General features: G+C 47.3%; 8 protein-coding genes across 16 annotated transcripts; 3 read left to right on the top strand and 5 right to left on the bottom strand.

Annotated features, from left to right (window-relative positions):
- Positions 1-6513: 6513 nt before the first annotated feature.
- TIFA (TRAF interacting protein with forkhead associated domain) lies at positions 6514-25736 on the bottom strand. 3 transcript variants are annotated; one of them, XM_078875484.1, is made up of 2 exons: positions 25200-25736; positions 6514-13058 (listed from the first exon to the last, which is right to left on the bottom strand). In XM_078875484.1, exon 2 carries the CDS (start codon positions 13053-13055, stop codon positions 12207-12209), a length of 849 nt encoding a protein of 282 aa, XP_078731610.1. In that variant the 5' UTR covers positions 13056-13058; positions 25200-25736; the 3' UTR covers positions 6514-12206. The 3 variants fall into 3 exon arrangements, with proteins under 3 accessions (XP_078731610.1, XP_078731611.1, XP_078731612.1); XM_078875485.1 differs by having other exon boundaries at positions 25239-25736; XM_078875486.1 differs by lacking the exon at positions 25200-25736 and adding an exon at positions 25060-25152.
- Positions 25737-26439: 703 nt separating this feature from the next.
- On the top strand, positions 26440-96475 carry ALPK1 (alpha kinase 1). Its single transcript, XM_078875480.1, has 14 exons — positions 26440-26680; positions 51617-51825; positions 60014-60177; positions 74526-74724; positions 75398-75457; positions 76314-76400; positions 77289-77365; positions 78280-78375; positions 80689-80793; positions 87276-89499; positions 90545-90704; positions 91690-91852; positions 92802-92991; positions 93980-96475. Exons 2-14 carry the CDS (start codon positions 51717-51719, stop codon positions 94183-94185), a joined length of 3840 nt encoding a protein of 1279 aa, XP_078731606.1. The 5' UTR covers positions 26440-26680; positions 51617-51716; the 3' UTR covers positions 94186-96475.
- A 7399-nt stretch (positions 96476-103874) lies between these two features.
- NEUROG2 (neurogenin 2) lies at positions 103875-105007 on the bottom strand. Its single transcript, XM_078875621.1, has one exon. It carries the CDS (start codon positions 105005-105007, stop codon positions 104204-104206), a length of 804 nt encoding a protein of 267 aa, XP_078731747.1. The 3' UTR covers positions 103875-104203.
- Positions 105008-139897: 34890 nt separating this feature from the next.
- Positions 139898-180360, bottom strand: AP1AR (adaptor related protein complex 1 associated regulatory protein). Of its 2 annotated transcripts, none has more exons than XM_078875481.1 (10): positions 180158-180360; positions 153926-153974; positions 151810-151836; positions 151207-151235; positions 150143-150239; positions 147701-147799; positions 146972-147030; positions 145837-145913; positions 143579-143683; positions 139898-143391 (listed from the first exon to the last, which is right to left on the bottom strand). In XM_078875481.1, the coding sequence occupies exons 1-10, from the start codon at positions 180244-180246 to the stop codon at positions 143009-143011; spliced, it is 1014 nt and encodes a 337-aa protein (XP_078731607.1). In that variant the 5' UTR covers positions 180247-180360; the 3' UTR covers positions 139898-143008. The 2 variants fall into 2 exon arrangements, with proteins under 2 accessions (XP_078731607.1, XP_078731608.1); XM_078875482.1 differs by having other exon boundaries at positions 150221-150239.
- Positions 180361-186385: 6025 nt separating this feature from the next.
- On the top strand, positions 186386-407064 carry RAPGEF2 (Rap guanine nucleotide exchange factor 2). 5 transcript variants are annotated; one of them, XM_078875468.1, is made up of 27 exons: positions 186386-186565; positions 220533-220603; positions 229887-229943; positions 234373-234456; positions 287631-287703; positions 288574-288777; positions 367112-367243; positions 382717-382900; positions 383896-384032; positions 384858-385016; positions 386593-386745; positions 387361-387525; positions 388225-388332; positions 390567-390770; positions 391480-391588; positions 392075-392402; positions 392888-393051; positions 393494-393734; positions 394910-395293; positions 395730-395941; positions 396587-396710; positions 401173-401396; positions 401920-402132; positions 404175-404303; positions 405237-405350; positions 405957-406125; positions 406776-407064. In XM_078875468.1, exons 1-27 carry the CDS (start codon positions 186497-186499, stop codon positions 407062-407064), a joined length of 4500 nt encoding a protein of 1499 aa, XP_078731594.1. In that variant the 5' UTR covers positions 186386-186496. The 5 variants fall into 5 exon arrangements, with proteins under 5 accessions (XP_078731594.1, XP_078731593.1, XP_078731596.1 ...); XM_078875467.1 differs by having other exon boundaries at positions 186388-186565; positions 392885-393051; XM_078875470.1 differs by lacking the exons at positions 186386-186565; positions 220533-220603; positions 229887-229943; positions 234373-234456 and adding an exon at positions 245184-245485 and having other exon boundaries at positions 392885-393051.
- A 1361-nt stretch (positions 407065-408425) lies between these two features.
- On the top strand, positions 408426-417347 carry LOC144946578 (uncharacterized). The gene is made up of 3 exons (XM_078875593.1): positions 408426-408939; positions 410571-410879; positions 411301-417347. Exons 1-3 carry the CDS (start codon positions 408426-408428, stop codon positions 411324-411326), a joined length of 849 nt encoding a protein of 282 aa, XP_078731719.1. The 3' UTR covers positions 411327-417347.
- Positions 417348-425301: 7954 nt separating this feature from the next.
- LOC144946515 (long-chain-fatty-acid--CoA ligase 1-like) lies at positions 425302-473059 on the bottom strand. Of its 2 annotated transcripts, XM_078875475.1 has the most exons (21): positions 472883-473059; positions 462670-462905; positions 460763-460877; positions 459646-459710; positions 457991-458092; positions 455814-455913; positions 455108-455286; positions 451915-451947; positions 450973-451024; positions 449489-449562; positions 447471-447548; positions 439537-439671; positions 435681-435815; positions 434578-434673; positions 433933-434005; positions 432087-432175; positions 430801-430917; positions 429033-429176; positions 427945-428046; positions 427055-427126; positions 425302-425526 (listed from the first exon to the last, which is right to left on the bottom strand). In XM_078875475.1, the coding sequence occupies exons 2-21, from the start codon at positions 462871-462873 to the stop codon at positions 425386-425388; spliced, it is 2106 nt and encodes a 701-aa protein (XP_078731601.1). In that variant the 5' UTR covers positions 462874-462905; positions 472883-473059; the 3' UTR covers positions 425302-425385. The 2 variants fall into 2 exon arrangements, with proteins under 2 accessions (XP_078731601.1, XP_078731602.1); XM_078875476.1 differs by lacking the exons at positions 460763-460877; positions 462670-462905.
- Positions 473060-501067: 28008 nt separating this feature from the next.
- Positions 501068-528754, bottom strand: LOC144946604 (fibroblast growth factor 5-like). The gene is made up of 3 exons (XM_078875620.1): positions 528358-528754; positions 503161-503264; positions 501068-501740 (listed from the first exon to the last, which is right to left on the bottom strand). The coding sequence occupies exons 1-3, from the start codon at positions 528746-528748 to the stop codon at positions 501330-501332; spliced, it is 906 nt and encodes a 301-aa protein (XP_078731746.1). The 5' UTR covers positions 528749-528754; the 3' UTR covers positions 501068-501329.
- Between the last annotated feature and the right edge of the window lie 12847 nt (positions 528755-541601).

Here is a 541601-nt window from a genome sequence, read left to right as displayed (position 1 = left end):
ACTTTGAGTAACCCACACTTTGAGTAAGCCACACTTTGAGTAACCCACACTTTGAGTAACCCACACTTTGAGTAACCCTCACTTTGAGTAACCCTCACTTTGAGTAACCCACACTTTGAGTAACCCTCACTTTGAGTAACCCACACTTTGAGTAACCCACACTTTGAGTAACCCTCACTTTGAGTAACCCTCACTTTGAGTAACCCTCACTTTGAGTAACCCTCACTTTGAGTAGCCCACACTTTGAGTAACCCTCACTTTGAGTAACCCTCACTTTGAGTAACCCTCACTTTGAGTAACCCACACTTTGAGTAACCCACACTTTGAGTAACCCTCACTTTGAGTAACCCTCACTTTGAGTAACCCACACTTTGAGTAACCCACACTTTGAGTAACCCACACTTTGAGTAACCCACACTTTGAGTAACCCTCACTTTGAGTAACCCACACTTTGAGTAACCCTCACTTTGAGTAACCCACACTTTGAGTAACCCACACTTTGAGTAACCCTCACTTTGAGTAACCCTCACTTTGAGTAACCCTCACTTTGAGTAACCCTCACTTTGAGTAACCCTCATTTTGAGTAACCCACACTTTGAGTAACCCTCACTTTGAGTAACCCACACTTTGAGTAACCCTCACTTTGAGTAACCCTCATTTTGAGTAACCCACACTTTGAGTAACCCTCACTTTGAGTAACCCACACTTTGAGTAACCCTCACTTTGAGTAACCCTCACTTTGAGTAACCCTCACTTTGAGTAACCCACACTTTGAGTAACCCACACTTTGAGTAACCCACACTTTGAGTAACCCTCACTTTGAGTAACCCACACTTTGAGTAACCCACACTTTGAGTAACCCTCACTTTGAGTAACCCACTCTTTGAGTAACCCACACTTTGAGTAACCCACACTTTGAGTAACCCACACTTTGAGTAACCCACACTTTGAGTAACCCACACTTTGAGTAACCCTCACTTTGAGTAACCCTCACTTTGAGTAACCCACACTTTGAGTAACCCACACTTTGAGTAACCCACACTTTGAGTAACCCACACTTTGAGTAACCCTCACTTTGAGTAACCCTCACTTTGAGTAACCCTCACTTTGAGTAACCCTCACTTTGAGTAGCCCACACTTTGAGTAACCCACACTTTGAGTAACCCTCACTTTGAGTAACCCATACCTTACCCCACTACACGCGACCTGCCGATATCTTGCAATCTCAGCTCGCTAACCATTAAGGGGCCGTTCATAAATGACGTCACGCACCTGGCAGGGGGGGGGGGTCAGACATTTGTGACGATGTGTGACGAGAGGGGGGGGGTGAGAAATGTGACGTCACATCAAAATGCGCAACTTTAAATAAATATAGACAACACGTTCTACTTAATTAAATATATATTTTAATACATATTTTCTCCTACAATATCAGAGTGCAGCGGCACATTGAATACGCACTACAATGACAATAGTTTAAAGCGATTTGAAGCATATTTTATTTTGGGGGGGAGGGGCAGAGCTTTGTGACGTAATATTTGAGGGGGGGGGGATCTGACTTTGTGACACCGTGTGACGAGGGGGTGGGGGTCAAAAATCGTCCAAAATCGCGTGACGTCATTTATGGACGGCCCCTAAAGCGCAAGCCTCATGCCCGCCGACTCGACAGGCCACTCTCTTACGAGGATAACGGTGCCAATGGCAAATGTGGTGATTGTGTTTCTCATGCCAAGACGAAGCAGGCAGCTCACGACTCCGCAGCAAGCGAAGACAACCACGTTGGGAATACCTTGCCAAGCAAAGCAGCAAAGGGGCTGAGAAGCAACGCTGCTGAGAAGGACCTTGTCTCCCCCTGCTGACGAGCCAGTGGTATTTATTGATATAAAGGACTCAATGTTGCCGAGCCGAGACCAAGCCAGTCCTTGATATAAATGCCCAAATCGGAGACCGGTCTAACAGTCTATTGTCGAGAGACCCATCAGAGACGGGTCTGACAGTCTATTGTCGAGAGACCCATCAGAGACCGGTCTGACAGTCTATTGTCTAGAGACCCCATCAGAGACTGGTCTGACAGTCTATTGTCTAGAGACTCATCAGAGACTGGTCTGTCAGTCTATTGTCTAGAGACCCCATAAGGGACCAGTCTGACAGTCTATTGTCTAGAGAGACAATCAGAGACCGGTCTGTCAGTCTATTGTCTAGAGACCCCATCAGAGACCGGTCTGACAGTCTATTGTCTAGAGACCTCATCAGAGACCAGTCTGACAGTCTATTGTCTAGAGACCCCATCAGAAACCAGTCTGACAGTCTATTGTCTAGAGACCCCATCAGAGACTGGTCTGTCAGTCTATTGTCTAGAGACCCCATCAGGGACCGGTCTGACAGTCTATTGTCTAGAGACTCATCAGAGACCGGTCTGACAGTCTATTGTCTAGAGACCCCATCAGAAACTGGTCTGACAGTCTATTGTCTAGAGACTCATCAGAGACTGGTCTGTCAGTCTATTGTCTAGAGACCCAATCAGGGACCAGTCTGACAGTCTATTGTCTAGAGAGACAATCAGAGACCGGTCTGCCAGTCTATTGTCTAGAGACCCCATCAGAGACCGGTCTGACAGTCTATTGTCTAGAGACCTCATCAGAGACCAGTCTGACAGTCTATTGTCTAGAGACCCCATCAGAGGCCGGTTTGACAGTCTATTGTCTAGAGACCTCATCAGAGACCAGTCTGACAGTCTATTGTCTAGAGACCTCATCAGAGACCAGTCTGACAGTCTATTGTCTAGAGACCCCATCAGAGACCGGTCTGACAGTCTATTGTCTAGAGACCTCATCAGAGACCGGTCTGACAGTCTATTGTCTAGAGACCTCATCAGAGACCAGTCTGACAGTCTATTGTCTAGAGACCCCATCAGAGACCGGTCTGACAGTCTATTGTCTAGAGACCTCATCAGAGACCAGTCTGACCGTCTATTGTCTAGAGACCTCATCAGAGACCGGTCTGACAGTCTATTGTCTAGAGACCTCATCAGAGACCGGTCTGACAGTCTATTGTCTAGAGACCTCATCAGAGACCGGTTTGACAGTCTATTGTCTAGAGACCTCATCAGAGACCGGTCTGACAGTCTATTGTCTAGAGACCTCATCAGAGACCAGTCTGACAGTCTATTGTCTAGAGACCTCATCAGAGACCGGTCTGACAGTCTATTGTCTAGAGACCTCATCAGAGACCAGTCTGACAGTCTATTGTCTAGAGACCCAATCAGAGATCGGTCTGTCAGTCTATTGTCTAAAGACCCCATCAGAGACCGGTTTGACAGTCTATTGTCTAGAGACCCCATCAGAGACCAGTCTGACAGTCTATTGTCTGGACCCCATCAGAGACCGGTCTTTCAGTCTATTGTCTCGAGACCCAAGCAGGGACCGGTCTGACAGTCTATTGTCTAGAGACCTCATCAGAGACCAGTCTGTCAGTCTATTGTCTGGACCCCATCAGAGACCGTTCTTTCAGTCTATTGTCTGGAGACATACTCTTTGGTTCTTTCGGGAAAGTCATGTAGGTATAAAATAAAATAAATCACGACGTTTCGGGCGCAACACAAGCGTCCATCATCAGGTGGGAAAGCATAGTCTGCTGCTGAGGCAGACTGTTTTAAAAGGTTTGAAATGGGTGTAGCTCAAGGGTTATAAAGAAGTGGCCGGGGCTAGTGATGTTAATGCGAGAAATTAGCATGCAACTATAAGATAGAAGAGCGGCCTCCTAAAGGAGGGTAACAGAAGTGGCTATGTTAATGTGAGGGATTAGCATGATGTTAATGTGAGGGATTAGCATGATGTTAATGTGAGGGATTAGCATGATGTTAAAGTGAGAAATTAGAGGGCACGGAAGTGGCTATGTTAATGTGAGGGATTAGCATGATGTTAAAGTGAGAAATTAGAGGGCACGGAAGTGGCTATGTTAATGTGAGGGATTAGCATGATGTTAAAGTGAGAAATAAGCATGTAACTGTAGAAAAGAAGAAGAGGTGGGCCTCCTTGACGAGGGAATGCAACCCAACGGGTGTAATACGAAGGGCCTGTGAGTATGAGAGTGCAATCCAAAAGATGTGAGCTTGAAAGTGCAATCCGAAGCCAAGAGAGTGCAATGCAACGGACATGTGAGCATGAGAGATCTAAGAGAGAAGCATAGAGAGACAGAGAGTCGAAATAACAGCTGACATATGCAGGTTGGATGGAAACATCACAGTCAGTTAAGACTTTATCTGCTTAATAACGTCCTTCCAATGATTGCTCAGTTTATACCCATCCTCTCGGTTGAAGTTGTGTCTGTGTTTATATATCTGGATGGCTTCATGAACAAATCTCTGAAGGTAGCCGGTAGGTTTGCAGAGTACCTCCGTCTTGGAAAAATCTATTTCGTGTGAGCCCACAGCGTTAAAACAATGATTGGCAAAGGCAGAAGTATTGGTCCTACCGTGTTTCAGCCTTGTGTTCGCGAACGCGGCCCGAGACATGTTGTTTCGTTTCCCCAATGAAACTGCTGCCGCAACCACAACTCAGTTTGTAGACACCAGGGTATTGCATGTCAGGAATCACATATTTTACAGATGGGATTAAATCACGGATTTTGTGTTCTGTATTGAAACGAACCTGGATCTTGTGTTTGTTTAAGATTTTGGAAATCTTTTTGGTAACGCCTGCTATGTACGGTAAAATGATGGTTTTGGTCGGATCCTCAGAAGGTTGTCTCCGCATGGCTGGGGAGACAGCTTTGCGGATTGTACGGTCCGAGTGTCCGTTCATCCTGAGGGCTTGGTGTACGTGCTCCGAACTCACTGGCTAGGTGCTGCTGGTCGGAGATGCAACAGGCCCTATGGTGTAGTGTTTTGATGAGGGAATTCTTCTGGGCTGGATGGTGGTGGGAGTCAGGCTTTAGATAGGCATCCATGTGGGTGGCTTTCCTGTTGACCGAATGTCCCAATGAGCCATCAGGTCTCTTCTCGATCAAAACATCCAGAAATGGAAGCTTGCCATCCTTTTCCACTTCCATGGTGAATTTGATAGACGGGTGTATGGAATTTATGTGGTTGGGAAATTGGTTCAGTGCTGGCAGGCCATGTGGCCAGATGACAAACGTGTCATCTACGTATCTCTTCCACAAGGAAGGACGTAGGGTGGATGTTTGGATGGCATCTGTCTCAATTTTTTCCATTAGTCGTGAGACGCTATTGAAAATATTCTATAAAAGTTTTGTCTTGATTGCATAATTTTTGATTGCTCCGTTAGCCTAAAATGTAACATTAAATTAGTTGTTATTACCACCGGATTAAATTCACATGTCAGAAGCCTTAAGCAGCGATATTAGTCAATGCATTGTTGCACCCCTATTACACAGACACGCAGTTGATAACCATAAGCACACCACACCAGGTAGTCACTTTCGGCGTGGCTGACAAAAGGTGAATTATTGCATCACAGCTTGGCATTGTCAAACCCTGGTTACGAGGATCGTGCTGCATGTTGACGCCGCTACAATGAGGCGTGCGTACACAGAAATTCCCCACTAAGCCTTAGATACCCCTGGGGGACAGGTGTTGTTGGGAAGTTCCGACGAGGACAGAAATAGTTTGTGAATGGTTGGTGGGATCAGTACCACATTCTGAGCCACCTTTGCCCCCCCCCCACCAGCGCTGATGCACCCACACCGCTGCACCACGATCTCGTTGAGGGGTGACTCAAGCCAGAAAGATGCCCAACAGGGCAGGTTTAGACCAGCACGTGCCGGCGGACGTTATCCGTGACCAGCAATTCAGATCGCAATGCAACGTGATAACCACTGCGCCACGTAATACATATCGCGACGAGTTCTACAACAGTCGCCATTCCCTACCGAGTGAGGGTGGCGATGTCACAACCGCTCTCGTGCCAGGCTCGGTGCACTTCTGAGGCCGCGTGAAGTTGAAGGCTCGCTGATGGCAGGTCAACGGCACAGACGTACGGGCTTGGACCGACCGAGACGACGAAGTTGAACAGAAACAAAAATCAACACACACAAGGCGCCCGGACACACACCCACTCAGCTGTGATGTTGCAAGTTCCTTGTTATTTTTTTCCCCTCGTCAAAATTCCACCACAAATGCCATCACCCACATTGAATTCTTAACCCCATTGCTGATATGTATTATGGTAGCGGGGAGGGGAGTAGTTTTCAGTGTTTAACAAAACTTCCTATGAACCCGGTGAACAGAGTTTGATTTCGGGGGCCACGGTTAATATCAGTGGCGAGTGACATCTGAACCGGTCCTGCAGCACCATTGGTAAAGTATGGCGAAATAACGCCCTCCGTTACCGACACGACGCGGGGAGGCATTCATCCGGCAGTAGATTCACATAGCGCTGCTACGAGCGGAGAGGGCGGATTGTTGCTGGCTGCTTGGTGTTTTCGGCCTTGACAACAATGGGTTGAAAATAAGTTACTTTTAAATACACAATGTTGAATACACAAGGCATTTACATATGTATTTATTTATGCGAAAGCATCGGCCGATTCAGTAACACAACACTGGGGTTTTGCCCACGAACAGCCGGTTGACAGCGCTCACTTTGCGTCAAATGCAATCCCATTTAGTTCGCAGTAACACAGTTTGATACACATAGGCACAACGTGCGTAATATACACGCACAGTAACATCTCAAATCACGTTTTATAGCAGGGTACATTGCCGACCGGGTGTTCTGAAACACGTGCGCTGTGTGGATAATGTACTTGTGTTACGAGCAACGACACAATTTAAGGAGGCACTTTAATGGCGGCTCTAATAAAGCAACGCACTCCACCGTGATGCTACATCTATAGCGTTAAAGGCAATTAGTAGTCGCAACCAATAATACTACTATGTCCACGCTCATTGCCATTGATTGGCTGCACTCAAATCATTGGTGGCCAAGCCAATGGTGGAAATTCCACATTCCTAAGGCAAAAAGCCATGATGTTAACCAGTAACACTCGCGTGACTATCACGAGGCATGCGACAGTATGCTTCCCTTGTGATATGACGAATTGTCGTCGCTTGTGGACAACGATTAGAGATCAGAACCGCTCATTTGCATTGTTGCGTCGTCACAACATGTACATCCGTCACAACATGAACATTTACAATTCCAACTATTAAAAGGCATTGTGGGTCAGACATCCCCAATGCAGGACCCTCTTGAAAAGGTATTTTTAAAAATTAATGCTGTTAAAACCTAAGGAACATTTCGGCAATGTTATGGCATAGCAAAGCATAAATAACATGCACACACAAATAACATGACTTCAAACAATAGAGTTAAACCAAGGCCAGCCACACCTAAGCCCACACATTGCTTTAAATGTCAGCTGTGTAGGATGAGGGGAGGGGTTGTGGGCGATCGAGCGGAGGGCAAAGGGGGATGGAGGGGGAGGCGATGGGGGGAACAGCGAGGGGGGGGGCGAGTGGGGGGGTCCGACTTTGAGAAACGACCGATGGCCTACATGACAATACGTTACACTGCATGACAAGTTACGTTATTTTAGTTTCTAATCCATATACAAATACGCAGGTTTTTTATTTTCTACAGAGGTTTTCAGTAAATGTAGAAGCCATCAAAGCAGAACAGGGCTCTCCCATATTGAGTACAAGAGTATACAGCCGAGTCGAAGTAAATCAAAGTCATCTATTCAACAACAATGATACAACACAAAGAAAACATAAACAATACTCTTAATACGACTCCAGTACAAACGTGTGAAAATACATTCACCATATTGAGTTGATCTGTTTAAAGTGGTCCTGCCGAGAAACGCTTCACACGAACACATTAGCATTGCGAATTACGATGTTGTTGCATTTGTGCGAACTTCTTAAAACGGGAACTTTCCCGACGTGCCCTTTGGAAAGTTGCCTTTACGCAACGCTGCCACATTCCGGATGGCTTGGGCAACTCGGTGGTAATGTCCTGAAATCACAAACTGAAAAATCCACACCGCCGATGCTCCGCTTTACAAAATCAAGCAACGCAATGAGTTTGTGCAGAGCAGTGGTTCTGACTTAACCTTTACGGCAGCCTTGCACCGCTTTGGGCCTCAATCGTAAAAAAAAACATGTATAATGTTAATAAACACAAAGGTTTGGTGAAACAACGTAGTTGTAAAACACGTTCCTTCGGAGTGGGCAGGTAGGAACTTGGTTGGACAGCGCATTCGTGCACGACAGACAAATATGCACGACAGACAAATAATCCCTGGTGGGCAGTGTGGAACCTGTTGTTCCTACCTGTATTACGTGCCCGTGCTTAATCTGTTTACCATTATTTACCTTCTAAAAAAATAACCCGTAAAAAAAAGTTTTTCACTATAAATCCTTTATATGCGTGGCATCAGGGCGGCTAGAGTCCTCTCGTCCTCTGGCTTGAGATGGCTGCCACCTATGGGTCAGATTGTGTGCCAGCATTAACCAATTGGTAAATAAATATTTAAAAAAAATTCCCTAAACAGTGTAAAATTTTGGAAAAAAAATGTTCACGAAAATTCATTGTCACGCACAACGAGTCTGTGTGCAAAATGTCAGCTCGATTGGATCACGGAAAGTGGGTTAAAAAACGATCGAAAGATTTGCACGGTCCTAAGCAAGCAAGCGAACTGAATATAAAGGATTTTAAAAAATGTGGCTATGTATCGCACCCCAGGTTAAGAACCACTGGTGTAGAGCATTGCTGATAGTATAGGATGCGCAATTTTCTGTAGAGGTGGCACTCGATAAATAGATTTCAGAAGTAGCTAAATAATTTCCTTCCAAAGGCCCCCCCCCCCTTTCTAACACTCCGTAATGTGCGAGCTCAGAATGGACAAGTCACCAATAGCACAATTCGAATGTGTGGGGGGGGGGGGGGAATGCATAAAAAAAGTATATTCATCTAAATGTTTTTCACTTCTGGAAAAAACTGTTGAGAAATTCTGCCAATGAGCTCCAGGGCAAACCGTTGTTAGTTTAATGAACAATGCTGCAATGATCCCCGTTGCCTGGTTTGCATAATTAGCTCTCCTGGCAAGCGAATTGAAATCACTAATTTGCGTAATTAGCTACAGCTTCCTATAGTAAAGTAGTTTCCAATTAAGTGTATAATTATTCCCCGAGCAGCCAAGTCTAAATCTGGCCAGGTGGCTCTGTCGCTGGAGTGGCTCAACTCAATAAAAAAATGTTGCAGCTTTCCATCCCAGTCGAGGGTTGGGCATAAGGATTTACACTCGAAGGGTGCTCGCTTAAAGGCCTTCGCATTTCAGAGCATTCCCTGTTGCAGTCGAGCCAAGGGGACCCCCCCCCCCATTGGCAGCTGCCTCTGTGTAGCACAAGGTGAATGTGCCACTTGCCTAAAAAAAAGGTTAAAATTGTTGTCCGAATTAAGTAATTTGCGAGTATCCTTATCAACAACATCAAAGTGTCTTTATCATTCACTGCGAAGTTTAATACACCCGCAGTATTAACCAGGACGGCCACTGGACTCGAACCGCGAACTTCTAAAAGAAGCTGCGGACGAGCTTCAGCTCGGCCACGTCATCGAGGTTATTAAATGTGTGCCGCTTTGTGGGATGTCAACATTAGTTGTCCCTGCGAAGCGATTTATGCACGTCATGAGAATGTGGAATTCCCATCACTCGCGCAGAGTTCTCAGCAGCAGCGTGCCTACACCCAAATGCTCGTTTGACCTCGGAGATAATGATTTTTTTAGTTGGGTTCAGTACCGACTTTGCAGCACAGGTTAACTAATACCACCATATTATTACTTCACATTATATACTGGTGTTCATCCCAACTGTGGAAGTAGAGACATCATAGGGCTTGCAACTAAATTCCCTTCAAGTGACTCGAGTCCACACAATAGGGTGCAGCACTTTTCCCACCCACTCTTCTAAACGAGATTAATGTTCATACCACAAAACTGACATTCTTAATTCCCAGAGCCTGGACATTTTGCCAAATTTCACGTACAAATGAATGTTACATGGTTTTTTCATTTGCGTGCAGTCATTATTGACCAGGCTGAGACCATCAACTCGTTACACTTGAGAGCACCTGGTTCAATCGCACGCGGTCAAACCCTGGAATCGAAGCCAAGATCTCAGCACTTGCCGGCTGAGCACACTGGCCTCCGGACCATTGAGTCACAGCACGTCTTTGAAATTCATAGCAATATAAGTTATAAAACTGGCACGGTATATCGTGGGATTCCCAAGTGGTCTTGTATGGTCTGAAAGATAAAACGCGGCGTTGCTTAATGGATGGAAGCACATGCATTTTACATCACAATCCTTTGTAGGCCTTGTGCCTTCCGTGTATAATATAAATTTGATTTGTGGATGACCATACATTTAAGCAGCGCACACACACACACATACAAACATTGTGCGCTTCCATAACTTAATAAAGATGTTTACGATAAAACGTCTGGAGTATTTCAAAGAACCAACCACACACTGCTACGTCTTAGCACAAATCATTTCCTCAAAAAAAATACTTCCCTGCCTTTTCCAAGCATTGAGACAAACCACTTCATCAAAACAACTTTTTTTTTTTACACAATAATATACAGAATTCGACATTTAACATAAGAAGAGCGCCATCACAATTTGAGATTAAATTCTGTCGCTTCAAAGCTCTGGTTGAAAACCATTTTCACAGGACAAAATAAAACTGTACGTCAAGACGCTGCACCAGTCACGCATTTGTGCGTAAGAAATAAACCGTAAATATTACGGACAAAGGCACACATTTTTACGATTTTTCCCTAATTATATTAAAATTTCATTATTTGCCAAGTCCACCGAATTTGGCAGAAGCCTGCCGACTTAAAAAAACATTTCCAATGGGACGTTCACAGCGCAAGTCGGGTGAAAACATTTGTTGCTTAATTTTTTTTTTACGAAGCAATATTATCAAGTCGTGCGATTGTGTAGAGGGCAAACGTGTTGGCCCAAGTATGCAAAGTGTGCCGTCAATATCGTGTCACCAACACAAATTTCTATTTGGAATGTGCAGCGAACAGCGCATGACCGTGTCAACAGCAAACATGTAAACTAAACAATGTTTTATTTTACAAGGTAAGGTTCACCGAGCTATAGAGCTCTTTTTCAGAAGCGACCTGGCCACAAATGATAGCCCAACGAAGTGGCTTATCACCGTGTGGAAATTTATATCAGCCAAATACTCCAAACGACCGTTGATTATGAATGTGGAGGGAAAAATCGTAGGACCTGGAGAAAAATCCACGTGACCACGGGGGGAGAGACATGCAAACTCCAAATATACAGCATGCGTCAGGGTAGGTATCGATCCCACAACCTCCTGTATACCAGGCGAGGTAGTTAACATCTCGCCACCGTGGCGCTTTGTGACTTGGCAATGCTGTTTCTGCATTGGCAGTAGTGCAAGAGCACAATTAACATTAAAAAAACTCAACACGTTTGTCAATAGCACTGCCTTAAGGGAACGTTTCGGGCGATGGACCTTTGTCACTGTTGTACGTGCCATGAACAAGGGCTATCTCTCGAAACGTCGCCTATTATATATATATCTTTTTTCCTTCAAACCCCAGTCTTTTCGATGAATGGGTTAAAAAAAAATCAGAATAGAGTTCCTGGTAGATCGAACTACTTTTGAGAATACTTCAAAAGGTTGTATTATTGATCTACATAGCGGGCACATCCCTGGCAAAGTGTCTACTCCATATCAATAAAAAAAACAATAATTTATTTCAAGTCTCAATACTGAAAAAAAAGCCAGAATGAAGTGACAAGGCAAAGTCAACGTGATGGTTTGTTTTGGTGCAGTCATTGGTGACTGAGCTGAGCCCATCATAGGTTACAGTTCGTCAGCACTTACTACGACTAACATCAACAAGGTGTTTTGTACGTGTGTATGTTGAAGTTCTTTCGCACCGTACGTAGCCAACCGTGCTAATCGGAGCCTAGGGGCGGGCCAGACGTGGTTCCGCTATCCATTTACACCAGTGCCGTGCTCTCATTGTCAGGAACTGAATCGAGGTTGTGGGTGTTTGTAGCCAAACGTGCAAGCCACTGCAGTGCGCTCACACACATACACGTATTGGCAAAGTGTCCACTTGATGTAACCGTTGTAATGTGCATAATCACCACTAAATCATCACTTGGCACCTGGCAAAATAATTTTCTTAATTCTCAGTCGGCATCCTGCAGCGATTGACGGCGATTGAAGCCACCGACGCACGACAATCTTCTACTTTCTGGCCAACGCGCTCCTCTTCTCTGCCGCAAGCACCACCGCTATCACCACCACCACCACCACAAGCACCACGACTATAACTACCACTATCATCACTGCTGGCAACACTCACACTGATGCCACTGCTCAAGCCACGAGGGCTAGCAAGTGCAACACCATCGCCGCCACCACCACCGTTGCCGCCGTCGCCACCACCATTACCACCACCGCCACCGCCGGTCTCCATCATCGGAGCGCAGACATGCGAATCGTCCGCGCCGGTCTCCTGCCGCAGGGGCACGGTGGCCACCTCGCACAGCACCTCGAACGAGTCCACGGACTCGCCGGACTCCACCGTGCACCCCAGCTGGAAGTTCCCGAAGATGAGCAGGCTTCTGGGCGGCAGAGCGACGCGCTCAAGGTGGCCCAGGCGCTGCTCGTTGACCCGCAGCTCCATGGTCTTGCTCAGGTTCTTCACCTCGAAGGACAGCTCCACGTCGAGCTCCGAGCCCGCCTGCTGCTGCTGCTGCTGCTGCTCCTGCTGCTGCCACGTGGGCTGCTGCCGCCGCCGCCGCACCGCCTCGAATTGGAGCTGCATGCGCGACGCCCGCTGGTAGTGCAGACGCAGCAGGCACGTGTCGAGGCGTCCCACCGTGAGCACCGTGTGGGAAGGGTAGTCCCTGCGCTCCTGCTGGGGCAGGTGGCGGAAGATGTTGCCGACCGCGTTGTCCGGGTGGTACACGGAGAGGTGCAGGCACGGAGACACCTGGTCGGTGGGGGCTGTGGTGTTGACAGCCATGACCTGCGTGGCGGGAATAGAGCGGTGTTAGCGATCGTCGTTATGTGATGCCGCGTGTAGGCTTATCGCGACCAACGGTTGGCATTAAAGAATTGATTTTTGGGTGTCGTACACCCTGCTCCACCCGACGCGGCCGTTTAAAAAACTAAGCTGTAGCGTGATCAAAAGTGCCACTTTATTGCCGCTTCAGCACACCGGTATGTTGGAGGGCAATCCACAACGGTTAACAATTGGGTACAGTACTCAATTGTTAAATGTTGTGAAGGGGAGAAATTTTTTTGCTGCAGGTGTGTTACGTATTGTTTATTCTTGCACTAGTTTGGGTTCTTAAGCGATTAGTGTACCGACGCACACACTTCACACAAAATTTACGAATAAATAGACTAAGCTACAACATCGCAGGATCACGAGTGAGGGGAATGGCAAGGAGAGGCCTTCATCCAGCAGTGGACTGATCATGACCAAAAATGACAAATACGAAACCTTATACAGTATGCTGATAATTATATTATTCTATTCTTGCATGTGGCAATATGTTTAGGAGTTAAATGCCAATGTTGAAGTCTGCTCGCCACAAGCGGGTTTCAGGAGAGAATCTGTGTGGTTTTGCTGTTCCTCCATTGAAGGAGCGCAGACTGCAGTGGTGTACTATATGGTCCATTATTTGTGCTGCATTGCATCTCAATGTATCTCTACGAGTTCACCATATGGCCCACAGTTTGGGTTCCATGGCCACAGTCGCACTGTAGCTTGTCTTTAACGTATATCTATGTATCTCCACGAGTGCCTATGTATCTCTTTGTGTCTCTATCGGTTTACTATGTGGCCCATAGTTTCGGTTGCATGGCCACACAGGCGCACTGAGGCTTGTCTTTAATTTTTCATTCATGACGGGGGTCCGTTGATGTTCTGATGCGGTTGATGGTTACACAGGTGTCTTCAAGGAATGTCAAAGCCAGGAGGTGTGCCGTGGGTCTCAAATGAGGTGTTTATTCTGGCAGTCCACGCTGTGCCACCTGATGACGGACGCTTGTGTTGCGCCCGAAACGTCGTGGTTAAATTAATTTTATTTTTATACCTATGTAATGAGAGCCATGTATGGATCACGTGGTGATCGGCTTGCCGGTCCCGCTTTGTAGCCAATGAGGGGAGAGCCAGGGAGCATGGCCTCGGCGTGATCACGGCATGTTAGCAGGGGTGATTGGCCTGGCCAATTGGGGCCTCAGCTAATGGGAAGCCGGATCAGAGGCGTGGTCCCGGGATTGACGGGGAATCATCTGGAACGGTCAACGCTGACTACGGAGGATTGGCTTAGGAGTACCACGTGACCCAGGGATTAAGAGGAGGAGAGACGGAGGAGTCGGGAGCAGACCTGGGAACGAAGAGAGCAGGAGTCAAGCGCGTACGGGGCTCTGGGTGCCACGTGCGTGGGGGGGACTTAGCTGGTTGTCTGCCCGCTTCCCGTTGCCTGTCAGCAACGGGGAGTGTGTGTGTAACTGTGGAAGTGGAAAAATAAAGGACTGATTCCAGAAGCCGTCTGGAGAAGGTTTATTACACCTATGTGACTTTACCGAAATAACCAAGGAGTATGGATCCCTGCAGTCACGAAAACTTCAAATCTAGATTGTGCCACTCTGTTGGCCAGCGTCCTTCCGGATCTAGGTGGGATTCTAGGATGGTGAATGCGCAATTCCAGAAGGTGGATAAGGACTTGAATCAGTGGCGAGGTACATTGTTAATGTCATGCTTGATGTTGGCAAGAAAACGTGTGAACTCCCTTGCAGTTTTGCACGTCTCTGCGGATATTTGGCATTATCAGCATCTGAATTAACGACGTAAATGTGTCGTTAATACGAATGCTGACAATAACAACACTATATGGCAGGGGTCACCAACTTTTCTGGACACAGGAGTATTTTTTTATAGATCCCGTAAATGTGTCGTTAATACGAATGCTGACAATAACAACACTACATGGCAGCGGTCACCAACTTTTCTGGACACAGGAGTATTTTTTTTTTAGATCCCGTAAATGTGTCGTTAAACCCGCCACCACCCTACACAGCCAATTAGTAAGGTTTGTCACGTAAATTGAACATGCCAATTCGTTACTTGTACAGCACACCGGTGTGTTGGAGAGTAAACCCACAACATTTACAAATAAATGGACTATAACATCGCACGCGTGTGCTAAACTAGTAACGAATTGGCACGTTTTGTTTACGTGACAAACCTTACTAATTGGCTGTGTCGGGTGGTGGCGGGTGTAACGTGTTACATTTTCTGGACCCGTGGACCAAAAGTCAACCCTCCATTTGAATTTTCACCAAGCACCAAAGGACACACTGTACTTTCCAAATGAAAACTACTCTAAATCATAGTATCTGCAAGAGGACCATATATATCCTACAGCCTCACGAATCACAGGTTGGGTACCGCTCGCTGCTGTAGGGCAATAGCAAACATGTCAAATAAATAATACAATAGATGACACTGGGTTTTATGGTGGTGGGTGGGTGGAAAAAACTACAAAAGTGTTTTGTGTTTTTTGCCAGACATGATGATACATCGCCCGTTTGACTCATTCGCACCCGAGGTCGGGTGACGCAATGTGGCTTTAAAACAACAACACGCCCGACCGGGGGCGTTTACGAGGACTTTCTTTAACGCAGGACAGGTAAGCGAAACTACTGTGCTCATAGAAATAAGACGATTACAATAAAGTTTATAGTTGTTTGTTATTGGGCAAGGTATGGTAAAAGTTCCCAGACGGTTAGAACTTATGCAAATATCAAGATGAGTGGACAAAGGTGTTGGGCGTGGTTTAAGGGAAGCTTAAGCACCTATACTTGGTAAAACAAGATTGCTGTAATTATTAAACAAAAAACAAAGAGTGTGTCACACTTGATCGCAAATCCTGCCTTCTTACTGGCTGGTATGCCTAAGAGAATGGTGCCGTGTCGCCTGCAGCCATGGGCAGACATGGAGGCCTTAGGACTCATCAGTGAGCCATGTGCAGATACGCACTGTGTATATCACGAGGCTAATGGTTATGGACACAACACTCAAGCCACAGGGATCCCTGAAAGTTGCAGGAACAGAACGCCAATGCAGTATTGTAAGTTACAGTCCTGCAAAAAAATAGTAACAATTTTCAGCCCTATGAGACCTCCTTTACCAGTGGCAAAATATAGTGATAGGTTTTTACCCTTTCAACTGGTACAAAAACTGACACCTTTATACAAGGCATCATGTTTGCAATAACCACAACACAAGCAGTCAAAATGCAAACAAAAAGAAACAACTCTGACACACACCCGAGACAGCTTTTCTTAGAGCCTCGGGTGTGGACCTATCAACCTCAAGGACAGTGCATATCATTATCAGAGTTGTTTCTTTTTTTTTGCATTTTCAGCCCTTTTGTCAATCGGAAAGAAGTTCAACATACACACAATACAATCCATTGCCGGATTAAGGCCTCCCAATGCCATGTGTCATGGGGATTGTTAGACCATGCTTCACCACGCTTATCAATGTGGGTTGGTAAACTGCCTGCGGGGGGGGGTGAACCAGGCCAAGATCAGATACCGACGTTAGTCGTGGCTGGAAAATCAAACTCAGATCACCGGGTTCATAGCGCAACGCGCTAACCACTGTGCCACCGCTCCAGCTCAATGCATAACTATAAACTACGCTATAGTTCCTCAAAACCGCCGGCTGGAACACGAGGTCGCCGCCCTTAAAACCGCAATCATGAAGGTCACAAGGTTGAGTGTTAACTCTGACAATCAGCTTTTGCCGTGAGCAAACGTCTCGAAAGCATGACACAATTGGAAGTAGAACGAATTCACCGCCGAGCAGGAGGAAAGGGATGACTGGGGAAGGTGGAAAAGTGCGGTCAAGTCAATGTTTCAATGAGTGACTTTGTAGCTTACTAGGGAGGTGTAGGTCCCCTCTCTTCCATTCCGCCATGCCCACCTCACACGGCCTTTTTCCGACGCTCACCCCGGGATGAAATACGGCTGCGAGAAACCTCCCCGCAATGAACGACAGCAACCACCGACAACTAAATTCGTTCGAGTGTCAGATGAGAATTCCCAATCCTTCACGGCAAGGTGCATCAGGGCAACACTGAAAAAAGACAAAACGAGGGGGGAAACGGGCGAGCAGAAGGAGGGGGGGGCAAGGGCTTGTCCAATACAGCCTCCACAAAGGTGGGAATTTAGAAGTGAAGATGAGTGGCGGCAGGGGGGGGGAGAGAGTTGATTCCTGGCTATGAGGGGTGGAGTGACTGAACGAGCGGCCACCAAAAGTCGCCCGGAGCGGACAAGAGGCGCAGCGGAGGTTGCCAGTCGGCCAGTGAGGAGGACGAGCGGGTTTGTACGGTTGGAGTAAATCACTCGGGTAAGGGAGAGGGGGAGGGCAAGCCTGCGGTGGTGAGAGATGTTAACGACCTCGCCTGGTATGCAGGAGGGTCGTGGGTTTGATCCCGACCCTGACGCCTGTATATTTGAAGTGTGCGTGTTCTCTCTCTCTCTGTGCTCGCATGGATTTTTCCCCCGAAACCTCCGGGTTTTCTCTCCACACTTAGAAACGTGTGTTCAGAGTTAATTGGCTGGTAGAAATGTCCACATAAGCCACGTCACTGAGCAATCATTTGCGGCCAGGTCGCTTCTGAAAAAGAGCTATACAGCTCAGTGGGCCTCACCTGGTATATATATAAACAAAAAGTTGAGTTTGTAAACTAGGACAAGGATCTTGTAGTCAACCACTTTAGGTATTGATGGGAGCCAGTGAAGCTGGATGTGACTGGGGCTGGCAGGTTGGGTTGGTAACGAGGGATCGGCCAGCTGAGTTGAAGTTTGTGGAGGGTGGAAGCAGGGAGGCGATCAGTGGTCATCCTACAGTGAGACTGGCCTCTGCCATGGGTAGGTGGAATTGATCCCACACCCAGGCTTGTTTGGGTATGGAGACATTTTATTGAAATGCTCATGAACGGTGCCTTGGCTCCACCACCTGAATGTGAAATTGTGGTTGTTACTCAGCATCTACATCAGCCATACGAAAGAAGAAGAATGGCTTCCGAATAAAGTTGTAAGTGTGTATGTACTGGCTCTCTGTGTCTGAACATAACAAGGGGGCATGATAACTCTCAAAGATGATCCAATATTTACCAAAGTGTATTATAAAGTTGTGTTGCTATTAGGGACATGCCCTGTTTAAAACTGGACAAATTCATCAAAGTGTTGCCCAAACCCTGGAGACAACAACACGCACAAGAGTTCACCTTGTAAATAGACAAAGATGTTTTTCCCTGATAGATACCACTTCAAAAGACAAAAGAATGTTGGACAGCATTACAGAATCCTTTGAATATTCAGGATGTTTACTATGTACCTTGATTTTTATGTCAAAGCTACTTTAGAAATGTTCATGTAAACAAAACCTGTGAACATTAATACAATGGTAAGATCTTACTTGCTTCAAAATGTGTGTCCACAGGCTAGTCTAAGCACTTGGGAATTTTTTTGGACACTTTATCCCTATACTAACATGGCTGTAATCTTTGGTTTTTTCGGTAAAGTCACGTAGGTGAAAATAAAATAAAAACAACTAAATTGGCTCTGAGCTGATTATACGAATAAAAATGTGGCAAAACGACAACAACCACAAAAATGTGCATGCAGATTCTAAGTAAAAGACTACAGGCTGACCGACACAAACAGGGCAGCAAGCTATTGCAGCCCTAGCCTTAGTGTTTGCCACTGGCTTAGATCATTTATGTAATTTGCTGCACACAGGTCTTACATTTTTCTGTCTTCAAAGTCGAACAAAGGACCCTGTTCAGGGCACTTTACCGTATCTGTTTTGTCAAGTCACTTTGGACAGAATCAAGTCAACCATATCTGTGGATATTACTGAATCATTCTTTCAATATTTATCAAAGCTTCCTTCTCTTTTACGATTTGCCTCAATACAGCCATGTTAATTCTAGATTTGAAGTTTTCTTGACTGCAAGGATCCATACTCTTTGGTTCTTTCGGTAAAGTCACGTAGGTGACTACCGAAAGAACCAAAAACTAAAAAGAGAAGAATAAACATAAAATACGCATATCAATTATTCTTAATAATAATAATTGTAGAAAGTCCTGTAAATACACTGTAAGCCTTCCAACACTATTCGCTTCATGGAGTTGGTGAAGTGGTTGTGTGGTGTGGGTTAGGGGACTGAAAATCAATAGAATTGCGTCCTTAAAAATAAAGCCAGATTTCATGCATTTCCTTCCTAATTTCACATTTAATGCTTCATAGCACGTACAGGGCCTGAGAGAGTCACGGAGCGGATATGAATTTGAGGCTGCACTTTTGACACGATGGTGGGCCTTGATTATAAATGTTGAACAAATGTTTTACGAGCGTTTATTTGTTGTTAATTGGCATATTAATAGTTTTCTATGAGTAGTTAGCGAGTAACAACCCGTTTAAAAATCTAAAAAACCTACACTATGGGAACCTCATTTGCCAGTAATAATATGATAATTGGTTTTTTACCCTTCTATCATATTATTACTGGCAAATGAGGTTCCCATAGTGTAGATGCTTACCCCGAGCTCTCATACTCTGATGGTGCATTGTCTTTGAGTTGTGCGCCTTTTGGCGTCATCTGGTCCAACCCATGTGAGACTAGGCTCTAAGGAAAGCTGTCTCGGGTGTGGACCAATCAACTTCAAGGACAGTGCACATTATCAGAGTTATGTTCTTTTGTTTGTATTATGACTGCAGGTATTGCGGTCTATGCAAACATGACTCCTTGTAAAAAGGTGTCAGTTTTGTTGCCAGATAGAAGGGTAAAAAACCAATTATCATCTAAAGAACCTGATCATTTTTTGAAGTATATTTGAACAGCAAATAATGCGGTAAGCATTGTACACTAGATCAATCAATAAGCCCTATCAGGCGTGCATTGTAAAAAGCTAAATTTACTTGACAGCTTAACATACAATCTACTGAGACAAGCACTCTTATAAAACTCAACAATTAATGTATTATCAGTTAGCAGTCCCCTTATGACAGCACCTGTGACTGTTCATTAGAAGTGTAACAATGCATCAATTAACGCATCGATTAATATGGACTCATGATACATGTATCGTATCTTGATATAGAACAATGAACATTAATTTAGCCTATTCTTGGTTCTTTCGTAAAGTCACGTAGAAGGGAAACAGTAAAATAATATAAAACAATAAAAATTCTCACGACGTTTCGACTGCAATCACACCTGATGGTGATGGCTTGTGTTGCAGTCGAAACGTCGTGAGAATTTTTATTGTTTTATATTCATATTATTTTATTATTTCCCTTCTACGTGACTTTACCGAAGAACCAAGAATATGAATCCCTGCAGTCACGAAAGCTTTAAATCAAAATTAATTTAGCCTCTTAAATGCAACCCCATCTCCAGGCACTTCACAGGAATCATAAACCATAAAAACACGCATTTTAGCCATAATCACGTGAAAAAATTAGTCTTAAGTCTTGAACAATGAGCGATAAATTTGATGTTACCAGGAGCATAGCGGGCGATTTGATTATTGTATTTGCGATTCAAGAAAATTCCATGCAAGCTGTGGTTGAGCATTGGCTCAGAGCGGTTACCGCACGACACTGAACCTGGCCCTCCCGAGTTATATTCCTGGCCACGGATGGCGAGTGACATCTAAACCGGACCCGGGTGCTTCGCTTTGCTTCACCTAAGCACACTGAGACTTTTATTGCATTAAAACCCATTTTTGTTGTCGTTACAAAAACAGCTCTGGTGCGTTTCTTTCCATTTGTAACAAAACAAATCGTAATCTTCGAGCAAATTCAACAAACCTACCTGCAATACAATAACCGTGCCTTTTCAAACAAAAACACAGCGGGGGCATTTTTTGTTCTGTTTGAAGACAATTCCACAAAGTGTCCGAGCATACGCACATGTCCAAGAGACACGGATTTCGTTTTGCGCGTGTATGCCGCTTAACAACTCGTAATACTTCATTCCACGTATCACCACTCGCTGCTGTGCACCTATCCTGTCAACGAATGCCACGTTCAGACAACAAAAATGCATTACATCGAAGCATGATGATGTGATAAAAATCCCCACTCAAAAGTCACGTTCTTTCAGTCGGTTGATCGGCAGATCCCTACCATGTGGGTGGTGTAAAGTATCCTTCACCACTTGGAACGTTCGGATGAATTCCACAGAGGGGGTTCTCTTTGGCTAACTATAAATATAACTACGAACTGATGTATCTCTTTAAAACCATGCTGGAAAAGCAACTGGCTATACTAGTGAGGCTTTCTTGATTTACATCTACATGCAGTATTAATGAGGAAGAGTAGACACAGATACCCTCGAATAAAGTCCCAAAAGTGGAGGCCCTTGCCGCCAGCAGTGGCATGAGCAAGTTCATTTTGGGGCTGCACGTTTACAATGTATGATTATTTACTCACAACCAAAGCTCTGGGAATGTGGATCATAACCCACAACTAAAACTCGCGTAACGAGTGACCATTACAGTGCTGTAGACACGTGGACAGGCAAGGCACGTGGTTCATGTTGTGGTTTCTACGTCCTACTTGCGCTGTACGCACACCCAACACTACAGAATATACCAAATGTATCAGAGGCACCATGAGCAAGCATTTTTAAGTGTTTGCTTGAGCATGTTTCAGTATTGTCCAAAGCCTACATTTCCTCTAACAGTATACCACTTCTGTATTTGAAACCAGTCAGGAGGAAGTGAGTGTGTGAAGATACTGCAGTAACAGTCTCGTGTAATGTCATTACATGCATAGGCATATCACACGTTGATTCCATACATGTGTACTGTGAGCTAGAAGAATTGACATTAAATCGAAGGCACGGCTACATCTTTTACACGCCGAGTTAATGAGTGCCTACAAAAGAGGATTATGAGACTGAGACCAAGAAAAACATTTTTTGAGACTGAACCACATGAGTGAGTATATGGCTGAGTCACACGTGTGTGGGTGGGTTCAAGCAAGGGTTTTCAAACGAGCAGAGGTCATCTTTTGTGTGTTGAACAAGGTTAAGATAGTAACAACTGTCTGTTATCTGTCCAATGCTACGTTTGCAAAAGCAGGAAATATAAAAATTCAGCACGAGTTTCACATAACCATAAGTGAAGCGTTCGAACTGTATTCCATACTGTTATATTACCTTGCCTGACTCTCTGCTCTTAACACGATTGAGCTATCCATCAAAAATAAGTTTGTGCAGTCCTTTAAATAACCAAGTAAACGCACCAACGATCAGTAAACTTTGGCATGTGATTGGACTCGGACAAAAGCAGATGTGAGAAAAGGGTTGCACACAGAAGCAGACCTGATGATGCAGGCAGTGATGAGAAGAAAACTGGCACTATTTGAACAAAAATGCACGATGGGAAAACAGGGATATTGAAAGTGTGTCATTCGGAAACATTTAAGGTTTAGTGATGTGGGTTGTGTGTGTCGCTATTGTAAACTTTTAATCACATTTGTTGGAAAAACTGTTAATTTGTTGTTTATACAGCATTGCTTTCGTAAGTTTTAGAGGGGCTTGGTTTGGCCCGATTTTTTGATTTAGTATAGATTTCTACTTAAAATGTTGATCTGTATTGCATTATGATTGTTATTGGGATCAAACATCGAAATGGAATTTTTTGCACTTTTTGTACGCTTTTTCTGTAGGATTGTATTGTTGACGTATGTGATGTTTAGATTTGTGTACAATGAATTTTAGGTGTATCTTGTAATTTTATTGTTTGTTGCGGTTGCACCCAAATCAAGAGCCGAATGGCTCACAGGGCAAATCCTAATAAATGAAACTGAAAACTGAAGAATGGCTTGACTTAAGACATTGGAGATTGGTGCCAGAAAGATGTGGCACTAACATGAGCATATCGGCACAAGACGGAGGAAATCGGAAATAAATGACGAAATGTGCAGTGGACATCCTACGGCCAATCTGCCTGTAGATCGTGATGATGATGATTGGTGATCAACAATTACACATCAAAAAAATATGACACGAACATCAACAAAAATTACACATCAACACCAATAGCACCACCGCGTGTATAAATATTAGGCCAGCCTACAACTATTTTCCAACCAGAACTGAAAGCCACAATAAAACCACAACCAACGCAACCACGACCACGTGGCCACGACTGCATTACAAACACAACCACGTTAGAACCACACCCCCTCGACATTATAACAGCATGCTACAGTACTGACAACCCGTGACAAAGGCTCAATATTCATAAACATTATCCTTAAACACTGCCATCATCTTTGTTTTGTGTGTGGACATCTCACCGTGTCCAGCCCCAGAGACTCTACAAAACTAACAGCTCCAATGCCCATGGTGTAGGAAATCAACCTGCATCATCATCACTGCACAATCCCAATACGTATGCATCACGGCAACTGCATCATTGTAGTCTGAACAAGTTAACTTTATAACTCAGTGGTTCTTAACCTGGGGTGGAAGCATCCCCCGGGGGTGTGAGATGCCCTTTCTGTGGGAACGAGATATGGCCAGATTTTAGTTTAGAAGGTAAATCATCTCAAATACAAATTAAGCACGGCAAGAAAGTACAACTTTTAAATTTTGATTTAAAGCTTTCGTGACTGCAGGGATTCATATTCTTGGTTCTTTCGGTAAAGTCACGTAGAAGGGAAATAATAAAAAAATAATTTGGTGTTGATGTCATCAAAATAATGTGTATTATTTTATTATTTTCCTTCTACGTGACTTTACAGAAAGAACCAAGAATATAAGTATAACTTTGTTTCATCAAACCTACGTGTTTATTAACATATATTTGTTTTACGATTGAGAAGCAAAGCGGCGTAAGGCTGCATGAAAGGTGAAGATCCACTGGATTTGAAGCTTTCGTGACTGCAAGGATTCATACTCTTAGGTTTTTTCGGTAAAGTCACGTAGGTAAAAAATAATAATAAAATAACAATCTATAAATTTTCATTTATTATTATTTTACTTTATTACTAGTTTATTTTACCTACGTGACTTTACCGAAAAAAACCTAAGAGTATGAAGATCCACTGCTCTAGCTAGACACTTCACTGTCGGCACTCATCAGACTTCCAGCAAAGTGGTACCTATTTTACCTGACCCGCAGGACGATGATGATGATGGGCCGAGTCGAAACTAACAGGACCTCATATTGCGAGAGTTGAACGCACAATACAACAAACATATCCACGGTGTATATTCATCGTTATCGTCAGCAACCATGATCACTCCACTGCTGGATGATACTCGGCAGCACCGTGGCTTTAAACGAACATAACCGGTGACGTTTCGGTCAATGACCCTTCTTCATAGCTTGTAGATTATACCGCATACAGTACTAGGCTTACGTTACCGTTATATATCTACTAACGCATCTTATAACAAACACTACAGAAATATATATTTTACATATAAGCAGCAATGTGGTATAATATTACACCATAACGCAACTTACATACATTACAATGTACAGGGTGGTCCAGATGTTTTGTGACCCGTCCCCCCCAAAATTAAATAAAACTTAAAAACATTTAAACGTAATAATTAGGTTGATTTAAAACATACATGAACATGCAACTTAACAAAAAAATATACATATAGGGGTCAATTAAGTGGGGAGTGGAGGGGTGGCGACGTGGGGTCACAAGACATCTGGACCACCCTTTCGTCAATCCACTGCTGGATGAAGTGAGGGCCCCCCCTTCTTGCCGTGCCAGTCAAGGCTGGGGGTGCAAGCCAACAGAGGGAGTAGGGGAGGCAGACAGATGGAGCTATGGGGGGGGGGGGTCTTAACCATACTTCACCAATCCTGCGCATGGATGAAGGCAGGGGGAGGCTTCGGGCCTGCGTCGTAGGCGCACATCAACGAACGCGTCTCCCCCCCCACAATGTTTACCCGCTACTCACCTTCAACACGAGATAGCAGCACCGCAAAGTCGTCGTAACAACAACAACAGCAGCAGCAACAACAACAGCAGCAACAACAACAACAGCAGCAACAACAACAGCAGCAGCAACAACAACAGCGGTAGCAGTGTAGAGAATACCGTCGTGTGGGTTGTACGCGAACGTTGCCTGCGACTTACACGGTCTGCAAGCGAACACCTCCCCCTCTCCTCCTCGAATGAATCGTCGCTTGTTGTTGCTGTTGTTGTTGCTGCTGGCAGAAGAAGCCGCCTACACTATAATAAACACGTGTCTTTTAAATTAAACGACGGCGACACAATAATAATAATTATAAAAATCCTCCCACGTCGGGGTGGAGCCTACAACTACTTTGGGTCGAGAGCTGTTCGCGAGTGGCTGTTGTCGATGCACGGCCGCCTTTGTCTCTCTCTGTCTCTCTCCCACGTGTTGATGTCGTTATTTGTTCTTGTTAAATCAACTTACGACGACGATAGCCGTGGTTGGGAATCGAACTCGGGGTCCGGTTCGTTGGTAGCCGGAGAGCGCGCTGATAACTGCGCCACCGCTCCTCTAATCGATAACCAACGATTTGTCAACGCTGTGGGCTTGGCGGGAAGAGACTCAACGTTAAAGTTTCAACAAAAACAACCCAGCAAGCTACAACTTACGGGACCGGATTGTTATCCACTGCTACACGTTCTGACGTGATGTGGTAGTGGGAGGTGTTCATTGTTCAGAGGGATTTCCCCCGGCGTAATCGATGGAATTTCCATCGATTCTAGATTTGAAGCTTTCGTGACTGCAAGGATCCATACTCTTCGGTTTTTTGGTAAAGTCACGTAGGTAAAAATAAGTAAATAATAGAAATAATAATCGAAATAAAATAATAAAGCACGACGTTTGTGTTGCCTCCGAAACGTCGTGATTTATTATTTTATTTCTATTATTATGTATATTATTTTATTATTTACACATTTTTTCCTACGTGACTTTACCGAAAAAACTTTAAGAGTATTTCCATCTGAATTCGACAACAAATCGAAACTGCCCCGATCAACACGTGGCGTTGATGTGGGGAGCGGTGGGTGTTGTGGTTAGCGCCACGAACCCGGCCACCCGAGTTCGATTTTAGCTCACGGCCAACAGCACCGGCCACGATTTAGCTGACACCGGTCCCGGGATCTTCTCCCCTAGGTCGACTCAGCCTCAAATAAGTTGTGTAAACGTCGTCCACCGGGGGAGACAAAGGCGGTCGGGCGTGGTGTTGACCACACCTCGTGTGCCCTGCCGGACTTCATAGGCACTTGCCCCATGAGTCAGTGGCAGGCTACACGGGGGAACTTTGTCTTTGTAATGTTTTTTTAAACCCGGAAAGCCGCTCCACCCATCACCACCCACGTGGGGGCCCAGAATCTTCACTTTGGCAGCTTTATTCTTTATAAACTCTTCAAAAAGTGCTACACGTACACAAACTTCGCAAGGGTTTCGTAGCTTTTGCATTGCCCTCTGTTGCTTCGTCGTGGCAGCTTAGGTGGTAGTAAGGGAGATATGCAGAGTTTAGTTTTGTTGAATAGCAATAAGCGAACATAAGCAAGTCGACTTTGGCTGCAGTGTTTGTTGGGTAAGTTGCTGATTCCTTTCCGGCGTTTTAAAGAGGTAGTGTACGTGTCTCTTTGTTTATATACATACAGTATACACACACATTGGTTCATTACACACGTGTGTGCTATGCTGTGCTATGATTTCTACCGTTCTCACCGTTTATAAGACGTAACAAAGCCCTCCTTGTCTGGAACTTGTGACGGATGTCAATAAGGTTTGGGTCTCAACGCTTACTCATCGGCCGCATTATAATACCCACCTCCCACCACCAACACCAACACACACACTAACACACAATCATTACTTAAAATCTAGATTACTACGACATGTTTACCCAATCTGCTATGGGAATATTAGCCAGGTAGCGAACTCGGAGATTGAGTTACGCTATACAGTCGATGTTAAATTCACTCGTGGCAAGTCTTACAAATAAAAAACTACTGGTTCGGGTCAGAATTTGTTATCTGAAATGCATTGCTACGATTAATGATGATCTTCTTATCTTTGTAAACGTGACAGTCTTTGTCGGGTGGTGGAGGGTTGACAGCAATGTTGGCATACAACTAATACTGTACGTGGCCTAGCCCCAACACATACGATGCGTTGTACTGTATCGTCTCGGAAGACCTTTTTTTAGTTAAATGTCAATAGCATATTCTTGTCTGTAGGTGGCGGACGCCGACTATAGATTTAAAAAGTACCACGGATGTCTCCAAAGCACACAGTGGCACAGATGTCCTGAGACACTGGAAAAAATCCACGTTGCTATGCAGTGGGATCCAGGATAGTGGCATTGATTACAAAATAATATATATTTTTTAAACCCCTTTGAATGAAATTGCAACAAGTGGTGTGGCTTTATTTGGTGGTGGTAATTGTTTTACCCAACTCATGCTGATTACAGCATGTGGCCAATAATTCTGTGACCGTTTTTGCCAGTATCACAGTATACAAAAATAAGAATAGGTTTTACCCTTCATGGCAATATTTTTTCATACTTTGATACTGGCAAGAAAGGTCCCATATTGTAGCTGCTGACCCCGAGCTATAAATGCCCTGATAGTGCATTGTCCTTGTACTTCATGAGGCCTCCTAAGCCAGTAGCAAAATATAATAAGAGGGTTTTTACCCTTTTTTCTGGGAACAAAACTGATACCTTTTTTCAAGGAATCATAGAAAAAAGGTGTCAGTTTTTTGCCAGAAAAAAGGGTAAAAAACCTATTATATTTTGCTACTGGCATAGGAGGCCTCATGATGTTGATGCTTACCCCAAGCCCTCATTACTCTGATAGTGCGTTGTCTTTGAGTTGTGCGCCTTTTGGCGTCATCTGGTCCAACACCATGTGAGACTGGGCTCTAAGAAAAGCTGTTTCTGGTGTGGACCAATCAATTTCAAGGACAATGCATACATTACCAGAGTTGTTTTTTGTTTGCATTCTGACCGCAGGAATTGTGGTTAATGCAAACATGACTGCTTGTAAAAAGGTGTCAGTTTTGTTGCCAGAAAAAAAGGGTAAAAAACCTATTATGTCCTTGTCCTGTTCGCCTTTTGGCGTTCTCTGGTCTGACACTGGTGGTGAGACCGGGCCCTAAAAAAGGCTGTCTGGTGTAGACCAATCAGTTTCAAAGACGATGCTTATATTCTCAAATCATGTTTATTTGCATGTTCACCACAAGTACGCGTGGTTAATGCGAACTCGATTCCTTGCAAAAGGTTTCTATTTGGTGTTTTAACTTCTTGACACCTGCTTTATTGCAAGAAAGGGTAAAACCTATTTTTATTTTTTCAGTAATAATTCTGTGGTCCTCTATTTACTCCAGAAAGGCTCTTTGAGTCTCTGTTTCTCGATGCCCATTGGGGGCCCGAAGCAGACATTATCTTGGGAGGCCACTTTTCAACGTATAAAATCCTCCTAATGAGATTACGGAAAATATATGGGCAAGAGATAGTGAAATAAGAGATATGGAGCCAAACTAAGAGATATCGTGAGATGACAGAAACGAGATGATACAAGATATTGATGAGATATATTTAGTATTGTCTTATTGGATTATTGTGTTTATTAGGATTAGTATTTGAGCTGATGCGCCCCAATTGTTTTAATGAATCTGGGCCCCCATTGGGTTACTTTGGTCCCTAAGCTTTGGCTTTGCTTGCTTATGCCTAGTGTGACCACTGCATCGATGTACAAAGAAAGTCTACCGTGTTGTATTTATTATGGATGCCTATTTGGCACAGTGCTTGACTCGCAATCAAAAGGTTGCAAGTGCAATCCTTGGTTGGATGTCAGAACAACCCCCCATTATACCTTATCACTTAGATATACACACTATAACATTTGAAAGAGGTCAACAGGGGGCATTCTTTGGCAAGATTAGGAGCCTGCCATGAGTATGTGGAAGTTACACCACTGGCTCACGGCTTTCCAATCGAGATTTGTGCTTCCCCAAGCTCATTTTGGGACCTCAGGGCTCACAAAAAAACTTCCAGAAGCTGCATTGCCTATATTATCTGGTGGAGTGATGGCACAGTGGTTAGCACATTGTGCTGTGAGTCTCGCAACCTGAGTTTGATTCCCGCTCATGACTTACATCAGTGCCAAGTGATATCCGAACTCATCCTGAGCTTCCCCTTCACCAACCAACACTGACCAGGGTAGTGAAGTATAGGCAAACAACCCCTCACTACCAACTTCGAATTAGGAGTTTTTTCATCTAGCAGTGGATTGAGAAATGGCTGCAAATTACAATAATTATTAAGCTGATTTGAGTAGTAAGGCACTTTTAATTTTTGTGAACATCAGCCTAAAGATGAATAACTTTAAGGCTTTTACTAACCCTAAATCATAAACAACTTCCGACGAATCATAAACTATAGCACTGGTCAACACACTTTTTCTGGCATAAGGTATTCCAACGGTTTTAATGTAATTTTGGGGTGCTGCTTCCAAATCTGGCATCAGTTTTTGTCTATCACATCAGGTTTTTGATATATTAAATATTGCATTTTCAATAAAAACTGCAGAAGAAAAATATTAAATAAATGTGGATATCTACATAAAATGATATTATAAACACACTATCCTAAAAATACAGCACCATATTTGAACACTAAAGCAGTCACTGACTCGCAACAACTTGCAATCATAAGTGATAGAGTTAATTTCGGGTAAAATCAATGAAAATGGGGTATGTCGATAGCATAAAAATGATGTGATAGAGAAAATCTGAGATCAGATTAGGTATCAGCACCCTGAAATTAGTCTAAAAAAGCTGTAAAAGTCCAGGCCAAAAAATATGCTTTTTTTGTTGACCAGTGTAATGCAATAACAATGCGGCCTTGTGCAACATTTGCCGTTGATATTTCTCGGGCACATTCAATATACGTCCCACTGCAATACTTAGAATCACTGTGCGGTGTTGACATTGCGCAGTGTCACGATATCACGGTCGCTGCGCATGGCCACCGAGGCCCCCAAACGCCATGCGGCCAGCAACGCACAGCCTGCGGCCATTATGGCGACTAATGATGATAAATGATGACGATTCCTACGGAAACAATACGCCCATAGAATTCATGCAGTGACCCCCAACAACATTTGACAGAGGCCATCATGAAAAACGATAAAAACAATGGTGCCCATGAAAGGGATTTAGAAGACAAAAAGGGCTGCTCTACTGTAACCGACAATGGCACAAATGCAGCGGCAAATAATTCGTAAAAAAAAAACCTCAGGGATTGGATGCTCTGCTGGTTTTTTTTTTGCCACATCAACCAAGGCATTTGCACTTCTGCCTTTAAGTTCAAACAAAAATTGCCATATTTTCTGGATTATAGGACGCTCCGAAAAGTAAGATGCATCCCACAACCTTTTTATTTTTCCCACACAAAGCCAATAACAAAAGTTGACAAACACGGTCACACATTCACACACCGAGAGGATTGTAAGACGTACTTCAACCGCTTTACTTTCAAATACAGGAAGAGAAAACAAAATTCTGACATAATCCAGAGAATATGGTATATATAATGCTAAGAATATGGCATTATAAAAATACAAATCAAGGATAATGTTTGGTTGTGGACTTAACATTCAGAAGACAGCCGGCCGAGGTTATTAGAGACATGGAAGTCAGCCATTGGCTTTTTCTTTTAATTCCTTTTTTCCCTTTACCACCCTTTCCCCCATCATTGCCACCTCCACCCATTGACCGAATGTGCAATGTTTGTCAAAATCTGCCGTACGCAGGCAACCAACAAAAGCCAGCCCATTCTCTCGGTCAACTGTTCATATTGAGAACACCGACAAATTCTGCGCTGGCATTGTTGTGCCAGACCCAGGTCTCATTCAACGCTCATTTTCTTTTTTAGGCGGTGGTGGGGGATAGGGGGAGGGAATTCTATATTAAAAAAACCTCTAGCGACACCGCTTCTCTTATGGCCCCTTGCTTCTACTCCTCGTCGCCACAATCATTTTCAACCCCCCACCACCACCCCACTCCGCCACCAATTCCATCGCTTTATTTGCTCCACGGCTGCAATTTTCTCCAGCGCCGGGCGTCTCAATGGACGAGAGTATACGAACGTGGCCTTGTCTCGCATGCAGGAGATTATAGCGGTCGGGCGGCCGGGCCGAGCGGGTGTTAAGCTGTCTTGTGGCCGTGCCCGGCTAGCTACAGCCGCCCCTCTATTCTGCGTGCGCGTTTGTGTCGGGGGTGTGGGGGGGTTGAGGGTGTGTGGTGGTGGTGGGGGTGCCTTTCGTTTTTTTTTCTTCTTCTTTCCGCCAGGATTGGGTTCTGGGAGACGCTGGTTTTAGCGTCGCCACAATGGGGCTGCCCCAGATCAGGATTTGTGGGAATTAGTGCTACTTTGAAGACATTTTCAGTCGTGCGAGGAGTTGGTGGGGGAGTGGTGGGGATGCGTGGGTTGCCGTGGCGAGAGGAGGGAGAGGTGGCGGTTTTGTTCGCCCGACTTGTGGGAGGGAGGGAAGGAGCTTGTGAGGGATGTGGAATACCAGATGGCGAGGTTATTTGACTCGTACGTAACGGCGTAGGAATATATGCGCGAATGCTAGAGAGGAGGTAAGCATCTCATAGATTCGAACGTAGAGTAATAAAGTGCGAGTCCGTGTGCAGCTTTTACGTGTGGAATATCCAGCACGTTTCGCCACTTGGGGACAATGCCATGCGCATTGCAGTTAAAGGTCAAAATGTCTCCTTGCTCAAACAAGCAGTGGGGTGGAGCTCATCTCCATTGGCGGTCCTAAGCCACTGGTGTGAATTCCACATTCCCATGGTGAGGGTCAGACTCTCCATAGGATGACGACTGTTAGACTTCTTTACAATGGGATACATTACTTTATGAACTGTGTATTTTTTGCGTACCTCTATATTTGAAATACACAATGGCTAAATATAAATACGATATATTTGAAGCTTTCGTGACTGCAAGGATTCATACTCTTAGGTTTTTTCGGTAAAGTGACTTTACCGAAACAACCTAAGAGTATAAATACGATACATGCATTTTCTGTATAGCTTATGGACTGCTGGACCAAGTGCTGTTAAGAAGTGCCTATTGACACCAGAAATAGCACAAGATGGGATGGTATGGCCAGCAACAACCATGCCCGGCCGCCTTTGTCTTCCAATCTCCCAATTTTGATGTTCATTATGTGCCTGTTAAAGATTGAGTCAAATCTAGGGGAGGCCCGCTTGCCACGGGTACTATTATCCATGGCCTGGAATCGAACTCCGGTTGCCGGGTTCATAGCACCGTGTGCCAAAGACGGCACCATCTGCATTGGCACACAACACACACGTGCCCCCTATAGGAAATGTGTCTTCCTCTTTTTAAATGTTTGACTTCTATTTGGCTGGCTTTCCCTTTCCATATGTCACCCCTGGGACACTGTTAATATTCAACATGTGTGAGTTTGATCATTTCACTTGGCGTAAAACAGAGAGTGAAGGATTAACATGGTGGTTAATGTGTAATAGAAGCAACGCTCACTAATTGTGAATGGCCAATCTACACAGCAGCCCACAATGAACATCGTGCCCTCATAATGGACCAGCATGTTGGTAAGATACTGTGCTTAGTAAGGTAGTAATGAATTCAACAATAATCTCTGTACAAGAAACTAATATTACATTGTAAGTAATTCACAGCCATTGTTCAGTACAACTGCTGGATTGAGGAGGCCTTCAAACTTTGTATCAACCATGGGGGTTGTTTGACCATACTTCATCACTCTGGGTGGTTTAGGTTGGTAAAGGAAGGGGTGGTGGTGTGGATGTGGGGGAGGTCAGAAGTTGTATATGTAAATACAATCGAATTATGTTCTACTATCCACAATCAAACAAATATTATTTTCAGTGCATTAGCCAATGGGCGTTTCAATCCAGACTCTGCTGATGAGGCCCTAATGGGTGAAACCACAAACTATATAGTTTGTTTAAACATACCCTGCAGGTTTAAAGCTTTCGTGACTGCAGGAATTCATATTATTGGTTCTTTCGGTAAAGTCACGTAGAAAGGAAATAAAATAATAATAAAATAATAAACCAATACAATTCGAAACGTCGTGAGAATTTAATTGTTTTATTTTGATTATTTTATTATTTCCCTTCTACGTGACTTTACTGAAAGAACCAAGAATATATACCCTGCAGGCTAAATATTCTAATTGATCGACTTTTGAATTGACGAATCAAGGTATGACTCTACATTTTACACTGTTACGTACTCATCCATAATCAGGACACGCCAAACGCACGTTGCAATCTCACACACGCAGGGTGCAAGATAACTCCAGGCGACTGGAGTGGGGTTCATCCTGTGTAAGCAGGGGAAGAATCCAAGTTTTAATTTGAGACGGAGAATATTTTATAAGGCAGGCCTTGTGGCACAAAGATCGTACAATGCAAAAATATCTGGGTGCAGAAGTACAGTATGACCAAAATGACCAATTCTCATAATTAAAATCTAAATAAATACAACTGTACATGCCAAATAAATTATACCTATTTCAGAATCAGAGTCTGTATTCATCCAAGAGAAATCCGATGAGCTATGAAGCTCTTTTTCACAGGTGTACAGTCGGGACGGGTCAGAAAGTTACAACAACGATAGCAGTACAAAGTATATGAGAGGTAATCAAATAACCAAAAGTAAATACGTAAAATAGATAAAGTATTTAAGTTCAAATTTCATAAGTTTTTGCAACATATCATTGGCCATTGTCTATCCACTGCTATCTGAAGGCATCCCCGCATCGTCAGCATCCCTCGCGCAGTCCAGTGCTGCTACCAATCCTACCAACCCGTCTCGCTGCCGCACACGATCTGATCTCATCGCTGCATCCCCGCCGCGGTCGTCCTCTTGGGAGCGTTCTTTTCAGGAGAGAACTTCGATTCCGTCACCGGTCTCATCCATCGGCCACCGTTCTGTCCAGAAATGTTTGCTGCCAAAATTATCGTATTGTATGCAATGTAGGGCACGTTGCTTTTATTAGCACCAGATGCGCTTCTGCGACCGTCTGGAACGCTCTTCCTTCCAATATTAGGAAGCCATTAGAGCTCTGCACTTTAAAATCTAGCTTCTTTAGAACAGCGTTTTGTGTTTAGTTTGTTGTCTTTCCCCTGCACGTCCGATTAACACGGTTGTATGTAGTATGCATGTTGGCTACGTATGGTGAGAAAGAAGTTCAACATACATACAGTACCAGATAGCCGGAGACTGGCATTTTTTGTTTAAAAAAATTACAATACATACACGTAGAGGTAAAATTACAACCCTTGCAATTATTTGCACCTTGTTTCAACTGCTGCGCCGGGAGATCGAATCGAACAGGCGACTTCTGAATTGCAAGTCCACCGCGCTGACCGTAACACCATCCGCTCCGTTGGCGATCAGCTCGCACCAGGCACATCCAGCTCATCGGCGTTCTTTCAGCTGAAATAAAAAGTCTATTATGTCTGTCGTAAAGATCATAGACCACTGTGAAATAGTCCAAGGCAGTTGTAAAAAGTGAACCTCCACTTTCAATACAACTCACTTGACGTGCGCGCGCGCGCGCGTGTGTGCACGCACTCTAACAGCGTGCGCGTTTGTGCGCGTGTGCGCACGCGGGTTCATACAACGGGAGCGCGCATGCCAGTCGCCCGCCAGTCTCGTACTAATAATAGTGATTGCATGACGCCCCGTGCGACCCGGAGATTTGGGCCCACGTGTGAGTTGTCCCGTACAAACCATTTATCGGTACAATGGGGCGAGCGGGCCCTGTTCAAAATAGGCGATTAAGGGGTTCCATAGAGAGAGAGAGAGAGAAAAAAAGGGGGGGGGGGTCTAGGGCAGTTAATGCGGCGGCCCCCGTGCCTTGCACACACGCACGCATGAACCCCGTGCCTATTTGCAATTCGCCCGCTATCCAGACCTCTTTAGCGAGAAAGGATGCACGGGTGCAAAGAAAGGGCTCAGAGAGCTGGAATAAAAACAGGGGTGTTAGAAAAATCTCTTCCCCCCCCACGCCGACGCTGCCCGTTCCCCCCCTGCGCCCCTGCCCCCACCACTGAATCCCTTTGGAATATTTTATGTGTGACTTCACTTCATGTACCAGCGAGGCTTTCGCGATGGGTGTGTGGATGTGTTCTTGGCCCCCTTTTCTAGATGTGTGCGTGTGTCTGTCTGACAATCATAGCAGTGTGCAGGTTTTTCTCTGTCGTGCTTTCGAGCTCTCTGATGGGTTTTTTTTTCAGGTTGGAGCTTCTTCAAGGAATAGATTTTCACTTCCCTGAAGAGGCTCTCAGCACATGCAGCGAAACGTCTGACTTGGTCCCAAACAACACGTGGTGCAACCCGAAAACACATCGGAGGGCTCTCCCAGCGGGTTACAAATAACAGATGGGTTTGTCACTGTGACGCAGCCATCGAGCGTGTAGGCCGTGCAATTGCGCCAGGGCCCACTGGCCATCGGAGTGTGGCATCGAGATCCATGCCAACCACGCCACACACCACCACCTGGTCCCATTGCCTCCTTGCCAGCGAGCCTTCGCCAATGCACGTCACCTCAAGGTGTATCCTGAGAGAGGTCGCGAAAATTGTCTGGTACTTTTTGTACATTTTCTACCAAGTATTTTACACAACTTGTCTCTCTGTCCGCGAACACATGATCAGGCCCCATGTGCGATTATATTATTTTGGGTGTACACAAAGGCGGACACTAGGGGGCAAACTAAAACCAGTTGTAACTGAGGGTGTGAAATTAGTTTCCTCACAATTCAGCAAGTGGCAAGACTTGAGAGGCAGATGAAAGCAAGATATTGTAAGACTTCTACCGTGGCTGTAGCGTAAAACTTCAACGATCGCCTGCTGTCATTATTACAATCTGGTCTTATTTTCGTAGTCTTCATTGCAAACAGCGCATCTCCCACTCACGAACTACCCGAGTTCAATTCTCTTCCAGCGTTCACTCAAGCTGGGTGTTGTCAGCGTGGGGCTGTGAGGTGTGGGTAGGAGGAGGTGGCAGTGCTGAGTGTTATGCCCTCGTATATAAATGCTGGGGATGTATCCGAGTGGTCTGGTTTCTACCATGTAAGAATTCTCATTAATTGTCAGTGGCAAATCATTCAAATTTGAAAAAAGTATCTTGGGACTCAGGAAAGCCTTCCTGAATTAAAAATTGCTGTTGGTATTATCCATAATAACGTTTTTTGGGTTAGATTGTGTAAATATAAATGTGTCGTTAACCCACCACCACCCGACACGGCCAATTGTTAAGGTTGTCACGTAAACAAAACATGCCAATTACTTCTTCAGCACACCGGCTGTTGGAGAGTAAACCCACAACATTTACAATTAGGGTACAACGCTTCGCTGGTGATTACAACCAGCTTCATCAGGCGAATATAAATGCATCCTTACATTTAAATTTTCGCGATATAACCCAAAAACCTTTATTATGAATAATATTGGTCACGAAAGCCTACGTGTTAAATTGGTATCATTTCCATACTCTTTGGTTCTTTCGGGAAAGTCACGTAGATAGAAAATTAATAGATCACGACGTTTCGATCGAAAATCAAGGTTGGTATAATTTCCCTTTTCCAAACAATGTAACTGCCCCATGTATATATTGTAAATACAGATGGATTTTACCGTATTAAATTTAAGCTCACAATAACCCTGAAAAAAACAGTGGCATGTACTCGATGACAATTCTATTGTTTACAACATATGGAAATTTAAGTATCATACTTTAGCATGAATAATTTTGGTAGAGGAAAAAATATATATTGTCACGACTACATGAATACCTAAAGCAAATTCATTTCTTTGAAATCGTTTTGAAAATGGCACTGGTTAAGTTAGTGAGACATGAATGTAAGTACGTACGTAGAACTTCTTTCGCACCGTACGTAGCCAACCGTGCTAATCGGAGTTGTGAGGTTAAGGACAACAAGCTAAACACAAAAAATGCAAGTTTACAGCCATTCAATCAAGTTTAAGCAGCCAGCAGTACCGTGTTCATTATCTGTATGTACTGCGGAAGAGTAGACCAAATATCCTGAAAAGGGGGCTCTCTTGAGCTCTGTCGAGTGGAGGATCTTCCGCCAGCAGCAGTGAAAGAAATTGTTTACCACCTCTGGTCTGGGCACTGTCAGGCGCAATAAGAGCGTGAGGTTTTGTTACAACTGCAGCCCTGTCAAAAGCAGTGAGTGTCTTCACGTGAAAATGATCAGTGGGTAGCACTGAGCCATTGGTGAATATTCCACATGTTTGCGGATTATGTTGACCATTGTGTACAGATATTAAAATAGTCATTTTACAACGCATTATCAATCCACTGCTGGATGAAGGCATTCTGTACGCAGTGTTGGTAAGGGGGTTGTTTAACCATACTTTACCGCCCTGGTCAATGAGGGTTGGTGAAGTGTTGGGGGGGTAAAAACGGTTCTGACATCACTCGGCACTGATGTCGCTTGTGGGTGGGAATCTAACTCCGATAAGTTTAACACATATAGGGTTTCGCGACCAATATCGTCCATAATATAGTTTTGTTGTTGAAGTTAGATCGCGTAAATATAACTAACTCCGACTTATGGCTTCATAGCGCAGTGTGCTAACCACTGCTCTACCACCGCTCAGGTCCGTTTGTAAAGATCACACGAGAAAGTCTGTGAATCTCCGGTACATGGCAAAGACGCACATGACACATCTTCACTCCATGAGGATCTTATTCCGAGAAGAAGGATGAGGTTCAGAAGCTAGAATTCACGCATTATTATTATTATTATACATTGGGTAGATTTCGCTTGAGCAACAATTTTCGTTTATGTTATCCTTATTTTCGGAAGCGAATCTCAAATCTGCCGTGTGCCTCTCCCGAAACACAACTTTCAGCGGTTGAATGAATGACGAACATTTAACAAAGAATTCGCGCACAGCTTAAAGTTCTGGGCGGTCATGAGCTGAGGCCACTCCGTGAAATTGCTCATCAAACCCAACCACACACGCTTACACACACACACGCTTACACACACACACGAACACACACACACACACTTGTGCACGCGCACGCTCTTTCTGCCTCTGTCTGTCCTCCCCCTTCTCCTACCCTCCCCTACCCCCCATACCCACCCCACACACAACACCCACCACCACACACACAACACCACCACCACCACCACACACAAACGAGCACATCTGCCACTCACATTCACGTGTGTGAATGTGAACGCGCGCGCGTGCGTGCACACAGACACACGCGCGCTGTCTCGCCAACTCACCCGCCCGCTCATCCATCCGCTCGCTTTCTCGCACTCACTCACACACACACGCGCCCACCCTCTCTCTCTCTCATATACATATACAAACAAACATGTGGCGAGGAAGCGTACAAATTCACGTTTGCAACAAAACGGCGCTGTATCATCTCCAGTCCTGGGAGCGTGTCATCCAATTACATTCAAAGCGCGTTGTTCGCTCGCGTTAACGCAATTTTAAATTTTTCCTGCGTTAGTTTTGTTTGCTGTTTTGACACGAAAACTTATTTTAAACTGCGGTGAAAAGTTACCTGCGTTTTAGACGTAGATGTTGTTGTCCGGGTTTACATCCTCGTAATCGTAGAGATGTCTGCTCACATTAATGAGAGTTTGGCTCCACGTGGGAAGACATCGGAGTACCTAACCCAATGAACCCCACACGGACATCGGGGTAACACTCAACAGCTCTGAACAGATAGATTCAACAATCCATTGTACTCCTGCCTTTTAGCCACCACAGCCCGAGCCTACACTAACTGGCAGTCTCCAATCCAAGTACTCGCACATAAAAAACGTGACTTTACCGAAATAACCAAATACTATGAATTCCTGCAGTCCCGAAAGTTTTAAGTCAATGTATTGTAGTAGTAGGTTTTTACCCTTTTAAACTGGTACAAAACTGAAAAACCTACTACTATATTTTGCCACTGGTAAAAGAGATCTCAAAGTCAATGTATTGTTTTACTTTTGAAGCCGACGTGTCGTTGACGAACGTTTTCGGTGTTTGTAGAGATTTTGGGGCATAATGTTTGCTTCCTCTGTTGTATTGCTGCCTGTCACTTTATACCGCATCAGAATCAGAATATTCTCTTTGTTTCTTTCGGTAAAGTCAGAGGTAGAAAGAAAAATAAATAATAAATCACGGCGTTTCGATCTCAACACAAGCAATCGTCATCAGGTAGCAAGATACAGCAGTTCTACCTGATGACGATTGCTAGCGTTGCGATCGAAACGTCGTGATCTATTATTATTTGTTCTACCTATGTTGACTTTCATAATCAACGATTTTTGGGTTTAGATCGCGTTATTTATAAATGTGTCATAACCCTCCACCACGCGACACGGCCAATCAGTAAAAAAGTGTCACGTTGACAAAAGACAAATAGTTCACTGCTTTAGCCCACCGGTGTGTTGAAGTGTGAAACCACAACATTTACAATTTGAGTACGACGTTTCGCTGGTAATTGCATCCAGCATCATCGGGCAATTCGCCAGAATGGTGAGGCTCTGCTGTGTCTCCCGTTCTTATATAGAGCAGCAGCAGGGTGACGTCATCATTAACTCATTAACTCATCATGTGCAAAGATTTGAGGGGGGGGGGGGTTATTGTAATTATATACTTGATCAGTCATAAGGCTATTGTTACGATGCGAGTTGTAGATTAGTAATCATTTGGAATGTGTTCTATTGTGATTATGCTACATTAATCATCAGTTAGTGCTTGTTTCCCTTATAAGGAATTGTATGTTGACTTTACCGAAAGAACCAAAGAGTAGGGATTTCTGCAGTCACTGCCAATGAATAGGGTATCACCGAATAGCAGGAGGTACCTGTACTACTGACCTTGCAAGATTCGGACGAGATCACGGCGTCTCGCTGCCAGGTCTGTTACCACCACCATCCATCCTTGGTGATTTGCCTGGTGGCACAAATGTTGGGAGTGAATGTGAATGTTGAAGCCAACGTGTCACCCGGGGAAAACGCGTCCGTAGTTATATCGATCGTTGCGATCGATAAATGTCGCTGCCTTCGATGACGATCCGCATTTGTGGCCGTTATCGTTTCATAGTCACCAGTGGAGTTACGTTGGTGAGGAATTGATAAAAATCAAATAAAAATTAGTCTGGGTGAAGTGTTGGGAGACGGGGGATAGGGGTTGGATTGGAGTGTCAGCAGGAAGGGCAGTGTTCGTGATAGGTTGACTGGTCTCTACTGGACATCTGTGAAAAGAGAGCTTTACAGCTCACAGGATTTCTCCAGAATAAAATAAGCATTGTGATTCTGTCTGGTTGGCGAGTGTGAGCCATTTACAGATGCACCCACCGATGTCCATTGACCCACTTAACTTTCCGCTCAGCGGGTGATTGAATATTGGGTAAGCGACGGCTCCTGCCACTATACCCTACGGGGGCAGTGAGTAGGAGCGTGCTCAAAAGATTCGATGGGTTTTTATTGAGCTTGGCGGGCGGGCGGGCGGGAGACGGTGTTGTAGAGATGTTGGGGAATAATGTTTGCTTCTTCTGTTGTATAGCTGCCTCTCACTTTACCGCATCAGAATCAGAATATACTCTTTCGTTCTTTCGGTAAAGTCACGTAGGTGACGATTGCTTGCATTGGCGATCGAAACGTCCTGATCTATTTTTTTTTCTACCTACGTGACTTCACCGAAAGAACCAAAGAGTATGGATTGCTGCAGTCACGAAAGCTTGAAATGAAGACAGAATCCGAATATTTGTTTTATCCTGCAGGAAGGATTCGATGAGCTATACAAGCTCTTTTTCACTGATGACCAGTAGGGCCGGGTAAGAACGTTACAATGGGGGACGCTACCACACAGCTACACGCGGTGCACACAGAACACACACACTGCACACACACTACACACACGGTACACACACGGTACACACACTACACACACTACACACACTACACACAGTACACATAGTACACATACAGTACACACACACTACACACACACTACACAAAGTACACACGGTACACACTACACACACTACACACACACTACACACAGTACACACAGTACACACACTACACACACACTACACACACAGTACACACTACACACGGTACACAGAGTACACACACGGTACACACAGTACACAAACAGTGTTGTTCCACGTCCGACCGCATCGCCGCATCTGAGTGAATTAAAACCGCATCGAGCGAAATCGCACAAACGGAACCCGCACAAAGCGAGGGAAACCTGTACACTAAACACAACGCAGTGGTGTTATTTAAGTCGGGTATCTATGAATCGATCGCGCCCTACAGTATATAGACAGTCTGTGAAAATAAATAGTGTTTTAATAACGCTAGAGATTGTATCAGGTAACACATCTTATTTTATATATAACGCGGATTTGAATTGGATATAACGCGGATTTGAATTGGATATAACGTGGATTTGAATTGGATATAACGCGGATTTGAATTGGATATAACGCGGATTTGAATTGGATATAACGCGGATTTGAATTGGATATAACGCGGATTTGAATTGGATATAACGCGGATTTGAATTGGATATAACGCGGATTTGAATTGGATATGACGCGATTGAGTGAACGTCGCAGCGCGAGAAGGGATCCGCGGTTGTGCGGCTGCCTCGGCGCGGGATGCTGCTGGATGCTTCTAAGACGCACGCGGCTCGCAATTTTTTGTTCAGCCTGCGAACGCATCTCGCGTGTTATTGGTGGGGGGTGGGGGGCTGTGCTTCTCCCCCCCCCCCTATATTTATATATTCATTATTATTATAACGCGATTTTTTTAAATTGGTCCACAACGCAGCTGTCCTTCCAGAACGCACCCACCAACAAGAATTGGCCCCGTAGAAGTTTGCTTTCGCCGAGGCGGGCGACGTCGATCGGCCTCAATCTGCAGACGCTTATTATTATGCGCAGAGAGAAAAGCCTCCTTAGCTTAATGCCTTGTGGCTGTGGAGACGGCAAGCAAGCACATGGTGGTAGACACGAGCGGAAAAAAAGCCCTATTAATCCAACGCGACCGACCGCATGCAGATTTCGCGCACGCGATGGTTATCTTCAACTCCGTTCGCTTCTTTTTTTTTGTTTAAGGAAATAAATTACGGGTAAATAAATTGGAAGGCAGGAAAGAACTTCATGATGTTTTCCCAATTATTCAAGTGTCCTTTGTGCAATGTTTGCACACGCGAGCTCTGCATAAAACTTTATTTTTGTGTGTTTCCACTGCGTTGGTGATAAATGTGTTGTGGACGGCGCGTGTACAGCCAATGGCTGTGTGAATGCGCCCTTCGTGCTCCGTTCGTGATACTTCGTACAACAGCACAAAGACAAAGATCCCCCGCGGAGCCCAAACGAACAGCTGGGACAAGTGATGCGAGCGAGCACTTTTGAAGGCTGGCACGAAGCACTGTGGTATATCATAGTCAAACATGGTCAATCCACTGCTGGATGGTGACCAATACAAGCCGTCGCAAAATTTCACGATCACACGATGCCACATTCGCATCGAGCACCTATCAGCACGCGAGCTCATTTCGTGGCTCCATCTCCGAGGTGATCGCTCCCTCCTTTGGGCTGCCACTCCGTCAGTCATCTCGACCATCGCCCGTGTGTCTGTGCGTCTGTAGACGCAGTCAGAGCCCGTCCCTACGCTATGGCGAATCGGGGCGATGGCCCCGGGCCCCACGCTTTGGGGGGCAGGGAGGTGTGATTTGCCCCGGGTCCCACACCAATCTATAGACGGCCCTATACGCAGTACAGATCGCATACAACGAAATCGCACAGTGCTCGGTCTGTCTCATCTTGGGGACCACGTGGGGGTCAAGGCTCGTTTGAGACTTAGGTGGGGAGGAGGAGGGGGGACCTGCTTGGGTTGCGAGATGGCCATGAGATGGCAATGCAGCAGTGGATTATTGTATCAATCTGTGCGGTGATTTGGGTGTGTCCACACCCTCGTATTAAACCTAGGGCAATGTGATTGTAGGGCAGTGTGATTCACCAACGACAACAACAACTGCCGTTACCACGGCGCTTGTGCCAGGCTAGGTGCACCTTAAGTCTGCGTGAACTGTTCGTTGGCAGGTCATGGGGACAGAGCCAGGTACCATTGGTTGACTGACAGATGACTGGGAGATGCATCACATGTGCTCCCTACTGACACACAAAGACCCTTCCTTTAGCACAGACCATGGGGAGAATGTATGTTTGCGAGCACCTATTAAGGCCAGCATGAGGCACAATAGTGGATTGGCCAGCACCACTCCTGGCCGCCTTAATCTCCCCAGTGCTGATGTGTAGACTGTGGTCCTGGTTTTTATTTATGGCTGAGCTGATCCAGGTGACAGCCAGACCAAGTTCAATGAGATGCTGTACATAACCACTTGTTACGCAATGCTGCATTATAGCCTTGGCCAGAAATCGAACTCAAGTGAGCGCCGTTTGTAGTTCAGAGGATATCCGTACAAATACACGTAAACAAAGACAAAGATCCCCTTAATAGCCTGCGTGGGATGTTGGGGAAAGTGCTGTTAGCGAGCACCTATGACAACCGGCACACAATTTGCGCGTGCGGTCAAAATGTTTGGAAAATCCTGAGGCTACTTTGAAGATACATTTTTGCGTATAAGCACTTGTTTGATATTTTATCTTAGGAAGTGCCGAATAAACTAAAACAATGTTTTATTCTACCAGATAAGGCACACTGAGCTATATAGCTATTTTCCATAAGCGACCTGGCCTCAAATGATAGCTCAACGAAGTGGCTTCTCATCGTGTGGAAATTTACAGTAGCAGCCAAATACCCTTAACGCGTGATGTTGATTCTAAATGTGGAGGGAAAAACCGGAGGACCCGGGGAAAAATCCATGCGACCACGGGGAGAGGGACACGCAAACTCCAGATATACAGGCGTCAGAGTCGGACTCCAACCCACGACCTCCTGTATACCAAGCGAGGTAGTTTACATCTCCTAGCCATCGTGGCGCCCAAATAAAGCACCCCACCCCCCCACCACTAGCAAGTGCGAGGCTCATAGAAACTTTTTCTCCACACCACCCTCGATCTAAGTCGGTGGTGCGAATTAAAACCATTAAGCTTGGGTTGGCAATTGTGGGGAGGGGGAAGCGGTAATTGGACTGACTGACCCTACCCCTAGATCTCGCTCGTCTCCTGCCCCGCCGCAACCACAAACCCCAACCTCACTCACTCCGCCTATTCTCTTCCCCCAAATCTCCCCGCACCCCCGTCAACCCCACCCCAGGCCCCCGCTTCTTGCCCAGCGCAGATGTCAGTTTAATTCGCCAAAGGCTGCACGCTGCAGCCCCATCTGTTACATTACTTTATACGGAGCCGGCGCTGGAGTTCGTGCGTGTGTTGCACGCTTGTTTGGGCTGGCTATAGGGGTTTGCCGACCCTATACAATAAATGCCTCTTGTGTGTGCGCGTGTGTGCGCGTGTGTGTGGGTGTGGGGCACGGTAGTGCAGCGGTCAGCGCTACGCTGCGCTACGACCCGGGTTCGATTCCTGCTCACGATCACCAGCAGTGAAGATTATTATCTGAACCGGTCCTGGGCCTCCCCTAGGTCGACCCGGCCTCAAATGAGAGCCTAGTGCGGTGTGTAAACATCGCCACTGGGGAGACAAAGGCGGCCTGGCGTGGTGCTATCTACCCACCCCCTCGTGTACGGTTCCAGACTTCGTAGGTGCTCGCTAACAGCACTTGCCCTAGCAGTCTGTTAAGGCTACACGGGGGATCTTTGCCTTTGTGGGGTACGGTGGCAGTGATCGTCTACTTCGTCCTGCCACCCCGCACTCGTAGATTGTGCCCCCCCCCCTGATTGTCAGGCACATGATATGCCCGTCTAGCAGTGGATAATCCATGGCTCATGACATGGCCCGGACGAGATGAATAGATGTTCCGTGAGGTTTGTGTTTCGCCGCAGTGTCGGGGCGGTGTTGCCGATCACTGTCGGTCGATTCCAGTGGCAATTTGAGATCTTGGGTTGCCACCATATCGTGGGGAAGAAGGCAACGTCTCACAATTCCAGAAGAGGGCAGAATGTCACGTGAATGCATTGTCTTGAGTGGTTTGTTATTTTTACGCAACGAACAAAATCCACGACTTTTAATGTCCCTCGTGGACTCGCAGATCTCCCAGGAGAGCCACTGCAACATGAAGAAGGTATTGCTGGGAAAGCCGGGACAGATGGAAACTTTATTCATATCTGAACTTGTTCTGGGATTCTTCTAAGTAGACTCGGCCATAAATCGGAACCTAGTGTGGTGTGTGTAAAACATCGGTGTCGAGGAGACAAAGTCGCAGCTGGGCACGTGTGTGGTGATAGCCACACAGTCCCATCCTGTGCTATGCTTCTCTTAATAGGTGCTCGCTAACAACACGGGGCTCCTATGGTCTATGTGTATCTGTGTATTTCCATGTATAGGGATCAGTAGCGTAGTAGTTGGTGCACTGCGCTCCGAACACACCAACCCGAGTTCGATTCCCGGCAATAGCCGACATCAGTGGAGAGTGATATCTGATCCGGACCTGGGCCTCCCTTAGGTCTACTCGGCCTTAAATTAGTATTTGGTGCATTGTGTACATATCAGCTCTGGGGAGACAAGAATGGCCAAGCAAGGTTCTAACCACATCACAACCTCGTGTGTCGTACCAGCTGTTAATAGGTGTTCACGAACATCATGTTTCTTCAAACAGTCTCGCCCAGGAGTCGGAAACCAAAACAACAACAACAAGAGACATTTTTTGTTGTCAGAATCTTGTCAACAAAACTCAACATTTCAAGAGCCGCAATGCACTGTGGGCGAATACGAGATGGTTGGTCCATTCAGTGATGAAGAAGGTCACGAGGCAGGTCCCTTCAAGAGCCACAGCCGCGTGTGGCGTTGGAGTCGCGAGTTGTCGACCCCTGGATACCTATAGACTCGACCAAGAGGGTTTCTCCTCTTCTTCTCGACCTAGGGTGCAAGGCACTCCGTGGCCAGGTTGTTTCGGAAGTTAAAATCATCGAAGCACAAATGGAGCACGGGCACGCCAGTACAACTTACTTGATGGAGGGGGTCTTTGTATTTGCATGTGCGGTGTTTTTGCGCATCATGATATTTGTGCCTTTAAAAAAAAATCATTACATTAGGAATTACGAAAGCGTCGAGGCCCCTCTGTAAACATTGACATCAAAGAGTTGCGTGACGCGATTTTCAAGAGGAGGCTATTGCGTCCCAGGCACCATAGCCCCCACATTGTAAATGTCAAAATAATTGCGACTCCAAATTTAAAACAAAGATGCGTAACACATTTGAACTTTTTTTCGGGTACGGTACTGTAATTACATTGATATTCTTATATCTTCTGAGCGAAAAAAAGATCGCCGATCTTCACGGGGTTCTTGCCTAGTTAAAAAAAGGAAATTAAATTAAGTGTGTGCACGTGTGCTTTGTTGTGCGTTAAAAAGGGAGAGAGCGAGACAAGCCTGGTAGTGTCACAGTCCGTGTGTCTGTGTGTGCGTGTGTGCGCGCGTGTGTGTGTATGTGTGCGTGCGAGTGTGTGTGTATGCGCGTGTGTGTGTGCGCGTGTGTGTGTATGTGTGTGCGCGTGTGTGTGTATGTGTGTGTGCGTGCGAGTGTATGTGTGCGCGTGTGTGTGTGCGCGTGTGTGTGCGCGCGTGTGTGTGTGTGTAAGTGGGGTGAGCCGTAGTGTAGCGGTCAGCGCACTGCGCTACAAACCCGGCGATCCGAGTTCGATTCCCGCTCACGGCCAACACCGGTGACGATCAGAAACGGTCCTGCGCCTCCCCTAGGTCGACTCAGCCTAAAATGAGTATATGGTGCGGTGTGTAAACATTGCTACTAGGGAGACAAAGGCGGCCGGGCGTGGTGCTGGTCACCCACCCCCTCGTGTGCCGTGCCGGTCTTCATAGGTGCCCGCTAACAGCACTTGCCCCAGTAGTCTGTTAAGGCTTCACGGGGGGGGGGGGGGACCTTTGTCTTTGTGCGTGCGCGCGTGTGTGTATTGTGTGTGCGTGCGCGCGTGCCCCCGCGCGTGTGTCTGTGCGCGTGCGCGTGCAATTGTGTGCGCGCGAGACGGGGTGGGGTGGGGGTGTGTGCGTGCGCTTGCATGCGCACACACGCACAGGCGAGACACCAATGGGTCGCTGAAAGGAGCAGAAACACCCCCCACCACCCACCCACCTCCTCCAACCCACCCCATGAAATAAAGACAAGAAAACATGCACCCAGGCGCTAACGACATGTGTATGGGTTCTATATGATGCCGCATACTGTGCCATTGGCGAGACCTTAATTTATGAATCCCGGCAATTCAGGCAAAACCTCGCGCCGGTCCAAGTGCCCCTTTCTGGCATTTGTGACGGCAGGCCCCTCGCGCTCTGCTCACAGAATGAAAGGGGCGGGGTGAAAGGGAAAAAATTAGGAATATAACAATTTACAACATAAACAAAGGAATAGCGTTGTTATATAATGGGTTTTTAAGCGACGGAGCGATACGTGACTTTTACATCTCCCGAGTATTTTTTGACCGTGGGTCTTTTGAAGATATAAAAAAAAATCTCAAACAGGTGGCCTTTGCCGTTCGACGCCTTTCTCAAAGAAAATTTGAGGTTTTATTTGGGTCCTTTGTGTTCGCCCGTTGTTTGGGTGGGCGGATGGAGCGCCGCTCTGGACCACAATGTGTTATGTCCGTGCGTGTGGAGGTGTACATCTCGCGCAACGCTTTATCCACCGGCAGATGTCGACCAAGCCTGCGCCGATGCATTCTTCGGTTATCATATTTTCGAGAGAACACACTGGTTTGGGTATTTGAACAACCTTTTGAGTTGTTTCTTTGCATGTGAATGGAATCTGCAGCACAGGGAGAAAAGCCATAGCGTTTGAGAGGATAACTCTAAACAACTCTGCATAGGTAGGGCAGCCTACTTTCTGTACTCCCCCACCTTATAACCGTTTGTGGTTTCCGCTTGAATTTGTTTTGGCTGCATCTATGTGTGATCCACCAACCCCAGCATCCAAAGCACAGTATCGCAGGCATTCAGTCCCACACGCTGCCGAATGTTTGTACATATTGCAGTGCAATGTTAATATAATCGTTTTCCATTCTCTGTCCACTGCTGGATGAAATGCTCCCCGTGCTGTCGCCGTCCTTTAACGGCCCGCTTCTACTTCGCAAGCATCAGGCACACGGAGTGCGTAAAGACTACACCCTCTATTCGAACGGATGCGTTGCATTTTGGATTGTTTTTCTTTAATCGTCAAGTTGGTTCTTTCGGTAAAGTCACGTAGATGGAAAAATAATAATAATAAAATAAAAATAACTAACTAAATTTAGTGAAATGAAAATAACTAACTAAATTTAGTTAGTTATTTTCATTTTATTATTTTAATAATAATACAATTAAAATAACAAAAAAATTTAATTAACGATTAACTATTATTATTATTAAAATAATTTAGTTAGTTATTTTCATTTTATTATTATTTAAATAATAAAAAAAATGTATCTTTTTTTTCATGTACGTAACTTTACCGAAAGAACCAAAGAGAATGGATCCTTGCAGTCACGAAAACTTCAAATCTAAAATTAATCGTCGCGTTGTGATCACATCTCACAACACCGTACAAATGGAGCTGCTTTCTGCGTTGAATTTGTTCACCCGCACCTCCGATTAGCATGGTTGGCTCCGTACGGCGCGAAAGAAGTCCAACATACACACATTTCCCCAACGGTTTGTTAACGGCTATATTGGGGGGATAATTGTCTTTGTTGTAAGCCACTCCGCCATCCATGCATGTCGCCACCAGCACCAAGTGGTATCAGGGCTGTATCGTAATTGCTGGAGCGGTCTCATAGCCAACATTGGTATGCTCCTGGCGATGCTTACACACCACACCAGTTACTCATTTGTGTTTGAGTCGACCTAGGGGAGGCCCAGGACCGGTTCAGATAATAGTTACCAATGTTGGTCATGAGCTAACCACTCCAGTCGCGCTCCCAACGTGCGCGTGTGTGTGTGTGCGTACGCGTGCGTGGGGAGCGATAGTGTATGAATGTACGTGTAGCGGTTAGCGCGCTGCGTACATGCATACAAACAGGGGGGGGGGGGGGCGTGCCCATGTTGAGATCTTTTTTAAAAACAAGAGCAGGGTAATCAAGCGAAGACCACAGATGAGGGAATTGCGATGCCACTGTAATGGAGGTGACGCAATGGTTAACACCCTGGATCGGTGTTCTTCAGTGCAAGGCCCGTGGGCCACTAGCGGCCCCTGGTGGCCTTTAGTGCGGCCCCAGACACAACGCACAAATAGTGAAAATACCCCCCCTCCCCCCATTATCGTGCTGTCAAACCCAATGCTTACAAATGTGTGGCGGCCCTCACACCGACGATGTCTTGTCGGCGAAAGTGGGCCCCCTCTGAGAATTGTTGAAGAACACCGCCCTGGGTGGTTGTAATCCAGAGGCCGCCGGTTAAATCTGGGCCAAGCTTCTTGAAACTCCACCAACCCCTGTCCAGCTGGTGGCGCAAATGGGTGCACCGCAGTCGATGGGCAGGTTCACGTGTGGTGGGTTGAAGTATGGGTGCTCCCACTGTTTTCAAGACGTTTGACCAGCCTGGAAGAGTAGGCCAAAATTCCCCGGAGATGGACGATCTAAGGCCCCCTCTAGTGGAAGGCCCTCCTACGAGCAGTGGCATTGGGCAAGCAATCGCAGATGATTAGAAAAAAACGTACCATGTTGGGTTGTGAGGAATGGAGTTTGCGACAACGCTGCATTATGTGTAATGGAAAACTACTGAAACTTTATGCCAGTATAACAAAGTAAAAAAACATATGAATAATAAAGTGGTCCATAACAGCGATTTTTTTGGGTTAGATTGCATAAATATAAATGTGTAATTAAACCCGCCACCACCCTACCTACACAGCCAATTCGTAAGGTTTGCCACGTAAACAAAACATGTCAATTAATTACAAATTTAGCATACACCGGTGTGTTGGAGAGTAAACCCACAACATTTACAATTTCTAATGCGACGTTTCTCGCCGGCGATTACAACCAGCCTCATCAGGCGACAGCCAGAATTGTGGTCCGGGGCCAGAATGTGCGAACCGTTGCTTGTCAGGTGTGTCCAGTGAGAGCTGAATTTTAGGGGGAGAATGGATTACGTCACTCTGTGTGTGAATCTACGTCGTTGTGTGCACCTGCTGTGAGGACTTTGCAAATCGTGTAGTGGATCGATTTGCCTCTGCCCAACCACAGCCAGGGAACCGCATCACATCCCTGCTACGTGGACGTGTCACTGGGGATGCGTGCGAGGTGCCTTATTGTTGCGTTTGGCCGGGAGCGCTGTCATATGGACTCTGTTGGTAATGACAGCAGTCGTTCTCAGAGAGCGGTCCCCGGTAGCACCACCCAGGGGTCCGCGACAGCTCCCCCAGGTGGTGCGCGGTGGACGTTATTTCATATTTTACTTATCATATTGAAAAATAATAATTGTAAAAAATATGAATTTCGGTACACTACCCTGATTAAACTACCCTCACCCTAGGATCTAAATGCCACCACTTAACAAAAATAATTGAAGCTGCGTTAATTTTTTTTATGTTTCGGTAATATTAAATAATTTTTGTATTGCTGGTATTTACAGAGGGAATCGAAGGCGTTCTGTCACCAGGGATGTGGGGGGGGTGGGTGGTCCGCGGAAATGTTTGATTGAATAAACTTGACCCCCACCCCCGTCGTTTCAGCTGCCACGCCGGGAGATAGAGTTGAAGCGGAGGCCTCTGCATCGCAAGTTCAGTGGCACCACCTTGGCAGTGGCCACCCCTTGATTGATGTAATCAGTCTTGGAATGTGATTGGAATATCAGAATCAGAATATTTGTTTATACTGGAGGAATTCAATGAACTGTACAGCTCTTTTTGTCACAGATGTCCAGGAGAATACAATCATAAAATTGGAATGTAATTGGGGGAGAGAGAAAAACTACGATTATGTATGTATGTTGAACTTCTTTTCGCACCGTACGTAGGCAACCGCACTCATCGGAGGTGATTAAGTTAATGGGCACCAAACGCAACCATTTTCCATCACGAAGCGACGCCGAAACGCGAAACTTTGCGAGCGTGGCCTGCGACCGACGGCGTAACCTTGGACTCAGAAGCTGGGGTACCGCTGAGCTGTCAGGAAAAGAAAACAACCGATTCATGACCCCTCTATTTATTGAAAGAATAACTCTTCCAAACCCCCAACACCCCCATCGCCTTCCCCTGAACCCTCTCCACCCCCCCTCCCCTCGCCACCACTCCCTCGCGGCTCGCTCACCCCCTTGTTTTGTTTTTTCATTTTTCCCCCCTCCCCCCACCCCCCGCAACTCAAGGAGTCACATCTGGGCTCGGAGGCGAGAAGTTTGGCCATCAATCATCCTGTCCCCGGACGCGTATCGGAGAGCCTCCCTCTCTCTCTCTCTCGCTCTCTCTATGAGCACCCAGGAGGTGATGGTGGCTGCCCTAAGGGCATGTCTGCAGGAGTTGGGGGCATTGCGAGACGGAGATGCCACTGCCCCCGCGGGGGCAGCGCTACCTCACGGTGAGACACGTGCAAAAGCGCCTTTGAAATGCGCAGCGGCCCTTCCCGATCGCTGTGATTCGTCGCCGCGACTTTCATCATTTTTGTTGTTGTTGTTGTTAGATCGCAGCGCGTAATTTAACCGCTGAGGATCCATTGGGATCTACGGATGAAATCCCCCTTACATATGTAAATTGTTATTATTATCATCGCAGAGAATATAAGTAACTCGGTAAATACGCAGATGTAACGCCTCCCTCATATTTTCACTCTGCGTATAATTTTTTTTTTCACATCCCATGGGAGAGTGAATATTTCCAGCAGCGTTGGATGAAGTCAAGTAAACCCAGCGCCGCCTTTGACATTCAATGTCTCAACCAGCAGAGTCGGGCTCGCGATAACCTATGCCGGTGAACCAATAGATGAATGTGTTCCTTCGTTAGTGTTGTCTGCCGTTTGGATGGTTGGTGACCAGGAAGCTTTTATTTGCCTCTCCCCCTGGGATATCGCTGTAATTTTCCGAAGCACCTGCTGTCCAGTCCATTCTTTGGTATTCGCTAAGCGAAAGAGAGAGAGAAAGATACATCCTTTATTTAAAACCGGGTGAGAGCCCACAGAGACACAGATGTCTCGCTTTCCCAAGGAGCACATGGGTGAAGGATAATTACAGCACACAGCTGAAAACAAAGTGGAATGAAATTCAAAACAAATGTGAAATAATAAAACACAAATTAATGTCCGGTAAATAACAGATGTTTAAAGAACAGCTTTAGAATGTGGACAGATCGTATGAAATGAAGGCAAATGGTCACAACAACAAAAACAGGCAATTAATTTTTAAATCAAGGCGATGTGAAAGGCAATTTGTGGTAGATACGGTTTTAATTTAAACACGGAATCAATTTGAGATTTGGTTGCACTTTAAAGTGATGTTTGCGTTCAAAACAGGGAAAACAAGGAGCACTCTGATAGACAATTTACGAGCGTGTGAACGGACGCGGCCACGGCCGACCGAATAGCGCAAGCGCGTCAAGGCGTCTTCTCTGTCAAAGCCCTCCGAGAGCGAGAGCGACCCCTGAACGATTGGTTCCAATTCCACTTTCCTATGGCAGGGGCCAGTCTTACAAAACGGAAAGCCCGCTGGTGACTTCCCACAAAAAAAAAGTGGCAGGCGTTTTGTTGACCCGGGCAGAAATGATGGACCGAGTTGAAAGCACCCCCGATCAAAATCTGAACTCGTAACCCTCTTCAGTACGAGTCGCGCGTCGCGTGAGTTCTTCACCATCTGGATGGGAATGAATAAATGATGAACCTCGCTTCGGAGGAGTGGGCACTGCGGCAGCAGGCTCGGCTTGCAGTCAGAAAAGGTGCTGAGTTCAAATCCCAATCGAGAGGTAAACCACTCACGTGATCTCTCCCGTGTTTTATAAAAATGAGTGCATTTCACTTTGTTGGATGTTAATAGTGGTTGTCCTGTAGGTGACATGCCCCCACACCCCCACCCCTCCCCCTTGCCACGGAATGTGGAATTTCCACCAGTGGCTTAGGACGGCCACGGTAGATGATCAACCCCCAATAATCAATTAAAACTAGGAGACGAATTGGTGTCTGGGTCAATTAACCCCCACGACCCGCACGGCGTGTGGAGGCCCTCATCCCGAATCATTATAATCACACGTGACAAAGCGTCGTGCATGTGTGTACCGCTGCCCATCGACGTGATAGCACAATTATCTAAACGACTGTTACGCAGTCTCTGCCGCATTTGATCACCTTTGTTCAATCAATTATCTTGATCCGGAGCATCGGCACGTGGCTGCGTACGTCCGAGGACAGTGCACGTTGAACGTCGGTACAGCACGCGTCCGCGCACGTGTGCGCACGTACGTACGTACACACGTGCGGGCACGTGGCCGCGCGCGCGCGCGAACTCACCGGAGGAAATTGTGACATGTCAGCAGAATGCGCTGGAAGGGATTTTGCCCGGTGATGAATGGGCGCCTGCTGTGTAGGGCTTGATTAAGCAAGATTGCCGGTAATGATAGCCCGGCCGTGGCGCGCGTACGCCAGTGCATGCACTCGGAGCGGTGTTGATGCGATCTTCTATAAACAGCGCGGACAGGAAGGGCAACAACCGACGGAAATGCCTCGGACCGTCCAACCGTGCGGCTCCCGCGTGTTTACAGTTGCTGTGCGCGTATGTGTGCACGCGCGCGTATGTGTGAGAGACACACGCGTGTCAATCAGATGACCCATAACACCCGGGCCGGTTCCCGTGACCTTTCTCCTGCCCGTGTCGAGCTCCTCCACACTGCACGCGGCCTCCAAGTGCACCTAGGCTGGCACAGGCGCTGTTGTGACGTCAACGGCACTTTCTTTTTTTCTTGAACACAGTTGCTGAGCACAGGTACAAAGGTCCGACTTGTCAGGTGGCTAGCAACAATCAGCAACACAAGTGGCCACCAAAAAAACTTGCCGGCGAACAACGGTTGTTGTTATTGTCTGCATTTGTGTATGTGTGTATGTGTTCGTGAAAGATCTCGACACTGTCCCATCGGTGAGCTCCTCTGGCAGGCGAGGCTGTGTTGGCTGCGTCATGTAGCCCGCATGCCCAGCCATCACATGTCCAATGATCTTCTGTTTGGCCGGATAGAGAGGGCTAAATGGGCATGGCACCTGCTAGAGAGACTGATCTAGTACAGGTTGACGTGGAGCTGAGTGGACTTGCCAACGACTGGTACCAGCAATATCAAGATCGACCACTGTGGAGGAGGCTCGTGAAGGACGCTACTGGGCAGTTGGAAGCATTTGCCCTCCATCAACAACGGAGGGCAGAGGAGCGAAGCTCACAACAACGAGCGGAGTGCCAGGCGGTTAAAACATAGCAAGTTGGCACAGTAGGGAGTACAGATGGTGCATCTGCTGGTCATTTCCGTCAGACAACCCATGGCACCTGGGTCTGTTCCGTGACCTGCCAGCGAGCGTTCGACACTTCACGTGGCCTTAAAGTGTACATAGCCTGGCACAAGCGCCGTGGTGATGTTACCGGCACTTAGTGGCTAACGGCAGTTGTTGTGTTACTGTGTATGTGAGGAGTGATGGCATAATGGTCAGCACACTGCACTATACACACAGTTAACATTAGTGGCGAATGACATGTGAACAAGTCTTGCGCATCAACTAGATTGACTCGGCCTGAAATGAGCACCTTGGTGTGCTGTATAAACATTAGCACTGCGGAGACAAAGTGGCCGGGCGTAGCACTGGCCAAACCGCTCGTTTGCGATCTATGCTGCTCTAATAGGTTCTTGCGAACAAGCACTTCCCCCAATAGTCTGACCATATTACCTGTGTCTTTAGTGTGCCTACGCACGTGCGTGTGGGCAACGGCGCTGTGGTTAGCGCACCGCACGACGATTCGGTCGATCCAAAGTTCCAATTCCCGGGTTATAATTCTCAGCACTTCTTGCCCCTTGGCTGTCTCCGCCTGGCCTGGGCCTCCCGGAGGTTGACTCGGCCTAAAGTGAATACCTGGCGCAGCGTTGTGATCAAAACCATTGGAAGGGCGTGGCGCTGACCACACCGGTACGGGTTGGTGAAGGTGGGGGAGAGGGAGGGAGGGGGAGTTCAGAACAACAAATGGATTTTGCCGCACTGACAATCACCTGGCCACGACGCCTACACACACACGCACACACACGACACCTACCCACACACACACACACGACGCCTACACACACACACAAACCTGTCTTCTGTGTGCGGTGGCGGTCGCCCATCCCAAGCACGGTCCATTTGCTCGGATCATAAGTGTGCCGGTCATATCTGGATTCGAATTTTATCGCCCATCCGTTTCGCCGAGATGACGCTACCAATTGTCGACGCAGCTAAAGGTGACGTGAAAACGTGGGGTGACCGTTTCCCACGCAATAATATGTGGACCAACATCGTAAAACCACTGTTGTCTGTGTATGTATGTTGAACTTCTTTCGCACCGTACGTAGCCAACCGTGCTAATTGGAGGTGTGGGGTGGAGGATAACAAACTCACTCCTACAGCAGAGAAGCATGAGCAAAACGCCACAAACTCTCTCCTGAAGCCCTCTCATGACGAGCAGATCTTAACATTGGCATTCACCTCCTGAACATAATGCCATACGCAAGCATATATCCAAAGAGTGCTCGTATCAGATGTGTACTTGTAACAGATGTGTATCTGTATCAGGGGTGTACTTGTATAATAAGTTAAGTGTTTCTAGCTGATGTGTCCTTATAACCGAAGTGTGTTTATATCAGAAGTATAAATGAGTGTTATATAATCTCCGCGTATATATGTCTATACGTATTTGAGTATATGGGGGGCATTCATGTCGTAAGTATGTGCAAGTATCTACGAGTGCATGTATAATTTAATTATAAATGCACGTGTATGTGTGTCCGTGTGTGTATGTGTGTATGTGTGTCCGTGTGTATGTATGTTTGATGGGAGCGGACGTGTGGTGGTTATTGCACTGCGCTACGAATCCGGCGACCAGAATTCGATTCCCGCTCACGGCTAACACCGCTGACAATTATCCGAACCGGTCCTGGGCCTCCCCTTGGTCGACTCAGCCTCAAATGAGTATCTGGTGCGATGTGTGTAAACGTCGCCGCGTGGGAGACAAAAGCGGCCGGGCGTGCTGCTGGCCACCCACCACCCCCTCGTTCGCGTGCCTTGCCAGCCGTCGTATGTGCAACTCGCTAACAGCACCTGTCCCAACAGTCTATGCGGGGGAATCTTCATCTTTGTGTCTGTGTGTGTGTGTGTCTGTGTGTGTCTGTGTGAGCCGATGAGTCGGACGCTTTCTATGACCTCCTGTCACAGGTGCTGGCTAAAGTGGCCACTCGGGACAGAGTCATCTTGTTGGGTGACTTCAATGCCCGAGTTGGTCATGATACTGGCACCTGGTCTGGAGTGATTGGAAGGCATGGGCCAGATCAGCTCAATAATAACGGTAGGAGGCTGCTAGATTTCTGTGCAGCCCATGGGCTTGTAATTACCAACACGCTCTTCCGGCATCGGCGCATCCACACAACATCATGGATGCATGCCGGGTCCAAGCAAGAACATCTGCTGGACTACGTAGTGACGGACCAGCGGATGCGAGCCCATGTCCTTGACACCAGGACCTACCGTGGAGCTGATCTGCCCTCTGACCATCGACTAGTCATCTGTAAGATGCGCCTGCCATTCTTCCACTCCGGTGGTGGGTGTACACCCAGGATCCCATTCCAACCAAAAGTGGCCTGGTCTAAGTTAGCTGATGAAAGTTGCAAGCGAGAATTTCATCATCGCTTGCAGCTGGGGTTGGCATCGTCCCCCACTCCACCTGATGTCGAGGGTAAATGGGCGAGGTTTAAGACTGTGACTCATGCAGCTGCAATGGCTGCTTTGGGTACGCGGTCCAGACCTCCCCGGGAACCCTGGCTGACGGAGGAGGTGTTCAGGTTAATTGAGAAAAAGCGACAGGCCCACTCTCATCGCCTACAGCATCCCACGTCAGAGAATGAGGAGGTTTACCGCAGTCTTCGCTCGGAGGTTCGGAGAGCCGTGAGGCGCTGTAAGGATGGGTGGTGGTCGCGGGTTGCTGAGGAGATGGAGTCTGCCTCAGTGGCCCGCGATCACAAATCACTATTTAACTCCATCAAAAAAGTAACCTGCAGCGCCACACCTATTACCATCATTAGAGGAAAAAACGGTGATCCAATCTCCGACCCCCAGGAACAGGTTTGCAGATTTGCTGAGCATTTCTGTGAGGTCCTGGGGGAGGGAAAATCTCTCAGCCAGGAAAACATCATGGCACAAAGTGGGGATAACCCTGCTGAGGCTGCGGTGCCTCAAATATTGGAAGAGGTCACCCCCTGTGAGTGGCTGGCTGAGGTACCGGCTGTTGAGGAAGTACTGAGGGCGATCCGGAGTCTGAGACCAGGAAAGGCACCGGGCAGAGATGATCTCCCAGGCGAAATGCTGAGGGAGGGTGGCGTTTGTGCACAGACTGCCCTATATGACATCATAACAACAGTCTGGACCACTGGACGGGTTCCGCAGGACTGGAAGGATGCCCTGGTGGTCCCCCTCTTTAAGAAGGGGGACCGTACCGACTGTAACAACTACAGGGGCATCTCACTCCTCAGTGTGCCGGGTAAGGTCCTGGCAAGGATTATTCAACATCGCCTTGCTAGGCATGCTGAGGAGAGGCTTGCGGAGCCCCAATGTGGTTTCAGGAAAGGGCGGTCCTGCACAGATGCCATATTTTCTGTCCGTCTGCTACAGCAGAGGTGTAGGGAATTCCAAAAAGACCTACATCTCTGCTTTATTGACCTGGTCAAGGCCTATGATACCATCAGTAGGACTGGGCTCTGGGTTGTTCTTCGTGCTTTCGGAGTCCCTGACCCTCTGCTCACGATCATTAAGGACCTTCATGATGGTGAGCGGGCCCGGGTAAAACTACGTGGCCGGGAGTCGGAGCCTTTCCCTGTACACCTTGGGGTGCGACAGGGATGTCCTCTGGCTCCCACATTATTTAACATCTATTTCGACTGCGTAGTTCGTGAAGCCTTCAATAGCTGTACCGGGGGAATTACCATTTGGTACAGATACAATGGGAGGCTGATCGACGCCCGGGTGCGATCAAGGGATGGCTCCCTATTGGTCAACCACGTTATGTATGCCGATGATTTGGTAATAGCTGCTCATTCAGAAGAGGAGTTGGAGACGCTGCTGCTGAGACTGGAGCGTGCCACTAAGAGGTGGGGCCTTACCATCAGCCCCACCAAAACTAAGCACCTGCCTGGGTATTTTGTACCATCGGGCACTCCGCCCCCACAACTCCCAATCGGTGATGGGGCAGTTGTGGAGAGAGTAGAGAGTTTCCCATACCTGGGCAGTGTGCTCATGACCGGCTCCAGTTTATCAGCAGAGGTCTCACTCCGAATCAGTCGAGCGGCAATATCTTTTCATCGGTTGCGTAACGCTGTGTGGAAGCTACCTGGTCTGTCGCTCCGCACGAAGCTTCAGGTCTTCTCGGCCACGGTCATTCCCTCCCTTCTCTACGCTTGCGAAACGTGGACCCCCCTAGTGGAGCATCTTCGCCGGTTGGAAACATTTAGGCTGGCCTGCCTACGATCCATCCTGGGTTTAACCAGGCTGGATTGTGTGAGGAGCTCACAAGTCCTTGAAAGATCTGGGCAAAGTCCCATCAGTGAGCTCCTCCGGCAGGCAAGGCTGCGTTGGCTGGGTCATGTAGCCCGCATGCCCAGCCACCGCATGCCTAAACAGCTTTTGTTCGGCCGGATCGAGGGGGCTAAACGGGCGCGGCACGGGCTAGAGAAGAGATGGAGTGACGTGGTACAGGAGGACGTGGAGCTGAGTGGACTTGCCGATGACTGGTACCAGCGGTGTCAAGATCGGCCTCAGTGGAGGAGGCTCGTGAAGGACGCTACTGGGCAGTTGGAGGCAGTCGCCCTCCAACAACAACGGAGGGCGGAGGAGCGACGCTCACAACAACGAGCGGAGCGCCGGGTGGCTAAAGCACAGCAAGTTGGCACAGTAGGGGGCACAGGTGGTGCATCAGCCAGTCATCTCGGTCAGTCGACCCGTGGCACCTGGGTCTGCCCCGTGACCTCCTGCCAGCGGGCGTTCGACACTTCACGTGGCCTCAAGGTGCACATGGCCTGGCACAAGCGTCGTGGTGACGTCACCGCCACTTAGTGGCGAATGGCGGTTGTTGTGTGTGTGTGTGTCGCGTGCCTTGCCAGCCGTCGTATGTGCAACTCGCTAACAGCACCCGTCCCAACAGTCTATGCGGGGGAATCTTCATCTTTGTGTCTGTGTGTGTGTCTGTGTGTGTGTCTGTGTGTGTCTGTGTGTGTCTGTGTGTGTGTGTCGCGTGCCTTGCCAGCCGTCGTATGTGCAACTCGCTAACAGCACCCGTCCCAACAGTCTATGCGGGGGAATCTTCATCTTTGTGTCTGTGTGTGTGTGTCTGTCTGTGTGTGTCTGTGTGTCTGTGTGTGTCTGTGTATATCTGTGTGTGCGTCTGTGTGTGTCTGTGTGTGTCTGTGTGTGTCTGCGTGTGTGTGTGTCTGTGTGTGTCTGCGTGTGTGTGTGTCTCTGTGTGTCTGTGTGTGTCTGCGTGTGTGTGTGTGTCTGTGGGGGGGGGGGGACGTAGGCAGCGACGAGCCCTTGTCCGAGGAGCTGGTGGCCCTGCTTCAAGACGCTCGGGACATGAAGTGGCCCTTCGTGCCCGAGCGCTGGCAGTACGTGAACCCGGCTCGGCACGAGGACACGCGAGACCTCAAGGACATCCTGGCCGGGCAGCTGCCGCAACTGCTGGTGAGTCCACTACTCAGGTCTATGTCGCAGTCCGGCCTGCACGCCCATTGCATTGGTCCGACGCGGTAAACGTCGGGATGGCAGGGTGACGAGATGGAAGAGGAGGCCAAAGTACCCTGGAGAGGTGCCTCTCTGGAGCCCGCTCTGGTGGAGGCCCCTTTCTGCCAGCAGTGGCGTGAGCAAGCAATTGCAGTGCCTCCCCTTTACCTCCTCACATTGTGTTACCGCTGTCCCCTGAGCGGGGAGACGCGTTGACGTTGACCGGGGCGCCACGGTGGCGAGATGTTAACTACCTCGCCTGGTGTACAGCAGGTCGTGGGTCCAATCCCAACCCTGACGCCTGCTGTATATTTGGAGTGTGCGTGTTCTCCCCGTGGTCGTGTGGATTTGTCTCCGGGTCCTCTGGTTTTTCCCTCCACATTTATAAACATGCATTTAGAGTATTTGGCTGCTATACATTTCCACGTGATAAGCCACTTCGTTGAGCTATGATTTGTGTGGCCAGGTCGCTTCTGAAAAATAACTTTATAGCTCAGTGCGCCTTATTTGGTAAAATAAAAATTATTGTTTCGTTTATAGTAGAGTTTAACTACCGTGGCCGGTTTGAATCGTTGCCTTGGGCACCTCTCTGGAGTTTGCAAATGCGCTTCTGCGGCCGTCTGGAACGCTCTTCCTTTCGATATTAGGAAGCCACTGGAGCAATGCACTTTTAAATGATCTCGATTGAAAACTCGTTTCTTTATAGCGTGCATTTTATATTTATTTTGTCGTCCTTCCCCCGCGCCTCCAATTAGCATGGGTGGCTACGTACGGTGCGAAAGAAGTTCAACATACATACACACGTGTTCCTTGCCCCTGTTCTGCATGAGTTCAAACCGAGTGCTCCGCTGTCCTCCCACACGCATAATAAACACTCATCACTAATCGGCTGAGAAACATCTTCATATATAGAGAACTGCAGAGAAGCTTGGTGCCACCGGCTCACCGCCTGGCAGCCTTCCAGTTTGTCGGTGGGATCCTCCCCGGCGATTGAGAGATGCCTTCTGCGCGAAGGACGTAAAGTAAAATGAATCGTTTGATTTTTTTTCAGATTAAGATATCCGGTTTTTCTCCCATGGCTAAAACACACACACACGATGCCTTTGATGTTGACCGATCATCCCAATGTAGCAGGGCCCTCCTACAAGAGACTCTTGGCACCCCACGTGTGGCTTTGCCGGGTGAATATGTCATCAGAAGGATTCGTCATTGTAATCAAAACCGCGGGCTCCCACGCAGCACGTCCCAAGGCTGCACCTTTCCTATTACCGTCGTCATCAACAGGGGAGACACCCACCCACCACGAACCGGCCCACGTAGAGTGCTGCAGACAATCATGGTGTCCACACATCGCCGCGTGTGTGCGGATGTACGCGTATGCGCGCGTGTGTGTGTGCGTGTGCGCGGCAGCGGTTAGCGCGTCGCGCTACGAACCCGGAGATCGGAGTTCCATTCCAGTGCCACGGCCAACACCCAGTGACGAATATCTGAACCGGTCCTGGGCCTCCCCTAGGTCGACTCAGCCTCCAATGAGTACCTGGTGCGATGTCTAAACATCACCACTGGGGAGACAAAGGTGGTCGGGTGCGGTTCTGGCCACTCCACCTCTTGTGTGCCGTCCTTTACAGGTCCTCGCGGACTGCACTTGCCCCAACAGTCTGTTAAGGCTACACGGGGGATCTTTGTCTTTGTGCACTTTCATAATTTTGGCACAGTAGCGTGCACAGCTGGTGCATCTGCCAGTCATCTCAGTCAGTCGACCCCATGGCACCTGGGTCTGACCCGTGACCTCTTGCTGCCAGCGGAGAGATCCTTGGACACCTCGCATGGCCTCAAAGTGCACCTTGCCTGGCACGGGCGCCGTGGTGACCTCACCGCCACTTAGTGGCGAGTGGCGGCTGTCGTCGTTGTCGCTGCTGTGTTCTTAATTGCCGAAGGGAGTGAATGGGAAGCGCCTTTCTGCAGAACCACACCGAGTTTATTTTCCTGTCTCTCGTTTCCTCCGACCGTTCCATCCCCTCCCCCCCCCTTCTCCCTGCATTATAAATGTCTTCCCCACTCGCGTATTAATTCTACCTGTGCCCCACGCACCCTCATTAAAGCGTCCCAGGTGCGCCGCTCTTTAAGAGAATAAAAACACCCAGAGAGGCGCACACGGGGGGATAAGAGTGGGCAGAGCCCAACTTAACAAGCGACGCAATTAAGGCGTGGGACGCAACGATTTGCCACACACACACACAGAGGTTACCCCACGCGCACTCACGCAAGGTGTGCAAGATTGCCGCTTGTCGGAGTGAAAAGGTTTTATTCCCGCCCTTCTCCCCACCACCCACCTTTCGTAATTACAACGCCTGCAAGGACGATGGGCGTTGCTGATGGTGGTGGTGGTGGGGGACCCCCCCCCCCACCTCAGCCTGGGCCCACACGGGAGAGAGACGAGAGGGCGGCTCACTGCCTCTTATGCTTCATCATTGTTGCTCTTGTTCCGCCCGTGGGGGGGGGGGGGGCTTTCGGCCCCCGCGTTTGGCTCGGGTGTCGTGGAGTTTTTTTTTTTAACCACAGACGCTCGCTGGAGTCTGCGCCTCTCGGGAGAGAGCGCGCACGGCGGTGGGGTGGAGGAGGGAGGAGGATGATGGGAGAGGAAATGATGATAGTGATTATGGGGGAGGTCAGCTTGGAAATTAGCACAGGGCGGCCGTGCTGGTTTTACCCCCGGACGATTTTTCTCGATGCGCTGCTTCGAATTCTCTATGTGGGGTGGGAGGGAGGGGGGGCCTTGATGTGGCTGAGTGAGTTGTTAGCATGTCTAGGGCACGCTGAAGATCCAATATACTGCTCAGTTTAGCAGTTTGGGACCTTTCCTTTCAGCACGTCAATTGAACCCTAAGAATCTTAAGCATGCCCTTAGTTTTGCGGTTGGAACCATATTATTATTAATTCGACGATTCTTTAATTAATATAATTTACAATGCTCGCGATGTTTGCATTCTATCATGCGTGTAAAATGTATATATATTTATAGATTATGAGTTGTTCATAGAACACTGCAAACCAGCATTTCTATTTTTTTAGTCAGAGAGATGTGCCCTGTCATAGTAATGTGGAATTGTCACCGCTGGCTGAAGGGCTGCAAATTGATATGGCCGCCGCTCCAAAGTCATTTGAGCAGAGGGATGCTTTTACTCTTGGTTTTATTAAATCTCCAGTCAGTTGCGTCAAATTGTCAGGTTAAGTCGGTATGTCTCTACGAAAGTGAACACAGTATTGAGTAAAAGATAATTTTGATCAGTGCAATAAATCATTGTTAAAAGTTACACTTCTGAAAAAAAGGTATCAACGTTCAAAGCGTACCCCTGCTCACGCTGAGTTTACGGCAGTGCCTGAGCCGGTGATGGAAATTCCACATTCCTCTGGCAGTGTACATTTGCTACGTATGTGCACCTTTGACTTAACTCGAAGTGGTACCTATTTGATTCATTTACGAACCTCCCCCACCCCCCGCCCTTCCCCATAGAGGTGTTGGGCTTAAGTCGACCTGCAAACCGGAATTTAAACTCACAAACCTCCCAATTGTGAGTCAAGCGCCCTAACACAAAGCCGGCCGGGCTGTATAAAGGATATGAGTGGCTTACTGCCTCATTCACATGGTGGCTCAGTAGTCAGGGCACTGAGCTGGCACGGCTAATGTCCTCTATTGAAATCTGCGTTTCAGCCACCTGTGATTCAACCAGGTTCTCGAGTGTTGAGGATTTCAGGCTGGTCACCAATGACTGCGCACACACACACACAAAAACCACATTTGAATTCTTACTCTGGCTAAATAGCATCGATGAATATAATTTTTTATTGGTTTGCTTCCCGTGCAATCGGAATGCAGGAAAGTACACCTCCCCTCCTCCTACTCCACCAAGCCCGTAGTTTGTGGATACAAAAATAAGTTAAGTGAAAAAGATGACAATTAGTTCTATGATAGCTGCTTCTACGGGGCATCCTCTAACACGCGGTGGTTCACACAGTTGAGATTTCCGAACGGAAGCTTCATCTCGGGGCGCGATGCCGACAGCACGTCCGCGAACACGAGCAGCAGTCGACACGTGGGCACGGTCGTCATCACATTTTGAGAAAAGCAAACGGAAGGAGGAAACAGCACGAGGCCAGACTCGAATAAAACTTTAAAAAATCCGCAGCAACTCTTCTCCTCATCCTCCTCTACGACGAGTAGAAAAGATGAAGACGAATAAGTCGAAGTTGTTGACGAGACCTGCGTCTGGGCAACTGCGAGCTCTGGATTCGCCCATCCGTGCCGCTGCGTACGAAACGCGATGTAATTGCAGATGGAGATGCAGATTGCGCTGTCATGCGCGGGAGAGTGGCGGCGCACCGGGCGGTGAACAGGCGCACTCTTGTGCGCGCGCGCGCGCGTGAGTCGGGGGTCTTAAACGCGCTCGCTCGAGGGGGTACCTTTAAGGTCGTTAGATCAGTGGGATTATATAAAAAGGGTGACGGCAGAGGGCAGGGGAGGTGGAGGCAAGGTTGGTCAGAGCACACCTGTTGCATACATACGCGCGCGCGTGTGTCTGTGTGTGTGTGCGCGTGTGTGAGTGTGTGTGTGTCTGTGTACGTGTGTCTGTGTGTGTGCGGGGAGCGGTGGTGAAGTGGTTAGCGCTGCGCTGCGCTACGAACCCGGCGACCCGAGTTCCATTCCCCGCTCATGACCAACACCGGTGACGATTATCTGAACCGGTCCTGGGCCTCCCCTAGGTAGACTCAGTCTCAAATGAGTACGTGGTGCGTTGTGTGAACAACATCAGCACTGGGGAGACAAAGGCGGCCGGGCGTAGTGCTGCCCACCCACATCCTCGCGTGCCGTGCCGGCCTTCATCGGTGCTCGCTAACAGCACTTGCCCCAACGCTCTATAAAGGCTATTGGGGGATCTTTGTATTGTTGTTGTGCTCTCACACACACGTGTTGGGAGCGTGGCTGGAGTGGTTAGCTCACGACCAATATCGGTGACGATTATCTGAATCTGTCCTGGGACTCCTCTAGGTTGACTTAGCCACAAATTAACAAACTTTATTAATTGGCTGTGTCGGGTGGTGGCGAGTTGACGACACATTTATTTGTACGTGCTCTCACCCAAAGAAAAACCTTTATCATGGACAAAGATCCCCTGTATAGCCTTTTAACTCACTGTTTGGGCAGATGCTGTTAGCGAGCAACCAATGGGATGGGTGACCACACCACTCCCAACCGCCTTTGTCTCCCCGGTGCTGATGTTTACACACTGCACCAGGTACTCATTTGAGGCTGAGTCGACCTAGGGGAGGCCCAGGACCGATTCAGATCATCGTTACTTCTGTTGACCGTGAGCGGGAATCGAACTGGGGTCGCTGGGTTCGTAGCGCAGCGCGTTCACCACTACACACACACACGGACACACACACACACACGGACACACACGCGCACACACGCACGCGCGCGCGTGCTCTCACACGCTTGAGCGAGCAGCCCATTCGCCCCAGATCGGGTGTCTAGCCCCAGCAGATGTGATCGGAGTCTCCATGCTATGGACACTCGAGGGATGACAAAATGGAGCATTCATGTGCATCACCAAGCAGCATCGGCAGGAAACAAAACTATAATGATCATCATCAGCATAATCATGATCATTATCGGCATCGTATTAAGTCGTCGTATTTATCAGGAGCATTGCCATCAACGTAGACATACAGTCATAACAATTATTACTCACCAGGAGATCAATACCACCATTAATATCGTCATCATCATGAACAGCAGACTGCTCGTCACCATCATGACTTACCAGCAAAGACGTCAGCGCCATCCTTGTCATCGTCATCATCATCTTCATCATTATCATTACCGGCGGAAACATCGTCATCGTTAACAGTAGCATTTTTATAATTGTGATAATCAGTAGCATTGTCATCACCAACACCATCATGATTATCAATATATCGCCATCATCGTCAGCAGAATTATAATCATCATAATCCATCACGGAAGCAGCACCTTAATATAATAACAATTAATATGTTATCACTGTATCATCGTTATACCTGGTCGTATAATGGCTATCACACTGCACTATGATCGTGGAGAGCCGATACAGCAAATCTGGCTGTGACGGTCCCACCTGATGACGGAGACTTGTGTTGCCTCCGAAACGTCGTGATTTATTATTATTATTTTTATTAATTTTAATTTAATTTTTTACCTACGTGACTTTACCGAAAAAACTAAGAGTAAGAGTATGTGGAGAGCCGAGTTTGATTCCTGGCTGTGGATCACATCCGTGACGAGCAACGTCTGACTTGGGCCAGCCTGGCCCCCGCCCCAACGCCGACCAGCGTGGTGAAGTATGGTCAAACAACTCTTCACGACCCACATTGCATGGGGAGGTGGCCCGTCAACCACAAAGTCGATTGACAAACGTCTGCAATGTATGATAATTATCAATATCCATGCTCCCAGTGCGTGGCAGCTCACTTTGCCGCTGTGCCTGGCCCAACAAAGCATCTCTCAGAACCTCCAAAGATTTCACAAAGCATCACTCAGAACCTCGAAAGAGTTCACAAAGCATCACTCAGAACCTCAGAGTTCACAAAGCACTAGCATAGGAATGGCTTGGGGACCCATCAAGCCTTTTTTTATTGTGTGTGCCCCAGTGTGTGCACACACACAGACAAAGATCCCCTGTGTAGCCTTAACAGACTGTAGGAGCAAGTGCTGTTAGCGAGCACCTATGAAGGCCGGAACGGTACACGAGGGGGTGGGTGGCCAGCACCACGCCCGACCGCCTTTGTTTCCCTGGTGGCAATGTTTACTCACCGCGCCAGATACTCATTTGAGGCTGAGTCGACCTAGGGGAGGCCCAGGACCGGTTCAGATAATCGTCATCGGTGATGGCCGTGAGCGGGAATCGAACTCGGGTCGCCGGCTTTGTAGCGCGGCGCACTGACCCCTACACTACCGCTCCACATTTATGCGCACACACACACACGCACGCACACACGCACACACGCACGCACGCACACACGCACGCACACACGCATACACACAGCATCTGCCCTGGTCCCAGAGGAAGAGATAGTGCATCTCTGCTAATGGCTGGACGCTCACGGAGAGAATAGAGGGGTGAACCTCGGGTAAAGGGCATGCGTGCCTGCGTGCGTGCGCTTGTGCGCCCGCGTGCGTCCGTGTGTGTGTGTGTGTCTCGCGGTCGAGGATTCAGATAACATCAGACGCTGCAAAGCCACGCCGCCACGCCACGCCGCATAGCCCACCATCCATCCGCCCGCCCGCCCGCCCGCCGGTCTTCCCCGTGCAAGCGAAACTCTTGGCAGATGCGCGGCCGTCAAAGTGTGACCCGGCTGATTTTTATCATCGCCCCGTGAAGGCTTGATTTAGCGATGGCTGTGCTTAGCCCCCCCCCCGCACCATAGCTGGAGGGGGCCTTTGGTCGAAACTCGAGGCCATCTAACGGCGTGCATGTCGCCGTGGTTAATGCGGGGGGGGGGGGGGGGGGCTGCCGCCTCCAGAGATACCGCTACTGCGGGTGTTAGGAGGTGCCCGGACTCCGCCAATATTTCTCTACATGTTGGCTGGGTTGTTGTTGTTGTTGTGGTAGTTAATGTTGTCAGCCTGTAACTTGGCAATGCTTGACAAAGAACCTTTGCCCTATTTTCTTCCATTCGTTCCTTTAGCTTAGCTCTTCCTGCCCTGCAGCCGTGACCTCCAAAACTCCGTGACGTCTCGCTGCTGCTGTCTATACTTTGTGGAGTTAAAATTTGGCTGGCTCTCCGTGATTGCTGCGTGTGCGGTAATTGCAAATGCTGTACATGATCAATCAAAACCTACGTAAAAATTTTTTTTTTAAATCCTTTATATTAAGTTCACTTGCTTGCTTGCTTGCGCGCTTACGACCGTGCAAATCTTTCGGTCGTTTTTTAACCCACTTCCCGTGATCCAATCGAGCTGACATTTTCCACACAGACTCGTTGTGCGTGACAATTAATTTTCGTGAAAATTTTTTTCAAAAATTTGACACTTTTTAGGAAAAAAATTGTATACTTAATTTCCAATTGCTTAATGGTGGCAGGCAATCATCTGACCCATAGGTGGCAGCCATCTCAAGCCAGAGGACGAGAGGACTCTAGCCGCCACGCATATAAAGGATTTATAGTGAAAAACTTTGTTTTTACGGGTTAATTTTTTACATATATAGTGGGTCTCCCGAAACTAGCTGGGTAACTGGCTAAATGGAATTTTCCGTGCAACAAACAAACATTGAATGAAATTGAAACGGTGGAAAAAAAAAGTTCGGAAGATGAGGTGGGGGTTATAATATACAGAACACTGACCACGGTTAATTTAAAATGTCTTTATCTTCTAAAATTGGGCACCTATTAATATCATTCTTTCGCCAAAATATTCTTTAAATCTTAGAGACATTTTCAAAAATCTAAATATATGTTATGTTGGCATTTTATTACTTACAAAAGTATGTTTTAGTGCTCTGAGTACAGGATTTTGAGAAGAGTATGAAATTGTTATTTTCCCTTGCAGAGTATCGGGTTTTCTCCTGATATTTAAACACACATTTAAAGCCCTTTGTTAAACCATACTTCACCGCACTGGTCAATATGAGTTTGTGATAGTGGGTTTATTGGTGACAAGACTCAGTGAGGGTCCAAGACACAGTGAGGCTCCTGCATTGGGATATTTGGCCATTTTCGTGTCATAAAAATATTTCCATGTGAAAGTTGTACCTGGAGAAAACCAAGGGATAACAAGTCAAAAAAACATACACCTGTTTTGTTACACTGCGTTAACAGTGGTGCATGATCACAAAGAACAATAACTCAACACGTTCCATCAGTAACACCACCCTAAACATATATACGAGGTGCCATTTTAGCTAATGGTGTTTTACAGAAAGGCCGTTACTCGTAGAATCACCCAGTGGAGATTGTTTTCCTTTGTCGTGCCGTGCTATTGACAAATGTTTTGAGGGAAAGAAAAGCCACACGGATAGGTTGTCAACCTACTTGCTGTACTGTCACCCACTGGCCACCCCTTAGCTCTACACACCACACACAGTGATGTCCACTCCACCGACAATGAAACTTCACTCACAAAGGTCAGAATATCAACTCGTTTTTTTAGGGGTGGGGGGCGGTGGAGGAGAGTGAGGGGGGGGGTTCGAAGGCTGTCGAATGAAAAAAATCAAGCACCCTTCTTGATTTTTTGTTCTTGACTTGGCCATGCAAACCACCCCGGCCACACAGACGACACACAAACACATACGCACACACACACACACACGCCCGCCCGCCCGCAAGCACTCTTAACGGCAGCCTCTCTTTCCAGAGGCTGCTCGCAGACTCCCCACAGCGCTGTGCAAACACATGTAAATATGCAGGGCTTCCTTGCATACAAAAGCAGTTTGCTATTTTCACTGCGACGGTGCATTCAAGACAAGCGCTATTCAAGTGCTCAATTATTGTAAGGGATATAATAGCCAGGCTTGTTTCTCCCCGTTCATTTTAAGGGTGGCTTTTTTTTCCCTGCCTGTGGTTCCCTTTTTGGCCCATCTCTAGTTTTTTTTATGATATTTATTTTTCGGGGATGGGTAACTTGGTGGGTTTGGTGGTGGGTGAGCGGTTTGGTGCATTGGTGGGTGGGTTGGTGGGTGGGTGGGTTGGTGCATCCCGCGTGAGTTTTTTTTCTGTCGGCAAAGAAGGTCAGACCTTTTTTTGACGCTTTGTTGTACTTGAATAATAAGCAGCGTTTTGGGGGTAACAGAGGGATTTGAGGTTTTAGGCAAGGAAAAAAACACACACACGCTAGAGCCGCAGAGAAAAGCACAAGAGAAAAAGAAAAAAAAACCACGCTCACACAGTGGAGAGACTGCTCAATCGATCTTGAGAGGGTGACCAGGGGAAGAAGGTTGGCTAGATTCAGTCAACAAGTGGTCCTGCGAAGAAGAGGGTTTAGGGCGACAGGCAGCCAGCCATGGTGAGAGCGCGTCCAGGCGAGCGAGGCACGCGGGGATAGGAGAGAGGCTGGGAGAGAGAGAGACATGGGAGAGGTAGGGAGAGGGGGAAGACGCTCTCCCCGGACGCTGACATGGGATCTCTTTTGCCACGCGAGTTTCAACAGACCCGTCGAGGTGGCGAGAGGCGAGAGAAAGAGCGCAGGAGATCTGGAGCCGAGAAGCCGGTGGGGGTAGGGGGGCAGCGGGGTCTCGCACAAATTCGTAATCTGGCAGAGAGAGCGGGCGGGCGTGCGGGAGAGCGAGAGAGCCAAATAAAAGAGCCACGGCCCCTTTTATTCTCTCTCCCCTTTCTAAAAGCACGGCTTTCTTGTCCGCGTTTTCAACCGGTGGTGCATTAAAAAATTGTCAAAATGCAATTAAGGGCCTGGCTCGCTTGCACTCGACTGGGAAGTTTATGCAAGCACTTTATTTTGTTTGGGAGGGGGAGGGGTGGGGGTCTTTTTGTTGTTGTTGTTGTTTGTTGTTGCTGCTCGTGTCCACCGTCCCCCACCGACCGTGGCACCGCGGTGCTAACTTTTCTTGGCAGCTTTTAAAAAAAACACACACGCGCACACGTGCGTGCGACAACCACAACAACAACAACAAGAAGACAAAATAAGGGCCAACTTTCTAAACAAAAAATAAACAAATCTGCAAAGTAAAGAGGGGGCCCTTTTTTTTAAAGGGGGTGGCGAGGTGGTGGGGGGGTGTCTGGAGAGTGTTTTGTGATGCACACGCTTAAGCCGCTCTCCAAGGCTCGCGGCGGCGTCCCCAGATATCCCTCGGCACTTCACAGCGTCCCTCTCTTGTTGTGCGGTTCCGGTGATTAGATTAATTGCGCAGATTAATGACGCTGCGTTATTGGGAGTACAGCGCTCCTCGAGCAGCGAATGCGAAACAGCGCACTCGCTGTGGCAGTCGGCGCGTTTGTGCGGCGTGCGATTTATACGTGGTACTCATCGTTGCGCATTTAATTGTTGGTATTATTTTTTATCCATAATTGAGGTGAATATAAATGTGTCGTTAAACCCGCCACCACCCGACACAGACAATTACTAAGGGTTGTCACGATCTAGCCCAAAAAACTCTAATGGATAATAGTGGTCGCGAAAGCCTACGTAGTTTAAACTTTTTTTTACGTCACAAAAACGAATAAATTTATTATCCAAGTCAACAGTGGCCATTACATGAAATACTTGTCCAATTGATGCCTACTGTTGACTTTGTATGGATATACTAGACCGTGCCATAGGAACGTGGAATTTAGACCATTAGTTTGGGACCTCTGCCAGAGTTGAGCAGGAACCAATGCTCATTTGAGCATGCCAACGACACTTTCTTAAAATCACCTGCTTTCGTTTGGCTTGTGTAGAGAATCATTAGTGATTCAGCCATTCGGGTGCTTTGTCTCAAGAGTTGGTGAATTCCAGGTACACTCACCCACCCAATCACGTGCATATTTGGGGCAGTGCAAAGTTTTTACTTTGCTATGGTTCCTTCGGAGTTCGTAGCTTCGACCACACGCCGGAGACTTATTGAGTTTAACGGAGAGGCGTAGTGAGTTGAATAAATGTCGTGAAAATGAATGTAGCGCTGTACTTAAAACGATGAAACTAAAAACTAAACTATTTTTCTTTTACCAGGTAAGCCCCAACTGAGCTATGTAGCTCTTCTTCAGAAGCGACCTGGCGCACAAATGATAGCCCAACAAAGTGGCTTATCGCGTGGAAATGTATCGCAGCCACGTACTCTTAGACCGTGTATTTGTGTCGCTGTGGTCAGGGACTGCTCTTGCTGTTGTTTGCTGCGTTGCCCAAGCTTCGGAGTTGGTGCACTTATGCAATCTAAACTGTTTACTTGCGTCTATTTCTTTGTAGTGATTTGTTCACAGCTCCTATACTTTGCACTCTAATCGTTTTTTTGTGCCGCTTCTTGTTGGAACTTTCTGACCCCGTGCCCCTACAGGACATGTGTGGAAAAAGAGCTTCATAGCTCATCGGATTTCTCCAGGATGAACACAAATTCTGATTCTGATATACGTATTATTTATTTTAGCACATACAGTAGTATTTATTTTGATTTTGACGATGAGAATTTTGGTCATGCTCTACTTCTGCACTGAGATATTTTGTTGTATCTTTGCAATCTTTGTGCGCCAAGGCCTGCCTGCCTTATATATGTGTTAAAAGGAATCCGTCCATCTCAAATTCTGACTTGGACTCTCCCCTGCTTACCCACGACCCGAATCCCACGTCTGGCTAGCCTGGAGTTCTCTTGCGCCCAGCTTGCGTGAGATAGCAAATCTCAAGATTTCCGACCCTACGTCTCCCGCTTGGGCCCCGCGCGCTTGCTCCGAACGCAGAGCGAGAGCTGCACTTGATGCTGCCCACCATGAGGGGGGCCTTGCCCCTTTGGAGGGCGAGAGGCAAATTGCTCCATTGTGTGACCTCACATCTGTCTCGTTTTTGCCATTCCCTCCTCCCGCCTCCTCCTCCTCCTCCGCCTCTCTCCCCGCCACCCTCTCAGCGCACGATCCCTGAATGTGAAATTCGCTGGCCCTGGGGGTGGGGGGGGAGTTTGGGGGGGGGCTTGCCCATTGTCTCTCGGCTCATAACGCTGTTATTAACGTTCAATTCCAATACAAAAAGGACAATGCCCCATAGGTCACCCCCCCTCCACCCCACCCCACCCCCCCCGTCTTAGCCGCGCAGAATGCAGTGGGGGGGGCAAGTGCTGTTAGCGATCGCCTATTAAGGTTGGCGTGACGTACGCCTTGGGGGGGTGGGAGGCGGCGGGGGGGGGGGCGTGGGTTTGGGGGGGGGTGCTCGGGAGTGGTGCGGTCAGTGTCGCGCGCACTGCCAGGCCTCCTTTGTCTCCCCAGCGCCGATGCTGATCACGCCACGGCGTTAGATGCTCGCTTTTTTGTGTTTCGCCTGAGTTGACCTAAGGGAGGTCCAGAGCCGCGCGTGGCTGGAAATTGAGCCTAAGTGTGTAAAGATTGTGCCTCGGTGCACTCTCACGTGTGCCGGCACTTTGCGATGTCAATTCTTTGCGTGTGTGCGCTTGTGTGTTTGGCACAGTGGGGAGCGGTAGTGTGGCGGTCAGCGCTACGCTGCACTACGAACCCGGCCACCCGAGTTCGATTCCCGCTGACGGCAAACAACGGTGGGGATTATCTAAACCGGTCCTGGGCCTCCCCTAGGTGGACTCAGCCTCAAATGAGTACCTGGTGTGGTGTGTAAAACATTTCCACTGGGGAGACAAAGGCGGTCGGGTGTGGTGTTGGCCACCCACCCCTTCGTGAGCTGTGCCGGTCTTCATAGGTGCTCGCTAACAGCACTTGCCCCAACAGTCTGTTAAGGCTATAGGGGGATCTTTGTCTTTATTGGCACCTGGATCTGTTAAGTGACCCTCCTGCCAGCGGGCCTTCAACACTCCACGTGGCCTCAAAGTGCACCTCGTGTGGCACGAGCGCCGTGGTGACGTCACAGCCACTTTGTGGTGAATGGCGGTTGTTGTTTTTGGATGTATGTCGAAATTCATGGGTCCTCCTTTGCCAGCACCAAAATATGATAATAGGTTTTCCCCTTTTTTCTGGCAACAAAACAGATGTTAAGATGTTAAAACACCAAACTGAAACCTTTTGCAAGGAATCATGTCTGCATTAACCACAATACTTGTGGGCAGAATGCAAACAAAAAACATACTCTGATAATATATGCATTGTCCTTGAAACTGATTGGTCCACACCAGAGACAGCTTTCTTTTGAGCCTCGTCTCAAACGGTGTTAGACCAGAGGATGCCAAAAAGCCCAAAGGTATTCTATGTGTGTGTTTATGTAGGAAATTCGATTCCCGCTCACGGCCAACACCAGTGACGATCATCTAAACCGGTCCTGGGCCTCCCCTAGGTCGACTCAGCCTCATATGAGTACCTGGTGCGATGCGTAAACATCGGCCGGGCTCGTGCGTGCGTGCCGGCCTCCCACCGCCTCCCAACGTGTGCCGTGCTGTTGGGGGCGGAGGTTGTTTAAGTTTTGTTGTCCTTCCCCCCGCGCCTCCGATGGGCACGGTTGGCTACGTACCGAGCGAAAGAAGTTCAACTCACGCGCGTACATGTTTCTCCGCCCCTGTTCTGCATGGGTTTTTGACCGGGTGCTCCGCTTTTCCTCCCACGTGCATAATAAACGCTCATCACTGACCCGTCCGTAAGCTACGCGGGGCACGTTTGCCTCTCCGTCTTCGCAGGGAGCGTTGCGGCGCGCCGTGGCCGAGGGCGATGCGCTGGGCGCCGCGTGCGCCTGCCTGCTGCTCGACCGCTCCGCGTACTGGGCGGACGCGTCGGGGCCCCTCCTGCGGGTGGTGCGAGCCCTGCACCGACGGTCACCCGGCACGCCGCTCGCCCCGCAGATTGTCATCCGCCAGGCGCGCGTCTACGTCAACGACGGTGCGGCCCACCTCCCCCTCCCGCGGCACCGTCACCAGCGCCGCCGTCGTCATCAGTTTAATAATCACCCAGCGATGCCTTTGTCATCGGCACGGCCGGCGTCGTCTTCGTTGCCACCGTTGTCGTCATCGTAGTTACCGTCGTTATCATTGTCGACGTCTCATCGTCATCAGCAGCAGCAGCACGATCATCATTAAGCTCATTATTTCGTGATGCGGCTGCTATCGTTGCCTGAAGACAACAAAAACACGCGAATAAAATCGGCGACGTTTCAGGCGATGGCCCTTCTGCATAGCACGCAAGCAGAGAGGCCAGACGGGATGGCATTAATATTCTACAGTGCTGACTGCCTTCGTCACTTTCAATATCAACATCATCGTCATCAGCACCATTGCCAGCAGTATTAAAATCATCATCAGCTGTTGCAGCAGCAGCAGCGGCCTCATGTTCATTGTCAGAAAGAGAAGCAGCATTGGATGACGACGACGATGATGATGATGATAATGATGCCCACTATGGCAATATACAACATAAATATTTTTGTTTTACATTTAAGGTTTATAATTTCAAATTAACAAAAGAAACATGTGAACTCTGTGTGCTCATGCTGCATATTGGACACGGCAACGCGACGGGGGGGGTCACTCTCGCGAGTTTGTTATTTTTCTTCCAGGTCAGCTTCGAAAAGCCGAATACATTTTAAACAGCCTCATTGACAACAACGGGCAAACAGGTGCGTGCGCGTGTGTGCGTACGCGTGCGTGTGTGTGTTTCGCTACGCCTTTCAATTAACTCTGTTTGCTGAAATGCTCAAGTGATGTTGAACGCTGCCACGGTGTGTTGAGTCGTCGTGCACCGGTCTTTGTGATCCAGAGGTCGCCAGTTGAATCGATGGTGCAAGTTTCTGAAATCAAACCCCCACCCCCTCCCTCCCTCCACTCCCTCCCACCATCTCTGACCACTCAGCGGTATGAATGTGTACACCACAGTTAGTTGATCGGCAACCGGTACGCGGTAGAGTAAAGTGAGTTGATTCCCACCTCTTCCGAGGTGCCTGGCCAGCAGTGGATCGGCAAGGGGCTGTGAATGATGATTCTTTGTATTGTTATCGTGGACGACCAGAATAAACTCCTCGTTCGGGATCCAAACATCGCACGCCCTCCTGGCTTTGGCGTTCCTCCTGCTCGAAGGCACCGGTGGAATCATCAACTGCATCAGAACATCAACAGGCCGATGCACATACAGACACAAGCCACAGTACGACCGTGGCCATGCAACCCAAACTGTGGCCCATACAGTTGCAAAACTCTCTCCTGAAGCCCTCTATTGGCGAGCAGTCCCCGTCATTGCTATCTAGCTTCTAAGCATATCATCATCTTACGCAAGAATATAATTATTCTTGTTAATTTGTTGATACGCTGTGTTGTGACCACACAGCTGCCTTCGTGCTCTATTGCTGTTGCCTATCACCTGGTTTCCCTGAAACTAAGTGTCTCGAGACACAGAGTCTCTCCGTCTTGATGCGGTGGTATTGTCCACGGCTTGTTTCTTCACCCCATTTTAACCCAGCACCGCGTCTGTGTGGCCAGGGACCTGGGTTTACCACAGCGACCAGGACAGGATTTTGGTGCAGTCGGTGTGCATTCAGATCCGGGGACAGATCTTCCAGAAGCTCGGTAAGCCGTAGGGCGCGGAGTTAGCCGCGACGCGTTCACCCACCGCTGAACGCAACGGCCATCGTGCCTCCGATTAGCCGGATTCAGAGGCGTTGTGACGCCAGCGTGTCACAGCTTGGTTGCTGCTCGACACAGCGAATAGCCATGGGAGGGAATCTATAATGGCGCTGCGGTGGCAAGATGTTAACTACCTCGCCTGGTATACAGGAGGTCGTGGGTTCGATCCCGATCCCGATCCCGACACCAGCTGTATATTTGGAGTTTGCATGTCTCTTTCTTTCCCTCCACATTTGTCAACATGCGTTTGGAGTATTTGTCTGCGACAAATTCCTACGTGATAAGCCACTTCGTTGAGCTATCATTTGTGATAGCCAGGTCGCTTTAAAAAAAAGCGATATAGCTTAGTGGGCCTTACTCTTTGTTTTTTTCGGTAAAGTCATGTAGGTAAAAATTTTTAGAAAAATAAATTAAATCACGTCGTTGTATCACTTGATACAGCAATTTTGCTGTGACGGTGCCACCTGAAGACGGAAGCATGTGTTGCCTCCGAAACGTCGTGATGTAATTTATTTTTATTTTATTTTTTACCTTCGTGACTTTACCGAAAAAACAAAGAGTATGGACCCTTGTTGTCACGAAAACTTCAAATCTAGAATTAAGCTTAGTGGGCCTTACCTGGTTGAGAGTATGCATTTGGTTGATGGTAGAAAAACCTTTCCTAAGTCGAGCTTGCTCACATGGCTGTTTAACCTCTAAGAGGGTATTTATTTATTTATTCTTATTTAAAGTTTTAACTCAACAATTGCAGGAAAAGCGCTGAAACGGTGTACGCAGTGTCCCTAGTTGTGATCGCGCAATTAAATGTTGTTATTGTTGTTTTTCTTTAAGGAATGTGGTTGGAGGCAGCAGATCTGTTCCTCCTGTCCATTGTGGGATTTCAGAACTTAGACATCGCTGACAAAAAGGTGAGTCGGCATTGCTCGACATCCACGTACTAAAGCATCGCTACAAGTATTCCCCCGTTGCTCACGAACTTGCCATCCGCGAATCTCATCTGGATCTCTAACACGACTGCATCGTGAGAGAGAGAAAGAAAGTGATGCGAGATTGAGTGGTGAGATAAAGCGATGAGATAATAGCTTATTTACTTATTTATTTCAAGTAATTCATCTCGTATGCCAAAATCGTTATCCGTGAAATTTGCTATTCGCGAGCATCTCCGGAATGCATCCCTCGTGAACACCGAGGTACGACTGTATGTCCATCGATTACTCTGAACAATGAATGACTTTACAATTCGCACATTAAATGAATTATCAAGGTAAAGGTGCAGCCCTGCAAGTCCCTGATTGCGCCACTGCTGGCGGGAATGTCCTCCGCTAGAAGGCCCCTCTCGAGGGTGTTTTGGCCTACTCTTCCACACTGGCTAGACATCTTGGAGGATGTGGGGGTACCCACCCTTCACCTCACCAATCGACTGACTGTGGTGTGCACGCTGATGCCGCTGGGTGGACAGACGGCAGAATGGGGGATGTGAGAAACGCTTGCACTGCCACGCCGGGAGATCGAACCGGCGACCTCTGCATTGCGAGTCCACTCAAAGAAAACACACACGCGTGTGCAAGGGGGAAACGCTCTATCCCAGTACAGATGTAAACAGGTGGCGATTTGTCCACTTCGAGCCAGAGTATGGCACCACGACGCCCACGTGAAGGGAGTTTCACGACATTTGTGCGATCCGCCTACCCTGGTTGCCTCCGTAGTGCTGGACTACAGGCCACGTGCATAGCTGCCACCGCACCGGCTTGATGCAAAGGTGAGTGATCTCAGCCGCAGAGTGACGTTTAATCCGAAATGTTTCCGTGCGTTTGTATTCCAGGGGATATCCTCATCGCTGGGGCTGTTGGCCGAAGTTTTGGTTTCCATGAGCGACTCCGACTACGAGAAGTTGAAGGCAAACACCAGAAATGTTCCGGTGAGTATCACAAAGACAAAGATCCCCTGCGTAGCCTTTAACAGACTGTTGAGACGAGGGCTGTTAGCGAGCACCTATGAAGCCCGGCATGCACACGAGGGTATGTTTGGCCAGAACCACGCCCAACCACCTTTGTCTCTCGAGTGACGTTGTTTACACACCGCACCAGGTACTCATTTGAGGCTGAGTCGACCTAGGGGAGGCCCACGACCGGCTCAGATAATTGTCACTGGTGTTGTCCGTGAGTGGGAATCAAACTCGTGTCGCTGGGTTTTTAGTGTAGGGTGCTAACTGCTTCACTTCTACTCCCCCAGTGTGTATCACATCGGCAAAGATCACTCATTTTAACTTTAACGACAAAGACAAAGACCCCTCGTATAGTCTTAACACACGTTTGGGGAAAGTACTGTTAGCTAGCAACTATGTGGGCTGGCACGGCACACGAGGGGGTGGGTGGCCAGCACCACACCCGGCCGCCTTTGTCTCCCTCGTGGCGATGTTTACACACCGCACCAGGTATTCATTTGAGCTGTGTCACACACACACACACAAACGCCACTGATTTAAGTTCAAGAGCAAACCAATAGACGGCCGTTCAGTCAGCCTTGTCGGCGGGAGCCTCTCAACAGGCGCATTGACGGACGATGGCTCAATGTTCCAGCCATGCGCAGCAGCATCAGTGGCAAGTGAGGCCCTCCACACTTGTGCGAGGCCTCGTGTAGGTTGATGCAACGTTGAATTAGTACCTGGCATGATGCTGCACCGGGGGAGACAAAGGCGGCCAGGGAAGGTGCTCACCGCACCAAACCCCCCTCGTGTGCCGTGCCAGCCTTAATAGGTGCTCGCTAACAGCACTTGTCACAACAGTCCGTTGAGGCTGTACGGGTGATCTTTGTCTTTTGTGTATGCGTGCGTGTGCACGTGATATGGGGAGCCGTGGCACAGCGGTTAGCACACTGCACTACAAACCTCGTGACCCGAGTTCAGTGGCCGCTCACCACCAGCAACAGTGGCGAGTATTTGAACCGGTCCTGGGTCTCTCCTAGGTCGACTCAGCCTCAAATGAGTACCTTGGTGCATTGTGTAAACATCACCACTGGGAGAGACAAAGGCGGCCGGGCGTGGTGTTGGCCATCCACCGCCTCGTGTGCATTGGTGCTACTCGCTAACAGCACTTGCCCCGACTGTCGGAAAGGCCACACGGGGGATCTTTGTTGTAATTTTTGTTTGTGTGTGCGTGTGTTTTTGTTTGTGTGTGTGCGTGTGTTTTTGTTTGTGTGTGTGCGTGTGTTTTTGTTTGTGTGTGTGCGTGTGTTTTTGTTTGTGTGTGTGACGTGTGTTTTTGTTTGTGTGTGTGCGTGTGTTTTTGTTTATGTGTGTGTTTTTGTTTGTGTGTATGACGTGTGTTTTTGTTTGTGTGTGTGACGTGTGTTTTTATTTGTGTGTGTGCGTGTGTTTTTGTTTATGTGTGTGTTTTTGTTTGTGTGTATGACGTGTGTTTTTGTTTGTGTGTGTGACGTGTGTTTTTATTTGTGTGTGTGCGTGTGTTTTTGTTTATGTGTGTGTTTTTGTTTGTGTATATGACGTGTGTTTTTGTTTGTGTGTGTGACGTGTGTTTTTGTTTCTGTGTGTGTGCGTGTGTTTTTGTTTATGTGTGTGTTTATGTTTGTGTGTGTATGACGTGTGTTTTTGTTTGTGTGTGTGACGTGTGTTTTTGTTTGTGTGTGTGTGTTTTTTTGTTTGTTTGTATGACGTGTGTTTTTGTTTGTGTGTGTGACGTGTTTTTGTTTGTGTGTGTGACGTGTTTTTGTTTGTGTGTGTGACGTGTGTTTTTGTTTGTGTGTGTGTGTGTTTTTGTTTGTGTGTTTTTGTTTGTGTGTGTGACGTGTTTTTGTTTGTGTGTGTGACGTGTGTTTTTGTTTGTGTGTGCGTGTGTTTTTGTTTGTGTGTGTGAGTTTTTGTTTGTGTGTGTGACGTGTGTTTTTGTTTGTGTGTGTGTTTTTGTTTGTGTGCGTGTGTTTTTGTTTGTGTGTGTGACGTGTTTTTGTTTGTGTGTGTGTTTTTGTTTGTGTGCGTGTGTTTTTGTTTGTGTGTGTGACGTGTTTTTGTTTGTGTGTGTGACGTGTTTTTGTTTGTGTGTGTGACGTGTTTTTGTTTGTGTGTGTGACGTGTGTTTTTGTTCGTGTGTGTGACGTGTGTTTTGTTTGTGTGTGTGTTTTTGTTTGTGTGACGTGTGTTTTTGTTTGTGTGTGACGTTTGTTTTTGTTTGTGTGTGTGACGTGTGTTTTTGTTTGTGTGTGTGCGTGTTTTCAGGCTTCCGTGTGGAAGCAACCGCATCGGTTACTGGCGGCGGCCGAAGCGGCGAAGCTGTCGGCCGTGTTTGTGGAATACGTGGCCGGCCTGGTACTGCTCAACATGGTAAGCGCGTCTCTCCTTCACTCATTAGTTCATTCACTCATGCGTCCAGAGATCCGCCTGTTTATTGAAATCCCTAATCGAGCCAGGCAGCCTCTGCATTCACTTGATCTACTCTTCATTCACTCATTCAATCAGACTCTCAGCTCGCAATGCAGTCTTTTAATGAGTCATTTTTTTAATGATTAACTTGTTCACTTCACTGCTGGTGGAAGGGCTTCCACCGCAGGGGGCTTCAGAGGGTAGCTTGGCCTACTCTTCCACTCTGGCCAGACGTCTTGGAATAGGTATACGTACCCTCACTTTACCCCACCACACGTGACCTGCCCGATCAGTCACGGTGAGGCGAGATGTCGATTCCGTCGCATGTCATACAGGAGGTCGTGCGTCCGATCCAGACCCTGACGCCTGTATTCTTGGAGTTTGCATGTTCTCCCCGTGGTCGAATTGGATTTATCTCCAGGTCCTCCAGGTTTTCCCTCCACATGTCGAATCAGCGTGTGTGTGGAGTATTTGGCTGGTGGTGAATTCCCACGCGATAAGCCACGTCGTTGAGATATCATTCGTGATGGCCAGGTCGTTTCTGAAATAGAGCTATGTAGCTCAGTGGGCCTTACCTGGTAAAATAAAAAAAGAGTTTTTTTGCACCGTTTTGTTTACTACGATTACCCATTTCTACTGCTTGGTGGACAGAGTGGATGGTGGTGGAGGTGATGGGTCGAGATTTGAGAAACTCACATGGTCATTTCAACTGCCGCACCGATCTTACGCACCCGGACCGTCACGGCCCGCGATGGCTTCCCGGGCCGCACGTAAACGAGCGGCGAAACACATCCACTCCGCCGCTAAACAAACACGTGACAGTCTGACAGCGGACGGCAAATAGATTGCGTCGAGGCGCATCTCAAAAGGATCGATGTCGAACGTTGCCCTGCACCGTGTCCGATCCTCGTTTCTATGGGGTTCGTTTTCTTTTTTCCTCCCCTTGTGCTCAATCTGGCCGGACCGATCATTCCCCCCGGCCGGATCGAGTGGGGAGGGGGGGAGTGAGCGCCGGATGTTGGCCTCTCGTTCCGGAGCGACAATGAGCGACAATAAGCAACGGACGGGCGGCAGAAGAAAGAAAAGGCGAATGTCTCGGCCGCCATCGCTCAGCGTTGTCAACGGCGGCAGAGCGGCTCATTATGAGTGGTGCGCGCGTTAGCGGACGGGGCGGGGTGGACAATGCGAGTCAGGTTCGTGACCCCCGCCGGTTCATCATCGCGCTCCGAGCCGTTGGTCACGTCAGGGACGGAGCGAGCGGGGAGGGGAAATCGATTCGAGAGGGGACGTTGCGTGAGCGAGGGAGGGAGGGAGGGGGAGGGAGGTGGAGAAAGGGGGGAGGGCATAACCCGATTCCCATTCGTGCCGCTTTGCGTCACGGAATGGATCGTTTCTGATTTTGCTTTCGTTTCGTTGGTTTTTGTTCAGTGTTTTTTTTTTTAAACCTTTTTTTTTGAGACGGCGCTAAGAAAAATAACACTTCGATGCGAATGACCGATTATTGTTTACCGGAAAAAAACCCTGGACTCTTCATAAACACTCTTCATCAAGACGGTGTAAAAGCATTCGCTAAATAAATCAATCAATACAGCGCATGCACAGGCACGTTTGAGCAATTCCACAAACGAATGTTTGATACATTCTTAGGCCACATAACATCGCATATTTACAATCGCATACGAGCAAACATTTATATATACACAAATTTAAAGATCCCCCGTATAGCCTTCATATACTCTTGGGGCAAGTGCTGTGATTGACCACCTATTAAGGCCGGCATGGCACAGAAGGGGGTAGGTGGTCAGCACAACGCCCAGCCACCTTTGTCTCCCTTGTGGCAATGTTTACACACCACAGGCTGAGTCGACCTAGGGGACGCCCAGGACCGGTTCAGATAACTGTCTTTGGCGTGGGCCGTGAGTGGGAATCAAACTCATGTTGCTGGGTTCATAGTGCAGTGTGCTAACCACTACACTACCACTCCCCACAAATATATATACATTTACAAAGATCCCCCCTATAGCCTGAACAGACTGTTGGGGCACGTGCATTTAGCAAGCACGCGGGAGTGGGTCGCCAACAACCACACCCGGACACCTTTGTTTCCCCAGTTCAGACGTTTACGCACAGTACAAGGTGCTCATTTAAGGCTGAGTCGACCGACCATACAGAACGCACACACAGAAGCACTTGAGTACACTTACAGACTACAACTTAAGAGCATTAGACTTAAGCCTCTCTCTTCACGACAACATTTCCCCATGGCTCTCTCTCGATCAAAATTAAGGCAAAAATAACGGATGGACCTTCAACGATTTCCCACACATGTAACAAATTGCTTTTTTTAAATCACACGCTCATTTTTTCCCCGCAAACGGCATATATATTTTTTTATATTATGCCATATTAACAGGAGCTTTGCCGCACGAGTGTCATGTGACTGGTAGTTTAACCCTTAAAGCGGATTACGTTGCTGCCTGTTGGCCGTGGGGAAGTCCGTTCTAAATCCTTGGGGCCGCGTCGTCAAGGGCAGCAGTGGGAGGGTTAATGCTGCCAGGCTGGCAGCTCCGTTGAGCGCTGTTGGCTACGCACGGTGCGAAAGAAGTTGGGGCTCAATAATTTCGCTGTTCAACGTTGCGGTCCTCAAGGACAGCATCGCTCCTTGCTATGCCGTACGAGTAGCCACGTGCGTTCGCGTGCTGTGTTTTCCCGTTGCGCGCGTGCGTGAATATATCTTCCAATCGGAATCTTTATTTATCCTGGAGAAATCCGATTAGCTACAGGTGTCTAGTAGAGGGCACGGGGTCAGAATGGTTACGACAAACAACACAAAAGACGATCGGAGTGGAAAGTTTCGGAAAGTAAATTACTAAAAATAAATACGTAAAATAGATAAAGCATATAAGTTCAAATTGCATAAGTACTCCAACTCCCAAGCTTCGGCAAGGCAGCAAAACAACAGCAACAACAGTCCCAGACCACACAGTCCCTCAATAAAATTGCACATTAAAATGTAACTATTGATACATGGGTAACGATGAAAGTTACAAATCACATTGGTAAATGCGTTTTTCTCCGGCAGATATTTTGTGAAGGAATATTTACGTACGTACGTGTGTGGAACTTCTTTTGCACCAGAGGTGCGGGGGAAGGACACCAACGTTGTCAACAACGTTGTTAAAGGAGAAAACAAGGTTGTTCTATAAAGGTCGGTGCTGCAATGGCAAAGCCTTCATCACCCACACAGGTCACTCGGCCTCGAAACGAGCACCTGGTTGCGGTGTGCAAATAACTGCCACCAGGGAGACAAAGGCGGCCGGGCGTATTGCTCGCGACCCCACGGACGGACGCTGCCCCACGCTGCCCCCGCGACCGCCGCCGTGGTCCGACGCGCGGCCCAAGCCGAGCTCAACTCAAACCCCCGAACCCTCAAGCCTCCCCCCCCTCCCCTCCCCCCCCGCCGCCCCCTCTTCCCCCCCCCCCCATCGAAAGCCGAAGCTCCGTAAATTTTTTATCTTTTTGTCGCGTCGCTTCAAAAGGGAGGCGGCGGTTGACGCGGGCAGTATGCTCCACATTGTGCGCGGAACTTGGCATGAAAAATGAATTGAGGTTTTATTACATGTTGAAACTCCGTGTCCAATGCACGTGCAATAAAACCTCCATTCAGCGTGCCGAGCGCTCTATCCAAGCAAAAAGTTGGTAGAGGGAACAGGCAGCAAAATAAAGGACTCGGGGACAAGGACATCTGCAGGGGTGCTATCCCCATTTTTTTTGTACGGGGGTGGGTGGGTGGGTGTGGGGAAGAGGCAGTCAGCAAAGAGAAGAACGAGAGAGAGAGAGGGACCTAAGCAACAAGAAAAGACGAAACAATAAAGCCGAGCTCGCCGCGGGACAACTCATTATATGCACGACACAGGTACATAAATTTTGCACGTAAAATGCAACTTTGCGCTGAATAGATTTTTCATGATAAGCTGATGAAGGAACTGATTGGGCATGCGCTGTGCCGTTGTGCGATCGCCCCGCTCCCTGCTAGGCTGGAACGCGGTGAATGCTGTTGATTTACCGCGCCCACGGGTTATGCGAAGACTCCCAGTGCGTGTGGTGTCTGTGTGTCTGTGCGTCGTCTTTGGGGAGCGGCGGCGCGGCGGTTAGCGCCACGCTGCTCTACGAACCCGGTGGCCCGAGTCCGATTCCCGCTCACGGGCCACCGACACCAGTGACGATTATCGAACCGGTCCAGGGCCTCCCCTAGGTCGACTCAGCCTCAAATGAGTAAATAGACAAAGGCGGTCAGGCGTGGAGCTGGCCACCCACCCCCTCGTGTGCCGTGCCGGCCTTCACAGGTGCTACTCGCTAACAGCACTTGCCCCACCAGCCTGCGTGTTGTGTGGGGAGCGGCAGCGTCGCGGTCAGCGCGCTGTGCTTCAAGAACAAACGCCTCCCGAGTTCGATTCCCGCTCACGGCTGCTGACGTCAGTGGCGAGTTTCTGAACTGGTCGTAGGCTTCCCCCGAGGTCCACTCAGCCTTAAATCAGCACTTGAACATCACCGCTGCGGAGACGATGGTGGCCAGGTGGGGTGCCGGCCACGCCACCTCCTCGTGCGCCATGCCGGCCTTTGGCCTGGCAAGTGGTGGTGCAGCCTGTGTAGACTTTGGTATAGCGGCACGGCGAGTGGTGGTGCAGTGACTCCCGTGAACACACAGTGCCTCTGTCCCAGTTACTCGCATTCAGCTCCTTGGCCATGATGCACAACACGAGCGGGCAGTTGGAATCTGAACCTTTGTCAGGAATTCCACTAGGTCAACTCAGCCTAAAATAAGTACCTGGTACAGTGTGGTCAACATCAACATTGGGAAGACAAAGGTGGTCCGACCTGCATTGTTCTGGCCCAGCAACCTCCTCGTGCACTGTGCTGGCTTTCCTCACGCTTTGCTTTCGGTACCTTCTACAAGAGCACAAAAGTTACCCGGTTTTTGCCAATTTGATTATTTTTTGTTTGAATGAGCGATGTTTACTTGACTCCAATTTGTTCGTAAATCAAAGAGAATACAAAAAAAAAATAATCACGTAAATAAAGTGTGATTAGGATGCAGAAAATATGCACGTGATGAGTTCTATCCAATTGCAGACGGTTATACGTAGTCATGAGCACACTATCAAATCAATGCATTGATCAAAGAGCTCAGTACCAATACTGGCCCTTACAGAAACAATATGTTTGATTTCTTAGCAGAAACCCGTTGTGTGTCTAATTTGGGGTATGTGTTTTATTGTGTGTGTATGGTGTGCGTGTTGTGTGTGTGTGTGTTGCGTGCGTGTTGTGTGTGTGTGTGTTGTATGTGTTTTATTGTGTGTGTATGGTGTGCATGTTGTGTGTGTGTGTGTTGCGTGCGTGTTGTGTGTGTGTTGTATGTGTTTTATTGTGTGTGTATGGTGTGCATGTTGTGTGCGTGTTGTGTGCGTGTTGTGTGTGTGTGTTGTATGTGTTTTATTGTGTGTGTATGGTGTGCGTCTTGTGTGCGTGTTGTGTGCGTGTTGTGTGCATGTTGTCTGTGTGTTGTATGTGTTTTATTGTGTGTGTATGGTGTGCGTGTTGTGTGCGTGTTGCGTGTGTGTTGTGTGTGTGTGTTGTATGTGTTTTATTGTGTGTGTATGGTGTGCGTGTTGCGTGCGTGTTGTGTCTGTGTGTTGTATGTGTTTTATTGTGTGTGTATGGTGTGCATGTTGTGTGCGTGTTGCGTGTGTGTTGTGTGTGTGTGTTGTATGTGTTTTATTGTGTGTGTATGGTGTGCGTGTTGCGTGCGTGTTGCGTGCGTGTTGTGTGTAAACGAGTCCCTTGTCTTCATAATCTATGCAGCCGTCCACTGGTTGCTAGTTGGTCTTAACTAGACAAAAAAAGGCAAAGCTTTTACCAAAGTACAAAACCTTAACTCCCTCTGCTACAAGGCAAGTCAATCCTTACACCTGATTGGTAATGGTCAAGAGAAAAGCAAACGGCAACACTTCATCTGAAAGAGGAGGATGCTTACTGCTTATGTTTACTGATGCTTGATGATCACTTCGCTTTCAGTTTTGATTTATACAAAATAAACCTAAAACTGCTTCTCTTCAGCTGGCTTCAATGCCTGCAGTGACACAGCACTGCTTCCCAGCTAAAATCAGAATTCCCGACTTGCATAGATCAACAAATGTGTGCATACGTACGTATGTATGCACGTTAGACTTCTTTCGCACCGTACAGAGCCAACCGTGAGGAGCGGTAGTGCAGCAGTTAGCGTCGCTGTACTATGAGTTCAATTCCCGCTCACGGTCACCAACGCCAGTGACGAATGAATGAACCAGTCCAGTCCCGCGCCCCAGCATCCTACACAAAGTCGTGGCTCTTCCGCGTTTCGCTAATCTCTGCGGCTGCCCGTCCGTCTGCCTGTGAACCTGCAGAACCGCTGCGGCACCTGCCTGCTCTCCTACAGCCAGCTCCCGCGCGTGCCCGACGACGCTCGGCGAGCCCGCGCCGCCGACGCCGCCGCCGCCTTTGAAGTGTGCCTCCTGACGCGACGCGGCAGGGGGGCGGTCACGGGCCGAACGCCGCTGCACGCCTTTATTTACGCCGCGTTTAACCTCTCCGTGGCGCGCCGCCTCGCCCGCCCGCCCGGCCTCCCCGCGGGGGGCCGGGTCAGCGCGGGGTTAAGCGCCCACGCGTGCGCGCGGCTCCTGCGCTTGCTGGGCACGGCCGAGGCCGCCGCGCGCCCGGGGAGACGGGGCCCGGCCGCCGCGGACACGTCCGCCGCCGCCTCCAGCACGGGAGAGGCGGAGGGAGAGATCGACCGGGCGGTTCTGGAGCTGCTGGAAGAGGCGGACGCCGGGAGCGAGAACCGCACGGAGGATCCCGATTCCTTCGTGCCCGATCGCTACAAGAACGCGGAGGCTTACGAGGCCCTCGGGAGGACGGAGGAGTTCGCCGCGGCCTTGCGAGCGAAGGCCTCCTCCCTGTTCCGGGCGCCGGAGCAGGGCGAGGAATTCCGCAGGCCGAGCGACGCGGGAGACGGCGGCGCGGCGGCTCTGTGCATCACGACGGCGACGACGGAGGCGTGCGGGACGGGCGACGCGGACGAGCGGGGCTGCGCGAAAAAGCCCATCGCGTCGCTCGTGGGATACGCGGCGCGCGACGCCCGGTCCGGCAGCGACGGCGGGAGCAGCGGACGGTCGTCGCGCGGTGAGGGCATCTCCGGCGTTTCCGGCGCCAGCAAGTCACGGAGCCAGAGCTCCGCCGGATCCTGGGGAGTGGTGCAAAAGTCCGGGAAGCAGTGGAGCCTCGAGTCCCTTCCCGAGCACCGGCCGGCGGCACCCTCACTCGCTGCCAGCGACAGCAGCGGCTCGTTTGTGTTTGTCGAGACGGGCGGCGGAGACGCCGGCGGTGATGCCGGTGCCGGGAAGCCATCGTCGGCGTCGGGGGCGTCGGCGGCGGCGGTGAAGGAAGCGACGGAGATGGTGGAGGGCCTTCGCGTGTCTCCGGAAGGCTGGGCGTCCTCCTCTGAGGTCGTCGACGCTGCGCTTGCCACGGCTGGCTCGGAGGAACCGGAACAAGCGTCGGTTGCCCCCGGCGGAGGTGCGGCGGGAGAAGCCGCGGGGCGTGACCGCCGCGAGATGGCCGCGGCGGACCCGGACGGCACCGTGGACCCCGACCTGGCCACGGAAGACGCCTTCGTTGTCGACGTGTCGGCTCGCGACGGAGCGGGGCGACAGGCTCCACCGAAGTCCGCAGCGGCCGCGGCCGCCACCGCCACCGTCGACGCCGAAGCCCCCACGGCGGACGACGGAGATCCGGTCGCCGCGCCGCGACCCCAGCGAGGCTCCGCGCCCGGTGAGCTGGGGGGCCGGGGGTCGAGCACGAGGGACGTCGACCCGCCGACGGGGGACGTGCCGAGCACCGCGGACGGCAATCGCCGTCTCCCGCCCCCTCCGCCGTCTCCCGCCTCGTCGGAGAGGAGCGGCTCGTTCGACCTGCTGGATCTGGACGCAGAGACGAACGAAGGCGACGGTTCGAACCTCCCGCCGCCGCCGTTGTCTCGCGGCCGCCCGGCGGCCCCCGCCGGCGGGGCGTCCGCGCCGGACGACGAGCCGCTCCCGGGCGCTGCCACGGACGTCGACGTGGACCTCCCGACGGCAGAAGACGAAGCGGTCGCGCCGAGGGGAGCGGAAGCCCGGCGCCGCGCGTCGCCGGCCGCGTCTTCCGACAGGAGCTCGTCGTTCGAGGTGGTGAAGAGCGACGCGAGCACTGACCCGCCGACGGAGGGGCCCGGGGGCCGCGGCGACGGCTCTGCCGAGCCATCGGGCGGCTCCTTCGAAGGGTTGCCCCCGCGGGACGCTCCGAGCGCGGTCGGCTCCACCGCGAGGAGGGCCGCGTTCAGAGCGTCGAGGGCGTTCGGCGACAAGCCGGGGCGCTCCGGGAGCTCCGGGAGCTATGGGAGCTCCGGGAGCTCGAGCTCGTTCGAGACGGTCGACTACTCCTTTGTCGACGACGGTCAAGGCCGGTCGATGCTGCCCGAGGAGGCGGCCGGGGCGGAGGGCGAGCTGTCGCCCATGGACATGACCACGGCCGAGCTGAAGAAGATGTTGGAAGGGAAAGGCCCGATGCCTCTGGTCGAGGAGAACACGGTTCATTGTGAGATTTGTATTGCTATTTATTTTGACAAAAAACATTTTTTCGTCTACGTTTATATCGGGACAAGTGTAGTTTAGTGGATGGGACAATTTTCTTTTCATCAATTGGCTCCTCCAAAGTTTTGGAGCCCAGTTAGATGAAAGTTTGTCTTGTAAAGTTTATATGTGTAGAGGGATGCCGGATCCAAACATGAAATCAGACTTTATAATATATATAGGGGCTCCAAAATGTTTAGTTTTTTTGTTGACATATCTGGAGGCTTCGAAGGGTGCTGAATCCAAATACAGGCATACCCCGTTTAGTGCGGGGGATGTGTGCCTGCAAACGAGAGCGCTAGGTGAATTATAGCATAGGCCTTATGGAGATGTGTTCCCGACATCGTAATTTATCACCTACGACCAACACATTAGGGATTCATTGGGTTTTTGGAACAATAGTACAGATGATAAACATGATTTATAAATACTGTTAATGGTACGAAATTTTGAAAAAAATTCAAACAGTGTTCTCAACAATGCGAACTTGGCAGCGCTGGGAGACAAGATGGGGGTTACAGCTTGTGCCTGATGGGGGTTACAGCTTGTGCCTGGTGGTGCAGTCCAATCTGTGACTAGGCACCCCCCGGTTTTAGAGGAAAGCGCTCAATGGCGGAGAGCGAACGCCGCGCCAACTCGAGTATGATAACGCTCGCTCATTGGCTGAGGGCGGACAGCGTAAAAGGGCGCTAATACTGTAAGTATTTGGATGAGAGCGAACAACGCGTTAACTCAAGTACGGCTTATTTTAAATAAAAATGTGCCCGAAAACAAACCGCTCCAGAACGAATCAGCGCTGTACTGGATTGCGCTAAACGGGCTAAGCGTGTATTAAAATATTCCAGTTTTTGAAGGGGTGTTTTCTTGGAAAGTTGCGAGGCCAACTCTGATATCAAGTACGTTTGTAGAAATGCACCACTCGTACATACGGTGTGTATATATATGTGTATACACACGCATCCTGCACGTTCACTGTGGTGTTTGCTCTGCCATCGCTGCGTGGGGTGCAGTGGCGATGGTGCTGACGTACAACCGGTCGGCGGACCGCTGGGCTGGCCACCGCACCCTGCTCCACATCGGGGCCCGGCTGCAGCTGCCTGCCAACGTGCGAGGGCAGCAGCGTGATGCATTCTGGGTGCAGTACCTCCACCAGGAGCAGGCCTTGGCCCGGTGAGGGTCTCCACTTTCTCGCCCGTGTCCTTTCCCCACGCTAAACCAACCCCCCCCTTTAATTTTCTCTCTGCCAAGCCCCAAGCAGCTGCTCCTCAAGTGATGATGATGATATTAGTAAAATAATATAATTATTAAAGAAAAAAGTGGGGCCTCGACACGATTAGCACCTTCGATTGGCACGGTTGGCTACGTACGGTGTGACAGACATGTACGTACGTCTTTTGACACGCCACTGCGGGTGGAAAGGCCTCCACCAGAGGTCACTGGTTTCATTTGATTCACGAAAGGGTGGTGCGGGTTTTTGTTAAATCTCTCGCGCTCCGTGGGGTAAAATGTGGGTACTCCCACCTCTTCCAAGAACGTGTGACCACCGTGGGAGAGGAGGCCAAGGTACCCTGAAGAGGTGCCTCTCTGGAGCCCGCTCTGGTGGAGGCCCCTTTCTGCCAGCAGTGGCGTGAGCAAGCAATTGCAGTGCTGCCCCTTTACCCCGTCACATTGTGTTACCGCTGTCCCCTGAGCGGGGAGACGTGTTGACGTTAACCGGGACGCCACGGTGGCGAGATGTTAACTACTTCACCTGGTGTACAGCAGGTCGTGGGTCCAATCCCGACTGACGCCTGCTGTATATTTGGAGTTGGCGCGTCTTTCTCCCCGTGGTCGTGTGGATTTTTCTCCGGGTCCTCCGGTTTTTCCTTCCACATTTAGAATCAACATTGGTTTAGAGTATTTGGCTGCTATAAATCCCCCACGTGATAAGCCCACTTCGTTAAGCTGTCATTTGTTGGCCAGGACGCTCCCTGAAAAAGAGCTATACAGCTCAGTGGGCCTTACCTAGTAAAATACAAAATAGTTTACATGAATAGTTTAGACCGAGATGGCGCGTCGCGGCGTTGTGACGATGGGGTGCAACGCTACCCCCCCCACTCCCGCTACCCTGCCCCCCCGCCTGTCCTCCACCCCCCCCCACGCCACCGTGCGACAGCTACGTGGGGAAGTGCTACAAGCGCGAGCGGGAGGCGCGCTACTACGTGGACAACGTGGTGCGGCAGGCGACGGCGCAGCACTACGTCACTGAGTTCAATCAGCGGCTCTTCAAGAAGAAACACCCCACCCAGATCTACTACATGCCCGCCACCCTGCTGCTGGTTTGCGTGGGCACGCACGCACAAAAAATCCCCCGTATAGCCTTAACAGACCGTAGGGGCAAGTGCTGTTAGCGAGCACCTATGAAGGCCAGAACGATACACGAGGGGGTGGGTGGCCAGCACCACGCCCAGCCACCTTTGTCTCCCCAGTGGCGATGTTTACACACCACACCGGGTACTCATTTGAGGCTGAGTCGACCTAGGGGAGACCCGGGACCGGTTCAGATAATCGTCCCTGGTGTTGGCCGTGAGCGGGAATCGAACCCAGGTCGCCGGGTTCATAGCAGCGCGCTAACCGCTACACCACCGCTCCCCGCACGCACGCACGCACGCGCACGCTGAACGCAGCTAGGCACTGCGCCGATCCGCCGAGACGTTGATACGAAAATATTTTAATTGTTATTAAACTAAACAGTTTTTTTATTTTACCAGGTAAGGCCCACTGAGCTATACAGCTGTTTTTCAGAAGCGACCTGGCCGTCACAAATGATAGCTTAACGAAGTGGGCTTATCACGTGGAGATTTATAGCAGCCAAATACTCTAAACGCATGTTGATTTTAAATGTGGAAGGAAAAACCCGAGGACCCGGAGAAAAATCCACGCGACCACGTGGAGAGAGACACACGCAAACTCCAAATGTACAGGTGTCAGGCTGGGGATGGAACCCACGACCCCTGTATACCAGGCGAGGCAATTAACATCTCGCCACCGCAGCACCCCTTGTTACTTTTTAGACACGCCCGACCCTCTTTCGGCAAAGTCACGTAGATAGAAAATAATAATTAGTTTTTGGGTTCTTCTGCTGCCACCTTCTGCTGCTGCTGATATCAAAATGATTGTGCGAAAACCCAGTCCGATTTTCCCAATCAGCGCAACAAAGCGTTGCCAAAACCTAACGGCTTTGCTCCCTCCGCGTCCCTCCCCTGCCTCTCGCCAAACCCGCGGCAGATGTTGGATGACAGTGGACGTGTGCGAGCCTGCATGAACGCGGAGCCCTACATGGAGGGTTCTTTCGCCAAAATAACAAACAACTCGGAGGTGTACAAGAGGAACGTCCCTGCGGCGCCGTACGCCATCGCCTTCAGCCACTTCACCTACGACTTGTCCAAGGGATCGGAGATTATCGTTGACCTGCAGGGTAAGCGGAGCGAACGCTCATCAAATCCCGCCTCGATTTTTTTTTTTTTTACCATCGTCATCTAAATTTTGCCCGGGTGACATTGGTGGCTATGCACGCCGCCTGTAATCCATCGCTGCGGAGGTGAGGGTTGGCGGATCGCACAGATGTTGTGAGACTCCCTAACCGTGGGTGTCGAACCGCCGCATTCCCTGACTGGGCAGGAGAAGGCGGCGCAGACGAAACATGGAATCGACCTGTTGCGTCTGTATGGGGTAGAGTGTTTCCCCCTCGCACACGTGGCTTCTCTGCGGATGTTCCAGTTTCCTCCCGCGTCTAAACACGTGTTCATTTGTGCACGGCTCCAGTGCCTGCCCAATATCGGAAGGAAGAGCATTTTAGAAATGGAATTGGAATTGAACGCATTCCGGAGTTGACGTGCACTGAGGAGATGGAACGCTGAAATCAGTTTCATGTGCAGGTGCTAAGCGGATAACTGCATTGGAGGACGTGAGAGGTGGGCAGCAGTTTGGGGAGACCTTCATCCAGCGGCGGATTGATCATGACTGCCGATGCTGATGGCCATGCTATTTTAGAGATGTTATATGGGCGCAAATATGACTCTCTTCAGTTTGTGGTCTAATTTGAGGCTGTGTGGGTTATGACATGCGGCGTGGTGATGTCCTGCACTGCATGCTCGCTGCTTACAGTACTTGCCCCAAAAGTCTGTTGAGGCTATACAGGTGATCTTTGTCATTGTGTGGTGATGTCACATTAACTCTGAGGCATGATAGAAATACCAATACAATGGTCGCAATGGAGCCTTCTGCCATCTAGGAATCAGCTGAGTTCCGTGTGTTATTGTTACCGCTCGTGTTTCCATCCAGTACGCACCTTTCCCTCTGATGGCTTTCCCATCATTTAAATATAAACTGATAGGATCGGTTCAATAGCAGATGGGCCCAGACATAAAATGCTACTTAATATTGTGTGTGCGTGTGTGTTGCAGGCTGGACCACGATGGATGGCACGGGCCTCATGTATCTGACCGATCCTCTCGTCCACTCTTGGTTCAAAGATCTGAATGATTCGGTGGACTATGGCCAGAGAGGGTTCCACAAATTCTGGGACAAGCAGCACGCAGAGTGCAACCACATCTGTCACGACCTGGACTTAAAGAGACCACCGCCAGGGCAATACACCATGAATTCATGAACGAAATTCACCGGAAATATTGCAACGATGTGTCGAGAATTTTCGCGAATTTTCGTGGAGATTTGATTCAAGCATCGATCTGGGTTTTGTTTATTTTTTGTCTTTGCTCTGGCGGTGAATGCAGAGACTCTAGTGGCTGCAGGGTTTACTTTAGACCAGTTTACGTAAACCAGCTATGTAAAATATAACATCGCGTATCCGCCGTGAACCAATTCACCTCCCGCGCCCAGTGCAGTATTTGTGCACTTTGGTGTAACCGTAATTTTCTCTAGATCTTCATATATCCGGCCGTGTCACACGCTGTTAACGTGACATCCTCAACCACACGTATATTCACTCGGCTCTCATGCACAGTGAAGCATCTTCCCACGTTTGGAGCGGTTTGCATTTCGTCCAGTCACCTGGTTACACGTTGCGTGTAACTGTCATTTCGTAAAGATGTTGACATGTCCGACTTACTTCACATGCTCGTCTGCATGTATGCATGTTTAACTTCATTCGCACCGTACGTAGCCAAACGTGCTAATCGGAGGTTTGGGGGAAAGACAACAAACACACGAAAAAGTAGTTTCTGAAGAAATTAGTTTTCGATCTAGATTTAAAAGTGCATAGCTCCAGCGGCTTCCGAATATCAGAAGAGCGTTCCAGACGGCCGCAGAAGCACACCTGGAAGCGCGCGATGCCAGTGAACATCTTTGTTCGATGGCGAGCCAAGGATGACCTGGAGTTCGCGTGATGATGGTTTATTATCCTTGACGAGATCAGCGAGGTGGTGTGGTTCTTTTGTTTGTGCAACCTCAAAACCCATACCTCAGTTCCCAGCGGGTCGGATATGTGACGTATTGGACTGCACAGACGGGGTAACGAGTTCCATGAGGTGAGCGTGTGCAAGTCCCTTGGACTAAGGCGCAATATTATTTATAATGCCTTCATTTTACATAGCGTCATTCATGCCAACAGCATCCCAGAACGCTATACATTAATTATTTTTAAGGCCCAAATCCCATATACGCGGTAGACTTTGCACGGCGCGAAAGAAGCCCAGCACAAAAAGACAAAGATCCCCCATATAGCCTTTAACAGACTGTTGGGGCAAGTGCTATTAACGAGCACCTATGAAGACCGGACCGGTAGACGAGATGAGTGGCCAGCACCACGCCGGACCACCTTTGTCTCCCTAGTAGCGATGTTTACACACCGCACCAGGTACTCATTTGAGGCTGAGTCGACCTCGTCACTGGTGTTGGCCGTGAGCGGGAATCAAACCCGGGTCGCCAGGTTCGTAGTGCAGCGCGCTAACCGCTACACCACTGCTCCCCACACACGTACATACCAAGCAAATGAAAACCCTACTACTAAGCAAAATCAATAAACAAGAAATGCCACCAAAACAAAAAGCTCAAACGACTAAAATGTTATCAAAACAAAGTCCGATATAAGATAACACGAGAAGTCCTTGCAATGCCTCTTGTTTGTCTCTCCTGAGTGTGTCAACATTTCTAAATCGACCTCTTTCGCCGCAAAGATGATGGACACGCGTTTCCGTAACCTGTGACGTGCAGGTCGTTTTTCATTTCAACTCCATCGTGTTAATGTGGGCAACTTCATTGGAGAACCCGGCGTATCCATATTGTGCAGGGTGGAGTTGTGGGGCGGGGGGGACACGACGAAGCCGCGTTCGAGTTGTGCTGCAGTCGATGTGGACAAATGCACGCGCCATTGACACTAAACGTTGTTGGGAATCGTTACGGGGTGGGGGGCGTTGTTACGAGAAGCATTTCTGCGGTGGGCTGGTCATCAAGACTTAAAGGTTTGGGCTTGAGAAACAAGTCATCGCGGGGGGGGGAGGGTGGAGGGGCATGGGATTGGTGCCTTTCACTGTGGGCATCGGTTTCGTTTACAAGTCGGTGTTTCGTCTCGGGCAAATCCTTGGCGTCAAACGGTTACACGCAATGCACGATGCACTTGCTTGCTGCGGGGCATTATTTGCAAGTCCGGTTCGTATTTCTTAACGGGGGTGTGGGGGATTTATCTACATCAGCGATTGCTGTTGGGTCACGGCGGCTCTTTGCAATGCGGCGTGTTATATCGGTTTATGTTCACGGAGTTTTTTTGCGCTCTGTTTGACCGGCGTGGTGAAGTATGGTCGAACAAGCCACGTGACCAACATTGCGTGTGTGTGGGGGGGGGGGGCTTCATCCCAGCCGTGGATTTCTAAGAGTCTGCATGTGATTTATTGTTTTGTTATGATGATGATGATTTCAATAAAAGTTTCCACTTTGAATTCCAAGGTGTGTCATAGTGGTCTCATTTGCTGTGAGGTTACCAATTGGTTATGAAGTCGCCTTCATAACGAATCCATAACCCCACCTAAAATACAGGCTCAGGTGTTAACTCAGACCCAGCGTGGGTGGAGTATGGTCAAATATAGTGATGAACAAGACAAAGGTCCCCCATGTAGTCTGAACACGCTTTTGGGCAAGAAGGCCGCCACGCGACACGATGGGGCGGGCGGGTGGCATCACGCCTCTTCGTCTCCCCAGCGGCGATGTTTACTACACACCGCACCAGCTACTCATTTGAGGCTGAGTCGACCTAGGGGGAGGCCCATGACCGGTCCAGATAATCGTCACCGGTGGTGGCCGTGAGCTACGCGACCGCTCCCTTCACAGACGTAGCGACACGATTCCTACAACCATAACCCATCTCCAAACGATCATAGCAACGTCGCATTGCGGTGCAATTCTTTTTTAAATCATTTATTAAATCCTTTATATTAAGTTCGCGTGCTTGCTTGCTTGCGTGCTTGCTTGCTTAGGACCGTGCAAATCTTTCGGTCGTTTTTTAACCCACTTCCCGTGATCCAATCGAGCTGACATTTTCCACACAGACTCGTTGTGCGTGACAATTAATGTTCGTGAAAAAAAATTCCCAAAATTTTACACTTTTTAGGCAAAAAAAATTTATTTTACATATATTCAAATAGAACTCATTCATGGCTTTGGCTGAACGTCACAGTGTAAGAGTCCAGAGCGTAACCCCTCCACAGGCCGTGGCGGAGTAGCGCAGTTGGTAGCGCCCTCGCTTCCCATGCCAAAGGTCGCGGGATCGATCCCCGCGTCCTCCACAGGCGAATATATTTTTAAATCCTTTATATTAAGTTCGCTGCCACGCATATAAAAGATTTATAGTGAAAAACTTTGTTTTTACGGGTTATACTTATTCCCCCTCTGGACAAAACGCCCAAGGGAGGTGGAGTGTTTCAGCTCGGAGAGTCTTCTTTTTCTGTCGTACGGCCGATGATGGAGACGGCGGAACAACCACGACAAGTTCACATTGAGGTGGCCAAGACAGCGTCGGGAGTGTATCGTCGCTGTGATGTGTCTCCTCTCCGAATGTTTGTGAATCGGGGCATTGCGGCGTCGTCGTCGTTACATCGTTGTTGTCAGGGTCTCTTCGGGATGACCCACAGTCGCACCACCACCACCACCACCACTATTACCACTAGAAAGTTGTTGTTTTCTGTTCGTTTCCATTTGTGCAATCAGCTTATCCGCATCTGCTGCTGCTGTTGCCATGGCGTAGCTGTTTTGCGTGATGCGATTTGTAGGGTGGACCGTTGCAGCCCCGGTGGAAGAGCAAATCGCAGGGAGGGCGATCTCATGCGCTGGCACCGGGAGTGACTTTAGGAAGGGGTGGAAAAAAACAAGGAAGGATCTGCGTGAGCCTCCTATCCACTCCACCCCACCCACCCCCGCTTGTCCGAGCCCCCCCCCCCACCCCCCGAGTGATCAATGCCCTCCGCACGGCCTGAATGTTAATTGCTCGTTGTGTCCGCGGCGGCCTCGCTGGGTGGGTCGCGCGCACGCTATGGAGACGCCTCCACAGCTCCCAAAAATGCGAGGGGCGAGCATGGTGTCAATCAGGAGGCCGCGAGCACGCGGGGTTCGCACGCCGGTGCGAGCCCAGCCCAGCCGAGGAGGCGAGGAACGCGGAGCTGGCTAAGTGGGGATGGGGGGGGCACGTGCGTAAAAGGTGCACACACACACGCGCGCGGTTTACTTACTTGTGGCAATAGCCACCCTCGGTGTTGGTCGTCTCGTCGTGCACACCGCACGTTCCAACAACGACACACTCACTCACTCATTAACCCGCTCACTCGGCCACTCACTCATCCACTCGCCACACTGCAGGTCACAGCGATACACTCGCTCAAATACTCACTCGCTCACCACACTGCAGGTCTCAAAAACCCACTCACTCACCCACTCACCACACCGCAGGTCAAAACGACACACTGACTCAAATGCTCACTCACCACATTGCAGGTCACAGCGACACACTCACTCAAATGCTCTCTCACCCACTCATCATACCGCAGGTCCCAACACCTCCCACTCACCTCTATTTTTTTCCCCGGGTTCTCATAATAAATAACCTTTGCTCGATTCAAATTAAATGACTGCTTCGATGATGATGATGTTTGTCGCTGGCCGCGCGACGCTCTTTGAGCCTTTGCTCAGCCACCTGCGTTAAAACGAACGCACGGTGGGGGAGCGGTGGTGGTGCGGTTAGCGCGCCGAATGACTACGCGTGGATTAAAGTGTGTGTGTGTGTGCCCTTTGTGGGTGTGTTGTATGTATGTTGAACTTCTATCGCACCGTACGTAGCAAACCGTGCTAATCGGAGGTGTCTGCATCTGTGTGTGTATTAAGGTGCGCGTGTGTGTGTCAGAAGCGTAGCGGTGAGCGCACTGCGCTACAAACCAGGCCGCCCGAGTTCGATTCCCGCTTGCGGCCAACGCCGGTGACACTTATCTGAACCGATCCTGGGCCTCCCCTAGGTCGACTCAGCCTCAAATGAGTACCTGGTGTGGTGCGTAAACATCACCACTGGGGAGACAAAGGCGGCCGGGTGTGGTGTTGGCCACCAATCTCCTCGCGTGCTGTTCTGGCCTTCATAGGTGCTCGCTAACAGCACAACCCAAAGCATTTGGAAATCTTGTTCATGGAAGTTTCTGGTTTGACCAGCGTGGTAAACCTTTAATTCATTAGTGGATTAATAAAGGGCTCTAAATTAGTATTGTGTGTATTATGTACGTATTGTTTGTCCTGTATATAATTACACAGGATATGTTTTTAGTATTGAAATGTATAAAAGTCCAATCAATTATTGTGCAAGGAATTTCAGCGCATAACACATGGCTCACCCATTCACTGTGGAAACATGCAAAACCACAAATTCCTCAACATTATCTCATAAGTTTCATTGCCTCTATCATATTAGCTTGGTCGGATAGAGGGTGCTAAACGGGCGCGGCACGGGCTGGAGGAGAGATGGACTGATGCGGTACGGGAGGATGTGGAGTTGAGTGGACTTGCGGTGTCAAGATCGGCCTCTGTGGAAGAGGAGGAGGCTCGTGAAGGACGCTACTGGGCAGTTGGAGGCAGTCGCCCTCCAACAACAGCGGAGGGCAGATGAGCGACGCTCACAACAACGAGCGGAGCGCCGGGCGGTTTAAAACACAGCGAGTAGTGGGCACAGGAGGAACATTTGCCAGTCATCTCAGCCATGGCACCTGGGTCTGTTCCGTCACCTCCTGTAAGCAGCAGCGACAATTTTGCGTGGACTCAAAGTGCACCCAGCCTGGCACAGGCGCCGCGATGACGTCAACTGCGGTTTTTGCCGTTATAGTTTATTATTCCCTTTGTATGTGTGTGGGTGTGTGCCTACCGAACACAATCCTCACACAACGCACTCAGTATGAAATGCTTTATTAACAAAATAAATACACGCGTGGAAGGGCTTTCGTTTGCATGCTTTTTTAGAACAAAATATTAACATTTAAAGCATGCCAACAATTAACAAGCCACGTCTGTTTCTGTCTCGTTTATATATTACCGCGTGTACAAATACACGTGCTAAGAGTACGTTAAAAACCACAAAGATAAAGATCTCCCGGTAGCCTTCACGTATTGCTTGAGCAAGTGCTGTTAGCGAGCACCTATGAAAGCTGGCACGGCACACGAGGGATCGGGTGGCCAGACGTTTACACATCGCACCAGGTACCCATTTGAGGCTGAGTCGACCTAGGGGAGGGCCCATGGCCGGTTCAAATATCCACCTACTGCGGGAATCGAACTCGGGTCGCCGGTTTCGCAGCGCGGTGCGCTAACCATTGCGCCACCGCTCCCCACACACACGCGCAGACACACGCGCGCGTTCTCGTCGTAACAACATTATCTTCTCGTTTTTTTTGTTCGAATAAATAGCGAGAGAAGTGTCACCGCATGCGGCGGCTGCATAAGGGGAACAAAGACGAGTGGGGCTAAGCATGCATAATCGGGCAAAGGGGAGAAACCTTTTGCATATTTTCTAATGTAGCGGACAACAAGCGCGTGTGTGTAACCCATTCAGAGCGCCCCGTCTCCTGCAGAAAATGTGAATCTCGTTCTGATTTTGCACGCCCAGCCACCGCACAAAGGCTCCCCGCGCATCCTCTCGATGGGCGGCGCGCCTTAAAACGCTTTTAACATTGATTTTGTCCAGGAGCCCCCAAAGAGCAAACTTGAGCTACACACGCACGCGCGCAGCACAAGCGGAGGATTGTTCTTTGTGTGTCTATTGATGCTATTCAACGCGTACACACATACACACACACACATACACACACATACACACATACACATACACACACATACTCACACATACACACACACACATACACACACACACATACACACACATACACACATACACACACACATACACACACATACTCACACATACACACACACACATACACACACATACACACACACACATACACACACATACACACACATACACACACACACGCGCGTGCATACACGGCAAAGACAAAGATCCCCCGTATAGCCTCAACAGACTGTTGGGGTGCAAGTGCTGTTAGCGAGCACCCATGAAGGCCGGCACGGCACACGAGGGGGTAAGAAGGCCAGGACAACGCCCGGCCGCCTTTGTCTCCCCGGTGGCGATGTTTACAAAGCTCACCAGGGTACTCATTCGCGACTACCAGCGTAGCGCTAAACACTACACGACCCCTCCCACCCCCCCCGCCACACACAGACACACACGCGCGCATCTTCAATACACACGCAGATGCAGACACGCGTTCACACGTATGCTACACCTCCGATGAGCACGGTGCGAATCAAGTCCAACATACACACACTTTAATTCACACACACGCACAGGCACATTCGCACTTTCAAATACACACTCAGATGCATTCACACATATGCGACACACAAATACACACACATCCACACGTAGGCACACACATTGAACACACGCAGACGCAAAGACAAAGATCCCCTGTATAATCTAGATCTGAACTTTGCCTACTTCAGCAGTAATTTCTTGCTGTGGTTGTGCCCACCTACTGACGGACGCTTGTGTTGCGTTCGAAACGTCGTGATTTAATTTCATTTATATTGTTTTATTTTAAACCTACGTGACTTTACCGAAAGAACCAAAGAGTATATCCCCTGTATAGCCTACACAAGCTGTTCCTGAGCACCTTTGACGGCTGGAACGAGGGGGTCGGTATGGCTAGAGCCACAACACGCCCGGCTGCCTTTGTCTCTCCCAGTGGTGATGTTTACACAGCGCACCAGTTCCTCTACTCGTTTTAAGGCTGAGTCGATCTATGGGAGGCCCAAGGACTGATCCAGACATTCGTCAACTGATTTCAGCCACGGCTGGATAATCGAACTCTGGTCGGTCGCCGGGTTCGTATCGCAGTGCGCTAACCACCACGACGCTACCGCTCCCCAAGTTTTGACATACACTCAATGTACCGCGAGCACACTCGCACGCACACACGCCGTGTCTCTCTGAAAGACGACACCAGAGAGAGAGGAGACCGAGAGCGGCCGAGGGAAGGACCGAGTGGCCGAGAAGAGTGTTTCACATTGCAGTGGCCGCGTCGCTGCTCGGTAGGGTATGTCTGTACGTTGAACTTCTTTCTCACCGTACTCAGCCAAGCGTGATAATAATTGTAGGTACGGGGGAAGGACAAAAGGAGTGTAATTGGGTTAAGGATCTAAAACTACGGTGGTGGTGGTGGTGCTTCTGGTACGGTGGGACTCGCGAAATTAAGAAAGAGGGCTCAACACGTGCGCCACCACGCACACGCGCACATTCCCACGCGCGCGCACGCACACACACAGACGTCAACAAAACCCACCACCCTAGATTTCTAATAGTGGACTTAAGGGCTGACTCAAGTGGGATCATGTAGTGTTGAACCAAAAAGAGAGGCCAATAACAAAGCAACGGAATGCGGTCTCAATGAGCCTCCACCAGCCAGCTCGCCCAGACTCAAAGGGCCACAACTCCTCGACATTTGCATATCGAAAAAAAACGTCGCCGGTGGGAGCGATTCCATCTCAAACGTCCCCGGGAGTCGTGATATGCTGGACGAGGTGGGGGGGGGGGAGTGAGAGGCGGGAAAGGGTGGATGGACAATGTTCCGTATGCCATCGTCAGGTTGTGAATACAATAATTGTTGAAGAGTGTTTAAAAGAACATGACATTATTGAGAGTGTGCAGCTGAGTTGAAAATAAGTTTGAATGTAGCTGCATCGGGCTCTTTGGGTGGTTTTATTTTTTTTACCAACACAAAATAGCGTCCAGTGGTTTGCATCGCTGACAACAGCGTTGTTTGTTTGTTGTTTTCATAAAAAATAACAATTTTCAGAACCGTGCTTTTTTTTGTTGTTAAGTCACGTGACATCTCTCTCACTCTTTGCTCGGGGAACTAACAAGTGTTCAAGCAAATCCATTATCAAACTGATGCACTGTGAATAAGGGATCAATGGCCCAAAATGTCCCCTATTGTGTGTGTATGTATTTTTTACTTTTAAGGCCACAGTGTTGTTATCGACAAAGGTGTTGAATTGTCAATGTTGTTGTTGTTGGTTGCGCTTGTGTGCCAATGCAGCAGCAGCAGCTGCAAATAATAGTGATTTTTTTAAACATCACTTGCATCAAGTGATACACCCCTCGTTCTTAAAGACACAGACACACTCAGAGCGAGGATATTTCAGTGTTTTTATGTAGAAAAGAGACCCTCCCCCACATTTGACATATTTCCCGAAATATGCCGACAAGTTTCTTTGACAATGGAAACATATTTCGTTGCAAAGGTACGCATTTTCAAAAAAATAATAACCTGAGATGATTTTACATAAGTTAAGTCACGCATTTGATAAATTATTATTATTAAGGCGAGTTGTTCGCTGCATGCCAGCCGAAGACCACGTTCTAAAAATACAATAAAATAAAAATATATATTTATATATTGTGTTTTATAAAAATAACAATTACAATCAAAATATTAACATCACGGGGTAAGTCGTCTAATGCTGTGATGTGGAATGCCATGCCGTCTAAGGCTTCACAATTGAGGGCACATGCTCACATCTTGTCGCCCCAAGAGTGGCCATCACAGCAATCCAAGTGCCATCCACTAAGCCGTCGATGCCACCGCCACTTTTGGCAGGGTCGGTCATCGATTCATCAAACCCACAGGTGCGCAGACGTTAAAAGCGCCGTTTGAACAATGCTCACCTAGTTTAACACGTCGCAGGCTTTCGCGACCAATATCATTCACAATACACGGTTTTTTTTGGGGGGTGGTTAGATCGCGTAATTTTATAAAAACACAAGCTAGTTGTAATTACTGGCGAAACGTCGTACTCAGATTGTAAATGTTGTGGCTTTGCTCTCCAACACACCGGTTAGTGCTGTACTGTTAACGAATTGGCCACGTTCCGTTTACGTGACAACCCTTACTCGTTGGCTGTGTCGGGTGGTGGCGGATTTAACGACACATTTATAGATTTACGCGATCTAACCCAGCAAAAAAACCTCTATCATGGATGCTCACAAACCACTCGGAGGATCACCTTTACCCAACAACGGCAACAAACGAATTGAAACTAAACGATGCGACGCAAACAATTCCGCGCGGTCAGATGAAATCGACAAACGAAGCGTTGTGCAGGAACTCCGTCCCGTTGGGGAAGGACGACCTCAGCAGCAGATTCTCGCACTTGACGTCAGCCGGCAGCGGACTGCACAGCGACTCGAAGTCAGAGTCTGGGGAGCTGCAGGGTCTCGAGGCGGGGGAGCCCGAGGAAGCGATGGATGACAACGACGACGAGGAGGAGGATGCGGGAGACAAGCTGTCCCCGCCGCCGCTGGCGGCCCAGGCGGCTCGCATGATCTGCTGCTGCGTCGGGCGGCACACTCCGGCGCCGCTGAGCATGCTCTGGTCGGCGATCTGCAGCGTCTCGGTGAGCACCCAGATGTAGTTGTAGGCGAAGCGCAGCGTCTCGATCTTGGTGAGCCGAGCGTCGTCCGGCAGGGTGGGCAGCACCCCGCGCAGGGCGTCGAGCGCGTCGTTCAGGTTGTGCATGCGGTTGCGCTCGCGGTCGTTTGCTTTCATCCGCCTGTTCTGCTTGACGCGCACCAGCGGCTCGCCGCCGGCGCGGCCGGAGCCTCTGGATCTCGCCTTCCGCCGTCGCTGCTGCTGCTGCTCGGGCATCTGAGGTTTCTCTTCTTCGCAGGATGATGATGACGGCGACGACGACGGTGATGCGGATGACGATAATGTCGGCGGCGATGAAGATGGGGAGGAGGAGCTGCAAGGAAAGCGAGGAGACAGTGCCGGAGTGTCTTCTTCCATCGGCGATGGGATGGCGATGCCGCTGCTGGTGCCGCTGCTGCTGCTGCTCTCCGGATGAGTGGGTCCGTCGCCAGGAAATGGAGACATCATTCTGTTGGAAAACGAACAATAAAACATTTATTTTCGGTAACCATCGAGGATTTGCTATGTTAGACCAAATGTTTCGTGGATGCAAGTGACTTTTTTTGGGGGGGACGAGGGATTTTTTTACAAAATGCATGCTGTATCATGCTTCTGAACCAAAAAGTCAATCATTCACACCTCGTATTAGCATTGTTGGATAAATATGCATGTGTGTATGTTGGACTTCTTTCGCACCGTACATCGCCAACCGTGCTAAGTATTGTTACTTTTAATTGGCAACGGTAAAGGGTGAGCCCTGCAACTTCCTTGCTCACGCCACTCCTAGCAGAACGGCCTCGAAGAGCAACACTTGTTTCAAGAGATGGAGCAAAACAACTTCTGATAAAATATCAGTTATACCCCAAGCCTAAGTTATAAAAAATGTTGTATGTGTGTAGACAAAAACGAAATGCATCGTGATAAAGTGATAGTATTGTGATGGTATATTCTGTATTCATAAGCTGATAATATATGTCGTGGTTTTGGTATTTATTGGTGGTGATAGCAGAATCGTAGAGTTATCATAAGCTGTAGTGCTATATTGTTCTAGTTAATCTAGTGGTATGGATTAATATAGTTATACATTTATATTAAGAGTGGTATCACTAAGTTACGAAGTGACAGCATAGTCCTCGTGATTGTCAAGTCAGGCATTCGCACACTGCAGCTACAGCATGGCCATGTTGGGATAGTCAATGATGATAGGTGAATGGTGAGTATGTATTTATATTACTGTTCAAATAGATGCTGTTGGTAAGCATGAGTCTGGGAGGCTGGTAGACCATGAGGCTGTAAGAGTATACGCATGTATTCACACCGATGTCATGTACTATTGACATTAGAGTCATGGTGACAGAAGGTTCATGTATTGCTCGTCTTGTGTCCTGCATTTACAACCGAGCCATCGTAAAGTATGTGACATCGTGGCATGACAACCGTAAAGATGGCATGCTCACGTACACTGATGCAAGGACACATCCAGACAGGTACAGACTAAATATACACGGATTAATTCATGCATGTCACAAAGTTAGTAGTGTATGCTGTGTGTTTTGTGACGCTGTCTGCCCACCTATCTAGACACGAATGCACATGCTACTCGCAGTGGCTTCGGCAGTGATATTACATTGACAGTGTGTGCTCGTGGACATTGTTGCAAATGCACACAGGGACACGTACAGAGGACAAACAGAGAGACACCATCGTCTTGCATTTCAATCAGGTATGACATGCAGTCAGTTGCAAATAACACAAAGTCGGTAGTCAGTATCTTTTGCAGTGTGTTTGTATGTTTTGCAGTCAGTAAGTTAACTTATGCAGTGTGTATGCCATGCATACACACAGCCAGTAAGTTAGCGAATGCAGTGTGCGTATGACATACAACCAGGAAGTTAGCTTGTGCACTGTGTGTGTGGGTGTATGTCGTGCAGCGAGGTACGCTAGCTGATGCAGTGTGTGAGTGTGCACGCGCTTTGCTCTGCTTGCATGCCCACCTCGCTGGTGCTAATGCTGCTGCTGCTGCCTGCTGCTGCTGCTGCTGCCTGCTGCTGCTGCTTGGCCCGCGTGCTGGGCTCGTGCGCGTCGCGTGAGTCGAGGGCGTCACGTGCGCGGCGCGTGCTGGGGATGAAGCCGGTGGCACGAGACTGGGAGTGCGATGGTTTCGCGCGTCGCCGGCTCTTCCGTCTCTCTTGGCGCAGTGGTGCACGCGACTGCCGCACGCCCCACGCTATATAAGCGCCTCCCCGGGCACACAATGGGCAACAAAGGCGGGAGGGTAGTGGGGGGGGAGAGAGCCCCTCGAGGAGGGTACATAATAAATAAATAACTAGCACCACGACCCCACCCCAACCCCCCCAAGCACGTTTAGAGAGGAGGAGGAGGGTGAATGGAGGAGGGAGCAGAATCGAAGAAGCAGAAAAAGAAGGGGGGGGGGTGGAAAAAAACTCTGTAAAGAATATCATCTATCCCTGCCCCACCACTAGTAGCACCCACCCACCCCCTCCCATCTCCAACCATCTCGACCCTCACACACACGCGCGCACGCACGCGCGCGCGCGCGCGCACACAAATCCCTGCACCCATGAGCCCGGCATCCACGCGCCCGCCATCCCTCCCGCCCTCGGCCGCTCTTGTCCGCCTCGTGTCCAGCCTTTAATCTGTGAATGCCCGGTGTTTTGGCACCAAAGTTGCACCACCACCACTGCCACCACCACCACCAACCACCACCCCACCCCCGCCACCACACACACACACACACCCCTCCTTCCATCCACACTCACCGCCCCGCGGGCTGCCGATGAGTGCGCACGTGCGCAGACACGGTCTTAGGGCAGACGCGCGCGTGCACGCGACACACACGCGCGCGCGCGCACACACACACGCGGGCATCTATACATTGCTGTATAGGCACACACAGTCTGTAAAGTATAATAGAAAGTATTGTTTTTATTTATTTTACCAGGTAAGACCCATTGAGCTATACGGCTCTTTTTTCAGAAGCGACCTGGCCACAACGGAGTGGCTTATCGAACACGTGGAAATGCACAGCGGACGAATGACTCTGAACGCGTGGTGATGTTGATCCGAAATGTGGAGGGGAAACCCGGAGGACCCGGAGAAAAAATCCACGCGACCACGGAGAGCGAGAGACATTCAAACTCCAAATATACAGCAGGCGTCAGGGTCGTGATCTAACCCACGGTCTCTTGCATACCAGGCGACGTAGTTAACATTTCGCCACCGTGGCAGCAGTCGATCAGCAGTTAGGTCGATGGGGTAAAGTATATGGGTACGTTCTAGATTAGAAGTTTTCGTGACTGCAAGGATCCATACTCTTTGGTTCTTTCGGTAAAGTATAGTCACCTGATGATGATTGCTTGTGTTGCAATGGAAACGTCGTGATAATTTTTTTTTCACCTACGTGACTTTACCGAAAGACCCAAAGAGTATATGGGCACGGCCACGGATTGTTGATCAGCGTGGAAAAGTCGGCCAGAAATGACCCTTCGTAGAGGAGCTTTACTTTGGCTAATGTCCTTCCGCCTGCAGTGACGTTCACAAGAAATTGCAGGGCTGCACCTGTGGCTTTCACAACTGCAGCGGACATCTGTTGTTTACTTTACGTCTTTGCCGGAATAAACTACGATCCATCCTATCCATCCGTCTCACGATTTTCGTCGATCTCGACTGCAGCTTATCGTTTGTGGGCAGGTCGCTTCTGAAAAAAATAAGTTAATAGCTCATTGGGTTTTACCTGGCAAGATACAAAAAAATTGTAGTTTTTATATGAATCGTTTCGTTTAAAAGTGATTTTTCTACCTTTCATACACTCTGCACTCCGACCCTATTATAGCTACTCGGATTCCTCCAGTGTAAATAAATGTTACGATGGACTCTGGTATGCGCCACGGTCGATAAGCGGTGGAATACAGTTGTGGGGACATTAACCCCCCACCCCACACACCTTTATCAAGTCGTCTGGTCGGAGTGGGAAAGACGCCCGGAGTCCCCTCCAGACGAGGAGACGATCTTCCTCCAGCGCAAACTCTTTCGCCGGCAGCGGCAATTGCATACACCCTTAACTTTAAACCACTTAATTTATTCTTATATACATAACCACACAAAAACCTGACCCCAAAAGTAAGGTTAATAAAACCCTATATGTTGTCTTTGTCGCGTTAAAATAAATACGTATGTGTCAAAATAATAATAAACTTGTATCCACTGAAGACTGCTTGTCTATACTTCACCACTGTGGTCAGTGAGGGTCGGTGGAGTGGGGTGGAGGAGAGAGGTTTTGAAGCTGTTCGGATAAAACGCGCCACTGATGTTGGCCGTGGCCTGGGATCGAACTCAGGTGGTCGAGATCGTAGCGCAGTCGCAAAGGTAACAGTAACATTTATCCTCTTTGGTTCTGTCGGTAAAGTCACGTGGGTAGAAAAAGAATAGATCACGACGTTTCGATCGCAACACAAGCAATCGTCATCAGGTGGGACAACCACAGCAACAAAAAACTACTGAAGTGGGAAAATCGAGATAATACATTCATCATTTGTAACCGCAGCGCTGTTAGCGAGCACCTATTAATATCGGGACGGCTACCAAACAGTGGTTGTGGCCGCAAACACACCACGCCCGACCGCCTTTGTCTCCTGCATGGAACGAGACGCAGCATTGATAACTCGGTCTGTCACGATGCACAGAATAATCGATCAATATCGATGAATTAGCTCGTGATCCATTGATCGAATCGAGTTCTATTTAACCGATGTTTTATTTTCAATGTTGTATATGTCACGGGTTCGTGTGATACCCAGAGCCACTCGTGGCCGCTACGTTGATCGTAATTGAAATTAAGCGCGACATAAATTGATCGAATCGCCAGGTTGGTCCAATTGAATCGTTGCAACTCTGTTGATGACGCAAATTTTAGGCTGAGTCGACAAAGGGGAGCGCCGGTTTGACACCGGTGTCGTCCAATCGCGGCCAGGAATTGAAGTCAGCTGGGGGCTACACGAGGTCGACTCAGCATAAAATCATCGCTTGGTGCTGTGTGTGACAAAGGCAAAGGATCCTCCCCTAGCACAGCCGTGAATCCACTCGGGGCAAGTGCTGTTAGCGAGCTTCCGTCCCTGATGTAGCTTCAATTATCTTAATGAGTTCCCCGCGCGTGGACTCGAAACGTCGGACATCGTGCCGAGCAACACGCGGTGCAACCCTAAAACAACATCGACGGCTGTACAGCACAACTACGATAACAAACACAAGTTTGCTATTGCCTATTCCATCAATAATTCCCTCCCCACTCTCTCGCTCCCTCTCGCTCCACATCCTCACTATTTAGATCGCTCTGGCTCCATCTCCCTCCCTGGTGGCTCCATCTCCCTCCCTCCAACCTCCCCCTCCCCCCCTCTCGCCCATCTCCATCCCATGTGGCTCCATCTCCCTCCCATCCCTCCACCTCCCTCCCTCTCTCCCTGCCACCCACGACCCCTCCCCTCGGGTCCCCCCACCCTTCCCCCCACCCCACACCACCCGGGTGTGCCCCACTCATCCCCCCACCCCCACCCACCCCCACCCACCCCCACAACTATTGTCGCGTGCGCACTGCGGGTGGCTTTCACGGGCGCGCGTGCGTCTAATTAATGGAGCGCGGCGCGGAGCCAATGGGAGCGCTGGAGCCAAAGCAACGGCGGCGCGCGCACGCTTCATTAGCGGCGTGGCGCGGGGCACGCCTGGGGGACCCTGTCCATTCAGCACACACACACACATTACACACACACACACACATTACACACACACACACATTACACACACACACATTACACACGTACTACACACACACACACGTACTACACACATACACACAGACACACGCACACACATACACGTACATACGGACAGACACACACACACACAGAGGTACGCCTGCGGGACCCTGCCCATTCAACACACACATACGACACACACACTGACAGACACACACACACATAGACACACATACGGACAGACACACACAGGGGGATGCCTGCGGTACCCTGCCCATTCAACACACACACACACACACGTACGCACACACACGCGTACGGACACACACACGTGTAGACATACAGACAGATACACACACACACACGTCCAGACATACAGACAGATACACACACACACACACACGTACGGACACACACACACGTGTAGACATACAGACAGATACACACACACACGTCCAGACATACAGACAGACAGACATGCACACACGGCACAACTACAGGATCGCGCCAACACACTTTCGACACTTCGACCGCCGATCGCATCCAAGTGGCGGTGGCGTCACCGCGGCGTTTGTGCCAGGCTGGGTGCACCTTGAGACCACGTGAAGTATCGAAGGCTCGCTGGCAGGATGTCACGGGAAACACCTAGGTGCCATGGGTTGGCTGAGATGACTGGCGGATGAATCTCGCCTGTGCTCCCCACGGGGCAAACTCGCTGCGGGTTTAACCGCCCCGGCCCTCCGCTCGTTGTTGTGAGGGCGACTGCCTCCTTCACACCGCTGGCACCAGTCATCAGCTCTTGCATTCTTCTGTACCGAATCAGTCCATCTCTTCTCCATACTTAACACAGGCAAGCAGCCAGACCCTGGACCCAGACCATTCGATACATACACATACATAGACTCTATATGCCTCCGTACGGGCAAACACAGACATATGCGCACAGACAGCTGTAGATATTTTTTAAAAAAATTGTTTACTATTTTTTAAATTTTACCAGGTAAGGACCACTGAGCTATAACTTGTTTTCAGAAGAGACCTGGCCACAAATGATAGAAGTGGCTTATTGTGTTGAAATCAAATACGCTAAACGACATTGATTTATAAATGTGGAGAGAAAACCCGGAGGACCCGGAGAAAACTCCACGGGGAGAGAGACACGCGAACTCCAAATATACAGCAGCAGCAGCAGGCGTCAGGGTCGGGATCGAACCCACGACCTCCTGTATACCAGGCGAGGTAGTTAACATCTGGCATATGTGTACACACATTTAGATAGACAAAGGCAAAGATCCCCCGTGTAGCCTGAAGAGACTTTTCTTTGCAAGTGCTATTAGCGAGCACCTTTGAAGGCCGGCACAGCACACGAGGGGGTGGGTGGCCAACACCACGCCCGGCCGCCTTTGTCTCCCCAGTGGCGATGTTTACACATCGCACCAGGACCGGTTCAGATAATCGTCACCGGCGTTGGCCGTGAGCGGGAATCGAACCCGGGTCGCCAGGTTCGTAGCGCAGCGCGCTAACCGCTACACTACCGCCCCCCACAACACACATAGACACACACACAGACAAACACACAGACAGACACACACACAAAGACACACACACAAAGACACACATAAACCACGCACAAGGGGCGGGAGAGGAGAAAAGAATGAAAGCCCCAAGAAAACCTGCCCGCAACCCACCCACCCACCCCCCCATTGTGTCAGCCTTCCAGATCTCCAATGCAGATCCCCTGGACAGCACAGTGCTGTAACATCGCATCATCATCATCGTCGTCGTCGCCGGCCATACTCCATTCACTGCTGGACGTGTACACGTTGAACTTCTTTCACACCGTACGTGGCCAAGCGTGCTGATCGGAGGTGCGGCGAAGGAGAACAAACCCAACACCAAAAGCAGTTGTAAAGAAATTAGTTTTCCATCCAAGGGAGAGCATTCCAGACGGCCGCGGACGCGCATCTGAAACTGCGCGATGGGGTGACCGTCACCGTCTTTGTTCGATGGCTATAGCCAAAAAAAGGCCGCTCCAATCCACCCGCCCCTTCACACGACTCCGCGATGCAATAACGGGAAGAATAATTCTCCATCGAGCACCTGCACACGAGGCGATTTCGCCGCTCCGTCTCCTCTGTCCAGGACGCGTTCCCTTCCTTGGCTGCCACTCCGTCGTTAGTCTCGACCATCGTCCGTTGTAGCCCCCGGCGTGTTCTGCCAATGACGACTTGTTTATATTTACAACAACGACAACAAGGAAATATCGCATGGATAATGATGTACGTGCTATGAATAACGGAGCTTAGTCTGAAAAAGGTCCACTGCTCGAAACGTCGCCTATTATACATGTGTGCGTGTCTTTCTTTGAAGGCCACGGTGTTATTGACGAATGCTTTGAGATTGTTTATTAAAGTTGTCCTTGCGAACAACTTGCAATGCAGCAGGGCCACCAAAAAATAGGGATTATTATTTTTTATAAATTAGTTTTTACATATTAACGGTAGCAACGATGACAATTCACCAGCAGCGTATACGTTCTCTATTGCCACGTGTTCCTCCCTCTCTCAAGGCGGGGTAATTCCCAAGCACGAATCTCCCTCGTTGCAACGTGTTGATGATACCGGCCACGTTTCCTGAACCGCATCTCTCACTCACCGCGGCGCGATCCTCGTCACACGCACCCCAGATGTGACGTGCGAGACGGCCACCTGCATGCGACGAGTTGGACGGAGTGGTCGGTGCCCGCGAGACTTATCTTATGGAGACTTACAAAGCAGCGCCTTCATCCGAGGCGCTTTACAACAATTATACAATTGTACATAAGAGTGGGGGGGTTATTATTATTTTTTAGAAAGCGGTGGTGTAGTTTTGTTGACAGGAGCACAGGTGGGAGTGGTTAAGGCCGGGTGGGGGTAGGGGTAGTGACAGGGGTTGTACTTATGCTGAACTTCTTTCGCACCGTACGTGAACAACCGTGCTAATCGGAGACTAATCGTAGGGGTTCGGGAAGTGATAGGGGTTGTGGTGGTGATAGGGGTAGGGTCAGCGATAGGGATAGTGATAGGGTTAGCGATAGTGATAGGGGTAGTGGTAGGGGTAGAATTAGTGATAGTGGTAGGGGTAGTGGTAGGGGTAGTGGTAGGGACACGGGTTGGGATAGGCCTGGCCATAGGTGGGATGCACGGGGGGGGGGGGGAGTAGCAGTAGTAGGATGGGCTAGGGGAGAAGAGACGGGGATTGTGTTAAAGGGATGAACGGAAGCTTCAGGTTGTTGTGATGGCGAAGATGGTTGCTCTGTGTGCTGCAGTGGGGATTGGTTCCAGCGAAGGGAAGCGAGAAGGGAGAAGGAGCGAGAGAGGCACAGAGAGGGGCGGTGGAGAGGCTGGGAGCGTAGAGGAGGGGATGGGACAGATTCGTCAGAGGTCAAAGAAGCAAAATTGGACAGGGAGTGGAAGTGTTGTTGGGTAGGGCACTGCGCTACGAACCCGGCGGCCCGAGTTCCATTCCACCGTTTACGACCAATACACAGGTGTCGAATATCTGAATCGGTCCTGAGCCTACCCTAGGTCGACTCAGCCATAAACGAGTACCTGTACACAGCAGCAATGGGGAGACTACGACCTTCTTCAAAGGTGCTACTCGCCAACAGCACTTGGCCCAACTGTTTTGTATTAAGAAGTACAGGAAGTAGGTTTGGGATTTTGAAAGTTAATCTGCGTAACCGAGTATTCCTGGGTATTGTTTAACCCAGATATTTCCGATTCCCCCCCGCAACACAAAAAAAAACATATCCATAATACAGCTTTTTTGGGGTTAGATCGCATAAATATATAAATGCGTCGTTAAACCCGCCACCACCCGACACAGCCAACGAATAAAGTTTGTCACGTAAACAGAACGTGCCAATTCGTTACTGGTACAGCAAACCAATGTGTTGAAGGGCTAAGCCACAACTACATAGAGTCAGCATGGCACTGCCCAAACTGTGTCTTGAGACTCAGTGCGCCAGACAGACGCAGTGCAGCATCGCTGTTACGATGCCCTTCTGTTCATCCACTGCTGGATGAGGGCCTCCCCGCGTCGCTGCGGCTCGAGGGTGTCATTTGACCTCGCTTGACCTCACTGGTCAATGCAATACAACAATGGCGACGACTGCACTGCCCCTCCGCTCTCCAACCACGTGGCGCTGAAGCTGAGAGCAATGTGAGCGATGGCCAGGCTCATCCCTGCTTAGCGTTCCGAGACCTCACGAGATCGCACGCACAGCCTATCGGGTGATTTGGACTTCATACAGGGTGGGCCCAGAAGTCAGGACGCGGGGGGTTATTTTATTTATTTTAACACTGGCATTACAACATTTTGATTGTTATTTTTTAAAGTTCAGTTTATTGTCTGTTACTATTATTAATATCTATTTTTATTCTGCCTCATCTCAAATCTGTCGTTTACAAAACTCGAGCAAAACCCCCTTAATTAATTGACACGAAACATAATTGGTGAATGTTCAAGGATTACACCTGTTAGCTTTTTGTTTTTAACAGCCATCAAATCATTTCAAACGAGAATTCGTGCGTGCATTTATGTTGGTGGAAGTCAGTTTGAACGTTTGTTGAAATGAAATAAATAACCAGATGTGTCCTAACTTTTGGGCCACCCTGGATTTTAGGCCTGTACATTTCCATGAATATCATCATCATCATCATCAATTTATCTAGGTAGGCCTCTCTGAGTCTCAAGAATGTTACCTTTCAAGAGGGTGCTGCCGTGGGATATACGACCCCATTTTTCGTTTCAATATAGCAACACGGAGGGAGAAACTGAAATAACAAATCTGTGTGATTAGTCAGCAACCTACTTACCATGCTGTAATCTACTAACCACGCTGGGTCTCAATTATAAACCATTTTGTAGCCACAGAGAGATAAAGTCTCACTCTTCTCTCTTCTACTCTTGATGGTTGTCAACCGGACAATGGCATTGCCTAGCGGTTGTGCATTTGCAGAGTGTTTTTTTGCTGGTCGAACCCAGCGGCAGCCCCGGTTAATCCTGCGGGTGCATCGATTGAAAATATGCGCCGCCCGCTTCACAACGGACGTTCAAGATCCCGTGACGTAATTCGGAAAAGAGCAGAGGCCATGCGTGCTGGGCTCATGGTCCCAATTTGCCGAGTTAAAATAAACTTAATTTGACACTGAAAATTACTCGATTGGGAATGCTCGTAGCAACATAGTCAGCCTCCTGAAAGAAAAGTCTTGAGACTCAGTGAGACTTTCCTTGGTAAATACAACAATATATAATAACGATATTGTTAGAAACTGTCAATCCATCATAATCTTAGTCTAAGTTAGTCTGTTCTCCCTGCCTGCCTGACTTGGCACACTTGTGTGTATGAGTACGTGTGTGTGCGTGTACCTGTGTGTGTGCGTGTATCTGTGTGTGTGTACTGTGTGTGTGTGAGTGTACCTGTGTGTGTGTTTGTGTGCGTGTGGAGAGCGCTATCAACCCGGCGACCCGAGTTCGATTCCCGCTCACTGCCAACAGCAGTGACGTTTATCAGAACCGATCCTGGGCCTCCCCTAGGTCGACTCAGCCTAAATTAGTACCTGGTGTGGTGTGTAAACATCACCACTGGGGAGACAAAGGCGATCGGGCGTGGTGTTGGCCACCCGCCCCCTCGTGTGCCGTTCCGGCCTTTCATAGGTGCTCGCTAACAGCACTTGCCCCTACAGTCTGTTAAGGCTATACGGGGGGATCTTTGTCTTTGTGTGTCCCGAAAATAAAATAAAAACCTGAGCACTGATTGCTGTTTGCCATCAAACTCACCAATTCCTCCTCCTCGTGTCTTCTGCTTCATTCACAGAGCGGCAAACGCCTCTCGTGTTTTTGTTCCGCTTTTTTGTGCCACACTTTCTTCGGCCGCGTTTCCGATGCACGGCTCGCGTTTGGCAGTGCGAAATCCGATTGAATGCCGAGCCTTGAACAACAACAACACAAAAGGCACCTCCCGCTCCTCGTGACAGAGTTCAATTTCTCGAAAGCGTTCCAGCCCCCCTGACCTGACCTGCTCTGCTCTTCCGTTCGATTAGCGTGGTCATGATCCATCTTGAACAGGCCACCTCCAATAATAAAAGGCATGCCGCCCCTATAACCACCCCCCCCCCACCCCTCATGGCAATACGTGAAGGGCTTTTGTGTTCGGATATGCCACTGCAGAGTGGAGCCGGATGCAATGCTCACCGAACGCAGCGGTTATAATACCGAGTTTGACTCTCGGCCACGGACTTGATCAGCGGCGATTGATATCGTAACCGGTCCTGCCACATACCCACATCCACCCACCCCCAGTACTACCCCCCCCCCCTCTGTCAGACACTTACAAACATACTGTCACGACCAACCTACAGCTTGGGGAGAGAGGGAGGCATTCAGCCACTCTTTGGATTCACAGTGAGATGTACGCGATGGATGAATTCGAATGATTTAGGTAGAGACAACGCTGCCGTCATTTTATCGGGAACTGTCCGGGCCCAGGACACGCTGCTGCTGGTCTGGGAACGCCTGGGAACTCCCTAGGAAGAGCTCGAGTCTGTGTATAGTGTAGTGTATAGTGTAGTGTATAGTAGTGTATAGTGTAGTGTATAGTGTAGTGTATAGTAGTGTATAGTGTAGTGTATAGGGTAGTGTATAGTAGTGTATAGTGTAGTGTATAGTGTAGTGTATAGTGTAGTGTATAGTAGTGTATAGTGTAGTGTATAGTGTAGTGTATAGTAGTGTATAGTGTAGTGTATAGTGTAGTGTATAGTGTAGTGTCTAGTTGTGTATAGTGTAGTGCATAGTGTAGTGTATAGTGTAGTGTATAGTAGTGTATAGTGTAGTGTATAGTGTATAGTGTAGTGTCTAGTAGTGTATAGTGTAGTGTATAGTGTAGTGTATAGCAGTGTATAGTGTAGTGTAGTAGTGTATAGTGTAGTGTATAGTAGTGTATAGTGTAGTGTATAGTAGTGTATAGTGTAATGTATAGTGTAGTGTATAGTAGTGCATAGTGTAGTGTATAGTGTAGTGTATAGCAGTGTATAGTGTCGTGTATAGTAGTGTATAGTGTAGTGTATAGTGTAGTGTATAGTAGTGTATAGTGTAGTGTATTGTAGTGTATAGTGTAGTGTATAGTGTAGTGTCTAGTAGTGTATAGTGTAGTGTATAGTGTAGTGTATAGTGTAGTGTATAGTGTAGTGTCTAGTAGTGTATAGTGTAGTGTATAGCAGTGTATAGTGTAGTGTAGTAGTGTACAGTGTAGTGTATAGTAGTGTATAGTGTAGTGTATAGTAGTGTATAGTGTAGTGTATAGTGTAGTGTATAGTAGTGTATAGTGTAGTGTATAGTGTAGTGTATAGCAGTGTATAGTGTCGTGTATAGTAGTGTATAGTGTAGTGTATAGTGTAGTGTATAGTGTAGTGTATAGCAGTGTATAGTGTCGTGTATAGTAGTGTATAGTGTAGTGTATAGTAGTGTATAGTGTAGTGTATAGTAGTGTATAGTGTAGTGTATAGCAGTGCATAGTGTAGTGTATAGTAGTGTATAGTGTAGTGTATAGTGTAGTGTATAGTAGTGTATAGTGTAGTGTATAGTAGTGTATAGTGTAGTGTATAGTAGTGTATAGTGTAGTGTATAGTGTAGTGTATAGTAGTGTATAGTGTAGTGTATAGTAGTGTATAGTGTAGTGTATAGCAGTGTATAGTGTAGTGTATAGTAGTGTATAGTGTAGTGTATAGTGTAGTGTATAGCAGTGTATAGTGTCGTGTATAGTAGTGTATAGTGTAGTGTATAGTAGTGTATAGTGTCGTGTATAGTAGTGTATAGTGTAGTGTATAGCAGTGTATAGTGTAGTGTATAGTAGTGTATAGTGTAGTGTATAGTGTAGTGTATAGTAGTGTATAGTGTAGTGTATAGTGTAGTGTATAGTAGTGTATAGTGTAGTGTATAGTGTAGTGTATAGCAGTGTATAGTGTAGTGTATAGTAGTGTATAGTAGTGTATAGTGTAGTGTATAGTAGTGTATAGTGTAGTGTATAGTGTAGTGTATAGTGTAGTGTATAGTAGTGTATAGTGTAGTGTATAGCAGTGTATAGTGTAGTGTATAGTAGTGTGTATAGTAGTGTATAGTGTAGTGTATAGTAGTGTATAGTGTAGTGTATAGTAGTGTATAGTGTAGTGTATAGTAGTGTAAAGTGTAGTGTATAGTGTAGTGTATAGCAGTGTATAGTGTCGTGTATAGTAGTGTATAGTGTAGTGTATAGTAGTGTATAGTGTAGTGTATAGTAGTGTATAGTGTAGTGTATAGCAGTGTATAGTGTCGTGTATAGTAGTGTATAGTGTAGTGTATAGTGTAGTGTATAGTAGTGTATAGTGTAGTGTATAGCAGTGTATAGTGTCGTGTATAGTAGTGTATAGTGTGGTGTATAGTAGTGTATAGTGTAGTGTATAGTGTAGTGTATAGTAGTGTATAGTGTAGTAGTGTATAGTGTAGTGTATAGTAGTGTAGTAGTGCATAGTAGTGTCATGTAATGTAGTGCTGGAGTCTGTCGCCAGGGAAAGGGAGGTTTAGACCGCCATACTCAACATGGCTGCCGCCGCGACCCTCGCCAGGACAAGCGGATTTAGAAACGAACGAACGGAACGCGATTTGGGAGAACCACTTTGGCACGTGACCTCCATCTCGCCTCTCATTACGCCAGTGCGACTAAATCAATGATTGCAGCGACGGAGATGTGAACTACCTCGCCTGGTATGCAGGAGGCCATGCGTTCGATCCCAACCCTGACGACTTTATATTTCGAGTTTGCGTGTCTCTCTCTCTCTCTCCCCATTGTCGCGTGGATTTTTCTCCGGGTCCTCCTGTTTTTCCCTCCACCTTTAGACACACTCGTTCAGAGTATTTGACTGCGAAACATTTCGACGTGAACACCCCCCCTTCGTTGAGCTATCAACTGCTACTAAGTCGCTTCTGAAAAAGAGCTAATATAGCTAGCTCAGTGGGCCTTACACGGTGAAAACTAAAATATATTTTGTCGCTTTTAGAGAACGCCTGCTCCGGGACGAGACATTTCTAAGTGACCACGGACCGGGCCTGCAATGAAACGAAGTCACGGGCCGCCGTTCCATCCCGAGGGCCGGTACATCCCCCTCCTCCCCTCCTCCCACCCCACCCCATCGGCCCTGTAAGAGTTGAGCCGCAGCAAAGCAAATTGCATTGTGCGGGCGGCTGAACTCGGGTCCCGGGGTTTGACCCCTCCGTCCCACCATGCGCCTGAGCCCCGGCTCGACTTAGGGGAGGGCGGTGCTCGTATATCCGCCCTCTTGCGAAAGGTGCTCACAGACTCGGAGCGACGCTGACAAAGATTCGGGGGGGGGGGGGGGTTGGGGTTGGGGGTCACGCTTCTACAGATGTCACTGGGGCACAAGGGGGCCCCGCCCGCCGGTTAAACATATACTGGAACGGGGGGGGGGTGTGGGGGGGGCAATGTGGACATTTCTGGCCATGGCAATTCATCCCGCGGAGCCATCGCCATCCATTCTCGAGCAGCGCTGCAGGTTGTGTGACCAATTCCATTTCTCCCGAACCCGTTTTGTTCGTCGGTGGAAAACAAAAACAAAAAACGGGGGCCCAACCGAGGTTAGAGGAGGCGGGTTCGGGTAGGGGAAGAAAGTGAAAACAATTTTGCTTTGTGTCAACCCTTGATCCCTCCCTCCCTCTCCCGCCCCCCCCCCTGCCCGTCACTAAAACCATATGCTGCTAGGATTTAATTAATGCACCATCATCATCAGCAGCCGATGGTCTATCTACTGCTGGATGATAGATTATAAATGCTGTAGCGTCCACTCACTGTCCTTACATGGCCGCAAGGCACCCGGCTCCTATCCACGGTGGCTAGGAGATGTTAACTACCTCGCCTGGTATACAGGAGGCTGTGGGTTCGATCCCGACCTTGACGATGCCTGCTGTATATTTTGGAGTTTTCTCCGGGTCCTCCGGGTTTTTTTCCCCCTCCACATTTGGAATCTACACGCGTTTAGATTAATTTGGCTGCGATGAATTTCCACGCGATAAGCCACTTCGTTGAGCTATCAAAATTTCCATCCACCTGGCTTTCATTAAAAGCATGCGAACACATCGTGGGAGGTCAGCAGTCGACGGATATTGGACGGACTAACCCCGCCATGGGAACGTGGAATACGCAGCAGTGGATCGTGAGTGTTTACGTTTGATCAATGCGTGTGTGTTGGTACGTGTGCATGTGTGTGTGTGGCGAGCGGTGGTGCAATGGTTAGCGCATCGTGTTTTGAACCCCGCGAGCGATCCGGCTTTTATTCCCGACCACGGCTAGCAACGGCAAGCCTCCTCTAGATTTACTCAGCCTTAACAATGACGATCCAGTACGGCGTTGTAAAACATCAGCAGTGGGGGAAACAAAGGCGGTCGGGTGTGTTACAATCCACACCAGTTGATTGCTTACAGCATTTACCCCAATGGCGGTCTGCGCGGGTATACGGGGGATCTTTGTCTTTGTGTATGTGTACAATCACACGCAGAGTATAGGGGGGAGGGGGGTATACCGTGTCCAATTTAAAGTATGCGCAACACAAGCCAATCTACATCAGGCGGAAGAAATACACAAGTCCCACTAAAGATCGTGGGATTCCAAAGCCAAGCGCGTATTCTGGGTGGACACACTCATTATGTTAAACGTCACTCAGCGCATAAGGGCCCGTTTGAACCCGCGACCTGGCATTAGGGGGAGAAATCCTATAGAATATCTTATAGGACATCCACCGAGGTGATGGAGCGAGAACAATCCTGTGTAATATCTTCTGAAAAGGACATCCTTAAAAAATGTGGTACCACCCAGATTCATCATGATTCGCCCAGGAAAGCCTCCTTTGCTTTTCAAGAGGGCCCTGCCTTGGGATGTTTGGCCAATGCCAATTTGTTTCGAGGCTTTGTGGATAGTACAGACGTTCGCGAAACTCGCTTCCCGTGGGCGTCGAGGAGGCGTCGTTCCGTCGCTTTAGGGAAAGCGGTACAGACAAGTGCTGACCATCATCTGGTGTGGGATAGAGTGTTGCACCCTCACAAGCGTGAGTTTTATCCGGGTGCTGGGGCTTACTCCAACACGCATGCACACCCATGAATTGGCTGAAAACATATTTCTATCGTAGAACCGTGAACGCACCTCGGATTAGCACGGTTTGCTACGTACGGTGCGAAAGAAATTCAACATACATTACTATGCAGAGGACTGCAGATCTTGGGCAATTGTTGGTAGTGCCGTCTCGCCGCCTGGCTGCCGCTTTCCAGCTTGGTCTGTGGTTTCTGCGCGATTGTGAGATGCAGCTTGCACGAACGATCCTCAACATAAAACCAAACGTTCATATTACGAATGGCTGGCTTCGTGTGGGAGGGAATTGGAGCACCCGGAGAAACCCGCACGGATATGCACACGAGTCGGTAAACCGCTTGAAAGCTCCGCACAGACTGACTTAAGGATTCGTCTTTGAACTGTTATCTCCTGGTCACGTCGCAGCCTAAGCTTATATCGAGATCGTTTGTTAACCCCCCCACCCCCCACCTTCGCATTACTGACCAGGCTTCAAACTGTGTGGCTTCCGAGAGCCATCGGAAGCCACGACCTCCTGTGTACGAGGCGAGGTAGTTAACATCTCCCAGCCACCGCGGCGCCCGCACTCAGCAGCCTCGCCACGAGCATGTTGAGCGCTGTCGGCCGACTTCTACACCACACGAACTTGCAGCTCAGCACACGGCAGATGCCTGCGCAGCGCGACTCACGACCTCCTCTTGATACCAAGATCCAGGATGGTCATCGTGTCTATGCGCCGCTTCTCGGTGGCAGCCCCAACATTCTGGAACGATATCCCTCTGCACATTCGCAGCATCACCTCAATCGCCTCCTTCAAGAGAGACTTAAAAACTCACCTCTACAATCATGCTTTTGAGCGACTCTGAGCTTGGCTCCGCGCCTCTGAGTTGCGGCCACTACGTCTGCAAATTTGCGCGCGTTACAAATTGAACTATTATGTTATTAATAGCGACGAGAAGGAGAAGAAGTGGAAGGTGTCAAGTGAGATGATCGATCCATTGATGGATTCGCACTGGCGAAGCGGGGGGTAGGGTGAGAGGATGGGGGGCGGAGGGATTGAAATACGACGTTAAGAGGTTGGTGGCGCACTTAGGCTAAATCGAAGATGAGCTCAGGATAGAACAAAGGGGGGTGGGGGGGGAGGAGGTCCTAGCCATCTTCCCAAGAGAGAGAGAGGAGAGATCCCTTCCTCCGCTCCCCCCACTCCACCCCACCACCTCCTCCTCCCCGCGTCCCGCGTGTGTGCTCTGGGGTTTCACTGTAAACAGAAGTCACTATTTAGTGCCGACACGTTCCCTGGGGCAGCCCACAATGCGTGCCCGCGGCGTGCGAGTGCCCTGTAAACAAGATCGCGGCACCGGCGCACAAAGCGAGGGCCCCCAGGCCCCGAGCGTGGGATGTGAGGATGCGGTTGGGTGGTGGTGATGGTGGTGGTGAGTGGTGGCGGTGGTGAGTGGTGGCGGTGGTGAGTGGTGGTGGTGGCAATGGTAGTGGTGAGTGGTGGTGAGTGGTGGTGGTGAGTGGTTGTGGTGGTGAGTGGTGGTGAGTGGTGGTGGTGGTTAGTGAGTGGTGAGTGATGGTGGCGGTGGTGGTGGTGGTGAGTGGTGGTGGTGAGTGGTGGTGAGTGGTGGTGGTGGTGAGTGGTTGTGGTGAGTGGTGGTGGTGAGTGGTGGTGAGTGGTGGTGGTTAGTGAGTGGTGGTGGTGAGTGGTGGTGAGTGGTGGTGGTGATCCTACTGCTGCCGGTGATCATAATGATGATTGTGATATTGTTAATATGAAATCAATGCAATAATAACGCTTGTGGCCTTATAATGAATAAATGTCATCGGTGACGTTTCGGGTAAAGGCCCTTCTCCATTTGCACGAAGTGTCGCCCATGATTTATGTTGCTGCTTATCAGGTCGCAGGGTGATGATTGACAGGCGTGTCGAGTGTTCTTATTTGTGTTTGCGCACCACTGCCAACGCAGCAGCAGCAGTATCACCAGATAATTTAATTCGTTTAAATGATTACTCTTTGGTTCTTTCGGAAAAGTCACGTAGGTAGAAAAATGAAATAAAACAAAAACTAATAAATCACGACGTTTCGATCGCAACATAAGCGGAAAAAATAATCGGCATGATATTGTTAGATCGTTGGTCCAGCCGTTCCACTGCTGGATTATATTTTCCGCCTGAGGACGAGTGCTTGGGTTGCGATCGAAACGTCGTGATATATTTTTATTTTTTTATTTTTTATTTTTTTATACCTACGTGACTTTACCGGAAAAACCAAAGAGTATGGATTCCTGCAGTCACGAAAGCTTCAAAGCAAAGTTTAAATGATTGTTTACGTGATTATGGCGATCATCTTAGATGACATCACGAGGGCGCTCGGTAGGACACCGTGGGTTCGATCCGGGACCCTGACGATGCCTGTTGTACATTTTGTACATTTGGAGTCCGCGTGTGTTTCTCTCTGTCCGTGGTGGTCGCGCGGATTGTTCTCCGGGTCCTCCGGGTTTGCCTCTCCGCATTTAGAATCGACATCACGTCGAGATTGTGATATATAACATCGTGTGTGGCCAGCGGGCATGGTATTGTTAGATCGTGACGATGGCAAGAATGTGTCATATAATTCTGATATTGATGGTAATATTAGATGCTCATAATGGTATTGATTATGATGATGGACCAGTATATCTGGCGATGATAACAACGATAATGCATATCAGATCGTTCATGATGATGTTATTTAATGATGGCAACTAATGATGACAAAATTGTGGATGATATTGATAATAAGAGTGGATGCTGATGACCAATGACTGTATGGAATGATTGTGAGATGTAGATAATCGATGCTTGTGTTAGTAGATGAAGATACATGGGTTGTGTGTATTCCGTGTGTTGTGTGCCTTGTGTGTGTGGTGTGTGTGTGTGGGGTGTGTGTGGTGTGTGTGTCGCGTGTGTGTATGTATGTATGTGGTGTGTGTTGTGTGTGTGCGTGGGGGTGTGTGGTGTGTGTGGTGTGTGTTGTGTGTGTGTGCGGGGTGTGGGTGCGGTTTGTGGGTTCGTGTGTGTGGTGTGTGTTGTGTGTGGTGTGTGTTGTGTGTGTGTGTTGTGTGTGTGTGTGGGGTGTATGCGGTGTCTGTGTGGGGTGTGTTGTGTGTGGTGTGTGTTGTGTGTGGTGTGTGTGTGGGGTGTATGTGGTGTGTGTGGTGTGGTGTGTGTTATGTGTGTGGTGTGTGTTGTGTGTGTGTGGGGTGTATGCGGTGTTGTGTGTTGTCTGTGTTGTGTGTGTTGTGTGTGTGTGGGGTGTATGCGGTGTTGTGTGTGGTGTGGGTTGTGTGTGTGTGTGGGGTGTATGCGGTGTGTGTGTTGTGTATGGTGTGTGTTGTGTGTGTGTTGTGTGTGTTGTGTGTGTGTGGTGTGTGTGGTGTTGTTTGGTGTGTGTTGTGTGTGTTGTATGTGTGTGTGTGGTGTGTGTTGTGTGTGTTGTGTGTGTGTGTGGGGTGTGTTGTGTGTGTGTATGTGGTGTGTGTTGTGTGTGTGTGGGGTGTATGCGGTGTCTGTGTGGGGTGTGCACATGCAGAGAGGCTTTGAGCATGAGGCACAGAGGGTTAGTGGTCAGATCTTAGAAGTTGAACATCTCCAAGGCAACGACACAGCTTACTGCCTCTAAATCCAAACCCCCTCAGGGCATATGTGTGTCTCTCAGTATGTGTGTCTGTGTGTGTGTCCCCCTATATCTGATGGAGAGCTCGTATAGTGATTAGAACACTGCGCTAGGCACCCCGCCGTCCGAGTTCGATTACGAGTAACATCAGTGTAGATTATCTAAACCATTATCTCGGCCTCCTCTAGGTCGACTCAGCCTTAAATAATGTACCTGGTTCGGTACGTAAATATCGCCAAAAGAGAGACAAAGGTGACCGGGCGTAGTGCTGGCCACCCACCACCCCTCGTGTGTCGTTCCGACCTTTCATAAGTGCTCGCTAACAGCACTTTCCCCCAATAGTCTGTCCAGGCTATACGGGTGATCTTTGTCTTGTGTGTGTGGTGGGTGGGGTGGGGTGGGGTGGGGGGTGTCCCGGGGGGGGGGGGGGTGGACCTACACAGAGGTCGTAGGTCCACGAGGGTGAGTGAGGGTGCTGCTCTTGTTGTGTGTGGAGTGCCGCGTGTGGGTTGGTGGGGAGGAGAGAGTCACAGGGAGAGAGAGGGGGCGGGGGGTTGGTGGGGAGGAGGGGGGGAGTCACGGGGAGAGAGAGGGGGGGGGTTGGTGGGGAGGAGGGGGGGAGTCACGGGGAGAGAGAGGGGGGGGTTGGTGGGGAGGAGGGGGGGAGTCACAGGGAGAGAGAGAGGGGGGGTTGGTGGGGAGGAGGGGGGGAGTCACAGGGAGAGAGAGAGGGGGGGTTGGTGGGGAGGAGGGGGGGAGTCACGGGGAGAGAGAGGGGGGGGTTGGTGGGGAGGAGGGGGGGAGTCACGGGGAGAGAGAGGGGGGGGTTGGTGGGGGGGAGGGGGGGAGTCACGGGGAGAGAGAGGGGGGGTTGGTGGGGAGGAGGGGGAGAGTCACGGGGAGAGAGAGGGGGGGGTTGGTGGGGGGGAGGGGGGGAGTCACGGGGAGAGAGAGGGGGGGTTGGTGGGGAGGAGGGGGGGAGTCACGGGGAGAGAGAGGGGGGGGGTTGGTGGGGAGGAGGGGGGGAGTCACGGGGAGAGAGAGGGGGGGGGTTGGTGGGGAGGAGGGGGGGAGTCACGGGGAGAGAGAGGGGGGGGTTGGTGGGGGGGAGGGGGGGAGTCACGGGGAGAGAGAGGGGGGGTTGGTGGGGAGGAGGGGGAGAGTCACGGGGAGAGAGAGGGGGGGGGTTGGTGGGGGGGAGGGGGGGAGTCACGGGGAGAGAGAGGGGGGGTTGGTGGGGAGGAGGGGGGGAGTCACGGGGAGAGAGAGGGGGGGGGGTTGGTGGGGAGGAGGGGGGGAGTCACGGGGAGAGAGAGGGGGGGGGTTGGTGGGGAGGAGGGGGGGTAGTCACGGGGAGAGAGAGGGGGGGGTTGGTGGGGAGGAGGGGGGGGGGTCACGGGGAGAGAGAGGGGGGGTTGGTGGGGAGGAGGGGGGGGTCACGGGGAGAGAGAGGGGGGGTTGGTGGGGAGGAGGGGGGGAGTCACGGGGAGAGAGAGGGGGGGTTGGTGGGGAGGGGGGGGGGAGTCACGGGGAGAGAGAGGGGGGGGGGTTGGTGGGGAGGAGGGGGGGAGTCACGGGGAGAGAGAGGGGGGGTTGGTGGGGAGGAGGGGGGGGGTCACGGGGAGAGAGAGGGGGGGTTGGTGGGGAGGAGGGGGGGGGTCACGGGGAGAGAGAGGGGGGGTTGGTGGGGAGGAGGGGGGGTCACGGGGAGAGAGAGGGGGGGTTGGTGGGGAGGAGGGGGGGAGTCACGGGGAGAGAGAGGGGGGGTTGGTGGGGAGGAGGGGGGGGGTCACGGGGAGAGAGAGGGGGGGTTGGTGGGTTGGTGGGGAGGAGGGGGGGGAGAGAGTGGGGGTTGGTGGGGAGGAGGGGGAGTCACAGGGAGAGAGAGGGGGGGGGTTGGTGGGGAGGAGGGGGAGTCACAGGGAGAGAGAGGGGGGGGGTGGTGGGGAGGAGGGGGAGTCACAGGGAGAGAGAGGGGGGGGGTTGGTGGGGAGGAGGGGGGGGAGTCACGGGGAGAGAGGGGGGGGGGTCACAGGGAGGGAGGCAAGCGCATCAAATAGATTGGGCATCAGGGGCTTGTGCACGCATTTACATGGCAGGTGCAGCTCGGCATTGTGAGTGCCGGGGTCTGCTGTCGTCCTTGCACACTCCTAAAGAATATCTAATACGATATAAATTCGACAGGGGTTGAGCTGAGAAACGGGTATTAGTGGGTGAAAAAAAAACAAAACCCTGACTTTATAAGTTCCAAGGGGGCTTGAACAAATGCAGGAGGAGAAAACGGCGAGGACTTTGGCTGGCGTGTGTTTTTTTTATTCCACATCACGGATCAAACTATATGTTTGTGTATTTTGAAATCGAATTTATTTGGGGGGCGGGGGGAGGCGGAAGAGGGAAACTTTAATAACGTGACATCTACAGCTTCTATATCTTAATTTATTTAAATATGATTTTTATATAATCTGGTAAGTTTGTTACGAGTAACAATAGTCATTTGTAGAAGAAATGCTCGATGAATTGTGGAGATTTAAAAAAATAAATTAACCGATACTCATGAAATTATAAGACGCTCCAGAAAGTAAGACGCGCGATAAACTCGTGCGCGGTGTTAATTCGAGTTATACAAAGACAAACATCCCCCGTGTCGCCATAACAGACTTTTGGTGGGGCAAGTGCTGTTAGCGAGCACCTATGAAGGCCGGCACGGCACACGAGTGGGTGGGTGGCCAGCACCACGCCCGGCCGCCTTCGTCTCCCCAGTAGCGATGTTGACACATCGCACCAGGTGCTCATTTGAGGCTGAGTCGACCTAGGGGAGGCCCGGGACCGATTCGGATCATCGTCACCAGTGTTGTTCGTGAGCGGCGAATCGAACCCGGGGCGCTAACCACTGCGCCACCGCTCCCACGCTCACACGAACGGGATTATAGGACGCACCACCCACAAAGTTCCACTTTTAAAATCCCGTCTTATCATCCCGATATTTATCTTCTTTTTTTCCCCCGATACGACCCCGTCCGTCCTTTAAAAAAATTAATATACGGAGTAAAAATATTTAGACGCAAATTTTTTTTTCGAAAATTGTTGGAATAAAAATGCCTCGCGTGTGACACATGAACATTGTCGATAAATGTCAATGGTCTGGTCAGTTTGTGTCAAACGTTTGCATTAAAGTGTGCGTGTATTTTAATTGGGAATGTTTGTAATTGTACAAGAATGCTTGATTTTGTCTTCGTACAAAACAAATAACTCAGTAATTTTATTCAATTAACGATACTCAATAAAAAAAACCCAACAACAACTTAACTTCCAGTAGAATACACCTGCAGTGTTGTTTGAGAGCACCTATTAAGGTCGTCACGGCACAATGAGGAGAGAGGGAGTCAGAACACCTCATTAAGCTTTTCAGGCTGAGTCGACCTAAATATTCGTCACCGGTGTAGCGGGAATCGAACCCGGGTCGCCGGGTTCATAGCGCAGTGCACTAACCGCTACACGACCGCTCCCCACATGCCACACACACACAGAGACACACACAGAGACACACACACAGAGACACACACACACAGAGACACACACACACGCACGTAACGGATGATTGTACACCCCTTGTATACAACACAAAGACAAACACAGCTATACGTACATAGACATTATGTTTTGGCAGTAGGGTACAATTAACTAGAGTTAAAACAAACAGAACAGACCTGAATAATAATACAAAACTGCACAGGAATTCATATTACTGTACATTTAAGAAGCTAACTTTGTGAGCAAAGCTGCATTCTGCAAACAGAGAATGGCACAAGGCATCACTCAGCATATTGTTTATTTTCGTGCTTAAGGCTGAGGTTGTTATATCTGTTAAATGCCGACAGTGAAACGTTATTTCAGCTCATACCAGAATCAGATTATGTATTTGTCCTGGAGGAATCCGATGAGTTATGAAACTCTTTTTCACAGATTTAAATAAAATAAAATTTAAAAAGCCCCCCGGAGAAACCCAGGCATACGACACGCCAAGCTCTGCACAGATGCATTTAACAATCTATGATCGAACTGCCGACTCTTCGCCACCTCACGGGCCAAACAGGGGTTGTTGGATCACAGAAGTTATTTGCTAAACATGGAGGTGCCGTAACTGGCTTCACCTGGAGAAAGCGGTCCAGAAAACTGCGAACTAATCTCCATCATCGTCTCGATTGGTTCTCCGTGAGTCTGCGTGAGTCCCCATGTGTCTCTGCGGGTTCACGATTTGGTCCACAGTTTGAGTCTCATGGCACACAATCGCACACGTGGGACGTCGCCTTTTCATTTCCCATTCATAATAAAAAAAAATTAAACTAGATGTGCCCGCCGGTGTCTCTCGGATGTTCTGATACGTTTGACGGGCTACACCCAGGGCCTTCGAATTTACAGAAGCGTTCTTCAAATGCACGCTGTGGGATACCAACCACCGCTGCTTGCGTGTGCCTTGTAAATGCCTGGGAGGGTTGCTGCTGCTGCTGCTGCTAGTGGCTGGTGGATGGAGGTGGGGGACCCACGCCCGCGCGCGCACCAAAATATAAAAGGCTAAAAGGAGACAGAGGAGACAGAAGGTGCCAACCAAGCCGGGCTGAATGCAAAGCTCATGAAAGCGCAGTTAAGGCAGTGGTCGTGTGCGGGGAGCGTGCGCGTCCGTGTTAAAGGGGGGGTGGGGGGGTGCTGGGCACATTGCACAGACATAGGGGAGGAGGGGGGGGGGGATAAGAAGGGGGCTGTGGGGGGTTTGCCTGGATAGAGGAAAGAGGAATGGGGGGGGGGGTCAGGGTCCCACTGCTCGCGTGACGACGTCTTAATAGAGGCTGAGGTCCCGTGCAGGAGCCCCAGGAGAGGGGATCAGTCCGCATGGGGGTTCGGATTATTCGGGCAGAGGCTTAAGCGCCCCCCCCCTCGCTCCTCGTGACCGCGGTGCGTGCGCACCCCGGCCCCGCTATTATTATTATAACGCAAGCAGCACAATCCGCTTTGCATCTATACTGTATATGTGTGTGTGCACGTGTGTGTGTGTGTGCACGTGGGTGTGTGTGTGTGTGTGCACGTGTGTGTGTGTGCACGTGGGTGTGTGTGTGTGTGCACGTGGGTGTGTGTGTGTGTGTGCACGTGGGTGTGTGTGTGTGTGTGCACGTGGGTGTGTGTGTGTGTGTGCACGTGGGTGTGTGTGTGTGCACGTGGGTGTGTGTGTGTGTGTGCACGTGGGTGTGTGTGTGCACGTGTGTGTGTGTGCACGTGTGTGTGTGTGCACGTGGGTGTGTGTGTGTGTGCACGTGGGTGTGTGTGTGTGCACGTGGGTGTGTGTGTGTGCACGTGGGTGTGTGTGTGCACGTGGGTGTGTGTGTGTGTGCACGTGGGTGTGTGTGTGTGTGCACGTGGGTGTGTGTGTGTGTGCACGTGGGTGTGTGTGTGCACGTGTGTGTGTGTGCACGTGTGTGTGTGTGTGCACGTGGGTGTGTGTGTGTGTGCACGTGGGTGTGTGTGTGTGTGTGTGTGCACGTGGGTGTGTGTGTGCACGTGGGTGTGTGTGTGTGTGCACGTGGGTGTGTGTGTGTGTGTGTGCACGTGGGTGTGTGTGTGCACGTGGGTGTGTGTGTGTGTGCACGTGGGTGTGTGTGTGTGTGCACGTGGGTGTGTGTGTGTGTGCACGTGTGTATGTGTGCACGTGGGTGTGTGTGTGTGTGTGTGCACGTGGGTGTGTGTGTGTGCACGTGGGTGTGTGTGTGTGTGCACGTGTGTGTGTGTGTGTGCACGTGTGTATGTGTGCACGTGGGTGTGTGTGTGTGTGTGTGCACGTGGGTGTGTGTGTGTGCACGTGGGTGTGTGTGTGTGTGCACGTGTGTGTGTGTGTGTGTGCACGTGGGTGTGTGTGTGTGGGGAGCGGTAGTGTAGTAGCGGGAGACAAAAGCGGCCGGGCGTGGTGCTGGCAACCCACCCCCTCGTGTGCCGCGCCGGCCTTCATAGGTGCTCGCGAACAGCACTTGCCCCAACAGTCTGTTAACGCTATAACGGAGATCTTTGTCTTTAGTGGGGCAATGTGGGGAGCGGTGGTGCAGTGGTCAGCGCACGGCGCTACCAACCTAGCGGCCATGCTACGGACGTCCTATGAATTAGAGAAATTGACCAAAACGTCGCCGGATCTATATTTTTGTTTTACTTTTAAGTTCACCATGTTAGTGACATGTGTCGGGGTTTACACTACGGATACCATCAGCGAGCAAGTAGTGTTTGAACCTGCTGTGTGCATCTGGGCAAGGCCCATTGAGCCTTGTATGTGTCGCGGGTAATGGGCATAGTGGTGTATAATACTGGAGTGGTTAGGTAGACTCAGCCCTAAATGAGTAGGACTTACCTAGTGTGGATACTTCAGCACTGGGGAAGCAAATAGGGACCACGGTAGCAAAATGCTAACTACCTCGCCTGGTATACAAGAGGTCGTGAGTTCGATCCCGACCCTGACGCATGTTGTATATTTGTCTCTCTGCCCATGGTCGCATGGATTTTAATCCAGGTCATCCGGTTTCACCCTCCACATTTAGAAACAGGAGTTCAGAGTTATTTGACTGCTGTACATTCCCACGTGATGATAAGCCGTCTCTGTTGAGCTATCAATTGTGGCCAGGTCGCCTCTGAAAAAGAGCCGTATATAGCTCAGTGGGCCTTACCTGGTCAAATAAAAAACACATAGTTTAGTTGTATTTTAGTTTTAATTGAGTAGATCTTTGGTCTGGATACTACTGGGGACACAAATGCAGCCGGGCGTGGTTCTGGCCACAATACCCATCGTGGTCAGTCCAGAGGTGTGGACTCGAGTCATGTGACTTGGACTCGAGTCAGACTCGAGTCATGAATTTGATGACTTGCGACTCGACTTGGACTTGCATAACAATGACTTTGTCCCACCTCTGAGATGTGGACTCGAGTCATGTGACTTGGACTCGAGTCAGACTCGAGTCATGAATTTGATGACTTGCGACTCGACTTGGACTTGCATAACAATGACTTTGTCCCACCTCTGAGATGTGGACTCGAGTCATGTGACTTGGACTCGAGTCAGACTCGAGTCATGAATTTGATGACTTGCGACTCGACTTGGACTTGCATAACAATGACTTTGTCCCACCTCTGGTGGTCACTAACCTTTAACTTGCTCTGACAGTCTGCGAGGCTGCTACACGGGGGAATCTGTCTTTCTTGTGGAGTAAATGTGGCAATCTTTGGAACCGCGCGATTCCAGGAAAATCTGAGTTCGATCCCGTGGTCATGACATGGCATTCCAATGTGCCAATCGCAGACTTTGCAACGATGGCCAGTGCAGGGTTGGTGAATGCTACATGGGAACATAGGAGTATAGTACAACAATTCATCTTCCTGCACTGTGAAATACTGGCCACAATGTAACCCCCAACACAACTTGTCACCGGTCCTGGGCCTCCCCTAGGTCGACTCAGCCTCAAATGACTACCTGTGTCAAAACATCGCCGCTGGGAAGACAAAGGCGGTGGGGCTGGCCACCCTACCCTCGTGTGCCGTTTCGGCCTTCATCGGTGCTCGCTAACAGCACTTGCCCCAACAGTCTGTTCAGGCTATATGGGGGATCTTTGTCTTTGTGTGTCACACAGTCGGTGTGTTTGTGCGTGCGTGTGTTTGTGTGTCACACAGTCGGTGTGTGTGTGTGTCACACAGTCGGTGTGTGTGTGTTTGTGAATGTGTGTGTGTTGTCACACAGTCGGTGTGTGTGTTTGTGAATGTGTGTTTGTAAATGTGTGTGTGTGTCACACAGTCGGTGCGTGTGACTATGTGTGTGTGTGTGGCTCTGAATGTGCGCGCGTGTGTGTGACTATGCGTGTCGCTGTGGCACTTCACGTTTGTGAAAGGCACTTAAGAACCTGCAGAGAGGAATGGGGACCTTTCACTCAGTCCGTCGCGAGAGGGGTTGTCAAAGGGGGCCCTTTCAAAGCTAAAACAATCAAAGGGGTTTCTATAAAAAAACCCGACCACTCTACCCTCTTGCCTCGCGCAGTGAACAAATTAAAACGTGCTCTTCACAAGGGACATCAAACATTAATAGGTTTATTGCCGAACCACAAACAAGCCAATTCGCGTTTGTTTTCTCTTTGTCCGCGACAATGACCTAATGGTTGTCGGTTCAAATGGTCTGCTCAGCCCATCATTCCTCCGGGTCGGTAAAATAAAGTACCAGGTTTATGGCCGAATGACGACCACCCATTTGTGTGTGTGTTCATCCATGACTTAAACCGATGGTTGCCGGTTCAAATGGTCTACTCAGCCCATCATTCCTCCGGGTCGGTAAAATAAAGTACCAGGTTTTATTGCCGAACGACAGCCACCCATTGGTGTGTGTTTGTCCATGACGATATCAGAATCAGAATATATACTGGAGAAATTCGATGAGCTATAAAGCTCTTTTTTCACAGATGTTCAGTCGACGTCGACTAGACCTATCATTCCTCCGGGTCGGTAAAGTGAGTACCACACTTGCGCTTTCCTTACACATGCTACGGCCATCATTCTGCATCTTTATATACAATTAATGTATACACAGTGCTGCATATTCATATTTCACATATATGTCAGACTTATGTCAACCACACAATTTTTTTTACATACAAACTTGGAAACTTCTTCAACAAACTGGGGCTCCTAAGCGGTCAGGTTTGTTGAATCAATATTTTTCACTCATTGCTGGGATTTTCCCAACATGCAAATGTAGGCCCTCCTGTAGGATAGTCTTGGGACTCGAGTGAACGTTTCATGGGTCAATAATTGCATCGTTATCATCAGCCGAAGACACCAGCAACTTCCATGCTCACATGGAGTAGTGCTCATTTCAGTTGGTGGCCTAGGTCACTGGTGGACATTCCACATTCCTATGGTTGGGGCATGTTTATCCGTAGAGTAATGACCACACTGTTGCCTTTCCACAAAGTGAAACTATTTTTTATCGACCCCGAGAGAGGATGATAGGCCGAGTTAACCTAAGATATTTTCACTGACAAGTTGATGAATTTGAGTTGAGCAGCATAGCCAAATGGAATGTATTCCTAATGTAATATGCATTACCGTAAATTACAAGTGACTTTTACGATAACCATGTCATTTTTAAGAATGCCAATTGCTTTCAAAAGTTAGCTCGTATGCACATCTGAATTGTACAATTGCTCATAATTTTGTATAAGTAATTACGACCATGTCTGAGGCCGGTTATAAAATATGTCATTTTAATGTTAGTTTAATGGCCAATACTATGGTGTAAATAACATTCAGCCAATGGTTATGCTACTCCCCAGCCAACATTTCATTGCAAGTTGCATTAAGAGTTGAGATGCAATTCTTTTTCGAGTCAGCGGGCGTAGCTCCTGAGTGTGCAGGCGCTGCAACTGCACCGTGACACACGGGGCCGGAGACCCTATCGGGCCCCACGGTGGCGAGATGTTAACGACCTCGCCTGGTATACAGGAGGTCGTAGGTTCGATCCCGATCCTGATCCCCGACCCTGTCGCGTGTATGTCTGGAGTTTGCATGATAGCCCTGTGGTTGCATGGACTTTTCTCCGGGTCCTCCGGTTTTTCCCTCCACATTAAGAGGTGCGCGTTTAGAGTATTTGTCTGTTGTACATTTCCACGTGATAAGCCACTTCGTTGAGCTATCGTCTGTGGCCAGGTCACTTGTGAATAAGAGCTACACATAGCCCAGTGGGCCTTACCTGGTAAAATGAAAAATAGTTTAATCTGCACGCTCCTGTCATTTAAATTATTCCATTCGGTTGCCGTTCAAAAAAAAATATGTTTCAAGTACTTTGATCTAAAGGTGCTCTATAAATAGAAGATGATAAGATTCCTTGCACCAGGGCCCATACCAACCACCTACTCAAACGAGGACGTACGGTGCGAAAAAAGTAAAAAACTACTTACACACGGTACCATACATGTTCGGGGGACCTGAGACAGTGGTGGAAATTCCACATTACCATGACGAGAGAAACCTATCTCCACACGCCTCACTGTCACGGAAAGTCTCTCGCGCTCATAAATTCGAATTCTCTTGAAGTGCAATGCTGTTTTACGCAATATTACACGACGTTTCGGTGCACCGCCAATGCCAGACGTTGTTTTTTTGGGATGGGTGGGTGGGTGGGGCACTGGCCGGGCCTGCTTTTGGAGGCCACCCCAGCTGAGACGTGGTCGTTCCGCCACCTGGCGTTAGGGCAACGAGGGTTTGCGACTGTGCCAATTATTCTGCTCGCTCGCCCAACAACCCCTTTCCTCCCCTCGACTCTTTTTGCCAATCGCCAACTCGCGAGCGGCTGCGTTAGCTTGCTCGTCTTCGCACGGCTCATGTTGATGTTAAGACGCAGCGTCCTTCACGAATCTACAGAATGGTGGGGGTGGAACTTTCGCCGCTAAGACATCGTCAGTGTGCGCGGGGCCGCCACACATTTGCAACCATTTGGGGGTTTGTGACAGCGTCACGACATTGATGATGATTTGCGGGGGGGGGGGGTGTTTTCACATTTGTGTATCGTCGTGGGCCGCGAACCTTGGAAATGAAGAGCACCGATGTGGACCAACAACTGTGACTTGACATCGAGGTGGTTGAAGCCAGAAGTGACGGAGTCTATCGCGACGATGGTGCCTCCTTCACAGAACCGGCCCTCGACCTTTGGGGGCCCTAAGCAAAATTTGGTTGGAGGCCCCTTTGATGTATGATTTTTTTCACCCACTAGCTAGCAGTGACTCTAGGGGGGCCCTCTGCTGGCCACGGGGCCCTTTGCAATTGCAAGGGTCGCTTAGTGGCTGGGCCGGCTCTGCTCCTTCCCATTGATCTCCGATTGTTTGAGACGTACATTATAGACGTACGGCTCACGTGACTGCAGACCAACAACTGACATTTTACACTGTGGTAGTGGTGGCAGGTAAATACGTCAAGAGCAGCGGAGTTGCGAATCGCTGCCGTGACGCCGCCTCCTTTGCATTTGAAATCGGACATTACGTACGTTGAACTTCTTTCGCACCGTACGTAGCCAACCGTGCTACTCGGGAGGTGCGGAGTCGTTTTGTGCTGCACCCCACGGCTCCGTTCTGGGTGCCCAGTCACTTGCGCACTGCCCGGAGAGTTTTCCCATTTCCGTTTGGGCATCACCAAGTATCTCTGCATCTGCACGCGGTTTGAGCGAGCGAGGTTTCACACTAGAAAGGTGACTGCTGTACGTACACATTCAGTACAGACAAGGGTACGCCCACAGAGGAGATGGAGCTATGAAAGCACTTTGTGCAGGTGCTGCTGGATGGACCATCGCGCTGCAGGATTGAGACGCGGTGGCTGTTGGGAGTCCTTCATCCAGCAGTGGATTGTCCATAGCTGCTGCTGCTGATGACGACACAAAGGAACTGGCCCACGAACTGAAGCAGGACACCCTCTTTAAAATCAACCTCGAGACTCCGTGAGACAAAAACACAAGATCACAATAATAATAAAGTCAAACCAAAACGTTTCAAAAACTTTATTGCAGTGGACACATGCTTGCATAAATCCCGAAATGAAATGAGATTCGTGTTCTTATTGTCAACAAATCGGGGTACACGTTCACACGACAGTGTATGATGTACACCGGAATGCGTACACGCATCATACAAACTGCGTACACAACCATAACATGAATCCAAGATAAATTACACCACCACATCTTCTTGGTTCTTTCGGTAAAGTCACGTGACTTTACCGAAAGAACCAAGAAGATGAATCCCTGCAGTCACGAAAGCTTTAAATCGAAAATTACACCACCATAGCCGTGAAACATTCAGATGTCTTATCAGTTTATTTTTTATTTGCTAAACTGTTCAATCTTTTGACAGACGAGACACTTACGATGACGGGTCGTCTGCACCGCAGGATAGATATCTCAAGGCTGCTGTGGTGTTAATTTACCAGCAGAGGGCAGTGCACCAATATCCATCATTGTACAATGTAAAGGTACGAGGCATCAATTCCTATGCACCCCGACTCACAACAACCGACACTGACCGGCGTGGTGAAGTATGGTGAAATAGCTCACGTGGATTTAAACGTGGGCAGGGGGGGCTCTCATCCAGCAGTGGATTGATTAAAGGGCTGTGTACACACACCCGTCATCGGGACTCATCGGTGAGTAAGCCATGCTGAGCTACAAGACTGCGTGGAAGGCATGAGCCTGGATATTGTATCATCATCATCATGCAGTCCGTACCCAAGGACGATGACCTCTATTGCGTCAGTAGTCAGTCATCCTTCGTCACCTTACGTGGTTGTTGTGCTTGATTCGTGCGCGTTCACTTGCGGCCAGCAACACCTGCGTATGAACGACCACCCAATTCCGCGTAGATCACACGCACAGTGGGCTGAGGGCAACACCTGAGATTCAAATGCACTGGGGTCGGCACTAACACCACTTCTAAGCCGCAGTCTCCCGGCGTGTTGCGACTCCGTGTCCTCAAGAACGCTGTCTCTCTCAAGCAACTGGGCAGCTTCAGCCAAGGCTGTGCGCCGTTGCCGTTTGTTTTGGCGAGATTTCCCCATGAATCTGCATGGAATTCCACGTCTCATCAAATGTGAGTGAAGTACACATCCTGAATGTATTGTCAACTATGCACCGCAACTTCGACGCTTCCCAGAGACAGGCAGCATCGACAAGAGACGATTTTGAGACAATTGGGTCACGTTGAGGAGCATTTTGACAGAGTTAAATACTGGGTTCACGGGGTGAGATTCAACGATGTTGTTATTTTGCCCTGCGGAATTCTGATGGCCCCGGCTCCGATTGCCAACGAATAATCCATTCGGATGGATTTTAAAATGCACGCTTACGCTTAACATTTTATCTTCTTCCGAGCTTTGACCACGCCACTGCAGCTGAGGGCATCTTCATGATGAGACACTTTTGTTGACCAATCATTTGTGGCCAAGTCGCTTCTGAAAAAGAGCTATACAGTATAGCTCAGTGGGCCTTACCTGGTAAAATACAAAAAAACATAGTTTAGTAGTTTAGTTTAGACGAAGTTTCTACTCTGGTTGCCGTTACGTCACCACCAGTTTCTTTCCAACAAGCCATCATGATCATCATGATTATCAATATCATCATTATCATCAATATCATCATCTCCGAGAGAGATGTCCTACCCGAGCACATTCACTTTCCTTGATAATGAATTTGGATGTCTCTGGTTCGAGTTGAATCCTCCGATCCGCGTGCGTTCCCGAATCGCTCAGTGGGCTTTACCTCGTAAGACAATATTTTTTGTTTTATTTGTATTTTTAAGCGATGTGTTTACCTTTACTACACTTTTCACTCCTATCGTGCTTTGTTTGTATTGTTTGTTGTCAGGAACGCTCCGACCCACCCCGAATGGACATGTGAAAAGGCGCTTTACAGCTCAACGGATTCCTCCAGTGTAAATAAACATTCCGATCCATTCAGTAGTTCGTGGCGAAATCTTGGGAACAACAAATCCTCAAGCCGCGGCCAAAACCCGGGAAACCGCATTCGCGTGGACGTCCCAAAGCCGATTCAGATCAGCCGCCAAAGCTCGCCGATGTTGACACCCGTTCGCTGTTGACACGAGGCCCGAAGCGGTGCCCCAGAGGTCGCAACCGGGTACCCAATACCCGTACACCCTACCCGATAGCCGGCTACCCGTACCCGGCCGGGTACGGGTACCCGTTTGCGACCCTGGTGCGGCCGGGTACGGGTAGACCGTGAGTCACTGGTGAGTAACCGTTTGTCACTCATTTCCCAACGTCTTGTCTCTTCTCACAATTCAAGTTCCTAGAATCAACCCACTCGCACCTGCAACATGGCTTCATCCCAGAGGTCGCAATCAGGTACCCGATATCCTACCCGTACCCGGCTGGGTACGGGTAGGGTACGGCCGGGTACGGGTACCCGTTTGCGACCCTGGTGCGGCCGGGTACGGGTAAGGAATCAAAACCCTAATTCTAGATTGGAATCAAAACCCTAATTCTAGATTTGAATCAAAACCCGTTTGCGACCTCTGCGGTGCCCCGCACGGGCTGATGGACCAGCGACCCCTGGCGGTGGAGAGCGGTGGTGCAACGGTTAGCGCGCTGCCCTACGAACCAGGCGCCCCGAGTTCGTTTACCCGCTCACCGGACAACACCAGCGGTGACGATTGTCTGAAACGGTCCCGGGCCTTCCCTAGGTCGACTCAGCTTCAAATGAGTATCTGGTGATGTGTGTAAACATCGGTACTGGGAAGACAAAGGCGGCCGGGCGAGGTGTTGGCCACTGACCCCGGTCTTGTGCTGTGCCGGCCTTCATTAGGTGCTACTCGCTCAGAGCACTTGCCCTACAACGGTATGTTCAGGCTATAGGGGGGGGGGACCTTTGTCTTTGGTGGTGGGGAAGAATCTCTGGCCACAATCTGCTACAAGGCTACGGCCAACATCCATCGTCACACCTACTGTGATGGACATGGCTTCCTTTGTACCCATTCTAGATTTGAAGCTTTCGTGACTGCAATGATTCACTCTTAGGTTTTTTCGGTAAAGTCACGTAGGTAAAAATAAATAATAAAAATAAAATAATAGAAATAAAATTATAAATCACGACGTTTCGAAGGCAACACAAGTCTCCGTCATCAGATGGGACAGTCACAGCCAAATTTACTGTATCAAGTGAGGCAGAATTCCAAGAGACAAGCCTTTAAATAAGTTCATTGGCTGCCACATTCAAATAACCCCCTCCTCCCCCCTTAACTTGTATTTAAGGGCTTGTCTCTTGGAATTCTGCCTCACTTGATGCAGTAAATCTAGCTGTGACAGTCCCACCTGATGACGGAGACTTGTGTTGCCTCCGAAACGTCGTGATTTATAATTAAATTTCTATTATTTTATTATTATTATTTATTTTTACCTACGTGACTTTACCGAAAAAACCTAAGAGTATGATTCCTTTGTACCGGTCACACGACTTTGAAAGAGGTGCACGGTTACCTCTCTCCCATGTTACACCCCACCCCCCCCTTGCTTGCTGTGTGTGTGTGCAGTCAGACACTCAGATGAGGCCACCGTGGATGACGAACCATAGGCCCTAGGTTTGAATCAGCTTCGGGATTCCAGAGTAGCTGTACACCCTGTGGCAATTTTTTTTTAACTTTACAACGGGAATTGTGCTCTCGGCTCGTGCTGTCGGAAGGTCACAAGAGTTCAAATCCCACCGGTTGCGGTGGGGATGACTTGACCCACAAGCCTCTCCCCCTCCACGGTCGTCCGATGATTAAACTGACCGCTGTCATGGGAATGTGGAATTTCCTTCACTGGTGCCAGGCGGCCTTGCTGCTCAAAACAGAAAGAAAACTTGAAGCGACTTTTTATCGTCAACAAGTTCAAGGGTGTAAAATTGCACGTCGATACATCGGTCACGGATGGAAGACATCAACATTCACGAACATGGCACGTGGGTCTTGCGGTTCCAGATGCATCGAACGCAACATTAATTTCGCCGATTGGCAGCTGTATGGCAGGTTTTTTTTTCTTCCTGAATGTCACAGGCAATGTCTGCTGTTGTAAAGCCATTGCTTTAAAAAAAAAAGTTACGTTATGTACGGCGGTTGCGTGTGGGAAATTCATCGCACAACTCAACAGCTGTGATTTAATTAAGGCAAATCAATGAACTTTGTTGACCCAAAGGGAAATTTAGGATACGTCGATTTTAGTTTTTTTGCTGAGACCAACGAGCTTCATTGCAACGTTTAACAGCTTGACTATAACAGACACGAAGTGGCACGAAATCGCGACAAATTATTCTAAAACAAACACCTGCCTCGAAGTAAACATTCTTCACACCGAACTGCCACCCGCAACCAGGTTTCACAAAACAAATGGACATATGTATTCGTAACGTAGGGGGCGGGGGGGGGGGCGCGTGGTCAGACTGAACCAACTTAATTAAGCCTAAATCAGGTTGGGCCCTTTAAACGGTAAAATAACTCACTCGGTTCAAAATCGATGACGGCAACTCCCACAGCGCGCCAATTCGCAATGTGTCCAACAACTGAGCATGCCTGGTCAAGCCACCTCCCCGTCCTCCTGCTCGGATATTCACGAAATAAAACCCGATGCACTCGCATCGGCTGCGCATTGACCAAGCGGAGCGTTTTTTCAAGATTTGTCAACACGGCACGATAACCATGTTAAGTTACGATTGCCACTTACGCCGGTTATATCCCGTGATGCACAACACCGTCGGCGATTTGCATCTGAATCTGGGCCACTGTTATGTCAACTTGGCATAACACGAGCACCTGGGGACTGTGTGCTCAACACGAGCAAAGGGGAATGATGAGTGTGTTTGACCGTGCTGGGTTTTAACCGCAGCAGTGGTTCGCATGCTTTGTGGGCCTTAACGGGTGCTCGCTAACAGCAATACAAACAAATCTACATCGGTGACCTTAGTGTGTGTGTGTATGGAGCGGTGGTGTAGCGGTTAGCGTGCTGCCCTAAGAACCCGGCGATCCGAGTTTGATTCCCGCTCAAGGCCAACACCAGTGACGATTATCTGAACCGGTGCTGGGCCTCCCCTAGGTTGACTCAGCCTCAAATGAGTATCTGGTGTGGTGCGTCAACATCGCCACTGGGGAGAGAAAGGAGGCCGGGCGTGGTGCTGGCCACCCACCCCTTTCATAGGTTATCGCTAACAGCACTTGCCCCAAAAAGTATGTAGAGGCTACACAGGAGATCTTTGTCTGTGTGTGTGTGAAACGGTTAAGCGCGTTGATAACGGGGTAGAAAGAGTCACTAAAACAGATGTCCACGTAAAGGAAGAGTTCTTTACAAATCAAGACACCACGGTTTTGTAAATGTGCTGCGTTTCTTCAGACAATTGCAGAAATGCTGCACGTGTCCTTGAACATCCGATGAGGAATGCAGCAAAGTATTTTACACACACGCAAAATGCTTCAGGATCACATCTGTGCATTACAAAAAGACTTGGGCTTCCGTTCCAATAACACTTCGAGGCAGATTAATACAAACATTGCGGAAATACAGTAGCTTTAATAAAACATCTCTCCCCAGTGTGTTGAGCATCTAAAGCCAGTGCATTATACATGAGAAAACACTCCCCCCCCCCTGCCCCTTCCTCCTTGTGTTAGACCACACCACATACAAATGGTTTAAATATAAACCACACGAAAAAAAAAATCTATTTTTATAAGCTCATCATTGCATAAACCTGCAAAACAGAGAAAATGTAAAAACTGTTCAGCAACTAAATATTTATTGAAAGCAACAATTTCCCTGCTTTGATTTCCCCCGTTATGTTTTTTTCTTGGTCCAATGGACAAAATAATATTTTGCCTCTTGAGAGACCGATGGTGATGCACAGAGCGTCACTCCTCCTTCCCGCAGCCCTTAACCAGCGCCATCATTCAACTAATTTGTCGGACGTCATGACTTGACTCTTTAACGATAATGCTCTACCCAGCAAATCCTGGGTAAGTCATTGGTGAGATGTTAAGCCAATTTCGAAGAAGCAGATGAAACATCTGCTTTGCGACAAATGAATATATCTTGTGACTTACGCCACCGTGTGCCAAGGGACCGTGTATCAAATTCACGTGGAATTCAATTGTGAACACCGTACCCCACCCCTCCTCGAATCCTTAGCCGGGGACAGCTGCCACTTCGCCAATATAAACGTTAGAGGAGATGGAGGGGACGGAGGAGGACGGAATGTGTCTGGGCCAAACCGGCTGCAAGGCAACACATACGATATGCGGCGGTGGCAATGACATTTACAAACCGCCGCCGCCGCCGTTGCGTGCGTTGCGAAACGGCGGCTACCTATCGGCCGCGTGCCTGTCGTCCCCCGACGTGGATCCGTCTGTCGAGCCCGCGGCGGCCGGCATGCTGCTGCCTCCGTCGTCGTTGCCGTTATCGTCCACCTGGGCGCCCACAAAGTCGTTCTCCCACTCGAGCCCCGGGGACGACTCGGTGGTGGAGGTGGCGGCCGGGGTGGAGCCGTTGCCGCCGCTGTCGCCCTGCTGCTGCTGCTGCTGCTGTCGCCGCCGTTGCTGCTGCTCTTGCTGCTGTTGCTGCTGTTGCTCGCGGTCGCTCCTCGCCCTCCCTGGCGGGCGGGGAGACTCGGGTTGCATCATAGACGCTTGGAGGAGGTCCTCCTCCGTGCGCGAGCGCTCGTGAGCCTCCAGCATGCGGTTTATGCCTGCGGGCGAGCAGGCGGGCGAGAGCCACAGGGTGAGAAACGGAGCGTCAAACAAGCGAGTCGATTTTAAATGTCAGTGGATTCATCAAGCTTATTGGCTCATCATCCGAGCTCTCTTCCGATTCTTGACCACCGGTTAAGAGTCGAGGCTCAGTTCAGAGGCAACCGCGTCGCCGCCAACACTCACCCTCCTCGTCCTCCCACTCCAGGTCGAGCGAGGCGCTGTCGTCGGCGGACGACCGCGTGCGGCTGCTCTCCGTGTTGGGGGTGATCGCCGCGTCCGCAACGATCCCTGTGCGCGTTCAAGCACGCGCGTATTCAGGCGCATTCACACGCAGATTCATGAAAAGATTGACGCACGCATGATTTCACACGCGCGCGTACTCGCACGTGCACGCATTCATGCACATGACACACAGATGGAGCGTAATTATGGATAAGATTCATGGGTGCTCGCACGGTTTGTCAGACCTTACCAATTCACGCTCTGCATGATAAGCATCGGGATGTGCATTTACAGGCCACTCGCAATTAACCCTTTCCCATTCTGATGACGTTCGTGTACATAATAAAAAGTAAACCGGAAGAAAAAAGAAAAATAAAATAACTTTATCGGTACCGAGGGTCCCACAAGGTCCATGCGGGGGGGTGTGTGTGCACAATTTGGCGCCAGCTATCGGAGAGTGCGGTCGTGTCGCTACAGTTCTCCGCGGTGAGTACAACGTCTTTAAAAACAACGTTGCTATGCTCTCTCCAAATCAAATTTACGAGGAACCACTCGTGCGTTCCGAGGTTCGGCGCTGAGCGTGACCCCACCCTGCAACTTGCAGACGTCTCGGAACGGGAAAAGGTCGAATGTCTGAGCGCAACTCGGAGCGCCTTGCATCGCATGCTATCTCTAGATTTGAAGCTTTCGTGACTGCAAGGATTCATACTCTGGATGTTGGTGGATTGCCACCAACACTGGGTAAAGCAACATGTGCATTGTCGTTCCCTTCTAGCATGTGCACCTTTAGCATGTGACTTGTTGTTTTCTTTTAGCCCCGCCCACCCCCCCCAATACGTTCCATTCATTGGCTACCACACTCAGATAAGCTCCTCCCCCCCTTGAAATTTTTTTGCCTCACTTGATACAATAAATCTAGCTGTGACGGTCCCACCTGATGATGGAGACTTGTGTTGCCTCCGAAACGTCGTGATTTATTATTTTACTTTATTTCTATTATTACTTTTATTATTTTAATTATATTTTTTACCTACGTGACTTTACCGAAAAAACTTAAGAGTATCACATGCTATCTCAGACATTCCAACGCCTTGCCGTGCTCGAGCCAAAGGGATTCTCCGGTGGCAGCTGCAAAATGGGCATTAGTCTATCAGCAGGGGACGATGGTTCATGGTCTATAATCAGAATATCGATTTGTACTGGAGGAAACTTATGAGCTATAAATCTCTTTTTCACAGATGTCTCGTAAGGGCGGCTCAGAATGTTTCAACAACAATACAAAACACAATCGGAGTACAAAGTATAGGCACTGGCGGAGCCAGTGGGGGGGGTGGTGTGGCACGTGCCCCCCCAATGATCCGATCAAAATCCCTCATTTAGATCAGATCATTGGGGTTTATTAGTAATAAATCGGCATTTTGCGACCCTTACTGCCACTGTGTAGCCTATTATTATGTGCCAGGGACTCTATGAGATGATAGGACAATAGTCCATAATTGGCAATAAGTAACGGCAAAGCAGTTATAAGTGACTCACAGAATTGTGCGCAGTTGTGTATACAGGACACGACTTCCCTGAAGGCAAACACCTTCAGCGAGCGCGATGCCGATCACACAACGCGGTTCGAATTCGACCCTCGGCCATCGCCGCACACGCGTCGAATAAAAATCAAGGGACAAATCCTTACTTATTAACAACTCTTATCACTTTTATTGCTGGAGGGGTTGCCCCCCCTACCTCAAAATCCTGGCTCCGCCTTTGAGTATAGTAAAGGTAAACAAATCACTTAGAAAAATATACAAATAAAACGAAACAATTTTTTTATCTTACCAGGTCAGGTAAGATAAAAAAAATTGCCTGTGCATGTGGCAGTGCAGCACGTAGGTTGCCGGCGGACCATCTGCGTCTCTCACTCGTACGCACGTCATTTGAGGATTGGCGCTTTGGATTTCCTCTCTTTTTTTGAAAATCAACTGGCCACGCAAGTCGGATTGATTGCGGGCGATGGCTGAAACCCAGATTCAAAGCCAGCAGCATCTCTCAGCGGCGCAGGCCGTAACACTGAGGCCATTGTGATCCTGGGCAGACGGCCATACGAGTCAAAACCAGCCCAGGGTGAAATCCCCGCACCTGTGGGCATACGGAGAGATCGGCACGGCTGGAGAACACTGGGCGAGCTGAATGAGTGGGGAGCTATAATCTGTAGCAGAGGTACTCACGGTATTTGTTCCTAAAAGCATCCGATCTTGCCTTGACCCCCTGCAGATAATGATCAAAGTCCTCTTCCTCATCGGCCCTGCGGACACCAGGAGGAGGCGGACGCTGGTTTTAGGAGGAGCCTGACCCTGGGGTTTGCTTGTGGAGGGGGAAACAACGCACCCCGGGGGTGACGCCCATCGTGGAGATGGAGCGATGAAATCGGCTCGCGCGCAGGAGCTCGATGGATCGTTGCGTCGCGCGACCGTGTGAGATGGAGGCCGGCTTGGGGGAGGTCTTAATCTAACAGTGGTTGGATCATCATGGATGGTGGTGACGACGACGACGATGAAGATGATGATTATTTTCAGACTGAATCAGCCAAGGAGAGGTTCCTTAATTAGTTCCCATTTCAGACACAGCTAACCTGGAGGAGGCCCTGTTCTGATGTTAGGGAGCACAGAATGGTCGGGACTTTATGTTATTGAGCCCATTCATTCACACACTGTCAGTGGATTCGCATTGTGAATGGCACGCCACACCACACCACATCAGCGCACCAAGGATAAATAAACAAAAGGACACAAATACAATCATTTCTGATGAAACTGCACTCACGCCATGGTGTGCATTTGGAATCAACTACTTCCTATTCATAGACGCTTACACAGGGGTGGCAGAGCATGGTAAGTGTAAAGCGTTATTAACCCGGTGACCCGAGTTCAATTCCCAGCCAAGGTTAACATCAGTGGCGAGTGATATTCAAAGCGGTTCTGGTCGCCGCAATTAAAAGCGCGTTGAAGTGTGGTAGAACACCGCCCCCGCCTCCCTGGGACCAACACGGTTTGTGGTGGGTGCCTTCATCCATCCAGCAGAGAATTAACAAAGGGCTGTAAAGTCATAATTACATCTAATATGGTAAAACCATTCTAATAGGTTCGTACGACTGCATTTTATACATGTATCAGAGGGGCAATATCCTTAATATCTGAGAATCCTGAATAACAATGATAAAAAAAATGCATTTTATCATGACTCCGAAAAGGGGAAATGGATTGCATCGTGGACAGAGTAAACTGCTTGATTATTCATACTTCGCCTACTCACCGACCTGTGTGCAGAGGGGGGAATGCAAATAAACGGCATCGCACCACTTACACTTGCCACTCGTCAGCACTGTCTCCCACCCACGACTTATCCAGCTCAGAGCTTCTCTCCTGCAAGGCGTCCAGAGACACGACATTGAAAGACAAAGACACGGCAAGAGATTTTTATTTGTTTAAATCAGCGATTTCTTGCTCAAGCGAGCATTTAGGTGCTCATCTCCCGTTCACAGCGCCGAGACTGTGGTGGAATTTCCACATTACTATGGCAGGCAAGTCTCAATACAGCACAGCCACTGTTGCTGCTTTGGCGAGGGCATCTGCTCACCATAGAATAATAACTAAACTAAACTAAGTTTGATTTTACCAGGTAAGACCCATTGAGCTATTAGCTCTTTTTCAGAAGCGACCTGACCACAAATGATAGCTCAACGAAGTTGTTTACTACGTGGAAATCTATCGCAGCCAAATACTCTAAACGCACGTTTCTAAATGGGGAGGGAAAAACCAGAGGACCCGGAGAAAAACCCACACGCAATTAGCGACAGGCCACCACTGCTCAAATTCGTTTGCAAAAATGAAAAATGCACATTTGGGTAGTGCCATCACAAAAATAAAAAATGCACATTTGGGTAGTGCCATCACACTCCCCCAGTTCCTTGGGAGGGGGGTGCTGGGGGCATCCGCCCCACCCACCCACCACCCCCCACCCCCCACCCACCCCAGCCGCCCCATCCGCCTGTGCTGTGACACTGCAGGAAGTATGATGGAGCAGGTGATGTACCTGGCGCGCATGCTTTTGCTTGGCATGTAGGGCAGCCAGCCTCTGTGCCCTGTGTAAAGCCTCCTCCTCCTTTTTCAACCTCTCCTCCTGCTCCCGTAACTGTGTCCAATGGAGCGCAGCAAGATACACGGGCGCAAGGACGCGCAGACCGAACACAACACACACACGAAAATATATTCAACAAAACGAAACAAAAACCCCAAAAAATTAAGTTGCGTAAAATAAATAAGCCAGGCGAAATTAAATGAAGGAAAAAAAGTATTGCGAATGAAATGGAATGTATTTGATTCAAAGTGTTGAAGCGAATGTCATTATTGTGATAATAGGTTAAAAAAATATATAAAGGTGCAGCCCTGCAATTACATGCTACCACCACTGTTGGCAGATGACCCTCCACTCGAGAAGAAGCACAACAGTGCCCCTTGAGAGGGCACAGTATTTGGTCTACTCTTCCACGCGGGCCAGACGTCTTGGAAGAGGTGGGGGCACCCACACTTTACCCCACCACACACCACCTCTGCTGTACCCCATTCATCCGGTTGGGGCGGACATAGGCGGAGGGGTGGGGAGTGACTGAAGAAACTTACGCCACCTTTTTAAATTCCACGCCGGGAGATGGAATCTAACGGATCGATCGTCTACATTAGCTTCGTAATCGGAACCGGGATTTTCATCGAGATGTCAAACAATAAGAATGATAAATCCCACAAACTTCGCCCACTTGCTACAAGAACACTGAAAACCAATAACACACACAAATACGCACGCACGTGAAAAATTAAGAAACCACCCCAAACTTGTGCCCGGTGTTAATAAAGCTATACAAATTTTCTACACACAATCACTCAAGATGCCCCCACCCCACCCAAGTTATTGGAAAGAATTTATCTAAAAATGTCTACCTTAGATATAACTGCTATGAATGCTTTGCCATTTGCATCTTCGCCTATTGGCATTTTCTTTGGTCCCTACAGCAGTGGTGAGACAAACCACTGCTGTAGGCCCATCGGTTTCAAGGACAATGCATACACTACCAAAGCACGTTAGTTCGCATGTTTTACCACAAGCATGTATGGATAATGCAGACTTGATGCCCTGTAATGGGTGTCTATTTTGACATTTTTTTTATATCTTAACACATCCTGCATTATATGCCAGAAAGGGTAAAAAGCCAGAGTAAATAAGTAATATTTTAAAATACTTTTTAAAAAACACGCTTTAATGAAATGTACCCTACTCGTAATGGCAACACTCCACGACTCCAGGAAGTGGCCGCAAAGCTTGCCAAAGCGTGAGGGACCGTGCTGATTTACAGACAACGTCAGTTGAGCGTGGACAATTAGACCCAAGCCGAAACATAACATGTAAAAATGAATGTTTAAAAATACTTTTTTATTTTTTTATAGAATATAGTGCTGTCATCAGTATGACATAAGTATACCAAGTTTGCAGTCGATGCCACATTGGGAAGTGGGTTAAAATTGAGTTACAAGATTTGAGGATACGACAACAACGACAACAACAGACAGAGTGAGTTAAAGAAAAAAGTGTAAAAAGAAAGAACTTAATAAAAACTCTCGATTCCCTCCGGCTACAGAGGGAAAGGGAGGGGAAACGCAGACGGCGGGAATGGAACAGGAAAGACGCGAGCTCACGTAGCTGAACCAGAATATTTATTGTTACTGGAAGAATCCGATGAACTGCAAAGCTCTTTTCACAGATGTCCAGTAGGAGCACAGGGTAAGAACGTTACAACAACAAACAGTACAAAAACACGACACGAGTGCCAAGTACAAGAAAGGTAAACAAATCAGCCAAACACATAGAAATAAAACTAAACCATCCCCATCCTCACCATTGGAACCTCATTTGCCAGAAGAAAAAATATGATAATTATTTTTTTACCCTTTTATCTGGCAACAAAACTGACACCTTTTTTATTTTTTGTGTAAATGCTTACCCCGAGCTCTCATACTCTGATGGTGCGCCTTTTGGCGTCATCTGGTCCAACACCATGTGAGACTAGGCTCTAAGGGAAGCTGTCTCGGGTGTGGACCAATCAACTTCAAGGATAGTGCATACATTATCAGAGTTATGTTTTTTATTTGCATTATGACTGCAGGTATTGTGGTCTATGCAAACATGACTCCTTGTAAAAAAAAAAGCTGTCAGTTTTGTTACCAGATAAAAGGGTAAAAAAAAAACAATTATCACATCCCCATCCGACCAGGAAAAGCCCAGAGATTTTAAATTATTTTTCACGAGCATTATTGGAGGGGGGGGGGTAAGAACCGAGTCGTGGTGAGCTGTTCCAAGAGCAGTCCTAGCGCCGCATCTCGGCGGGTCGTGGAAACGCGGCGCAAAACATTTCAGGAAATAAAAAGTGTACGAGGAAGCCGAGTTAGCGGGCCGTGTAACGGGCCGCCCGGCCCGAGATCAGACCTGCTGCGCCAATCTCTGGTCGAGGTTCCTCTGGTCCTCAACCAGGTGTTCGTATTTCCCTTCCCGCAGGGTCCTCACCTCCTCCTCGGTGAGCATCCTGGAAGGCAAGAGCCGCACGCTCACCGTCACGACTCCAAACGTGACGCGGCCCCTGTTGCTCACCAACCGGGACCTCCTAAATCACTCACCAGCATGACCCCTCGCTCACCAACCGTGACCCCTCGCTCACCAACCGTGACCCCTCGCTCACCAACCGTGACCCCTCGCTCACCAACCGTGACCTCTCGCTCACCAGCGTGACCCCTCGCTCACCAGCGTGACCCCTCGCTCACCACCGTGACCCCTCGCTCACCACCGTGACCCCTCGTTCACCACCGTGACCCCTCCCTCACCACCGTGACCCCTCCCTCACCACCGTGACCCCTCGCTCACCAATGTGTCCCCTCGCTCACCACCGTGACCCCTCACTCACTCACTCAGAAAGACCTCCCGCAGCTCAAGATGAGCGTGGGGCGGCACTCATCACCGCTGCTGGCCAGTGGTGAACATTCCACGTTTCTATGAACAGGGCCCAACGGCACCGTGGGATGAGCGCACGTGTGACAACGCGCAAAGTGGGCACTCAATTTATCGATCACAGAGGGATGACGGGCCGCGTTCACACCAGACTGGGAATTGAACTCGTGATCGGCTGATTGGTAGTTGAATTGCGGTTGTGTTACCCTTGCAACCACCTGTAATGAATGTTTACAACTTAATCACAGGTTTTTGCTTGGCTTCTATCTGATAATCTCGGAGGTGCTGACTCAGTGTTCCAGCACAGCAATTATGAGCCCCCTTGGGTTACAAAACGATACATGCTAATGATATTCTAATTGTAATTTTATTGCAAATTCCAACGTTGAAGATGCAGTTTGGTTGTGCGAGATGATTTCACTGCATTATCGGTAATGCTGCACTCGTATTTACATGTTGTTTGAGTGGTCCCTGTTGAATACCATTCGCGTAATGAAATAGAAAAGAAAACATTGTGGCTTTCTTAAGAATTTTGAATGACATCATACCTTGGGTTGGAGTTGACACTGCTGTAAACCTGCAAAAATGACAAATTTGAAACACTCTTTCAATAATTTAAAACACATTCGTTGCAAAATGCACAACAACAGTTTAAAGACGTTTAATAAAAACAAAAACATTGAATCAAACACGACAAAGCATCCTGACAAACAGCACGGAAAGAAAAGTTTAAACAATTTAAAGAACTTAATTGCAACGTCAAGAGGGAATCGGAGACGCATCAGAGAATGACTCTTCTATATTTTGTATTTGTATATTCTATTATTATTATTGATGCTTTTTCACTCAGGAAAGTCTAGCAGATTTGTCATGACTTTTTTCCCTGCCAAGTTTTTTTTGCAGTTGGGGGAAACGATTGCTCTATATAATTTTCCAACAGAGTAAAACTTTCGTGTAATTTGTTTTTTTATTGCGACCGTGACGCCGACACACAATGAACTAACTCTTGAAAATGACGTCACAGGCTCTTAAACGTCAGCAGGAATCGAGCTCGAGTCGCCGTGTTCGTAGCGCAGCGCGCTAACCACGACAATTACCACTCCCCATGAAGTTCAACATACAACGTAGCGGGATCTGAAATCAAACCCTACCTCATCTTCTTCCACCAAGTTTTCAAACTGCAAGAGAGGAGAATAACGAAGAATAACAATTTGCACGTAGAGTGGCACTTGCTTACCTGCTTAGGGCGACTCAAAGCGCGACTACACCACAACACCTCATCTCAACGATTCAAATGCCCTTCTGCCGTCTAGCCGAGGGGACCCCACAGAGGCCAGCTGTCCCGGCGCCGCACATGGTGGGGGGGCGCAAGTCGGCGATTCACAACATTTGGTGATCCATTTGACCGCCTCCTACTTTTCAACACTTGTGTAATGTAGCTCTCAGAGAGACACCGTCTCGTCTGTCCGTATATTTATTGTGAATAAAGTCCACCAGCAACTCGACGAGTAACCATGAGTGACTACGTACACTTGGTTAGTTAGACGACTCTATTCTGGGACATCACAGCTTCTGGTCTCGAGACATCTCGAAGACGATGGAGACGACCCGTTTCCAAGGCAACGACACCAACAGCTCGTGCCGGCTCTGAAGCCTCGCCCGGTCCTGGCCACGCCCCTTAAGCCTCGCCCGGTCCTGGCCACGCCCACATTCTCGAATTCTCCTCGCCACACCTGCCTCTGTCAATCACCGGCCTAGGGACCCGTCCATAAATGACGTCACCCGGATTTTGGACGATTTTTTACCCACCCCATCGTCACAAAAATTCAACCCTCCCTCAAATATGACGTCACAAAGCTCTGCTTCTCCCCCCCCCCAAATAAATAAAACATGCTTCAAATCGCTTTAAACTATTGTCATTGTAGTGCGTATTTAATGTGGCGCTGCACTCTGATGTTGTAGGAGAAAACATTTATTAAAAAGTATGTTTAATTAAGTAGAACGTGTTGTCGATATTTATTTAAAGTTGCGCATTTTGATGTGACGTCACATTTCTCAACCCCCCCCCCCCCCTCGTCACACATCGTCACAAATATCTGACCCCCTCCCCCTAGGTGCGTGACGTCATTTATGGACTGCCCCCTAATTACACTTCCCCCACCATTGGATCCCGTGCTCCCCCTCACGTGACCCTGTCAACGTTTGTCTCATCAAACATCATTAGCATGTCCATTGTAACCATGGTTCCCGGGGAACCATACTGTCCCACTATCGCTCCGTACTGTCTTTACACTTGGATTCATACTGGTAGGAACCTCCTGGTTACACCAGCTCACAGGGGATTATTGTGTCCGTCCGTCCGTCGTGCATACAAAAATGGGAGGGGTGGGTGGGGCTGGGTGGGGAGGGTGGGGAGGGGCTGGGTGGGGAGGGTGGGGAGGGGCTGGGTGGGGAGGGTGGGGCTGGGTGGGTGGTGGGAGGGGTGGGGCTAGGTGGGGAGGGGCTGGTCACCCCGTGGTGCCCCAATAAAACTCAACGTTTAACCTACTCACGCCGGCTTGTGCCCGCCCTCACAGTCGGGCATATTTGCGGAATACACTACGCCGCCGTTGACCCTGGCCATTGACCGAGCAATCCAACGTTCCTACCAGCTCCCTCCGCAGGAATGTGTATATTGCGAAAATGATGGCTCCGTATCTTACAGAGGAAGCAGGGTGCCAACAGATGTAACGAGTTGTACTGAGATTGGCGAGAGACGGGTCGAGACTCTGAGATAGGATGCAGTCTTCTCACATTAATAATTTTTCCCACGTGACTTTGGCGGGGTATCCATAAATAGGTCGTGCTGTGTATGCATTGCCGATTTTTTGAATGCCCAATTTCTAGATTTAGTAGTCACGATTCAACGTATCGAGCTGCTCAAATGAGACGTGAGCTCATCTCCATCGGCAAACATGTGCCAGTGGTGTGAACTCTACATTCCCATGAAAGAGGCCAGTTCTGCCAAACCATTAAGCACTATTGACTTCTTAGAAAGTGATACTCCTTTTACAAACCCCCACAGGATGATGGGAAAAGTTGACCTCAAATTCGGGAATTAAAAAAAATGTTATGGTTGGGATTTTCGGCAAGTTAATTTGTGTAGAAGAAACACTCCCAATTGTGAAGTTACAAGTTAAAATCTCGGCTTATTTTAATGTGATGATTATCATCATCCGTGTCATCATCCTTATGCCAATGAGTGATACAAATGAGAGCAGATCATACCTCGATGGTTGTATGCTCTGCGGCGTAGCCAGACTTAAAATATTTAGACCTGCAAAACAAAACGAGAACATCAACTTATTAAACACTCAAAACAGACACACGAAGCGTCTCAACACGTGGGCCACGTGACTCTGCAATGTGTGTACATCAGTCACACCACAAGGGAATACAAATAACGTTAGGTCTAGTCTTAAAGGCCTCGATGTGTGTGCGTGTGTGTTGTGGGGACCGATGGTGTAGCGGTTAGCGTGCTGCGCTACAAACCCGGCGACCCGAGTTCGATTCCAGCTCACGGCCAACACCAGTGACAAATATCTGAACCGGGTCCTGGGCCTTCCCCCTAGGTCGACTCAGCCTCAAATGAGTACCTGGTGCGGTGTGTAAACATTGCCACTGGGGAGATAAAGGCCGCCGGGCGTGGTGCTGGCCACCCACCCCCTCGTGTACCGTGCCGGCCTTCATAGGTGCTCGCCAACAGCACTTTGGCCCAAGAGTCTGTTTAAGGCTACACGGGGTGATCTTTGTGTTTATTTTTGTGTGAGAGGAAGCTCAGATAATGCACAGAAAAGCCACTCCTAAAGTGGATATACCACTTGAACTCCGCTGCACAGAATGTAGGTCTCAAAAGCTGAGAAACACTAACGTTAACAAAAATACCGTGAAAAGTGAGTATATTGTGAGTAGATCGTGTAAGTAGTATAATGAGTGCGTATTGTATTTGGATACTTAAATTTTTATTAGTTTGTTCTTTTAAGTCTGGCCAGGCGGTGCTGTTAGAGGTGCTCTTGGCCGATAATCAGAAGGTTGTGAGTTCATATCCCAATCGGGAGTTAAATGAACCTCTCTTCACTACCTCATCGATAAAAAATAAGGATCTGTTCTTTTGTAAAAACATGTTTCTCTGCGTCCATGCTGCCGTCCACCGGTGACTTAGTTCGTTTTAAGAATAAGCAATTCCCGTTGGGAGCATGGAAAGTGATGCAGAGAGGATTTTGGGGGTGGGCATTATGTACCCACTACCCATGAGCCTCACTGTTTCTTCCTCATCTCTGAGCGAGCTGAAGACAGGGGTTTTTGCTCTTTGTTAATACGTAACCAGTGGACAGTGACATTGACACGCAGAAATGACTATTGCAGTGTTAGTTTTTCTCAGTTGCGCTTGAATAGCTCGCCGATGTGTTTTCGCGGTTATGCCACACGTTATTCCCAAGGGGCGTTCGACCCGTGCGTGTCACGAACACGCGATGTGACCGTGGCAATACATCGAAGAGATAAAACTGACGAATCGCTTTGTGGGACATCAAGACTGGCAGTCGCATGAAGAGGTTGGACCCCACTTTCGGAATCTGAAATTCCACCTTTGTCTTGACGATTACCATCGAACACACGTGCCCGTCCTAGCCCGTTAAAGGTGACTTCCGTGATTAATTTGACAAATTAACCACGCTGCTCTTAGCTGTCTCGCACATTAATAATGGTCCAATTACGACGCACAGTGCCATGCAAATTCCCGCACCTCCGATTAGCACGGTTGGCTACTTACGGCACGAAAGTTGTTCAACATACATACATGCGATGAAATAAAATTAATAATACATTTATTTTGGGATAGATCGTGGAGATATAATGCCAATTTTCAGCCACCCCATAGAGGCAATAAAATGAAGTTGTCGCGCGGACAAATTATGCTAATTTATTATTTTTTTTGTTGCAAACTGGGATGTTAAAAAGCAAAGCAAAATTGTTGACGACTTTATACGACGTTTCGCTGAAGATCACATCCGCCATCGTCAGGTGTTAACAGCGGCTCAGCTCTCGCGGCAAACATTATCGCTGATCGATTTGGGCCACTAAATCATTGTTGGGATTCAATTATCGATCTTGGTTTCACGGAAAATAATAATGGACTGCGGTTCAATTTTAGTAACGATCAAACCGATTTAGCACGTGCAGACATTCAAACTACACGTCGCAATGTTTCAATGTTCCAAAGGGGACCAGTGGCAGAACTCATCAGCGACAAACAAATACAAAGATCCCCCATATAGCCTCAACACTGTTGGGGCAAGTGCTGTTAGCAAGCACTTTTGAAAGCCGATGTTTACACATCGAACCAGGTGCTCATTTGAGGCTGAGTCGACCTAGGGGAGGCCCAGGACCGGTTCAGATAATCGTCACTGGTGTTGGCCGTGAGTGGAAATCGAACTCAGGTCACCAGGTTCACAGCGCAGCGCGCTAAACGCTACACTACCGCTCCCCACGCACACACACGACTCAAGTTAATGAATGATTTCGCTATGATTCGCGATCCAAAACGCACAATAATTCCGTGGCATGCGTCCAATTGACGACCGGATGGTCAGCGGCAATTTGCGTGGACCACGCGTGACTGTGCATTCTGCCACCCAAACTTGCCGCGGCTCCACGTTCAACTTGAATCCATGTCAAGGCAATTGGCATTTTGCATTCGGCCAAGTGGAGCGGTGGCAGAGCGAGGGGGCTTGCAATCGAAATGGCCGCGAGTTCAAATCCCGGTTGCGGGTTGACTCGCCCCCTCGTCATCACTACGGAGTCGATAAAAAAAACATTCGTACAACATCGTGGGGAAGTCACAAGTGCTTATCCTATGGATAAACTCGCCCTCTGCCAGAGGATTGTGGATTTTCAACTGCTGGCTCATGGCTTTAAACAGGAGATCAAAATCCGAATATTGATTTATTCTGGAGGAATCCGATGAGCTATCAAGCTCTTTTTCACAGATGTCCAGTAGGGGTGGGTCAAAAAGTTACAGCAGCAACAAAAAACACGATAGGATTGCAAAGTATAGGAAAGACGAGCACCGCCTCACGGTTTCATGTACATTCAAACCAACTCCTGCAGTCACGGAAGTTATAAGTCAAAATCCAACTCAACATCTGAAGGTTAATAATAATGAACCACCTGCAGACGTGGAAGAAAGTTCACTATCAGGGTGTTCACCGGGATAGGTTTAATGTCAATTTGTAAAGTAGTGTTAATAATGAGCGACGATTGTATGTTTGACAGCGCCTACGATCGTTACAGACGGGATACACCTTGCGTAACGCGGCCGCTGTAGGAGCCGCGACCCCACACAAGTGAATGCATCCCTGCGGCACGCTCATTATGAACGGCGGATCGTTATAGTTCAGCACGGTCCATCATGTAACGAGATAATACGATGTGACACTGCATATCTCGTCACGGTGAAGTGATGCTCCACATTTGGTGCGAAACCGAAGCAGGCTTTCGGCTGTCACTTCCAGTTTCACACGAAGCGTGCACCGTCCTTTGGGCTAGCAACTCGGCTGACTCGACATCAGCACGGATACAACAACAACAACAACCGCCATTCGCCACTAAGTGGCGGTGACGTCACCACGACGCTTGTGCCAGGCCATGTGCACCTTGAGGCCACGTGATACACGCACGCACACACACGCACACACACACACGCGCGCCCCCTCACAGACAACCCCGATGACGTGGCACTTTTGCGTGGGCAGCAGTCTTTGTGCAGTGTGAAAAGAAACCTGAATCTCCCCGTCCAATTCCCCGAGTGAAATCGACGGGGCGTCTCTAAGTGGGGAAAGTGAAGCAATTTGCACGGATTGCTGGCGCCCTCCAATCAGTCGGGCAACGCCAGGTAAGATTTTCTTCAGGAGGAATGCTTGCGCCTCAACAACAACACTAAGAACAGCAGCAGCAACAACACCACCAAGAAAAACTCCTGAAGGTAATGTAACGAGAATTCCAGAGTAATACGAGCCACCCGTTTCAGATCAACGATGCATCTCTGTATGCCACGGCCTTACTGTTTGTAAGAGATGTGCCGAATCCTCTGCTGGGTGGGTCGGTGAATCGGTCGCAGCAAAAAAAATCAGGCATCAATAATGCCGGGACCAAATCAGCCCCAAATGCGCCCGACCTCGTCAGATTTCTGAAGCTATGCCGGTTTGAGCCTGGAGCGAACTCGTTCGGGCCGAGCGCCTTGCAAAAACAGGTTGCCGTAGTCCGCGCTGCGAAGGCACGTGGAGGGCATTGCGGCGAGTTCCACTGACGCACGGCGCTTCGACAGTCGACGCTCTCCCGCCTTCGCGAACCCACGCGAAACCAGCCAGGTGAAGTATGGTCAAGCTACTCCCCCCTCAGCTTGCGCGGCGTAGGGAGGCCCTCCATCCTGCAGCGTGTATCGACAAGAGGGCTGTTACGCAAGTACACGTCCGAGGCAGAAATCGTTTTAATTAAACCGGTGTGTCTTGTGCGGCCTTGAAGATACGAACATCCCGTGGAAAATAAAAACCAATAGCAACTGCAGTGATGGCGCTCACTTAATTGTGGGCTGATGAACGCCGAGCCATTTGAGGAATGCGCCGCTTTCACCTAGCTAATAGAATCAACGTTTTTACGGGGAGGGAAGATGGGTCCGCATTTATTGGGCGAATGCCAGCCCCCAGATAAACAATGTACCGTTCACTCAGGCTGAACTGAGCCGCATTAGGTCCAATTCCACTGATGGCATCGGCCTCTCGCCAGTTCCACCTTCCATCTTCTGCTCAATGCCCCAGTTGTTGCACCGTTGACGGGCGACCGCCAATCTCTGCTGCTGCAGTCTTGCACCGTCTGGCGTCAGGGTCTTCCCGTTGTCACACAGTCCAAACATCTCAACCTCCTTTGAGCTCTGTTTCCTGCAGTCTCCCAAGATATCGCTTTCAGTCTCACCAACACCAACCTGTCTGGCTTCTGGTCTTCCCCTCGTCACAACGGTCCAAACATCCTCGTTGGCTCTTTCGGAAAAGTCACGTAGATAGAAAAAAAATAGATCACGACGTTTCGATCGCAACAAGAAACAGACTGCTGTGGACGAGGCATTATACAGCAGTCCGTTTCTTTCACCTGAAGATGATCGCTTGTTGTTGTGATCGAAACGTCGTGATCTATTATTTTATTTTTTATTTTCTATCTACGTGACTTTACCGAAAGAACCAAAGAGTATGAATTCCTGCAGTTACGGAAAGCCTCAAATCAAGAAAGTCCAAACATCTCAACATCTTTCAAGGTCCAAAATGGGACTATTCTTTGTCCTTATCAAAGCATGAAAAAATAAGAGGCGGCTTTACCCTTTCTGGCAATATAAGAGGTGTTAAGATGTTCAAACACCAAATAGAAACCGTTTGCAAGGAATCAAGTCTGCATTAACCACGCGTACTTGCGGTGAACATGCAAAATAAACGTGTTCTGATAACATATATGCATTGTCTTTGAAACTGAATGGCTTACACCAGAGACGGCCTTCTTTAGGGCCTAGTCTCACCAGTGTCAGACCAGGGAACGCCAGTTTCCCCATTACCATCATCTCTGGCTTCGAGTCTTTTCCCCATCCCATTGGTCGCCAATCCCTGGGCACCACAACGACGACTATAACCCACCCTTCCACTGCCCTGTACACTCATCGCAACCTCCTCTTCCTGATCGTATTCACAACACTTTCTCGCCTCCCCCCCTCTGTCTAATCACGAGTTTTAAGTTGTTTGCGCAATCGTTAAAAGGGACATTTCCAGCATCTCGTTAAACAAAATGTCAGTTGAGTATATATCTTCTTAAGTCTGTTGATTCTATTTAGCTCTACTACTCTCTTGGCATTTCATTAACCTTATTCTTACAAGGCGCCTTTAGACATTAGTGGAAGGCGCCGTACAAATAAATGTAAATGATCAATTATCATTAAACAAACGTCAGTTGAAAACGGGGTCGTTGTTGTTGTTATTGTTGCAAGAGACCAAACGGCAATCTCTGCCCACGCTACATTAAACCTCCGCCAATAAACTAGAAAGATATTAAATGTCGTGCTTAAGAGTGTTAAACACGATTTAAAAATCAATGTGCGTGGTTTCATGCATGAACTATATCCGTTACAACACACATCCCCGCACATTGTCCAAACACGTGACGTGCGCCATTTTCCTCCTAAGCATCATCAATTAACAAAAATGAGTCACCATTTAACTGACAATTTATGGTGGGTATGAGCACGTGCATACATTTCTCAACTTCAGGCTTTACATTGCTATTAAAATGTAAGAAACCACGTGTCACCAGCTATAACCGTAACGCTGATAGTGGTTTACAATGAGACCATCACCAACAAGACGGTGGGTAGCTATGCATCTGTGATCTGGTGCTTTGGAAGCAACGGTTGCCAAACTACCAGACCATCTGGGCTGTGATGTGGCCCGGAGATGGCAGTACAGCAAATTGGGGTCATGACCCCCCTCCCTGTGGACGTTAAGAACTACATTTTTAAAATATATTTTTTATTTTACCAGTTAAGGGCCACTGATTTTTTTCCAGCTCTTTTTTTCAGAAGCGACCTGGCTACAAATGATAGCTCAACGAAGTGGCTTAACATCGTCGACAAATTCGAAATACACGGGCATCAGGGTCGGGACGGAACCCATGACCTCCTTCATACCAGGCGAGGTAATAAACATCTTGCGCCACCTTGAGGAGGAGCCAGGTGGATTGGTGGCCATTTCAGGACAGTGAGGAGTGGTACATAATTAAAAATCTTTCATCCATAAAAAGATAGACCAACAGCTGATGATGATGCATGAATGAATGCAATCCTCGCAGCATTTAGTTTTAGTGATGGACTGGGGGGGAGGAGAGGAGAGGAGGGGGATCAAAAATCTACACGGCCATGGGGAGAACATACAAAATTCCATATATGCAGGCGTCAGGGTCCGGATTGACCCCACGACCTCCTGCATACCAGGCGAGGGAGTTACCATCTCGCCACCACGGCGCCCCTTAAGAGCGGCATCTCCTTGTATGCGCCGATGAGGTTTGGCTCGGCGCTGTGCTCCGTGTTTTCCCCCCAGTGACTGATGACTGCGTCTGCCCAACCGCGCACGACGCGCAGTGCACGTCGCAATTGCTCACTTCAACAGACCACGTGGGGCTTTGTGGTCTGTGAAGCAATATTGCCGTTGCTTTCTCTCCCCCTGGCGTGTCATCTAATTGGACCGATAACTCGATGTTGGGAAGCAATACTCCCATTCAGCAGCCACGAGAAATGGCTGCGAGAGTCATGTACAGTTGAACATAATTACAGCTCTCTCGTCGAGTGGTAAGCACGGTTGCCGCTTGTTAGAGGTGCAACGGTGGTGGGATGTTAACTACTTTGCCTGGTACACAGGAGGTCGTGGGCTCGATCCTCTACCCCGACGCCTGTATATTTGGAGTTTGCATGTTCTCCTCGTAGTGGCGTGGATTTTTCTCTGGGTCCTCCGGGTTTTCCCTCCACATTAAGAAACATTTGTTGAGAATATTTGGCTGCGAAACATTTCCACACGCAAAACCATTTCGTTGAGCTATCATTTGTGGTCATGTCCGAAAAAAAAGAGCTAAAAATCTCAGTGGGCCTTACGTGGTGAAATTAAAATAGTTTAGTTTCTTGCTTGGGGAGGTCTTCATCCAGCAGTGGGATCGATCATGGCTGATGATTATATTTTTCTTGAAGCATTTATCTTTATTATTAAGGCTACTCCAGATAAAACATCACTCGTGCTCCCGAGCGAAAAACACAATGTAAAAACATGATCGATTCTTCAAGTTGTGTGACCCTGAGCTGTAATACTTCGTTGAATTACCTTGGTGGGGCAATAGGTACACCCATAGGTTTCAGTCGTGGATTTTTATTGATGCAAGTCGGACGCATATCGCAGGCTTCTACCGTGGCCATGTATTCATTCTGGAATAATGATAACAGCAATATTGATAATATTGCCATGTTTTAACCATAATTTGCCGCGCTATTATGAATCTACCACGTATGAAAGCCTCGGCACGCCGTGTCGGTCACAAGGGTTGCTCGACCATACTTCACCACGCTGGCCAATGTGGGTTGGCGAAGGGGGAGGGCGATTATCGGTTCAGACATCACTCGCCGATGTTGTTAGCTACGACCTGGCAGTAGCCAGGTTCATAGTGCAGTGCTAACTAAACACACACTCTGCAACTACGCCAGCCCATTTGTTGCTGCATGTTGGCAATGTCGATTCAATGAATTCGCATATTTGCATGCCGACATTCGTGCAAACTGCATCTTCACAACGCTGCAACGTTGAATAATCAAGAGGAGAGGAGGCATTTTCCAAAACAGAAATTCTGCCACAAAAAAATGAGTGATGTACGAGTTGAACTTGTGAACAACACACCGTGACGAACACTCTCACCATCCCACCACACTCCTTAACCCCCTCCCCCCTTCACCAATCTCCTCGCAATTCAAAAAAGACAAAGTTAACGTTTAATGAGGAATCAGCAGCCATTAGTTGCAGCCCTGCGATTTCTTGCTCGCACCACTGCCGACGGAAGGGCCTCCAATAGAAGGGAGCCCTTGAACGCTCGACCTCGAAAACGGTACTTGGTCTACTTTTCCGCACTGGCCATATGTCGCCGAAGAGGTACCCACACTTTAGCCACTGAGGTGCGACCCATTTTTTTTAATTGCTGTGTGGACAGAGACGGTGAACATGTGAAAGGAACTCGCTCCGTCGTTTTTGTCAACTGTCACGCAGCCCGGGACATTGAATCCAATCTGCACTGTACTATGATCAAATCGGACACCCGACAAAAATCAGCAGATCAGATACCTGCCCATATAAGGAATAAAGTAGGCGTGGTGTTGCACGAAGGGGCGTTTCTTTGCCCATATATGGTCGAGTGGATCGTGAATTTTAGGTCAAGCGTATCGATTCTGCTCGGTCGATCGGGCAAAACCAGCTCAAAAGTCGGACATAATTTGCGGGTTAATCGCCACGTCGATTCATTGCCAATCGATAGATGGATTGAGTAATACCAAATGGTTGGCAAAGCGTCATGTGACATGCCCCCTTTGTTTTTTATTGGCTAATATCTGCATGATCGGTGATTCCGTCACAGTCCGTTTTCATTGTATGATGGCGTGCCCTCTGGATCGCAATCCCAGCACGCTAACCGTTACATCAGGGCAGAGTCCCCAGAGTCCATACTCTTTGGTTCCCCAGTCCAGTTGCGTTAATAAAAACAATTAAACCTCAACCGACTTATAAAGGCAAAATGGGGAGCACTTCTTCTGTCGTGTGGCGTTTGAAAAAAAAACCCCAACAGGCTACAATTGCTCTTTACATTTAGTAATCCATTTCACGGGTATGTTGGGGGTGTAGCCGAGCGCTGAAGGAAGGAAAGATTGGGGCGTTCCACCACCACAGAAGCACGTGCTTACCCTTCACTTTATATTCTTTGCTGATGTGTGCCTTTCAAACATTTAACTGTGACTCAGTTGCACGACTTAAAAAAAACCCACTAGGCACTCAAGCCCGGTGCCCTTTCCAGAGACAATCAATAAGAGAGCCAGGTTTAGGAAGCCACCCGTAACTAATGGCTCCTCTTCATCCCCTTTGTAAACCTAATGCATCAATGTCGATGATGAAAAAAAACCTCCCGAATTTGGCTTTATTAATCGTCCCAGTACACTCAAGTATCGATCAGGTCTCTGGTAGTGGCACAAACGACTGTAATTCATGCCATCTGGGCTGGTTGGGTGGCAAAGAGATTTAGCGTTAATTGGCGCTTATTTACACCCACCCACAGGGCGAGGAGAGGTCTGCCAGAGGCAGGACTGCAAGCAGCTTCACGAATAGCACGGGACAATACATCTGTTCATCGATTAAAATCGATTTTTTGCGATTATGACAATTGTGACACGTGCATCATTATTGTCCAAGGGAGGAATATCTATATGACAGGTAGTCCTCTACTTACGACGGAGATGCGTTACGACGACCCCATCGTAAGTCAAAAATATCGTAAGTCGAAGATGGCCTAGCCTACACAGGAGTCTTAAAGAATGGTGATAATTTAGCAAAACAAAGCAATTAACAGTACCGTACTCTATAAACTATATACCGTATGTATTTATTAATCACAATACTGTATTGCACAGCAAAATGTAAAGTAAAAAACAAGGTAAATTCTTAGCCTACCTATATGAACTGCAATTTAATAGAAAGTTTTTTCAGGAAACAATCCCGGCAAATTCCCAACGTACAGTATCGTACCTCGTACGCTGCTGCGTTTGCCTGCCGCGCGAAATGCAAAATATTTTACAATTTTGTCGTATCGCTATCGCCATCGTAAGATCGAAATATCGTAAGTCGGGGACTATCTGTCTGTTCATACATTACACTCATCAGTGTGGCGAGGTATGATCCAAAAAAAAACCCCGTGACCAATACGGCAACGAAGGGGCATTCATCCAGCTGTGGATTGAAAAAAGGTTGTGAATTATTACTATTACCATTTTTATTTTCTACGTTTGTATTTGTCCTGGGCATGAGGTCGGTGTGAAGAATTGTGATTAAGTGGTTAGCACGTCGCGCTATGAACCTGTTGTGCAGCGTACCAAGTCTGTATGGCAGAGGTCGCAAACAGGTTTTGATTCCTTACCCGTACCCGTACCCGGCCGCACCAGGGTTGCAAACGGGTACCCGTACCCGTACCCGGCCGTACCCGTACCCTACCCGGCCGGGTACGGGTATCGGGTACCCGATTGCGACCTCTGGGATGAAGCCATGTTGCAGGCGCGGGTGGGTTGATTCTAGGAACTTGAATTGTGAGAAGAGACAAGACGTTGGGAAATGAGTGACAAACGGTTACTCACCAGTGACTCACGGCCTACCCATACCCGTACCCGGCCGCACCAGGGTCGCAAACGGGTACCCGTACCCGGCCGGGTACGGGTAGGGTACAGGTATCGGGTACCCGATTGCGACCTCTGCTGTATGGCCACCGCTGACATCAGTGGCGAGTGATATCTGAACTGGTCCAGGGAACCGCGGCTTCACCAACGCCCACTGAGCTACCTTGGCCAAGTACGGTCAACCAACCCCCATGAGCAACTTGAGGCCTTCATTCGGCAAGGGATTGATGAAGGGCTGTAAATGTTTATTACTTGTACGATGTTAAACTGCATCCAGTGATGCGTCATCTAAAAACCGTGTCTCTCAGAAAGGTTAAGAGGAGGCCACCTCAACCTATCCTTCCCCTCGACCAGGGGTCGGCATGAGGCTCTTCAAGGACCGCTTGGTGACTTTATTTATTAAGGACCACTACTGTATTGTATTCACCACCACGTACGTTGGCGGCTCTTGAAATATTGAGGTTTTATTTTTTTCACCGAATTCGAAAAAAATATCTCCTTATTTTTGTCGCCGACCCATGCCCTAGGCTGTCCTGAAAATGAGGCTTTCTTGGCTCAACAAGAATAATATTAATGTAATATTAGAACGGAGTCTGTTGTTTGCAATGTAAAGGGTGTGGGGCTGCAATGTGGTCAGAACAAAACAATGGATCCTTTGTTGTAGCGTCCCACGTCGATGCTCCCCTCTTTCGCCAAACCCACGACCAGCAGACACAGCATACATGCAAGTAACAATGGGTACCACTGTTGTTGCTGAATTGGTAATGATTGAACGGGGCGGGCGTGCGGACTTCAGTCAAGAACACGGTAACACACGATACCGACCAGGGCTGAACAGCCACCACAGGGAACAAGATTCGTTAACGCGGCTCAAAACATTACGCACACATCACGAACACATTCTGGATCCTAATTCAGATGTACGTGGACAAAGGGGTAGCCAGCCGTGATGGTCAGCCATGGTGGTTCATCAACATGGACAGCTGCTTTTGTCGGTCCTCTGCTGGATGAAAGCCTCTGCAAGCAAACTCTTTGGTTTTTTCGGTAAAGTCACGTAGGTTAAAAAATTAATTTAAATCACGACGTTTCGGAAGCAGCACAAGCCTCCGTCATCAGGTGTAACCGCTCCAGTAAAATTGCTGTAGCGTGTGGGTTACAGCAATTTTTACTTTACCGAAAAAACCAAAGAGTATGAATCCTTGCAGTCACGAAAACTTCAAGTCTAGAACCTCTGCAGGCAATTTTAGTCGTGGGATTTTGTTTCGCCAAACTTCACCGTGCTGGTCAGTGCGGGTTTGGCGAAGGTTGGAGAGAGGGCTCAAGGCGGCTGCTGATATCACTCGCCACTGATGTCAGCCGTGGTGGGAATTGAACTCGGCTCGCCGGTTTCGCAGCGCAGTGCGGTAACCACTGCGCACAACTATTCAATACACGTGCACGCTGAAACTGTACAAAAAAAGCACAATTCGGTATATATAAACGCATTTGTCAACAGCACTGCCCCTGAAAGAACATTACGCACTCCAAGAAGGCCGTGCGGCTGATGGGCTGTGTAATAAATGTTTTATTTAATGTTTTTACGTGGAGATGGATATGTGAAGAGATTGTCCGCGTATTTATTTTTCCCCTAAAAGGAAACAAATATAAGGCAACATCACCTATTTTATTTTAGGGAAGTGTTTTTGACCAACGTTAATCGTTTTTTTCCGGGAAAATGTACCATAATGAACAGGAAAATACCTATACAGTACGTGAATGTATACACCGGTTCACAACGCTATTTTATGAATTCAGTCAAGTGCAATCTCTTTTGCGGGAGTGGAAACACTCCAGAGATGTTTATAACAACAACTAAAAATACCGATTATTTCAGTTTATATTCGATCAAATTAATCTGCCCTAAATTGCCGCCGGCGCTGTACCGTCGTATAATAAATGTGCTTCGCATTCCGCTGGTGAACCGGCTTAGCGCGCTTGATGCGCAACCATCCTTGACAGAGCTCACTTGTCTAATTCAACCAGAAATTAGTCTTGGGGTTTTTTTTAGTTTCACAGACGGAAAGATGGGAGCTTTGCGAGCCCAAATCGCTTTGGGATTTGCGCAGCTCTGCCAAAACAGGACGCAGTGTGTGTGTGTTTCAGGCAGACGTGTTGCACGTACTTTCATTTCATCACCACAGCGGTGCGATTGTGGTCACGTAACCCAAACTATGGGCCATAGAGTAAAACCGCCGTAGTCTGTCCTCCTTGAATGGAGGAGGAATAGAAAATCAACAAAAAATACCTCTTCCGAAGCCCTCTCGTGGAAATTGTACGTACGTATGTTGAACTTCTTTTGCACCGTATGTAGCCAACCGTGCTAACCAGAGGTGCGGGGCGAGCAAACCTCGGCAGTGGCAGCTAGCTCCTGACCGTCTGAACATATTGCCACGCGCAAGAATATAATTGCGGTCAGATGCTCTCCACGTAGAAGGATCAGCACAAGGTGGGCTCCGTTTGGATTTTTTCACTCCGCGCGGCAGTCCCGATAACCGTGCACATTTCTTAAATCCCCCCCCCAGCCCACCGCCTCCGTTCACCCAGCAGCTTAAACGGGTTTCGCCACGGATCGTTGATCGACAGGGTCCGCGTGTGGTGGGGTAAAGTGTTGGTACTCCCACCTCTACCAAGATGTCTTGGCAGCATGGAAGAGTAGGCCAAAAATATCCTCTGGAGGGGTTCCCTATGGCACCCTCGAGTGGAGGACCATCCATCAGCAGCGGTGCGAGTAAGACATTTCAGGGCTGTGTTTTATTTTCATGACATGTCTGAGCCAGATGCATGTCATGATGAATTAAAGTTGATTCTTAAGCTCACAAATAGAATGTCAGACGTGTGAGACTCAATGACTTGATGCAAGTGACATGCGAACCACATGTGTTAAATTTAGGTAAATGTAGCAAACGAAACTGGTGAAATGAGACCGTAAAAATGAGACGAAAAATCACCAGCCAGGAGCAATCCACTGCTGGATGACGGCCAAGGAAACGAACGCGTCCGAGAGGACTTCTACCGAGGAGATGGAGCGATGATTTCTACTCGCGTGCAGGTGCCAAGCGGTTTATTACATCGTAGAGATCATGACAAATGGTGACAGCTTGGGGAGGCGCTGCGGTGGAGGAGATGTTAACGACCTCGCGTGGTATGCAGGAGGTCGTGGGTTCGATCCCGACTGATGATGCCTGCTGTGTATTTGGAGTTTGCGTGTCTCTCTCCCCGTGGTTGCGTGGATTTTTCTCCGGGTCCTCCGGGCTTTCCCTCCACATTTATAAACATGCGGCATCAAAATCTGTGATTGTTTTGAAACGAAATCTTTAAAAAAAAACGCTTTAGATAGTTTTTTCATAACTAAGATGCTTTTATTATGTGTTTATGATGCATTCTATCATACTGTTATTTCATTAAATTGTAATGCAATTTTTTACGTATCATTCTTATTGTTGTTTATATTGCATCAATCTCTTCATTTAGTCCTGTAAAGCACTTTGTATTGCATTCTTTGCACTAATTGTGCTATATAAGTAAAGTTTGATTCCATTTGATTTAGAGTATTTGGCTGCTGCTCTAAATTTCCACGTGATAAGCCACTTTGCTGAGCTATCATTTGTGACCAGACTGCGTCTGAAAAAGACCTATTAGCTCAGTGGGCCTTACTTGGTAAAATAAATATAATTCAGTTTAGTTTGGGGAGGGCCTTCATCCAACAGCGGGATCGATCATGGCTGTTGATCATATGTTTCTGGAAGCTTTTATCTTTATTAAGGCTGCTGCTGATGAAAGGTCACTTGTAACTCCCGAGCGCAAAATGCTTTTGGAAGAGCGAGGCTTCTCAAGCGGGCATTTGCTAACGATCCTCTCCGACGTCACCAAAATTTAATTTACCGCATCCACGGAGTGTCCCACGGAGCCGCCGGGGCATTCGATGCGCCGAAAGGTGCGAGACAAATGATGCAATCTTCGAGATATCGATATCTGGCAGCTCCCAGCACGGAAAGAGCAATTTACGACGTTTCCGGCTCGCATATCACTGGGCTCGGATTTATTTGTGTCATATGCGGACGACGTGAGTGGCATCGTTTTGCAGCAATGTCCCAGACAAAAACGTATGCTCTCCAATCCCACATTCTTCTTTATGTCTTTAAATGCAAGATCAATGGTGCAGCCCTGCAATTACTTGTTGACGCTGCTGTTGGTGGCAGAGTCTCCACTAGTATTTTGTCTGGTCTCCCACGCTGGCCAAATGTCTTGGAAGAGGTCCGAGTACCCACACTTTACCCCACCACACACAACCTGCTCATCGGCTAATTGCGGCGTACCCACTTATGCTACTGCTTCCAATGTAATTCCACCCGAATAAAGGACTCTCATAGAGAAAATTAAACAAGACCACCAGCGACACGTGGCATGAGTGGCCCATAGCAGACCGCACGGCCACTTAAATAAACAAACACGGCAGGAAGCATTATATTACGCAGGAAGCTCATTGCTCAAATCCACTCAATGGACGACGGTCGTCTTTTCACAAACGCACGATCGAAGTACACCCAACAACCGCGAGCAGCCAAAAATAACAAAAAATGTAACATTGCGTTTCAAACCCCTGTTTCTCAACGACGAAACACCTTTCAGTAAAGCAGCGGTGAGTATTGGGGAAACGTGCTTCCAGACGCAAATGATTCCTAATGGTCTCGAGGACATTAGCCATTATTAGCGGACAGGGGACGTGAAATCGATAGCCGTTTCGGATTTCCAATGACGACATAATGGGTGCGCGCTACGCGAATGGCATAAGAGCGTCTGTGGAGCGAAGGGAGACAGAGGTGGCAAGGCCATGTCATTAAAGCGGAATGCATCTCGGCAGTGGGAATTAGGGACGAGAGTTAGGCCTTGATAAATGGGCTTGGAGAGCAGGAAGAAGATGCCAATGCAGGGTAATGTGATTATGTCTGAAAAAATTTGAAGAAAAAATCCACTGCTAGATGAAGGCCGCCCCCCCCCCTCACCCCCTCATGCCACGAGATGTAATTTTAAAGGTGGTATGTCGTTAATGTGAACGAGGTCGGAATTCTCTTGTTTAAATAATAATGCAATACTGTCATTATTTTATTAAAAGTAAAGGTGCAGCCTGAAATTACTGTTCACACAACCACAAATGAAAGGGCCTTTACGAGAGAGAGCCCTCCCCTAAACTATAAACACATGCACGCACTGCTTTATGGATAGGGGCGGTGGGGTGGGATGTCAGAAACTAGCCCTCTGTTTCAACTGCCTTACTGAAACATGGGAATTTAACCGGCGACCTCTGGTTTGCAAGTCCTGTATGCTAGCCATGACACCAAAGCAGCATCCCTATTGTTTTAGCGTGCAATCAAACCGATCAAACTAATTGTATTACATTGCCACTGAGTGAATATACACACTCAAAGTTATTTTTTTAAATCTCAGTGGGATTGCTACTAATGTTTAACAGCTCTTTCACACTACAAACTGAATTGTACACTCAGTACATGACAAAAGTAAAAAAAATTCTGTAAAACGATTTTCCTCCCCAATATCATCCCGCTTCATATCATGAGACCAAGTATAATTTCAGATTTCTCTCAGAGCAGTGTACCCCTTCCTGTTAGAGAACGATCCATGGAAGCAGCTACTACAGAGCTACCTCAGATCCCGTCTTCAAGGGATACTCTGGTCCGCACAGAATCGAGGCCAGCAATTCCCACCCGCTCTGTCGCATTATAGTTCAATGAACAGATGCTGGAATTTGGCAAAATTTATTGTAGAACCCAATATCCCGTGAGCTTTTTTTCTTAAATACAAATCTTGGTGACTGGGCTGAGACCATCAACTCACTACCACACTTAAGGACCTCGTTTAAACACAGGTAGGTGCCTTGATTCGAACCCAAGATCTTAGCGGTGCTAGCTCACCGCGCTCTGACAGCTGAGCCACACACACGGGGGCACCTCAAATATCCACAAAGATGAAAATCGCCAAAGACAATCGCGACCGACCATTGCACAAATACTCCTCGGCTGAGTAGGTTTGGCTCTGACAGCCAATATCACGGAGCAGCAAAACCGGCACGCATGGCTCAAGAGGGGGAAAGGCATCGATCATTCAATTACCGCGCAGAGCACGCGACTAACATGAGACACATAATAGCGCCGACCGAACGCCGTGCGCCTTGGTTGTATCCAGCACCGTGCGGTCGCTGCCTGTCAGTCGACTGTCAGCCCAGATAGGGAACAAGTGTACTTTATATCTTCTCATCTGTTGTGTCATCGTGGACATCTTGCGAATAAAAATAAAGAGAACTGGGGGACATGCCATGGTTGTGTGTAAGCAAGCTTCCAAGCCAAGGGAAAAAATATATATATTATTTGCGATGTGGAAAAGTGGCAAGGGCACTTATCAATGATTTTCCCAGAAATACTAATCATCTAACTTATATGGACTGCATATAAATTTCATTGCTTTAATGTACATAGCATTTAAATAACATTTTAAATAATGTGAACCCCTTTTGTCAACCGACTTCTGGAGGAAGACCCCCCCCTGTCCCCCCATGTTGTGTTGGTCATGGGACTTGTTTGACTTTACTTCACCACACGGGGTCAAGTAAGGGCCAGGGTGAAAAAGGGGCGCCCATCCGAGTGGTTCACAAAATTCCCACGGTGGCAAGGTGTTAACAACTATCTCGCCCGGTGTACAGGAGGTCGTGGGTTCGATTCCGACCCTGACGCCTGCTGTATATTTGCAGTTGGTATGTTCTCCCCGTTGGTTGCGTGGATTTTTTTCCCCCGGGTCCTCCAGTTTTTCATTCCAAAATTTAGAATCAACATGCGTTTGAAGTCTCTGGCTGCTATAAATATCTACGTGATAATCCATTTCTTTGAGCTAACATTTTTGGCCAGGTCGTTTCTGATAAAGAGCGATATAGCTCAGTGGTGCCCTATCTGGTAAAATAATAGTTAATAGTTTTTATCGCTTTAATCACGTGCAACTGATACGTGTACGAATGCCACAAAACCACTGAACTGACCACATAATGATGCAGCAGATGTTTACTTACTTATTCATGCGATCTCAAAAGCTCTTTCAGGAAAGCCTTGCTTGGCATTTTCGACCAATTCCTCGTGAATTATTCCCGCGTGTTGAGGCAGTACGCAGACTTTCCTGGATAAAACCCATTCGTGATAGGGGATAGCGTTCAAATTCTGCATAAGTCCATCGGTATCCTACAGGCAGGCCACACTGGCTCCTCAGCAACCATCTCATTGCCCTACAGGTGGCCGTTTTGCACGCGTATTCTCTGCTAGTTCTACCGACCCCACCACAAAGTCTCCGGATTAGGTGTGCACCAATGCAACCGGTTTAACCTTCGTCGCCAGGAACATTTGACTTCCTGTTTAACACGGCGCGAAGACAGGCCGTCAACATCGCGTAAAGGAAAACTTTGAGGGGGGAAAAAAAACCTCGCAATTCAAAGAGCACTGGTCATGTCTTGAAACCGGTATTATTTGCACAAGGACCACAGCTTATCGCATGCCGCGACACATTTCGCCTGCACGCCGACAATGTCACACCGTCCACGTGGCCATTTGTAAATCAACTGCTGGATGAAGGCCTCTTCATGCCGTGTCCATCATGTGGGTAAAAAAAAAACCCTATTTTTTTCATTTTACCAGGGAAAGGCCCACCGAGCTATATAGCTGTTATTCAGAGCGACCAGGCCACAAATGACAGCTTATCGTGTGGAAATTCACATCAGCCATATACTCTAAAACGTATCTCTCTAAATTTGGAGGGAAAAACCGGAGAATCCTGAAGAAAAATCCACGTGACCATGGGAACAACATGCAAACTCCTAATATACAGGCGTCAGGGTTGGGATGGAACCCACCTCGATGGTCAGTGTGGATTGGGGAAGCGAGGGCCACAGGATCGATTCAGATTTCACTCGCCGCTGATGTCGTCAGCTGTGCGGTCAGGAATTGAACTCAGGTTACCCAGTTCATAGGTCGATGTGCTAACCCCGGCACCACTGCTCCACCCTACCACAACACATAACTCAATCATGAAATACTGAAACATCGCGCAAAATGTAGATATGTGCTGGAAATTCTAAAGAAAAGATTCCCTCATTCAGCCTTCAAGGCTTTTGTGGGGCAAGTACCTTAAAGTAGCATTGATCAAATCTCATACAAAACACAGCAGACGGTGTGGCCAGAAGAATAGAGGCCATAACCACCATTATCTCCTCATGCTAATATCAACAGTACCACTTCCAGGTATTCATTTTAGGCTGAGAGGCAAAGCTACATTCAGATACCGATTGGCACATGTGCTGTGTGTGGACGGGAATCGAATCTCAGGATCAGAATCTTTATTTATCCTGGAGAAATCCGACAAGCTATGAAGCTCTTTTTCACAAATGTCCAGCATTTGTGTTTTTCAGTTTAATGTATGAGGTATAACCCTGTGAGCCATGCGGCTCTTGACTTGGGTGCAACTGCAACAAACAAAAACATGAACACAAACATCTTAAAGTGACTGCACACAACAGAAAAAAATTAAGAAAAAAACAGCAAAGTCTTACAGAAAAACACCGTATTTCAACAGTGTGTGCAAAAATCCCAGTGGAATGCAAGTCAAACAATAACAACCATACGACAATTTAGATTAAAGTTATCAGGCTAACTCTGGACTACAACAAACAAACATGGCTAAACAAAAAACTTTTCAAAATCACCAAAATAAAACAATGTAACAGTGATCATAGGAATTGTGATTCAAATTTAACAATAAACGATATACATAACATGTACGACCAAACTTTGCAGCCATAGTTGGCTGCATGAGTTACTCCATAACAGCAGGAGTATCAGTATCAAAAGTTTGCCAGGTCTGTATCAACGCGCAAAGAACCACTAAGCAACTACCCCTTTTGTACATTGTGTGCACAAATATCCGCATTATTAGATCTATGAATGTAATGCAAGGTGAAGGAGTGCGTGTTTGTACTGCTTCTTTGGCCATGATTCCACTTACAGCTGGAGAACTGAGAGGAAAACAAGGATGAGCAATGCACCAAAGATTTGTACGTAAATATTTTCTCGACAAATCAAAGTCTGCTTTTTTTGTGAGTGCGTTACCTGACCTGAGGAGTGGGCAAACATTTTTTAAAAATAACTAACAGATTGGTGGCCACTGCCATTTGCGAGTCACAACCCAATAGAGCAGATTCCAGAAAGGGCTTAACAGCACGAGTTTGGACAAGGTGAAGAGAGAGTGGAGATTTCACACCATTCATCCTCCATCCGTCGGGGTGAACGGCCGGCAAGTTGCAAAGTGGGCATCGTAGCAAGACTGTGACGCCCGAAGCCAAGATAGCAACACAATTACAGAGATAAAAAAAACGGAAAACACGAATAAATAAACGTAGGTACAGTATTGAACGTACAAAAGGACACGTAGCAGAATGTGCCACGCAATGGCTGGTGTACCAATGATGAATTGGCGAAGGCAATCGCGGTCATGTCCACGACAATCGATGACACGGCGGCTGTTATGATAATGCTAGCGCTGATGGTGATTGCGACGCGAATGCAACCGCCACTCCAACAAAAACACAACAATGAGCGCGAATAACTAAGAGGCAGGCATGGAGGCTAATATTGATTTGGCAATCCAATAGGGCACTGAGTATGAACGATGCTAAATAAACAGTACTGCAATAATTCACTGTTGTTTTTTTCTTGGTGAGGATCGCGTAAGGACAGAGCCAAAAGGTGATGATCATACAGCCTCCTTCACCTGCCACAGCCAAACAAATCAAGTTGCCACAAGAACAAAACATGCCAACTGATATTGTCTTCAGCCAACCCATCTGTTGATATATGACCCACGCAAAATTGGACAATTTATATACACGACGTTTCGCTGGAAAATACAACAACCAGCATCATCAAGTGATGGTGACCCAATAGAATCTACTCAGCAAGTGATGGCATCCCCTGACCTGGAGAAATCAAATTGTGATATGGTCATCCGCCAAGCCAGGAGTGTATATGACACCATCTGGCTTTATACTTGCGTGCACTAGCCCGAGAAAGAACGATCATGAAACGCAACATTGGCGGCGAAACATGCGTGTTAATGTACTGCCATAAGCAGTTGTAACATCATCGCGGAGGGCAAACACTGACGCCGGCTATTGCTGCCGGCTACTGAACCGGCGCTTAGAATTCAGGTCTTTCTAAAAAGCACAGAACAGAGCCTTGGTCACACAGCATGATTAGGGTGAATAATTGATGTCACTGCCAATTGCACATGCATATGGGCTGTGTGGTACTCTACATAATTCTGCATAGAAAATATAAATAAAGTTAGACCGAGGAGTTTCCTAAACTCCTGTCAAGTGACATTGCTGGGTATCATTTCCCATTGTTCGCTAATCTGTTCCATTCAAAATACTCGCCGCACACGCCTGATACTTGCTAAACAAGTTCCATTTTCAATGTAGAGAGCGCCGATTACAATAAAGACAGATATCTTGTGTGTGTCTGTGTATGTAAATATGCGGCCTCCATAATGTAGGGAGCATTCTTAAATTGAATCATCCCTCCCTATGTCACGAGTGAAATGTTCATTACTCATGAGGTTTTGTGGGCATGTAACCACATACGTGGTACACTCTATTTGAATATAGAAAATCGGTAAACATGAGGAGGCAGACGAAGGATGCAAAGTTCGGCAGCCACGTGAATTGACAGCACCAAGCGTAAGCCACCATCAAAACGATCCTTCCTTAAATCTGTTCCGAAATTCTGCACCGTGTGACCATTTAATGTATATATGTTTTTTTTTAATCTCTTCATAATCACTGAAATATGTCACTTCAAATCAATAAACAATGACACGGTATACAATGCCTGTGTTAGGTAGCTACTTTTTGAAATTGTTGGATCAACACATCACACACGCGACTGCGTAGATTTTCACAATAGCCCTCTGTAGCTCTCACGTTTCGCTCCACGTGCTCGGAGCTTCGTCAAGAACGGAATTGTTATTCAGTTCCTGAAGTTTGGATTTAGTTCCTGAATTTGGATTCAGTTCCCCAAGAATCTCCCAGCACGTGGTGTGGCGCATCAGCCAAAGTGCCGGGCAACACGAGGTACAACCTGAAAAGGCACCAGAGAGCCGTACAGAACAACCACAGCAACCTACACAGTCGTCCTATTAAGTAAGGGGTTTTGAGAGAATGCAAACTCTGTTCTGACATTGATCTGAATATTTTCTACTTGAGTATTTTTCGTCTGCGCTCCATTATTCAGTACTAGCTTTACTACCCGGCTTCGCCCGGGACTGGGATTCACCACGCCCGGCCGCCTTTGTCCCCCCAGTGGCGATGTTCACACAGCAGACCAGTTACTCGTTTGAGGCTGAGTCGACCTAGGGGAGGCCCAGGACCGGTTCAAATAATCGTCACCGGTGGTGGCCGTGAGCTGGAATCGAACTCGGGTCGCCGGGTTCAGAGCGCGGCATAGCGCTAACCACTACACTACAATGCGTGACAGATTTGACGTCACAGGTCACTTGCCGTGCAAAAAATATATGCATTATTGAGCTCCCACCCCACAAAAAAAAAGTGTATCTTGATAATTGTTGCATGGTGTACAGTCTGGAAAGTACCCACATGGCAAATTTCAAGTTTGTTGCATGTCGGGAAGTACGCTAAACATTTTGAACAGACACACATAATCACAACTTTGCCTTTTATATATATTCAGTATAATGGGAGCCTGGGCTGTGCCTACCAGCTGGGTTTTTATGGCATTCAATATTTGTTGGTAATGAGACTGGCTCTTCCTCAGTTGTACAGTGCTACGCTTACAGACGTGCTCTGCCACTACTGTGGGGCATCAATGATTTATGAGCAGGTATGAGCCCATAGAGAGACCAGAGCGCCTTTGTCGTGCAGTCTATCTGCCCTGCTCACAGGGGATATTAAAAAGAGAGCTGACTGCATGAATGAAGCCCGCTGTTAACCTGTACAAACAACACTGGCAAATGTTACTACAGGATTCATACCATGCCAACGATACCTCATTCATTCACCGACTTGCAAATGCTATTTTGCCACTGCTGAATGAGGGCCGTGAGGGTCGTTGAGTGAGGGAGTCATTTGACCCAAACTTCACGCATGGATGTGAGGAAATGAGTACAGTACAACATCGTGTTTTGTTGCACCGCCCATCTGATGACCACCACGTAGCCTCACAGGCACCGATACCAACCTGCAGGATGGTCGACCATGCAAGAACTATTTAGGCTCAAGCCTGCATACATGCCAAGGTCTGGTCAGATGGTATACATTGGAGGTGTTTGGTTTGAAGCATAAGCTCATTCAGAATGAGCGAAATCGAACTAATCATGCCCTCTTCTTGCTCAGGATGATGGCTTCACCGAGTTTCAAGATCTTTTAAGAATTCCTGTTACACTGGAATGTTTCGACAATTCCAATAATGAGGGTTTGGCATGTGGGAGGAAATAGGAGTAACTGGGGAAAACCTCACGCATACGAGGGGGTAACTATCAAAGCTCTGCAGATGGATTCAATAATTGTTCTACTGCCATGTGCTGGCCACCTCACAGCCAACATCAACAGGCAGTCTGCAATCGAAGTGTAATGAGAGCCTATGTCCGGCTCACGTGGTGATCGGCTCTGCCGGTCCTGCTCTACAGCCAATGGGGGGAGAGCCTGGGAGCATGGCCCTGGCGTGATCGAGGGATGTCAGCTAGGATGATTGGTTCTGCTGGTCTTGGCCTCAGCCAATGGGAAGACAAGTCAGGGGCGTGGTCCCGGGAGTTGATGGGGAATCTGGAACATTCAGCGCAGGCTATTAAGGATTGGCTGGAGCGTACCACGTGACCCAGGCATTAAATAAGGGAAGAGCCGAGGGACACGTGGTCAGACGAGGAACGAAGAGTTGGGCCACGCGCGAGCGGGGCTCCGAGTGCCACGTGGCGGTGCGCGTCTCTTGCGATCTGTCTGCCCACTTCCCGTTTCCTGCCAGCAACGGGGAGTGCTTGTGAACTGAAATAAGTAAATAAAAGGACTGATTCCACAAGCCGTCTCCAAGAGTATTATTACAGAAGTACTAACCCGGCTCAACCCTTCTTAGCCGTAGTCTAGCGTAATTAAAATAAGTAATATTTTTAAAAAAATGTTTTAAAAACAAGCTTTAATTAAATGTATCGTTCTAGTAATGGAATAACTCCACGACTCCAGGAAGTGGAACCGAAGCTTGCCATAACGTAAGGGACCGTGGTGATTTACAGCCAACGTGAGTTGAGCGTGGACAATTAGACCCAAACCGAAACATGATAAATAAAAAATAATGTTTAAAAATATATATATTATTTTTAATGATATAATATAGTATTGTCATCAGTATGACATAAGTATACCAAGTTTGCAGTCGATACCACGTTGGGAAGTGGGTTAAAATTGAGTTACAAGATTTGAGGATACAACAACACAGCGAGTTAATAGAAAGCGTGTAAAATAATCTTTAGAAACACGTTTGTAAATGTTGAGGGAAAAACCGGAGAACCTGGAGCAAACTCCACGCTACCATGGGGAGAGCACACAAACTCCAAATATACAGGCATCGTTAGGGTCGGGATCGAACCAACGACCTCCTGTATATCAGGCGAGGTAGTTAACATCTTGCCACCATGGCGCCCATATATTAAAGTCAATTAATTCATTTTGTTTCCTCATTTACATGAGGACATCTGACCATGATATTCACGTCACCGTACAGGTTTCATTAATTACTTTAAGAATTCCTTCATTTATTTATCCATCCACATGCTAATGTACAATGAGTGGTAATGTATTGTCTGCATGCAGTTAAAACGTTACCATTGACCAACCAACGTTGAACAAACGCTGAAATGTGTGAATGCTTGAAATTACAATGAAATACGGCAAGAGGGATTCGAGATCAAGTAAGAGACATGACATGGACTGCTAAGAAAGTGGGAATAGTGGCAAGGTTTTTCTCAAATGGGATGATGGCTGATGGTTCGGACTAACATCCGAGTGACGCCACCCCGGAGAGAACGTCAACTGAGGAGATGGAATTATGAAATCAGCTCGCGTGACCGTGAGAGGTGGTGACCACTTGGGGAACCCAGCAGTTGGTAGATCAGATCTGATGATACCACTCACGGCACTGTGCACCTTGCTACATCATAAAACATAAACCATTGTACTGTACCTAAAATACACAGATATAAGGACTAATATGTACAATACATATTGGACAGATTGTACACATTGCTGGGACAATGTATGACAAGAGACGGTTAATATTTGATGCTAATACAGTAGGCAAACACAATAGGCACCCTATGCATACACACCTGCATGCTGTACATCTCGTCAGATCTCGAAAGCCAAGCATGTGTGAGCCTGGATAGCCCAGTAAACATGGAACGCTGGGTCAATATTGGCCCCAACACACATTCCAACACTGCCCGACATGGCATGTTTTGCTGGGTAGCGTTTGGATGGGCGACCACCATGCATAACAGGTCATATAGGCTTCGGAAATAACGTGGAGAGAAGAGCACATGATGCATAATCCCTGATATCATGAAACATGATGTGGATACATCATTCATTCACTGGCTTGTAAATGCACGATTTTACCGACTTGCAAATGCAGCGGTAAAGTATGGTCAAATAATCTCCCATGGCTCGTGCCACGTGGTGGAGGCAGATGTCCTGCAATGGATGTATACTTATAAGGAATACGATACAAAATAAAACAATTACTGTACCATAAATTCACTAGTAGTCATGAATGGCTCAATTAAAAACTGCCTCGACCGCTCCATTCCGTAGCACTCGGAACTCCGACCCGGCTTTCCGGTCTCACCAAACAGATTTCACAATAGGCTGTTACTATAATATTACATAACTACTATTCTAAACACAATTATCCACAGCGCTAATTAAACATTGTATTAGTGATAAAAATGCACACTGGCTGAAACAATTGCATAAAACAAACACAACCCGTGATTGTTGTTACTGATACAGGGCTAAATAACCGGCTGTAATACAGCGGGGCGGTTCGCAAAACACGGACGGGACTACCCCACACAGCACCAATCAACGCACGGAATGGACCCTCGGTTCACGTGTCAATTATAACAATTAAACTCTCACCAACTTACAATGTGCCAAACGCGGCCACGTCAACAACGTCAACCGACCGCGACGAACGACTCGGTCGGAGCGACAGTCCGCTTGGAAAGAGAATGAATAATGAATGAATGAGGAAATACGGAAGAGAAAGCCAACATCAATCGGCGGGCATATGGAGACAGAACCCAGTGAGGGCACGTACCCTCCTCCTCCTGATCGAGAGAGCCTGGGTCTCCCTGCCGCACCGCCCGGCCTCAGCGCGGCCACACACCATGACCAGCACGCGCCCATCGCTGTGCCGTGGCCATAGGGGAAGGACCCGAGGCGTGGTGGAGGACACGAGAGGCCGAGATGAGCGAGAGTCCGGGTCGCTGAGCCCCACCGCTCTTCCTCCTCCCACTGAGAAGCGACACGGGAGGGGGAGGAGCGTAGGGGGGGAGTGGCTATTAGTAAGCCCCGCCTACTTCTGTGTAGGCTCCGCCCACTGTAGCAGAGGCCCCTCCCACTGTAACAAAGGCCCCTCCCACTGTAACAGAGGCCCCTCCCACTGTGGCAGAGGCCCCTCCCACTGTGGCAGAGGCCCCTCCCACTGTAACAGAGGCTCCTCCCACTGTAACAGAGGCCCCTCCCACTGTAACAGAGGCCCCTCCCACTGTAGCAGAGGCCCCCCCATAAGTGGTCCGCGTGGCAAGAGGCGGAAGTAGAGGCGGGGTCCGACGTTTCGGGCAATGGCTCTCCATAATGGCAACAAATTATTATCTTACGATACCGCGCATGGAAGTGATGCACAAGAACAAACAACAGCAAAAACTCGACACATTTGTCTCAATCGTATGTTTTCCGTCTCAACCACGTATTTTTAGCGTGTGCTCTGAAGAATGGACATTTTCCGAAACGTCGCCTATCACACACGTTTCCTTTAAAGGCAATGCTAATTGCAGAATGTGTTGATTTTTTTGGTACATATTCTTAGGTTTTTTCGGTAAAGTCACGTAGGTAAAAAATTTAAATTAATAAAAGTAAAATAAAATCTAAATCACGACGTTTCGGAGACAACACAAGCTTCCGTCTTCAGGTGGAACCGTCACAGCACGATAGCTGATACAGCTATCCTTGCAGTCACGAAAGCTTCAAATCTAGAATTTTTTGGTACAGTATAAGCTAAGGTGTTCCAAGAGGGCGTGGCTATCAATATAGTAGGCGGGGCTTCGTCACAAGAAGGCGGGGCCACGTGAAAGGGGGCGTGGCTATCAATATAGTAGGCGGGGCTTCGTTACAAGAAGGCGGGGCCATGTGAAAGGGGGCGTGGTTAGTGTGAACTTCAGATAGGGCCCGTTGGAGGTAGATTAAATCGTAGAGTTGGGATAACAGATTATTATTAAAGTACTGTAATGTAATCTATTATTATCCAAGTTACTATTCATGTATTACAAACAAATTACTCAATTGATATTACACATAACAGCAATCGTCGCCCGCTACTGGCAGACGTATAATTATTTTTCTGTTTACGTGACAAACCTTACTAGTTGGCTGTGTCGGGTGGTGGCGGGTTTCACGACACATTTATACATTTACGCGATTTCACCCCCCAAAAAATCCTGCATTATGGATAATGCCTAATTTGTAGACGAGGTTCTGAGTCATCTCGTGCCCACGGGGACAGCTGCCGCTCGTGGTGCCCTTTCCAATGCGTCTCGATGAACTTGTCTGTCCAAAGCGGGCTGAGACGCCTCCAGGATACATCAAAAACAAATCATGATGATTATTAATAGTATCGGTTCGATTACTAATCGTACAACACCCACATACAGCAGTTGGGACAATGCGTCATCTCTGTTCCCGCGTGTGCCGCTGGACGGGAGGTGATGTTTACAGTTATCCGAATAGTCGACCGCATATAAGTACAGTCGGCGATTTCAATAATTATTCTACGAATTGGCTGGTAATTATTCGTAACAAAGTTTTTGGGTTAGATCGCGTGAGTATAAATTTGTCGGTGATTAGTAAAATCTCCACGTGCTGGACAGATGAGGGCAGTAGAGCAACTTCTTCCATTGTTGTGCTGTACGTCTATGCCCCCACGTGTATGCTTCCTGCCTTCACCGAACCCGCACTGCCCAGCTTGGTGAAGTATGGTCACCGAACAATCCCCGTGACCCGCGTGGAGACCCTCATCCAGCAGTGGATTCACGTATACGATGGGAGTATACTCTAGAATCAGGGGTGGGGAACCTGTTTTATGCCAAGGGCCATTTGGGTATTTATAACATCATTCGCGGGCCATACAAAATTATCAAACTTAAAAATTAGCCCGTTATATTTGGTCAAACATTTCATTAACTCACCCCTAATGTGATGGGCTGGAACTGCTTCTCTTTGGTGAGGCGTGTGATGTTAGCTGGTATTGATGATGTTGCTACTCGCAACTGCTTTTCCAGGTTTGCTCCTAGATTTATTTAATTTCGAGTCCCGCCTGCGGTTGCCTTGGCAGGGCCACACCAAATGATTTCGTGGGCCTCATACGGCCCGCGGGCCGGACGTCCCCACCCCTGCTCTAGATGCATCGAGGGTTGCTGCAGTGGATGTTAATGGTGAGCAAACTAGACGACTTGCAAGCCAGACTCTCTCCGGCGTGGTAGTTAAAACAATGTACAGGTTTGTTGATCAAATCCTCGCCACCTGTCCACCCATCAGTTTAAACAGGTGCAACACGTTCAATGGGCAAGTCGCGTTTGGTGGGGTAAAGGGGCCGTCCATAAATGACGTCACGCACCTAGGATGGGGGGGAGGGAGGTCAGACATTTGTGACGATGTGTGACGAGGGGGGGGGGGTTAGAGAAATGTGACGTCACATCAAAATGCGCAACTTTAAATAAATATAGACAACACGTTCTACTTAATTAAATAGACGTTGTAATAAATGTTTTCTCTTACAGCAGTGCAGCGCCACATTAAATACGCACTACAATGACAATAGTTTAAAGCGATTTGAAGCATGTTTTTTTGGGGGGGGGCAGAGCATTGTGACGTCATATTTGAGGGGGGGGGGGTTTGATTTTTTGTGACGCCGTGTGATGACGGGGAAGGGGGTCAAAATCGTCCAAAATCGCGTGACGTCATTTATGGACGGCCCCAAAGTGCGGAGTCCTCCAACATCTTCCGTCCAAATACGTCTGACCAGCATGGAAGAGTAGGCCAAAGAACCCTCTATAGGGGCGCTTTCTAGAGCTCTCGAGTGGAGGCCCTTCTGCCAACAGTCTCGTTAGCAAGAAATTGCAAGGCTGCATTTTTACCTGTACATTTATCTTAACAGGAATTTAGCTATGTAATACTTTTTACCCGTGGTAACACCATGAGGAGAGGAGTATGGGCAATGATATTATTCATGGAAAGAGAAAATGAAAGGGGAAATGGAATGGATGCCGGGACGGAAGTCTCACTGGTAATAAGCGACGATGTTTTTTTTTACCCGTGGTGCACCACGGGTTAGAGTTAGGAGTAGAGTCAATGACATTATTTATGGGGAAATGAAAAAAGAGAAGGGAAATGGAATGGATGCCGGGATGGAACGTCTCAAAGACGGACAGAGAGGAGGGCACGGCTCAAGATGAGCAGCAAGAAGGAAAGAAGGAAAGAGGAGGAATGAGCCAAGACGATGTGAGCTGCACGGAGCGGCGTCTGTTTTCACAGGGGGCGGGGTGGTGGGGGACGAGGAGAGGATTCAGAGTGGGGGTGGCCACACGTTGTCACGTGATTTACGGCAGGCTTGAGTTAATTTAGATGTCTGTTTCAGAGATTTAAAAAAATGCCATTAACACAATCACATTTTCATTTGCTATTCAATTGGACAATCAATTGCTCCATATGGGGCCGTGACATCACCATGGGAATTATGTGATGGGCCACCACAACGAATATGGAGCAAACACAAATCAATGCACGTGGCTTTCCATAGGACGCTCATTGTACAAGGTGGCTTAGAACCGCTCATATCAAGCACCGTATTGAGAATGGCTGAATATAAAAAAACGTTTTTACTGCGAGATTTGGCCTGGAGTCGTGGTGCAGTGGTTCTGCGCTGCACTTTAGAGCCAACGAGCTGAGTTTTATTCCAGGCCACGGCTGGTATCAGTGGCGAGTGATATTTCGCCACTGGTCCTAGCCATGGACAACCCCCACCCCTCCACTAACCCATACAGACCAGCGTGGTGAAGTATGGTCTAACAACACCCACGGCCAACACAGAGTGGGCGGGCCTTCATCCAGCAGTGGATTGACAAAGGGCTGTCAATCGCTCTGAGAAATAAACATAAAATGCAATACTCATTTTGTGCCGCGCTGTGGCAGTGTGACACCAAACGACTTGACATTGAATTTAAATCGCAGAAGAACATGGTTTTTAGGTGAAGGGAAGTTTCATAATAACTCACATACCCAGTAAACCATACTGAGTCCAATAACTCGTTTTCAAGAGAGTCCTGCATTGCGTGTTTTTATATTAAGCCCTTTTCAAACAATGAGTATCATACACATGTGGGAGGAAATTGGAGCGCCCGGAGAAAACTCACTATGCAACTGGGACAGATGGAGATTCGTCTACACTTGCTCTATCGAATGCTCCTGCTAAGCCACGGTGTGGTACCTCCACGCACACGGGAAGGGAATTCCCAAGATGTGTGTGATCTACCAACGCTTGCCTCCAGTGTGCGCCACCACTATGGGATGATGGACGGCCTGCCCCCTGGCATAGCAATGTGGAATTGACTCAGGGTCTCCAACGAAAATCGTGTTTAAGCATAGGAACTTCAAAGCTTTGAATAATTTGTTTTAATTGGTGGCGGTTTTGGGGAATCCTTCATCCAGCAGTGGATGGACCACGGTTGATAATTATTAATAATGATCCCGTATTTCATACAATCTGTATTCAGGATGGTTATATTCGGATGTTTGGCCAATTTCATATTCATTATTTTGCATTTGGCTTTGATCCAATGACTTGATTGAAGTACAGTAGATTATTTAATACCACTCGTATAATTACTGCTGAGGTTTTCGCGGTTGTGTTGTGTCGCGTCCCGACGTGATTTGTTTGGCACGCTGTCTGACGTTTCTCTCCATGTGCTGGGACCTTCCTCAGTTACTGAATTCCTGAAGAAGCAATCCAGCGCGTGTAGAAAAACGTCGGACATTATGCCAGACCACACACGATTCAACTCAAAAGTAAACCGGACAGAGTAATACAATAATAATAATGCCCAATTCTATATTGCCGTAACATGGCAAGCAAGCCATTACAAACCAATATATCAACACGACACATTTTAAATATAACCGTAGTAAATACAATAAATATAACCTAACCTGTAGTTCAATTCTCAACACTTCCCTTAAAGCGATATGGCTGGCTGTGCCAATTATCTGTCAGATTAAAGGACATTTACATTTATTGTGCAATGACTGTGCGTGATTGTGCGTGGGTACGTGTACGACCTGTACGAGTCATGGGTGCCGGTGTGTGTCAGCGTGTAATAGTGTCGACACAGTCCACCTTGAACGGTCCAGCCATTCGCTGCGGACGTTGTGGCACTTTGTTATTTAAAGGAGGCAATTGGCAAAGCCCCTTTGCCAGCCTTACAGCCCATTTATCTGTGTGTGTGTACTGGCTCAGCGTTGTGTGGGTGTGTTCCCGTGGCTATCAAATGAATTCCAGTCTCGCTGGTTGGGTGAGCATGTGTGGGGGAGGGACGGGAGAGCGAGAGAGAGGAGAGCCAAAGTTTTCTCATTTAAATTCTCTGGGTTTTTTTCTTGACTCTCTTCCACGGCGTGTCCGTTTTCAACACTGCCAAGTGGAGGCAGACGGCTTAACAAAAAAAAGACTCGGCTCCCTCGCGGAAACTCGTTTTGTTTAGCAAACTAAATATAAAACAAACCCCTAAAGCAACTGAAGAAGCCATCTGCGGTTTATTCGTACCAAGCAGCTTCCTGTTAGTAAGGGTGTTTGCTTCCTGACCCATACGTGATTGTACGTGCATCCTCCTAACTATTCTGCTGTTGTGTTTATAGCTTTGTACAGGTTGATACATTTATTTTCTTTTCTTGTTATTTTCATGAACACATTCGTGCGTAGCCTATACACACTCAGTGCGTGTAACTACATGAATTAGGATTGATTCGTTAAACAGAAGACTAGATACAGTACTTTGCTATGTTCAAGAGGTGCCAAGAAAGAAGACAACTTTTCAACTGGACGACACTTTGCTTCAACTTGTAGGGAGAGTCGCCGAACGAACACCGCCAGGATTAATCAGCAAGCTGCGTGTCCCGGTCATTCTTAAACGAGGCTCCGAAAGCCCTCTTTTCTGATTGGCTGCTGCTGCTGGAATAAAAAAAATGAATGTGAGCCACGGGAAACGAGTCAGAGATTGAGAGAGAGTTAGGGGGTGGTGGTGGGGGGGATAAAGGCTCCCGGCTTCAAGATTTAAAAACTCGAGGACGTTAAAGAAGAATTCTCACATTTGTTTCCAAGCAAAGTGGGAGCATGGCGCACCGTGCAGACGTGGGATTTCTGAGTGCACTCGTCAAGCCCGTCCCATGCAGGACACCCCAGGTGAGGATTATTGCTCAGCTAAAGTATTCCCTTGTGCTCGCTCGCCAACTGCTGTGTGACTTACTCGTCGTGTTCTAACGGGTTGAGAGCATCTTCTCGGTTCTTTCGGTAAAGTCACGTAGAAGGGAAGTAATAAAATAATAAAAAATAAAACACGATAAAATAATTCTCACGACGTTTCGGCCACAACGCAAGCAGCCGTCCTCAGGTGAAGAACAGGTCTGTCAGAAAGAACCAAGAAGATGAATCCCTGCAGTCACGAAAGCTTTAAATCGGGTTGAGAGCAGTTGAAGGGATGGTGGGGTGTATCAAACGTGCGTTTTTGCTGAGGTCTAAGTATATGTCATTGCCGTGTTTGCCTTGCCTACGACGGATGGCAACGCGTTTCAGGAGCCTGAATGCCCGTGTCGAGACCCGCTATCCGCGAGATGGACTTCTTCAGGAGGGAGAGATCTTTGTGTAGTTTTACCATTGATTCGGTGAAAGGACCACGCTGGTTCACTGTTGTGGTACGGAGCTTGAGGTTGCATGACCGCAGGCGTACTCCCCCGTGGGCTTGTCCTCAAATGTTCCATTCGTGAAGGAGATGTGTGTGCTGTTGATGGTTATTTCCACCAGTGTCATAGAGGAATGTCGGAGCCAGTATAATACCGTGTCAATCCGTACGGGTTACCCGTATTGTTGTACAGAGAAATTGAGTTTGCAGGTTCATAGACTCCGTACAGCCGTTTCAATACGGGCAAAAAAAAGTGTCTTTGTTTGTGTTTCTGTCTTGTGACGGGACTTTGTAGGATTAACGTTGGGATGTATCAGTGCACGGGGTGACCAATAAGGTCTGAATTGGTCTGTAATAATGTAGGCACTGCAAAGGGGTTGACATGTATGCAGTATGTATGTTGAATTGATTTTGCACTGTACATAGCCAACCGTGAGGTGCGATCTTTGGGCCTCGAATGAGGAGTTTATCGTCATCGTGGTAATCGTTTATCATTCATCATCAACCAACATCGGTGAACAGTCAAAACAGAAAGGGTAAAGGTGCTGCCCCGCAATTACTTGTTCACGCCACTGCTATAGGATGGGCCTCCACTACAGGGCCTGTAAGCAGATATTTAAAGTGTCAATTTATTTCTCTATTATGGATGTATTTTGTTGTGGTAACAAAAATAACTAACAGTCAAGAAGTTGCGAGTTAAAATCCTGGTGAGGGGTTGTCAACTTAGCCAATTGGTAAGTGGCACTTTAAGTCATCAGTGGTCATTTTATGGACACACTGTGCCCCCAACATGGAAATGTGGTATTTCCACCATGGGCTCAGGGCTGCCCGTGCCAGAAGAGCACTGCCCCATCACTCGTGTGAATAGAGACTCTGAATTTGACGTTATCTCCATTGTATGAATGTATATAATTTTGTTGGCCTTAAAGCTATTTGTGCAAAAGCCTCGTGTTAATTCTTACTTGCTTTATTTCAGGTTATTAATTGATTGACATTGGACTCCTATTGAACTTTGACCTTAGATACCACCCGCTTTTATGGGGCTATGAGTTAAGTATTGTCACCTTTGTCCCAACGGAGCACTGTTAAAAGTTAAAGTGATTGGTGGTAAAGCTTTATTTTTTTAGTGGTCATAACTTGGTAACACTGCAGCAGTGTTTAACCAAATTAAAAGTGGAAGTTAAAGAGCGAGAAAGAAAGAGGAACACATATTAGGGGACACAAAGATATAGTTATAACGGAATAAAATTAAGTGCGCTCTGGAAAGACGTTATATGACAAGGGATGATGGTCAGGAATAATGATGGAGTGGGAATGGGTTTGAGAGTATGCCCACCTGGGAGATGGAGCAATGAATTATGACATCGTAGGATTGTGGGAGATGGTGGTGGTATGGAGAGACCTTCATCCACCAGTGGATTGACCATGATAGTGTTCTAATGTCATGATGTTCACAACACACAGTATTGGTCACAGTTACGGGCCATTATTAACGAGCAGCAAGAGATATTTTCGTGCGAGTTAACAGTCTTAAGTGTCCCCATGCTTGAATGAGATTGGGGTAAGACTGTTGTCTGCTAAATGCACTGAGCCCGTGGTGGAAATTGTACGTTGCTTTTACAGAGGCCAGTGTCACCAGATGGTAACTACTGTTAATGTCCCGCAATTTGGAACTATTAGGATTTTGTTGACCCCAGAGAGACGGTGAACTTAATTGCCCTCCTGACCAGGATTTAACATTTTAAGCTTCCAATCTTGAGTCCAGCACTCTTAAGCAGTGCCACCTGGCCGTATTGTGGCATTGACACAATGTACGACTGTTTTGTGCTTTCTGTCGCTGTATTGATTTTGTATCCGCAATGAGGTCTTGATAAATAGACGTATACCTTGTACGTATGCGAAGGCATATGTATACATTTTCACATCGGTTTGGAATGTGATTTCAAAGTTCAAAGCAGCTGCAGTACAGTACTTGATTTCCCAAGGACAGTTATTATAAACAAGGGCCGGTCAAGGGGCACATTTAAAGTCAAGGGTGCTTCAAGAAACCTAAACAAACAAACTTTCATTATTTATTGATTATTTTTCTTGGTTCATTTTCTTTTTGTTTCGAATGAATAAAATCACTCTCATTTTATCCGATCCGGTCAGATTTCCCAAGCCAGCGGTTTGAGTCTTGGTAGGACTGTATGTGAATGGGCGACTGCCTATGAATACGGGGAACGGTAGTGTAGTGGTTAGCGCGCTGCGCTACAAAACCAGCGACTCGCGTTAGATTTCCGCTCACGACAAACACCGGTGACGAATATTATTTGAACCGGTTATGGGGACCCCCCCCCTAGGTCGACTCAGCCTAAAACGAGTACCTGGTGCGATGTGTAAATATCGCCACTAGCAAGACAAAGGTGGGTGTGGTTCTGGCCACCCACCGCCTCGTGTGTTGTTCCGGCCTTCAGAGGTGCTCGCGAAAACAGCACTTTCCCAACAGTCTGCTACGGCTTTATGGGGGGGGGGGTCTTTGTTTTTTGCCTATGAATACCAGGTGTTGGAGGCTTGTGCTGCTTTTACACCTGGCCAGGAAGATGCTGTTCATGCGATGTATTCTTGATTCCATCTGTCTTTTGCCTCTACGTGTGGATGTTCACATGCTAAACACTGAATAATGCAATTGGCCAGCCATTACAATGGAGCCCTCCTCCTGAAAACAAGAATTGAGACTCGGTGAGACTTTCCTGGCTAAATAAAGGACGTACTTTAAAACAAAAATATACTCTCGTAAAGTGTCTCTTTGCTAGAATTAAACATCTGGTAGTAGCACCTATCTCTTTTGGCAGTCCTGAGCTTGGTAGTGGAAATTCCACATTTCTATGGTGGGTAGCAGTCTCGCTATTAATACCACCAATTCCCACTTCCCATAAAGTGGGTGTCCATTCTAGAAACTCTTATTGGAGTGTACATACCACAGTTAGGTTGCAATATTGTACAGCTGGACACAAGAATGGGAGACACTGGACCTGGCAAATAATTACTCATTATCACCCCCACACAACAGCAGTCCCCCTGGTTTCAACCTCCCCAGGACGGAGTGGGTCCACCCTCAACAGGTTCAGGACCAGTCATGGCCCAGGTCTCGCCAACCTCCACTGCTTGGGCATAAGAGCTTCACGTCCCGCTATGTGCCTGCGGGGTGGAGTGAACCATGCACCACATCCTCGAAGTCTGCCCAATCCACAAACTTAGTGGAGGCATACTCGCCCTCAACACAGCAGGACCGGAAGCAACCGCTTGGCTTAGGGACTTTGAATTCGCTAAATAAATAAAATTGTATAGCCCTTGATTTGCGATTCGCGAGATTAAATTACTCTACAGTTTTGCCAAAGGCTGATACGGTACATAAGTGCGGTTAATTGGCAATGATATCTGCCGTATCTCGATAAAGTATTTTTCCACTTTATCATCAGCCACTGTCTACCCACTGCTGGATTAAGGCCTCCACACACTCTCACGAGCCCTCGCGGTCGTACGGCACCACAGTCCGTCCCACTCCTGCACGTGAACTGATCGAGTTTCGCCGTCTTCACGGAGGTGGTCATCTCGGGCGCACTTTTCTCCTTTGGCTGTCATTCTGTCACCCGCCTCGTCCATTGCTTGCCACGAATGAACCACAACGCCTCGCTGATCTCGTCAAGGGGCATAAACCGCCACGCCAACTCCGGTCATCCTCGCAGCAATGGCTTTTGGCTATTGCCCATCAAACAAAGACGGTCACCGCATCGCGTGCTTTCATGTGTGCTTCTGCAGCAGTCCGGAACGCTCTTCCTTCCGATATTAGGAAGCCACTGGAGCTATGCACGTTTAAATCATCATCTCGATTGAAAAAAATAATTTTCAGAATTTATTTTTGTTTGGTTTGTCCTTCACCCCACACCTCCGATTATCACGGTTGGCTACGTACGGTGCGAAAGAAGTTGAACATATATACATCATGCTTTCTATCGATATGTCCTGCCCACGCCCACGTAACAGTCGCTACGATGTGAGAATTTGCTGGCTAGTGGTTCTGTGCTCCGTGCGTTATTATTTTTGGCCATGAATGCGATTCCAACCGTGCATCGCGTTGTGTCTCTCTGCACACTTGATTATGTTCTGTCATAGCGCACTGTGTTTATTGTGGGCACATGCGCACGTGTATAGCTCCACTGTCAGTCCGCTTGCTGGATGAGGACCTCTCCACAACGTGAGGAGACCGTGGACTCTATTTGACCCCAGAACCTCACATCGCTGCTCAGTGCGGCTTGGTGAAGGTGGAAATGTAGATGTGGGAGTGGAGTACAGTCGGTGCCGGATTAAGCTAGTGCGGGGCCTGTAGCGCATATGTTATAAAGGGGCCCTAAATAAAAAAAATATAAACACTTCAATATTAAAATACAGTGTAAGTCCATGTGTGTGTGTCTGCCTTTTTCGCCCGAGCAACGCCGGGTACTTACCGCTAGTATGCTATAAAGGGGCTCTAAATAAAAAAATAAAAACACTTAAATATTAAAACACATACATTTTAACTTGCATAATAAATTAATTGTGTTTTTTAATTTGCTATACAGCCAGATAATGACAAATCGCTCACCTTAAACACCCAGTCGTTCATACATTTTGAAAGCAGTATAGTACTATAGTAATAGAGCAAGTGCTGAATCACTGAACCGGAATTGATGAGCTTGAAAGAATTTAGCGCGGGGCCCTTGAAAGTGCGGGGCCCGTAGCTACTAGAATAATCCTTGCACTGAGTACAGTACAACGATGTATTATGCTTGCCAGTATGGCAAGAAAGGGGTCGCATGTTGTGTAGCAGCTCACCCCGAGTTATCAATGCCCTGATAGTGGCATTGTGCTTGTGCTGTTCGCCTTTGGGCGTTCTCTGGTCTGACACTGGTGAGACCGGGCCCTAACGAAAGCTGTCTCTGGTGTAGACCAATCCGTTTTTTTGCCTGTTCACCACAAACACGTGTGGATAATGCGAACTTGATTCCTTGCAAAAGGTTTCTATTTGGTGTTTGAACATCTTAACACAATTTTATTGCAAGAAAGGGTAAAACCTATTCTCTTTTTTTTCATACTTGATACTGGCAAAAAGGTCCCATGCTGAACTATATCTCGTTTGCGCAATGTTATCATCTTGCAGAAAAACAACTTTACTCTATTTAGATTCTGATAGTTGCACGCAGATCCGACTATTTGTGCCATATTTCGGCTATGAGAAACCCCTTTTGGAGCAATGATTAGAGTGTACAACAGTCCCTTTAATCAGCCAGTCCGTGCGAAATTGAAACTACGGCGAAACATTTGTTATATATGTGTTGAAATGCATGGCGTTCTGTGTATTTGCGTGGTTGCTTATGTAAGCGTGTTCGTGTTTGTTTGTGTGTGTGTGTCTATACGAGTGCTTGCAAAATTTGATTTCGGAGTGTACGAATGTGCAGTTTCTCATGCTCGTGTGCACAAACACAAGAGTCGCACCACAAAGGCGAAATCTTGCAATTGGTAGCCTCGCATTGTGTGCAGAAGCCCCATCTATGCGCGCGGAAGCATTGTTCGTTCTGCAATCGTGAGTGCCGTTTGCACAAAACCAAAACAAAAATCCCTAACGAATCGTCACCGATGCACTGGTGCTAACCGCAGTTCAGTGCTGAAACTGAAGTGTGAAATTACATACCAAACGTAGAATTTGACATCGGGGAAATAATTAAATGGAATAGAATGTCAAGGGTAATAAGGGGTAACGACAACAATGCTTGAATTGTCTTGTCAAAGTGCCGCATTGCTCCGGTGAGTATTGGGTGGTGTATATTTATTTATTGGTGACCCAGATACAGTGGTGGAAATTCCACTTCAATGTGGCAAGTACCGAACGCATTTCCAGCCCAGGTTTTAATAACATCGTTGTGAGCGGCTGCCAATGGGCAAAAAAGGTTCCGTGAATTTTTTTCCCGCTGTCAATAAACTGTACATTGTGCCATTGTATTCATAATAATACTGATAATGCAAAGGTAAAGATGCAGCACCGCAATTGTTTACTCAAGCCCCTGCTGGTAGAAGGGTCTCTAATCGAGGGAATTTTAGAGAGCCTCTCTCGATAGGTGTTTTGGCCTACTCTTCCATGCTGGGTCAGGCACTACATAGGACCTTCTGATCGACCAACTGTGGTGTGAACTGATGTGGACTCGAGTCATGTGACTTGGACTCGAGTCAGACTCGAGTCATGAATTTGATGACTTGCGACTCGACTTGGACTTGCATAACAATGACTTTGTCCCACCTCTGGTGTGAACCCATCTGAACGTAGTGCCGTTGAAAATAATAATGAACTCGAAGAGAGCCTAATGGTCCTCTCCCATTTAATTACAACTATCTACTACTGATGATATTGGCAGGTTATTTTGTGTACATATTACATGTATATGTACGCGTGCATGTGAATGTGTGTGAGGAGCGGTGGTGCAAAGCTCCGCACACTGTACTACGAACCTGAGCGATCCAAGTTCGATTCCCACTCGCGACCAATACCAGTGGTGCATATTTGAACCGATCCTCGGGCCTCCCCTAGGTTTCCTCAGCCTTCAAGAAGTACCTGGTGCGGCGTGTAAACAAAAGCATTGGAGAGACAAAGGTGACTGGTGTTGTCCACCCACCCCCTTGTGTGTCGTGCTGCCTTCATAGGTGCTCGCTAACAGCACTTGACCCTGATTAAGGCTACAGGGGAGATTTTTGTCGTTTTATGTGTGTGTGTGTTCGGAACACCCATGTGTTTTATGTGTCCGTACGTATGGGCTTGCGCGTGTGTTATGTGTGTGTGTATGTTGGCTGTTCAGCTTTTTCAAGGGCCCTATTGACCCCGAAAAACTTCAGCGTGGGACAAACTAAGCGCTTTTGTCTGCAACACGGATGTCGTGTCTTATGAGGGGGTCTGGGAGGTGGGGGCCCCCAATGGCATTGTGAGGCCATTCATTAAGGCCGTGCATGAGGATTTGAGGCTGTTTTTGGCAGGGGCCCCCGTGTGTTGCCGTGGCAACGTCGTCGCCCGTCGTCGCCAGCGTTCGGATGTAAACGACTACTTTGCCCGTTGTCCTGTAGATAAAGTGGCGCGGAAGAAACGGGGTCGGCGATTGTGTTTCGGAAATACGTCCGCAGGGTCAATGGGAATGCAATTGCGTTTGTAAGAGGAAAACTTATTTTCACGACGGCACGGATGGTGGTCGTGAGTTGTTAATGCCGCACGTATATATTGCGGTAACTGATATTCTCATACGTGCATTGTTAAAAATGTGATTGTGCTCATCGCTATTGGCAACCTTTAGTTGGCGGTGGAAATTCCACATTCCTATGGTAGGATCAGCAAGACCACTGGGAAACACAACTGTCATGTAACATCGGCCCCAGAGGGATGGTGAGCTGCGCTAAGCCCAACTAGGAGTTGAACTCGCAATCTTTAGACTGTGTGCTCTAATCACAGTGCCACCTGGCCAACAGTAAGTGCTAATGAATTAACTAACTAAAATCTAAACGTTTTATTGTACCAGGTATAGTGCACTGAGCTATTTCGCTCTTTTTCATAAGTGACCTGGCCAAAAAAATGTATCTCAAAGAAGTGGATTATCGTGTAGATATTTATAGCAGCCAAATACTTCAAACGCATGTTGATTCTAAATTTTGGAAGAAAAAACTGGAAGGACCCTGGGAAAAATCCACGCAACCACAGGGAGAATATACAAACTCCAAATATACAGGCGTCAGGGTCGGGTTAAAGCCCACGACATCCTGTATACGAGGCGAGGTAGTTAATAATAATTTACATTTGTAAGTTGCATTTTATCCAAGGATCCCAATGCACCGTCTATGGAAAGCAGGGGAGTAAGACAGAGCCAGTGATAAACGACCAAAACGATGGGGAAAAGGACATTTTTAAAGAGGTGATTTTTCAGGGTAGATTTAAAAAGCTCTTAAGATTCTGATTATCTTATTATCATAGTCTTGGAGTCCCATCGTCTTGGAGCTGCACTGGCAAAAGCCCGATCACCCCCAGGAACGGAGCCTTGACCTCGGAAGACTAAGGAGGAGGATGCCATTGAAGGTGTATAGAAGTGGAGCAGTTCCTGTAAGTAATGTGGAGGCTAACCCATTGACAGCCTTGTAGGTCAATAGCAGGAACCTTAGAATCGACTCGGTATTTAGTCACAGTCTCCCTCCTTCACCAAACCATGCTGACTACTATGTTTGAGTATAGTCACAAAGACAACAATTCCCCGTATAACCTTCATAGATTGTTGGGACAAGTGCTGTTAGAGGCCGTCACGACACACGAGGGTTGAGAGGCCAGCACCACGCCTGGCCGCCTTTGTCTCCCCAGTGGAGATGTTTACACACTGCATCGCGCATCGGGTACTCATTTGAGGCTGAGTCGACCCAGGGGAGGCCCAGGACCGGTTCAGATAATCGTCACCGGTATTGGCCATGAGCGGGAATCGAACCTGTCGTCGCTACGTCCGTAGCGCAGCGCGCTAACCGCTATGCCACCGCTCCCCACAAGTATAGTCACATGACCCCCATCTCTGACACATCCAGCAGTGGATTGTACCTTTTTTCAAATTCTATTATGTATAAGTATTCGCATATGATGCTTGTAATAGTAATTGTGCATCCAATCAACTGGATGGAGTTTGTATAACACGTTTAGGAGTTGCAAATTGACATTGCAGGTGTTGTGCTTTTTTCCGAGTGTAATATTGTCCTATTAAGTATATTTCATTTAATCTGTTGAATATTTTTTTTATACAGACCGCTTACTCAGGCTTATGCTGTTTTTTTGGTTGTCTCAAATTCCCTCGCTGAAACCACTTTCATTATCTTGTGTTTTCACAAGAATCCGGTCCAATGTTGAGAACAAGCTTCGGAATGCAAGCCTGGTGCGTTATCTCAGTAAAAAAATATTTAAATACACGGCTGAATTGCTTTCTTTAAGCCCCAAATTACACTTTTATTAATGGGGAAACAGTGTTGCAGTCATCTTCTTGGTTCTTTCGGTAAAGTCACGTAGAATGGAAATAATAAAAAAATAAAACATAATAAAATAATTCTCACAACGTTTCGGCCACAACGCAAGCAGCCGTCCCCATTCTACGTGACTTTACCGAAAGAACCAATAAGATGAATCCCTGCAGTCACGAAAGCTTTAAATCGAAAAGTGTTGCAGTCCTCCGCTATGACTTTGTCATGATGTGTATAATGGCGATATAATGGTGCATGAACACGAACCGCTTGCTATGTCCCCTTGCTTCAGCGAGCGTTGGACTGTACTCATCTTCATTGGCGGTCCTCGGCCACTGGTGGAAATTCCACATCGCTGCGTGGGCGTTTGCGGTGGTGCTGTGGGTCCCCTCCGTTGTGTGTTCGAGCTGCACCGAATGTTGTTGATGTCCACGTGCTGGGAGCTGAATTCTCCCGGCTCGCTCCCAACAGTGGAGCGAAACGTCAGACAAAGTGCCGAGCAACACGCGGTACAACCCGAAAAATAAAACGCACGTATGTGTGTGTATGTTGAACTTCTTTTGGGTCGTATGTAGCCAACCGTGCTAATTGGAAGTGCGGTGTTAGGTCTCGATTAATGTTGTTCTTTTATCATGTGAACTTGAAATTATAGAAACGCGATTTTTAAAAAGTATTATTTTACTTTGCAGAGGTTTTCCTTGCTGAAATTGCAATACATCTCAGTGGTCTCACAAATTGCTAATTAATGTATGAAAACAGGACATAATTTTCCGTATTTTGTCACAAGGCTACGCTTGCAAAAAAAGGAGCTGTAAGAAAAAAAGAGCATTCATATCAGAGTAAAGAGTTGTGATAATCCTATAAATAAACATGAACGCATTCGTTAATAACGACATCAATAATTGACGAATGTTTTAAGATTTGTTTGTTGTATTATTGCGTTCGTGCACTGCTGCCAACGTAGCAGCAGCAGCATGATAACCACACTATTTGCTTAGTATATGTTGTGGGGCTAGAACGGTATGAATTGGGCGATCTGAGTTCGATTCCACGGTTAATATCAGCGGCGAGAGTGATATCAGAACCAGTTCTGGGCCCACCCCACACCACCCCACCCACCCAAGGCACCGCGCCCTTCACCAACACCTAACCCAGTGTGCTGGAGTCTGGCAAATAAACCCACACGAGAAACTCATGACTGACCTCCATTGGTGGATTCAATCAATTTTCCTCAATAAATGGGCATCGGTGCATGTGACAGCAGAACGGGAAGGGCTACCGGGGGGGTTCACGGAGCAAAATGATTGAAAAAAGAAAACCCCTCGCGACCTCGGCGGCTAACACCGACGGGGCAAAGTAAATTTCAATCACGCGGGGAAATAAAGTGCAGCCGCGCGCACAGATTAGCTCGACAGAGTGAAGTAGTAAATACAAATGAATGAAATGAGCGAAAATTGAAGAGGCGCTTTTTATTTTTACATTTCGGATGTTTACGGGGAAGGCAAGTGCTGAGTAGGTGTGTCTTGCACACACCACGGACTGAGAATGAACTTGTCTATGAATGGCTTACAATATTTCAGTTCGTAGTAAGTGTCCTGTTTAAGCTGAATACACGGATTTATTTTTCAAGTATGGGAAAGCGACCGATAAATGTTAGTACTGGAAATTCGTATGCGGTGGTGCATACTGGTAAATAAAAAAACGATGTTCATGATTTTAGAGGCAGAACGTTATTCCAATTTAAAAATCCTAACTCTAAAGCAATAAACAGCCAAGTCATAATTTTGCTTCGTAAAATTGTATGTTGCGTAAAACTATCTTGTATTTGTTTCTCTAAGACTGCATTTCGCACACGCCATTCCTTGAACTCCATGCCAACAGTCCAGGTTCTACTTTTTACCGGTCATCAGTTGCTTGCAGTCTATGATGATTGTAGCTGACTGCTAGTAAATTATTAAATCACCTCGGACTGCACAGGATCTCATCAGATCTCGAAAGCTAAGCCGGTATGAGCCTGGGAATGCTTGGATTGGTAACGTCCATGCACCTCAGGCGTTATAGGCTATGAAGCGATGTGTGGTGGGTTGCAAAGGCGAGTGCAACAAAAAAACCCAATCTTAAGTCGGCATCTCTAACCGCAACACCATTCAACCAAAATTAGGCTAAATATTCAGTCATATATTTTGATAATGTGTTGTTTAATGTGGTCTAATTTAAAAGTTACTTTCGCTATACTCTGCTCAGCACTCCCAGGCCTAGGTTGTGCTCTTTTGGTGATCGGGATTTTGTTAGCGTGGTACCCAAACTATGGAACGCCTTGCCACTTTAAATCAGGCAATCAGAGTCGGTAGATATATTTAACACGTAGGCTTTCGCGACCAATATCATCCATAATATATAAATGTGTCGTTAAACTCGCCACAGATAACTAGTAAGTGTGCTGTACTAGTGACGAATTGGCACGTTCTGTTTACGTGACAACCCTTACTAGTTGGCTGTGTCGGGTGGTGGCGGGTTTAACAACACATTTATATATTTACGTGATCTAACCCAAAAAACCTCTGATGGAGATGTATTAAGTCTCAATCTTGATTTGAAGTTTTCGTGACTGCAGAAATCCATACTCTTTGGTTCTTTCGATAAAGTCACGTAGGTAGAAAATAAATTAAATAGATCACGACGTTTCGGGTGCAACACAAGCGTCCGTCATCAGGTGGGAAAGCATGGTCTGCTGCTGATGCAGACTGTTTTAAAAGGTTTGGTTTTTAAAACAGTCTGCATCAGCAGCAGACCATGCTTTCCCACCTGATGACGGACGCTTGTGTTGCGCCCGAAACGTCGTGATTTATTTAATTTTATACCTACGTGACTTTACCGAAAGAACCAAAGAATATGTATTAAGTCTGCTTTGAAAACCCATCTCTTTAAACTGACCTTTCCTCTTTAGTTTGGTCGGTTGCCCCGATTCTGTTTTTGTTTCCTGCTTTCCATGCATTGCGCATTTGAATCCTGGGATGGAATCCGCATTATACATTTCAATTCTTATTATTAGTTGTGATCTTGTAAAGCTTCCTCGAGTGAAGGCTCTTCCACCACCAGCATTCTGAGCAAGCAAATACAGGACTGTACCCTTACCTCTTCATACAAACGCAAATATTCTCGGTACACAAGAATAAACGTCTCCCCCTTTTACGTCGTTCCGCAAATACGTCGTCCGCTTTATTGTCAACGCCGCCACCCGATTTGCGTCGCCTCAACCCCCGCGCGCTTACTGACAGCATCGTCCGCGCTATCTCGTATCCATCTCCTCCTCGGCCTTCGCCCTCCACCCGCCTACCCTGCAAAGCGCTTCGATTGCCGTCGTTTCGATATTCGTCGTCGCACCTTTCCAGGAACGCCTCCCCCGCCGTAAACCGGGGGATGTGTGACTGTACTTTAAAAAACACCGATTGTGTCTCCAAAATGTGCCACTGGAATCATGCCACGAGGCAAAGAAAACATCCTTCGAGAAGTCTCATTCCCGGATGGGAGATGACCCCCACCCCCCGCCTCCCACACGCTTTACTTCCAAAGCCGCTCCAATAGTTTCCGCGGTACCCTACGCGAGGTGGCACCTCGCCTCGCGTGTCAACTCTCCACACTTTGGAGGCCGGGTTTAACCACGCGTGGCTGCGCCAGGATTCTAGCCCGGCAATCTCAGCGGTGGCCGGCTCAGTAATTTGGCACGGCCATTATAAGTCCACCCACCCCTCCCCGAACCACAAGGCCGCCACAAGTTGTTTATTTACTGAGCCTTGTGACGCACGCACAAGCCAACTAGGCAGGGCTTGCAGTGTATATTTTGTTGTGCGTTCGTCCCATTAGCGCGCACACACACACATTTAGTGTTAGCGTCCAAGGCAGGGGCGGTTTCTTCATTAGGGCGATTGGGCGACGCACCACCAATCTCAGCCGTTACTGTGCCACTGGATATAGTCCAATCAGCGTCATGTCACGTTCTGTGGAGTACCGCCTCTTTTTGGGCGATTTCCCTCCGGCTGAGAATCGCCCCGAGTGTTCCCATAGACTTACATTCAAAGATGTTTTTTTCGAACGGCGGGCGCTGCAATGCATTCTCTATGGCTTCCGGGAGGGCTCGCACTAACGTGCTTACGTCATCATACGTAAGCATGTTTCAGTCAACTATTATTTGTCGCCACCTAGTGGAATCTTTAATAAAAGAAACTGAGTGGATTGTAATAATAGTGAGATAGAAACAAACAAGATGTATTGTAAGAGTCACTTTATTTTTCATTAATATTAAAGAAGTGAAGTTGCCTTGACATGCTTAAGCTGTTAACTTATCCATTGCATGGGTGGACCTTATCCTTATCAATCATCCAGACATTTGCCCCCCCTGAGAGATTTTGCAGGAGCCGCCACTGGTCCAAGGCTACTATCTACAACTGAAGCCGGATTCGTCGTAACCTATAGGATTTGTTTGGGTCGGTTATGCAGTTATTTTGACTTTTTTCTACAATGCAACAACCGTGTTCGCTGCAGACGAGAATGTTTAAAAAACGTTGCATTAATTTCACGCTCAAATAGGCATTGAAGGTGGTGCCCATCCCCTAGTTAGAGCCCTGAGCCAGTGATGGAACTTCCACGTTCCTACGACGGAGGGCTATCAGACCACAGGATGCCCGTCGTTCACTTCCTCCACAAAGTAGTACCAATTATTTTGTTTTAAACCAAAGGGATGATGGAGCTCAGCCATCCCATCGACCGGGATTTGAACTAGCAACCTTCTGATTGCGAGCCACTCGCTCTGCCGCTGAGGCGCCCGACCAGTTGATGATTTACTTCACAGTGCAGCCGTGGAATCGAACTCGGGGTAATAAGTTAGCACTTGAGAGATATTTGCCTCTAAAATGCATGATTGAGGAAACTCCGAATGGCCCAAAGCCCAAAGGATCCATGAGCGCGACACCGAACAGCAACCGGTGAACTCGGAGACAGAGTCCAGTCACAGATTAGATTTTCTCAAGATGTATTCTCAACCTCACCTGCAGGATTGGCCGCGGTCAAAGCGTTAAGATAAACCCACGGTGCAAGTTTATACAAGCAAATTCTCAGTTGCTTTGGTTCTCTGAGCAGTATGCCAGGGAAAAGGGTCGAGGCACAGAGAACACAAGTAAGTTGGGGTTTGCAAAGAACAACACAAGTGGAGCATGCAAGGATTTCCAGAGATTACAGGGCAGTGAGACAACACAAGTCGAATAAACGAGATCGGCGATAACGGCAGTAAAGAAGAAAGAGAATTCGGTCCAGTGATAACAAGATAAACAGAGTCCTAAAGGCTAGTCGTGGAAGGACCAGGCCGCAGAGAACTCAGTCACAGAAGCAGGTGTGTGAGCCTAAGTTAACAGGTCAACGGACACGGGTTTGAGCGGGGCTGGACACCGTGTTCGGTGGAGACATGGTTATTTAAACTGACTTCAGTCTCTGTCTGTGTGGGACCACGCATTCGTTTGGCTCTTTCAGGCTCAGGAATTTTCATTGAATCACAAAAAATAATGAAAGTCGTAAGAATGGGCCTGTGTGCGCTTTTGTCCCAGCTTCACGCTCAATTAACCACCTACTGCGTTTAACGCTGCCCCACATAAGCGAGCGAAGCCTAGGAAACTCGACCAAATTGCATTAGGCTTTTACGAATATGGCCTTGGGCTCTAGATGGCTCACGTTGTCCGGGTCTACCAAACGACTAGAGATGAATGATTTACGCAGCATGTTTAAGCCACGGCTTCTTAAACTGCCAGACCTCTGATCTGGCTGTAATGGTCAGCACACTGGACTTACGATCCAGAGGTTGCTGGTCTCCTGCCGTGGAAGTTGAAGCAATAGCGCAGGTTTCCTCACTCCCCTACCCTCGCCTTTATCCACCCAACAGTATAAATGGGTGCCCCAAAGTCAGTCGGCAGGCCACGTGTGGTGGGGTAAATAGTGGGTACTTCCACTTTATTCCAGTATGTCTAGCCAGCGTGGACAAGTAGGCCAAGTACCCTTTATATGGGCTTTCCAGAACTCCCTCGAGTGGAGGCCCTTCTGTCAGCAGTAGAGTGAGCAAACAATTGCAGGGCTGCACCTTTACCTTGTACTTCACAATCATCGTAGTACAGGTTTACATGTTTAGCAATCATCAGGTGTGTGCGGTATGCCATTTTATAAGTCATGATCATCAGCCATGGCCAATCCACTGCTAGATGAACGGCTGCCAGGGCTGCCACCATCACGAGTTCTAGATTTGAAGCTTTCGTGACTGCAAGGATTCGTATTCTTAGGTTTTTTCGGTAAAGTCACGTAGGTAAAAAATTAAAATTAATAAAAGTAAAATAAAAATAAAATACAAATCACGACGTTTCGGAGGCAACACAAGCTTCCGTCTTCAGGTGGAACCGTCACAGCACGATAGCTGTATCAAGTAAAAATAATATTCAGGGCCTACCTTGGCTCCTCCCACCCTCAACCAGTATATATACAAAGACTGTTTTCTTGGAATTTCTCTCACTTCATACATCACCTGAAGACGGAAGCTTGTGTTGCCTCCGAAACGTCGTGATTTTTATTTTATTTTTATTTTACTTTCATTCATTTTAATTTTTACCTACGTGACTTTACCGAAAAAACCTAAGAATAACATTACGAGTGCCCGCGCGCGAGCTCATGTCATTGTCGTTCCATCTCCCAGGGAACGTCCTCTCGGCAACACAGCATCTGCATCCCGACATTGCAGGATCCACCCCCGACTAATCCTACCCAGGGATTTAGAACTTCACCCACACAGGGCTACAAGTAACTGAGCGGCTCGCAATCGGATGGTTCGGGACTCAAATTATGTTGCGTGCGGGGGGGGGTTGACTAAGCCGATCATCCTTCCCGCCGTTGATAAAATTGGTACCACTTTGTGAGGAAGTCAGTGTTTTGTTTGGATAAAATGCGAAATTTCTACCACTAGTTCAAGGGTTGTCAACAGGAGATGAGTATTAACTAGCTCAATGTTCATTTGAGCAGGAAATCACTGACTTCATAGGTTTGTGGGCTGCTCGTCAACTATTTATAACTATTTAAACTGTTTTTATTTTTATTTTACCAGGTCAGGCCCCACTGAGCTATATAGCTATTTTTTCACAAGCGGCCTGGCTATCACAAACGATAGCTCAACGAAGTGGCTTATCATGTGGAAATTTATAACAGCAAACTACTCTAAGTGCACGTTTCTAAATGTAGAGGTGAAAAACCAGAGGAACTGGATAAAAATCCACGTGACCATGGGGAGAACATGCAAACTCCAAATATACAGCAGGCATCAGAGTCGGGATCGAACCTATGACCTCCTGTATACCAGGCGAGGGAGTTAACATCTCGCCGCCGTGGTACTGTAGTAGTGTGGACAGAATAGAAAAGCTGTGATGGTTGATCCGTGGGATACTTTTGGGCAAGTGTTATGTCTTCTCATGCATGCTTATCAGCTTCACGGTGGTGCTCATATTTAGTGTCAAAGACACTAAAATTAAACGTCTTCATGACATGATTCTAGTCACACTCGTAAGGTCAGTTCAGGGCAAACTTTGCCAAGCCAGTAATTTGTCAAACATTTTTTTGAAAGTTCAAAGTTTCCCCCGGGGGTAATGGCTGAACCAAGATCCCTCCAAGCAATAATAAAACGACTGACACTGCACAATGCAATAGAATGTGTGCCGGTTGCTGGGTGGATTGTCGTGAAACAGGATCATGAGAGGTGGCATTCATCCAGCAGTGGATTAACCATGGATGATGATGATTATGACGATACCACGATTCGCACGGTTGGTTGCGAGCGGTGCGAAAGAAGTATGTAGATAGGCACATTCGCAGATAAGCAGAGTTTATTTCACAACTGCGATATCATTGCATTTGTGGCCGTGTGAAAGTTCTGTTTAGGGCTCCCTGTGGCCTGGAATCCCCAGTGGTTTTCACCACCCCTGGTGTGGTCGCTGGTGTGGTGATGAGATTGGTAGCAGTGCAGTCATGCGGAGCCGTTTTAAAACCGGCAGTCTGCCATCAATCCTCGCCCTACCCACCCCCCAAGAAAGCTGGTGGCTGACCACCTCCAGTTAAAAACAGAGCTCGCAAAGCTCGGATTCCACGAAAGATTAATGAACTTAATGCAGCTAGATTTGAAAACTTACTTTTCTCTAACTGCTTTTTGTGTTTAGTTTGTTGTGCTTTCCCGCACCTCCGATTAGCACGGATGGCTTCGTACGGCGTGAAAGAAGTTCAACATAAATTCATATACACATTGACAATCGGCTTCAATAAAAGCAATTTTAAGGTACAACATTCACAATTAGCGCCGCAGCAGCAATGTCATTCGCGTAGGTGCGCAGCCCTTTTTTCAATCCACTGCTGGATGAAGCCCCTCCCCCTGTCCCCCATGCTGTGTAGATCACGGGGGGTTATATGACCATACCTCACCATGCTGGTCAGTGCGAGCGGTTGGTGAAAGCGGGGTGCGTCGCCCCCCCCCCCCCCAGAGTCCTGAACGCAGGTTATTTAAGCACCCTGATTGCCGATCAAAGCACTGTTCAGGCTCGGCACTACCTTAGCTGCCCGTGCCATCTGGGTATCGTTAATTTAACTCGGTGCAACTTTTAACTCGCTAGACTTTGGAAATACGGCAGATTCCAAGGGGGGTCTTTGAGTGCATTGCTTGCTGGAGTTTGTGACCCTTGCTTATCACGATGGTTGGGGTTTGGGTCTCATATCAGTAACTGCTGAGCGTAGGCCTGTGGCTCATGTCTAGACTGCGTTTCCTCCTCTCCGCAGCATTTGTTTGTGAATTCAATCGTTGTTTTGTGTACCATGCTTTCAATCTGAGCAAAACATTGCTTTCGTTTGCTTAAAAAAAAAAGTGTTTTTATTTATGTTCATATATAGATATGCGTATTCCTGTTTGTATATTGACATTCTGCTTTGTCATAAAGCATCAAGGTGGCCTGTTCGTAAATATGTCAACCACTGGTTCTTTCGGTAAAGTCACGTAGATATACAAAATAATAACAATAAAATAATGATAAGAAAAAAGTGAATACAAAATAATACAATTATTTTTTATTCACTTTATGCTCTCAAACCCGTTGTCTGGTTGTACCTTGCGCCGTTCGGCACGCTGTCCGACGTCGCACTCAACGTGGTGGCGGGACCTCCTTCAGTAACTGAACACCCAAATTCCTGTAGAAGGCCCCATCGTGGAGGGAGAAAACGTTGGCACATTGCACCGAGCAGAGCGCAGTATGACTCGGAGCGGGGGGGGGGACATTGCAGAGCTACGATCTTCAAATCTGTAGAGCGTTTGTATTCTCATTACTTAACGATTTTTTTACCATCTTGTTCCCGCAATAAATAATAGCGAACAAAATATTGCACTGGAATTTTGTTTGTTAATACTTGAGTGTTTGTAATTCCCACGTTAAAATGTTATTTTAGCACGGGCGTTCTAAACTAATAACGTTGACATTTTGCACTGTCTGAACGGCCGTGTTCTCATTTTCGAGGAGGTGCTGCTGCTGTGGTGGTGGATTTCCCTTTCCAACTGGCCGTTTCAATTTTGCTTTTCAATGCGCCGTGATTTCCGATAGCGTTGCATTTTTCTGAATCCTCCTGATGGTTTCTAGTTCCCTACCCTGGGTGAACAAACTGAATAAAGTGAACCAACTTCTTGGTTCTTTCGGTAAAGTCACGTAGAAGGGAAGTAATAAAATAATAAAAATAAACATAATAAAATCATTCTCACGACGTTTCGGCCACAACGCACGTGACTTTACCAAAAGAACCAAGAAGATGAATCTCTGCAGTCACGAAAGCTTTAAATCGAAAAGTGAACCAACTAAACCTGGAGACATGGACACTGACCAAAGAATTGATCTAGTTAAAAGTTGTGCATGATAAAACACGTCCGATTACCGCGGTTTGGCTACGTTTTGTGCGAAAGACGTTCTGCATACGTAGAGACGAGTACAAATTAAAGATATAATTTGACTTGTGAAAACAAAGTGGGCTTTGAACGGGCACGTGGCGTGAAAGGTATGGGTCGAGGCTGTTGACAGAATGACAGAGGTGTTGGCAATTATACGCTGGTGACAGGCATGGATCGTTCGTATTTGTCAAGTTTGAAACATTTCTCCGAATCTGCCTAGTTGGAAAACACACAGAAATCGTGGCCCAACCTCGATTGCGAAAAAATTCGGCAGCAACCTACCGAGGATAGAATTCGTCTTGAGACTCTGAGACTTGCGCGGGTAAACGAGCATTTGGCATAGCAGTGTGCAGCATGCACATTCAACTGCTTCTCGCGTAAAGCACTTTAAAGTAAAATTAGAGATTGTTCTTCTTGGTTCTTTCGGTAAAGTCACGTAGAAGGGAAATAATAAAATAAAAATAAAAATTAATACAAATAAAACATAATAAAATATTATTTTATTATGTTTTATTTTTATTATTTTGTATTTAATAAAAAGAAAACACTATGAAATATAATTTTATTTTATGATGTTTTATTTTTATTATTTTATTATTTCCCTTCTACGTGACTTTACCGAAAGAACCAAGAAGATGAATCCCTGCAGTCACGAAAGCTTTAAATCGAAATTTAGAGATTGTTCCTTGGTCGGCAGCCGTCGGTTATTTTGTCTACGGATGCAGCACTTCCCCATTTCAACACGGCTTCCAAGTCTTTTTGGCACCGGCTTCTAAAATCAAGAACAATTACCCTGCCGGCCGGTGCTGGCTGACCCGTGACGCAGAATTCTCGTAATTGTATCTGTCGTCTTACAATGCCGTTACCGGAGCAGCAAGTGTCTGTCACTCCGTTGCGTAACAAATATTGAAAATAAGGAACCGTTGGCATGTTTTTTTTCGTGAACGTTCCCTGCTCAAGGATGAACACAGGAAGTGGGTTTGCAGTGGTCATGCAGTTTCCTCATTTCATCATTTTAGAGCCTACTTTTCTGGGGACGTTTAAGCCGTGTAATGTTTTTTGGGAAATAAATGTCATATGTATTGACACCTTTTATTGATGCAAGTCTACAGCGGTTGTTGGCATCCCCTCAATCCTTATTCGCATTGATCCTTCTACACACGCGATTACCGCACGCTCTGATGACGCCGGTTGCAATTGCTGGTGAAACGTCACGGTAGTCGAATTGTAAATCTTGTGGGTTTACTCTCCAACACACCGGTGTGCTGTACTAGTCACCCAGTGACACATTTCGTTTACGTGACAAACCTAATTGGCTGTGTCAGCTTTAACGACACATTTATATTTGCGCAATTTAACCCAAAAAGACATTATGGATAATATCGGTCGCGAAAGCCTACCACGTGTTAAACTCACCCTACGCTCCAGTCTCGGTATCTCCAGCGCGCACCCCTGTCCCGGCTACAGTCTTATCTTTCTTCATGCACTTCCTCTCTTATTTTCAACCCCCCCCCATGTCACTGCTGGTGTCCAACACAAGGGTCGTCTGTCCTTAGGGCCCGTGCTGTTCTACCTCTGTTTCTCACCGCTGGAAGCTGCCATTGGATTTTCTGTTTGCGCATAGTCACTTTAAGATGTTTTCTTGTTCACGTTTTTGTTTTTTTGTTTGTTGCAGTTGCACCCGATTCAAGAGCCGAATGGCTCACAGGGCTATACCTAATAAATGAACTTTGAACTTTGATTTCTTCATTTAACTTTCCCCATCACTTCTTTGCCGACAACACCCACATTATATTTTCCTTTCCCTCCCTATGCCCCCTGCATTTCAGACTGCTTAACCGCTGTCCAAAACCTAAATCCCTCTCTTTTCTTCTCTCTGCTTCCCTCCACCCTGCCCTACCATTGTATTCCCTCTCTTCTCCCTCTCTTCTCCCTCTCTCCTCCTGCCTCCTCTGCTCGCAACCTCGGTTCCATCTTCTACTCCCTCCCTCTCTAACCCACACCTCTGCCGCTCGCCGCACTCGCCGTCGTCACCAATTCGATATTTGTAAAAGTCCATCCCCCTCGTCTCACTCTCTGGCGCCAAACTCCCGGTTCGCACCCCTTGTTTGCACTGTGCTTGCCTCCTGCACCTCTCTGCTTCTCGGCCTTCCTCCCAACGCCATCACTCCTCTCCAACAGCAGAGACAAAACAGCCTCGGCCCCGATCATTTTAACCACCTGCAATAATTCCAATCTGTGTCTCCGCATATGAATACAAATCTTTATTCATTTGTTAGTCCATCGGCCTATATTGGCTATCCGTGGCCAAGATTATCAAGAAGTATTTGGTGAAAAACAACAACTCAGAACCCGTTTGCAACCTCCTGGGTCTCATCAGCAGTCAGGGTTTGTAAAAGCATGCTGCTGCGATTCCCAGGCGATATTGTCAAGAGCACTCCATGTAAATTATTGGACCCCCCACCCCCCACCCCCATCTCCATTGCTGCTATTAACAGCCTCAACAACCTGGCTACCCACAGCCCGGGCCAGATGAACAAATGTAATGACGACTTGACACACTCTATTGAAGACGCGTTCACTTGACATCTGGCGGAGACCCCCGCTGCAACAGCCCCGAGTCTCCCGCGCGTCTCCCTTTTATATACCGACCGAGGCCACGCCCCCTTCCCGAACCTTCTCGCTGACTCTGGATGCTCGCTCCACTGACAGACTCCACCGTCCTCTTCCGTCACCTGACCATGCTCGCTTCTCGATCATTCCCGGAGCCACCAGTCCCTTCGCACTCACAGCTGACTCCCCTGTCATTACCTCCCGTAATGACAGGGGTGTCATTACCTCCCGATGCCACTAGTGCATTCACACTGGAGGCTGACTCCCCTGGCATTACCTCCCGTAATGACAGGGGTGTCATTACCTCCCGATGCCACTAGTGCATTCACACTGGAGGCTGACTCCCCTGGCATTACCCCCCGTGGCCACTAGTCTATTCGCACTGCAGGCTGACTCCCCTGTCATTACCTCCCGTGGCCACTAGTGCATTCACACTGGAGGCTAACTCCCCTGGCATTACCTCCCGTGACCACTAATCCACTCACACCGCATGCAGGCTCTCTTGTCATTACACATATGCTGATTGCAATAACTACTTATGTGCACGTCCAGGAGCCGAACTCTGGTTAGCAGGCGTGTACGTGTAGTGCGCCGATCTTTACGTCACCGTTATCCCTGTACCATGCTGTAAGCGCGCATTGTTCCCCCACTGGCTTGCGTGGTATGCATTTTCATACCACACTTTGTCTGCAACGCAACGCAACGGAATGGGATTTCACCCCAGTGCACAAAAACCAAAGATGCCAACCCACACACGTGCTCGTCAGGTGGGAATGTAAACAAACCGCGAAGCCGTGCAGCCCACCACCACCGCCACCGCCGCTGACATAACACGCAGCTAATAGCAGCATGCCACTGGGGTCCAACACAAAACACTCCACTTGAGAAGCAGACGGCTTCTGTGTTGTACAGGATGTGTGCCGTCACCTAGGGGCGCGAGGTGACGAGTTGAGTTTCTTTGGGGTTTTGGTTGCTGAGTTGTGAGGAGAGGGCCCGGAGCCTGCTGGAAGGGATCGTACCAGAGACTGGATTGGGAGTTGCAGTGTTGTGATTGTTTGATTGATTAATTGATTGCAAAAATAGGGCAAATGCTAGCAACTTTTTCTTTCTTTTTTACCCATGCCACACCACGGAAAGGGGAATGGAGTCAAGGATATCATGTTTGGGGGTGGGGGAGGAATGGGGAAAGAGAGAGGAGAGAGAGGGATGAGAGAGAGAGAGACTGGGAAAATGAGTAAAAGGATGGATCAGGAAAGATGAGGGTAGGAATGAGGAGGCTCCTTTAAAGGCCTTGGTGCTGCACGGAGCAACGTTTGTTTCACAGTGGGCGCGGCGAGAGGAGGGGTACAGAGTGGCGGTGGCCAGTAAGAAATGAAGGGATTTATTTATGGGAGGCTTTAGTTGATTTAGATGTGAACGTATTGACAGTATACCAGTGCAGCGGTATATAAAAAAAAAATTCCCCCAATATTTATGTTTTTTCCCCACGATTCGCAACCCCTGCTCATAAAATCTTGCGGGGCGGTGCGTCAAAATCAGTTGTCGTGATGTCGAAGCAGTTGGAAGACGAATGTTACGAGCAGCTGTACACGAAAGCTTCACAGTCTGTTGCCGTATAGCACCCAGCCTGATGAAGATTGGCTGCTCCGTGTTCTGACTTGTGACCTAGACTTGGCCGGACGGTTAGCGTGAGAGAAATACGAGCACTGACCTTTCACGAACTATGTTCCCTATATTGGGGAAAAAAATAAAACCTTCACCTTAAATAGAATTTAGTCGTTCATGAGAGAGATTTATATTTTTTCCTCATCTATTGTTGTCATTTCAATAACCCTAACCCTGATGATCCCAACGCCTCACTGGCCGGACTCTCCATCGGCTGTTCAAGATGACGACGAAGATTGACACTCCAGTTCCACCTCGGGCTCGTAAGGCAACGCAAGTTGCTGCTGCTCCTGCTGTTGCTCCAGGCGTTCGCCCTCCTGGTCGGCCCAAGAAATCGCGTTCCCCGGACCCAAATTCACGGCCAGTATTGACCTTTTTAGGAAGTCTGAGTAGACTGAATAAGCCTTCGAATCGCGTGAAACTTGGCGACAGGGTCAATTAAATCATGGGACATCCTTTGCCAGTACCAAAATATGAGAATAGGTTTTCCCCTTTTTTATGGCAACAAACAGGTGTTAAGATGTTACAGCACAAAACTGAATGAAACCTTTTACAAGGAATCATGTCTGCATTAACCACAATACCTGTGGTCAGAATGCAAACAAAAAACATACTCTGATAATATATGCATTGTCTTTTAAATTGATTGGTCCACACCAGAGACAGCTTTCTTTTGAGCCTAGTCTCAAAAGGTGTTAGACCAGAGGACGCCAAAAGGCGTGGACCAATCAATGGACCAATCAATTTAAAAGACAATGCATATATTATCAAAGTATGTTTTTGTTTGCATTCTGACCATAAGTATTGTGGTTAATGCAGACATGATTCCTTGTAAAAGGTTTCAGTTTGGTGTTTTAACATCTTAACACCTGTTTTGTTGCCAGAAAAAGAGGGGAAAACCTTTTCTCAGGGTCAATTAAAGACTGATAAACAGATTTGCCGATTACAATTTTAATTTTAGACTGTTTCATGAGGACCGGCGTGTTATACCACCAATACGTCCACATGTGTACATCGAGCCAGAGTTTGATGCAAAATAAGGAGGTCGGCTTGGGAAGGACGCATGGCGAGAGAGGACGATGACCGACGATGGGAGTGGGAGCCCGAGAATGAGAGAACATCCACGATGAGACGGAGCGATGAAATTAGCTCGCGCGTAGGTAGCAGGTGGATCATCGCATCGCATGATCGCAAAAGATGGGAAGACCTTCATCCAGCAGCGGGCAATTGACCGTGGCTGATGGCGGTTTATTTTGCCGATTTCCGCACGTCGAGATGACCGCTTAACCGGGGCACGAAGCTCAGCTGTTGCTCGACTGTCTCGCGTGAAATGTCTATCCTGGCATAAAAGAGGGTGGTTTTATTTGTACGCTCGCTTCTCCAACAGCTCGGCCGAGATGATTATTTACTCACGGCGAGAATATGCCACGTCGGTGTCGTCAATCGTCCCCCCCCCCCACCCCCCGGGACCTAGAATGGGTCTTCCCCTAGGTGAGCTCAGCCTAAAATGAGCAACGGGAGCGGTTGTCGGCCACAGTTGTTGGATTTTAGTCGAGCGTGCCGTGCTACGATTCCGGCTGACTCGGGTTCAAGTCCTGGCCGTGGGCGATGCAGCGATAATGATAATGTCCTTGTATTTACGCAGGGAAGCCTCGCCGAAGTTTAGAATACTTTTACTTCGTTATTTTAAGGAGTCTCATGCTACATTGCGGATGTTTGGCCAACCCTATTACTAACCGTTTGGCTTTGTGCGGGAGGATGCCGGAGAACCCAGAGGAAACCCGCTCGCACGAAGGAGTGACGCTTCAAGCTCAGTACAGATGGATTTAAGGATCCATAACTATACTGCCATCGTCTGGCCACCTCAAGCCAAGCAGCATCTGTTGCACAAGCGGGTATATGAAGCAGGACTCGTCCTCCTCTCGGTTAACTCAGCCCTAGATGATGCAGTTCGAACTTATGTGATTTATTTAAGGGGCGCCCCAGTGGTGAGATGTTAACTACCTCGCCTGGTATGCAGGAGGTCGGGGGTTAGATCCCGACCCTGACGCCTGCTGTCTATTTGGAGTCTGCGTGTTCTCCCCGTGGTCGCGTGGATTTTTTTTCTCCGGGTCCTCCGGTTTTTCCCTCCAAATTTAGAAACACGCGTTTAGACTAATTGAGATAATTTTACTGCTGTCAATGGACAAATGATGAGCCACTTTGTTGAGCTATCATTTGTGGCCAGGTCGCTTTTGAAAAATAAGTTAATTCCTGCAGTGGGCTTTGCTTGGTAGGATGGGGATGGTTTAGAGTTGTTTGTGTTTGGGTAATTTGTTTACCTTTCTTGTACTTTGCACTCCGATCATGTTTGTGTATTGTCGTAGTAACGTTTATACCCCCTGCCCCGACTGGACATCTGTGCAAAAGAGCTTTAGAGCTCTTCAGATTCCTCCAGTGTGAATACATATTCTGAGTCTGATTAACAGAGCACTTCCATGCAGTGTTTTTTTTTAAATCCTTTATATTAAGTTCGCTTGCTTGCTTGCTTGCGTGCTTGCGTGCTTGCTTGCTTGCTTACGACCGTGCAAATCTTTCGGTCGTTTTTTAACCCACTTCCCGTGATCCAATCGAGCTGACATTTTCCAATTAATTTTCGTGAAAATTTTTTTCCAAAATTTTACACTGTTTAGGGAAATTTTTTAAAATATTTAATTACCAATTGCTTAATGCTGGCAGACAATCATCTGACCCATAGGTGGCAGCCATCTCAAGCCAGAGGACGAGAGGACTCTAGCCGCCACGCATATAAAGGATTTAGAGTGAAAAACTTTTTTTTACGGGTTAATTTTTTTAACACTGTGTGAGAAACAGGTGGACTGTGCATGGTGTTGATCATACCTGCCTGTTTTACGTCACATACCATTCTTAATAGGTGCACGCGAACAGGAATTTTCCTCTCGCTCTCACAAAGCTATAAATAAGGTGGGGGGTGGAGGGGTATTCCTTTGTGACTTGAAAAACTATGTATACATTGAGGTGTTAAGTCCATTGTTGTTATTCCTAAGGTAGTTATGTGGCTATGTATTTCCTCCTTGTGCTTTTGTGTCCATACTTCCGATGTTTTTTGTCATTGAGCTGACTCTGCTTTTCGGGCCACGTAAAAATACGTGAATAAATCTAATCAAATATTATTCAAATAATGGATGCTTGATTTATTTATATTTTACAACAACAAATGCCGCTTTCGAGGTACCAGTGTGAGGATACTGCCACAAACAATGCTTGGGTATAAGCTGTAACAAAAACGTGGACCTTGGACCGTATAAGTAGTGCACGTGAGTCCAAATGATGAGATTTTAAGTTCAAATGTTTATATTTTATCGCATACATGTTGTGTTCGTCTCTAAACTGTGATTCTTGAATGTGTTCCCGTTAGTTTTCACGTTGGGTTCGAGACACTGACGTCCGTGCTTCTCTCCAAGTTGCCTAGCTCACAAAAGTTGGCCACGTTTGCGCCCAAACTGACTGACTTAGCTCAGGGGGGGTCGGCTGCAAGCAAAAATTGGACAAGAAGACCCGCAGTTTTCTCAAATACGAGACGCTTGGTCCTTTGAATTAACGACGTCACGAAGCGGAGGCCTTTTTGTTTTTTAAAACCACACGCGACCCCTGGACTGGCCGGCCGGTCGCCGCTAAACTTGGCCCATCGTCTCGCCGCGAGCGGTCAGAAAAGATTCGCGCAGTTTAGTGGATTGTCACCGGGAGCGGTTGTCCCGTGGACAAAAAACTGGCGTCTTCCATAGGAACGTGGAATTCTCATAACCGTGGGCTTACAAGGTTCGCCCAACACCAACGAGCCACCACCGTGGTCGTTTGAGAAGGGGGCCGACGCTTTTAGCTTGAATCGAGGCACTGGCCGCCTGGGATTTGGGAAAGCGTGCAGCTTGACGATGCGGTATCGCACCCTGATGCCGGAGGCAACTCACTTGCGCTACGAATTGCCCAAATAAAATCGTATCCTACGCTTGCGATACGTGCGCAGAATTGTGCGCGCTGCAGAATCGGTCGTTTACTGTTTAATAATAATGCAATTTGTAACACGTGCAAATTTGCGGACGGAACGGCTGCAACTCGGCGGCAATTTATACAAATTGCACGTTAATATGTAATGCTGTAACTGTTGTTATACCGAGGCTCATGGAGGGAAGAAAGATTTTGCATGTCTAATAGAGTATCAATTAGCGAAGGACAATTCCGCTAACCCGTTCTTGAAACGATTACCAAATGTGCGAAACGTATCAAATGGATAAAAGCTGAGCAGCGCTGTCGAAGAAGCATTTGGAGCAGAGCGCGAAGAGCTGAACCCTGCTGCTGTGTTCAGCGCCACTGGCTTGTGAATATTTAAGGCAGCGGGTGGACACATTGCCAGAGAATCTCTTCTGTCTGCGGGGCATGAATGGAGGTGGTGAGGGTTGTGGGGTTAGTGGCGAGGGGGGCGGTGAGGTGGCAGCTGGCCACGTGTGTGCTCTCGTCTGGTTTCACGTTCTCACTGTGCCGTTGGCGCACAGCGCTTGGCAGTGTTGACAATCGTGGCTGTGTGCATGGCTCCGTCTCTATGCACGCGTGTTCACGTGTGTTCACGTGCGGAGTGGAAGTGGAGCGGTTAGCGCGCTGCGCTACGAGGCCGGCGACTCGAGTTTGATTCCCGCTCACGGCCACCAACAGCGGTGACAAACATCTCAACTGGTCTTAGGCCCTCCCCTACGTCGACTCAGCCTCAAATGAGTACCTGCTGTGGTGTGTAGTAATCAACGCCACTAGGGAGACAAAGGTGGCCAGGAGTGGTGTTGGCCACCGACCCCCTCGTGTGCCATGTCGGCCTTCATAGGTGCTCACTAACCGCACTTGCCCCAACAGTCTGTAAAGGCTATATGGGGATATTTGACTTTGTGCATGTGTGTATGTGTTCACATTGAGATTGGTAACATTGCGGTTAACGCGCTGCGCTACATACCCGGCGACCCGAGTTCGATTCCCGCTCACAGTCAACACCAGCGACGCATATCTGAACTGGTCTAAGGGCCTCCCCTAGGTCGACTCGACCTCTAATGAGTACCTGATGCGATGTGGTGCTGGCCACCCACCCCTTCGTGTACCTTGCTGGCCTTCATAGTTGCTCACAAACAGCACTTTCCCCAAAAATCTGCGAAGCTAAATGAGGATCTTTTTTCTATGTTTTGTCTGTGCTTCTAATGCACATGGTGACATTTCGGTGAATGGGTCTACTTCATAGCATGCTCGCTGCCATAAAGAATGGCCATTGGCCCGACATGTCAAATATGATGTTTCCTCTTTCGGGCAGGATGGGTTTTTTTTATTTATTACGTGTGTTAGTGCACCACTGCCAATTCAGTATCACGAACATTCCTTTGGCTTAATGCACGTGCTGCACCAGTCTATCTGGTTGTGTGCTTCTATGTGTGTCTCTTCGACCAAATATGCCTACGCATGTCATAGCGTGTGCGCCCGTGTGCTATATTTGGGGAGCGACGGTGTATAGCGATAAGGGCGTTGCGCTGCAAACCCAGAAAGTTGAGTTAAATTTTCCCAGCCACGGATGTAAAAAAAGACAATGAGTTATGTATATCTGCTTAACTTTTTTCGCACCGTATGCACCGTGCTAATCGAAGGTGCGGAGAGGGACAACACATAAACCCCAAAAAGCAGTTCTAAAGAAATGAGTTTTCAATCCAAATGATGATTTAAAAGTGCATCGCTCCAGTGGCTTCCTGACATCGAAAGGAAGAGCGTTCCAGACGGCCGCAGAAGCGCATCTGAAAGCGCGCGATGCGGTGACCGCCTTTGTTCGATGGTTATAGTTTGCGCGATGGGGGTTTATGCTCCTTGACTAGATCAACGAGGTATTGTGGTTTGTTTGAGTGCGACCTTACGATGTGTTCGTTCGGCAACCAGAAGCCAATGCCTCTGGGCGGGCGTGGTGCTCACCACACCACCCACGACTACCTTCGTGATCCATGCCAGCCACGGATTGCTTGCTGACAAGCATTTTCCCCAACAGAATCTGTGGCAACACAGGGAACGATGGGTCGGGAGGCGGTCTTTGTACCCACAGAGTGTTCTTGTCATTGTGTTTGTGCGCCGTGTGTGTGCGTGTCAACGTTTGCATGGTTGACTGAATGTGTCCGTGCTCCTCTTGTGTAATTTGAATGTAGGGAAGTGGTCACGTCGTGGTTGCGCCGATGACAAAATGAAGTGCATTGCGCCAGGTATCGAAAGCTAAGCAGCGTCGAGCCTGGAGAGTCCTTGCATGGGCGACCGCCACATATAGGACGGGCGTTATACGATTCATAATTGGTTTTATTTGGGTTGGATCGTGCAAATATGAATATCAATTTGTAACTAAAAGCCTCCAACACCCGACAGAGCCAATAAAATCAAGTTGTCACGCCGGCAAACGTGCAAATTGACTTTGGTTTTTCGGCAACCCATCATGTTTAATACACGTTTTGTTGGAAATTACGTCCAGCATCATCACATGTTAACAGCATCATCACATGTCAACAGCATCATCACATGTCAACAGCATCATCACATGTCAACAGCATCATCACATGTTAACAGCATCATCACATGTCAACAGCATCATCACATGTCAACAGCATCATCACATGTTAACAGCATCATCACATGTCAACAGCATCATCACATGTCAACAGCATCATCACATGTTAACAGCATCATCACATGTCAACAGCATCATCACATGTTAACAGCATCATCACATGTTAACAGCATCATCAGGTTGCCGCGGTGGCGAGATGTTAACTACCTCGCCTGGTATACAGGAGGTCGAGCGTTCGATCTCAACCCTGACGCCTGCTGCTGTATATATGGAGTTTGCGTGTCTCTCTCCCCGTGGTCACGGTGGATTTTTCTCCGAGTCCTCCGGGTTTTCCCTGCACATTTAGAAACGTGTGCTGGAAGAAATCTCCACGTGATAAGCGATGTCATTTGTGGCCAGGTCGCGTTCTGAAAAAGAGCGATGGAGCTCAGGGGGACCCCTTGCCTGGTATTTTTGTTATATATATTAAAGTTTTTTTGCACGTGTTAACATCATCATGAGATGCTGCAGGGCTACGTTTGCGAGTAGCAGAATCGCAGTGAGACGATATCCATTGCCCGTGGTGGTCCGAGCTCCGTATTGTGAACCCGTCTCGGCCTTCAATGAGTACCTGGTGCGGTGGGCAACCAGCAGCGCTGTGGTGGGAGACAAATAAGTAATATGGCAGAACTCCACGACTCCATGAAGTGGCCCCGAAGCTTGCCATAACGTAAGGAACCATGGCCAATTACAGCCAACGTCAGTTGACCGTGGACAATTAGACCCAAGCCGAAACGTAACATATAAAATTAATGTTTTTTTTATGATAGAATATAGTATTGTCATCAGTATGACATAAGTATACAAAGTTTGCAGTCGATACCACATTGGGAAGTGGGTTAAAATTGAGTTACAAGATTTGAGGATACGACAACAACAACAATAGACAGAGCGAGTTAACAAAAAAGCGTGTTAAAGGGTGGCCCTTTGCGTGGTGCTCACCACATCCACAGTGTGCCGTGCCCACACGATGTGGCACCTCCGATTTTAGCACGGTTGGCTACGTACGGCGCGAAAGAAATTCAACAGTCATACATACAGCCTGAATAGGCACTCACTAACGACGCTTGCCCCAACGGTCTGTTAAAGGCAATACGGGGGATCTTTGTGTTTGTCCCACGTGTCTGTGTGTTCTTTTGACTGTCCGTGGTCCCCTTTGTTTTTGCTGTGCATTCATTTATTTACTTGCTCAATCACCCGTTCATTAATGTGTTTACTTATTGACGTTTGGCTCTTCCAGGCATGGGTATTTGTTGGCACAGATTAAAGCGGTTCTGCCGTACAGTGATGCTGTAGTGGGAATGAGACTTAACGAATACGTCACGTTGTCATAACATCTTTTGAACCGCGTAAAATTTGTTTCGTGATGATGTGGTGCATAGTTTTTCAATACCGAAAATGGAAATGCAATAAAATATTACGTGGAACTGAAATTAACTGGCATTTGAAAGAAATCGCATTTTGTAAGTGCTCCAGTGACTATTTTAAAGAAAGCTTTGTATTGTACCGTATTTTATTTAATCATATACAATATATACATCTAAACTTATTTTAAAACGTCTTGCGTTGGTATTGCACCCATATCCTAATTAAATATGTCTGGGGAATAGTTTCTGTTTTATCCTCGGGATACTATCTCATAGCAGCCTGTCACTGTTAACTATATCAAGTAATACAAATAAAATGTCAGGAATTGCGTTTGCAGTGGCATCAGCAGCATCGGCTGAAAACTCCACTCCCGTTGTCATGAACACCTTTTAATTTATCACTGAAATACTTTTCCCGGTCATAGATGAACGAGAGTAGGTTATTTAAATAGCAGCTACAGTCAAAGCGAGATAGATTTACTGGATGTGGTGTGCCAGGTGCATCAATTATTTCTGGGTCACCCAACTCGGACAGACTGGTTCTGGACATCTCATAGGTCGACACAGCCTTAAATGAGCAACTGGTGCAATGTGTGTAAATGTATGTTAAACTTCTTTTGCACCATACTTACTCAAACAGTGCTAATCGAAGGTGCGGGAGGAGAATAAACTGAATACAAAAAGCGGTTCTTAAGAATTGAGTTTTCAATAAACGTAAAAAAAAAATCATAGCTCCAGTGGCTTCCTAATATCGGACAGAAGAGCGTTCCAGACGGCCGCAGAAGCGCATCTGAAAGCGCCGCGCGATGCAGTGACTGTATTTGTTCGATGGCCAGCCAAAATCCGCTGCGAGGATGACCGGAGTTCGTGTGATGACTTTTATGCTCCTTGACGAGATGAACAGGCGCGATGGCTGCTGGTATTTGTCGAGAGGAGGATGGATGAGTGCTTGATATGTTGGCTTATCTTGGACAAAGTCAATCATGGAACAGGCTGTTCTAAACCTCAACTTGAAGCCTCGCTATGCTTCGGCCCTCCACTACCCGGTCACTTTGACCTCTTCAAGTTTATTTCGAAACGTGCATTTAGAGTGTTTGGCTGATATAAAGTTCCACATGACGATACGCCACTTTGTTGAGCTGTCATTTATTGCCGGGTCGCTTCTGAAAAACAACTCTATAAGCTGGGTGGGGACCTTACCTGATCAAATAAAAAATAGTTTTAGTTTATAATTTGGGTTTTACCCCAAATGAATTAATCAAAGCTACGGTGCACATGAATAAAATAAGTCTATATAAGTATTTGTCCACCACAAATCCACTGGTCACTACCTCCCCCCCCCCATAGTGGTGGTATAACAGTATTAACTATTTCTGGTCAGGCTACGCAACCTTCATTGTAAGTACCCTACATAGATTTCGATTTAAAGCTTTCGTGACTGCAGGGATTCATCTTCTTGGTTCTTTCGGTAAAGTCACGTAGAAGGGAAGTAATAAAACAATACAAATAAAACATAATAAAATAATTCTCACGACGTTTCGGCCACAACGCAAGCAGCCGTCCTCAGGTGAAGACCAGGACATTCAGACGCTGTCTCCCCGACAGACCTGTTCTTCACCTGAGGATGGCTGCTTGCGTTGTGGCCGAAACGTCGTGAGAATTATTTTATTATGTTTTATTTATTTTATTTTATTACTTCCCTTCTACGTGACTTTACCGAAAGAACCAAGAAGAAGGTACCCTACATAGGTTCCTGGCTCTTTCCCAACAGAATTGAGCCGTCGCTTGGCTCTCGCCAAAATGACTGAAGGGCTATGACTGACAGAGCAAGTCTGTTGTCTCTATAGAGAATCACCAATATGCAGCTTTGTGTAGTTTAAGGTCTAGCAAAGTTTCAGCCGTGCATTCACTTCTCAAGCAACTGCTGGCATAAGAGGGGGCTCTAGAACCCATACTCTTCCATCCTGGACAGATGTCTTGGTGTCAGTGGGATTACTCGCACTGTATTCCACCACACGCGATCTGCAAATTGACTAACTGTGGTGTGCCCATGCCTACTGCAGCTTGTGCATATACATGTATGGATGCCAATGTGGATGGGATGGTAACAAGTCTTGTGTCTTCTACAGGATTTGGAGCTGGTTTATTATTTTCTACACGGCTTGGAGTCTCTGTCCCACCTCCGTGAGCATCAACTTCGGTGAGTGTGCATCATTATTGTTATCATGAAAATCATCATCATGACCATCATCATCATGACCATCAACATCTTGAACATCACCATCATCATCATTATTATCATGAAAATCATAACCATGACCATCATCATCTTGAACATCACCATCAACATCATTACACATGTAATGATGTATGTTTTTGTTTATATATACTGTCTACAAAGAAAAGAAAAGCATTTGTCAAAAACACTAAGCTCTTAACAGTAAAAATAGATAATTGTCGACGTGTCAAGCAATGGCACTTCTTCATTGCACACTAAGAGATGCCAGAGAGACGGATTCATAATTTAATATGGGATTCTTACGTTCTTGATTCAAATCACGTGGATGAGAACCAATAGTTCACATTATTAAGGAAATTATATGATTAAAATGTTACACATATGCTAATGGCCAACAGTGTAACCAAGGTCGAAGAAACGAGAATACACCTTGATTGTCACAATGAGGCAAATAACAACAACAATGATGACCATCAACAAACTTTCCATGCTAAAATGTATGAGGGTTGGTGTTCATCTCTTGTGTTAGGGTTACTCTGAGTCATTCTTTTTAAATTCTACATTGCTGTGGCGGGAGAGATTCTCTCTATCAGAAGACCACTGTGGGTTCCTCACAAAGCAGTACAAATGTTACTCACCTGAAGGAGATGATGGGCCGAATCCATCTCTGATAGGGATTTGAACTGTCACAATGTAATTCTACTGTGCAGCAATAGCAGTTTCCCTGCTGTGATTGTCTCCCCTTTTTTAAAACAGTCTGCATCAACAGCAGGCCATGCTTTCCCACCTGACAGACGCTTGTGTTGCGCCCGAAACGTCGTGATTTATTTTATTTTTATACCTACGTGACTTTAACCGAAATAACCAAATAGTATATTGTCTCACCTGATGACGGTCGCTTGTGTTGCGATCGAAACGTCGTGATCTATTTTTTCTTTCTACCTACGTGACTTTACTGAAAGAACCAAAGAGTATGGATTCCTGCAGTCACGAAAGCTTCAAATCCAGATTAATATCAGAGTAGATACAGTAAGTTAGCAGGAATGCCGTGTTAATGTAATAATATAGCGTGTAAATATGAATGGTTTACACAATGTTGTTCAGCAAACACCACTACAATGCAATTATTTTGCACTTCGTTTAATTAGAAAGTAGGGTTATCTGAATCTAAAAAGCAATAACGCAAAGCATTGTTGTTACATGCTGCCCTCTTCTGGACAAAGTATATTTGTGTCGTTAAAACTGTCTAAATTCTCAAAGCTTTGCAAACTATTTGGTGACGGCTGCTGCTGTACAAACACAGGTGACCAACAATAACAACGTAGGTAAAAAATAAAAATTGAAAAAAAATCAATAAAAGTACATTAAATCACGACGTTTCGATTGCAACACAAGCAATCATCAGGTGTGAAAATCACAGCTAGAATTTGTATTTATTTTCTACCTACGTGACTTTACCGAAAGAACCAAAGAGTATGGATCCTTTCAGTCACGAAAAGATTCAAATCTAGAATCAACAATAACAACTCATCACTTGCGCCAAGAACACTGTGGCCTTGAAAGGAAAAAAAAGATATACGTATACAATCGCCGACGTTGGCTCGAAGTTGCCACTGAGACAGCTTGAAGCCTGCACTCTGAAGTGCTGCTGGGGTTTATTGGTGTGTCTGTATGCCAGAAGGTGGCTGTTGGCGTGTTCATGCATCCGTCCATTAGTTATCATGCATTCTTAGCCAAAACGATGCACAGATTTGCGTGCGTAAGAATCAGCGGATTTTTTTTCATACGCGTTGACCACTCCAGCCACGAGAGGCCGCTTACATTCGGCAACGCGTCATTGAATCCACCTTTTGAATCGCGCAGTGAAATCCCGACACTACACCTCCCCCCTCCTTTGCGAATTGCAGCAGCGCAGAGAGAATTCGCGACGGCTCTGCCAAGCGCTGATTCGGGGTCACCGATGTTTGATGTTTTTCAGTCCAGACCCACGGTGTCATTCCGCGCATGATTAAACCCGAGTCTGATCGGGTTCTCTGTGGTTGTTGGTGAGCCGTCCATAAATGACGTCACGCACCTAGGGGGGAGGGGGGTCAGACATTTGTGACGATGTTTGACGATGGGGGGGGGGGGGGTGAGAAATGTGACGTCACATCAAAATGCGCAACTTTAAATACATATAGTTAAATAGACTTCCTAATAAATGTTTTCTCTTACAACATCAGAGTGCAGAGCCACATTAAATACGCACTACAATGACAATAGTTTAAAGCGATTTGGAGCATGTTTTATTTTTGGGGGGGGGGGGCGGGCAGAGCTTTGTGACGTCATATTTGAGGGGGGGTCTGACTTTTTATGACGCCATGTGACGAGGGGGGGGGGGGTAAAAAATCGTCCAAAATCGCGTGACGTCATTTATGGTGGACGGCCCCTGGGTCTTGGCCCGATCACCAACGACTGCGTTGAAATGACCGTCGTCTCGAGCGTGGCTTTTCGTCGAGTTCAGGGCAGGGCTGAACGATTTGTGGAAAATATCTCATTGCGATTTTTCTGACAGATATTGCGATTTTATTTGCGAATACATTTTTAAGTCAAGCTTCAGTTTAATATTCACTGTGTAATAGATTAAAACATGTGATGGAGCATTACCACATGATACCATCAAAATATTAACTGCTCTATATATTCTAATGCAAGGATGAGAATATATGAATTGCTTCCAACATGTATTTATTTTAAAAAATGTTGGCGTCTTCTGGTCTAGCACCAATTGAGACGAGGCTCAAAAGAAAGCTGTCTCTGGTGTGGACCAATCAGTTTCAAGGACAATGCATATATTTTCAGAGTGTGTTTTTTGTTTGCATTTTGACCACAAGTATCGTGGTTAATGCACACATGATTCCTTGTAAAAAGGTTTCAGTTTTGTTGCCAGAAAAAAGGGGAAAAAACCCTATTATTAGAGAACAATTGTTAAGTTAAATAAAGCTATAATAATAAAATAGAACAATTCCAATAAGAAAGCAATACGACTTTTCAAATCGCCAAAGATCGCAGCCATTGCGATTTGCCAATCGCATTGTTTCAAATTGCGATTTCGATTTGAAATCGATTAATCGTTCAGCCCGAGTTCAGGGCTGCCTCGGAGCAAACGAGGAGCGGAATGACCACCAGAGGGCGACGTTTATTGATAAATCTCGAGGCCCGCAGACGTTTCTCCCAAGAGTACCGTAGTTAGTTCCGCGGTGTCATCTTCAGCGGGCACCATACACCAGTGACGTCAGCAGGTGAAACACAAAATGTGATTCACAGAAAGCTCACTGTCCACGAATCATCGGTGGGTGATGTATTGTCTCGCGACATGACACCGACAGTAACATTGTAGTGTATTTGTGAGCACTTGTTTTGTTGTTGTTGCTTTTGAAATATGATGTCCGGCCTCACGAGGCCACTGCCCAGTAAGCATGCCAATGTTGGGTTGACGTTGGGTCGACGTTGGCATGTGGCTGGTTTGCTCGACGCTCCATGCTTACTGGGTTCACGTGTTCTCACAAAAGCTACAAAGCTTCAACCTCAATCGCGATGAAACTCGCCACAGAGCTTACCGACGCCGCTGTCCAGATGTGTATGGATTTTGGACAAGATTGGCAATGAAATACTTTAAGAAAAAGCATGTTTCTTCAGCAAGCATAAGTATTCGGTCCTTGCGACGTGATGAATTGTCATGATTATGGGTGAAGGTATGGCATTTATTGGGTTGCAGGCTTTACATGAACAAACTGACATATGTAGGAATAAAAACACAAGTATTTTAAACAAAGCCAAACTATTTATTATTTGACCAGGTAAGGCCCACTGAGCTATGTAGCTCTTTTTCAGAAGCGACCTGGCCACAAATGATAGCTCAGCGAAGTGGCTTATCACGTAGAAATTCATAGCAGCCAAATACTCTAAGCGCAGATTTCCTAAATGTGGAGAGGAAAACCAGAGGACCCGGAGAAAAACCCACGCTACAATGGGGAGAACATACAAACTACAATATTCAGGCGTCGGGGTTGGGATCGAACCCACGACCTCTTGCATACCAGGCAAGGGAGTTAACATCTCGCCACCGCGGCGCCATATTTATATGTATTGTGAGCATGATACTCATTCAACATTAATTAGATTAATGTGGGGAAGAGCTCCTGCGGCCTGGTACATGGAGCGAAACGTCAGGCGTTACAAACCGAAAACATTAAAAAAACTGTAATTTGTGTTAAAAAGAAAGTGCAATTCTGCCCGATACCTACATAATGCAGGAAATAAGGTTTGAGAAATAAATTAATATATATATTTGAAAAAGCATTGAACATTGTGGAGCATGAGGGCTTTAATGATTCAAATTAAATGAAAAGCACTTGCATTATCAGCTTCTGCAACGTCCACAGTTCACAATGACCAAATGAATGATTAAAATCTGTGAAATTAAATTTTCGAGCTAAATTGGGAATCAAAGCTAACAAAGCAATTTCCTGCATAACACGATTGCGCAAAATAGGAAGGTTCATTGTGGCTTTTTCTCTCTCTCGTAAATTCATCGTGACATTTGGTTGACTGCCCAAGGGTATTCTAAGCTGTGTTGCTACGTTGTTATATCCTGCATATGAAGGCAATCGGCGGCCTCTAGGCATGATAATGCCGATCCGAAGACAAAGGGCCTTTTGTGGCATCTCGCTCTACAATACCGCAACACGTTGGCTTGGCCCTTGAGCAACGCAACTTAACACATTGCCCTCCGCTGTCCTCGGTGCATCAATTCGGAGCCCTTTGTCAATCCGCTGCCGTGTCGGTTCCCTGGGGTTGTTTGACCATACTTCGCCACGCTGGTCAATGCGGCTTTGGTGAGCGTGGGGACAGAACTGGTTCGGATATCACTCGACGCTCAAGCTGGCCGTGATGGAGAATCGAACGCCGGTGGCCGGTGCATTAAGCTGACCACCGTGCCACCGCTTCAACCCAAGATGTTTGGAAGCTAAGAAGGTTTTGGGTCTGTTTAGACTCGATACCATGGGTGTTGTAAGCTTGGCCTGCAGATTGGTCATGAGGTGGCAGTAAAGCAATGCATCCTCGAAGCTCTGTGGTGTTTATCCGCTTGTGTTTGTGAATTTTCTCCAGGTATTTCGGGTTTTCCTTCCAGAATTGACTAAACGTCCCAATGCAAGAACCCTCCTGAAAAAGAGGCTTAATACTCAATGAGGCTTCCCTGGGTAATTGGGGAGGGCATTACTGTAAAGTGTTTCAACGCTCAATGTAACATTTGGCAGTACTCGACTTTATTGGTGGAGAGTCCACGTCTTATTGTGGGGACCAGTCTCACTGTTTAATGTCATAAATCCTGTCTTCCCACAAGATGGTATAAATTGTATCGACCCTCAATAGATGATTGGCTGAATTGACCCCCAACCGGAATTTGAACTTGGGCCCTTCCAATTCTAAGTAGATTGCGCAAACATCAGTACCACCTGGCCAGACTCATAACTTTGGGAGTAGATATTTGCCACGATTTATGGTTATAATTCCAACGCTTATGAAAGTATGAACTCCCCCGTAAAGCCTGACACAATGTTTGGAATGTTTTATTCGTGACCCCCTCCGAGTCACAAAACAAGTGTGTTCTTTTAACAAGCCTGAACTAATGAATAACAAAGCAATGTGCTATGTATACCCAGGTTAAAGACATGATGCACACAGTAAAAAATAAGAGGGTTTTGGCAGGACATGCCACGAGATGTGATCATGGATGATGGTCAAGAATAATGACAAAATAGTAGCCAAGGAATGGAACTCTTCGTGCAGAGTGTGGTTTAGAGATGAGGAGTATGGAGTGGGAATGTAAGCGGTAGAGAGGGAGTTTGCTCTTGGGCAGTGAATGTATGAGAGAGTATTGTTCTCAAGATTCAAGATCACGAGATCAAATATCAATCCAAGTCAACTTATCTAATAATCATCATCACTCTTGCAGGGTCAGTAAAACGGCACTTTGCTGAGGGTGTGCACCACGTATGAGACAATTGGTGGAAGAGAGATTTCTAGCCCTTTATCCCACCGGGGTCAATAAAACGAGTATTACTTTGGGGAAAGTCAACAGTGGTTGGTCTATGGACAGACTGACCCACGCCATAGGAATGTGGAATTTACCACCAATGGCCCCTGCCGTCGAACAGGATATGAGCAAAAAAAATCACTTCCACTTTGGACGTGACAACTTTGGAAGTCCGGTTTAAAAAGCATGCGTACAAGTTGTTTGCGTGTAAAATAAGTAATATTTAAAAATACTTTTTAAAAACACGCTTTAATGAAATGTACCGTACGAGTAATGGCAGAACTCTACGACTCCAGGAAGTGGCCCCGAGGCTTGCCATAACGTAAGGGACCGTGGTGATTTACAGCCAACGTGAGTTGAGCGTGGACAATTAGACCCAATCCGAAACATAAGATATAAAAAAGATTGCTTAATTTTTTTTAAATGATAGAATATAGTATTGTCATGAGTATGACATAAGTATACCAAGTTTGCAGTCGATACGACATTAGGAAGTGGGTTACAATTGAGTTACAAGATTTGAGGATACGACAACAGACAGAGTTGAGGATACAAGAGACAAAGTGAGTTAAATAAAAGCGGGTAAAAAAGTAATATTAAAATATAGGGGCCCCTTCAATAAAATTCCATAAATGCTTTTGTTCCACATTCTTATCGTTAGAAGTTGCCCTTTATCAATGACTGTCACGTGAAGGCCATTCATCCATGTCTACCACATTTCTTGATACCATGGAGCTTCTTCTTCTTGGTTCTTTCGGTAAAGTCACGTAGAAGGGAAATAATAAAATAATAAAAATTTAACATAATAAAATACAATTCTCACGACGTTTTGGCCACAACGCAAGCAGCCGTCCTCAGGTGAAGAACAGGTTTGTCGGAAAGACAGCATTCGGACGCTGTTCTTTTAATCACATTATTTTAAATCCGCTGTCTTTCCGACAGCCCTGTTCTTCACCTGAGGACGGCTGCTTGCATTGTGGCCGAAACGTGAGAATTGTATTTTATTTTGTTTTATTTGTATAATTTTATTATTTCCCTTCTACGTGACTTTACCGAAAGAACCAAGAAGATGAATCCCTGCAGTCACGACAGCTTTAAATCGAAATTTAACCATGGAGCTTGTCGCATACAGAAAGCTCAAAAATGTGTCATTAACGCTCCAGCTTTAAAGGAAATATATATAATAGGCGACGTTCCGGGGAATGGCCAATCTTCATCGCACATTTTACATACGTGACTTTTTTGGGGATTTACAATGCTTTTAAACACCATTGCATCTCCAGACACTGGGTTATAGAGGTGGAGTAACGATGCACTGATTCTCCGATTGAGACCAATTCTTCTGCCTTACAGTACATGCATCGTTTAGTGTACACAGGCGTCAGTGTTTCTTGTTTCATTTGCAGTCAAATACCTGACAAAACCATATCCCACACACATATATATAATGTGTAGGGCTAAGGATAGACAGTCAAAATGTTCACTTATAAGACATACAAAGATCCCCCATACAGTCTTACCAGATAGTTGGGGCAAGTGCTGTTTGCGAGCACCTATAACGGGATCGGTGGCCAGCACCACACGCCCACCCGCAGTTTGTCTCCCAAGTGGAGATGTCTACACATCACGCCAGATACTCATTTGAGGCTGAGTCGACCTAGGGGAGGCCCAGGACCGGTTTGAATATTTGCCACTGTTATTGGTCATGAGCGGGAATCGAACTCGGGTCGCTGGGTTCGTAGCGCAGCGCGCTAACCACTACACTACCGCTCCGCACTGATATAACACTACCCTGTTTCACAGTCACACACTTGTGTACACACGGCTAATAAAAACAATCACATTATTTTAAATCTGCCATGATGTTAGGTGGGGTTGACTCTAACGTTAATTAGCATAAATTACTTGCGTAAATTTGCCCTTGTGTGTTGCTACCATGCATGTGAGTTGCTTTGGCAAAAGGCAGTCGTACAGTAACTGTATTGAATTCGGCACGGTTTCATATTTGCAAGCGATTTCAGTTGAAATGCATTTAAAACATTTTTTTATATAGGCTAATTTAACAATAATAGTACAGATTAATCCTGGAAATTGCAATTTTTTTGCTTTGATAATTCAGTGGTGTTTTTTTTTGGAGGAAATGACAGCACAGTGATGCAGCCTTGTTAACAATAGTTAAAGTGTTCATTTGTTCATTATTCGTTTAAAATAATGTTGGCGCAGCATTTCACATCCCTTCCTTGCTTCAGTTTCACAGAGTTAATTACATTAAATATGGCCCCAACATCGAATTGCTGAGTTGCTTACTGAACTCGTATACGCTATTTATTTCCGGAATATAGGAAGGATTCCATGAACATTGTGGCCGTTATGAACTCCAATGGTCACCCAGTGAGAGCATTGTACGACACGAAGCTAAAGCAGAAGTATCCACTCTCGCTCATAATCAGTTGTGGAGCTTTACGGGTAAAAGCATCGCAGAAGCAGATTATTTGGTGGTGTGTTGGCAGTGGTGTGCAAGCACAAACAACTGAACACATTAATCAACAATAATGCGGCCTTAAAAGTAACACAAATATATAATCGTCCCAATGGCACTTATTCATGGTCCTTCTTCATAACACGTAACATAATTTGATATATTTATATAATCGTTTTATTGTATATGCTACAAAGAAGGGCTATAGCCCAAAATGTCACCGTAATTTCGATTTAAAGCTTTCGTGACTGCAGGGATTCATCTTCTTGGTTCTTTCGGTAAAGTCACGTAGAAGGGAAATAATAAAATAATAAAAATACTTTATTATTATTTAGTTATGTTTTATTTTTATTATTTTATTATTTCCCTTCTACGTGACTTTACCGAAAGAACAAAGAAGATGTCACCGTAATATATAATTTTCCTTTTAAGGCCACCGTGCTCTTGATGCATAAACAGAACTTTTCTGTCTTCAACTAGAAATAAAAACGTGTCTTAGGCATTCAGCCCATTGACTTTCCAGACCAATGTTATCAAGCAGGAAATGTTTACAAAAGGGAACGCTGGACTGGTTTCCACATTCTTGGTCTCATCAGCAGAGTCGGGCCTTCAACAGAAATGAATGGTGGGTTGCCTAAAGTGTAAAAGTTGCTGTTGGTTTAATGTTTGCATTTGTCCTGTTGCAGATTATTGAGCCGAACTGCACACTACCAGAAGGTGGATGTCGGTTGCCTTGTGTTCTCGTAAGTATCTTTATCGCACGCTAAATATAAACACAAGACATTGATAATTCCACAATGTCCAAGATTTTATTCATAGCGAATACACATTTATATGTACACACTCTGCTACACATCATCATCATCAGCCACAGTCTATCCTCTGCTGGATGAAGACCTCCCCATATCGTCACATCGCCTCTCATGAACTTGCGATGCTAGAATGCATCTCACTCCTGCACTTGAGCTCCAGTAATATAATCCCAGGGCACAAGGGCCTCTTTATCCATACTGCAGTCACAGCCTTCATAATAATGTGAACTTCAACTTGTAGCACGCTGCACAGTATCCTCTCACTCTCGAAGAGACAGAAATAATTCGGGGCCACGATGGACCCACAGACAACGCGGGAAGGCAGCCACGCGGTAAGCCGGCGCCAACAATTGCCCAAGTTCTGCGCTCCCCTCTATATGAAGGTGTTAGCGGCCAGTTAATGAGTGTTTACATGTGGGAGGAAACCGGCACACCCGGAGGAAACCTACACGTGCAAGGGGGAAACACTCGATCCCCATACAGACTGCACAAGTGGAGTCCACGTTTTTGCTGTGCCGCCATCTCCAGGCGAGCCAGGCAGGGTATGGCAGCTCGACGCACACAGAAAGCGAGTTTTACCAAATTTGTGCCATCCACCAACCCTTGTCACCACACTGCCGGATTACAGGCGTACACAGCCATCAACCCTTGCCACGACAGTGCCGGATTACAGGCGTACACAGCCATCAACCCTTGCCACGACAGTGCCGAATTACAGGCGTACACAGCCTCCAACGTACAACTAGGGTTATGGTAATTTTATATTTCCCCCAGCGTATGATGGCGTATTGTGCGTACAGCCCGTTTTGTCTCTGTCGCGCGAGCGCCTCTCCCCGCGCCTCGTGGGCTGTGAGCGGTATTCGACCATACTTCACCACGCTGGTCATCGCGGGTTTGTTGAAGGTGGGGAGTGCAGAACAGCAGTGAATTTTTCTGCACTCCCGTCTACTACCCGCAACTCCGACTGCCTTTTTGTGCTTGGTGGTGGTCTCCCATCCCAAGCACTTCTCAGCTTCCGAGATCTGATGAGATCTGATGAGATCCATGGTGATTACGGCACAGCGATGGTCAACGAACCAAAATGTTCCCATACATTCTAAGTGTTCAACGGTATGCTCAAAACTTTCTTAAATGATAGTCAGGTATGCCTTTGTTGCAATACATAATGTAATGTTGGTTAACTCTGTGCGTTTTCACACAACATCTAAATATATCTTGATTTGAAGCTTTCGTGACTGCAGGAATCCATACTCTTTGTTTCTTTCGGTAAAGTCACGTAGGTAGAAATAAAATATATCACGACGTCTCGCTGGTTCAGCAGTTCCACTGCTCGATTATTTTTTCCGCCTGAGGACGACCGCTTGTGTTGCGATCGAAACGTCGTGAGATATTATTTGTTTTATTTTATTTTTCTACCTACGTGACTTTACCGAAAGAACCAAAGAGTATTTAAATATATATGATCTCATTGAGGTCAGTAGACAATCATCATTGTCACTTTCGTTCGTTATAGTTTTCGTTATTATAGTTATAAAGAAAACTGCATTTTGCCAATGCAGCATACAGTTAGAAGCAGGCAGACAAACGTACAAACAGCTGGACAGACGGCTGGATGCAGACATACATTGTAAATGTGATTATATGCATGCGTTCAAGGTAACGAGTTTTCTTCATTACAATGCCGTACAACAGATAAGTTAACAGCTCACATACACGCACCAACTTCTGCAGCGTAATTAGCGTGCGAACAGTGTTCCTGTCAGAGTTTCTGTTGTTATAATTTACATTTGCATACTGCTCTGTTTCTTTGTTTCGGGAAACCTTCTGGTAGAGTCCACATTCTTGCTTACCCGAAGTCCAGGCTTCAAGAGGTTTTTTTTTTGCTGTCTCTCTGCTCAACGTGAATGATGGCTTGGCCGGCCGGCTGTCCCGGGTAGGAATGAATAAGAAAACACACATACTCTCCATGATGACCGGCAACATTGATTGGTGAGCCATTTGTGTATGCAAGCCCCATTGCCAAGTTGCTGGATTTTGGCCAGGTGCGCCATGACTCACAGCCCAAATACATTCCTGCCTTGTGCCTGAGCCATAATTCCTGGGAGGTGTTTGTGAGGCAATCGCCCGCTGACATTTCACCTCTCTGTTTAGACTGAGCTTGTGCGAGCCGCGTAGCCGAGTGGCCTCTTGCCCAGCTATGCGCTGGCCTTAATAGGTGCTCTGTGTCAGCGAGCACCTATTTAAGGGCCAGTCGGTGAGACGCACACGAGGGGAGCCATTTGGCCTGCGTCACAAATGCCCGCCCCATGTGCTTTTGTCTCCACTGCGATGATGCCGATGATCTTTGCACTGAGCTCCCACATTAGGCTGAGTTGGGTTTGGATGCCAAAAATGCTGCTGGGTGCTGTGCGTAGATGGGAATTTGAATCCGGGCTGGGAGGGTTGATGGCATAGTGTGATGACCATTGCATAGACAAAGGCCTTCCGTATAGCCTTAACAGACTGTTGGGGTAAGTGCTGTTAGCGAGTAGCACCTATGAAGGTCGGCACGGCAATAGCTCACGCACTCATAGAGGCACACACCTGCACCCTGCAAAAACAGGCAACAGTTGCAACCAACCAACACCACGTGGTGGTGACGACACCAGAGCGCTTGTGCCAGGCTAGGTGCCCTTTAATACGTGCACACAAAGACACATGCGGCCTATGTAGACCGTTAGTGCAAGGGCTGTTAGTGACGACCTGTTAAGGGGTCGGTGTGGCGATCATCCATGCCCGGCCACCTTTGTTTCCCCAGTGCTGATATGTACACACGGCACTAAGCACCCATTTGAGACTGGGTCGACAAAGGGGTGGCCCAGGAGTGGTTCAGATAATCGCCACTGGGCTCAAAGCGCAAATGTGCCTAACACTCGGCTGCTGATCCACACATAAACATTGACACGTACACGCACGAGATAAAGATCCCCCGTGTAGCCTTAGCAGACTACTGGGGCAAGTGCTGTCAGCGAACGCCTCTGAAAACTGGCACGGCACACGAGGGGGTTGGTGGCCATCACCACGCCCGACCGCCTTTGTCTCCCAAGTGGTGATGTTTACACACCGCACCAAGTTCTCATTTGAGATTGAGTCTACTTAGGGAAGGCCCGGGACCGGTTCAGATAATCGTCACCGGTGTTGACCGTGAGCGGGAATCGAACTCGGGTTACGAGGTTCGTAGCGCGCTAACCGCTACGCTACCCGCTCCCCATACTGTGCCAGACACACACAGCACACACACACAGTCAGTGGCATTGGGCCCACATTCCATACATTCATCGAATTCTTTTGAGATTCCTGAATTGTTCCTTACACCTTCCCTGCGAGGCAGCAGAACTGTGCCATCAAGTTAGGCTAAAGGATTCTCTTAGCTGCATGTGCACGGCTTGCCAAATCCGGTGTAATGTGCGTAAACAGAGACCTCCACATGGCAAGTCGCACAAATGTGTCTCGCACTTGCCACGATGGCCCGATTCAGGCTTTTCTCGTTTATAATTATTATTCGCATCTCACGGGCTGGTGGTCTCTTTACTCCGAAATGGTTTTGGGTGGGCCCCTTGCGTTCCCCCCCCTCCACTTCTGCATGATTGCTTTATTATAATAGACTAGATAAAGTATCAATTACAATTTTGTTCAGCACAGACTGTGCTGTTCCCTCCTCCGCTCTGTGTCTTAGGATGCCCCCCCCCCCCCCGTTTAAACAAGGTGATGCTACAGGATTGAGTTAAGCTATAAATGATGCGATCTTGAAGTTGCTCACTTGGGTGTAATCTGAACGTAATTTAAGTGTAAAACGTCAACATTGTCATTATTTTTAAGTCTCATCATCACACATTAATCCTCTTCCCCCGTCAATAATCTTAGCCAGTGCTTTTATGTAATCGGTCTTTTAGGGGCCTCCACTTTGCAACTGGGATGTGAAAATAAATCGTTGGTTGTTAACATCATCGTCACACTGGAGAGAGAAGACTTTCTTTTCTCCCACACTTAGCTCCATGGCCGTCACACGTCTCCCAACGAAGTGTACAAAACATTCCAAAAGTGAGTTTCAGCAGCAATAATAGCGGCCTAAAAATAACTCCCAAATTTTATTTTCTTTGCCCGATAACTTTCTGAGTCGGACGCGCGAGCCAATTTTCGAAACTCTATCGCTTTAAAGTGCAGCGGTCGTAGCAAAAAAATTTGCCAAAGAAAAGTTTCCTGGGGCCACCAAAAAGACTGATCTCACGCAGAATTACGGCACGTCAGCATCGCATAATGCCACCCTTTGAACATTTTTAAAATTAACATTTTGCTGTGGCCTTCACATTTTCCCTTCCAGGGCATACGACGTCAGCACAAGTTGGTACGTGCTGGTGGTCGGCTCAGTATTCATTCACGGGGCCATGTTTTTCCCGAGAAGCAGGTGAGGGCACACATTCACACACACACATTCACACACACACATTCACACAACAACAACCGCCATTCGCCACTAAGTGGCGGTGACGTCACCACGACGCTTGTGCCAGGCCATGTGCACCTTGAGGCCACGTGAAGTGTCGAACGCCCGCTGGCAGGAGGTCACGGGGCAGACCCAGGTGCCACGGGTCGACTGACTGAGATGACCGAGATGACTGGCTGATGCACCACCTGTGCCCCCTACTGTGCCAACTTGCTGTGCTTTAGCCACCCACATTCACACACACACATTCACACACACACACATTCACACACACACATTCACACACACACATTCGCACACACACATTCACACACACACATTCACACACACAGAGAGAGAGAGCGCGAGAGTGCGTGGCCCACGTGCGTCTGGGCAATGGCGATTGGCTGGGTGTGTGACTTGCCACGTGCGCATGAGCGCTTGCATTTTTTGTAACTTTACACTTTCCAAATAATGTTGAAAGCGTTTATGGATCAATTTTGTCTTGTCTGTCCGTTTGTAATTGGGGGGGGGGAGTCTGAAAGCCATCGTAAAGATGAGTCAATATGAGCACAATTTTAGTGTAATGTTTAAGTTGCGATGATGAACTCGCCTATATGAATATGACCGAATATATTAAATAGTTAGCACAACTTGGAAATACGCAAAGCAGTACTAAAACAAACCTTGCCCCTGCTGTGAAACTACTGCAGGCTACGTCTGTGAAACATAACACCTCCGTGATGATAGCCTTGTGCTCTTTGAATGGCGCGAACACCAAATGTTCATGGGAGTATTTTTTATGATTTGATAACATACACATGCGAATGGGGATCGTTGTTTTCTGTGTGTTGTGTGTGTGTGTGGCAGTTAGCGCACTGCACTACAAACCCACATGCCCGAGATAGATTCCTGCTCACGGCCACCAACACCAGTGACGATTATCTGAACCACTCCTGGGCCTCCCCTAGGTCGACTCAGCATCAAATGAGTACCTGGTGCAGTGTGTAAACATCGCCACTGGGGAGACAAAGGCAGTCAGGCGTGGTGCTGGCCATCCACCCCCTCGTGTACCGTTCTGGCCTTCATAGGTGCTCGCTAACAGCACTTGCCCCAGCAGTCTGTTGAAAGTATACGGGGGATCTTTGACTTTGCCTTGCGTGTGTACGTGCAAGCCTACTGCAATATTCTGTCGAGTGCTAAGCATCTGGGAGGGTGTGGTGGCGGTCGCGGGTGGTGGTGATGGTGGCTGCCACCATGGGACTGGTTTTCATTCCCCGGAGGCAAATTGTAGCCGTAGCCATGGGAGAGGAATGCCCGGCTTCCTAAGGCAAGTGGCATGACCTCATTAGATTCCTGTGATCAGCAGCAGCCGTGAGTGTAATGGGAGGGAATGGTATTGGATGGAGGCGGGTGTGGGGGCAATGGGAGGCTTCATTGCAGAAATCCCCTGGGGTGGGGTGGGGGTGGTGGTGACTGCGGCAGCAGTGCCTGAAGAAATGCGTGGGAGGATGAAAGAAAACCGTGATGGCTTGAAAGCGATGGCGAGCCTAATTCCTCGCAGCATTGAAATTGATGGGGAATTGTATTGATGATGGGATAATGCGTACAGACGGATGTATTCCTTCCCGTACATTGGCCGTTTACAAATGCGGTCGCAGCAGCGGTTACGTGACTGCTGAATAAAGACCTCTCCCACACGATGTTGCTTGGTGAGGGTTGTCTGACCATACTTCACCCACCAGGCTCGCCCAGTGCAGGTTGGCGCACAGGACCGGTCGAGGTATTACTCGCCGTTCATGTGAGCTGGTGCCGCCAGGAGTTGAACTCGGGTGGCCGGGGGTTCATCGCGCCGCGCGCGATCGAGCGCATCACCACCGCCGCTCTGCCCTTATGAACGTGGTGCCACATTGTTGCGTCTAAAACGGTCCGGTCGTACCTCTCGGAAGATTGAAAGGCTTAGGACCAATAGTTTTTAAGAAATGGTCGTTGAACAATTCTGCTAATAAAGCCCTTTATATACATATACACGTATATTCTTTGGGTCTTTCGGTAAAGCCACGTAGATAGCAAAATAATAAAAATATCACGACGTTTCGATCGCAGCACAAGCAATCGTCATCAGGTGAATTTTTTTCTTTCACCTGATGACGATTGCTTGTGTTGCGATCGAAATGTCGTGATATTTTGATTATTTTCCTATCTACATGGCTTTACCGAAAGACCCAAAGAATATGAATTCCTACAGTCACGAAAGCTTTAAGTCAAGATATACACGTATGTTAAAAATAAAACGGATTAGAAAGGTGGTGGTCAAGAACACTCAAATTAGCATGGGGCACTCTGTTAAATTCCCACAAAGGTAGTACTCATTTTATCTATCCTGCACGAATGGTGAACTGAGTTGACCCTCCGATTGGATTTTAGGCCAGCATGCTTTCCATCGCGGGGTCCACGCACAGCAGCAGCTCACTTCGCCGTGAAAATTAAAGCCTCTTTAATACGTCGCGTTCTTTAATAGCTGGTTCAGTACACTGACGTGGGCATAGGCTCCCCGAGCCGCGTGTGCCTAATGTCCTGTGAGAAAAACAGCAGAGCTAGGCCTGTGAGCAATTGTGCAGAAAATCACTCGTTACGTTACAGTGGCAAGAGTCGGACGGCCGAACTCCGGTCATCCTCGCAGCGCCGGCTCGTGGCTAACGCCGTCAAACAAAGGCGGTCGCTGCATCGCGCGCTTTCAGATGCGCTTCTACGGCCGTCTGGAACGCTCTTCTAATATTAGGAAGCAACTGGAGCTATGCACTTTTATATCTAGATTGAAAACTAACTTCTCTAGAACTGCTTTTTGTCTTTAGTTTGTTACGCGTCCCCCCCGCACCTCCGATTATTACCGTGGTTGGCTACGTAGGGTGCGAAAGAAGTCCAACATGCACACATACGATGGCTCCGATACAAGTGTTGTGGTCGCTTGCCTCTCGTTTTTCGGTATTTTACTTTGCCACGCGTGGGGAAGATAGGAGGCCTTCATCCAGCAGCGGATTGACCCTGGGTGGCTGACAACGACGATTTATTTCATTGGAAGCAAATCAACGACTCCGTCTCACATCGGTCGTTCACTTTTCATATCACTGTGAGTGTGTTTCGGGCGTTCCGTTTGTCACCGCCGGCAGGTTCATATACAGCACACACACACACATATAATTTTTAATGTGCGGAGACCTTTTGTGGAGTCGTGTCGCATGCGTCACGGTTCCTCGCGTTTGATCTTTGACGACGGGGAGACAAAGCTGTGAAGATTTTTTTTTGAAGTTTTCGGCTGAAAATACTTCACAACCCCCTTGCCCTTTAGCGGGTCGTTACACGTGGAACGTTGGGCCAACGTTGAGCCAACGTTGGGCCCACCACATGCAAACGTCGCGTGTTTATTGGGCGATGCTGCCTAATAAATGAGACTTGTGCGTTGGCTTACTCCTACTGGTCGTAGAATAACCTTTAATTTGCACGTTAGAGCCTCACTGAGTCCCGTGACTCTCTTTCAGGAGGCGTGCCGCCAGTTTTCGGGAACAATGACCGGTGTGTAGATTCCACTTGCGTACCGTGTATACCAGTGCCTTTGGGAGCTGCCTTGGTATAATGGTTAGCATACTGGGCCTGCAATCCAGAGGTCTACTATTCGATTCCATCTTCCGGCGCAGTGGTTGAAACAAAGGTGCAAGTTTCTCAAATCCCCCCCCTCCCTCCCGCCTGCCTGTGTCCACCCAGCAGTATAAATGAGTTCACCACAGTCATTCGATATGGCAGGTTGAGTGCGGTAGGGTGCGGGTTACGCCCACCTCTTACAGCTGGTCTGGTCAATGTCAAAGAGTAGACCACAAATACCCTCCAGCGTTCACTCGGGCGGAGGGCCTTCCGCCAGCAGTGGCATGAGCAGGCAATTGCAGGGGCTGCGTCTTTGCTTTATCTTCGACTTATTCCACGGCAATTTACACCAGTTGGCTACCGATTCCTCACTGCTCCTGGCATCGACTGTGATCTATCCATGCCTGCAATCTTCATCAATCTCCACTACGGTCTGAGGTTAAGAGAGTCTATACACCGTTACTGGTTTGCAATAGAAGCCCTGGGGGTGTGTTGTGTAGAGCGATATGAATGGGTTTGATGTTACTCATACGGAAGCAATGCTCACAGCCTTGGTATCTGTCAACCCCTCAGATGTTAAGTGGCATTCAGGCTGGTGAGATTTTGAATGTAGGTGCAGTATATGATCAACAAGATAATATCAGTTTGCCGTAAAGGTGATTTTTTTATTATTTTAACATCTGACTGCATGTCAGGTGGCAGGAAACTTGGCTCACGAAATAATATTTGCCAATTAAAATCCATGGTTAGGGGGTCAAGTTAGCATCTCATCCCTTCTGGGTTGATAAAATAGGTACTAAATTTGTAGGAGGTCACCAATTGTTAATGTATGGATAGATTGGTCACTGTCATATGAATGTGGAATTTTTACTACCAGTTTATGGCCACCATTCGATCAGGAAACACATTTTACTTTGAATTTTAGAATGATTTTTTTTAAACATTACTATTTATGCTGGAAATAATCTGGGGCACTCTTTTAACAAATCCTTTGTTGGGAATGCTTGAACATTTATTTAGTTGTTTGGTTTGTGGAAGGAAAGGATTTTTTGGCAAAATAAAAAAAAAATCTGAGATTCTCGTCTGGATCAATTAGAGGCATTGATTGGATTGGCTTTGTAGGCAATAACATAGCTCCTTGCTGTTAGTCATTTAACAAAAATATAATATTTCGTTGTTCAAATCAATCCCAGTCACCTTGCTTATTTTTTTTTCAACAATTATTTAAACGACACCGGTTTTGATTTTTTATTCGGAGGGAAGCACATTTCTGTTTGGGCCCGGCTCGGTCAAAAAAAAAAATCAGAAAACGCATTAGCATTTTTTTTGTAATAACAGCGTTAACGTCGTGCTTGTACAGAGTGTGAGAGACAGAGAGGAAGAAAAAAAACACGTGTCTGATTTAATGTGCCTGTTCACTGCCTTGCCCAGGGGCTGAGAGAGGGGCACATGACCTCACGCACTGTACTCTGAGCGAGCGTTTCTTATTGCCGCGAGGAGGGAGAGGGGGGGTCTGCATGAAAATGCGACGCAGATGTTCGGAAGGGGGGGGGGGGCCTCTGCGTGGCGCTGCCGCTCGCGAGAAGGGCCTTGCCCGTGTTCCACCAAGAAAAAACGCGAAAAAAGCTCGCGAAAAAAAGCTCGCGAAAAAAAGCTCGCGAAAAATAAAGAATCGAGCGTTGCGAGGCGCGTGGGCAACTTTTCATCCTTTTCCCGCGGGAGAGATTTCACTTTGAGCCGCGTACACGGCACGATGCACGTGTCCTGTCGCGTGTAATCATTTGGTGGTTGTGCATCAACAAACTAAGACGCCAGTGACCTGGGTTCAACTTGTGGCCTAGCCTCAAACACGTGGGCAAATCGGTGTGTGTTCTCTTTGACCCAGGGAAAGCCAAGTTGGGTTCATAGCACCGAGCTAACCACTGACCACCCCCCCGAGTTTTTGTTTTTATAAATTCTAATTACATCCCAGTCGTGTTAATGGAGTCGGTTAATGAGGCAAGTTAACATCCTCGTGCAATTCCTTCAGTCAGCAGAGAATCTCATCGTGGTCGGGGCAATAATGGCAAGGACTACTCGGCCAATAAAGTTTGATTTGTCTTTTCCTACCAAATTTTATTCCATTTGGCGCCATGTCACGAGACAGAATCTTTATTCAGAACACCACGCTTTCGATAACAAGTCCTAAAGGAGGTAACGCTGAGCTACTTCTGATATGCAAAGTTTTCTCTTATTCGCGGATAATAGGATGGATGTAGTGCTTCCGAATGACCACTTCTGGGTGATAATATGAATAATTGGCCATCCGACTGCAGGGAACCAGAGGGATCTCAGGTGTAGGTCTGTGATGTCCACTTCTGTGGTCCATTCTAACACAAAGGGTCGCACTGCTCTGTGTGAACTCATTCGGCCACGGGGTGCGACACCGATCGCACAGTTTGGGAAAAAATTTTTTGGGGAAAAGACTAAAAATATACTTGCAGTAATATCGATAATAAAGAAGGAATAATCACTCTGTGGATCACAGGAGCTTGCGTGTATCAATGTCGAGGCGCACGGATCATATGTTCATCACGTAGCAGGTGGATAGTGCGACGTTATTTGTTATGGTGCAGCGGATGCGAGTCACGGTCGTGGGATGTGGGAGAAGGTGGTCGCAGTGTCACGGAGGGCTTTGCTGTGCGGCATTATCCACACCTCCGTTATTTGTAATTTATTATTATCCTGCCGGTCATCGTTCGGTCAGAGTTGAATAAGCTCAACCTGTTGAGACGGATTGGGATGTGGTTTGGGCGAGAGAGCATGATTGTGATAGCTTGTCAGCATTTTGTGAACATGTGTTTCAAGTGTGTGTGTGTGCACGTTCAAGTGTATGCTTGCTGTGCGTGTTCGGAGCAGGAGCCTAGTGGGTCGTGCGCTGCGCTACGAACCTGGCGGCCTGATTTTAATTGCCGAACGCGCCTCTGTGGCGAGATGTTATTTCCCTCCCCTGGTACACAGGAGGTAATGGGTTCGATCCCGACCCTAACGATGCTTGTATATTTGGAGTTTGTGTGTCCTGCCCATGGTAGTGTGGATTTTTCTCCAGGTTCTCCGGTTTTTCCCTCAACATTTACTAGCATGTGTTTCCGAGTATTTGGTTCCTGTAAATGGCCACATAATCAGCCATTTCGTTGAGATATCATTTGTGGCCAGGTCACTTTTGAAAAAGAGCTGCATAGCTCAGTGGGCCTTACCTGGTAAATAAAACAGTTTAGTTTTACATCAGTGGTGATTATCTGAAATGGTTGTCAGCCTCCCAGAGGCTGACTTGGTCTTGGTAATGAGTACCTGGGGCTATCAGCACTGGGGAGACAAAGGTGGCTAGGCGTGGTGTTAACCACACCACCACCTCGTGCGGTGTTTTCATAGGCGCTCCCAGCAGCCTCCGTAGGCTACACGGGGATCTTTGTCTGTGCACGAGAGAGAGCGGCGTTCAACATCGGTCCACGCACCGGGCCAAGTACATGAGCGGCATTGATATGGGCCCACTAGGTCAACTCGGCCTTCAGTGAGCAACTGGTACGGTGCATAGACCACACCATGGCATCGTGCTTCATTGCTGCCTTGGTAGGAGGCTGCTGAGGCCGATATGGCTCGATGAAGGATCGTCGTGTGGATCTGTCCTGAAGACTCAATCACCGCATTGTGTACTAATCTGCCTTGGTCATTATCTATGCCTGACAGCGCAGAAAAAAAAGTTAATTAACCGGGATTGCCATAAGCTCGTACAATACTGACTTTGTCATCCGTAATAAGAGGTTGATGCAACAATAGCTGATTGAACGCTCGCATCGCATCGTGTCGCGCGTAGACGCACGCGACAGAGACGGAGACAACGCCTTGCGGGCTGTCTGGGTCTCGTGCTGTTTGCAGGCACTTGTTATTAAACCAGCGCGGCTCGCAAGGGCGTGTTGAACCCAGAACCATGCATGGATGACCACCTTTATCTTCCAAGTACTGATGTTCAAAAGACAAAGATCACCCGTGTAGCCTGTAACAGACTGTTGGGGCAAGTGATGTTAGTGAGTACCTATGAATGACGGAATGGCACACGAGGGGGTGGGTGGCCAGCACCGCGCCCGGCCGCCTTTGTCTCCCCAGTGACGATGTTTACACACCGCACCAGGTTACTCATCTGAGGCTGAGTCGACCGAGGGGGAGGCCCAGGACCGGTTCAGATAATCGTCACCGGTGTTGGCCGTGAGCTGGGGAATCGAACTCGGGTCGCCAGGTTCGTAGTGCAGCGCAGCGCTAACCGCTACACCACTGCTCGCACACATACACTGCATTATTCTTACAATGTCTATTTGCCCCAGGTATTCCTTGCAGAAAAAAAAACCGAGACCTACCATCTTAATGTTGAAATGAAGGCTATGGCGTTCGATTAACATTACTGCCTTCAAATTTGCGGGATTTGCTCAAGGGTCGTGCTGCGGACTTGTGCTGGGTCTGTGCAGAAGCCCGCGTCCTCATTGCGTGTCGTTACCATATCCACCAGCAGGACAGAGGGGGGGGGGGGGTCCCTTTTGCTTGCACCAACCTGCCAAAATAAAAATCCTAGACGTTGTTGCTGTCAGATGTCTGCCGGTGGTGCCAGCGCTTAAACGACGTTCAGGAGAAGTGTGGTGGGGTTAACAATTCCCCACTCCCACCCCCCCCGTCAACCATGTGGCTCAGTAGGTGGTAGAGGTCTTTCATTAGCAGAGACACATCTGGTAGTGTGTTCAGTGGCTCCAAAGGTATATTCTCCTCGTCCACTCTCACTCTCTTCCGTCTCCCCACCCACCCACCCCACCACTCCCTTCATCCTAAAACTCATCGTCACAGCCACCTCTCTAGACCCTTCCCCCATCTTAGCCCCGAAGGCATTCTCTGATCCCAAACCGACCCCCCCCCCCACCACCGCTGCCTTCCATCTCAACGCCACCCTAACAATATCCCACCTTTGTAAACCCCCACAACCACCTTAGCCAACACTCTCTGGCGACCGAGGAAGTACCCACCACCGGCTAGAGAGAGTTTCGGTTTCAGTTATTTGGTATAGCCCTGTGAGCCATTCGGCTCTTGAATCGGGTGCAACCACAAAAACATGAACAAGAAAACATATTAAAGTGACTATGCGCAAACAGAAAAATCCAGGAAAAAACTGCAAAATCACCGTAGACCAACGCTGTGCAAAAATCCCAATGGGAGAGAGTTAATGTCCCGCACGGGACATCAGAAATGAAAATTGCAGTTCCTCTCGTTGATTTGTTTTTATGGGCCCACTATTATCCCATGTTGTGCTTTCAATCCATTGTAATGACGCTAATAAAAGAGTGGCTCTCCCATCATACCCTCAGGGTCGTCGGTATGCTCGCCACTCGCTGTGCGACTTTCGTATGCGGCGAGCGCTGATGCAACTTGAGTAATTCTTTCTCACGTGGAGGATTCCAAAATTCACCATCTGCTGCTGCCGCTGCAAACGTTCATAGGCCGCGTCCAAAAATACCGCAGTGTTTTATTTTCTTCAAATAGCGGCGTTAGTCCCACTCGAAAATCTACGTTGACTTGTACGTGTGGTGCCCTCGAGTCGACACGTTCTTCCTAATTAACTGCACGCCAATACTCTCTGTTTTTTCCCGGTAAAGTCACGGAGGTAAAAAAGAAAATACATTAAATCACGACGTTTCGGAGGTATCACTTGATGCAGTAATTTTGCTGTGACGGTGCCACCTGAAGACGGAAGCTTGTGTTGCCTCCGAAACGTCGTGATTTAATTTTTTTAATTAATTTTTTTACCTACGTGACTTTACCGGAAAAAAACAAAAGTATGGACCCTTGCAGTTACGAAAACTTCAAATCTAGAATTCACGGCACGCCGTTTAATAGCAGTACTCTGATCACGTTTTGGAGCAAAGGACCTTGTGCTTTTTGTTATTTTTTTGAACAGCAAAAGAGGAAGCTAAAAGAATGTGAAATACACTGCGGTTGCAGATAACTTTTTTTTTGCAAAAGAATGGTCACTCAAAGAATGCGATTTTTTTGGCAACAATATATATTACGTAACGCATTTTTCAAGCATACAGTATTTTATATATTTTGTGACTGTAATGAGAAAAATGCCTTAGGTCGCATTGGGTTATCCGTGTAGTCTTCAAACTAGCCGACTGTACGTTTCTGTTTATTGCTGTAATTTCCTTCTAATTATCACACGCAAGCGTTTGAAAATGCAACAACTAATATCGTTCGTCCTTCCGGGGTCAATAAAACGAGCACTTGGGTTGTGGAAAAGCTGAGTAGCTTTCCAATTGAATGACTGACCACCTCCATAAGAAATGTGGACTTTCCACCCCGTGTATAGCCTTAACAGGCTGTTGGGGCAAGCGCTTTCAGCGAGCACCTATGAAGACCGGCACAGCACATGAGAGGGTGGTGTTGCCAGCACCACGCCCGGCCGCCTCTGTCTCCCGAGTGCCGATGTGTAACACATCACACACAGGCCTCCTCATTTGAACCCGAATCGATCACTTGCTCGCCCGACCCACCCACTCGCCCGCGTACATTTAGCGCAACAACAACAAAAAACCACCGAACACAAACGCGTCCAATTAAACCCGCAGTTCGGGGAAGGCATGAACACAAATTTAATTTGGGTGGGTTCGTTTGTTTGAGAAAGCACGGCCCCATCACACCAGCGCACACGTGTTGCCAATGCACACAACTGCCCATGTGTGAATGCGCGTACTCAAAGAGGTGTGCGCGCAGCGAATGCCGCCCAGCTTCTGTGTGAAAACGCCACCCACTACCCCCATAGCGGAGTGCCATGTGCCCTGCGAGAGAGAGAGAGGGGGGGGACCCCATTGTAAGGCCACGCGAGCCAATTGGGCTCGGCATGCTAATGCGCGCTATTCCACTACCATCACCACCACCCCTCCCCACGGCCAATCGGAGAGAGTGGTGGGGGACTTCCTCGCATTGGAATGTGTGCGCCCCCCCCCACTCTCTCTCTCGCCCGCCCCCCCAGCCGCTCCAGATGCACGCGAAGCCACGGGCCACACCACTCGGCAGGGTGCTCGCTCACACTCTCGGTGGCATTTGAATTCGGAGGCGGCGCGTTGCTTTGCTTGCGCTCCTCGGGCACGGCAAGCGCACGGGGCAATCGCCGATTAGCCGGCCGGGACATTCAGCCGGTTCAGCCGGCAAGGAAAGCCATTCAACCTGAGAAGACATTTGTATTTATTTTTATAGGCTGGGTTTTTTTTACATATTTTTTTTATGTGTGTAAATTAAATCACGGTGGATAACGAGAGCCCCGCGTGCCTGCCCGTGTGCTGCGTCTTCCTCCCGGGTGAGCCGAGTGAGCGCGCTGCAGCATTCCGACGGTGGCCGTCCGCGTGAGTTTTGGAGCGGCGCGCACGCACAAAGACAAATGTGCCCCGGATAGCCTCGGACGGAATTTTGGGGCAAGTGCTGTTTAAGCGAGTAGCACCTAATGAAGGTCGGCACCGCATGCAAGGGGGGGGGCGGGGAGTTGTGGGTGGAGGGCGGTGTGGATAGCACCACGCCCGGCAGCCTTTGTCTCCCCAGTGACAGACACGCACTTTGAGTTGCCGACACGTGCCCGGACCCGAAGATAGGATGGATGGAAGCTTGATCGTCTTGAGAGAGAGGGCAGCCACGGTGGTGAGATGTTAACTACCTCGCCTGCGAGACAGGAGGTCGTGGGTTCGATCCTGTCTGCCAGTATTTGGAGTTTGAATGTCTCTCTCTGTGTCTCTTCCCGTGGTCGCGTGGAATTCGCTCCGGGTCCTCCGGATTTCGCCTCCACATTTCGAGTTATTTGGCTGCTCTAAATGTCCACGTGATGAGCCAACTTCGTCGTTGAGCTGTCATTTGGTGGCCAAGTCGCTTCTGAAAAAGAGAGCTACATAGGTCAGTGGGCCTTAGCTGGTAAAATAAAATCTGTTTAAATAAGTTACTGCCAAGATTGTGTTTGCGTTTTGTCGGAGGTAGTGTAGTGGTCAGCGCGCTGCGATGCTACGAACCTGGCCCACCAGAGTTCGACTCAGCCTCAAATTAGTACCTGGTGCGGTGTGTAAACATCGTCCACCGGGGGAGACAAAGACGGCGTGGTGCTGGCCACCCACCCTCTCGTGTGCCGTGCCGGCCTTCATAGGTGCTCGCTGACAGCACTTGCCCCTACAGTGTGTCACAGGCTACACGGGGTGGTGGGAGGGTATCTTTGTTCTGATGGTGGGCGCACTGTGGATGCATCTTTCGATTCGAGCACAGCTGTTCCTGTTTAAACTGACTTGTGGCTGTACGGCGGAGACATTCGGGGCCAGCGTGTGAATGAATGAATGCCTGTCCGTCCGAAGTAATTGGACCGGTTAAAGATCGCTGTTCGGAAAATATAAGTCAATCTGTAAAATTCACGATAACAAGTCCCCGGGATTGGAAAGTGCAGTAAGCGTTTTTAATTTACTTGCGGCTTTTACATCTAGGCACTTTTGAAATATTGAATGTCATAACTTGTGGATTTGTTGTTGTTGTTAAACCGAGCACTTAGGTCATGTTGGTTACTATCATTATTTAGAATCCTCTCGTTACTCACACGTCGTTGCGATTGTATTCGAAGAGCTGTACAGTGTTTCGTGTTTATAAATGTGGGATTCTTGTTCAGATAATCGTCAGTGGTGTTGGCCATGAGCAGGAATTGAACTCGGGTGACCGGGTTTGTAGCACAGCGTGCTAGCTGCTACACTACTGCTCCCCGCAAGTATCGGTGGTGTACGCGCGTACATAATAACAATGTTACATTTGTTCACAGTTCTGAATTTAGGGGAAAAAAACAAAGAAATCTAACGAATATCTTTTCATGGAATTTATATGATTATGAAGATAAAGGATGCGCGATTGATTTTTACAAACTCAGTTTTTATGTCAATATAGTAAAATAATGTAGCAAACCATTGTCAATTCACTGCTGGATCAAGGTCTCATCATGAGTTTATCAATCATGGGGGTCATTTGACCATACTTTACCTGGCTGTTTAGTGCAGATTGCTGAATAATGGAGTTGCATGACTGGTTAAGATATTGTGTGCTTGTATGTTGGACTTCTTTAACATCACACTGTTTGTTTTTTTCGGTAAAGTCACGTAGGTAAAAAATTAAAATAAATAAAATTAAATCGCGACGTTTCGCCTCGGTAATTTTGCTGGAGCAGTCAACACCTGATGACGGTTGCTTGTGTTGCTTCCGAAACGTCGTGATTTAATTTAATTTATTTTAATTGTTTACCTACGTGACTTTACCGAAGAAACCAAACAGTATGAATCCTTGCAGTCACGAAAACTTCAAATCTAGAATTCTTTTGCACCGTACGTAGCCAACCGTGCTAATCGGAGGTCTGGGGGAAGGACAGCAATCTAAAGACACTCTTGATCACCCTAGACTTTAGCCATCGCAAGGAATTTAACTCGGGTTTCCAGGTTCATAACCTAGTGCTCTAACACACTGTACCATCACTTCTCCATCTATTTTTAGCAAAACTAAACGTGGTTTGTTTTGGCAGGAACGTCAGAACAAAGCATAAGTGTCTATATTCGTGGCGTTCGGTCGTGTCAATTAAAATCTTAGACGACCAAATTAGGAACAGTTTTGATGAAGGAATATCTGACACGGGCACAGCATCGGATGTGACCACGTGCTCAAATTTCGTTTGAACGTGGGAACGGAAACTGTTTTAACGCCGCTTACAGACATCTGACGATAGCAAGTCGAATGCCACCGAGGCGTCGAAAGTAGAATTTGTTCATCTCCGGGAGTGATGGCCTCGCGTTCATTCAACGTAAGCGTATCGTTGTACTTGGCAAAGGATGCTGGTTTCTGTAAACAAGGTGGCACGGTTTTTTGTTTGTTTGGCTGTTAAATTTGGAATATTATTCAGTAGGCAAAGGCAGTCTTGTGTAGTTCCATTGTAATGTGATGCAGTCGCTTAAACGCTAGCAGCTGGATTTGTGCCGTAGAAATCTGCAGCCGTAGATTTCGCGTGCTTTCACTTAGTTTTTCTCTTTATTATTCGTGCAATGAAGCACAGGCTTTAAGCAAAGTAGGTTATTGTTGTGGGCAGCTGAATTTCAAATGAGTCGCGTAATTTTTATTTTATTTTAGCAAAGGTAACAAAAACACAATGTGGCGTTAATGTCATTAGCAGTCTTTATTGCTTCGGGGAAAACTTTAAGTGGGGAGGTGAGGGTTTGCTAAAGGAGTGCAGCATGTTCAAGTGGCCACACCTGGAGTGCTTGCTTTGTGGTAAGAGAGAGAGAGCACGTTTTACCAATTTAAAATTACTGCCATGGTGCGATGGTTATAGACAACTAAGACTCTGTTTATTTTACCAGGTGAAGCCCCACCGAGCTATGCAACTCTTTTTCAGAAGTGACCTGGCCACAAACGATAGCTCAACGAAGTGGCTTATTGTGTGGAAATGTATAGCGGCTGACTACTCTTAAACGCGTGATGTTGATTCTAAATGTGGAGGGAAAAAAACCGGAGGACCACGGTGAAAAATCCACGCCACCACGGCGGGAGAGAGAGACGCGCAAACTCCAAATATACAGCAGCAGACGTCAGGGTCGGGATCGAAGCCACGACCTCCTGCAGACCAGGCGAGGTAGTTGACATCTCGCCATATACAGACAGACGTCCCCTCCCCCGGCGCCCCCACGCGTGGCGAGCACAATCCAGAGGCTGCCGTTTCGATCTCCCGGTGCGGCTGAACCGGTGGCGTTTTTTTTAAAGTCGTCCTCGCTGCCTCCGTCCACCCAGGAGTATAAACGGCTTCATTAACAGTCCATCGGCAGATCACATGTATGGTGGGATAAAGCGTGGGTATGCCCTCCTCATCATCTGGCGATTGTAGAAGGGTAGGCCATTATACCCTCTGGAGTTCCCCTCTATAGTAGTTGGAAGCGCTTCCGGCCAGCAGTCGTGTGAGCGAGAACATTGCGGGGCCTGCACCTTTCCCTTTGACCCCGTGCACTCCTGCCACAGAGGGGGCGATGGGGAGGGAGGGGGACACGCACCACGCTCCACGCCCTTCTTACAGTCAAGTCTGTCGAAATGTAAATGTGACTTGGAAAATTCGACAGCTGCAATTACGGAAGTGACACAGAATTGACACGGCCTGCTCTCCGTCTGCACATAATGCTATTATCAAGTATTGCAATGCACAAGTGCCTTTGTGTGATCAGTGAAAGGATTTAATTTAAGTTTTTTTTTAAGGGGGGGGGTGGGAGGAGGTTGAATGTATAATTTATGGCTTTTAATATGATATTGAGGCTGTAGCGGGTGCTGCCTTTCACGTCGCCAGACCGGCGTGGCAGACCAAGACGGAGCTACGTAAAGAAAAATAACAAACACCTCTGGAGCTGCCACCGCATTCGCTTGCAATGGCTGCGTGGCAAGGATTGCCACTCAAGAATTGGCCTTCTAAGTCGTTCTGGGCACTGCAGACCGCACAGCTGACGTCGTAAGGCGAGAAAGAATTGTCTCCCGAGACACACAGGCCTCTAGCGCGTGCTGCAGTGGTTGTTTTGCGCGCTATAAACCGGACAACCTGAGTTAAATTCTCGGTTTATTTAAGTATGTTGAACTTCTTTCACACCATACATAGCCAGCTGTGCTAATCGGAGGTGCTTGGGAAGGACAACAAACTAAACACAAAAATCAGTTGTTAGTTTTTAATCGAGATTTAAAAGTGCACAGCTTAAGTGGATTCCTAATATCGGTATGAAGAGCGGCCCAGACGGCCGCAGAAGCGCATCTGAAAGCGCACGATGCGGTGAACGTCTTTGTTCGATGACTTGCGTGATATCTGAACTGGTCTCGTGCCCGCCCTTCACCAGCCCACGCTGACTGATGTCGTGAAGTATGGTCAAATAAACCCACACCATCAAAATGGCGCGGGGTGGCCTTCATTCAGCTGTGGATCTACAAAGGGCTGAAAGTTATTGTTTTTTTATTTATAGAATGCTCACAATTTGAGCTGTGATAATAAAATTATCCCATACTATTATTTTTCCTCTGACCACATTAAATTACAACACAACATGAATGATTTTGTTAGATTTTTCCATCGTCATCGTCATCATCATCATCCGCCATGCTGGATGAAGCCCTCTTCCAAGCCATTTGCCCGTTTTATTTTCTAACCTGGCTCTCATTTTGGTCAGCATTCTTTTGACTCTTGCCACACAAAACAAATTCCTCAAGATGTTCTATTTTAAAGGGGTCCTGCTGGCTTTTAAAATAGATTCAATCAATTCCTGACGGATGTCCCAGGAGGTCCTTTGGGATCTTTTAGGAGTTTTAAAATTCTTTTACCGTCCCACAGGGCAAACATAAAATGTCTCTGCATGAGAGATATAGAAATGTCATGTTTTTTAACAAAAGCTTTCTTTTACTTTCTTCCAAGGCGTGGCTTTTAAACGTGAATCTACACCCACGCTGCGTGGCGACAGTGGCATAGATATTGAGTGTGCCGATGGTACGACGGAGATGGAGTGATGAAATCAGCTGATGTGCAGGCGTTAGGATTGTTGAATTTGCACGACCACGGAAACCGATGGTGTGTGGAGGCCTATGTCCAGCAGTTGATAGACCATGGCTAATGGTTAAGATGAAGCAGAGGTGTAATAATTACATTGTTTTGGCGATTTGATGAATTGGCACAATTTTTGGTCAAAGAATAATTTGTATTCTTGGTTCTTTCGGTAAAGTCACGTAGATAGAAAATACAAATTTAAAAAAAAATTGTTGCGATCGTAACGTCGTGGGTTTTTTGCTTTTATTTTTAATTTAATTAAAATGTTATTAAAATTTTCTATCTACGTGACTTTACCGAAAGAACCAAGAATATGAATTCCTGCAGTCACGAAAGTTTTAAGTCAAAAATAATAATTTGATTATGGTATTGTGGTAAATGTAGCGGCCACTAATGGCTGCAGGGCTGATGTGAAAGAACCCATTACACACAGCATTCGCGATTTGAAAGAAAACATTTTCTTACACGAGCAAGTCGACGCATTTACCGTGACCGTTCAGAACCGCTCTACATTGATTCATCGATGTACGGAATCCCGCCATATAGCGGTGTTCCCCAGTACGTATTGAATCGGCGCTTCTTGTAACAATCCGAGAGATTTACAGGCAGACGATTGAATAAGAAATAAAAAATCTAAACTAATTCAAACGAGACAGCTCTGCTTGCTTTTAAATCATGGGCTTTCGTCAGCGATTTGATCCTAGGCCGGCTGCAGCGTTGGCGCGTTCATTTATCGAGTGACAGGTGCGGAGAAAGAAATAATGAAATCACATTTCCCCGCACACTTGCTCACACCAATCAAAGACGCGGCTCGGTAATACAAGACGATGCAATTGGACTTGCAGAGCGTTTGAACGCGGCTTGCTTTGGACGCTGTTAAAATGGGTGAGAACGGGCGGATTGAGATAATTTTAAAGGAAATTACGATTATGATGTTGTGTATTTTGTAATGGACTCAACCGTAGAAGGTGACCGGGTAAGGAAGAGCACATGATGCTCCTGCATGCTCTTTTAAGTGGTGGTATTCAGCGCGTCAGTCATTCCATATATTAGTGAACTTTAACTTAACTTAAAAAAACCCTAAATTTTTATGGAACTGGGCTGACTCCATTAAACTGATACACCTGGTAACCTGGTCTAATCGCGAGTTAATGCCAAGATTCTAACCTGTGCGAAGGCCATTATGAGCGCACTGATCCACACAGATATGTGTTTCTTGCAGAATTCTCGAATTACTGTTGATCGTGCAATGAATATGTCAAAAAAAATTAATTAGCACAGTCAAAAACTGACGGGTCTAAGAACTTTTCCTGCTTCGGTGCGTGTTTGAGCAGAAACAATTAAGGTCCTTTTTCCAAATTTGACATTTTGATTCTAAGAGATTAATTTGGCCACTTAAACCAAGCCACGTCAGGGCTTAAACTGTCCGCTCAAATAAGGGCTTGTTAAAAGAATAAAACGAGGGGTGAAATGAGATCGGCTGATGTAACGAGTTTGTAGAGAATGTTCGAGCCGTTGTCGTCTTCATCGTGATCATCACCATCGTAACAACCACCATCACCACCATTATTATTAGAGCCACCAACAGTCAGATGCTCCGTTGGCACACACACCTAAACAAGCCTCTCCTCCTAGTGTTAAGCTGTAGAGAACACAAACCCACTTTTTTTCACGATCACTGGCTTGGAACTCCATTCCAGGAAAAGATGGGGTTTCGGGTCGCTTTTGTCTCGTCATTTTTTAGGGGTGGTGGACGGGGGGCGGAGGGGGTGGGTGAGATGTTCCCAACACAACGTTGTAGAAACTCATCGCAGATTCATTCTCTCTTTCCGGAGAAACAAATGCCGTCTGTCGGAAACGTGTTCCGGGGCAACGCCAGCCTCGCCGGGCCTTAATAAATATATCGAATTGGCTTCGGCTGACATTTGGACAGAGGTCCTGATCGAATCAACCAGCTGAATGAGTTGCTCGACCTTGACTATACAGGGCTCTCCTTGTCAGCGAGCTGCACGGAGGAGCCCAACACACGGTGCCACTGTTTTGTGAAGCAGTTTCCAAATGTGTTTGCAAAATAATGAAATCGGTGTCTACGTAATTGAGCGTGTCGGCGCGTCTCGAGTTATGGTTTGGTGGCACTGATCTCTATCGACGGTCTTGAGCCAGTGGTGGAGAAAAAAATTCCACATTCCTGTGATGGGGGGGACAGTTCTCTGCATAAGGTGGCCCCTTGCTTCATATGGTGGGTTGGTGACCAGCGGCGTTTCTAGGTTCAAGTCGAGGTATTTAATCGAGTCAGTGGATGGCTTCGGTAGTCGGTAGCCGGGTGAATGTCTGAAACACTGCTGTCCCATGATCAAAGTAATTTTGAAATTGGTAACTGTAGTTGCACTGTTGGATATTGTTAGCAAAAAAACAGCTGTTCACAATGTAGTATATCAACCCGGGAGAGATGATGGGCCGAGCTGACACTTGATCAGCATTTGAATGCAAACGCAAGTGTTCATTTGAACTTATGACCTTTCCGTTGTGTGCCGGCGTACATTGTGCAATATCACATTTGCTGTGTAATATTTGCAATCGAGCAAATAGCTTACAGTGCAGTATGTCATCAGCATCAGCTATCGCATACGCCTGAGTGACGGCTTCCCCACGTCACCACCCTCCATCGTGGTCTTGTGGCTGCAACGATCCATCGTGCTCACTCTAGTAGGTGCGCTGATCTCATTGCTCCATCTCCATGGGGGTCGTCCTCCAGGGAGTGTCGCTGTGTGTTTTATTATTATTATTATTATTATTTTAAAACCAGGTAAGGCCCGCTGGGCAATTATTTGTGACCTGGCCGCAAATGATAGCCCAACAAAGTGGCTTATCGCGTGGGCATTTGTAGCAGCCAAATATTCTTAAACTCATGCTTATTCTAAATGTGGAAGGGATAAACTGGAGGACCCGATGAAAAATACACGCAGCCACGTAGAAGAACACGCAAACCCCAAAGATACGGGAATCGGGGTGGGGGTCGAACCTATGACCTCCCGTATACCGGGTGATTCAGTGAACATCTCGCCACCACGGCGCCCCTGTTATGCGTGGGTCACCCATCTGCGGCGGTATCCTGAGGTCCTTGGAGCCTCTCGCTGTGGGGAGACCATCCGAGTGTGGCGATCAATTCCAGGCTGCCTGCAAAGGGGTTCTAATTTTATTCACCCCCCCCCCGTGCGACGATGGGTGGAGTTGACCCCCACAGCACAGCACTACTCCGCTGAGTGATAAGATTCTGAAGAAATAATGAAGCTAAACTTAAACGAATAGATGAGTTTTGTAATTGGCTTTCTTACATTTTTTTACTGCATGCGAGTGATTGCTTAAACCCATGGGTTGCTTTATCTTTATAAAATAATTGAAGGTTTGATTATTTTTATATTTTTCACTGATGCTGTCCATTTACAGAATTGATGTCAAAACAATGGATTCAAAACAAATGCACGCGTTCTGGGCTTATGGCTGTCATCAATGTCATTAATGGGAGACATATCATGTAATTAACAACAACCAGTGAAAAGATGAATTGTCATTCGAATCAGGCGCGCATAATATTTAATTATTTTCATTGTGTATTTTGTCTGTAATGGATTCACGGTCACCCCTGCAGCTACTAGATGCGCTACCATTCGCCGTCGTGTGAGAACATTTAAAACATCAGCTATTGGCGTCCTCTGGTCTAACACCGATTGAGACTAGGCTCCAAAGAAAGCTGTCTCTGGTGTGGACCGATCAGTTTCAAAGACAATGCATACATTATCAGAGTGTGTTTTTCGTTTGCATTCTGACCACAAGTATTGTGGTTAATGCAGACATGATTCCTCGTAAAAGGTTTCAGTTTGGTGTTTTAACATCTTAACACAACTGTTTTGTTGCAAGAAGAAAAGGGGAAAACCTATTCTCACATCAGTTATTGACCTGAATTGCCATCCTGGATCACGACGGTTCATTCCATTGGCACGTGGGTGTGGGGGATTGAATTGTGTCAGCCATGTCAATTAAGATCCCTCCTTTAACACATGCTTAAATAAAATCCGGTTGGGATGTCAACGAAATTCCAATGAATTCCATGTGAATCCTTAAGGAATGCTGTAACAGTGCCCCATGTGTAATGTAAGACTCCTTAAAGACGAGGGAAATCCTTCGCCTGTCTTTATTAGCAGAACACTTGGGACAGGTGCTTGTGAAGTCTCCGTGGCCCAAACATCATCATTTAGCTTGCCTTGAAACGAGCGTTCAATCTTTATTGGTATCATTTTATAATAATATTAATGTCCAATTGCCTTTCGCCAGAAAAGCCTCAGTCAGTCATTTTTAGAAAGGTCCTGCTACAATGGGATGTTTTGGGGAGGAAACCAGAGAACTCAAACAGAACCCGCACATGAGGAGACAGCACCCAGACACCATACAGGCAGGCCAACGGCCTACTTGCTGTACCGATACCTGCAGTCGGCATATACCCTCATGCATACGATGGCTCCGCCTCTGCATGATCCGCCAACCGCACTTCCACGGAGGTGGACAGTGTGCCTCAGAGGTCAGAGCGCTGGACTGGCACCGCTCGGGATCCACGTTTCAGCCGCCTGTGATTAAACCTGTGTGGTGAGTCTGGTGGTCTCAGCCCGGCCGCCAGTGACTGTGCAATAACCAAAATGTAGTTGAATTCCAGCACTGTTGATTAAAAAATATTCAGTGACACTGCCGTGCACAGGAACGTTACTGTCCGTGGCGGGGCACGTGTGGGATCTCAGCGGTAGTTCTGTGATATCCTCTTCCGCGGGCCGTTTTCTGACATGTCTAATTGTGCCACTGTGTGAGAGATCCGAGTGCATACGTCGTCTTGATGACAAACATCGGGGGGGAAGACGTAATAAAGAAATGACACGCTCACTTTGACACCACACTGAGCAACTATTAGAAAAACGTGCAACGTGTATATATATTTTCACGGGCATCTCATTTCCTGTTGGCTATACGATTCCCCATCCCACCAGAGTGCACGGTAATTTGCGGGGATGAGTATTGTGGGTATAGCCTTGAGGTGGCAATCCCGGTACAGATAGGGGAGCGTTCTCTGAAGTGGAACACGGGACATTAACGGCATTGGACGAGAATTGAAAATAAACCCAAAAATATAAACCCACCGGAGCGTGAAGAGTTCAAGAGGATTGCATTTATGATATGTACATCTTTAAAAAAAAAAAACTCATTATGGACTTCCTTTGAATCGAAGCACCCCCTACAGACACATCACACCGCCTGCTCCGGCATGTCCCGGAGACAAATGATCAGCCGGCGGCGCTCTGCGTTTTGGGATGTGGAAACGCACTTTACCGGATGACGCGAATTGCCGTTGACAGTTTTGTTGATGGGCTCTGACAAAGAGCCGCCCTGTCGCTAGCGACTCTTCGGCCCGCGCGGTCAGAGTAGCTCCAGGAGAATGCTTGGAGTTTCCGAATCGAAATATTGTATTTATTTATTTTACTTCTCGGGACCGCTTTGGCCAATGTGGTGGTGGAAATTGCATATTCTTACGACAGGGACAACTGTCTTCATATGGCAGCTCACCCACAAAATAGTATTTTTTTACTTCTTGGTTCTTTCGGTAAAGTCACGTAGAAGGGAAATAATAAAAATAAAACATTCAGACGCTGTCTTTCCGACAGCCCTGTTCTTCACCTGAGGACGGCTGCTTGCGTTGTGACCGAAACGTCGTGAGAATTGTATTTTGTTATGTTTTATTATTATTTCCCTTCTACGTGACTTTACCGAAAGAACCAAGAAGATGAATCCCTGCAGTCACGAAAGCTTTAAATCAAAATGTAGTATTTTTTGCGTTTTATCAACCGTGGGGGTTGATGATTGGCTGAGTTAACACGGGACTGGGATTTGAACTCGCGCCCCTTTCTGATTGTGTTTCGGCATCCGCATGTGGCCATATAAATTTTGCATTTTCATCATAGCCAGTGTAGGAGAGTATATCTGATATAGTTTAAGGCTTGCTGTGCAATATATGTGTAAATATATATGCATATATATAATTTGTGGGGGGAAGTGCCTTAGTGGTTAGTACACTGCGCTACGAAACCGGCGACCCGAGTTGGATTCCCGCTCATGGCCACCAACACTAAGTGATGATTTTTGTGAACTGGTTTTGGGCCTCCCCTAGGTCGATTCAGCATTAAAAGAGTAGGTGTTGAAGATGTTGAAACATTGGCACTGGGGGGTACAAAAGTGACAGGTGGCGCGGTACTCACCACACCGCCCCGTTCATGTGCCGCGTCGGCCTTAATAGGTGCTCGCTAACTGCGCTCGCTCCAACGGTCTGTTAAATGCTATACGGGGTTAAGGGGACGTTTGTCCATATATGGCGAGATGTTAACTACCTCGCCTGGTATACAGGAAGTCGTGGCTTCACTGCCGACCCTACGCCTGCTGTATATTTGGAGTTTTCCTGTTCCCTCTCCCCATGGTCGCGTGGATTTTTCTCCGGGTCCTTTCGGTTTTCCCCTCCATGTTTAGAATCAAACAGCACGCGTTTAGAGTATTTTGCTGTAAATTTCCACACGATAGGCCATCTTGTTGAGCGATCATTTGTGGCCAGGTCGCTTCTGGAAAAAGAACGACAGTATATAGCTCAGTGCGCCTCACCTGGTCAAATACAAAACAGCTGAATATTCTAGATTTGAAGCTTTCGTGACTGCATGGATTCATATTTTTAGGTTTTTTCGGTAAAGTCACGTAGGTAAAAAAAAAAAATTAATAAAAGTAAAATAAAATAAAAATCACGACGTTTCGGAGGCAACACAAGCTTCCGTCTTCAGGTGGAAAAAAAAGTAAAATAAAATAAAAATCACGACGTTTCGGAGGCAACACAAGCTTCCGTCTTCCACCTGAAGACGGAAGCTTGTGTTGCCTACGTGACTTACCCGAAAAATTGAATTCTCACCTCAGCTAGCATCAGCGGTGGTCGATATCAAAGCGGGCCTAGCTATCCGCAAACCTTCATCAAACCAGCACTGACCAACGTGGTGAAGTATGGTCAAACACCCCCTATAACGAACATGGCATGGGGTGTGGATTCACATTGAGCTGTCAACAGAATTGTTTGCATTACATTTATTTCACACACACACACACATGCACACGATTTGACCTATGTGGGTCGTGAGCGCAATAATTTGTTTGCGACAAACGCATCGTTGAACGCACATTCCTGCATTGTTAATTCTGAATCCTTGAGTGCGGCTGCCATTCAAGTGTCACCCTTCCGAGGCCTGTACATGCGACCACGCACCCTCCACACAGCCCGTCGGCAGCTCCCGTACTCCTGCTCAAGGCAGGTGCAGTCCCAGAGATTTCGAGCAGCCGTCGAGGAATGTTAACCCCCCCCATCCCCTAGCCTGCTGCTCCCGTGGGAGACACTGCCGAGGTTAACCTTTGACCTCACCTGTGCCGTCCCCCCACCATCCTCTTGACATCGATTACCCGGCGGTCACGTGATCTTTCATCGCGTCTCTCTTGCCGTGCTATATCCCACTTTATTCCTTGGGGCAAAAAAAAGCTGCCAAAATTAGGACTAAATTTAGTTTATTGAATGCGGTTGATTGTCCTCCCGAATGTTTCGTTCAATTCACAGGATAGAGATGCCTCTAAGAATTATTTTTATAAAAAAAAAGCAATGCAGAGTAGCAGCAGAAACATAGGTATGATGATAATCATATCTGATTACAATTTGGATTCGTATAATGTCTAAATGTTGAGCGCATCTCGGGATCCTGTAACGGAAACGGTTAAAATAACACTTTTTAGTTTTTCACTTTGAGCACCGATGTGATCGCGGCCTCAAAAAACCCACCGACGTTTAAATTATTTACGCGGGCGGCAACGTTTAACTTGTTTCGTGCGATGGGACGCGGCTGCTCTGGAACGAGTCTCTCCACAATGATGGCCTCTCTCCGTGTTTGCTCCCTCAACGGAGCTCATTAGTGAGGCCTCTCAACGGGAACTCGAACGCCGTGCGTCTCCCGCCACAGGGACCTGCGCTGGCATTTCCACCGTGGGGCTCTCCGCAGTGCGACTCTCCAGTGAGTCTTCTCTATTCCCTCGATGCGATTTTTTGTTGTACTAGTGCCCTGTATTGGTCCTGTCTTGTACTGTCGTGTTTTTTGTACTGTTGTGTTGTTGTAACGTTCTTACCCGCCCCCTACTAGACATCTTGAAAAGAGCTTTATAGCTCATCGGATTCCTCCAGTGTCCATTTTTTTTCCAGGTAAAGCCCACTAAGCTCTGGTAGCTCTTTTTCAGTAGCCACGAATGATAGCTCAACGAAGTGGCTTATCGTGTGGAAATGTATAGCAGCCAAATACTCTGAACGCATATTTCTAAATGTAGAGGGAAAAACCGGAATAAATATTCTGATTCTGCATAGGTTTTCTCTGCAAGTATTATTTTTTTCAAGATGTTCTCAGTGAGTCTCCTGAATAGATCTTCTCTATCAGGGCACCGAACTCCTCAGAGCCGATTGCTTTATTTCGAGACGCGTGCCCAAACTCCTGGAGTCATCTCCAATTGGATCGTCTCCGCCAGTGTCTCCCATTGTCACGGTCGTTCTTCTTATCGCTTCTTTTCTCATTCTCTCTCTGCGGTCTTGACACCTTCGTTATTTTGTCCCAGCCAGCTAATTTCTATGCGGTCACGATTTATCCGTTCTGTCGGATTTCCACATCGATGTTGGATGTGGCAAAGTTGAACAAAACACGCGGAAGGTTTTTCCATTGTCAAAAAAAAAAATTTGCTGCCCGCGAAATCCATTACCCAGATGTTTAAGACAGCTTATCTGTCAGGCGGAAATTCCAAAAAAATACCTCGTGTGTTTGTGTGTGTTATTTCTCTTTTACATAAAACACATGTTTTATTCACACTTCAGCGTATACTGTGCACACACAGCCATCAAAGCAAATAAAAAAACATTGCCATGGAATTCGATGTACATTTTACGTGCCCTTGCACAGATACTTTTGTTGGTGGTGCCGCTGCACATAGCTATTTTAGGACAATGTAATTCTTAAATGCTATTGCGAAAATTCGGCCAGATGGTGCTGCAATTGGAGTGCTGGACAATCGGAAGGTCGCGAGTTCAACTCCCGGGTGGGCTTTCGTCTGAACCCAGCACCAACCCTGCGGTCAATAAAAATGAGTATCACTTTGCGGTGATGCTGGTGCCTGCCATGCTAATGCAGAATTGCCACCGCTGGCTCAAGGGCAAACCAACGGGGTTGAGCGGCACAGCTGCGTGCTTGTCTGCACCCAGAGACACTCGGACTTTGCGTTGCAATAACAAGTAATGCGTTACAGCCGTTTTTGCGATCAAACAAAGATGAGAGGGGTGCAGTCTGACGACGCGATCTCAATGAGCCGCCGTGTGATCGCTGGTAGTAATCGCGGCGCCCGGGCCGGCACTAAAAAGCGCCAGCCCCTCGCCAAGATGTGAATCAATGTTTGCATTTGCAGCCGTAGTTCACGGCATGACTGCTGGGTAGGCGCTTTCTCCGCTTCTGTTGTATGCCGATCAATAATGCGTTAGTAGTTGCCGTCCGCGCCGGGGTGGGTCGCGTGGCATATCCAGGGGCGTCATACCCAACCCCGGGGACAGAGAGACGGAGAGAGGGGGAGAGCGGGGGAAGCAGCCATCCTAACGAGAGCGAGGCGGCGTGCCGTCGATAGGCATTGCTGTTCTGAGCGTCGTCCCCCAACGCTTTTGTACCTTGCCGGGCCAGACGGGCTTGTGTGCGGCAGTCGCCATTACTGAATCGGGGGATGCAGCCATAACAGACGAGTGCTCGGCAAGAGACGAAACAAAACGTGTTGGCTTCATGAACTCGCACCGACCGGCGTGGTGAAGTATGGTCAAACCCCCCCTTTCCCACCACCTCTCCTCTGATGAGCAATGGAATTAAACCTTGACCCCCCAATCCCCAACAGTTCTGTATCCAGTGCTCGTGGTGCCGGTTGGGCTGTTGGAAGGAGCAGAGCAGTGGTTCTCAATTGTTTTTTGGGTACTCTACCCCCTCCCTAAATTTTGTTGTCAACCGAGTTTCAGTTTCATTCATTAGGTATAGCCCTATGAGCCATTCGGCTCTTGAATCGGGTGCAACTGCAACAAACAAAAACATGAACAAGAAACTATCTTAAAGTGACTATGTGACTATGCGCAAACAGAAAAATCCAGGAAAAAACTGAAAAGTCTTCCAGAAAAAAAGCACCATACACCAACGCTGTGCAAAAATCGCAGTGAGATGCAAGTCAAACAACAACAACAACCACAAGACAACTTAGATTGAAGCCATCATTCTACCTCCGCACTACAACAAACAAACATGGCCAAACCAAAAAACTTTTCGAAATCACCAAAATAAAGCCATAAGCAATGTAACAGTGATCATAGGAACTGTCACCGAAATTTCACAATAAACAACATGGTTCTGAGAAAATAAATGTATGAAGAATGAACAATCAATATTTTAACCAATTGTCCATTTGGTGAGGTACCCTAACGAGCTGAGTAACTGCAAGCGGATAAAAAAACAACATTCAACGGACGCTCTGCGTGCGTGTGCTGTAAGTTGTTTTTGCTCGCTGGTTACTCTTGGAAACCGCATTGTTTACAATCACCGAGTTTCGAAAGGTCTTTTGTATCGTTCTAGGTTCACCACGTGGATTTTCATATTTTATCGCAGTTATTTTAAATTGGCAGATTCATACGACATGCTTAGTTACCAATGACTCTCACGTATGATATAATTTCACACGTTGAAAAATCGCCTCACGTACTCCCTGGGACATTGCCGCGTAGCCCCAGGGGGGTCCGCACGTCCCCTCGGTTGAGAACCACTGCAGCAGAGGGAGCTCAGAATTCTTGGATTAGCGCTGATATCAGTTGGTGTCCAGGTGTTGCGTGGATCGATGAATTGTCGCACTGCAGGATTGTAACAGGTAGCGGTGGCTTTAGGGAGACTTTAATCCAACAGTAAATTGGACATGGCCGACGATGACGATGAATTTGTAGTGTCGTATTCCTCTTAAATGTACCGAAGGAGTTGGTACATTCGAGAGGAATGTTACGGACGAATGTGTTGAATTGTTGTTAATTGTGCTTGCGCACCGCTGCCAACACAGCAGCGGCATCACCACAAAATAATTGGTGTTCTTTAGAGTTGCCACCTCGGAGGTGCAAAAAAAAAACCCTGGGATATGCTCCGTAATGGAAAGTAGAATGTCTCACATTACCGGGAGAGGTGACAACTTCGTGTAAACACATCATCTTGAGTGGTAAATTGTTACTGATTATTACTATTACCATGCAACTGACAAAAAAAACAGGACTTTTAATGTCCTGGGAAGATCCAGGACAGCCACTTCAAACAAGAGGACACATCCTGGGGAAATCCAGGACATGTGACAACCGCAGTTCTCCTCCGCCCTACATTCACGTCCCAATACCAACACCCATCGCCATTCGCCGCTAAGTGATGGCGATGTCACCACGGCGCCTGTGCCAGGCCAGGTGCACTTTGAGGCCACGTGAAGTGTCGAAGGCTCGCCGACGGGAGGTCTCGGGACGGACCCAGGTGCCGTGCCATGGGTTGGCCAACTCGGATGACGGGTAAATGCACTACTGTGCCAACTTGCTGCATTTTAGCCGCTTGGCGCTTCGCTCATTGTTGTGAGCACCACGGTGGAAACGCCAAAATAAGCCTGTGCTGATGCACGCTCCAAAAAACAAAGACATAGATCCCCCGTATAGCCTAAACAGACTATTTGGGAAAGTGATGTTAGCGAGCACCTATGAAGGCCGGTACAGCACACGAGGGGGTGGGTAGCCAGCAACCACGCCCGGCCGCCTTTGTGTTCCCAGTGGCGATGTTTACGCATGGCACCAGGTACTCATTTGAGGCTGAGTTGACCTAGGGGGAGGCCCATGACCGGTTAAAAAAATTGTCACTGGTGTTGGCTGTGAGCGGGAATCAAACTTGGGCCGTCGGGTTCGTAGTGCAGCGCGCTAACCGCTACACTACCGCACGCTCCACCACCACCGCTTGCATCCCCCAAATTATATTGAAAGTGCTTTATTCCCACCATTTTATTCTGAAACATCCACTCTGTCTCCGCCACAACATTCCCTGTATCGTCTGCGTGCCCCCCCCACCCCCTAAATAAATATTCAAAGAGGATAAGTTTATTTTTCCATTTGCTTTATTTAAACCTGGCTTACCTGACCCCTTAGACAATGCCATGAGGCATTCTTGACAATTCTCCTACCTCTTTGTAGTTTCACCATTTGCTTCTCTCCCCACACACACAACCAACTTTGCTGTCTCGGTATAGTTTGTCTCATTCATGCGCCTGTGTTCGGCCCTACGAGCCGTAGTAGACATTTGCGTCTTCATCCCGGTGAATGCCACGGAGGCTCTCGCAGCTCTTTGTGTGTCTCTCTCCGCACCGTGCGGCTCGGTTTGCCGAACGGCTGAGCTCGGGTGAGTGAGACTGCCAAACAAACACTTAGCACCGCTGCTCGTTTGCGCGTGTACAAGACAAAGATCCCTTTTGGGGCGAGTGCTGCAAGCGATCACTTATGAAGGTGCACGAAGAGGTGGGTGGCCAGCAACACGCCCGACACCTTTATCTCCCTCGTGGCAACATGAACACAATGCACGGGGTGCTCATTTGAGGCCGAGTCGACCTAGGGGAGGCCTCGCGACCGGTTCATGTGATTGTCGCTGGTGTTGGTCGCCGCGAGAGGGAATCGAACTCGGGTCGCTGGGTTCTTAGCGCAGCGCGCCAACGGCTGTACTGCCGCTCCCCATACCGCGCACGTGCGAGTGCGTGCGTGTACTCGCACGTGCGTGCGTGCGTTTTGGATGAACGCGACCTGTTGATGGATTGACGGGAAGCCCGAGCTTTCCGAGGTTATTTGCGGGTTGCACCGCCGCGTGTTGTTCGGCGCGGTGGTCCGACGTTTCGCACCACGTGCTGGAAGCTTCTTCGGGGAGCTGTGTTATGGAAAGGAGCTCCCAGCACGTGGAGCGGAACGTCGGACATGGTGCCGAATATCGCGCGGTAGCGACCCCATAACGCGTTGGAGAGATTTACACGGCACTCGCAAACGAAAAACCTACGCAGTAGAAGTCTTTTCCTTTCTTGCTGTGATTTATTACATGATTTATTACCACGATTTATTACATGTTTTGCGCATTTAGTTCTCGGATTTATATTTTCCTTGTTTTCGTGTGTCCCGGAGAGCCCATCTTTTGTTTAGCATCTTTGTCTATTTTCACATTTTCCCTTCTTCGTCATCATCATCATCAGGTAGTTTGTGTTTTCTGATAAACTTGGTTTTTGTTGGCTTCTTAACCTTGCCTCCAATTTTCAGTGCCCTGTCTGTTATTACAGTGGAAGTTATTTCCTTGATTTAGAGTGTTGTGACATCCATTTTAATAACTTTGCTTCTCTAACTCTGAGCAATAGATTCAGATTCGTAATCTAATTTCTTCTGCTGCCTGACCTAGATGTTTTGACGGCGAGTCTCGCTTTTGCCCTTAATTGGCTTTGCTTTCTGTTGGTCTACATCAAAGTGAATATAACTTGCATCACACCGGATCTGTGATCACTTTGTGTTGATCTTGCTGAGGACATTTGGTCGCAGCCACTCTGGAATTTGTCCATGAGAAATAAGCCAATGTCAAGGAAAGCCTCGCCGAACATTGAGTCTCTTTTTCAGGTGACTCCCGCATTCCGATATTTTGCCAAATCCCATATTAATTAGTGTTTGGCAATACGTACAAGGTCCCGTATGACGAGAAAAGCTTCGCACAAATAGTGCCAAGGATTAATTCACGTAAATCCATCTCCTTGCCACTTGGCAGCCCAATCCCCCGCCATCTGATGCTGCCAGGTTGACTCCCATCCACCTTCCCAACAGGTCTCGACTTTGCATAGCGTCTGAGTTCGGACGCGAACAGGCGCGTTCAGATCTCGGGGTTAATTTGGTCGCATGTGTCTACCTGGCAGACGTTTGCAGGACAGCATTCGGACGCTCGCGGGAGCAATCCTGCAGGACATGTGGTGTGTTTTCGATGATCACAGACGCTGCTCGGTTCACATCGTGTCGATCGAAAATGCCCGCCGCATTGTTGTTGAGAAGGAGCGGCATCGGGCTGGCCACAGTGTAGCCGTGTCGGTCCACGGGCCAAGGCTCCTTCCGAAACCACATGTGATGGGTCACCCTCCCTGGGGCGAAACAGTGGTGGCATTGTCACGACGTCCGTATGACTGGGACCACTCTCCCCAGGGGACAGCCACTTCTTCTTGGTTCTTTCGGTAAAATCACGTAGAAGGGAAATAATAAAATAATAAAAAATAAAACATAACAAAATAATAAATATTTTTATTATTTTATTATTTCCCTTCTACGTGACTTTACCGAAAGAACCAAGAAGATGAATCCCTGCAGTCACGAAAGCTTTAAATATAATTATTTTATTATGTTTTATTTTTCTTATTTTATTATTTCCCTTCTACGTGACTTTACCGAAAGAACCAAGAAGATGAATCCCTGCAGTCACGAAAGCTTTAAATATAATTATTTTATTATGTTTTATTTTTCTTATTTTATTATTTCCCTTCTACGTGACTTTACCGAAAGAACCAAGAAGATGAATCCCTGCAGTCACGAAAGCTTTAAATATAATTATTTTATTATGTTTTATTTTTATTATTTTATTATTTCCCTTCTACGTGACTTTACCGAAAGAACCAAGAAGATGAATCCCTGCAGTCACGAAAGCTTTAAATATAATTATTTTATTATGTTTTATTTTTCTTATTTTATTATTTCCCTTCTACGTGACTTTACCGAAAGAACCAAGAAGATGAATCCCTGCAGTCACGAAAGCTTTAAATATAATTATTTTATTATGTTTTATTTTTCTTATTTTATTATTTCCCTTCTACGTGACTTTACCGAAAGAACCAAGAAGATGAATCCCTGCAGTCACGAAAGCTTTAAATATAATTATTTTATTATGTTTTATTTTTATTATTTTATTATTTCCCTTCTACGTGACTTTACCGAAAGAACCAAGAAGATGAATCCCTGCAGTCACGAAAGCTTTAAATATAATTATTTTATTATGTTTTATTTTTATTATTTTATTATTTCCCTTCTACGTGACTTTACCGAAAGAACCAAGAAGATGAATCCCTGCAGTCACGAAAGCTTTAAATATAATTATTTTATTATGTTTTATTTTTCTTATTTTATTATTTCCCTTCTACGTGACTTTACCGAAAGAACCAAGAAGATGAATCCCTGCAGTCACGAAAGCTTTAAATAAAATTATTTTATTATGTTTTATTTTTATTATTTTATTATTTCCCTTCTACGTGACTTTACCGAAAGAACCAAGAAGATGAATCCCTGCAGTCACGAAAGCTTTAAATAAAATTATTTTATTATGTTTTATTTTTATTATTTTATTATTTCCCTTCTACGTGACTTTACCGAAAGAACCAAGAAGATGAATCCCTGCAGTCACGAAAGCTTTAAATATAATTATTTTATTATGTTTTATTTTTATTATTTTATTATTTCCCTTCTACGTGACTTTACCGAAAGAACCAAGAAGATGAATCCCTGCAGTCACGAAAGCTTTAAATATAATTATTTTATTATGTTTTATTTTTATTATTTTATTATTTCCCTTCTACGTGACTTTACCGAAAGAACCAAGAAGATGAATCCCTGCAGTCACGAAAGCTTTAAATATAATTATTTTATTATGTTTTATTTTTATAATTTTATTATTTCCCTTCTACGTGACTTTACCGAAAGAACCAAGAAGATGAATCGCTGCAGTCACGAAAGCTTTAAATATAATTATTTTATTATGTTTTATTTTTATTATTTTATTATTTCCCTTCTACGTGACTTTACCGAAAGAACCAAGAAGATGAATCCCTGCAGTCACGAAAGCTTTAAATATAATTATTTTATTATGTTTTATTTTTATTATTTTATTATTTCCCTTCTACGTGACTTTACCGAAAGAACCAAGAAGATGAATCCCTGCAGTCACGAACGCTTTAAATATAATTATTTTATTATGTTTTATTTTTATTATTTTATTATTTCCCTTCTACGTGACTTTACCGAAAGAACCAAGAAGATGAATCCCTGCAGTCACGAAAGCTTTAAATATAATTATTTTATTATGTTTTATTTTTATTATTTTATTATTTCCCTTCTACGTGACTTTACCGAAAGAACCAAGAAGATGAATCCCTGCAGTCACGAAAGCTTTAAATATAATTATTTTATTATGTTTTATTTTTATTATTTTATTATTTCCCTTCTACGTGACTTTACCGAAAGAACCAAGAAGATGAATCCCTGCAGTCACGAAAGCTTTAAATATAATTATTTTATTATGTTTTATTTTTATTATTTTATTATTTCCCTTCTACGTGACTTTACCGAAAGAACCAAGAAGATGAATCCCTGCAGTCACGAAAGCTTTAAATATAATTATTTTATTATGTTTTATTTTTATTATTTTATTACTTCCCTTCTACGTGACTTTACCGAAAGAACCAAGAAGATGAATCCCTGCAGTCACGAAAGCTTTAAATCGAAATTTTATTGTTTTATTATGTTTCATTTTTATTGTTTTATTACTTCCATTCCACGTGACTTTACCGAAAGAACCAAGAAGATGAATCCCTGCAGTCACGAAAGCTTTAAATCGAAATTTTATTGTTTTATTATGTTTCATTTTTATTGTTTTATTACTTCCATTCCACGTGACTTTACCGAAAGAACCAAGAAGATGAATCCCTGCAGTCACGAAAGCTTTAAATCGGGACAGCTACTGTCGACTACCGCAAAGTGGTCCTCGTTTTTAGCCGAGTCCACGCCGAACCAGAATTTCAACTCCTGACCGTACAATTGCGATATTTACAAATATGTATACGTGTTTTCGTACAGCCCTTCGTCGCCGCACTGCTTGTGGAGGTTTCCCCATGCCGTGTAGGTCGTGGTGGTTGTTTGGCCAAACGTCGCCACCCTGTTCAGTGTGGGTTGGTGAAGGGGGGAGGCAGGGCACGACCGTTTCAGATATCGTTCGCCAACTGACGTATCGCATCAACCTGTCCACAATGATCTATTGCGTGAGGAGCTTTGTTTCCCCATTCAGCATCTCAGGAAGCCACAGAGTGGATCTACCATCTTAGTGCTGCGTGGAAGAGAATCATCAAATAATACATTATTTAAATGCATGCCTACTTCAATAGGGATTACCGTTGGTGGAGCTATTTTGATGAACACAATAGACAGGAAGGACAAGTTCAAAGGGCTCGTATGATGTACGTTGCCTCAGTAATCCCCCCCCCCACATTTTGCAAGAGCGCAGAAGGTTGGTCAACACATCTATGCCTCAATATAAGGAATGGAACAGGAAGACTTCTCCACAAATCTGGCTGTCGCCTGATGAAGCTAGTTGTAATTACTGGCGAAACGTCGTACTCAAATTGTAAATGTTGTGGCTTGGCTCTCCAATACACCGGTAGTGCTGTACTAGTGACGAATTGTCACGTTCTGTTTACGTGACAACCCTTACTAGTTGGCCGTGTCGGGTGGTGGTGGTGGGTTTTAACGACACATTTATATATTTACACGATCTAACCCGAAAAACTAAAATCCTCTATTATGAACAGAGTGGATCGCCAAACTAGACGTGCCATTACAAGCTTCTCTCCAGTCGTACGGGAGAGAAGCTTTCCCGCACCTCCGATTAGCACGGCTGGCTACGTACGGTGCGACAGAAGTTCTACATGCGTTCGAAAAAAGGTTACGTCACCATCCGCCATGGTCAATCAACTGCTGAATGAAGGCCTCCACAAGCTGCCGCCACCTCTCATTTTCCTTGAATGCAAAAATCCACCTGGACCCTGCGCACAAACTCATTTCGTCACTCCACCTCCTCGGTGGATTTCATCCCGGACGCGTTCCATTCCTTGGCCGTCACTCCCGTTACGTTGCGATGCGAAGGGAAAGTCCAGAGGCTGGCCAGATACATAAGCTAACCGCGTGAATGTGACGGGAAGGAGGTGGGGTGGGGGGGGAGCGGTGCCGAGGAGGTAGTGATGCGTCCATTGGGGTGGATCGGCAGGGTTCAAACCCTCGGTAATTTGTCTCACCCCCTTCGTTAAAAACCCATATGTACGTTTCAATAACGCCAGCGGGCAGCCGGCGAGGAACAGAACGGGTCGTCACCGCTAAGCCCCTCAAAGCGCCACGCGGGCCCAGCACATGCCGGAAAATCACGGTGCTTACTTCCAAAAGTAAAGCGCTCGTAATAATAATAACAAACGACGATGACCGCGACGACAAACAACAAGAATTTCGATTTAAAGCTTTCGTGACTGTAGGGATTCATCTTCTTGGTTCTTTCGGTAAAGTCACGTAGAATGGAAATAATAAAATAATACAAATTAAACATTATTCTCACGACGTTTCGGCCACAACGCAAGCAGCCGTCCTCAGGTGGAGATGCCTGTGGTGTGTCATTCAGACTCTGTCTTCTCGACAGACCTGTTCTCCACCTGAGGACGGCTGCTTGCGTTGTGGCCGAAACGTCGTGAGAATAATGTTTTATTATTATTATTTTATTATTTTCATTCTACGTGACTTTACCGAAAGAACCAAGAACAAACAACAAGAACGCGCACACCCACGCGTGCAGCGGCTGTGGGCGATATGAATGTCCGACGCGTGGAATTCACATTCGCGCGCTGAAGTCATTTACAAACCCAAAAAATAATAATGCAACGTTACCGCGGCCGGGCACATTAATCATTCGGCGAAAAAAGAAAAGCAGCCCCTGCCGAGCTTTGCGTTTTTTTTTCGTTGTTCCGCGCTTCTGCGAATGCGCATAGCCAAGCCGGTGCGTAACGCGCGTGGAATTTAGACTCGCTCGTTTGTCAGGGGGCCAAACCTGCGCTTGCTAGTTGCTCGGTGGTGGTGGTGGTGGGCGGGCGGGCAGGGGGGGGGGGGTTCAGAGACGTCGTAGCCCGTTCTCTGCCCTTCTATGATTCTGTGACACAGGCTGGAAAGTATGCTTCAGCTGGGAGCCTCCACCCCCCCCCCCCAGCCCCCCAGCATTGGCGTTAGAAGGCTCCGGAGTGCTTTCACAACGAAGGACAAAAAAAGGCAGGATGCAGAGACTTGACGGAAGCGTGGCGCTTGCGAGGACAGAGTCACATTCGCTCTGCGTGCGACGGAGCGTGTGACGGAGCGTGTGATTCCGTTGCTAACCCGGCGATCCGAGTTCCATTCACGCTCATGGCCAAAAAACACCAGTGACGATTATCTGAACCGATCGACTCGGCCTCAAATGAGTACTTTGTGCGGTATGTAAACATCGCCACTGGGGAGACAAAGGTGGCCGGGCGTAGTGCTGGCCACCCACCCAGTCATGTGCCTTCCTGGCCGTAACCATATTTAAATTTATTTTAAATGCGTAACTTTCTGAAAACCAACAGATCCGTTGACGTATTGCTCGAGCTGATACTGCTTTACTTTAATACCGTCAGTTAATTAACTTTCACTTAACGAGTTTAAAACTGCTATGACAAAAACACACTGCGGCTGTTTTTTTTATACAGACGAATGACCTTTACTTCAAACGATGTGCGTTCATTCCCAAACGGACGTTTGTTCCTTTAGAGTATTTTGGCAGGATTTCGTGCAAGGGCATGTAGGAGTTTGTTGCTGTTAAAATATCTCTTTTTATATCATATTTTTGTTTAATGTACAAAACTGATTACAGTTGAGAGAAACTACCACAAATATTCAAGGTTACTGCTGCTTTGTAACAGAAAAAAAGTTACAAGCTGACGCTTTGGGCAATGACCTTGTTCTAAAAGAATGGCTGGAATAAAAGGCCATTCGCCTGAAGGGCCATGAAGGGTAACGATGGCATGGAGAGACCTTTAACAAGCATTGACTAGACAGTGGTTGGAGACCCGCGTTCGACCACGATTCCCGCTCATTACCAAGAATAGAGGCCCAGGACCTGGTTGAGGCACCACGGTGGTGAGATGTTAACTACCTCACCTGGTATACAGGAGGTCGTGGGTTCAATCCCGACCCTGACGACTGTAGATTTGGAATTTGCACATTCTCCCCATGGTCACGTGGATTTTTTCCCAGGTCCTCTGGTTTTTTCCCTCCACATTTAGAAACGTGTGTTTAGAATATTTGGCTGCTATTCATTTCCACATGATAAGCCACTTCGTTGAGCTGTCATTCGTGGCCAGATTGCTTCTGAAAAAGAGCTATATAGCTCAGTGGGCCTTACCTGGAAAAATAAAAAAATAATTTATAGTTTAGTTTAACTCTTACACTCTTACATTCATAGCTGCTGCAGTGTATATACATCACCACCACTGGGCAGACAAAGTTGGCCGGGAGTGGTGTGGGCCATGCCCACCCCCTCGTGTGCCTTGTCAGCCTTCATAGGTGCTCACTCGCAGCACTTGCCCCAACAGTCTGTTAAAGGCTACACGTGGGATATTTGTCTGGTCGTGGCTGATTATTTATGATGATTAGTGAAGTGGTGATGTAGTGGTCAGTTTCAGAGCGCAGAAATCCTGGCTACCTGGGTTTAATTCCCGGCCGTGCATTAAATTCGGTAGAAAACCTTGAAACATTCCTAGACATGCCCCTAGGTTGACTTAGCCTAGAAAGTCGACTTAGTGCCTGGTGATAGGGCATGGTCCTTGCCACACCACTGTCTTGTGCGCCACGTTGGCCCGAATCAATCACTGCTTATTTGTTGCACGGAAAGTCTCGCGTAGCCAGTTACCCGGCTAGTTTGCAAGGGAGTTTCATGGTGCAGTCGGCACAGAACGAGCACAACAACAGCGTCAGAGCGATCCGTATGGAGGAACGGGCTACGTCGGAAGGTACCATTAAAAATAATGTTCAAATAGCCAAAATTCACAACATTGACAAAATGAACCAGCATGCTTCTAGGCGCCCACTGACAGGGCTTATCCTGGCCATGTACAGTGCCCAGCAACAGAATCGTTTCTAGTTTCGCTCACGATGCACAGAAACGTTATTTGCAAGTTTGTATTTATTTCCATTCAAAGACACAAAGCTATCGTGCGGCGTGCCAATTATGTTAAACACTGTGTTCCGCTCGCTTGAAAGTCCCTTATTGACATTTTACTTCACGGAGAAGAATTCCAGCAGGGAAATCAAAGGCACGTACACACACACCCACACTGGGCAGCGTGCATAGGCGATGGTGCAACATATAAGCGTTTGATTCTAGATTTGAAGCTTTCGTGACTGCAATGATTCATATTCTCAGGTTTTTTCGGTAAAGTCACGTAGGTAAAACATTAAAAGTAATGAAAGTAAAATAAAACAAAACAAAAATAAAAATAAAATTCACGACGTTTCGGAGGCAACACAAGTCTCCGTCATCAGGTGGGACCGTCACAGCCAGATTAGCTGCATCAAGTGAAGCTAATCTGGCTGTGACGGTCCCACCTGATGACGGAGACTTGTGTTGCCTCCGAAACGTCGTGAATTTTATTTTTATTTTTGTTTTGTTTTATTTTACTTTCATTACTTTTAATGTTTTACCTACGTGACTTTACCGAAAAAACCTGAGAATATATAAGCGTTTGTCCGTGGTTCAGCGGATCGGTGCTTAACATCAGCCGGAACGGTTAAGAATGCTGCGTTAGAAATTATCTCGGCATGTCACATCCGTCTCGCCTCATTTTGTCCTCACACATTCGTCATAGGATTATTGGAATGTAGGTTGTAGTGCCTTACGCCCATAATCTCTACTCCAAGAGTCGCCGGTTCGACTCCCTCTCCCGGCGCGGCAGCTGGAACAACAGGCACGTTCTTGTTGTTTCATTTTCCCGGCATCTGTCCGTCTGGCGGCGTAAATGGGTGCCCCGCAGTCAGTCGGCCTCTTCCAGCCACCGTGGAGGAGCAGGACCAAGTACCCTGTAGCGCGGCTCTCTCTCTGTGGTGGAGGCCCTTCTGCCCGCCGTGGCTCGAGCCAAGCAATTGCAGGGCTGCACCTTTGTAAGTACGTATGTGGAACTTTTTTCGGACCGTACGTACACCAACCGCGCTCATTGGAGGTGCACAGGGAAGGACAACAAACGTAACACACAAAGCAGTTTTAAATAAATTAGTTTTCAATTTAGGTGATTTACAAGTGCGTGGCTTCCTAATGTCGGAAGAACGAGCGTCCCAGACGGCCGCAGAAGCACCTTTACCTTGTCCTTACCCTCTCGAGCGTAATCGCCTCTCCGCGTTCAGGCTGTGCACCTGTGTAGCACGTGGGCACAGGTGTAATACTTGCAGTCTGTTTGTACGGTTCACCAACGCAATCGGTCACCGAGTCGCGCGTCGACAGCGGTTAGTAATAGAATCGGGGCGAGTGTAAACTGGCGCAGATTCGTGTGCAATGCCATACTTTTTCTATTGCTGTTGTGGCAAGCACGATTAAAATCCACAGCTCTGATCATCCGCCAACGGATAACGAAGGGGGATCAATGCAACAGACAACCATTGTTAACATCCCACAAAATCCAGACTCATTTGATTAACCCCAGAGGGGGGGCGCGACGGGCTGGGTTGACCCCCGCCACCCTGACCCCCTACTCCCCCAGACCTCCACCAGACCCTCCGGAGCCCCCCCTCCCCCCACCACCCCCCCAGGATACGCGGGTGGCGTGAAGAGCCGGCGCAAATTAATGACGGCGCACGGCTTTAAGAATCCCAAAATAGAAGTAGCGACAGCTTGTGTGCTCCAGCATAACGTTTCATGAACGCCCGTAACGAAAGGCTTTTTTTGGGTTGGATAGAGTAAGTATAATTGTGTCGTTAAATTCTCCACCACCCGACGCAGCCGATTTGTAAGGTTTGCCACGTAAACAAAACGTGCCAATTAGTTACTATTCATATTCTATGGGTCTTTCGCTAAAGCCACGTAGATAGAAAAAATATAAAAATATCACGACGTTTCGAGCGCACCAGAAGCGATCGTCTTCAGGTGAGAGAGACGATTGCTTGTGTTGCGATCGAAACGTCGTGATGTTTTTATTATTTTTCTATCTACGTGGCTTTACCGAAAGACCCGTAGAATATGTATTCCTGCAGTCACGAAAGCTTTAAGTCAAGAGTTAGTTACTACTCCAGCACACCGGTGTGTTGGAGAGTAAAGCCACAACATTTGTAACTTGAGACCAAACCGTTTCGCCGGTGATTACAACCAGCTTCATCAGGTGATTGGCCAGAATTGTGAAGGAGACTTCCTGTTTCGGTCTTAAATAGAGGAGTAAAGGTGATGTCATCACCGTGAAGCCTATCAGGTGCAAAGACAGCGTGGGGGGTAATGGAGTCATATAATTTACAATGCATTATATTAATCTGAGAATATGCGGTACCTATTATTGGATGGATTAAGTGACAGTTAATCCGCATACAGCGGAGTGTTTTTTTTGTTGAGTTGTCCTACCCCGCACCACATGCCAATTCGTTACTAGTACAGCACTAATACAGCACACCGGTGCGTTGGAGGGCTCTCCAACGCACCGGTGTGCTGGAATAGTAACGAATTGGCATGTTCCATTTACGTGACAAACCTTACTAGTTGGCTGTGTCGGGTGGTGGCGGGTTTAACAACACATTTATATATTTACGCGATCTACCCCCAAAAAAACCTGTATTATGAGTAATAAGACATCGTCGCCCGAGCTTTGATTTAGAGGAATTTCACGGAAGAGATGCAATGCGGGCAACACGATCTTGGCTCGCACAACACCTTTTCCCCCGAAAGATGGGGCTTTTTTTTGCCGTGAGCTGGTAGTGCGAAATTTGGGACGGCCAAATGATGCCCGTTGCTAGAGACACACACGTGGGCCTGGTGCCTCGTGCGCGTTAGTGTCAGCAGCTGACGGAGGGGCGCGGCTGTCATAATGCCTCGACTTCAAAAGCCCTTCTGTGTAATGTGGTGAGGAAATCTGGATTTCGGGCTTGCCCGAGGTTTTCTCCTTTTCATGTCGGAGGGGGGGCGGGAGGTCGGGGTCCATTTGAAATTGTCAGAATTTGGCGTCAAAGTTTCGCCCGTACCCAGACGAGTGCGGGGAGTTGTCACATCGTCCATCGGCAGCCCTGAGCTACTAGCAGAAATTCCACATTCCTATGACGGACAATTACTCTCGACCAGAGATGGGATATCCGATTATTTAAGTAGTTAACTACCCTTCAGATTATTTGTTCGATCACTTGACTATAGCACAAAGTTAGTTGGGGGGGGGGGGCAGGAGAAATGTCACGCTCTCTGTTTCCACTTCTGCAGCTTGACGGGAGGTGATGGGCTGAACTTGGTGATGTTATCGGCATTATCATCATCAGCGGTAGCAGTCGTGTAATGCTGGCATGGCTTGTGGGGGATTTCCAGCCTTCAGGAGGTAGGATGCGGGGCCGGGGCCATCGTTTATAAAGGTGCTCATGTGATCAACTCAGAAGAAGATCGTCGACTTGCAATTTTTCGTCGATTGATTGACTTAAATTTCGATTTAAAGCTTTCGTGACTGCAGGGATTCATTTTCTTGGTTCTTTTGGTAAAGTCACGTAGAATGGAAATAATAAAATAATAAAAATAAAATATTATAAAATAATTCTCACGACGTTTCGGCCACAACGCAAGCAGCCGTCCTCAGGTGAAGAACAGGTCTGTCAGAAAGACAGCGTCTGAATGAGACGCTGTCTTTCTAATTGACTTAACCGAATAATCGTACCACCTGGACTCCTGCAAAGCAGTACCCATTTTAGTGACTGGAGGGATGATGGACTGAGCTGAACGTCGATTGGGATTTGAACTCGCTACCTCATGCCAATCGTGAGTGCCCACGCTGCCAGTCGCAGTCCAGGATGAATGAACGCTGCACCACGCCGGTTCGGGAACGGGGTGGGGGGGGGTACCTAGGACCGGTTCAGACATCACTGGCGACTGACATTAGCCGTCGCCGAAAATCAAACTCAAGTCGCTGGGTTCATAGCACAGTGCGCTCACCACAGTGGCATATCTAACCCCCCCCCCCCCCGCGCTTTATGTAATAATACATAAATACAATTATTTAACTGTTAAGATTTAGAATATATCAGCACATTTTGGGAATTTTACCAACTTGATCTTTGGCAGCAAGTTTTGCTGTAAAGCCATGCTTGTGTTCGCGAATTAACCGCGTTGTAGTTTAAAAGTTCAGCGATATTTACCGTAGGATAAATAGTTGAATGTTAATTACCACTTATGTTGACGTATTGTTCTGGAAGCGTTTTACACATCTGTACAGTATCATTACAAAAATATATAAACGTGACCATCTCCAAATATCTATTGTATTGGTCTCCCTCAGACGCAGTAACATTTGTCCGTATATTCATCCAGCAGTGGATAAAGAATGCTAGTTCATGACCTGCCATTATAAATCAGAATTAAAGTGGTGACTTTTTGAGGAAGCTTTTAATAAGTTCTAAAGAGTCTATGATGCAACTCCTCGAACTGAATATATTGACGGGAAAAAAATACTCACGCCACAATTTGGCTTTTTGTTTTCAGAAATGCGTGATGTAACGTTGCCTGCCCATGTTCCGCCTGTGGGTCTTTAGGAAATGAGTTAATTACTCTCCGCTTTTCAATGGCCTATTTGTTGCCAATGCAGCCTCTGAGAGGTCAAAGGGCAGGCATGTTAATTGGGTCATATTTTCACAATTCGTTACAGGGAGCTGTATTTGTTAACTGGCTTTCTGTTTCGTGATGTGTGAAACGTTCTCGGTTAAAAAAATTGCACGATATGCTTTCATTTCCGAAAGGCAAAATTCTTCTTCCTCCTCCTTTTGTTACACTTGGGAATTGTTAAAAATATTCATGGGAATGCCTTGAAACCCTCCACATCACAACATGGGACTGTGATGTAGGATCTCAGCGATTCTGGCTCAGAAATACGATGTGTAACGTCAGTCCTATTAGACACTGTTTCTCCTGCGTTCTGTGCCTACCACAGTTGTAATCTTCTGAAACAAAATGGACTTCTTGTTATTGGCGTTAATTCTACGTCTCTCCTTCGCGTAGAATCACTTTCCATAATCATGTCTTCCCATCCACCATGGCTTTGTGACTGGCAAGCCAACTTGCGCATAGTTCTGTGGGATATTGGCAGCATTACGTGCAGCTGTGTCACATAAAATATCCACACTTCGAGTGATTGTACCGGTGCTTAAAGCCAAGGGCTTTTCGGGAAAATATCAGCAGAATTTGCTCGGCAATACTTGCAAGCTGTGTCTTGTTAGTTCTTATATGCAGACAGCAGTTGTCTGGCCATGGGTGCTCCTGATTAAATCAGACTTGGCGATAATGCTGAGCAGAATAGGGCCCCTTCACTTTTTTGGATCGAGAGATCAGGTGCCATCACCTGCGCAGACCTCACTTGATATTGTCGTCGCTGCTTTCGTTGTGAAGGATGTTGGGGGGGGGGGGGAAATTGGCAGGGTTTGGGTAAGCGGCATCGACGCAGTGGCGAGATGTTAACTACCTCTCCTGGTATAGCGGAGGTTGTGAGTTCGTTCCCGACCCTAATGCCTGCTGTTTATTTGGAGTTTGCATGTTCTCCCCGTGATCGTGTGGATTTTTCACGGGGTCCTCTGGTTTTTCCCTCCACATTTGGAAACATGCGTTTTAGAGTATTTGGCTGCTATACATTTTCCACGTGATAAGCCACTTCCTTGAGCTTTCATTTTTGGCCAGGTCACTTCTGAAAAAGAGCTGCAAAGCTCAGTGGGCCTTACCTGATAAAGTAAAAAATAGTTTAGTTCAATGTAACTATAGAAGGTCGGAATAAATGAGTACAAGTGTGTATAGCTTCGTAGACATTACCACTTTTTAAGAGCCAACGGTTATACCAGTTAATACTGCGGGCGTATCAATCATAAGTTCGTGCCATAAGCTTCACGGTTGCTGTTCAAGGTTCCGTAATTTTATTTGAAAAAGAGTGGGCCACGTGTGCCGATGTCACCATAACACATTGCCGAATATGTAAGGATATGTCCCGATTACTTAAATTCGGTTGAACCACATTACAAACTTCGGCCTCTACTGGCAGACAATACCCGCCTGTGAAACACAGCCTTTGAAGATAGCACAAATACCACATGTACTGAATTATTACCATTATAATTATTAACAGGAGACTGTGATGTATCGAACACGTGTGCGGATGGAGGAAGGGAAGGTTTACCGAGACAGGCATTGGAGGGGGCACCCAGAGGTCCGTGAATGGGGAAAGATGTAAAGACCGATGATGGAATACTGCTTGAGGAGTGTGCCTTGGGCTTTTAAATCTCACACGTGGGAGGAAACCTGAGTGCCCGGAGAGGCCCTCTGCATACGAGGGGATAACACTCAAACTCCATGTAAATTGTATTGTGAGTTGTATTGTATGTAGCTGGTTCATAACACAGACAAAGATCCCTCGTATAGCCTTAACAGACTCTTGGGGCAAGTGCTGTTAGCGGCCACCTATGAAGGCCGGCACGACACACGAGGGGGTGGGTGGCCAGACCCACCCACGATTGCCTTTGTTTCCCAAAGGCACTCGTTTTAGGCTGAGTCGACCTAGCAGAGGACTGGTTCAGATAATTGTCATTGTTGTTGGTGGCCGTGTGCAGGAACCGAACTCAAGTCGCCGGGTTTTGTAGCGCAGTACGCTAACCGCTGCACTAACGCTCCCCAAAGCATTTGACAACATGCATTCTAAAAAAACGAAGCAATATTTAGCAAATCTCAGACGTTTCATCCCTTTAGTCTGGGGAGATGCGATTTTTCACTGTAAATCAACACTTGCCAAGGGTTTGAATGCACCTTTCTTGGAGCCAACGGTTTGGAATTTTTCACTCCGTGCACCAAATAGAACCCCGCGCAGAATCTCAATGACGGACTCCCATGTGCAGTCCGCTCGGCATACACACGGATCTCACGTGGGACATGGTGCCGTGCAAGAGAATTATAAGGACTGCCCTGCGGCGGAGCCAAAAATGCCGCGAGCAAAGTGAGAAGCGGCTACTTTATGAAGTTAAGCCATCCGCTCTCCCAACCTCTCCCGATGTTTTTTTTAATTAAAAAAAAAGTAAAAAAGAAAATTGTCGAGTACAATGTTGGGCTATGGGTTCCGTCTTTCGAGCAGAGCAAGCACAGGTCGGCATGTTACGTGGCCGAGCAACGGCCACGTGGAACGGCGCTTGTGCTGTAAGGATGTACTTCACTCGCATTTGAGAAGATCATGGGCAAAGGCTCGCGAGAAACGGAGCAGCAGCGGGGCGCGCAGGTTTGGCTCAAGCTCCTCCGTTGCCTGAGAGACGGCGAGAAACAACAACAAGCCAGGAGACGCGGCCCATAAGTGGTGCTTGCAGCGGCGACCGGTGAAGCTGTTTCTCAGTGGTTACCCTCGGCCCACTGCGCGTGATGTGAGGTCTGCCGTGGAAGGTGCGTGCGTCGTTCAAACGATGGTCTTGCTAAGTCGCAAGCGAACTCACAGGAGCCAAAACGCAACGACCAAATAAGAATGATGGATTACCGACTCAGGTGCAAGAGAGGTCATGGTCCTTGGGGAAGGACTGCGTGATGATAGACGTCGCGATGGCTAGGAGATGTTAACTATCTCGCCAGGTATACAGGAGCTTGTGAGTTCTATCCCAACCCTGACGCCTGCTGGATGTTCTCCCTGTGGTCGCGTGGCTTTTCTCCGGGTCCTCTGGTTTTTACCTCCCCATTTAAAATCAACATGTGTTTAGAGTATTTGGCAGCTATACATTTCCACGCGATAAGCTGGTAACATCTCGCCATCCAGAAGTCGCTCGTTCGATTTCAATCTCCTGGCGTGAGAGTTGAAACAAGGTGCAAGGTTTTTAAATCTCCCCCCGCAACCCTCCCCCTTCCCCACCCCCCCTCTCCCCCGTCCCCTCGTGCCTGTCCACCCCCCAGCAGTGTAAACAGGTACGCCACAAATTTTTACTTAAAGCTTTCATGACTGCAGGAATTTATATTTTTTGGTTCTTTCGGTAAAGTCACATAGAAAGAAGAAAAATAAAGTGAATAAAAAAAATAAAAATAAACCCAATACACGTAGATAGAAAAAAAAGTGAATAAAATAAATTAGAAAATTAAAATAATGTAGACTGTAGCCTGGTTCTTAATCGGAGTGAGTGTACTGCCGATCTATAATGTAGACTGTAGCCTGGTTATTAAGTTTAGTGAGTGTACTGGCAGTCTATAATGTAGACTGTAGCCTGGTTCTTAACCTCGGTGAGCATACTGGCAGTCTATAATGTAGACTGTAGCTTGGTGTTTAAGCTGGTGAGAATATTGGTAGTCTCTAATGTAGACTGTAGCAATGGTTATTAGACGCCGGGATATTGCATGTGTAGTGAGTCCAACTAAGTCACAGACGTTATTCTTCAGAGGCAACACATTTATTCGCAACACGTATATACAAAGGGGTAACTGCCCCGTTACCAGATACAGCCTAGGGCGGTGACCACCCAGCTAACTACTCTATACAGAGGAGCTACGGCTACGATGGGTCGGACCCTCACTCGGGCCCCCGGCCACGTGTTGACGCCTCTTCAGACGTAGGACGTGGAGCTTCCAGCTCGTAGAACGAAGCGACCCCGGTCCCTCTCAGGGACCCGCCTTTTATCCTCCCGGGTCGGGGCCGGCCCCGCCCACCTTCTCGAGCGTTCCAGTTCCCTCTCGATCCCTCCCGAGAGCTCTCCCCAGACACGTGATCACCCCCTAGCCCCTCCCCACCTGGAGCCCTCTCTGTGGGCACTCCGGATCACGTGTCCTAGGGGTCAACCAGAGTGCCATGGCCCGGGGCAACCCTGCCCCTGGGCTGACACTCTCCCGCTCCCCATTGTGGGAGCCCGCACTATCCCAGCGCTCACCAAGCCCCGCTAAGACTGGTACTACACCCGCCTACGGGGTGTACGCGATGATGGTGCATCGCACGCCGTGCTGTGCTAGAGCCGGCCTCACTCAGCAAGACACATGGTGCTGTCCGCGACGGAGGGACATCGCACGCCACGGCCCTCCCGGGCCGGCACCACACAGTGACATCCCTGATGTCACTGCTCATGTCAGGAATCCTGTCCTTTGCTACAGTCTACATTACAGACTGCCAATACGCTCACCAGCTTAAAAACCAGGCTACAGTCTACATTAGCGGGGTTTTTATTATTTTTTATAAAAAAATTGACTCGCTTTATTTATTATTATTTTTCTATCTACGTGACTTTACCGAAATAACCAAAGAATATGTACGCCACAGTTAGTCGATTGGCTGGTCGCATGGAAGAGTAGGCCAAATACCCTCTGGTAGTGCTCCCGAAAAGGTTTAACCGAGTGCAGTTTTGCTGCGTCTCGTACCACGGGGAAGTACAATGGAAGTGTGACCCCCCCCCAAGGAAGTGTAAGTGGCTCCAGATTAGATTGGCCGTGAGCTCCGTGTCAGGTTTCCCAGCTGACCAAATCCATGCAGCCTCCTCCAGGGAGAACAAGTCCTGGCAACGCCTCAGCAGCCACCCACTGATGCATTCAGCATCGCCTCCTGTAATTCATTAATCACCCGTTTCACGTCGCCTTGCGATGACAAAAACCCGGGGTGGTGCTTTGTGCCTACCTGAACCCGGAGCCACTGCATGTTGAAGTTGATCCTCCCTGTAGCCGTAGGTGAATGGGGTTGCTATTTATGTGTGTATGTTGAACTTCTTTTGTACCATACGTAGCCAACCGTGCTAATCGTGAGCGAGGCTCACCGTAGGTAATATCCACCATGGGCAGAAAGCTTTGCACATATACTGTTTGTTTATATATATAGTCTTCCCATTTATTTTCACATTTCATGGATATGTCAACCCACGTGAGTGATAATTGTTTTAGGTCATCATATTACAATTCCATCCTCTCACAATATTTCGTCATAAAAAGCTACAATGTCGACCTTGCTATCATGCGTATTTGTTATCTAGAGATAAGTGTGGTTCACGAAATGCATTAATAGCATTTGCCACCCTCGCTGATACTCATAAACCACTTTCAGGCTAATGGCTGTAGGACCAATACTCTACTGGAATCCTAGCTTTGATGGGTATTCCTGCACTGGGTAATTCAAACGTGTAGCTGCTTTGGAAACAATATTTGTTTAATGCAACCTGTTGCTCTACATTTGAATACAAAACTATTTTAATCCGTAAAAGAATACTGATTTCGCAATGAGGATGAGTGGATGTGTTGGCTGTGTTTCTGTTTGCATTCGGCTGGGTATGGGTGCTGTTGCCCTGAGAGGTCCTGACACAATCACGGAAGGTCAAAAGTGCAAATGCTGCCCAACGATCAATCCAGCCCATCGGCTCATCATCGGGGTCAATTAAAACAGCACTCACCACTTTGTGGGTAATCGGCAGCTGTTTCTCTTAATCTCACGGCGATACTTTCCCCCAGATTTGAAGCTTTCGTGACTGCAAGGATTCATACTCTTAGTTCTTTCGGTAAAGTCACGTAGGTAAAAAATGAAATTAATAAAAAAAAATGACGACGTTTCGGAGGCAACACAAGTCTCCGTCATCAGGTGGGACCGTCACAGCCAGATTTGCTGCTTACCTACGTGACTTTACCGAAAGAACTAACAGTATATACTTTCCCCCGCCATGGGAATATAGAATTTCCACGAATGCCCGTTTGAGCTCGAGACACTTTGACCCGTGTCTATGCATTCGCCGTCTTGTTACGCATGCAGCGTTTCACTTTGGTTCCGCAATTGCCGAAAGGGGCTGAATGGAGCCGAGAGCATCAATTGCGCGCGCCCCCTTTTAGCTTGAGTGGTAACTGGGGGATTGAACTGAGGATCTCTGATGGCAGCGGCTCATCGCTCTGACGTGAGTATCACCCCCCCACCACACCACTCGCCTCCCTCTAGGGTCACCCAGCCACCCATTAAATGAGATACTATTGACATGGCAATAAAACACAAACTGACTCTTTACCATCAGCACAGCCGATGGGGCTTCCTTTGGAATGCGCACGACATGTGAGTTATTGTGAGGCTGCTGTGCCATCTATGCTTAATTGGTAGGCGAGCTGAAACATCTTTCTATCATTACAAGCAATTATTTTTTGAGATTGGGCGTCGGGGGGTGGCTCATTACCGTTGCTAAATCTTTTTTCTGAAATGTGTAGGCCATCATTACGAGATGATTGTCTTAACACTCGACACCCTGTCGGTCCATATCATTGGCTGTCGGACATATGGATGCGCATACCGATATTCGCAGGAGTCTGTCGACTGGCACCTACACTGCTATACACTGGGCTCTATGGAGGCCCGTCTTTAAGTGATCAGTCGTTCACAGTGGTGGTCGTCAAGAGGGGTTCTACTCTACACTACTATACATTACACTACTCTGCACTCCACTACTATACACTACATTATAAACTACACTACTATACACTACACTATACACTGGGCTCTATGGAGGCCCGTCGTTAACAGGGGTGCTCGTTAAAGGGGTTCTACTGTACATACAAACTCCCATCTCGTGGTACAGCCAAAGAGGGATAGAGTGTTTCACCCTCGCATGTGTTGGTTCTTCGGGTAATAACACATTCATATATATAGGACCGCAAAGCTTGGACAATTATTGGACCCGGCCTACCACGTGGCTGCCTTTCTGCTTGTTTGTGGTTTCTCTCTTCGAGAGTGAGCGAATACAAATTTAAATGAATTTTCCTTCATTATAATGTATTGATAGTTAGGTGAGATTGGAAAACTGAATATTTAACGTTTTGAGTGGAACAGTGGCGTGGTGGTTATAACGCTGCGCTATACACTTGGGTTACCTGGGTTCAATTCCTGGCCATGGCTCCCATCAATGGCACGTGATATCTGAATCTATACTGGGCCCTCCTCCCTTCACCAGTCCACACTGACCAGTCTGGTACAGAATGGTAAAAAACAACAATAATAGACATGGCATGCCAAGGTTTTCATTCAGCAGTAGATTCGCAAAGGCCTGTGAAGGAATTTGACATAACTGTTCACCTTAGCTTCCTCAATGTATTCTGGGTCTCTATAATTACACGGTGATTATCGGGAATTTGAAACTGGTGTTGAGCACGATCTCCTTGCTGTAGAGGAAACTTCTCATCTGTTAAATCAAACTCGGTTGCACCCAATTCATCGTCGTGATCAGCACGGTTGGCTACGAACGGTGCCAAAGGAGTTCAAAATACATACGTACATACGTGAGTGATTACATCCTGGATATAATCATACTCGGTCAGGGTAAAGGTGAAGCCCTGCGATTGCTTGCTCATGCCACTGCCGGCGGAAGGGTTTCTACTTGAGGGAGCTCGACAGAGCCTGAGCAGATCCCCTTTAGACGTTGTCTTAGGCCTACTCCCCCACGCCGGCCGAACATTTTGGAAGCGGTAAGGGTACCCACGCTTTTTCCCGCCACTGCGTTCCCATTTATACTGCCAGATCGACCGATGCGGTAGGGGGCGAGGGGGGGCGCAGTTTAAGAAACCTGCGCCGTCGCTTCAACTGCCGGCACTGGAGGCGATCGGATCGAGCTCGGTTCCGGCACGGCCCGCCCGTCACGCCAGGGTGGCGTGATCCCCTCATGCAGTCGCACCATACCGCCGTGTGCACGGTCGGCGAGCGAGCGAGCGGCGCGCCGTGTCACCGCTGGCGCTCCGTCGTGTTACGCTAACGCGGTGCAATTGGCCGCGCTCGTGCGAGAGAGGCAGTGGCCGGTACGATTTGCCCGGCAAGTGACAACGCGCGATGGTGTGGCGGGTCGCCACGGAGCGCACCCCCCCCCACCCCACCGCTCCGCTACAACCCTGGCCATTTCCGCGTGTATGTATGTTAAAACTTCCTCCGCACCGTACGTAGCCAACCGTGATAATCGGAGGTGCGGGGGAAGGATGACAAACTCAACACAAAAGCAGTTCTAAAGAAGTGAGTTTTCAATCTTGATGATTTTTAAGTGTCGGAAGGAAGAGCATTCCAGACGGCCGCAGAAGCGCATTTGAAAGGGTTATGATGCGGTGACCATCTTTGGTCGATAGCCAACAGCCGCTTCTGCGAGGATGACCAGAGTTCACGTGATGGTTTATGCTCTTGGACGAGATCAGCAAGGTACTGTGGTTCATTTATAGCAAGCACTTTGTGTCTAATGAGCACGACCTTATAATGTATTCGTTCACTAACCCATGCTGCCACCAAACCCCCCCTCCCGCCCTGCGGCGCGCATCACGCGACGCATTTGCCTCTCGCGTTTCTGCCGCCGATTGCGACACAACAAAGATCATTTGACAGTCGAGTGCGCTCTGGGAAGCGAGCTTCCCCAGGCTAGCGTCAGTGTCGTCCATAACCAGCAGAGGCAGCCGGGATAGGCAGGGCGGCCGTGTGATTTGATTTGTTAAGGAGGCTGGTGGGATATAATTGTGTCGTTAAACTCGCCACCACCCGACACAGCCAATTAGTAAGGTTGGTCACGTAAACAGAACGTGCCAATTCGTTGCTAAGTTCAACATACGTACGGAACATATCTGGCTTGGTGGAGGTTTTTTTGTCCGGTGGAGCGAGACTGTCCAACTGCCACCGTCCCCTCCATGGGAATGTGGAATTGCCACCACTGGCTCAGGGCTGCTGGCATAGTGGAGCTCCACCACATACTCATTTGCAGCCAGAGATGCTTTTATTACCCAACAGAGTAAAGAAAATAATAATGAAACTATTTTTTAAATGTCCTACATTTGTAAAACAAACACTAAAAAAGTGCCCAGAAGCGGAATGAAAAATAAGGACGAAAAAAAACGCATGGGATTATCTGATATTGTGATGTTGCGAGTCATTCTGTTCCTTCCCACAATTGCCAGGCCCCGTTCCCACGTGAAAATCAGCGTTCCGGTTGTTTTGTTAGCGCACATTGATTAAAGCACGTGTCGTCACTCCACGAAGGCTTGACCTTTAGTGATGCACAAGACAAAGATCCCCCAGTATAGCCTTAACAGACTTTTGGGGCAAGTGCTGTTCGCGAGCACCTATAAAGGCCGGCACGGCACACGAGGGGGTGCGTGGCCGCCTTTGTCTCCCAAGTGGCAATGTTTACACATCGCACCAGGTACTCATTTGAGGCTGAGTCGACCTAGGGGAGCACCAGGACCGGTTCTGATAATCGTCACTGCTGTTTGCCGTAAGCTGGAATCGAACTCTGGTCGCCGGGTTCGTAGTGGAGCGTGCTAACTGCTACACTACTGCTCCCCACTGCACAGACACGCACGCACACACGGACGCACGGACGCACGCACACACGGACGCACACACGGACGCACACGCAGTGGTCATGCGATGCACGTGGATGTCCCGCGTGAGCGTGCGTTGAATTTGCTTGGTGCCTTTGTCGCGAATCTGTTTATAAATAACTCCTACTGGAAGGCAGACATCGTTTATCTCTCGCGTGCCTCTGCTAAAAATAAGTGCGTGCTCCTGATAAATGCGCGCACGAGCTTGCTTATTGTGGTTTTTTTTAAAGTCCTCAAATAAAACTACGTCCCCGTGGGCAAAAAAAATGGGGAATGGGGGACAGGGAAGAGAGAGAAGAGAAAGAATGGGAAACGAGAGTAAAAGTAGGTGAAAGCAGATGGAACAGACGAGCAAGCAGAAGCGAGTTCCACGGGGGGAGAGGGAGCTTCTAAAACCACAGGGGGGGTAGGTAGGGAGAGGGTCGCGATTCACAGTGGGAGTGGTTGGCGACGCATAAGTCAGGTGACTCACGGGATGTTTCAGCTGATTTTAGATCTAGAGATGCGATGTAAATTCTAACTCGATGAACTCTCACAGGCCAGGCAACCCCAGAGTTATTCATTGTCCCTGCAGTCCCTTAGCCCTGTGGGAGGGGGGGGGGGCCGTTTCGGGCACTTTTCCCGACGGTCTCTCCCCGTTTCTCCTCGCTCTGCTCATCGATTGAGATGGGCTTCCATCCCGCCCAGCGTTTGATGTCCGACGTCCAGGCACATCCCGGGTGTTACCTCTCCCCTCCGTCGCCATGCTTTGCAGCCGGTCACCATTCACCCCCCCCCCCCCCCCCCGGGGTCACTACATTGCAGTTTTTCCCGTGCCTGACCTCGTTTTGTCGCCTGAATTCTTCGTAACACGTTTCTCCCCTCTCCAGGACTTGCCACGTTTGCTTCGTGCTCTTTATAAGACATTTTCTGGAAGGCTTTTATTTTGAGGGCAGCAGAGACCCGGGTTTGATGTGCAGTTAAAACGGGTTGGAACCTTGTTAAAATAATAATAAAAAATGTAACGGTGATTATCACGATGCAATGATATTTTGCAAAACGGACGGCTTGCTGTTCGGCGCGACGTCCGACGTTTTACTCCCCGTGCCGGGGACCTCCTTTTATTTTTTTTCCTCCATTCACCTCACCCGGCATGCGGAGCGAAACGTCGGACCTCGTGCCCCAACCGCGCACGGCACGCAACCCGAACGCAACGTCGGAGAACTAACCCGGCCGCTATCGCGCCGCGCAGGATGTTGGCACGGTGTATATATGTGTGTGTCTGTGTGTGTCTGTGTGTGTGTGTCTGTCTGTGTGTGTGTCTGTGTGCTCCGTACCACCAGTTTTGGACGACAGAGGCCGGGCAGTCAGAGGGGCCATGATTGCATCGTTCTGGAGCCATCAGAGCTAATTGTGGTGAGTGCACATTAAACACTGTCATTCGGTTGCCCTTGCAGTCCCCCGCGGGGGTCCCATCATTTACATTCTGAACGCCGGTGATTTAATCTGTCAGGGTTTTGCCTTCATTTTATTTCTGCTTCCCCCCCCTTTTCCTGTCGCTGCTGTTCATGATTTATTTTAACTACATAGCAAAAAGCCCGCGCGTGCACACGGCACAGCGAGTGTGCTTCAGTAGGTTAATAATGTGCGCATTATGAGTTGATGTGCGCGTGTGCACGCGTGTCGGTTGGTGCGGTCGCATGATGCATGTGCGTAATGGGCGCGTGTTTCAATGCGCCGTGACCAAACCCGCACAGAATCCGTCGTATACATCGCTAGCTAAGCAGGAGTTGACCCTGGTTAGCGCTTGGATGGGTGACCGCCACCGTGCATGCGAGGTTGTGACAGGCAGGCGAGGGGCTTTGCCGTGTGGTGGTCAGCAGAGGGCAGTACAGCATAATCCATTGTTGTACTGCCATCCTGGGCTTCTTAATTTTTATAAATAAACGCAAGTGTTTTATTTCCTCAAGAAGGCCAGGCGTCTGAAATGCAGATAATTTTTATCTTCTTGGAGACGTGACGATTTTTTAATCACGTATTTATCAACCTCTAAATAATGTGCTTACAGACGTATAAGTCAGGGTGCAGCCCTGCAATTGCTTGCTTGTGTCACTAGCTGGCGGATGGGGCTCCACTCGAGAGAGAGCCCTGCAAGTAGAGGGTGTTTGGCCTACTCTTCCACGCTGGCCACCCACCCCCCCTTGTGTGCCGCTCGCTCAACAGCACGCGCCCCAAAAATCTATCGAGACTACACGGGGGTGTGGGATCTTTGTCTTTGTGGCGCAGCTGGATTTCATGGATGAGCATGAGGAGTTCCAGCGCCAGGCCTCCTTCCGGCAGTCTCGCCGGCGCTTCAAGAGGATCACGCACGACGGCGCCAGGCAGACGGTGACGGACTGCCCCGGCGAGCCGCCCGAGGCCAAGCCACCGGTGCCCCTGCCGAGCGTCCACTACGTCCCGCACGCTCCCGCGCACAGGCTGTACTCCACGGTGAGTGCGGGCGGACGCGCTCGCTTGCTACCGCGTCGTGTGCGCGTGTTCTCGCGCGTCGACGTGTTCTCGCGAACGCGTGCGTGCGTGCGCGCGTGCAGGAGTGTAACGCGCAAGAACTCGCAAAACGCGCGCACGCCCACGGGCGAGCACACACGTGCGAGTGTGTGAACATTGCGCGATCCCTGGTTTGTCGCACGTGCGCACCCAGGTGGAAGACAGCAACACCGATGTGGCTGGCGATGTCACGCGTGTGATTGTCCCAGGTTTTGTGCCCGCCGAGGCCACGCGATGTGTCGGAGGCTTGCCAGCGGGCAGTCGTGGAACAGACCCATGTGTCACGGGATATCTGAACGCGATGACTGGCCAAAAGCACCGCCTATGCTGCACACCTAAGCGGCCTCAGCGCGCTGCTCGTTTTCGCGAATGTCACTCCTCTGCCTACCACCTCACTCTCCCTCCCATCTTTCCACGCAAATATAATAGACAAAGGCAAAGATCCCCCACGTAGCCTCTCAGAGACGAATGGAGCAAGTGCTATTAGCGCGCACATATTGAAGTTGCATCAGGGGGTAGGTGGCCAACACCATGCAGTGCTGATGCTTAGAGACCTCACCAGGAAACTAATTTAAGGCTGAGTCGACCTAAGGGGTTCAATGCGACAGATATGCCTGACTCATGTCGGCATGTCCTCGGGAAAGTGTGCAAAAGACAAGACAAAGGTGCCCCTTATAGCCTTAACAGACTGTTTGTGGCAAGTGCTGTTCGCGAGCGCCTATAAAGACCGGCACGGCACACGGTGGGTGGCCAGCACTGCGCGCCGACCGCCTTTGTCTCCCCACTGGCGGTGTTTGGGAGAGAGCGCACACACACACACACGCTCGTGCAGGCAGATGTTTGAGACAATTTAATTAATCGGCCGGCGAGAGCTCACCTTCCCCTACTGCTTTGAAGTCGGAATGAATGAATTCACAAAGTGGGGACCCGTTTCCGAAACGAACACTTGAATGGATGAAATAATGGGAAAACAAAGCTATTAAATGAACGAATGAATGAGGACGCTTAGAGCCCTGCACGGCACAAGCACTTGATTGAACGAAATGGGCACGCGGTTCATTTAATACTCCTGGTCTGCATTGCAATTCACGTGAAGTCATCGGCAACAGAACGCACATTGCTGCAGTAGCACAGCCTGTGCACGATGTGGCAGTGTTAATCGGCGAATGATGGATTTTGTACGCGCCAATGAAGTGGTGGCAAGCTGTTAGATGATCATCGAACGGAATCTCTCATGCAGTTAGTCGCTCATGGGAAAATTTCTGCGCGATGCAGCAGACAGCCGGGTACGTATTTGGACGCGCAATGGCAATTACAAGAATTTAGTATCCACACCTCTGATTTGCGTGGTTGGCTACGCACGGTGCAAAAGAAGTTCAGCATACATATGCACATGAAGCATTGCACATTAGTCGGAGCTTGTTTGTCCTGTTGTTTAAGTCGACGATTATTCTACCATTTGCCTGTGCAATCGCACATTAAACCCACCTCTGTTCCCAAGAGTGCCGCTGGACGGGAGGTAAGGGTGACGTCATCGGCATCGTCAGCCACCTCACGCTTGGCGTGGCTTGTAAGGGGGTTTCCTGCCTTCAGCAGGCGGGATGTGCGGGGGCGCCTGCTGCGTTTTAAAGGGGCCCGAGATGAATCCAGCAGAAAAAAATAAAAAATGTGTCAATTACAAACATTAGTGTAATTAATCGACTCTCCATTGTCGATGAATGTGACTCAAGTTTGCAATCGACTAAAAATAAGTTGCAATGAGGTCTTGTGTGATCAGAGCCATTATTTTGCCGCTATAAATTTCCACGTGGCAAGCCACTTCGTTGAGCTATCATTTGTGGCCCAGGTCGCTTCTGAAAATGAAGCTTTTAGCTCGGTGACCTTTACCGAGTAAAAATGAAAAATAGTTCAGTTTTATTTATATTTTTACAGCGATTTGCTTACCTTTCCTATACTTAGCACTCCTATCGTGTTTTTGTATTTGTTTGTTGTAACATTATAACCTGCCCCTACTGCACATCTGTGAGGAAGAGCGTTATAGCTCGTCAGATTCCTCCAGTTTAAATATGTTTTTACGCAATGGATGGATTCATCTTTATTTTTCTGCCGTCAATGGGATTCGGTAGTGGTCTCACAATACTGTTTCATCGATTAACATTGATGCTTCAGCCCAGGATACATGTGAAGTATTGGAAAATGACGGCAGGAAACTCCTTGACGGGAACACACTTCTTTTATTAAATCTTGACTTGTAACGATACAACGCGTGGCCTCTCTTCTTCACAATGCGGTCACCATACAACGGTACAACTCGTGACCTCTTCTCTCCGCCCTACGCTTCTCTTGACTCTCTTAGATTCTGTGCTGCTGGCTCTCTGTGCCTCGTGTAGACTCCGCGCCTCGGCTACACTCTTCTCTCGTCTCGTGTAGACTCTGCGCCTCTGCTACACTCTCCACTCGCCTCGTGTAGACTTTGCATCTCTCTCTGGCTACACCGTATGCATACTCGGCTCGTGTAGACCTTTCTCTCTCTCTGGCTACACCGTATGCATACTCGGCTCGTGTAGACCTTTCTCTCTCTCTGGCTACACACTATACATCGCTCAGCTCGTGTAGACCTTTCTCTCTCTCTGGCTACACACTATACATTACTCAGCTCGTGTAGACCGTTCTCTCTCTCTGGCTACACACTATACATTACTCAGCTCGTGTAGACCGTTCTCTCTCTCTGGCTACACACTATACATTACTCAGCTCGTGTAGACCGTTCTCTCTCTCTGGCTACACACTTATACCTTACTCTCCTCTACTCTCCATTACTCTCCTTTACTCTCCTCTCCGGGCTCTATCTCTGCACCTTCGTCTTCATTCTTAGATGGTTCCACTTCTCCCCCCTACTCCTCTGTGCATCACCTTATATATCTCTTCTTCCCGGGAGACGGAGCGGATGCGGACCTCAACGTCGGCACCGCTCCTCAGTTACCCAATCACCACGCGCTATCTCTACGATCCGTTTCCGCCCAGCGCGTGTTTCCACTCCCCGACCAATCACACCGCACTGCCACCCGATCACTCCCTCTCAGCGCGTCACCGGCACACAGCCAATCAGCAGCACTACCCCCACCCGCGCACTGACGCCTGCTCCTCCCCGTCAGCGCGCGTCACCACACACACACCCGTACATACGCGCTGGCACACGACGTATACACCCAGCGCGTATCACCACTACATCACCCCCTCCCACATAGCTCGCAGCCGGCCCGGCTGCTAACAACAACCAACCGCAACGATAAGACGACAACCAACAAAAAAAACCCGTAACCCCCCCAGTGTGCCCCGTAACATAACAACAACAACAACAAGAATAACTATGTGCAGATTGACAATGAACACGAAAAGTCAACAATAACACGATACAAGCAAATTCCAAAAAACGAACGCGCCCCACGTCCCTGCGACTACACGCAGTGACGAGGCGCTCCAACTGCCCCGACTCCTCACGAGGCAGGTCACGCAAAGTAGCACGACCTGGCGCGAGTCCGTCTGGCTGGTCCGTCGTATGGGGCGGGACACTGACGACCGTCCGGCGGTTCCGGCTGCTCCAGACGGCGCGGAACGGGCCTGAAAGGGCCGGCCCCGCCGCGGAGATCCGGCCGCCGGTGATCGGCAGCTGTCAGTTCCGAGACACCTGGGAGCAGATCAGGCGAAAATACGTGTGGATCAGGCAGAGACATTTCCCCCTCTGGGTCGCCGGTCACGTCACACGCCCGGCCATCACGACACAAGGGGAGGCCATATGGAGGCGAGAACGGTTTCAGTCGGGAGGGGTGAACGTACCAACGGCGCTTTCCCCACTTTATCTGAACGCACTGGGGCCGTGCAACGCGCACGACCTCCACGGGTCCCCTCCACGGTCTCAACAATTTAGGCGACGTAGCCAAGGGTGCCTGAGGGCAATGCAGCCAGGCCCTGTCACCTGGTTTCCATTCGTGCATGGACACCTTCCGTGCCCGCAACCGTTCATTAGCAATTTGGCGAGCCCGCGAATTAAGCCGTGCGGCCTCCCTCGCCTCTGTCAGCTTGTGAATATTAAACTTAATATGTTCTGCCAAATTAGAATTAGTTCGTGGAGCGGACAGGCCAAGTTGCGTTTCCATTGGCGGGTCAGCTTCCCGACCGTACATCAAATAGAATGGGGAAAACCCCGTAGCTGCATGGGGGGCCATTCTATACGCGGCAAGGACTCCCGGGACCTGCAGGTCCCAATCTACATGTGCCTCGCACACCTGCTGGCACAGCATGGAAGTCAAAGTTTTGTGGAGTCTCTCCACCATCCCGTCTGTCTGCGGGTGGTACGGGGAGGTGCGCACCTTCTTGGTACCCAACAGATCGCACACCTCTTGCAACAATTTACTCGAAAAATGTTTACCTTGGTCGGTCAGCAGGCGTTCGGGAGCCCCCTTGTCCAGGACATAGCCCTGGACGAAGGCATCCGTCACAGCCGCTGCCGACTGGTTAGCGAGAGGCCACGCCATAGGCCATCGGGTAAAGTATTCGACCCCCACTAACAAATATTTATTCCCTCTCGGCGTGACTGGGAAGGGCCCCAAAATATCGAGTGCAACGAGCTCGTTGGTACGCGAGACCTGAATAGATTGCAGCGGTGGATTAGCTGCCACGGGCGGTGGTTTACGCCTGGCGCACTCAACGCACCCCTTCAGAATATTTACCACATCACTTCCCATTCCCGGCCAGTAATAGTCACGCTGAAGCAGGGCAAGCGTCTTGTTAACTCCCAAGTGCAAGAGGTGTTCGTGTGCCGCCAAGACAACCCTCCCCCTCACAGCGGAAGGCACCACGAGTGCGTTCCGCCGGGACAAACTGTCCCATCTCAATAACATGCCCTGCTCAAGTACATAGGAGCCGGTACGCTCCTGGTCCCCCTCGGGACCCCCAACCTTGCGGCGCAATGCTAGCAGCGAGCTGTCCGCCATCTGGAGGCGGCCCCATTCGCTGAGCGACAACGAGAGCAGCGAGTCCCGACCCTGAGAGGCAGTGGAATCATCCACGATCGGTGCGCCCGCTGTCGCAGCCAGTGCCCCCATCTCCCCCGCAAGCGTCGGTTTACAGCGCGCCGATCCCGACAAACACGCGCATTTATCACAAGGCAACAACCGCGACAAGCAATCGGCATTTGTGTGTCGCAACCCCTTACGGTACGTAGTCGTAAACTGATAGTCCTGGAGGACTTCCAACCAACGCGACAACTGGCCCGAGGGCTGGGCGACCCTCAATGAATACTGTAGCGCCGCGTGGTCCGTTCGGACCGTAAAGTGACGACCATAGAGATATGGCCTAAACTGCTGCACAAAAAAGACAATGGCAAGCAGCTCGCGACGGGTGACGCAGTAGCGCTGCTCCGCCGGAGACAACACCCTACTACCGTAGGCGACAACTCTTTCGACACCCCCAACGACTTGGGATAGCACCCCCCCAATGCCCGTGTTGCTAGCATCCGTGTCCAGCAAAAAGGGACTGGCAAAATCGGGATAACACAAGGGTGGGGCACCCACCAAGGCGTCCCGGAGGGCGCGAAACGCGGCCTCCTCCTCCGGTCCCCATTTGAACTTCACTCCCTTCGCCGTTAGAGCGTGCAAGGGTTTTGCAATAGTGGCGAAGTGCTCAACGAACCGCCGATAATAAGAAGCAAACCCGATGAAACTACGCACGTCGGAAACGGACGTAGGTGTCGGCCACGAACCGACACAATCCGTCTTCGCGGGATCGGTGGAGATCCCCGAAGAATCGACAATGTGACCCAAGTATCTAACCGACCTACGAAGGAGGTGACATTTGGCCGGTTTAAATTTCAACTTAGCCGATCGCATTCGCAAGAACACCCCTCTCAATCGCTGGAGGTGTTCTTCAAACGTTTTACTGAAAACAATGACATCGTCCATATAAATCAAGCATGTATCCCACTGCAAGCCCGACAAAACCAGCTCCATAAGTCGCTGAAACGTCGCTGGAGAAGAGTGAAGTCCCATGGGTAACCGGTTAAACTGGAACAGCCCCCCTGGAGTCCGAAATGCTGTCTTAGGTTTCGACTCTTCGTCGAGCGGCAACTGCCAAAACCCCGATAACAAATCAAGAGTCGAAAAATATCGCGCACCAGACAATGCATCGAGGGACTCATCCATCCTGGGGAGCGGATACGCGTCAGCCACAGAGATCTTATTCAGGCGACGGAAATCAACGCAGAATCGCAGGGACCCGTCCTGCTTCTTAACCAGCACAATAGGCGCTCCCCACGGGCTAGAGGAGGGCGAAATAATATCGGCTTCTAGCATTTCGTTAACAGCCGACTGAACATGTTCCTTCTCCACGGGACTCAGTCGGAAGGGATTTAGCTTGACCGGCGCCGCATCGCCCGTTTCAATGTGATGGTGCAACAAATCCGTGCACCCAATGTCATACTTATGTTTACTGAATACATCATAGAATTCAATGAGCAACTCGCGCAGCGCACCCAACTGCGCCGCCGACAAATCGTCCGAGGCGGCGCATAGCGAATGGACCCACTCAAGGTCTTCCCTTGGCTCAACGTTCCGCGCGGGGCTCGAGCCCACCTGCGCAACCAACCCATCATCCACAGGGACCCGCGCCGCGTGAGCCAGCACGGTGCCCTGCGGAATGACAGCTGGTCGCGACCCCGCGTTCAAAACCATCACAAACGGATCCCTGTCAGCCCGCACCAAAGTGTGAGCCACCGATAAATCAAGACCCCCGACAGCCTTGTTAGAAGGACCCAAAAGCATACTTTGTCCCGAAGCCTCCCTCACCCATGGTTTCCGCAACCGGAGGGGAATCAACATCTGTGAACCCGGGGGCACTTGCACGGTCTGTGTCGCCACCGCTTGTATCGTAGCGCACGCCGTCCGAATGTCAGTAGGGCCCATCAAAAATGAAATCCGGCGACCCGATGGCAGTTCAATGCATCGTTGATCGATAAGAATTTTAATAGGCATTTTAGCCAAAAAATCAGTGCCCAAAAGACACGGAACTGCCAAAGAAGACGAAACGAAAACGGGTCCCGACAATTTGATATCTCCAATGCAAATGGACGCCCTAACCTGACCGATAATGCCCAACGATCCCCCATTAGCGGCGTAAAATGGCACATCCACTGGAAGCAGCGGACGACATTGGACTGGAAGAATATTATAAATGAGGTCCGATATAATAGTTGCCGATGCCCCCGTGTCCACTAACACCCTAATCTCAACCCCATCAATAGATCCCGTAACAACGGACGAACCCGCCGAAGCAGCCACAATTCTATGCCCCAATTCCGCCCATTCAATGTCTCCCTGGTCCCGGCCGAACCCCCCTCGCCGAACCGAATCCCCGAACCTTAACCGGCCCTCCTCCGCCGCAACGCGGCGTCCCATGTGTGCCGAATAAACAGGCCGAGCGTGTGAGGTGCCGCGACTTGCCGGGGATTGTAGAGATGACTTGGGCTCTCGGTCGTCGTCCAGCCGAGCTCCCATGGCGCGCTGCCGCGGAGCGCGGCACCCGGACGCCACGTGGCCCCGGAGGCCGCAGTTATAGCACGTGACGAGGGTCGGAGTAGATCTTGGTTGCTCCGACTTTCGGCCCGATCGCAGAGGCGACCGGGCCCCCGGCCTCCAGTCCCCTGGTCGTCCCGTGGCGAACGCCTCCTCTCGTGGGCTGACGACTTGGGGTTCGGTGACCACCGAACCCGGGGCTGCGACGACAGCAGCGTTGCAACCAACGCCTTGTTTCCGTTGTAGGGCCTCGTGCGCTTGAATACTCGTGGCGACTCTCAAAGAAGAAATATCAATCTCGTCAGCTGTGTTGATAGGGACCCCCAGGTCCTGCGCCAACTTAAGCAGCTGCTCCAAAACCATCGCGTCTTGGCCCTCCTCGTCCATCCGAGGGAACGCAGCATCAGCAAGAGCCAGCAACGCCGTGCGATAGGCCAGCGCGGTCTCCGTGGCCGCTTTCCGTCTTGCGTAGAAATGATGGCGGCACGCCGAGGGAGGTCCGTAGACCCTGGCCAACAAACCCAGCGCATCCTTCAGCGTGGAGCGGTCCGACTTCCGTGCAGCCCTGAAGGCCGCGAGCGCATCGTCGTCCAGCATGGCGGGCAACGCCCGCAGCGCCGTAGCATCGGACCACGCTGACATCTCTTGATGCGCCAAAAACCTTCGCTGAAATTGGCCCCAGTCTCCGCCTTCCGCCTTGAAGGCTGACAACGTGGGCAGACGCTGCTGAAAAATGAAGTCATCCGCCTCGTGGTTCCTCTCCGCCTCTCCGTCGGTGTGTAAGATGGCGGCTCCAGCAGCAGACGTAAAATGGCGGACCCCCTCGCGCGCTGATGACGTCGATGCGCGCGCTTGGGAACCCACCACCACGTGGCGCTCGCCGTTCCCGCCAAAAGTAGGCCCAGGCGCAATGGCGGGAATCCCCCATTCGTTTTGGCGGGAATCTGCGGGGCGACCTTGTAAAATGTCCCCCACCGTCCCCGCTCCTCCCGACGAGCTGATCTCCGCCAAGATGGACGCGGCGGCGAGCAGCAGCTCCGCCAGTCGGGAGTGCGCCTCACGAAGCCCGGCGTCGGTCCCCGGTCGCTCGGCCGGCGCCGTCGACGGATCCTGTAGCGTGGGCAAGTCCTCCTCCTCACCCCCCGCCACCAGCGGCCCCGAGTCGTCCAGGTTTTCCTCGCGGTCAATCCCGTGGGTCCTACGGGTCTTCCTTGTCTCCATGCTTGGAAGCCCGTTTCACTTCTGACGCCAGATGAAGTATTGGAAAATGACGGCAGGAAACTCCTTGACGGGAACACACTTCTTTTATTAAATCTTGACTTGTAACGATACAACGCGTGGCCTCTCTTCTTCACAATGCGGTCACCATACAACGGTACAACTCGTGACCTCTTCTCTCCGCCCTACGCTTCTCTTGACTCTCTTAGATTCTGTGCTGCTGGCTCTCTGTGCCTCGTGTAGACTCCGCGCCTCGGCTACACTCTTCTCTCGTCTCGTGTAGACTCTGCGCCTCTGCTACACTCTCCACTCGCCTCGTGTAGACTTTGCATCTCTCTCTGGCTACACCGTATGCATACTCGGCTCGTGTAGACCTTTCTCTCTCTCTGGCTACACCGTATGCATACTCGGCTCGTGTAGACCTTTCTCTCTCTCTGGCTACACACTATACATCGCTCAGCTCGTGTAGACCTTTCTCTCTCTCTGGCTACACACTATACATTACTCAGCTCGTGTAGACCGTTCTCTCTCTCTGGCTACACACTATACATTACTCAGCTCGTGTAGACCGTTCTCTCTCTCTGGCTACACACTATACATTACTCAGCTCGTGTAGACCGTTCTCTCTCTCTGGCTACACACTTATACCTTACTCTCCTCTACTCTCCATTACTCTCCTTTACTCTCCTCTCCGGGCTCTATCTCTGCACCTTCGTCTTCATTCTTAGATGGTTCCACTTCTCCCCCCTACTCCTCTGTGCATCACCTTATATATCTCTTCTTCCCGGGAGACGGAGCGGATGCGGACCTCAACGTCGGCACCGCTCCTCAGTTACCCAATCACCACGCGCTATCTCTATGATCCGTTTCCGCCCAGCGCGTGTTTCCACTCCCCGACCAATCACACCGCGCTGCCACCCGATCACTCCCTCTCAGCGCGTCACCGGCACACAGCCAATCAGCAGCACTACCCCCACCCGCGCACTGACGCCTGCTCCTCCCCGTCAGCGCGCGTCACCACACACACACCCGTACATACGCGCTGGCACACGACGTATACACCCAGCGCGTATCACCACTACACATGCATGGAGTCTTGCGTGTAAGAATCAATGTGTGTTTGATTCGTATGCAGCACAGCATTCGGCGCGTGAATGCCGTGCCCTAGGTATCGAGGCCAAGTTCCCAGGGCAGTTGTTTGGGGGGTGAATCGAAATTAAGAGGCGTGGTCGTGCGAGAATGGCACGGCTTGAGGAGACCCTCATCCAGCAGTGGATAGTTCATGGCTAGCGATGATGGTCTGGGTACATGATGCGTTAACATTGACATCCCCCCCAAGCCACTAGAGGCAATGGCGGAGCCAGGATTGTCAGGTAGGGGGGGGCAACCCCTCCAGCAATGAAAAATGATGGAGGAGTTGTTTGTGAGTAAGGACTTGTCCCTTGCTTTTTATTCGACGCGTGTGCGGCAATGGCGCAGCCATCGATCGAGGGTCGCATTCGAACCGCGTTGTTTGATCGGCATCGCGCTCGCTGAAGGTGAATGCCTTCAGGGAAGTCGTGTACTATATACGCAACTGGGCACAATTCTGTGAGTCACTTACAACTGCTTTGCCGTTACTTATTGCCAATTATGGACTGTTGTTCTATCATCTCATAGAGTCCCTGGCACGTAATAATATGCCACACAGTGGCAGAGGGGGTCGCAAAATGCCGATTTATTACTAATAAACCCCAATGATCTGATCGAAATTAGGGATTTCGATCGGATCATTGGGGGGGCGTGTGCCCCCCCCCCCACTGGCTCCACCAATAACTAGAGGCCGCTGTTTTCACCGCAACGTGAAAGAAAGGAATGCATGCTTGAATTGGATGCCGATACATTTTTTAATTACATTTTTTTTAGCGACTTAACGGTGGGGTTGGGTGGATCGTGCAGACATGGAGCCAGTAAGGTGGTTCCTGTAGGAGGCAGTCTTGCAAGTGGGCTCGTGCTTGACTATCAATCGCCTTCTACGCGAAGGTTTAGCTGACTCGCTCTCAGTTTTGCCACATTCTGTCCGTGCGCATGGCGATGTGTCCAGGAGCTCGATGTCAGGGTGGTCCGCTGCTGGCCGCGGCGAGGTCTCTCCGGGGGAGATTTCGCGTGGTGGTTTTTGTCGCGCGAAATGTTGGCACTTGAAAAAAGGGGGCATTGTCCAATGTCACGGAGATGGAACAGTCTCGAATTAGTCTTCAGCCCTCAGTGGGGCTCTCCTGCCTAAATAAAGATATAAAAACAAATATAATGAAGACAATTCAACAAAGGATCACTGCTGAGTCTGCGATGAGATTTCTTTCGGCGTACTGTAATGAAATATCCCGCGAACGGTTATTATTAATCTTTTGTCCAGTGTCTAAATAGGCCTTACGATTCTAATGAGTTTTGTCATATCGTTATTAATTTTATTGCATTTCGTTAACGTTTTTGAAAGGGCTGGGGGTGTTTCTAAAGGCACATGTGTTTGCATTAGAGTGGACATTGAGATATAAATGTTTTTCAATTAGATGGCTTCAATTGGTCTTCACCCCCACACTCTCACCTCAGTTTTCCAGCACTATGTTTTACAGACGAGTATCGTCCGCAGTATCTTCATAGTAGGGGTGCGATGTTGCTACGTGGCCTTAACCGGTTCCATGATTTGCGAGTACCTTTTCATAATTGGGACCATGGTCTCCTTATTTTTTTAATCAGTTGACGAGATCTTTTAATGTCCAACTGTGAAGCAGGCGGCACGTATTTATTGTTCATGCCCGCACCTCCGATTAGCACGGTTGGCTACGTACGGCGCGAAAGATGGTCATCATACATACAATACAGAACGCAGTATTAACCAGAGCGGCCACGTGGTTCTAACCCAGAACCTCTGTAACTAGCAACAAATGTGCGCGCCCACTCGCGTGATGAAATGGCTTCAGTCATTCCAAAGCTGCGCACCGATTCTACTCCTGTGTATGATGGCAGCAATATGTTTAGGAGATCTCATGCCAACGTTTGGAGTCAGGTGCTCGCCACGAGAGAAATAATTCGTGTCGTTTTGCTGTGCCTCCTCTGCCAGCACGGACCACGGTGGGTTTACCATGTGGTCCGTAGTTTGGGTTTCATGGCCCCTCCTATTACATTCCAGGGAGCTTTCTAGGCAGGTAGGGCAGATCAAGCATTGTCCTCTAAAGCTGAGCCCAACTCATTTTAGAAACAAATCGATAGTGGTGGTGAAAAAAATAGGTGGGGCGCACGTTAATTATTTACAGAGATATATTTATAACTGGCATGGGACTTTTGTGGCTGGGAAACTGCACATTAAGGTACAGCCAGTTTTGGGCCGCTCGGTATATTAACGATAATCGCCTGCCGAATTAGGTGGGGTTGCAGCTGGCCTGATAGACCAGCTGGGAGACGACATGTTCAGATCCGAACTAGGGGTCAGTTTCATTCGATCATGAGCAACATCATTATCAGCGTCCAACATCAGTTTCATCATCACCATGATCCCTATCATCATCAGCATTGGCAGCATCGGCATCATCAGCTCTAGGTAGGAAAATTGCATCACCTGGGTAGACTGTACATTTGGTAGGAAATGAACAATGATAATTCAATGGAGATGCTTGTGCTTATAATAAAAATTGTGGATTTTCTTCCACTCGGGTTGTAATCACCAACATAGTTGAACACTGCTCGATGAAAGTTTGAGTAGACTGAAAATATACAACATCATCATCATCATTACCATCACCATTTGCCATGGTCTATACACTGCCGGACGGAGACCTCCTCACACCATAGACATCATTCACGATCCCGCGATGCCACAATCCATCTCGCTCTTGCAGATGAACTGGCCTCATCGCTCCATCTCCGCGGTAGTCATCCTCTCCTGGGCGTGTTTTTTTCCTTTGGCTGCCACTCTGTCATACATTTCGCCAAAGACGATCACCGCACCGCACGCTTTCAGATTCGCTTCTGCGGGCCGACTGGAAACACTCTTCCTTCCGATCTTTGGAATCTACTGGAGCTATGCACGTTTAAATGTAGATTGAAAACGTATTTGTTGTTTAGAGCTGCTGTTTGTGTTTAGCTTGCTGTCCTTCCCCCACACTTCCGATGAGCGTGGTTGGCTACGTACGGTGCGAAAGAAGCTCAATACACGGTTTGTTCTCCTTTAACGCGGAAGTTCTATTGCTCAAGAAGACCGCGTTATGGAAAAATCGCGTTATAATAAATAATCGAGGGTAAGGCACAGCGTACAATGAGTGAGGAGCGGGAGTCGCATCTAGAAGCATCCAGCCACATCCCCGCCTTGTGTGATGTAACGCTGAGGCAGCCGCACGACGGCTTATTGTTGCTCACGCGACGTAGTTCTTAATCGCGTTTTATCCAATTCACTTTGTGAAAACTACGTGCTATAGGAGAACAAGACTCTACATCCGTGCATCCATCCGTCGGCCAACGTCTTTCTTCCAGCGACGCGTCCGGCCCAAGCCCGCTTCAGCCGATGCGATGTCTCTCCTTGATGTTTGTCCCTTGATCCACGTGCTCCTCCTTCCGCCCTTCCGTGTAAATTGCAAGCAAAGCATCTCTCCGTATTTCTTCGCCACGCTTTTTTTTTCACCCTTTGATCCATTTCCTTCGTCGGCGTCGTTGAATACATGAGCATAGGCCCAACGTAAACCTCTCTATGCGTCTCACAATTCACTTTTTATTATGAACCATTTACCACTTGCGGGAATATAGAAATTAACGTGTACGGTAAATCCTTGCCCCCCTTTTGTACCATCGTGTAATTTTCCGTGATCGCGATAAGAGGCCGCGCGCGTGTACTCAGCCTTGCAAGCTTAAGTGACAGCAGCATGAGCAGCGATGTAACCTGCTGAATTGCATTCGTGATCGCGATTAAAGCCATTAACCGCCCGGGTTAATGGCTTTAATCATGACCTTGCAGAGGAGGCACACAAAAAAATTACAAAACAACAGAACAATCCCCCATTTCTCCTGCAAGGCGACGCTGCCGCGCACCCTGTAATGTTCGGCGCGGTGGACTTGCGATCCCGAGGTCGCTGATTCAATCTCCATCTTCCGGCGGCGCGTCGGTTAAAAACGATGATGCTAGTGTCTTAAATCCACCCCCCCTCCTCGTCCACCACCACCACCACGCTTCTGTTCACCCAGTGGTATGAATGGGCACGGCACAGTTTAGTCGATGGGCAAAGTCGCGTGTTTGTGGTGGGTGTAAAGTGTGGGCACTCCCACCTCTGCAAAGATGCCTGGTCAGGGTGAAAGGGTAGGCCAAATGCCTCGAGGCTCCCCTCTACTGTGGGCCCTTCCGCCAGCAGTAGTCTAACCGAGACATTGCAGGGCTGCACCTTTACATCGTGTTATGGACCACGAAGGAAATTGTTGGCGGCGAGCACCTATTAAGGCCAGCTTGGTAAGTAATGTCGTAGTTTGACTAGCACCATGCCTGCCCGTCTTTGCTCCACCAGTACTGGTCTTTTACACATCTCCAAAGCTACAAATTTGAGGCTGAATCAACCTAAGGGAGTTCCCAAGATAGGTGCAAATACTGCACGTCCGGTAATGGAACCTTTATGGCCAGGGTTAACTGCGTCAGTGCTTCTCACACACGTAAACAAAAACACGCATAATTTCGCACAGGCTGCATCTTGCAGAAAAATGTGACATTTACACAATATCCTGCGCAATGCCCGCACGTTTATCAAATGAACAGATGATGCACGGCTATTCTGGGCTCCTACTTTATTTAATTATGATCTCAATTATTCTCAATTACTGACGTTGCTGCCATGTGAAAATGTACAATGTGCAATGCGCGTCATACTTCCTGTGCGTGTGTTGGCACGCGCCTGTAAAGCCGGCACTCTGGAAGCGACGTTGATGTGATCACATTTTTAGAAGACACTCGGATATGGGGTCGGAGGGGTGGGGCGGTGACGCAAGGAAGACGGTAGTACAGCAAGTAGATTGCTGATTATACATGTGTGTGCTCTCCTCTCATGCGTGTGGGTTTTCTATCGGTACTCCCGGTTCCCTCCAAAGTTGTGAAGCCGTGATGCGAGCGGCCGTAGCAACGCTGCTGCACTGTGGCCGCCTGTAATCCGGCGCTGTGGAGGCAACAGGGAGGGTTGGTGAATCGCCGTACAGATGCTGTGAAACTCCCTTCCCGCAGGTGTCAAGGAGACGCCGTAGTATCGACAAGGCTCAATTATTGCAGCTCGCCACTCTACGGGACGTCTGGCAAAAAAAACATAACCAAGCTGCAGCCGTGTAGAACTTTCTTTGGCACGTGTCGCGACAGGTACTCGCAAGATCTGACCGTGTCCGTCCGGCGCTCGCCGAACTGCATTGGCTTCCAGTTGCCGGACGAATACGTTATGAGGTCGCATTCATTACAGACAAAGTGCTTGCCACATCTCATCTGCCGCACAGCATTCTGGGAGAGTGCATAATTTCAGCATTATTGGTGCAACACGAACAAAACTCTGGACCGCTTTTTGGTATTCCCCGTCTCATGAGCAGAGTCCGGCCAGGCTTGAATCAATGCTGGCATTCTACCAGATGTTTATGGGAGCGGAACTCTCTCTGTTCTACATATAATATCACTACATATGTCTTTATAGCCTAAAATATAAGTTTTGTGTTATTATCTGTGTATTTTATCCGGGCCACTCTTGTCCACTGATATTACTGGATAACTGAAAGTTGACTAAGTAGTGGTGAATTGGTCCAAACAGGACCCTTCTAAAAAATGGTTCTTTTAGACTTGGTGAAGGATTTTCATGCACATGAATGGCAATTCGTTGTAATAACGTTCACGTTGTAGACATTAACGCGCTATTAATGTATGCCATGAGCAAAATAAGTTTATCCTTGAGTTACAAACAGATTAGAATCCAATTATGTCACTTTTCCACCAGACATGGGTTGTGAAACAACTGTATTTATGGCATTAAACAATCAGTCTTCCAGCGGTGGCTGGGTTGGCTCAAAGGTCAGAGGGTCAGAGTGCTGAGCCGAAACCACTGAGACCCTGCATTTTAATTCCTATTTCAGCCGCCTGTGATGAAACTGGGTTCTCCAGTTGTACCGGGTTGATGGTCTCAGCCCCGGTCGCAGAATGACCACGCAAATGACGCTCCAACACTCTCTCAGAGCGAGTTCTGGATGAAATTCGTCATCTCCTAACGCGATGTCGAGAGCACAAATTGGAATACGATTGCTAAGGGCAATAAAAAACCGCAAAAATAACTCTTTCCTGCCAGAGATTGATTTGTGCGAGGGTGCCTTCAGTTACGAGGTCGTACTCGTTGGACGGTAATTGCTTGCCTCAAATGAACCACAATACCTTGCCGGTCTCGTCAAGGAGTATAAACCATAACATGAACCATAACGCGAACTCCGGTAATCCTCGCAGCAGCGGCTTTTGGCTAATCATCAAACAAAGTCGGTCACCGCATCGCGCGCTTTCAGATGCGCTTCTGCGGCCGGATGGAACGCTCTCCCTTCCAATATTAGGAAGCCACTGGAGCTATGCACTTTTGTATATAGTTTGAAAACCCATTTATTTAGAACTGCTTGTTGTGTTTAGGTTGTTGTCCTTCCACAGCACCTCCGATCAGCATGGTTGGCTGCGTACATTGTGAAAGAAGTTCAACATCCATACATGTTTACAATTCTGACGGCATCACACCACCAATGAGCCTCCACCTCCTCTCGAGAGTTGGTGACTAAATTTGCAGCCTGCAGCTAGCTGTATGTGGCCATGTGTCCTCTCAAGCCTTGAGCACTGGCCTAGGCACGTGAGCAGCCATTAATTCTGTGACAATGTTATTTGTGCAGTCAGTTGAGACCGGGTGAGGCTATCCAATTCCCTTACTAATGAGAGGCTCCTTACAGCACAAGGGGGAGGCACATTTTTTATTTATTTTATAAGTTTAAGCTCTAGAGCTTGAAACTGGAACGCACGGTGCTAAATGAACTGAACGAACGTTCACTTTGGCTCTGAGTGAATTGTGGAAATTCCACATTCCTATGGCAATGACCAGTTTTTCCATAAAACAACCTCTGTTCATTTCGCACAATGTGCTACTTAATTTATTGACCCTGGAGTGGATGACGGCCTGAGCCAACCCCTTAAAGGGATTTAAACAGATTTTTCATTTGTGGATTTGGCACTCTACCACAGTGCAACTGGGCTGTTCAAATAACATTTAACATAATTCCAATGCATTTATACATTTGAGTCCTCTCTGCATATGGATATGTGATGTAACGATCCTAATAATGTTGTTTTAAACAACTTATACTTATTGATCACCTAAGCCAATTGTGTCCAAGCCATTATAAATAATATAAAAACAATTCCCATACCATGTTAATTATTCCTAAAAATGTCTGGACGTATGCTTTCACGTGGGTTGTTGGGGATTGCATTTCTGCACGCTCGTGTGTGTCCCATGCGTTAGTGAGCTTGCATTTAAGTCCGATTTATCCCTGCCTTTGAAATAGCAAATGCAATAACTTTGGCGCAGAAGCCCGCCAGTGTCCTCTTGTAAGTGCGGCAGGGGGCTGTGTTTTTCCGGAAGTGTTTGCTCAGCCAGAGCACGCTAATGGATTGCGCAGATTGATTGATCGTGGTTCTTCCTGTGTTATGGCTTTTTTTCTTGTATATGTTTTCATCCTCTCTTTCCCCCCTTCCACCGTCCTCCGCTCCCGGGCAAAAGCAGTCAACACGGCTGCTTGACTTTTTGAGAATGGGCATGGCTATGAAATATAAATGACAGTGCTCAACCTGAATTAACTGATAGCAAATCGATGTCAAAGGATTAGGTGGCTGAAATTGTAATTGAGGCCCCTGTGACGTCGTGGTTAGACTGCCCGACTCGCAGTCAGAAGGGTTGCGAATTCAAATCCCAGCTACGGGTAGACTCAGTCCCATTATCTCGCCAAGGGTAGATAAAAAAAACAAGTACCACTTTGTGGAAATCCAACAATGGTCATTCTTCGGAGAGAGCCTGCTGGTTCCTTCCGTAGACATGCTGAATTCCCTTCACCGGCTAAAGCCCCCCCCCCCCCCCCCAATTGAGATGCGAACCGCTCGCTTGAGCTGAGACGCTTTGCGGTGGACTTTGCTTGATGTGCCAGCAGTGTGACTTGTTGGCTGCATCTCTCCAGCGAAGCTCCGGTGATGTCCACGATATAGTCGGGGAATTTTATAGCAAATCGTTGCCGGCAATTGTTACCGGCAATGCATGTTACTCAAGAGCAGCAATGGCTAAGGAGTGAATGGGTTCCGTTTTGCTAATGAATACTGTGTTGGTTGAAAACTGCGGTGGATGACAAATGATCGTTCTACAGCGCACAACAACCTCGGGTCGTCACGTGATCTCGGCCTGCTGCGATCTGATTCGACTTCGCTATCTCAGTTGCCCACGGAGAGGAACGCTGATGAGAGTTAGCCAAATTTCAGCGACTATTATTGTTGTTGTCGTTTACAATAGAGAATGGTACGGCACATACTACTGGTGAAGATGACTGAAAGCCCTTGCTCTGCTTTGACTTGGTGCATTATGGTCTGTGGGTCTGGTTGGCAATTGGAAGGGTGACCACCATAGCAACATCGGGTCTCTCTGGGCAGTTGTCATTTGACGATCAGTTGGGGACAATCTCTATCCCGATCTGTAATTCAAGTGATGTGTATCATTGTGCAGCATTATCGGGTTCTGTATTTTATAGACAAACGTATACTTCAGGTAAAATTAATTCAACGAAGATCCTGCCCTCCAATGAAACATCACATGGCAGTCTTTGATAGGAAGGGTAGGTTTTGGATTTAGTGTCCTGCCTGAAAAGTCTACTTCTTCCGACATTATTGAAGAGCCCATGGTTGTGTGATCAGAATAGTAGAAGTTTAATGCAGTGTAACAGAAAAAATAACTAATTTGGTTTTTTGGTATATAATTATATTTAGCTGGCAATGAGCGAGCGAGCAAGTGAGTGGCTGATGAACATTCTAATGATGTTCTATAGAAATATTAAAAGGCAGAAAGTTGGCGTATAGTTGAGTCCATGCTTTTAACAAGAAAAAGACATGACTCAAATTGTAATGTTTTGGGTCCTCCAGAGGTTGGAGGCCAAAATATTTGAATGTTGTTATTGAAACTAGACCAAGGTATGTTTATATCTGGGGTGACAAGCAAAAAAAAATGTTTAAGTTTTTTACTCTGGGCACGAACTTTTAAGTTGTAAGTTCAAGGGTGATGCATTCTAATGACGTTATATTTTCAATGACTAAAATTTGTTAAGGTGCTATTTATTCGAGAGCACCTCTCTAATGTTGGTAACACCCTGTAATTCCGGCGCCGTGGATTCGAACCACATCCCTCAAAGTAAACACATGGCGTGGGCAAGATGAGTGGTGGGCAGGTGCCTATTCTTCCACGGCGATGAGGTTGCTACCTTAACCCTCGTGACCCCTCTTGAGGGCCGAGCGCGTGGCGTGTGCGGTGCGCTGTAATCGCCGTGCGGCTTTTGGCTATAGCTGCATCGCGCGGCGCTTTCGGATGGGCTTCTGCGTCCGTCTGGAACGCTCTCACCTTCCGATATTAGGAAGCCACCGGAGCTATGCACTTTTACATCTAGCTTGAAAACCCATTTCTTCAGATTTGCTTTTTGTGTTTAGCTTGTTGCTCTTTTCCCCCCGCACCTCCGATTAGCACGGTTTTCCGCATACGATGCGGTAAAAGTTCAACATACGAACACACATACGTGTGAAAACGGCCGGAAGCAAACGGTGGCCCGTTACCCCCCGCGCAGCCCGCCCATGCTCGCACCTTCGGTCCGGCGTGCAGAGAATTTCAGAAGACGAACGAAATCACGGCACGTGTTTATTTTGCTTCCCCCGTGCGCCACCCTCTCCCCCGTCTCTTGACGGCGCCACAGCCACGCGCGCTATCTTAATGCGATCGCAGTCACCGTGTGTTGCGGTGGGAGATAGAGTGGTGGCCTTTCGTAATGTGGCTGCGTATCGAATGGATGGCTTCGTAATAAGGAGGCATTATATCGTGCATGAATCTGCCACCGTTCTTGCGTGTGAATTTTTTGCAGGGAGCGCAATGGCAGTGTGCGTATATTTTCGTCTGTTTGCAAAAACAATCAATTGGCGCTCATAATAAAATGCGACGGATATAATTTTGTTCTAGTTTTATATGTCACAAATCTAACTACGTTTGCGCTGGCATGTTAACATGACACCTATTTCCAAAATGAATGGTTTGTTTTACAATACGTGTGCTGTACACCTATAATGCTGTACAATATGATTTTAGAACAAGTGTTTGCAGTCCGCTCACCAACAGAGGTGGCACTTATGTCCGCACACGCGATTCGTTCTGGACCTTTCTCCACGCACAATACCATATTTAGTATTTACGGTGTTGCACACAACACGGCACAGTGTGCGGAGTAAATCTTTGGGGGCTGACGTAACACGAAGATGTGTTGAAACGAAAACACTTGAAACCAAACACAGCAATGGGATGTCCTAAGAGCAGCAGCTGAGGATCTGTCACTTCTTATCCAATTATGTGACTTAGTGGCGAGTGGCCCTTTTTAATGGATTTCCAATGTTGACATCTGACACCGCGACATACGCAACTTTTTCTCAGGTTAAATGCGCCGGCGGGCGTGTACGCGTGGAAAATCGTTTTCCTCCGTCGGCCAAGGAATGGAATGGGTCTGAGAAGAGCGAGTTCATCCGTCGAGGATATGGAGCGATGGAAGTTGGCCCATGTGCAGCAGCAGGCGCGCTTAGGTGCACTATTACATCGCCGAATCGTGACAAGTGGCAGCGGCTTTTTAGTGGGGCAGGCCTTCATCCAGCAGTGGATTGATCGTGGCTGATGATGAATGAACGTGCCCTTTGTTTGTTTATTAAGTGTTGAGCCAGCTGGCCAGGAATGAGCAGTGACGTTGCCCACTCTTCACCCAGGCAACCAGAGACCACAGGCTTAGGTGTTTTTAAAAATACTTTTTACGAAAACAACGGACAATTAAATATATATCTAAGAATGCACAAGTATAAAAAACTAACAAATATATTATTCAGAAGAAAATGTACAATATTTTTAAAAATTCAAATCTTGTCTTTCTCTGCATTTTCTTTGTCATCATATGTGCCACCACTTAATTATTGGTATTAAAATTCTGCATTCGCACACATTGTATACAATATATTTCGCGTACAGGTGCAATTAAATTGTATATCCTTTTGTGTACATTGAAGTAAAACATTTCAGTTTGATAATATCTTACTGAGAGATTGTTGTTTTTAATTCGGGCATTAACATAATTCACTTCGGTTCATTTTCGTCGTCTTCCTCAACCGCACACTTTCGTGAATTTTGGCAAATTTCGTCTCTTCGATGATGCCAAAAATCTACACGGATCGAATCTCATCTTAAAATCCTTAATATTTCAGATCATCACCTTCTTCCGGTAGTGGCTTGACAACAGGTTGCAAATGATTATGTTTGGTTTACAGTAGAGTATCATTCGGTGCTGTCTTGCTAACAATGCATGTGGAGTGTTGTAAACGTGCGTGACTTTCCTCGAGAATAGAGAAAGAATATCGAACATTTCCATACAGTACCATGGTCTACCTTGCCCTTACGGCATCCAGGTGTTTTTTCTTCTTCCCGTTTACCGTTGTCGTGCTTTATTCCCTTGCGTAAAATAATCTGCTCACTCCACGTGCAACGCTCAAACATGTGCAATCGCATCCCGGGTGCCCGTTTGCTCGTTCATTCTTCTGCGTTCAACCCGCCGTGTACATTGCATGAAAACTGCCGCACCACAATTTTGACATTTGCAAGAGAAAGCACGGGGATTAAACGATTACGCAGCTCTGCAGGCTTTTAGGCATGTTACGCCTGCCGGACAGTCCATTATTAAGGGTGACGTCATGTTTTATTTTAATCACTCGGGCCTCTGATTTTTTTCCTCCTCCTTTTCCCCACCCCTCTCTTCACGGTCGATGTTTTGCCGTTCCCATCAGCCAATCCGCTTAAGCCGTGATCTTGAGGGACGTGGCGGTGGGAGGGGAGGGATGCAGGCAAGGGAGGGAGAGGAGTAGGGAGAATACAGAGAGAGCGTTGCTACGACGCAGAGCGATGGGTACGGAGAGCAGAGCGCGGTGACGGTCCAACGCTCGCGATGCTGAGCACAAGAGGACTCTGAGCGCGGGGGCGGGTGGGTGGCGGCGAGCGGCCACGGCAGCAATTTTCCTGCCGACGTCGTCCGGACTTGCGGTGCATTCGCGCTCCCGTGCGGAATTCGGCGTCCGGAGGAGCGCAACCAAAGCAACGGCCGACCCTGCGTTGGCGACGGACAATGCGCGTTAAAGCCAGCGTCCAGCACAGCTGCCTGCACCTGCCCTCGTGCCGCTTCAGCAAGGGAGAGGGGAGGGTTTTAAATTGAAAAGGGAAAAAAAAGAGAGTGGGGTGGGGGGTGGTAGCGAAGGAAAAAAATCCCGTGAACGTCAGAATAGTTTTTCTTCGCTGCTTTTTTCATCAGCCCTGCTGTCCGTGTGGAAATGGCTTTTCTCATGCGTTGCTATGCCAACTGTCTGCGACCGTGGTCGTCAAAAGTAAGCGTTATCATTTTTCCACGTACATATCGTCCGTTTTCGCCGCGTGAATTTCGGTAACGAGAGCGGGCGGGAATGGCACCGGGGAGCGATTTGTGCGCGTCGCTGTCGTCCTTGTCTCTGCGCTGCCTGCGGCCCGTGTTGGCGCTCGTGGGGGTGCCTGCGAACGGCTCTCCCGGTGTGTTTTCGCGTCCTTGCCACGCGTTGTTTGACACGATGCCTGACGTTTCGCACCACGTACCGCGTGGGCTCAAGAATTCGAGGTCTCGGCACGCGGGGAGAAACGTGGGACATCATTGCCAAACAGCGTGCTGTGCAACCTGAAATCACATCGGAGAGATTTTTTGACTTGGCAGCCACCTCGTAGTTTAATAACCTGGATTTGAGCTTACAATCGTTGCTATTTAAACAGCCCTAAACAAGAAGAATATTTCGATTTAAAGCTTTCGTGACTGCAGGGATTCGTTTGATTGTTTAAATTTTATTATTTTATTATTTCCCTTCTACGTGACTTTACCGAAAGATCCAAGAATAAGAAGAATATTGACTTTGTGAGGCATCTGTGAATAATGACTATAGGCAATAATGCCGTTATAATTTTACTGCCCGAAATGAATTTGTAATTTGAAGGGTTTGTTATCATTGTTAGCACAGTGTCATATTTCTTGAGTTTGTTTCTTGGTAATAATAACATTGCAGTTGTCCATTATACAGGAAAGCTTCATCTGAGACTTGGGAGTTTTTATTTTGTTTGGGTGGGTTCTCTCTGGCAGGTGTGGCCAGACATTTGCAGTGTGTGTTGATTGTGAGGAGGAAATTGGAGTCCTGTACCTGTACGAACTCTGTGCACGTGAGTAGATAATTCCGACAAAATCTGTAGCGGACAGGCCAGAAACCCATCGTCGGTCACGTAAATTCTACCGGTCGTAATTTAAGCCCTGCGGGTTTGAGAGTTCCTTAGCACATGCTAATCTCTGTGTGATCCAACAAACCCAACCATATCCAAGTCTCGTTGAATCACACCCATGGACCACCACACCCAGCTTTGCATTGTTGACGTTTCGTGCTTTTTCCCCCCAAACCAATTGCTGGCTGATAGATACGGAACAAAGTAATGCGCTCTTATCATTTACTTACTCCGTGTCATTATGCGTGTTATGATTGTATCTTCTTCCTCCTTATCTGCGATTCGCCAGCAGCGGTGGGAGCAAGCAATTTCAGGGCTGCACCTTTACCGCCTTCACCCTCGATGACGCGATTAATCGCCACGAGCCTGGGTCACCAGCGTGTGTTCAAGAATCGAGCCCTTTAACTCTGTTTGATGCTGTTTCTGAATGTAGCGCCCCTAGTGGCTAAGGAGGTCACGTGTGCTGGTGACCTTACAGCACTGTACCATATAGCACGGAATATGAATCGAAAATAATGTATTCTTGCAGGCATGATTCCCGATGCATGTATCCAAGTTGTATGAATGTAGTTCAGTGCATCCATCCATCGTTGAATGCCTACAGCGCAGTGTTATTTATATTTCATTTTTCTCCGTCACGGTTGCTGAGCACAGGGCCCCAAATGGTCAAGACATCAAGTGACCAGCAACAAACAGCCCCGTGGAAGGTTTTTAATAGAATGGCTTTTGTAGGAGTGGATGGCAGGATGACCAGGTAGCCGGATGTATCGGTGGCTTGAGCCTCTAATCCTTGTGCTCTTCGTGCAGCGTTAGGCGCCTTGAGGAGGCGGTAACAGCAACTCGGCTCACGATATGTTTGTGGGCTTTTGAAAAAGTCACACTTTTTTTGACATACTGGTCTCATCCTCCATGCCAAACATCCCAAGGGGGGGGAGAAATAAAAACATGTAATGATTCAGCCAGGGTTTAATGTGTTTTAATTACAATATTTAGTATTTACAGTACAGTATATGTTTTTTGGGGGGCTGGGTAGCAGCATGTATTGATGGGTCAGGGGTGGCCAGATCAATGGGTTGCTGGGTGACTGGGATACTGCCTCGCTGGATTGCTAGATGGCTCGGTTTCTGGGTGAATGGGTAGCTGGATAGTTGGCTGACTGGGTGGTTGGAGGGCGAGATTGCTGAATTGCTGGTTTGGCTTGGTGGCTAGATGGATGGGTTGCTAGATGCCTGGGTGGCTGGATTTCTGGGTGGCGAAGGGTGTTTGGGTTGATGGCGGAATATATGGGTGGGTGGGTCGTTGTCTGAAATTCTGGATAGCTGAATAGCTGGGTGGGCCGTGTGACCGTGTAGGTGGGTGTCTGTGTGTCTGGGTCTCTAGGTGGGTGGGTGGGTGTCCGTGTGGCCATGTGTATGGGTGGTTCCTTAGGGCGAGAGACCGTGCCTACCCCCCCCCCTTTCCCTGCTCCCCACCCGGTTGTATTTTCCCCTGTGAACTGACCGTGCTTTAGGATGCCCGTGCGATTGGCCTCACAAAGAGACAATGGGGGGACAGCATTTGTTAGGGAAATGGATGTGGCTGAGATGGGGAGGAGGTTAGAAAGTGGGGGGGGGGGTGGTCGTGGCCGCTTCAGTAGCTGTGTGTGCGGCGGTGGTGGTAGTGGGGGGTTGGCAGGCCAGGGCGGGAAAAGGTTTAGAATTACAGCCATTTATTTAACGGGGCCCTTTTGCTGCCATCGGGAAGCTAGAGCGCTCCGTGACAGCTGCAAGAGTGGAAATCGCCCCCTTCAGCAGCCATTTTTTTCCGTGAATCCTCTCGCAACCGCGGCTTGCCCTGGAACCTGCCTCGGCTGCGCGACGGCACCTTCCCTTGCGCCCTTGAGTAACGGCGCTTTCCCTCGCGCCCTTGAGTAACGGCGCCTTCCCTCGCGCCCTGAAGTAACGGCGCCCGTGCGCACCATCGACCGCCGCGGTGCCTCTTCTTTTTTTCTTCTTCGTTTGTTTGTTCGTTTTATTTCGAGCGCTTGTCGCGAAGACACGGGTGGTGGGCGTGTGCGCGGCCGACATGGGTTTGAGCCTTTGACAGCGGCCATCAGTCAAGCCGGCGGGTGTCGGGGGTGGGGAGGTGGGAGATGAACCATGAAGGGCCTGGAGCTCGTAACGATGTGCGTTAGTCAGGAGGTGAGTTTCTCGTTTGTGGCCGCGACGGAATTGCAAGATCACACGGGCGGCCGTCCGCGGCGGGGGCTTGTGTGTGGGAATAGAATGATGCAGGCCGTGTGCCATGACCGCCCGACTCCGTTTGTAAGGCGCCCGACGCGCAGTGTGTGCTTGATCAATTGTTTGTTAATCGCAAGAGGCTGATTTGGCCGTGGCATCGATCGCGAAATGCCGTGTACTTGTGGGAACCTCTTTAAAGGGGGTGGTGGGTTGAACGCGTCTCTCTCGCCGACCCCTGTGACTAAAGGAGCCAAGAGTGTTTTTTTCAGCGGATGACAACTGCCACTTTACTCTTGAATAGGCGTTGGGGTGACGCTCGTTTAATTTGGAGGAAATTTCACATTCCCACGACGAGGGCCGTTGTCCGCAGAAAATTGCTGCTTTTGACTTGCCACGAAAGTTTTGAATGTCCCGCGAGGAAATGGAGCAATAAAATCAGGTTCTGTGCGGGTGCTTTGTGGATTATTAAATTTTAATATCGTGAGAGATGGTTATGTCTTCAGAAGTCCTTCATCCGGCAGTGGATTGAGCATGGCTGATGATGAATACATGAAAGCTTGACTTTAATTGTTTGAACAGGATTGAACATTATGCGTGTGAGTCAAGCAATCTAACCTTGCGGCTTGATTCTACTTTCACAGGAGATTCGTATGCACATAGATTTATGAAATGGATGCAAAGACATAAAACCTAATATCCGCAAAAGAATTACCGAAGATCTTTCTGTCATGTGGTCCCAAAGATCCCATGTACAGTGAACTCTTGGACAGTTGCTTTGCTTTCCCGCTTGGCAGTAACAGATCGATCCTCTTGCTCCCGTCATTTGAAGACCTTCTTGAGTGGCCTGCTGAAAGAGCATTCCTAACTGACAGCATTGATCTGCTGGCAAATGCATGCCATATTTACGTCCTGTATTAACGATTTGGCAATTTCCTGAAATTTCTTCCCACGATTTTTCATTGGTAGAATCAAATTGGGCGAGCACTCGTGTTGTGTTTTTTTTTCAGGTCCCATTTAGGCTGTTCTGTAATTGTTTGTAAAATTGCTCATGCCGGCGCCCGTAGCTTGGCAGCCCCTGGAGTAATCCATCATCGTTTTAAGTCTGTGCAGCAACTGACGAATGTGTACACAAACATATTGACGGGGGGGGGGGCCAAACTACTGTGAACGTCAAAGGGTGCCATGGTGGTGAGATGTTAACTACCTCGCCTGGTATATAAGAGGTCGTAGGTTCGATCCCGACCCCTGACGCCTGTATATTGGGAGTTTACATGTTCTCCCCGTGGTCACGTGGATTTTTATCCGGGTCCTCTGGTTTTTTCCCTCCACATTTAGAAACATGCATTTAGAGTATTTGGCGGCTATATATTTCCACACGATGAGCCACTTTGTAAAGCTATCATTTGTAGGCAAGTCGCTTCTGAAAAAGAGCTATATGGCTCAGTGGGCCTTTCCTGGGAAAAATAAAATAGATATGTACACGGAGCTCAAAGAACAAGTTTACCTTATTCTAATTATAGTTTGACTGATACAGATCACAACTTTGTTATGGTGACAATCTATTGTTATGTTGATTATTACGCTCACATTAATTTATTCAAGGGCGGCTTGATTGCCTCGTAGAGACGGTTCTATTCCCATCACAGCTGCTCAGTAATTTCTACAGGGAATTAGCAAAGCGTGCTTGCTGCCGCCTGAAAAGTAGATGTTAAAGACCATACGAAGTGTACGTGTCATCGCCAGTGTCATCAGCCAAAATTTTCTAAATGAATTGTAAACTAGTACCAGTCTCTATGCGAATAAAAAAATCTCAAGGCTTCAACCGCAAATGTCATGTTGAATCCCTTGACTTAAAAAAAACACGATTTAGCGGGGCCACAATCTGTTTCCACATATAAATAAAAATATGTTTTTGTCCATTAGCCTATTGACTTTCCAGACCAAATATTATCAAGCAAAATTTGTTCAAGTGCGACAATATTCTCGGCCAGTTCCAACCTCATAACAAATTCCGCAGCAACAAATGATTAATTTGTGCAGTGAATTGTAGTTTTAAGTAAATCTTTTCGACTCGTGATGAAATGGTGATACAGATTCTTTTTTCACGTTTTTTTTTTATACAGGACCCTGATAACATGAAGAGCAGTTTAATATCCTGCACTGTTCTGTCCATCGTTTTTCATTCTCGAACCAGCCAGTGCGGCAAAATCAAATCTTTTTCACAGTTTTTCACGAGTTTGCTCTATGCTCACACTTTGAATTTATTCAAACAGTATGAATTGTTCGCCTCATTGACATACACGACAAAGTGATGCTTGTCAAGTGATATGTCTACTGACATTCAAGATGTGAGCTAGGCTGCATGATATTGTTTTGTATCACATGTTCTGTTGACTATATTTTATGCACACATTTTTGGTCTTTGAATACCAGTGCGTATGGAAGACGCTGTAAATGTCATGGAAGGATAGGATAAACGATGTTTGCGTTTTGTAATAGGACGTGGCAAGTGTTCTACCAATCAGGAGGAGGTAGCGATGGGTGGGAGGACACGTGCAGGGCGGTAGAGGACAAGTCGCAGTGATGTTCAGGGACCAACGACCAAGTGGAAGACAGAAAATGAGATAGGAGAATAACACCGTCAGAGTGTATGTATGTTGAACTTCTTTCACACCGTACATAGCCAACCGTGCTTATCGGAATGGGGGGGGGATGGCGGGTGAGGGGGGATCAATATTATGACGACTCTGGGATCTATTAGAAGGAAGCGATGGAGGGGGGGTGGGTTGTAAGGGGCTCCATTAACCTTGGCCATGCTGACCTCCTGACCTTGATGTTTTTTTCTATACTGTGCTTTATAACCAGGGGAGAGCCGATTGAGTTTAACACTGGTGAGCCGCTTACTTGGTGAAGTTCTATGGGAGGGTGGAGTGCTCATAACTCACCTCCACCATGGCCGGTATCTCAACACTGCAGCTCGCGGCTGAACCGGCGTGCGCCACCGCTCCCGCAGACAAAACTAGATTTCAACAAATTATGCTACAGCGCGAGGCGGTTGCGTGGGTATTGTTCAAAAGTACTCGCATTCATTCGTGTATTCGGCCCAAAACATGCAGCACAGAAGCTTCGGCGCGCGGGGGGCTTTTGCGGAAAACGGACCCGACGACTGCCAGTGAACTCTGTCGCGAGCGGTGTTGTTGAGGTGCTGCGCAACCAACCTGACCGTCGTGTGCAATCCAGCTTGAACCGCGACTTTACCGAAAAAACCTAAGAATATGAATCCTTGCAGTCGCGAAAGCTTCAAATCTAGAATTGAACAGCAGTATCTGTGTTTTTCCAGCAGGGAGGGCACAGAGCCTCCTGTCGCTTGAGAAGTTTGCGACCACACTCCAGCGGTGTAATAAACTGCGCGCAACCGGAGAATAACCGAGCTCGCACAATGGGAGCCTTTGTCGCGCTCGCTTTGCCGATCTCGTATCCAGGATTAGCATTTGTTAAGAGATTGGCCGGGGAGTGCTGATCCGAGGGTCGGTATCCTTTTGATGGGGGCCGCCGATCGTGCAGCCAACGCTGTAACAGTGCAGCGCTGTGCTCCGCCTATTGGAAGCTCCTACAAACGGCTTCCTTGCGACCAAACAGCCTTGGAATGACAGAGTGGCAGGTCCCTCTCCCAGTGACTCATGGAGTTGATCTTTCTCATCTTCCCCATGTAAAGTGGTTCATGTCGTTATATGGTCAAGTGTGCATGTGGTCACTGCGTCTCTTGATACTAACACCAGCGTGATGAATTCGGTTGCAAGTACCAGTTCGTGGCAATGGAAAGCGACATAACCGACGTGGGTTAAGAAAACGCGCTGTCAATGAGTGCGCATTGCTCCCCGTGACGTTGATCAATGAACGTGGACACCGACAAAGGCAGCGGAACAAAGGCTGAAAAGAGGCGTCGAGAGGGGGGTGCACGCCCGGACATACGCCGAGAGACGGATAGAGGGGCACAGGCGAATCGGATGGAACGCAAATCGGAGGCGTAATATGGTTTAAAAAACGCAAGTGGGCTTGGGCACGACGCACAGAGCGAGAGGGTATGATGGCCGGTGGCCAAAGAACAGCAGCCCAAAGGAGGGAATGCCTCCAAGAGGGAAAACCACTTTGGAGATGGAGCGATGAGATCTGTCAATTGTGCAAGAGTGACAAAGGTCGTGGCATGGCAGGACTACGATGGCTGGCAATGGTGTAGGGAAGAAGAAGAGGCTTTACCCTTCCTGGCAGCAACACAGGAGGTGTTAAGATGTTCAAACACTGAATAGACAACGATTACAAGGCATCACGCCAGTATTAACCACACATACTTGGCGCATCATTGAAAAAATGCAAACAAATATGCTTAGACAATGTACGCATTGCCCTTGAAACGGAGTTGGGCTGCATCAGAGACAGTGTAAGGAAGCCTTCATCCAGCAGCGGATAGACAATGGCTGCTGCTGATGATGTTGATGACCAGTTTATAATAATTTTGCTTGAATTGGGCCACCAAACTTGGGCTTGAACCCAGAAGCTATGAACTTCGATTTCATTTCGAGAATTGGGCACGGTGCCTTCAAGACACCCAGTCATCCTATTTTTGTCATCACATCCAGAGAGATTTCCGTGACTATTCTAACAGCTCTTCCCTGCTGACTTTTCAAAGTGCGCTGTGCCTAGGGGGAAGAAATAGGCTTAAGACCGTAGATGATAGAGCCGTGGAAATAATTGTGATAGTTTACGACCATTTACAAGAAATGAATGTTTTCATTTTGGCTAATACGAATTGTGTGATGATTCAGTCAATCCATTCATTATTATTTAATCTGAAGAGTGGAAATATATGATAAAACTCAAATCTTTTTAGACTCTTTTTACTATAAACTGTGAATAATTCTCGAGAGAGGAAAAAAACCCATGATAATACTTATCATCATCATCATCATCAGTTTTTGTGACTTCAATACATCAATTTGTAGCTGTTTAAATCAATAAAAAAAATAGCAAGGATATAACTTGCAGTTTTATATTCTGTTCAAACTGGCACTGGAAGTTCCACACCTATTGTGTTGCATCCATCTTTCATTTGAGGTCACTTTTTGAGAGTTTGTTAACTTGTCGTGGAGAAGTGCTTTGTGTTCTTTCCTAAAGGACTTATTTTAATCCAGAAGAAAGTATTGGGAAAAAGAGTGAAATAAATGAAATTAAGCCATACAAAATCTATCTATATATATCTTGAAAGCTGTTTAAAAACAATAAAAACACACAAGGATGTAACTTACAGTTCCATATTTTGTTCAAACCAATACTAGAAGTTCCACACCATTCAGTAGAATCCATCTTTCATTTTAGATCACTTTTGTAGAGTTATTAACTTGTTTTGTAGAAGTGAATTGTGTTTCCTCTTTCCTAAAATACCTATTTTGATCTAGAAGAAAGTTCAGATAGGTAGGAAAATAATTGAAATAAATGAAATTAGGCCATGCATAAAATAGTTTTCTTAAACAAATGACAAGCTACAAAGTCAACATTTTCAAGATGGCGGATATGGCAGGTCCATCTTTTTTAGAAATCTGCTTTTTACTGTAATCTTACCTCAGGGTAGATCTTCCCTCAGGGTAGATTATACTGTAATCTCTTTACCTTATCATCTAAGATAATTTTCTTTGCTGCAGTCTCTCGTATTCCCCATGAAACCAGTAAGCAACGACATTCTGGCAGCACGGTTGATCACAGATACCACAACATGCAGTTCGTTTTGTATCAGTGGTTATATTGTGATGAGCGATTCTGCTATCGTAGCCATGTTACAAAGATGTGAAGCAACATTCTTCTGGGTGAGCCTCAGCCGGCGGAGCGTTATATCACATCTTGACTGGGAATGGCCCCCCGCTATAGGCTAGATTTGGGGCTTGATATTTATTGCCGAATGTTTTCCTGAGGGCGTTCGTACACCAATAGGTGGGCACGTGTGACCAGCAGCCACGGCCATAGCGAAGATGTCTACCGGATGCGGTATGCCGGGTGTGGAAATATTTTCCGAAGCTCAGTCCCGGACAGTTCCGGCTGCAGTAAAACCTCGAGCAGTCGTCAATAAAAACAACAACATCCGGAATCACTTATGCATCCTTCTCCTTTCCAACACTAGCCAGTACTCCGTGTTTTATAAAGTGTGGTCCACCCCATACCAAGCACCTGTATCATGCAAAATGGTTCTGGGTTCGAAACCGTCGGAGCTAGTTTGAGGAAACCATCCCACTACTGGAGGACTGGCATTAGGCCCTGATGCTTGAGAATGTAATTCAGACATGCAGTGGTAGCAGCGGTGTAAGCGGTCGGGTGTGCAGAGGGCCCCAGGCCCTGGGCTATGCAGCGGTGGTGGGGAAATGAGACGGGAGGGGAGTCTAATGTCGTTATTGCTTGCTCCAGGGCTCATGCCAAGCACGCGCCGCCGCTGGATGTTGCGCTTGTATAGGAAAGCGAGGTCGCGGATGTGCCGCCTCAATGCGATGACACTGCCGCGATGAAGTCCCTTCAACCGCATGTGCAGCCCCACTGATCCATTGCTGGGTGTTGTGGAGGAATGAGGTGAACAGTGTCAATATATATTCGTGGTTATCAAATGCATTCATCATCATTCTGTAGTACGTAGCGGCAGTGTCCTTGGTGTTAAAATGTATGTCATTTTTCAACAATTAATTTATGCCATAAATCGATTGGGTGTGTGATGGAGTATAATTATGCAGCATTGATTAATAATTGCATCATTAGTTTGTCATTAAGAATGGAAAATCATTTTATTCTGCAGATCATGTCGTTTATCAGGGCAATGACTTTGCAGGCGCTCATAACAGCAGTCACATTAATAATACTTTTAAAAAAAATCATTATAATGAACGAAATTAATATCTGTGTATTAGCACGGTGGGCTACGTGCGGTACGAAAGAAGTTCAGCAAACACATGTCGTCCTCTCAACTGAGGGCTTGACGCAGCTGATCAGCCTCCTACTTGCCCTCATCCATTCCTATTCTTAGGTTTTTTCGGTAAAGTCACGTAGGTAAAAACATTAAAATTAATAAAAGTAAAATAAAATAAAAATCACGACGTTTCGGAGGCAATACAAGCTTCCGTCTTCAGGTGGAGCCGTCACAGCCACGACAGCTGACGGTTCCAACTGAAAACGGAAGCTTGTGTTGCCTCCGAAACGTCGTGATTTTTATTTTATTTTACTTTTATTAATTTTAATGTTTTTACCTACGTGACTTTACCGAAAAAACCTAAGAATATGAATCCTTGCAGTCACGAAAGCTTCAAATCTAGAACTCATCCATTCCATTTCCCACCCCTTGCAGAATTGTCTTTGTAATTGCAGCAGCCGAGCCTCTTGCGTTACACCAAGCAGCTGATCCTTATGGCGGTACCCCGGGGTACCAAATAATGCTAAATGGCCGAGGCAATTAAATATTTTGTTTCTGGGACACTATTTTTCCCAGGGGTGTACTTAACTCCGCGACTGGGGTACCAATCAATCCGAAAGCAATGCTACTCTGCGATGTCAAAACGCTAAACATTAACATAAAAAATCCGTTATCGAAAAAATAAACTTTTAATTGTGCATCGTGTACAGCTCGTCGAGATGATTCGATTGCCGCATCGCTGACCATCGACAGACTAAAGATGACTGCATCACGGACAGTGTCTGAGAGCCGGAGTACTATGTTACCCCGGGGTACCGCCATAAGGTTCATACACCACATTCCTTCTCACCAGGATTATGACCAATTGCTGCTTGCATCTGCTCTCTCGTCTTCCCGTCGCTCCAGCTCGCTCGCTCGCCCACTCTTTCCTGTAATGCCGCATCTCAGAATCAGAATATTTATTTATACTGGAGGAATCCGATGAGCTATGACGCTTTTTTTCACAGATATCCAGATCTCTTTCCACGCCGCTTGTCTATAACGCGCGCCCCTTGCTTCACTCGGGTATATGCCACTGCTTTGAGTAACTCGCTTCCTCATTCTCACGTTCAGTGCTCAGTTATTACTCTGCTTGTGCTTTTCATAAAGCCATCTCGGTCATTCTGATTGTTAGAAAACAGAAATGGCGGTGAAGACGTGTCAGTGTTTCCATGCTCATATGAGTGTTCCGCTTTGTTTGTGGGGATAAGGTCCCTCCATCGTACAACAACTGGTGACTTCCCAGTGAAGGCTGCTCATTTTCAGGACTCTTGGGGGATGATGACGACAAACTTAATGGCAGCGATGATTATCACAATGATGATTATGATGAGAGTGAGACGACAATGACGATGATGGCTTGATAATGATGATGGTGATAATGGCAGTGACGACAGTGACGTTGATTATAACGACAGTGATGATGATGATATCAGAGCCACTACTTTTTGGCATTTGAGCTTGTGATTTCACTGCTGGGGGCTCCAGTGCTCTGGAAATCAAGCTGCCATGTGCATGTGTCTCAAAGTCACGTCTTGAGAAAGCATCTGTATTGCAATGGAGACGTATGAATGTGTGTATATTTGTTGAACTTCTTTCGCAGCGTACGTAGGCATCCGTGCTAATCGGGGGTGCGGGACTTGTGCTGGTGGGCCAGTAGCTTGTGACAACAAATGCATTTGAATGCAGACTTTATTTCTTACAATAAAGCCACGGGTGATGATTTCACACCGACGGGAGTGCATAGGGGTTCATTTTAATGTTCTTTTGTTAAAGGCTAAGGGCCACGAGAATTGACTCATCGGCTGATATAATGTAGCTGGACAGTGTGAATAATGCACCCTCTGGAAACCAAATCCGGGGTAAGCAGCGGCTAGAAAAATGTAATCACGTTTGTTTTTATAAATGTATTATTTTAGCCCATTCATCCATCATCTGCCTGCCAATTAGTGCCTTGTGGCAGTTTTGCCAAAGGGGGACATCTTCGCCGAGTCCAAGAGGTCGTTTTCCAGAGTAAATGAGGACACAATGAGCAGGCTGTAATTATTGAAATGATGCGCCAGTCTTCTTTGTTCTTTCGGTAAAGTCACGTAGAAGGGATGTAATAAAATAATAAAAAGAAAACATAATAAAATAAAATAATTCTCACGACGTTTCGGCTACAACGCAAGCAGCCGTCTTCAGGTGAAGAATGAGACACTACCAAGCTAGGAGCTTATATATAAGCTGGGTTGGAGGTGGAAGAGCGCCTTAACAAAAAGAATGTGCATATGAAGAGGAATTTAGCATATTCATGGGAAATGCGTAGGAGGTGGGCGGGGTGGTTTCAAAGTCATATTATGCCCATGCATTATGCAGGATCAGCAGCACCAAGGGGGGGTGCAGGGAGTAGCATTAACAAAGGAAAGGAATGTTAATAGTATGTAGCTGCAGTTACTAAACAACCACGTAGAAAACTAAAGTATAAAAGAACTAAAAAACTAAAGTATAAACTGCATAGCACCATCAGTATACTTACTATACTCTACAATAAGCTGAGTTACTAACAGCAAGTAATACATTACAATTCTACGTCGTAAAAATTATATAATATGCTTCCATCTAAACTTTATTCTCTTACATCACACGAGCATACACCGTACTATATACTGCCATAGATAAACCCAACATTAAATTATACAGTATATATAATTATACAGTATATAATTTAATATACTGCCATAGATAAACCCAACATTAAATTCTACGTGACTTTACCGAAAGAACCAAGAAGATGAATCCCTGCAGTCACGAAAGCTTTAAATCGAAATGATGCGCCAGATTATTGTGTACGGTTCAAACGTGTTGAGAAGCATCCGGAATCCGTTCTGTCGTCACAGGAGAGCTGTAAATCTGTAACGTCAATTAAAAGACTGAGGGTCCTTCACTCTGCCTACAAAAACAAGAAAACAATGTTGGTCTATCAAACACATGGACTTTGCAGACCACTGCTTAAATAAAAGCGGGTGTAGTTAGATATGCCATGACACTTACAATTCGATTTGATGTAACTTTCGTTCATTTAGACTTTGGGCTTTGATGCGATCACACAGTGGTTCACTCCTGACAAGATCTTTAACATTCAACCTCGGGTAGTTTCGTGAAGAAATTACTAAATGGCTGCGGTGGGCATCGAACTGTCGACCCCGTACAATGTGGCTGGGTGGTGAGCCTGTGCCAAGCGCTGACCATCGTTATGATTAATGTGATTATTCACTGCTGACTGCTAATGCAAAAAAGTCCAAATGCAATTGGATGTTTGTCTGTACCGTGAAAAATATCCCTATCTAAGTAAACATTCAGCCGTAATCTGAAATTGCCATACCTCATTTAAGGTTTGGGGGAAGCTGGATAACTTGATGGCTCGTGCGCTTGCAGCTGAGATGAAAGATTGCAAAGTTTTAGTGGCTTGGAACCTACCCACGCACATTAATTCTCCAAGACATTATCAACAGACGCAGTCTGCTCTTTGGTTTACGTCAAAGGTCCCGTGCTATAATTATGAAGAGTGTGTCATTGTGTGAAATCGTCACGGACCGTTCCACCCCCAAAATATGATTTACCATAAAAGACAACATTTTGATTAAGTTTCACTTCATGAGCACCGGATGTTGTCATGCTTTAAAAGTCAAAGTGATTTACTGTTCAAGTAGGCATCTCTTGTTTACAGGCCACAGCCAGTGGTGGGAAGTTCCACATTTCTATGGTGGGGCTGAGTCTGTCTGCAGGACAACCACTTTTGACTTTCTCACAAAGTGGTACTCTGTGACCCCTGGGGGATGATGGGCTGGGTCAACCCCCCCAAACTTGGATTTGAACTTGCATCCTTCCGATTTCGAGCAGCTCGCTTTACCGCTGAACAGCCCGCGTGAATTCTAAACGCTGTATGCATACATCTCGTTTGTGTTTGTCATGTATCAATCTGATTCGGAGCATTGAGATGATTTTGCTGCGAGAAATTTCCACGTGATAAGCCGCTTCGTTGAGCTATCGTTTATGGCCTGGTCGCTTCTGCAAAAGAAGCTAATAGGCCAGTGGGCTTTATCTGATAAAATAATAATATATTAGTTTCATTTGTATTTGTTTGTGATTTGCTTACCTTTCCTATCATGTTTTTTTATTGTTATTGTAACGTTCTGACCCGCCCCGACTGGACATCTGTGAAAAAGAGCTTTTTTAGTAAATCGGATTCCTCCAGTATATAAACATATATTCTGATTATGATTCGGAAATATAAATATAACCGATATTCACGCTTCGTGGCATTTAATGATGCAAATCTCTGGATTGACAAGCTCGGAAAAGGTACCTTAATTTTTGTTTCTCATTTTTCAGGAGATTACATGCACGATGGCAATTTTCATTTCCGGGAATGCCAGATCCCTCTTTGAAATAAATTCAATTCCCACGGCTTTCTGAGAGGGGGGGGGTGGGTTGGGTGGGTCTGTCTGCCTGTGGCAAGTCGCAGCTGATGAGTGATGCTTAGCATTTGCGTCAAAACACAAAACCCACAGCAAATTTTTTTCCATTTGCTCATTTCGATGAAACAGAAAACCATCTGCTCACTGTACACAACCGCACAACTCCGGTACAGGCGCCAAGACGCATGGCATTTGGGTCATGTTGCTGATAGGGCTTGTGGGCCCCGCTAAGGCAACGGGACGCATGGATATTAATATCGCGTAATTACTAATGTCGATGGGTTTGAAATAGTGCCAGAGGTACCCGCAAGATTACTCCAGTGCCTTTGGTTAATGGGTCATGGTGTCGAGAAAAATGGGTGTGGATCCAGCAAATCGCTGTACGTGGGTGTGAATTCATTTGTGTGTGTAAAGTACTGCCGTTCAAAGATTGTGTGGTGGTTTTTTTTTAAACGTTATATTGCTACATTTACAAATTGCGTTTAGGTCTGATAATAAAAATTAACACTCGCCGCCCCACGCCGATTGGAGCAGTGCGATATGCGTTGTGTTTTTCTGTGTCATGCAAATAATATCATACACATGCAGCTCAAATTGCTTTTTTGAAAGCCATCAGAATGGTTTGTTTTACTTGACATACCCTGTCAGGGGCGTCAGTGGCTTTTGGTGATGACGATATCTTGATCTTGAATTCAACCGATAAAAATATGTCTTGAAGAAATGATCGATGGGCATGCAACACTCATTATTTACAGAGCTTGGGCGAGTGCCATCTGGCGTTGGGTATGCGAGGCCTGTTGAAGTACATTCCGAGGTAGTTCTTTGGTGTCATCTTCTGGGCCGTTCTGCTGACAACGACGATGGTCTTGGTCTGCTGTCCATAATAATTGCAGAAAGAGGTCGACAACATTGCTCTGAGAGGCATATCTGGAAATAAAATTGGTGGTAAAAATCATAAATTATATAATAAAATACCAAAATATTGCCATATAAGGAAGAATCCCTTTCACTGGTTTTATTTATCGATTGTGTAATTTCCGCAATGTTTTTTTTATTTCACATTTGGTACAGGATGCAGATAGCGGATTTATTTATTTTAATATTACCACTTCCTGCATATGTGCTGCAGATCTAGGGTCCTTGGATAACTGCAGTTTTTTTTGTTTCAGGTCACTCTCCTCTTTACGAGGGTTGCTGTAACGGTTATCGCACCGAACTTGCGTTGCTGACGTCAGCAGTTCGATCTCCCTGGCGCGGGCTGTCGAAACAATGGGGCACGATTGTTAAATATCCCCCCATCTCTGTCCACCCAATTAAATGAAATTGGTATATCTCAGTTGGTCGATCGGCCGGGTTGCGTGTGTAAAGCTTGGGTGCTCCCACCTCTTCCAAGACGTCGGGCCAGAATGGAATAGTAGGCCAAAACACCCTCCATAGAAGGGGCTCGCTCTCTGGCAGTGGCATGAGCAAGAAGCTGCAGGGACAGCTGTACCTTTACATTTTCCTCCCTTCCCTTTGCATCGCACCTCCAATTCCTAGCACCTCCGATTAGAACGGCTGGCTTACGTACGGTGCGAAAGAGGTTCAGTGTACACGCGTACATACATCGGCATGGCGTCACACATTTAATTCAGGGGTCATGGCATGGTGACGGGCGAAACTCGAGAACACATTCACCTGGGGACGTGCTTGGACAATGACAGGTCGTGAGCTCACGGTGATGCGAGCCCGCGGGAGGCTTTCGTTAGATTAAACGGAACGCAATCTTGTAAATTAAATTCCTGCCAGTGATGGGGATCAACATTCTCCAGACTTATCAATAAAAGTGACGGTACTCCGCCCATAAGATTCTCATCTAATTATGTTTTGCAATATAACAATCATCATCACCTGCTGCTGCCGCAGCTATTATCAATCCGCCGCTGTATGTATCGGGGCCTAAATTAATAATTTGAAATTGCATCCTTGCTATAGTTGGCTATTCCTACAGTGGTCACCGACACGCTCTGAACTAAGTGCGCGAAGCAGCAGTCAATGCCGCATGGCTAGATGTAAAAAAAGTCCTCAAAAAAAGAATTACAATTTATCGAGATTTGCTCATTATCTCTCCTACTTACTATGAAGCATACATTGTGACTAAAAGTCACCCTATGTTTGTATTGCTTTTAATTCACCACGTCTATAGCGCTTAATATTGGACATTTTGGACTCACCCGTGGCTTGCTGATGAGTACTAACACAAACGAAACCTGATCTATTTCTTTGATGTTGGATCATTGCCAGTGGAAAATATTAGTCTCGTCAGATGAGCACGGTTTGTTTTTAAGCAAGCAGATGTCCGATGTAAAGTTTAACTTGTTTCTTTACGTGTAAATAGCATCACAATTATATTACAGTGCAAATGAAATGGCTCATATAATTTAACAAATGTCCAATATTATCCTTTGGCTTAATGGGTTAAGTGCTGTTAGTGAGCACCTATGAAGGCTGGCACAGGACAGGAAGGGGTGGGTGGCCAGCACCACACCCGGCCACCTTTGTCTCCCCAGTGGCGATGTTTACACACTGAGGGAAAGCCCAGGACCTGTTCAGATAATCGGCACTGGTGTTGGTCGCATGTATCGCTGTATGTTGAACTTCTTTCGCACCGTACGTAGCCAACCATGCTAATGGGAGGTTGTGACCGGGAGTCAAACTCAGGTCGTAGGGTTCTTAGCGTAATGCCACTCCACCTCCGCACCCCAAAGATAAAGATCCCCCGTATATCCTGAACAGACTGTTGGGGCAAGTGCTGTTAGCGAACACCAATGAAGGCTGGCATGGCGCACGAGGGGGTGGTTGGCCAGTGCCACGCCCGGCCGCCTTTGTCTCCCGAGCGGTGACGCTTACACACCGCACCAGGTACTCATTTGAGGCCGAGTCGACCTAGGCGAGGCTCAGGATCAGCTCAGATAATGGTCACCGTTGTTGGTGGCCGTGTGAGTGGGAATCGAACTCTGTTCAACCGGGTTCGTAGTGCAGTCGGCTAACCGCTACACCCCCACCACTCCCCAACACACACAACAGAGAATGCAGTCGATGCTAAGCAATGCATAAGAGCAGTGCTGTGGTCAGTGATGATGGTCATAATGAGCTGGAGGTGGCTGTCGTCTCGCGTTCGTGATGGTATTGTTTATTCTTTTACTGTCACTCGGCCAATTAATCCGTCAGGTCCTGTGGTTGAGCCAGCGGCGTTGTGACGTCACATGCCCACGACATCGAGGCAGAAGCAGCCTGCAGCCACGATATCCATGTGTTCCATTTTTAAACAAGATACTTTGTTTTTTTTTATTTCTCCCTCTCCGCCAGGGATTAAAGTTTGACTACTTTTAATTTGGGGTTAAGAAATACTCACTTGGGGGGCGGGGGGGGGTACAGCTACGCACATTAAAAAAAAAACCTTTAGGGTGGGAAAATATCCAAGGAGTGAAGTCTATGTGCATGAACATCTCTTTTTAATGAGCAATTGGCATCATTTTCAATCTGATAGTAATTTTGTGGAGAAATTTACAGCGTAGTGTGTGGGTGTAAATGAAAAAGAAAGTAGTTTTATTTTATGGCATTGGACTGCTGAACACATATATATTTACCGAGTCGAATTTGTAAAAGCCAATTTAATAACAAATAATGTTTTCATGTTCTCTGAAATAAATAAACAGATCGCTTTGGGATGGCTTAATGTTTTGGACAGTTAATGATTATAATATAAGACTTGTGTCAGGTTTAATATGATTTGTAATAACATGCTATAAACATTTAAACTATCAAACTTAAATACGGTGAGGGTAATTTACAAATAGAAGCTGCGAGCATTTCCATTATAGTTTATCATCATCAGCCATGGTCTATCAACTGCTGTTGGAAGGTCTCCACCCGGCGTCACTCTCCTGCATTGCCACCATCCGTCTCTCTCCTGCATCGGGGCTGATCACATTTCTCTGTCTCCACAGGGATTTACACAGACAGGTACCGTAGTTGAATAGACAAAGCTGGCATTGAACAACATTTATGTACTTGCATTCGGCCACGTGGTAGTTTTATTCCAAATCCTTTTCATCGTTAACCCTCCACCGCGTGACAAGATTGTCACCGTTTACAAAATATGTATATATAGTGTTAATGACAAGAATATTGGCACAAAACTTGCCACATTACTGACCTCAAAAACCAAGTATGGATCGTCGTACTGGCTCTGGAGAGCCTTCTCTTTGAAATCGCTCGCATTGTGAGAAAGCGTCATGCGGCACACCGCTGCGGAGCCTCCTCCACATGTGGACTCCGAAAGGGGTGAAAAAAAGATGATGATATTTAAAAATCGAGCTGGATTACGGTCAGCCCTCGGAACAGCTAAAACGCGCCGCGTTACTCAATGCTGTTAAACGTGGTCCCTTGCACAAAGGGCTCACGAGATATCGGTCAGAACCCTGACGCTGGCTAGCGGTGGCACCTCTGGTTAATACAAGGAAGGCCTCTGGTTCATACAAGAAAGGCACTATCTGAGAATGCGACCGACTGGTATTCGGTGCTGTTCGCTCGGCCTTATTTGTAATGCAACACAAGTGTGACGCTGCATTGGCAGTGGCGCACAAGCACAGGCAATGGGCCGTTTTCTGTAGCTGCGCGACACTTTGACGTAATTAGCCCTTTTCTTTATAGCGGAATTGTTAGTCCATGGGCCAAAACAGAAATTGGTACCACTTTAGCTTCGCAAAAAACGTTTAGTGCCGTCGATGTATTTATATGGCTAACGAGAGTGAATTATTTGAGAGCCCCCACTCATTTCAAATGGGTCATCGCATAATTCACCGTTATTGGCCACATCCAAAAATTGTAACCGCTGAAGTGATGCCACGTCAGGTGGCACCGACAGGTGAAATATATCCTGTCTGGGCTCCTGGTGCTGTGCGAAGAAGCAAGAGTGCTGCTCATTTCAGCAGCCAGATGTGTTCACGGAATTGGCTCGTGCCTGCAATGGTTATTTCTAGATTTGAAGCTTTCGTGACTGCAAGGATTCATATTCTTAGGTTTTTTTCCGGTAAAGTCACGTAGGTAAAACATTAAAATTAATAAAAGTAAAATAAAATAAAAATCACGACGTTTCGGAGGCAACACAAGCTTCCGTCTTCAGGTGGAACCGTCACAGCCACGACAGCTGCATCAAGTAAATGAGATATAGCTCCTGCAATGAGAGATAGCTCCTGCAATCTCTCATTTACTTGATACAGCTGTCGTGGCTGTGACGGTTCCACCTGAAGACGGAAGCTTGTGTTGCCTCCGAAACGTCGTGATTTTTATTTTATTTTACTTTTATTAATTGGAATGGTTATATTATTATTTGAAGGGGGCAACCAAAGTTGGTGGCTCTTCCCTTGCCGTTTCATTGTCAGCCGCAGCAGCAATGCTAACGTCAGGTACGTATCTCACGTACAGCATGAGCTATCGAGATGAGGACGCATAGCGTACACATTACACGTACACACAACAGCGATTTATGTTTGCAATCCCTCCCCCCATTTTTTGTTAGGATTGGTACAACCCGACACCTTAATTTGTTTAAACACGCACCTCCACCACCCCTCGCGTCAGGTCCAAGTGGATTCTCCCATATTTAATGTATTCATATGCATGTTCATTTTCTGCATGATAACGCTTTATGTTTCACCGACTGATTAATGTTGTCAGACTTCCACCCTGTGTTGTAATCATAACGATGTAATGATCTAATACATCCTGCGATTGCCATTTTTCTCCCCCCACCCTTCTCAACACATCAGCCGGGTATGCACGGTGTGTGTGTGATTTGTTTAGGAGACCATATCGAAAAGAAAATTAAGGATGTTGTGTTTCGCATGCGTACGGTTCACACAGACACGCAGGTTCATTTCCTTGCTTCCGATTAGGTTATCGCCGGCCCGCACCATTGGCATTCGCTCGTCCAGAGAACTATGGAAACGGAATTACAGCTTGCCACGTAAATAACAAGCTAATCACGCAGTTTAACATAAGCATCGTTTGGGATTTATTGAATATGAAGCATAAATGTGGCTCATATGCCCAAATTATTCTCGTATTTCTGTTACCATAAAATTGCCCATTTATCTGGCAGCTATGCATGTATATATACACACACACAAAGCAGCGCTTATACTATTTACTGATTGTATGCATACGTATAGAAATGTTTTGCTGATGCTGCTGCTGCTGCGTTGGCAGGAATGCACAGGCACAATTGACAAATAAAATAAAAAATCCGTCACATTCGTCAAGAACACTGTGGCCTTCAAAGAAATAAAATCTCTAACAGGTGATATTGTGGGCAGTGGCCCCCCTTCATAGCACATAACGAATGCGTACGCATTTAGTATCTTGTGTTGTGCACGCCCCGACTGGTTTATGTGTTACGTGGGTTTTCAGCAGAATGGCCTCGGGTTCAGGTGCTTTGGCGACTGAGCCCAGTTTGCATGGAAGTCTATTTAGATAATTTTGCCACTTTAAATGTCCAATTGCTAAGCCACTTTGTTGTTAAGCTATCATCTGTGGCCAGGTCGCTTTTGAACAATAAGTGAATACCTCAGTGGGCTTTGCCTGGTAGGATGGGGGTGGTTTAGTGTTCTATTTGTACGTGTGTGGGTGATTTGTTTTCCTTTATTGTACTTTGCACTCCGATTAAGTTTTGTGTACTGTTTGTTGTTGTCACGTTCTTACCCGCCCCGATTGGACATCTGTGAAATAGAGCTTTATAGCTCATCGGATTCCTCCAGTATAAATACATATTCTGATTCTGAAGTCACAGATTTTCACGACAGCTGTTCACGATTAACTTAAGAATTAACCACAGTGCATTGTCTCCCATAAAGTGGACATTAAATACCCAACGGTATCATTTGTTAGAATAATTCATCATGTGTGGCCATCATATCCCGAACCCCAAAATATAACAATTGTCCACACATACATATAGTAATTCGAATTAAAATAGAGCTCCCCAGGTTTTCAGTGCATAAAAGATAATATCAGTGTCCTATAGCCCATTTAAACAAAGCACATCGATCAATATGTCACGCACCAATTTACATCTACAAATACACATACGTATTCCGGAACGTAATGGCACACACACACACGCACACAGTCCAACGTCATCTATCCGGCTGACTGGGTGACTGAGGTACAGGCGGATACGTGAAAAGGTTGGATTTGTGAACATCTCTCGAAAATGATGGCTACGCCACCGTGTACATATATTGCACTGGATGTGTGCGGTTAAATGGTCAGGGCAGATATCCGACGGTCGGACATGCGACATTGTCGTACAAGTGATGAATGAAGAGTGAACAGACATGCGCGGCTACAGCAGCCAGATAGACGAAGGAGATAAGGGCACAGGCAATGTACCGTATTCCTATAATACACTGTATACACTAGGATCGGTCCAAATAATGTGTGGCTGTGTGCCCCATATCCCCGGGGATTATGGCCTGTACACTATTGGACAAGAATTGTGCCTGAGCCACACGGGTATATCCAGTGTCCGTAGAAATCTGCGGAAGCTCTCATGGAGTCGCACGGGCAGGCCCCCCCCCCCGCCTTAAGCTCCGTGTGGTTTAGTTGCTAAACAAATTGGTCCCACCGGCTGAGCGGTCACGTAAAAAAATTGCACAAACCCATTTTGCCCTGTGCCTGATATTGGAAAAGTAAATGCGGTCAGTGAAAATCCGAGCGGTGCGTACGTCCGCGCGCTATGCCTCATTATCGCAAGCAGTATAGTTTACTTTGTTTGAATTTGCCGGCTATGATATGTCTGGTTTAACGGAAATTGGTTTCATCTCTGAACCACAGGCCATCCGCCCACGTACAAGGGTGGGGTGGCAAAGGAAGCCACGGGACGGTGTGTGGTGCCATCATCGGAATTAGCCGTGATGACTCCTTTGACCTTGACGTTGATGGCGAATTGGTGGCCAATACGTTAAAGCTCCCCTATCGTTATCGCACGGAAGCGTAGAATAGACGCTCTCGCGCTATGGATTATGTCATTGAAAATGTAAAGCAAAGGGAACGATGATCTGTTGGGAGCATTTAATATCTGGCTTTTCAGAGTGTTTCAAATGGATTTAAACAGGCGTAAAGGATTGCCACAATTTCATAAATAAGTAGATGGGGCTTGGAAATATTTAGTGATTAAATTTATTACGTCAAGTTAAAATATAATGTCCTTTAATATAATAATTGTGTTACAGTGTTGCAGTGTATGATTTTGATTATTTTACAATTTTAGGTAACATTTCCCTATCTTGGTGTTATGCATCGTTCAGTAATGTTAAATAACAACCTTCTCCACTGCTAGATTCAGGCCTCTGTGTTAGCCGAAAATATTGTCTGACCATACTTCACCATGCTGGTCCATATGGGATTATTAAACGGGGGCTTAGGACCAGTTCAGAGATCATTCACCATTCATGTTCGCCATGACGGAGAATTGAGCACTCACAACCGGGTTTCATAGTGCAGTATGCTCTGTTGATTTCATGGCTTTAAATCGTTCACGACAAACTTTGAATATGTTTTCTTTCGATTTGTAAAACATTTATAATATAAAACACATCGAATTATACAACAATTACCATCATTTATAACAATAATCAAGTCAACACCGCGTGTGATTACAATGAGAAGCGGAGGGTGAGCGTTTGTGATTTTTAATGACTCCGAACCAACCAGCCACCACTCATCTGTGATCTTTCCACATCAATGCCTCCATCCACGGGTGAGTGCTTTTTTTGTTTTTAAACCCATTTAGCATGAATCCCGCCGGGGCCACGGAACTTGCGCAGAGAGAGAGAGAGGAAGGCTTTCGTTCGTGATTTTCCACCAAAACTCGGCACAACACCGCAACGTCGCATCGGCGATGAAGACCTCTACCCACGGGCCGCGTAAGAGGACGAGGCACGAGAGAGACGCAGCTGTCGGTGGCGGGGGGGGGCTGGTGCTGATCGCGGTGCCCTGGCGTGTGACTGGCGTGTCTGACATGCAGCAGCTGCTTTGGGGCATCCTGGAGATTAAAAACCTAATCTCTGCATAAATAAATAAATAATCTGGCAAACTGCCTCTCCTCCTCCGCCCTAACCCAGATTTAGTGGAGCACAAATGGAGACGCTTGGTAAATTGCCCGTTAGGTTTGCCTAGGCTTAATGCTTTGTAAGCGGGGTTCATCATCATCATCGTCATGATGATTGTCATCAGCCATGATCAGTCCACTGCTGGATGAGGCCTCCCCAAGCCGTCGCCGTCTCTCTCGCGATCCTGCGTTGCAAGAATCCGCCCGAAGCGTCCGCGCGCACGAGTGCGATTTCATCGCTCCGTCTCCCATGGGGGCGTCCTCTCAGGCACGCGTCCCAGTCCTTGGGTGCCGCTCCAACGTTATTCGTGACCATCGGCCATCGTCCCTTCTAGCTGTGACGCGCCCCGCCCGTGCCCACTAAATTTGCTTAACGGTTTGAATCGTCTCTGTAAAGCTGCATATGTTCTCCAATACGCGCGCTCCTCTTTCTGTCCGTCAACGTAATTCCAAGCGTGCGTGTGTCCATGCTTCTTTGCACGCATTTCTGTTTTTCACAAGCCGGTTACAGTGTTCAGATGTCAAAGGAAATCGGAAGGATCTCGCATCGACCTGGTGACATGGCGGTGGATTCACGGTCGTTTTAAATCCGCGCACGATCCGCCGTACAGCCAGAGCGCACGTGGGAGTGAGTGAGATGCACTGGGGTTGCCAAAGAATCGGGTGCGATAATTGAGGACAAGGGAAACTTTTAACATGCAAAGGGACACAGACTGACTGATTGTCACGCTGCTTCTGCTACTGACATGCTGACTATGACTAATACTGACGGTATAACGCTTCTGTCTGTGACCGTTTATTCTTGTATCAGCGTATTGAATGATGATTTTCAGTCTCATGTGCCCACGCTAATAATTATACATTTGCCCTGCAAAGACGACAGTACCTTAAATATGGGGACCAGTTCAGGTGTAACTGAGCATTGATGTTAGCCGCGGCCATGAATGTTTGCCGCTTTCAAATTTACAAAGTCTTCGTTCATTACTATCAATGAAAGTATGACATTTTTGTTGGAAACGATTGGAGAAAGTAATGTGTTTGTAGTGTACACAGTCTCACACACACACAATGCAGTGCTGTCTGCATGTTATCAATAACTGGCTTCCGTCTGTTGTTAACGCAATCGCTTATCAGTGTTATTGAGTGTGATAACTTCACTGTAATGTGCCCGAGGTCACGGGAAGTTAAAGTGCGGCGTTTTTCTTCGGTGGGGGAAAAAAAATCCATCACTGAAAGCGCTCAAATTCCTCCAATCAAAATATGTTTGCTCATTGTAATTTGGCAAATGGAACCGTGGCTTCCCCCCCCCCCCCCATTTTACGTATGTCTCTGCACTTGAAGCTTCGAGTTGTATGAAGAAAATGTCAAGCGATGAAAATGCAGAAAAAAGAAGTCGATACTTTGCTCCCCCTCCCCTCCGCGCGCATCAGCGCCGGTTATGGCCACCACTCTTTCGTCTCGCTGTGTGCGATGCCACAAGGGAGGCGAGATTGATGTAGGAGACAGGGACTAAGGTCAAGGAATCATTGCTTCTGGGGTCTCGGGAGTTTCGTCTGGGTATTTACGTTTGGGAAACAGCGAAAGTGGGATTATTCTTTTTTTTGCTGGTACGAATAAATGCGAGTGACACCCTCCCACCCCCCCCTGCAGAGAGTCAGCGAGATGCGTGCGGCGACGATGGTTAACTTGCCAGCGCGAGGCAGATTTTAATTTAAAAATATATATTTCACGACGAGACTGTCGAAGTGAAGACTGAAGGTTGCACGTAGAAGAAGGAACTGGTGATGCGGGCAGCACTGAGAAGGAAATTGGCACGATATGGACACGTGTGTCGGATGGAGAACGGCAGGAACATGTAAAAGTTCGGGGACGGGAAATGGGAAGGAAACGTAAAGAAAGGAAGACCAAACAGAGAATTGGCTTGACGACGATATTCGAGATTGGTACCGGAAAGATGTGGGCACGACATGAGCATATATTGGCACAAGACAGAGGAAAGTGAAAACAAATGACGAAATGTGCAGTGGACACCAACGGGGACTATCTGCCCATGGATCGTGATGATGAATGAAACTACCCGATCGCACATCTTGCATTGATATTATTAGTGCCGTTTCATTATAACTTTTGTATTTCGTTGAAAAGTCTATCTCGTTTTCTGCGCACGTATCGTAGTTGAGTGCTGTTCACCGTTACGGTGTCCGTTGACGTATGCTGCTTCCGTGGTGTAGAGGTCAGCACAATGGGCCTGCTGTCCAGAGGTCACCGGTTTCAATTCCATCTCCCGGTGCCGCAATCGAAACAATGGTGCAAGTTTCTTGAATCCCCACCCCCATCGCCTCTGTCCAGGCAGCAGCGTAAATGGGGTTCATCACAGTCAGTTGATCGGCAGGAAATGTGTGGTGGGGTAAAGTGTGGGTGCTCCCTTCCAAGATATATCCTGGCCAGCGTGAAAGAGTAGGCCACATATTCTCCGGAGTAGGAGAATGCTATGTAATAGATGACAAAGGGTTTGTTTGTGCAGTCATTGGTGTCGAGGCTGAGACTATGAACTCCCCTACACGTGAGAGCCGGATCTCTAGAACTCCTTCTCGTGGAGGCCCTTCCACCCAGCAATGACATGAGCAGGTAATTTCAGAGCTCTCACCTTGAACGTCGGAAGGGTTCGTGGGATTGCATCCCACCGGCCACACATCTAAATTCTGCAGCCGAATGGCTCAACGACTCAACAGCATGTGCGAAGCGCTCGCAAACAATAGCGAAATTAATCAAACAAACAAACAACCGCAAAGCAAACAATAAATAATGAAAATAAATACAAGGCACCTGGGGGTGGGGGGGTTACTTGAGGTTATGAACGCTGAAGTTTATTTGCACTCAACGTTGCCTTGAGAAGTCCCCCCGTTGTGGTGACGGCTCCGGCTGAACGGATTGAAGCCAGGGCGGTCCAGCTGGCTATGCGGAAAGTTCTCTCTGTGGTTGGCGGGGGGGTGGGGGGGTGACCTTGGAACTCGGCCAAGCACACGTGGACAGATGCGATAGGGGGGGGGGGTGGCCGACCGTGTGGAAATGCCCATAGCAACAGAATACCTGGAAGCGGTGCCCCCCCCCCCCCCCGAATGCGTGAAACAAAAGTGTCGGGAGGGTGGGGAGCACCGTAGCCGTGTGGCGCAGTGGAAACAACTCAAGAGAACCACCTGGGTTCAATCGCAGACTCGGGCACCTTTCTGTTAGGGCCATGAGGCCAGACCAGATGTTTCGCTTGCTGGTGCCACCCTAGTTGGCATACGTTTAGTGGTTTTAGTTTTTTTTGTATATGATTAGTAACAGTGATTTATGTGATAAGCATTTGAAAAGAGGGGTTATCAAGTAATTGGCACAAAACTAAATTTTGTTTTTATTTTACCAGGTCAGGCCCACTGAGCTATGTAGCTCTTATTCAGTAGCTACCTGGCCACGAACGATAGGTCAACCAAGTGGCTTACCGTTTCGAAATTTATAGCACACTAAATGCATGTTTCTAAATGTGGAGGGAAAAACTTAAGGACCCGGAGACAAAATCCAAGCGACCACGGGGAGAGCATTCAAACTCCAAATATACAGCAGGCGTCAGGGTCGGGAAGGAACCCACAACCTCCTGCATACCAGGCGAGAGAAATAACATCTCGCGACCACCACGACGAGATTGACCATGAGAATAAATCGGTACTACTAAAGTTTTGCTGCTTTAGATGCTACCAATTTCCACTCAGGGTTCTTTCGTTTCCTTTCATAGCTAAACACATCCAATGTTCATTGGTATTGGTCTAACATCCCAATGTAGGACTCTCTTGAAAAATAGTGTTTGGTCTTGGTGTAACCTTCCTGAATATTATTGTTGTCATTACGTAACATGGTCGTGCAAGTTCTTTAGCGTCAATATGCTAAATTCCTCTGTTGATATGTAAACTCGGCTTATTGGAGAGTATATTGAGTATATTGATTATATTGATGTAGTTTCTATGTTAGTTTTTTATCGGTTCACTATATGGTAGTCATTATATAGTGTAGTGTATACCCAGTTACTTAATGTTAATAGCTCAGCTTATTGGAGAGTATATTTAGTACATTGATTATATTGATGTAGTTTATACCTAGTTTTTTCACATCGGTTTATTGTATGGTAGTAGGGTAGAAGCAGTTCTTTAGCGCCAATATGCTAAATTCCTCTGTTGATATGTAAACTCCTTTGTCAAGGCACTCTGCTCCTCCCACTCAGCTTAAAATACGCTGCCAAGCTTAGCGGTGTTCATTAAGACGCTGTCTTTCCGACAGCTCTGTTCTTCACCTGAGGACGCCTGCTTGTGTTGTGGCCGAAACGTCGTGAGAATTTTATTATGTTTTATTTTTATAATTTTATTATTTCCCTTCTACGTGACTTTACCGAAAGATCCAAGAATATGAATCCCTGCAGTCACGAAAGCTTTAAATCGAAAAATGGTCGTGCAACTTGAAAATTAAGCAAAAGCAGCGAGGTGGCCGAGAAATCTCCTGGTTGTGTATGTATTGGATTTCATTACAGTGTATCTTGGTTATGCTCCTGGAGTTCTGCCAAGTGGCAAAGACATGCTCCTTCTGAAACTGCTTCTGTCAGCAGAGCATGGCGTCTTGTCAAGAGATCGGCCTCACAAGTTGACACCACAGAAACTATTTCTGCAATAGCGTCTTGAAGACATGTGGTCATTACTATGCCACATGCTAGGCTTCGAATGCAGCCGTTTATTAAGCAAACATTCTATGTATGCCGATTTCATCACGTGAACTCCGATCACCCCCGCAGAAGCGGCTTTTGGGGCCGTCTGGAATGCTCTTCCTTCCGATATTAGAAAGCCACTGGAGCTATGCAATTTTAAATAATCTAGATTAAAAATTCATTTCTTTGGAAGTGCTTTTTGTGTTGAGTTTATTGTCCTTCCCCGACACCTCCGATGAGCACGGTTGGCTACGTATGGTGCGAAAGAAGTTCAACATGCATATATACGGATACGTATACTGTATCGTTGTCCAGAGAACATCTCCTATACCACTTCACCAATTTAAATTAATGATGTGTCAAATGAAAGCTTGTGATTTATGGAATCCACAAACAGCGCTAAATGTGTTTTAAATAACCTTTGACCTGATATGTTAGCTTATTGGCCTTGGTGCTGCTTCATCCGCTCGACCATTTACAGAAGTGAAGCCCATTTGAAAATCATACACCAGATGGGTATACATTTTTAAACCATTTTTTTTTATTTTGATAAATGTTGTGTTGTGTGTTAAGAAATTAAATCCATCCTATCACTGTGGTGTGAATATACTCCCTCGGAGTAATGTATTACCGTGGAATCTGGACAGGCTAGCCACTAGTTTAATATTAATATGGACTAATATTAAAAAATTTCACAGTGGGGCTCAGCCAAAAACGCTAAAGGAATGAATGATAAATGATGGGTGTTTTTTGTGTGCAGTCATTGGTGACAAGGCTGACTGAGACCATGAACTTCCTGCAGTTATGAGCCAGGCTTGAACATGGGTGGCCACCTCGGGTTGGACAGCCACCCATCACTCTTACAAATTATGTTGTCACAGTGGGGGGCTTTAATATCCGCCTCACATTAGACAAAGCACATTGGTAATTCATCAAATAAATTACCAGGTGCACGTGGCAATTTAACCATCAACGCCTTCAACAAAAAATCTTTCGGGTGAACACGGCCACCACAAGACCACACAGCCACTGCCCTAAGTGAATCTTTAAGACTTACTTAAATATGCCTATGATGGTCCCATCATCACACTTCCAACGCCATGCATTCGACCATTTGTTTTCTGCGTATGGTAGGTCCTCCACCAATGGCTATTGTGCTCAACAACGGAGAGCAAACCGCTGAAACGTAAATGGCTTTATAAAAAAACATCTGATTTCGGAGACCGATTGGCATTTATCCACTCGCAGAAGCAGAATTAAACTGCGGCACTGCCACCAGATGAATGCTGTTTTGTTAACGGTATTACAAAAAAAGCTCAAGTTTCGTCTTTTGCTAAACCGCCTCCTATGACTGAGACTGGACCCAGCGGGCGATGTGGCCAGAGTCATTGTTGTAAGGGAAGGCTGTTGCAGTGCAAGGTTCCTTTCCTGTAGAACAAAAACGTACTTTTTTTCCCCCCTCTACCTGTTTCATTGTCCCATTTCCTCCGCAGCTACTGTGGTGCTCGGTTAGCGCAGTGTGCACGGGACAATTTAAGGAACTTCGTTAACGGTCTCTTTGGGGGTTGCAATTAGGCTTGGAATAACAGAGGAGGTGAGGTCTGCAGCTGGCATCTAAGGAGCTGGGGGGTGAGGTGGTGAGTGGGTGGGGAGGGGGGGGGCATTAGGGAAGGTGGCAGTCGTGCAGAGGAAATTGGTTCCAAATTCACTTCCGCCTAGATGTAGGATATACTGTACGTGTTTAGCTCAAATAATTTGTGTTGCGTCGATGTAAAGGGAGTGGTGGCATAGTAGCTTTCATCAATGCACTGCGATGCCAAGCCACCTGTGTTTTGGAGTCTTGGTCATGGACAACGACTGCGGTGCTAATTTGCACCCGAACTTTGCTTGGGTTTCCCCCAAACGTACGTTGACTCGGGCTTACTGCTTAGCACATTGTGTGACGTGTCAAAATCGGCACTTGGGAGACAAAGTTGGTGGGCCATCGATCTGGCCACACACCACCCCTTCTTCTTGCATCCATCGTTCTGGCTTCGATAGGTACTCGCTAAACAGCGCGAGCTCATTGCGAGCTCCCAACAGGGTGCCGTGGTGGCTATGAGATGTTAACTACCTCGCCTGGTATACAGGAGGTCGTGGGTTCGATCCTGACCCTGACGCCTGTATATTTGCAGTTGGCACGTTCTCTGCGTGGTCGTGTGGATTTTTCTCCAGGTCCTCCGGTTTTTCCCTCCACATTTGGAAACGTGCGTTTAGTGTATTTGGCTGCTATACATTTCCACACGATAAGCCACTTGGTTGAGCTATCATTTGTGGCCAGGTCACTTCTGAAAAAAATTAACCCGTAAAAACAAAGTTTTTCACTATAAATCCTTTATATGCATGGCGGCTAGAGTCCTCTCGTCCTCTGGCTTGAGATGGCTTCCACCTATGGGTCAGATGATTGTCTGCCAGCATTAAGCAATTGGTAATTAAATATTTTAAAAAAATTCCCTAAACAGTGTAAAGTTTTGGAAAAATTGTTTTCACGAAAATTAATTGTCACGCACAACGAGTCTGTGTGGAAAATGTCAGCTCGATTGGATCACGGGAAGTGGGTTAAAAAACGACCGAAAGATTTGCACGGTCGTAAGCAAGCAAGCAAACTTAATATAAAGGATTTAAAAAGAGCTGTTTAGATCAGTGGGGTCTTACCTGGTAAAATAAATAAAATAGTTTTTTGGCGAATTGGTAATACAGCCCTTGTGTCAATTGACTGCTTGGTGAAGGCCGCATCAGTCATGGGGATGTTTCACCGCACTTCACCACATTGGTTCAAGTATCCGCTCATTATTGATGCAAGTAAATAGCCTGACAATCAAACAGCTCCGCCGGTCATCATCATGCAGCCACAGCTGCTCTCCCCACGCTACGTTCACACACACACACACACCTATGTACCGAATCACGTCAGGTAGTAAACGTAAGTCGCCACCTTGGGAGCGTCAATCACGTGAGAACGTCGACAGAAAACGGCCGCGCGAGGCTCGTCAGGAAACTTTCAAACGCTCTCGGCGTTGTTATTCCTCGTGCAATCAAACACACACCTCGTTTAGATTAAACGCCAAATGCGGCAGGGCGGCCACTTCCTGCAGATTTTGCGTTTCCGTCCATTCTCCTAATTTTTAAATGGATGTCTTCCACCACCGCCCCCCACACACACCGCCAGCCTCAATATTATGAAACACGCACGCAACGAGCGGCACTCTGTACGTTGATTGGCACCCAGCTGGGCTCCGTCCCTTCCTCTCTTTAAGATGCCAGGTGTGTGGCGGGAACCTCACAGTTTCGGGCCGCAGAGCAAAAGGGAAAAAAAGCCACTCCAGAGGAAGTGGGGGGGCATGCAAACAACAACAAAGATCCCCGTGTAGCCTCATAACAGACTGTCGGGGGCAAGTGCTGTTAGCGAGCGGCAACTGTGAAGGCACGCGAGGGGGTCGGTGGCCAACGCCACGCCCGGCCGCCTTTGTTTCCCTAGTGGCGATGTTTACGCACTGTACTCGTTTGAGGCTGAGTCGACCTAGGCGAGGCCCAGGACCCGCTCGAATATAATCGTCACCGGTGTTGGCCGTGAGTGGGAATCGAACTCGGGTCGCCGAGGTTCGTAGCGCAGCGCGCACACCACTACGCCACCGCTCCTCACAAACAACATGTATGTATGTTGAACTTGTTTCGCACCATACGTAGCCAACCGTGCTAATAAGTGCATAGCTCCAGTGGCTTCCCAATATCAGAAGGAAGATCGTTCCAGACGGCCGCAGAAGCACATCTGTAAGCGCACGATGCGGTGACCGTCATTTTTCGATGACCAGCCGTTTGCAAAAGATATTTTAAAAAATCACACAATAACATTTACATCTGGTTTGTGTATTAGCCTGCATTTTTTAACAGTGAGGTCAAACTCATGGTTTATTCCCTGCTCAAAATGAGCCTCCTGTTTACAGGGCTGGGCCAGTGGTGAGGGGCAGGTTGCTCTGCAGGACAACCACCGTTGACTTTTCCAAAAAAATAGTACCTAATTTAATGACCCCGGAGGTGATGATGGGCTGAGTCTCTACCACCAACCAGGAATAGAACCTGTAACTTTCCGATTGCGAGCCGCTTGCTCGAAACCGCTTTGTCACCTGGCCGGATATTTAAATTGTGCCCTGATGTTAACATTTATGCTACTGTATTTATATTCCATACACTTAAAAAAAAAATCTGAATGACTTTCATGTTTGCCAAATTTTGTGCCAAAGCCAATTTAGTGCATTTTTTTCCGTGTGCAGTCGTGGTGACGGGGCTGTGACCATTTTGTCATCGTGGGCCACAATCGCTTCACAAACAGTGCCCCACTTTATGCTTTGGTTTTGCACTCGATTTGCCTAAAGTCCAACACTGGGGAATAAAAATGTTTTATATCGATGTGACGGCCATGTGACAATATTTTAAAATCTAGACTGAAAACGAATTTTCTTTCTAACTGCTTTATGTGTTTGGTTTGCTGTCCTTCCCACCCGCACCTTCGATTAGCACGATTGGCTACGTACGGTGCGAAAGAAGTTCAACATACATCATAGTAGAGTGCATGGGGCAGTGCGTCCTCTACCGTGCAAGGGATTAAACGGCCACTCGAAGGGTTTTTTGGGAGAAGTTCCTCCTGGACATCTGTGAAAAAGAGCTTTGTAGCCCATCGAATTCGTCCTGCAGTATAAATAAACATTCTGATTCTGAAGCATCACTTCACTGGGATATTCTCTGACGCATGGCGGGCTCTGCTCTGTGAGATTTCCGATTGGATTGAGCCATCTCCCTGGCTTATTGTATTTTCTTTTCCCTAGTTGTCTGTCATCTGTAGGTTTCAATTATGCGATGATATGGAATGAATAGTGCCGCTATCACTGATGGATTGCACAGAGCTGTGTACTGCAGTGCTACGATAATGACATAAATGCTTTTTTTTGTAGCAATCCTTAAATCTGTTGCCATTTCCAAAACTAACACTCGAGTGTTGGCTTCATATACAGCATGGAAAGTACTTAAACGGGTGCCATGTGCTTCGCGGTTGATAGCCAGCATCCGAGAGCTGGATATTTTTAAAACCGTTATCTAACAAGTGGACTTGATTAAACAATTATTTGGAGTCACGTTGGATGGGCATGTGAATCACTGTACTGTACCCGGCAGTGGAAACAATGGTGCAAGTTTATTCATTCACTTCCACTTCTGTTTAACACGTAGGAGGCTTTCGCGACCAATATCATCCATAATACGTTTTTTTTTGGGTTATATCGTGTAAATATATAAATGTGTCGTTAAACCCACCACCACCCAACACAGCCAACTAGTAAGGTTTGTCACGTAAACAGAACGTGCCAATTCGTCACTAGTACAGCACACCGGTGTGTTGGATAGTAAATCCACAACATTTAAAATCCGAGTACGACGTTTTGCCAGTAATTAACGACATAATTATATTTACATGATCTAACCCCAAAAAAAAATCTGTATTATGGTCTTCCACTTCTGTCCACCCAGTGATATAAATGGAGTACACCAAATGTTAGTAGGTCGGCAAGTCACGTGTGGTGGGGTAAAGTGTGGGTACCACGATGTCTTCCAAGAAGACTTTTCAGCGCGCAAGAGGAGGCCACGTGCTTTTTATGGGGACTCTAAAAAGCTTCCTCTAGTGACGTCCCTTCTGCCAGCAGTGGATAGAGCAAACCAATTTCAGGGCTGCACCATTACCCTGAACTGCCGTGTGCATGTTTTGTAGTTGAGTGTGTTTACGCACTCTTGATAAAGTCCGTGCGGCTTCACAAATAGTGATATGTACAGTATATTTGTGTGATGTAGCGGCACTGATAATACCATGGAGAAATGTGTTTCGTAATGCATATCTGCCAAAATACAAGCCGTAGTTTGGAGTAAACCGTTTTAAGATAGCACCATAAAAAAGTCACCAATCTAAACTAAAACAAAAACTTTTATATTTTACCAGGTAAGGCCCACTGAGCTATATAGCTTTTTTTCAGAAGCAACCTGGCCACAAATGATAGCTCAACGAAGTGGCTTATTATGTGGAAATTTATAGCAGCCAAATACTCTAAACGCGTGTTGATTCTAAATGCGGGAGGAAAAAACCAGAGGACCCAGAAAGAGAACATGCAAACTGCAAATATACAGCAGGCGTCAAGGTCGGGATCGAACCCACAACCTCCTGTATACCAGGCGAGGTAGTTAACATTTCGCCACCATAGTGCCCACTGGCCGTTTTTTTCTTTCTACATGCAGAATGATTGTATGATTATTACCACCATCAACGTCTATAAATCAAAACGTCACATCTATTAAATTGTGTACTTATTCGTGCATCTGTTAGTCAATTAGCGAATGTTATTACTGGATTGTCTAAATATATATGTTAGTTTATGGAACATTTCCAGCTGTGTGACCTATCGCAGAGTGCAAAAGGCTGAAGGCGCAGCCCTGCAATTGCTTGTTCACACCTCTGCTGGCCGAAGGGCCTCCACTAGAGGGAGCTCTAGAGCTCAAGAAAGAATTTCAACAGTGGTTGTCCTATAGATGGACTGACCTCTACCATAGGAATGTGGAGTTCCCACCAATGGCTCATGGCCAGCAACGTGGACGATACACCACTACCCCAGTGCTCATTTGTGCACGAAGAAAATTTGATTTGACATTCAGTGTCAAGATCAAAATGTTATCGTGGCCAAGAATGTTCATGTCCCATCACACACTCCCTGACCTTCTAACCCTAACAGCATTCCACCATGTGGTCTTAAGACTTTTAGTTGGTCACTGGACTTTAACATGAGGCTTCGATGGAAACGCGTTGTTTGACATTAGCGCAGATTGCATTTAAATATGACTAATATGGTCGCATATTGAGCCGTAATGAATTGAATTGCTTTTATAGTGTGCATTACAAACATAACAAAATATGAAAAATGATATACTTTTCGAAAATGAATACCTTTTTTTTACCAGTTTAATGTGATAAAAATGTTGTTGGGCTTGTGCATTTTTTCACAATTAAAATCATTATAATTAGCTTATTCCTTGTGTTTATATATAAATCGTCTACAGTGTGTGGGGATTGATTTAAAATTCTGGTGTTGAGCTGCAATGTGCGTGCATGTGGGTGGGTGGGTGTATTAGCTTGCGGTTATATGCACCGGCGCGCGCGTGTGTGTGTGTGTTTGGCAGTAAACACAGTCAAAGTGAAAAGATAGGACCCTGGCAGCCTTCTGAGTCAACCCAGCTAAAATAACACCGTAAATGTTGTATTTAGACCAGAGCGTAAAATCCCATTAGCCCGTTCTCAACCAAATACGGCGAGCGCTGATCTGTATGCATCTCAATAGAGCCCTCAGTTGTCAGCTATCTGCCCTGGGTCACGCATACGTCTACTGTATATATATCCAATTTGACTATTTCATGGGCGGAATAAATTGCCGTGTTCGTGACACGAGATTTCGGCCAACTAAATGATGTGCTCTTCCAAACGTCGCAAAGCCCAACATGACCCAGTGAAACATTACCGGGTGCGATTGTGTAAAATTTAACGAAGTGTTCTTACTTCCGTCCTGCTGCTCAGTTCTCTTCCTCATCGACGTTTACAAATGTGCGCTTGGCTTTATTGGCCAATTTAATACGGTACAAAGTTTAAAATCCATTTTTGGAAGTGAATGTAAATAAGTTGGTGTCACATGTTACTTTTGTGGCTCCAGCGACGACTAACAATTGATAAGAAACTGGCGACGGAATGCCAACAAAAATGAGACGACATGGCCGAGAGGATGACAACTAGTGAGGTTGGGATTGAGGCGATGAGATCAGTTCAAGTACAGAAGCGGGAACGTTTGTGGCACTGCGGCGATGTGGAGATGGCTTCGTTCAGCAGTGCAAAGGTCACGGCTGATTTTGAACTGGCCAAATCCATTGCTACCCAGAATCAAACGCAGAATATAAGCAGCGCTGATTCAGTTCTCTTACATGGTCAATGTCAAACTCTTTTGAGTCAAACAGCCTACCTCCATCATATTAGGGTTAAAACAATTTATGAAACACCGCATTTACATAGAAAGTCAAAACTGGTTTCTTGCATTGATATATTAATTTCCACTGGTGGACAATCCACATTCCTATCAGAGGGGTGAGTCTACCCATAGGGTAACCACTGTTGGCTTCATTCAGAAAGTGGTACTTATTTTACCAGCCCTGGAAGAATGATAGGCCGAGTCAGTCCGCAACCACAAATTCATCTCGTTCTGTAGCTGGCCGGTTATTATCGTATGAAGAAAAAGGTGTAAATACTACGTAAATATGAATTTTAACACAAAGTATTGGTTTTGACGTTAACGTTAGTCTTAGATTTCATTAGGAGAGGGCAAAAGCAGCCACGGACGCTTGCCGTGGTTTTTTTTGGTTGGAGGAGGAAGTCTCCCTGCGGTGGTTTTGGGCAAATGTTGGGTCCTCCACCCACACAGACGGAGGCTGACTGTGAACAGGAAAAGGGTGTGAGCGCGACCGACAGAGAGCCGCTAAAGCATTTCGTCATTTTTTTTTAAAGCGGTGCGTTATGAGGACGTGGAGCCAGCGCTGAGGAGAGAGAGAGAAAGAAAGAAATGGATTTCATGATTTTTTTAAAAGAGACTGTAAGTAATTATTTTTGTACGTTTACCATTGCTACTGTTGTTACCGTTCCGTTGTTCGCAAACCTTACCACGGGGACGCGTAAACAAATTGCCGCGTGACTTGCGCGCTCGGAACGTTATGAGCTGCTTTTGGGATAATAACGATGATATTTGATCAAAAAAATATATATAAAAGCTTTGTGCGCGTGCGTCAGTGTGTATGTCTTGCACATGTCTGCTTTACTTGAATATGATTATTGTTGACTTGTTTAAGGCATTGAGGGGTGTAGAGGTATTTTCAGGAACTGGGTGCCTTGGCTTAGCAGCAAAGTGAAGGATGTTGTTTGGTTACAGAAGCAATGTGATATTCACATGCCTATGCTACAATTGTACACATTGACTTCAATGTGTATATATATTACAAGTCAGGTCGAAGTGATTATTGCTGCAATGAGCATTTAGACGATGCTTATCTCTTGTTTACACTCCTTGGCCAATGGTGTGAAATTCCACATTCCTGCGATGGGGGCGAGTCTGTCCATGGCACAACCACTGTCAACTTCCCTACAAGGTGGTACTCGTTTTATCGATTCTTGGTATGAGGGATGATGGGCAGATTAAAGCTCCCCGGCCAGGAGTTTGACTCTCAACCTTTCGATTGCGAGCCACCTGGGTGGTTTGTTTACAAAGTTGGTTTGTGGAAAATATGGCAGGGAAGATGGATTTGCATGCAGATACACGAATGCGCGGCGATAACTCGATCGTGCATATTTCTGCCTCGTGCGTTGCAGTTGAATACAAATTTGTCGTTATTTTTTCCTTTTCTTAAATAAATGAACATGCATGCAATTAAATATGGATTCGTTGCAGAAGTGATCGTGCATTGAAATAAATAGCAAGATGTGGAGTTATTACGAACCTTGCATTTTATAAATAGATTGTCAACACCTTCGACGGTATTGCGTACCGTTTGCGAATGGTGTAGTCAGGGCTTATTCTCTCTCGTGATATATTTAACGGGTAGCTGGTAGACTGCAGAAGGCATATGACTAGTATCCGCAATCATACAAGAGGGGTGATTTGCTCACCATTCCTACACTTTTCTCTTCTATCGATGTTTGTACCGTTTGTTGTAGTCACTTCCTGAGCCACCCCTACTGGGCATCTGTGAAAAAGAGCTTCACAGCTCAGCGGATTTCTCCAGGATAAATAAAGAATCTGCATCTGCTACCGGATGTGGTGAGCCGGTTATGGGAATATATTTTCCAGGTTGCCAACCGAGATATCTTGGGCTGAAATTAAGTTCCATTTTGTTGTTGTAATTCTGAATCGAACAAAGGTGACCAGGATCATGGCAGCAGTCGACTAACTACTATGCAACTGCTTCACATCCAAACATAAAACCAAAGATCCCCCATGTAGCCTTTAACAGACTATTGGGGCAAGTGCTGTTAGCGAGTCGTGCCTATTCAAGCCACCACGAGGGGGGGGGGGGTGGCCAGAACTACACCCGACCGCTTTTGTCTCCCCAGTCCTGATGTATACACAGTGCACAGGGTAGCCATTTAAGGCTGAGTTGACCTAGGGGAGGCCCTGAACTGGTTCAAATATTCACCACTGTCATTGGTCATGAGCGGGAATCGAACTCGGGTCGGCGGGTACATAGTGCAGTGCGCTAACCACAGCACTACCTCTCATCATACACACACGCTCTCTCATTTACAGTTTCAACACCACTTAGCAATTCTCTTTTAAGAGGCACTATGAACAAATGGAATTCTTGGCATTATGCGCCAATATAAAAAAAACGTACACATTAAGAGGAACATTTCCACCTCCCTCCCCCTCCCCCCCTATTACGAATATGCATTTTCAAGTGCAAAAATAAAACCTTTCATACTTATCCAGAATTTCACATCCTGCCTCGGTTTCTGGGGTTCACTCTATTCAGCGCGTGCTCCCGAAGCGTTCTGTCCAGGGATTGCATAACCTCCGAGGCAAAGCGGGTCTGACCTCCTCTGTCCCGTACAAAGGAAGAGTGGTGGGCCTGGCCTGACACGTTCGAGTTCCCTGGGCATTTGAATTCGAGACACGGCGACGAAGCAACCGACGCGTTTACAAACGGCGGAGAGCGGCCGCCGCCGCCGTCGTGCACCGTGCTGTGGGTGCCCCCAACTCGCAGCTGTCGGCGCTGTTAACCCAGGCACCATCTTCACTCGCAAAAATAACAAAAGGTTTTAAGATCTTCTTGGTTCTTTCGGTAAAGTCACGTAGAAGGGAAGTAATAAAATAATAAAATAAAATAAACATAATAAAATAATTCTCACGACGTTTCGGCCACAACGCAAGCAGCCGTCCTCAGGTGAAACCAGGTCTGTCGAGGCGACACCACCGCCGCCCGCTCCACGTTGCCCACCACACGCATCACTTTGACGTTCATAAATACAGGCTTAGATCACGTAATTATATAAATGTGTCGTTAAAACCCGACACCACCCGACACAGCCAAATCACTAAGGTTTGTCACGTAATTGGCTGTGTCGGGCGGTGGCGGGTTTAACGACACATTAATATATTTACGCGATCTAACCCCATAAAGCCTATATTATGGATGATATTAGTCGCGAAAGCCCTAATGCATGTTAAACTTTGCCGTTCGCGAGCAGCTACGATGGCTGGAACTGGCGGTATATGACCAGCACCACGCCCAAGTTGCCCTTGTCTCCCCCAGTGGCGATGTGTTTACACCTCACGCCAGGTACTCACTTAAGGCGTGGTCAACCTCATGGGAGGCCAGGTACCGGTTCAGATAATCGCCACCGTTGTTGGTCGTGAGCGGGAATCGAACTCGGGTGGTCGGGTCCGGAGCACAGCGCGCTAACCACTGCTCCACACACATTAGTCATTTTATTTTAATTGTGCTGTAACAATATCCACACCAATGTCGGCCATAAGGACGAATCGCCAGGTATGTAATGCAGTGTGCTAACTGCTTCAGCACCGCTCTCCACGTAAAAGATAAAGATCCCCCGTATAGCCTGAACAAAACTGTAGGGGCAAGTGCAGTTAGCGAGCACCTATGAAGGCCGGCACGGCACACGAGGGGGGTTGGTGGCCATCACCACGCCCGGCCACTTTTGTGTCCCTAGTGGCGATTTTTGCACACTACACCAGGTACTAATTTGCGGCTGAGTCGACCTAGGGGAGGCCCAGTAGCGGTTCAGATAATCGTCACTGGTGTTGGTCGTGAACAGGAATCGAACTCACATCGGTGGATTCGTCGCACAGCGCGCTAACCGCGACACCACCGCTCCCTTCGCTCCGCACGCACGTACATACACAGCCACATACACGCACACACACACATCGCATCATCTGACTTGGAGTTTACAGATTCTTCAGGTAAATCTGTGAACATAACAGGATGAAATTACTTTATTATAGCCTCCTCCTAGAGCTCAGCTGGCAAACTTCCCTTTGCTTCCCCACTTCTGTTCATTTCCCCCACTCCTTTCGTGAAACTAACTGGCACTGAGATATTCCCTGGGACTTCAGCTCTATTTTGAGAGGCGATTCACCCTCCTAAGTCTGTGTACCTCGTGAGACATTTGCTTCTGAACAAACAATATTTAGACAATTATTATATTAGTCGATACATTTGATATTTATATCTGTAAAACTGTATTTTCAAGAAATTACATTAAAAGTCACGTTACGCCTCGCCTAAAATTGAACCCGTAAATATATTTTCCACCGCAAATGATGCGTGGCTAACGTACAGGCAAACCTCATGACTTTGTACCAATGCGGAGGCCTTGCTTTGATTCTAGATTTGAAGCTTTCGTGACTGCAAGGATTCATATTCTTAGGTTTTTTCGGTAAAGTCACGTAGGTAAAAAATTAAAATTAAAATTAATAAAAGTTAAATAAAAATAAAATAAAAATCACGACGTTTCGGAGGCAACACAAGCTTCCGTCTTCTCACTTGATACAGCTATCGTGCTGTGACGGTTCCACCTGAAGACGGAAGCTTGTGTTGCCTCCGAAGCGTCGTGATTTTTATTTATTTTTATTTTACTTTTATTAATTTAAATTTTTTACCTACGTGACTTTACCAAAAAAAACCTAAGAATATGAAGCCTTGCTCTGAATCATAGCCAGCCAGCCAGCTCAGTGGCAGGGCGAGCGGCTCGCGCGTCAGAAGTGTGCGAGATCAAATCCTGGCCGCTGGTTGACTCGGCCCCATCGTCCCTCCAGGGTCGGTGAAACGAGAGCACCGCTTTTTGCGGAAGCCAAACAGTTGCTTGTCCTATTTAGAGACTGCGCTCCCTCCATGCGGACTGTGAATGTCCGCCAGAGGCTCGGAGAAAGAGATGAGCGTTCTATCGACGTTTGGTTGAGCTACAAGTCGCTTCTTTTGGTGTTTTGAATCGTGAGGTGACCGATTTTTTCCTTTCGCGAATGGTTAAAAGAGCATTTTTTCTGTGTGGCGTTGAAACACGTGTGTGTGTTGCGGGACATGTCTAGACTATGACTGCGAAAAGCTCAATGCAACACAAACGACGGGTGTGTTTTATTTTTTGACCAATAATAAATATTTACTTCTCAAACACGACGGCGAAGTATGACTCGCTGGTTTAAAGTTATATTTTATGGTAACGGGTGGCTGTGTAGCCGAGGGATTACAGATCTGAGCAGGCACTGTTACAGTCCTGGGTTTGAATTTATATTTGAACGGGGGTCCTTGGGCTTAGTGAGTTGACGTTCACAGCCCATTCCATTGCCAACTCTGAAAAAAAAATGCGCGGTTCAGCTGAAATGTGACAAACATGTGTCTCGTGGGGAATGTGGGACTGTACTGCGCCCCTAAATAATAGGTCACATGACTGGATCTCGGAAGTAGTTCTATAACATCACCTTAGTCTCTGTGCCTTAGTCGCTGGTACAATGAGTTGTGGGCCCCACCAACCTGATTTTTTATTTCTGGCCCATGGTTTGATTCCTGGCTTTTATGGCTGCCTTCGGTGGTGGGTGATGTCTGACCACCTGTACAAACCTACATTGACTCAGAATGCTGTGCAGTATGCTCAAATAGCCCCCATAACCAAAACAGCATGGGGGGAGGCATTCACACAGAAGTGGAATGGCAAACGGCTAAACGTTATTATTAACTTTGACTTGTGACTGATTATTATTGTTATTGCATGTGTACTTCTGTTACACCATTTCCCAGCACTTTCCTGTTCATTAATTGCATGGAGTAAAAATCACTCTCATAGGCTCGTTCATTTACGTCGCATCGAGATCAATTCTCATTAACGCTGGATGCTTAATGAGTAACTTCGTCTGTCATTAACATGGTAACCCATCACCACCGCTAATGGTCGGGTATGGATAATATATCGCTGTGAGTGAACATGCCTAATTCATGGCTGCAATGGATCAAAATTAGGCTTCTGCAGCAACCATTGTGAACTTTACAGCGCATCAATAATAACGATGAAAAACACGTGATTATTTCAGGACAGATGTTCTTTAGTTTAATTGCGTGCCTGTGAAAGCTGCATTGATTTTCATTTATGAGAATAATGATAATAGCAATTTACTGCACTTTTTCGGTTCCCTGCTGAATGGAACATCTCCTCGAGCCGTGTCAGTCGTTTGACCATACATACTTCACCGCGTTGGTCAGTGCAAGGTCGGTGGAGTATGGTGGGTCCTAAAGTCAGTTCAGATGTCACTCTACGTAAGTCTACGCTCATATTAGCCAGCGATTGGAATCAAACTCGACTCCGCCAGGTCCACGGGACAACACCACCACTGCCTCACTACCGATGTATGCATGATCATTTATGACAAAGATCCCCCATATAGCCTTCAACAGACTGTTTTGGGCAAGTGCTGTAAGCGAGCACCTTATGGTGTGGCCAGCACCGTGCCCGGCCGCCTTTGTCTCCCCAGTGGTCATGTTTACAAATCGCACCAGTGACTCATTTGAGGCTGTCAACCTCGGGAAAGGCTCAGAACCCGTTCAGTTATCATCACCCCTGTTATTGGTTGCGAGCGGGAATCGAACTCGGGTCGTCGGGTTGGTAGCACAGTGCACTAACCACCGTGATGCACACACGTGGGCACTTTTATTTTAATCGTGCTCTAACAATTTCCACGCTTACACTGACAGCGTCTCAGCGGAGCATCGAGGCATCCTTCCGTTCCCGATTCCCCGTGCAATTTACAGGACCGCCACGTTACAGCAATATCCTTCACGGGCTTGTCTTACATGGTCATTAGATAAGAGCGCTGCTCTGCAGAGGAGTTGAGTGATTCAGACGTGTCTCAGAGCATCTAGGTTTCCTAGAATTCAGGGATGAAGAATAATAAATGATCTCTTGCAGGCAGCCTGGCACTCAATTAAATTACATCTCTACCACGGTTGTACTTTTCACACAGCGGGTGCACGTGGCTGTGATGTAATAGTCGGCACGCCGGTATTTGCGATGTACAAGTTGCTGATTTGTTTGGCTCACCCAGCGGTGCAAGTTGGAACAATGGTGCAAACAGTTGCATGGCTGCGCCTTGACCTGAACATTGAACACATGTTTTTTCGGTGATACCATACTGCCATGGCAGAGGTGCATAAGCTCTGATAACCAACAAAAACTCAACACAATTGCTAATATCACTGCCATAAAAGGCAAGCACAAAAAAAAACCCTCTATATTTATATATTTAAAATCCGCAGCTTTCTGGTTACATTTCCAGAAATTGCTGCAAGCGCTTCGGTTCAGTCGGCAGTGAAGGAAATGATATGAAAGGGCAAAAGTCGCGACCGGGGAGCCTGGTTCCACAGGCTGCGTGGTCGCAGTGAGCACGATAACAATCATGGCAGCCGGAGCTGTGCAGTGAGCCCTCACCAAGCCAAGGAAACGGGGATGACATTTGCGGGTGGAATGCTGTCTCTGCTCAGGGTTTATACCTCCAGTACCGGTGGAAACACTGCCAAAAGTAAAATTTTTTCGATGCGAGAAACGGTGCTGAGCGGTGGGCGCAGTGGTTAGGCATGCTGCGCTGTCAACCCGGTGACCCGAGTTTGACGGTTCGATTCCCAGCCACGGCTAACATCGGTGACGAGTGACATCACAACCGGTCCTGCCCTCGCCCCCTTCAACTAGGAACTAAACAATGTTTGTATTTGACCAGGTAAGGCCCACTGAGCTTTTTGCTCTTTTTCAGAAGTGACCTGGGCACAAATGATAGCTCTATGAAGTGGCTTATCATGTGGATATGTCTCGCAGCCAAATACTCTAAACGCGTGTTTCTAAATGTGGAGGGGAAAAAACGGAGGACCCGGAGATAAATTCCACATGACCACGGGGAGAAGATGCAAACTCCAAATCTACCAGGCGAGGTTGTTAACATCTCATCACTGTGGCGTCTGCCACCAATCCACCACTGGATGAAGGGCTCTTGACCCCATGTCAGTCACGGGGGTTGTTTGACTGTACTGCTCCACGCTGGTCACTGCTTCGTGGTGAAGGGTTTCTTAGAACCGGTATTAGATATATCTCGCCGCTGTTGTTAGCCTTGGCTGGGAATCGAACTCAGGACACCCATGTTCATATTGCAGCGTGCTAACCACTGCTCAACCACTTTGTTGCTAATTTGTAAGGTAGAGTTAAATGAAATAAAGATGTATCTTCTTTCACTCCACTGCCAATACCATCCCAGGAATTGTATTACTGTAGGTATATTGTAGATTTATATCCTGTGTATATAAAAATAGATTTCGGTAGGATTTACCTCCGCGACTCGCAATGCACATCCCTGGCTCTCATCACCTGGTCTGTCTCCCCTCCGAAAGAATCTGACCCCGCCCCTCCACCTGTGTTTTGAAATGCTAATTTTATCGTGCATGCAGACAAGTGTCTGGAATGTGGTGAGTCGCATTCTACATAAGGCTGGATACATTACTACTGGCCAAGCAGTCCTCAATCTATCCACCCACCCACCCACTCACCCGCTTTGCTGCTTTTTCATTTATATAAAACATGTCACCTGGACAATTCCTTGGGATGGAACATTTCAGTTCGCAAGGGTGTCCAGAGTGGTACAAACTTAAGCCCGTGGCAATTGTAGGGGATTTCAATCTGGTGACGACGATGCCCTTGATGTGGCTGGAACCTTCTATCTTCCTAAAGCTATGTGTCTGTGCCACTCCTTGCTCTAACAAAGTAACATTTCCATCATTTAAACAAAACAAATTATTTGATGCTGGTGCTCCTCCTGGTGCTGCTGCTGCGTTGGCAGTGGTGCACATGAACAAATAACAAAAACAAACTCAACACATTCGTCAAATAACACTGCACCCTTAAAATAAAACATGCATATATTAAACAGGCAACGTTTTGGGTAATGGCCCTTCTTCATAGCACAAAAAAAATTTCACAGAGAAGGCCCTTTGCCTGAAACGTAACCTATTATATAATTAACGAATGTGTTGTATTTTTTTTCTCCATTACTTTAACAAGGCCAGAGCCCATCGAGACAACGGTTGATAAAAAAAATTCAGGACCATATTGCTGGGTATTTTTAAAATGATTTTCTACACCTTAGTTGCGAATCAATGTGTTGTCCTGCATACTTGTAGTACAGTATTCACACATCACATCATCGACCGCTATTGAGACAAGATTTCAGCGACATCTCTGTAAAATTGAGCTAATGCAACTGCGCCGTAACTTTGTGTTAAATTATTTAAACTTTACACGCCATTCCTCTTGATACGAGTCATAGAAGGGGAGCGATATCAGCCAAATAGCCATGGCCTTATTTAAAGGTGGGGGGGAGGGGGTATAGAAAAAAAACTCTGAGTTGTACAGGCACAACACAATAACTTGACTATCAGAATTTCAAAAGGTGGAGGGGTCTGAATCTGCAACCCGCAACGCTCCAGGCCTGGTGTACATTGAGTTTTACTGCATGTGCCTATTGTGTGGTGTATATTGTTATCTCGCTCGCAACTTAATGGACTATTGTAATGGCCATTGTTTTTGTACCATACGCATCATCGTGCGAAAACATTGTAAGGGCGATGATGTTTTTCGCTGCAGTGTGTGTGTGCGGTTTCCATGGGATACTGCTGAGACGTGGTGGAAAATCCGAACTTCCCCTATTCCTTTCAGAGTGCACGCATTGAAAGACAATAGCCGCAGAAGAGGGCTAAGCTGATTAAAGCGAATCCCCGAAAGGGTAAAATTCCCAAACTTCCTTTCGCGGCAAAATATGCACCTCGCATATTTGGACGTTGGTCAAAAATGGGATTTGGTAAAGTTTACTCGTTACTTTTTGATGATGATGAAATCTTATCTTCTTGCCCTTGGTTTATACATTGTCATTGTACACACTCAATGTCATGGTATTGATTCAGTTAGACTAACTGAAGAATTCGCTTAATGTAAAATTGGCACAATGTTGTAATACTAAATTGTCGTAGCACTTTGACTGCCACATACTGTATATGATGTATGGATAATAATTGTACAAGCCTTTGCCAATCCACTGCAGAATAATGGCTTGTCATCATATCATATCATATATATAAAACAATCGTTGGTTTTAGCATTGTTGGCTTCAGGCACAATTCATGTTAGCGAGCACCTCATAAGGCCACCCCAGTGTGTAGCACGATGGGATGGCGTGGTCTTCCTCAGGGCTGATGTTTATGCTACATCCAGCACAGCACTCATTTAAGGCCGAGTCCACATACGGAGGGGGCGAGATAATCCGGAATAGAAACCTGGGTTTTCATGGAAATATCTTTGCGATATAACTGTCAGCGAATAAAATAAACACATGAACCAGCACACGTGTGTGTGCACGCAATGCAAATAGGGTAAACAGGAGGGCCAGTTTGATGCCACCGTGATAGTCCTGCTTATGAGCCAATGGCGTTTAGTTGGTGTTGTTTCTTCACAGGGCAGTGATAAAGCAACACTGACCACCAACGGTTTTGAGGTTTCCTGGGACCCTAGTGGGGGGGGGGGTTTCTGTAACAACAAAAAAATCCACTTTTGACACCTAACCGAGCATTGCACATTTCTCCTTTATATGTTTTTTTGTTCTCGGACATTTCTATTCGTCATTCACATGGCGGGGTTTTTTTACATTTATGAACAACGGCAATTTTCCCAGAAAGCGTGAATTACTCGAGCAGTCGTACTGTACATTAATATTTTTAGCGCATTTTGCCAACCCGTAATGGACCTCGATGCACTTAGTATATGATGATTATTGTGTGAGTATAGGCCTTTGCAATCAGCTCAACACTCAGCCACAATGTGTGTACATATGCTTATGTGTGCTACCCACTGGGCTAGCATAGTAAAGTACAAACCATTTATGAATCGAACATGTCGAATTAAACAACGTCCCTTGTGAAAATGTAACTTTACACTTCGTGTTAATGTTTTGTTAAGTGTTTGCTAAATAAGTGTTTTAACATTCGGACCTCATAATTGTTAACACATCAAAATGCCTCATCTGTGTCAACCACTTTTGGTGGATAGACACGGATTAGAATTCATGTCTATCTGCAAAAATAACTCCTGATATCCGTGAACAACTGTGGATAGATGAGAAGATTTTGCTGCCACTTTCAGGTGACTTCATGTCGGCCAAAAGTGTGCATATTAGGACCAACTTAGTTGCTTCCGAAAGCACAGTTCTGGGTTACTCATCCTTGGATAAGTCACTGCATCTGAGTCACTTCTCTCACTTCTGTTACCTACAAAATGTACACAATCCATTGGCAAATAATACGTTTTGCTCACAAATCAATTGGAGTCAATTGTAGGACCATAGGCAATATGAGTTTTCCTTTGGCGATGTTTATATATACAGTATTTAAAGAAATATTGGTTTTTCTGTTTCCAACATAGGACCTTGCCACTTGGCAGCACAGCGTCAACTACAGTGCGGTGACGAGGCTCCCTCTCTGTCGTCATTCCTCCCGGCCACACTGATCACTCGCTTCCAAATATTTGACCACGGACTCACTACCGGCCACATCTGACGGATGCGTTGTTTTAGCTGCGCCAGTGTGGCACATTTGAGCGGAGGAATTCCAATGGTTTTGACATTACTGCACTGTACTTTGTGAAGAGACCTACTCCGGCCATGGACATTGGGAACTGAAATTGCAACTCCAAGGGTTCTAACTTCAGCCGGAGCTGTCCAGTGCTGAGCTCAGGAAAATATGTTTACGCCTTGAATTGCATCGTAAAACAACTGCTGTCAACGTGAGGATTGGGTGATTGTGGAATTGAAGGGAGGGGTTATCCATGAGAAAGTCAGTCCTGATTTCAACTGCACCAACACCAAATGGTGATTGTTTTTTTTGTGTGTGTTCCAGTGTGGGTGAGGTTACACACTCATGAACCGAGGGATTTCTCTCACGATGTGGGGGTTTGGGGGAGGAGGGTTTCAGCTGGCAACCCAGGTGCTGTCAGCTGCCGTGCAGCTGGCTAAGCTGCAGCAAAGGCTGCAATGGTTTGTGTATGGGCGGTGCTGGTAATGTCATCGATTGGCGTCAGTGTCACCCATTCATATTCTATGAAGCCAGGTGAGTCTTGGGTCAGAGCACTTGACTAACAAATGAGAAGGTTGCAAGTTCAAATCCCGGTTGTGAGTCAGCTCAGCCTATCAATCTTCTGAGGTCAATAAAATTATTACAGCATTGTGATACGTTTACAGCGTAGAGATTGAGGCCTGTCATAGGAATGTGGATGTTTCACCACTGGTTTGGTCCAGGACTCTGCTGTAAAATTGGCTTGAGTCCCAGTGACTACGCTTTTCTTAGTAAATAAGTGTAGTAACAAGCTTTTGTGACCAATATCCATGGAGGTTTTTTTATGGATTAAATTGTGTAAATATGAATGTGGTGTTAAACCCGCCACCACCACCCATCACAGCCAATTAGTAAGGTTTGTCACGTAAACAAAACGTGCCAATTAGTTACTAGTTCAGCACACCAGAATTGTTGAGGAATCCTCCTGTTTTAGTCTTAAATAGAGGGATAAATGTGATGTCGTCACTTTGAGCCAGATGTAATTCGAATGAAAGCATTAACTGTAACAAACTTTTTTTTTTTATAGCTGATTCAATCTTAAAATACATAAAAAAACACACACACACAAACAAACCCACCCATTAGGATATTTCGTGGTGCCAATAAATCAGGCAGTCCAAAGGCGTACTTCATCAGAGCATGAACTTTAAAATATATCGACATTGCCTGTTTCAAATTGGCCGGCACGTTTGAGAGAATTATGTCACGGTCAGAGTTTATTAAAGCTGTGGCCTAATTTATAAGACTATTTAATTTCGGGAATATTTATGTTATAAACCACACTGAGATTCACTAAAGTGATTTTCATGGCCGTCAACAGCAAGAGTACTTGATTATTTTAATTATTTTAAATAATAAATCATGCCTGTTTAATGGTGTACTTTTAAAATTCAATTTTTATGATATGTGGGCTGATAGAACGTCTATAAATGTCAACCGCAATGCTGCATGTTCCCTCATTAGAGCCCCATCTCATCTATCTATTTTTCTCTCTCTGTCTGTATTATAACTTTTAACATTTTATCCGTAACTTTTTCACAGTTGCGCTATCAGGGTCGTGTCACGAGACAAAATATCCATTCCGATATCTCGCAGAGCAGTGCGAGCCTTCTCATTGGAGAGTGACCCGTGGAAGATGATATCGTAGAGTTCTTTCTGAGATCCATTCAAGTGGTATCTTGTCGACACAGTAGCAGGCAGCGCTTTCCCACCTGTACTGCATTCGAGAGTAATGGTAATCGCATGGCGGACAAACTGGAATTTAATTTTCAGAGCCGATTTTATTTCTCAGAATGAAGTGCAGAACAGAATATAATTAGCATTTTTTTTGAGCAGACGTTGGTAACCGGGACTCGCTCCACTTGAGAACCCAGTTTAATCAAGAGAAGTTGCCTGGATTTGGCTCCAAGGTTCTCAGAGGTGCCAGCTTTAGTACTCTGACCTTTGAGCCACCCAACCATCTCTTACGATATCTCTCTGATGATTCTTTCTGGCAAGGTTTGTTTAATCCGTACTGTCTCTTTCAGCCGGTCATTTAAAACCCCAGGAGACCATTATATGCCAGAATTTTTGTCCTCACGAAGCATTCAAAATAAATACCTTTAATATTCCCTGCGGCGTAAACAAGACCTAATTGTTTATAAACCATGTGGCTTGTAATCACTCCATCCAAAGATTTCCCAATTTGAAACAGAATTTCATGACCTTTTACAAATTCATTATTTTAGTATTTTTTGGGGGGGCGAGGGGAGGAGGGACATTTAACAGAACTAATGCTGATTGCTTGAGGGTATTTCCCCTGCCACTAATATTTAATTACGAATATTTTAAAGCGTGGACAGACACATGGTTATACTGTGAGGCAGGTTCCTTTGGTTCCTCTGTAGAATTAAACAAATAATAATAAAAATTCTCCCCCCACATCGACCTTCCTGGTTCTGTGGAGTCTATGTAATGAGCACAATGGTGCCACTATGCTGATCTGCTTAAGCCGTGCTGGCACCCAACACCTCCAACACGACCAGTTGGTGGCGTTTTTTCACGGTGTAACTGTCATGAAGAGAACGGCTCATTGTAAAAAATATTATCGTCAGCGTACCGCAGCTGAGACAAGACACGACACACCGCCTGAGGTTTAAAAAATAATAATATATGTTTCTCCAGAATTAAGTGTGTGATGCTAGGCCGCTTTAAGCCTGGCCTGCAACAAAATCATGCTGTTATTGTGAATTTTCAGCAGTTTTTTAAATAATGTTTTTGCTGGCTATTTTCACCCAATGTTCCGTACAACCTCGAGACGCGGAGGCATTCAGATGTTATGTAAATCCCAATTGTGTTGCTTTGTGTTTTGCCTGCTATGGTACAGATAATTTAATAACGTTAGAAAAAAAAGTGGCGAGTGATATAAGAACTGGACCCCAACTGTCTCTTCACCAACCTACACTGACCAGCGTGGTGAAGTATGGTCAATAAGCCACCCTTGACCAATGTGACGTGGGGATGCTTCCATTGATGGATTGAGAATGGCTGAAATTTCGATTTAAAGCTTTCGTGACTGCAGGGATTCATCTTCTTGGTTCTTTCGGTAAAGTCACGTAGAAGGGAAGTAATAAAATAATAAAAATAAAACATAATAAAATTATTCTCACGACGTTTCGGCCACAACGCAAGCAGCCGTCCTCAGGTGAAAACCAGGTTCGTTGAGGCGATTCAGACTCTGTCGCCTCGACGGACCTGGTTTTCACCTGAGGACGGCTGCTTGCGTTGTGGCCGAAACGTCGTGAGAATAATTTTATTATGTTTTATTTTTATTATTTTATTACTTCCCTTCTACGTGACTTTACCGAAAGAACCAAGAAAATGGCTGAAATATATTCATTTTAAAATTGTATCACCGACCGTATCCCAGTTGTGGTGTTGGAGTTATATTTAGGTGGAGGAATTCACTTTTGGAAGGCCTCCATGCAACTCAGGATCATACCAAGTGAAGGAATGGCCCCTGTAAAATGATGCCACAGATTTTCGTCTGAGGTCCCATCAATAGGGACCTCTCTTACTCAACACTACACAGTGCCTCCTTCACACTCTGCAAAGAGTGATTCATTGCATGATGACCACCCAGTGTGTTATGTTTAGTTCTTACATTTGGGCTGGCCCGAATTGCATGAAAAAAAAATACAAAATATGTATGATGCCGTGGTTGGTGACCGAGCTGAGTTGAGAACCCCTTACCAACCCATACCGCTCAACCTGATGAAGTATGGTCAAACAACCCACACGACTGACAGAGAATGGAGAGTCCTCGATCCAGCAGGGGATTGACAATGGTCTGTAACTTTTGTTTTACTGGATGGACATTTATAACCTGAGTATGGAATCATTAATCGTGCATTCTTTTTTATTTTAATAATAAAATAATTTCCATTAACAGGTAATGTTTAATTATATTTTTACTCTTTCCCCTGAATTCAGAACTAAACAAAGTACACGGTATAAAGTGTGCATGTACACCTGTGGTAATAGTGGGGAGTGGAAGTTTAGCGGTTAGCATGCTGTGTGGCATATATTGACATTTATAAACTTAGAATGGAATAATGGTCAATTTTGCATTTTTTATTTTATAATTTCCATTCACAGATAATATTTTATTTAAACTTTTTTCCCGGAAGTCAGAACTGAACAAATGATGTGTTATAATGTCTCTGGCACTTGTGGGGAGACAAAGACGGCCAGGCGTGGCACTGGCCACTCACCGCCTCGTGTGCCGTGCCGGCCTTCAAGGGTGCTCGCTAACAGCACTTGCCCCAACAGTCTGTTGAGGCTACACGGGGGATCTTTGTCTTTGGTACTTTGTGGTAGTGTCGCGGTTAGCGCGCTGCGCTACGAAACCCGGTCCATCCGAGTTCGATTTCTGCTCATGGCCAACACCAGTGACGATTATCTGAACGAACAGGCAACTGGACATACGGACAGGTTTGTTCGTATCTCTGAAAGTTCGTAAGTCGAATGTTCGTAAGTAGAGGAGTTGCTGTACGTGGTTCATACTCCTGAATTCCTAACCAAGTACACGAGTTAACGACACACACATGCAATGATGCAACAAAAGGACAATTGAAGAGAAACGTTGTATCTGACCAAGTTCCCATTGGGCCAAAGATTCAGCAACTGTAACACACCTGTGTTGCGCTGCCCGCTTTATTTCACTCGCACTGACTCTCGCGCTGCAGACGCGTGGATAATCAGGAGGAGTCTCACCCGGTGGGTAGTGGCTGAACACAAAAGCACATTGTGTGCCCGGTTTGATTTGCGGAAAAAAAGGATATCTGACTCATCCACCCGAGGTTGTTTGGCCTTCGTGAGCTTGCTTGCTTGGGATTGTGTGGTCGTGAGTGGTGGGAAGCGGTGGCGCCGTGGTTTAGTGCGTTGTACTCTGGGGGTTTTGTTCCCAGCTACAGCCAATATCAGTACAGCCCCCCCCCTTCCCTACTTATTTCAACGCGCACTGACTGTAGTGGTGAAGTATGGCCAAACAACCCCCATGAGCGACATGGCATTGGTGAGACCTTCGTACAGCAGTGGATTGACAGACATTTGTAACGGTACACAGTGCGTTACTGTACTGTACTTGTGCATTCATAAGTCTATCATAAATAAGCAGCACAAATTATTTGGAAATTATATTAATTTAAAACAATTTATTATCACAAGGACGATTGCATGCATGCATGCACCATGGACATAAGAATCGATTGTAACCGACATTTCTGTGCTTGCTAAAATAACTCGATTCACCAGTCTATAACGGTCGCAACTGATGTGTGTGTGTGTCTGGTGGGGAGTGGCAGTGTCGTGGTTCACGCTGTGTGTTCAGCAATCCCAGCCAAACCTGGGTTTGATTCCAGATTATTCACATCTATGGAATTTGGTAATTGGGCCTGTTGGCTAGACATTCTCTCCAGAGCATTGTTTGATGTTATATACAGTGATCCCTCGTTCATCGCGGTTAATGGGGACCGGAGCCCCTCGCGATAGGTGAAAATCCGCGAAGTAGGATTGGCCCCCTAGGAATTTCCGTATATGTGTGTGTGGGTACCAGAATGTTTAAAATATGTATATTTATACTTTATATATATATTTTACTTAAATCTATTTAATTATAAAACCTTAATATTATACATTCACTCTCTCTCTCATACGATACGTATTATGGTGTTCTACACTCACCAATGACAGTAGTATCTTGAGACTTGACTCCAGTAATGACGACGATGACAATGACGATGACAATGACGATGACAGACCTGTGCAGTTCGATGAATGTGATGATGAATGATGATGATGATGGTGTTACTGCACAGGTATAATGAGGCCTTTAAATCAGTTCGAAAAATCCGCGATGCACTGAGGCCGCGAAACTTGAACCGTGAAGTGGCGAGGGATTACTGTATATGTTTAAGTTGAAGGTAGTTTTAGTTTAATTTGTGTTACGATAAGAGCACCTGTCGGTATAATCTTACACATCAGTATGTTTTGATGTCGTACCACTTAACGAGAAAACAAATTCTACAAAGAAGCCTTTCAAAGGAAATGCTAATGCATCCTTCAATGATGGCACAAGAGTGGGATTTGAATGTACACATTTTAGAAGCCACTTCAGCATGCGTGACCGTTAACCATAAAATAGCTCAGTTTGAATAACACTTAATATTGAACGAAAACAGTATTTATGGCTTTCGCAAGCAAGCGATGCAGTACTTAGTGCATTTTGCTCCAAATGGACAGGCCTGATCCAGATTTAGGCCTAGCCTCATGCACAATTAGACCTGGCCATCCCACAGTTCCTATTGAGCCATAAATGCCTACCTGGTATGGTTCTGTGGTCAACATCAGGACGGAGAAGACAACGACTCCTGGTTGTGTGTAGCAGGGAGGGACCAATCAACCCCTTGGTGTTGCTGATCCAGCCTTAATAGGTGCTCACTAACAGAACTTGCCCTGCCAGTCTGTAACATCTATGAACAAACCATTGACTATGTATGGGTGTGAATAGCTTTTTGGAAGCATGTGTGAGTCCATGCATGTGTGTGTGTCTGTGTCATCTGTGTGCACGTCTACTGTATTGTGTAAGCATTATTGCTGGAGAGACAAAGGTGGTGGGGCGTGGTTCTGGTCACACCGTCTCCTTCGTGCGCCGTACTTTCCATTATAGGTGCTCTCTAACGGCGTTAAAGGCTATTTGGTGTATCTTTGCCTTTGTTACTGTATGTGTAGCTTGCGGATGTTGTGTTTCGCTGTGCTTGCAAGTTGTGGTGCGAGGTCTCGTGCGTTACGGACAGTTGCATCTGCTGCCCTTGCTCGTACAGAACACAGCTGTCGTGTGATGCGTCACTTTGAAACACGTGCGCTGTGCCCAGCCACGCCATTGCGTTCTGCGTTTAAGCCGGAGTAATTATTTCAAACTGCCACAGTCGTGGCATTGGTAGTTTATCCACTGCTCGAGTATTTTGTGGGACACGCACGCACGCACGCACAATGCCGATTTGGTGAACTCTCCGGTGCGATTTCGGGTTGTTCGGCGCGTCGTCGTTTGGTTTGTTGTTCGACGTTTCGCCCCACGGGATGGGAGCTCCCTTGAGGAGCTGTGCGTCGTGACCGGGAAGGAATTGACAAAGCTTGCCTGCGCGTTGAGCAAAAGCATCGGACGTTCTTTCCGAATGGCACGCGGCATGTAAGGCCCACTGAGCTCTTTTTCAGAAGCGGCCTGGCCACAAAATGATAACGAAGTGGCTAATAAAGTCGGCATTTATAGCAGCCAAATACTCTGAACGTGTGATAAATGTGGAGGAAAAACCAGAGGACCCGGAGAGAGAACAGGCAAACTCCAAATATACAGGCGTCGTCAGGGATCGAACCAACGACCTCCTGCATACCAGGCGAGGTATTTAACGTCGCGCCACCGTGGCGCGCGAGTTCGCGTCTGCGACGTAACCCTCTTCTTCTCCCTTTCGCCCCGCGCCCTCTGCCCACCGTAGCTTCCCGCCGACCTGCAGAAGATGCAGCTGAGCGAGAGCTTGCACCACCAGCACATGGCGCGCGTGTCGGCGAGCCAGTCCGGGTGCAGCATCGGCAGCGACTCTGGCAGCAGCCTCTCCGATATCTACCAGGTGACCATCCGGCAACGAACAGCTCGGTTTCGGATTCGATAATCGGAGCGCTCGCGTGCATTTTGCCGTTGGCGCCATCCTCGTAGCGCAAGGGACATCGCGAAGGAAGCCGCCGCCGTGTGTTTTGACAGACAGGCGTTGGGGGCCACATTGCTACAGTACGTGGTATTATCAACTTAAGGAAATGGCGAGGAGTACTTTTTACTAATCTTGTCGCGACCGGCGACAAGATTCTTTGCTCATCCACCTTAACGAGAGCAGGATGGAGCGCTTTTTGCTCAAACTAATTTGAGTATTAAAGTCCCGTGAGTGGACTTGCAAAATCCGTACGTCGCTGCTGAAACAGTGGGCAAGTTTCTCTGGTCCCCCCCCCCCCCCGCCTCTGCCCAATCCAATCCTGCAGTACAAATGTGTACCCCAGAGCCAATCAGTCGGCAGGTCGCGTGTGGTGGGGTAAAGTGTGGGTACTTCCACCTCTTCCAAGATGCCTGGCCAAGTGTGGACGAGAAGGCCAAAATACCAATCAGAGGGGCTCCTCCTTATAGCTCACCTCTGGTGGGAGGCCCTTCTGCCGGCAGTGGTGTAAGCGAGCGATTGCGGGGCCGCCCCTTCGCCACCTCTAGTACGTGTACACGGCACTGAGTGTCTGGTCATTTGGGGACAAGCATTACGTTGTAAAAGACAACATTTGTTGGGCACACTTGCCTGGGTCGATTCCTGTTAAAATCTTTATCGGGTCAAAAAACGAGAGCAACCTTCACCCTCCTCCAAAGGTCAGGGCTTTAATCGATGCAAAGGTCAACCGTCAGGGTGGGCAGTGATCCTAATAAATAATTACGCTGACGCAGTGGAGAGAGAGACCCGGGCAGGGAGGAGGGGTAGAGAGAGGCGGGCGGTGTGCGTTTTGCCCGCTAATTTCCTGACCTTTCGCTCGATTCGCCACGCACGCTCTTATTTGCCGCCTAATTTCATCGCCCTCTTCGGAGTTATGAGATTAGTAACGTAATGGAGGCAGTTGCCGCAACGATTGAGGCTGGAAGGTGGGGGGGTGGGGCTTACTCGGAACCAGTTGCTGTAGGTAACAACAACAGGGTTAGAGGAACTACAGCATTGCCCTGTAATGGACTTTCCAAACAGACTCACAACGGCTCCATTGAGGCTGACGCCGCGCATTTGTATCGCTGCGTAGTCTTTCGATGTGACACATTGCATTTACAAGCAGTGGTTTTGAGTGTCGCGGAGAATAACAATAACGTTCCATTGCACACATTGACGAGGCGTGGTCACATGGCTTTGAGAATAACAATACAGTGCACACATTTACACTGGTGCAAGCCAAGCCCGGTTTTGAGCCTGGTTCATAATGCTTCGATGGGAGACTGGCCTGAAGAGGGCAGCATAACAAGGTATCATTGAATCCATCTGTGCAAAGCTTTTTGAGTGTTCTACCCCAAATGTGAATGGTTTTCACGGGCTATACGGCGTTTCCTCCCAGATGCTGAATGCTTGGTCATGTGGGTGTTTACACACTGCAGCAGGGTACTCATTTAATACTGAGCTGACTTAAGGGAAGGTCCGGGAAAAGTAGAGGTACCATCTTGAGAATTCTGCATTGTCATATTTGGCGCTACTTATATGTATGGTAACTACGTGGCATTACTACGCCCTGTAAACAATCCAAATTTGCTAAATAAATGTGCGGATTTTTTCCTAAACCCCCCCCCCCCCAAAAAAAAATATCTAAATTTGTTTTAATCTGACACTCAACCTAACAAGGAATGCGGATTAAACGGGGAACGTAGGAAAGTGGAGAAACACGATGGTCAGACGTCGTAAAGAACGAATCGCAAAGAGAAAAGGCCGGACTTTTTGCCAAGCGAGGAGGCCGTTTGAGTGCAGAGGAGAGAATGGAAGACTTTGCATTAAGCCCCGTCGCCACTGCTGAGTGGACGCAATCCAAACTAAGAAAAAAACAAGAACTCCGGTTTCCTCCGACATGTCTCGCACTCTTTCACGTGCTATTTATTGGGCAAGTGTCGCAATTGCTGAACCCTTCCTGAAAGTCGTCTTGAGACCCACAGCGGGGCTTTCCGGTAAATAATGGGTGTAAAAAAAAGAATCTCTCTCACTTCATGTTAAATGTAAAAATAGGATAATCGGGTGTTGCTGCTGCATTGTGTTCCGCGATTTTGCTGTACGTGGCTTTGGGTTGTGCCGCATGCTTGGTGTCATGCCCGACGTTTCGCCGCACGTGCTGGGAGCCTCTTCAAGGTAACTGAATGGATTTACACTATGAGATCTCTTTTACCAGTGGCAAAATATAGTAGTAGGTTTTTACCCTTTTAAACTGGTACAAAACTGACACCTTTATACAAGGCATCATGTTTGCAATAACCACAACACAAGTAGTCAAAATGCAAACAAAAAGAAACAACTCTGATGATGATAATGATATGCACTGTCCTTGAAGTTGATTGGTCCACATCCGAGACGGCTTTCTTTAGAGCCTAGTCCCCATGGGTGTTGGACCAGATGACACCAGAAGGCATACAACTCAACTGACTACTTGTGTTGTGGTTATTGCATACATAATGCCTCGTATAAAGGTGTCAGTTTTGTACCAGTTTAAAAGGGTAAAAACCTACTACTAACTGAATGGAATCGCTGCTGTCAAGGGGGAGTAGGTGAGCTGCTCAAATCGGTTGCCTGAAGAAGCTTCCGGCACGGTGGAGCGAAAGGTCTGGGGGGCATGGTGCCGAACAGCACGCGGTACAGCTGGAAAACCCATTGGACATCTGTGGGCAAACAGCCATCATCGGAGTGACTCGCTATAAAAGTGTAACTGTAAATTTCGATTTAAAGCTTTCGTGACTGCAGGGATTCATCTTCTTGGTTCTTTCGGTAAAGTCACGTAGAATGGAAATAATAAAATAATGAAAATAAAACCCTCGCTAAGCGCGAGTTCCGGATTCCCGAGTTTCGCATATTCGCGAGTTACTAAATGCATACTAATTCCCTATTCGCGACCCGCCGGACCCCAGTATTCGCGAGCGTGCGTAGTGCCGGACCACCGACAACCGGGGGAGGTGAACGAGCAGCATGTTACACTTGAAACTGTCTGCGAAGATGAGGCGCCCCCCCTCAATTTCTGGCAGCGAACACCGCTCGCAACTCGCCGTTGTGCATTTTTACTTGGTGCGCTACCTTATCGTTAATTGCCCCTTAATCACGGTTGCCAAGCGTCCCTACGAGGGAGGGAAGTGCGTCCGCTGGAAAAAGGCAGCAGAAAGTGATGAGTTTGAGTAAAATGGTAAAAAAAAAAGTGTTGGGCTACATACCGGTGAGGGTGCGTGTGCTGTAGGTCGACATTTTGGTATGAACGAGTCGACTGTGAGGTCCATTAAAAAGCACGCGAATGCAATCGGGGAAATCTTGACTTAAGCTTTCGTGACTGCAGGAATTCATATTCTTTGGGTCTTTCGGTAGATAGGTTCGAAGAAAAATAACAAAAAAACACGTTTCGATCACAACACAAGCGCGGTCATCATCAGGATGATCAGGATGATGACGACCGCTTGTGTTGCGATCAAAACGTCGTAGTGTTTTGTTGCTTTATTTTTTTTATTTTTTATTTTATTTGAACCTATCTATGTGACTTTACCGAAAGACCCAAAGAATAACAATCGGAGAAAGTTTTGTGGATAGTGCTCCCCAGAGCGCTAAAATGATAACAGGGGTGCGTCGTTGTTGTCGAACACCTGCGATCTCCCGAGGAGTCATCCTCCTGAATTTCTCACCGTCACCACCATCTCCATCGTCATCAAATCATAATCATCAAACGTAATAAAAAACATTCTTCATCATGTATCGTTTATTTATTGTAGTCACTGTTATTCAACATTTACCATTCCCCCCTCCAATGTTAACTCGTGCCAGGAACGTAACTCCTTTTCTCCCCAATTGGAACAAGGTCTCTGCATTCGCGAGCGTTCTCAGAATGTGTCCCTCGCGGATAGAGAGGCTTTGCTGTATCACAATAATCTAGGATCACATCCACCCATTATCCTGAGAGCGTTGATGCAATTTTTTTGCTACTTTGTGGGTATCCAACGGCGGTTGTGCTGTTTATGGACAGCTCCCAAAAACTCAGTGGTTTTCTGCTCAAATGAACATTGGGATGGGTCAATTCCTCCCAATTACAGCCCTGGGCCAGTGGTGGAAATTCCATGTTCCTGTGGCAGGGGTGGGGGTGAAGGGGAAGGGGGAGGGTGTGACTCTTTCCATAGGGAGAGACTTTTCCCAGACATAGGATTGTGTAATTTCCACCACTGGCTCACCGCCTCAAATGGAATTAGCTCCACGCCACGCTTGTTTGTGCAAGAGGACTCTTTTTATTTGATATTTGACTCGCGTGTCATTCGTTCCATCGAAGAGGTTTTCACATGAATAATTTAGCACGCATATGGGGACACGGTGATAAGGAGGAGGCTCACGAACCAAAATAAATATTTATATTGTGGAGAATGTATTGGCGACGATCGGGAGATAAACTACGTCGGGAAATATAGTCTCATCCAATGACTAATGTCGGTGCAGAAGTTAATTTCTCAGGGCATGATAGTGTGAAGATTCCATTTGTAAAATAATATATTGAGCCTCTAGAGTGAGTGTGTACAATTATTTGTGGGGTTCATTTAATTCCAGTGCTTCCGTCGGGACATTTGATTCATGCTCACATTGAGATGGATGGGGTTTTCTTTAATTACTATTTATTGCACTTTCGATCTGTGATGCTGGACGTTATATGTCCTACTCATTGTGTGAAGCTCTGAGCAGGAGTGGTGGCGCAGTGGTTAGCTCGCTACTATGACCCCGGTAGACCCAAGTGAATTCCCGAGTGCGGCTACCATCAGTGGCAAGTGAGATCTAAAGCCGCCCTGGGCCCCCTTCACCAACCCACACTCGCCGTCATCGAGTCATTGTTGTTGTCATCAGTCTGAATTTTCCCATTGCTGGGCAAAGGCCTCCCAGATTTTCTTCCTGTCTTTCTTTAACTCGGCTGCTCTCATGTCCCACAGCCGTGACCTCAAAACTTTACCGTGACCTCCTAAACTCCGTGATGTTGTCTCGCTGCTGCCGCCGCCGCCGCCATCTCCTCCGCATCTCTCGCCCGCTCTTGGTCTCCCGCTCCATCGTTTATTTTGTCCCTCTTCTCTCCCAGCATACTTCTGCATGCCGGGAAATGCATTCAGTCAAACAAACCCCTGCGACTGGCACGTTGTGGGCAGAGGTCCTAATCAGGCAGTGAATTATTACGGATTTTTTTTAAAACCCATGATCAGTTTCCGCCACTGCATGCGGCACGTGCGTGACTGATATTGGTGCGCGTGCGCATGTACCTCGCTTGGAACAGCCTCTCCACTTTGTGCGTGTGTGCAGAGTTGTTGTGCGCCATGCTAAATGCGAAGCCCTGCCTCCCTTGTACGCAGCTGCCGCCCCTGATGACTGCGATGGGTTTGGTGGGGCCTCGCAGAGTTTATTAACGCCACTCCCTGCGGAGAGGAAAAGCCCTGCCCAGCTGCTCCCAGCTTTGCGGAAAATTAGCTCACTCCTAATAAGTGAGCCGATGGGTCTCTCTCGGGATTGGGTCAGCTCCTGGGGAGTCGGGACCTCTCTAAATCAATGGTGAAATGGCTTTATTTGATCACAAGAATGTCTGAATTTACTTTCTTGGAAAGAAAAGCCCCAACATTACATGGGACTGCTCATTTTATCTCTGCATGTGCTTCTATTTATTCTTTACTTCTTCCCATGCCACTGTCCAATATCCTCGTTTTACCACATCCTTCCCATCTCTGGTTCTCTCTGTGTCCCTCTTACACAACCCTGCCATTTACAGCTCATTAAGCACATCTGCACACAATCAGCAGTGCGGGGGGGGGGTTATATCTGTACAATAATTATTAAAGCGAGCGGAAACAATTGCATTGGCTTGCATTCACATCATTGTGACAATTGGTCGCGTCTCTGCTTGTGGGCCACTCGGATGCCAGTGGTGGTCATAATCGGCCACCAATGGCTCGTCTCGTATTCCACCCTTAAGGTCGTCTCTCAAAGGTCACCCGGTTCTTTGATGCCTCCAGGTTTCCACACAAATTCATTACGAGGTAAATGCAATGAAGGCTCTTCCTAGCCCTTGGCTGCAGTCCCCTCTCTCTCTCTCTTATCTTTTCTCCACCAGCTTCTCTCTGCCTGGTATGACCCTCCCTGCGTTCTGTCACTTGCCGCATTCAGGGAGTAATCACCCCGAGGGGTACGGCTTTGCCCTTCGGGAGTCCTATACATCAAAGGGCTTGCGATCCGACTTAGCTGCCCGGGTTAGGCAAACACAGAGAGGGCTCCAGTGCCGGGTCCACATCGAACGGGTTGGTGGTGGTGCACGCTTTTTTTTTAATATATCGTGCTTGAATGGTAGCGCCTGGAGTGGCTGCGGATTCGACATGGGCACCGCGGTGACGAGATGTTAACCGTCTCACCTGGTGGACAGGAGGTCGTGGGTTCGATCCCAACCCTGACGCCTGCTGTATATTTGGAGTTTGCGTGTCGCTCTCCCTATGGCTGCGTGGAGTTTTCTCCGGGTCCCCCGGTTTTTTTCCTCGACATTTGAAAACATACGTTTAGAGTATTTGGCTGCTATACATTTCCACATGATAAGCCACTTTTTCGCTTCTGAAAAAGAGTTACACATAGCTCAGTGGGTCTTAGCTCACGACCAATAAACGTGGGGATATTTGTACCGATCCTGGACCTCCCCTCGGCCGACTCAGCCTGAAATGAATGCCTGGTGCGGTGCGTAAACATTGTGTACCCTGCCGGCCTTCATAGGTGCTGTGCGAACAGCACTTGCCCCAACGGTCTGTCAATGCTACAGGAGGGGGGGGGGGTCTTTATCTTTGCCTGAGACTGGGTTTTATAGGATGTGGATTGATTTATACTGGAAGTTGCAAATCTGCTCCATTATCATGCATCGAAATAACCGGTGCGTGGAAAGGCTGCCGAGTGGGAAAACAGCATTGTCATTTTACACTCGTGGTAATGCCCCCGTATGTCATCGCAGATTACCCATAATCCTCCTCCATTTGATTTATGGCCCGTTAAGAAGAACATCAATAGAAGCTTTTTCCCTGTGCAGGTTCTATAACACACTCCCGTGCACATCCCCGAGCGCAAAAACAAAAGTCAACTCTTAGTATTGTACGGACGCAATGTTGTTCAATGGAGATGTAAACAATTATATTAATTTAGATGCTGCCTTTCACTCATACAAATATAAGGTCGTATAGCTCTGAAATAATTTCTAAAGAACAGCTTTTTGTGCTTAGTTTGTTGTCCTTCCCCCGCACCTACGATTGGCACGGTTGGCTTCGTACGGTGCAAAAGAAGTTCAGCATACACACACATACATGCAGAGCACACAAACCTGTCAACCCCTTATCAGTGCCTTGCTTATTACAGACCAATTCAGATCCAATTGGTCATCCCTTGCCCTTATAAATGTCAACGTTCATCATACAAAGTCCCATCACAAGGGAGAAACACAAACTATTTTTTTTCAAACGGCTGTGCGCCGTATGGACCTCGACTTCCCTGTACAAGAATACGGGTAAAGGGTATGGGTTGACAGCTATGAGTACGTAACAATAATATAAACTTGCAACAGGCTGCGCCAGTATTCGCTCGCTCTCAAAGAGAGAAGACGACTCGGAGGCGTGGGGAGCCACAGATCAAGTAAGCCGGCACCAGCAATTGCTCAAGCTTTATGGTCCCCTGTATATTAAGATGTTTAGCCAATGTATGCATGTGGGAAGAGACCGGAGCGTTCGCAGAAAGCCCGATGCATGTGCGGTGTGGGGGAGGCAACACCCTTTCCCACACAGATGGAGAGCCTCACGGTTTACGGTACCTCGACGGCCACGGGAAGAGAGTTGCACAACATCGGTGTGCGATCCGCCAACCCTCGCTGCCTCCGCAGTGCTGGGATACAGGCGTGTACCACCGCAGCTTGCCGAATGTGTTTAACGCGTGACACGAATCCTCTGCGTTGTCCATTCTCCGGATTATAATTCGCACTTTATCTTCTGTGTTTTAAAGCAAGGATTGGGGGGGGGGTGCACTTTGCAGTCTGTATAACTTTATTGACAGCGGGCACAAGTTTGGGATTGTTGTTTTATTCTTTTCCGGAGCATCCTGTAAGTATGTATGTACGTTGAACTTATTTCGCACCCCACGTAGACAACTGTGCTAATCGGAGGTACGGGGGGGGGGGTGGGATAACAAACTAAACACAAAAAGCAGTTCTAAAGAAATTAGTAAAAAGGAGAATCTGGTAAATTTACATTGGAGGAAACTAATTAATGACATAAAGCTGAACAGTAACATTTCAGAGCGACAGACGCCTCGATAAGAAAATTATGAACGGGCGTCTCTGCAGCGACGTCCCTTAAATCAATGAGGAATTTCATTATACATAAAAAAAACGCATTTCCGCCGGAGCACTTGCGTCATTATTTTTATGGCGTCGCGTAATAAACAAAAGGTCAAGAAGTGACTTGTTCATTCGCGCACATTTTTAAAGATCGGCTCTGATTTATGCGTTGCCCCCCCCCGACCACCCCGATCAGTTTGACCGTAAGGCATATCAATTTTATTTATCTCCAAATTAACACTCGTTCCTAAACAAACACCGAGTTGGTTTTCACCAGCTCCCGCCCGATGGTATGAGCGCAAGTTATTGATGTGTTGAGCCAATGGGCTACAAAACCTGCTGACTTTCCCTTGCAGGGTGGACTCATTTCACAGGTGATTTAACATTTGAGCTCCGCAAAGCCTGCAGAGCTGTAAGCAGCTGCGTGAGTCACGTGCCATTTTAATTGATCTGCTGTGCGGAATTTTGTTTTGTTTTATTGTCTCCCGTAATGTATGGGTTTTGTAGATCGGGAGTCACGCCGAATTCACTCGCCCACGGGTGACCTCTTTGTTTTTGTAGCTCCTACTGGGAACTGGTGATAGGGCCTCTGCGCCACTCAATGTATACGCGTGTGCCTAAGATATATAAGTGACGCACGCGCGTGAGCAGTGGTGTACTGAGTGGGGAGCGGAAATGTAACGGTTCCCTACCAGCACTACGAAGCTGGCGAGCCAAGTTCTATTCCTGCAAACCCCCCCTCCCCTTCCTCTCCTCTCCCCCACACACCATGTCAGCCATAGTTCACCATTCGAAGCCACACTGGTCAGGACAGGTCGGTACAGGAGGGGTAGCAGAACATAAATTGGGTGTAATTTGTGACAAATGTTAGCCATGGCCAGGTATCATACTCGGGTCACCCAAATTCAAAGTTGCAGTGCATTAACCAACTCATGTATGTAATTTATGCAACTTAGAGCTATCGACTTTGGTCAATGCCATTGTGTGAGATTGATCGATTGGTACGGCTAGCCACTAGGGATGACAATTGGTGCATCTTTACCCATAAATGATCACGCTAGAATTCCTTGGTGTGTTTGCGTGAGCGAGTCGTGTGCGGTGCACAGGCGTTTGTCTTTGCATGTGTGTGTGTGCGTGTTTGAATGGGCACACACACACAAAGTGGGAGTGTAGCGGTTAGCGCTGCACTACAAATTCGGCAACCCAAGTTTGATTCCAGCTTATGGCCAACATTGATGACGAATGTCTGAACAATCCTGGGCATTCCCTTGGTTGATTGGGCCCCAATTGAGTACCTGGTGCGGTGTGTAAATACGCCACTTGGGAGACAAAGGCGGCCGGGCGTGGTGCTGGCCACCCACTCCCCCCGTGTGGCGTTCCGGCCGTCATAGGTGCTCGCTAACAGCACTTTCCGCAACAGCCTTTTCAGGCTAAACGGGGAATCTTTGTCTTTGCGAATGGGCGAGAGACAGCTGCTCATGCGTAAAGTGTCTGTGTGCTCGCGCGTGAAGAGGCATGCTCGTGTTTCTCGTGTTTCTCGTGTTTGACACACGCAGCCCTGGATGTTGTGGAATGAGAGCACAAGGTGTTTGGTGCATGGCCTGCTGTTCTAAAAACCCAGTGACCTGGGATCAATTCCAGTCTATGCATGATACAGTTGAAATCTGAGCGTAGACCTCGAGGTTGACTCTGCTTAAAGTGGGTGCAGTGCCACCCAGGGTGACGCAGTGGTTTAACTCTCGCACCTCGCAGCGTAAAGGCCCTGGGTTCAATGCTAGAGACAGGTGCCTTTATTTGTGGAGTTTGTGAGTTCTCCCCCCGTTCTGAATGGGGTCCCTCAGGGTTCTCCAGTTTCCTCTCATGGATAAACAAAAACATGCAATGCAACTGGTAGTGACCAAACATCCCAATCCTGAAACGTATCCTTCAAATTACTCAATTGGCATGACAGCAACATCACCGCCCCCACTGCAAACACTTGGCAGGATCCTCCTGAAAAGGAGTCTTGAGACTCAGCCAGGCTTCCCTGGGTAAACAAGCGAACGAGCACCAAGTGAAGCAAAGCTGCGGTGGTGCTGGTGGTTCTACCCTACCCACAACCCCCTGTTTTTTTGTTGGTCTTAATAGGTGCCCTCTCACAAATCTTGCCTCAACGGTACATTATGCAACGTGGAGAGTATTTTTATTTGATATAAAAAGACGAAACATTCTACATGATTACAACACTTTTTTTTGCAGAGTTTCCCCCCCCCCCCGTACCCTTGCACTCCGCTTAAGAACTGAGTTTGACTCCTGGCTACGGCTGACATCGGTGGGGAGTGAAATCTGAACCAGTCCATTCCTACCCCTTGCCCCTAACCTTCACCAACCCGCACTGACCACTGTAAAGCTATCGCCTAACATGACTGAGATGGCATGGGGAAGTCCTCTTCCAGCAGTGGATCAACAAAAGGGTTGTGACATTTGTTGTTAAATTCTATTATTATTTAAAGTGTATGGGCTCCTATTCAAGGAAACTAAACAACACTATTTTTATTTCACCAGGTAGGGCCCACTGAGTTTTATAGTTCTTTTTCAGAAGCGATCTGACCACGAATGATAGCTCAACGAAGTGGCTTACCACGTGGAAATGTATAGCAGACAAATACTCTAAACGCACGTTTCGAAATGGGGAGGGGAAAACCAGTGGACCTAGAGAAAAAAGTCCACGCGACCACTGGGAGAGAGAGCATGCCAACTCCAAATATACAGGCGTCTTCAGGGTCGAGATCGAACCCACGACCTCCTGCATACTAGGCGAGGTAGTTGACAGCTCGCCACTGTGTTTACATGGGTCACTTTTATCTGCGTTGTAGACTGCTAGAGTGTTGGAGTAGTGTCCTGTAGGTTGTTGGGGGATGAGCGCTGACTAGTAAGATACTCTTAAGGCTGTCATGGAACGGTCTTGCTCAGCGACTGAGAACAACCACTTTTTGATCTCCACTGAAAATTAATTGAACCATTTTGTTGCTCTTCCCAGTGGCGGTGATGAACTTGTGGAGACAGCACCTCAGAATATTCAACTGCAGTAAGGGTTGTGTTTTGCAATTTATAATGAAGAGCCCTGGCAAAAAAAAGAAATATACTATAGGAATAAAATTGAAAAGCTACACACCAAAACAAACTTTTAAATGAGGATTCTTTTACTTGGTTTGGGCAAATATATTTGTGATTTATAACATTAAAACATTCTTTATATATTTAAAAACCTACGTTTGATAATATATGTGTATGTACGTTGAACTTCTTTCGCACCCTAAGTAGCCAACCGTGCTTATATCACAGATGATTGACAGGCAGTGAGTAAGCGGCCTACTCACTTGGAACAAACCCCTTTCTGAATGTAACGCTGGGTGAGCTGGGAGATAGCTAGGAGGTTGCATAGACTTTCAGCAAGCGGGTTCATTCACACTTCGGTGGGTACCTGTGAGTGTGAACCGATTTATTTATTTATTTCATGGGTGGGTTTTGTCTGGGTAACCCTGTGAGAAAAAAGAACTCTCACAAAGCAGGACCATTCTCAAAAAAGATATAGTTTCAACCATCAAGGCTTTCCTAGCATTGATATTTCCTCCATAAATAAATGCCATATATAAGAGCGTCACCTGTTGGTTGAGCAAAAAAAAAAATGCCTTTTTAAGTGGTTCCCAAAGTAGTTCCATGGTGTCCTTTTCTTGTGCCACCGCTTGATATAGAGTGGCTTTGACATACCTCGAAGGCACTGGTAGAGAACCACCAGCCGCATCAGCCCCATTAAAGGGCCGATGCCCACAATCTCGTTCATGAATGGAACATTAAAGACGAGATTTGAAGCTTTCGTGACTGCAAGGATTCATATTCTTAGGTTTTTTCGGTAAAGTCACGTAGGTAAAACATCAAAATTAATAAAAATAAAATAAAAAATCACGACGAAAGGTAGTGATTTTAATTTTATTTTTATTAATTTTTATGTTTTACCTACGTGACTTTACCGAAAAAACCTAAGAATATGAATTAAAGACGAGCCACAATCGTGCGACTGTGGCAATGCAACCTAAAAGGATGGACCGTTGAGTCGGCCACTGTAACCTGCGCTCCATCAATGGAGGAGGAATAGCAACACGACACGAACACTCTCCTGTAGTCCCCTCGCGGCTGGCAGACCTCGACATTGGCATTTAGCTCATTAACATATTGCCATCCTACAAGTATAGAAGTGATGCACTGATGGATGTGTCCGTGCACATGGCAGTAAGGCCAGTGGGAGTTTAATGGTAAACATTGGTCTAATTAACGGTGCATGCGAAATTCCTGCATTGTGAATTACAGATTAATGAATGCCGAGAATCACTCCTGACATGTGCTATAGCAGCGATAATTGCCGCAGTAAAAAAATACATAAAATGTAAAAATAAATCTCGTTACGCTTGCAAATGTTCAAACTTTGCAACATAAAGTTTCCCCCAACAGTATTCATGTGTGAACTTCGTCAAGCTCAGGACATGTTTTCTTGTTCATTTACTCACCTCCCTCCCCCCTCCCTCCCTCCCTCCCCCCTCCCTCCCTCTGTTCCAATGCTGGAATGCTTAATTTCTTTACATCGCAGGCCACAGCCCGTAGCACATGAGCCAGTCAAAATCTCACATGGCGTGGCTTCGGGCAAACGGCTTGGCATCATCTCCCGTTTAATAATTGAGGACGCTTATCTCTCGAGCTCGTGGGTCTTGGGGGCCCATAACCTATACCATTTCATCAAATATTCATGCACGGAAGTGAGTAAAACACATACTCCGAAGCAGGGGGGTCCGAATTGAGTGCAGTCTGATGTGTTTCAAAATGGGTTGGGGCAGCCTAAGCTAATACTTTTGTCCGTGTGTTTGTGTCAAAAACGTTCGGTGTTTTGAAGTAGTTTTTTTCTCTCTCTATGGGACCTTTTTTCCAGAATTAAAATGATGTAAATATGAATATGCTTTACCCTTTATTGCAATAATTAATGCTTCGATATTTGCATTGCCTTTGTACTGTTCGCCCCTTGGCGTTCTCTGGTTTGACGCTGGTGAGACTAGGCCATAGAGAGGGCTGTCTTTGGTGTAGACCAGGGGTCGGCAACCAAAATAACAAGAAGAGCCATTTCTTTCCAATTCGGTACAAAATTCAGTATTTCAAGAGCCGCAATGCATCTGAGTACATACTGTACATACGTACATATCGTCAAGAAGCAGCCCGTAAAGAGCCGCATGCGGCTCCGGAGCCGTAGGTTGCCGACCCCTGGTGTAGACCAATCAGTTTCATAGACAATGCCATCTATTATAATCAGAGCGTGTTTGTTTGCCTGCATTCACCACAAGTACCGTGTGTCGTTAATGCAGACTTGATGCCTTGCTGTAGGTGTCTGTTTGGTGTTTGAACATCTTAACACCTTTGTTATTGCCATAAAGGATAAAGCCTATTACTCTTTGGTTCTTTCGGTAAGTTACGTAGGTAGAAATAAAAACAAAATAAATCACGACGTTTCGATAGCAACACAAGCCATCAACGTGATTTATTTTGTTTTATTTATACTACCGTAATTTACCGAAATAACCAAAGTATGGATTCCTGCAGTCACGAAAGCTTCAAATCAAGATTGATGAAGCCTATTCTTATTTTCATAGTTTTTTATTTATCCTTTTTACCCGTGCTTTGTCCGCTATAACCAAAGGTGACAAAAAGCGATCGAGTAGCATTACAGTGATCCCTCGTTCATCGCGGTTAATGGGGACCGGAGCCCCTCGCGATAGGTGAAAATCCGCGAAGTAGGATTGGCCCCCTAGGAATTTCCGTATATGTGTGTGTGGGTACCAGAATGTTTAAAATATGTATATTTATACTTTATATATATTTTACTTAAATCTATTTAATTATAAAACCTTAATATTATACATTCACTCTCTCTCTCTCTCATACGATACGTATTATGGTGTTCTACACTCACCAATGACAGTAGTATCTTGAGACTTGACTCCAGTAATGACGACGACGACGATGACAATGACGATGACAATGACGATGATGACAGACCTGTCCAGTTCGATGAATGTGATGATGAATGATGATGATGATGGTGTTACTGCACAGGTATAATGAGGCCTTTAAATCAGTTCGAAAAATCCGCGATGCACTGAGGCCGCGCGAAACTTGAACCGCGAAGTGGCGAGGGATTACTGTACTTTAATTTATCTAAACGACAAAAAATTACAACAGTTATGATGATTATTGTTATCATTGCAAGTAAGAGCCAACACAAATAGTTGCTCGCGGCAATCGCGTTGGCCGGCGAGATGATTCCCAAGCAACCTGAAATGTCCGTGGCGTGTCGTGGCCTCGAGGCAGTGATTTGAGCCACCACCATGGCAGGTCGATCAGCAGAGGTGACGCGATTGCGACATTGAAACACCATTCTCTAGCTGTTGTTCCTTTCGCGCCGCTCGGCTTTGTAAAAAAACATCCTTCCCATCGACTCGTTTCCCCCAAGTTCTCGAGACCTTGCTCAATCCTACACAATGAATTGTTACCTCAAACGCAAAGCACCTCGGTACTTGCAGGTGAGAGGTTGGCTTGAAAATAAGGTTCTCAATGCCATAAATGAATAAAAGGTTGCACAGTTGAATCCCTGCAGCCTTACGTGACATTTGACCGACGCTGAAAGCTTCCTGTGCATCCATGGACATTGTGAACTTAATTTTGAAGTTAATCTTTCATCTGTAGCATTGAGGTGCTTTGTCTTCAATACATCTTGTATTGGTTGGCTTGTGCAAATCAATACAAGATGTCAATATTCGTGCTGTTTGTTCATGGCAGCTTGGGATTTGGGCCTTTGGGCCTGTGTTCAACAACCGTGATGTAAAAAAGAAATTCAACAAATACTGCCACGTGCATCACATCTTATGGAAGTGCTTGGTGTCCCGTACGTGCCCGCGTATCACGGCAGGCCACGGAGAGCGACCCTGGCGACATGGACCTCACGGGGCTGCCCGAGGGTCTGGTGGACTCGGAGGACGACGAGGAGGAAGACGAGGATGAGATCGAACGCTCCGGCGAGGCTCTGCCGAGCCACGACTTTGTGCGCGACTGCCTCGAGAAGGAGCCCAACGACCGCACGGACGATGATATCGGTAAATTTTAAAATCATGGAATAACTTTGTAAATAAACATTTATTTGATATCTCACCCACTCCAAAATGGGGTTGACCAGGCCTCATTTTTACATATATGAGACAAGGCTTTGCCTGTGAAATTACAGTGTTCCTTCCACCAACCAATAATTGGTCTTGAAAAAAATAATGTCTGTTGTATAAATGAAATGCAATATTAATGTAAGTGTGGAAGCATGCTCAAATCACGATATCATCATGTCCCAATATCAGGTGAATATCATTCGTGTTATGTCCTGCATAACGAAAAAAAACACACGCATCTCATATGGACAATTGAGACTGATAACACATTCTAATGCTCTTTTTGAACGATTAGAAAGATGAAATTCATCACGTATATATTAAAGTCTATGCTGATAAGTGGAACAATCTAAAAATATTAGCCCCACAAAAATATAACCCGTAGGGTTTATTGGTTTTACCCATTGAACAGGGTCCCCTTGAATTGCTACACTGCTTGAAGTCTAAAATTTACACACTCAACATAAATGATCACTACCATCAATGAACTAAGTGAACCACAACACCTTGCTGATCTCGTCAAGGAGCATAAACCACTAAGCGAACTCCGGTCATCGTCACGGTAAGCTTTTGGCTGGCCATCGAACAAAGTCGGTCACCGCATCGCGCGCTTTCAGATGCGCTTCTGCGGCCGTCTGAAAAGCTCTTCCTTCCGATATTAAGAAGCCACTGGACCGATGCACTTTTAAATCTAGATTGAAAACTAATTTATTTAGAACTGCTCCTTGTGATTAGTTCGTTCTTTCCCATCACGGTTGGCTATGTATGGTACAAAAGAAGTTCAACCTACATACATACTCGCAGGGGCACCCAGATGCATGTAGCAAGCACACACACTATCTCTCTATCCGGTGCTCGCGCAAAGAAGGCACGCTGGCTCTGAGGCTTGCTGACGTGCCGGGGCTCTGTGTCTGCCGCTTGGTGACCCACAGAGCAGATGCTGGAGTTCATGCACCAGCTGCCCGCCTTCGCCAACATGACCATGTCGGTGCGACGCGAGCTCTGCGCTGTCATGGAGTTTGCGGTGGTGGAGCACGCCGGCACCGTCGTGTTGAACCACGGCGAGGAGGTAGCTACCGTCGCCGTTGTCGTCGTCGTTGTTGTCATTGGCGTCATTGTCATCGTCATTGTCATCGTCATAGTCATCATCGTTGTCATCGTCGGCATCGTCGTAGTCTTTATTATTGTTATCATTGACATCATCCTTGTCGTCATCGTCATTGTCAACATCGTCATTGTCATCGTCATCATCGTCATCATCGTCATCGTCGTAGTCGTTATTATTGTTATCATTGTCATCATTGTCATTGTGATAATCTTCATTATCATTGTCATCGTCGTCATTGTGATCATCGTCATTGTGATCGTCGTCATTGTCGGCATCAAAATCATCATTGCGTAATTTTCTGAAGCAAACTGTGGCTTCATCCCTACCCATAGTTGGCATGTAATTTTAATATGTATTTTATTGATGCTTTGCAATTTAACTTTTCCTTTCACATTTCTGATTTCGCGTTTCGATGTCCGTTTTCTGCACTGATATTTGTTTTGTTCAACGCATTTTTTTTATCATCGCAGTTTTCCCTAGCGAAAGAGATCTTACTCATCGCAATGATTTCTGACCTGCTTCTAAATGCGCTTCAGTGTGTTTTTTGCTGGACATATGCAGGATACAATTCTGTTTTTTTTGCGAAATAAACCCTGTTAGCTGTCATATTTAGAGAGGGAGATGAGGATGAATTTATAATGTGGCTTGGTTCAAAGAGCGAACCCACAGGATTACTCTCGCTTGGGTCCCGTCACTCTGCATTCGTGCGTTTGCTCGTGTCGTTATTTACGCATTCTGATCGCCGTTGCAACGATGTCCTGTCACCTTGCCCTCTTGTTTCGCTAGCTGGACTCGTGGTCGGTGATCCTGAACGGCTCGGTGGAGATCACCAACTTTGACGGGCGTACGGAGACGCTGTACATGGGCAACAGCTTCGGAGTGTCTCCCACTGAGCATACAGAAGTCATGGTCGGGGTCATGAAAACAAAGACCGATGACTGCCAGGTACCTGAAGAGTTTAAGAATGGGGCCTGACAGAAGGAATGGGTGCTACAGCAAGGGGGATGAATGTTAAGTTAAAGGGAATCTTTTTTTAATCGCATTCTATTGAGATTTTAATAATTTTGAATTAAAATGTTGACATGTTAACTAAACAAATATGTGGAAAAGATAAAACAAAAAATCCAGAATAATTTGGAGAAAATTCCGAAAAACTTTCCAAACATGACCCCAACTAATTTCGATATTTTTCACGGAGCCAGAAATTGTGTAGTCACATTGAAGGAGGTGTTTGAGGGGAAGGCAAATGTGATTCCTCAATGGCAGGGATGAAAGCCTTGAATATCAATGGTGTGCCCAAGTGCTTAGCACTTCAAAGAGATCGTGTGGAGAAAAGATGACTCACTGATTCAATGTCAGGACTTGTCCCGTCTAAGCACTACACATCGCACGTACAAACACAACAACATCGTCATCAGCTGCCATTGCCACTCAGTTGGGTGATATCACCATGACAACTCTACCGTGATAGGTGCATTTTAAGGTCACGTGGAGTGGTGGTGGCTTGCTGGCAAGAAGGCATGGAAGTGGCCCAGGTGTCATAGATCAACAGACATATGTGGGATAAGAAAACTAATCAAACACTGTGCAAACTTGCTTTATTTTAGCCACCGGTTGCCAAGCTTGTTGTTGTGAGCATTGGACCACCACTTTCTCTAATAACAGCAACAGCTGTCGCCATTCTCCACTAAGTGGCGGTGACGTCACCACATCACTTATGCCAGGCTAGGCACACTTTGAGACTGTGACATGTGAAAGGCTCGCCAGAAGGCCATCACAGGACAGACCCAGGTGTTGTGGGTGAACTGACTGCGACGACTGGCAGATGCACCACCAGTGTTCGCCACTGCGCCGACTTGACAAAATTGATATGAGACAAGGACTTGTCAGACTTTTGGGGGCAAGTGTTGTTAGCCAACACCTATGAGGGCGGCACGGCACATGAGGGGGTGGGTGGCCAGCACCACGCCCGACTGCCTTTGTCTCCCTAGCGGCGATGTTTACACACCATACCAGATACTCACTTGAGGCTGAGGCGACCTCAGGGAGGCCCATGACCAGATAATCTTCTAATAAAATAACAATAGGGGTTTTCCCCTTTTTTTCTGGCAAAAAAACTGAAAACTTTTTACAAGGATTCATGTCTGCATTAACCACAATACTTGCAGTCAAAATGCAAACAAAAAACACACTCTGATAATATATGCATTGTCCTTGAAACTGATTGGTCCACACCAAGGGACGGCTTTCAAGGACACTGCATATATTATCATAGTTGTTTTTTGTTTGCATTTTGACTGCAAGTATATTTTGGTGCTGGCAAAAGGAGGTCTAATGATACAGATAATCTTCATTGGTATTGGTGGCCGTGAGCAGGAATCAAACTCGGGTCACCGGGTTCGTAGCGCAGCACCATAACCGCTGCGCCACCGCTCCCCCCACTAATATGAACACACAACTACGGCACTTCTCCTAGCAGTCCATGAGATTAAACCCTTACCTGTGTGTGTGTGTGTGTCAGTTTGTGTGCATAGCACAGCAGGACTACTGCCGTATCCTGAACCAGGTGGAGAGGAACATGCAAAAGGTGGAGGAGGAGGGAGAGATCGTCATGGTGAAGGAGCACCGAGAGCTCGACCGCACTGGCACTCGCAAGGGGCACATCGTCATCAAGGCACGTGCTCTCGCTCAGACACGCTTGGCATGTTGGCAGGGCCCCTCCTGGGCGCCACGGTGGTAAGATGTTAACTACCTCGCCTGGTACGCAGGGGGTCGTAGGTTCGATCCCGACCCTAATGCCCGTCTGTTCTTCCCGTGGTCACGTGGGTTTTTCTCCGGGTCCTTCGCCCCCCCCACATTTATAAACACGCGTTTAGGTTATTTCACCACTATAAATTTCCACGTGATAAGCCAATTCGTTGAGCTTTCATTCGTGTGCAGGTCGCTTCTGAAAAAGAGCTGTACAGCTTAGTGGGCCTTACCTGGTGAAATAGAAATGGTCATATTCAGTTAGAAGAGTCATGAGACTCGGCACGGCATTCCTGGGTAAAACATGCTCGTGCCAAGGCGAAGATCCCCCGTGTGTAGCACGTACGCATGCTGTTGGGGCGAGCGCCGTTGTTAACGAGCACACGTGTTGAAGCCAAACGTGGCGCGCAAGGGGATGACGTGGCCGGCACACCACACTGAGCCACGTCCATCTCCCCGGCGCCGATGTTTACACGCACGCACGCACGCGCGGCCGGTTTCAACCGCCGCTCGTCACGTCCGCACCTTGACTTCTGCGCAGGGTACGATGGAGCGGCTGCTCACCCACTTGGTGGAGGAGCACTCTGTGGTCGACCCCACGTACGTGGAGGACTTCCTCCTCACCTATCGCACCTTCCTGCCCGGCGCCAAGCACGTGGGCGAAAAGCTGCTCGAGTGGTTCGGCGACACGAGCCTCCGGGACAAGGTGCGTTGCCGACACGGAAGTACTGCCCGTAACTGTTTCCCCCCGAACTAAATCTCGCTCGCCCATCGAGGCCTCTCCACCCCCCCCCCCCCCCCCGCCGGTCTCTCGGCCTCACTTCGCCGGCTTCCTGTCCGACCGCTGTGAGATCCTTCATCCTCGCGGTTAAATCGCATCCACGGCCTTCCACCTCTATGACCTCCTGTGCCCCCACGTTCCTGCCCGCTCCCTCCGCTCCACGTGCCGTGGCCTCCTCCTTGCTCCCAAGATTCCCACTGCTCCACATTGGTGGCCACTCCGTGTAGCCACCACGCCTCCCCCACCCTCTGGAACTCCCTCTCGGGGCAGCAATGCCTGGTCTGTCTCTCTCTCTACTTTCTACATTATTTTCGAGTGTGCTTTCAGACCCCCACAGTTTCTTCATTTGTCTCCTCCTGCTGCCACGCTCGCTGCCTTCCATTCTCTCCCTTTTTTCCCCCTTTTCTCCGCTTCGTAATTCTGCGCTGGGAGACGTTCGGTGCATTATGGGTGTGTTGCAATGTGGGTTGTTGTTGTTGTTGTTGTCGTAGTAATAATTTATCACGACCGAGAGGGTCACTGATCCTACCCGTGATTGGCTGCTGATTGTCGCCACGATCCCCCCCACACCCCCCTCCCCACCCCAGTAAAGCCCTGATTGGTTGTTTGTGGCCGTGTGCCCAGGTGACCAGAGTGGTTCTCCTGTGGGTGAACAATCACTTCAACGACTTCGAAGGGGACCCGGAGATGACTCAGTTCCTGGAGAAGTTCAAGGATGGCCTGGAGAAAGAGGTGGGTGCTTGTGAACTTCATCTGCAGACCTTGTTGCTGTTGTTGATCCGGGGCAGTTTCTGTGATGATTCATGGAGCATTCATTTGCATACGTATAATAGTATGTATATATATCATAAAATGAATCATTTGGTAAACCGCTGCAGTCTGCGCTCCTTCAACCAGGAACGAATAGAAAAACTCTCCGAACGCTCTCCTTGAAGCCCTCTTGTCATGGCTAGCAGGCCTTGACATTGGCATTTAGCTCATTAACGTATTGCCGTGTGCAAGAATATAATAATTTACATATATATAATCGTATGCTTCTGACCGAATCGCTGGCAATGCACCCGGATCTCATCAGATCATTGCAGAAATCCTCGCAGGGTTGGAGCTGGAAAGCGCTTGAATGGGCTACCACCGTGCATAGCAGGCTGCTGCGTGGTTTTATTGTCAGCATACGAACCGTGCATTGGAGTTCATCATTGTGATGTACAATGCTCAAGTCTATGTGCTCTGCGATTGCCAAAACTAGATTCACCTCCTATCTAGAGAGGGATACGCATCAATGCCGGAGGCAATTGGGTGTTGTTTGAAACCTAAATGGGATCCATGAGTCAAGATGATTCCCTGCTCAGATGAGCCTTGGGCAGTTGCTCATCATCTCCTTCTTGCATCCCCAAAGCCAGTGGTGGAAATTCCACGTTCCTATTGTGGGGGCGAGTTAATCACGAGAGAACAACCGCAGCTCAGCCTGCAATAAGCAGTCTCCGTTGAGTGTGCAGACACATCTCTGCCAATACTTCATTAGTTAAGCTGTATTTATTTGAAATGCGATTCAAATGCGATTCAAAACAACTGTAAGTGCCCACAGCGACATATACGATATTGCACCATTACAATCGAATTGAGCTCTTCCAGGTGAACACTGTGCTTGTCACTGAGTGATTGACAAGCTCGCTTGTTGTATGCACTTTCAACACATCGGCCCGCGTGCAATCGGCAAACCCGTTCGCAACCGGCTCGGCGGTAGCCTTGGCACAAAGGAACAGATCTTCCATATAGCCTCATCAGGCGGTCGGGGCAAGTGCTGTTAGCGAGCGACTATGAAGGCCGGCACGGCACACCAGGAGATGGGTGGCCAGCACCACGCCTGGCCATCTGTGTCACGGCAATGGCGATGTTTACACATAGCACCAGGTGCTCGTTTGAGGCTGAGTCAACCTCTGCGAGGCCCAGTACCGGTTGAAATATTCACCACTGTTATTGGTCGTGAGCAGGAGTAGAACTCGGGTCGCCGGGTTCGTAGTGCAGCGCGCTAACCACTGCACTCCCTCTCCCCTAGCCTTGGCACGCAGGAGGGTGAACGGCCCGCTGAGAAATCCGGCCTTTTTTTCACTTTTCCGCCAACGTAAATCTGCGAGCCTCTCTCGCTTGTCAGCGAGCGCGCGCGTGCTTAAACAGCCGAGTGCTTTGACCTTGCTCCCCGTGTGTCCAAGGGTTCCGAGTTATCTTTCATCCGCGCGTTTTTGTATCGACTCTTTGAGCAAAGTGTTTGTCTTGCGGTGCCATTCCATCGCTTTGACACTTACAATGAATGGATGCCTGCAGACGATGCCAGCATTGTTGTTGATATTTGTTGTTGACATTTTTTTTACACGATATCTATTAAAGAATAATTCAAACTTGTAACAGCAGGCTGCATGGTATTCACTCGCCCTCGAAGAGAGGGAGCGAACCGCAGACAATGAGCCGGCACCAACTATTGCCGAAGCCCTTCAGCCCTCTTATATGTTAGGGCGTTATCGGCCAGTTATTGAATGTTTAAATGTGGGAGCACAATCGGTGCACCTGGAGAAAAAACCCACACATGCGAGGGGGGAATACTTTATCCCATGAACTTGGAACAGCTGGAATCCACATTTTTTTTTACTGTGCCGCATTTGCCTTGCGAGCCAGGGTATTGCTCCTGGATGCCCACAGGAAGGGAGTTTCACGACATTTGTGCGAACCACCAACCCCCGCTACCTCCACGGTGCCGGATTACAAGCCACGTGCATAACCACCACTGCCTGGCTAACCGCTCGCTTCGTATAAATTTAGCTGCACAATCGTACGCTTAGTCTGTACACAGTAACCGGTCCGGTGACCGCGTCACGCGTGCGGAGTCGCACCCGAGTCAAAGTGAGACCGCGAATCGTTCACCGTTGCGCCCCCCACCCCCCCCCCACCTCGCGTCTCTCCTCCCGCTGCAGAAGATGCAGGGCCACCTGCGCCTGTTGAACATCGCCTGCGCCGCCAAGGCCAAGAGGCGCTCGCTGACGCTGACCCGGCCCGGCCGCGACGAGCCCCTGCCCTTTGCGCTGACGGGCGGCAGCGAGCGGGGCTTCGGCGTGTTCGTGGAGAGCGTGCAGGCTGGCAGCCGGGCTGACGAGGCCGGGCTTGGACGCGGGGACCAGGTGAGCCGGGCGGCCCGCGGTCGACGCATCGCTCGCGCAGTGCTTCATGGCTGGGATGGCCAGTCGCATCACACCGTGTGCCGCACCGGCCTGCTCGAGAGGAGGCGCGGTGTCAATATTAACCGACGACGATGATGATGAGTGTGTGGGCTCACCTGCGTTACGTGGAGCTAAGTTGCAATTATTTTCTGAGCTCCTGTTTAAGAAATACATGGAATGAATGTAGTTTCTGGAAAGCTAAGTGACCAGATCAAGCAAGTAGAGGTCATAGAGATAACAAGATCGAATCAAAGCGTTTTACAGCAATCTTCATCGAAGCCTATCCGTCATTATTTTTTATCATACGTGGGATGCTGTAATGCTGCTGGTACATAAAAAGGGTTTGTTTACCTGACGAAGCAGAAAAAGAATATTATACGAGTTGGATGATCATCTGTGGGTTACGTCCTTTGAAAGCTTTCTGTGCGAAAAAAAGAGTCCGGGGGGAAAAAAAAACCCAAAAACAACGACGACAAAAAACAACGATAAAACAACAGCAAAAAACAACAACAAAAAACAACAACAAAACAACAACAAAACAACAACGTCCACCTGTAGTTGGTGTGAGCCATGCGACGCTGCTGCTGTGCCGCACCACCGCCGCCGTCCTTTGTTGTCGTCACCAAATTTTTTTCGCGGGTTTTGCCGTTTTATTTGTTTGTTTGGGCAGATCCTGGAAGTCAACGGGCAGAACTTCGAGAACATCCAGCTGTCGAAGGCGCTGGAAATCCTCCAGCACAACACCCACCTGTCCATCTCCGTCAAAACCAACCTCATGGGTGAGAAGCCGTTGAGGTCGCCCCTCGAGTTGCAAACCCGGTCATCGAGCGTCCTCCCCGCCCCACACGTTGTGCTTTTGTTTTAAGGTGCGCTACATTCTAAATGGCCTCGCCTCTCACGGATACGGTTCGCCCCGAGCTGTTTTAACGCGTTCACTCGCTCTTTTTTTTTATGCCAATTCCAGACTGAGCCAAAATCAATCTAACCGTTGAATTTCTCGCAAGTGTCTGCAGCTTCCACTTGTAGCATATGTCAAGTACGCTTAAATTACACGTTCAGGCTTTTAAGTTTGTGCGCCACGCGGTGATAGCTTCTGGAGTAGCGCGACTTACACTGGAGGGGAGGAGGGGACAGCAGTTGCAGGGCTGCACATTCACCCTTTCTTTTTCTTTACCATTCATCGTGCCCACTACTACGAGCCAGCACGCTCACCTCCGTTGTCCGCTGCTTGGCGGTCCCTCGCCCCCCCCCCCCCCCCCCCCCAGTGTTCAAGGAGCTACAGAACTGGACGGGCGACGAGCCCGGCCCCTTGAATTTCGCTGGCCGTTGCGGCGCTGCCACCGCCGCCCCCTCCTCCTCCTCGGGCGCCGCAGCCGCTGCAGCCGCGCTGTCGTACGAGTCTCACCGGCCCAGGATCGTGGACGGCGGTAACGCGGTGCGTCTCTCGGTGCCCGATCTGGCCATACCGCACGAGCTCAGCATTCCCGTCGAGAAGCTCAAGGGCAAGGGCAAGGCGAGCACGGTGAGCGGCCGATCGCGGCTGAGGAAGTTCGTCAACAAGACCTTCAGCATCCTGCCCACCAAGCCGTACGGGTGAGAGGAGCTTTGCCGTTGGCGTGCGCTTCGTTTTGTGCGTGCGTGCGCGTCGTGCCATTGAAGCGTTATTTCGCGACGGGGGGAACGCGCTGACGGTGGCTCGGTGCGACAGCGAGCGGCTCGCGGTCGGAACGTCATCACCTTCGGGGGTCGATAAAATTAGTACCATTTTTGCATATCCCAGTTTGGTCATGTACAGCAGCTTGATAAATAGTAATATAGCTTTGGGAAGCCTGCATCCAGCAGTGGATAGGCCATCGCTTCCGTTGTTGATAATGACATTGAATACATTTTTGGCGCCGGCTCCCTGCGTGGCTGGCTTCCCCACTCATTCGCGGTTCCTCGCGCCTCCGAGGCGTTCGCTCTTCGAGAGCGATCGATTGCCGCGTACGTCGCACGTGGAAATTATTATCGAACGGCGGTCATCTAAAGTTTTTTTTTGTTTGTGCCGCCGCTGCTGCTGCGTTTCGAATTTAAAGCAGCGGCAGCACCGAGGTGAAGATCGGCCAGTCGCAGGACGACAGCATTGTGGGCCTCAAGCCGCCCGTGTGCGGCACGTCCACGTGGATGCTGCGCGGCTCCCTCTCCTCCAGCAACCCCGACCTCCTGCAGTGCCACCGGCTCATGGACTTCACCGCACCTCCCGGTGAGCCGCCGCCGCCCGCGACAGTCCTCGGTCTCCCCCCGGCACGGCCGCGGCCGCCGACTCTCTCGTATTGCCAGGGTCGCGGTCTGAGGCTTCGTGCGGGACATTAGGCTGAGTTTGCTACGTGGTGCAGCGACGTTTCTCCGTCACGCAGCAGGCTCGCCGAGGGGAGATGAGCTCCGCCCCGCGGTCGTTGGAGTGGAGAGACCCCGTTGGCTTTTTAACCGTTGTCTAGCACCCTCTGTAAAACTTAATGTCAGTAGATAATTCAGACGGACACTAATTTGCGTGCTTAATTACAACGGGCAGCGTTTTGTACGACGACACACGGGATGACCGATTCCTCAATGTTCGCTCCATATCCGACTCGTCAGCTAGCCCGCTCGCTCGCCCGCCCGCCCGCTCGCCCGCTCGCTAACTCGCCCAATCGCCTGCCCCGCAGACGTCCACGACCAGGTGCTGCGCATTTTCAAGGCGGACCAGTCGAGCCGCTACATCGTGATCGGGCGCGAGACAACCGCGCGCGAGGTCGTCACGCTGGCGCTGCAGGAGTTCACGCTGACGGGGCCTCCCGACTCCTTCTCTCTGTGCGAGGTGTCGGCCGCGCCCGACGGAGTCACGCGCCAGCGCCGGCTGCCCGACCAGCTCTCCCGGCTAGCCGAGCGCATCCAGCTGAGCGCCAGGTGCCCGCCTCCTCCTCGCGCGCTACCTCTCCCGGGCCGACCCTTACGTGAACGTTGCGATTGGCTATCTTAGGGCCGGCAGGATTTGTTCTGGCCCCTCCCTTGGACCTCTTTGTCCACTGTACGACCGTGCCTCGCCGGGGCCATGTCGAGCCATTCCTGGCACGGCTCAAGAAGCGTGGGTTGTTTTTCCACTGCAGAATCTGAGCCGTGCTACTTAAGTCGCAAACAATTAATCAATAAGCAGCCCCACCCCTGACCTAACTTGGCCCCGAGCAAGATTTAAGTAGCTTTTGAGGCCAGCATCCTAATGGTTTGGTTTTGACTCGGCATGGCAAATAACCAGTAGAAAAGCACCTCTACTGTGAGGTCTCAGTGCTGGCTCAGGTCAGATGTGCCAGTGGAAATGGGGCCTTGCAGTCTCACTACCGCATCAAACCCATGCACATGGGACAATGCGGAAAGGCGTGGCACGTGGAGTCTGCCTATTCACACTTGCAGATAAAAAAAGTGGGACTGGGAAACCTCGTTTAGCCTCCCAGCTCAAATTCAGTACCTGATATTTGAGTGTGGTCCTGAACCCACACTAACCCTGACCTTTCCAATCTTATTAGGTTCCTGCTCCTGCCCCTGCAGCGTGTGCGCCACGTTCCCAGCGAAACTCTTGTCGTTCACTTTTACCCCGAGTATTGGCCACCACACCCGGCACGTTCTCCCCATCCCCCCTTTTCCTATCGTGCTCTTGTATTGTGTTTCACGCAGCTCCACAGCCCCACTTTCTCCCCACCCCCCCTCTCTCTCCCCCCTACCGCCGCTACCTATATAACCGCGTGTCACGGCAGCTCTCTCGCCTACTTCAGCGGTTTTCTTGCTGTGGTTGTCTCACCTGATGACGACTGCTTGTGTTGCGATCGAAACGTCGTGATCTATTATTTTTCTACCTACGTGAATTTCCTGAAAGAACCAAAGAGTATGGATTACTGCAGTCACGAAAGCTTCAAATCAAGATTGTATTGTGTTTGTTGTGCCCCTACTGGACATCTGTGACAAGCTTTATAGCTCATCGGATTACTCCAATATAAAAAAAAATTCTGATTCTATCTTCCCCCCCTCCCGTCCCCCCCCCCCCCCGCATCGCCCCCCACCCACCTTTGCCCCCACCCGCGGCGGCGCAGGTACTACCTGAAGAACAACATGGAGACGGAGACGCTGTGCTCGGACGAGAACGCGCAGGAGCTGCTGCGCGAGGGCCAAGTGTCCCTTCTGCAGCTCAGCACGGTGGAGGTGGCGGCGCAGGTGTCGATGGGCGACTTCGAGCTGTTCCGCACCATCGAGCCCACCGAGTACGTGGACGACCTCTTCAAGCTGCGCTCCCGCACGGGCACGCGCGCCCTCAAGCTCTTCGAGGGCGCCCTCAACCAGGAGACGTTCTGGGTGGCGTCCGAGGTGCTCGCCGAGCCGGGCCAGATCAAGCGCGTCAAGGTGCTCAAGCACTTCATCAAGATCGCGCTGCACTGCCGCGAGTGCAAGAACTTCAACTCCATGTTCGCCATCATCAGGTGTGTGCGCGCTGGGATTTTTATGATTTTTATTATTATGATTATATACGTGTGTTTTTGTTCCCCAGACATGTTCGCTGACCCGAAGGGGTTCTGGGTCAGCGACACACATAAAAAATGTTCGCCTCACCGGGCGCACACCACCGCAGCCAGTAAATCTCTCGGGAACGGCCGTGGCCACGGGTCGCATGCATCTCAGGGTCCTCCGATTTTCCCTGCACACCATTTAGAAACACGCGTTTAGAGTATTTGGCTGCTATACATTTCCGTAATGATAAGCCATTTCATTGAGCTATCCGTTTGTGGCCGGGTCGCTTCTGAAAAAGAGCTATACAGCTCAGCGGCACCTTTACCGGATGAAATAAAAAAAACCGAAGTTTAACATTCCACGTGTTTGTGTGGGATCGACCGACGCGCTCGACTCCGCTCCTCACAGTGGCCTCAGCCACAGCTCGGTGGCCCGACTCAACGGGACGTGGGAGAAGCTTCCGACCAAGTACGAGAGCCTCTACCGCGAGCTGCAGGACCTGTTCGACCCGTCGCGAAACATGGCCAAGTACCGCAACGTGCTGAGCAGCCAGAGTCTGCAGCCACCCCTCATCCCGCTCTTCCCCGTTGTCAAGAAGGACCTCACCTTCCTGCACGAAGGTACCCGCCCGCTCGACCCAGCTCCGCGCGTCGACGCGAGTCCCAGCGCTGGGAGACGGTGCAGAGGCCAACGCTGCATTTTCACCATCGCCAGGAACCAGGCTCGGTTCACACCGGCACCTGCGACGAGCGCGGTTGGCTACGTACGGTACCGAGAAATTCAACGTACCGCGCGTACATATACCGCCTCGCACCAAGCGGGGCTACTCGCGCTCGTGCACTAGCCGGGGCGAGACAACGGAGGTCTCCCTGGTAGATCCCACCGCGACCGAGCAGGTCGCAGGTGCGGCTCGAGGGTCGGCAGGCGCCGTGCGCGACACGACCACCGTGCACTGTCGTGCAGCTGCCACATTCTGAAGCCTCGGTCTGAGTCCGAGAGAGACACGAAAATAAACAAAAACCAAGGCAGCTTTTTTCCCCCCTCGAAGCATTCAAGGGTACCGAATGCAAAATGTTTTTGGTTGCCGATGAGGCAAACAAGGCCACCACATCGGGTACCCATTGTAGGCCGAGTGAACAACCTCGTTGAACACCAGGCTCCAACCATGCACGCTGCATCGCTACCTCGCTGTCGCGCCGTCTAACACGAGGAGGTGCATGCGTCTATTTTTATATTTGAGATGATTTTTTTTTTATTTCCTTCAGGCAACGACTCGCGGGTGGACGGGATGGTGAACTTTGAGAAGCTGCGAATGATCGCCAAGGAGGTCCGCCAGGTGGTGAGAATGGCCTCCGTTGGAATGGACGCTGCGGCCATGTTCCGACACAGGTGAGGCGACGGGAGTGTTCACCCCTCTCATGAACAATAATGTTTGAACTTCCCGCTAAATTGTATGTGTGTCTGTTGAGGCTATACAGGGAGTCTTTTTTGTGTGTGTGTGTGCGTGCGCGTGTGTACAAGTGGGAAGTGGTAGTGTAGTGGTTATCGCGTGCTGCGCTATGAACCCCGGTTGACCCAAGTTCCATACCCGCTTATGGCCAACACCAGTGACGATTATTTGAACCGCTCCTGGACCTCCCCTAGGTCGACTCAGCCTCACATGAATACCTGGTGTGGTGTGTAACCATCGCCACCAGAGAGACAAAGGCGGTTGGGAGTGGTGATGGCCACCCACCCCCTCATCTGGCCTCCCGGCCTTCATAAGTGCTCGCTAACAGCACTTGCCCCAACAGCGTGTTAAGGCTATACGGGGGATCTTTGTTTTTGTGTACAATCGGTGAAGTAAAACCCAACGCAGCTAATGTGCGATTCGTTCAGAAGCATTGCTCGGCTCGTTAGTCGTGCATTTCTGTTGTGGACTCTCTCTATTCATGTCCCTTGTTCATGAACAAGGACTGATTGTGGTAGAAGCTTTGTGGCCATGCTGCATTGCTTTGGGCTACTGTGGAGACCTTGTGCATTCAATGAATATTATCTGCAAACATTTTTTTAGACTTGTGTATATATCGGCAAGGCCATTTGTGCAAGCATTATGCCCTCCCATGGCGTGTGCCTTAATCACACACACACACATAAAACGCAGACATGTTCGTCGATTAATTGAAATATAAAAGAGGTAATTTAAATACAAGGAAGCCACTTGATGGTCCTGGAAGTTTCTCTCTCTCTCCACCTTCGGTAGCTCTGTTGAGTCGCTTTAGTTTGGCTGAATCTTGGTTGAACTTTTGTCAAATATTTCAGATTCTCGGCAGTAAACACAAAGAGGTGGGGACTAGGGGACTGGGTAACCGGGGGGGGGTGGGAAATTAACAACAATGGTTCAGCATCTTCTTGGTTCTTTCGGTAAAGTCACGTAGAAGGGAAGTAATAAAATAATAAAAATAAAACATAATAAAATAATTCTCACGACGTTTCGGCCACAACGCAAGCAGCCGTCTCGACAGACCTGGTTTCACCTGAGGGACGGCTGCTTGCGTTGTGGCCGAAACGTCGTGAGAATTATTTTATTATGTTTTATTTTTATTATTTTATTACTTCCCTTCTACGTGACTTTACCGAAAGAACAAAGAAGATGAATCCCTGCAGTCACGAAAGCTTTACATCGAAATGGTTCAGCAATGCAACAAACCACCCAGCACCTGGACACGAGCTGATTTTCGTCATTCCATCTCCACGCTGGATGCCCTCCTTTTGGGCACGCTCCAATATTTACAGTAACCGATCCATCTTCATTTATACACCAACGAGGTCACTGATGTATTCGGATCTCCTTCTTCTGAGTACTCCGAGGTCAAGGTTCAATCCCTGGGGCGATCGGGCTTTTGCCAGTGCAGCTCCAAAGCTTTGGAACGCTTTTGCCCTTTGGTCACACGACAATCAGAATTGTCAGCTGTATTTAAAATGGCCTTTAACTCCATAGTTCTAGCCACCTACCCTGCAGGTTCTGTTCATTTAAGTCCTGGCTTTCCATACACGGTGGCATTGGGATCTTACGGATGAAATGCGCCACTTTACAAATGTAAATAATTCTTATTTCCTTGGCTGCAAAGTCAGTCACTATTCTTGATCATTGTGCCATCATCTCTTCCGGCAATGTGCCCTGCCTCTGACAATTGTTAAGTAATTGCCCCAGTGCCCTGTTGCTATCTCCCTTCACCGTGTAAATATATATCGCTGTGCTTGCACAATTTGCTGCTGCTGTCGGGCCAATTAATTAAATTTAATTGGTGCCGGGTCTGTTTGTTTTTTGGATCAAAGACAATGTCCACTGCTTCACCGATTGAAACCCCCTAATTACCACTGCCAGTCATGCCCCCCTAGAGCCAGGCTGTGTCTCCATTGTGTTTGCCATGCATTTGTGTCATCGTGTTTGTGTCTTTTTGTGGTTGAGATGCCCCCAGTGTCTGGACTGCTCGGATAAATCATCATTTGTCACAACAATGTGGCTATGACAGTGAACCGTGGCACTATTGAAATACTACTACATTAGCAGGTTTAAGTCTAAATAATAATACTAATAATACAGATCAGAACATTATTTGCTTCTGACAATTGTTATTCAATTTGATTTACCCAATAAAATAAACACTCGAATACTCTACAACGATGTGACATTCTAGAGTTATAATTGTGTGCAGTGAGCTGTGTGGCACTGTGGTAAGACCACACGGCTCATGGTGAGCGGGTTAGCGTAACCACTATCGTTCCAGCAGGGTTGACGATACAAGTTCCACTTTGGGAGACTTCAACGGGGGTTGTTCTCTGGATTATCTGACCTCTGCCAGCACTGTCTAAGGGCCCTAAACAGAGCAGGAAGCACCCTCACATCCTTGTACATTTGAATAAATTGCTTCGGTCGTATTCATCCAACAGTAGCAGCTGTTTGCTGAATACGCAGAGAGGTGATTCGTAACGTGCGCCGAAGATGCACGTGCATTTTGCACCGTGATTTTGTCTGACGCAGTCTCTGTGCTGGGGTCTTCATGTGTCGTTCTTTCACTGTCACTTTCCCGTTTGTCTTCGCCCTCTGGCCCTGCCTCCGTCCTTCCCTCTTTTTACCTTCGCCGCATAAAAAAAAATACTTTTTCTGCTCCGTTTCCCAACACCTTACCTGCCCCAATTACTGTGCCTGCCCATCAATCAACCATCACCCCTCTCCCTCCCGTATAACACACAGGCGTAAAAGGTGGCGCAGCCTCGGGTAAGTCGGTGTCCTTTGTGCCAGCACACGTAGCGGAGCCCTGTTCACAAAGCGCCCTGTCTGTTGACATCGAGTCTTAACTCGCGATCCGTGTCGCCATCGATCCAGCGGGGAGAATTCGCCACATGCGCGCACGATAGGTTGAATCGGGGCGCATCATTGGTTAAATTCCATGGCGACGATTGCCGTGCGTACGGACATCATTCTCACATGCAGTGCTGCGCTGCCTATGACTGTGTGGACCAGAGGTCCATTTGAAGGGATCTTCAGAGGTAGCTCTTCGATATCCACTTGTGTGGGACATTCTCAAACGTGAAGAGTTGCAATGCTCTGTGAGCGATGCCATGGTTATTTTGTCTCGTGACATGTGAAATGATACCGAGAGCATGATCGAGGAAAAATTTGGGGAATGCCACCTGAATGAATAAATAACTCTTAATCTGGACCCTCAGTGATGGGAACATTTCAAATGGAGAGTACCCATGTTGGCATAGATTCCTTGATTTTGTTATGCCCAGAGTTACTACCTTTGAGCCTTCTCTAGCTTTAGGGTGTCCCCTCCTCCAGGCCTTGCATTGACAGGCAGGATGGCTTTGTGGCACAAGGCTCCTTACCAGTCTCACTCGCACCAATGTAGGCATGCCTGCGATTTCACCTTATTCCAAGCACCGCCCATCTTCTGTCTTGGAAAATAAAACTCCACCCTTCCCCACTCCTTGTCTGTCGGCAATAAAGGATGGCCTTCACACATACACACTCGTATACATAAATTCACTCTGGCTTTGACCTAATGGGCACAGATTTGCTTTGACCTGGTTGTAATGGGTTTGCTGATTTTCAAAATTGGAACGTTGTCCTGGCGTGTAATTATTCTGCAAACGCATCTGCTGGCATGCATAGGTGTGGTTGAAATGCTTTGAGGTCATATATCAGCCCACGATATTGGCAAATGTTATCTCAATCCAGCGTCCGACTTGCCAAATCACGGCGAGCTCTAGGCAATGGGATATTAGCACTATCCCATGGATTTGTATTAAAGTGTTTTATGGCGTCCAGCCCATTACAACGACGTCCAATTTTTACCGCACTGCTAAATTCGAATCGCGCGACATGATTTGAGTTCGTCGGCTGCGATGCTGCGAATCCTTCTTCAAGTTAAAGGCCGAGCGTGCAGAAAGATTCGAGCGTTGGCAATGTTGACGTGGAAGCACTTGCAGCATCACCGATATGGCATTTGGGGCCACACAGCCTTTTCAATCGCTGCTTGGGCATTCACATCAGTGTGGCTGTGCGCTGCGGGCAGGAGGCAACGCACACCCCCTGTAGAATACGAACGAGCGCTGTTCCATCGGCGAGGCTTGTACGTGCCTGCGTTGAACTTCTTTCGCACCGTACGTAGCCAACCGTACTAATCGGAGGTGCCGGGGAAGGACAACAAACTAAACACAAAAAGCAATTCTAAAGACATTTATTTCAATCGAGATTTTCAAAGTGCACGGGCTCCCACTGGCTTCCTGATATCAGAAGGGGAAGCTTGCTCGGACGTCGAACACCGCTGGAACAACATTCCTCCTCCTCCTCCTGCTGCAGGTCCATAAGCCAAGGGAGCTCCAACTCGGCCGTGTTCGACGCCATCCAGGCGTCGGGCCACCGCAAGCGCGCACGCCGCAGCTCGCTCGTCAACCCGCGCAAGCTGTACGAGGAGGCGCAGATGGGCCGCAGGGTGAAGCAGTACTTGGCGCAGGTGAACCGGGACGTGGACGAGGACAGCCTCATGACGCGCTCCGTGGCGCTGGAGCCGGCCAGTGCGCCCCGTGAGTACTCGGCGGACGCGCGTTTGCGTTGCCTTGCGGCCTTCGCTCCGTCTCGCTCTCCGGCCGTGCGTCTCTCCGTGTGCCGGTTTGCGCGAGTGTCTGTGTGCCTGTCTGCGAGTGTTTGCGTGTGTGTTTGTATGCATGTTTGTGGCTCGCTGCATGTGTATATGTTTCTCTGTCTGTCTCTATCTTCTGGCCGCGTGTTTGTCCTTCGCTCCGTCTCGCTCTCCGGCCGTGCGTCTGTCCGTGTGCCTGTTTGCGCAACTCTCTGTGTAGGCCTCGGTCAATCCACTGCTGGATGAGGGGCCTCCCCCATGCTTGCTGGATGAGGGGCCTCCCCCATGCTTGCTCGCCAGCTCACGCAATCCCCAGTCGCAACGGTCCAACCTCCGTCGGCTTTGGGCGCGAGTCAATCCGCGGGACCTCCGTCGCAGAATTCCTCGCCCATAACATCAGAGCCCGTGCGTGCACCTCAACCGCTTCCTCTCTCTCTCTCTCTCTGCCCTCCCCCGCCGCGTCCCAGCAGCGGCGCCGCGCATCCCCGGCGAGCGCAAGACGGCCAAGTCGGCTGAGAGCTCCCCCGTGGTGACGCGGGCCCCCATCCTCAGGCAGGGGGCCTCCAGATGGCCTCATGGGACACCGGGCTCCACAGCGGTGGGGGCTGCCACCCCGGCCGCCCCCATGTCCCTGCAGCCGCCCCGTAAGCGCTTCCCCGCTAACGCTTTGCTTCCTCTTGGTAAGTGGCGCTTGCTGGTTTGGTTTTGTCTTTCTCATGCGGTCGCTCTGGCTGTTGTTGGATTGCTATGTGTGTCGGCTGTCTCCTGTTCATACATATTGTGTTGTCGCTTGGCTGATGTTGGATTGCCGTGCGTGTGTGTTGGCTGTCTTTGGTTGTATCATGCGGACGTCCCACTGCAATTAGGAGTCTGCATGTGCTTGCTGCATCACTCTGTTGTCGGAATGCTTTGTTTGCGTTCCCGTCCGTGACTTTTGTGCTCGTGTTGTCTTGTCGGTGCTTACTTTCTTTACTTGGCTTGCAGTGCGCTTTCATTTGCTTGCACGATGGTGACGTATCACACGCAAACGTTGCATTCATACAATTATTGTTATGCTCACTGGTACAACATTCACAAGGTTACGAGTATTCATTGTATCAAAGTATTGAATGGCGTCAATTGTATCCATGTATGCAAGTCGGAGTGACACCGTGTCCCTGCATGATTGAGCAATGTAGTATTGCTGACCGTCGGTAGCCCTGGGTGACTAACTCCACATTCCTATGGCAGGAACCAGTCTCCATAACATTATTAAAAAGGTTTCCATGGATATAACTGTGCTCAATCCGAGCTATTAATGCTTTGGTCTTGCATTGCCTTGGTGCTGTTCGCCTTTTGGCGTTGTTCTCCGGTCTAACACTGGTGGTGAGACTAGGCCATGAAGAAGGCCGTCTCTGGTGTAGGCCAATCAGTTTCAAAGACAATGCGTTCTTATCAGAGCAGAGTTTCTTTGCATGTTTTACCGCAAGTACGCATGGTTAATACGAACTTGATTCCTTGCATGAGGTGTCTATTTGGTGTTTGCCAGAATTTGTTAAAGCCTTTTCTTTTTTCATCATCTTTATTATCAGCAAGAAGGGTCCCATAGATATCAATAACTCTAGATATTAACAATAATAAGCAAAGTCATCCGCACGCGCTTATTTAACAGCATTTTTATTCGCGTAGGAATTGAAAATGTGAAAGCTGTTCGCCAAGGTAATTGTGCATTTTATTTAACACTATGGTGGTCTTGGTATTCCAATCGTTGCAAAGTGGAACTTTCTTTTATTAGGGTATTTGATTGAGGTGACCAGTGGTGACCAATTGCTAATGCAATTATGGGATTTCCATTATAGGAGCCATTGATTTCCGTGATCATTGATCGCTCTGACCTTTTGCTTTGTCCCAAATGTCAAAGAAAACGCTGCTTGACTAATCGCACCCCAATTGCTCCTACGCTGTTTTGATTATTTCAAACCTAAACAAAAAAATTACATATTCAATCAAGCACTGCGGACGTACAGAGCACACCATCGCTCAAGTCGATTTAATGCTTATAATGCTCGTATCCCAATCGGGCCTTACCAGGGTTGAGGGCTCGCGCTCTCGATCTGGGCGATTCTGCCATTGCGTGAAGGTTGGCACACCTTGACCTGCCTATCCAGAGGTCACCGGTTTGAGTCTATCTCTCGGCGCACCAGTTGGAGCAATGGTGCACGTTTAATTTCCATAAATCACCTCCCCCCCCCCACCCCAAACCTTGTCACCGCAGGAATAAATTCTTTACCTTTTAAACTAAACTATAAACTGTTTTTATTTTACCAGTTAAGGCCCACTGAGCTATATAGCTCTTTTTCAGATGCGACCTGGCTATCACAAATGACAGCTCAACCATGTGGCTTATTACGTGGAAATTTATGGCCGCCAAATACTCTAAACGACCCGAAGAAAAAACCACGCGTCCACGGGGAGATACATTCAAACTCCAAATATACAGGCATCATCTGGGTCGGGATCGAACCCACGACCTCCTGTATACCAGGCGAGGAAGTTAACATCTCGCCACCGTGGGTGCCTGTTTTACCATTAAAGCTGCCTAAGGAAATCGAATGACCGTGCGTCAGAACCTGGCATCGTCATCTTGCGGGGAATTTTCAACACTGGACACGGCAGCGGGGTTACGGCGGAAGTGAATTATTGTGAACAAGCCTGGACGGTGTTTGTCAACCCTCCTCCACAGGAGCCACTTCACCGAACTCGTACCGCAAGCTTCTTGCCCTCTCGGAGAGCCACGCGGACAAGAAGAGCAGATCAGGTGACGAGTCGGTCCCGACACCCCCCGCGTCTCCTCGGACTTCTCCACGACGAGGTGAGGTCCCGACCCTTGCATTCCCGTACGTTGGCGGAAATGTTAGCAATCTAGATTTTTTTTGCCCACTTCAGCAATTGTTTCTTGCTGTGGTTTTCCCACCTGATGACGGGCGCTTGTGTTGCGCCTGAAACGTCGTGATTTAATTAATTTTATTTTATACCTACGTGACTTTACCGAAAGAACCAAAGAGTATGGAAATGTTAGCGTTGGGTTTTTCGTTTAGTTGTAAAGTGAGCCAGCCGTCTTGAAAGTGTGGTTTACGGGTTGGCCCACCGTTTTTAACAGTTCTTCTCTCGAGCTTTCGCCACGCACTACTGCGCGCATCCCAAAAAGTCGGCAGCCGAAAATAAAGACACCCGGTACTCGCTGGATGGGATCGTGGGTGGCGATTGACGTGGCAATAAACAAACACTAAACTCAACGTTTTTTTTATTTTGCCAGGTAATGGCTGGCTGAGCTATGTAATTCTTTTTCAGAAGCAACCTGGCCGCAAATGCCTGGTCAACGAAGTGGTTTATGGCGTGGATTTTTCTCCGGGTCCTCCGGTTTTTCCCTCCACGTTTAGAAAACACGCGTGTAGATTATTTGAATGCTATGAATTTCCACGTGATAAGCTACTTCGTTGAGCTATCATTTGTGGCCAGGTTGCTTCTGAAAAATTTCTATGTAGCTCAGTGGGCCTTACCTGGTAAAATCTAAAATAGTTTAGTTTATAGTAAAAAAAAAAGAGCACTCAAATAGAAACTTTTTCAAAACTGTTGCTTTTCCGTTATGCGATACGAAATGAAAGGAACTGCAAGCTTCTTCAGGAGTTGAACGCATGGTATGACAGCTCGCTTCGAAACAACTGTGGAGACGTACTTGTTAAATCACCGTGCAGCTATGTTTGAGAAAAAAAAACACAACACGAGCGCGTTGCTGTTCCCGCAGGCTCTCAGATGAAGCGCAAAAACTCTCAGCGATCTAATTCGGGAGGGTCAACTGCGTCCTCGGCCGTGGAAAATGCCAACAAGAACAACAACACTCCCAGGACGTACGGCATTGGTACGTTCAGGTTTTCAGCTACTGCAGCAAAAAAAATATGAACAAAAAGTCCGCCCATGTTTAAGTGAATACGTCACATTTATGTCGCACCTTTTGGTGGCAAATTAACTTTCATTAACGTCAACGTGCTCGTTGACGCTATGTTCAACTGATAAAGCAAAGCGTGCTTAGCGCCTGTCACACACTCGAAGCGCCGATGGTGCAAACGTAATTAAATCACTTCCTGTGCTCTGTGGATTCTTACATTGCAGGATCAGGTTTTTGTTATTGTTGTTAAATCGCGTAAATATATAAATGTGTCGTTATACCTGCCACCACCCGGCACAACCAATTATAAAGGTTTGTCACGTAAACAGAACATGCCAATTCGTTACTAGTACAGCACACCGGTGTGTTGGAGAGCCAAGCCACAACATTTACAATCTGAGTACGACGTTTCGCCAGTAATTACAACCAGCTTCATCAGACGACAGCCAGATTTGTGCAGAAGTCCACCTGTTTAATTCCCTAGATAGAGGCGTAGATGTATTCTTCATTGGGACAACTTGTTTTGATAATAATAATAATCATCAATGTATTATTGTGATGATGATTTGTGACCGGCAGGGTTCACGCTGACGTCTCTCACGGACGTGCGCGCCACGTGCGAGCCTGGGTCGGACGAGCGGGAGGCAGTGGAAGGCCCAGCGAGCGGGGGGCAGCGCGAGACCTCCCCCCACGGCCCCGGGGATGAGGTCGGCACCGAGCAAACCCCCCCTGGCGTCCCCCCCACAAGGTGAGGAGGAGGAGGAGGAGGAGACCGGCACGTTTGTTTGATAACTTGTGGTGTAAATTTCGATTTGAAGCTTTCGTGACTGCAGGGATTCATCTTCTTGGTTCTTTCGGTAAAGTCACGTAGAAGGGAAATAATAAAATAATAACCTCACCTGAGGACGGCTGCTTGCGTTGTAGCCGAAACGTCGTGAGAATTATTTTATTATGTTTTATTTTTATTATTTCCCTTCTACGTGATTTTACCGAAAGAACCAAGAAGATGAACTTGCGGTGTGTTGGGTTTTGGGTTTTATTATTATTAATATATTTGGATATTTGGAGTTTGCGTGTTTTCTCTCGCCGTGGTCGCGTGGTTTTTCCCTCCACATTTAGAATCAACATGCACTTCATATTATTTGGCTGTGACAAATGTACACGTGATAAGCCACTTGGCTGAGCTGTCATTCGTGGCCATGTCGCTTCTGAACAAAAAGCTCATAGCTCAGTGGGCCTTACCTGGTCAAATAAAAATATCGACGTATCACAACCCGTAGATTTTTCTCACGCGGCTGTAAAAAAAACACCCCGGGGCCCGCGTCTTTCCTTCCCGTGCCAATCGCTGAAAACCTTCTTCACGTCCACGCGGGATTCCCGCCCCCCCTCCCCCGACAGCGACGACCCCGGAGCTCAGGACCACACGGAGGCTCTACTGCACGCCTCCGACCCGGGCTCCAAAGCGGACGCAGCCGCCGCCGCCATGGACGACGACGCCGAGCGGGGCGGGCGGTCCCTGCTGCTGCCCCCCTACAGCCGCAACTCGCTCGAGACGTCGGACAGCGGGCGGGACAGCTGGACATCGTGCTCCAGCGGCTCGCACGACAACTTCCAGGCGAGTGTGTGTGCGCGCGCCACCACTCCGGTGTTCCCGGGTTCGATTCCCGCTCACGGTCAACACCGGTGACGATTATCTGAACCGGTCCTGGGCCTAGCCTAGGTCGACTTGGCCTCGAATTAGTACCTGGTGCGATGTGTAAACATCGCCACTGGGGAGACAAAGGCGGTCGGGTGTGCTGCTGGCCACCCACCCCCTCGTGTGCCGTGCCGGCCTTCGTAGGTGCTCGCGAACAGCACTTGCCCGAACAGTCTGTTAAGGCTACACGGGGCATCTTTGTCTTTGCTGAACAAAAATAAGAATAGGCTTTACCCTTTCTGGCAATAAAACAGGTGTTAAGATGTTAATTTTGATAATGGCAAAAAGTTCCCATGATGTAGCTGCTCACCCCAAGCTATCAAATGCCCTGATAGTGGCATTGTCCTTGTGCTGTTCATCTTTTGGGCGTTCTCTGGTCTGACACTGGTGAGACTGGGCCCTAGAGAAAGCTGTCTCTGGTGTAGGCCAATCAGTTAAAACAACAATGCATGTGTAACAAAAAAAATTGTTCCTGGGTAGTAAGTGTTATTTCCTAATTGCTTATGCCTCAAAAGTACAGAAGATGGCTATTATTCCCCACACACTTTGCTTTTGTGACCAGGACAGTGATATTTTGAAATGTACATATTTTCAGTGAAAAAACGGTCAAATTTGTGTCTTTCGTTCACATAAAGTCCAGATCACAACAGCAAAGTTTTTGGTGAATAATAGCCATTTTCTCTACTTTTTAGGCATAAGCAATAAAAAAGATAACACGTACTACCCATGAACAAAAATTCTGTTAAAAGAGTGAATTATCAGAGCATGTTTATTTGCATGTTTTGCCACAACTATCTGTGGTTAATGCAGACTTGATGCCTTGAAATAGGTTTCTATTTGGTGTTTGAACATCTTAACACCTGTTTTATTGCCAGAAAGGCTGAAGCCTATTATAATTTTCATCATTTTGATGCTGAAAAAAGCTCCCATAGAGTGTATATGTGTGTATGTTGAACTTCTTTCATACCGTACGTAGCCAAGCGTGCTAACCGGAGGTGTGGGCGAAGGGCAACAAACTAACACACAAAAAGCAGTTCTAAAGAAACTATTTGTCGGTGTAGATTTCAAAGTGCTATAGCTCCAGTGGTTTCCTAATATCGGAAGGAAGAGCGTTCCTGACGGCCGCAGAAGTGCATCTGTAAGCGCGCGATGCGGTGACCACCGTCTTTGTAAGAGATGACGGAAAAGGGAGGGGGACCTCTTCCGAGATGACGTCCACTACGGGCGTTCGGGCGAATCGTCTCCCCAAAACCCCGTGACGCGTGATATGCAACGCACGACACGTGACGCGCGACGCACAACGCACGAGACAAACTTTCCCCTCCCCCCGCCACCGGGATCTCTCGCGCACGATGCAGGCGCTGACGAGCAGCCGCTCTTACTGGAGCGGCTCGGGCGGGCTGAGCACGGGCGACCTGGCCGCCGAGCTGGAGCAGTGCTGGGTCCTGCTGGGCGCCGGCCGCCTGGCGACGAACGCGAGCAAGCGTGCCGCCGCCGTCGGAAACGGCCCCGTCGTCGTCGACGACGACGGCGGCGTCGTCGTCCGTGGCGCGGTCCGCAGCTCCCCGTCGCTCCTTTCGTCGCTGTCGCCGTCCCGCGAGAGCTGGGCGTCGTCGACGGGCTCGCTGTCTCCGGAGGAGAACGAGGGCGACACGGGCACGATAAAGCGGCGCAACGGTAAGGACTGCCTCCCCGACGCGGCGGGGCGGCGGGACGAGAAGCCGGTGCCGCCCACCGGTGGCGCCGCGCCCGTCGCAGACGCGGCTCGCGCCGGAGGAGACGGGAGGGAGGATTCGGCGGAGAAGACGCGGGATGCCGAGGTGGTGGTGGCCGCTGCGGAGCCGGCCGGAGAAGGAGGTTTAGTAGGTAAGGTGTCGTCGTTGGTTGTTGTTGTCGTTGATGTGGATGTGTCGCACTGTAGATAGAGTGCTTGATGTACGGTCAGAATGTGGAAGAGTAAAATACCGCCGGTTTTCTTGGTCTATCATCCCCCAGGGTGGATGAAATGCAGCGCCATTTCGAATCGGTCGTGGTCATCCCATGACAACACCAAACTTTTTGTAGGATTGTAGATTGTCACCGCTATTTTAAATCCAGGTCTCTCTGACGAAAGAGGCTTGTCTCATTTTTCATATTCTCATTGTCTCCTCCACATGCTTTACGTCCACTGATTCTCTTGATTTTCACGTAAGCTTTGTTTCCAACGCAAGTTGAACTCTCAATCGCGTTCATATCGGAACCTTGTTTGGCTTTGTCATGGAGCAGGGCAACATCACATAATGGTGGGGAATTGTTTCAGAAGATGGTTCCACAGAATGAGTAGTCACATCGGTATCTTTATCCAGTGCAGGATATCACCACTTAAGCTCTGTAAACAGCCATTCCCCGAATGTCAAAAAATATATATTTTTAATGTTAAGCCACGTTTAAGTGAAAGTTTGAATCTCCATTATATTGTGCACGGTTATTGGTGACTGGGATGAGATCATCTACAGGCAACACTTGAGCCCAGATTCAAACCCAGGATCTGAGCAGAGTTGGCTAATTGCTCTGATGTGGGCATTGTAGCTCACTGCGACATCGGTCTCATTCATTGTATGAGGCCGAAGGCTCCGTTTTATTAAAAGTAATCGTTTTGCTTTGAATATTACCCTGGCTACAATTGCATTGGACATTAATAATACAAATGCCTTGGCCTCACGCCCGACTGAATATGTAATCACTCTGTTAATAGGTAAACAATTATTTGGCAACCCATTATAATTTAACGTCAGACACAAAAAACCATTAATTACATTGAATGCACTCATGCATGCAATAAACAGCTCCCAGCATTAAACAGAGTGGTGAACAAGAGATCTAACACACACCCACATTGTCATGTGTTGAATTAATTAACACAATGTTGGCATTCAAAATCCATCTATAAATAAAGCATGTGACCCATGTAACAACAGTTGCCCTGAAAGGTTCATGCATAATCCATCAATTGTTTAAACAGCTAATCGTTAATTTAGATTTTAAAACAATTCGAGATATTTGTGAATAACGCTGTGGCCGTGAAAGGAAGAATATATAATGGCCGACGTTTCAGGCAATAGCTCTTCTTCAGAGCACATACATCCAATGATGTGCTATGAAGAAAAATAATACCTCAAACGTTGCCTCGTGTATTTTTCTTTTTTAAGGCCCATAGTGTTACAGACGGATGTGTTGTTGAGGTTTATTTTATTTTGTATTATTATTAATGCCACTCATGCACCACTGCCAATGCAGCAGCAGCAGCACTAATTTAATTAATTTATATGTCCGTGGTTTGCATTTTCTTGTTTTCTCGGCTTGCACATATTTCGCGTGCCGATATCGTTCGTTTTTTTTTTACCGCGCCATCTCACGTTTTTTTGTTTTTTTTTGTAGAATCGCATTAATTTATTTTGTTTGTTTTTGTTTCTCCCATCTCGCCCACCTCGCGCTTCGGTGTCTCCGCAACGCCCCAGTGTACTGCGTGACGCGAAAAACCGTGCCCTCCAGCGCGGGGAGCGGCGCAGGAGATCCCCCGCATGCCCTGGCCCCCCCGGAAGAGAGCTCCGCTCATTCCGGCTCGTGCCCCGCGCACCTCCACCCCCCGCTGCATGCGACCGCCTGCGATAGTGGCCCCGAAGTGCAGCAGCAGCAGCAGCGGCCGTGTTCCGCCACGCCGGCGATCCGCCCGACGTGGAATGTGCCCCATGTGCTCGGCAGTCAGGCAGTGCATGGACAGGGCTTGCTCAGTTCACCGGTTAAGCAGCAGCAGCAGTATGAGGACGGTAAGCAAGAGTTTTGTGAGCAACAATTGGGATGCACCGCGTAGGTTTTAGCGGTTGTTCCTGTCGCAGCTCTTTGGTTTTCGTGGTTGGCACCGCGTGTTTGTTCGGCACGACGTCCGACGTTTCCCGGCGACGTGTGCTGCACCCTGGATCGACAAAAGGAAATGCGTTTTTAAGCCCGTTTCTTACCCTAAATAAAAATGAATATCAATTGCATGCAAGGTTAGGTGAAATCAAAATAAGCTGTGCACTGTACCGAGCGAATGCTCGTTTTTTTTACAGATGCATGTGCAAGCTGTAGACATTTGTCAAAGCATGTGACTGCACGGTAAAGCAAATTTAAACGAACAGCTTCATTGAAATTTACATCGCATTGACGTGCTCCGTTTTTGACGTTTTCTTTGTTCTTCCTTTATTGCAGAGAAAGACCAAGTATCGACCGTGTAGGCGAGAGACGTTTGCGGGATGGGAGCATTTGGAGGACAGTGGCACACGCGTGCACACGCACGTGAATAAGCGAATACCCCCTCTCTCTCGAAACTATGACCCCACGGAACACAACGTTGGGCCTGCAATTGTGTTTACGAGCCGAACGGGTGGACGCGATGATCTCTCGCGTTCGGCTTTGGTGGAAAGAAGAAGTCCACCCGCTTGACCAGCCGAAATTCACACCCGCCTACGGCTCGTGACGGCATATGGAAGTGATGTTGCCGAGTGAAACAAGGAGTTGCGGGGGGGGGGGGGGGAAGGAGGCTCCCCGAGAGATCGAAGTTTCTGGACAAAGCCTGCTCAAGGAGTTTTTTTTTTTCCGGTCGGGGGTGGAAAGTTCCGGCCTGTTGTCCGAGGCTGGTACCACGTAAAGCAACATCCGGGACGATGACGGCATGATTGTGGTGGTACAAAAAATAAAAAAACGTTGCAAACGAGTATTTTGCTTTATTTAATGTCCAACCTAAGCAAGGTGGTGCAACCTTTGGGGGGAGCTGGCGAAGGGTTTTGAAGAGACGAATGGATAAAGGTCAAAAAAAGGGGCTGGTCTGTGAAAATAATCCATCTTGTCATCTGCACTGCACTTTGTATGGCCTGGTTGGCTCCATAAAGGCCATATTTTACAGCTATTCTTGCGATTTACTGGATAGTCCTAGTTTTTCTATTAATTTATGCTTGTGACTCGTGTAACGTATTAATGTTGAGTTGCTTGAAAGCAAATTGAGTTTACGTATCAAAGTTCTGCAGGGTATGAAGGACGTGTTAGAGTCTTTGTAAAACGAAATTTGACATAGTGTTTATTTGTTATATACTCTTAAGTTTCTATTTTTTCCCAACACCCTAGAGAAGAAAGGTCAGTGAAGCTAAGAATCTGGATTCTGATTGATTGAGCCAAACAACGAGAAGCATTTCAGCGATGTGGCAGTTATTGTTCAAATGCAATATTTGAACTGTGATATGGGCTGACATTTTTAAATACACCTGCAATCAATGAGTAATTGTGGTGGCATGTTCTTCGTGTGCTCTGAATGTGAACGATGAATAATTCAATTTTAGAGCAATGAAAACCCCGTGTGTTATAAGCGAATGACGAATCTGGGCTACAAGCCACTGGACCGTTACAGAGTAATAGTTTGCCTTTGGTAAACATGAAATATTAAGAGACAAATCCAAACTTGAGTTCCTGTATTCTCATTTAATCCCCAGTCGTGCTGCAGCACGATCCAATTTGGATTTACATGAGCGTCGAAATCCACTGAATCTCAAGACGCCGTACGGAAAGTTCGGAAGCAGTGGGCGTATTTGTTTAACAGAGAGAAGGGGAGGCAGTCAGTCGTAGAGAGGAGGAAAGTCCTGAGGTTTGACTGGAGCAGGGGCAGTGAGTCTACTGCGCAGTTGAAGGGGGGAGGAAGAAAGTTCCAGACTGTGGGGTCCAGCAGAGGAGAATTAGTGACCTCCAACCCGGTGAAGGCCGGCTGGGTGGGCTTTGATAGAAAGGCCTCAGCTGCTGGAGCAGAGAGGGTGCGTGGGGGGGGGGAGCCGAGGGAGATGAGAGGGGAGAAGCGGGTAGGAGCAAGTCCATGGAGAATCTTGAAGATGGTGAGCACCATCTTGACGTGACTTTAATAATACTGCCAATACCAAGCGCAGAGATAAATGTCTCGCAATATTTTTTGCGCTGAAATGACGACATTGTCACGACAAGGCAAACCGTTTTATTTGTTTAGACATTAACTGCAATACGCCTCTGATAATATATTCACCCTTGAACGCACAAGGCTATGAAAGAGGAATCTTTAAGAAAGAATTGCATATAAATTACAACAGTTCGATTCCACGATATGGTCCGCGTAGCGTTCAAAGAGAATGCATGAAACTGTGGTGGACATAAACGCTGTCCGCCTTTTTTGCCACACGGCATGCACTGCCCATGTAAGAGCCCCATTCTTTCAGAAACAAACCGGAATGTTTACTTTTTTACTCATTGATCTGGAAACGCAGAAAAGGTGGTTCAGTCTTGCTTGAGTTTAATATGAATCTACTGTATTATTATTATTATTATCTGGTAAATGTATCATTCACGGATAATTAGTGATTGGTTATTTATCATTATAAGCAGTGCAATTGACCACACATAGTGTTTTATTATGATTTTGTATACTTTTTTTCGTGCTATAAACTAACTTTGAAGGAGAAATGCTGCAATTTTTTGCCAAGGAAATGCTAAGAATCCAGGTTCGTAGTTTTATTACCCACAGTGAGCTTCACCGTTCACTCGTTTACGGGCATCTGTACGTTTAAACTTGTGAAAACTATTGTTTGTTGATTTTTACGTGTGTGTGTGCGCGCGCGTGTTTGTGTATACGCCCGCGTGTCTGTGTGCACCCAACATGCGGCAAGACGGGAAAACAGTGTTACTACGTCCGTGACATTTTGTAAGCTAGTAGAGAAATGTGCAAGGCTTGGTGGGTAATCCTGGAGGTGGCTGTGCACGTAGCGAGGCTGTGCATCGGGGTGTCCCTCCACCAGAAATTGATTAAATATTTATGATATCGCAGACTGTCTGCTAACACTGGTTATATTATCCTGTACAGAACAGTACTATACATACTGGAAGATTAAAAAAAAAAGTTTGAATTTGATACCTCTTAGCATGCACTCAAATATGACATTCCTGAAAAGTCTGACAGTTGTTTCTTTTTTAAAGTTATAAATTAATTTGTTCTATATTTAAAAGAACGACGAAATAATTTGAGCCGGTCGTTATATATATCTCTCTATATGTATATTTGACCGGAAACATTATTCTGATTCTGAGTGCACAGTTCTAACAGTGGGTTTTATTGTGCGATTGATTATTGCTCCTTTGCTGCATGTGCATAAAATGTGAGTTGAATATATTTTCCAATTTTTTTTTTTACAAAGGTGAGGTGTCGGGGGGGGGGGGGAGGTAAAATTCAATATTTTTAAACAGTTGTGTAGCCTGCACTAGCGCAGCTTGCTAAATGTTACAGTAAATATCCAATGTATGCATTGTTGTGAAAGAAAATTTGGTTACAAAAAAAGTTACATTTAACGTGTCATTCAAAAACACTTTAAAAGAAGTACAAGAACCGTATCCATATGAATGAGTTTAGGTTGTTTGGCACAAATTGTCTTTGTTTAAGAAGAAATCGCAAGATCATTCACGCCGTTGCCTTAATTTCAAGTTCCAAATATATCTCTCTTACGTGGAATTACTTAAACATTGGTCTAAGCTTCGGGGAAATTGAAACTTAAATCAGAGTTGAGAACAAGTAGGCTGAGCCAGTTGTGATAGGCCTCGCATAATCATTATTTCATGTTGTACTTGGGTTGGTGGACCACGTAACTATGGGTGTACAGGACAAATCATATTAAGTGCATGCGCTGATAAAGAGAAAACAGCCTCGAGACGACGCGTTAATGCAACGTGCTCATGATAAGTGCTCGTGCCACCATCGCTGAACTATTATTGTGTGGTTATTTTGACCCATTAAAACGCTCCATTACTTAAATGAAATAAAAATGTTAAAGATTAAATCCAAAAAAAATTACAATAACATAATCTTGAAGTTTGTTATTTTTTTTCATTTATTTACTCTTGAAGGGGCACTTAAGGTTGGATGTTAAGCAAGCTAGAGATTGAAAGGGAGTAATTGCAACTCCAGTGGTGCATATTTGTAGAATGTGAAATACGGTAGTGCTGTTGTGTTGTTAATAGGGATAACTAATGTTGCATTGAATTGAAACACTTGTATACAAGTGTATTTGGTTACAATTATTCCCAGCAGGACTGTATTTGCAACAGTAATGAGGTTTAATTCTGGCAAATCACACCTCTGAAAAAATTAACCCGTAAAAACAAAGTTTTTCACTATAAAGCGTGTTCAATGGGCCACAACCCAGCCCACATTGGTCTTTGAAACGGGCGGCTAGAGTCCTCTCGTCCTCTGGCTTGAGATGGCTGCCACCTATGGGTCAGATGATTGCCTGCCACCATTAAGAAATTGGTAATTAAATATAAAAAAAAAATTCCTAAAAAGTGGAACATTTTGGAAAAATCTTTTTCACTAAAATACATTGTCACGCACAACGAGTCTGTGTGCAAAATGTCAGCTCGATTGGATCACGGGAAGTGGGTTAAAAAACGACCGAAAGATTTGCACGGTCGTAAGCGCGCAAGCAAGTGAACTTAATATAAAGGATTTAAAAATTGCCTGATGAAGCTGGTTGTAAGCACCAGCGAAACGTCGTACTCAAATTGTAAATGTTGTGGGCTTACTTTCCAACACACCGCTGTGCTGAAGTAGTAACTGATTGGCACGTTTTGTTAACGTGACAAACGCGATCTAACCCAAAATAACCTTAATTATGAGTAATGAGAGGGGCATTGTTATTGATGGGATTGTTCTCAAATCAATTAAATAAGTGAAAAAAATGTTTTGTTCCCATTGTTTAGACGCTGTGTTAGATTGGTTTGAAAATGGCACGCGCTCACTAATACATTATTCATGTGATTGGCTCTGTGCATTCTATAATCAAGTAAAACAAGGTCGCCTTGCGAAATGATGAAAACGTTTATGAATGTCATAAATTCCTGTTTAGAAAAAAAAATCTGTAATTACGAAGACACAAATGTGATTTTTCTTTGTTAAGTTTTTACTTAAATAGTACATATATGTTTTAATTTAATGAGAAAAAAATATGAAATGCTGCAATAATTTAAGTAATTGTATGTAAATACATCAGGTCCATTAATTTTCCACATTTTTAAAATGTGTCCTATTACTGTCCTTGTGTCCTGCTTTATGTCATGCAGTGAAGGAGTTTCTGTGATTTAATAAATTGACTTGCAAATAACTATTTTGGAAGGAAAGACTAAGTTAAGAAGCAAACGTTTTTATAACATTATTCTTTAATTTAAATTGTGTTATCATTTGAATGTACAAAGTAAACATAGAAGTTGTCAATTTTATTAACATGTAATTATATTTTTCCGTTGATTAAATCCGCATTGTAAAAGATGGCCAGGGCTTTGTTTTGTTGGTGATCTTTCAGCAGATTCGATGGATATTCAGTGAACACTTGTAACACTTGTAATACTCAGACGCAGGAGGCACCGTGGTGGCGAGATGTTATCTCCCTTGCCCTGTATGCAGAAGGTCCCGGTTTCGATCCTGGACCCTGAAGATGCCTGTTGTATATTTGGAGATCGTGTATTCTCTCTCCTTGTGTTGGTCGCATGGGGTTCCCTCTATGTTCCTACAAATTTTGCCCTCCACATTTAGAAACATGCGTTTAGAATATTCGGCTGCTCCTATAAATTCCCACGCATGATGATGTTAAGCCACTTCGATGTGGCCAGGTCGACTCTAAAAGTGCTCCTACCTCCGTAGGCTTTACCTGGTAAAAAAAATTAGTGGGTAATTAAAGTTAGTATTCTTATGTACACGTCAAAGGACACTTATGGAAAATGGAGCCTCATGCCTAATCACCAGAGGGGCCTAATCATAACACCTTTTTGAGACATATACTCAATAACTTTAATTTAGAAAAAAATGTATCCAGTTACTCGTCATTAGGCGCTACGTCACTAAGTTCACTTGAATGTTGTCCACTAAATTCTCTAAAAAAAACGAATCATCACCACAAGCATCTTTGGCCATGGTCAATCCACTGCTGGCTAATGGCCTCCCCAAGCAAATCCTGTGGTGTAATCGTCCACCTAGCACCTGCACACGAGATCTTTTCGGCGTTCCATCTCCCCGGTGGTAACTAACCTCGGACGCGTTCCATTCCTAGGCTGCCACTCCATCATTTTTCTTGACCAGCGGCCATCATCCCTTCTGGCCCAAGCTCAGCTGCTTATCTTCCTTAACATATTCAACGAGTTTGATGCGTTGTTGTGCACGCAATAGCAACTCACCAACACAGTTCGCAGATAAACAACTTTACAAAACGCAGAACAGCTTGGGTTGCTCCATGGAGCATTCCTGCTTGGGTGACAAAGCTGAAGCCCAATATGAAATATAAATGATCTCTCCAAGACAAAGCCTAGTTGAGTCTCTTGACATGCCATTGAATCTGCTTTGGCTGTTACTGCGGTCGCTTTTCATGGGTCGGAATGTGGGTGGAGGACCAACAACATTATTCGATTTAAAGCTTTCGTGACTGCAGGGATTCATCTTAGTTATTTCGGTAAAGTCACGTAAAAGGGAGATAACGCTCCCTTTCCGACAGATATGTTCTTCACCTGAGGACGACTGCTTGCGTTGTGGCCGAAACGTCGTGAGAATTGTATTATTTAATTATGTTTTATTTTTTATTATTTTATTATCTCCCTTCTACGTGACTTTACCGAAAGAACCAAGAAGATGGACCAACAACATCTTACCTAGCGTACGCTTTGACGTGTCGCATTTGCCAACGGTGCAGTGGGGCCTTGGCTTGAGCAGGGCTCGGGCGACCTGCGGCAATTGAAATATTGAAGTTTTTTTTTCATTTACCGAATTCGAACAAAATGGCTCTTCTTGTTATGTTGGTTGCCTACCCCTGGGCTGAAGGGAGCTCGAGGGAGCCCCTCTTGAGTAAAATGTGGCCTCCGCTTTCACACTTGGCCAGGCGTCTTGGAAAACGTGGGAGTTACCCACACTTTGCTGCACCACACCCAACCTGCCAGTCGACTACATGTAACAGTGGTGTGCCTATTCATACTGCTGGGTAAACAGTGTTGCATTTATCAGTGTTGCTGGCAAAAATACACGCCTACACTGGGTGGATCGAAGAATGTGTGTATGTAATTCTGATAACAGTGCTCCGTTGGTAAATTTACCCCAGTTCTCAATGTGGTGTCATTGATTTAGAATCACCGTTTGTCAAAAATCAACAACTGCTCACCGAATTGAGAAACTGCACAATACCATTGAAGTAGGGGTGCAGTGGCGATATCACGATATGGTGGATAATCTTTGACCCCCCCCCCCCTCATCATCGTAGGACTATCGGACTAACCCAGTTTTACTTGCAGTGCATTCAGCCTGAACACGGCATTTGTGTACCTGTACGTATCGGTGCACAGCAACACCTTTACGCCTCGCTTACCTACAGGCCAAGTACTTGAAAACGGGTCCTGTACATATGCCCATGTGCATCTGCATGCATGGCTGCTCATGTGCATACGTAAACACGTACAATTATGTGCATCTCCACTCATGCGACTGCAAATCCGTTCACTTTCACAGCTGTGTACCTACATTCAAATGTACCGATACATGCTGCACCTGTACACATGCATACGCGAGCACACGGCTAGGGATGCGTTTATCAAGTGTCGGATTAATATGAAAGATCTGAAAGATCTGGCCGAGATATAAAATATCGGAGAGATCTAAACAGCCCCCCCCAAAAATCGGATTAATCCGAAAATATGACGTCGCAGAAAGTAACGCGACAACACATGCGTGTTCCGTGTGTTCCTGCCACGTAACGGCACTTTTGTTCGCGCAATAAGAGACGTTATGTTATTGCGTTATGTAAACGATCTGAAAAGTCCAACAACAACACAAAAAAGAGAAAAAAATTGTGGTAGAAAAAAAATTGTGCTAACATATTTTTTCTGGCAATTGAGAGTTTTTATTTTATTTTATTCGCAACTAATCCCTATTACTGGATACTGACATTGGCCATCACGTTTGGCGGTAGCCACCATACGCACTGCATTTAAATTGGTTCAGCCGACAAATGACAGATAATTACGAAGATGATGATGACATCGATGATGAGAACGCAACCATCCGACCAATGTCGTCACTTGCACGTAGTACGCATACGTTGACGTTCGTTTGTTTTGATGAAAAATTCGTATTTGTTGTCTTTCAGAAGGTCCATCACAGATGTGCATTTTTGTATATTTTAATATGTGAATTGTACATATGTTGTCTATTTTGTCATATGAAGGTGGATTATGATTATGCCATGGCAAGGCGGTTGTGTATGAGTCATGAATGCTTTGTATAGTTAAGTAAAACGATTTTAAATAAAGTATGAGCCGAAACAAGTTACAGCAGACCTGTGCATTTTTGATTATTACTATTATTTTCCTGTGTATGTACAAACACTGGCCTTTCCGCGATTTAAGTAGGAGAAATAGGACGTATTGAATTGAAATTTCCCAAATTTTCAGAAATCAGGAGAACACAACAAGAAAATTGTTCGAATGTGTCAATCTATGGGAGCATTATGGCAGCAAAAAAGGAAGTTGATGATTGGCAATTCTCCAGTGGTAGAACCAGATCCTAGATTATAAGGCTCACGTTTTCCCCATACACATTCAAGCAAATCCTTGGGGGTGGATCTTACAACCCTGGTGTTTGTGACGGAATCTTTACGAACACCAGAAACAATGTTTAAAGGTGCGTCTTACTCTCAGGAGGATCTATTGATTGGAGAATATGCACACGAGAGGGATTACGAAGACGGAACGATAACTCGTGATCGAGATACAATCTTAACACTCGTGCAATATTGTTATGGCGGTCTGTATAGCAAAACAAACTGTATTTCCCATGACCATACCTGTCAACCCCTTATCAGTGCCCCTACCTTATCACAGAACAATTCAGACCTTATTGGTGTCACCCCGTGCCCTTATAAATCTCAACGTTCATCCTACAAAGTCCCATCACAATGGAGAAACATAAATAGACCAAAATAATGTTTTTGCCCGTATTGAAACGGCTGTTCGCCGTATGGACTTGAAAACGCAATTTCCCTATACAAGAATACGGGTAAACCGGATGGGTTGACAAGTATGCATGAGTCAAGGAATTTCTCAGATGAAGAGGTGTCTGGAGAAGTAAAATCTTCCCCTCACGTTATTGAAAAGGCAAATCTCCTGGGTCAGACGATGTAACTGTGGACATGCGACACATTTAAAATGTCACCCATCGATACGTGGAGGACGCTCTCCCCAACAACATGCCGAGACAGGTCAGCAGAGGTGGGACAAAGTCATTGTTATGCAAGTCCAAGTCGAGTCGCAAGTCATCAAATTCATGACTCGAGTCTGACTCGAGTCCAAGTCACATGACTCGAGTCCACACCTCTGCAGGTCAGGGTTCCAGTCCGTTTATTCCACCTCCGTCACACACACAGCTCCCTCCTTCATACACAGCTCTCTCCACTCGTCCCTCCCCCGACATGCTCTCTTATCCCCACAGTCCCCTCTCCAATGAACCCCACCCCCCTTCCCTCATTCCCAGCCGCCAATCACACGTCGTCACATCTCAGGAACAGGTCTCCTCATCTCCCACCAAACAATGACATATCGTCATACTGCGGGGGTGGGGAGGGTTACTCTCGGTGAGGTCGATGCAGGGATTGGCGTCAGCATGTAAGGGGTAGGGAATGGTGATGTTGTGGGGACCATTGACATACGCGAAAGAAGCGTTCCCGGAAAAGCACGCGCATCTCCAAATCACGTATGTCGAAAGCAATTTTCCCATAAGAAATAATGGTAAAGGAGGGGGTTAGGGGATTTTGGGCCGTCCATTTTTGACCCCCCCCCCCCCCTCGTCACACGGCGTCACAAAAAGTCAGACCCCCCCTCAAATATGACGTCACAAAGCTCTGCCCCCCCCCAAATAAAACATGCTTCAAATCGCTATAAACTGTCATTGTAGTGCGTATTTAATGTGCCGCTGCACTCTGATGTTGTAGGAGAAAACATTTATTAAAAAGTCTTTAATTAAGTAGAACGTGTTGTCTATATTTAAAATTGTGCATTTTGATGTGACGTCACATTTCTCAACCCCCCCTCGTCACACATCGTCACAAATGCCTGACCCCCCCCCCCCTAGGTTCGTGACGTCATTTATGGACGGCCCCTTTGACTTGCACTCCCAGACATAATCGCCTGTATTATCCGACTCCATTTACGTCAATACATGTGTCGTGACGTAAATGGAGTCGCTGTGGCGTTTAGCGCCAGCTACTGTCACAAGAGTGGAACTGCGTCTTGAGTCTCTCTGGCACCAGGGTTGGTATGGCATGCAGGCGGGGCCCTAGGGGGCATGGTTCTGGTGAGGGTCTGAGACAGGGCAAGTAAGGACGTGATAGTCTGGGTGAACCCGAGAGGGCACGTGACCGGGACACGGTAGCGAGGGGGGCCAAAAGGGGGCTTGAGGGTCACGTAATGCTCGGTCGAGAACCTTCTGGTGAGATCCAGAAGGGGGCGTGGCCGAAGGCGGAGCGAGGCCACGTGCTCGGGGAGCATAAAGGGGAGGTCCCGAGAGCAATCTCGGCTGTCTGTTGGAATGGAACCCGTCGGTGCTACGTCTCTTCGATCCTCGGTCTTAGGTCTTTACGCTCGGCATCGTGGGTCAGGCAGTTTGTTAGGGGCCGTCCATAAATGACGTCACGCACCTGGGGGGGGGGGGCTCAGACATTTGTGATGTGTGACGACGGGGGGGGGGGGGATTTGAGAAATGTGACGTCACATCAAAATGCGCAACTTTAAATAAATATAGACAACACACGTTCTACTTAATTAAATATACTTTTCAATACATGTTTTCTCCTACATCAGAGTGCAGCGCCACATTAAATACGCACTACAATGACAATAGTTTAAAGCGATTTGAAGCATGTTTTATATATTTGGGGGGGGGGGGCAGAGCTTTGTGACGTCATATTTGAGGGGGGGTCTGACTTTATGTGACGCCGTGTGACTAGGGGGGGGGGGTCAAAAATCGTCCAAAATCGCGTGACGTCATTTACGGACGGCCCCTTAGTGACTGACCCGGTTGTGTAGTTACCCCGTTGTGGTCGAGTTAACCTGTTGTACGTTTATGTTGGGGTGTGAGAATAAACGTGTTACCTCCAACTTCTTGGTTCTTTCGGTAAAGCCACGTAGAAGGTAAATAATAAAATAATAAAAATAAAACAATAAAATACAATTCTCACGACGTTTCGGCCACAACGCAAGCAGCCGTCCTCAGGTGAAGAACAGGTCTGTCGGAAAGACAGCTGAGGACGGCTGCTTGCATTGTGGCCGAAACGTCGTGAGAATTGTATTTTATTACGTTTTATTTTTTATAATTGTATTATTTCCCTTCTACGTGACTTTACCGAAAGAACCAAGAAGATGAATCCCTGCAGTCACGAAAGCTTTAAATCGAAAGTGTTGCCTCCAAGTTCAAGTGTGTGCCTCCGTGGAACCCACTACACATGTCCACGCAATATACTTTAAAGTAAAAAAAATCATGACAACTCCAAAATACTTCCAATAAAATAAAAATAAATACAGTATTACTTGCTTGTAACGACGCCTGAGTTGCTTTGTGGAGAGGATGGGTGGAGACGAGGAGGGAGACGGACTTGGAGTTGGTGAATGCTGTGCCGTATAGCACACGAGTTACTGCACTGGCTCCTGGCAACGCCATTGGGTCACGGTGCTGGCTCGGGTGGCGTACGTCGCGTTATTCCGAATATTGCCTCGCGTAAGTCAATAAAAGTTATAAATACAAAGCGCGTTATTTCAGAATGGCACACCACAAGCGCGTAAACCTAAATCAGCTCAAGCCTTCTGTAAATCACGTGACTTTCACGTGGCCAACCCCACTCAATTCCTCCACCTGTCCGTCCGCCCCCTGTGAAAACGGACGCTGCTCCTCCGTGTAGCTCACTTCGGCTTGCTCCTTCCTTCTCTGTCCCTTTCTTCCCTCCCCACTCATCATCATCATCAGCGTCTCATATCCCCGACATTATATCATTGACTCTTCTCCCGTGGTGTGCCACGGGTGAAAGTTGTTTTGTATTATAATCAAGAAAAGTTGGTACTATTAAGGCTACAATTGAGAGAGAAATTACAGCAAATAAGACGAAAAATTAAACATGAGTTCATCAAGAATAGACAATACATATACATACTTTAAGATATACTTTATTAAAATAAACTACATGTACATTCAATTAGTTACTCTGATCACATGCATTGTGTAACAATTCACATTTGGAATGTTTATTAATAGCAAGTCATGTTTTACAGATCTGTGCACAAACATCTTACAAGAGATGTTTGACATGCCGACGAATATTACACCGATCAGACAGTGCCGTGATTTCGTATACTGTTTTGATTAAACAGAAATGTACATAGACTTTACATTTGTAAGCTTAACATGATGTACTAAATATAGAGTAAGAGACGTTGAGTAATTTTAGCGATGAACACAAACACGGCGGTTCAATTCTAAATTAAGATGTTATTTCCATACATGGAGCACGCGGGTTTAGTAAATTTGACGACAGCCGTAAGAATGATGACCAAGGTTATGATCGTGATATTAGAATAAATGATTAAGAGAACACTGATAAAAGCTAAACAATGAAATCAATTACGGTCGCTACCAATATTATGATTCGTAATTGAATTGTGGCTTAGATTGCATGAGTATAATGTGTGTTGTACACCCCACTCCACCCGACATGACCATTTAATATAGTTAGTTTAACACGTAGGCTTTCGCGACCAATATTATCCATTATGGAGGTTTTTTGGGTTGGATCGCGTAAATATAAATGTGTCGTTAAAACCGCCACCACTCGACACAGCCAATTAGTAAGGTTTGTCATTTAAACAAAGAATACTAATTAATAATTAGCAACTAATTTTTATTATGTTTTATTTTTATTATTTTATTACTTCCCTTCTACGTGACTTTACCGAAAGAACCAAGAAGATGAATCCCTGCAGTCACGAAAGCTTTAAATCGAAATTTAATTAGTTACTAGTTCAGCACATCGGTGTGTTGGAGAGTAAACCCACAACATTTACAATTCGACGCATTTATATTTACTCGATCTAACCCAAAAAAAACTCCATTATGAATTAATGAAATTTTCACTTGGGACAAACGTGCCAGCAAACCGGTAGGCCGTGTCAGAGAGCAACCACGTGTGTTCACGGGACACCGTTATTAATTGGCTTGTGTCGGGTGGAGAGGGGCTTACGACAACGCGTTCTACTCACGCGATCTGATCCATAAATCAATTACGGTACGAATCGATGACGACGCTCACTGCAGCGACAGCGATTGACATGACGACAATAACCCGGCGGTGATCAATGCAGTTCAGGGATGCGTGCCAGCCTGTTAGAGCCCCGGTCAGTCAAATGTCAATAGCAGGAAAGGCCCAAAGGACTATTATGAGCAGGAAATTCCTGCGTTGGGTAGTTTGCACAATCCCTTTAGCTTGTTAACGTGCGTGAGCAGTGGGCGCACTGAAGCCCCCACTACGCTTCGTAATCGCCTCCTATAGAGACTCCACTGACCTCTAGTCTCCCACACGCACACACACACGGCAGCTTCATCCCCGCACGAGCCACTAACGCCCACCTTCAATAAGAACGTTTTAAGGTAGCAGATGGTTACTCTCAGTTTTTTCGGTAAAGTCACGTAGGTAAAAAATGAAATTAAAATTAATACGGAGACTAGTGTTGCCTCCGAAACGTCGTGATTTATTATTATTATTATTATTTTATTTTTAGTAATTTTAATTTCATTTTTTACCTACGTGACTTCACCGAAAAAACTAAGAGTATGAATCCTTGCAGTCACGAAAGCTTCAAATCTAGAATTAGCAGATGGTTCCCAGACATAAACCATGGATGATCTCGTGCTGGCGATGATGACAGTGATAGCAACTGTGATTCTGATAATGATGATTGCCATGACGATGATGATGATGTTGCGTTGAAAGTATCTTCTCCGGTGTGTTTTCGGGTTGTTACCGCGTGTTGTTCGGCACGGTGCCCGACGTTTCGCTCCGAGTGCAGGGCGCTTCTTCAGGAACGGTTCTCGAAAACACATCCGAGAGCGCTTATTGCAGCTCAACCACGCAGGGCTACGGGGGGAGGGTAGGAGGGTAGGGGCGGGGGGTACTGTCGGGTCGAGAACGCCTGGTGGGTGAGCTGCAAGTGTTCGTGCCATCCGTCTCACGCTTTCATGTTCTGGTACATGCTGCTGATGACGCTGCAGAAGTGCGACCTCAGCTCCGTCCGCTTGGCCTTGAACGTGGGCGTGAGCAGCCCGTTCTCGATGCTGAACATCTCGTTGTGCAGGTGAACGTCCTTCACCTGCGCGGCAGGTGGCAACGTGGAGTCAGTGCAGTCCTGTTCTATTACTGCCCTCTTCAGTGCAGAGCCAAAGTCAAGATAAAGTGATTTCTTCTTGGTTCTTTCGGTAAAGTCACGTAGAAGGGAAATAATAAAATAATAAAAAATAAAACATAATAAAATACAATTCTCACGACGTTTCGGCCATTCAGACGCTGTCTTTCGGACAGCCCTGTTCTTCACCTGAGGACGGCTGCTTGCGTTGTGGCCGAAACGTCGTGAAAATTGTATTTTATTATGTTTTATTTTTATTATTTTATTATTTCCCTTCTACGTGACTTTACCGAAAGAACCAAGAAGACGAATCCCTGCAGTCACGAAAGCTTTAAATCGAAAAAAAAAGTGATTTGTTTTTTTTTTTACTCATCATGCTCACCGAAGCCGTTGGAAATGTCACATTACTATTGTGGGGGCAATCATGTCCAAAGGACAATACTGTTGAATTTCCTGCAAAGTGGTGCTCATTTTATTGATCCCGTAGGGATGATGGGCTGAGTCAACCTCCAACTAGGATTTGAACTCGTCACCTTGTGATTGCCGTTGAGGCACCAGGCCGCCCTGATGATATTGACCATGGTGACGGTATAGAATGTATCAAAATGCTCCCTTTATATGAGTACACATGTCAGGGGGCCAAATGCCCCCTGACTCTGTTGATTTAAAACAACATCCACAATATTTGTACGGGAGACAATGCTTAACATGTATCACCCTTTAAGTTTCCATTCAAAGAATGCCAGCAGTGGATATGGACAAGTTACTGATTTATTCTGTGTATCTGTTAATGGACATATTGGCGGTACACCGGTGCAGCATAACAGTCTAAAATCTAAATTTGAATCAGCAACATGAAACTGTTTATCAGCCTTTACTTGACCCTGTTACCAAATTTGATGCAATTCGAAGGTTTATTCAGTCTACTGAGACTAAATAAACCTCAATGGAGGAACCGTCCGACCAAGTCTCGGGTACGAGGAGTCAGCTCTGCCTTTGCAACACGGAGCAGCCAATCGGCAACAGACTGTGAGGCCTTCGTGTTCAGCAGCTCAGAACGTTCGTCTTCTCACTGCTTCGACATCACGAGAACTGATTTTGATGCACGCCCCGCAAGATTTTCTGACCGTGGTTTTGAAGATAATTCATGATTGGAAATACCGCCAATACGTTCGAGTACTGGGGTGGTGATACAGTGATTAGCGCACTGTAGTATGAACTGTTGCACCTTAGGTAGGGTTCTCAGGCACGGTTAACATCAGCGGTGAGCGAAATCTGAGCTGGTCCTGGGCCACCCCCTTCACCAACCCACCCAGACCAATGCGGTGAAGTATGGTCAACAACCACAACAACAACTGCCATTCGCCACGAAGTGTCGGTGGCGTCACCACGGCGCTTGTGCCAGGCTATGTGCACTTTAAGTATGGTCAACTACCCTCATGACCAGCAGCGTATCGAGAAAGGGCTGTGAATGTGTTTGTCTTAGCAAGCTTACCTGCTCAAAAGGCTGCAAGTCGGATTCCTTGCCGAGGCGTTGCATGTCTTCCAGAATTGCTTGTCTGACTTCCTGATAATTATAATAATAAAAGTAACGATAATGAATGTGATTTTGAAACTAAAATCAACAAGCAAAAAAAAACCAACTTAATGTAAACATAAACTCATCACTTTCGTCAATAACACTACCCTAAAAGGGAAAAAAACACGTGCATTTTAAAGTTAACATTTCAGCAAACGGATAATCTTAATATATCTTTCATATCTCTCTGCGATGAAGAAGTGCCATTGCCCAAATTGTAACCTATTATTTAAAAAATGTTTGATCCCTTTAGGACAGTGCTATCTGTGGTGCACTAGTTAGTGCACCTCACTATGAACCCGGCGACCTGAGTTTGATTCTGACTCACGATCAACACCAGTGGCGTGTTGCTATCTGGACCGTCCGTGGGCCCGACCTGCACTGACCAGCATGGTGAAGTATGGTCAAACAACCCCCATGCGGTGTTGAGGCCTTCAACCAGCAGTCAATAGCTCAACAAATAGCATCGTGCATTTCTGCTGTTGACACGAGTTTCCACCACCCCCTACGAGCTTTCGCCACCTTCTCCGCTGTTGTCATTGTGAGATCCCATTGCGCCGAGTCTCTGTCTGCTAGAGATGTCTCACCATCTGGTACCGAGGTCTTCCTCTTTTCCTTCTTCCCTGTCGTTCAATAATAACGAGTTCCAATGTATTATTATCATCATCTTACTCTTACAGAAGGCATGTTCTTCAGTTGCCCCCCATAACTATGCCACTCTTATAAATCAGACTATCCTGGTCTCCTTGGGTTCTCACCCGGTAAAACAAATACAACTTGACGTGAGTTGTGTGCCCGCCGCTCACCTTATTTCTGCAGAGCTCCGAGTATGTGCCCACGATGCCTTTCTTCCGGATCCAGCAGCAAAGTATTTCTGGGTCAGGTACCACAACTGCAACAAGACAGGCCTGCCACCGAAATGCAACAGCACGTGCCATCAACAACATCCACCTCTACGCATAGCATATTGTGTTCCATTTGTACAACGTCTACAGGAGAAATTATAATTATGGCAATGTAACGGAAGGTGAGAGAAACTGTCACCCTTTTTCAGGACCGGTTTTGCGTAGACCCTGTGCCGTGGAGGGAAAGTTGCCACTAGAAGTCCCCTTGGCTAAACTGCCTCAGGGCATCGGTATGGTGGAGATGAGATGTAAGGAAAGGGGGCACCACGGTGGTGAGATATTAGCTACCTCGCCTGGTACACAGGAGGTCGTGGGTTGGATCCTGACCCTGATGCCTGCTGTATATTTGGAGTTTGCGTGTCTCTCTCCCCGTGGCCACGGTGATTTTTCTCTGGGTCGTCCGGTTTTTCCCTCCACGTTCAGCAACATGCTTTTAGAGTATTTTGGCTGCTATAAAGTTCGACATGATGAGCACACTCTGTTGAGCTATCATTTATGGCCAGGTCGCTTCTGAAAAAGAGCTACGTAGCTCAGTGGACCTTATCTTGTAAAATAAAAATAGCAGTATAGCAAAAGTTGCTGAGGCATTCAAGCAAGTTCTCTGTACTGTACATGCAAACCATTATCCCAATGTGAATAATTATTATTGTGGTATGAGATGTAGGAATGGTGGTGCAGTGGTTAGCGCACTCCGCTATGAATCCGGAAAGACCCAACTCCGATTGTCACTCTCGGCCAACGTCGGCAGCTGTGAATATCTGAACTGGTCCTGGGCCTCCCTCTCGATATGTGAATCAGCCTAACAGGAGTACCTGGCGTGGCGTGTAAACATCAACACTGGGGAGGAAACCATCCCTTCGTGCTCCGTGCTGCCCTTCACAGGTGCTTGCTTTACAGCACTTGCCCCGATAGTCTACGTAGGCTGCACTGGGGGGGGGGGGGGGCATCTTTGACTTTGTGTGTGTGCACTGTGGGCTGAGCTAGGTTACCTGGAGACTGTCCCCGTGCACGTACACCTGGGCCACGGGCTCGCAGCGACAGTACACGTTCTCAATCTTCTCGGGAGCGATGTACTCCCCCTGAGCCAGCTTGAAGATGTGCTTCTTGCGATCGATGATCTTCAGAGTTCCGTTCTGCAGGGCAGAACAATACCCACAACGCCAGGCAGGTGTGACCAGCGTAGGAAACCAGCACACGTAGGGTGCGAAAGAAATGCAGCATACATTTTTACTAACTTCTTTTTTTACCAGGTAAGGCCCACTGAGCTATATAGCTCTTTTTCAAAAGCGACCTGATAGTCACAAATTATAGCCCAATGAAGTGGCTTACCATGTGGAAATGTATAAGCAGCCACATATTCTGAACGCATGTTGATTTTAAATATGGAGGGAAAAACCGGAGGACTCTGATAAAAATCCACGCAACCACAGGGAGAGAGACATGCAAACTCCAAATATACAGGCATCAGGGTCGGGATCGAACCCACGCCCTCCTGGTTACCAGGCGAGGTAGTTAACATCTTGTCACCGCGGTGCCCACTACATACAGGATAGAGGCCTTTCGTCAACCTTTGTGGCTTTGTCCCCGAGAGCTCTTTTCGCTTTAGAATCTCATTGAAGCAAAGCACCGAGCTCTTACCATTAGGGAAAATGGGTCTGTTTACAGGCAACGAAATACTATGCATTGCATCGGCATTACAATCGAGCCGGTTGTTGCTGTGGTTAGAGCTCTCGATTAAAGGACGATGAAGGTAAAGAGTTCAAATCCTCTTTGGGAGTCAATTCAGCCTGTCGCTCCACTGTGGTCGGTAAATCAAGTCCCGCGGCGGTCTTATCCCATGGCGAAAAGGATCCGTGCCTTGCCCATGTGACATTTCCATCAATTACTTCAAGGAGCTCCGCTCCATTGCTTATGTGAGCACAGAAGACACTTTGTCAGTGACTTCGTCGAAACGTACTCATACAACATAATGTTAAGCGCTTTGTGAAAGAATGCTAAGCGCTATTATTGACATCATGGTTATAACTGAGTCTGGCCACCTAACCAGATCTGATATCTATTGCCGTCCAAGTGATCTGCAAAAGAGACGTGGATTGGTTCGTCATTGAATTCAGATGTGAAACGGCAGTGAAGCGGTGTCTCAGTGAGTAGCACACTGCTCCATGACAGCAGCAACTTGAGTTCAATTCCCAGCCATTGGTTAACATCAGCACCAAGTGATCAGAATCAAAATCTTTATTTATCCTGGAGGAATACGATGATCTACGAGTTTTTTTTTTTTACAGATGTCCAGTAGGGGCAGGTCAGAAAGTAACAACAACAAACAAAACAAAATAACGATAGGAGTGCAAAGTATAGGAAAGGTAAGCCAATCACTAAATATTCATCAGTAAATATACGATAATTAAACTATTTTATTTTATTTTACCAGATAAAGCACACCGAGCTATTTGTTCAATTTCAGAAGTGACGTGGTCACAAACGATAGCTCAACGAAGTGGCTTATCGCGTGGAAATTTAGAACAGACAAATACCCTAAAGTGATAGCCTTCAGCAACCCACACCACTTACCAGCGTGCTGAAGTACGGTCAAACAACCCCCAAGGACGTACACAGCCTATGCCCAACAGTGAATTAACGTTGCCGTTATAAATATCTACGTAATTTGTGTTATTAATTTCTCATGGAACAACTTTAATTGATTTAATTGAGTATCATCAACAAAATGCAAAACTGGTTTCATGTGAAACAACGCACGGGCATCCATTGGCCAATGTCTCCCGTGTGAAGCCACCCATCCCGATCCACCGCCTCGGCCGTCTTCTCCGCGTCCTTCAGGTACCCCTTGAAGACGTTGGGGCCCTTTACGCACACCTGAGCGAGGCACACACAGACACTCAACTAAACTATGATTATAAAACTAAACCATGCTTTCCCACCCGATGACTGACGCTTGTTTTGCGCCCGAAACGTCGTGATTTATTTTTTATTTTATTCTATACCTACGTGACTTTACCGAAAGAACCAAAGAGTATGGATTCCTGCAGTCACGAAAGCTTCAAATCAAGATTAAACTATGATTGTTTTTTATTTTAGCAGGTAAGGCCCACTGAGCTACGTATCTCTTTTTCAGAAGCCACCTGGCTAACCACAAACGATAGCCCGACCGAGTGACTTGTCACATGGACATTTATCGCAGCAATGATTTCCATCTGGGAGTTAAGTTGATAACCCAGTGACGTGCCACCGTGAGTCATTGTTTTTATTATAAGGCGTGGAGAAAGTAGACCAATGTGTGGAAAAGACTACATTTAGATTTTTAAATGGCCACAACTTCTCTTCTATGTTTTTTTTTATTTTAAGGCCACAGTGTTATTGACAAACATGTTGACTTTTTCTTCTTGGTTCTTTCGGTAAAGTCACGTAGAATGGAAATAATAAAATAATAAAAATAAAACATAATAAAATAATTCTCACGACATTTCGGCCACAACGCAAGCAGCCGTCCTCAGGTGTCGTATCGACAGACATGTTCTTCACCTGAGGACGGCTGCTTGTGTTGTGGCCGAAACGTCGTGAGAATTATTTTATTATGTTTTATTTTTATCATTTTATTATTTTCATTCTACGTGACTTTACCGAAAGAACCAAGAAGATGAATCCCTGCAGTCACGAAAGCTCTAAATCGAAATGTTGACTTTTTGTTTGTTATTTGTGCTTCTGCACCGCTGCCAACTCAGTAGCAGCATCACCAAATAATTTGAGATGTAATAATTGGCCTCGCTTTATAATTGCACGCTTTGTCAAGACCTACATACCACATCTATAAACTAACGGAGTGAAATAATGGCCATAATCTTCACTTGTCTAATGCCTTGATTTTATATCTGAATCAGTCCTGGGCCCCTACCATCACCAATCCACACTGACCAGCATGGTAAGGTATGGTCAGCCGATACCCCATGACCAAAAGCCACGGGGAAAGGGCTTCATTCAGTAGTAGATTGACACGTAGTTTATTATTGCTCTCATGTTAAACGTACCTCTCCCTTTCCCTGTGATGTGTAATATTCCATGTCTTTCACATCATGCAGTTTTATGTAATTGCATGGCATCGGCGCTCCAACGTGACCTGTAAATTAGGAAATTAAAACAAAAACCAAGCCCATGTCATTTTACGTCTCTTTAAGTAAAGATACATTGTTTTTAAGCCATTTTCATAGCACAAGTTACGAGTATCGCTTAAGCACTCAACATCAGCAGTATTTTGGGTTATACTTAAGAAAAGTTTTTCGCTGCTCAAAGGATCATTTGCCAGTGATATTGGCCCCGAGGCTGTTAAAAGATTCGGGGGCCCTCTTTGAAAGTTCAATTCCTTCCCTTGACTGTTTTATCATCACCATCACATTTGTGCGTGCGTGTGTGTTTCGTTTGTTGTACTTTCGTCGCACCTCCGATTATCACGGTTGGCTACGCACTACGTAGGGTGCGAAAGAAGTTCACAATGCCAAACGCCCTATTGTTATTGGCTATGGCTACTTCAGCACTGATATTTTAAATGTGATATGCGAATTGTATAGTTGAATCAAAGTACAATTTAACAAACCTTTTTTAAATTCGGCAAATAAATTCGGCAAATAACTGGTGGTAATGCACAGTGATGCTACTACAGCTATGATTACCAAAATAACCTTTCGCATGTATCAATGTGCTACAGTACTGATTTTAACCGTTATGAATCAGTATGTATATATGTGTAGTGCTGAACTTTACGCGGACAACTTCTTTTTCCGTCGTCACTTTATTTTACAAAACTCAGCACATTCCACAACCAAGACTTCGGCGCGTTCTCTGCTCGCTCGCCGCGCTCCACTGGCCTCGCTCGCTCCGTTCCCTCCCTCTCTCTCCCCGACTCTCCTCTCTGCTTCGCCTGTCTCGGCTTCGACTGTCTCGCTCTCTCTCGGCTTCTCCGTCTCACTCCGACTGTCTCTCCCCCTCTCTCGTGTCTTCTCTGTTCCCGTTCCACTGCTAGCCTATCCTATCTCTCATATCTTCTTCTTCTCCGTCTCCACTGTTAACCTATTCTTCTTCTGCTCCGACTGTCTCCGTCCAACTCCCAGCACAACTCCCCGTCTCACTCTCACTCTCCCGTATTTATCCCCGTCCTCATTAATTTCCAATTAATTAACCGGCGTCCCCACCGACGCCTCGCGCCCCCCCCCCCGCCGCCACCTGCTCCCATCCCCAGACTTGCTGGCGCCACCTTGTCCCTGACAACAACAACCGGCCAATCACTGCCCTGCATCCCATAATCACCTAACGAGCCGTCTCTCTCCGGCCGTTATCCCCCAGCAACACCTGCTTGTCCTGATGCGACCCCACTGTCCATAACCCACACGTGTTTACAATTTACCCCCCTGGCGCGCGTTAATCCACTACATATGTATACTTTGGGGTCGTGGGGCCCAATATCTGAGGCTCCGGGCTGCAGCCCCGAAAGCTCCTTCGTTAATCCTGCTCTGCTCATCATGAATATACATACATGGCTTAATGTTTAGTTTCAATATTTGCTGTGTCAGGGCTTAATATCTCACTGAATATTTTCTGGGTCCCTGGTAGACTTAAGGTAGTCGGCATATGGTTTAGTACTAGCCACAGCCACGGAAATAAGTATACTGGATGGGATGTGGTGTGCCAGTTCGGGCATATTGAGGGGAGCGTGGACCCACAGCGACCCGGCTGAAATAAAGCCCTGAGCTCCGCAGTATTCACTATTGAATACATCCCAAATGTGATGCTGCATCCTGTAAGGTGGTTCTGGAATGGGGCCCCCCAAAAAAGCATGATTGGGACGTAAGTGGTGATACAAAATTAAGCATAAATCCTCACCGGCCTTCCAGTCTCCAGGCAGGGTTAGGGTACAGCCAGCTGTACATTCTGTCTGTCCGTAGCCTTCATACATCTGGAAACAAGTATGCAGCATTTAAACAAAATTTACAAGAATTGCTTAACTTTCCCATCTCTAAAATTACTTAATGAGCAATGAATGAGTGCATGTGCGTGGGTTTACAAGTGTGGGTGCAAAGGCTCATGAAATACGCCACAAGGCAGCTGGGCAGCAGCTGCTCTGCAGCACCAGCAGAAGGGCAGAGGGCTGATGCTCAAAACAACGAGCAGAGCTTTGGACGGATAAAACACATTGAGTTGGCACAGTGGGGAGCGCAGGTGGTGCATCTGCCGCTTACCCTTTTCTGTGAACCATTAATATGTGGGTCTGCCCAGTGACCGGTTATCAAACCTTCGCCACCCCACGTGGCCTCAAAGTGCACCTAGCCTGGCACAAGCTCCAGGTGATTCCACTGGTACTTATTAATGAACGGTGGCTATTTCTTGATGATGTGTGCCAAGTAAACGGTGATCCATTTACTGATTTTTTTAAACAAAAGATTACGTTTTTATAATTCTTCTGATTTTAGCGCGGGGTATGGAACGACTGCATCGGCCGCGTAGCAAACGCTATCGCGCTCCCAGCACCTGGCATCCCATAACGACGCGCAGGAAGTTGAGCACTCCCGGGGAGATGGGAGCAGCTCCGGTCATGATCATGCGGACGCGTCCACCCACGCTCAGCTGCAGCAGCCACAACACGGTGTCCACACAAGCAACAGACAGCTGGTCAACGCTCGCCAAGTGAGATGTGCAGACCTTGGGCATAACAACAATAAATAATTTCACACATCTGGTATTCGCTCCGTTCTTGTGGCGGGAGCAAGGATATCACAAATTCGCTGCATTTAGCAGATGGACGAAGTCTACGAGCAGGGGACGAGGTTTCCGCGCTAGATTTTTTTTTTACATAGGTCCGTAACAAACGCTTTAGGTGACAGAAAAACTTGGGGGGCCCCCCTCAGACCCGACGCGACACATAAGACGGGGGAATTTAACCGCGTGTGTAGGGAGGGGGGCGTGTGTACATCTATCGCCTCTTTCACACAAAGGAATCGGGTCGGGGAACCAAAGTGTTTTTATCTGGAGGAGGGAAAGGGAATGGATGGTAAGGGAAGAAGAAGGGTGGGTGGGGGTGTACAAGGTATTCCCAAGCCTGCAGCCGTATGGTTTTACGCAATTAAGTAATTTGCTACGGCTGTAAAAAAAAAGGCTAATTTGGGACGGCACGCTGGCACATATGGCCTAATCTTTTTAGAATAATATCACGGGAGTATTATCAATAGTTGTGTGCCGGGTTCCATTGGCAGTTCTGAGCCAGTGGTTGAAATTCCACATTCCTGTGACAGGTGGTCAAGTCTACCCGTAGACAATTTATATTGAAGTAATAATGCGCAGGCGTTCGTGGTTGTGCTGCATAGCTCTCTCCGATGTGTTCGATGGTTGTGGTCGTGTGTTGTTCGGCACGGTGTCTGACGTTTCGCTCCCAGTACGTGGATATTCAGAGGATCTCACGACTGAATGTTCACTTCCTAAAGAAGCTCACCCTGCCATGCGGAGCGAAACGATTGATATATCGCGCCGTGCATCACGCAGCACAATCGGAAAGCACACCGGTCGGAGAGCGATAGGAGAAGGATGTTAATTTGTTTTGTGTTCATCTGCGGGTGGAGCCCTGCAAGAGGAGCCACCTGCATGGGGCGGAAGACGAGCCAGTCCCACAGGGAGTTCCTGCGAACCACTCCTCGCTGCAGCTCCGCCATCTTCCGCCGCGCCCCGAACTCCAGCAGCTTCCTCCGGAAGGGCGTTCGGGTGCTCCCAAGCACCTGGGCAGCCGCGGTCAACCCGGCAGCAGCAGCAGCAGCAGCAGCAATGGCAGCAGCAAAACTAGTTACTACTGGCAAAGACTAATTAGAGAATCCATTGAGATTGAGAGAAACAGAAATAACTTTAATCGCTCAGACAGCTACAGGCTTAGTGCGGCCTGGAAGCGTATTATTAAATAAGATGCATTACAATTCCTTATAAGGGAAACAAGCACTAACTGATTATTAATGTAGCATAATCACAATAGAACACATTCCAAATGATTACTAATCTACAACTCGCATCGTAACAATAGCCTTATTACTAATCAAGTATATAATTACAATAACCCCCCCCCTCAAATCTTTGCACCTGATGAGTTAATGAGTTAATGATGACGTCACCCTGCTGCTGCTCTATATAAGAACGGGAGACACAGCATAGCCTCACCATTCTGGCGAATTGCCCGATGATGCTGGATGCAATTACCAGCGAAACGTCGTACTCAAATTGTAAATGTTGTGGTTTCACGCTTCAACACACCGGTGGGCTAAAGCAGTGAACTATTTGTCTTTTGTCAACGTGACACTTTTTTTTTACTGATTGGCCGTGTCGGGTGGTGGAGGGTTACGACACATTTATAAATAACGCGATCTAAACCCAAAAATCGTTGATTATGAACAATATTGGTCGCGAAAGCCTACGTGTTAAATTGCCAAAATAATTGAGAATAGTAAAATACCGAAAGTAAATATTAGCTCGAACGAGGCAAAAGCCTTAAGAGAGCTTCGTCTAAATAAAGATATTCAAATCCTAGCAGCGGATAAGGGCCGCACTACTGTAGTGATGTCACGAGCCGATTATGATAATAAAATTAAAGATTTATTAGAGGAAAGTACCTACATTAAAATTAAACGAGATCCAACTAATACTCTGGAACGTAAGACTACTGCAATCATTGCAAATTCATTAATCCCAAAAAATGAGCAATTCCTAATTAAGCCAAGGGCTTCAAAACCACCTAGACTGTATGGGCTACCAAAGATCCATAAAATCGGCATCCCTTTACGACCCATAGTCAGTACAATTGGCTCTGCCACATATAAATTAGCAAAATATGTAACTAAACAAATACAGCCCTACATCGGTAGGACATCATCATTCATAAGAAATTCAGAACATCTTGTGAATATGATCAAAGATATTAAGCTTAACCCTAATGATATTTTGGTGAGTTTTGATGTGATTTCGCTATTCACTAAGGTTCCAGTGAGCGAGTCGCTTAAATTACTTGATACACTGGTAAAGAATACAGATTTACCAAAAGATATTCCGAAACTCGCTGACCATTGTTTAAATAACACTTACTTCTTATGGAGAGGTGAATTCTTTAAACAAAGGGAGGGAGCAGCAATGGGCTCTCCTTTATCTCCTGCTATAGCAAATTTGTACATGGAAAACTTTGAAACCAGAGCACTTGCCTCGAGCACATTAAAACCATCCTTTTGGTTTAGATATGTGGATGACACTTTGGTTGTCTGGCCACATGGTAAAGATACACTTAACGATTTTCTAAATCATCTCAATGCACAAAACCCGGCCATTCAGTTCACCATGGAAATGGAGGTGAATAACACACTCCCGTTCCTGGATATTTTACTTGGGCATGGCCTAAATGGTAAAATAACACACAGCGTTTACAGAAAGCAAACGCACACTGATGCCTATCTGAATGCGAAATCGCATCATCACCCAGCTCAGAAATCCTCTCTAATCAAGACGCTCATACATCGGGCTAAAACAGTGTCAGATGATGAAAGTCTAGTGAGAGAGATTAAACATGTTAAAGAAGCACTAAGACAGAATGGCTACAATAATGCTCAAATTAACAGAGCACTAAATGCCAAATCACGATCGCAAAGCAACACTGCTGAAAGCGATCAGATTATTAAAACAATAAAAATACCATTTATCTCAGGAGTAACTGACAAATTAGCCCGTGTTTTGCAAAAGCAAAACATTACAGTAAGATTTGGTACAGTACACAAAATTCAACAATTAGTAACGTGCACTAAAGACGAATTACCTAAATTATCAACAGAAGGTGTATATCGGATTAATTGTGTATGTGGCAGATGCTATATTGGACAGACAGGGCGTAACGTTAGTGTAAGACTAAAAGAACACCAGAGAAATATTAAACTATCGCAAACACAACTGTCGGCAGTGGCAGAACATGCTTGTCAACAGGGACACTCAATTGATTTTGACAACGTTGAAGTGTTGTGTAAAACTAGTTACTACTGGCAAAGACTAATTAGAGAATCCATTGAGATTGAGAGAAACAGAAATAACTTTAATCGCTCAGACAGCTACAGGCTTAGTGCGGCCTGGAAGCGTATTATTAAATAAGATGCATTACAATTCCTTATAAGGGAAACAAGCACTAACTGATTATTAATGTAGCATAATCACAATAGAACACATTCCAAATGATTACTAATCTACAACTCGCATCGTAACAATAGCCTTATTACTAATCAAGTATATAATTACAATAACCCCCCCCCTCAAATCTTTGCACCTGATGAGTTAATGAGTTAATGATGACGTCACCCTGCTGCTGCTCTATATAAGAACGGGAGACACAGCATAGCCTCACCATTCTGGCGAATTGCCCGATGATGCTGGATGCAATTACCAGCGAAACGTCGTACTCAAATTGTAAATGTTGTGGTTTCACGCTTCAACACACCGGTGGGCTAAAGCAGTGAACTATTTGTCTTTTGTCAACGTGACACTTTTTTTTTTACTGATTGGCCGTGTCGGGTGGTGGAGGGTTACGACACATTTATAAATAACGCGATCTAAACCCAAAAATCGTTGATTATGTCATGTCATTCGCACACTACATTGTCATCGTCGTCACAGTCATCGTTATTACGGGTGGCCGCAGTCTCATCAAATCCATTATCTGTAACAGTATGACAAGCAGCAAGTCACCATCATCATGAGCAGTAGAAGATTCACCATCCTAATCAGCAGAGTAGATTCATCATCATCTCCAACAGCAGCAACAGCATCAGTAGCAGCGGCAACCTTATCGTCATCGGTGTCACCAAATAGCGATAGCAGAGTCATTGTCATCATTAGCATCAGAACAGGAGTGGTCGTGGCAGTAGCAGTGGCAGCAGGTGCATCATCACCATGATTCATCTGGGACCTCCACCGCGTAATGCTGCACCAATTGGGTGGAAGTCAACAATGGCTGTCTTACAGATACACTCTTCTCTGGCCGCATGAATGTGGACTTTCCGACAACAAGAGATAAGCCACGTCCGAAGCTCGTTTTTTATGAGTTGGGCATTTGCGCTTGCCCACCTGGTGACTCTGCGAAGGTTTAGACTCTGATGGTTCCGTAGCACTGAGGGGCCAAGCACACAAAAAGACAAAGATCCCCCTTAGAGCCTTAACAGACTGTTAGGGCAAGTGCTGTTAATGAGTAGCACCTATGGAAGCCGGCATGGCACACAAGAGGGTGGGTGACCAGCACCAGGCCCGGCCACCTTTGCCTCTCGAGTGGCGATGTTCGCACACCGCACAGAGTACTCATTTGAACCTGAATCGACCTAAGGGAAGTCCAGGACTGGTTCAGATAATCGTCACCGGTGTTGGCCCGCGAGCGGGAATCAAACTGGGGCCCCCCACCAAACACACCCACCGTTTGCCGAGCGCACCCACCTTGTCGTACATGCGGTTGAGAATTCGAGGGACCACGGGAAACACGGTCGGCCTGAGGGCCTGCATGTCGTCCAAGAGCAGCCGCACATCGCCCTGGAAGAAGCCAATGCGGGCCCCGTGGCAGAACAAAGTGGCCTGGGAACGAACACGCCGTGAGAAATTCAACTGACGTGGCAATTGGCAGTGCAGCAGGGTGGCGACACGGCCCAGCGGTAGCGCATTCGCACCTCCGATTAGCACGGTTGGCTACGTACAGCGCAAAAGATGTTCAAAGTGCTCGTTGCAAAAGTAAATGGTTCAAAATCAGCAGCCGCTTGAATTAATACCGTGGGTGTGATAGCCATAAAAACGCTGCCATCTGCTTTCACGGTGGACATGAACGATCCCGTGATGTCACTCAACAAGAGTTAGGCCATCGTGTGCCGGCGTCATGGTCCAGGTTTTGCCAAATAAATAAAAAATATTGACACCTGCAACTTACTCAATTGGGATTACACGGAGTAATAATCGGCCCACCACTGAGAAAACTTAGCAGGACCCTCCTAAAATAGAATCATGAGACTCAGTCGAGGCTTTCCTGAGTAAACGAGCAGAATAAGACTAAAAATGTATCGCAGAGGTATAGAGAGCGAAGCGTGAATCATTACACTTACCACCGTCACCTTCAACACCATCTTACAACAGAAATACAGTACGTACACTGTAATAGGCCAAATGTTGTTGGTAGTTTTGGGTAATCTAACGATAGAGTCGCCACCTGCCCTGGTTTTCCCAGGATTGGCTTCTCCTTGAGGTAACTGCCCAGGGAAATCTACAAATCTTCCCAGGACATTCATGGCCCCAGTTATCATCGGATGCGTAATAATTCACAATTTAAGACAACGCCTTTCCATAAATTCCTCCCCTCTTCTGGTATTGAAAGATTTTTTCCTTTCCGCGATACGTCCCTGGGTTCTTGTACCTTGGAGGTGGCAACCCTCAATCCAACACCAAATACAATTTATTCTGATATGAAGGGCTGCAATGTGACCACGAGATGGTAGTTCAGCAATGGATTGTTGAAACTATCTGTGTGGAATTTTGAGTGTTACCCCCACGTATGCCTGGTTTTTCTCCGGCTGCTCCCATTTCCTCCCACATATCACTGCTAATTGATTGAATTGGTCAAACAACAGAATGCAAGACCCTCCTCAAAAAACACTCTTTAAGACTTAGACATTTTTGGGTAAACATTTGACTGATCTCGTCTTAATTAGTCGTGACTTTTTGCCACTCTACCACCGCCCCTGCTGTGAAGGTTTCCTGTCTTGAGCGAGAAGTTGAGACTGTGGGTCTGTAATGTGACTTCGTTAACGAATTTCTCTGTTGTGGTAACTGTTGTTGTTTGTGCCTTTTTGTTTTGGTACCATTTCTTTATGAAAACATTTTTTCTGAAAGTTTTAATGTGCTTGGTAGTTGCTGTGAATACGATTCGGCCCTGATATATAATGAATGTATATCGTTGTGGGATGTAATTGGCATGAATTATGCTATATAAATTAAATTATTATACTATAAAATTAAATTATTATTGTCATCAATGCCTAGATATCTCAACATGTTATAAATGTTTCAGTTTAAAATCATTGTTAACAATGATGTTTTTTTTAATAGCACACCACATACATTTTGACTTAAAACTTTCGTGTCTGCAGGAATTCATATTCTTTGGTTTCTTTCGGTAAAGTCACATAGATAGAAAATAAATAAATAAATAAAGTGAATAAAAATAAAATAAAAATAATGTTAAATACACTAATGTAGACTGTAGCCTGGTTATTAATCGGAGTGAGTGTACTGGAAATCTATAATGCAGACTATAGCCTGGTTATTAAGTTTGTGGATTTGTTATGTTTTTTTTTACTGAAAGAACCAGAATAAGTCTACATTATAGACTGCCAGTACACTCACCAAACTTAATAACCAGGCTACAGTCCACATTATAGATTTCCATTATTTGTATTCGATTTTTATTCACTTAATTATTATTATGATTTTTCTATCTACGTGACTTTACTGAAAGAACCAAAGAATATGAACACCGCATAAATGTTGTTTTTTTTATACAAAATAATGAAGTATTTATCACATGGAGAGAATTTTAATAACTGGTCCATCTCTTGCCCAGCAGTGGTCTTACCACCACGCTGCCTCCACTGTTTTCCCATTCCTCCTGCATGATGACAAGATTGTAGGAGATTAGGCTTTGTTTAGAAAACAATATCTAAGCAAATCAAGAAATAAATAGCCAAACCACCCACGGAGTTTGCAAATTGAGTTTCTGTAAAACGAGGTGGTTTATTTGACGGTGTGGAAAAATCTATTTCCAACTTGCAGCCCAGCATATTCCTCGGCATCCATTTAGTTGCGACCCAGCAAGCGGCGGAACCTGATTTAGAATCGGCACCTGCCCCACAGTGTTTATCCTCACACCTATTCCAAAGCATTATTCGGTGACAAATGTCCACTGTGCTTTGCTCAACGCGAAGGAAAAGAGGCTACTTCTTATTCAAACGCTGTGTGGGATTTACAAGCGACGTGCACACAAACTAAACAATTTTATCCACAATGTAAACTCAAAGACAATGCACCATCTGAGTATGAGAGCTCGGGGTAAGCATTTACACCATTGGAACCTCATTTGCCAGTAAAACATAATATAATTGGTTGTGCGCCTTTTGGCGTCATCTGGTCCAACATCATGTGTGGACCAATCAACTTCAAGGACAGTGCATACATTATCAGAGTTATGTTTTTTGTTTGCATTATGACTGCAGGTATTGTGGTCTATGCAAACATGACTCCTTGTAAAAAAAAAGGTGTCAGTTTTGTTGCCAGATAAAAGGGTAAAAAACTAATTATCATATTATTTGTTTCTTTCGGTTAAGTCACGTCTAAAGATAAAATAATAAATTAAATTAAATAATAGAATACGACGTTTCGATTGCAACACAAGCAATCATCATCAGGTATAATGAAATAGCGACATAAAATCTAACCAGAAAACTATAGACAGACATATTAGCAGACAGATATCACCAAGATACATAGCGAGAGCAATACAGGTAACAGAGAGGGGTGATCGTCTCTGTGTGGTGGCCTTAAATAGACAGAGGGGGGGCGGAGGCAGAGAGAGGGAGGAGGGTTAGAGAAAAAATTAGCATATCAATGAGTGGTCAACAGACGTGGTGCTGCGAATGCGATGGCACGGCAAGCAAGCCTGGAAATCAGGAGAAGGACACACTAAAATTAAATAACCTAGTAAAATATCGAAATGTAATGTAATACAACACAGAGGGTCGGTCAACACACAATTAACGCATAGCCTGGTTGATTACGTATTTCAAAGATTGCTAAGTTAGAATATAAGTGTGAACAATCTAAAGAGAGGACACAGGCAGAGAAAACAAGTCGCCAGAGAGAGAGAAAAAAGATAAGCTTAAAACTTCCCCGTAGAAGTGGTTCAATCTTAATTTTAGAACTTTCGTGACTGCAGGAATTATTATTTGTTTCTTTCGGTTAAGTCACGTCTAAAGATAAAATAACAAATTAAATTAAATAATAGAATACGACGTTTCGATTGCAACACAAGCAATCATCATCAGGTATAATGAAATAGCGACATAAAATCTAACCAGAAAACTATAGACAGACATATTAGCAGACAGATATCACCAAGATACATAGCGAGAGCAATACAGGTGTAATGCGGGCGTAAGCGACCTTCCGGAGGTGACGTCACGGGGGGTGGAGTCATGTGACGTGGGGGTAAGGTTCGGGGCTTTAAGCGGGTAAACCGGAAGGGGAAGTCAGTCGGGGTGTGAGCGGAAAAGAGTGAGGCCACGCGGGCAAGTGTGGAGAAGGGGGGGCGCCGACGGCGATCGGGAGCCAACCCCGAAGATAAGAGCAAGCTGCGGAGTGGTGTGCAGCTGGGGAGGAGACAGCCAGGAGGGCTGCGAGTTAGAGGCAGCGGTGTGGCTGCCAGGAGGAGCTGCGGAGAGAGAGAGAGAGGGGGCTGCTTGATAGAGGCAGCGGTGTGGCTGCCAGGAGGAGCTGCGGAGGGAGAGAGAGAGAGCAAGAAGCTGTGAGAGCTGCGGAGGGAGAAGAGCAGCAGAGAGTACAGCCAAGGGGGGCTGTGTGAGAGAAACAGCAGCGGAGCTGCTGTTGGGGATCGGGCCGACATTGGAGTCAGCACCGTGGAGAAGCTACAGAGTAAAGACAGCCGTGTGGGTGTACAGCACGAACCGAATAATAAAGGACACTGAGCCAGACATCGTGGTCCAGTCGTTTATTACACTGGTGTCGGAAGTGCAACGGCATGTCGAAACAAGTGAGGAAGAAAGTTAATCCGGCGCCTGCATCGGCTTCTTCGTCCGACGACGACGAACTCCCTCCAACCACGGATCCTGTTGGGGTGGTGGAGGAGAGCCAGGCTGAGGCGACCACGGGAACGGGTGTGGAGGATGTTGGCGCGGTGGCGGGTCCGTCGACATCATCAGACGCGGATCAACGATGGCAAGCGATGGCGGTACAACTGGAGGCACTTCAGGACGTCCTGGCGCATCTATGCCATCTCGTCGCGCCAGGGACGATGGATGATGCAAGTGGTGCTCCGCGGGCCGCCACGTTGCCTGTCCTGCCGCCGCCATTGCCCACGCGGCAAGAGGCCGCCATTTTGCGCGCTCCGTGGCGCCAAACCGCCATCTTGGCCACGCCGCGGGCCGACGCCATTTTGAATTTGCCATCACAACCACCACCATTGGAAGACGGCGGGAAGAGGAGTCGGAGTCGCCACCTTACAACAGTTAAAGAATTTTCCGTCGGTGGGGACTGGAGCGCGTTCGCCTGCCGCTTCTTGGCGGCGGTACGCACAGCAAGATGGACCGATGCGGAGGCTTTGGAGGTGTTGCCGACTCTTCTGGACGACGAATCTGTCCGATTCTTCCGTTCCATAGCGACCGATAAGAAGGCAACTTTACGTGGTGTTTTTCAAGAAATGGCCGATGCTTATGAGCCACCAGATGATGCGCATCGGCGATTCGCTCAACGACAACGAGCACCAGAGGAGTCGCCCGTGGCGTTCAGGGGTGCGGTGCTGGAGCTGGCCATGGCAGCTTATCCTGAGACGCCACAGGACCTGCTTGAGCCTCTCATATTAGGGAAAATGTTGGAGTTGTCTCGGGATCTAGGGATCCCCATGCCTGTGTGTGGGCATGAGAAGCTAACTTCCCGGATGGCTGCTAAGTGTCTCGATGCGCAATTCAACCTCCGTCGCTGGAAACAAGTGACGGCGTGGACGGGGGGGCCCGTCAAAGAAGGGGATGCGCTGGGGTGGGACCCTGCGCAGGCCGTCTATGTTCCGGATGACCGGGGCCCTCAACAACTGACGGCCGCCTCCGCTCCATGGACGGGACGCGGCGGGCCGAGACCGCGCGCGATGCTACCAGAACGGGGCCGTCAGGAGGCGAGGCCTGCGCTTCGGCGCAACGAGGCCGAATGTTTCCGCTGCGGGCGTAGGGGCCACTACGCCAGAGACTGCTGGGCCCGCTTCCCGGCTCCGCCGCAGCAGGAGGCCTCGGCACCGGTCAAGTCGGCTAAAGATCCTCCGAAACAGGCATGTCGGCACGCACCAGACACTCGGCAAGGCTTTTCACCTCACCCACCACCTGTGTTGCGCGATCCTATTGTTGTTGTCTTGTTATTTTCTTCTTACAGTTGTATTTATTGCATGCTTTTGTACGATCGTTGATGTTGATTGCGTTGTTGTTGTTCTTGCTGTTACATTATATGCTTAGTGTCCTTTAGGGGGGGAAGCTCGGTTCGCCGCATTACGATTTGCTATTGGTCAGCCGAGGTCGGCTGGGATTTTTCTACGGGGGAGGGTGGTGTAATGCGGGCGTAAGCGACCTTCCGGAGGTGACGTCACGGGGGGTGGAGTCATGTGACGTGGGGGTAAGGTTCGGGGCTTTAAGCGGGTAAACCGGAAGGGGAAGTCAGTCGGGGTGTGAGCGGAAAAGAGTGAGGCCACGCGGGCAAGTGTGGAGAAGGGGGGGCGCCGACGGCGATCGGGAGCCAACCCCGAAGATAAGAGCAAGCTGCGGAGTGGTGTGCAGCTGGGAAGGAGACAGCCAGGAGGGCTGCGAGTTAGAGGCAGCGGTGTGGCTGCCAGGAGGAGCTGCGGAGAGAGAGAGAGAGGGGGCTGCTTGATAGAGGCAGCGGTGTGGCTGCCAGGAGGAGCTGCGGAGGGAGAGAGAGAGAGCAAGAAGCTGTGAGAGCTGCGGAGGGAGAAGAGCAGCAGAGAGTACAGCCAAGGGGGGCTGTGTGAGAGAAACAGCAGCGGAGCTGCTGTTGGGGATCGGGCCGACATTGGAGTCAGCACCGTGGAGAAGCTACAGAGTAAAGACAGCCGTGTGGGTGTACAGCACGAACCGAATAATAAAGGACACTGAGCCAGACATCGTGGTCCAGTCGTTTATTACACAGGTAACAGTTTTCTGGTTAGATTTTATGTCGCTATTTCATTATACCTGATGATGATTGCTTGTGTTGCAATCGAAACGTCGTATTCTATTATTTAATTTAATTTATTATTTTATCTTTAGACGTGACTTAACCGAAAGAAACAAATAATAATTCCTGCAGTCACGAAAGTTCTAAAATTAAGATTGAACCACTTCTACGGGGAAGTTTTAAGCTTATCTTTTTTCTCTCTCTCTGGCGACTTGTTTTCTCTGCCTGTGTCCTCTCTTTAGATTGTTCACACTTAAATTCTAACTTAGCAATCTTTGAAATACGTAATCAACCAGGCTATGCGTTAATTGTGTGTTGACCGACCCTCTGTGTTGTATTACATTACATTTCGATATTTTACTAGGTTATTTAATTTTAGTGTGTCCTTCTCCTGATTTCCAGGCTTGCTTGCCGTGCCATCGCATTCGCAGCACCACGTCTGTTGACCACTCATTGATATGCTAATTTTTTCTCTAACCCTCCTCCCTCTCTCTGCCTCCGCCCCCTCTGTCTATTTAAGGCCACCACACAGAGACGATCACCCCTCTCTGTTACCTGTGTTGCTCCCGCTATGTATCTTGGTGATATCTGTCTGCTAATATGTCTGTCTATAGTTTTCTGGTTAGATTTTATGTCGCTATTTCATTATACCTGATGATGATTGCTTGTGTTGCAATCGAAACGTCGTATTCTATTATTTAATTTAATTTATTATTTTATCTTTAGACGTGACTTAACCGAAAGAAACAAATAATAATTCCTGCAGTCACGAAAGTTCTAAAATTAAGATTAATTATCATATTTTTTACTGGCAAATGAGGTTCCAATGGAATATAAAGGTGTGTTTTATAAATGTGGAGGGGGTGCAATATTGGAGGACCTGGATAAAAAATACACATGACCACCACGGGAAGAGAGAGAACACGCAGTCAAAACAAGGACAAACAGATTCAAACAGAGCTTTTATCCTACAGCGATCACCACACTCAATAATGCTAATTAATTATTAACTAATAGTATTTTCAATTGACTGTGAAATAGAGATGTGCAATGACAAAATGTAACCTTATGTGGGTATGTGGGTATACTTGGGTTGTTTTTATATATAGTATAAATTGATTATCTTTCATTTAATTTTATTTTTATTTTCTTGTTTTATTTAATTTAAATTTATGAATGATGCCCTGACTGGTGAGCATTTTAAATTTCGTTGTACTGGTGACAATGACAATAAACTATCTATCTATCAAACTCCAAATATACAACAGGCATCAGTGTCAGGGTCTGGAATCGAACCCAAGGTCTCCTCCAGCGAACCAGGAGAGGGAGATAACGCCTCACCCACGAAGCCTGCATTGAATTGAAGAGATGAGAATTCTGTTTACCTGGACCAGCCTCTCAAACATGTGAGCGAGCGGGAGGTACGAGATGGCGATGTCGCTCGTCTCTGGCAAGAACAAGCTCTGAAACCAACACAGAGAGGGGCCCACACATTACTCAAGTGGAAATTATCGCATGCATGCGAGTGCAATTACACAGCAGACGCCATTCCCCTTACCTCTCATGGCCATCTTTCCATCTTTACCAATAAACCTATCCGAGCGGTCCTTACCTATTACATCTGGGGTAATAGGCACAGTCTAATTTCCACGTGATTTGCAATATCGTTGTTTTTGTTCCAGCTGCACCGCCCCTCCGTCCAATTACACCCCCAATGCTCACTTTGCGTTGTGCAAATCGTCTATCTTGCTGATGCGCAACTCACTATGTTAGTTTCCATTGTTCCTGTGCTTCTGTTGGTGCTAATTCGAGGCTTCATTCGTATTCCACTCATCCTGGAACGGGCACAACTGCCCTCGTGGCTCCTATCCAGTCCGGCAGGCGCACCAAAGTCGAAGCATTGCGTACGCGCTGGCATCTGCCGATGCACGCAAACATTCCCCTCTTATCATTAACATTTGAACCCTGCATTGTCTAGGGCTTGATTGCACTTCATCCGCAGGCTGGCGGAGGTGGTGACCGTTGACGTGGGAGCGTAAGAGTATAGTACAACAATTGGTTGACGCTGCGCTGCCGCATGCTATTGCCCACCACGCACCCCCCACAGCCGACAACACCTCTCATGCATGCCGGCTCGGTTGCCCATCGAAATGCTCTTTCATCCGGGCTCGCACCTTGCTTAGCTTGCAAAAGGAGATGAGATTGTGCGCGTCCTTGGTGGGCGTTGGTTCACCACGCTTGACCGTTTGTGAATCCGGGTAAAGAAGGGGAGCATAGATGTGGGGGACATAGTACAGTACAATAATGTACTGTACTAGACTGCCCTATGCTGCCCTATGCTGCCCGCCATAGAACCCCGCAGCTCAGCACACCCTCATTATGTGCATGGTGGTCGCCCATCTAAGAACTATCCAGGCTCAAAGCCGGCTTAGCTTCCGAGATTGGTCGCATTCCAGGTGATATTGTCAGTGGCCACTTTGCCCACATATTACTGAATATTCATTCATGTATTAAGTTTTTGAGCCAGCTGGCCAGGATTGGACAAAACCTAGCCCAATTTTCACACAAGGGGCCGTCCATAAATGACGTCACACACCTAGGGGGGGGGGGGTCAGACATTTGTGACGATGTGTGACGAGGGGGGAGGGGAGCAGAGCTTTGTGACGTCATATTTGAGGGGGGTCTGACTTTTTGTGACGCCGTGTGACGAGGGGGGGAGGGGGGGTCAAAAATCGTCAAAAATCGCGTGACGTCATTTATGGACGGCCCCCAAGGCAACTGGAGAGCACAGACGAAGTGTTACTCACCTAACTTTGAAACTAACAACAACATATTTAAGAATCACAATTAAAAGACGATTAACATAAACATGATTAAGCAGAAGAATTAAAATAAAAAACTCACCGATGGTCCTAAAACTATCCGGGACACTGTTGCAGTGCCCGACCAGGTTATGGAAGTGTTGGCAAGGTATTGTGGGCTGTTTTCATCATAGCGACATGCAGCCTATGCGTATGTTCGCGTGCATTATTTGTGTATTATTTGCGTCCAGTAAAACCCCTCTTAACGACGGTAGTTGGTTCCAGGAAACCGGCCGTTAAGTGATTTGGTCGTTAAGCGAGTATAGGAAAAATACGTTAGAGGCTTAATTCGTTCCGATAACACCGAAAGCCACTCTTTTTCACCCAAAAAACGTACTTAATAGTTCAACAATCGATATGAATACATAAAGATACTAACAACATTATAAAACACGTAATATTAAAATTAACATGGCTCATCAATACATGAATTCGTATTCACATCGTTAACAGGGGAATGGTCGGTAAGTGAACACATTGGGCTCTATGGAGGCCGTATTATTTGGCAAGGGGGAGGGATGTGTGGTCAAAGGGTTGGATACCTCGGTCACTTTCAGAAAGCCAGACATGTCGGAGACGATGTTGCGATGGGTGAGCATGGCTCCCTTCGGGTTACCTGGGAGAGAAAAACGCCAACCCATGAGCGCCCGTCAACAAAACTTCACAAAACAACGGCACCGCAGCGGCGTTCAACGACATCGTCGGTGCCATTCACATTCAACCGCGCGGAGGCAGCATTTTCTAGAGCAGCGGCCGGCCTACAAAACAGCATATACGACAATAATAATGAGCCATGGTTCCTTGTTGATCACTGTTGGATTGTGAAAGTCTCCACATTCCACGTTGACTGTCAGGGGGGGGGTTGTCGTTTTGCCATACTTCACCATGCTGATCAATTTGGGTTGGGGAAGGGGATGGGGAGGGGCGGTACTTCTGGGATCTGTTCAGATAGCATCACTGATGTTAGCCGTGGCCAGGAATAAAGCTCAGGCCGTTGAGTACTCCCTCCACTCGCAGGAGCCGGACAGGTCAAGTTGGGCAAATAATGCCAATTGATTTGGTTTTTCAACATTTATTGAAAAGAAAATTGCTCGCTTTTCAATGTTCCTCCAGCTTTTGTTGAAAAGCCAAACCGACTGGCATATTTGCCCACGTGACAACTTGATTTGTTTGACTCTCGTTCGGTGGCTGTTTGAGGGATATAGTTAAACATTGACACTATACCTACGGGATCTAACCGAAAAAAAATCAAATTATGAAACGGGTTCATGCAACAGATATCCTAAATATATTTGAATCGCCCTTTGTTCGTAGATATATTACAACTGTTAACGTTCTGGCAAAAGATGGGCTGCAGATAGCTGAAAGAAGCAAATTCATGTTCGAATACGGATCACGTGTCATTCATATTACGCGCACAGTGCCCCCTTTGCAAAGACGGGGCGAAATGTGCACAGTCACACAGGCACACAACGGCACGTTGTAGTGAGCAGCGTAATTGATCTTTAATGCCTGCTATCTGATGCATGCCATTTTGATAATTTGCCAGAAGCACATTAAACCCACGGGGTGGGAGCCAGCCCAGCGAACTGTGATCTCCACCTGTGCACCAGTCCAGCGACGAATGTTCTAGTGGCGCTGTCATTTTCAAATCAGTTCGGTCCATGCGCAGTAACTCACGGTATTGCGAAATAATCGCCGAGTCAACGCGTTGACCAATGCTGGTTACGCTGCTGCTGCTCGAGGGCGTATTTACTTTAAGAATAATGATGGCAATGAAACGATTTGTAACGCTCACAAATTTAGCGAAACACGCGAATCGTTCTTTGATCGCGAACTCTTCCTTTGCTTAAGCAGAGTAGTTTCCGTTTTTGAAAGAGGCATCTCTCGGCCCATTCTACTTCATTAAGTGATGATAATTTGTGGACATGTTCGGTGGAAACGCCACGCAAAGTTTGAGTGACTTGACCCAATTCCCGTAAAAAAATTGCAATAATAGTAGCGGGAAAATAGTATGAAGTTTAACCTGTTGTTCCACTTGTAAAACAAATAATTGCCAAATCTTCAGGCTTGGGTGGCTGAAATAAAACAAACATTCATGTTCATTAGACCACGGAAATGGTTTATAATCTATAACAACCAACCGTTAAATTGGTTTGCTTAATTTACATTTGGGTAAGATCCCACAGAGATTCGGCATATTTTAAAATAATTAAGGGGCACGCATGCAAGTTAAAAGGCTGGGCTTAAAGCCTTGTCAGCACGCCAACAAGGCTCTCCAGTCATGAGGAAGTGAGTTCAAATCCTGGTCAGGGCTAACTCGGCTCCTCATCTTAGCCCTTTGAAAAATAATATCAGCTCATCGGCAATCACTTGGTTGGAAGGCAGCATCGGCTATACTATTGAAGTACTAGTCTCTTCCATGAGAATGGTGGAATTCCCATCATTGGCTTAGGGCCACTAATAGAGGCCCTTTGTGAGCATAGGAACACTTTGATTTGACTGTACAAGGGATGGGGTGATCATTAGGATGTTTACTAAGTTAATTGTTTAGTATTTAAATGTCTTCACGATGATCATCACAATCACCATCATCGTCACCATCATTATCACGAACCTGTACACGTGCAAGCCCATTGTCAACCCACTGATAGATGGGGGCTTGCCCATGCGGTGTGGGTTGTGTGGGTTAATTAATCACACGTGATCACACCAGTCGGTGGGAGTTGATGAAGGTGTGGGAACATAGAACTACAGTGGAACAATGGACTCGTGTAATCAATCAACCGTCATACCTTGTACCAACATAGTTTGGAACGTAACGATAATTTCCCAACTAAGCAGAGGGGCATTTTGCCCCAGCAAGCCATTTGAGAATAGATAACGCAGTGATATGCCCAGTTCAGGAATCGATTTTCATAATTCATTTGAGAACATTGTAAGATAGAGGAATGTGAATCTTACGTACTAATGTTGTTCGCTTGTGCATTCTCCCGCAGTCCTGTAAAGAGCAGACATAGATCGGGTTTGATTCATGAGCCATCACAGAAGCAATTTACTAGTTCAATAATTACACCAATGTCAATGCCACTGGTAGGCGTCCACAGTTGTGCTGTGTATGGCTCTTCGATGTGTCTCAGGGTTGTACCATGGATTGTACAGCGTGGTCCAGATGTATTGTGACTCCCATTTAATTCTTTAAAACGTACTATTTTAAAGTTTATTTAAAATACAAATGAATATGCAAAGGAAACATTTTTAGGGGTCAATTAGTCCCCGCGGTCGCGTGGATTTTTCTCCCGGTCCTCCGGTTTTTCCCTCCACATTTAGAATAGACACGCGTTTGAAGTATTTGACTGCTATAAATTTACACGTGATATGCCACTTCGTTGAGCTATCATTTGTGGCCAGGTTGCTTCTCACTAAGAGCTACATAGCTCAGTGGGCCTTACCTGGTAAAATAAAAATCGTTAATAGTTAAATGTCCACTGTAAAGCAGACGAGCTGCAGTGACACTCAGGGTGGCCACTGGAATCTCGGCCATGTGACCACCTACTGCAGTCATGATTCATGTTTATTCTTGAGGCTCACAACACTTTACATCAAACGACGCGTATGAGAATCGTCAGCTTCCGATGTATGGACAACTGAATGCAAATGGTACGCTCATGTTACCTTTTGGCTATGGAAAAAGAGCTATATAGATCGCTCTGTGGGCCTTACCTTGCAAAATATAACATAGTTGTTAGCAGTAGCAGTTAGACCCTGGGGTGGTGTAACAAAGCGTGGGTTTAACACCTTCTCTCGCAACCAGTGTGGCCAGCAAGTGCTGCGTGGTGCGGGGGACGTGCGCGCAACGTGGATCTGCGCGCAAACGTGGTTCTGCAGATAACGAGCATCGCGTTTGGCAGCGTGGCCCAGTTGGCCGCGTGACAATGGGGCATTAAAAATCGTGACGCGCCCACGTAGTCCAATTAACGCCTCTTACCGTTAGGCGCATAGTCATTGGCAATCGTAACAGCTCCTGCTCTCTCGCTGAGAATTGTATTGCATCCATAAGCACGAGCGCTGTGCATTAGCAGTGTGAACATTCGAATGATTGATTTGTACAATTTTCATCAGTTTGCGATGATTAGATTGTCCATAACTACGTGCAAAAGTAGTTGTTTTAAAATCATCTTCAAAGCAATGTTCTGCGGGTGCCTTCTTAATGGCCTTCCACTGAATAGTACAACCGTAAGATTTTCATTTGCTTTTTACAAATGTTTGTTCCTTTTTATCCATTGTTTTCCTGTCATGATATTACGAATCAACTCGGATATCTCACCCAGCAGTAAGGCGCTGTGTACCAGATCAATCATTTAAGTTTCCGTTTTCCTGCTTTACACTGTAGGGGCCCCACTTCCCCACACACTCTGCTATGAGATTGTTGTATGACAAACTAATGTTTTCGTCTGTAGAACTGAAATTTAAGCATAATTTTAATGTAGCATGGCTTTTTTCGCGTGCAATACTCAACTATTGGACTGAGAGCATCAACTCACCACACTTGAGAACCTGGTTTAACCATGGGTGGCTGAAACTCAAGATTTTATTCGAGTATCTAAGCAGTGCCGGCTCAAAGCTTTGACATCTGAGCCTCCCTGCCACCTCAATAATTAATTCATAAATCGATTCACAACCCTGAATTTTGGTAATTGATAGCATCGCTACGAGAGTAAATCATGACATACCTGAGGATGATTGCCAATGATAGCGACTGCGCCTCAAAATCTGAAAAATTGTCGCGATGTTTCTCGAGTGCCCCCTAGTGGCCTAACACAGAATTGTACGCAGAGTAATATTTACCTTTGCTACAGCTGCCCTGTGAACCATAAATACAGTGGACTGACTGATACAACTATAATATTGCAAAGTATCGCGCTAATAGCTGATAATTGTGAGTCGTATGCCAGGCATTGAGGTGAAGCCTCAAGACGCAGTCCAGCAAAATCAGAGTTCCCAAAACATTATTTGTGCAATGTCTGAGAATCTTCCTTTCGCAAGTGTTGTATCTATTGACATCACTCTGCAGTGATGGCAATAGAAGAAGACGTGATCTGCATGATTTATTATTTCAGAGTAAGTGGAGCCTCAGGTCGTGTCAGATTATAGTCAAGAGAAGTTGACGCCACATAACTGATTCAGGAGTCATAGGCTCATCCAGCAGTTGACTTAAAGCTTTCGTGACTGCAGGAATTCAATTTCTTGGGTCTTACGGTAAAGTCACGTAGATAGATTATTTTTGTTATTTTTGTTATTTTCTTTGAACCTATCTACGTGACTTTACCGAAGGACCCAAGCATATCATCCAGCAGTGCTCGGCCTGCTCTATGAACATTCCTTAAGCAACGTGGGACCATTTAATGATAAACAGCAATATTACACAAAACTTGCGCGTAACGATTTAAGACAACTGGAATGCCTCGATGATTTAAAGCCAGGATAATAATAATGATGATGACATCGAGTTAAATTTGCTATCGCGTTGCCGTTGATGCAAATTGCATCTCCCGTGTATATTAAGATGTCTTCAGCCAATTAATGAAGGTGAATGCATACGGATTAAAGCAGTTTACCCGCAGAATTCTCATGTATGCCAGGTGGCAATTCGTGCAGCATGAACAGACAGATTAGTCCTCACTTTGCTGGGCCACCTGGCGAGCAAGGTCATACGGCACTTCCTTGACAGCCACAGGAAGGGAGTTTCGCAACATCGGGTCAGAGGGGGCCTAGGCCCTGGCTACAGCAGTGTTGTTCATTGCAAGGCCCGCGGGCCACTGGCGGCCCCTGGTGGCCTTTAGTGCGACCCTTTGATGTGCGGCCCACGAAAATTCACAAAGGGGTGAACCCCCCCCCCCGCCCCCCATCGTGCTGTCAATCTCAATGGTTCCAAATGTGTGGCAGCTCTCACACTGACGACGATGTCTTATCGGCAAAAGTGGACCCCCCCCCCCCTCTGAAAACTAGCGGGGTGAAAACACCCCCCCATCGGCTACGGAGAGGGGAGGTAAATCGGACGAGGGCAAATTCCAATCAGGTTCCGTCGCTGGCTCTGGCATGGCCATTCGTAGCTGTGTGGGCCACCCAGCCAGCACGCGCGAATTGTTGAAGTGAGTGACCTCGATGTACTGGAAGGACAGCACGTCGACACGGCAGGTGATGCCCCACTGGATGAGGCCCGAGTCGGGCGTCTCCATGACGACCACGGTCCGCAAGCCCGGGGTCTCGCGGTTCTCCACGCCGCGCAGCAGCACGCGGGCGCGCTCCGCCGTGTCGCACACCACGACGGCGATCTCCGCTGGCTCGCCGACACGAGACAAAGACAAAGGTCCCCCCGTATAGCCTTGGCATACTGTTGGGGCAAGTGCTGTTTGCGAGCACCTATAAAGGCTGGCAACTAAGGCACACGAGGGGGTGGGTGGTCAGCAACTGCGCCCGGCCAGCTTTGTCTCCCGATGTTTACACACCACACCAAGTACTCGTTTGAGGTTGAGTCGACCTAGGGGAGGCCCAGCACCAGTTCAGTTAAACGTTACCGATGTTGGCCGTGAGCGGGAATCGAACACGGGTCGTCAGCTTCGTAGCGCAGCGCGCTAACCGCTACACTACCGCTCCCCATAGTCACTTTCAGAAGACAAAGATCCCCGTATAGCCTGAATAGACTGTTGGGGCAAGTGCTGTTAGCGAGCACCTATGAAGGCCGGCACAGCACATGAGGGGGTGGGTGGACAGCACCACGCCCGGCCGCATTTGTCGCGTACACTAATGCACTGACACACATAAGCCCTCCCTGACCAGACGCACCAATCGACCAATTTGACCAACCTCTGTTAATGATGAAGCGGATGGCCTCCTGCCCCAGCGTGTCGTACAGAGGCACCACGACCATGGAGTACATGTAGCAAGCCTGCTCCGTGATGATCCACTGGTGGGAGACGTGCAAAAAAGCAATTGTCAGCAGCTAGAATTCGATGCGTTTTTTTCCATGCAATCGTCATTCTTGCGGCTGTCAAAGTTGCATGTAAAAAAATTATTTGGTTATTCTTATATAGTACATGCCACGTTTCAATCAAATATTGAGGTGCAAATATAATTTGACAGCCGAGACTACATTGTAGTGGTGTACGCACGTTGAAATTATTTCGCACAGTACGTAGCCAACCATGCTAATCGGAGGTGCGAACATCGCATTAGACTCGGGCATGATTATTTCAGCCGGTAAGGAGGCCTCATTGAGCTCAGCAGCTCTGTTACAAGGACGACCACAGCCAAATATCAACCCAGCAGTGGTGGCAGTTACAGGACGTTGCAGTCGCATATCGAATTTGCATATTAATAGACTCATGGCTTAATTATTTCAGCTTTGTATGCCTGCGAAATCTGGACACTAAAAAACGTCTGATAGGGACAAAATACTGATATTTGAAATGTACTGCTACAGGAGGATACTGCATCTTGGTTGCACACAGAGAGTGACAAACGTAGAAGTAAGAGAAAGGACTGAACATAACAGAAGACTTGATGATGCGAGCGGTAATGAGAAGGAAGCTGAGCTTGTTTGGGCACATGCAGGATGGAGAGCAACAGGAAAATAAAAACTGTAATGATGGGTCTTCTTGGTTCTTTCGGTAAAGTCACGTAGAAGGGAAGTAATAAAATAATAAAAATAAAACATATTGTATTATGTTTTATTTTTATTATTTTTTGTATTATGTTTTATTTTTTATTATTTTATTACTTCCCTTCTACGTGACTTTACCGAAAGAACCAAGAAGATGAATCCCTGCAGTCACGAAAGCTTTAAATCGAAATGTAATGATGGGAATAATGGAGGGAACTGGGAGAAGAGGAAGAGCCTGTAGAAAGGAGCTGGATGACATAAGAGATTGGTGCCATAGAGATGTGGCATAGCCTTAGCATGTTGGCACAGGATAGAGGAAAGTGGGAACAAGTGACGAAAATTGCAGTGGACACCTACGGGTTTTCTGATGATGATCAAGGCCCCATTGAGCTAAGCAGCTCTGTTACAAAGACGACCACAGCCCAATACCATCAGCAGTGGTAGCAGTTAGAGGAAATGACAGGATGGGAATGTGAAAACTAACAAGTGCAAGAACTACACTTGTTTCGATGAAACATTACACTTCTGTATACAGATAGATTTCAAAACAACTTAGTTCCCTTTCGATTTAAAGCTTTCGTGACTGCAGACGCTGTCTTTCCGACAGACCTGTTCTTCACCTGAGGACGGCTGCTTGCGTTGTGGCCGAAACGTCGTGAGAATTATTTTATTATGTTTTATTATTATTATTATTGTATTATTTCCCTTCTACGTGACTTTACCGAAAGAACCAAGAAGATGAGTTCCCTTTGTCAATGTGCTGTTGAGTGAAGGTCTTCTCTGCACCATGTGGGTTACGAGGGGCTGTTTGACCATACTTCATCACGCTGGTCATTGTGGATTGGTGAATGGGGTGGGTGCCCGAGACCAAGTCAAAAATCACTCGCCACTGATATGAGGCAGGGCTGGGAATGGAACCCAGATCACTGGGTTCAGAGTGAAAATGCATAGATTGACTGTGGTGTGTAAACACAGGTTGAAAATAACGATTGTTGTCTTTACCCAGGACATCTGAGTATTTCAGGAAGTTCCTCCATTGGGATGTTTTTCCAGTTCTATTTTAGCTTAGCGTAGGAGGGAGATTGAGTAAAGAGATCCAACCACGCATTTTAAGGATTCATGCTAAAAGGTTCGCACAAATAGATACAATCCATTGCTGTACCACCAGGCCTACAACACCTGGTATACCCTGGTGGGATCTTACCAGGCACCTGAGTTTGGGTACTTTTAGGGTGATTTGGTGGTAGGATTTCCGAATGCATTATTGTGATCCACCAATAGCGATGGAATATCATCATCAAACAAGATCACGGAATTTCATTTGTGAATCCTGATACACGTGTGCGAGTGCTCGTATAAACAGATGAAGAGGCTTTGCTACCTCTGGCCGGTTCTGTGCAAAGACTCCGATGAACTGGTCCGTGGCTGGGTGGCAGCCTTTGTGGATTAACCCCGAACCAAACCACTCCGACCTTTCAGCAACCTGCGAAGAGAGTAGACACACCAGAGGTCGCAAACGGGTTTTGATTCCTTACCCGTACCCGTACCCTACCCGTACCCGTACCCTACCCGATACCCGGCCGGGTACGGGTAGCCGGGTATCGGGTAGGGTACGGGTATCGGGTATCCGATTGCGACCTCTGGGATGAAGCCATGTTGCAGGCGTGGGTGGGTTGATTCTAGGAACTTGAATTGTGAGAAAAGACAAGACGTTGGGAAATGAGTGACAAACGGTGACTCACCAGTGACTCACGGCCTACCCGTACCAGTACCCGGCTGCACCAGGGTCGCAAACGGGTACCCGTACCCGGCCGGGTACGGGTAGCCGGGTATCGGGTAGGTTACGGGTATCGGGTACCCGATTGCGACCTCTGAGACACACGGGTTGACTGTAATTTACAGAGGTGGCTCGTGACTCCGATTCTGGGGGAAGCTACAGGGTCCGTCTTGGCTTTTCCTAGCCTAAGTCGGCACTGGCAGGGAACTGGAATGCGACGCCCGTGGCTGCATCCAGCGCGTCTCAAGTGGACTGGTACGCACTCGGCACACGCGGCTTTGCTGGGTGAACTGGTCTGCTCGGAGCTCAGCGCTGCTCTACTCTGGTGCGTCATCTTAACAAGTCCAATTATCACTTACTCCACTTGCATCTGTTGCATAAGACGGAATTTGTAGCTTGCCACTGCATTTACCATGAACCACTGACTGTCATTTACTCCCGTGAATGTTTAATGCACACTTGGGTCATTGTGTATTCTCACATATCTAATTCACACGCTCCCTTATCTGCACTTGATGAATGTCACGTGGATGGTGAATAATGCCACACTACTGCTTCTGCTGCTGATGATGACGCTGCTACAGATGATGCTAACAAATGAGCCAAAAACATCCGTCAATTACACTGTGGCCTTAGAAGGGAAAAATATTATCGAGGCGACGTCTCAGGCAATATGCTATGAAGAAGAGCCATTGCCTGAAACGCCTCATATTATATATTAATTTAATTTTAAGGCCACGTTTTTATTGGCGAATGTGTTGAGTTTTTGTTGTTAGGGGCCGCCCATAAATGACGTCACGCACCTAGGGGGGGGGGTCAGACATTTATGACGATGTGTGACGACGGGGGGGGGGGGGGGTGAGAAATGTGACGTCACATCAAAATGCGCAATTTTACATAAATATAGACAACACGTTCTACTTAATTAAATAGACTTTTTAATAATTTTTTTCTCCTACAACATCAGAGTGCAGGCTACATTAAATACGCACGTCATATTTGAGGGGGGTCTGTCTTTTTGTGACGCCGTGTGACGAGGGGGGGTCAAAAATCGTCCAAAATCGCGTGGCGTCATTTATGGACGGCCCCTTATGTGGTGCTTGTGCACCAATGCCAACGCAGCAAAATCACTGAAACGTGTTTTATGATGATAAAGTTACTTCTGATGAAGACGAGGGTTGCTGCTGCGGCTGCTGCAGCGGTTAGTGATGATGATGAAGTTGCTGCCGATGATGGCGTAGAAAACATAGCATCTTTACCTCTTTGTAGGACATCCACTGATATGCCTGTTTGGGCTTCCGATAGCCCAGACACGGCCCATTCTCTGCAAAAGGCAGAAGCATAGTGCACACGTGATTAATTGGATTTGAAACCAGCGCGGTGTTCCAAGAGCATTAATATTCATGCGCACTCTGACGTTATAGTCATGGCTCAATAGCAAGCAATTACAAATCATTTTGAGAGATAGCAGCAGTGGCTTTTGTTCATAGTTGGAAAGACCAAGAATGGTAGGAGCTTGGATCGAGTTTCAACAGCAATTACTTTGCATTATTAATTATCAGAATATATGGAAACTTTTTTTTTCATATAAATCAGTACCAGTTGATGCAAATGTATCTTGTGAGAGGCTATCACATGTTCCTCAAACAAATAATTATTGATAGTGCAATAAGTAAGAACTTAGCTCTTTTTTCCGATTAATCGCCAGATGTATTTTTCGCGGTCAACTTTCGTAGCATGATTGTTTATGGAGAGACTGACAAAACAAATTATCAGTGGAGATTAACAATGGCCAAAGCGTTCATGAACAGGGAGACACTTTTATAAAAAAGAAAAGAAAAAAAGGTTCATAGTTTGAGAAGGCAAACGTGAACATTTGATGCAGAAGTTGAAACACTTTGGGCCCGATTCACGTGTTGACATTTTTCTTCATAAAAATAAATCTTTGACGTGAAAATGAGCTGGTGCCTTGCGCTAATAACCGGATGGTGGGGGGGGGGGGTTTCCCACGGCGATGAGATTCGGCAGCTTTGCCGAGTTGTGAATGTGGTTCATTACACGTTAAAATGTGGATCCAGGTCTTCTCGCGAAACAAATGACCCCTCACCACCACTGTAACTGGTTTCGCTTTCTCCCGCGTCGGTTTTCTGATGGGTTTTTGTGTGCGTGTTCTGGGTGCACCGCGCATCGTTCGGCACGACGTCCGACGTTTCGCTCCGCGTGCTGCGGAGCTGCTTCAGGAGACATCGGACATCAGTGCCGGACGGCACGACGCCACCGCCCGCGAAACACAGCCGAGCGGTTTCAGTTACACAATAAAAAAACAGCCACACGTTTTACACCAATAATGTGAACTGAACCCATACAAATGCGTACGTGAAACGCGCATTCCCCGATGGAAGACTTCATACATGGTCTTTGCATCTTCGTAGTAAAACTCCAGCAATTTGTCCTTCTTCAGGAGGGCGGATCTTCTCACACCGTGTTGGCCCTAAATGGGTTGAGACAAACGCTGCCACGTAAGGTGTACGGATGGCCGAGCCAAAGGGAACACTGGCCTCAAGGTAAAGGTGGACCCCCGCAAACGCTTGCTTACGCTACTGCTGGTGGAAGGGCTTCCAATGAGAGAGGGAGAGAGAGTTCAGTAAAGGCCCTCTAAGTCGATATTTTTTGGCCTACTCATCCAAGCTGACCAGACGTCTTGGACGAGGTGGGGGTACCCACACTTTGCCCCACCACGTGCAGCCTGCTGATAAACGAACTGTGGTGAGACAGCCACAGCAAGAAAAAACTGCTGAAGTAGGCGCTGTCGAAGGAGGGCCAGTGAATTGCTCCACGTAGATCTTATATCATAGTTCGTTTGTCAATTTATAAAGTAGCGTAGCTTAGTATGTATGTGTAGGTTATTTTGCACCGTACGTAGCCAACCGTGCTAATCAGAGGTGCGGGTTGAAGGACAACAACATACAGTTGTTTATAATGTAGAGTGATCGTTTCTCGTGGGTTTATAGGTGTTGGGTAAAATTATGCATTTCAGACATTTTACTATTTAGTCTGATTCTCGCTACATTCATCTCACGGATCCAAGACCTCTTCTCACCCAACCCTAATCTCCATGACCTGGTGAATTTGATTTAAATGCAGCACACAAGGTCACGTATCCAGTTATCCCTTGAGCTTCAGCGATAATTATAAGTTGTTCTGGGTGCAATCTTTACAATTTTACTCACGGTGTATGATGTGCAGCTATTGAATGCAAGTTCGTCCTGGTTTTTTTATTTATTGAGGGAAGGGAAGCTGTGAGGCATTAGCGGTGAACAGAATTGCATTGCTCAGTAATGATTTTGACTTATGTGCAGGTGCATTCCTTATAACGATCTTTTTTTTCAATCCGGAACACTCTGACTGAGTCTCAAGTCTGAAGTTTTGAAGGCCCCTGCTTACAACGGTGGGACTGTTTGGAAGAATGTTCACGTACAGCCCTTTTGTCAATCCACTGCTGGATCGATTAGCGCTTCCCCCACTCCGTGCGGGTCGTGGGAGTTATGTGACAATACTTCACATGCTGGCTAGTTTTATTCACGCAATGCAAAGCCAAATGTAAGGACTGTAGAGTGACAGCACACAATGTACAAAACAGTAGTTTGAGGTTGATTTAAAAGCGAATAATATTCAGCGTATGGACGTATTGGCGGTACACCGGTGCAGCATAACACACCAGACCTCGTAAAACAGTTTGATATCAATATGAGGCCTGAGCTGACGGTGTCGCTGTTGCCCTTGAGTGAACTGCAGACTCTCCATCAGAAGTTGCCCTAGATCCAGCAGCCGCTTTCCCATTCGAACGCGTGACACCACGAGTCGTAATCTTTTGATGCCACCGTCTGCCAAGAAATTATTTCGGAAATGAATCGAGGAACCGTCCCGACCAAGTCTCGGGCACGAGGAGTCAAGTCTGCCTTTGGCACACGGAGCCAACAGACTGTGAAGGCAACAGACTGTGAAACATCGTCGTCTGGCTGCTCATACCATTCATCTTCCCACTTCTTGAATGTCACGAGAACTGAATTTGACGCACCACCCCACAACATCTTTTCGACCGGGGTTGCGAATCGCGGGAAAAAAAATAATTATTGCGAAAAAAATTTGCTTTTTTTTTTTAACCGCGTACCGCCGTACCGCCAATACGTTCGTAAGGAAAGAGGCCGCTCTCGCTCTCGCTCTCTCACGGGCCCTTAAAAACGAATGTGCACGGGGGGCCGTCAGCACCCTGCTGGGTTCACCTCCACCTCCACGGACTGCTGCGTCAGCTGGCACGGCGGGCAGATGGGCCGCGGCCGTGACAGGTACCAGTACCCCGTGAGCAGGGAGGCCGTGCCAACTCCGAGCCAGGCGGAGGGGGGCATAGACCCCCACACGTTCTCGAGGAGCCCCCCGATAGAGAACATTTGCGTGCGCCAAGGGATGTACTCCTCCACCCAAGCCATCTCGTGTCGAATCGCCGGGATGCTGAGCCAACCTGCAGGTCACAAGTCACGATCATTTAAAACACTCCAATGGCTATTGGCCGTTCAGTGTTCGGGATGGATGCTGCTTGCCCTGCTGCCTGACCTTTTTTTATAGGGGGGACGACATAGCAAACATGCTCAGGGAGGGCCCAACACAGTCAGTGTCAAACAAATGATGAACAGAATGAGAAACGATATGATCTGCTTTTGTGAATCATACAGGGAGGGGTGGGAGAGGTTATTGGATCATACTTCACTACGTGGGTCAGTCAGGTTTGTGACAACGTGGGAGCAAATAATTAAATAGTTGAAGTATAACTATTGCCTGTGTTGCACTTGCTCTCTGCTGCCCAGAACGTAGCCCTGCAGCCTACCTATAGCACCTGTTATGCATGGTGGCCACCTATCTAAACATCATCCAGACAGCTGATATTGAGTACATTCATGGTGATTTTGTCACAGCCGTTTAAAATATATAACAATCAGCATTTCAGACCGATGTGTGCAACACACTAAGCCTTCCCTTGCAAATGTGAAAGAATTTGAAACGGTCGCTCTACAGAAGCAGACACTGGAATGGGAATGGCTCAGTGCATCGCATAATCAGCACCGGTGACGTAGCCATCTATAGAGTGTGCAGGCGGTGCAACTGCACCGGGTCACATGGGCCAGAGAGGCACAGGCACTGAGCTACAGACGGGAGGGAAGTGGGAAAATTGAACAGAGGAGGGGGGGGATTTATTTCACGGCGCCACGGTGGCTAGGAGATGTTAACTACCTCGCCTGGTACACAGGAGGTCGTGGGTTCGATCCCGACCCTGACGCCCGCTGTATATTTTGAGTTTGCGGTGTCTCTCTCTCATCATCATCATCACGGTGGCTAGGAGATGTTAACTACCTCGCCTGGTACACAGGAGGTCGTGGGTTCGATCCCGACCCTGACGCCCGCTGTATATTTTGAGTTTGCGGTGTCTCTCTCTCATCATCATCATCACGGTGGCTAGGAGATGTTAACTACCTCGCCTGGTATACAGGAGGTCGTGGGGTCGATCCCGACCCTGATACCTGCATATTTGGAGTTTGCATGATCCCTGCGTGATGACATGGATTTTTCTCCGGTTATTCCCTGCACACGATAAGCCACTTCGCTGGGTTTATCATTTGTGGCCAGGTCGCTTCTGATAAATAACTATATCGCTCAGTAGGCCTTATCTGGTAAAATTAAATATAAAAACATCTTTTTAGTTTAGTTTAAATTCTCTATAAGGGAACCTACGTCGATCATCATATGCCACTAAACAGCACACTTTTAAAGAGATTTGCAAGTGCAATCGTTGGCGTATTGAGATGGCACCAGCAAAAGGGCCTGCAGGTGAAAGCTTTTTACCCATGCAATTGAACCGGACACTTACAGCCGAGGATCTCAGAGGTGCCGGCTGAGTGGTCTGACATGGGCATTACAGCAATGGAACTGTTAATATTGCAAAGAATGTCATTAAAAAACACTTTAGCAATGTCTGAAAATGATAACATAAAAATATAGTTTATACTCCACGGCTAAGCCTTTTTCATTGGCAAATATTCCTGCAAGCCACTGTGCACTGTGCTCTAATTGTTTTTCATTTGAGAGTGATTTATTTTGTTGGACCATGTTGTTTAGTTTTGTAAAGTAATTGGCCATTGAGGCGCTAAATATTTGAAGGGATCAGGGACTTCAGGAATGTTTCGCCGTGCGCGGTCCTACGCAACAACATTTTGGACCAATCGCTAATTTGTCAACAATGTGGATTTACGTTTTAAGTCCTGCACTGCATTATTGTACAAGATCATGCCCCTAAGGCGCGTGCTAAGTTTTGCAAACCAATGTATGCACGCAATGCATTGTGGATTCACATAGAGTACAAATGCAACTGCATCTCATGAACGCTGTACATAACAGTGAGTGTGTATGTTTATTTTATATAAGTAGGAAGGTCATGCACTTAAACAGGAGGGATTTTGCAGCACTGATGGCTTGGGGAAGAGAGTTCCAGACCATGAGAGGAGAAAACGAGAATGAGCGACCTCCCATTGAGTTGAGGTGGAATGGGCGCTTGACCGGAAAGTTTTGGTTGCTGGAGCAGAGTGCGTGACGGGAAATAAAATTAGATGAGAGGGGAGAGACAGGAGAGTGCGTGGAGGGGAGTAGAGTGAGATGAGAAGGGAGAGGCAGGAGAGTGCGTGGAGGGGAGTAGAGTGAGATGAGAGGGGAGAGGCAGGAGACTGGAGGGGAGTAGAGTGAGATGAGAGGGGAGAGACAAGAGTGTGTGTGGAGGGGAGTAGAGTGAGATGAGAGGGGAGAGGCAGGAGAGTGCGTGGAAGGGAGTAGAGTGAGATGAGAGGAGAGAGGCAGGAGAGTGCGTGGAGGGGAGTAGAGTGAGATGAGAAGGGAGAGACAGGAGAGTGCGTGGAGGGGAGTAGAGTGAGATGAGAGGGGAGAGGCAGGAGAGTGCGTGGAGGGGAGTAGAGTGAGATGAGAGGGGAGAGACAGGAGAGTGCGTGGAGGGGAGTAGAGTGAGATGAGAGGGGAGAGGCAGGAGAGTGCGTGGAGGGGAGTAGAGTGAGATGAGAGGGGAGAGGCAGGAGAGTGCGTGGAGGGGAGTAGAGTGAGATGAGAGGGGAGAGGCAGGAGAGTGCGTGGAGGGGAGTAGAGTGAGATGAGAAGGGAGAGGCAGGAGAGTGCGTGGAGGGGAGTAGAGTGAGATGAGATGGGAGAGGCAGGAGAGAGCGTGGAGGGGAGTAGAGTGAGATGAGAGGGGAGAGGCAGGAGACTGGAGGGGAGTAGAGTGAGATGAGAGGGGAGAGACAGGAGTGTGTGTGGAGGGGAGTAGAGTGAGATGAGAAGGGAGAGGCAGGAGAGTGCGTGGAAGGGAGTAGAGTGAGATGAGAGGGGAAAGGCAGGAGAGTGCGTGGAGGGGAGTAGAATGAGATGAGAAGGGAGAGGTAGGAGAGTGCGTGAAGGGGAGTAGAGTGGGATCAGAGGGGAGAGGTAGGAGAGTGCGTGGAGGGGAGTAGAGTGAGATGAGAAGGGAGAGGCAGGAGAGTGCGTGGAGGGGAGTAGAGTGAGATGAGAGGGGAGAGGCAGGAGAGTGCGTGGAGGGGAGTGGTAGATAGTAAAATGGCTGACGATGACCGTACTGAGTCGTACTTATCCATCAGTAATTAATCGTGATAGAGTTTGCACGCAGAGGTTCATGAAAAATGACTACTGACTGCTCATCGCGTGCTCTTATTGCCGTGCGGCTCCTGCACTGCGTTTCATAACCACTGCTTCGGTCACCAGGGCAGCACAACGTGGCTTTGTTATGCCGCAAGCCGGTGCACAGTTGGCGGAGAACAACATGACATCACCATCGCGTCATCGCGGGTGCCACCAGTTTCCTGCTGCTGCCAGGGACGTGTTCTGCGATGGGTGGGCTAATGCCCTCCCCTTCCGAGGTCACTAAGCACAGTGCCGGATTATCCCAGTAGCACAAGTAGCTGCACATGCTACGGGCCCCGCACTTTCAAGGGCCCCGCGCTAAACGCTTTCAGGCTATCAATTCCGGTTCAGTCGTTCTGCACTTGCTCTATTACTATAGTACTATACTGCCTTCAACTTTTGGTGTTTAAGATTTGTCGTTTTATCTGGCTGTATAGCAAATGAAAAAAAATTGCACACAGCGTTGGTGTACGGTGCTTTTTGTCTGGAATTTTTCTTGTTTTTTTTTCCTGGATTTTCAGTTTGCACATAGTCACATAATCACTTTAAGATGTTTTCTTGTTCATGCTTTTGTGTTTTGTTTGTTGCGGTTGCACCCGATTCAAGAGCCGAATGGCTCACAGGGCTATACCTAATAAATGAACTTGAACTTGAACAGTGCTCTTTGTTGCTGGCCGCGTGGCCTATTTGGGCCTATGCTTCAGCAACTGTATTTTAATACAAAAACTTCGATTTCAGTTGGGTCCTGTATTGAGATTTTTTCTAATTAAATAAATTAGGTTGGCTTTACGTTCAGAACCGGAGACAACCAAACGGATACGGGGGGGAGAACTCACTCAAAGCTCTGCACGGATAGATTCAATAAACACACTCAACCAATTGAGTGGACTGAATCTATCTTTGGACCGAACACATTGCTGTTACTAATATCTACTGACACCTGGCATCCCTCCATGTCCCACGCCTATAACACCTGGTATGCATTCGAGGGCCAAGCAAGCCCTCGGTCAGCTGCCACGTGACTGGCTGGGTTTGTCCTCCCACGTGTCTCACGCTGGCAGCGTGCTCAGTGGGCCCACAGTATCTCAGTGCACTCCACAGAGTCTCAGGTTTCTATTACAACTATAATGAGCCAAAAATGTTTGTTTGTGTGTAACGCATGTGACGTCACTCCACATGCCACACCCCCCTCATTAATATTCATGAGCAGGTGGATTTTTACAGTCACGCAGAAGGTCGAGCGGAATTATTTTCCCACAAATTCGCTTTAAGTTTGACGTTTCTTTATTGAAAGTGAATCTAATAAATAATTCTACACTGCAACAAAGTGGATTTGGTGTCTTTATTTATTTCTTCAGCACTTGAGACAAAAGGTAAGCATAATTTATGCTTCTACATTGTGGTAAAATAGAAATTTCTCGGTGATTTTCCAGATATTGTATCGATTTCCAATTCATTTCAACCCAACGACCGAAAGCAGAAGAGAATAAATTATCAGAGCAGTAAACTTGAACAAACTGAAGGTCTATGGGAACCTCATTTGCCAGTAAAAATATGATAATTGTTTTTTTACCCTTCTATCTGGCAACAAAACTGACACCTTTTTACAAGGAGTCATGTTTGCATAGACCGCAATACCTGCAGTCATAATACAAACAAAAGACATAACTCTGATAATGTGCACTGTCCTTGAAGTTGATTGGTCCACACCCGAGACAGCTTTCCTTAGAGCCTAGTCTCACATGGGTTGGACCAGATGACGCCAAAAGGCGCACTTTTTGTTTGCATTATGACTCTCATACTTGGCCTATTATCAATTGAAGGTCAGTTATATACAGTGCTACAGTGAAATGCAGTGAAGTGTTTGATGACGTACTTTCGTGCAAGATTCACTGCCATTAAATTTCCACAAGATACAATGATACTCTGCTCAATTTTTTCGTAAATATTACAGCTTCCGTCCTAGGACGGGCAAAGAAGCTAGTCAAATAATATTCAGCTACCTAATGTCTGACACGAAAACCCCAATGATATAATCACCCGGAATAGGCCATACTCAACAGATCTCAGAAACAAAGCCACGTTAAGCCTGCTCGGATGGGCGACCACGATGCCCTGGGCAGAGGGCATTGCAATGAAACCCATTCACTGACCAGCGTGGTGAAGTATGGTGGGAAAAGCCCCCCACGACGGTGTGCCGGGCACAGAAATAGTGTCACCAACCCGGAAAGACGCGGCTGAAAATAAGCCCTGCACATGCGTCGCACGTACATACATAACACACACGCGGGCATGCTGAGAAAAAGTGTAGACTATCCTTGCACATGGTACCAATGGGTGGCTGATGGCAGTGCTTGTTTTCTGTGCTATTGGTTGTATGTATGTTGAACTTCCTTTGCACCATGCGTAGACAACCGTGCTAATGGGAGGTGCGGAAAGATTTCAATGCAAGCGAAGCGTGGTTATATGTGCAAGAAATGACAGTGTACAAATAGCCACTCCGGTGTGTGTCCGTCGGTCTTAATCCAGATTTTCTCTAATCAAGCATAATCTCCTCCTTCCGTGGGCAGATGTCTCTCTCCCATTGATGGTGAGGCGAGGGGGAAGAGGAAGTTTCTCAAAAGCGGATTAGTGATGCCTGCAACATCCTTGGCCTACTTTTATTTCGGTTGCTTTCTATTCACGCAGCCACCGTTGTCTTCGCTTGCTATTGGCCGGGCTCTTACGCTCCCAATGGTTGTGATGAATTAAAAAGGTTAGAGTGCTTCACACTGTCCTCTCCCAACGGTTGTGATGAATACAAAGTTAGGAGAGTACGTTACACTGTCCTCGATCATTACCTCAACCACGGTAGGGGTGGTGAGTCCGGATGATCTCAGCCCGTTACCTAATGATCAGGGTACGAGTTATACATGTGGCTTCCACCCCCTCCCTTTCAATGTTCACGTTGTGTTCCTGGTTGTTGAAAATCTAAATAAAAATGTTGACAACAACAACAAAATAATTCGAATGTGCCACGAGAAAATAAAGCCGCACATGGAGCATGCATGACAGTGGCATAATACGTGCACAAACACAGCTCAGTGCTATGGGAACCTCATTTGCCAGTAAAAATATGATAATTGGTTCTTTACCCTTCTATCTGGCAACAAAACTGACACCTTTTTACAAGGAGTCATGTTTGCATAGACCGCAATACCTGCAGTCATAATGCAAACAAAAGAACATAACTCTGATAGGACAGTGCACATTATCAGAGTTATGTTCTTTTGTTTGTATTATGACTGCAGGTATTGCGGTCTATGCAAACATGACTCCTTGTAAAAAGGTGTCAGTTTTGTTGCCAGATAGAAGGGTAAAGAACAAATTAACAGCTCAGTGACCTCGAGTTTAGTCTTACGGACTGTCCCTTGGGGGCAAATGCCCTGTGGTCGTTAGCATCAACACCCTTTGCCGATCTCCCAAGTGCTGATGTGAACACGCAGCAATGTGCGTTTGGCGACACACGCCTCCGACTAGCATGGGTGGTGACGTACGGCGCGAAAGAAGTTCAAAAGACATGCATACATATAAGCTGGTCAATGCGGGTTGCTGAAGGTAGCAGAGCATAGCTGTAGGAACAGGAACATAGTACAGTACAGTTCAACAATGGATTTTGCTGCACTGGCATCAGCTGCCCATAATACCACAGCAATTCATGTATCCATTTATACGACAGCGATGTGTGCTTGCGTATTTTTCAATCTATAGACTATTTTTATTTTATTTTACCAGGTAAGCTTTCACTGAGCTATGTAGCTCTTTTTCAGACGCGACCTGGCCACAAATGACAGCTCAACGAAGTGGCTTATCATGTGGACATCTATAGAAGCCAAATACTCTTAAACGCGTGCATTGAAATGTGGAGGGAAAACCCGGAGGACCCGGAGAAAAATCCACACGACCACGGGGAGAGAGACATGCAAACTCCAAATATACAGGCGTCAGGGTCAAGATCTAACCCAACGACCTCCTGTATACCAGGTGAGGTAGCTAACATTTCACCACCGTGGCACCTCCACTTCCGGATGAGGGCCCACCCCACAGCGTCTCAGGCGTGGGATCGTTTGGCCATACTTCACCACGCTGGTCAGTGTGTATTGGTCAAAAATGTAAACCATGGGCTTGGAGAAATAAGTGCAGGACAACAAAGCGACATGGCCTCTGTTGACCACCATTAGCAGCACCACGGCCACCGACGACAACCTGGCATGCACGGTGATCTGCCATCCTGGACACTATCCACACATTAAACCTGCTCGCCCTTCGAGGTCTGACGAGATGTGTGTGCAAATGCTGGACGAGATCAGGGTGCATTGCTGGAATCACGACACACAACGGGGCGACGTAACGGCACATTGCGAAGCACCACTCACACGGACCTTCCAGACGATGTTCTGCCTGTTGGCGCAAGTCTGGAAGGTCACCCGGGGTTTACTTGGCACACGCATCGACACGAAGTGGACGCATAGTTGGCAAATCACAGCCACAACGAGCAACGTTACGGAGAGGACATTTTGTTGAGCGCGCGCGTGTGCTCGCCACCGATGGGTGCAATCTGGACACGGGAGCGTCAGCCCTCGTCATTTCTAAACGATGACCTCTAAAACATAGTTACGTAATATAGAGCTGCTCGCCCCGAGCTTGTAAATGCACCGATGCGTTGCATTGTCTTTGTGCTGTTCGCCTTTTGGCGTTGTCTGGTCTGACACTGGTGAGACTGGGCCATTAAGAAGGCTGTCTCTGGTGTAGGCCAATCAGTTTCAAAGTCGATGCTTAGATTATTATCAGAGCATGTTTCTTTGCATGTTCACCACAAGTACGTGTGGGTAATGCAGACTTGATTCCTTGTAAAAAACATACATTTGGTGTTTTAGCGTCTTTCCACCTGTTTTATTGCCAGAAAAGTGTCAAATCTATTATTATTATTATTATTCATACCACATTTACGTCATGCCAAATAATCAACAGCACCGCGTGTTAATCCACTGCTGGATGAAAGACCTCTCTCTCCGCACGTTGTTTCGGCGCTGTGGGTTGTTTGTCCAAACTTCACCATGCTGGTGAGTGGGGGGTTGGTAGAGTAGGGGAGGGGGTGCCCAGTACTGGTTTCAGAAAACACATTCCTGCGGAGGGAGCTGGTAGGAACGTTGGGTTGCTCGGTCAATGGCCAGGGTCAACGGCGGCGTGGTGTATTCCGCAAATATGGCCGACTGTGAGGGCGGGCACAAGCCGGCGTGAGTAGGTTAAACGTTGAGTTTTATAAGGGCACCACGGGGTGACCAGCCCCTCCCCACCCAGCCCCACCCAGCCCCTCCCCTCCCCACCCTCCCCTCTCCACCCAGCCCCACCCCTCCCATTTTTGGATGCACGACGGACGGACACAATAATCCCCTGTGGGCTGGTGTAACCAGGAGGTTCCTACCAGTATTACTTGTTACTGACGTTAGCCTTCGCTGGCAATCGAACTAATTATGTTGGCCACGTTCATCGATAATTGCGCGAACCACCGCACCACCAACCACTGCACATCCCAACTTTAATAAGCATTCTGCCAATAACTTGTTCCAATCGACCTACCACCACTGATGGGTACAATCAAAACTCACAGTTGAAGCTAAAATAAAACAATGAACATAAACTTGCGGTGGTTGGGCATTTTGAGTATATATTTAGCGGTGGCCTGATATGTAAAAAATAAAAAAAATTGCACCGTCAATGTTATAGAAATGCTGGCTGTAAACACGTTTTACCATCATCATGAGTAGCCAACAACTGCTTTAAAGCAATAACGTTTATCATGAGATAATATATTGAGCAATGACACTTAATCACAAACCTGACAATACACTTTTGTAAACTGCACAACTTTGCTCTCGATCCCTTGCATTGGTTTGCACGCTGAACTACTTAAATTTTGTTTTTACCAAAACGCTATGAAATACGTCGCAATTACTAAAGCATCGCTCGGCTCACTCGGCGTAAGATGTCACGATTTACACGAGCACAACATTTGAACAAAAATGCGTGCACTACCGTGCAGCGGAGAAATGCGAACGGACACTCCACGGTTACGTTTACACACAAAATAGATGCCATGTCACTAGGACGCAACACGCACACACACACAATGGCTCACGCTGTCCCAGAAAAGCAACTCATGCCTCATTTACCAATCATTATTTAACATCGTGAACTAGATTTCGATTTAAAGCTTTCGTGACTACAGGGATTCATCTTCTTGGTTCTCTCGGTAAAGTCACGTAGAAGGGAAGTAATAAAATAACGAAAATAAAAATAATAAAATAATTCTCACGACGTTTCGGCCACAAGGCAAGCAGCCGTCCTCACCTGATGACGGCTGCTTGCTCACCTGAGGACGGCTGCTTGCGTTGTGGCCGAAACGTCGTGAGAATTATTTTATTATGTTTTATTTTCGTTATTTTAATACTTCCCTTCTACGTGACTTTATCGAAAGAACCAAGAAGATCGTAAACTAGATTCACTTTCTCCAAAACTTGATGCACCCCCCCCCAAAAGTTCGATTCCGGTAGTTAAAAAATAAAATCTCCATTATATCAACGTTACTTTATGAAACCACTCTCAGTACAAAAAGTATGAGCCGGGTGTTTTTTTTTTATTTTAGTTATTTTCAAAACGTTACACACATCGCGAGAAGCTCTCCGAGTCGGTAGCGGATTTCCTTACCGTGCAGCAGGCAGCTACGCGGCGGAGCCTGGGAAAGGAGCCCTCGTCATTGTGCGCGCACCGCAGATGATCTCCCAGGGAGACTGGCGGCAGAGATGGGAGAACACTGTGTGCATTGGCGCTAAAGAGCGACGGTCAGACCGCCCCCCCCCACACATCCACACCACCCCCCTAGGCTGTGACCATGTCCCAACGACGTGATGCCAAGGCCCCACCCACACTCCGGGTCATCCTCGTAGCAGCAGCGACGACGGTGGCGGCTTTTGGCTGTAGCCATCGCACAGAAGAACGGACATCGCGTCGCGCGCTTTCAGATTCAAGTTTAATTTATTGGGTACAGCCCTGTGAGCCATGCGGCTCTTGAGTCGGGTGCAACCGCAACAAACACAATATGAACAGAGAACATCTTAAAGCGATGAGCTTCTGCGGCCGTCTGGAACGCTCTTCGTTTCAGATATTAGGAAGCCACTGGAGCATCGCACTTTTAAATAATCTAAATTCGAAACTCAATTCTTGAGAACTGATTGTTGTGTTTAGTTTGTTGTCCTTCCCGCGCATCTCCAATTATCACGGTTGGCTACGTACGGTGCGAAAGAAGTTCAACATACATACGTAGGTGCACAAGCGGTGGTGCTGCTGCTGGCCCAATTTGGGGACCCAAAAGAGAAATTATTTTTGGGGTTGCCCTCCTCTCCTTTCAACTTATAAACTCCTCGTGAGAAGATATGTGGGGCGCCACGGTGGCGAGATGTTAACTACCTCGCCTGGTATACAGGAGGTCGTGGGTTCAATCTCGATTTTGACACCAGTAGTTTTCGAGTTTGCATGCTCTCCCCGTGATCGCCTGGATTTTTCTCCGGGTCCTCCGGTCCCTCCCCATGTAGAATCAACTTGCGTTTAAAATATTTAGCTATATAAATTACCACACGATAAGCCACTTCGTTGAGCTATCATTTGTGGCCAAGTCGTTTCTGAAAAAGAGCTATATAGCTCAGTGGGCCTTACTTGTTAAATATTTTTTATTTTTAGTTCTCTAGCTATCATCATACATGCAGTCCCTCCCCAAGAACGATGACCTCTTTCTAGCAGCTGAAGTTAGTAATCCTTCGGCCTTATTATTTGGTTGTTACGTTTGGTTGTTGTGAGTTCGCTTGTGACTTAGCAAGACCAGAGTTTGAACGACACACGCCCTCCCACAGAGATCATCGCACGCGAAGTTGGCTGAGGGTAACTCCCAGAGGTGCGGACTCGAGTCATGTGACTTGGACTCGAGTCAGACTCGAGTCATGAATTTGATGACTTGCGACTCGACTTGGACTTGCATAACAATGACTTTGTCCCACCTATGAGATGTGGACTCGAGTCATGTGACTTGGACTCGAGTCAGACTCGAGTCATGAATTTGATGACTTGCGACTCGACTTGGACTTGCATAACAATGACTTTGTCCCACCTCTGGTAACTCCCGTTATTTCATTATCACCGACCGACACTATAACAACCACTTCTGGCCCTCGTGGAACGAGAGAGCTGTAGACAAAGAGACGTAGATGGTGCCAGATGAGAGAAGCGAGGTGCAGACAAGAGAGATGAATTGAGATGTGAGATCATTTCTGTACGTTTTAGTAACCTAGCCTCGTACGTTGGTTAGAATTGAAATTCGTGCTGATATTTAATTCACCCATCATTTCTTGACATTAATTGAGGTCACCCCATGAACAATTTTGGGCCCTAAACGTTCCCTTCGGTTGCTTATGGCTATAGATAGCGCCAGCGCTGCACACGATGGCGTGGGCAACTCATGTTTCCATATTATTCACCTTGGACTTGTTTTCGTAGAGACATTGTATTCAAATGCAATGCTAAATGAGTTTCAAAACGCGTCTATATATAACAGCATCTCAAAACGCCGTGAGGTGAGATGAAAGGAAGAGCGGTTAGGGAGGAGGAATCCAGTGGAGTGACTGGTAAAAAATATATGCATAATGGTTGGGAATACTGGCAATCAGACGTGGAGGATAAGAGTTAGGTCTTGCAGCAACGATTTGAACAAGAGAACGGAGTCAGGAATGCAGACAACAATGCAAATGAGTTACACACACCAGGAACAGCACGGAGTTTTGTGAAAGGGGAGGGTTAGGCAGGGGTGGCGAGCCTATTGAGAGTGTTTTAATGAGGACACAAGGGGTCCATGGTGGAATTGAAAGCCGTATGGGTGACAGTAAGATTGGAGCGATGAGGTGACGTGTGGATACCAATTTTTCACGTGGCATTGTGGATCACAATTCCCTTGGCACATGTGTGGCATATTCTTGGTTCTTTCGGTAAAGTCACGTAGAAGGGAAATAATACAATAATAAAAATATAAAACAATAAAAAATTATCACGACGTTTCGACTGCAACACAAGCAATCATCATCAGGTGTGAAATCCACAGCAAGAAAATGTATTTCCCTTCTACGTGACTTTACCGAAAGAACCAAGAATATAAATCCCTAAAGTCACGAAAGCTTTAAATCAAAATGTGTGGCATAGTTTTTTTCTGACGCATTCATGTGGAATTCGAATAAGAGTACGTATCTATTCCTTCTAGAGAGATGCAGTAATTGACGTGCAGAAAAATTGCGGAAGCTATCGTGAAGGTGGAATAACTTTATCGAGCAGTGGTCAAACTCATGCAGTTTGCAGGTAAAGAACCTGGTAGAGAAAGCGAGGCCCTGCTCCATAACTTTCAGTTCAGGGCCATCCAGTGAGAGAGAAAATGGCCCCAGTCGTTACAAAAAAAGCGGGCCCCACAATGGGCCTGGGTCTGTTTTTGTTGTATCTTCTTCCATGTAGCATTCTACCCCGGGCCTCCAGGAATATCTGGGTAGCCCTGTTCACAGCCATCGAACAAATAACGGTCACCGTATCACGCACTTTCAGATGCGCTTTGGCGCCCGTATGGGACGCTCTTCCTTCCGATATTCGGAAGGCACTGGAGCCGTGCACTTTTACATCCAGATTGACAACTAATTTCTTTAGAACTGCTTTTTGTGGTTAGTGTTTTGTCCTTCCCCCGCACCTCCGATTAGTACGGTTACTCTCCAACACACCAGTGGGCTGGAGTAGTAACCAATTTGCGCGTTGTTCACGTGACAAACCTTACTGGTTGTGTCGGGTGGTAGAGGGTTACGACACATTTATACTTACGCGATCTAACCCAAAAACCTTAATTACGAATATTTGTACAAACATAAACCGCTGCTGAATCAAAGTTCTACATTCCATGCAGCGCAGATTTGGCTCAGGCAGATTTTTTTTGGTTTAAATCTGATCCTAGTACAATTACAGAAACATTACACGTTAAACAGACGTAGGGTGGCTATAGTACTAATCTGTAAAGAGATAAGCACGTATACATGTATTCATTGAAGGGAGTACGTGTGCCAAAATGAAGAGGAAAGCCGAAGATCTGACAGGACAGAGGGAGCTTGAACCAAGAAGTCTGCTCCGTGGCTAGAAATCAAGAAGACGTGAGCACGTGTTACATTTTATATTCTCATTTTCTCATACCACTCACTCAGTGTTCTTCACTAATTCTCAGAGGGCCGCCACATTTGTTGTGTATCGTCGGGGGGTGGGGGGGGGGCAGCACTAAAGGCCACCAGGGGCCGCCAGTACCCTGTACCCCCCTGGTCGCCTTGCGATGAAGAACTCTGCACGAACTCATCGCATTCATATCGCAAATGTTGTATTCACTTTTTCCACTAGGTGGCATTACTACACTGGTATTAAAAATAACGTATCACCACCTGATACAATATTTTGAATCCATGGAAATTTGATGAATACTCCATCGAAAGGTAATAAGATTTGATTAATAAATTAGGCAATTCCACAAATGGAGTGTTTGTACTGTTACTGTATAGTACATATTGAAGATATAAATATTACCAGCAATTAATTTATCGCTAAAATGCACAATGAATTATGCCTTCGTGGAATTGTCATTTAATATCAGTCGTTTGCATTCGAGTACATTATTTATATTTGACATTGAAAATGCTTAAAATTGTAAGAGTGATCAATGAGATGCATGTAGATTTATTTTTAATAAATGTTCAATTTAATGCATTACCCGGTTTCTGAATTATAGAACTATCTTGGTGATTTAAATCAAGCAGTTCTTAGGCTGAACACAAATACAATTCTCCTTATGTGAAACAATATTGACAAATATGCCTATCTCTTCCCCAGCATCCCTATGCTCTACTGTATGTATCAATGTCTTGAGATGCATTTGCATTTAGACGCTTTCTAATTCCACGTTATTATGCACATATGTATGTTGAACTTCTTTCGCACCGTACGTAACCAACCGTGCTAATCGTAGGTTCGGGATGAGAGAGGCTATACGGGGGGAGGGAGGAGGTGGGGGGGGGGGGAGCTTTGTCTCTGCGTGAGCGTGCGCGAAGCACCGATGATGATCAAGTGTGTGGCGACAATCTTCAAAAGCTTGAATGATCTTGCACAGCGCATGCAGAAGCATTTCCACCGCTCACAACCGAGATATTGCTGAACGCCTGGGACTTCCTCGAATCTCGATACGATGCAGTCATTCCCGTGGCCCGTTGAAAAACTGGTCAATGAGAAATATTAAATTTCATTTTTTTTGTAATGCTCACGAAGCCCATGGTGTAAACAAGTTCCATCTCAAACTCTTATTGTCCATTGTACCTCGGCTTCCTCTTATGTGATGTGCGATGAAGAAGGGCCATTACCCGAAACGTCACCTGCTATATATTTGTCCTGTTAAGACCGAGCAGAGGCAAGTTCGCCTTTTGTTGCAGCAGAGGTTTGTGGTTCCAATCCAGCGGCCGCCCTGGTTATGACTGCGGTGTGTATTCACAAAAATATGGACACGCGCCGTCCGCTTCACAGTGAATGTTACAGATCCCGTGACGTCGTGCACTAGGGTAGGCCAGCGTCATCGTCCAAAATTGCCAAATTGTTGAAATGACATCGCGAATTACCTGATTGCAATGTACATCACAATGATCACCTGCTAACAACTTGGCATATACCTCCTGAAGAGTCACGAGACTCAGGATTTCCTGTGTAAGCAAGCATAATAATAATAATAATAAGTGAGGCTCATTCTTCATTTTTATTGTTTGTGCTTCTTCAGGATTTGCTAGCTTCATTCTTTGTAAAAACGTGTCCACTATTTTCATGTTTTTTTGCGAGCTGTGATCTCTAGGACCCACTCACCGCCCTCTCATCCCAATGCCAACTTTTGACAATCATCTTCCCGTCTCTTGCATCCTTTCACCTATAGCCTCGGATTAAATTCGCCCCGTTTACGATGTTACAATGTACCGTACCCTCCTTTAGTAGTTGGGTAAATTCCCCCACGTATTTGGTCTTCATCATCGTCGCTGATTGCCGCCTTCTATGCCAACCCTGTATTTTAGATAAACACAACACATCCATATGGCAATTATTACTTTGCAGCAGCAGTTTTAACAAGATATCCAAGGTCACTATAGGAGCTACTTATCCCTACAAGAAACGAGGAAGGAAACAGCCACTATTACATACCATATACACTTTACCATCTAATTATGCAGTTACGATTAAAGTGAGAGTTTTTCAAATTTTGACATTGCCCCTGGCACATAATGGCTTTCTCCTGTTCGGGGATGTCACAGACTGTTCAAAGGTTTAACGTTAACTTAGCAACTTTTTGGGGCATAGCTTAAGATACAAATGCATACATTTGATTTGTGCATGTGCAATGTATACTAGAAGTGGTATATAATCACGAATCCGTAAAGTTAAACAAATTACAGCTCTTCAGAATCAAAATCTTTATTCTAGATTTGAAGCTTTCGTGACTGCAGGGATTCATACTCTTAGTTATTTCGGTAAAGTCACGTAGGTAAAAAAATGAAATTAAAATTAATATATATATTTTTTATTAATTTTAATTTCAAAAATGAAATTAAAATTAATAAAAAAAATATTTTTATTAATTTTAATTTCATTTTTTACCTACGCGACTTTACCGAAAGAACTAAGAGTATCAAAATCTTTATTCCTAGAGGAATCCGATGAGCATAACGCTCCTTTTCAGTTGTCTTTGTCAATCCAATCCTGAATAGATCACGAGGGTTGTTTGAGCATAATTCACCACACTCCTCATGTTAGCCCATGCCCAGGAATCGAACTCAGGGAGCCCACTTCATAGCCCAGCGTGTGAACCACTGCACCACTCATTCCATCCCCATATATAAATAAACATACAAGACGTGTACATACGGATAAACATTCTCCGGTGACACCAGAATTATTTTACAACGTCGAAAAAAACCTTCGTACGAGCGTGCCGGCGTAGTTATGAATGTACTCCGTTGAGTTTTAGCATTTATATACACGCGACAAACACAATACCAAAATAATTGTTTTTACAGTAAAAACCATTACACGTTTGCGATAATGTATAGATGTTGTTTAACATACGCATTCCTTGATTAAATAAATATAAAAAAAACGATCGCACGGTTTTTTTCACATTGCTAGAACTTTCCCAAGTAATAGAGTTTTAAACGTAAACATTTCCAAAAAGTTCTTCTGTTGCCAAAGATGCCACCGCCATCCCGTACGAAAATGCAATAATATCCACATTCACCTCAACTCAGATCAGTTTCACTCTGCAAAATCAACTTGTAGATGTCTCCAAAGCTATGTAGTGTAACACTTAAATACGTCAGCTATAATTGAGTCTATTAAAGCTATCATTTTGATGTAACAACTGTGTTTAACCTGTTTCCTGCATCTTACTCCCAACTCAGTGATCCACATGTTTTAGTATAACTTTGTAAAGTGTATTATAGTTTCATTTGACCATTTATATATTTGCTTTTATATGTGATATTTTGCCTAAAATGTGTACAAATACAAAAAACGTCAACACAAAATCCGTTGAAGTATTTCTGTCCCACCGTTAACATTGTTTAGCAGTAATATCTTCAAGTTATCACACTCTGTGAAAATGCAGAACATTGTATTATGCCCCAATTTAATTGCACACACATAAGTTTAACTGAATGTAAATATTGACATTTCAAAGGGTCTGTGATTAATGTAAAACAGAAAATTATGCGAGGAATATTTCAACACAAGCGAGTACACTTAAAAGCATGCAGCCCTGATGTCAATCCATTTCTGGATGAGGGCATTTCCATGCAGGTGTCAGTTATGGGTATTGTTTGACCATACTTCACCACGCTGGTCTGTGTCAATTGATAAAGGGGCTTCCCAGGACCGATTCAAGTATCACTGGCTGCTGATGTTAGCCATGGACGTGAGTCGAACGTGGGTCTCCAGGTTCATGGCGTAGTGCACGATAACTGCTGCGTAATTTGTTGTTACCCAATGTATAATCCCCTCTTTCATGTATCGTATCCAATGTGGTGAACCGCTATGGTTTATATGCCTGCTGTTAAGTTATATGCAACATTTTTAACACATTCGGTGTGTATCCCTTAACTCCTAAAATCGCGTGAAATAAAAATAAAAGGATAAAATCGTTTTGGCTTCGAATATTTTCACACGCGAGATGGTTAAGAAAAAAATATCTCACTGCGAATCGCATTAAAAAAAAACTTTTAAGCTTCCAATTTTTTCCAGTCCAATTATCTGCACGAAATCACCTGGCGTCTTTCCATGTTAATCGGTGCGCGCGGGCCAAACACGCGCACACGGAGGCTGATTTCGTTTTTAATATTCCACATAAACGCTGCGAGAAAAAAAATACGAGCGCGCCCTACACCCAACCGTGTGTCTCAGGTAACGTTCGTTCAGATGCTCTGCTCAAAGCTGTTTGATATGCTAGACGGGCAGGCCAGTAATTAAAGTCACATGGCGGGAATTCCTGTGTGCACGTGGACCCAGACGCGAGAGTGAGCTTAACACGCTGTAAGGAGCCACATCGCTCCAACCGTAAATGGCTTAATAATTACGATGATATAAAAACCTGGAATGGCAGTGTAAGAATGGCTAAATTTAAAACTGGCATCGAGTGTGACGTAAGCAGACTGAAAGTTAGTAATGAGATAACCAGACTGAAAGTTAGTAAACACATTCCTGCGGAGGGAGCTGGTAGGAACGTTGGGTTGCTCGATCAATGGCCAGGGTCAACGGCGGCGTGGTGTATTCCGCAAATATGGCCGACTGTGAGGGCAGGCACAAGCCGGCGTGAGTAGGTTAAACGTTGACTTTTATAAGGGCACCAGGGGGTGACCAGCCCCTCCCCACCCAGCCCCTCCCCACCCTCCCCTCTCAACCCAGCCCCACCCCTCCCAATTTTGGCTGCACGACGGACGGACGGACACAATAATCCCCTGTGGGCTGGTGTAACCAGGAGGTTCTTACCAGTATGAGAGAACGAGACTTAAAGTTAGTAATGAGATGACCAGACTGAAAGTTAGTAATGCTACCGACGCTATCCTATTCTCAACCCGCTTGCTGGCACATCGGTAAAACATTGTTGAAACGAGAAACACGAGTTGCTTAATATTTTAATATATATGTGAAATATAATATTTAAAAAAATTATATGGGGGGTGCGTCTTACCTCCCTTGGCATTTTATGAAAGTAAAATTAGTTGCTTAATTTCTCATGTTTGAGTTGATTAGGGAAATTAACAGAATCAGAAGTATATGCCTGGTAAGTGTTATTATTGAGTAAAATGTTCAGTTTTTGATGAAATAATTACATATTTTTGTTTGAAAATTTAAAATAAATTGTTCAATGTGCCGTTATATTATTTGCTGTTGAAAGCATGACGAAAACACCTTCACGAATAATGAATGTGTCAACCAAGTGTTAAATGCATTTTATTTATAACTTAAAATTAGTAGATTACTTTTCACGTACCAGAGAAAACTCTGGTAAATATATGTCTAAATTATGACATATACTATAATCATAATTGAAATAAAAACACAATTGACCTTGATACCAAAGTTAAAATATAATGATGGTTTAAATAAAGCATGCACCAATAGAGTACTTGCTGGTTGTATCGCAGTTTATGTAAACACAATTGTAAATAAGATTTGTACCTTGTGACATCTGTACCATCGACGCATTGCGCTCACGAAATCCAGCCCTACAGCTTATTGTGCCCTTCCTTACAGCAATAAATAAAATATCCCGAAGAAACGTACTCTGCATACTACTTTAGTTTTCTACGCCACGTCTACAGGCGTCGATGTGGGGTCGATATTATGTGAAACGCTGCACGACCTGAAGAAGGGAAGTTGGAGTGACATCTTTCCCTGGAACTGGTTGCTGGTGGCTTTTATTTGGTTGTAAGAGGAACTGAGTTGGCATTTCGTGGCACTTTCAAATCTAGATGGAAAAGTCATTGCTTTTAAATCGTTTGTTGTGCTTGCTTGTCCATCTCAACACCCTCAATTAGCACGTTCGGCTACGTACGGTGGGAACGAAGTTCAACATACATACATAATGCCCCCGTGCATTAAACTAATTAATATAGTGTGTTTAATTTTTTTAATAAGGAAAATGGCATATGATGGGATACATTACATTTTCTGAGTGCTGTATTAAAGCAGCCTTTAGTACAATCACGTTCAACCGTGTACTCGTTATGAAATACATTAAAACCTGTTTAGGGCAATGCATAATAACCCGTTCTGCTACCCCCTTCCCCCACCCCCCACTTCACTAACCAATGTGGTGAAGTTTCGATTTAAAGCTTTCGTGACTGCAGGGATTCATCTTCTTGGTTCTTTCGGTAAAGTCACGTAGAAGGGAAGTAATAAAATAATAAAAATAAAACACAATAAAATAATTCTCACGACGTTTCGGCCACAACGCAAGCAGCCGACTCTGTCGCCTCGACGGACCTGGTTTTCACCTGAAGACGGCTGCTTGCGTTGTGGCCGAAACGTCGTGAGAATTATTTTATTGTGTTTTATTTTTATTCTTTTATTACTTCCCTTCTACGTGACTTTACCGAAAGAACCAAGAAGACAATGTGGTGAAGTATGGTCAAGTGAGGTTATACAACCTCCAATGTGGACAGTGTGGGGGAGGTCTTTGTCCAGCAGTTACTGGACAGAGGGCTGCAAATGCCAATATGCGAATCAGTTACAATCTTACTTTATTCTTCGGATTTTGATAAGTTTAAAAGTTAGGGCTGCATCTTATAATCCACGGTGGCGAAATTTTAACTCCCTCGCCTGGTATACAGGAGATTGTGGGTTCGATCTCAATCGCGATGCCTGTAAATTTGGAGTTTGCATCTTTGCCCCACGGTCACGTGGATTTTTCTCCCGGTCCTCCAGTTTTTCTCTCCACATATGTAGTGACATAGAATGGGTCACTACGGCGCATAGCACTGGTTACTGGCAGTGAAGGGCATTTGAGGATACAGCGGCCGGTCTGCTAGTAGGGCACGTGATAGGCACGGATGTAGGGTAAAGGTGACAGAGGGGACACGTGGGGCAGGGCCCAGAACCTTCTGGTAGGTTCCAGAAGGGGGCGTGGCCGAGGGCGGAGCCAGGCCACGCTGGGGAGGATAAAAGGGAGGCCTCGACGTTGGGTCGGGGCTGCTGTGGATTTGGAATGGAACCCGTCGTCTTCACCAGTCTTCATCTCCATCTTCACCTCCTCGTCGGTGTTGGGTCAGGCAATGTGCCGGCTGTTCTGACCCAAATATAGTTATCCCGTATACTGTGGAAAGTGTAGAATAAATGTGCATGTGTCCCACTATTAGTGTCTGTAAAGTGACTCACTACACATGTATAAACATGCACTTAAATGATTTGGCTGCGATAAATGTCCAAATGATAAGCCACTTTGTTGAGCTATCATTTGTGGTCAGGTCGCCTCTGAAAAAAAGATAATAACTCAGTGGGCTTTACCTAGCAAATTAAAAATAAAAATTATGTTTATTATCTGATAGCTGTGTGTGCGTGTGTGACCAAATACGTATAACTTTATTGATACCCAGCACAAGTTTGGGGTGCGTCTTACTTTCAGGGGGCATCTTATAATTAATAAAATACGGTAAGTTTATTGTGCATTCCATTAATCTCTCAAATGGCATTAATGAAGTATGCATTAATTCGAAAAGCCATTTGATTTAAACGTGTAACAACTGTTTAATCCACTCCAAGATTATAAAACTGCTCTTTAAAAAGTGTTTCCCTTGTATTGCAAGAAACCCACTTCCAAAAATAACAAAGAAGAAGAGAAACCTAATGAAATAAGAAGCAAAAGCAAATAAATCACAGATCTTTATAGCGGCCAGTTGGTGTGTGATTGTAAACGCTGGGTCATGTGTTCATGGTTTTGTACTTGTTTCTCTAAAACATTAATGTTCATTACGTTTGTTCAGTTTCCCTGCAAGCATAACACAACACGAAGATTCATTTAGCGTTATATTTCCATGTTGGGTAGCTTGGTCATTGTTTAAGTCCCATGGAAAAATGTATTTATAGAAAACGGTGCATGTAATCTCAAGCATGCTCTTATTCTAGGTTCCGCAGAAAATATTATTTTAAACTTGAAAATTAAGAACATGCGTTGGAACACAAGAAAAGCACGTCCTATCGTATTACTGTTATGAATAAAAACAAACACTTAAACTTCATCGTTTCGTCCTTATTTGCATTACTTAAAAACTAAAATGGCAAACCATGAACGCGCGTCAATATGTTGTTGTCAGCCTGTAACTTCCCGCTTCTGGGATAAAAAATTATATCCCATAACTTTCCACGATTCCCACCTTTCCTTTCAATTGTCAATTGCGACCCACTTTGATATTTATAAATTCGTACATTTGGCCAGTTTACAACAACGACAACAACACCAAAACTGCTAACGCAGCAAGCGACCTGGGAGTTAATGAATATTTGGGGGGGGGGGGGGGGTGAACACCGCGCAATTGGCACTTTGGGATGAAAAGCTAATTACAAGTCGGTCTTTTTTTTAATGTTCCAGGTGGCTCACAGCACCCACAACTCACGACACTCGATCTGGCTTCAGACATTCAGCTGGCGTGCTTTTGTAGCCCCGGCGTCTCCGAGTGAGTGAGTCAGTTCGCTTCTCTCTCTCTCTCTGTCTTCGCGCACAGCCTCCCCCCCCCCCCCATTCGTCGTCCAAAAGGCGCAAATAACAGACGCGAAAAGTTGGGTCCTTTTGTTTGCCGTAAGAAAAAACCCTACTTTGAAAAAAAAACGCGGCGCGCTTGCTTGCTTGCATGCGTACACCCCCCCACACACACACACAACCCTCCTGTTACACCTCGTGGTAACGGGAGAGTTCTCGAGGAATGTTTGTTGCGCCGTCTCTTTGTGTACCGGTCGACGGAGTGCGGAGGCAGGAAAAGAACAAAAGCGATGCAAAAATGCGATTTGTGCGATGAGGATCGTCTTTGTACGTACGTTGAACTTCTTTCACACCGTATGTAGACAACCGTGTGTGACGCGCGCGCGTGTGTGTGTGTGTGCAGCGCTCACAATGAATTTGCGCTGCTGGAATAACTTTTGCATCAGTGCTGCTGCTGCAACAACAAGAACAACAACTTCAATTTACATAGACGAACTATTATCTGTGGCACCAATTCTTCCTTTCGTCTGCAATGATCTGCAAACGCATTTTTCTCATGGATAAGTGAACTCAAGTCGCAGATAGCATCACGGATAATCACTGGCGAAGCCAGTAGTGGTGGCACGTGCCCTCCCAATGATTTGATCGAAATCCCTAATTTCGATCGGATCATTTGGGTTCGTAATAAATCGGCATTTTGCGACCCCTACTGCCACTGTGTAGCATATTATTATGTGCCAGGGACTCTATGAGATGATAGGACAATAGTCAGAGTCCAAAATTGGCAATAAGTAACGGCAAAGCAGTTATAAGTGACTCACGGAATTGTGCGCAGTTGCGTCTACAGCACACGACTCCCCTGAAGGCATCAACACCTTCAGCGAGCGCGATGCCGATCACACAACGCGGTTCGAATTCGACCCTCGATCGATGGCTGCGCCATCGCCGCACACGCGTCGAATAAAAGGCCAGGGACAAGTCCTTACTCACTAACAACTCCTATCATTTTTCATTGCTGGAGGGGTTGACCCCCTTACCTGAAAATCCTGGCTCCGCCATTGCGGATAACGAGGGTCAGCGATATCAGTCCCCCAACATCACCACAGGGTGAGTGAGAGGGGTTCTCCCGAAGTGTCTGCGTGAGACTCGACGTCCACCTGAACCCGTCCGGTAGTCGCCATCCTCCCCTCTTAGCCGATCATCCGGCCTCGTTACCCGGGCAGCGTTGCGTGGCGCAACGCTGCCCGGGTAGCTGGCGCCCTCCTGTTTGCATCGTCTCGAAGAGACATGCTGACCGATTAGGGCTGCTCAAGATTAACCGCACCGCACCCCACTAGCCACACGGTGCACGCGAGCGCTAGAAGTACCCCAGATGCCAGCGCGTAACGGCGGCATATGCGTTAATTGTGTGTTGACCGACTCTCTGTGTTGCATTGCATTACATTTCGATATTTTACTAGGTTATTTAATTTTAGTGTGTCTTTCTCCTAATTTTCAAGCTTGCGTACCGTACCACGTCGTTGTACACTCATTGACATGCTAATTTTTTCTCTGCCCCCTCCCTCTCTCCGCCCCCGCCCCCTCTCTATATTTAAGGCCCCGTCACAGAGACGACCTCTCTCTTTGTGCCGATACGTGTTCTCTCTCTGTGTATCTTTATGATGTCTGTCTGCTTATATGTCTGTCTATAGTTTTCTGGTTAGATTTGTGTTGCTATTTCTTTTATACCTGATGATGATTGCTTGTGTTGCAATCGAAACGTCGTATGCTATTATTTAATTTATTATTTTATCTTTATACGTGACTTTACCGAAAGAACCAAAGAATAAGGCATTGCTATGCACACACACAACGCGCTCACTACTGCCCCAATACCAATACACAACCGCCATTCGCCATGAAGTGACAGTGACGCCTGTGCCAGGCCAGGTGCACTTTGAGGCTACGTGAAGTGTTGAAGGCTCGCTGAAAGGAAGGTCTCGGGACAGAGCCAGCTGTACCCCCTACTATGGCAACTTGCTGCATTTTAGCCGCCCGGTGCTCCGCTCGATTTTGTGAGCGTCGCTCCTCTGCCCTCCGTTGTTGCTGGAGGGCGAATGCCTCCAACTGCCCAGTAGCAGCGTCCTTCACGAGCCTCCTCCATCGAGGCCGATCTTGACACCGCTGGTACCAGTTGTTGGCAAGTCCACTCAGCTCCACATCTTCCCGTACCGCATCAGTCCATCTATGCTCTAGTCCGTGCCGTGCCCATTTAGCCCTCTCTATCTGGCCAAACAGATACTGCTTTGGCATGGCTGGTCATGTGGGCTGTGGACGCCCGCCCCTTCGTCGGTCGCCTCTCGCCGGGCCCCCGTCGATCGGGTGATCGCCCCCCCCCGGCGCCAGCGCCCTCTCTGAGGGACATCGCTCACTGGCTGGCTCACCACCACCCAGGGTTATGCCCCCGCGTGCACCACCTCCCAACAACAACAAAAAACAAATGCGGTGGCGTGAACGCGCGCGCCCCTGCAGGCGCTCGTTTCACACACACACGCGCGCGTAAACACGTGCGAGCGTCGGCGAGCGGGTTTAACGCACCCTGCCCCCGCCCTAACACTCGCGCTGCTCAGACGCAGGCGCGTCGGGGGCTTTCTATGTTTTAATACACACGCGCGCCTCGCACACACACTCAAATTACCAACACCACACCGACGCTGCAGCCCTGCGCTCGCTCTCTCGCGCACACCGTCTCCATACGCAGTCGCACCACACACAAATCGCAGACACTACGCCGATGTTCTACCCACACACACGGAAATCACACTGCACCTATACTCTGTACTAAAGTTTATTAACGGCGCAAATAAACACCACCTGGCGGAGGAATATTTTGCGAAAAGAGCTTAGCCTAACTCTGCCGACGAACCCAGTCACTCAAACGTCCTACCACGTACCTCGTCGCTGCACTCCCGGCGTCGCACGGACGGTGTGAGAGTCGGAGGGAGAAGGACACGAGAAAACTTCACCTATCACGGCCTCGTAGCAGCACTCGTTGGCATCACACGGATGCTGCGAGTGGCTCGAGGAGGCAGCACGGCAGGGAGTGGGTCTTGACGGCCCGGAGGTTGAAGACAACTCCCCAAAATCGTCCCGGGCCCGGGGTGCCATTGTTCCACGCGGCCAATCGTGTGCTTACCTGTGGTTACTGCCCCCCCCCTGTTACCGTGTCCTCCCTCGAGTGCTGCGCGGCGGTGGCCATCCATCGTCCCTTTGTCTGGAAGGGCGCTTGCGCCCTTCTTGCTCAATATTCCACCCTCCGTTCTCCCCCCAATTTTGTGAGTTACTCATTGCGGTTGGCCCATGGAACCTTTTCTTTCGGCGCCCATGCAATTTTAAACCAATTTTAGGGGCATTGCAATGTGACCTGTCCTGTGAGGGTCGGCCAATCTCCTAGCACCGGGAAACCGTGGGACTCTCCCTCTAGGAGCCCTTCGGATTAAAACCCGATGTGCCAGGCAATCCCTCGCCAGGACACCACGTGGGTGCAAGTGCTGTGTGTGTGTGTGTGCTCAGGGTGGGGGGTAGTGGACAATTACGGCGCTTGATGAGTTGCTCCGCAGTCGTGGCACCACAGGGCTACATGACCCAGCCAACACAGCCTTGCCAACCAGAGCAGTTCACTGATGGAAATGTGTCTAGATCTTTCAAGGATTTGTGAGCTCCTCACACAATCCAACCTGGTTAAACCCAGGATGGATCGTAGGCATGCCAGCCTGAATGTTTCTAACCGGCACAGATGTTAAATAGGAGTCCACGTTTTGCAAGCCTAGAGAAGGGAGGGCATGACTGTGGACGAGAAGGCAAGAAACTTCGTGCGGAGTGACAGACCAGGTAGCTTCCACACAGAATTGCGCAGCCAATGAAAAGATGATTCCGCCCAACTGATTCAAAGTGAGACCTCTGCTATCAAACCGGAGCCGGTCATAAGCACATTGCCCAGGTATGGGAAACTCTCCACTCTCTCCACAAACGCTCCATCACCAGTGGCGAGCTGAGGGGGTGGAGTGTTTGGTGGCACAAAATACCCAGGCAGGTGCTTAGTTTTCGTGGGGCTGATGGTAAGACCCCATCTCTTAGTGGCAGACTCCAGGTTCAGCAGCAGCACATCCAACTCCTCCTCTGAGTGAGCAGCAATCACCACATCATCAGCATACATAACATGATTGAACAATAGGGAGCCATCCCTCGACCACAGCTGGGCATCGATCAGCCTCCCGTTCTATCTGTACCAGATGCAAATTCCACCTGTACAACCATGGAAAGCTTCTCGAACTACGTGGTCAAAGATGATATTAAATAATGTGGGAGCCAAAGGACAACCCTATCGTACCCCAAGGTGAACAGGGAATGGCTCCGACTCCTGGCCACGTAGCTTTACTTGGGTCTGCCCACCATCATGAAGGCCCTTAATGATTGTGAGCAGAGAGTCAGGGACTCCGAAGGCATGAAGAACTGGCCACAGCCCTGGCCTGTTGACGGTATCATAGCCCTTGACCAGGTCAATAAAGTAGAAATATAGATCTTATAGTAATTCCTTACAGTCTACTGTAGCAGACGGACAGACAATATGGCATCCGTGCAAGACCGCCCTGGTCTGAAACCACATTGGGGTTCCGCAAGCCTCTCCTCAGCGTGTCTGGTAAGGCAATGTTGAATAATCCTTGCCAGGACTTTTCCCGGCACACTGAGAATAGAGATGCCCCTAAAGTTGTTACAATCTATGTGATCCCCCCTGAGGGATGCCTTGGTGGTCCCCCCTCAGGGTGGTCCCCCGTACTGAACCTGTCTGGTAGTCCAGACAGTTGTGATGATGTCATGTAGGGCAGTCTACACACATGCCACCCTCCCTCAGCATTTCGCTTGGAAGATTATAAAATCATTGTGCTCTTTCCCAGTGCCGGATTATCCTAGCAGCAAATGTAGCTATATATGCTACGGGCCCCACACTTTCAAGGGCCCCGCGCTAAATGATTTAAAGCTATCAATTCCGGTTCAGTAATTCTGCACTTGCTCTATTACTATAGTACTATACCGCCTTCAACTTTTATGAATGACTGGGTGTTTAAGGTTAGCGATTTGTCGTATAATCGGGCTGTCTAGCAAATGAAAAAATACAATTACTTTACTATGAAAGTAAAACATTTGTGTTTTAATATTTACGTGTTTTATTTATTTAGGGCCCCTTTATTATATCATATGCTACAGGCCCCGCACTATCTCAATCCGGCACTGCTCTTTCTCCTGCCCTCCTGCTACGGCCCCCCCCCTCCACAGCGCTATCTCTGGGAGTGTATAATTCTCAACGCGGGGGATCCGGCAATTGTTTGTGAATACACATAACAGATCTGATTACGCAGGTACCCCGCGGTTCATTTTTGCCCCATGAGCTCAGCCAATTCCCAGAAACCTTTGAGCGTCGTCTACAACGTCCCGGATTAAAACCTGCACCGCCGAGTGAGCTCATCCAGGACCTACTGGGTGCGTGCGTGGGGGGGGGGGGTCATCTGGGGAATGATGCCCTGCATATTGTGGGTGTGTATTTGATCATGGAAACGAGAGAGGGGGTGGGGGGAGGTGGGGGTTTGGGGGGCCCCGGGGTGGTGTCGTCACCGCTGATCGGCAGCGACTTCCGTGGCGCCACATCCGCAGTGCAGTCGCACCTCAAGATGATTTACCCAAATATTAAAACAAAAATGACTCTCGAAAAGGCCTAATAGTAATTCACTAGAGTTGTTTTTATTTACTTTGGCTTATTAAACAAATCGCTCGCCAGATTTGTTTTACAAATGCAAAACGGTGTCTTTAACAGCTAAATATAACAGAAATCCCAGCATGCTTTGCATGTCAAGATGACATCACAGTTCTCACGCTTAATCCGCACACAGCCTCACAGCCTTTACAATGACCACCAGCTCACAAGGGCCAAGGGTATCATGTCACGTGTGTGTGTTTTGTCTAGTGTGTGTGTCAACGTGCACCTAGCCTGTCACAAGCGCCATTGTGACGTCACCGCCACTTTGTGGCGAATAGCGGCTATTGCTGTTGCTGTCGTCTGTGCAAGGCGGTTAGTCCAACTTCTGAAGGCATTCGTGCACGTGACTCCATATGAATCCCAATGACAGTGTCGAACATATTGCCTGATTACCCATGGTGCATCTTTGCGTGTTTGTGTTTTGAGAGAGGTGATGATGTTGTGAGTACACACGTCTACAAATAGCAGCAATTAATAGCCTTGCACAATGATGATGTTAAGTATTGTTGTAATCCACTGCTAGATGAAGGTATCTAGATGCAGTGTAGGTCATGTGGCTTGTTCGAACTAAACTTTGGACGCTGGTCAGTGCAGCCTAGCAAAGCAGTGGGTCACAACTGGTTCAGGTATCACTGATGTTGGCTGCGGCCTGGAATCGAACCCAGGTCACCGTGCTGGGTGGCACAGTGCGTGAACCACCGTGGCACTGCTCCACCCTTGCCTGTTATAAGCAGCATCTAAATCTGGCCTGACCCTCCACTAAGTCGACTTGGCCTAAAATAAGCGTGCACTTGCAGTGTGGTCAATTGTCGGCACTGGGGAGGTATGGGTTGACCAGGCACATCGTCGTGTCGACCACGCGTGTCGGTCTTAATCGGCGCTTGCTGACAACACTTGCTCCGATCGTTTAGCCGGGTCTGATCAACATCCGTGCCATGTTAGGGAACACGCGCAGGTCAAAGGGCACCGTTCGAACTGTGCAGAGAGGTGAGTGGGGTTTGGGGTGGGATGCGTACACTAGACGGGCATGATGGACATCGGTGGAGAATGTCGATGGAGCGACGACATCGGCTCGCGTGCAAGTGCTGGCTGACTTGTTGCGATCGTGGGAAATAGGCAGTGGCTTTCAGGCGCCCTTCATTCAGTCGTGTATTGAGCATGGCCTCTTTTGGCAGGCCAACGTATCTTTAGATGCACTTCTGCAGCCGTCTGGAATGCTCTTCCTTCCGATATTAGAAAGCAATTGGAGCGATGCACTTTTAAATCTAGATTGACAAGTCACTTTTTGTGTTGAGTTTGTTGTCCTACCCCCGCACCTCCGATTAACGCGGTTGGCTACGTACAGTGCGAAAAACGTTCAACATTCATACGGCCGATGTTGATTTTGTATAAAGAAATGTACTGGAGAATCACATTAAAACATTTGTACCACTGCATCGCATCCCCCCCCCCTATTCATTGCCTCATGTTAATAAACACATCGGGCCGTGTGTGCAATTGAAGCAACTCCTGGAGGAATCCTGAAGCAAATTTTGTAACAGCTGTGAAACAATCCTTGAGGAATCTTGCAATAATTAAAAAAGACATCAGATATGAATTACTGTACGTAAAGGATCCCAAATGGAATTTTCAACAACTGCTATTTGATGTTATATTAATTAATTATTCTTCCTGCTGTCAAACGTGTATAGCATAACTCTTTTGACTTAATGCTTTCGTGACTGCAGGAATTCATATTCTTTGGGTCTTTCGGTAAAGTCAAGTGGATAGAAAAAATAATAACAATAAAATAAAAAAATAATGAAAATAAAGTGAATAAAAAAATATTAAAAATATCACGACGTTTCAATCGCAACACAAGCAATCGTCATCAGGAGAATGTTATTAACCAGTTTAAGTCATAACTGGCTGTGATGTTTCCATCCTACCTTCCGATGTTAGCAGTTATTTTCGACTCTCCGATTTTACATTAACAGGTTAAATGTCTCACACTAACACAGCCACCTTCGCTCGTGTGCTCGATGTGGCAGTGGCTCTGCGATCTTACATTGACATGCTAATCTCTCACAATATAATGGCCACCTCCGCGCGCTCGTCGTGGGTGTAGCTTTCCGATCTTACATTGACATGCTAATTTCTCACTTTAACATAACTAGCCCCGCCCACTTCGCTTCTGACCGTTGGGCTACACCCATTTCAAACCTTTAAAACAGCCTGCCTCAGCAGCTTCCCCCCTCTTTTTTCTCATGATGACGATTGCTTGTGTTGCGATCGAAACGTCGTGATATTTATTATTATTTTTTATTCACTTTATTTTCTTTTTTTCTTTTATTGTTTTATTACTTTATTGTTATTATTTTTTCTTCTTCTATCCACGTGACTTTACCGAAAGACCCAAAGAACATAACTCTTTTCTTCCAAAATGTTACACTACCACACTTGGATCAAACCATTCAGGTGAAAATATAAATTGACACCAACAATTGCAATGTCAAGGTGTGAACACGTGTTACATGCAGCATGTGTATGCCAACGTGTTTATGATAATTGCAACTTACAGCCATTTGTCGATTCACTGCTGAATGAAGGCCTTCCAAATTCCGTGTCAGTTGCAGAGGTGTGTTTGACCATACTTCACCACACACACTGCTCAGTGCAGTTATGAGAATAAGCCAGGGGGGAAAGACCAGAATCGGTTCAGATATTACACACCACTGATGTTCGCAGTGGCCAGGAATCAAACTCAGGTAATCGATCTATTGCGTAATGCCACCAAATACGCTCCACCACTAATATATATATTTTTAAAAATACCCACTTGCAAGTAATAATATACATCATTCTGGAGTAGCGTGTGTCGCGAAAGCCTGCGAGTTAGACTTCATCTCAAGAGTTGACTTAAAAATAGCGACCGTGGCAAGCATCATTGCTTGCAGAGACGGTGCGTCACAAACTCTGAGTCTTGGCAAACGCACAACATTGTCCATGCGTTGGACGAACACGATTTAATAGCACGTGACCTTTCACCACCTACTCTCTCCCCCACCCGATACTCCACGTACACCGACCAATTGTGAATACCGTATGTTAGTTTTACAGGACATTAAAAAACTAAAACAGATCCAGGAGGACGATGCGCTAATCCGAGGTAAGAGTAGAGGCCGTGTGTTGACAGACGGCTCAGTGGTTCGGGTATTTTTGGTGCGGGAGTGACTGACAAGACTCGTTGGATGCTGAAACGGCTCGACGACTGAAATTCACTGGACAAACAAAATCCTCCGCAGCCTCTCCCCGGGCTCTGGTTTCAGGGCGGCCAGGGCCGCATTATCCATTAGGCACAGTAGGGACTCATACTCTTAGTTCTTTCGGTAAAGTCCACATTCTGATAAGCTCCCCCCCCCCCTCTCTTCCCCCCTCAACTTGCATTTAAGGGCTTGCATCTTGAATCCTTGCCTCACTTGATGCAGCAAATCTGGCTGTGACGGTCCCACCTGATGACGGAGACTTGTGTTGCCTCCGAAACGTCGTGATTTTATTGTTTTATTTGTATTAATTTAAATTTCATTTTTTTACCTACGTGACTTTACCGAAAGAACTAAGAGTATGAATCCTTGCAGTCACGAAAGCTTCAAATCTAAAACAGTAGGGACTGTGCCTATTGGGCCTACTCCCTCACCCGCTCACTCACTTGACCATGTTTTTGTTTGTGTGTATGATAATAAAAATGTAAGCAAGATATCTTCTTGAATAAATATGTGTGTGTACTAGCTTTCGATTTAAAGCTTTCGTGACTGCAGGGATGCATCTTCTTGGTTCTTTCGGTAAAGTCACGTAGAATGGAAATAAAAAAATAATAAAAATAAAACATAATAAAATAATTCTCACGACGTTCCGGCCACAACGCAAGCAGCCGTCCTCAGGTGGAGAGCAGGTCTGTCGAGTAGACAGTCAGTAGACAGTCAGACTTGCGTTGTGGCCGAAACGTCGTGAGAATTACGTTTCAGCCACAACGCAAGCAGCCGTCCTCCAGGACGGAAGCTGTAATATTTACGAAAACGTTGCGCAGAGTATAATTGTATCTTGTGTCAATTTAATGTCAGTGAATCTGGCACAAAACGAAGTTACCAAATACTTCACTGCATTTCACTGTAGCACTGTATTAATGGCAGTGATTCTTGCACAAAACTACGTCATAAAACACCTCACTTCATGTCACTGTAGCACTGTATATAACTGACCTTCAATTTATTGAAATTCACTGCTCTGATACTTTATTCTCTTCTGCTTTCGGTCGCTGGGGTTGAAATAAATTGGAATTCGATACAATATCTGTAAAATCACCGATTAATGTCTATTTTACCATAATGTAGAAGCATAAATTCGACTTACCTTTTGTCTCAAGTGCTGAAGAAATAAATAAAGACACCAAATCCACTTTGTTGCTGCGTAGAATTATTTATTAGATTCGCTTTCAATAAAGAAACGTGAAACTTAAAGAGAATTTGCGAGAATTGTTTTTATTTCCGCTCGACCTTCTTCTGCGTGAGAGTAAAAATCCACCCGCTCATGAATATTAATGACGGGGGTGGGGCATGTTAATAGACGTCACGCGCGTTACACACAAACATACATTCTTGGCTCATTATAGTAGTAATAGCAAGGATAGGCACGGTGTAGATACACAGAGGTAGAGTCATGTCAACGTCAATCGTTTTTTTTTTCACAAGGTGAGAGAAATTAACACCCAGATTTTTTTCATTGAAAAATTAGCAGTAGCATCTTCAAATGGTGTTTTTCGCACAAACTTATTCTCAATTGGCTTAGTAACATGGGGCAGCAGCAGTACCCACTACGAAACAGAAGTGCCTAAGGGGCCTACGAGAACCTTGATCCGGCCCTGAGGGCGGTCTGTTATTAGCAAGTCTCCGAATTGTCTCGAACCTCACAGAACATCATCTCAGCTCCCTCATGCATTTGTACTAATCCCTGTCCCGGTACTTTTTAATTCCCGCCCCCCGCAAATAGAGCAAGAGTTCAAATCCACACCAGACCCTCGAGAACGCTACAACTAAAAGGATGTATGAAGTTGTTGGTTTTTGTTGAACCTAGTCATATTTGGGGTAAGCGTCTGTGTTGTTGTGTCTGCTCTGCACTGAGACTTTAGTACTCACTGCTTGCTCGCTTCAGGACGTCCACGAATGTTGCTGCCCATAAGACATTCATCTACACATCTTAACCAGTGGTTCTTAACCTTGACTGCATCCTCACATCCCTTTGGTTCTCAATCTTAAAAAAATGTATAATGCGACTAAAGACATTGCTTTGATGAAACAAAGTAGTTGTAATTCCGTGCCCGCGCTTAATTTGTGTTTCGATGATTTACCTTCTAAAAATAATGTAGCCATGTCTCGCATCCCCAGAAAGGGCATCTCGCACCCCCGAGGGGTACCTTCACCCCAGGAATAAGAACCACTGCTCTACATCAACTCAAACCTCCTGCAAATCACGTGACTTCTTTGTAGCCACTCCCACTTTGAATCTCCTCTCCACGCCGCCCACTGTGAAAACAAACGCTGCTCATCCATGCAGCAGCGTCGAGGCCCTGACGCAGCCTCTTCCTCTCGATCCTCTTTCCTCCTGACCCTATGTTCCCATTTTCATCGTTCTTTTTCCATCCTTTCTTAATCTTCTCTTTTGCATTTACCGCTCATTGTTCGTGCATCATATCCTTGACTCTCTTCCTCTTTCCGTGGTGAGCCATGGCTAAAACGTTGCCAAGAAAGACTCAAATGTTTCACACTGGCTGTTCCCTAATGATTCTAATCGTTTTGTTTGTTGTATATGTATTTCCTGTGCACATCATTGAATTGCAATTTGCTGTCGTTTAAATAATTCAGCCATAGATTTAACTGAAATGCGAAGTGCAACATAATTTACATGGCTATCATTTATATTGGTGATCTTCACGAGCCAAACTGCTGCCAGGCATTACTTAGCACGTGTATGATGATGACGATTATCATCATAATTATGCTAAGTCGTGTTTGATATATTGATTATCATCATCATGCTGTTATGTATCGTATTCTCTGGTATATGAGAAACTCCGAAAAATGAGTCTCACCCAAAAACTTGTGCCCCGCGTCAATAAAGCTAAACAAATTTGATAACACACACACAGTTAACAAATTATATAATGCAGTCTCAACTTTTGTTTTTAAATACATGAGTCAAAAAAGTGCATCATAATCCGGGGACAACAATAATATTAATATTTGTTGCGTACCTTAGTCTTTGCAACCCATATGTGTGCGGTTGCGTGTATGTCTGAAGCAAGGCCACATCATGGGTCACAATGGAAATATCAGCTTCTACATAAATGCTTCGGGTTCAGGAGGGGGGGGGGGGCGGGCTGTGAGATCAATTTCAGACTAATTTTATTCTTACGGTCGGTCGGAGTAACCGCTTAAACAAATATTTTCCAACCTGCGCCCGGGGTTGACAACCACGCTTCATGTGCTCCCTCACCCATGGCCTCCCGCCTCTCTGCCCAGAGCAGTCGGGGACCTGAATCTTTTCTTTTCCAGGGCAACCCATTCCATCATCAGCAGCAGCAGCAGCGGCATGGCTGGGTTTTAAACAGTGCAATCAACATTCCTAATAACAAACATCACTTAATTTGTAATATTCCAGCTCTGGGAATTAAAGGCTATATTTAAATTTTTTTTGTAACTGCTGCCACTAATGTCACGATTACTACACCAGAACCTGCGTTCCAGACAGACGTCGTCGGCTCGATCTCCTGGAGCGGCAAATGCAACAGCGGGCAAGCGTCTTAAATTCCCCACCTCTGTCCACCCAGCCTGGGCTGGACAGCTGTGAAAAACAACTTCGTGGACATTTCAACTCGCATCGAATGTCTACTCGTGCGAATGGGCACGCCGCGGTCGAGTGCGGTGGGGTAAAGTGTGGGTAATCCCGCCTCTTTCAAAACGTCTGACCAGTGTGGAAGAGTAGGCCAAATGGCCTCTAGAAGGGATCTCTAGAGCTCCCTTTTGCGGAGGCCCTTCTTGCAGCATTGGCGTGAGCAAGACATTGCAGGGGTGCGCCATTACCTTAGCTTACTTGGAAAAATAATTGTCGAAAAAATATTGTTTGTATGTTGAACTTCTTTCGCACCGTACGTAGCCAATTGTGCCAATCGGAGGCGCAGGTTGAATAAATCTTGATCTTCGAGATGTGTTTTTTTTGTAAAATGTATTTCGTGTGAATGGTATTCACAAGAATTGCCCACTGATATAATGGCCAAACCACATCGCATTGTCTGTTGGTGAGGGGTACGTGGTCACATTCTCCAAAACGTGGATTGCTCTGAAATCTTGAGATGGTTATCAAAGCTTGGAATGCGTGCACTATTGATGTCTCCGTGTGCACTTTTGCTTTAGATGTAAATAAAACAAACAAAAAAATACATGAATTTGGGAGCAAAACAAATTCCACACCATCGATGTCATCTTTTAAAATCTAAGTTCCCACACTTCGCTTGACCTTAAACACCGAAGCTGTACTCTGCTCCGAACATACTCGGGGGGAATATGCCACAGACAGCTTCAAAAAACACAAAAAAAACAACTCGGGTGTGTAAGGAGCATGTAGGTGTTTAATTCCATCGCCGAAAAAATGTCAAAGGCGGCTCGTCATTAGCGGCGCACAACACCGCGTGAGTGATTGTCCTTTAAAAATCCTGCACACGCGTAGTCAAAACATTTTGAGAACAGGGTGCTCACTCAAGGGTCGTACCGACTTCTTTGAAGAAGAAAAAAATGGGGCTGCACATGTACACGGATATCTCATATTCAACGAAGGCTGTGTCTTGACATTAACGACCTTCAAAAAGGTCGATGGTCTAGAAGATCAAGCATTGCTTGTAATTCCCCTTCACACCCAACAAACAATATTGAATTTGCACACGTTTCAGAACACGATTGGTAACCCCCGTTATCAAATCATTTTGACCGCCCGCCCTTGTAAAATACGGCTGATATACAAAGACAAATAAGCTCAGTGGTTGTCCCGAGCACAGCCTTTCAGCTGCCGATTCCATGCCCAGCCTTGGCTGTTTACATCGTCATCCCCGTTCGAGTAGCTCTCCCCAGCCTTTCAGGCATCTCCACTTGTTACCCGCTGGTCCCCTGCATCCGTTAAGGCCGCCACTCGCTCCGTGTTTTGCCTCCAGCGTGCGTCATTTCGGCGGCCCGTGACGTCGGTGTCAAGGCCGTAGGGTTCGGTGGCCTAAACAAAATATAATCCGCTGAGAGTGAACACCGAGGGAGACGCTGTCAAAGTGGGTTACGCGCGGCCACGTGGCCACGCCCAGTGGGAATTGGAGGTCACGTGTTGCAACAAAGTGGGCGAGCCACTGAACTAAACTAGTTTTATTTTACCAGGTGAGGCCCACTGAGCTAAATCGCTCTTTTTCAGAAGCGACCTGGCCACAAATGCCAGCTCGACGAAGTGGCTTGTCACGTGGGCATTGATAGCAGCCAAATACTCTGCAACAGGCTCACAATGGTGGTGGAGCGATGAGCCTAGCTCATGCACAGGAGCGTGGTGATTCGTAGTGTGAGGAGTCCTTCGTTCAGCAGTGGATAGATAATGGCTGACGGTGGTTAAGGATAACCCAGTTGACAAGATACACAACTGCTATCAATAGACAGACACACATCTGTGGAATGTCTAACGGTGTATATTGCAGATAAGGTGACCTTTAAGTTAAAATCCAGACTTTGGTGAAAGGTTTAAAAGAGTTGCAAACAAGATAGAGACGTCATGGGGCCTCCTTTGCCAGTACCAAAATATGAGAATAGGTTATCCCCTTTTTTCTGGCAACAAACAGATGTTAAGATGTTAAAACACCAAACTGAAACCTTGTGGTCAAAAGTCAAACAAAAAACATACTGTGATAATATATGCATTGTTTTTTAAACTGATTTGTCCACACGAGAGACAGATTTCTTTTGAGCCTAGTCTCAAAACGGTGTTAGACCAGAGGACGCCTTTTAGCCTATTGGCGTCCTCTGGTCTAACACCGTTTTGAGACTAGGCTCAGAGCAATGGACTTCTTTTCAAACGGAAAGAAAACGTTGCCTCTCAATTCGTGCCAATAATTGATGTGACCGAGCCGGTAACATTCAATGAGATAGTTTGAAGTTAAACAATTTATGGAATAATCGTGGATGCGCATGGACAATCTAAAGTTTTCCGACGTGTGTTTATCTTCAAAAGTATTTAATTTGCAATAAGACAGCCGACGGCAATCGGTCTCGTGCAAAAAATATTTGCATATTTTGTGCTGTATCAAATGGGGCCGGTTTTTAATCGGGAAAATTCATGGCTAGCAACACAACTTTATACTAAATGTTTCTCACATTGGATCATCTTTATAGGTGCTGTCGTGCCACCCTATTTACGGATAAATGGACAGCTGAAGCAGAACATTTGTCAACCTCCTTGTTGGAGACCATTCATAAAAAAAATTAGGTTTTTAAATATTAAACAAAAAAGAGATAGTTTTCAAACACAGCAGAAGTACAGCACAAATGGAAATTGCTAGCCTTGGACTTAAATTATTTCAGCCAGGCATCTTATAGCTGTGCAGCAATGCAGTCTTAATGAAGGCCCAATTCCTGAGTTCCGACTCTGCACACAGGCACTGGTGATAGAGACTTCATTGTCCAATCACATTGATATTGTATAATTAATTATTGCTCCACGCGGTGAGTGAATTTCCCTGAGACAATCACAGAAGTCACCATCAGAGGCAATTCCGTCCTCAACTGAAATCTCAGGCTGATAATTTCCACTTTTGTTGCGGCTGTAAACTTGTTGAAGACGTGTGTGTGTGTGTGTGCGTGCGTGTCCACACCTGAGCAAGGGTTTTCAATTTTAATTACATATTTCTTGCAGTCTATTGGCTCAACATAAGTAACTGTTTGCACTTTTGGCTCACCAAATTGGACAACGTTGTGCAATTATTTCTCAGCGTATGCTAGGAATATCAAACCACAATCTCGTGAACATTTGGAACAACCAGGAAATTGTTATACCACTGCTGCCCTTAAATGCAGTGACCGTTGTGTAGAATACAACTTGAGCTTCCAACAAATAATATGAGTCAGTGACGGCCCTCTCTTCAACGACCAACCGAATTTCGGTAAAAGTCCGGGTCAGAATGTCCACACCTGCATCAACAGCCCCGGGTCAGTGGTGGAAACTCCACATTTCTATGGCCAGGGCCATAAGTTCAAGCACCGTTGGCTTGATAACAGCGGTACGTATTTTCTCAACCCTGCATTGATTACGATGAATGGTTGAGTCGGCCTCCCCGGCCGGGATCCGAGCTCACATCCCACCCGCTTGCGAGTCGAGCGCTCCATCAGCTGCAGCGGCACCCGGCCGCATTTCGACACCAGCAGCTGCAATGGCCTCCTAAACACGGTCATCTTTTTTCTTGTCGTTCTCTCGCGACGTCACCCAAAGCGAAATTTGGGCCAGTACCTCGGTGCGCTCTCCGCGGCCTTCCTTTGCACCTTGACGGCCGGCGGCGCCGATCGAGCCGTCGTCTGCTTGGGCACGGCCACAGATGCCGGCGCCTTCTTGCCGACGAAGCGAAACGTCTTATCGCCGGCGACGGCCGCGGAGTCGGAGGCACGAGCGGAATCGTCCGTCGCGCCGCTGAAGAGCGGCAAGAAGTGCGTGGACACGTGGTTGGGCCCCAGACGGGGGCTGTTGCCGCGCCGCAGGAGGCCGCGCTTGTTCAGGGCCAGGTACCAGGCGCTGGCGGGCGGGGCTGGTGCGATAGGGTGGGCGGCCGAGGAGTATGTGTTGTAGCTGTTCTCCTGGTAGGTCTCGCGGAACCTGCACTCGTTGTTGAACTTTGCCTTGGTCGCACGGAGGGGGCATGGACGAGGATTAGCGGCGAGCCGGGTGGAAGGAGCGGCAGCAGCGGCGGTGGCAACGGTTGCGGGCAAAGTGGTGTCAGCGCAGCGACAGCAGAAGTAGCAGCAGTCGTGGTGTCAACAGCAGCAGGAGTACCAATGGCACCAGTAGCAGCATAATCAGAAGCGGCAATAGTATCAATCGCAGTGTAATCAGCAGGAGTAACGGATGTATTAGTAGCAGCAACAACAGATGGAGAATACGCATTGATATCAGCAGAAGCAACACTATGAATTTAAAATCATCAGAGTGGTGATTCAAATAAATTGTGTGGCATTGTTGTAGGGGCAGAGTAATTGCGTCACGACAGAGTTTGGTGTTCAAAATTAAACACATGTTGTGGCTTGTACAGCTACAAGACGAGTCAACTTTCCAAATATTTCATGGGTCTAGGCCAGATTAAAATAATCAAGTAAATGCCGTTATTAACTCAGGAAACCTTCTCTGAGTCTTGTGGCAGATTAACGTATAAATTGTATGATTTTCATACATTGTAATAATAGATTCTTGGCCGCACCATTCGATATGGCTGCAATCATAAGAATCAGAAGAAAGTTGGAACTGAAAAATCAACGAATCGTTACATGGCATCTATCGTTATATATATAAAACAATTATACCACGAACTTTTTTTTGAAAAAGCTATGTATTTGCTGTTTGAACACCACTCACACTTTGGACGTATGCACGGTGAACTTCTTTCGCGCCGTGCTTAGGGCACAAAAGTGGCACCGTGATCGCCACTTTTGTGTGCGGCAGTGTAGCGGTTAGCGCACTGCGCTACGAAACCCGGTGACCCGAGTTCGATTCCCGCTCACCGCCAACACCAGTGTCGATTTTTTGAACCGGTTCCTGGATCCCCCTTGGTCGACTCAGCCTCAAATGAGTACCTGGGGCGGTGTGAAAACATCGCTACTGGGAAGACAAAGGCGGCCGGACGTGGTGCTGGCCACACACCCCCTCGTGTGCCCTTCCGGCCTTCGTAAGTGGTCGCTAACAGCACTTGCAGCATATCTGTTAAGGCTATATGGGAGATCTTTGTCTTTGCCACGGTTAGCACGCTGTACTACGAACCCAGTCATCCAAGTTCGATTCCCGTTCACGGCCAACGCCAGTGACAATGATCTTAACCGGTCCTGGGCCTCCCCTAGGTCGACTCAGCCTAAAATTAGTACATGGTGTGGTGTGTAAACATCGGCACTGGGAAGACAAAGGCGGCCGGGTATGGTATTTTCCACCCACCCACTCATGTGACGTGCCGGCCTTCACAGGTGCTGCTCGCAAACAGCACTTGCCGCAGCAGTCTGTTCAGGCTATACGGGGGATCTTTGTCTTTGTGTGTGCGTATGGACGAGACCTTACAGAGGCGTAGATTTTCCCCTTGTAGTTCATGGCCAGGAATCGATTGCTGTAGGTTCCCCTGATGACCACGATGCCCGGCGAGAGGGCGAATATCTCCAGCATACCTGCAAACCGACGTCACACATCGCCAGCGGGTTTATCTCTCACTCGGCGGTGGCTGGGGGTTAGAGCCCTCAAGTGAAACGAACAACACTTCATTGTCTCTGTGGGACCTTCTTACCGGTATCAAAATGATGAACAAATGAAGAATGTGAAAATTATCAATAATAGTCGGTCGACCGCTTGCGTTGCGATCGAAACGTCGTAATTTATTTTATTTTCTACCTACGTGACTTTACCGAAAGAACCAAAGAGTATGTTAGCAGATGTTCAATCTGACCTCCATTAACGTTAATGTGTACCGTGAATTATCTTTTGAAATAAATTTCAGACTTTTTTGTGGTCTCAAAACCGCTTTTTGTGTTTAGTTTAGTCATCCTTCCCCCACACCTCCAATCAGCGTCGTTGGCTACGTACGGTGCGAAAGAAGTTCAACATATACACACATTCAGGGTTCTTGGTCGACTTTTTTTTAAATAACGGATTCCAGGTGACCCTCACAGGAAGAAGAACAAAAATATTAATAATGCGGTAAAATCATAAACATTGTTTTAATGCCGGTGTTAAAATAAATGAAATAACCTGATGCGTCCTGACACCGGCCCCCACTGCGCTTAAGTCGGGTCCACAGCTGAGCGATCAGCTGAGCAACCAATTCGCTGTCAAAGTCATCGCGCAACTGGTTGCAGCGACGTCCGCGTGCCAACTTGCGGCTGGCTTGCAACCGCAAGTCGAAAGCAACTGATCGCGGCAGTTGTGAAAACATCGCCTTTACTTTAACAGGAACACTGCTACGCACCCCGTGTGCTTAGCCGAGCAAAGACATTGGAGGGCGTTAAACATGTTTGACACGATGACTTTAACACTATGTAACGCATCCTATATGTGCAGGTACAGCCCTGTTGTCAATCCACTGCTGGATGAGGGCCTGCCCACGCCTCTGTGCAGGTCACGGGGGTTTTTTTGGCCGCATCACCACGCTGCTCAGTGCGGCTCGGTAATGTGGTGGGTTGGGGGAGCATAGAGGTACAGGGCAACAAACTGATCTTGCTGCCATCTCTGTTGCCCACAACATAGCCCAAAGTGCCCGATGACAACCTGTTTGTGCATGGTGGTCGCACAATCAACGACTATCCAGGCTAAAACCCTGCCTATCTCCCAACACGTGACGAGATTTAGCATATTCAGGTTTACGTGATCATCGGTAATTTTTAAACATCAGGATTTATGTCTTGAAAATGCCCAAAGGGCCTGAAATGGTCACTATTTTTCAGCAGGCATCCCTTTATAGTGAAGCGTGTAACTCAAAATAATAATAATAATAATCGTCGTTGTGGAGAATATAAATAACACGATAGATAAGCACACAATATTTCCGTCATATATCTGTCTCTCCACATGAAATTTGTGTAAACCGTGTTTTTACACATCTCATCGGTACCCCGGCGGCTTTCTGGGGGTACGTAATTCCATCGGCATGGTCAACACAAGCCAACTCCGGCACGGCTTCGATACGTTGCACGATCGGCACCAGGGGTGTGGCGGTCGAGTGTGCAGGCGGTGCAGCTGCACAGAAGGGCCCGTGGCCAAATTACGTATGTTCTGTATTTTAAACTTATTTCGCAGCGTACGTAGCCAACCGTGCTAACCGGAGGTGTATTCACAGCGCAGGTTCGTGGAGCCAAATCAATGTTTAGGGGACCTTTTTTGACAGTATCAAAGCATAAAAAATAAGAATAGGTTTTACTCTTTCTGGCAATGAAATATGTGTTAAGATGTACCTTGCAAAAGTTAACTATTTGGTGTTTGAACATCTTAACACCGATTTTATTGCCATTAAGGGTAAAACCTGTTCATATTTTTCATACAAATCAATGTCGCCTTCTCTCCGAGTTGAATACGAATCTGTATTTATACTGGAGGAATCCGATGAGCTATGAAGCTCTTTTTGACAGATGTCCTGAATTATAGCGAACGTGATGCTGACTTTCCGTGTCCGTCTGCGCAGTTTTAAAAGCGCGCGTTCCGTTTTGTCAACGACCACGCTTCAAGTCCATACATCATAGCTGACAAATATATTTACTTAAATCAATTTAACTATATACACATATTATACGTATTTGTTTTCTCTGCTAATATGCCGCCTTCGCTTGCCTCACAGCCCGAAAGACTCTTTAGAAACACTGTAAACGCACACGTGTTTTAGTTAGTAGGTGTGTTTATATAATGTGCGCACGTGTATTAACAATTCATAATTCTTTTTTGCCATTGTCAATCCACTGCTGGACGAAGGCCTTGCCACATCACGTTGGTCACGGCAATTGTTTGACTATACTTCACCATAAGCTGGTAAGTTTGGGTTGGTGAAGCGGTGGGCAATGGGGGGGGGGATTGGTTAAGTTATCACTCGCTACTGATGTTAGCTATGGTCGGTGCCTGATGATCCCAGTAGCACAAGTAGCTACACGTGCTACGGGCCCCGCACTTTCATGGGCCCCGCGTTAAATGCTTTCAAGCTATCAATTCCGATTCAGTGGTTCTGCACTTGCTCTATTACTATAGTACTATACTGCCTTGAACGTTTACAAACGACTGGGTGTTTAAGGTTAACGATTTGTCGTATTATCTTGGTGTATAGCAAATGAAAAAATATAATTGCTCTACTATGCAAGTACAAAATTTGTCTTTTAATATTTATGTGTTTTTTTATTTATGGCCCCTTTTTAACGTATGCTACAGGCCCCGTACTAGCTTAATCCGGCACTGGCCATGGCCGTGCATACAACCCATCTTGTCAGGCTCATAGCGCGGTTTGTAGTTGATAAACAACGATCGCCGCCATTTGCCACGAAGTGGCGATGTCCCCACGGCGCCTGTGCCAGGCCAGGTGCACCTTGAGGCCACGTGAAGTGTGGAAGCCTCGCTGGCAGGAGGTCAGGGACAGACCCAGCAGGTGCCATGGGTTGACTTGACTGAGATGACTGGCAGATGCTTTGGCTGTGCCCAATACTGTGCCAACTTGCTGCATGTTAACCACCCGGTGATCTGCTCGTTGTTGTGAACGTCGCTCCTCTGCCCGCCGTTGTCGGATGGCGACTGCTTCCAACTGCCCAGTCGCGTCCTTCACGAGCCTCCTGCATAGAGGGGGGGGGGGGCTGGTAACCCCTCCACCTGGCACTTTTTAGACCAAGCACCACGGTGGAAACCAAGGCCGTAATTATAATATATATTGGGGGGGACAGATTCCCCCCTAATATTCAAATATGCTCAAAATGTCCCCCCCCCAATATATCGCTATAAAATAGATTCATGTTTATATGATTGTGGTTATGGTTGTACTTTATCAATCCCTAATCTCTGCCATTACATACAAGGAAAAAAGAAAAGGTAAAAAAGAAAAAATATAGCAATGTAATACAATACACTATTAGACATTATTGTAAAAATAATAATAAAGTCCATCCCATGTGTTAGTGAATTTTAAAATATTTTAGGCAGAAAATTCTTTTCAAATTTAGATTTTTTTCTGGGGGGCACCTCCGGACCCCCTGGAAGATGTGGTCCTCCCCAATGTTGACTCCATGGCTACGGCCTTGATGGAAACCCCGAAGTAAGTTGATAAACACGCGCACGCACGCGTGGCAGAATGAAGATCGCATCACGCGAGTCTCATCCCCCCCGACCCCACACACGAGATGCGTCGTTGGCCTTCAAGCCGCGCTGACCGGCGTGGCGAAGCACGGCCAAATATCTCCCATGACCCGCACGGCGTGCGGAGGCCCTCATCCCGCAACGGACCTGACTAAAGGGCTGCATGCGCGTACACAGCAACGCATTGCCATAGAGTACTCGCCTTGATAGTACGAGGTGTGATAATTGGTTTTTTACCCTTCTATCTGGTAACAAAACTGACACCTTTTTTTACAAGGAGTCGTGTTTGCATAGACCACAATACCTGCACTGTCCTTGAAGTTGCATATATTATCAGAGTTACGTTTTTTGTTTGCATTATGGCTGCAAGTATTGTGGTCTATGCAAACATGACTCCTTGTAAAAAAGGTGTCAGTTTTGTTGCCAGATAGAAGGGTAAAAACCCAATTATCATATTTTTTACTGGCAAATGAGATTCCAATGGTGTAAAGTGCGAGGTGTGTTTAAGGCGACGCGAACACGCGTTAACAGGTGGACATCGCTGCGGGTCTCCAAAACCCAGAACTCCCACGAAACCTCTTCCGAAGTTGCCCTCTCGCCGTGGCTCCTGATCGTCTTACGTATTCGTACGCAAAGAGGGAATAGAAATTCGACGGAATGCACGTGACGTCAAGAGCGCGGCAGCTCACGCGGTATCGTGAAGGGGGTTAAGCCCGTGTTACGGCACGGGACTTAGGCAGAAACGTCGCGAGGGGGGTGTGATGTGACGGGGGGGTGCTTACGCATCGCGCCTCTTATCGCGTCTGCGCAAAACGCTTTCAAGATAATTCCCATTCGCCTCCGAGAATCGTTCTGCCCGACGCCGTTGATATCCTTGCGACCGTCAAATATGCTCAGGAGCTGGACGGCAAGTGATGTCGAGGTCTGCCAGTCGCGGCGAGAGGGCTTCGGGAAGCAGCGTTCGCGTGGTCATTCCTCGTCCTCCTCCGCCAGTGTTACACACCAGTGTTAGACCAATATTACACCGGTGTTTTACACCGGTGATACACCAATATTACACTGGTGTTTTACACCGGTGTTACACCAATATTACACTGGTGTTTTACACCGGTGATACACCAATATTACACTGGTGTTTTACACCGGTGTTACACCAATATTACACTGGTGTTTTACACCGGTGATACACCAATATTACACTGGTGTTTTACACCGGTGTTACACCAATATTACACTGGTGTTTTACACCGGTGTTACACCAATATTACACTGGTGTTTTACACCGGTGATACACCAATATTACACTGGTATTTTACACCGGTGTTACACCAATATTACACCGGTGTTTTACACCGGTGTTACACCAATATTACACTGGCGTTTTACACCATTGTTACGCCAGTGTTACACCAATATTACACCGGTATTTTACACCGGTGTTACACCAATATTACACTGGTGTTTTACACCGGTGTTACATCAATATTACACTGGTATTTTACACCATTGTTACACCAGTGTTAGACCAATATTACACCGGTGTTTTACACCGGTGTTACATCAATATTACACTGGTGTTTTACACCGGTGTTACATCAATATTACACTGGTATTTTACACCATTGTTACGCCAGTGTTAGACCAATATTACACCGGTATTTTACACCGGTGTTACATCAATATTACACTGGTGTTTTACACCGGTGTTACATCAATATTACACTGGTATTTTACACCATTGTTACGCCAGTGTTACACCAATATTACACTGATGTTTTACACCATTGTTACGCCAGTGTTACACCAATATTACACTGGTATTTTACACCATTGTTACGCCAGTGTTACACCAATATTACACCGGTGTTTTACACCGGTGTTACATCAATATTACACTGATGTTTTACACCATTGTTACGCCAGTGTTACACCAATATTACACCGGTATTTTACACCGGTGTTACACCAATATTACACTGGCGTTTTACACCATTGTTACGCCAGTGTTACACCAATATTACACCGGTGTTTCCACACCAGTGTTGCGCCAATGATACACCGATGTGTTCGAGGACTGTCGAAACCAGCAGGTTGCAATGTTCGAATGAGCCGTTCATTCTGGACGTGCGAGTCCACTGTGACGAGTGTTTTGGTGCTACCTCAAGCACAACTCATAGGACCGTTGAGGTGACCGGTGGTGATAGCGAGCGACGACGGAGCCGAACGAGTCCCACGTGGCGTCTCGTGGTGTCGTGGCTCGGCAGACGGTGTCATCAAAACCTGGTTCTTAAGGATAAAGCCACTTTGACACTTGGGGATTGATGTGCCGATAACGGGTTTTGGGGTTTTGGGTTTTTTTGAGGATGCAGAAGAAATAGTATCGGCACAGCCGACGATGTGTACAGTAATACGGTAATACGTGACGATTGCTTGGTCCAGGAAAGCATCGCTGAGTCCCAAGGGACTTTATCAAGATGGCCTTGGCTGCATTGGGACGTTTGGCCAATTTCTATCAGTGAGTGGTTGGCCTCATGTGCAAGGAAAGCAGAGTGTCCGGAGAAAACCCCGCGGCAATATAAAGTCATCGCACTCAACACTCTGCCGTCGTTCAGTTAAACACATTATTTGGCGATGCTACTGCGTTGGCAGTGGTGCACAGGCACAAATTACAAGACAAAACGCAACACATTTGTAAAAAGACCCCACTGTGGCCCTTCATCATCGCAGCTAAAACATCATCTATTATATGTTTATTTTTATTTTCTAAAGGTAGTGTTATTGACGAATGTGTTGAGTTTTTTTCGTTATCTTCTGGCTAATTCACATCCCCCACGCCTACAACACCTGGCAAGCCTTGGCGTTCACCCATCCAGGCACTAACCAGACTCAACCCCTGCTTAGCGTCAGAGATTTGCTGAAATCGGGTGCATTCATGGCGATTTGGTCAAAAGCCAAATATGATTTTAACGATCACGTTAAATAGTTGGCAGGGTGAGAAAGACTTTGTCCAGATTCCGAGGGCCCGTAGCTATCCATCACTGAATAACAATTATACTTTACAGCATCCAACTCGGATAGACATAACGAGTGAGTGTGTGTGTGTGTTTTTGTAACCTGCTATCTCGCGTGTGCGTGTACGGTCAGGGTGTCACGTGACTCGAAAACTCTTTTCAATGTTTGTGTTTCCTTAATGGATTGAAAATACTCAGCCACCATCTTTGTTAGCAAACGCTGCCGCATAACAAGATACAACACAGCGTCATTTCTATGGTAACGGAATAAAAGCATGGGGGGACACACACACGGAACCTGACAATCGCTGGATTCAACATTAACTTTAACATCGGAGCCTAAGTGTCCTTGAGATTTCGTTACCGTGAAATCTGCCATCGTCAGCCGTGATCTATCCGCTGCTGAATGGTGGCTTGTGTGCGGCCATGATTGTTCTTCTTCGGACCGGAGAATGAAAAATTTTATTTTGAAGAAAAGAAAAAAAGTCTGACTCATAGTCCGAGGATTTTGAAAGGTGCCCCCCTCCCCTGAGAGAAAACATAGAACGCGCAGTGTACGCACAACACAGTGCACGTAGAAAGATCGGATTTAAAATCTGTGTTCGGATTGGAGGAATCCGATGAGCTACAAAGCTCTTGTTCGCAGATGTCCAGTCGGGGCGAGTTAGCAAGACAACGTTCGCCTTCTGGGCCTGGTAACCGCTCAGCAGTAGAGCAAAGGGCGGCTCGCACACAGACGAGTACGAGTTCAAATCGTGGTTTGGGGACATTGACTCGGTCAAAACATTCGTCCGCTGTCGATAAAATAAGTAGCACTTTTGTGGGGAAAGGTCAACAGCGGTTGTCCTCTGGATGGATGGACTCGCATCGTGGCATAGAAACGTTGCATTTCCACCACCACCGCTGCTGCTGCTGGCTCAGGGCTGTTAACAGGAGATGAGCACCGAGCACCTTCATGATCGTTTGAGCGAGAAATCACTTGGACTCGTACCAATACGTCCGACACAGCACACACACACAGGGAGAAACATAGCACACACACACAGGGTGCAACACTGCACACACACACAGGGTGTAACACTGCACACACACACAGGTAAAAACATAGCACACACACCCAGGGTGCAACACAGCACACACACCCAGGGTGTAACACTGCACACACACACAGGTAAAAACATAGCACATACACACAGGGTGCAACACTGCACACACACACAGGGTGTAACACTGCACACACACACAGGTAAAAACATAGCACACACACCCAGGGTGCAACACTGCACACACACACCCAGGGTGCAACACTGCACACACACACACAGGGTGCAACACTGCACACACACACAGGGTGCAACACAGTACACACACACAGGGTGCAACACACACACACAGTGCAACACAGCACACAGGGTGCAACACAGTACACACAGTGCAACACAGCACACACACAGGGTGCAACACAGTACACACACACAGGGTGCAACACACACACACACACAGGGTGCAACACTGCACACACACACAGGGTGCAACACACACACACACAGTGCAACACAGTACACACACACACAGGGTGCAACACACACACACAGGGTGCAACACACACACAGGGTTCAGCACAGTACACACACACAGGGTGCAGCACACACACACACACAGGGTGCAGCACAGCACACACACACAGGGTGCAGCACACACACACAGGGTGCAGCACACACACACAGGGTTCAGCACAGTACACACACACAGGGTGCAGCACACACACACACAGGGTTCAGCACAGCACACACACACAGGGTGCAGCACACACACACACACAGGGTGCAGCACAGCACACACACACAGGGTGCAGCACACACACACAGGGTGCAGCACACACACACAGGGTTCAGCACAGTACACACACACACAGGGTGCAGCACACACACACACAGGGTTCAGCACAGCACACACACACAGGGTGCAGCACACACACACACACAGGGTTCAGCACAGTACACACACACACAGGGTGCAGCACACACACACACAGGGTTCAGCACAGCACACACACACAGGGTGCAGCACACACACAGGGTGCAGCACAGCACACACACACAGGGTGCAGCACACACACAGGGTTCAGCACAGTACACACACACATGGTGCAGCACACACACACACAGGGTGCAGCACACACACAGGGTGCAGCACACACACAGGGTGCAGCACACACACAGGGTGCAGCACACACACAGGGTGCAGCACACACACAGGGTGCAGCACACACACAGGGTTCAGCACAGTACACACACACACACATGGTGCAGCACGGACAAGCGATGTAGTGTCGTGTCGTTGCTGTGCACGGAGAGGCGAGTCTCCACTTTGCTCAATCTGGCCGAGTCGTGTTTTTGTTTTGATTTGGGGCTATTCATTTAGCTTTTGTCTGAATGTGATGTTTATGTTCTAGGCCCTGGTGCAAAGCACCGAGGTCCTGACGGTATTAGCACAATCTACGAATTAAAATCGTCGTTATTAAAACGGCGATGATGGTGACCTTTGGATAACATTTGTTATAATTAGCAGTATTTTTTGACGCACAATGTTATTATTTCATTAACGATGACATTTGTTACGGATTTCCCAGCCGCTGCCAGCACAGTGCCTAAAGTTTGCAATTGAAGTTGAATTAATGGCCTGTAGCAACGAGCTCATTTATTACGATGTGTCCATCGATTGTTTTTCCTTGCTAGTGTTACTAAAGTGCAGGAGCAGCATTTTTATTTTTTAGTCTCGCTCTTGAGGGCCAGTTACAGCATTTCTTCCCCTATCACAATCGCTCTTTAAATAAAGCCATAGTTGCAGTACGGTTGGCCCAGATGTGAATATTCCAAGCCCTAAGACAAATGAGCAAATGCTCAACGTCGCGTGAAAAATAAGTTTTACCCTTTCTGGCAATAAAACAGGAGGTGGTAAGATGTTCAAACCTTTTGCAATGAATCAAGTCTGCGTTAACCACACGCACCTATGGTGAGCATGCAAACAAGCATTCTCTGATATTTAATGTGCCATTGTCTTTGAAACGGATTGGCCTACACCAGAGACGGCCTTCTTTATGGCCCAGTCTCACCAGCAGTGTCAGACCAGAGAACACCAAAAGGCGAACAGTACAAGGGCAATGCCACACGTATCAACGCATTTCCGGCTCGGGGTGGGCAGCTACATCATGGGACCTTTTTGCCGGTATCAGATACTGACACTGGTGAGGCTAGGCAATTGGTTTCAAAGAGAATGCCATCTTTTATGACAGAGAATGTTTGTTTGCACGTTCAACTCAAGCACGCGTGGTTTAGGCAGCACTTGATCCCTTGCAAAAGGTATTCACTTGCGTGTTTGAAAATCTTGACACATCCTGGTTTATTGACAGAAAGGGTCGATCTTGATTTGAAGCTTTCGTGACTGCAGGAATCCATACTCTTTGGTTCTTTCGGTAAAGTCAGGTAGTTAGAAATAAAGGATGTTATTAACGAGGTAAAACCTTAACTGTTTATGGTTGTTCCATCATATCTGCCGGGTACTAGTCAATTTTTCCGAGTTGATTTCCCCCCGCATCCCCAGCGTTTGGCATTGCTGCTGCAGTGGCATTGCTGCTGCATTGGCATTGTTGCTGCATTGGCATTGTTGCTGCATTTGCATTGCTGCTGCATTTGCATTGCTGCTGCATTGGTATTGCTGCTGCATTGGCATTGCTGCTACATTGGCATTGTTGCTGCATTTGCATTGCTGCTGCATTTGCATTGCTGCTGCATTGGTATTGCTGCTGCATTTGCATTGCTGCTGCATTTGCATTGCTGCTGCATTTGCATTGCTGCTGCATTGGTATTGCTGCTGCATTTGCATTGCTGCTACATTGGCATTGCTGCTGCATTTGCATTGCTGCTGCATTGGCATTGCTGCTACATTGGCATTGTTGCTGCATTTGCATTGCTGCTGCATTTGCATTGCTGCTGCATTGGTATTGCTGCTGCATTTGCATTGCTGCTACATTGGCATTGCTGCTGCATTGGCATTGCTGCTGCATTGGCATTGCTGCTGCATTGGTATTGCTGCTGCATTGGCATTGTTGCTGCATTTGCATTGCTGCTGCATTGGCATTGCTGCTGCATTGGTATTGCTGCTGCATTGGTATTGCTGCTGCATTGGCATTGCTGCTGCATTTGCATTGCTGCTGCATTGGCATTGCTGCTGCATTGGCATTGCTGCTGCATTGGCATTGCTGCTGCATTGGCATTGCTGCTGCATTGGCATTGCTGCTGCATTGGTATTGCTGCTGCATTGGCATTGCTGCTGCATTGGCATTGCTGCTGCATTGGTATTGTTGCTGCATTTGCATTGCTGCTGCATTGGCATTGCTGCTGCATTGGCATTGCTGCTGCATTGGCATTGTTGCTGCATTGGCATTGTTGCTGCATTGGCATTGCTGCTGCATTGGCATTCCTGCTACATTGGCATTGCTGCTGCATTGGCATTGCTGCTGCATTGGCATTGTTGCTGCATTGGCATTGCTGCTGCATTGGCATTGCTGCTGCATTGGCATTCCTGCTGCATTGGCATTGCTGCTGCATTGGCATTGCTGCTGCATTGGTATTGCTGCTGCATTGGCATTGCTGCTACATTGGCATTGTTGCTGCATTTGCATTGCTGCTGCATTGGCATTGTTGCTGCATTTGCATTGCTGCTACATTGGCATTGCTGCTACATTGGCATTGCTGCTGCATTTGCATTGCTGCTGCATTTGCATTGCTGCTACATTGGCATTGCTGCTGCATTGGCATTGTTGCTGCATTTGCATTGCTGCTGCATTTGCATTGCTGCTACATTGGCATTGCTGCTGCATTGGCATTGCTGCTACATTGGCATTGTTGCTGCATTTGCATTGCTGCTGCATTTGCATTGCTGCTACATTGGCATTGCTGCTGCATTTGCATTGCTGCTGCATTGGCATTGCTGCTACATTGGCATTGTTGCTGCATTGGCATTGCTGCTGCATTGGCATTGCTGCTGCATTGGCATTGTTGCTGCATTGGCATTGCTGCTGCATTGGCATTGCTGCTGCATTGGCATTGCTGCTGCATTGGCATTGTTGCTGCATTGGTATTGCTGCTGCATTGGCATTGCTGCTGCATTGGCATTGTTGCTGCATTGGCATTGCTGCTGCATTGGCATTGCTGCTGCATTGGCATTGTTGCTGCATTTGCATTGCTGCTGCATTGGCATTGCTGCTGCATTGGTATTGCTGCTGCATTGGTATTGCTGCTGCATTGGCATTGCTGCTGCATTTGCATTGCTGCTGCATTGGCATTGCTGCTGCATTTGCATTGCTGCTGCATTGGCATTGCTGCTGCATTGGCATTCCTGCTACATTGGCATTGTTGCTGCATTGGCATTGCTGCTGCATTGGCATTCCTGCTACATTGGCATTGTTGCTGCATTGGCATTGCTGCTGCATTGGCATTGCTGCTGCATTGGCATTGCTGCTGCATTGGCATTGTTGCTGCATTGGCATTGCTGCTGCATTGGCATTGCTGCTGCATTGGCATTCCTGCTGCATTGGCATTGCTGCTGCATTGGCATTGTTGCTGCATTGGCATTCCTGTTGCATTGGCATTGCTGCTGCATTGGCATTGTTGCTGCATTGGCATTGTTGCTGTATTGGCATTGCTGCTGCATTGGCATTGCTGCTGCATTGGCATTGCTGCTGCATTGGCATTGCTGCTGCATTGGCATTGTTGCTGCATTGGCATTGTTGCTGTATTGGCATTGCTGCTGCATTGGCATTGCTGCTGCATTGGCATTGTTGCTGCATTGGCATTGCTGCTGCATTGGCATTGTTGCTGCATTGGCATTGCTGCTGCATTGGCATTGCTGCTGCATTGGCATTGCTGCTGCATTGGCATTGTTGCTGCATTGGCATTCCTGCTGCATTGTCATTGCTGCTGCATTGGCATTGTTGCTGCATTGGCATTGCTGCTGCATTGGCATTGTTGCTGCATTGGCATTGCTGCTGCATTGGCATTGCTGCTGCATTGGCATTGCTGCTGCATTGGCATTGTTGCTGCATTGGCATTGCTGCTGCATTGGCATTGCTGCTGCATTGGCATTGTTGCTGCATTGGCATTGCTGCTGCATTGGCATTGCTGCTGCATTGGCATTGTTGCTGCATTGGCATTGCTGCTGCATTGGCATTGCTGCTGCATTGGCATTGCTGCTGCATTGGCATTGCTGCTGCATTGGCATTGCTGCTGCATTGGCACTCGTGCACCGCCCGTGCTCCTGATGTTGTTGATATACTTGGGCTACACCCATCTCCAAACCTTTATAATCAGTTTGCCTTTAGAGGCTGACTCCTTTGCCTGGTGACGACCGCTTGTGTTGCGATCGAAACGTCGTGATTTGTTTTATTTTATTTCTAACTACGTGACTTTACCGAGAGAACCAAAGAGTATAGAAAGGTCCTAGATTAGAAGCTTTCGTGACTGCAAGGAATCATATTCTTAGGTTTTTTCGGTAAAGTCACGTAGGTAAAACATCAAAATTAATGAAAATAAAATAAAACAAAACAAAACGTCGTGATTTTTTGTTTTATTTTATTTTATTTTCATTAATTTTGATGTTTTACCTACGTGACTTTACCGAAAAAACCTAAGAATAGTATAGAAAGGGTAAAACCTACTCCTTATTTTCCACGCTCTACGTCGGACCACCCGTCCCATGCGGGAGCACCCCATGGGCAGACGCGGCCACTAACTCCGCAAGTGAAAACGTGAACAGTCGGCGGTGGCTCATGGTGGTACAATGTAGCCGGTATGAGCTTAATGTAACGAACCACGCATCATAATTATCAATGGAGTTAATGATGACCTTGGATTAGACCCATAGACTCACGCGACAGCACAGTAGGCCACATCTTTTTCCACAACAAATTTAAATCAGCTCTTAGTTTGTTCAGTAAACATCCGGTGCGTGCAGTGTGTAACGACATCAAATTTGTATTTGAAATGCGAAGATCCGTAAACGTGCAAAGGTGGGCCGTAGTGGGTCACGATTGCTGGAGTTTCACAAAAAAACACCAATGCACATACAAGAAATGCGACTTCCCACAAAGTGGTACCTATTTTATCTACCCGAGAGAGATGGAAACTAAACTATAACCTATTTTTATTTAACCAGGTAAAGCCCAGTGAGTTATAAAGCTCGTTTTCAGAAGTGACCTGGCCACAAATGATAGCCCAACGAAGTAACTTATCACGTGGAAATGTGCTGTCACCAAATACTCTAAACGCGTGTTTCTAAATGTGGAGGGAAAAACCGGAGGACCCGGAAAAAAATCCACACAACCACGGGGAGAGAGCCACCGCAAACTCCAAATATACAGCAGCAGGCGTCAGGGTCGGGATCGAACCCACGACCTCCCGCATACCAGGCGAGGTAGTTAACATCTCGTCACTAAGGGGGTTGCCTCAAACCCCAACCAGCAATCGAACTCACATTCCTTAGAATTGTGAGTGAAACGCTCTCTCCACAGTGCCACCCAGCTCGATATCAATGATCATCAAACATAAACCACCCTTACACAAATTATGAAACAAAGCAGGTGCTTAATGAAAATTACGTTAAACACAAAAAAAAGCCACACACACAACCGAGACACCCATTACGAACTTACGAGCCACTCTCGCAATTAACTTTAACAGACCTCCCTTTAATGAGCTCGCGAAACGAGACACCGGGATCCGGGGAGCCCAATGGACTCATTAATTGCGCCGTAATGGTTACGGGGCCCACCCCCCCCCCACCAACGCCCCCGTAATGACCGCGCGTAATCTCTTTAACCTGGAGAGCGAGAGCGAGCGAGCGTGCGGGTGCAGGGGGATGAGAGCGGATGGAGGGGTCAGTCGACATATGGGGTTCCCCGTGCGTCTCTCGCCTTCAAACGGAGAGGAGCTGCCACACCTGTCCCCGGGAAGAGGGAGTGGGGTGCTACATCTGGACCTTGGAAATCCCAGCGCAGCGTAGGGGCGCGACTTTTCATTTAATTATGATGAATGGCTCGTCGCTTTTGTGTGTGTCACACTCTTGTCTCACGATGTTGTTATTGCTGCTATTTTATCTACACGGGTGCAAGTGCCGTGCGGTATGGGAGCGCTTGACTCGCATTCTGAAGGTTGAGAGTTCAAATCGCGGTCAGCTGGATCGGATTGAACTATCATAACGTCTGGAGTTGGTAAAATAGGTACTAGTTTGTGTGCCGGTTGCGCCATGCGGCGACAGATCCTCGTCGAGAATGAGATTGTTATCACTGGATTCGAGCCTCCAAATACACGTTGAAGCAGTTTAAATTTAGTTCGTGAAGAAGCTTCCGCCACGTGGAGCGAAACGTCGGGCATCTTGGCGCATCTCTCTCTCTCTTTGAGATTGAGCAAATACGGTTGTGTGCGGTGCGTTAAAAGTTCAAATTATTATTTTAATGAGCATAATTAATAACACGCGGTACAACCCAAAAACACTTTGGGGAGATACATATTCCATCATTATTTTAAGTTCATTTGTTATATACATCAATCAGTAAGGGGCAGCAGTTAGGGTCAAAATTAGAGCGATTTTGTGTGTTTGTTTCCATACTTGCAATATATGTGAAATAATCTCTCTTCATCTGTCAGCACTCATTACATGTAACCAAACACCCGGTGCTGTAACATTGCATAATCAGTCATTAGAAGAACAGCTCAGAACATCTGGGCGGTCTTACAAAGTTCAGAGACCACCTACACGTGCACGGTGCGGGTGTGTTGGTGATTGCACATGGAACACCAAAGGGGCTTTGGAAGCGGTAACGCGGTCGTTTATCGCACTCTGCACCACGATCCAGGATTTTCTGGGTTCGATCCCCATTCACGGTTACCGTCAGTGGTGAGTGATGTCTGAATCATAAGCTGGCTCTCTGCCCAAGTTCGACTAAGCGTTTGTGTGCGGTGTGGAAACATCAGTGTTGGGGAGACAGAGGCAAGTTGGTTGGGTGCGGTTCTGGCCATGCTGAGTGCACGCTAACAGTACTTTCCCCAGGAGTCTGACAAAGGCTATACGGGGGATCTTTGTATTTTTTGTGTAGAGCAGTGGTGCACTCGTTGGTGCATTGCGCTAAAAAAAACCTGACCACCTGAGTTTTATTCCCGCCCAAGAATAACATAACTGGCACGTGGTATTAGAATGTGGGTGTATGTTGTGCACGTGTGACACATCATATCTTTAGCATGAACCTTCAACATTCGATTGCTGTGCTCACGACTCGATGCCATGATCCATCGCGAGCATAAGAATCGATTTCAACATCTACGCATCATGAAATACCTTCTCTGCAGCATCCAAGTAGAGTATTATCTATGACTTCGGATGAAACCTGGGTGAAGATGCCAGTGGTTGGTCGTATGAAATGTATATACTCTTAGTTTTTTCGGTAAAGTCACGTAGGTAAATAATGAAATTAAAATTAATAAAAATAAAATAATAAAATCTCCGTCATCAGGTGGGACCGTCACAGCCAGATTTGCTGTATCAAGTGAGAAATGTATTATCAGTGATATTTTTCCTTAATTTGCGATATAAATCCGGGTTTTTCTTTATGCATTTGTCTTCATGTGCACGCTAATTTACAAAGACAAAGCTCCCCCGTATAGCCTTAACATACTGTTGAGGCAAGTGCTGTTCGCAAGCACCATGTGAAGACCGGCACGGCACACGAGGGGGTGGGTGGCCAGCAACACACCCGGGCACCTTTGTCTTCCCAGTGGCGATGTTTACACATCGCACCAGGTACTCATTTGAGGCTTAGCCGACCTAGGGGAGGCCCAGGAACGGTTCAGATTATCTTCACTGGTGTCGATCGTGAGCGGGAATGGAACTAGGGTCGCCGGGGTTCGTAGCGCAGCGCGCTAACCGTTGCGCCCACCGCTCCCCTTACGCTAATTTACGCACACAAATGCGCGAGACGACGGGCAACGTATCCCTCTGAAAGGAAGTTTTATATTATGACTCGAAATTGCAGGGGTCGCGACCCCCTCTACAACAGGAGGGGATCACGGCCAGACTTCAGAAATCCAGCACCCACTCTTGCAAACACAGCGGGTTCGCGTTTCACTGCTTATATATAAACGGACACCGCCAATGGAAATCTGCGGCAGCCGTCCACAGAGACACGGTCGGTTGAGTGTTGCGAACGGCAACAGGGTAGCGCGGACTTTGACCGGACATTCGACGTGGACAAAGAAACGACGACGATGTCGTATTTGGAATTGCAGAGGAACACGTGGTTCGAGATGTCATCCAATCTGTCATGTAAGCTGGGCATGGGCACGATACGTTGCTTTGATGGGATAATGGGCAATTGTCAACAATAATGATCGCAGAGGCAGCCAAGGGCTGGAACGCGATCGAGGGAGGACGGACACGGAGGAGATGGAGCGATGCGGTCAGTTCATGTGCAGATGCGTGGAACGTTGCATCGAGAAATGGTGGGGTGGGGGCTTAGGGAGGAAGCCTTCATGCAGCAGCGGAATGATCACGGCTGAAGCTGATTGCGGACTTTAGTACCGTTCACAAAACCTCTTGCGACAAACTTTCGTTGGCCTATGTGGATAAACGAAAAACGGCACTATTTTTATTCCCACAGTTATTTTGTCGGTCCAGAAAGCGAAAATCTTTTCGGATTTTGTCTCGTTGTAAGCGTAGATTCGACTACATTTTAACCAAGTCTTGAGATGTTTGTTGTTTTATTTCTTCCAGAACACAAGTAGAATCCACATCGCTCGTTCACGAGTGGCTATGTGCGTAGTGTTCAGTATATAAATATGTGCGTTATTCGTTAAAAAAAACATATTTTAGTAATTTGAAATCTGGCACGGGGCCTCTTGTAAGTAAATTCTACCACGCACGGTTTACGTTGTTAGCTCACACATTGGGAATACAAAGACGGCCTGGCACGCTTAATGCCGGTCCCCACCACCCCCTGTCATGTTATGTGCTGTTACTGGGCCTTAATAGGTTCTCGCTTACAACACGTGGGAAAGCAGTCCACTCCGATCGCAACCTTGTGCGTAACAGCATATATATATGTTTGAATGGTGGTGCAGTGGTTAGCGCATTGCGCTTCGAACCTTCTCGACCTAAGTCAATGGGGAGTGATACATAAACCGGTGCTGAGTACCTGGTGCGGTGTGTAAACATCAGCACTGGGGAGACAAAGGCAGCCTCGTGCGCTGTCCACGCCTTAACGGGTGGTCGCTAACAGCACTTGCCCCAACAGTCTGTTAACGCTATAAGGGTGATCTTTGTCTTTAGTGGGGCAATGTTGGGAGCGGTGGCGCACTACAGCATATTTACGTGGATCTTTCATAATGATGAGCCATGGTCAGTCCACAGATGGATGAAGACCTCCCCAAGTCGACGCCATCTCGCCATCCTGCGATGTCAGTAATCATCACAGCTGCTGCACACGCACTGATTTGATCGCTCCAATCTCTCCGATTGACGTCCTCTCGCTCGCGTTCCATTCCTTGGCTGCCACTCCGTAATGATTCTTGACCATCGGCCATGGTCCCAGATCCCCCACTTGAACTGAACTGTTGAATCATTATGCAGACGTTATCGACGAGTGGTCTTTGCCGCTGCTGTATATACCAAATCCATTGCTTTAGCGAGCACAACAGGTTCAAATGATCTAATTTGGGGAGAAAATCTCGAGTATGCAGAGGCTTTTGTTTTAAGGATCCAGTCTTTGGTTGTTGTTTTGATCTCTCCTGCGAATATATCTCCAAAAGCTCTGTGTGAACTTCAGAATCCCTTTAATAAACCCCGTGTAAACCTCTGTTCGCTGTGCGTCCCTGTGAATTCGTATCGAGTTACTCCCACGCCGCGTGTGCGATACTCCGAGAGCTTTACAGTGAAGCTTGCATCTCCCGTACACTCGCCGATAGTCTTGGCTGATCTTATCTTCTGAACGGGGAGTCGAGTGCAGCTGTAACTCAAAGGGACCCCTTTCATATCGCGAAGCACTTTTTTTGTTAAAAGTAAAAAAACCGGGGGACTAATGCAGCTGCGAGGCTGAAGATTTTTTTTTGGGGGAGGTAAAATGTTTTACTCAGAGATCCAGAATCCTTGCGATCGATCCATCGCGGCTCGCCTTGGAGTGAACCAACTCGTTTCCGTACTTATCACGGGGCATTGCGGCTCCTGAAATATTGAGATGGGTTTTTTGTTGTTGTTACCGAAATCAAAAAAAAGTTGTCTCTCCCTGTTGTTTTGGTTTGCCGGCCGACCGCTAACATCATCGTGTTAACAATGTTGTTGTGTTACTACTCGGATCGATACATTCACGGGCTGATACTCTGACTAAGTATAAACGTGCTGGAACAATCGAGTGCGTCTTTAAAGCACTGCTTGTTGATAAACTGTGTGGCATTGCTTTTCATTGCCTATAGGTTAGCCTCGTGCGTGCATTCAGCGCTCAATATTTAACGGACTCGTTCTGTCGCTCCAAAGCGCCTTAAAAAAAGTGCACAAGGACAGATAATAATAAACCTCACTCAACACGTCTGTCAATAATGCTGCAGCCTTTAAAAAAGATGCGACGTTTCGGGTAATGACCCTTTTTCACATCGCATAAATGAATGCACCATGATGAACGGCCCTTTGCACTTTACACGGCCCATAACTGAACGTGCTATGAAGGTCGCTCGCCCGAAACGTCGCCTAGTGTACGTTTTTTTTTCCTTTGAAGAACGCGGTGTTTTTGTTATTCCTGCTTGTGCACCACTGCCAACGCAGCAGCAGCAGTAGGCGCAGCATCGCGAAATAGTTTGTTCACTAAAGTGGGGCCGTTACATGCAATGGATTTAACTCTGTGACGTTTCGGGCATTGACCCTGCATAAGCACATGACGTTAAGTAACGATTGCGTGAGAGTGGGGGTTAAACGTTCGCTATGTACACCGTAGACTTGGTTAACCCGAGTTCAATCCCGGGCCAACATCAGTGGTGGTACAATCACGTCTGAAACGGCCATATCCCCGCGTCCATACCTGCCTACCATTTAACACGTAGGCTTTCACGACCAATATTATCGATAATAGAGTTGTTTTGAGTGATTTTATCAATTAAAATATTTTTTTTATAATTCCAGGTTAGGCCCACTGAGCTATTTAACTCTTTTTCAGAAGCGACCTGGCCACAAATGATAGCTTAAGTGGCCTATCATTTGGACATATATAGCATCAAAATACTCCAAACGCATGTTTCTAAATGTGGAGGGAAAACCCGGAGGACCGGGAGAAAAATCCACGTGACCACGGGGAGAGAGACACGCAAACTCCAAATATACAGCAGCAGGCGTCAGGGTCGGGGTCGAACCCATGAACCTCATGCATACCAGGCGAGGTAGTTAATATCTCCTAGCCACCGTGATGACGATGACAGAGAGACACGCAAACTCTAAATATGCAGCAGGCGTCAGGGTCGGGGTCGAACCCATTAACCTCCTGAATACCAGGCGAGGTAGTTAACATCTCCTAGCCACCGTGATGACGATGAGAGAGAGAGACACGCAAACTCTAAATATGCAGCAGGAGTCAGGGTCGAACCCACGACCTCCTGCATATCAGGCGAGGTAGTTAACATCTCGCTACTTACTTTGCAAGACTGCCCTCTGCTGCCCACCCGCAGCTCACCACACCCGTATTATATGCATGGTGTTCGCCCGTCGAAGAACTGTCCAGGTTAAAACCTGCTTAGCTTCTAAGCTCGGCCGCATTCCAGGTGAATTTAGTCACACACAGGCACATATACTTTAAGAGGTAATTATTGCACAGATCCACGACATTGCTTATTTAACATAATTACGCCAATGTATTCCTTGGAAATGTTCAAGTATTAACAGCATGGTTATTATTATTAGCTGACTTCGTTTGCGTTCGTCGATGGTAAAGAATAGCGGCAGACAATGAATGGCGCCGCGGTGGCGAGATGTTAACTACCTCGCCTGGTATGCAGGAGGTCGTGGGGTCCATCCCGACCCTGACGCCTGCTGCTGTATATTTGGAGTTTGTATGCTCTCCCCGTGGTCGCGTGGATTTGTCTCCGGGTCCTCCGGTCTTTTTCTCCACATTCACAAACATACTCTTTGATTCTTTCGGTAAAGTCACGTAGGTGTAAAATAAAATACAAAATAATTTTTATTTTATACCTACGTGACTTTACCGAAAGAACCAAAGAGTATGGATTCTTGCAGTCACGAAAGCTTCAAATCAAGATATTCACAAACATGCTATAAATTTCCACACATTAAGCCACTTCGTTAAGCTATCATTTGTGGCCAGGTCGCTTCTGAAATAGAGCTACTGCACAGCTCAACGGGCCTTACCTGGTCAATAAAAAAACAATTTATTTGAGTTTGGATTGTAGCATTGCAGAGCCGTGAGAGATGGCGATGGCTTGGGGAGACCTTCGTCCAGCAGTGGACTGACCATGGCTGATGATGATTGCGTAATCATAGGTGTGCACACTGTATATATCCTCTGGCTGTGAGATACGCGCCGCGTGTGTGTGCGAGTCGGGCGGTAGTGTAGTGGTTAGCGCGCTGCGCTACAAACCCGGCGACCCCAGTTAGATTCCCGCTCACGGCTAACACAAAGTGACGATTATTTTAATCGGTCCTGGCCCTCCCCTAGGTCGGCTCAACCTTAAATTACTACCTGGTGCGTTGTGTAAACATCGCCACTGGGGAGACAAAGGCGGCCGGGCATGGTGCTGGACACCCACCCCCCTCGTGTGCCGCGCCGGCCTTCATAGGTGCTCGCGAAGCAGCACTTGCCCCAACAATCTGTTCAGGCTACACGGTGGACCTTTGTCTTCGTCGTGTATTCCGTCGTCCCTCCGTGTATTCTACTCATCCTGCAATTAATCCACCGCCGTCTAAGAATAGCCACGAGCTGCGAATCCGCCGAGAGTTGTGCGCGTTATGGGCGGAGATCTCTGTCGGTGTTTATTTTTCTTTCTTTCTTCAGACGATCGAACCGCGAGTTTATTTGTCGGCATCGTCGTCACCCGCCACGGATCGATCCGCCGCCGTCGCAGCGAACGCGATCCCTGCCACACGAACCGATGTCATCGCTACATCTCCACGAGGCGAAAGCCTCTCGGACGAGTTCCCTTCCTTGGCTACCGCTCCGCTATTTATTTTTCACCGTCGGACATCGTCCCTCTTCTCGTAGAGACGTGTCGTGGCCCAAGTATGTTTTTTTGTTAATAACTCTGTCATTCCTATGTATGTATGTATGCATGTTGGACTTCTTTTGCATTATACGTAACCAACCGTGCTAATCGGAGGTGCGGGGGAAGGGCAATGTACTAAACACTTAAAGCAGTTCTAAAGAAATGAGTTTTCAATCTGGATTTAAATGTGCATAGCTTCATTGGCTTCCCAATATCGGAAGGAAGAGCGTTCCAGACGGCCGCATAAGCACATCCGATAGCACGCGATGCTGTGACAATCTTTGTTTTCGATGGTTATCCAAAAGCCGCTGCTATGCACATCCAAAAGCCGCTGCTATGCACATACACACCACATATATCCAATACACATAAAACGTTGAAAAAACATTGGCACGTGGTTAGAACCGTTGGACCAACATTCCATGTTTACTGAGAATTAAATACCCGCACACGACCCAGAGTGACGAACTTCAAATGGCAGTGCTGTTTTTGAAGGGCCATGAAAGGTGAAATTTTGCACAAACATAGTCGAGCATATTCTTACAACCAGCAACACATAAAAAAAGAATCACACTTGTTTCATTAGGACCCTGAACATTTTACAGGGCAGTTTCAGCCTAAAATGCTGACATTGCTTTAAGTCTCGCGTTAAAACGCCCAATAGACAAACGCTTCCCACGGTCAGTAACCAAAGTAATTCGCTGCACGTGGAGTGTGACCCTAAAGCCGACACGAGTGGGTGTACAGACACATGACCTTCTGAGCACGACGGTAGTGTTGTCTGTACGTTGAAGCAAAGTACAGATGCCAGGACAGCACAGCGCAACAAAGTCGCTTAACCGCTCATACTCCTCACGTGGCCCTGTGATTTGAAATTCCACGTTCCCGTGGCAAGTGCCAGGACGTAAATAATGCGCGCATTTAAACACCGCCTCGCTTAATCATTGATCGGCGATGCCCTTTATTTAAGCGGGTGACGAGGGCCCATTGAGATGCTTATCTGTTGAGATTTCACATCACACGGCCGGCACTCATTAGCACCCCATCTGCAGTTCAGGCAAAATCAATTTTAAAAGCTGGAAGTGAGCCAACACGCCGACAGACGGTCACTTGCTCTTGCTCTTTGTCAGTGGTGTCACGGGGGTCCCGCAGGTGCTAAGGCACAGGTGCGCGTGTACGTGTGTTCGACACTGATAATGATCTCACGTGGAGCGAAATCGCCTCTCCGGTGAGCGGCACTGTGCGCATGACTTGCCACGTGCTGATACAGAGGGTGTTTGTCTTTACATGACTGGATATTGTGTTGGTTTTTTTCTATCACGTGAGTGACAACAAAATGAGGTTTAACATCAGACGTCAATGCGATACAACCGCTAATCTTGTTAATTATAATAATAATTATTATCCACACTTCATTATAAAACGATTACTTTTTGGGGTGATGACATTTGTTCATAGGAGAATACATAGCTATTGACCTGCATTCTTGTGCCTTGAAGAATGTCCGTTGCCCGAAACGTCTCCTATTATACAGTTTTCCTTTTAAAGCCGCAGTATCATCGACGAAGGCGCTGCGTTTTGTTTAGTTCTGCCTGCTGGTGCGGTATCACCCAATAATGCGTTACAGTTGATATGCATTAAAAAAATAATATTGAAGAATGCCACGTAGTTCCTCATGATGTTTTGCCTATGTTGTTTTCTACAGGAATGATCGTAATTGTGCAGCAAACGAGACTGTGGTGCACAAATTCGTTTCAATGAGCTTTCTGCGCCTCTACGAGTTTGGGGGGCGTGGGGGGGTGGAGTGGAGCGGTGGCGCAGTGGTTAGCGCACTGCGCTGTGAACCCCGGCGATCTGAGTGACATTTACTGGCCGCAGGATTGGCGAGTCATGTCTGAACCAGGTTCCCCGCGTTACCCTCCTTCGACTCACACAGACCGGCTGAGTTGATGTATGATAATCATAATAGCAATGCATTCACCCAGAAACACCGCAATGAGATTCTACCTGAAGTCGCTGGGTTACTCGAGGATACAAAGACAAAGATCCTCCGTATCGCATGTAACGGACTGTTGGGGCAAGTGCTGATAGCGAGCACGTATCAATAAAGGCCGGCACGACACACGACGGGGTGGGTGGACAGTACCACGCCTGGCCGCCTTTGTCTCCCCACAGGTGATGTTTACACATCGCACCAGGTACTCATTTTAGGCTGAGTCGACCGAGGGGAGGCCCAGGACCGATACAGATAATTGTCACCGGGTGTCGGCCGTGAGCGGAAATCGAACTCGGGTCGCCGGGTTCGTAGCGCGGCGCGCTAACCACTACACTACCGCTCCCCGTGTGTGTAGAGCACACACACACACAGGCCGATATGGTGAGTCAAGTTCCTGCTATGTATACATTTACATGTCAGTAAAACATTACCGTCGAACAGGGTTTTATGAATGCTGTCACTTAGAGGAAATGAAGATGTCGACGTTTCGGCCAACGGGCCTTCAGAAAATACTGAGGTCGGCAGAGAGAGAGAGAGGGAGAGTTAAGCTCGGTCAGGTGAGTTTGACGAAGTGGATGTTATCAAAACGCGAAAACAGTGTTTTGATTGTGCGACTGAAGGGCAATTTGCGTTATCACCGTTGTGGAGAAGCCATTCAGCGCGCCGTAGAAGATGCCCAAATGTCACCGGTTGAACTTGCTGCAATTGACAGGGCTGTGAACGTTTACCCCGCCATTTAGAGATAACATCGGTAATAAAAGAGAGGGCCATGCGCGCCAAACGACAAAGACAAAGATGTCCCGTATAGCCTTAAGAGACTGTTGGGGCAAGTGCTGTTAGCGAGGACCTATGAAGGCCGGCACGGCACACGAGGGGGTGGTTGGCCAACACCACGCCCGGCCGCCTTTGTCTCCCCAGTGGCGATGTTTACACACCGCACCAGGTACTCATTTGAGGCCGAGTCGACCTAGGGGAGGATCAGGACCGGTTCAGATAATCGTCACCGGTGTTGGCCGTGAGCGGGAATCGAACTCGGGTCGCCGGGTTCGTAGCACATATAGCAGCGTATCGCTAACCACTCCACGCACACGCACCCAGACACATACAGACAGCAAGAGAGACCAACGCTACTCACTTAGCAGAGTCGCCGTGTGGGTCCCGCTCACCCTCCCGTCGGCGTGGATCTGCAGGTGGTACCCGATGCCAACCCTGCAGTACAGAGATCCCTTCCTCGCGCCCGCTTTTCCCCAGTGCCGCGGCTCCCTGCCAGCCGAACGCAGGGTGCCCGGCCCGGCGAGATGATGATGCTGCTGCTGCTGTTGCTGAAGCTGCTGCTGTAGCTGCTGCTGCAGCCCGGCTGGCTCGAGAACCGCCGTGGGTTCGGCGTCCGGGTTGGACTCGGGGTTGTCCGGGATGGCCTGCAGCAGCGGCAGACAGCGGAGGTGGACGGCCAACACGACGAGAAAGCGCATGTCTGGGTGTGACACGCGGGTGTGCGCAGTGCGCTGAACTTGCCGTGCGGTCATCCGAAATGTTTCTCTCTTGCTCTTCTTTTGCGCACGCACTCTCTCCCGTTCTCTCTGCCTCGTGTCCCTCTCTCTCTCTCTCACCCTATCACTCTCTCTCTCTCTCCTTCTCGCTCGCTCTCTCTCTCTCTCGCACGCCCGCTTGTTAACGAGGTGTCGATCACGCGTGTTATATCCACACACCCACCACCACCACCCCCACCCTCTCCTCTTCGCTGTCTCACCCCACTGCCCGTTCAGTTCGCCTATTGCCCCGGGTATTTATAACGCGTCTGATGTCACAGCGTGAGCACATACCTACAAGTGACGGACCCCAGTGCATTGCGAACACGGGAGACTGAAACTGAGACTTGGGTATTGGGAGGGGGGTTCAGGGAGTCGTGGGTGGGGGTTTGCAAGCTCCCCCCACCCTCCCTACCATGGCAATTAAACAAAATGTGTTTTTCTTGTTGTTATGATACTGCATAGGCAGTGGTGCATAAGCACACGTGATGTAAATGCAACACATTTGCCAAGAACACTGCGGCCTTAAAAGGAATATAAATATATAAACTCTGCTACGAAGAAGGCCCATTCCCCAAAACGTTCCCTATCGCAATGCTCATCTCTGTACACGAAGGCCAAGACACCCGCAACAACCCAAACTTTTTGGTATATGACACATCTCCGAACATCTACTTACTACGTTACCTATACAGGACGATCGATTTCTAAATTCGTCATTAAAATAACAATACATTTTAGAGAAAATTGTATTTTCGTATGCCAAAGCCTCGACGTGTCTCCCACCGATGTCAATGCGCTCGTCACACCGTTAAACATTCCTCCCTGTCAGGTAGGCTGCCGTGGCTTTCTCAATATCCAATCGCCCGATGAAAATCAACTAAGGGGAGGTAGGGCGGTCATCGACCTGCGGTAACCAACTACAGTGCTTTGAGAAGCTCAGCAGGGTTTAGCCTCGATGTTGTTCGGATGGGCGATCACCGTACACATCAGGCGTTTGTGCAGGCTACTGCGGGGCTAAGTATGTCAGCAAACGGCAAGTGCAGCAACGCCAGTTGTATGGCACTTCTATTGCTCCCCGCTGTCGCCAACCGTCGCTGCGACCAGCGTGGTGAGGTATGGTCAAATAAGGGGCCGTCCATAAATGACGTCACGCGATTTTGGACGATTTTTGACCCCCCTCCCCGTCGTCACACCCCCCCCTCAAATATGACGTCACAAAGCTCTGCCCCCCCCCACAAAATATAAAACATGCTTCAAATCGCTTTAAACTATTGTCATTGTAGTGCGTATTTAATGTGGCGCTGCACTCTGATGTTGTAGGAGAAAACATTTATTAAAAAGTATATTTAATTAAGTTGAACGTGTTGTCTATATTTATTTAAATTTTGATGTGGCGTCACATTTCTCAACCCCCCCCCCCTTGTCACACATCGTCACAAATGTCTGACGCCCCCCCCCCCTCCCCTAGGTGCGTGACGTCATTTATGGACGGCCCCTAACCCCCGGCAAAGGACTGCCACTGCTGCACAGGTGCCGAGGGTGTGCACGCCACACTACCACCACCACCAGCGGGGGCTGTGGGTGGGTGGATGTGTCCAGCACGCACCACCACGTGCCAAACTGCACCTTTGTCTCTCCAGCAATAAAATGAAGCGGATCATAATCAGATAAAGAGTCCCTTTAAATCACGACGGTAAAACGATAAAAAAAACGTAAAGACCATCAACTAAATAGGACCGTTGGGATCAACGCTGTGCGACCGCATTTGTTTCAGCAATGCAGCAGCAGCATTTGTTTACATTCGACGAGTCTCGAACAAGCCCTTCCAAGGATGCGTTGACCGAGTAGAGGGTCGCAGGACACTAGGATGGGGCTCAGATGCCACTTGATAGGGACGCGTGCGTGGCAGGGCGCACAGCGATCATAGTCCAGTGTGTGTGCGTGTGTGTGTGGACCACCGCGCCACCGATCCCGGCTGCGCGCGTTCGCGGCCGTGATAAGAGCAGGAACAGTGAAGAGAGAGAGAGAGCTTCGTCAGCATTGTGCCCGTTCTGACGTTGGATGGTGCAGGCCTCAGCCACGGCGTGTCTGTCACGGTGGTTGTTTGGTCGTACCCGGTAAGTCAGGGTTGGTGAAGTTGTGCCAATGACGTCGGCGGGGATATCACTCGCCACTGATGTCGAACGTGGAAGAAATCGTTTTTTTTTGTCGTCTTTCTTTATTTTGATCATTGGGTTTTCTACTTTTTTCTGGCAACAAAATTACCAAAGTGAAACCTTTTACAAGGAATCGTGTCTCGCATTGACCACGATGCGTGTGGTCAGAACGCAAACAAAAAACATACTCTGATAATCTGGAATTGAAGCTTTCGTGACTGCAGGAATCCATACTCTTTGGTTCTTTCGGTCAGTCTGCATCAGCAGCAGGCCAAGCTTTCCCACCTGATGACGGACGCTTGTGTTGCGCCCGAAACGTCGTGATTTATTTTATTATTATACCTACGTGACTTTACCGAAAGAACCAAAGAGTATACTCTGATAAATGTTGCATTGTCCTTGAAGCTGATTGATCCACACCAGAGACAGCTTTCTTTTGAGCCTCGTCTCAAACGATGTTAGACAAGGGGACGTAATTTTGACTGAAATCGTTCATGCAAAGCCCATTGTCTCTTGCCGTATTATGATCCCTTCACAACGTGCTGATCATGGCTGGTCTGTAACGGTGGCGCAGCGCTTAGCGCTACGCTGCGCCACGAACCCGGCGACCCGAGTTCGATTCCCACTCACGGACAACATCGGTGGCGATTATTTGAACCGTTCCTGGGCGCTCCCCTAGGTCGACTCAGCCTCAAATGGGCACCTGGGGCGGTGTGTAAACATCGCAACTCGGGAGACGAAGGCGGCCGGGCAAGGTGCTGGCCACCCACCTCCCCGTATGCCGTGTCGGCCTTATTCTGTGCTCGCTAACAGCACATGCTGTTACAGTCTGTTAAGGCTATACGGGGGATCTTTGTATTTGTAACCATCATACTTCACTATGCTGGTCAGTGGGAGTTTGTGACCGGTTCAGATATCACTCGCCACTGATTTTAGTCGTGGCAGGGAATTAATAATACTTTCGATATGTCCATTAGCGGTCTCACTAAAGCCATACGACTCTTTTTTTCGGGAGGGCCCTGAATTGGAATGCCTGGCCAGATGCATTAATGAGTGTCAACCCAGTCACCGAGCAGAGGTCTCTATAGCAACTGGCAGGGAAGATAAGATATAACTTTTGACACCTTGACCATTTTAGTACCTTCTTAATGCGCAAGTCGGCCCAGGAGATTTTACGCAGCTCACATTACAGCCGTGCCTACAGTGTCTTCGTGCTCAAACAAACCCACGGGGAACGGCGCACATGCCATTTCACTCGCTCCAGCGCGGTCTGCAAACTCCACATTCCTATGGGCAGGAAGGTCAGGTCGCTCCACAGAGAACAGTCGAATGTTGACTTCCTTTTGGCAAAAAAATAATAATTACTTGTTATCCACCCCACAGAGACGATTAGATTGAGTCATTGACGGCATGCATCTGTATATTTTCACAAATGACATCGCTTAATGTAAATGATACCCTTGTACAATTCGCAGAAATTTCATGTTATAATAATAATATGTGACGGAAACAAATACCTCCCGGATCCACTGGAGTCGACGATTGGGGCATAAGCTGCTTGCAGATACTTATGAATGTCGGTGGTGAGACGAACGGCATGCCAGTTCCACTCTGCATCTCTTATTTTGGACTGAGTCGACCTAAAAGGGGGCCAGCCCAGGTTCGGTGGTGCATTTATTTTTCACATTTACGCATCTATTTGTTTTGTTTTACTCTCAACCCGAAGGACTGAAAGGTAACCATACGATAGCAGTACAACAAGTGGGTTGCGATCGTGTATTGTGCAGACCGTTAAAAGCGACATCCCCTCATCTCTGTGGGGGTTCCTCCTGATGCGTGCAGACACGGCGGTGGCCACACGTTCAAATGCACGGTTTTGTGGATAATGAGCAAGGCGCAACTGATTCAGTTTCAGTGTCATTTGTTTGGTATAGCCCTGCGAGCCATTCGGCTCTTGAATCGGGTGCAACCGCAACAAACAAAAAAAACAAAAAGATGAACAAGAAAACATCTTAAAGTGACTTTGCGCAATCGGTTACAATATTGTCAGCAGGTCGCGAGCGGTGGGTTAAAGTGTGGGAGCTCCCAACCTCTTCCGAGACGTCTGGCAAATGCGGAAGAGTAGGCCAAATACCCTCTATTGGAGGCCCTTCCGCCAAAAGTGCGATCCCCAAGCTCCGTGCAAGTCTGCACCTGTAACCTTTTGAATGATCATCCTTATTATTCGCATGAATATTTTTGATATTTTGCCACTCGTCTCGTGAAATCAGGAGTCGAACAGAGCGCTCTCAGGGGTTGTTTTTTTTTGCTGCCGCGCATGAGACGCGCTCTGTAATCGATACACACTCAGAAAAGCAAAGGATACAAAAACGCGCAGGTGACACCCCTTTCTTGCGCTCCGGTATGGGGGGGGTTGGGAGCGAGGTCCCTTCACTGGGACCGGGGAGATCTCTCTCTTGGCCAAAGTTCCGAGCGATGATGAATGGACCGATGGATGCGAGCGAGCACTTGAAACGGAGCGAGGACCGCGCGCTGCAAGCGAGACAGCGCTAACGTCACGTTTGGTACACCGGGCGTGCGCCGCGCTTCCCAAATCGAATTTTCTTCTGGCAAGTGCGTGTGAAAATGCCCTGCGAGATTACGGTCTTGTACGTGGCACATGTGCGTGCGCGTGTTGCGGGTATACGCGGCGCTGCGATGCGGATTCCTGCGAACCGCGTTCGATTGCCGCTCGCGGCCAACACCGGTGACGATTATCTGAACCGGTCCTGGGCCTCCCCTAGGTCGACTCGGCCTCAAATGAGTACCTAGTGCGGTGTGTAAACATCGCCACTCGGGAGATAAAAACCACCGGGCGTGGTGCTGACCACCCACACACCCCCGTGTGCCGTGCCAGCCTTCATAGGTGCTCGCTAACAACACTTGTCCCAACAGTCTGTTAAGACTATGCGGGGGATCTTTGTCTTTGTGCACGTATTTGTGTGTATATACTGTGAGCGGGCGGTGTACTGGTTCGTGGCACTGGGCTACAATCTCAATAATAGAATGCCACATTCTTCTTCTACCTCTCGGTAGTCCGTATGCACGGTATGTAGAACTTATTTAGTACCGTACGTAGCCAACCGTGCGAATCGTGGTGCGGGTCTCTCCTCCCTGATCTCTCTTTCTTCGCTGATTCTCGGTCATCTCCAACATCCGCCCCACGGTCCTTCATATCCTGCTTCACCTCTTTGACCCACCTCTTTCTCGGAATGGCTTCTCGGTCTATTCACCATCTTTCATCTGACGTGGTTCTCCTCTCTTGGTATGAAGCCGCCTCCGCCGTCTGAGTTTGACGTTCTTTCATCTTGCTTGAGGTGGGTACGACTTGTGGCCATAACCAGTCTTGTTGTAATCTCTATAGATCCAGCGATGGTCCTGATAAACTAAAATTAAAGTGGGGGTAGGGCGGTGGTGCAGTCATTAGCACATTGCATTAGAGTATTCCCTCGTGATTCGCGAGGGATACGTTCCAAAGGTGCCCGCGAATAGCACACTTCTTGGGTAATGATATTGGCCTACGAATATCAAACGTGCAACGTCTGCACAAACTACAGTGAGGGAAAAAAGTATTTGATCCCCTGCTGATTTTGTACGTTTGCCCGCTGACAAAGAAATGATCAGTCTATAATTTTAATGGTAGGTTTATTTGAACAGTGAGAGACATAATAACAACAACAAAATCCAGAAAAACGCATGTCAAAAATGTTATAAATGATTTGCATTTTAATGAGGGAAATGAGTATTTGACCCCTCTGCAAAACATGACTTAGTACTTGGTGGCAAAACCCTTGTTGGCAATCACAGAGGTCAGACGTTTCTTGTAGTTGGCCACCAGGTTTGCACACATCTCAGGAGAGATTTTGTCCCACTCCTCTTTACAGATCTTCTCCAAGTCATTAAGGTTTCGAGGCTGACGTTTGGCAACTCGAACCTTGAGCTCCCTCCACAGATTTTCTATGGGAATGAGGTCTGGAGACTGGCTAGGCCACTCCAGGACCTTAATGTGCTTCTTCTTGAGCCACTCCTTTGTTGCCTTGGCCGTGTGATTTGGGTCATTGTCATGCTGGAATACCCATCCACGACCCATTTTCATTGCCCTGGCATAACAAGCTGATATTAGGAGCACTCCCTTTAAGAGTGTGCTCCTAATCTCAGCTCTTTACCTGTATAAAAGACACCTGGGAGCCAGAAATCTTTCTGATTGAGAGGGGGTCAAATACTTATTTCCCTCATTAAAATGCAAATCAATTTATAACATTTTTGATATGCGTTTTTCTGGATTTTGTTGTTGTTATTCTGTCTCTCACTGTTCAAATAAACCTACCATTAAAATTATAGACTGATCATTTCTTTGTCAGTGGGCAAACGTACAAAATCAGCAGGGGATCAAATATTTTTTCCCTCACTGTAAATCTTCGAGAAGTTCTCTCTCTCTCTCATATCTTTATCTCATCACTTTCTCTCGCATTACTTCACCACATCACTTTATCACACCACATTCTCTCTCATAATCTTTATCGCATCACTTTATTTACCTCTCTCTCTCTCTCTCGATGCAGTCATGTTAAGTTCCAGATGCGATTCGCGGATAGCCAAAATCGCGGATAGCAAGTTCCTGAATAACGAGGGAATACTGTGCAGTATTAATCAAGCAACACGAGTTAATGTCCTGGTAATGGGTAACGCTAGCGGCGAGTAATATCTAAACCACCAACCCACACTGATCAGCGGTGTAAGGTAGGGCCCAACGTATCTGTTTAAAATTGCCTTCTCTCTTCAGTTATTTTCAACCGTCTTTCTCACTTCTTCTTCACTTGGTTTGTTGTGAACTATTGTCCGCCTTTCCATGCATAGCGGCCTGTGAGCGATTGTTTAAAGGAGCTTCATACATTTCAATTAGTATTATGAACTACCCCCCCATGACTGACAGCAGGTGTCGAGACCTTTATCCGGCAATGCATTGACAAAAGCTTACTTAAGTTTTATACATTTAAAGTATATCCACGCTCAAATAAGCAACGGCTCAGTGCTCATCTCTCCAGACGGTCCTGAGCCCAGCCTTTGAAATTCCACATTCATATGGCGGGGGACTGGACATACAGAAAAAAACATTTAAGTGACTTGTTTTTTTCGTCCCACTGTGTTTTTTTTAACCGAACACAGTAGTAAGACAGGCTGAGTCGTCAACCCCCACGATCAGGATGTGAAATTCACAACCCTCCAATTGTGAGCTTGAGCTGTCCACTGCAGCACCACCCGGCCGCGTCTATAATTTAGAAGCGAAATAACAAAAACGGCATTATCTTGAACAAAAAAACAAACAAATCAAAGGAGCGGTGACCTTCCTTGAAGAAAGAAAAGGGGGCACCTGGCCCAAGGTGAAGCTGGGAAGGTATTTTTAAAATCCCGGAAAACGTTCACAAAATGAGCAGATTTTGGGTAGGGTGGGGGTAGCAGGGGGGGGGGGGGTCGGCATATCGCTGTCCAAACCCAAGCAACTCTTGAACAGGCGCCACCTTGCACATCGCAGATGGTTCACCTGCCGAGCGTCTGTCAGCGGTCCATTCCTGTCCTCGCCGTCACTGCGGCAACAAACAAAACACCTTGAACGTGACAACTCTTAGTCGCATTGCCCCCGGTAACCAAGAGCACCGTGCCACACATTTGTTCCACGTCGCCATTATTGACGTCTCGTTTTGAGCCGTTTCATTCGCAAACGATGGACCCATATCGTAAACCGCAGTAGTCTTGCGCTCCATCCACGAATGTGGAATTCGCAAAACTGCACGAAATCGCTTCTGAAGCCCTCCCTCTCGTGGTTAGCAGACCTCGGGACATTGGCATTTGGCTCCTGAAAAATAATAATATTGCTGTATATCTTCCCTGTTCTGTACCGTTCCCGTGCCGTTGTAACGTGCACTGATGCCTACTTTATTGAGGCGCGGTCAATACAAATGTATCGATTTATTGCCACCATCATGCGCAAGAATATCATTGGAGCCAGGTGTCGTGGCGCAAACCTGCGATCCAGCGCTTGTGAAGGCAAGTGCTGGTGGATGTCTTTGATTTCCGATACCCCTAGACACCTGAATATGTTGCAAGGTGGCCAGGTGCAGCGAGTGGAATTGTGGGACCTTGCTGCGGAGGCCCTCCAGATTTTTGGTCCCCACGCATTGTGTGGGGGGTTTCTCTGGCCTGCTCCGGTTTTCTCCGGTTTTCTCTGGCCTGCTCCGGTTTTCTCTAGAAGTTTCCTCCGGGTTTCTCTGGCCTGCTCCGGTTTTCTCCGGTTTTCTCTGGCCTGCTCCGGTTTTCTCTAGAAGTTTCCTCCGGGTTTCTCTGGCCTGCTCCGGTTTTCTCTAGAAGTTTCCTCCGGTTTTCTCTGGCCTGCTCCGGTTTTCTCTAGAAGTTTCCTCCGGGTTTCTCTGGCCTGCTCCGGTTTTCTCCGGTTTTCTCTGGCCTGCTCCGGTTTTCTCTAGAAGTTTCCTCCGGGTTTCTCTGGCCTGCTCCGGTTTTCTCTAGAAGTTTCCTCCGGTTTTCTCTGGCCTGCTCCGGTTTTCTCTAGAAGTTTCCTCCGGGTTTCTCTGGCCTGCTCCGGTTTTCTCCGGTTTTCTCTGGCCTGCTCCGGTTTTCTCTAGAAGTTTCCTCCGGGTTTCTCTGGCCTGCTCCGGTTTTCTCTAGAAGTTTCCTCCGGGTTTCTCTGGCCTGCTCCGGTTTTCTCTAGAAGTTTCCTCCGGGTTTCTCTGGCCTGCTCCGGTTTTCTCTAGAAGTTTCCTCCGGGTTTCTCTGGCCTGCTCTGGTTTTCTCTAGAGGTTTCCTCCGGGTTTCTCTGGCCTGCTCCGGTTTTCTCTAGAGGTTTCCTCCGGGTTTCTCTGGCCTGCTCCGGTTTTCTCTAGAAGTTTCCTCTGGGTTTCTCTGGGCTGCTCCGGTTTTCTCTAGAAGTTTCCTCCGGGTTTCTCTGGCCTGCTCCGGTTTTCTCTAGAAGTTTCCTCCGGGTTTCTCTGGCCTGCTCCGGTTTTCTCTAGAGGTTTCCTCCGGGTTTCTCTGGCCTGCTCCGGTTTTCTCTAGAAGTTTCCTCCGGGTTTCTCTGGCCTGCTCCGGTTTTCTCTAGAGGTTTCCTCCGGGTTTCTCTGGCCTGCTCCGGTTTTCTCTAGAAGTTTCCTCCGGGTTTCTCTGGCCTGCTCCGGTTTTCTCTAGAAGTTTCCTCCGGGTTTCTCTGGCCTGCTCCGGTTTTCTCTAGAGGTTTCCTCCGGGTTTCTCTGGCCTGCTCCGGTTTTCTCTAGAAGTTTCCTCCGGGTTTCTCTGGCCTGCTCCGGTTTTCTCTAGAGGTTTCCTCCGGGTTTCTCTGGCCTGCTCCGGTTTTCTCTAGAAGTTTCCTCCGGGTTTCTCTGGCCTGCTCCGGTTTTCTCTAGAAGTTTCCTCCGGGTTTCTCTGGCCTGCTCCGGTTTTCTCTAGAAGTTTCCTCCGGGTTTCTCTGGCCTGCTCCGGTTTTCTCTAGAGGTTTCCTCCGGGTTTCTCTGGCCTGCTCCGGTTTTCTCTAGAAGTTTCCTCCGGGTTTCTCTGGCCTGCTCCGGTTTTCTCTAGAGGTTTCCTCCGGTTTTCTCTGGCCTGCTCCCGTTTCCTCCGGCAGTGAAGATGTGAATTGGCCAATCATCCCCAATGCAGAACTCTCCTGAAAAATAATTTCTGGTAATAATAATAAAAATGCGTAATAATATTTCGATTTATATTGTACCTATAGTTTAACAAAACGTATCAGAGTGCATGTTTATTTTTAGCCTAGGGCACCCCAAAATGGCAGCTTGTCCCTGATAAGAGTCTTGACACTCGATGAGGCTTTCCTAAATAAATAACAGATACAATATTAATATTATTACTGTTATTCGAACGGTGCGGTTGTTATTCTTGATTCAAAGTCATTGTGCTTTCGTGAGTGTTGGGGGTGTCTTTTGGAAGCCCTGAGTCAGTGGTGAACATTCAACATTCCAATGGTGGGAACCAGTCTCTCCATAAGACAATCACTTTTGACACCCCACAAAAGTGACACTCACATTGGTCCGACTTGACCCCTGGCCAGGATTTTAACTCTCGTTCTAAAAAAACCCCCCTCATAATTTTTGGTTGTTTCTTACGCCCACAATCTCCATACATGTAAAAATAATAATTTAAAAAAACGGCAACTCCATATGGGAACACCCATGGATTTCTCCACTGCGACCGCAACGTTATTGCATTGCTGTCCTGGGGGGTAGTAGAGCGATTGCATCAAAAGCAAACAAGCCGCAGCTGAACTGCTCAGCAAGCGGCAAAGGGGGTTGGTTATCTTCCCATTGCGACTTGCGTGGGTATCGACGCGCGCCGGCGATACGCGCCGCCTTCAGCATCTAACGATTCTCCAAGTGCCCATTCGACGATTAAGTCCGGTGTTTAAGTCCGTCGTGATTCGCGGTTGCGCAAGTGCGTTTAACCGTCCCACTATCGCTACCCACATTTGACGTCCACAAAGACGAAGGACACCTCGTGCAGCCTTCGCATCCGCTTGATGTAAGTGCTGTTAGCGAGTGGCACCTCTCAAGGCTAGCACGGCGCACGAGAGGGTGGGTGGCCAGCACCAAAAACAACGATCCCTCGCATAGCCTGTAACAGACTGTTTGGGGCAGGTGCTGTTGGCGGGCACCTATGCCGGCCGGCACGGCACACGCGGGGGTGGGTGACGCATAGCAACACACGCGTCGCATCGGTGTGTACAGCGTGTGCATTGTGCTGGTGATAGCGCGTCCCGATGTCTTGTATTATTCACCCTTCAACGCTGCCACGCGGGCTGGAACGTGCGAGCGAGTGCATAACCCTCCCGCGATAAAGTTAGCATTGGCCAGATACACACCGGCTGTCACGCCGGGTTGATACTGCGCATAGACGTGCCAATTCACAGTGCACGCGCATACCTTATGCACGTGGTGGAAAGCAAGTGGTGACTTGTCAGCAAAAGTTCATCTCGTGGTCGAAACCTACTGGGTATGAATGTGCGCGTGTGTGTCTGTACGCGGTGCGGTGTGTAAACATCACCACTCGGGAGACAAAGGCGGTCGGGCGTGGTGCTGGCCACCCACCCCTTCGTGTGTCTTTGACGGCCTTAATAGGTGCTCGCTAACAGCACTTGCCCCAACAGTCTGTTGACGGCTATACGGGGAGTAGTTGTCTTTGTGTGGTGTGTAAACATCATAAGTGGGGAGACAAAGGCGGCCGGGCATGGTGCTGGCCACCCACCCCGTCGTGTGCCGTTCCAGCCTTCATTGGTGCTCGTTAACAGCACTTGCCCCAACAGTCTGTTAAAGGCTATACGGGGCATCTTTGTCTACATTTTTCGCGTTTAGTGTTTATTGTGCTGCGATACGATCCTGGCAAGTGAGATTAAATTCCTGGATATGCACAACCTTGACAATACCTTTTGCTGATTGGCATGTCAACCTGTCGTGGGCCATCTCAGTTGTTCGTGAGCACCTGATGCAATGTGTGTGCGTCTGTGAAAAAAAACTACTTCAACATCAGTCACGATTATTCCACTGCTGGATAAAGGCATCCTCAGCACCTGCTCACGTGCTCAGTTTACGCTCCATCTTCGCGGTTGATCCGCCTTATCGGACGCGAGTTTATTTGGCTGCCACTCCGTAATTATTGTTGACCGTGGTCATTCATACACAACAGCGATACGCCCTGCCCAAGCCCACTTACTTAAAAAAAAAATTGGATGATATCATGGCAATACTTTATTTTGAGGACGGTCCGCAAATGTAATGCTGCTCAACAATGGAGTTTGCGTAACATCCATTGTTTTCACTAGATTATATTCTGTAGATGCGTGTATTGGCCACTAGGTGGTGCACTGAAAGGGCTTCCAATAGAAGCATAGAGCACGACGCAATGCCCTCTTGTGTCCGTGCAGAGTCAGGGGGAAGGTGAATGTCAGCATGAATAATGTAGAATGTCGCATCCTCATCAAGGTCACGCCGATGTACCAATCCATATAGACCCAGCACACCATCACCTCCATGGTGGACATCCCATTGGATGTGTCCCTGCTTTTGGTGCCACTCTCGACCATCATTCCTTCGAGCGACGTCTCGTGTCCAAGCCCACCTACTAAGTTTAGCAGTCAATACGATGTCTTTCGCTGGCGTATTTCCTCTAATCCGTGTCTTCCTCTTCCTGTCTCTCAATACCAAGAATGCGTCCACCCCTCCCCGCTTCTCTTGGCCTTCTCGTTTATAAATAGCATTGGAACATGAAAGAAAATCTAAACTGCAATAATAGTAATAATAAGCATGGCTGCTGTACTTTGTAATGGCATATCGTCTCGTGTAACGTTGACTTTCTGACGACAGACGCGGCTTATCGATACAGATTAGCCAACAGATCGGACCTCTTCAGCGTGTGAGACCTGCAGAGGATGACATTCAATTATTTTTCCATTTTTAACAGCGCGGGGACCCTAGCAAGGGATAGGCTGACTGGCTTAGCGCTGGCTCCTTTAATATCGCTCTCAGATAAGGACCTGGGCTAAGGGTGGGATCGTGTTAAGGCCAAGATAATGAAGGCATTGGCTTAGTACTTAGCAGGTCCAATTTTAACCACCACTGCCACGCTATAGCAGC

This window comes from Lampetra fluviatilis, chromosome 41, assembly GCF_964198595.1.
Source record: "Lampetra fluviatilis chromosome 41, kcLamFluv1.1, whole genome shotgun sequence".
In the NCBI taxonomy this organism is placed as follows: Eukaryota; Metazoa; Chordata; class Hyperoartia; order Petromyzontiformes; family Petromyzontidae; genus Lampetra; species Lampetra fluviatilis.
The sequence above is the reverse complement of the archived record's forward strand: the minus strand, read 5'-3'. Positions and strand labels throughout refer to the sequence as shown.

What these genes read in the sequence shown, in the direction of transcription:
- LOC144946515 (XM_078875475.1), bottom strand. Translation starts at nt 462,873, where the DNA reads ATGGCTTGGGTGGAGGAGTACATCCCTTGGCGCACGCAAATGTTCTCT. An exon ending in TCAACCGCATGTACGACAAG is followed by an intron (nt 435,816 to 439,536) that starts GTGGGTGCGCTC and finishes GCGGCTGCCCAG; the next exon opens with GTGCTTGGGAGCACCCGAAC. An exon ending in TGCACGGGGACAGTCTCCAG is followed by an intron (nt 428,047 to 429,032) that starts GTAACCTAGCTC and finishes TTTCGGTGGCAG; the next exon opens with GCCTGTCTTGTTGCAGTTGT.
- ALPK1 (XM_078875480.1), top strand. Translation starts at nt 51,717, where the DNA reads ATGAGCACCCAGGAGGTGATGGTGGCTGCCCTAAGGGCATGTCTGCAG. An exon ending in ACAGATCTTCCAGAAGCTCG is followed by an intron (nt 76,401 to 77,288) that starts GTAAGCCGTAGG and finishes TTTTTCTTTAAG; the next exon opens with GAATGTGGTTGGAGGCAGCA. An exon ending in CAAACACCAGAAATGTTCCG is followed by an intron (nt 78,376 to 80,688) that starts GTGAGTATCACA and finishes GCGTGTTTTCAG; the next exon opens with GCTTCCGTGTGGAAGCAACC.
- TIFA (XM_078875484.1), bottom strand. Translation starts at nt 13,055, where the DNA reads ATGGCTGTCAACACCACAGCCCCCACCGACCAGGTGTCTCCGTGCCTG.
- NEUROG2 (XM_078875621.1), bottom strand. Translation starts at nt 105,007, where the DNA reads ATGTCTCCATTTCCTGGCGACGGACCCACTCATCCGGAGAGCAGCAGC.
- LOC144946578 (XM_078875593.1), top strand. Translation starts at nt 408,426, where the DNA reads ATGCAGGCGCTGACGAGCAGCCGCTCTTACTGGAGCGGCTCGGGCGGG. An exon ending in CGGAGAAGGAGGTTTAGTAG is followed by an intron (nt 408,940 to 410,570) that starts GTAAGGTGTCGT and finishes GCAACGCCCCAG; the next exon opens with TGTACTGCGTGACGCGAAAA. An exon ending in GCAGCAGCAGTATGAGGACG is followed by an intron (nt 410,880 to 411,300) that starts GTAAGCAAGAGT and finishes CCTTTATTGCAG; the next exon opens with AGAAAGACCAAGTATCGACC.
- RAPGEF2 (XM_078875467.1), top strand. Translation starts at nt 186,497, where the DNA reads ATGGCGCACCGTGCAGACGTGGGATTTCTGAGTGCACTCGTCAAGCCC. An exon ending in AGCCATCAGAGCTAATTGTG is followed by an intron (nt 287,704 to 288,573) that starts GTGAGTGCACAT and finishes TTTGTGGCGCAG; the next exon opens with CTGGATTTCATGGATGAGCA. An exon ending in TCCATGTTCGCCATCATCAG is followed by an intron (nt 395,294 to 395,729) that starts GTGTGTGCGCGC and finishes CGCTCCTCACAG; the next exon opens with TGGCCTCAGCCACAGCTCGG.
- AP1AR (XM_078875481.1), bottom strand. Translation starts at nt 180,246, where the DNA reads ATGGGCGCGTGCTGGTCATGGTGTGTGGCCGCGCTGAGGCCGGGCGGT. An exon ending in AGCAAAAGCATGCGCGCCAG is followed by an intron (nt 147,031 to 147,700) that starts GTACATCACCTG and finishes GACGCCTTGCAG; the next exon opens with GAGAGAAGCTCTGAGCTGGA. An exon ending in GGAGTGGGAGGACGAGGAGG is followed by an intron (nt 143,392 to 143,578) that starts GTGAGTGTTGGC and finishes GCTCGCCCGCAG; the next exon opens with GCATAAACCGCATGCTGGAG.
- LOC144946604 (XM_078875620.1), bottom strand. Translation starts at nt 528,748, where the DNA reads ATGACCGCACGGCAAGTTCAGCGCACTGCGCACACCCGCGTGTCACAC. An exon ending in CCACACGGCGACTCTGCTAA is followed by an intron (nt 503,265 to 528,357) that starts GTGAGTAGCGTT and finishes GTCGGTTTGCAG; the next exon opens with GTATGCTGGAGATATTCGCC. An exon ending in AGGGGAAAATCTACGCCTCT is followed by an intron (nt 501,741 to 503,160) that starts GTAAGGTCTCGT and finishes CGTGCGACCAAG; the next exon opens with GCAAAGTTCAACAACGAGTG.